Source organism: Columba livia, chromosome 20 (genome assembly GCF_036013475.1).
Source record: "Columba livia isolate bColLiv1 breed racing homer chromosome 20, bColLiv1.pat.W.v2, whole genome shotgun sequence".
Classification (NCBI taxonomy): Eukaryota; Metazoa; Chordata; class Aves; order Columbiformes; family Columbidae; genus Columba; species Columba livia.
The window spans coordinates 4,549,250-4,953,865 of NC_088621.1; the positions used below are offsets into that span (position 1 = coordinate 4,549,250).

Sequence of the window (404,616 nt, forward strand, 5' to 3'; positions counted from 1 at the left end):
ACAAGAACTTTAAATAGGAGGTGAAATCATGCTGGATAATGTATTTTAATTAAAACTACAAAGAGAATTTAGGTAGGTAGAGTATAATTGCAGTTGGATGATTCCCGCCCATTATTTTGAAAACTGACATAGGATCTTAAATAACAAAGGCCTGTTTTATTTAATAATAATTTCATTATTCTAGTAGAGGGTGTAAAACATGTTAATGAATCTTACATATGAAAGTAATTTGTAGCAAGAAATAAAAACAGGCAGGAAAGTCAGAAACAGCAATATGGAAAACACATAATGAAATTTACTTTATGAAAGGAAGTTAACACATACGGAATTGTTGTAAACACTTCCAGTTTTTCCTACTATGAATCAGAAGAGGGGAATAGCAAGCAACCTGGACACTTTATAATCGTTATAGTGTAGATGGGTGTACAAAGCATCCTTTGAACATGAGTACAGAGACCCTGTTTCAGCTAGAAAAGGTGTGCTTCACTATATGCTAGAAATATCTAGAACCTCTTTCACTAAAAAACAAAACAAAAACCCCACACTAAAACCAAAACTCAAACCCAAACTATTTTCTTTATGAATGATGTTGCGAAAGGCATAGCAGACCAGTTATGTGAATGTTGCTCTGTTCATTGGCATTCACCTGGTTTTGAAAATCATGTTTTTATTTCCCAAATGCATACATTACCACCCTTCTATATAATTAAGCGTCTAATTAAACCTGATGACTGCTTTGATGTCTGTACAGTTTCATAAGTTGGGAGAACAGAGGGCACTCTATGTCCACTAAAATTAAAGTGTACATGGAGACCTGGTTACAAATTCAGAGGAAACAAAACTTTCTGCCCCAGATGTGCCAAGTCTCCTTAGCACCAACATATCCTGTTCCCCCACTGGAGTTCATCAGCTGGCACTTGTCATAAACTAAATTTGAAATAACAGTTCAGAAGTGGTTTTTTTGCAGCTGACAAATATATCCGTATGCTTCCTGTAGCTCTCTGGCAAGAGGCACTTGCAGCAAACACAAATGTCACCACTTAGATCACATTAAAGATTATTATTTCAGCTAACATTTGAATTTCTTTAAGAGAAGTTAAAATGAGAAAGGTAATTTCCAGCCCAAGCAAAACCTTGCGCTAAAAGCATTGTGGTTTATCTCTTTAGATTAACTAGATATTTGGTACAAAATATTTCTCTGTACTTTTGTTTGTTTGCTTTTTTTGTTTTTTGATGTTCTAAAGTCACGGAGTTACAGGTAAGCATAATGAATGCCTTAAGTAATCATTTAAGTCTGGTGCCTCAGACAAGCACAAACATGCTGGGCTTATTCATGTGGTTGAAATTAAGCTATTCAGTAGATGCCTCGTGAGCGAGACCTTAAAAGTCTTTGTTCATCCAAATCGTGTAAATTCCCTTGGTGCATTTTGTTACTGACTTGCAGAGAACTCGGTGCGTGGCCACTTGCAGGCACTTTAACAGCACAAATCTTCTGGGCAGCCACCTCCCTGGAGAGGAAAGCAAAGCCTGTAGGAAATGCCGAGCCACACCTGCCTCGGGTTTAGCTCATTACTCATCCCCGCCCGCTGCCAGGCCTTTCACCTTCACTTAACGCGCCTGTTCCCGGCACCACAAGTCGCGGCCCCTCCTGGCCCGGGGCTGTGGTGGCGCCGTGAGGCGGCGAGCGCCCCGCGCGCGCCCAACGGCCCTTCCCGCCTTCTCCTTCAAAACCCCACCGGCGGCCAATCAGCGGGCGGGTCTGGGCGCCCCCCGTCCGCGATCATGCGCTGTGTGAAACGAGGACCCCCCACAGCCGGTCGCTGTCGCGGTCCCCGGGCCGGTCGGTGTCGTAAGGGAGGCGGCTCCCGGGAGGCGACAGGGCCGCAGGAAGGGGGCGGCTCCGCGGGCACGGCGCCCGGCCGAGCGGCGGGGAGGCGCTGCCGGCGAGGTGGGTCTTGGTAAATCACCTCAGGGGCACACTTGGAAGGCTGCCGTCCACCGCGCTGGTGCCTGCTGCTCGTTAGTTGACGTAATTAATTTTCCGTTGACGGTCATGTGAATGAAAAAAATTAGTAATGTGGCCAGTGGCGGTCTTTGGTGTGCAGCTGGGCCTAGTCGGTGTTCTCAGGAGTAAGTGTTCAATGGCTTTACTCACCTCCCCTGTGCCCGGGTCAAAAATCGATAGATCCAGAATAGGAAGTGTTTAGCTAAAATGGCTGAATTAGGGAGGTTTAGTAGCAACTGCAGTCTGTTCATCAGCAGTTGTTGGCTTTGGGGTCTGTAGAACACTTTCTAGTCATAAAAATGATTTGCAGCAAAGTTGGTGTGAACTCATTAGACCTTGGAAACTAATTCCAGGGTTGTTGGTATCTTTTGGCCATTGTTGGTTTGGAGACATTAATCCTAGAAAAGGTGGCTGGGCTGGCTGGCTTTCTCCTGTGTATGTGCCCCTCACTCTATTTAGCCCAAACTTAGAAATCTGTAGGTAAAGGCTACTAGAAAGGTGCCCGGTGTTGATGTGGAGATAAGACAAAAAAGTTATTATTACAGTGTGCTGAACTACCAGCTTCCCACCTCTGGGGAGGGCCCTTATTTGGTGAAGATTTCACATTGATGGTCATTTGCTGAGACCTGACAGTTCATCATCCATTCAGTATTTGTTATGTTGATATCTAGTATCTGCGATTTTTGGTCAATGTGCCAGCTGACTGAGAAGCAGCCAGGGGAAATAAATGCTGTATGCAGTAATGGTGTTTATTTTCAGTGTAAACAAGTATTGTTTGTGTGTCTTTGTTTATTTGTATGTACAACAAAAAATTTGCTCTTTTGTACTTCTCGGAAGGACTGGATTTAAATTTTATTTTATGAGCAAACTCCATTATTTTAGTGAAGAAGAAAGCAGTAGTTCTCAATTTTTTTGCTATGGCTACATGTGGGAAACACTAATTTAAAGCTTCCATTTACATTATTGCAGTGAGAGGATGCATGGTGAACCATATAGTTCTTCTTCAGATAGTGGTTTGTGGTGTTTTAGACTAGAAATGGATTAAGAAAAAGCTTATGTAAAAGTTTTTACCGTTTTTGATGTTTAGTAGTCTGAACACGAACATTTCCATGTGGATCTGGAAGTCTGATTGAAGTATAAAAATGGAGCATCACCACTGATAAACTGAATTGTGGAATCCAAGCATTTGTCTCAGCTGATAGTTTAAATTTATTTGAAAGTGCTACTAAGCCACACTCTTCAGGCTTTGTGTACAAAGTGAGAAACATAAAGTAATACTGACGTGCTATTTAATACTTCTATTCCGTAAGACTTATTAATCACCCTTGGTTTTAAGTAGCTTACTGCTGTGTCAGGGTTTTGAAAGATTGTGCAAAGATATGAATGTATCTACATAGAACAGTATAAAGGAAAGCAAATGAATCTTCAGGGGCAGTGGTTTTATACCAAGAATAGGAAAACATATGGGAGGCAGCCTACTTTAGCCAAAAGTCTTGTGACAGTGAATTTGAGCTCAACTCAAGAAGAGAGAACTTGACAACATAGTTCCAATATGAATTGCTACTATTTGAATTTTCCGAGGTCTAAATGAGATATGCAATTAAAAAAGAAGGTTAAACTAATAAATCCTGAAGTTTAGCATGCACATTTTTCTTAATCATATGTTGGAGAGGGCAACAATGAGCACTTTCTTCTGTTCGGTAATATGATATTTTTATGGTAATTGCACATAAGTGTGTTCGGTTTTGTTTGGTTTTGTTGTTTTTTTTTTTTTCCATAGACAGAAATAGCTGCTTGCATAATGTGTTTGGTTTAGGCTGATTAAGCAAACATTGCTAGCCTTGGATTAGGAAAATGTCATTCTTTTCCTCCTTTCTCCTCCTGTTTTCAGAGTACTGCTAAAATGATCTTTAATGCAAATAAATCTTCAGTAGACTTGCGATGTGTGCAAAATTCTTATGGCAGGAACAAAGTAAGGTGTCACCAGCTCTACAAGTTCTAAGAAAATGTTTACTGTGCTATCAGTTACTGTGTCAAAAATTATTTTAAAAGTACTTGCACAAGATAAGGAATATACTTCTGTATAAACTTAAATAGAAGCAGTTAAATACAGAATCACAGAATGTTAGGGATTGGAAGGGACCTTGAAAGATCATCCAGTCCAATCCCCCCGCCGGAGCGGGAACACCCAGATGAGGTTACACAGGAAGGTGTCCAGGAGGGTTTGAATGTCTCCAGAGTAGGAGACTCCACAACCCCCCTGGGCAGCCTGGGCCAGGCTCTGCCACCCTCACTGAGAAGAAGTTTCTTCTCAAATTTAAGTGGAACCTCTTGTGTTCCAGTTTGAACCCATTACCCCTTGTCCTATCATTGGTTGTCACTGAGAAGAGCCTGGCTCCATCCTCCTGACACTCACCCTTTATATATCTGTAAACATTAATGAGGTCACCCTTTAGTCTCCTCTTGGCAAAGATGATGGAGAGCAGTTTTTAATTTTTTAAAAATAGTTGTTTCGGAATTGTAATTTATGGTACGACTTTTTTCTCATGCATCCTTATTTCAATGATTTTTTTTTTGGTGTGTACTAGAATCACTAATGCTAAACTGAAGATAGATGTAAAAGCCTAAAGGGAGGGTGTGGGGTGGGGGAGGCCTAGACAACTTATAGTAGTTAATAACTTGCAGTCTTTTTTTTTCTTTCTTTTTTTAATATACGAAATATAAAGTAATGACTTTTAAGTTATATGAAATGTCCAACCATGTTAAATATGGAATATATTGGAGAAAATACTTTAAGATGCTTAGAATAAATAACTTTATACAGGGAGGACAAGTCTCTTGTGTAGATACAGTATGTCAAGAATGGCAAGAAAAACACAAGAAAAAACATGTTGAAGTGTTCTTTTCCCTTTTGTTCTTCATGTCTGTTTGTTCTTCAAAGACTCATTACCAGGAAAAATACAGAATACACTATGGCACTTTGATTTCTCTCTGTTTCTTCCTCCTGCTCCACCTCATGATCACGTGTGGTCGCAAGCATGGGATATATTGTTGGATCGGAGAGAATTTCCTGGCCTGTTAAACACAGATCTCAGAGTATATGAATGACACATATGAATTTACAAATAGTGAATTAATTGTATATGCCCATAAATTATAAGTCTTTAACACAGAAAGAGCAGCTTAGCTTTTCTTGATTTAAAATTTGTGAATCTGAAGTTTCTGTAGCAGACATGTAGCTTATCTTGGTGAAATGTTGTCCAGAATCACATAGTCAATTTTAACAGATTTTTTCATGTGCCATGGATTTGCTTTAATCACAAATATTTTGTTACAGATCTGCTGTAAAGAGTCTAATATTTGTCAGTCATCTTATTACCCAATATTATTATTATTTTTCACTTAAGAATGGTGTTGATGTACTTCAAAGAGTAGTAGTTGCTGTGTGCTGCAGAGTCAGCAGGGACATTAAAACATGCTGCTGGAGTGCAGAGCAAGGGGTGGATTGGTTTTGCTTTTCCTCAGTGCATGGTTATATGAGGATATATATTTGTTTGATTATTTTTTCAAAAAAGGCATCTGGGATATATATTATTGCTTTTAAATTTTGTACTTGCTAGGTATTTATTTGTACCTTGGTAACTCTTTAAATTATCTTGAATATAATGTCTAGCAGCTTTATACTTACTATGTGCTTTAGGTTTATAATTCAATATGCACATTTCTAATGATGCAGCATACTTAATTTTTTCATTATTTCTTTATCTAAATGTTAGAATGGTCAAGAATTGATTCACCTCACTCTAGGATGTTTGCATAACTCTCTGCTGTTTTTTCATTTGTGTATGTTGTTGTGTTTGTTTCTTGCATAGAACAGCTTGGCAAACTTGACTGCATTTCTCACTCTGCATATTCTGTTTGCAGGAATGCAGAGGAAGAGGGGCTCAAGTGAAGTGAGCATTTCTTGATAGCTGCCTAAAGGGATTACAGAGTTGCATCACATGTGTTCTTCCTAAATCTTCTCTGTCTGCCTCTAATCTGATTTTGGTTTAAGCCTAGGCTAGTAGGCACGGTTGAGGCTGTAGACTGGAACCTGCATTTGGCTTCAGCCTTAACTGGCAGTGCTCCCACCTTGCTGTGACAGAGCAGGCTCTTCAAACCTGCATGCATTTATTTTAATATTATCTCACTCTTCTACCTGGTCTGTTCTGTTCTTTGGAATTCCTTGCTGCTTTTTCATAGTGTAAGTGACCCAGTCTGACTCAAATGTAACCTCATTAGTTTCTTCTGAATTTTCATAATATGTGAATAGAGAGATCATTTCAGACATTTTGGGTCTGTAGACTATTTTTCTTAGTGTTGTTAAAGGTTCCTGCCCTAAATGGCTTGTTTTAGATTGCTTTGCTTGAAATAAAACACTGTTCTGTCATGTCACAGCAGCAACTTTGTGGTAAATCAGAGCGAAAAGTGTGTTCCTGAGAAACTGGCTCCTGAAATGCCTTACTTTAGTTCATGTTAGGAGCCAGACACTATCCTCACGCAAGTTTAGCATTATACTAAACCCTATAGGATGTGTCAGATGTTAAAATAGAGATGGTCTCTGCATTTGACTGACTGCAACAATGTTGTTCTCTTTTTTAGTTAGAATTCTTCAAATTCTTGATTTAATGGTTGAATAGGTCATCTTACTGTTCAGCTTATGTGGACAAAAATAGAGGAATGAATGTGAATAATTTCCAGCCAAGTAAAAATTCTACTAAATTGTTTTGTTCTTTTTTATTAAAAAAGCAGAGTCTTAAATTTATTTTTAAACACAGTAAAGTATATTTGTTGCTTTGATTTAGTCTGTCAGCAGCTAGTCCTCTGTCTTCTAATACTTGCGGATTTTTTAGTTTATGTTCTTGTTTCTCAAGACACAGAACTTTCAAGGGGATCATAAATGTTTTAATATGCAGATTTTTTTTTGAGTTTTCTATGGCAGATGTTGTTGACATCATTTGATCGAGGAAATAAGTTACATTATTGTTTGCTTTGACTTCTATGTTCATTTGCAAGCAGCTTTCATTAAAAAAAAGGTCAATTGTTTGTTTTCCTCCTATAGTAATGTGTTTCTGGAAGATGCAGAAGATGAGTGGCTTGATTAAAATGGTGTTGACCAGTCCAGCTGTTAACAATACACTCTTTAAATAGTTAAAAACCTTTTTAGTACAGATCTGTAGAAAATTATCATAGTAAAGCTACATATCCTGTGGGCGAGTTCTGGAAAAAGATTATATTTATTCCGGCGGACACAGTTTCAGCTGGCATAAATCAGATGGGTAAGTGTGTGTGATGGTTAGGACTGGATTTAGACAAAATAATACTAATTATTATGTTGGTACGTGGTTCACATTAGTGCTATAGGTTTGGATCCGGAATTATTTAGGTAGGCAGGAGACACTGTATCCACTTCCATGAAGGCAGAGTAAAGAGTAGTGAGCTGCAGGTCGGGGACGTTGCTGTGTACGGTTCCATTCTGCATGCTGGCGTTGGTGCTGCTGCTGTTCTCCATCTGGCAGTGGGAAGGGAAACACTGGGAAGACGTTGGGGATGAGGAGATGAGAACTAGAGGATCCACAGCTAGGCTGTCATCTTTCAGCTCCTCCCAAAGATTGCCTATAATGAAACAAAGTGGATTGATTCAGCTTCCTTTATATATGCTTTTTGAAACATTGTTTTATGGGAGAAATCATAGCTCTACGGTTATATGTGCTGTGTGTAGGTACACTTAATAACTTGTGATTGAGAAAGGAAAAAGATAATTTAGATCGTTATTATTTGTCTGTCTCTATAATAAATTTAAATCTGGGAGAAAACAGCATTAATTTAAGAAAATTATGTCACATGATAATTGGTGAGATTCTGTTGCAAATGTATCTTTACGAAGCATAACTTCTATTTGAAAAAAAAAACCCACACTAATTTTGAAAGGGGAAATTGCCTCCATAAGATACGGAAGAGCTAATTGCATTTTATGGGACAAATCTGCAAATAATATTACTGCACGACTGAACTCCTTGTATTCTTATGGTGTTGTGTTCTGTGAATTGCAAACTAAGTTGCTGGATGTGCAATTGACCTGATAAGTCACAAGAAATGAAAATTCAATCAAAATTATCTCTCTTTGTGCTCCTCACATGACAGTTCTCTTGATATGCACCAAATAATTGTGCTTGAGTAGTTTTCAGTGGAAAAGATATCTGAATTTAAAAAGCTACATTCTACATACTGTATTGCAGTATTTAATATCAGCATAGTCAGGCGTAAGCAGGGGATTTTTTTAAGCTCCGAGTTTAAATTTTTAGCTTTTTTGGGAAACTTTTTAAAGACGTAATGCAAAATTCCATGTTGTGCAAAATGTAACTTAGTAATAGAACAAGCATGACTTCCAAATAGAAATGCCTTGGATACCTACCTTGGAGATCAAAATCAGTCAGGGATGGATTAAGAGCATCGATGTCGTTGCTGAGATCCCCCTCCTGCATGAGTGTGTCCTGCACTGTCCTGGCCGTGGGGGGCTCGGGCAGCAGCTTCCCCCCGCAGCTGGGGGGGCTCTGCGCCGGCACTGGTGAATCCTGCGTGATGCTGGGCTGAGTTCTGAGTTCACTTTGAGCCTCCCCAGAAGGAAAAAGGGTCTGAGGGTCGGGTGACTGTTGCATTAATGTACTTGAGATTTGAGGAAAACCCTGTGGTGATGTATAGCACGCAGTTTGCTGCCCACCGAGCAGATTTGGTAATGGGTTCTTGACATGTAGAGCTCCTGGTGCGTGGATGCTCTGTAAGGGCTGTGGGACACCGGAGGAAAGAGAGGGCTGGCACAAGGAGTGGGGCTGGACTGCCATCTGTCTGGAAAGGGATGCATTTGCAACACCGGTCGGGCTGCAGGACACGACTGAAGATCTCAGCTTTTCACTTTTGTCGCCTATCAGTGTGTCAAGTTCTTCTACAAAACAAGAAAAAATGGGTGATGGATCAATACTTATCAGTTGATTTCAGATTTTGTTCTATAGCACCTATTCACTGTTGACTGAAGTTTAATGAGATGTCAAGAGAGATTTGTTTTCTTGGTGGGGCATCTTTGTGCCTATTTGCAAGCACTCCTGCAAAACCACGGCTTATTTAATTCTGCCTTTAAAAAAAAAAAAAATTAAATTACTTTGCCAATTTCTTTATAACCAGGAAAAAAAAATCTCAAATGCTTTCCTAAACAATGTATAAATTCTCTTATACAGCTTAGAGGCTATTGGAAAGAAAAGTTCAGGGAACCACAGTTTGAGAACTCAAGACACTAATAAATTACTGACCTGGCTTTGCCATACTCTTCCTCACAGCAACTGGGTCTTTCCTCTTCCATTTCTGAAGCTCCTCTTGCATCTTATCAATTTTGGCTGGATTTAGAGCCCACAAACAGCCTTTCCGAGAAGAATTGCCTGACTTGTTTTCAACTTTCTCAAAGCATTTGTTCAAGGATAAGTTGTGGCGTACAGAGTTCTTCCAGCCATCGGGAGCTGTCTGCAAAAACAAATCCAATCTAAGAATGGAACTTCCAGAAAAAAAAATCCCAAAGTATTTCTCTGTTTTGATTGATGAGGTTATAAGAAAAGCTGTTTAGTTTATACTTTCTGCAATATGGAACTTGTACGTTAGAAGGAAGCCACAAAAATGTTACTGTCATGTTGTGTGGGAAGGGAGGAATCAGATAAAATAGTAACTGATCTCCTAAACAAGAAGGTTGGCCTTGTCAGAGCAGCTGCTGGATTTTTAAGGGTGAGTTTGCAAATTGTAATAATTGATTGTGTAAAGAATTAGATTCTAGAACTGTGAGCTAACAGAAATCTACCTTTTTAGTCTATTTTGGAACACCTAGAAAAAATTCACTTCATGGAAGGAATACATGTTACTTGGACTCAAATTAAGTGTCCGGGCAGACTTCAAAATAATTTTAGCGGGTTACTGTAGGTGTAGCTTTATAAGCTGGCTAATTCTATTATATAACCAAATTGTTTAATCACAAGCCCCACGGATGAGATGCAGGTTTCTACATCTGATGGCTGCAACTTTTTGCTTTGTGTTTTTTTAACTCAGTAGTAGAAGCTAGACTTATATGTATTGTTCAGGTTACAGAAAAGCTTCATTAAAATGATTATTTTATTTTTATTTAGGTGGTTACTGATCAATGAGAGAAACAAAATTCCCTCCTTTCCTTGAGGACAGTTTTGCATTCTACTGCAGGAATGGAAAGAAAAGAGAACCCGGTGAAAAAAAAAAAAAAAGAATCTTCCCTCTGTTTATACAATATAAGTTTTACAAGCATTTTTCCCCCCCTAATTGCATGTAAAATAACTTTGAAAATGAGGATTGCTGTAAGGGATGGAGGGGGAAATACCCAGCACAACGGTCATGTTCAGATTCTGATGGGAAATGCCTGTTTGCTTGCTAGTCTGAAATACTGATCTTGAAGAAATGACACTGTATCCTTTTATTGCACGTAAGTTTGTCTGGTGTTTGTTTATTTGATTTCACTCGTTTCTGCGTACTTAGTCATGCACCCAGACAATACTGTGCATCATGTTAAGGCTTTGCTAATGGGTATGCTTGTTCAGATCAGAAGATTCCTATAGTAAATTCCTGATGTGTCACTTCCTTGCTTTTCATTTGGTAGGTACCGTACAATGCTATTTGTTGCATATCTGAGTAGAACTGTCCTAGCTCATTGTCACTGCAATTTAATCTTTAAACAAAAAAAAGAAAAAAAACCAAACAAACAAGGGAGCAGGCCTGCGTGGTTAAACAGGGAACAGCTGGGTATGCTCAAGTGGAAGAGGAGAGTTTATAGATCATGGAAGGGGGGGCTGGCCACTTGGGGAGAATCTAAGGCTGTTGTCAGAGGATGTAGGGAGGCAACTAGGAAAGCTAAGGCCTCCTTAGAATTAAACCTGGTGAGAGGGGTCAAGGACAACAGGAAGAGCTTTTTCCAATACGTGGCAGATAAAACTGAGGAGTGGAGCATCTGCCTTATGAGGAAAGGCTGAGGGAGCTGGATCTCTTGAGCTTGGAGGAGGCTGAGGGGTGACCTTATTAATGTTCACAGATATCTAAAGTGTGAGTGTCACGAGGATGGAGCCAGGCTCTTCTTGGTGACAACCAATGACAGGACAAGGGGTAATGGGTTCAAACTAGAACACAAAAGGTTCCACTTAAATTTGAGAAGAAACTTCTTCTCAGTAAGGGTGACAGAACACTGGAACAGGCTGCCCAGGGAGGTTGTGGAGTCTCCTGCTCTGGAGATATCCAAAACCCGCCTGGACACCTTCCTGTGTAACCTCATCTGGGTGTTCCTGCTCCGATAGGGGGATTGGACTAGGTGATCTTTTAAGATCCCTTCCAATCCCTAACATTCTGTGATTCTGTGAAAAATGACTTGCTACATAGTGGTAGGAATCAATCTGAGAAACCAAAATTTATTGTAATAGATGCAACTGCTAGTCCAGCTCAACTTACCATGTCATGGTAAGACCAATTTAAAAAAATACTGTAGCTTTACTTGTGTCAGTCAAATTATATTCTTTCCAAAACATCTGCATTTGGAGAGATGAGAGAAGAAATACTGTAACAGATTTCCCCATAGATCATATTTTATAAATGGACTTGTGTCTGTTTTTGCTTTCACATGATACACCATGAATATTTGAACATATTTGGACAGAAATTCCACTGTTACCACAAATGTAAAATCAATTATTTCCTAGTTTGTCATGAAGCACTGTCTTGTGAGTTAGTATTAATAGCCTAACTGAATAATTTGAGGGTCAAATTTAATACTTGCTTTCTTAATTTAAAAAAGAATTGGTTGTGGAAGTCAAATACATGTTATTCAGTGAAAAAGAAATTATTTTCCCTTCATAGCAGCACAGTTTCTACCCTTTTGGCCCACCTGATGTCAGCATTTCACTGTTCTGCTAGCCAGTCCTATAGGTGAGACAACAAAAAAGAAAACAAACAAAAAACCCCAACCAAACAAAAAAACCCAACAAATCCTTTAAAACTCTTTTTTGCCATAGGGTAATACTAAAGATGATGAATCAGATTTTTTTTCACTTGCAGTTGCTTTCTGGCAGTTCTAAAAGTAAATAAAACCACTCCTCCTAGGTAAGATATGTACTCAGCTACTGAATGAGCCAACCTGAAAGAATATTCATGTTTCTTGCCCTGCACATGAGGCTGCATATGCCTCTGTGTGTATCTAGACAGGATAATTAGTGTTTCTGTTAGGCACCAGAGCAGATGGGAGTGGCATGTGTTTCTCAGAGGTTTTCAGAATGTGTGGGGGTGTAAACTGTGAGATAGTTTTAAAAACGTAAGAGCAAGAAGTACACGGATTTATTCTGGAGACTACTGCCAAGAGTTGAACAGGTTCTTGCGTCAAACTTGGTATTGCTGAGCACTGAAAAATAGTCGTTTACCCAGTCAGACCCTGGAGGAACACTCCAGCAGTGCGTTCGTGTTACAACTCACCAGTTCAGCTCACCAGTTTAAGTTAATATTTGATTGTCTGTTTATGAACTGAGCTTTGGTTACTGAAGTTGCTCTTGTAGAGTTGGAATCTCCTTGCTCTGGCTGACTCCTGTGGTTTCTGCATTCAACGTACTGTGGACAAAGCTGTGTGGAATTGGACACTGCAAGAGAATACTTGCTGCTCTAAGTTCCATCAGACCACAGACCTTTCTAACCTCTTGGACCACTAGTAATAACTCCAATTAACAAGATTAAAGCTTTCTGTTAGACTTGCTAATCACTACCAAAAAAAAAAAAAAGGATGACAAGCAAAGAATATTATTGTGCAGACCCATTGATCCTGACCACCTCTTGAAGTTTAAAGAGTTTGGTGATCTTGCAAAACTCTTTCTCTTTAAATCTAGGTCTCAAGAGAAGGGAGAGGTACATCAAAGAGTAATTCAGCTTTAGCTGCGTAGATTTTTTTTTTTTTTTTTTTTTAAGGACGTAGGAGTTGGGTTGCTCTGTTTCAACTAGAAATGAGATTGTTGCATCATAGAAACTGAATTTGCTGTGGCAGCGAATACAAGTTAATTTGACTAGGCTTGTATCATCTAATGTCTTCCAGCAAGGTTCTGTGTACACTTGTACTCTTTCTCTCCAACTTAAATTGCTTCCCCTCCCCTGTTGTATCCTGCTCTTTAGTGAGTTCTAGTAGCAATAACAAAATGTTCTTTGTTGGCTTTTGTATGACCTTATCTTGCTGAATTCTCTCCAAAAAGGTAGGTTAGAGGATATTAGCTTTTACCATATATTGATAATTCTGTGGGCTGCTGTAAAGACCAGAGGTAGACAGGGCTTAGTGCCCATAAGCATAATATTTTCATTTTTGGGCCTTGCTAACACTTGTGGGTCACCTGATCTGGACGTCTAGTGAGATATTTTTGAAGAATCGGGAGTAATAAAGCTCTGTTTTGAGCTGTAGTCGATTATTCTATTATAGCTCTTTAAACAAAATCTTAACTGTGACGCCTCTGCTCTTGGATCATGTGCTGACTAATCTTTTTCCACTTGTGTTCCATGTGCACCAAACCATTCTCTTACAGCATGGATCTGAATTTCAATAATATCTGCTGCAAACAGTACACCCTTGCCTTCACCACCATTACTCGGTAATTATGAGCTTACTACCATTTATCACATATTATACTTTTCTTTTACAGTGCATGCAAGTGATGAAGTTGCCCAAGACGGATGTCCCAGCTCCAGAACAGAGCAAGATAACCTTGAACCTCTGCTTCCACATGAGTCTGGAGGTGCTGTTGATGGCAGAGGAAGCCACAAGACCAGTTCTGCCTGTATTTGAGATCTGAGAGGAAAGAATGGATGTGTTTTTAAAGATATTTATCCTTTCTATGAGTTTTTACTGAAGAATGGCCACTTGTTATCTACACAAACTCTAAGTCAGAACAGTTCTTAAAATCATTTTGTGTTAAATAGAACCACATTTCATGTCAATATTTCTGCCTAGGCCTAAAATGCTGGGTAGTTTGTGATCATGAAGGTATAACTGATCATGAAGTGTATAACTGATTTTATATCAATCTACTAAGAAAGTATCCCTTTTCATAGATTGAATCCTCTCCCGTATTCCCTCTGCTGCCAGGTAAGCTTAGAGTGTGATTTTAATTTTTTCCACCCTCCCCATGGAACTCACCTTAAAGTAAGGAAAGTGTTCCGTCATGAAATTGTAAATCTCACTGACAGGCAAGCTCCCTGTCTTGCTGTTTTTGAGTGCCATGAAGATCAGGATGCTTTAGGGAGAAAAAGAAAAGTATTTTAGCCTGTTCTGCATGCTTCCTCAGAAGCAGAAAAAAAAAGAAGGCTATTTTTCATAATAAGCCAGAGTAACTACTCTGGCTTTCACTGTCATAGTGTGGATACAGGTGGTACTTAAGGTTTTCACTCAGTTGTTTATAAGCAATCTCCTCAAAGTGCGTGTCGAAAGTCCAACCTGGGTTTAACATAAAGTAATAGAAAGTGTAATCAAGACTACAGCCTTCAAATCCTGCTAGTGTGTATTTATTTGAGGTTGTGTTTGAATGCTTAAACTGGTAAAGGCCACAAAGAGAATATCAATAGTGACAGAAGGTATAATTAAAATTTAATTGTCTGATCTACTTTGTTAGACTGCTATTTGGGGCTAAACCTGTGTGTACTGACTTGCATATTTGATATGTTTTCTAGGCATTTTCTTGCTCTAGTGAAAAAAAATAGTTTAAACACAGGTCCTGTAAAAGGCAGCTAAGTGTGATTGGTGTTGTCTGATGAAATTTGCAACACCTAAGATTTTGTATTAGAGAAACGTCTAGCTTTTGTGGGGGTGATCAAGACTGTTCACATGCTTTAAAACATTTCACTCCCTCTGCATTGGGCCCAGACTCTGGAACATCTTGTGATTCACGCAAACAGGACGGAGCACACCGGGAGCACGACAAATAAGAGTAAGCACGTTATTGCAAATTATGCTGGAAATAGGCCATGGGTAAACAGTGTATTTCCTGTAACATCATAGGTTGAAAAAAATATATTGTTACCTGTAGGAGTAGATGGGTTTGGGAAATAGAGGCTGCTGGGATTCTTGACTGCTTTGAGGAGCAATTCTTTGATAAGGGTAGTGCGAAGAAGTAATGTAAGTCAGAGGATAGCTGCCTCCTGAGGGATACTGATGGCACAATAAAAAAGATGTTACTTGGCTTAGCAACAAGCTCTAAAAAATATTTTTTAGTAACAGTATTAAACTATTTAGTTCTTAGGGTATTGTCCTCTGCCTACATTTATTAGCCATCATGCCAAGTCAGACCTAAATTCATTCTAGCACAGTATTGCAAAATGATAATATTACTAGTTGATGCTGAAGAAGTAGGGGAAGTGGGACATGTATGAAGAAGAGCTCACTGGTATGTTGGCAGCTACCAGAATCTGTTGCAATGTGTTTCAAATTGAAGTATGTTAAAAAAAAAAAAAAAAGAGTACTTTCTTTTATTATTGCATGTTATGCTACTGAGTTCTTGTGAAAAATGGGAGTAACTGTGTGCTATTAATTGTCTCCAGATAATTAATTATTTTCTAGATCTAAAGCATATCTTCCTTTGGCCATCTCTTTTCCAGTTGAAGGATCTTAGCATGCTCTGCCTCCCACTGAACATTGTCCCATGCAGACAAATAAATCAATGGTATAATTTTCTATACATAAATTAAAAGACTAAACCAGAATAAAGTACTTTAATCAGCGTGTGGCATTGGAAAATAAGCTTATTAAGTAACACCACTAAAAATATAGGAAGGAACAGGAAAGTTTTGATGGAGCCTTCTTTGGTTTTCTGTGCATTTTTTGTTGTTGTTGTGTTTTTAGGTGGAGAGGAATACAACAAGGCAAAAATTCAAAGTGTGGAAAATTAATTCCCAAGAGAATTAGCATCTCAACACATCCATTCTATTTGCTGTTATTGAGCAAGGCAATAAAAAATCCAAACAACAAAAGCTGTAGTGAACCAATGGCAGCAGAATATATATTAAAGTGGATGTGCTATAGAGTAAGTTAGTGATGGTGGGTCTGGAGAGGGGCATAGGAGAGATTTCTTCCTTTGGCAGCCCAGATGGATTTTCATATTGCCTGACTTGTGCTGTGAGGCTTCAGTGTCAATGGTTCCCTCGTAGTCAATGACAACAAACAGGTCTCTCCAAAAGGCCAGGAGCTTAAATGCTGTTACCCACTACCTCAAGCAGCTTCTTTTTCTCCATTTTCTATACCAAAAAGCTAAAAAGAACAGCTGGGACACCTAAAATCAGATAGCATTTGTGCTACCTTCAGCCCACCCCTTGGGACAAGCAGCAAAACCCTGAGACTGAAATGCTCAGTTACCTCTTCAAGGGACTAGAGACAGAAATATGCTAATGCCAAAAAAATACGTGAAAGGGGGGAGAAAATATATAGATAGCCTTGACTGCATCAGAGTTTCTGTAGGTTTGCTGTCAATTTTTTAACACAGCAGTTGGTCACATATTTTTCTCTTCCAAATTACAGGTTAAACCTGCCAGCAAGCAACTTTCAAGAACAAAGAAATGCTACCCTGCTAAGGTGAGATACCATCAGTTGGCTCTCTGTGAGGCAAAGGCTCCCACTGAACTCAGAGCTCAGTGCAAGACAAATTTCTGCCTCCTACAGATGAATCTTTCCAGATACCAGGGCTGGGGCATGGCCAAAATTAGGAGTCGTGTCATATGCTATTAAAAAAATCTACCTGCATGCCTTCTCTAGTACTCAAAGATTGCTGAACTCTGTTCTGGTGTTTTACTGCTTACCTCTAGAAGTCCTGTCTGGGTCATGAGGTTTTTATGATTCTTCTGAAAGATTTATAATGTAGCTTTCCAGACTTGTTGGAAAAATTTTCTAGGCAATTAGTTTATATATCTCCTTAGTTTCTTACTGTTGTTCCTATTTTTGGAACAATAGCTTCTGTTGCTCTTGATCTTTGTCCCCTTAAAATGCTTGCGAAGAGTTATCATGTGCTTGCAAAATGTTCACAGTTTATTTATTCTGAATAATTTATTTCAGTTTCTCCATAATTTTAATGTTGTTCCTTGAGTTTTTGCCTGTTTGCTTTTATCTTTCTAACATTAAACTGCCTGAAATGGAACATGGAAAAACATACTGAATACACTCATTTGTTTGCTACAGTAAGCAGGATGAAAGAAATGAGATGTACATAATTAATCATGTCCTGCCTTGTTAAATAACAGGCAAAACTGCAGTCTCCAGAACAGCTGTGAGCTAATTTCCATGTGTGGGTCTGTGCCACCTGTTTTGTTGCATTTGTGCAGAATTTCCACCAGAGTAGAAAACTGGTCAGTTCATACAATAGTTTCGATTTTATTGGTTTCAGTGGCTCTTTGAAAGGAAGCGATGCTAAGGTTGGACTGGTCGTGATGCCATCACCAAAGGCAAGAGCTGGGCGTTTGAAGGATTATTTCTGTTTTATTGGTTTCATTAGTCCTTTTTGAGGGAACAGAGGCCAGGGAATGGTCTGGTATGACAGGCTTGAGCTGGTTTTACAGTCGCACAACTGGCATAAAAGGTGTCCGTGTTTTACAGTGGGTGGGTAGGTGACTTCAGTAAGTGTCTGCTATTTCTTTTAGGTCAATAAGAAGTAATTTTTCTTGTGAGTCATCATTTGCCTTGTGTCCAGCAAAGGGGAAGGTGAGGCCATTTTATCATTTGGACAAAATTAATGAAGGTGTTGATTGCTCTCATCCCTCTAATGAAACATGAGGTGTAGTTTGAACATCCTTCACTTCATTCTCTGGAGTGTAACTTCCTAGTGATTTAAATTTCTCTGCTCCATTCAAATTTGAAATGTAAATCACAGAATCACAGAATGTTAGGGATTGGAAGGGACTTTGAAAGCTCATCCAGTCCATTCCCCCTGCCGGAGCAGGAACACCCAGATGAGGTTACACAGGAAGGCGTCCAGGTGGGTTTTGAATGTCTCCAGAGTAGGAGACTACACAACCCCCCTGGGCAGCCTGGGCCAGTGTTCTGTCACCCTTACTGAGAAGAAGTTTCTTCTCAAATTTAAGTGGAACCTTTTGTGTTCCAGTTTGAACCCATTACCCCTTGTCCGGTCATTGGTTGTCAACGAGAAGAGCCTGGCTCCATCCTCCTGACACTCACCCTTCATATATTTGTAAACATCAATAAGGTCACCCCTCAGTCTCCTCCAAGCTCAAGAGCCCAAGCTCCCTCAGCCTTTCCTCACACGGGAGATGCTCCACTCCCTTCAGCATCTTTGTTGCCCTGCGCTGGACTCTCTCCAGCAGTTCCCTGTCCTGCTGGAACTGAGGGGCCACAACTGGACACAATATTCCAGGTGTGGTCTCCCCAGGGCAGAGTAGAGGGGCAGGAGAACCCCTCTGGACCTACTGACCACCCCCCTTCTAATCCACCCCAGGTACCATTGGTCTTCCTGGCCACAAGGGCCCAGTGCTGGCTCACGGTCATCCCGCTGTCCACCAGGAACCCCAGGTACCTTTCCCCTGCACTGCTCTCTAATAGGTCATTCCCCAATTTATACTGGAAGCTGCGCTTGTTCCTACCCAGATTCAAGACTCTACACTTGCCCTTGTTATATTTCATTACATTTTTCCCTGCCCAACTCTCCAGCCTGTCCAGGTCTCTGGATGGCAGCACAGCTTCCAGTGTCAGCCATTCCTCCCAGCTTGGTGTCATCAGCCAACTTGCTGATAGTGCACTCTATTCCCTTGTCCAGATCATTGATGAATATATTAAACAATATAGGCCCCAGTACTGATCCCTGAGGCACTGCACTAGATACAGGCCTCCAAGTGGACTCTGCCCCATTGGCCACGACTCTCTGGCTTCTTCCCTTCAGCCAGTTCGCAGTCCACCTCACTACCCAGTCACCCAGACCGCACTCCCTCAGTTTAGCTGTGAGGATGCTGTGGGAGACTGTGTCAAATGCCTTACTGAAATATTAATACTGGAGCTGCTTCATGCAAAAAAAATGTTATTCCACTTCTCTGTCTTGTATTGCATGTTCTTTCATTTCCTAGTATCTGATTATGGCACATGGACAGCCATTCTACCTGTTACGACTTTGGCTGCTTATACCCACTGTTTTTTCCCTCTGAGTAGTAGAACATGTTGCCAGACTTTTACTATAGTAACATTAAGAAGCGCAAATATTGAAAAGTCTGACAGAAACCTGCTGCATGTAAGAGGTCTATCACAGTGCCAACCTGCAGGTGGATGGAAGACTTTCCTCTTAGTGCTTGTTGTGTCTTGCCTAGCAACTCCCAGAGGGTGTGTTTCAGCTTTAATTGTGTAGGTTTTTTTGAATGTGGTTAATGTCAATGTTTAGTAATAATACTGGTATCAAATCAGCAGTGACAGGGGAAAGGTGCCTACTTTGGACTGAATAAAGAAATTTTAAAATATCCAGATGAATTAAAAAGCTAACCGGAGTTTCTGCTAAAGCAGAAAACTCACGTTTTTACTGTGTGTGAGGTGCGTGGTGCTGTGGGATATCCATAAGGTCTGTACTGCAGTTCTAGTGGGGAACTAGTTTATGTTTGCAGCAAAACTTTTGTGGCAAATTAGCCCTTCATCTGGGACCCTTTTCTTCTAAAATAACAATAGTAAAATGAATCAAATTGTAAGTTAGGGTGGTAGTGTTATTTGTGCCTTCCCACATGTATCTAGCATCTCTATGCTTTGCAAGTTTTGCAAGGCTACCCACTGAGGACAGCAGGTACTTAAAAAGCCCTTGATATTGAAACTATTTGAACTCAGTAGTACCTAGATGCCATAAGCAAGTTGGTCTGTCCTTGTGCAACACCTTGTTGGAGAAGAACCTCCATGCCCTGAGTTCCTAAGCTGATATAAATACAAGGTCCAGTTAGTGGATGGGGGTCGGCCAGAGCTGAGCGAGCAGGAAAAGGAAGGTGACAGTAATAGGAACCTGATTTTAGAAGTTTACTGCATGTGAGTTTTGGTACTTGAGGGTGCTTATTGACCCACACTGTCCTGTTGATCGTTTCAACTGTCCCAGAATTTCAGAAAGGCCATAGAAGTCTTGGAGGCTCTCCATGAGGCTCTCTATAAATATGTACTAGGATCATATGTTAGATTTATCTATGTGTGTGATTTTCAAAGGTAATGTCTGCATACTGATTTGAAAATAACTGACATATATTCAACTGACATCTAAACACACTCAGGAAAAAGGTGTCAGTTACTCCTGTGCATTCTTAGTATTAATAATATAGTTTCATTATGGAAGAACAACCTTAATATTGTGCATTCTCATGCATCAGCAGCATTATTGTCAATTATGCTTCAGCTGAATAATCTTTCACTGGGAATGATGTAACAGTCAAAAGATTGCAAAAGGTATGTGTGTGCCGTCAAGCACAAGGAAAGCATACATAATCTTCTGCCGTCAAGCACAAGGAAAACAAACATAATCTTGCTGTTTAAAATTTTGCTCTAAAGGTGTTTTTCTATGTTTGATCTGAATTTTAAGTATATGGCCACCGACAGCTATGTTAATAATATAGTTTACCTGGTTTCAAAGCAAATTTTCTTGAGCATAATGGTGAAAATATATATAAGCAGTACCAAGATCCAATTTCTACAAGGTGTTTTTGTTTGTTTTTCCTCTGGCTGACCATTTTAAAATGCCATTTAAATGTGGTTCTTTAAGACCTCGTTGTTGTAAACAAAATGTTTGTATACAAACATGGCCATGCAAACACAAATTTAGTAGGCAGTGTTTTCATCTATCACTTTGTATTATTACCATAACTACTACACCATTATAGTGCTAGAAATAAGAGGGGATTTTGTCTACATATTGTACTGACCTGATGGAAGGGATGTGAGGGGCAATACATCTGCTGCATTTGAGGCTGATAGCAATACAAACCAGGCTGCCCTTCCATTGGGGATGTCCTAAGCTTGATGTCTGAATCCTGCTAGAAAGTATTTAAGGAAAGAGTTGTTAGAGAAAACACCTCTGTTTAAAATAGAATAATTCTGTTAGTTACTGTTCTGACTTGTGTTTGATTCTGTCACAGTAAGTGTTACATAGGATTTGTTTTATATACTACTGGTACAAGAAGAAACATTGTTTCCTGCATTTATATAATTACTGCTTGAAAAAAGGAAGTCCCAGTCAATTTCCCTACAAAGAGCAATTCAGAAAATGTCAGTTTCTGTTTATCCTTTTTCACCACACACACAAACTGCATATTCCAGCTTTTATTCCTGAGCATGCTTGTGTGTCTCCATCTCTCTCTTTTTCATACCCATTGATTTTTATCTTGCAGACTACTAGTACCTCAAGCTGACACTGAAGTTTTGTCATTAGTTAGAGGGTGATGTCTATGATGCACAGGAAAGACGTGGCAGAGGAGAATACAGATGAGTATCCAGGAAATCAGAGATTTAGATCAATTTCCTCCTTAACATGAATGGTTTAAATCCCTGGGTATGTACCCTGACAACATCCCTCCGTTCCCTTGTGAATTAATCCAATCAAGATTTTTTTTAACCCCTCTTTCTTTTGGTAACTATCGAATTCTTTGCCTCACAGCAATTTACAGCCAGTGGTTAGGGCCCTCTCCTGGCAGATGTAGACATTGTTTTTGTCTGCACTAGATTATGAAGATACGCTTCATGCTTTGGATCACAGCAGAGATACCCTGTGGAGATACTGGAGGGTAATATTTACCTTGCTTTTCAGGGATCTCTGTGCTGCCCTAAACAGGCAGTTGCCTCTGTCTAGTATATGGATTAGCCCAGGTACCTTTACACTGCACATGCCATAAACATATTTAATTTTAAGTAGTACTGATGTCTTAGAGTTTCTATTCTATTTGTGTCCAGAAAAATGCAGGTCAGGTTTTGTAACAAATCTGATACATGCGTCCTCGTGCTTGAAAAATACTGTTTTGTGAACTTTTGTCCCTTGAGAATACTAGTTGAGGACAATTACTGATATAAAACCTGTTGTCTGGAAGAATTTGGATATTTAGGATTCGTGCATCGTGTCTCGTGGAAGGTATTTTTTCCTTGTACACCTTTCTGAGGACTGTTTTTCAGTAGGGAAAGGCCATTAAGTAGAGAACTTTGACAAATAAATATGGATGTCTATCCTGAGCTCTAGGCTGCATATAGTCACATTAATAGATTAGAAAACAATTCCAAAAGTATATTTTTGCCATTGAAAACAGAAAAAAAAAAAAAAAAATTACCATGACTTGTGAACTGTGATCTTGACCTGTGGTGCTGTATTGGAGGCTGTTACACCATGGTTGTTCTGTAGAGATGTTTGGAATGTGTGTAGGAAATGACTCTGACTCGTCAGGACCTGCAGATCCTGGTAGACCCTCAAAACCATTGATGCTTGTAGCATTTTTGAAGGGTGAAGCTTCCGGTGGGAGCGCTTGATGTGCTTCCTGGAAGACGTCTTCGCTGATCTGCCTCTTGTAAGGGTGAAAGGGGTTTCTGCTGCTCTTGAGAAACCTGTCGTAATTTCCTACAGTACTTTCCTCGTAACTGTACCGTCTGAATTTTTCAGTACTGAAAGATGCTTTAAATTTGTTCTTGCCACAGTGAATTCCTTGGTTTGTGGGATATCTCCCATGAATTTGATCCTGGGCTGGAGAAGCAGGGCTGGGGCTGTGAGAAGACTCTGAACTCTTCCTTTCTGTCCTACCGTCTGACTCGTACGGTTGGCAACTATAACCGAGGTTATCCTGCAATGAATTATTGCCATTTATTTAGGGTTAGTGTGAGCAAATATTATTTGCAAAAAAAAGGTACATTAAAAATATTATTGATAAGTATAAAATTATTAGTCTTAGCCACCTTCATGCAGAGAAGCCCTAAAAGATCTCAGGGGTTTTCTGGTTACTTGATATCCAAAGCTAAATTAATAAAAGCATTGAGAGGACTGAAGTGATCATAATTTGTGCAGCTATTTTGGAAAAACAGGGTGTCGCAGGTAAATATTGCCTAGTTAGTCTGACAGTTTCAGGGAGAAGACTGTATGATCACGTGATGCAAGATTAAATGACAGGAATATGATAAGTGCAAGTCTTGTCATATACAAGTTTAGTCAAATAAGCTTTATCTCATTATCTGATGGTGTTACAGGCTGCCAGATACGTTGCTTGTTACATCACTTCCTTTCATTAACATAGCCACACTCATTTGGTGAGACAGGCAGGCTCTAGGCAGACATTCTAGCCGTCTTCCTGTCTCATCTCCTCCCTTCCCTTTTACACTTTAGCAAAAAGAAAATAATAGCTTCTAAAGTCCTCTTTAATCTAGAAGAGAAAGGCTTAACAAGAACTAGTGGCTGGATCCTGAAGCTGAGCACATTCAATTTAGAAATTATGCATGTTTTCCCTGCTATCAAGGATGAGTAGCAACTTGGGTGCCATTTGAGAAGATATGCTTAAGTCCAAGGGCAGGTTATGGTGTTCAGTGAAGGGGAAAATGTAATATTCTGCAGACCAGACTATCAAGTGGTTCCTTTTCTCTTCCCCCCTCTAAGTCCAAGTTGGTCTTCCAGTATTTTAGGAGAGCAGATACAAGAATATCTGCCTTTGTGGAAGAACCAGATTTCAAGAAGTCCCAAAGGGAAGCTGGTGTAAAAGGCCCTGCTTTCTGCAGAGTGGAACATGGTGCAGCTTTTTCATTCATTTACATGTGGGTCTGTGTGTCAAAGCTGTTAATATTATGTTCTGTCATAGATCCCTGCAGAAAGCAAATCTGACCTCATAACACTTTTGGCTTTTCACATGAACAGCAGAGCAATTGTTGAATATTCTATCCAAACTTGTGCCTCTGAAGAAAGAGAAACAGAAATGGGGCATCTTACTCACAGTTTGCTGAATTGGGGATACTGAATCCCCCTGTGTCTTCATGAGGTCTTGTTGGTCCCTTTCCAGAGTGTCCGAAGAAGAAAACTTAATATTAGATTGGTCTTGGAGTAGTGAAACCATTACCAAATCCACGGCAGATAGAAATCCTGTTAAGACAGAAACAAATTACAGTAAATACTTTCTAAAAGTTGAACTGTGAAAGAAACCATCTTGTTATGTGCAGTTGACTAGACAGTGTTAGATGTGCAGCTGGACAATAACCCATCCTGTAACGTTCCTAATACAGTTGAATCTTTAGCTTTCAAAGAAATGTTGTGTAGCTGCAATTACAGTGAAGATGTGATAGAGTTTATATGGATTTACTGCACAATTTTTACAAAATAAGTCATTATTTTGTTTTCTATAGGTTCATAAATTAATGAAAATGTGTTGCTTTGGGGTCATGCAAATTTACTGGTACTGCTTTATTGAGAGATTGTTATATAAATGCAACGTCATTGCTTTCAGTGAGACCAGAGAAAAGAAAAGGCTTTTTCAGGCTATAATTACTTAGATTGAGAGTTACTACAGACTTATATTTTTGCTCCTACTTTTTTTATTAGTACCAATCCCTTTAGCCTTTTTGTTCTGTTTTGCATGATTAAATGTATCTGAGATATGTAAATTGCTTCATTATTCCATACCTATTTTTGTGAGTTGTATGTCCTTTCAAGTTCCCAATCTTTGATCTTTGGATATATGAGACATATCTGATGGTGTTCTTTCGATTAAGAGGAACAAATTTCATCTTTTAGTATTTTGTTTTCTATCATGTTTTTTTCCCAGTCCTTGTTCACTGTAACCATACAGTAAAACTACAAAAGGAGGACTCACATCCTCTTCTTATGTCATGCACATAACGCTGCACCAAGTGTATATCTATGTAAAAACGTCTTGTGTTCAGAGTTCAAGTTTCAGGTGTACAAGTCAGGGAGAAAAAGCCACTGTACGTCAAGAGTTAATTTGCAAAGTCTTTGCCACGTGTTTAAATGGCTGTTAGGTAAATAGCTAAGGGGTTTATTAGGTTTGGTTAACAAAGATATATCACTTAAAAATGTGGAAAACCTTTTTTGCCCTTATAGTTCAAAGAGAAATCTGTATTCATGATGAGTGAGACTGTGCTGCCCAAGGGGATAAAGCACAATGGGGCTTGGAAATCAAGTGTGAGACCTGTAGTAGTATATCAGGAAAAAACGATGTTAGATAAAGTTCAGAAATGTCTTAGGTGCAGATTCTTCTCCCAGTAGCTTAACTAGAGGCTGATGAGGAGGTGCACTTCTGACTGACGTGCATCTTAAAAGAAGCAGGTGGGAAAACTGACAACTAGGAAATAGATGTGTGTGTATATTTGTAAGTGTTCCACACTGTCTGCCCTCTTAATGCTGGTTTCCCACTTCAGGTTATACAAAGCTGCATCTGACCTTTCCTTTATACTGCAGATTGTCAACCCAGCTGCCTAATTTGTGGTCTTAAGCATTAGAATTTTATTAAAAAGCTGACTTCTGCATTACAAGAGACATTTGACACACGGTCACAAATAAAGAAAAGGAGGAGCTTGATTTCAAGAAAATCAGATTAATGGAAATAAGAAAATAGGTAAGTCAAAAGTGTGATAAAGTGTAATAATTCCTGAAGCTTTTATGTTCTTATGGTTATTTGGATAGTCAATACAAAAGGTCCAGGACAACCAAATTACTATCGTACCTCCTCTCCAAGGTGTTCACCAGGTTCTGTTTATGAATTTCCTTTTGCTGTCTCATGGAGGCTGGTAGGAAAGGAGGAGTCTTACTGTTATTTTAATACTATAAAAATTCTCTCCTGCATAGTGAAAATGTTTTACTGAATATTGAATGAGAAGCAGCCTTGTACTAAAACAATGTTGAGCTGATAATCTGCATTCAAGGGCAGTTATTTAATGCCATTGTCAAGAATCCATGTCAAAAGGATCTCCCATCTGAGGAAGAATCCCAAATCTATGATCACAGTGCTGTCTTCAGTCTTAATACTAAGACTGGCACCGTTCTCAAGCAGCTCCCTCAGTTTATCTGTAAGGATGCTGTGGGAGACTGTGTCAAATGCCTTACTCAAGTCAAGGTAGATCACGTCCACTGCTCTGCCATCATCCATCCAGCTTGTTATGTCCTCATAAAAGTCAATGAGGTTGGTCAAGCACGACTTCTCTTTGGTGAAGCCATGTTGACTGCCCCTAATGACCCTCTTATCCCTGATATGCCTTGAGATGGCACCGAGGATAAGTCGTTCCATCAGTTTCCCAGGGATGGAGGTGAGGCTGACTGGTCTACAGTTACCTGGGTCCACCTTCCTGCCCTTTCTGAAGACTGGACTGACCTTTCCTTTCCTCCAGTCCTCAGGCACCTCTCCCATTTCCCAAGACTTGGCCAAGATGATGGATAGCGGTCCAGCAATGACCTCAGCCAGCTCCCTTAGCACCCATGGGTGCATCCTATCCAGACCCATGGATTTATGGATGTCCAGATTGCCTAATTGCTCCCTAACCCAGTCCTCATCAACTGAGGCAAACTCCTCCATTGTCCTGCCTTCCTCTGGGGCCTCAGCAGTACGGGGCTCTCCTCAGGACAGCCTCCGGCAGAGTAGACAAAGAAGGCATTCAGTAACTCTGCCTTCTTTGTATCTTCTGTCACCAGGGCACCCACTTCATTCATCAGTGGGCCTACATTGCCTCTGCTGTTAGTTTTATCTGCCACGTGTTGGAAAAAGCTTTTCCTGTTGTCCTTGACCCCTCTCGCCAGGTTTAATTCTAAGGAGGCCTTAGCTTTCCTAGTTGCCTCCCTACATCCTCTGACAACAGCCTTAGATTCTCGCCCCTTCTTCCATGATCTATAAACTCTCCTCTTCCACTTGAGCATACCCAGCAGTTCCCTGTTTAACCACGTAGGTCTCCTGGCTCCCTTCCTTGACTTCCTACGTGTTGGGATGCTCTGATCTTGTGACCGGTAGAAACAGTCCCTGAACACTAACCAACTATCTTGGGCCCCTTTACCTTCAAGCAGCCTTGCCCGTGGGATTTCCCCCAGCAATTGCCTGAAAAGGCCAAAGTTTGCCTTGCTGAAATCCAGGGTTGCAATTCTGCTTGCTATCCTGTTCCTGCCATATGAGATCCTGAACTCCACCATCTCTCATGGTCGCTGCAACCAAGTCAGCCCTCAACCTTCACTGCTTCAACCAGACTCTCCTTGTTAGTGAGGATGAGGTCCAGCAGTGCACCTCTCCTAGTCGGCTCCTCCACCTTTTGCATCAGAAAGTTCTCATCAAGGCACTGGAGGAACCTCCTAGACTGTGGCTGGCCGGCCGAGTAGTCCTTCCAACAGACATTAGGGAAGTTAAAATCCCCCACCACAGCCAGGGCCTGTGACTGTGAGGCTGTTCTCAGCTGTCTGTAGAAGGTCTCATCAACTTCCTCACTCTGATCTGGTGGCCTAATAGACGCCCACAATAGCATCACCCCTGCCAGCCTGCCCCTTAACTTTCACCCATAGACTCTCAACTTGCTCCTCATCGGTGCCTGGACAATATTCAATACATTGTAGTTGCTCTCTCACATAAAGAGCAACTTCACGACCACTCCTGGCTGGCCTGTCTTTCCTGAAAAGGACATAGCCACCCATGACCACATTCCAGTCATGTGAACTGTCCCACCATGTCTCCGTAATTGCCACTAGGTCATAATCTCCTGCCCTAACACAGGTTTCTAACTCCTCCTGCTTATTCCCCATGCTGCACACATTGGTGTACAGGCATTTCAGAGAGCGAGCTGAGCACGCCGATTTCACCCTATTGTGTCTTGCTGTGAAAGAAAAACCTCTCGCCATGTACTTCTGACTTTCTCATTTTTTCTTGGAGTCCACACTTCTCACTCTAGAAGCCATTTGTGATTTTACTTTCATTGATATGTATCACAGCAGGCTATGAATACAGATCAGCAGAAACTGCCAAATTAACATACTGAAAAATCTTTGTTGTTGTTCTTTAAATCTTGCCTTTTGTTTTTAAAATATGCCTTAGAGAGAATAACTTTATTCTGTAGAAATAATATATAAGGGAAAAAACCCACTTTGCATTGTTAATATAGATTTTTAGCAAAGGGAAACCAGATCACTTACTGACAAATCTTCCTTAAGAGAGAAGAAATTACTGTCAGTGGAGGCTGTCAATAATCCGGATTACAATAAATCATTTACAATAAGTTGCTTTGGGGAGACGGAGAGCTTAAGGAAATTGTTGGTTGCTTAGATGTAGGACTTGTTAAAGAAAACAATGATGCTTTTATTTGGAAAAAAGTGTCTGATTATCCCAGATGTAGCTGGAACCATTCCTCCCCAACCCATGTCATTTTAACTTTTGTAAATGTTGCGTGACAATCCTAGGCTCCTATGATAAGATAACTATCTTTAAAAAAAGAAAATAGTGAGAAACTGTAACCTCAGCTGAGCGTTTAGATAAGCCAGGTAGCAGCAGCTGATCTATTAGCTCTGCATGACTGAAGTCCTGTGGCAGCGATCCATAGATTAAACAATTCTTGGTTTTGTGTCTTTTCTGGATAGCGGAGGGCGTTTTGCCGGTGATACACTTGACCAGTGCTCGGCACTGGGCCGTTGGAGCAACCCGAACCGCTCTCAACGCTGGATGTTACTGTAAATGCCCTCTCCATCCATCCATCCCTTGGGGCTGAGATCAGTTTTCATGAGAGGAAGGTGTGTTTGGATGTTCCCCAATTCGTAATTCATTCTGCATGCGTGCCTTAGGCTTGACACAGGCTTGTCTCATCTACTCTCTTCTCTGCCCCCTCCCCAGAACACTAAATCATATTTTTCCTCTCCAAGCCACACTGATGTTTTCCAGTGCAAGAAAGAAATAACTATTTGGGATGTTTTTCCTGAGCCCTTTATGAGAAAGGAGTCAGAGAAGCCATGAGGGTTTAGAATGCCACTTTTTGGTTTGCAGTTAAAAATCTCTCCCCCAATAATGTCAAGTTCCAGATATTGTAGAAGTGACCAAAATTTTGTGGCTAAAATTTTCTATGCATATAGGAATATTTTTAAGTGTAATTATTTATATAGGAAACTTTCAGAACAAAAATATTTTTTTAAAGAGAATCAGAATTTTTTGTGGCTCACAATGAACGCAAGCCCTTCTTTCTAAGCTTATTCCTAACAGATTGATGCCGAAGGTTGTGCTGGATCTTGGTTGGTGATAGCTATGATTGCTTTGTTCATCTCTAACACTCTTGTCCCTAAGGCTTGCCCTATTTTTAGAAGACATTTTCAGGAAAACTGTGGTTTAGCCACATCAGTTTTGTGCTGGTTTATTGCTTCTCATTATAAAATGTATTGGATCTTGATTACAGGAGATTTAAATAGCTTTTGTAGAACTTGTAAGGATTGTATTTTCTACTCTTCTGAATTTAGATCTGTTTGAGAGTCTTTGTTTAACTTAACTACGCTATTTTTCTTCCTTGTTCAAGTGTTCTGAGCTCAATTCTCTGATGGTGAGCTAGTGATTACTGCCCACATTTAGCTATCTCTTTAAATAACTTTTGCATATTTAGTGGGAGCATGTAGAAAATAAGCTTAATTCATCAGGGCTGGTGCAGTGATAATCTCAAGTATGGGTGAAGAAAGTTTGCAACCATGAGACCCTTTCTGCATCATATTACATGGCATGTGTTTCCTACCCTCTTAATAGTAACTGTCAAGGTGGAAAGAGGCTTTGGCTACAGCTGCATTACAGTTTGCCTGATGTTCTGTGTCTCCACGTGAATCAATTCCTATGGAACAGTTATTCTGAAAGTTATGTAAATAACCTGAAAGTTACAACACTAGGTGAGTTTACATGTAGGCAGTTGGTTTTCAGAACTCCTTGGAAGTGTAGATTCTACTCAAGTTTCCCCTCAGCTGCACTGCATATCCTGTTCATTTTGGGTATATATTTTATCTCTAATGCTGAAGGATTCATTTATGCAGAAATAGAAAACATGCTACGAATTCATGCAGTGTGTCTGAGATAAAAACACTGTAAGAACTTCCATGTTTCTTGCAGTCGGGCAGACCCATCTTTTGGGAAGCCCTTGATAGAGAAAAGACCCTCACAGGTGTTGAACCACTATAGTGAGCTTAGCAGAAAGAGAACTAGGCACTGAACAGAAACCAAGCGTGGCAGAAAATCAGCTGAGAAGGTGAATGAGCTTGTCATTTGAACTTGGTATTCCCCACACCTTTTTCCTCATAATAAACACTAATACATCTTTCCAACTACAGCAGTTAACCTAATAAAAAAAGATGTTAGCTCTCCCTACCGGCTTTGCAACTCTGATGGTATTTTCAAACCCCTATCCTTTGCATATTCTGTCCTGTTTTCTGGATGAATGATTGTGCTGTTTCCTGAATGAGGAGTGTGAAATTTCATTGCTTTATACTAGACATCTAAGCATGAAGTCAGACACAGTTCCAAGAGTTGAAGTAGTTAATATGATACAGAAACTCTGTGATTCTTTCATGAATAACCAACTTGGTTGACAGGTCAAACCAGCACAAGAGATAACGGCGTAGCCTGTTCACGGCCTGATCATAGCGAGTATATAACTGAATTCCCTGTGCTGAATTCAAAGCAAAGTTTTACTCTGCAGTGGATCTGGGGTCTGGCCATGTATAGATGCAACAAGTATAGTAAAGGTGTCAATACAGTCATGTGATTTATAAAAAAAAAATCATAGGAAGAAGCAATGACAAAGCAGCTACAGCCATTAAATTGGACAATAGATAAAGTTCATTAACTACTGATTGCTGAAAGCTAGGAGAATATGCTTGGGAATTACTGCTTTGTTTTTTTCCAGGTATCTCACAGTCCCTTCATCTGTGCTTCACTCTTAACGTTTTTATAGCCCTGTTTCACATAATCTTTTGTTTTCTTCAGTGTCCCTTTCTCTTATCATTATGTAGGTTGTCTCCTAAGTATTCCTTTATCCATCCTCTTTCCTTTCCTCTTCCTGCAATAAAGTCCATGTCACTTTTCTTTCTTCTCTTGCATTATTAGCTCTTTTGAGGTATTCCAAAGTATCCCTGTCCCTTCTACTTTGGCTGTTCCAGTTCTAGGGACTCTCCACAATATTTTCTATAAGATCTCTTTTTTTACTGTTCACCATTACTTTTGAATTGAAAGGCAAATAAATGTCAGTTGGTTTTAAAGACATGCTAAGAGTTGAGATTGGTTGATGTTTCAAACTGTGAGAACCACTGAATGCCATAAGTAACGTGGGTCGGGAATTGTCAGCTGCTCTGTACCTGACATGTAACGTGTTGTGGCCCTTTTCCTTGCTGCCAGTGTAATAAACGTGATTAATTGTAAGATGTTCCCATGAATTACCTATTGATGGCTTAACGACTGTGTGCCATGCGTTGTACCCTGTTAATCCTCTGTGGGGAGCTTCATGTGGGGGGGAACGAGGGGGACACATGGCACGGGTTCTTCAGTAGTCTCATAATTTGTTTTACGTTCCTTTTCTCTCTCAGTGAGTCACGCTCATCTCCCTGTGACTTGAGAGTTCATCTTGGGATCTCATGCCATCTTTCTGCCTTTATGAGAAGGTGTGTATGATGATCCACCCTAATGGTTTCTGTTGCTGGCTGTGGCAGCATGTTTTATGATGGGTGTGGTACATTCCCATTTTCTCTGTTGTGCATGTACAGTATTCACCTTGCAGCCCCACCCGTGGCCACTCCCACCCTCCCACTGGGAATCGCCCACAGTAAGCTCTGTAATTACCTTTATTTGATCTGAGGAATGGATTTGGGAATCTTATTTGCACAGTCGTAAGCTGAGCATGTTAAAAAAAAAAAAAAAAAAAACAAAAAGCAAAAAACTTTGAATGACTGATTCACTGAGCAGTGATGTGCTAAGTAGAGAAACAGCAGAGACGCAGATAACCAAGTAGAGGGGCTATGTGACTGCAGTGTTTTTTGCTTTAGAAATGTCTGACTACAATACATGTATACAGAGAGGAATTTCACCTGTTACTGCCTCTTTTGGGTCCTTAATGTTAGCAGACAAAGCTGCTGTAAGTCACAGTTTTCATTGGAACAGTTTCTATTAGTTTTACATTGAATTAAACTGAATCAGCGCAAACTGCTGTTTGTACTTGTTTTGCATGTTTAGTCTGGGTTCTGCAGTCTAGTTGACAGTGACCTCTAAGACTCTCAGTGAAGAAAAGAAGTTGGATGCAGTCAGAGGTAATGCAGCACTAGGTCAAGCATTTAGTTTCTGGGGAAACCTTTGAAAAGAAAAAACAAAAAAAACCCCAAGACTCAAGCTCCTACTTTGGCTTCTTAAGATCAAAGGTTTTTCGGGATCCACCTAGCAACTGGTAAGTAATTCAGCTAGCTCATAGAAGCACAGCTGATTTGGAGTGATGTATTCTGCTGACACCTAGTCCTAGGCATGCATGAAAAGTGTTGCATGTAAAGTGGTAAAGATGGAGGAACAGGTAATGGAGAATGGCCCTCATTTCTTAGGAGGAAACCCAGCTTCCAGTCCTAGCAATAACCTTTCTGTCCACAGAACTTAAGTTTTGGTTTTATATGTGTTTTGGTCAGTACTGACTAGCATGTTCAAGTGTTTCAAACAGGTGTACTGCAGAAATTGGGCTGGTAATTTGCTTAGGTTACCAAAAAGAGCTTTTGACAAGATGCTCTGTCACCAAGTTTTAAGGAAACTTTCCACTGAAAAGATCTTTGCATGGATAAAGATTTGGTTAAAGGGTAGAAAATGAAGGGTGAAGGAGAGTGATCAGTTTTGACAAGGAAGGAGGTCACCAGTGCTGGGGGTAATCTTTAGGGGTCTGCTGAGACTTTGTGTTGCTTAATGTATTCACAAACAACCTGGAAAAAGAGATGAAAAGCAACCATGACAAAATTTGCAGATGATAGTGTTATCTGAATAGTTATGATGAAGATTAGATGGGAGACAGAGGAAAAAGACATTATGAGATTCAGTGATGGGGCATTTAACCTTATTGGTAAATTTAAAGAGAAACACAAAACATCGTTTACCAAAAAGCAATCCTGACTTCCTTTTTTTTTTTTTTGGTATGTGTTTTTTGTTTGTTTGTTGTTTTTTAGCTGGGGGGGGGGGAGATATTTAGCTGACCATCGAAACTGAGGAAAGAGTAATGATGGATGGTTCCATGAAAATGTCAGCTCAATGACAATAAGGATCTGGACCAGCATCCATACAAGGAATGAGTAAGTGGGCTTTGGTAGTTGGCGATGGTGAAAGAATGGAAGAGATGTGTTAAATCACAAGTGGTGTGGGGAGGGTGAGCAGGCATTGAAGGCAGACTTGTAATTCAACAGCTGTAGACCATTAAATGAGCCTGGCAGGATGGAGATTCAAAACTGGCAAAACGAGGTGGTTCTTGCACAGCATGAGGCTCAGCTGTGCAAGTCCCTACCACAGGGTGCTGTAGATGTCAAAGCTTGTATGGATTCAAGGGATGGCTGGACAGGTTCGTGGAAAGGAAAATCCATTGTGGCTTATTAAATAGATGGACAGCAGCTCTGAATTAAGAGGTCTGTGACTTGCAAACTGTATTTGCTGTTTCTGTGCTTTTCTCCAGGCGTTTTATGTTGTCCATTGCTGGAAAGAGGATACTGGGGCAGATGGGCCTTTGGTTTCACCCAAGGTGGATGTTTTTTGGTATCATGTGCACTGCATTGCACGCTATTTTAAACACATAAAATCAGAGAATGCTTAATGTTTCCATTGCATGAATTCACTGCAGTGTAAAAGGTAACATTTCCAGAGAGATAGAGTTAGGTACTTGCAGAAGCAAACACTTTAGTTAGGGAAAAGGGAGAGAGGAAAAAAAAAATAGGGTAAAGAAATGAAAAATGCATGATTATCCCAACACTCTGCTCTTCCTGCCCCCAAAATTACAAAGTTATTCACAGCCCAGCATCAAGTTGAGAACTGAGTTTTGTAATTTAAAGCATTGTCTTTGGAATACCAGGAGGAGCAAGAGACAGACAGACAGGCAGACTGAAGAATAAATGAGGGGCAGTTTGGAGATTAAAGAACCTTAAGAGAAAGTATGGGCTGACATTGTTTTGCAAAATGAGTAGCATACAAATACGCTAATCCTTCAGGAAGGATTAACTGCTAAGAACAAGATGAGATACAAGTGATTTGAAATTAGGAAGGCAGGAGAGAGGGAGAAGAAAAAGCACAGAGTCACAGAATGTCAGGGATTGGAAGGGACCTCGAAAGACCATCTAGTCCAATCCCCCCACCGGAGCAGGAACACCCAGATGAGGTTACACAGGAAGGTGTCCAGGTGGGTTTTGAATGTCTCCAGAGTAGGAGACTCCACAACCCCCCTGGGCAGCCTGGGCCAGTGTCTGTCACCCTCACTGAGAAGAAGTTTCTTCTCAAATTTAAGTGGAACCTTTTGTGTTCCAGTTTGAACCCATTACCCCTTGTCCTATCATTGGTTGTCACCGAGAAGAGCCTGGCTCCATCCTCCTGACACTCACCCTTTAGATATCTGTAAACATTAATGAGGTCACCCCTCAGTCTCCTCTTGTCCAGCTCCAGAGCCCCAGCTCCCTCAGCCTTTCCTCACACGGGAGATGCGCCACTCCCTTCAGCATCTTTGTTGCCCTACGCTGGACTCTCTCCAGCAGTTCCCTGTCCTGCTGGAACTGAGGGGCCCAGAACTGGACACAATATTCCAGGTGTGGTCTCCCCAGGGCAGAGCAGAGGGGCAGGAGAACCTCTCTGACCTACTGACCACCCCCTTCTAACCCACCCCAGGTACCATTGGCCTTCCTGGCCACAAGGGCCCAGTGCTGGCTCATGGTCATCCTGCTGTCCACCAGGACCCCCAGGTCCCTTTCCGCTACGCAAATCTAATATGGCGAACAAAACAAGAAGTCGTGCATAAAGTCATTAAACTTCCCAAGGAGGATTATGTTCATTCTTTGTAAACCTTGGAAAACATAATGTCTACTGTTAATACAAAGAAAGTTCTCGGGGGAGGAAGATCTGAAAATGAGGGAAGTTTAGAGAATAGGCACAGCTAAAACCACCCCTACCTACAGTTACGAGATATGAGACCAGCGTAAGAGTCTCTAAATACTGTAAATATGGCTATATCTGATGGGCTAAGTTACACCAAAGTTCATTCACCCAATTAACCTTATCTCTGCTTTGCTGCAAAGTGACCAGTGGTTGTTACCCCTTTACCCTCCCCACTCTCCAAGTATTCCTCTGCTACACCCGCCTGTTTTCCCAGTCCCTATTTATTCCTAGAGCCCGTTTCTGTTTCATAAGCACTGCTTCCTTACTGTTAAAAGCAAAATATCAAGAACAGCTATTTGATTTTTCAGTTAATTTTACTACTTCATCTTATGTGATTTTAACTCTTCCAGCAAAATTCTTCAGGCTTTGTGAAAACTGTTTCCTCTAGAAGAAGAGCAAAACAAAGCTAAGTTTCTTTCCCCCGTTTTCTTTGTTTAAAAGCACATTGCTCAAGCCAGTATGACATAAATGCTTGATGCAAAATTTTGGCAACATAATGTGATTTGTTCATCTAGGATGAACTTTTCAGCCAGCTCTGTCTGCCTTGTGAAATAGGAGGTGCTTTTTTATTCATTTTTTTGTAAATTTGGCCATTGACTGAACAGGGGAGCAGCACTAACTGATTAATGGTCCCTGTGCTCAGCAAAAAACACTGTAAAGCAAATTTGTGACGTGCATGCCCCTCTTCAGGGCTTAAACCTCTGAAGTATTCTAGTGGTGGAGCATCTAAGAAATGGAGACCATGAGAATAGTCTTTTCCATTCTTAAATATTTCAACTTTTTGATGAATATCTAAAGCAACAGAGAATCTCCTTTAAGAGCGATATATGTACTCAAAATAGCACATCTGCTTTGCACTGTTTCTTAACAAATTGCAAATTCTGTCTCTGTGTGTGTCTGTCCATCTCCTGAGGTGATTGCTTCAGGGTAAGTGTGTCTTCTATACTGGTAACTGAGACAACAAATATACTTCTAATTCTTTCTGTCCCAAATTATGGTTAATTAAAATATCTTATGGCAAAGTATTAAAGCATCCCTAAAACTACATTAAATAAAACATAGAAAATGTGAAGGTCACAGCTTTTTTAGGAGAAATTCAATTCTGTTACACAATGAGTAGCCTTCTCCACCCCTCGCTTATATGAAGGCCCAGTGACTTTAGAAAATAGAGATTTCATTAGCCACAAAACATGAGGTAATAACACCCTTGAAATAAAGGAAAGGAATTTCACAGAAACAGCAAACGTCCAAAAACTGCGTGTGCAGCATTTCACAATAAACAGTCTGAATAAACAGTATCTGCTTCATTAAGGAAGCATCATTTAAGCAAGTGTATTGAATTATATACACATACTTGATGCTGTTACAAAAATTCTTAATAGAGATGAAAATTAGAAATAAGAAAAGGGCTCAAATTAAACAGGAATCTTATCAACCCCATGTTTTTCCCCAGTACTCCTGTTGCATTTGCATATATCATCATGCAGCTTATGAAGCACAAGAGATTCTTCCTGGTGGATCCATGGCCCCTCTAACAGAGATTTTGTCCATTCTTTCCTTAGCGTGAAAAATTAACTCTTTTATTGAAATGGAATCTTACATTTTTGGGAGCAGCTAGATAGAAAGAGGTTGAAACTATGCTAATTTCTTCTCTTAAAATATTGAATTTCAATTATACATAAAACATAATTAACTGATCTAAGGGGATTACCACATTAAACAAAGAGATGTAAAACTAAACGTGCTACAAAAACCAATCTGTTTTCTAATACATAAAAAATAATGCAAATGAGACTTTTTATAGGTGTTTGTTTTTAATGCTTAAAGCACAGCTGATAAAGAATATTCATTAAGAGACTGGAAGTACAGTTTTATATTATTGCTAACTCTGTCCTTAGAATAATAATTTCAGGAGAAAAATTATAATTAATATATTAAAATATAAATATATTTTGTAAAAGCCCCACAGATCTGTATCAGAATAGATAACAGCAACAGCTCAGCATTTTCCTTCCTCCTAAATACTTCTATGTGTAAAACACTGTTTCACTCATTCTACTGGTGTAGCTTTCTCAGGTTGACCAAATAAGTACGGGACAAAACTTATAATATTATAGAATTGTGGGGGACTACAGACTGTAGAAGCTTTTGTCAGCTTTACTTATTCTTTGTTGGTAAAAAGGTCAGTCCACTACTGGAAGCAACCTCATCCTTTTCTTTCTTTGTCAACTAGTGTTGTGGTCACAGCAGCTTCCTCTGGCAGATCTTATCCTATGGTCAAAGACCATTTTTCCCTGCAGCTGGGAGTCTGTAGAGCGGAGCTATAAGGTGCTTGGTTTTCCCAGCTCTCGTTTCTACTTTGTAACGAGATCTATTTAGCAGAAGTACCATTGGAAAGATTCACAGGAAAGCTGAGGCTGGAAGGGACCTCAGGAAATCATGTAGTCCAACTCCCACTGCTCAGTGCAGGGTCAGATGGATTAAAGTGAAGAGTATCAGCAGGAAAACAGGTAAAAAATCAAAAGCACATGCCTAATTTCTTCTGTCAGGGAAATCTAGGCCCCATGTCTGTTACAAGAAACGTGCATGTTTGTTTGAACAGTGAAGGTCACTAATGAACACATCATCAAATCTGACTTGCTAGGGCAAAAGAATTCTTCATATGGGTTCTCTATTCGGTTATCTGTAAAGTATTCCTTTATTTCTCTCTTTCCAAGCTAAATATTGATAGTTGTCACTTTTCTTATTGTGATTCTTGGTGTATCTTACTTTTTTTTTTGTGAAACTCGGTGCTGCTAGAATAGTGAGTGTACAAGAATCACAATTTTTATTTTGTCAAGAATGCATATTTTTACGTTAGTAGTTACTCCAAGCTCCGGAGCCCCAGCTCCCTCAGCCTTTCCTCACACGGGAGATGCTCCACTCCCTTCAGCATCTTTGTTGCCCTGCGCTGGACTCTCTCCACCAGTTCCCTGTCCTGCTGGAACTGAGGGGCCCAGAACTGGACACAATATTCCAGGTGTGGTCTCCCCAGGGCAGAGCAGAGGGGCAGGAGAACCTCTCTGACCTACTGACCACCCCCTTCTAACCCACCCCAGGTACCATTGGCCTTCCTGGCCACAAGGGTCCAGTGCTGGCTCATGGTCACCCTGCTGTCCACCAGGACCCCCAGGTCCCTTTCCCCTACGCTGCTCTCTAATAGGTCATTCCCCAACTTACACTGAAACGGCTTGTTCCTACCCAGATGCAAGACTCTATACTTTCCCTTGTTATATTTCATTAAATTTTTCCCTGTCCAGCTCTCCAGCCTGTCCAGGTCTCTGGATGGCAGCACAGCCTCTGGCGTGTCAGCCGCTCCTCCCAGCTTGGTGTCATCAGCAAACTTGCTGATAGTACACTGTATTCCCTCGTCCAAATAATTGATGAATATATTGAATAATACAGGCCCCAGCACTGCCCCCTGAGGCACTGCACTGGATACAGTCCTCCAACTGGACTCCGCCCCATCGACGACGACTCTCTGGCTTCTTCCCTTCAGCCAGTTCGCAGTCTAATATATTTCTAGTTTCCACATTTTCATTCTCTCTTAAATTTTACTTTGTCATTCTTTCTCAAATCTTGCAGTTTAACAGTGTCTTTACATGTGGGAAAACCTTCTGTTTGTGTATACGTGATCTTTTCCTATTTTTGTTGAATATCTCTTTTAAAATGACTTTCTGTGGAGACTTTCAACAGCAAGGAACACCATCACTTTGAGCCAAATTTTGCAATTCCCTTCACAGTCCTATGTACATATGCATAGATAAATCTGGCTTATTTTCCCTGTTGAAAACAGTTGCCTGTTGTATATTTATAGGGTTAGGGAGGAAAAAAACAGGTGTGACTGAATTATGCTGTGCCCCATTTGTTTTCTGGCAGTTAAGTTTGCCTGCTGAAAACTACTGCTAGTCAATGGATGTCAAATTAGGCTGCAGTGTGTTCTCACCTATGTGAGAACGGAGAGAAATCTAGGAAAACGTCACTAGATTTCTAGTGAGTCTTAGCCACTGAATGAAAATTTTGTGAAGCAAAGAGTTTTTCCATATGAGTACAAGTATTTTATGCTGTGTACTGAACTGATATGTACCTATGGACAGGAAATTTCCATAGATTTAAATAATATAATATATTCTAAATATTGTTGCTCAACACCTCAGAAGACTATGGGCAGATTATCCTAAACAGAGTACCTTCAATTACTGGCTAATCTTGAAAATGTTTGCCCTAGTATGTAATTTTTCAGTGCTTTGAGAGGTTCTTACAAAAGATGTTAGACAATAGCATTTCTTGCATGTTACCAAAACAGAATTCAGGTGTCACAAAGCAGACCCCAAACCCATGTGGTAGATCAGGTGCTCTCTAGACACTCTGCATTTCAAAGACATAAAAAACCAGCCCAAATCTATTCCTGGGTGGAAAAGTAGGGCATACATTAATTAGTGACCTTAAAGCACAATGGAAAACTAACGGGGCAATGCCAAGTCAGAGTATGAGAAATTCTGGAATATTAATGTTTGCCTCTGATCTCATACGTTGAAGAATACATGTGTTCTCACCTCCCGGAGGACAGGGCAGAGGCTTTTTGACGTCTTTGGGTTCAGTGGCCCAAATTAATTTCATTCTAGTGAATTTAGAGAATGGGCTGAAGTAACTACAGAGCTGCAGGTCTCTGTCTCTGAGAATTCGCTGGGTATAGATATTGTATCACAAGGCTGAAAGGCAGTAAATATAGTACCTGTCTTGAAACTACAAATTATGAGAGATTACAGATGGAAGATTTAACTTTAGTTCCCAGAAAAGTACAAAATTTTAAAAAATGCCAACAACCAAGGTAGAGAAAAAAGGCAAAAGCAAAAGCCATTATGAATTTGCTAAGGAATTGTCACAGCACTGTGGTTTCCCTGGGTACTGGCCTGGCAAGAAGAGGAGCAGGTGTACAGGTAAAGCAGCTTGACAGGAGTGAGGCCTCTGTGCTGTCTCCCATGATGTTCTCTTAAGCAAACTAAAAAAATTTATTTTAGATAAGTCTCTGGTAGAGAGAAAGTAAATCTGGGTCGAATAAGCATTACAAGTAGTTACTAACTGTTGTCAGAATGAAAGTGTGTTTTGAGTGCATTTCTGAGGAGTCTGATAGTACTTGGTATTTTCACTAGTGACTTGAGTGACAGATTAGAGAGGAGCACTAACCAGATTTGGAGACAGCGTGAGGATGAAAAGCTTCGCATATGTATTTAGAGGACAGGATTGATAGTCAAAAGGAGTCAGGAAAAATGGTTTGAAGAAAGTAAAATGCAGTTCAATAATAACTAAGTTTAACATCTAGACAGGAATAATAAACCCTGCAGATAGCGAAAGAGAACAAGTGACTAGGTAGCAGTTCTGCAAAAGAGATCTTGAGGTTTTAATGGGTTAGGAGCTGAACCTAAATCCAGCCACATCATTCCGTAATGAAAAAGGCAGCTGTGCTGGCAGGTGTAAGGTGCTTACAGAGGTATATTCTGTGGACTTGTGAAGTTAACTCCTCTTGGTGTTGGTTAATGTTGGCTGAAGGTTTGTACCCAGTTTTGGTCACTGCATTTTGAAACAATGGACTCCAGTTTGGAGTTCATAGGAGAGGAGTGAGAACGGTCAGTGGCTTAGAAAACGTGGCTGATGAGGAAAGAGTTCCAGACTAAAGAACTTTAGTTCTGTAAGAGAATTTATAATATATTGCAGGACATCCCAGCTCTTTTTGTTCTCCCCTCTCGTTTGTTCTTTTCTGCAGCTAGGGAGGACAGTGCCTAGCTGTTTAATTATTCCAGCTGGGAAAATGGTAAATTATTTCCTTCTATGAATTACTTACATTCCTGGGAGAACAGGTTCCTGTCTAATATTTCTGGCATCCTACCATTTGCCCACAGAGGGGAATGTTGCAGGGACCTGTCCTGGCAGGTCTGTTGAACCAGCAGTTAAGAGTTTGCAGGGCAGGGATACCTACCCATTCCAGGAGTAAAGTACGGGCTAGGTGTGGAAGTTGTAAGCTGACACTAGATGAGCTCCTTTGAGAGGTTTGAACAAACTGGTGAGGCAGCAGTACAGAGGGAAACAAATTGGGTTAAAATGACAGCATGTTTTGCTTCATTACATGACTCTGATGGAACCTCACCCTATATGCTTCATTCATTTCTGAGCACTTCACCAACAGAAAGATAATAATGCTCTGGATTGCAGTAGCCCTGTCTCATCCAAACATCTTAAAGTGATTTTACATATATTTACTAAGCCTCAAAAGACACTGTTGAGATTTGTAAAGGCTAAACAGGGATCACTTTACTAACCACATGTTTAGCAGCTCCCTTCAATACTTGACAACATTTAACATGGCACAAGGAATGCAGGTTTCATTTCAAAATGTTAGGGAATTTAGGAAAAACACTTCTAAATAATCTTATGAATTATTATTTTGTTTATATAATGCAAAAGGTAACGTTCTGTGAACAACTCTAAAGATCTTCCATCCCAAATAAAATAAAGAATAATATATTCTATCGGAGCTATTTGGAATATGTGGCTCTTCTAAGTGCTGATTTGAAGGAAGAAGGGTGGCACACAGGCCCGTTGGGAAGAGGGTGTTTGCAAGAAGCGGCAAGCACGGTGTGCTGGGTTACGCTGAGTTTCTGGGCATTGTGGAAGAAACCACTGGTAGCATCTCGTGTATGACCAGGAGGCTTAGTTGCACAAGAGGGGTGCAAAAAATGGGCTGTGTTGGACAGGAGTTAATTGATTAAAAAGAAAACAACAAAAAAGCAGGCTGTTTGTGGGGTGAGGAGCAAGTTAGGGAAGTAGCAAGCAGGTCGCTGTGGTTATGAGGGCATGAGTTGAATTTATATTTGAAATGTGGCAAAAGGGTTAATTATTTCCCTAATCTTATTTAAAGTGTTGTAGTGTCTTTGATAAATTGAATTAACCAGGACTTTGCTTTTAGTCCTTTATGTAAGCAGCATCCTGTCTTTAGCACTGTGTTGGGGTACTGATTCAATAGTGACTCAGAAGGAAGAGCAGCACCTCACAGCTCTGCTTCCTACGGCCGACAGAATGATGCCATTCTGTGGTGATTTACAAGTGGGCTCATACTCAGGATATTCCAGCCTCTTTCCACCTTGCGTAGCTTCTGAGAACTGCTTTCAAACCGTAACTAAATGAAGAGTTCCCTTGGAAAGATGTGGCCCTGGCCGTGCTCACAGATGTACGAGAGCAGGATTTTATTTCTACCTCTCTCTTAATCTGCATTATCTTCATAATGAATCTCTTTGTATTTTGAGCTAATGATTTTTGAGGTGCAGGAGAGCAGAGAGGTGTGTTTGACGCAAATCATAAAGCTCAGGCTTTCTAAGTAACAACAGAGGGTATGGCCACAAACATTAAATCCCGTCTGCTGGGAAGTTATCTCCATTTATGTTTTCTATGCCTTATAGACACTGACCTATCAAATCCTGGGTTTTTTATGCCACATCCAAACCGACGTTTTTCTTTTCAATGGAGACAGAGAGCCAGCTTCCAATGTGTCTGCATGAGTGAGGCGTAAGCTGCTGGAGTATTTTGCATCTATAATTGTTGGGTTTATAAGCAGGACGGAGTAGTACATGTAAGAATTCTTCATTACACAGTCCCTACCTTTTAAAGGCTGAATACGTGTTGGGTGTTTATGTATGGGGTTTTTTGTTTGTTTGTTTGTAACTTTATGCTTTTTAAATTTTATTGCATAGATGACTGCAGAATTTCTCATTTCAGATCTAGCTGTGGTCACTCTGGGCTGTAATCAAAGGCCCCTTTTGGTTCTAATGTGAATCAATTACCAGTATTTTTTGCAGGACCTGGAAATTTCTGTTTCACATTTTTTTGGAGGCCACATCACTCTCTCCTTGTCCTTGGCCATTTAACAGCCTATGAAACCAGGTTATGGGAGTGATTTAATGACTGAAAGTAGTTCTGCATGACACCACTTCTTGCGTTAAATTTCTGGAGTTTGCAGCCAAAAAGTTAAGAATGGTGTTGTGGTTAATATTTAGTTTCCAGGAGTCCTAAACTGTTATGTTTTCTTTTTATTTCTGTTTTTACAAAATGCGTGGTTTTTTTTTTTAAACTGTGTTTAAGCAGCAAGCCGTTCTCCTAAAAAAGACAAAGCCTGCTATTAGAAGGAATGGGTCAGAAAGACATTGCTTTATGTAGATGTTGCTCTTTTTACGCCTTCCTCTTTCTGCTCAGTGTTTTGCAGTAATGGCAAGTGTCTTCATGTGTTCCTGGCAGGTTCCTGTATCACACCTAGCACATGGCATACGGATATTTCCATTTACTCCCTGGAGTACTCGACTGACTCCTGTCTCAGTAAGTAACACGTGGCTCTAGTTGTATCTAGGAACACGGCAATATTATAGAGTATCTGTGCTCATGTACGAGCCAGTGCTTTCTCACACTGTATTTTAACATTTGGGGCAGAGTGTAGATACTCAAATTACCAGGATGTAACCCCTTATTTCATATACATTAATACTACTTCTATCCATGTTCATCCCCCCTCACCGGGATGCATGGTAAACAATGTGCTTTAGTTGTATATTTTCTTGGCTGCATATGTAATACAGGCATCACCTGGCTGAAAGCAAAGGACACAATTCTTTCCTCCTTAAGAAATATGCACCCTATATATTTAATATTTTTGTTCTCCTATGCTCATAGTAAGTTATGAGTAAAATACATACATTTTCAGCCTAAAACTCATCCAGTTCAACCTGGCTCATATCAGTATTCAATTTAGAAACACATACAATTCTGACAAAACAAAGTGAAACATTTATAGAATAAATTCTAATTCCCCAAGATTTAATCTGATGTCCGGTAAATTTGCAGGAGGACCAAGAGTGAATGCTGACTTCTTGTTATTTATAGGTTTGATAATTATTGTGTTTCTAACACAAACAGTTCCTTTCTTGCTGGAAATCTAACAGTCTGAAACTAAGATGTGAAAAGAAAGTTATATAAGTCCTGTGCAAGTAAACAAATAAGAAACAAATTTCCATTTGCAGTACTCGAATTCAGTCATTTCTGCAGTTAACACATCCTGGCTTCTGTCTGGATGTCACTTTGGACACCTTTCAATATAGGAGTAAGTCTCAAAAATGTTTTCATCAACTACTACAAAACACATGATGCAAAAGTAGCATATTTAAAACAGAGACCACAGTAAAAGCAAGCTTGATTTGAAAACATATAACTTCCCAAATTTTCGATTTGCCATTGGAAACTTTTGAAATCTATTATGAATCTGTGAGACATGAGATTCCCACTTTTTTTTTTTTTATACTTTTCTTGATTTGCCTTTTTGTTATTTAATTCCTTTTCTTTTCAGTTTTCTTTGTAACTGTGGAACAGAAAGTAGCTTAGATTAAGCTGGTATACACCCGAGACAAGAAGAGCTATTTTTCTTTCCTTTGGGAAATCACCTACAGTCTTCATTTCTCCCAGCACTAGACCAATGAATCTGTTCACTTACCTGCTGTTTTCTTGACTCCTTCTCTTGCCACTCTTCACTCGCAGCTGATAAATACCTCTGGGAGTTGCTGAGGAACGGGATGTAGGTGCTGACCTTCCCCTTCCCTCAGCCTGAAGTTCTTCAAAGTCAGCCTCAGGGACTTCAGATTAAATAGATGAGCCAAGGCAAAAGAGTTCTGCTCCCCCTTCCGTTTGGCCTTCACGGCTGAATTCTAAAAAGCCGTATGAAGTTGTCAGAGGTTTCCTCTTACCTTTTTACTGAAGCAAAACGGCGTGCTGCTGCTCCAGGACAGGATTAGGTCATTCAAACAGCCTTGCAGAGAGAGTGGAGGCTCAGCGGTACAGAGCCTCCAAAGGCTGGAAAGATCTGATCTTACATCAGGTGAGAGAAGGCAGCTGGCTAGGCAAGCCAATAATTATGATATCAGCTCTTGTTCGCCTCAGGCAGTCCTGCATTTAATAAGAATACAAATATGACTAAGCTGCAGGTTTTTTTTTTCCTTGTTCTCTTAGTAATTCTTCAGAGAAGTTGGGCAGGTATTGAGCTCTGTCTGGAAAGTGAGTGCTCCCTCTCAACCTCTCTGTTTTTCTTTTTATTTAAAATATCCATCTGCGTTTTGCAAGCCTGTGGTTATTAAAAACTCTCCTTCCTGGTGTGGATTTTGCCATACTATCAGGAAGCATTCAGTGACCAGAAATAGGTGTCTTTCTTACATTTGTGCAGTCTGAACTTTCGTCATGGAAAGAAACTGTGGCTGCACCATAGAAAGCAAAAAACATCTTACACCGTTTAAATGTTGGAACACTACAAGACTGGTATACTCAAGGTAATATTCCTTCCCCAAAACAGAGCGCCTTAGCGCAGTCATAAAAATACAGCTACTTTGGAGGAGTGTGCGTTTGTGTGGGCATGTATTTATATGAATTTATGTGGAGGGGTTTGGTTTTTGTGTGCAAATATGTAGAGAGGAATACGAGTTTAAATGTGCAATAGCAGGAATATGTATTTCTGCTGCCCTTACCTGCTTTTGTGCACACTCTACAGTCCCCTACACAAACCTGATCACACCTACTGTAATAATACTTACCTACCTCATAGGGTGTTGTGAGGATTAATTAATGTTTGTAAAGTGCTTTGAAGATGAAAAGCCTTGAATGAGTGCTAAATATAATTATCATCATTCCACAAAACAGTAGAAACATCTTTGCGGCCCCCAAGTTATTGTATAGGTACACCCATGTTTATCTCCCATGATTATGGTAAGATACTGAATAATGTCTTGAAACTTTGATAAAAACATGCTCTCTGCTTTGGAGGACAGATTTATATTCATGTTAAGTTCATGCTATTCATGAAGTGTTTTTGTGATTCCTGCTGCAGAACACTTTACACAGAGTTGAAAGAGAAAAGATCTACCAAAGCATCCACCTGTCACAGTAATAGGACTGGTGGAACAAAAGGCATGTTTTCACTTGGGATGAATTATTTCCTGTCAAGAATTTGCCAGTTTGATTTTTATTAGATCTTCCAGGAGCTTTTGCTACTAGAAATGAAGACTTTGTCAATTTATCTGCTGGATCTTACAGAGATAGCGGCATGGAGTGTTGGTGGATATGCTCTTTCCTGTCTGGAAGATCTCAAAGATAGTGCTGGATAATTACTTGTCCTTTCCAAGGCCTTTCAGATTTAATGTTCCTCAGGGTTACACGTCTAAAGCTGGCAGGGGAAATTCTGAGATGGTTTGGGCAACATCGTTGCTTAATTATTCCCAAATTCTCCACTACTTTTAATTTACGATTCTTACTCTGATGGCTGAGCAAGACAAATCTGAGCTGGTTTTATGTCAGTAACTTAGGTACTAACTGCAGTAGCCCAGAACCAGAGTAGGCTAATGGCCTGATTATTAACCCTGCCTTGAAATGCAGACTGCTGCAGCTCTGTAGTTATTGGCACCTCAATTAGCTCTGTAGTTATTGGTACCCAAGTTAGCTCGTTTCACATTAACTTGTTGGGTGTGTTTACTTGAGCTGGCGTCACAGGTCGATTGCAGTGCAGAGATAAGATGCTGAATGAAAGTGAACCACTGACTGGCAAGTGTTATCTCTTGTTTCCTGGGATAACTATCAGGAAGAAATACCTAGAGGAAAGGGGGGTGTCAGTATTTGCCGCAGACTTTTCCTGTTTCTTCCCAATGTGTATCACAGCCTTATATCAACATCCACTTCTGTAGACACAAAGAGCACAGCCCTCCTAGCAGCACTGCTTTGTAGTGCTTATCCTTTTGAGCGGCAGAATAGTTTTGTAGAATTTGAAGTAGTGGGTTTTGTGTGTGTTGTTTTTTTTTTTTTTTAAACTATTTTTTTTCTCCTTACAGATATCTCGTGGTCAGCTTGAAGAGTTTTTTTTAAACTAAACCAGTCTGGTCTTCAGGAGATGAAGCCGTCTGCCACAAGCGAAGAACAGAAGAGATCAAGAGGCTTACATCAGAACAAACTCCAAGGTGTGTATGACACTTGGTGTCCAGTTGAGAATGTTTGATCAATTTTAACATGTTCTTGGGCTCCGTTTATATGGAAAACCACTCTTGACCTCATTATAAACCCCTCCTGCTATTTCACATTGATAAGAATTGTCTTGTTGATCTGGAAACTTGTCAGTGAGTAGTTCTCCCTATGAACTTAATTTTGTACCTAGCCAGAGTATAAATTCATTCATTTGATAAAATATTCTTATTTAATTTAGTAGTGGGATAATTGCTTATTTTAAATACATTATTTATATTTTATTATGCAGTGATAGCAGCAGTATTTGTTATCGTAAATAGCTTTGTAGGCTTACAATTTTTGAATCCTAACATTTGGATGGTAAGCTTACAAAATGACTTAAGACGTAATCTAACCAGCTATTCTGCCACCATTAAATAGGAAAAGTGGACTTGCATCTCTCCCTTGGGATCACCGGAGGGAAGACACACCTGGGTGTAACTTAACCGTCTGCTGTGCTGCCTTTAAATAGTAGTCAGGGCTGGCTTTTTATCTTCTGAGATATCCCTAGGGAATACACACCTTGATTTAACCTACATACTCTTCAGCCCATTTTGGTCCCTAACAAATAATCCCAAGTGCATTTATCTGGTAGTTTAATGTGTCTAGAAAAACACGCTGGTAAACTGAAGTTATCCATGTTAGCATTTGATATATTTAAGAGAGTATCATTCTCATTCCCTTCTGAGCCCCTTCTTTTGACAAAATATATCTGTCTTTTGCCCTGTCCTTGTCACAGCTTACAGTGCGTTGCAATGTTCACTTGGAAGACTGAAGGATAAAATTCAGCAGGGAGATGTGAATTATAGCCTCCAAATCTGGCACACCCATAAGATGTTCTTTTGTTGGCATTTGCAGAATTTTCTGTTTTTTAATTGTTCAGTCTTAAAATATGAAGAACCATTATTATATCTGAAATATCACAGAATGTCAGGGATTGGAAGGGACCTCGAAAGCTCATCCAGTCCATTCCCCCTGCCGGAGCAGGAACACCCAGATGAGGTTACACAGGAAGGCGTCCAGGTGGGTTTGGAATGTCTCCAGAGTAGGAGACTCCACAACCTCCCTGGGCAGCCTGTTCCAATGTTCTGTCACCCTTACTGAGAAGAAGTTTCTTCTCAAATTTCAGTGGAACCTTTTGTGTTCCAGTTTGAACCCATTACTCCTTGACCTATCATTGGCTGTCACCGAGAAGAGCCTGGCTCCATCCTCCTGACACTCCCCCTTTAGATATCTGTAAACATGAATGAGGTCACCCCTCAGTCTCCTTCAAGCTCCAGAACCCCAGCTCCCTCAGCCTTTCCTCACACGGGAGATGCTCCACAACCTTCAGCATCTTTGTTGCCCTATGCTGGACTCTCTCCAGCAGTTCCCTGTCCTTCTGGAACTGAGGGGCCCAGAACTGGACACAATATTCCAGGTGTGGTCTCACCAGGGCGGAGTAGAGGGGCAGGAGAACCTCTCTGACTACTAACCACCCCCCTTCTAATCCACCGCAGGATGCCGTTGGCCTTCCTGGCCACAAGGGTCCAGTGCTGGCTCATGGTCATCCTGCTGTCCACCAGGACCCCAGGTCCCTTTCTCCTATTCTGCTCTCTAATAGGTCATTCCCCAACTTATACGGGAAGCTGGGGTTGTTCCTGCCCAGATGCAAGACTCTACACTTACCCTTGTTATATTTCATTACATTTTTCCCTGTCCAGCTCTCCAGCCTGTCCAGGTCTCTGGATGGCAGCACAGCTTCCAGTGTCAGCCGCTCCTCCCAGTTGGTGTCATCAGCAAACTTGCTGATAGTGCACTCTATTCTCTCGTCCAAATAATTGATGAATATATTGAATAATACAGGCCCCAGTACTGACCCCTGAGGCACTGCACTAGATACAGGCCTCCAACTGGACTCTGCCCCATTGACCACGACTCTCTGGCTTCTTCCCTTCAGCCAGTTCGCAGTCCACCTCACTACCCGCTCATCCAGACCGCACTCCCTCAGTTTAGCTGTGAGGATGCTGTGGGAGACTGTGTCAGATGCCTTACTCAAGTCAAGGTAGATCACGTCCACTGCTCTGCCATCTTCCGTCCATCTTATGTCCTCATAAAAGTCAATGAGGTTGGTCAAGGACGACTTCCCCTTGGTGAAGCCATGTTGACTGCCCCTAATGACCCTCTTATCCCTGATATGCCTTGAGATGGCACCGAGGATAAGTCGTTCCATCAGTTTCCCAGGGATGGAGGTGAGGCTGGGGATGGAGGTGAGGCTGACCAGTGATTTAGTGTTGTCTATAAAGAATAGCATCTGTAACAATGTGACAGCCACTATAAGCTCTTATTGTTTTGTTTTTAAAAATGATGATGAGCTCAAGATATGGTGTTAGACTTGACTCTCTGCCTTTCTGCTCTAGGTGAAAGTCAGGTAGTTGATCTAGACATGTGTTATTGTTTTATCTAGCAATATGTTTTGTTTTCGTTTTTTGACAAGGCTGCTGTTAGTATGCAACTTTCAATACAGTAGAGGGATATTTAAGACTGAGATATTGGGCTCTGTTTCTCCTCACAGTTATTTGTTCCTTAGAACTAGTCAGTATCATATGCCGTGTTCAGGATCCTGTATCGTTCCAGGGTGGCTGGACCTTTCTCCTGTCCTCAGGGAGCAATGGTGATTCCTCCTTGGAGCTGATTACTTTAAATAAGTTTCAGACCTCAGAATCAGGTTGAAACGTCCTGTAATGTATCATAAACTTTCTTCTCTTCTCACAGAATGTAATTTGTGAAGAGCTGGCAGCATTCTGTCAACTTTCCTTTTTTTTTTGTTGACATTGCACTTCAGAAACGGTTGTTTGTGGTTTTCTTCCCTTTTTTGTTATGAGATTAACAGAAAGAGAGAAAGCTTTCCTAGCCTGAAGCTGCTGGATAAGTGCTAGGTTGGCAGGCCCTCTTTGTTTGGTCTTACGGCTTCTTCGTTTTTGGCTGTTGTGCAGAGCGAGGCTGTTGGGGGAGTTTTGGTGACATGACAGTAATAAGGAGAAAGTCTACCTTACATCAGCTTCTGGAGCACGGTAATTTGATGAATACATTCTCTGCCAAAGTTAAGAATGTGCGAGAGCGTGGCCAATGTCAGAAGACAGGTGACTGAATCCTAGAAGTATTTCATTAGGCCACCCAACAATGGCACTAGAAACTTTGGTACTGATATTGGAGAGAAAAAAACAATTGGCTGATCCTCTGTCTAGTCACCTCTAACTCCTCTATCTAAATAGGACTTTCCAAAGGTCAGACCACATGAGATTCAAAGGAGAATGCATTGCGTTCTGGTTTTAAGGCCCTGAGGGACTGTGGGAGTTTCAAGAACATGTGGAGCTACAAGTGAGGCCTTTGAACTGTATGAGTCTTCCAAACCCAATCCTGTCACAATCATGATTTTGAATACGTTATGCAGGTTTGGCTGCTTAGTGCTAAGGCATAAGCAATGAAATGATCACTCATACATTACTTCATCTTATTGCTGCTAAGGCTTGCTGCCTGCTCTTTTTATTTTCCATTTATTTTGAGCTGCAAGATGATTTCAAAGGTGTTGAATAACCCACGCCTACTCCAAATAGTGTGCATCTTTCAGTTCTCAGGCTATTTGCTTGTCTGTTCCTCCATTCTGTCATGAACATGCAGCATCCTTTCTGGAGCTGTGACAGAGCTTAGAAACAGCATTTGTTTGTGAATGACATGCGATGTTGCTTTGTGGTACAGATGAAGCATGTTAGCAATTTACTGTACTTACATACTTTGCAACCCAAGACGAAACACAGCGAATTCTTGTACCGTTCCGCTGAAGTGAATCTGTTTAGAATTGTTTGAGGATCTCTCGTGTAGCACTCAGAACAGCGGGGTGCACTCAGAACCTGCTGTGCTTCTTGACTTGCAGAACCTGCTATATCCCTTTCAAAAAACTTAAGAATTTGCTAACAACGGGAACACTGCTTCTATATTTGCCTTACTCAGCGTATTTTCTGTATAGTCTAGGAATGCTGCAGCTAGAGGTAAAACAGTACACCTTCTCTGTACCACAACCTTTAACCAAGTTTCTAAACAGTTAGTGACATGATTGATTCTAAACAGGATGATTAATATTTAGCTAACTAGAAGACAGCTAACAGTGTTTTGCTCCTGCCAAAGGCTTAGGCTAGCACATGATTATCTTCTTATAACTGACTTGGCAGTAGTGTGTGTGTGTGTTGTGTTCCTGTATTTTTTTTTCCCCTCTTAACCATGTCTAACAACCAGTACAACTGGTCTGTCTTCTTCCTTTCTTGGAGTGTGCTTGGATGTTCCTAACTACGGTGCTCCATAAGCAGCTGGTGCCAATACATGCACACCCTTTTAGCGTTTCTCCACTTCCAGAGACTCTGGGGGAACATTTGTCCCAAGCTTCTGAAAATGCACTGACAATATTAAATAGAGCTGTGTAAACAGGATTAACAGGCTTGTATTGGAGAAAAATTGTTTTAGGAGTACAACTCAAATTTAGTTCTAGGAATGTGTGTTTCTTACAAGCTCATTAAGAGAACATAGTTATATCGGCAGTATTTATGGACAAAGCTGACCGGTGCTTAACATCACCACTCTAAGGTGTTATCTCAGTTTGTACCAGCTATTAATATTGATTGTGAAACAGAAAGAAAAAGTGGGAAGAGTTTACCTGGGACATTCATAAGGACTGGAATACTTGGGTTTTCCTAAGCAATTTTAATGCAAACTCAGCCTGGGATGAATTATTTGACACAATCTGGGGAATTGCTTGGATTTGGGGCAATCTGCAACACATTCAGCTGGATGTTCTGGAGCTGTAGCTGGCTGTCAGTCAGGGTTCTGAGCTGTAGGCAAGACTTTAGAGCCGTCAGGTCAGTAATCAGAACTACGCGAGAGAGGTTTCCACCATCCTGTCCAAAACTTTTTCACATCTTGCTTAGGCAACCCTTCCTTCATCTTTATCTTCACACACAATAGTGGAAAACGTAAAACCTTGTGCTTCTGCAAACACCAGTTGAAATCATCCCAGAGGTATTATCTTAGAAACTAGAAAATGATTAAATGAAAGAAGGAATGAATCATATAAATACTCAAAGTGGTATACCTCAGCAATGTCCCTCCCTTCTTAGTACAAAGCAAAGAACAAAAGCAGGCTGCTGCCTGGCATGGGCCCCTCCTAGATGACTTACCAGGACTGTGAAATCATCAGAAGCCTCAGAAAGAAGTGCTTATGCAGCGTTTATGACTTGATTTTCTTCTCTTCAGTTCTCTGTAAGCGTGGACCCGGTAGCTGCGTTCTTTTGAATGCCTACATATGTTCATAGAAGGGCATGGACTGAAGCAAATTTTTAAATTCCCAAATTTCTGGAGGGCTTTTACATTTCAGAAACTGAAAATGGATTTTTAGGGGTAAAACATATTGCACTGAAGAGGGGCATAAACGCTGTAAGGTCATGAAAACATGAAACCACATTTTCATTGCTGAGAATGCTTTTAAACACTCTTAGAAAACAAGCAATATGAAGTTGTGTGGTCTGCTCAAATGGAAAGTTATAATGGGAGGTAAAAATCCTAAACAGGCCATTAATTCCTATCTGGCAGACAAACCAAGATTGCTTTAGCACTTAGAGGAGCCTCAGTGAGAAAGAAATATTGATCTCAGACTTCCAGATTTTAAATTAGTTGCATGAGATACAAGAGTTAGAGTAACCCACTATAGAAGGCATTTGGTGCAAATTGTTTTTTGAAAGATAGTTGTACAAAAGATGAAAAGAATTAAGGAGCATAAAAAGTAATTGCTAGTGAAAATTTCATTCTAAATTCGGTTAAAAATGCTTCATCTTCTTAATGAAGTATTTCGTAGCTGCTCTATATTGCTCGAATGTCTCTTTGCCCTTGTTTTTTTAATTTTTCTTTCTTGTTTTTGTCTCTTTTTTTGCACACTATGCTTTTCACTCAGGCTCTTGTGACATCAGTGGCCAATGTCTCTGAGGAATTGCCTCAGGCCAGTGTGACTTCCAAAGGATAAGACAATTTGTTACCTTGCCAATGAACAGTTTATTACATTTCTAATTATTATTATTAGTCTGGCAGGTGGTGGCATACATGGTATTTTTGCAAGTGCCAAAGATGCAGGTGGTACTTTCATGACAAAAAATAATCCGAGTAAGATTTAAAGAAAAACCAGGCATTCCGCTGTAGTACGCATTTGATAATTCTTTTCACTAACACGGTGTGTACGGCGCCTGGCTATTTTTAAATCTTAAGCTGAAACATACTGACTTTGGAAAGATTTTGTTGTCAGACCAATTGTAATTCGAGTGTGTTAGCAGCCTAAGTTAGATATGACAGTATCTTTCCCTCCCTCTCAAGCTCTTCCTTTTAATCTTTATTACCTTACTTTTTGTGTAAATTAAAGATTTATCATCTTTGTAAACTCTAACTTATAGTCCTTGTTAATCACCACCTAAGAATACTAAATATTCTTTCCTAATGAAGATCTATGTTTGTAGGGTTGCATGCAGTCAGATATAATATAAAAAATACAGAAATGCTATGTGCGTTTTGGTATGGGCTGGGGCAATGTCATCTATCCCTCTGGAGCACCACAGTCCAGTTCCACCCATCGCTATCTGTACAGAACGGTTGATAAAGCATGTCATGCCTTTTGCTTTGTCACGTATCGTGTGGCAAAACATACTTTCTTAAACAGTTTCACATTTTGCTCCAGTAAATACTGGATAATTTCATGTCACATGTTACTAAAGAGAATAAATTAATTCAAAAGAATAGAGCTAGAAAATGAATTTGCTGTTTTCATGGCCAGTGGTACATTGGTCTCACATAATTGGTATTGCAATAGCAGCTGCTTTGTTCTTATTCCTTTGCTGCTGTCTTAGCAAACATCAAGCGCGTTCTTCTGTTGTTCTCATGTTACAAAGAAATTTGTTCTTGTAAAAAAAAAAAATAAATCCATTTTATTCTTTTTATATATAACCTGCTTTGCTTCTTCCCTGTTTGCCTAGGAATATGAAACAATCATATTCCGGAGAAGTAGACACTTAGATCAGTTACAGTTAATCCAACTGGATTTTACTGTATTACGCTTTGAAGTACTCAGGAGACAAGTCAGCCTTCTTGCCCAGCTTTGTCTCTGTCCCTTACCTTGATGTTTTATGATACAGCTGCACTGGGACAAGAAAACAGATTTCCTTAATGCCACATTTATGTCCTGTAAAAATGAAAACGTAAACTGGCAGCAACAGGAAGTGGTGCGTCCTGTAAGGAAAATCAGCCGATACCATAGTTTAGTGCAAGATTGAGTATTTTTGTCTTTCTGTGGAGCTGCAGCTGTGCTAGAATGGTTTCGGGATTTGGCTGACTTATGTATGCACCCGCCAGGGCTCCAGGTAAGGACTGATCTTGCTGGAGCAGAGAGCATGGGCATGTTTTGGAGTCATTCCCTGCAGGGGCTGTTCAGCAGGTACAGTCGGCCAAAAGTGGCACTGATTCAAAATAGTGGCTAGAAAGATATTACATATTTGACTGCACCTGGTGCAGAGGAAACCAGATATTTCAGACCCCTCCCCTTTCCCCATCAATTGGCTCATATTTCTGAGATACAGGTGTGTGGTTACAGTGTAAACAGACCAAAGATTTTTCTTCTAGGCTAATAAGCTGCATGTTTTTTTTTCTTATAGTATCTCTGCCAAAATATAGAAACATACAGTCTGAACTCCTGCACTTCCACACCCCCATGTACGCTGGGAGAAAGTCTTGTTTCTGGAGCCAGGATGGCAGACAGCACCTGCCCCCTGGCAACTGTACTTCTGAATATATTTCAGAAATTGGGTTTTGTCTTGTCCATACACCATGCTTTCTATCAACTGTCAGAGCATCTTAAATGAAGAGATCATGCATGAGCGCATGAAAGTAGCATTTGTTTTTTCTGTTCATTCTCTGATCTTTGTGTTGCGACTGTCCAGGAGGACTGTAGCACTTGCTGTGGTCATTGGCTTGTGCTGCTAATTAGAGGAAAAACTGTTCTGTTTTCATCCCTACACTTGCAAGTTACATTGAGCAGTCCAGTCTCTGAAAGTCATCTGAACAAATTCTGTTGGTATTACTGTTTTCTATGTAGCCTGGATAAAGAGGTAACACTAAATCAAAAATGATTTCAGGTTGGCTAGGTCGTATCTTCTGAGATTACTATTCCTTCAGTTGTAGCTCCTAATACCACAACACCGCTTGCTTAGGTCTAAGGAGAAAAGAAAAAGCACAGGTGTGAGGAAGCTTGTATTGTACAACCGTGTTATCTGCAATGCAGGCAAATGATTTATGATTGCATGTTTCATGTAGCAGGAATGATATTGCCAGAGGTAAGAATAAGGAGGAAAATTCAAACTCCCTTCAGGTGACAGACAAAAATAAAGAGGATCCTTTTGAATTTTCTGGCAAGTCTCATCAGGATAATCCTACAGCAAAAAGGGAAATGTGACTTTCCATTTGCGGTCACTACAACTGCCCCAGAATAACCACTACCCACTGGCTAAGGTCCCTTTGACAGATGACCAGGAAAACTGGTGTCGTAACAGCAAACCATACCAAGAATCTATGCCCTTCTGCTTTTGCACACAACTTCCACTTCTGACATTGTGCAATTCCATTTTAATATGGGCATTAGTTTCACAGATATCGCTGTCCGCTTTTCCTTTTGTTTTATAGTAAGAAATTAGGAGCTCTGTAATCAGCAGAATTAATGAAATTTGGTGTCCCAGGGCTTTCTGTTCCCTTCCAAAGAATGGAAAGCCCAAGGTCCCAGTGGTTGGTACTGGGAAAACTTGAAATTGCTCTGCCCCTTATAGACTAGGCAGGGGTCAAGGGAAGAGAGGAGATTCCTGTAATGCTGTTGGATTGGCAAGAAAACCTGAATGCTCAACTGAAATTGGCTGAATAGGATAAACCTAAAGCAGAGTAAAGTTTTGATGTTTTAATTGATTGTACTTAACATTTCAAGTACAGTAGCATCTAAAAGTAGTCATGACTAGTGCTTTATCAAGATAGATACCTAATGGAGACCTACAAGATCGAACCTTGCAGCAGTTGCGGCTGGTCTGATCCAAGTCATGCAGAACAGTATATATGGGTTGATCCCTTGAATTAACTGTTCTGTCCCGCTCTATTTTCAAGTCAGCTTTCTGTTTGTTTTTTTCCTCTTTGACAATTTGAATACATTTTTATTTAGTGAAGTTTTTAAATATACTTCTAATTTTGCAGCAGTGGTGTCATGCGCTGCCTTTGAAAATTGTTCCTCTTCTTCCATTACTTTCTCCGTAGCTATTTAAGGATATTTTCCGCAGAAGATCAACGCCAGACTGGGTGCTTGGCCTGGATGTAAGAACCTTGGGCATGTCCTGGTGAAGTGTCTGCAGCCACTAGATGGCACGTTTTCGGTCTGTTGGTATGATTAAAGGATAAATAATATTAAATGTTTCTTTAATAGGAGAAAATGCATGCCATTGACAGTAGTGATTAAGTTCTATTAAACAGTTGTTATTTTGGACACCAGGTGATTAGTATATTCAAACCACTTCATTTCCAGACCTTGGCACCTTCATCCTTACTAACTCAAATCATAAAGTTCAGTGAATCAAGTTGTAAATAGTTTTATTGGTTCCGTGTTGGAAAAAAACTGAGGGTTGTGAAATTCTTTGATGATTTAAAGTTACGTATTTCCTAAGCCCTTGTATTTCTATTTCTGCTCTTATTTGATTATTCATCATTGCAGAAATTCTGAAGTGTTTCTGCCTTTGCAAGCACTAAAACCAACATGCTTATTGAGAGCAAAGAGTTGTGTTCCTAGAACAAATATGCCAAATGGTGAGAGTTTGAGTTTTGGAATAAGATGCACACTACTGCTAACATGGCATAGTTAACTGAGGGAGGAATTACCTCCAGGGCCGAGAGTGGAACTGCTTTTACAGCTTCTGGAGAAAGGTCCTTATTTACATACATGCTGATGACTGTTGGATAAAACACAGGACCTTTGTTTTCTGTTGACTGGTATTTTGTTTTCTGAAAATATTTGTCATCTTTTTGAGAATTATTTTATGTCCATCATATAACACTTCCTTCAAAGCAAGTTTGTTCATGTTTGTATTGTGGTGGTGGTGTTTGTTTTTTAATGAAATATTAGGAATTACATTTTAAGATCTGTATATATTTTAGGGTTTCAGTGCTATACCATAAGGCTTCCTTGAAATTAATTTTAATAGCTTTTAAGTGATTGGGAGCACATTTTTGCTTTTTCCAAACCAACTGAAAGATTAAAAAGACATGCAGGATTTATCCTGTTTTGGCTTTAGAAGTATCATGTGTTCTGTTAAGTCTGTTTATGATTTCAGGGCTCAATGAAGTGACTCTTGCATCACTTACACACCACTGTACAAATTTCTGTCAAGATGTCTCTGAAGTGCCTTCCTCAAAGGCAAGCTATTTTCATTGTTGTATTACCCTGCTTGAAATTCACCTGGTTTTCTGCTGGGGTCCTGTGTTTTAGAAATTCATGTGTTTACCAGGATAAGTCCTTCACGTTCTCTTGATGTACATGCGTGTGCCTGTAGAACGTGTGTGTTTGTGTGTCTGGGCAAGGCAGCACCATAACTCCAGGGAAAATAGAGGAGGTGACTGCGAGTCACCCACTTACTCACTGGCATATACTGTGGGAAACCTGCATTTTGTGGTTTTGTACGGCCCTTGCTTTTTAGAGAAGGGAGGCAAGAAAGCAGGCATCCCCTTCTCGTTAACAAATTTATCACTTACAACCCTTATGTAAAACAAACTCAGTGTCAACTCTGAAATGAAGAGCTGCATTGGAAATCACACCTAACTACAGCAGGTGCTGAGCTGGCAGTTTCACAGAAGATTGTGAAATTTGATCGTACAATGGGAAATTGAGCCACTCCTTGAGGGCAATATCTGGAAACATAATGGGGAACCACCCTTCAAAGGTGATCTGTGTAATAATGGGGCTTAGAAACACTTTCTACCTGCTTTGCTTAGAAAATTATTAACATTTTCAATAGTGTTATTGGGTTTTGCACAAGTACACTATATTTAGCTGTACCTCAACTAGTCGTGCTCTCAGACACACCCGAGGCAATAAACTGCCCAGTGCGTACTTGCTGCTACCATCACTTCGAGGTGGAAACTGTGAATGAAGTTTTCTGTCCTCTTTATGTCGCAGTATTATTGTTAGCTTTTATTCTCTGTCTACAGATTGCAGCTTTTCACCTGTCTTCTTCTGGAAGCTGGGCATTTGTCTACCCTTTGAGTAACTTTCGCTGCAGCCATTTTCTGGTAAGTCTCCAACCTTTATATACTCATACATGCTAATTAACATGGAACACCCAGCATTATTGCATTGGCCCTATGACATTCTGTGCTACTTGATGTGTCTCTGCTTTCTTCTTGAGATTGCCATAAAGATTGCACCTGTGCTCCTGCATGTACTTACGCACACCACAGCCTCTGAATAATGTAGACTAATAGAAAAGACTTCAAAGAATCATAGCACGGTTTTAAAGGGCTGGAAAGGAGAGGCTGATGGGAAATGTTATAAGAATTCAACATTTCCTGCTTAGCTAAGCAGTAGTTTAGAAGGACATGTAAACTATGTGCAAGTATTTCAAAGAAAGCAAAAAGCAAACAAAACTATGCACACTGCCCTGATGCTGCAGACAAAGAGTGAAAAAGGGAGAGGTCTGCAGCAAATCATCTGCTTGAGTTTATCATTTCATTAGGTACTCAGACCCAGGGTGAGGAGGATAATGAAAATATTTAGATGGTTATGGATGTTATTTGATAGAGGTAAATGCAAAGGGAAAGAAGGTGAGTGGTTTAGCAGTGACCTGAGCAAGTCATTATGTGATTGAAATCAATTACCCAGGAGCTCATTAGCAAAACAGAATAAATGTCCTTCCTTCTTGTGCTGTGGATATTCTGTTGGATCCCTATCACATATCGAATCAAAACACTATCTTTCAAATCCACTGGGGGGTTTCTACCAGACTATTCTTCCTGACACAGTGATTTTTTCCAGAGCAACTGTCCTTCTCAGGCCGGTGAGAGGGAATCGGTGATCAACAGATACCGGAATTGTCTTGACAGTTGGAACTGGAAAGAAACTACTGCAGGTCAGTCAATTCTAACATTTTATACATCAAATATACTCTGCAATTTGTCCTTGTCTCCTAATAATTAGCACAGAGAAAGAAACAAGAATTATTTTGAAGAGCTTGTATGCTGTTTTAGAGTGAAATTCACTTACATTCACTCATTGAACCAATATGGTTCCAGTGTGATTTCAGAACTGCAATAGACTTTGTGCAAAACTTAGGCAGGAAACAACAGAACAAAGTATTTAGTGCAAAGTTCAGGGCCCCACATAACTGATGTCTAAACCCAGCCTCCTTTATGGTCCTAAGCGCTTGATTTGGCAAAGCGTCTTTAGATACTCCAGTATCTTTTCAGTTTGGTCATTAGGAGTCTATGTGTTACTGAAAATCAGTTCCAGCAGAATAGGAATTCAATATTTAACAGTAGAAGGGACTTTTGAAAAGGAAGATCTTGGTTTTGAGAGTCCGAGAAAATTAGACTCTTAGTAATAAAGTAATTATTACCTTAGCATAATTGATTTTCTCTTACTGTTATCTTCTCTGATTATTTCAAGATATTTTAAGGAAGCACACAGACAAGCAGTTACTACATGGAAGACAGAAGGAGAAGCAGTCATATATAACGGGAAAAATCTCTGTGACACGGGATGTTCATAAAAAAAATCTTTAATTCGATCATATATATTTTAGGACACATGGATTCTCCCTTTCTCAAGACAATATTGCTATTCCTATCATGACCTTACAGGCTGTGATCTTACATAAATAACAATGGGACAGATGCTCTAGGAAAATATGGTCTTTTACATTCAGAAGTGGACTGCAAATAAATATGTTTCAAAGTAGTAAAACGGGCTGACAGGATGTGATTTGTCTGTAATCATCCAACACACACCTTGCTGTGAATGTCCATGGAGTATATAACAATCATGTGCATTTTGTATGTATACACAGAGGCCTGTATACTCATACACAGGTGAATATTCATTTTAGTTGTGGCAACATACAGATATGTGCATGAAACCAGGTACATAGAGTCTTTCTCCTTCCTTTTATATACACATCTCTGTCTTCTTTCTTCTTTCTCACTGCACATTTCAAACTTCACAGGTAGAGCTTGAGAAGTGATGGTCGTTAGTGCTTGGGGAAAAAGTACCCCTGCAGAGACAGAAAATCTAAAGATACCTGGAACAGTTGAAAAGCCAAAGGTTACATTTTCTTACTGCTGGGGTAACAAAATTGCCCGCTAAACAGCGCTGTTAGGCAATTTTATTGCTGCTGTCAGCTGAACGATTTTGCTCGTAGGTGGCTTATCCTTTTCCACAGAATGTGCCTGTCTCTTAACTGCTGCATTGGCAAAACTTGTGCAGATGATGGTCTTGCTCTCATTGCAGTTCTGACAGAAACAGCTGGTGATTCCTTCGCCTCTCCATTTTATGGGCATTTACCTGTCTTATTTGCCCAAGATGGGAAAGTTTGCAGCTGGAACAAAGATGAACTCCAGGTGTTGAGGGCTAGAGTTATCGTCAGAACTCCTAGGATGTTGAGTACAAACCCAGCTTTGGCCTAGAGTTATAAAAGAAAAGCATTATTAGTTGAACTGAGTACTTTTTTCCTTCCCTGCTGATTAGGGTTGTTTGTATAGTTAGGTTTTCTCTTTGGCCTTTTTTCACAACTCCATCAGAACTCCATCAAATTACATTTAAGCTGGTTTTCTTCACAAATATAATTTGTATTAGGGGAAAATATGTTTCCTTTGGATAAAACTCTTAAACTAGAAGCCCTGAAGTCCTTTTAATCCACTTATGTAGGACTTTCTCTTCTGACCTGGCATCTTGTCTCTAAAGTTACTTTGGATTTCTTCTTGCATTAATTATAAATTAGAAAAGTTATCAAGAGATGTGGCATCCTTGTCTGTCTTTCCTTAACACCCTGAGCAAAGGCATCAGGGCAGCCTAGTGAGATGTGTTAGGCCTTCCCCTGTCCCTGCAGGAGGGCTGTCAGGATGGCAGGACTCTTTGGTATCCCTATGATTTACTTTGGGGCTTTTCAAACAATTAGACGTTGCCATTTCTCATTGACAGCAAGCTCTTGTTGGAACATCTTCAAGAGGCCTTGGGTGTTTTTTCAAAAGCTCAGTAGCATCTTTATAAAGCTCTGTGTATATAGTAGAGTCAGTGTGACCCTTTATTAGTCCACACATAAGTTCTTCTTCCCACTCAACTTTAGCTGAGTACAGTGAGTTTTATAACACTGTTTCAAGAAGAACCAATATCAGAAAAAGGGAAGATCTAAAAACTCTGAAAAGAATGTGCTTTTTCTCACCATATCTATAACTTTGAGTTGTCCATATGAGAAGACGATGGCGTTAGGAGGAGTGGCCACTGGGAGCATGAACGCCAATGATGCAGAAACTGTACAGGGCAGCATGACATAGAGCGGATTGAGGCAGATCGCTTCAGCCTGTGCAAGAAAAGAGAACAAAGATGATGGTTTCGATACAAAAAAATGCATAGAAATCTTTTGGCAGAAGACTGATTGTGTTTGTCTTGTTCTTTCGCAAACACTGCAGCCACGCATATTTTGGTTCTGCTTTAGAAAATTGTAGCCAATGTCTTTTTGCAGCAAATGCAAGAGTTTATTTTTGTGGTCAGTGCTTTGTGTTCCTGATTGTGGATTCTGATCACTGCTGCACTATAAATTAATAATGACTGTTGTACTCAACATTAAAACCAGGCACAAAAAATGAAAAAAATGTAGAGCGGCTTCAAACTGGTTAAGAACAAAGTTAAGTTATCAGAGGATACAGGGGAGCCCAATCTCTGGAGGTGAGTGGATCAGTTTAGGGGTTTGCTGGAGTCTGTGGCCTATGCAGAAGGATTTTGGTGGAACTTATTCCAGTTTCTATCTGGAAACAGCTTTTCACACAGCAGAACCGTGTCTACCCCAGCAACAGGGATCTCCTGTGGAAATGCAAAAGTCTGAATTAGGTCATAGAGCTTGACTAATGCTATTGCCTTCAGAGCCTTCTGGAAGGCCAGTGGTCGAGTGAAATACAGTAATGGAATGTTGCGGGGAAGGAAATGCTGCTGCTGTCTCCATGCAGAACAAATCAGAAAAAACAAGTACAGCTGACAGTGACCTCATGAGGTTGTCTAGGCCAGAAGGCAAAGTCTCCTATGCCAATGAATTTAATCACTTTATTTTTCACCAGCAATGATTTTAGAAAGCACAGTGTATGTGAATATATATGCATGCACACACACATTTTTATGTCTCGTATTCCTGATCATATATACAAACCAGTGCTTTGCTATGTCAGCCAGTTAGATTTTATAATTGAGCAAATGTATGCTTGGAGCAGAGTCAAAAGCTGTTGTTATCAGAGTATTTTGAAATGCTGGAACTTACCATTGAAGCCACAATAGGGAGGAAGAGGGTAGTGGTGGCCACATTGCTGGCGCACTCGGTGAACGTGGCAACAAGGAGGCACAACAGGAAAGCAATAGCTGGAGGAGGGATTTGCTGCAGAGGAGTCAGTTTGGTACCTAACCATGAAGACAGACCAGATTCCTGTAACAGAGGAAAGAGCGCTGTCAGGATAGTAGACTGGGGAAGAAATAGGTTTGTTCTAATCCCAGGACTCCTCCTGAGGGTGGTGAAGTCTGTCCTGCTGCCACTAGCTGAGGAAATGTGCGTTTGGTGCTACCAGTGTGCCATCTTGTGTTCTGGGAGAGCACGCCTGAAAAGCGAGATGAAAAACGCTCAGGAAATACCAGGTGAGCAAAGGAATGTTACCTCGCTGCCTTTGGCTAAGGCAAAGCCACCTCCCAGCAGAAACACAATGTTCCATGGCATTTTCTGGTGAACTGTTTTCCAGTCCAAGAGAGCTGGAGGTGCTCGGATCTTTGACTTGCTGCCTAAAATTCAAAATGATTTTATAAGTCATGTTACGTTCCCTGAAAAAAGGAGGACTTCTTGGTGGGAGGTGAGTTTGTCTGAACATCAGGAAACACTTCTGCCAGCAACATCAAGTAGACTGTGGAATTATCTCCTAAAGCAAGTGGTGGGAGCCTCAACAGGATTTTAAAACTTGACTTGCAAAAATACTAATGAATGATCTCTGGCTGCTCCAAGAGGCATAGTAGAATAAAGGTAAGAGCGAATTAAAAGCATAGCAACATTTCTGCAGAACTGTATCCGTTTCTGTTAAGTCTCCTGTAAATTCCAGCTTCAGAAGCTTTTATATCTCTGTATACTAGTGTCTGTAACACTGCTGGGATATGAGTTTCCTGCTTAGTTAAATTACAAGAAACAGAGAACTTTTATGGGATACATGTTTGCTTAGCCTAAAGCATACAGATAGAGCTATGCAGGAAGAACAGTTTGAAATCTTCTTTAATGTTTGAAATTTCCTTTGTAAATCTAAAATGTAAATCTTCTACATTCAAAACCCTATTCTGACAGTTGATTTTTGATGCCTTCGGTAAACTTACCTGTTTGTTTGTCTTTGTTAGAAATGTTGGAAGGGATGATGAACAACAGAACTGAAATGAAGATGGCAACTGTAGTGTCAGTGACATAGCTGCAACAGATCAGTCAGAAATTTAGTCGAGCTGTTGTTTTCATTTTTATGAAATAGAGCCTAATTCATTTTTGTTCAAAGTGAGGAGGAAAAGTGGTGATACCTTGTATCATTTTTGTTGAAAAGAACTGTTGCCCAACCTGGTATGAACCCGGGGTCTCGTGTAAACCAGAGCAGTACCAGTAGTACAAAGAGGATCAAAACTGCTATTTCTGGAAATTTCATTGAGCCCAATTTCTTGCACTCTTCCTTTATAATGTTATAGGCGTGTTGCTCCTTGACCTTTTCAGAGGCACTTGAAGCACAACCAAAATTCTTCCGAAAACTAGAAAAAAATGGACAAGAAATATCAGAGAAATTTGCCAGATATCCTCAGAGTTGATAATCCGGATTTTATACTCAGTTGTATTGTCTTTATGTGCATATATCAATACATTTAAGAGGTGATATATAAATTACTATCAGCATGAGCAGCCATAGGTGTTGTATAGAAACTGGGTCTGCAGAAGCTCCCATCACAAAGGTATTTACCAGCTCTACGTAGAAATCAGTTTCCTGGTTTGAAGCACAACAATCTTTCAGGACATGAAGGCAACTCTGCAGAATAGTTACATGCAGTTGTAACTTCCTATTTTCAGCTGCAGAGTATATTTAGCTGCGATTTGATCAGGTTTCTTGGAGAAAATGTTGGAGTATTTGAGCAGATACTTGGTATGCTGTTCTGCTAGTCTCTGTTCTGTTACCTGTGAGGACTTTCTCACTTTCGGACTTTCAAGTTTAGGCTCATCAGTAAAAGTATCACTTGTGTTATAACATGTAATAAGTACTTGATAACAAGCCTGTCAGCTGTATCACAGTCTGTAAATTACTTACTTAAAGCCCAAGTACAGTATCTGCAGCCAAATCCATGTCAAAACCAGTAACACGATCGCAGTGGGGAAGGCAAAGGAGAACCAAGAGGCAAAGTTGATGACATTGTCGTTGTTAGGAAAGAGCCTGTGAAATGCAGATGGCTGTTAGTATCCAAAATTCTGTACTCTCCTCTGTATTTAATGATTCAGAGAAGTGGAGTCCTGGGAGGCCTACCAAGGAAGATAAGCTAACTTCCCAACAAAGTTACCAAACTGATATTTTCCTTCTCTGTGCCGGCTGGAAGTGAGCAGAATGAGGCAGTTTAGTGGGTCTGTAATCCCAAATTCAACCCAACTTACTCAGCAATTTGTCCCTGCAGTATCAGATTTGGTGTTGTCCCAGTCAGAGTTGCAATCCCTCCGATACTGGCTGAGTAACAAATACAGAGAGACATCCCCTTGCAGAATTGCTTGTGTTTCTCATCTAGCAGATTTTCATTTATCTTTTTATCTTCCTCGACCGTCAGGACATGACTATTTCCTACATCTCAAGACAGAAACAAAAGAGTTATAGAAGACCAGATAGGAAGAGAACTTGCGCCTGCATAATTCAGTAGTTCAAGGCTATGGCACAATGGGATCAGAGCTGAAGGAGCCAGGTTTCTTCATTTGTTGTTTGGTGGCATTGTTAATTATTTGATCTTCTGTTTTTTTCAGAGGAATAGAATTTGAAATGTGTGATAAAGTCTGAACATACTGCTGACACTTCTCAGTGAACTAGGGCAAGGTCCGAACTGCACACGGTGGGGAGAGAGGCGAGAATTCAGGGAGGTACAACAGAGTCAGAGGAGCTGGACTGGGGGGAACTCGTTCTATACCAGCACCTGACTGCTGGCACTGAGATTTGTATTCAGAAACACTTGAGTCATCTCAAAGATGGGGTGAGGGCAAGGCAGCTGGGAAAGAGATATTGTTGCGTGATTCTGTATCTTTGGATTAGAAAGATCATTTTAATCCCTAACCTTCTGGCATGAAATAGGCCACAAATTTTCCCTTGGAAACTCCCTATTTTATCTGGTAAGTTACACAGTAGATAATAATTGAACTAAAATATATAGGGAAATATCAAGCCAAATGTAAAGGCTTCAGATAAAGTAGACTTCATACATTTTGTTGTTTAATTGATTGGTTATCATCGCCTCGTATTTTTAATCTATCTCTAACTTCAGCCAAGTCTTATTGTGCTTTTATCTGGTTCATGGAAGAGCATCATAAATGCTGTTTGATACAGTTAGGTACATTCTGCTTTTAATATTTACTTGCAACTATAATGACCGTGAAGAAAGCATCAGGTTATCCTCTGTTACCGCAAAGAGTAAAACACGCATGACCCACTCACCTTTTTTCTCTGTTTCTCTGGAGCTCTCTGGTTTGGTTGCCTCTTCCTGCAGTTCAAAGGCTTTATTGATGTTTTCAGACACTTGGCCAGCTGTACTAGACTCCATTTCAGACTTGTGCAACTGTTCCAACACTGCTTGTGCAATTGGGACCATCATGGCAGTGGTGGCAGTGTTGCTGATCCACATCGACAGGAAGGCAGTCACAATCATGAAACCCATGAGAAGTCTGAAATGAAAACGTTTGAAATAGTCTGTTCAGAACTCAGGGCTGCAATGCCCTTTTTTTCGTCGTTGTTCTTGTTCTAAATTCACACATAGTGCTTCTTCTTACCCTGGTCTGCTTTGTGAATGACACAGGAAGATTTCACGTTATTTCCTGTGTGCAATTTCAACCAATTGTGCTTTTGCAGTCTTATGACTAGGGAAGTGGAAGCTGGTATCTTGGAGCAAACAGTTCATCTAGTCTGTATCCTGCTTATTCTGCATTCCGTATTGAGACATACCATCTCAATAACACATGTCAATGTATTGTAATATATTCTGAAGAGGAATTGCAAGCTGAATTTAATCCCAAATGGCAATCAGTTTAAGCCATAAGGAAGATGATATTTTTTTTTAATTTCATTTTTTTTCTTTTTTTTTGTAATGTTATCCCACCTCTATTCAAGATTCACTTCTTACTCATATAAAATTCTAATCCTTGTTTTGGTATTACTCTGTTATTTGTCTCAAATAGAGATGTAGGTTAGGTATTAAATGAAAAGGGTTTTATCTTATATGCATTTTTATTCTATTGCTTTGCAATTTCCTTCTATATTCCCTCTTATGATCTGAGACAAATTAAATAGGGCCATGTAGCCTCTGCATAGCTTACAGTTCTCGTCTGGTAAACATTTGTTGTTTTCAAAACAAGCATCCCACATTTTCTCTTCTCTTTGCAATCAGTGTAACGGCTAAACACTGTATGTTTTCTGTGTTTCAGCTGCAGTCTTTCCTGATTCTCTAAAGCTGTGCTTCTGGCCAAGCCTGGCAGCACCCTTCTCTTCTCAGAATTGACTCTCTCTTTGGTATTTCTCTACCTAAAGCCATTTGGAATTAAAAAAAAAAGGCACCAGGTCTGTAACACAACGAAGGATGCCCATTTGTAAGGTTTGTTCAGGTGCTAACTCACTTGGACTGTAGAAAAGCATTTGTAGGATATGATTTGCAGATTCACATAGGAGGCTACAGGCAACTCTGAGATAGGAACTAATGCCTAAAGTCCTTTATCCCACAACATTTTCATGACTGTTACTCACAGGGCTGGTCTGACACCAGTGATAAGCAAAACCCGCAGAGCAATGCGCTTGTGCAGCTGCCAGTTCTCAATAGCAATGGCCATCAGCAGTCCCCCAATAAAAAGCATATTAGTGTCCTTCAGGTACTCCTGGCAGACCTGGAACACGGAACATGGGAGAGAAAATAGTGACATGAAACCGATGCTCAGAGAGAAGGCACCTTCTGCGGAAGGATCTTGACCTAGACACGTTATCACGCAGTAAGTATGGATTGGATCTAGACAGCGAATTTGGTTTGATTTCAGATTTGCAGCTCCACCCAGAGTTCATTCTGAGCTCATGTAAGTTGTGTTCCACAGAGAGGACAGCATATTCCCTCTGTAACTATAGCACAATTTGCTCTTCTTTGCACTACAGTCGAGAAATCACCCTGGAAATATTCCCAGAATAACAGAAGCTGACCAATAAATACATAGGCAAACACATATAGAGATGTCTTACTGTTGTTGAATCCATGATGTTCATTAGTGGGAACAGCAGGACAGGAAAAAGAGATGTGACAGCCAACGGCAAGGCTTCCGTGCACCAAAACAGGGCCATGATGATGATAGTGTAACCGCATTGGGCCTCCTGACAGAAGAGTACATGCAATCAGAACGGACTGTACAGCTCACCTAGGCTTTGAGAAGGCAACAGCCCATGATTGTGTTCATTATCTGATAAAGAGATTTGAGAAAACGTTATTTTCTATCTTTCCCGTCTATCCTCCTACCTGTGCAGATCCTAATCAAATGACAAATTATTTGACAACCTCATCACAACTGTGAGGAAAAGGTTGGGGTCTCCAACAGAGAGAAACAAGAAGCTTAGGAAAAGAAACAAATCAGTGACTTTTAACCCTTCATGATAAGGAATTGGCAGCCCCTGCACAGATTTCTTGATTTTGCTGATGATGGTATTTTCTTTTTATGTTTTTGTCTTTGAGTTGCAGAAATAGTTACTGATCCAGTCAAGCTTTCTTCATCTTTTTTCTCTGCATGTTTCAGGACATGACCCAGATGAGCCCCAACTAATTTCAACAGCCTGGATTCCTTGTGCTGTTAATGCTTTTATCTATTTTTCATTGGATTTTTAGCTTAATACAGATTTTGAAAGGCTCACTGACAGACCGGTCACAGATCAGTTTCAGCTTCCACTGACTATGACTTATTTCTTTGAAGAAAGTATGATCCTTTATTTCATGTTACTCCTTTTTTGTTTCCTGAGAAAACATTGATTTAGTTCTGCTTTGGACAACCACTCCAAATCTTATGTAAAAATATTTAACTCAGTCTCATACACTAAAAAGATTCAAAACAAGATGTCACAACAGCTTTTTACATGGCTGGGCTGATGAAGAAAGCAAGAAAAAGTAACGTTGCAGGTTATAGTGTTGCCCGTGTTTTGGAACTAGCACAATAATGAGCACCAGCAAATCCAAGGGATGAAAAAATTGGTTGTGTGGTCTTGGATCAGGGTTGTCCACAAAAATATACTGGACAGTATGAATGAAAATGTAGTGATGCTTATTGAGAGAAGAAGTTTACAGAGAAGCAAACCAAGGAGATGGAATAGTGTCCGGCAGAATCAAACTTGTGATGCTTTAGAACACGCTTGGGACTTGTGAACATGGTGTGGAAGTTACAGAGCTGGTGAAGGGAAAGGTTGAGCAGGGGAACTGAGTAGTCTGGGGGAAAGGAAGATAGATAGCAACCTGGGTGATAAATTACCAAAGGAGCAGAGTCCAAGAAGTAAAACTGAAACACATTCATGAAGAGATGAAGGGATGGCTTTTTGAGCCTTACTTTTGAATGAGAGCAGTAAGAACTTTAATTGTACATCACATCAAGCACTGAAAGCAATTTCCCATTTCGATGTTCCTTTTTCTCCCATTTTTGTTGTTAAATGATGCCAATGGGTGACTTTTGAGAGACCTTAGCAACATATGGAACATATATCATACGCACAGTGTGAACAGGCTCTCAGTAAAAGTCAGAATAAGGCATTTCACAAAGTCAGTTGTCCTGTAATTACATTCCTCTGGCTTTAGACAAAATCTTTAGCGTTGTTTGCTTTCATTTGTAATAGTTTTGTGTCCAGTACTATGTCATTATAGGACAGGTTAATAGCTCGGCAGAATAGAAAAATGTGAAATTCTATCCTGTAACTTGTCTGCTTACAGCTCTGTGTGCTGAGGTACCAGCTTTTCCTGCTCAGCAGTACCGCAAGACACAATTCTAACACAAGAAATCTTACAGATTGCAAAGGGAAAAGTCCAGGACCTTTTAATTTTTTGTGTTGTAGCTGACTACATAGAAACCAGAGAGAGTCATTTTCAAAGAGGAACTGAACCAAGACTACCAAATCATTCCCCAGGCAACACCAAGGATTTATTGTATGGTGACAATGACTCTAGCAAGTAAGTTTGAACACGTGGCCTCAGGACAAAAAAATATATCCCTCTTTCTGGCTACTTAGAACTTTTCTGCTCCAGATCTCTTTTAACTTTTGTAATTCTTTTGCCTCTGGAAAGTTAACTATCAAAAAGGTACTTTTTCTGTTTTTCTTCTTAGTAAGCTTTTTAGTGATAGTTTAAACTATTTTATTTGCATAGCAAGGAAATGGGATGACACGCCTGATCAATCCCTACATTTTACCTCAGACCAGTGCCACGCTGTCATTCTTGCTTGTGGTCCTCTGGTCATAGCTCCAAAATCTCTGATAACACTCAGAAAAAGAGCTGGGAGGAAGAAGGAGCTTTGGAACAAGCTGCACAAAAAGACAGAGAAGAGCTGGTGAAGAATGAAGCTCAGTGAAGGAGACTAGAAACTGGGAGGCAGCAGGGACTGGGAGATAAGCAGGCAGGCTGAGGCCAGAGTAGAATACACATTATTTTATCCTTATGTATTAGAATTGACTTGTCTGTCTGACCAAGAATAATACCTCTCCTAGATGGCAACAACAACAAGGAAAAAATTAAAGATGTGAACCGAATACTTCTAGAAAATGAGAAGGGGGGTTAAAACTGAGCCTTAGATTGTAACTTAGGTTGACACGTATGAGCTCCAGCATAGAAAGGACTTTGCTAAATCAGTTAGGTGCAAAGCAAAAGTTGAGAAATTGCATGTCACTGGGCATTCTTCTAGAATATGCGATCAGAGATGTAACTGTTCATCCGTGTCCTATTGCTTTTATGTTGCCCCACCAGCCAAAGGGGGCTGCTTGGATGAAAAGCTCTTCGAACAATAAACGAAGGGCGATTCTGTGAAGTGAGAAGGAATCTCTATGTTCTCTTCAGCTCTGTCACTTAAAAGGAACAACTCCAAGGAGAGATTTGGCTCTGAAATTCAATTTAAAAAATTCTTACCTTGGTAGGAACAGCCAGAGGCAGAGGAAGAAACAAGAGGGGTACAGACACTATGATCAGGTATTTCCTGAAGGCCAGGATCGTCTGCCAGAAGCCAGCCATGGTGCTGGACCTAGCCCAGTGCTGAGAGGCTTGAAATCTGCTGCTGGAGACTATATAAACACTCGGGAATATTAACCATTGACCTCAGGAGGCTGGGTGTTGTTTTTGGAACTGTAATCGGTGAAAGAAGGAAGAGAACAAAGAAGGGAGGGGACAGCAAGAGTGTCAGATCAGGAACGTTCTTAAGACAATCTTCCTGATAACCGGTAAATCCAGGAGAGAATTAACTCCTTGTGGATCAAGTAGGTTTATTAAAAGCAGCCTGAAATGGTTGACACTTTGTTTAAAAAAAATTACTATTTTTGTCTTTAATAATGCCTTCTTTGAATAGGTACTGTTATTCCTCTTGTAAAAAAGAGAAACGGCTCCCTCCATAATAGGTTGAAAATAGTTTTAAAAATATGTAGAGTACGGAACAACACATCTGCACCTGTAATACTCAAATATAGAGATTAGAAACATCAACATAAGACGTTATATAAACATCATTGTATCTGCTGAGGAATTCTTTGGGTAGCAAAATCCACTAGAGCAGAGCTCCTGTCACCAGATGTCACATCAAGTCCCTGTGCAGAAAGGAACTTGCAGTCCTTAGCCCCTGCGAGCAGGGTCACGCATCTCTGTGTAATCCCAGGATGACCCTCATGACAATTCTGTTTTCTTCTATTCAAAGAGCAAAAAGGGAAATGTGAAGATTTGGTCAGAACTCAGTTCCTCCCACGTGACAGCCCAGTGGGTTAAAAGAAAGGCCGAGGGCCAAAGATGGAACCTAATAACTGTTATATCTCAGTGGATTGGGAAAGACTTGGCTCTAGTGCATTGCTTTGCAAACATTGGCCTGTTTTTTTCACCTGATCTTGCAGGTTTATATGCCCAGCTTTGCTATCTTGCAAGGTGTATTGAGGGGGGGGGGTGGAATCCAAGTGCTATTGTGAAATTACCAGCAATTGTTGTCCCAGTTGCAAGACGCTTCCAAAATACAAGCACTTGAATTACTTGGTTCTGTAAATACGCAGGAATGGAATGGAATGGAAGTTTTTAATTCCAAAGGGAGTGTCTTGTTATTGTTACTTCGATATCTTTATTTGGTAGATCATGCAGGTGCACACTTTATATAATGATAACGTTTCCATTTTATTGGTGTAAATTGTTTCAGCTCTGTTTATAGCTTACTCAAGCAGAGAGAGAAAGAGAAGCACAGGCACGAAGCCATCTGATGCCAGCTCCACTAAGAGCTTCTGCTCTTCTGCTCTCTCATCCCTTCTCTGTTGGGGTTTGTTTCCTTTCAATAATGTGCTTATGACTGAAAACAGTGGGGTTTCAGTTGCCAGAGCTGCAGACTCACAGCTCTCTTGCAGGCTTGATTTAGGCATATTGCTCACAAGAAACAGCATCATCAGGTTCTAGTGTGTTAAAAATGCTGATTATAACTTTTCCTTTCTTTGGAAATAAGAAAAAGATCAGGTTTTAAGTTTAAATTCAATAAATAACACACCCGGAGTTGAAAGCCACATTTAAAAGATGTATAGATGCGGTTCTTAGGGACATGGTTTAGTGCTAGATTTAGGTTATGGTTGCACTAGATGATCTTAAGGATCTCTTCAGGCAAAATGATTCTGTGATTCTATTCACAGGGCTGCAAGAGCCGAGCCCTGCCTCCGGATCTCCTTGTTTGCCACGCAAAGGCAGAGCGGATCCCTTCCTCCTTTTGCAGGAAAAGGAGCCGCAGCCGCCGACAGCCCCGGGTTCCCCGGGCGGGGCGGGGCCGCCTGTCCCGGGCGGAGCGCTCCGCCGCCCGCCCCCGCCGCCATGGCCGCGCCGCCGCTGTCCGCTGCCCGCCGCTGCCCACCGCTTGCCAACGTCGAGCCGCTCCTGTTCCTGGCCACCCTGTCCCTCGGCCTGCAGGGCCCGCTCGCCACACAGTACCTGTGGGACCGGCTGGGGACCGAGCGCGGCTACAGCCCCAACGCCACCAGCCCCTCCGGCTGCGGCAATGGCAGCGCTGATGATGACCCTCTGCGGCAGGTGGGAGAGCGGGAGGGGGCTGGAGGGGTCCAGGGTGCTCCGGGGCAGTGTTGGGGGCCGCTGGCGCACAGTCTTTAGATGCCCGTTTCTCTTGCAGGAGGTGGAAGTGCTGGTCTCCCACTGGAACCTCTATATCAACCTAGGAGGCTTCTTCGTTGGTCTCTTCTCCGTGACTCTCTTCGGACCATGGAGCGACAGCGTGGGCCGCCGTCCTGCACTCATCCTGCCAGCAGTGGGGATGGCTGTGCAAGCGGCTGTCTATCTTCTCGTCATGTATCTGCAGCTGCATGTTGCTTACTTTCTCCTTGGGCGCATTTTGAGTGGCCTCATGGGAGACTACAACCTGATCCTGGCCAGCTGCTTCGCCTACGTGGCCGACACCAGCGACAAACGCGCACGTACATTCCGCGTGGCTGTCCTCGAGGCGTGCCTCGGCATTGCGGGCATGCTGGCCAGCATTGGTGGTGGCCAGTGGCGCAAGGCTCAGGGGTACATCAACCCCTTTTGGCTCGTGCTTGCTGCCAGTCTCGCTGCCGCTCTCTATGCGGCTTTCTGTCTTCAGGAATCGGTGAAGCAGCAGAAACCAGCCAAGCTGTTCACGCTCAGTCATTACAAAGCTGTCTGCAGGCTGTACACAGCCTCAGAACACCGGAGCCTCAGGCGGCAGCTTGCTCTTTACTCCCTGGCTTTCTTTCTTCTTGTGACGGTACATTTTGGAACCAAGGACCTCTTTGTTCTGTACGAGCTCGGCTCCCCTCTCTGCTGGGCTGCTGACCTCATTGGGTATGGCTCAGCCGCCAGTTACCTGACTTACCTGAGCAGCCTGGGAGGGCTGCGCTTGTTGCAGCTCTGCCTCGAAGACACCTGGGTGGCAGAGATAGGATTATTCTCCAATATTTCGGGACTGGTGGTGATTTCTCTTGCCACTACAACACCATTGATGTTTACAGGTGATGCTGAGTCCTTAAATCCCTATATCCAGGTTTTTAGCTTAGTGATGCCAGTAGATGCAGGAGGGCAGTGTGCTTCTGGGAGTTCAAGCACGTGGAGGAAGTTCTGCCTCCAGTGCAGCCCATGTGCCAACAAAAGTGTGGTTCGGTAACAGCAAAGCTGAGCAAACACTGAAGTTGAAAGTGCAACCACGTAGTTCCTAGAATATTAGATTTCCCAGAAGCTGTATTATACTACAGACACAGACTGAAGTGCACTGTAAGATGCAGGAGTGTGATTTGGGTCTAAATATAGCAGGGAGAAACTGCCTAGAGCTACAGATTTCTATGATTGACTTCAAAGACTTTATTTTTTAGCTGAGCTTTCTCTAATGTGCTGTATCTTGCCTACAGGTTATGGGCTTCTGTTCCTTTCCATGGCAGCCACTCCAGTCATCAGAGCCAGGCTCTCCAAGCTGGTCAGCGAGACTGAGCAGGGTAAGGAGTGGGCCAGTGTGCTTAACCCAGGTCCTGAAACTCTCTTCTTTGGACACTGAGACCAAACAACTTTGGGAGGTTAGGACTTCCCTGGCTCCTTTGGACTCCTGTGCCCCTGCACTCACCCTCAGGCCCAGGGTAATATTTTATTTTTTCAGAATAATTGTCAGTTTTCATCCATTAAGACTTGCTACATTTTCAAGACGAGAACAAGAAAAGAAAAGCAGGATGAAAAGTACTGCATTCAGGCTCAGGAATAGTTCTTTCTTCCGTCTGTTTCTTTCCAAAGCTCGTACAAGGAGCAAGAGTTAAAATAGGTTGTATAATTAGCAGAAAATCGTGATTTTCCTGACTTTTCTGTAGATCAGTAACAGTGGGAAGAAACGCAATATGGTTAGAGGGTTATATCATTGACCATGGTGAAAGATCATGGATAACCTGTAGGAGGAGCATAGTTTCCTTTCTTCCAGTAATTTGTTTGAAGACCTTGCACTTGTTGTTAAACACTGCACAGGTTGAGGCACAGGCAGGCAAAGGGAAGGAAGGAATCGAGGTGGGAAAGATTGAAAGGTGACTTTGCGTAATTTGTGTTTCTTATATTGGATGAAGGTGGTGTGCACTCGATACCACATTTATGGTGCTAAATCTTTAAAGTGCAGTCTTCTCCTGAACTTAATGTTTAACAAGTGATAAGATGTGCTTGGCAGTAAACAGATCCGTATAGCCTTATCAAAAGCATTTGCAATCCAGGCGATATTTAATATCCCTGGCCAGCTCCGGTGATAATGAGTTCTGGAGCTCAGTGAGGTGGTCCTGGCTGCAGAGGAGCTGAGCTTGCCAGGTTTGGCCTGTCAGGCCAGCACAGTGTGCCTGATCCAGGCTCCCAGCTCTGGCTTACCACACTTGGTAACGCAGACACTGGTTTTCTGGTGCAAACTCATAGAAAAACTCACGGAATCCCACTGAAGGAGGTGATGTGCTTAAGATGTTTACAGGCAGGGCCATCTCTCCATTAACCTCTGATATATCTCTTCCAGGTGCTCTCTTTGCGTCTGTTGCCTGTTTGGAAGCGCTGTGTTCGCTTGTGGCTGCAGGAGTGTTCAACTCCCTCTACCCTGCAACCTTGCACTTCATGAGGGGATTCCCGTTTCTCTTCGGGGCTATAATTCTTCTCATTCCAGCAGCTGTTATTGGGTAAATTTACTTCAAATTTCTAAACTTTGCTATAGGGCCTGGGAAGTGTAACATGAAAAATACTATTTACTCAAGATAGAGACTCTCAGTTCTTGAGGTATATTTGCAGTTATGCTTCTGGGAAGATGTTTAGGGCCCTAGTAAGCAGAGGTGCAGGTCCACTTCTGACATCTGAATCGCAGCAATTAACCTACAGCCCAAGTAATGTAGCTGCCAACATTCAACATGCTTCAAAGTCTCATTCCACCCGCAGAGTGGAATCAAAAATCTGGAGTTGAATTTGAAAGTCCTCCTTTATGGGAGAGTTGGAGCTCTTTTAGCAGTCTCTCTTCCTGTGGTTTCTTTACTAATAAAAGCAAAAGTTGTGTCATGATAGAAAACAAAAGTCCCCTGGTAAGTCCTGGGAGAGAGAATGCGTTGGGATTTGCAATAGAAGTACAGCAGCTCCTGGCAGGGTCGTTTTGTTCTCTTCCTTTGAAACTTTAAAACTCATTTCATTCAGCAAGATCCCAGTGTGCCTTCGTAGGCTCTAACTGTTCATTCCTTCTTAGGTGGATAGAAATCTGGGACTCAAACCACGACTACAGTCACTTCTCAGATGCTTCCCTGACTCCTGCAGACGGCTGAGCAGCAACTTAGCAACAAGGAACTGGCCAGCTTGGCAGCGTCCATCTGCAGACTGCTCTTTATTCTTCTCTTGAAGGACAGACTAGTGTGGGAGGGACACCCTGCTTGTCCTTACTAATTTTTAAATGCCAAATAGTTGGAAATCATGGCTCTGACTACCCACAGGAACTTGATTTGCAGATGTAAATGCCTCCTCGCTATTGTGTTGGCTCACCTGTCAGAGAAAACCCAAGAGATCCAAAACCCAATCAAGAGTAAAAGCTGTTGTTGGCCATTTGCAAGGCCAGTTAGTGGTTTGGGGTTTGGCAGGGAGGGAAGATTCTGTGGCATGTTTTAATGGTGAGAGAGGACTGAATTCTGGTTTAATTACAAAACAGTATTCCACTCTCAGTAGTACAGGGTGCAGCAGATGAGTTGCTGGTGTGAGTGAGGCCCAGACCAAAATCTGCAGGGCAAGTCTGAAGCAGAGGCAGTCCAACAGCGTGCTGCTGAGGAGGGTCTGCACTCCACATCAGTGTATTATCAATAAAAGTCACACAAACCTTGCGTGCTAGAATAGGCTCCTTCAGAAATCCTTGTGATGAGCAGCAGTTTAGCGCAGGGATGCTATTCCTGTCCTTACTGAGCTGGCTTCAGCTTCGCAAGTCAGAGGTGTCCTGGGGAGAGAATCTAACGCCTGAAGTGCTTGCAGAGAGGAGCACAGCAGCACGTCCTGCCTGTCGCTCTGCAGCTCAGCCCAGGATTTCGAAGGTCCTTTTGAGAAGTGGTAACTTGTGGGAAAATATTAAGGTGCCAAGTAGGTTCCTGAATTGACAGTTGCCAAAACTGATGAAGTTAAGGCTAAAATTGACAAAATCGCTCCTCCCTAACTGAAGACCATTATGTGATAAATGTGAGGCCCCAAGTGTCATGTGGAATCACTGCTGTGCTTTTGGCAGAGCCAGAAGCCATCCTTCCTCATCGATACACAGCGCTGTCAGGGCAGGCTGCTGTGGGGACAGGACTAGTATCTGCAGAGAAAATTGTTTTGTTGTATTGATACAGGGAATTAGCTAATTAATACTTAAAGAACTAACTCAGTACGGGACATAATTTTGTGTCAGTGACCGCACTTTTGCCACCCTTCTTGGGATATGTTGATGCTACCAAGCAAACCCATGTTCACGGTGTTCATATTTGTTCTTTCCAAAACATTAACTGTATTGCCTCAATCCTGTGTTCTTCAAAGTGTCATAAACCAGCAGTTCTGTGTACGTTGCGTTGTACCTGCTGTTCAGATGCATGCAATAATGGCCTTAACTGTGAAATTGCTTAGCAGACATGTTACTTTCAGAATGCATAAACCCTCCATTCTCTTTTATGGTTCATAAAAAGATAGCTTTTCTCATACAGTTGTTGATGTCATTTGTCCTTGTCTCATTCTTCCTTTATCGAAGACCCTGCAGTAAAGAAGCGGCAGCTGAAAGTCATCTGCCTTGTGGAGTCTGAGCATGTGGGAGTCCTGAGTCAGGAAAAATGCAGGTTTGGGACTTGGAAGCAGCCCAAGCTTGTTTTTCCTGAACACCACAGCAAAGCTTGGGGGAGCATTTAGTCTGTAACATATCCTTCAATGTGCAGTAACTGTGAAGTGCTGATAGACGGCTTTGCATGATAAAAGTGGGAGAATTAAGCAGAGGAGCATGAGGTGAAGTAGGGAGGATTTAAGAACTTGCTGTTACGCCGCTTGGTCTGTGTGGTTTTGCCAGCAGACACAGGAGTTGGGTGTTTGATTAATGGGCTGAGGCCAGAATTAGCCTCCCTGGGGAACGGGACATTCTGCGAGTGTGCGTTAGGTGTTTGTAGCTGAACTGATTGTGAACTACGTCCTCTCTACCGCCAGACTCCGTGGACACCAGGGCCAGCAGCTGCTCAGCTTTGTGCAGTGAAGGGAGACCCATGTCATGGCCCTGTATGCCTGTTTGTGTCAGTGCGCTTGCAGAGGAGAAATTCAGTAGGAGCCATTATGTTTTTCTAGGCTGTTCTCCAAGAACTACAACCGTGAAGCAAATACATGATCCACGCGTTGTGACTGTGGGATGCAGGGAGCTACACCAGTCCATGCAAAGCCCAGTGTGAGGATGGTGCTGGAGAATGTTGGTTCTGCGCAAGAGCCAGTGCGAGGAGGCTGCAGGGGGAGAAGTGTGTGATACAGACAGAAAAGAATTGGGGATTTAAGAGTATAAACCCAATTTATTAATCATGTCTGGGAGAACAACTTGAAACATTTCTGATATGACATAGCAAAGGCAAAAGGAAGGATGATAACAGGATTCATTTCCTTGAGACTGATGGGAAGGGGCGGGTGTGGGATGTTTTGTCAGGAGCAGGGCAAGTTCATTAAGGCGAAGATAATGATGGAAAAACAGGAAGAGGCACAGTCTGGGCGGCTGGAGTGTGAGATGGGATCTCGTTGCAGGTGAGATGCCTCAGCTGTTGAGAAGAACTAAATCCCTACGTTGAATGGTGGGTGAGCAGGTTAATTGCTAGAGAGCTCCTGGGAAACAATAACCTTACTGTGTATTATTGTAGAGAGAATAATCCTCAGGACTGTTTGTGTGGGACTCGGCAGCCATGGAGGCCTTGACATTTCATCAAGTACTCAAGCCTTTCCTTGAAACAGCTCGCAAGTGCCTTTTATCCTTCCACAGATTCACCTTTGGGCTCATCTGCTGGCTCCCTCCTATTTAATCTGCAGATTAGATAGATTTTATTTCTGATGAATGCTGGGCAGATACAGCCATTAAATTTTCACTGGAGAATAGAGATGCTATTAACTGTGAGCTGATAAGAACTATCCATAAAGCTGTGCTTAAGCACAAAAATTAAACTTTTTTTTTTCCCTGAAATGTTCATGGATCTGAGCCAAAAGGAAACATGTTTGTGTTCCTGACAGTCAAAGCAAGCAGCGAGGCTTTGCGGGGAGCCAGGAGGAGGACAAGGTGTCTGAGACCCCTCATTACCTCCTGAAAGAGTTGATTTCTTGAGCAGGGACAGGCAGAGGAACTTGCTGCTTGTGCAGCGTCAGGGCAGGCTGGTGTGTCCTGGGCACAGCTCGCTCTCCTTACCTGTGCGTGTCTGAACAAGGACGTCTTGCTGCATTATTCACTTTGTGTTGGAAAAAAAAGAAGACAAGCTCAGGTAGGAGCTGTGATTTCTGGTCCTAATTACAAAACAGGGTGTTGTTGAGAAGCCTGGTGAGCTTCTGACCAGGTGTGAGCAGTAGGACAGGGCTGGGAGTGCAGAATTCGGGGAGCTGGGTCAGGCTGCCCATGGTTCCTCACACCTACCAGCCTCCACCTGCCCTTCGCATCGACCTCGCTCTTTCCTGATGTTTCAAGGTGAGTAGCTGCAAAAAGACCTGGTGGGTGTTGAGAAGAGGTTGGTAGAAAGAAACAAATGCTGGTTGGTACATCTAGCAGAGAGTAGGAACAACTCTGAGGAGCTCAGCCAGGGGTGGGTGCTCGTCAGCAAAGAGATGCTGTGTGAAGGGGCAAACCACGGGAGATTTGCTGTGGAGCACCACCAACAGAATAAAGTACAACCAGTGTAAATAACTACAAGTACAGTACAATCGGCATCTCTGGATGTGCATGGATATATGTTTTCCAGAGTCACAATCCAGTGAATCTGGGACATCAGATGGAGGAAAGGGGCTTGTTTTTAAAAGTACTTTTTGCAAAGACCCTGCTGAACCTTCACATGATGTAAACCCAAACTTCCATAGCCAGAGTTAAGAGCACAAAGTGGTTTTGCAGCATTAGGAGGTGAAAGGTGCTTGAGGAGTGAGTGAGCTCATGTGATAAAGGGACATTACTGGGAAAGGGAAAGCTGCTGCTGAGCAGTTCAGAAGGCCTCGCTGTGTTATCTTTCCCAAACACGGGGATTTTGGTATGGCTTAGCTTTTATTTGCCCTTTCCTGCTCTCAGCTCCTGACCACAATGACGTTCCCACGGCACCCAGCAGAGGCCACACGATGCTTACGGACCGTTCCCTCTCCACTGTTCTTCCATCTCACATCTCCTCTTGCCATGTGCCCTCACCAATTCCCCAGTTTTTGGTCCTCGGAAGATCCCTCCTCTTCAGACACGCTTCTGGGGGAAGCTGCAGCCCTTTGCGGGGTCTGGACAGTATCAGCCCCTGGAAGACAACTCGTCCATCCCAGAGTCCACCCTGGCTTGGCTCACCAGGCACCGTACAAGTGAGTACCGGCCTTTTAGCGTCAGGGGTTTGTATTTGGAGGGTGAAGGGGAGGCTGATGAGCCACAGACCTCGTCTCAAGCCAGGGTACTAAGATGGGGAAAAAATCTAGAGGGAGAAATTTGGACCTGCATAAAAAAGGGGTCACCTGGGAGGTCTCTGGAGGGGATGAGGCCACTGTGCTGGTCCTAGGTCTGCCCCAGGGAGGGCAAACAGTCCAGGCCATTCTCCGACCCAGCCGAGGAGTCCCGCGAGGAACGGCCCTGGAGAAAGCGAATGATTTTGTCGATTGTGGCCTCCTGGTACTCGTGGGACCATCTGCATTTGAAAGGAAAATTTGAGTTAATTTTTCCATTGCACAAGATGCCTCAAGACAGCTCGGCGTGTTTGGGTCGGGAGCCAGAGACGCCTCTCCCCAGACCAGCTCTCCAGCAGCCTTTTCCCCATGGACAATGGTGGAACGCTGGATGTCTTGGGAAAGTCCCTTCCCCGTGCCCTGCTGGGCTGGAGGACTACGAGAGGGTTGGGATGGCAGTGAGGTGAGCGGACCCCGGGTGAGTTGTGAAACCCTCCAGCACCCCTCCTGCCTGGATGGATGGGCACAAGGACCGATGTCATCTGAGCAGTGACTGAGTGGGGGATCCCTTATCCAGAGGAGCCCCAAGAACAAAATCGAAGAGTTATGGTGGGACCTTTGTTCACTTTGTGTTCAGGAATGCTCGAAGTGACTCACCTCCCCTTTGTCCCGTTCTGTCTCCCTCATCTGTTTCTCCCAATTGCCTTGTGTTCTTTGCTACTGCTTATGTAAGCCGTTCTCTCCAGGTACCAAGGAACCACGTGGCACAGGTTCCTGTTACTTACTTGATACCATTAAATTTCAGGACAGCCCTCATGTCTTCAGGAAGGGTTTCTGGGTCAGGCCACTCAAAATGGTCTGTAACAGGTACAATGTTCTTTCCAGAGTCCAAGGCTGTCACAATCTCCTGTGGGAACACGCACGCGCTCAACGCGTGGCCCATGTCAGCCCATCACCAGCCCTTTTCTGCTCCAGCATCCACCAAGTTCCCATGTGATGGCATCTCCTACCTTGTGCACCCAGTCCTTGCACTCGGGGTCTCCCATGCATTTATCCAGCGCGTTGGGTGAAAGGACCAGCACAAAATTGCGGGCGCTCATGACGCTCTGGATCAGCTTGTCCTCAAACTTCCCTGCCTCCAGCTTCTCTACGTCAATGAACACGCTGAAGCCGTGCAGCTGCAGGTGGACCTTCAGCAGGCTGGTGGCAAGAGGGGACAGCACCATGAGGAGAGCTAATGCCAGCGCCCGGGTTTTGTGCGCTTTCCCACTGTGTTGGCCAAGATGTGATGAGACAGAGGAGCAGTGAAGAGGCCCCCAGAGAGGACAGCGTGGAAAAGGGTAAGTCAGTGTCAAAGAGGGACAGGGTGGCAGTGACAGGACTGGGAATTAGCCTGTCCACCGCACAGCTTATGGCACATGCTGTCCCCATTTGCACCACAGCTTTTGGCAGCCTCTCCTTCCTCCCTGCTGCAGCTCTCCTGGCTCCACGCTCTTCCCACAACTTGTTTTTTACACTGAGGGTGGTGAGAGCCTGGCCCAGGTTGTTCAGAGAGGTGGTGGATGAGCCATCCCTGCAGGCATCCCAGGCCAGGCTGGACGGGGCTCTGAGCAACCTGAGCTGGTGAAGATGTCCCTGCTCATGGCAGGGGTGGCACTGGATGGGTTTGGAATGTTCCTTCCAACCCAAACCATTCTATGATTGTATGATCACCGGCCTTCGCTCTGGGCTGCAGCCCAGCACCGCGTTGTTGCCTGCAGGACTCACCTGGCCAGCTGTGACCCGGTGCTCCTCCGGTAGCTGATAAATACATCAGTCCCATCCGAGGCAGTTTGCAGCGTTATAGGGGAGTGAAGCGTTTCTAGGCAGAACAAACAGCAACCACAAGTTAAAAATACCCAACAGCTCATGCCAAACAACCCTCAATACTTGTCCCCACCCTCCTGCTCTGGCACAGCAAGCGGCAGCAGGACCCGCACCCCGTGCAGCAGTGAGGATGCGGACGCGGTGGAAGCCCGTGTTGATGTGACAGTCCTCCTGCAGCTGCTGCTCCGTCACCCGGTGCAAGAAGTTGCGGTTGATGCCGCACGTCAACAGGTTGTACGTGTACTGGCGGAACTTGGGGTCGATGCCGCCCAGCCAGTCGGCCAGGTTGCTGCGGTCACAGGTGGAATAGTTTGCGAAGGTCTTCAGCTCTGTCAGCTCCCGGAAAAACCTGGCAGAAAGAAATGAGAGTGTGGAGCGGGGAGGGGAGGCTGCTGGACCAGGCAGGACTTGGAGACATTTGGTACCACATTTTTTATCTGCACAGGAGAGGATGAAGCTACATGTCGTGGTGAAGACTGAGGTAAAGAAAAAGAGACAAACAGTGTGACTGTGGGAGTGTTGGTCCTCAGGACACGGAGGTATGAGGAGCTCAACTGAGCAAGGAGAATCTCGGGTAAGTTCCCATCTTCCTGGGTAACTTGCAGGATCCCAGGTCCCCTGTGCCATAGGTGGTCTCTTGCCACCCCACACCTCTCTGGTGCGTTGGCCCCATCGCAGGAATCCCTCTGGGACTGCATTTGGCACTGGAAAAGCCCTGGTAGTCCAGGTGTTGTGTTTTCAGGATCTCTGTTCTTGCCTTTGCAAGAGAAGGAAGGCACAGATCTCCTTCCTGGCTCTGCCACTGTGGTGATGACCATGGGAGAGGCCGGCGTTCCCTGGTGGTGGTCCTACCTCTTCCGAGTGATGCTGGAGTCCATCCCCAAATCCTCCTGCAGCTCCTCCTCAGTCAGCCTCAGGAGAATGTCCCCATCCACCTGGTGGTCCTGCCAAGAGAAACCCAGGCTGGAAAGGTCCCAGGAAAAGCTGTTGGGTGAGATGCTTACACCTCTGCTGCAAGATGGGGCGAAAGGGCCCATTCAGGTGTCCCTCCCCCAGCACACAGCCCTACCAGGAAGCTCTGGCAGTATTTGTTGAATCCGATCTGCTGCAGCCACGTCTGCACCTCACAGGGTTTCCAGTTGGGAACCGTGGGCAGGATGCGCCGAGGAACCTCCTCCCCTATCATGCGCAGCACCTTTTTGGCCAGGGAGGAAGTGGTGCTGCTGGTGGAGTAGCACACTACCCTCTTCAGGCTCTGCGTAGCCCCAATCTCACTGAAAATCTGGGGATGAAAAGCAGGGAGACGTCACTTTCCTTTCCCATCAGCCAAAAAACAGGGTCCTCGGTGAGCTCAGAGGGGAGCAAAGGACACCAAGAAGCGGTTGTGGCACCCCTGCCCTTTCACACCTGCTTCCTGCAGGTCAACCTACCCTTTACCTTTGCTTTCTTCTGCCTGGTTTTGATGGCAGCCTCCATGCAGAGGTAGAAGGCGGCGATGCACTGCGCTTCCAGCCGCGAGCTGTCCAGCAAGGCCACCAGCCGCTGCAGATCGTCCGCCGTCCTGCCCTGCCTGTTGTCACTGCTGCCCAGCATCTCGCAGGCGAACTGCTCCGGGTCCAGCGAGGCGATGAACGGCTCCACCAGAGCCAGCGTCCCCGAGCGCTCCACCTCCTTCTCGATCTCCTTGTTGGTGGCCAGCACCGTGATGGCCAGGCACGCGTGCAGGCGGATCAGTTCATCATCCCTGGAAAACACCAGTGGGAAAAGCCACTCTGCCGTCCTCTTCTCGATCATCAGGCGCTGGTTGGCCTGCCCGCCGTACATGGCGCAGTTGGCCAAGGCCATGGCGCAGTGCCGCAGCACAACGGGGTCCGTCCAGCGGCACCAGTACAGTATGGCATCCAGGCCTCCGTCAGAGATGAGCTCGAAACAGGTCTCCTCGGTGTGTTTGAACATGTGCTCCAGGATACCGGAGACGCTCTGTGCCAGCTGGGGAACGTCTCGCTCCTTGGCTAAGTTCAGAATCACTCCCAGACCGATGCGAGCGATGCGATCCCTGCAGGGAGAGGAGGCACAGGATGGTGAGGGGCAGATGGCCATGAAGGGAGTGAGAGCAGTGACTGGTGTGAGAACTCCCCTGTCCTCCGGTGGCATTTGCCCATGACAGCCAGATGTTTCCCTGTGGGACATGGGTGGCGAGAGGTAACAGGCTGGTGTAGGAAGAACCTGTGTGGGTCTGATGGAAGAGCTTGTGATGGGACAGAACAAGTGGTGCATAGCCCAGGGCCACCATACCAGAGGCTTGTGCTCAAGGTAAGATATGTAGCAATTAACAATGCAGGGTAGGCCAGCGCCAGGGTAGAAGTTGATCAGCTTTGTCAGCTTTACTGGGTGTGTATGAGCTGCTTTGTGTTCAGGGCTGAAAACTCGTTTGTCCCTAAGCAGAGCTGTCCCCTGGCTGCTCTCCAGCTAGGTGCCAAGCCCAAGACAGGTTTCACACCTACCATGTGGAACTGGCCATGGGGCCATGCAAGAGATGGGGATCTGCCTGTCCCAAGATGGCAGCTTGGAGAAAACCTGTTAATTTCTGCAATCCTGGGCTCTCCTAGAAGAGGACAGGAAGGGCCCGGGGCCACCAGCTGCCACTTGGCCATGACATGCTTTGTGCCCCATGCCATGAGGACAGTCTTGAAGCGATGCCTGCATGGGGCTGGGTCCTAAAAGTGTAGAGCAAGGAAGGGGGAAACAATGGACTCCCCCCTGCCTTGCCATAAACCTGCCCGGGACGAAGGGACAGCTCCATCTCTGGCCTTAGAAATGACCCGTTTGGTGCCGCGGTGGATCTGCTCCGCTCCCGAGGCACCAACGCGGTGCGGGGTGAGGGCACGGCAGCCTCTCCGTGCTGGCACACGGGAAAAACATTTCTGGGAAGCCTGTGGCCCACATGGCCCACGCTGACCTTGGGGTGGATTTGGCAGCAAACACTGTGCAGAGCTCTGGAAAAAAAGCTCTCAGGCTGCGACTGGCTCTGAGCCCGGGCTCGGCCACGGGGCTGGATGACAAACGCAGCTCCACCGGGTCCCTGACTCCCGGTGGATGTGGGATGGAGCCAGGACTGGTCTGACTGAGCTCAGATGCTGGGAGAGGTCTCTAAGCCAGAGGTTTGGACCTCCCAGACATTGCTGGAGGTTGATGGAGGAGAACAAGGAGCTGGGGACCCATGGCTGATACAAGACCCTGGCCCAAGAACTGCTCCTGAAGCAGAGACAGTGACTCCAGCAGCTGCTTTCCCTCACCAGGAAGCTAAGTGCTGGAAAAAGACTGTGCCAGCAATGTTTCCTGGGATTAATTCTGCTCTAATGGACTTTCCTGATTTATCTGTTGCTTTTTTTTGCCTATCAGTGCGTGCAGCGCATGTTCACGGTGTGCGAAGGGTGAGGTGCTGCACATGAGGATGTGCTGGGTGCCACGTGTGCACATTCACCCTCAGACACACACACAGAGCCAGACCAACGCCTCTCACCTGTCCTGGGGCGCAGCACCTGCATCTCCAGCCTCTGAACTAGGGGCCACAAGCTGGGAGGGCTCCATGGGCCACCGACTGACCAGCCCCCTCCTTGTGGCCTCACTCCAGCCCTGGTCAGCAGCTGAAATTCTCTGGGAACCGGCTTCATCCTCCTCCTGTTGTGGTTATGGCTAAGGGGGTGTCGTGTCTCGTCCTAGGGATCAGATGCTCTGGGCCAGGCAAATGGACCCAGCTCAACCACAAAGGGTATTTGAGCACACCTGGGTGGCCCTAGGCTGAAGGTGGCTCATGGGGACACCCCAGTCCTCACCAGCATCCCATGAGCTGGGGCTGGTCCTCCTCCCACCAGCCACGGTGGCGGGGGCAGGTTGTGCCATTGCTGGGGGTGATCAGCAAGCTGGGGACCCCCTTGTAGAGGTGGCAGGTGTGGGGGGACACCCTGCAGAACCAAGAGGGTTTGATGCACCAGGAGCACCCAGAGCAGGGAAATCTGGGGGGGGTGGGGGTGGGATGGGTGAGGAAATCCCTGCCGTGCTCAGGCCTGCGGTGGGGAGGGCTGTGCCCGGTGCCGGGGGGCGGCTCTGCACACTCACCTGTTTTCTGCCACCAGGATCTGCTCCAAGAGTTTCCCCGCTTGGCACTTGGTCTCCAGCTCCGCCGTGTACAGCAGGTTCAGCAGCAGGTCCAGTCCCCCCTCCAGCCGGATCATGTCGCACACCACCTTGGCCACGTCCCTCCCCAGCGTGGGCATCCCCCAGGCTTCCTCCACCAGCTGGAAGACCTCGGCGATGGCCTTTCTCAGCTCCGCGGGGCCGGCCGCCTGCTTGGCGTGGGCAATGGCGCGGTGCAGGGCGGGCAGGATGCGGTCCAGGGCTGCCCGCACATCGCTGTTCACACCGGGGGAGACCTCCCGGTGCTCCCAGGAGCTGCCCCCACCGGCCCAGCTCCCCGCCTGGCTCACACACTCGGGCACGGCCAGACGCTCCGCACCCGCCATGGAGAAGAACCGGCAGAGCTTATAGAGGGAGAAGAGCAGGGTGAGCACCATCAGCAGCTCCTAGCGCAGCATCCTCGGTCACCCGCCCGCTGGGAGCACCCGGGCTGGGCCACCAGGTTCCTGGGAAGCCACGAGGTGACTGGAGAGGATGTGCTGGAGGGGACACAGAGCTGGCCCGTGGTCCAGCTGCAGGGCTGGGCTGCCAGCACCCTATCCCCTCCCTGCCCTGCCGGGATGCGGAGCTGCAAGCCGTGGCAGGAGCTGCCTTCCTAGAGCCAGGCTCAGCATCTCAGGTCCGCAGGGGCTGATGTCACCCGCGCAGGCGCCGCCTCGCCAAGGAGGGGCTCATGTCCGGGCAGCAGCATCCCCCTCCTCGCTGCAGATGCTCTGCCAGACCCCACACCCCTCCTTCCACAGCCCCCAGCCTGAGCTGCGGTTTGTCCCGCTGTCCCCACAGCTCATGTCCCGTTGTCCCCACGGCTTATGTCCCCCTTTGCCCGAGCTGCCGTGGTCACCTCTGCAACAGCAGGGACCCCCAAGCTGCTTTTGCAGCAGGTATCACTGGACTCTCTGTGAGCAGCGATGGGGGCACAGGGTAGAAATAGAGTCAGGCACAGCAGTGGCCCTGGCCATGGGCACAGTGTGGTTGTGGCTGCCTTGCCACTGCATTTTGAACTGATTTGATATCAGTGCAGGGGGTAAATAGCTCCCTTTGCACGATGGAAATTCAGAGCAGCTCTTCTGGGTGGGCTCGGGATTTGCATGATAAAAGAAAGAGCAGAGGCAGCCCGGGCGCCTTTTATTTTCCTTTTTTCTTTTGTTTTTCCAGGCCGGATGTGCTCAGGGCAGAAAAGCTTTGGATACTTCTTGCCTCTGTTGGGAGGAGCAACTTAAATCCTTGGCTCCTAAGCCAGGTTGTTGCCAGCTCAGACTAAGACTTAAATTCAAGTTGATGTTTTGATGCCACAGAGTCGGTTTTAATCCTCTCTGAATCCACTACGGAGGGACAGACAGAGGAAAGGGATAACAAGTCGCAACAAAGGACGGCAAACAAGGCGACCCGAGTGGCCCAGTGCTGCAGGAGGAGCTCAGCACAGAACCAGTAAGGATTTTCCTGATAAATTATCATTAACTGGGGGTAACAACGAGCTGTCGTGATGCAGCACAGCAGAGGGTTGGCTGCCTCAGAGGAGGCTGCTCTTTGTGGCTGGCAGAATTCATACTGTTCTCTTAGGCTTGTCCTGACAAGCCCAGAAAGCTGAGCTTTGCTTTGGTTCTGCTTTGCTGTAGTTCTGCTTTGCTCTAATTTTGTTTCGCATTTTGAGAGGGATCTCCAGCCCTGGCAGCCTGGGCTCTTGGGGTACCAGGGGTTCTCAGCCCCATCCCCTGTGCTCCCCTCAGCTGCAGGGGCTTCCCAGGACCCCGTTACCCCAACCAGCCCCCTCCCGGGCTCTCCGGCTGTGCTTTGAGCAGGGCAGCCAGGGACGAGCTGGCCAAGCCTTGGCCGCTCTGTTTGCTGGCGATCAGGAGCCTGGAGCAGCAGGAGGGAGCTTTGTCTCAGCCGATCAGCAAAAGCAGCTCAGACACTGCCCAGCCCCTCTCTGCCCCTGCCCGAGCCCTCTGAGGGCACTTGTTCCCCCCATTCCACAGGGATGGGGTGAAGCTTTAGTGCACCCAGGGACACCACCAGCCCTGCCACAGCTGAGGCCAGGGGACAAGGAGGGGGTGATGAGGCTGCAGGAGAAGTCCTGCCCCGACAGCCCATGTCTGGCGGCTGTCCCCTGGGCTCACCAGGGCTTTCTGAGTGGAAATGCCTTCAATGCTGTTCTCAACACCAAATCAAAGCTCTTTGCAGCACAGGTGGGAGCAGCCGGGAACTGCCTGTGTCTGAGCTGGCAGAGGTGAGGCCCCTGGAGAAGCGGGAACCCTGCTTGGTTTTCTTCTCTCCCCAAATCTCTTATCGCTTATTAAAACACTGCCCAGGTTTCCCAGAGAGGCGGTGGATGCCCCATCCCTGGAGACATCCCAGGCCAGTCTGGAGGGGGCTCTGAGCAACCTGAGCTGGGCGAAGATGTCCCTGCCCATGGGAGGGCAGTTGGAACTTGGAAGGTCCCTTCCAACCCAAACTACTCTATGATTCTTTGATTCTGTTAAAGCCCAGAGCTGCACCGCTCCGGCCCTGGGGCTGGGATAGACCCCACAGAGCCCGGACAGACCCTACGAACCTCCTGCCCCACCAGTGCCACAGCAGCAGAGGCAGCCAGAGGTGCTATCTCTATAGCCTCATGTGCGTTTGCTCCTTGCCCCTGACTAAATAAACATCCCAGAGTTATCAGGGGCTGTCGAAAGAGCTGAGTCAACATTAATTAGTAACCAAAAAGATTGGTCGGAAACAGAATGATGGGAACGACAAGAACAAAATACACAGACTTCTGTTTGCCGACTGCAGTGAAAGTGTAGAGGGCTCCTGCGCTCCCTCCTGGACACTCACCCCTGTCCCTTGGTCCCCGTGCTCAGACGTGGCACCTGCCCCATCCCTGGTCTGAGCCTTGGGGCTCCTCAGCTCCGCTCCCAGCCTTGCTGGCATTGAGACAGCCAAAATCCCGAGAGCAAGTCCTCCAAAAAGGTGACATTTTGGGCAAGCATAAGCCCAGAGCTTTTCCCTTTGCCCTCTGAGCGCTGCTCCCTTTTCTGCTCTCCTTAGGGTTTTGTCCTGCTGGGACCACACTGAGAAACAGCCTCCACTTGAGACGGAGGCTGGGAGCTTCAATATTGTGACTTTGCTGTGAAATAAGTGTGACAGGACCTCAAAACTGGTTCCTGGCTTTGCCTGCTCTGTCCCCCCCACCCTGGCAGTAAAGACACAGCCAATGGCTCTCAGAGCTGCCTGTATGTGTGGGGAGCCCTGTCCCTCCCGAAACACACCCGGCTCGGCATGGGCTGCTCATGGGAGAGAGTCTCTGCCCCTTTCCTCTCTGTTCTGACCTTGGCCTGTTTGTTCTCTCCCCCCAGGGCAGGCTGAGCAAACAGTGGATGCGGCAGCCCTGTCTGCAGCAGTCACAGGAGGGCTGCGCTCCCGGCTGTCCAGGATGAAGCTGCTCTTCGCAGTGCTCGCGCTGGCCCTGCTCGCTGCTGCCCGTGCTGCCGAAGGTGAGCTGGAGCCACCAACCCTGTGCCAGTGTGGAGACAGAGCGAGTGTGGCTCCTGGGCTGGTGGAAGGGCTGGGAGGCCCGGGCAGGGTGAGGAGGGGACCAGGTGGTGGCCATGGCTGCTGGCCATATTGGCTACACTTCCAAATCACTGGCTGTGCTACAGCTGGAGCACCAGCATGGAGCTGGGACCCTGGCACAACCTGGCCTGTGGCTCCCGTCCCAGCAGGAGCACTGAGAGGTGCTACTGCGGCCCCGAGGGTACCCGTGGAGAGGTGGGGTCCCCCCAAAAGGAACATGCCCTCGTTGGCTTTCACCCCTGGGGCTCGGCTGGGGAGGAGGCACAGGTCCTGCTGACCACCCCGTGTTCCTCCTCCTGCACTGACCATCCGATCTTGCAGACTCCTGTGAGGGCCACTGTGATGATGGCTTCGATGCGCGGCGCAAGTGCCAGTGCGACACCCTCTGTGTGTACTACCAGAGCTGCTGCAGCGACTACTCTACCGCCTGCAAAGCCAAAGGTACCGGCCCCGCAGCCGCTCCCCTGCCGAGCAGGGGCTGCTGGGGTGGCTTTGGGTGCCCAACATCGTGGGGGCTCAGAGGGTCTGTGCTGGGTCAGCTCTGCACCCGCAATATCAGCAGAGGGAGGTCAGCGACAGAATTTGGTGCTGGGGATGCTGTGGCACTGGGGGTTTTTGGCAGGCGGCTCACTGCTGCCCACAGTGTGGGCCCCCAGGGGTCTGTGCAAATCCGTATTTCCTGGGAGCAAATGTCTCCCGCACCCAGACCCTATGGGAGACCCCCAGGGCTGGTGGCGACCAACCTGCTCCCTCCAACAGTGACCCGGGGAGATGTGTTCGCCTTGCCGGAGGACGACTACCTTGACTACAACCTCACCGTCGACCTCGGCACAGAGCCGAGCACCAAGGCAGCCCCCACAGAGCTGCCCACAACCCCACTGCCGGTGCAGCCCACGCCAGAGAGCGAGCCGGGCCCCGAGGAGACGCTGACGGAGACGCCCATGGAGGAGGTGCCCAGCACCACGGCAGATGGGCTCGGGGAGCGGGACCCCGAGGAGGAGCCAGAGGAGCTGTGCAGTGGGAAACCATTCAATGCCTTCACCGACCTGAAGAACGGCTCCCTTTACGCTTTCCGAGGTACCTCGGGGACCTTTCTGAGGCACATGGGACATGCTGTTGTGCTGTCACCCCATGCTGGTGGCCATGCTGCCGCTCCCACATCCCCTCTCCCCCCAGGGAAGTACTTCTATGAGTTGGATGAGACCAGCGTGCGGCCCGGCTACCCCAAGCTCATCAGCGACGTCTGGGGCATCGAGGGCCCCATCAATGCAGCCTTCACACGCATCAACTGCCAGGGCAAGACTTACCTGTTCAAGGTAGGCAGGAGCCCGGCTGCAGGGCTGGGGGTGCTCCTGGGGCAGTTGGCACAGCCCCCAACCTACCCTGTCCCTACCCTGACACCTCCATGTGCAAACACACACAGTGGCTGCCAGATATCCCCAAATTCCTGTGCCTGTCTGGGGCCCCAGGCAGCCACAACCTCACCACGGGGCTTCTCAGCCTCCACTTGCTCCCCTGGGCAGACCCTCACCTGGGGGATGCTGCACCCAGCCCCCTGACCCCACTCTGCCTGACACCCCCCCAGGGCAGCCAGTACTGGCGCTTTGACGATGGAGCCCTGGACCCCGGGTACCCCCGCAACATCTCCGACGGCTTTGAGGGCATCCCAAACAGCATCGACGCTGCCTTCGCTCTCCCTGCGCACAGCTACCATGGCAACGAGAGGGTCTATTTCTTCAAGGGTAAGGGGTGCAGCCCCCTGTTCCTGGGAAGAGCCCGGTACCAGTGGCCATGGGCAAGACACCCCTCTGGCTGCTGCTCCCCTATACAGGGCACTGGGGAGGCCACACCTCAAATTCTGGGTTCAGTTTTTGGCCCCTCAAGACAAGAAAGCCCTTGAGGTGCTGGAGCGAGTTGAGAGAAGGGAACGGAGCTGGGGAAGGGGCTGGAGCACAAGGGTGATGGGAGCGGCTGAGGGACCTGGGGGGTTCAGCTGGAGAACAGGAGCTGAGGGGAGACCTTCTGATCTCTGAACTGCCTGAAAGGAGCCTGGAGCATGGAGGGGGTTGTTCTCTTCTCCTGAGTAACAAACAATAGGATGAGAAGAAACAGCCTCAAGTTGCACCAGGGGAGGTTTAGGTTGGATATTGGGAACAATTTCTTCCCCCAAGGGCTGTGGGGCATTGGAACAGGCTGCCCAGGGCATTGCTGGAGTCACCATCCCTGGAGGGGTTGAACAGACATGGAGATGAGGTTCTTAGGGACATAGTTTAGTGCCAGTGTTGGGTTAATGGTTGGACTCTATGATCTTGAGGGTCTCTTCCAACCAAAATGATTCTGTGATTCCATACTGCTACTCCTCAAGTGTGTGTCCCCTGCTAATGCCCTGTGCATCCATCCTCTCCCAGACAAGTACTACTGGTCCTACGACTTTGCCCAGCAGCCGACGCAGGCCGACTGCGAGAAGTCCTCCCCCTCCACCGTGTTCAACCACTATGCCTTCATGAACCGCGACAGCTGGGAGGACGTCTTCCATATCCTCTTTGGTGGCAGGATAAGTAAGGGCTGAGATGGTGCCAATACATCTTGCACTGACCGGGTACAAGGAACACAGGCACCCGAGGAGAGGGAGCGGTGCCGGGGGTGCAGGCAGGCTGGATGAGCCGCTGTGACAGGAATCCCCCAGGCCACAGCTGCATCTCTCACAGCATCCTAAATCCCATCCTCTGCACGCACTACCCATCTCATCACCAGCCATCTCGCACCACAGCGTCACTGTTGGGGATGGTTTATTCCCAGCGGAGATGCCAGAGCAAAACCCCAGCCCTGAGCAAGAGAAATGAAAGCTGGAGAGAAGGGGGCTCAGCAGCACAGGGCTGATCCCAGCCAAGGGTGGAATGAGGGGCTACTCCCGGCTCTGCTTGGTCCGTGTCCCTGTCACACATTTCCATCCATGCTGGGATCCTTTGGAGTGTCCCCGTGGGTCTCGGAGTGGGTCCGGGGAGCTGCCTGTGGGGCTGGGATCACCCCAACACCTCGCTGCCCCTTTGACTCACCCTCTGTCTCTTTGCCAGCCGGGGCCAGCAGCCCGCGGTACATCAGCCGGGACTGGCAGGGGGTGCCCAGTCGGCTGGATGCCGCCATGGCCGGCAGGATCTACGTGGCCACACACCAGCCCCGCAGGAGGAAGTCTCGCCGCCAGCGCAAGAGGTACAAGAACCACCGGTCACTGAATTTGGGTTTCTGGGGCTGGCTGGAAAATGACTCCGACTCCGCGGGTGTCGAAAGCGACTGGCTGTCGGGCTCCAAGTGCGAGACCCTCCAGAGCGTCTACTTCTTCGCAGGAGGTGAGTCTGGGGCGGCAGGATCTGGGTGAGATGCAGAACCAGGGCTGCCGGGGCAGGGGGAGGTTTCCTCTTGCTCTGCAACATCCCTGAGCTGAGGACGCGGTGGGAAGGTGCCCAGGGCTGGCAGCGAGGGCTGGCAGCGCCCCACAGCCCTGACAGCCGTCTCCCCTTCCTCCCAGACAAGTATTACCGCGTCAATCTGCGCACCAAGCGTGTGGACCTGGTGCAGCCTCGCTACCCCCGCTCCATCGCCCAGTACTGGCTGGACTGCCCATAGCCTGGGGAGGAGAGCACCTGAGCAGCCCCCGCCGCAGCGGCCAGCAGCACAGCTCCTAGCTAGCCAGAAATAAACCGTGAGCGCTGTGCAGGCTGGAGAGCCATCTGTCTGTCCGTTCATCCATCCCATGGTCTGTGCAGTCCTTGTAGTCTGAGCTCCCTGTGTCCCCAAGGGCTGTGTTTGTCCCCTCAGGTGTAAGAACTGTGCGTGGGCTGTGCCAGGTCCCCGCTGCTGGCCCCGGCCATGGCACGGCTGCTCAGATATGCTCGGCCAGCCAGTCCAGTGCCTCTTCCCACTGGAGGAGAGGGACAGTGCTGGCAGCTGCCAGCCAGGAGCCAGCGGGATCAGATCTCCCGGGATCAGGTCCACAGCCCCATGCACAAGCAGCTGGCTTGGGGATGGGTGCCCATCTCTGAAGGACCCCATCTGAGGCCTCCCCCCACTGCCCTGCTCACCTCTTGGCTCTGAAAACCCTGGCCACGGTGGTGCCGAAGGGATGACCCTTCCCTCGGGGCTCGGACACTGCGCAGGGCCCAGCAGCTCCTGGGGAAGCTGGTGCTGCTGAGACGAGCTCCTGCTCTTGCCCCGGCTCCTGCTGTGAGGACACATGAATCAACCCCCCTGTCCCCTGACACCCTGTAACCCCAGGGGCTTCCTGAGCCACAGCTGATGCCTAGGGGGGTGGCCTCAGGCCCTGGCTCTCACCGCTTCCCCTGCTGCGTCTGGGGGAGCCCGGGGAGCTGATGGGACCCAAGCAGACCCACGTCCTCCTGGCCAGGTGGCAGGACACTGGTGCTCCGCTCAGGGGGGACTGGCTGTGGTAGGGAGGGCCCTGGCAGCGTCTGGGGGTTCAGCAGGGTGGTCAGGCTGCTGTGCCACACTGTGCCACCCCCATCAGAAGAGACCCCTGGAGCCATACCTGGGACACGATGGCATCAGCCAGCCCGGGGTAGCACTGGGGACAGCTGGGGTGGCTGGCGGGAGGCAGCGGGGGGGCGGGTTGTGCATCCTCACCCTGCCACGGGCACAGCCCCACATGAGGATGCCCATGGAGTCCAGGGCCCCCCATGCTCGCCGGCAGCCGGGTGCCAGAGGCGGGTGTCACGTCGGGCTGTCGGAGCCTTGTGGGGTGGCTGGGGGGTACACGGGGCATGTGGGCACTCTGGAGCGGAGGCTGGCTGTCACAGGAGCTGTGGGTGGCTCTGTGGTGTGGGCCAGCTGGGATGTCACTGCTGGGGTCTGGGGACATCCAGGGCTGCCTGGGGAGCAGCGAGGAAGCAGGACAGGGCATTAGCAGCCTCCAGTGAACCTCCAAGCCCTGCCCAGCCCTGGGGAGCCCCCAGGAGAGATTGGCTGACGCAGTGCTGCCCAGCCCAGGGCTCTGGCTGCCCCACCAGCCCTTGAGCCTCTGCTCACGGGTCCCACGTGTGTCCCCCCGTACCTCAGCTGCTCATTCTCCACCACGAAGTCCCTCAGGAGGCCATAGAGGCTGGGCCAGGCTGGGGCTCCCTCCTCCAGGAGCTGCCCTTTGAGAGGACAGTTACGCATCCCCGCGGAGCCGTACCTGCCTCCCCAGCCTGGCCATGCCCCTGGCCTCGGCAGGGTCCCTAGGACCTCCATGCTCTTCATTGGCACCCTGGGCAGGCACAGCTGCTGGCGCAGGGAGAGGTTTTCCAGCTGCAGGGCATGGATTTCTTCCTCCAAGCTTTGCAGCAGCTTTTCCCGGGACACCTGGGAGCACAAGGGGGTGGCTCAGGGGGGTCGCAGCAGCGGGACAGAGCACCTCGCCTGCAGCCCCACCCGCTGTACCCTGTTAGCCATGGGTCTGGTGGTGACTTTCCGGGCCCGGCTGGCATAGTGCAGCGTGCTCAGTGTCTCCGAGAGGCAGCGCGAAGATGGGGAGATGCAGGCAACCTGCCAGAGAGTGAGAGCCGAGGTGAGCTGCCAGACGGGGGTCACCTGTACCCCTCCAGCCTTCCCCTCTGTGGGACGAGAACCTGGCGCCCCACAGCTCCATGCACCCCTGCCCACCCTCCTCTGTGCACGTACCATCAGGGTGACTCCTGAGCCGCCCAGGGAGCGGGCCAGCAGTCGGGTGAGCTTGCTGTCACGGTAGGGAATGTGTGTCTGCTTCCCTTGGGATTTGGCCAGCAGGGAGATGCAGTGCCCTAGCGGAGGATGAGCCGCAGAGGGTGCAATAGGGTTCTGATGGGGGCCAGCAGCTTGTGCTTCCACAGCGAGGGTCCGCTGACTTACCCAGCGCCAGGAGGCTGCGGTTGATGTTGTTGGCCTCCACGGAGAGCTCCCCGCTGGAGCCGGTCTCCTTCACCCGCTCGCTGCCAGCCAGGTCCACAAAGCACAGTGTGCCCTGCTTGCTGGGGCGCGCGCTGGGCTGGGGGACCCGTGTTGGGGGGTGATGCTCTGGTCCCTCCTCACCCCTTTCCCGCGGCCCACAGCAGCGTCCCAACCCCTGCGTCTGGGATCTGGCTCCCTGCTGCTCCCCCCAGTCCCACCAACATATCTTGGGGGAGGAGGACGTGACCCTCACCCTGTGGCTGTTTGCACCCGCACAAAGACCCCTGGTTGCCCCAAGCCCTCCCCATGTGCCCGGAGCAGGACACGTGCTCACGGCTCGGCTGCGGACGTGGATGGTCAGAAGAGCGTGGCTGCGGCTTGAGTGCCTGTTGAGGGCGTGTGCCGAGGTTCGTCGCCTCTGAGATCCTGCCCGAGGAGGTGGATAAAGAGCTGCAAGGGGGCAGGATGCCCTGGCACAGCACCCACTGCCCACCCCTGCCAGACACCAGCCTGCCTGGGCTCTGCGGCAGGACAGGGAGCTGCCCCTCTTGGCTGCTTTCGGAGCCCCACCAGTCCCAGCCACACATCTTGCGGGGGGGGGCTGAGAACCCCGACACCAGGTCCAGCACCCCCTGAACATGCCCCTCGATGGCCCCATCCCTGCGTCCATGGCTCAGCACCTTGCAGGAGCAGCTCAGTGATGGTCTCCAGGCTCTCGAAGTCCACACTGAATTGGTTCTCCACATAGAAGCCGCGGGTTTTGCTCCACCGCAGGGGCAGGACACACGGTGGCCCGGGGCTCAGCAGGTCCCGGACCTGTGGGTACAGCAGAGGCAGGGGAGCAAGGGCACAGAGTGCCAGGGGGGCTGGGTTGGGTGACCAGGTGAGTGCTTACCTGCTCATTGTAGATCTCCAGGTAGGAGGCACTTAGAGCCAGGTCAGAGCCGTGGCTCTGGCTCTGCTCCAGGAGGCAGGCAAAGGATCTCTGCATCAGCCCCAGCAGCCCTGGGGCCGCTGGCCGGGTTTCATTCTGCAGAGACACCGAGGAGGCGAGTGGTCACGCTGCTTTGGCACCCACCTCCTCCCACCCCCACAGTGCCCAGGACTGGGTGAGAAAAGCCCATCCCACCAGCAGGATCAGGTCAGGTAGGGGTATGGTGGTATTGTACCTGGGTGAAGGGTCCCATCAGGGTGTAGGTTTTCCCCGAGCCGGTCTGCCCAAAGGCAAAGATGGTGCAGGAGAAGCTGTGGAAGATGCTGAGCCTCAGGCATGGCCCCAGGTGGTGGCACAGGGATGCCACCTCCTGGCACAGTCCCAGCAGTGCAGACGCAACAGCGAGGCCTGGACAGGTGCAGTGCAGGGAGCGTGGGGTGGGCTGGGGTCTGTGGGGGTCTCAACAGGACTCACCCATTTATTGCCAGCTCCACCAGTTGCCTCATTCCACTGCCTTCGAACACGGCCTCCTGGGAGGTGCCCGCATCGAACACAGCGTTGAACCCGAAGGTGGCATCGTGCCTGGGTGCGCTCACCTGGGCACGGGGATGGTGGCAGCTCAGGGGGAGCCGCAGCCCCTCCTGGACCCCAGTTGGAAGGTGACACTTACATGGATGGTGCCATCACCAAGGCTGTGCACAACACGCCGGTCACCTCGCTGTGTCTCTGTGCAGGTCAGTGGCCGGACCCTAATTGTGTAGGGTGGGATGGTGACACAGAAGTGTCACTGTATGGGGACCATGGGGAGTCCCACTGTACCCCTGCCCCAGGCAGGAGCAAAACTGGTCCCCACTGTATCCCCGAGCCTTCCCCTTACCTCAGCACCACTCTCAAGCGTGTCTCTCTGCCTACCACAGGGCCGTCGCGCTCCTCTCTGGGGCTCCTTTGTGGAACAGGGGGCAGTGGGGCACAGGGTGCCCCCTGGCTGGGGGACCTGCCCACAGGCACCCCATGGACCAGGGCAGCGGGGCCCACAGTTGCGCTGTGCTCACGCCGTCCTCCTGTCCTCGCTGTGCCCTGGGGCCTGGCAGAGGACAGAGTTAGATGTCCCCCTATGTCCCCACACAGGGACTGTCCTGTTCCCCCCAGCCTTTTTGGGGTGCCAGCCCCCCGCCTGCTGCCCAGGCAGCACTGTACTGGCTGGGAAAAGCTGGCAGCAGTCACTGCGCAGCCCCTGCCTGCTCCAAGACAGAGTGGCCTCCGCCCCCTCACGTCCCCACCAACTTACAGTCTCTCCTGGCTCCGTGGGAGCGTTTTGGATCGTGCACGCGGCCGGGGTTCCCAGCCCCGCTCCCCCTCCGGCTCCATTAGCCCCCCAGCACCCCGCAACTGGGGTGCCCGCAGTGCCCGGCCAGTCCCGGCAGGATCCACCGCCAGCCAGCCCCGGCTATCCCGCACAACAGGTACCGCCGCTCCGGTTAAACATTGACCGGTGCCGGCCCCGCGGGAGAGCGGCGGCAGCACGGTGGGGGGTGAGGTGGAGCGGGGGGGCGGGCGGTGGAACCTCGGCCCTGGGCGCTGGGGACCCCGGGCTCCCGCACCAGCTGGGGGGCCCGGACCCACCGACACTGGACCTCCCCCGAACCCTCTCTGAGCCCCGGGATGGTCCCGGGCCCCGCTGTGCCAGAGGGCAGCGGGAGGGGAGACCAGTACGGGCAGCTGGTGGGGTGACTGGTCCCCGGGGGCGCTGGGGGGGACCGTCCTCGGGGCAGCCGCGGCTGTCGGGGGATGTGGAGTAGGGACCGACCCCGGGAGCAGCCGGGGAAAGGCTTGGAGAGGGGGGGCAGCGCCGCCCGCTCGGGGCGGTCCCAGCCCGGTGCAGGGGGGGAGAGTCCGGGGCGGATAAAAGCCGGGGCGGCGGCGGCGGGGCCGGGGCAACCGGGCAGGATGAGCGCGGCCCCGGGCACCTCCCGCGCCCCCCAGCCGCTGCTCCGCTTCCCCGACGGGGCGGGCGGGCCGGGCGGTGGGCGGGTGGCGGCGAAGACCGGTGCCCCGGGGCCGTGTCCCTGCCCCTGCCCGGGGGGGCCGCGGAAGCGGCGGCGTACCACGTTCAGCCGGGGGCAGCTGTCGGAGCTGGAGCGGGCCTTCGCCGCCGTGCCCTACCCGGACATCGCCACCCGGGAGCGCCTGGCCGAGCTCACCCAGCTGCCCGAGGCCAAGATCCAGGTGAGCGCAGACGGGACCCCCCTCCCAGGGCTGGGACCCCCCCTCTTCCACAGGGCTGCCCCTCTGGGGCCGCTGCTGGTGTCTCACGTTGTCCCCTCAACCCGGTCCAGGTCTGGTTCCAGAACCGTCGTGCCCGCAGGATCCGCAGCACCAAACCAGAGCCACCACAGCTACCGCCGCTGCCACCACCCGGGGAGAGGGGTCCCCCTGCTACACCCCCCGATGGCACTGCCATGAGCCCGACCCCTGTCCTCCCTCCGCCAGGAGCCCACAGTCCCGCTCGGAGCCTCCCCACCTCGCTGGGCTCTATCTCTGACCTCATCTACAGTGCAGCCATCACCAACCTGGGCGAGCCGTAGCTGTGATGGGGAACCCCCTGCCACCAGGGACCCTCCCAGCACTGGGCCCCCCCCAGCTTAGCACTACAATTTCATTAGGGTGTGGAATTACTGCTGGTCCCAGAGGTCCTGAGGATGCCATCCAATATCCTAAATGCCGGTGTGGCTGTGGCGGGCCCAACTCCCCATCAGCCCCCTAATACCGTCTAATCTTTTGGAAAAAAATACCTTAATCTGGGGCTGTATCCATGGATGATTGTGGCGCGGCCGCCCCTAATCCGCAGGCACGTTCGCAGGTGCTGGCAGATCCCCCTGTATCGGATATTAAAGCGCGTTTGCAGAGGGGCTTAGCTGCCATCAGAACATTAATCACCGTGTCCAGCCCTGGCAGGCTGCCCACCTGGCAGGTGTCCGGTCCACAGCGTCCGGTGGTGCCACCGTGGGAGTGTCGACCTGTTCCATGGCACCCGAGAAGCCCCCTGTATGTCCCCACCCCACCTACAAAAGCTGGGCACCCTTTGGCAGGGGATGTAGAGCCACGTGCCCCTTGCAGCCTTGTCTGCCTGTGGGAGGCTCCGCTGCACCCCATGGCACCGGCAGGCACCTCGTGCTCCTCCCCAAAACACTGACGCTGAGTGCGGGAGCAGGCGGGAGCAGCGAGGGAGTGGGCAGGAGCAGGATGTGGGATGCAGAGGGAGAACGAAGATTCTCAGCTCTCTGTGGTGTCTTTTAGGCGTCAGGTCAACAGACGGCTCCCATCAGGCAGTACGAAGGTTGCAAACACGCAACATAATTTATTTTCAAGCTAAACGGACAGCAGCTTCACAGGAGAATGGGAACAGCACAGCTATGTCTCTCTGTGCTGGGGGATGAGAGTCCACAGCCACTCCCTCTTCTGTTCCGCAGCTGCAGGATTTTTAATCCATGATTCGTTTCAGGAACGTTAAGGAGCGGGAAGCAAAGGACGAGGCCTGAGGAAAGCAGCGGGCTCTTCCTGGTAGCAGCAGCAGGTACAAACAGATGGTAGAAGATAAACCTGCCCCAAATTAATGACTCCTGGGGAGGGCGAAAGCCTCCAGCGCAAGGGCCATAGTTCAGGAGGACACGTGCGATCACAGTTTGCCAAGGTCCCCTTCGAGGGTCCGCACCATCACGTACAGCTCGGCCAAGCCAACAACTGAGGCCACGATTACCGCTGAGAGGACGCGCTGGGGACACAAAAAGAGAGAGAAGTGACCCCGTGTGTGCCTGGAGCTGCTGCCCGCGCTGAGGAGCGCGTCTGCCGCTCTGAGGCCAGGGGTCACTCACCGCTGCGGTCTCTGCGAAGACGTACTGGCTGCCCAGGTACGTGCAGGCGAAGGCGGCCGCCACGGTGACAAAGAAGTTGAATATGGTGATGACAACGGCTTTGACAGAGCGAACTGGAGAGAAGGGGGAGAGGCTTTAGGTAAGGCCGGGAGAGCCAGGTGGGGAACAAGCTGTCATCCCGCTGATGGAGCCTGCCCGCGGCTGCCTCGGCTGGGCTACAGCGATGCTCCAGAATGCTTTATGCCTCCAGAAATATTTATAAGAAAAACCAACAGGCTGCTCCTTGACTCGAGCAACACTGTTGTGCATTAAAACCTTTGGTGAGATATTCAGAGAGGGAAGGGCTGTCTGAGACAACAGCTCGCGATGCGGTTGTCCCCAGGACTGCCCTGGAGGTACACGCTGCCAGGCGTCAGCAGGACAGGCAGCCACTCACCTTGCCTCCCAAATTCAGCCAATGTCCCATTCATCTCCTAAAAGAAGGAATTAAAACAACTTGTGATCTGTTGTATTTTAATGTTAACCGTATAATAAAAGCAACACCAATGCCCTGTCCTGTCCCTAAGACTCATAAGTTCGGGGAGCTGCGATTTGCTGGGCTGTGGGGGAGCAGCAGTGCCACAGCATCGGGTTTGTCTGGGTTTGTGTTTGTGGTCTGATTCAATGACATTGAGAAGGAACGCTGGCTTGTCCAGACAGTCACTGTGCCAAAAGTTCTCAGTGCTTCCTCAGAAAGAACGAGTGCCCAAGTATTACCTTGTTTTTTCAGCTTTTACCTTGACATGAACGATCTCATTTTAAAACTATGAGGAAAACGCAACTGTTCAGAAAAAGGCAGCACGGATGCTCCCAATAAAACATTCACCACACGTGCTCAGTCTCCCAGATCAAAACCGGAGGTCTCTGGCACACAGAGCTGTTCCCAGACGTCAGCATCTCTTCTGTTCCACCATCCCAGTTACCTCTGCCCTCAGCCCTGCATCTGTTGTCTCTGTGCATTTACAGTGTGCACTCCTCAGGTCCCTGCCCGCATTCCCTCCATAGCACACGCACTGCAAGGGGCAGGTTTCCTCTGCCGTATGTCAGGTTGCTCTCGCCCACTCTTGAGCACCGAACCCTGACAGCAGGCGACGCAGGGGGCCGCTCACCTGGCCGGTGATGTTGCGGGTCATCCGCCGGTACTCCTCGTTGGCCAGCTTGGCCTTTATCCGCTCCAGCCGGGCCACCAGCTCGGGGTTCTGGGGACGGGCAGAGCGGCTGTAGGGCCGGGGCAGCCGCCACCTCCCGCGGCCCTGCCCGGCCCTCACCTACCCGCGGCGGGACCGGCACCTCGGGCAGGTGGATCTCGCTGCCTTCCAGGAGCTCGTGTAGGTACAGCGGGGACTCTGCGGGGAAGGGTCGGTTACCGGCGGCCTGGCCGGTCGCGGCCTGTGGCTCCCGGAGCGGCGCGGCCTACCTGCCTCCCGCAGCGCGGCGTGCAGGCTCCGCAGCAGGCTGAAGGGCACCAGGGCGCCTTCAGACGCCAGTGCGGCCTCCAGCTCGGCCCGCAGCCCGGCGGGCAGCCCCGCCAGCTCGTCACCCTCCACCGCCCTCCGCAGACGCCGCCCGGCCCGCAGCGCCGACGCCATCTTGCCCGGCCGCCGTCGCCTAGGCGACACGGAGCACCATAGAGCGCGGCGGCGGGCTAGAGCGGCGCTGCCCGCCCCGCCGGGGCCGCCGGGAAGCGGAGGGGGGGCGCGCGGTGCATTGTGGGCTGGCGGCGGGGTCGGCCCGGCCGCGGGATGTCGGGCTGCGCGGCGCGGCGGTACGTGGCGGCGGCGCTGGGCCGGTGCCGGGCCCGGGGGCTGCCGCTCTGGGAACCGCCCCCGGCCCGCGGGCTGCGGCCTGTGGGCGCGGGGGGAGCCGCGGTTCTGCCGCCGCTGCTGCTGCCGAGGCGGCACCTCTCGTCGCGGTAAGGCCTGGGCTGGGGGGGGCTGGGCCCGGGGGGCGGGTTAGCGGGTGAGGGGAGGGCTGGGGAAGGCAGGCGGTGGGGGGCTGCGAGGGGGTGTTTGGAGGTGGAGTGAGGGGCCTTGGCGTGGTGTTTGGGGTGGATGTGGGGGTTGGGGGTGTTGGTTCGTTGTGGGGAGACTGGGAGGGGGTTGGAGGCTGTTGAGGTGACTGGGGCAGGGATGGAGGAGGATTGGGCTGAAGGGGCAACGGGGCAGGGGGTGTCCAGGGTGTTGGGAAAGGGGTGACTGGGCAGCCCAGTGTGTACTGGGGATCCCGGGGGGTGTGTGGTACCTGTGGGGGCTGTGCCTGGGGGGCTGTGTGCTCCCTGGCCTGGGGGCTGGCTCGGCCCCTGCACACCCCAAAACCCCCCTCTCTGCTCCTAGAAACCGCGCAGAGGGCAAAGTGCTGGAGCCCGTGGGGGTGTTCGAGGCACCGAAGCAGCATGGCAAATACGAGACGGGACAGGTGAGCGGTTCTGGGGAGCCGAGCTGACCCTGCAGGCTTGTCCCACAGAGACGGGGTGGCCGTGATTTACCCACAAGGAGGCTGCTGTGCTGTAGCAGAAGGCCAGAAGTTTCATGGTTCGGTGCTTGTTGTCACTGCTGTGTCTGCAGTTTGTCAGTCATCTGACAGCAGCAAGTTGATAAGAATCTGCAGCATGACACAACCGCTGCTACAATGGCATTTGCTCTGCTGGTTTTACTTAAGGGTTTTCTCTATTTAAGAGCAAAAGAGACAGTCACTGAGTTGGAGAAATAACAACAAAACTTGTCATTTTTGTGCTTGTGACTCACGCATCTGTTTCTGTGATCCTCAGTGGTCTCTACCATGTTGGTTTCCTTTCTGCACTGCTGCCATTCTGTTACTTTATTACTGGTTTAGTCATTTGCTCTTCTAGGATAGAGGCGACATAAATGTCTTCTCTCATCCCACACTGTTTGTGTTCCCTCGTTGTTTCTGCTCTGGGTTCGCACAGTGGTGATTCTCCCTATATTCCCATCCTACGCATTCATACCCTTTGTAAATATTTCTAGTTTTACCTCAGTTAACAGGTTATTTTTTTTAAATGTTATCGGTAGAGGGCTTTTAGCTTCATGTTTTCTGTTGCATCTAAGTTGATTAAAGCTTGCTGTGGATTCAAATGCAATTATTTGTTCCTTTCAGCTATTTCTTCACAGTGTGTTTGGCTATCGAGGAATAGTCCTGTTTCCATGGCAAGCCAGGCTTTATGATCGAGATGTGGCCTCTCCTGTCACAGAGAAGTAAGGATTTGTTCTGGTTTATACGCTGTTGTACCATTACTGTCTCTCTGTCTGAGAACAGAGCTTTTGTGCCTGTAACAAACACTGTTGATTGTCATCTCTGCTCATCTGTCATTGTGCAGGTGGCAGACATGAGTTTAATTCTGATGGAACTGAATGATTACAGACTGTGAAATGTATATATTTTTTTAATCATTGTTTATCAACATGTTTGGTCCTGGTAACAACAGTTTGCTGTCCTCCCATGCTTGAACTCAGTGCTCTGCTTTTCTTTTTAGAAGTGAGAACGCAGCAGGCCATGGTTCTAAAGAGGTCAAGGGCAAAACGCACACTTACTATCAGGTGTTAATAGATGCCCGGGATTGTCCACATATAGTAAGTAACCAATAATCTTGGTATTGAAACTCGAATATCTTCTATATAAATGCTTTAGATGGACAGGCACTGAAAGAAAATGGCTTTGATGGCTAACTTAATTGTTTAGAATTTTAAAACAAATTTGTTCTTCAAGCCATATTTTTCCTGAGAAAGATAATTAGAATGTCATATGGCTGTTTTTTGGACCACGTTTTCCTTGTTAGTGTTCCTGTTCTGCTGCACACAGGTCATGATGAATGTGGGTTGCAGCACTGAGAATGCTCTTCACTTATTTGAGTGGAGAACTAGAGGTGAATTGTTTAAATAAAATAAACGTTACATGCTTTAGAAACCACAGTAGTGAACTGAAATGTGGCTGGAAACTGGCCCACAACAATCCATATTGACAATATACCTCCCTTTTTCTCAGTCCCAGAGATCACAGACAGAAGCAGTGACGTTCCTGGCTAATCACGATGACAGCAGAGCCCTCTATGCCATACCAGGTAAGGAAAATGCACCTGTAACCTCTGGGCAGATGTGGATTATGCTGAGGTGAGGTCAGAGATGTCACCAACAGCCACTTTCTGCCAGTGAAGTAGCAGCTCCTGCAGGATGATCCCATAGTGGGTCTGGCTGTGGCTTGGGACCGTGCTAGAAACAACAGAACAGCTGAGGTACCTGAAGTACATACATGAAGCCGTTTTGGATGGCTGGAAGTTGGGCAGAGTCCGATGGGACGCAGGCATGGCTGCTTTGAGCTCTTGAGACATGGATCCCGTGTGCACACCCTGGGGCAAATGGGCTCTTCTGCTTTATTACCAGGTTTCCTCCTGTCCTGTACGTTTCCTGCCCAAAGTCCTTTTGTGGCAGTGTGGTCCCTTCCCTGGCAGTGTGTCTTTATCAGAGAAATCATTCTGTGGAGGTCTTGCAGGAAAGCGCTGCCAAGGATTATTACTGGCCCGTTTCCTCCATTCTTGCCCGTGATTTTGGCTGCTGCCACCAAAAACCTTAACATCTCAGTAGTGTGATCCATTTCTCTGTCAGAGGTCATCTAACCTGCTCTTTGCGTAGTAAATTCAATCACTTTTGGGGTTTCTTTTTCAGGTTTAGACTATGTAAGCCACGAAGATATTCTTCCCTACAGCTCCACTGATCAAGTGCCCATCCAGCATGAGCTCTTTGAGAGGTTTCTCATGTACGACCAAACGAAAGGTAAATTCTGCCTTCAGAGGGAACTTTTCAGAGGGAGATGCTTGAGGTACTCGATAACAAGTACCCAGAACTCACCATCTTGGATACAGTGTAAAAATCATGGTCTGTTTTGGAGTTTGTTACGGTAAAGCCTCCTTTAAATAATTTTCTGTAACTGTGAGAAAGGAGTTGCTTTGAGGGGAGAGCACTCCGGTTACAGTACGCCTCTCCTCATCCACTCTCATCTTCCCCTCCCCACAGTTCCACCTTTTGTAGCCAGGGATACGCTGTGTGCGTGGCAGGAGAAGAACCACCCCTGGCTCGAGCTCTCCGATGTGCACCGAGAAACCACCGAGAACATCCGCGTCACTGTCATCCCCTTCTATATGGGCATGAGGGTAGGTCTGTGTTGCACGTTGCTGTTATAGTTGTGTGATCTGTTTAACTCGCATGTTTTTCTAAGACCAGTTTACTGACTGAAGGTGTCTTCTGCTTACTGGAGAAATGACTTTTTAATCACAGTTGCGGTTTCGTTGTCATTATGTTCAGCAGAGGTATGAACACAAAACTGTTTTGTCTTGCATTTTTGGAGAACAGCTCCTGCAACTCGGCTTTTGTGTGTTATTTATAGGATGGGAAATACCCTGTACTGTTCTTCAGAGCAGTGTTAGCAAGATATTGGGGAATATGAGGAATAATTGAGGAAATGGTCCTTTACTGCCTCAGTCACAAATGGGCATGGGTGGTACCAAGTTCCTCTGCGCTGTGGCAGGTGGATGTCTTGGTGTGGAATTGCAGCTTCTGTGGAGCCCAACTGATGTTTGTCCTGACCTTGTCAGAAAAACAGGTGTCCGAAGGCCAGGAAACGGGTGTTTCTTGATCTGTAGAAAGTGCGTAATTAACATGGAGACCAGCCCTCCGTGGTCATGAGATCCTTGCAAATCTCCCATCTCACGATTACGTGTCTAGAGCAGGGGCAGTGCGGGCAGTCACTGCTTCGCAGAGCAGCTGTCTCTGCGCTCACGTGAGTTGTCTGCGTCAGTCTGGCACGGAGTGAGAGCCCCCATGCTTGTGCCCCGCTGACAGCTGAAGAGGTTTTGGCGCTGAACATTGAAGGGCAGCTGCTAAAGTCTTTTGTTTCTTTTGACAGGAAGCCCAGAATTCCCATGTCTACTGGGTAAGTGCCTTTTATTTCTAAAAAGCAGCTAAAGGGAAGGAGTTTTATTTGCTGTGGCATCATTGCTGTGTGATAAGCTCTGAGGGAGAGTGGCCCTTGCCTGGCAACTGTTTCCCAGTGTTGGCTACGGGTTATCAGCTGTTTGCGGCTGATTCCAATTCTTGATAAAAATCTTTCTTCTGTCCAGTGGCGCTACTGTATTCGCTTGGAGAACCTTGACAGCGAAGTTGTACAACTCCGAGAACGGCACTGGAGGATATTTAGCCTGTCTGGCACCTTGGAAACGGTCAGGGGCCGCGGCGTTGTAGGAAGGGTAGGTATCATGTGGCGAGTTTTGGGAAGCGCAGCTCTTTGCTGGAGTTCTCTCGCTTGGGTTGATTTGCCAGTAAGTTGGTTAGCGGGCAGGAGAAATAGATGGAATAGGAAGCTGGCAATGAAAACAAAAAATCACTTGAGCTTTTAATCTCTTGTTAGTATGCATGAACTGAAACACACTGAGCAATAGAGAATGATCCTAAATGATCAGTAATGGGAAAACTGGAATAATACCTGATTCTGGCACTACTCACTGGATGAGTTGTTTGCTGTGTAATTGGTAGTGATTCTCAGATGTGGATCTCCCTGTTTTTCTTCTCGCTATGTAAGTTTCCCATTGCTGCCCATCTGTGGAGAAATGTTAAGATCCATTGCTGATGCAGAGGGGTCTTTTGTCTTCTCAGGAGCCAGTTTTATCCAAAGAACAGCCGGCGTTTCAGTACAGCAGTCACGTCTCCCTGCAGGCATCCAGTGGCCACATGTGGTAAGGAGCGCTTATTACTGCAGTAGTGCTTTAGCTATAGGACCCTGCGCTGAGCTGGGATGCGGTTTGCAGTCTGGAGTTACGGCTGAAAGGTGGGTGGAAGTGGACGAGATATATTTGATAGTTAAAACTTCCCTGAGCTTCTCTATAGCAGTATATCAGTTAGTGATAAGGTCTGTTGATTCTCTGCACCAAGAGAGGTTCCAGGCTGATTTATCCTCCTTCTGTGGTCTGTGCTAGGTTGGATTTGAATAGACACAAAGCAGTTCTCTGTCATCTGCTGCTGTTCTTCCTTTCTGTCCCTTTCGGTCCCTGGTGCAAGAGGCAAAGCTTCTTGCTGGTGTTTCCGTGGGCAGCAGGGCTCTCTGTAACAGTGTCATCTTTTTTTCAGAGAGGTCTGGGCTTCAATTCTGTCCCTGAGTGAAGCTGTGCAGTCTGTGCCCACAAGGAATTGATACATGGGGTTATTCCCCGTTTAGGTCAGATAAGGCCTTCAGTCTAACTGGTGGTCAAGTCTCTACTTCTGTAAGCACAGTCTGGAACGTGCTCAGCTGAGTTGTTCTTCTCCTGTGCCACAGGGTTGAAGCAGTTTCCCCATTTGTGTTTCAGCTGGGTTAACACATTTAGTGTCATCTCTTAGTGGACAAGAAATGCACAGTCACCTCCTGCCTTCTGTGCCTGTCTTTCTGGCCTGTATTTTTTAAGTAAATCTGAGTTAAGCTGCCTTGGTACTGCCTTTGAGTTGGGAAGAGCAAGGGAGCAGCTCTTTGCCTATAGGATACACCCTTGTTTTCCATGTTAGTGCATTTCAAACTGCTCTATCACATGCCCTGAGGAATAAAACCAGCTCGTTTAGTAGTTTTTCCCTCTCTGCATGAATCCTGAAAAAGGAGACAAAGTTTCTGCAGCTCAGAAGCTGCTCAGCTTGAATTCTGGTGTTCAATTGCATCCTCTCCTTCATGAGAACCTGTTAGTTTATCTCGATGATCATCATGCCCACATCGTGTTGTGCAGTACAGTTGTCTGTAGTTCAGGGCAGTAAAAGTTCTTTGTTTGCACAAGGACAGGCAGATTCAGTTCTGAAATGCAAAGCAGAAGCTATTCCAAATTACATCTATGGTGGGATTTCGCATTGTCGCAGACTTCTTACCCAGTGGAGCTTCTGCCAAAGAATATGAATCTGAATTTACGTGTAATCAATTTGTAAAAATAGCTCAGCTGGTTCTGTCTCCTGTGGGGTGGGAGTTAGGTAAACACTGTCACAGATGCTTGGAGTGTGCTTACCTCCTGGAGGCTCCGATCGTGACATCTTTGTTCAGGAAACATCTATATGTGATGTAAACTGCTTGGGAATCTCCCAATACGTGAGTCATCCTGGCAGGCAGGTGTCTTGGCTGCTGAACTGATTGCACTTGCTGGACCAGCCTTGCAAACGCAGCCCTGGAGTCCCTGTGCAGGACATGGAAGAGCTCACAGCTTCACCTTCCAGCTGTGTTTGTCCCCGGCCTCAGCGTGATCTCTGCCATTATTTTGCAGGGGCACTTTTCGATTTGAGAGGCCTGATGGCTCCCACTTTGATGTCCGAATCCCACCCTTTTCTCTGGAAAGCAACAAAGATGAGAAGACCCCCCCATCCGGCCTTCACTGGTAGAGCAGACCGAGCGCCGAGCCCCAGAGACCTGTGTGTGTTGTAGACCTTTGCCTCCCCATTATGCTGCAAACAAGAACACGGAGCTTTTAAACATTTTAAACCATTTTTGTTTTAACTGTTGTCTAACGGGGAGGCTTTTTTTGAACTCTAATACTGGCTCTCTCAGGCTCCTTGTAAACATAAGCTGTGTTCCAGTTAACCCTTTCCTCAGCTGGGGGATGTACACCTGTGCTGCTGCAGAAAACCGGCGCCACAGCAGCCCCGGACCCTTCCCAACGTGTTGTGAATTCTCTGCAATGTGAGGTTTCTCTAATAAACTGGCCCTTCCAGTTGCAACCAGTCTTCCTTTATAAACCAAGGCCCAGGCTTTGCATTCAGCTTGCCACAGCTTGTTGCTCCCCCTTCATTTACATACAAAGCAGCGTCAGCCCGGGCTTCTTGCCGCTTCAGAAGGCAGCAGCGAGGATGTTTTGGGAGCAGGAATGGGAGCTCGGCCTTCCCACAATGCAGCTGCTTTGTGGGGTTTAGCCAGCGTGCAGGAGAGCAGCCCGGGAGGTCCGCGTCTCTGGGTTGAGCGCTGGAGTGATGCGGAGCCTGTTGTATCGGAGAACAGCGCAGTGGGGACAGGCGGGTTGGCAGGTGGTGCTGAGCGGCTGTCACGCTGCTTCGTGTGCACGGAGCACCGGGCTGCGCGTCAGGGTAGCACGGGAGAGCTGAAGGGGTCTGGACCCCTGTCGGGACTTGGTTGCTGCAGGGACATGTGTCCCACCTGCCAGGGGGCACTTCCCCACTCTCGCTGTGGCTGTGACCGTGTTTCCTTGGTTCCTGCTTTGGCAGGAAGAGCTTGTGTTAAGCTGCCATGAGGTCGTGCTTGGCTTTCTGCTCCTTCTGGCTCAGCTCATAGGTTGTGATTTTTGGTGTTTTTGGTGGTGTGTGTGGAGGGCCCTGCGGAACTGCATAGGTCAGTGAAACAGCTGTAAGCTTTTGATGTATGGATTGGTGGGAATTCTGATTGTGTGAAGGGCTCAGTCCATAGTGCAGATCGGGTGTGAGCTCTTTTTACAAGACAGGGCAGCTCTGAGGGTTGCACAGATCTGGAGACACATCTGCCTCCCTGATGGACCCTACTGTCTGCCTCTGGGTGACTTGCAGGGGCAGAGGTAGTTGGCTTTGTGGAACCCTGGGCAGAAAACATTTCAAACCTTGCTCCTTTCCTTGGTCTTGCTTAGATAACAAGGTGTAGCACTCCCAGGATGGTTGTTTTTCCCAGAAGTGGCTTTATTGTCCTCTCTGAGCAGCCTCTGTGTGTGTGGCAGTGCGGTGGGCCACCTTGGCTGAGGGACAAACGGCCTTTGGAAGTGACAATAGGAGAGACTCGTGTGCTGTCCTGCAGCCAGCGGGTCCCTGTTACAAAGGGACTTCATTTCTACTGCTTAAACAGTATTTACGTGTCACTGGTCTCTGAATTCTGTGTCTTCCTTCCTGTCAGGTAGGACGTGCTATCTGCAATGTGTTTAGAATGGAAAGGTTCCGCTGTCAGCCTGCTTGTAGGGGTAGAAAACGATCCGTAAAGAACAGCCCCACGTTGCCACCGTCATACTGGTTTCTTTGCAGAGAAGGGGGGACTGACACCCCCATTCTGAGGGAGCGGGGACCTGTAGAACCCACTTTTCCCCCCTGTGTAACTGCTCAGTCGGGGTGGCAGCTGCCCTTCCTCTCCCCTGGGTTACCAACTGCAGCTTTGCTGCCAAATCCAGCACTATGGTAAATGTGTAACTCCATTCCTTGCCTGCTGGGGACCTGATGTTGCTGGTAGCGTCACCACGAGTGACCGCAGGGTCCTGGGGCTCTGCCAGCGCCAGGCGCGTTTGGTGTGACTGGCGCAGGGTGCAGCTGAGGCCTTGGGCCCAGAACACGTGTTCTTGGCTGGATAACGTCTTGTTCTTCGCTGGGGAACATCTTAAGAGCCGAGGTGACAGCGCTGCGGTGACAAAGTGACACGGGGAGTGTGGGAACGTTTCCCCTCACTGGCTCTTTGCCGAGGGGGAAGAGCCGCGCCTGGGCTGGGCCTTTCCTCAACCGCTTCTTCCCGCAGAGCGCGGACGGGCCCTCTCTGCTCCCTCCTGTGTGAATCCCCGCACTGAGATCCCCTCAATAAAGCGCTGAGGAACGGCTGTCACTCCCGTCTCTCCTTCCTGCCGCCGGGCACCACCCCCGCTCCCCGCACCGGCTCTGGGGCTCGCTCCGGCCCCGCAGCGCTGCTCTCCCGCCCCGTCCTCCCCGCGGGGCCGGACCGGCCGCTGCTCCCCCTCAACGCCATCCCCAGCCCTCCCGCCGCCATCTCAGCGGGCTGCGCTCCGCCTTCCCGGCGTGCCCCGCGGCGCCGGAAGTGACGCCAGCGGAAGCGTGGCGGAGGCGGCGAGGAGGCAGCATGGTGGCTGCGGGCGCGCACCGGCCCGGGCCGCTGAAGCAGCAGAACAAGGCGCACAAGGGCGGGAAGCACAGCGGGGCCTCGCAGCGCCGCGCTGGAGGTGAGGCGGGCGGGACCGGCCGCCTTCTCCGCCGGCTCCTCCGACTGATTTCCCTCCTTACCGCTCTCTCCCCGCAGGCCGCGTCCCCGTCAAGGCCCAGCCCCGCCGGCGGCTCCGTGACCTCAGCCGGGTGGACCGGCGGCACCAGGCGCTGCAGCTCCGGCGGCAGCGCAAGGAGGCGGTGAGGGCGCTGGGGGAACCGGGGCTGTGCTGATGTTGCAGGGGGAGCGGGAAACGGGTCGGTTCGGGTCGTTGTGAGGGGGCTGGTGGGGGCCCTCGTGTGGGGGTGTCCCTGGGGACTGGGCCAGTTCGGGCTTTGTGGGGGGATCGGGAGCTGCACCGGGCAGAGGAATGGCTGCTTGGGTGTGTTCAGTTGGGGGCAAGCAAGAACATTCCACTTTCCCAGCTTGCAAACCATTGATGAGGCCACACCTGGAGTATTGTGTTCAGTTCTGGGCCCCTCAGTTCAGGAAAGAGATTGAAGTGCTGGGGCGGGTCCAGAGAAGAGCAACAAGACTGGTGAAGGGACTTGAACACAAGACCTATGGGGAGAGGCTGAGGGAGCTGGGCTTGTTTAGTCTGGAGGAGGCTTAGAGCTGAGCTCATCACTCTCTAGAACTACCTGAAGGGCAGTTCTAGCCAGGTGGGGATTGGTCTCTTCTCCCAGGCATCAGCAATAGGACAAGGGGGCATGGGCTTCAACTCTGCCAGGGGAAATTGAGGCTGGAGATTAGAAAGCAATTCTTTGCAGAGAGAGTGGTCAGGCATTGGAATGGCTGCCCAGGGAGGTGCTGGACTCACTGGCCCTGGAGGTTTTTAAACTGAGATTGGACACGGCACTCAGCGCCATGATCTAGTCAATGGACTGGAGTTGGACCAAGGGTTGGACTCGATGATCTCTGAGGTCTTTTCCAACCCAGTCGATTCTGTGTGATTCTCTGTGTGTGTGTGACATTGCGCTTTGCCTCATGTCCAGTCTCTACATAGCCATTGTTTCTCTGTTGAGTTCCTGTTATGCCTAGTCTTCTTATGTTAGGCCTACTCTTGTTATATTGTGCCTAGGGGTTTCCAAAAGAGTTTTTTTCCTCTTATCAGGCAAGCAAACTGTTACAGGACAGAGCAGCTTTGGGTTGAGCTGCTGAGGGATCTGGGGTTGATCTGAGGGGCAGGACAGGAACTGGATCGGGGCCGGGGTTCATGCTCTGCAGTTGTGCCCACAGGTGCTGGCGGAGAAGCGGAGCTTGGGCAGCCGGGATGGGCCCCCACACCTCGTGGTTGTGGTGCCGCTGCACTGCAGGGCTGCAGCCCATGACACCCTCCACCTGCTGCAGAGCCAGGACTCGGCTGTTGTCCGTGTGGATGAGGGGAGAGCCGGCGGCTTTGCGCTCCTCTGCCCCCGACTCAAGCAGCGCTGGCGCTTCGTGACAGCACAGACAGGTGAGGAAACGCTGTTGTCGCTGTGGTTCTTGGCTCTGTACCCCTGCCAGCCCCGGTAACAGATGTATTTTGTGTGTAGGGGATCTTCACGCTGTCTTGGACCTAGCAAAGGTTGCCGACTCCCTCCTGTTCATCCTGGATGCTGCGGATGGCTGGGACAGTGCAGGGGAGCACTGCCTCTCCTGCCTCTTTGCACAGGGGCTCCCCACTTATGGTGAGGGAGTGAGAAACATTTAGGGCTTGTAGTGGGGGCTGAGGGGGTGCTTGATGGGGATTTGCTGTTGCAGTAATTAAAAGCTTCATATGTTAAGAGGTGATCACAGGTCTTTGACCAGCCTGTTTCTGAGCACTGATCAGCTGGGTTAATGCCGTTCTCGTGCTGTCTTGTACTACTGCCCTGGTGGGGAGTGTTGGAGATAAAAGAGGTGTTTATGTGCTTTGGGTGCACGGTGGTGCTCAGTGTTGTAACGGTTATTTGGCTGTGCAGAGCTCAGGAATTCAGGTGCTTTCCTGCTAAGTTCAATTCCTGGGTCCTTATCTCTGTGGTGTCATCTATGCTCAAAATGTTACCTCTACAGACAGGTTTTTCTGTCCTGATTGTTCTTTTGAATGGGTGACACTGTCTTTGTACCCTGTGGTGTAAATTCCTTTGGTTATTTGGGGGGGTTGGTGATGTCTGAGTTTGTGTTGATGCTTGGTAAAAGGGGTGTTGGAAGTTTTACCAACCTGAACTCTGTTCTACTCGCTGCTTGGTAGCTCTTGCTGTCCCAGGGGGCACCGACTTGCCACCGAAGAAGCGGATAGATGCCAGGAAGAAACTTGCCAAAGCCATTGAGAAGCGCTTTCCTGAGGCCAAGTTGTTCCCCCTGAACACGGAGCAGGAATCCTCACTGCTGCTGAGACACCTCGCCACCCAGAAGCAGCGGCATCTCGCTTTTCGGGACCGGCGGGCTCACCTGCTTGCCTACACCGCCGAGTTTGTGCCTGGCCAGGAGAGTGACCTAGTTGGGACCTTGAAGGTGTCCGGCTTTGTCCGGGGACAGACCCTTGACGTGAACAGCCTGGTGCATATCGTGGGGCATGGAGACTTCCAGATGAGCCAGGTGGATGCGCCCCCTGACCCTCTCTCTTTGAACCCCCGCGTGGTTAAAGGACAGAAGAGGAGTGAGGACACGGAGGTATGGGTGTGGGGGAGGTCAGGGCTTTGCGGTTCTGTTAGAACATGATGTTTGTGAACTTCCATCATGAAAATACAACTGGGTGTATGTGGTCAGGGGGAGTTGTACCAGAGCCAGCAGGGCTGTGTTCGGTGCTAAGCTGAGGTTCCTTGCCCACGGCATGTAACAAATGTTATATTACGACGTAATGAACATGATAGCAAAGGGAGTTTCACTTCGAACTGATTCCTACCTTCAGTTATGTGTATTCACATCTGGAAGCTCTGCTCTTGCCCTTCAGGATGACTCTGTAAACGGTACCGATGAGATGGAGGAAGATGTTAAGGTCCTGATGAAGGTGGATCCACACAAGCAGGAGTCTTTGCAGTCAGAAGTGGTTCCTGACCCTATGGAAGGAGAGCAGACATGGCCTACTGAAGAAGAACTGCAAGAAGCAGAGGGTGAGTAGCAGCAATACTGCTGTACCTTTTCCTTGTCCCTGTTAAGAGGGTTGTTAGAAACCCTGTGTCACTGGGATGGCTGTGAAGAAACATGGTAGTTGGGAGCCCAGGGCTTCCATTCCTTGTCCCGTCACTTCACTAGCAGGCTGCGTGTATGCCTGGCAGTTGGCAGAGTTATATTTCAACTGCCCTGACAAGTTCTGTGCTGGGAAACAGCAATTCTGGTCTAGAACTGATCTTGGCTCTCCTGGTGTAAATGTTTCTAAGGGAAAGGAGAAATGTTCCTGGGTTAATTATTGGTGGGAAATCTTACAGCTTCTCTGAAGGCAAACAGGAGGGTGGTGAAGGTCCCCAAAGGCACTTCCAAGTACCAGGCTGCCTGGATTGTGGATGATGGAGAGGAGGGCAGTGAGAAAGATGATGATGACGACGATGAAGATGATGACATGGATGATGACATGATGGAAGAGGCAGTTTCCCAGGTACCTCCAAGAGCTGATCTTGCAGGTGATTTCCATGGCACCACCACATATCCGAGGACAATGCTGTCCTTCCTGCTTGCTCTGTGCAAGGGCAGAGCACAGAGCCAGGACTTGCCTGGGTTTCCATTGTTAAGTTTCTCATGCGTATCATGTTGCTTCTGTGGTTTGTTAGATACTGAAATGAGGGACTCTGGTGTAGCTTGGGTCACGATTCATGCAGGGTTTGTGGTGCTGCCTGGACATGAACAGCATGCATGCTCATGGACTCTGTGCTGTCCTGTGTGTCAGGAGGGGGAGAGCAGTGGTGAGGAAGAGCCTGCAGAAGAGGAATGTGAGACCATGACCGTTTCCGAGTGCTTGCGGGATGACCAGTACGATGAGAAGATGGAGGAAGATGAGCAGATGCTGGAGAAATACAAACAGGAGAGAATGGATGAAATGTTTCCAGATGAGGTGGACACGCCACGTGACGTCCCTGCCAGAGTCCGGTAAGAAACAGGTTACTTTGCTGGGAGAGGAGCTGGGAGGTGCCCTTCTGTCTGGTTTAGTGAGATGGGGCAGGAAGCCTGTGATGTCTGAGCCGTGGTGTCTGAACCTGGCTGAAGGATTCTTCTGAAGACGCATCCTTAGGCTCTGAGGCTTCCAGGGGATGCAGGAGTTGGGGGCAGTGGATGGGCCTGCGCAGGGAGAGGGAAGAGGATGGCAGAGCCCTGATGCAAGGGAAGGTTGTTTGGGGACCTGGCTTCTGTTTCAGGCTCTCTCTGCACTAAGATCTTTTTTTGAGAAGCTTTGCTTTGCTCCTTTTGTCCTCTCTGAAGGTGACAGACCACAGAAGGTGCTGGCCGCATGCCTTGATGGGTGAAGTGGTTTGTCTTTCCTGTTATCTGTCCTGTAGGTTCCAGAAGTACAGGGGGCTGAAGAGCTTCCGGACTTCTCCGTGGGACCCCAAAGAGAATCTCCCAAGGGATTATGCCAGGATTTTCCAGTTCCAGGACTTCTCCCGAACCAGAAAGCACCTCTTCCGGAAAATAGAGAAAGAGGAGACAGAAGGAGCCTCGGTAGCTCCCTTTTCTCTTGCTGATCTCTTCCCCTACCATGTTCCCTTGCTCCTAATAGGAAAGACTTATCAGGGAGGAGGCTGGGTGGATCAGCTGGCTGGTTCTGGGCATGAGGTCATGAGCTAAGATGATACTGTTCTCCTGGATTCCTTCTCTAACCCTGGCATGTTTTACTTCTGATGCTTTTCTTTTGAGAGAAGTATTTACAACCGATCCTCTCTTGGCAGGTTGGCTGGTACGTTACACTTCACATCTGCAACGTTCCTGTCTCGGTGATGGAGAGCTTCAAAGAAGGGAAGCCCTTAGTCCTGTTCTCGCTGCTTCCCCATGAGCAAAAGGTGACTAAGTACAGCCTTGCTGATATCTTGTAGGTGTGCAGCTCCTCGTCTGATTCCTTCAGGCTGAATGGGTTGGAGACGCTCTGGCTGCTGACGGTTTGGGCTGAAATCTCCCCACATTGCTTGCATTTCTAAGTAGGACCTTCCTTTTGGTCAGAGCAGGCTGAAGCTGCGAGGAGTGTTTAGGCTTGGGTGCCCAAGCCTGGGTGCGATATCTGCTTTGGTGACAGCGCTCCTTTGGGAAGCCGTTGTCAAGGGTATTCGTCTCTGCAATGTCCCGTTGCTTTCTGCTCCATCCACCATCGCTCATCAGCCCCTCACACTGCTGCCTCTCCCGCAGATGTCTGTGTTGAATTTCCTGGTGCGTCGACACCCGAGCAACAGCGAGCCAGTGAGGGCAAAGGAGGAGCTGATCTTTCACTGTGGGTTCAGGCGCTTCCGAGCATCCCCCCTGTTCTCCCAGCACACCTCAGGTTTGTGAGGGAACGGGGCCGGGGGTGTTTCTAGGGCAGGAAGCCTGTGATGTCTTAGCCGTGGTGTCTGAACCTGGCTGAAGGACTCTTGTGAAGACTCACTCCTAGGCTCTGAGGCTTCCAGGGAGGAATTAAATAGTGAGGAGTGGGTGGGCTTGGGCAGGGTGGCTCCCTGGTCCAGGCAGGGCGGTGGGAGGCTCCGCACAGTGAGCCGGTAGCTCAGAGGATTATCTTTGCTCTTGGATACCCTCTGCCAGCAGAGGAGAGGTGTTTGTCAACTGTTTTCCTGAAGCTCAGGGCCTGTTTGCCAGGGAACGATGGGCCCATGGGTGTTTCCTAGAGCTCTGACCATTGATCTTGGCCTGAACTTGATCGTTGCTGTTCTGTCCTAGCTGACAAGCACAAGCTGGAGCGTTTCCTGCGCCCAGATGCTGCCCTGGTGGTGACTGTTTACGCTCCCATCACTTTCCCTCCTGCTTCAGTGCTGCTTTTTAAGCAGAGAAGTAATGGTGAGTTGAGAAGTGGCATCTGGGAAACAAACATCAGTTGACCCTTCCCATACCCCACTTAGTACATCTATCCAGGAAGTATGACTTGAAAAAGCTGTCCCCTTCACGCTGTTTGAGAAGATTAACACATTTCCATCCCTGATATCACTAGCACCTTTGGTAGTCCTTGCTATGGGGTTGCTCTGGCCCTGCAACCATTTGGGGAAGGGAGCTGTGTTGAGGGAGGTGATGGAGGCACCTTGTCCTGGTGCATTAGTGACTCTGCCTTGCAGCAATGCACGACCTCATCGCTACGGGTTCTCTGCTTTCCGTGGACCCCGACAGAATCGTCATCAAGCGGCTGGTGCTCAGTGGCCACCCTTTCAAGATCTTTGCCAAGACAGCTGTTGTGCGATACATGTTCTTTAACAGAGGTATGGCCTGTCTGTGTGGTGGGAAGAGGGGACACAGCAGGACTCCTGCCCCATGGGAGCGTTTGTGTTGGTGCAGCCACATCAGTTTTCTGACCTGCCTCTCGTGTTTTCACCCCCAGAGGACGTGATGTGGTTTAAGCCAGTGGAGCTGAGGACAAAGTGGGGTCGTAGAGGACACATCAAGGAGCCATTAGGTAGGTCTGGTTCTGTGTTTCTCTGTGATGCTGAGCAGGACATGGTCCTGCAGGGCAGGAGGGACAGCTGATGGCCTCTTGTGCTCTCTGCCTAGGGACCCATGGCCACATGAAGTGCCATTTTGATGGACAGCTCAAGTCCCAGGACACGGTGCTGCTGAACCTCTACAAGCGCGTTTTTCCTAAATGGACTTACGATCCCCACGTTCCGGAGCCTGTACCATGGGTGAGGAGTGAGAGCACGCTGCCGGTACAGGAGGTGGAAATGGAATGAGCATCCAGTTTGTGCCTTAGCTCCCAGAACACTGTTCTCAGCTCGTGCACAGTGAGGACAGCACTCACCTCTTGGACGTATTACTGCTGGGGTCTGTACAGGGGTGGCTGTCTCACCAGCCGCTGCTCAGGTACCAGCTAGAGCTATTTATTTTAATGGAAAATGTTTTCAGAAACAGCTAAGTGCCTGTGTTTTGGTGGTGGCTGGCTGTGGAGGTCAAATGAGGAGGCTATGCGCACCCCTTGTCTTTTGAACCCCGTGCCCCTCTGGGGCTGTTGTCTGTCCCTCATGCCCTGCCATAGTGGTGGGTGCGGGGATTTTGCTGTTTTGAGGATGAGTTTGCTGGGATTTATTGTTGATGCTGAGAAAGAAAAGTGAAGTAGCAGCTGGGGAGAGGAAAACAAGCAGTGCTTTGTTTCCAGGTCTCTCAGTAGTGACTCTGTTTTGGAAGCACGTGCTGTAGAGACCAATGCCAGCTTCCCTTATCCCTCTACAAAAACTTTTGAAGGCTTGGGGTTGTTCATCTGTTTTTATAGTAGCGCACAGACCAGACTGTGCAAACCCAGAGCGAGGTTTCCGTTGCTTTAGACATCGCTCTGTTCTCATTCCGCTTTCCCAGGGAGGTCTGTGAGCCAGGTCAGGGAGCTCAGGTCCACGTTTCCCCCGCACAGCACGATGCAAACATTCTCCACGTCCCTGGGGACTGCCTGGAACTGCTCTGAGAGCACAGCCGCCACTCCCACACCCGCGGTTGGCTCGATCAGCAGCTTCATCCTTTCCCACACCAGCCGCGTGGCTCGCTGTCGGGACAGAGCAGCAGCTGTCACCCCAGCAGCCAGCGCAGGCTGTTCTGGGGCTGCGGAGGGCACGGCCTGTGCACGTCTCCCTGCAGCGCTCTGGGAAGGGAGAGTGGAACTTCTGCCAACCCCTTCCAGCTGGAGACGGGGTGTTGTGCAGCTGCAGTGGGGTGCAGGGGCTTGTGCTGCTCTGGGAGGGTGGAGGGGTGAGAGGGAAGGGGCAGGGCAGGGATGGAGGCAGCTGCCTGCTGGCAGCTACCGTGAGAAGCGAGCTGGGAACATTTACCTTGATTTCTTCCTCTGAGACTGTCAGGACGTCATCGACCAAATCCCGGATGATGGGCCACGTGTTTGGTCCGATGCTGGTTTTAACGGCATCTGCGATGGTATCGGGCAGGTGAAGGTTGGGGGTCAGCTCCCCCCTTACCTTGGACTGGTAACAGTCGTCCGCGTTGCGCGGCTCGGCAGCAAACACTTTCACATCTGGTCTCAGAGCCTGCAGAGAGCGGGAGGAGCCGCGTGGTTGCAACTACCTCGTGTGTGTGCAGGGGCTGAGTGTGCCACGCTGCTGCCGTGCAGACCCTGGGCACCCCGAGATTTCCACAGCAGGGTTCCTCAGTTGTCCTGGGAGCCCTGCTCTTCCCCTGGGGAGACGCAGCTGTCACCTACCTTGATGGCAACTGCCATTCCTGCAATCATTCCTCCGCCTCCCACGGGAACCACCACCGCGTTTACCTCGGGTGCCTGTGCAGAAGGGAAGCATGAGTGCTCCTGGCACCTCCTGTCCCCCCTTTTTGCTGTGCAGAGCCCTGGGTTGTGCGTTTCCCTCACCTGCTCCAGCACCTCCAGGGCGATAGTGCCCTGTCCCGCAATCACCACTGGGTCCTGGTTGGGGTGCACCAGGACTCCTCCTGTCCTCTGGATGACACAAGCTGCTGTCTCTGCTCTGGACTAAGGGAAAGAGTGCAGGTGGTGTCACCCCTCCAGTCTGGTTGGGCCGTGTCCCTGGCCACTTTCTTAGTCCCTTACTGCGTCACTGGGCTCGCAGGGCACCAGGGTGGCACCGTAGGAGCGGATGGCATCTTGCTTACAGCATGGGGCTGTGTGGGGCACCACAACGTAGGCAGGAATCCCTGCGTGATGGAAGAGGAGACAAATCCAACAGCCAGAAAGCTGCAGGAGTGGGTTGTACCTTGCCTGTGCCAGCCCGTGTTCAGGAGAGGGACACCCCTGCTCATCCCCAGGGGTGGCAGAACGGGGCTCCTGGTGCTGCCTCTACCCAGGGAACCACTCTGCCAGCCCTGTGCCCGGCTGCTCGCCGGGCTTGGAGCTGGGGGGACGCGTTACCTTCTGCCTGGGCAGCGCAGGCGAGCGCCTGGCCGTGATTCCCGCTGCTGTGTGTCACGACAGCTCGGGGCAGGTCCCGTCCAGCGCTCTCAGTGTCCTCAACCAGGCTCCTGACCGCGTTCAGGGCGCCGCGGATCTGCAAGGAGAGCGCAGCCCCCTCAGTGCCGCTGCGGGCGGGGAATCCCCGGCCTTCCAGCCCACCCAGTGCCCGGGGAAGCGCTGGGGTCCCCGTGTAGGGTGGCAGGAGCTTCGAAAGCTGGTGGGTGCCAGCGGAAAGCAGGTTTCTGCAGCGCAAGAAGAGATCTGCGCCCCGGGGCTGGCCGGGGGCTGAGCACCGGGCCGAGGGCTGGAACCGCCCCCACGCACCTTGAAGGAGCCTGTCCTTTGGAACAGCTCGCACTTAAAGAGCAGCCTCCGGCCGGCCAGGCGGTCCATGCCGCGACAGGTGAGCACCGGGGTGCGGTGCAGGCGGTCCCGCAGCCTCCGCTCCGCCGCCCGCACATCGGCCAGACCCAGCCCCGCCATGTGTTCGGCCCTGTGCGGGGGGCAACGCGCATGCGCGCCGCGGTGTTTTTGGCCCTGCGCGGCCGCCGTCCGCCTGCCGGCCCCGCCTCTGGCGGAGGGAAGATGGCGGACGGGCTGGAGCGCGTCCGCGTCTCGGCCGCCGAGCTGCGGGACATGGTGGCGGCGGAGGCCCGCGCCGCGGCTGCCGGCGGGCGAGGTGAGGGGGCGGCGGGGGCCGGAGGATCGGTGGTGGGAGCTGGGAGCCTCTGCTTGGGTCTCCCCTCTTCTCTGCAGCGGCACCTGCCCGGGGTGGCTGGGGTGGGGGCCGTCCCCCGCCGGGCCCGCGTCGCCCCGGACACGGTTGTCGCTCGGTGAGGGAACACCAACGCGGGCGCGCAGAGAGCGGGGCCGCTGGGAGGCAGCGGGCTGCCCCAGGGCGGGTCGGTCCCGGCCCCTCGGGAGCTCCTGCGGCGCCGGGTCTGGCCCCGGGAGCGGCGGCTCCGAGTGTGCGGAGCGGGGCCGGTGCCGGTTACCGGCGGGAGGGAAGAGTTGAGGAAACGCAGCGTGTAACGGCCCGGCGGGGCTGAGGCGTTTGGCGATGCGTTGGGCTCCGGCTTTGGGCTCTGCTTGCTGGTGAGTTTTTGTACGTAGAATCATTTTGGCTGGAAGAGACTCTCAGGATCATCGAGACCAATTATAACCTAACCGAAATCTAGCACTAAATCGTGTCCGTAAGAACCTCATCTAAATGCCTTTTAAACATCTCTAAGGATGATGACTCCACTGCTGCCCTGGACAGCCTGTTCCAATGCCTGACAACCTTTTCCAGGAATAATTTTTTCCTGATATCCAGTCTAAACCTCCCCTGGTGCAACTTAAGGCTGTTTCCTCTTATCCTATCACTTGCTACTTGGGAAGGCAGCAGAAAGGCTCCTGCAGCTGCTGCTGAAACCTGTAAAGCTAAAACTTTACGCCTGGTTCTTGCATGTGCACGTTAAAGTCTTGCGTTGTGCTTTATCTGTAGCTTTCTCAGGTTGCTGTCCCTTTGAGCAAAACTGTTGTGGGATGTAAGTGAATCAGGCTGAGAATTTGGTCAGCAGTATTGTACTTTCTCATTTCCTACTCTTGCTCTGTGATTTCCTGTAAACCTCGACAGAGGATTTCAGGTCTGTTCTCTTGGACCTGCCCTGGGGGCATTAGGCTCTTTGCTGTTATTTAATGTTTTTCCTTTAATATTTGCCGTGGCTTTTTGTCCTTAGCAGGTTTGCGGTGAGAATAACTTTATTCTTTATATTTTTCCTCAGAAAACGTGAAGGAAGTGAAGGAGCCGAGGCATCGCAAGGACAACAGGCGCCCAGACCTGGAGATTTACAAGCCTGGCCTCTCCCGCCTGAGGAGCAAACTTGTGCCGCCAAAGCATGAGGCCTCGGAGAAGGAGTGGAGCAGGGCTGAGGAGAGCGCCAGTGACAAGGGCTCTTTGGGAGGACGGGCTCCAGTCATGGAGGATTTTGGCAAAGGTGATGGCCCCAAGCAGAATGGTCCTTCGCAGGAAAATGAAGAGACAGAGACTAAAGGCGGTCTTCAGAGCCCAGAGAACTCCTCCAAGCAGCCTGCTGCGGATGAGTGGTGTCCCAAGACCACCAGGAGAACCAAGAAGCCGGACCAGCAGATCTACCAGCCTGGAAAACGCTTGCACTCAGCTGCTAAAGAACTGTCCCTGTGGTCAGCAGCTGAGGAGGTCACTGGTAAAATGGAGCAGCTGAAAATTGAGAGAGATGAGGAGACTGAGAAAGGTACCAGAAAAGACAACAACAGGAAAACCAAATCAAGTAAGGAGGATAGAGAGGGCAGCCAGGCCAGGGAAGGAGTCAGAACCTCCAGGGGAGAAAAGGGAAGACGAACAGAGCGAAGCGACAGGATGAGGAGAACCAGCGATGAGGTGACACAGGGGAAACTAGGCTCCACCAAACGCTACTCCCGCTCCGACAAGCGCCGGAGCCGGTACCGCACCTGCAGCACAAGCTCAGCTGGAAGCAACAACAGTGTAGATGGAGCCTCGCTCGTGGATGGGATGGAGAGGCGACAGGAGCGCGCCAGGGAAAGAATCCGTCCTAGGAAGCAGCTCTCTGCATCCTCCACTGACTCCTTGGATGATGACAGAACCAATGAGGCTGAAGCATATGTCTCCAGCAGGAATTTAGACAAGAAGAAGCGTTCAGAGCAGAGTCGAGCTTCTAGGAGCGAGAACGAGTGGAACAGCAACGGCAGGGAAGTCAAGGGACCCTTTCGAGTCACGTTTGACAGCAAGACTATGAACAGGGATGTCAGCTTGGCAGATACAGATAAAAAAAAGCCCCTGAAGGCGTTTGTTGGTGGCAATGACTCAGAGACTTGTGAGGAGAGGAGCCAGAGCAGAGAGCCCCAAGGGAGGGGCCGTGGGATTCTGTTCCTTCCTGCCAACACGGACCTCTCTGCCAGCACTGCCGGCTCCCCCGAACCCGGTCACCCCGGGCCCAGGCTCCTGCTGGGCGGTGCTGGCAGTAAAGGCCCCCGAAGCCGGGGCCGAGGCGGCACTGCTCGCAGGCTGTGGGACCCGAACAACCCGGACCAAAAACCTGCCCTGAAGAGCCAAACTGCTCAGCTTCACTTCCTAGACACGGACGATGAAGTGAGCCCCACCTCCTGGGGGGAAGCCCGCCAGGCCCAGGCATCCTACTATAAATTCCAAAACTCTGACAACCCCTACTATTACCCTCGGGCTGCCGGTCAGGGCCCCCAGTATCCTTACGGCGGGTACTCCCTGCCATATCCTATGGGTCCAAGCAACGGTGTGTATCCAGGAGCCTATTTCCCTGGGTACCCCGGCCAGGCAGGGCAGTACCTGTGCGGCCCCCTGCCCCCAGCTCCTCTGAGTCCTGAGATGGAGCAGCAGATGCGGAACATGCAACAGCAGGAGCTCAGCAAACTCCTCCGTGAGGCTGGGAATCAGGAGCAGCAGCTCAGCAATCTGCTTTCCAGAGACCGCATCAGCCCGGAGGGGCTGGAGAAGATGGCTCAGCTCAGGTTTGTGGCTGTGCTGTAGAGGGGAGGGTCTGAGCAGTTTCCAGGGTGAACTATCAAAATGATTATCCTGAAAATCAGGCTGCTTTGGCATCTGGTAGGCTGGAGATACTGGTGTACAATAAGGAAGCCCTTGAGGTGCTGGAGCGAGTTGAGAGAAGGGAACGGAGCTGGGGAAGGGGCTGGAGCACAAGTGTGATGGCAGCTGGAGAACAGGAGCTGAGGGGAAACCTTCTGATCTCTGAACTGCCTAAAAGGAGCTTGGAGCAGGGAGGGGGTTGGGCTCTTTTCCTGAGTAACAAGTGATAGGATGAGAGGAAACGGCCTCAAGTAGCACCTGAGGAGGTTGAGGTTGGATCTTGGGAACAATTTCTTCCCAAAAGGGCTGTCGGGCATTGGAACAGGCTGCCCAGGGCAGTGGTGGAGTCACCATCTCTGGAGGGATTGAACAGACATGGAGATGAGGTTCTCAGGGACATGGGGTAGTGTCAATGTTGGGTTAATGGTTGGACTCAATGATCTTGGGGGTCTCTTCCAACCAAAATGATTCTATAATTCTGTGTCTCAGAGGTCCGGAGATGGGGCAGTGGCTCGTTGGCTTTTGATGTGCTGGGACTGTCGTGTGCCAGTGGTGTGTGGGTATCGGAAGGAAACTGCAGGCAAGGATATCGTTTATCTGAGCTGGGAGCCAAGCCACGGCTTGTGGTTGTGGAATTCTGTGCCTGCGTCACAGGGACGTGAGGGAGCAGGACGAGCACCTGCTGCAGCTCCTGGGTTCTCTTTGCTCTTACTGGAGCTGGTCTCTCTTGGTTCCAGTGCTCTCACACGCTTTCAGTATTTACTGGGGTACTTCTGCTTCATTTTCTGCCCTCGCTTCTCTGCTCTCTGATTTGCATTGCGGGCTTCAGGGGCGGCGACTGTTAGCTTGTTCTGAAGTGTTGCGTAGGTTCCTGATGCTGTGTAACTGCAACGGCACCTTTGAGGTGCCGGGTAGTTTTTCTCCTGACACTCTGTGACATGCGGCAGTCCCATGGAAGTGGCCTGGTGACCTCAGCCAGCGAGAGGGAAGTGACAGTGGTGTACTGGAGGGCAGTTATTTTAACATGGCAGCAGCGTGTTTCTGCGTGGCATCTTTCATGTTTACTTGTGACTTTCTTGTCTCTGGGGCTTCCCTGGAGACTTATTTTCAGAGCTGACTGGCAGCAAATTCAGCAGGTGAGCTCATTTCAGGGCTTGTGCTGTGTTTTGGGGACTTGTGCTATGGACCACAGGATGGGATATGTCTGCTTGAAGCAAGTACTGCTGGTCAGATGGACACATGTGAAAGCATCAATTTGCCCCAGTGTACGAGCTGGCTGAACCGCTGGCATCTCATGCTTGTTGGGCAAAGAGCAGCTGGTGACTTGGGACATATCCCTGGCAGCTCAGGGTCAGGCTGGGCAGTTGTTGTGCTGACTGTGGATTGTGTTTCACTGTAGGTTGGAGATGCTGCAGCTGTACGAACGGTGCATCCTGATGGATATTGAATTCTCCGATACCCAGAACGTGGACCAACTGCTGTGGAAGAATGCGTTTTACCAGGTGATTGAGAAATTCCGGCAGCTTCTCAAGGATCCTCAAGGAGAAAATGCCCAAGAAATTCGGAACAAACTGCTCCAGCTTCTAGATGAGGTAAGAAGAGAGAAACATCCCTAAACTCCACTAAACCTTTGGGTAGAATTGGTTGGTGTTTAGAATGGGTTGGTGTTGCTGGACACACTTCTTGATCTTTCTCATATCTCTGCACCTTGGGCCATGCTCGTGCAAGGAAAATGCTCAGACAGATTATGATTTATTGTGGGAAGTGTAGATCCAGGTGGACATCTGTTATAATTTAAACCAGGCTTGTTTTGGTGTGTTTTACCTTAATTTGAAATTGACTTAAGCTAAAATGAAATGAATACCCTGAAGTGGAAATAAACAGAAGCGTTCCTGGAGGTTTGTGACATCTTTATCCAATTTGCTTAAGTCATTCCGTTAAACTGTGCAGCTCGGTTTACTCTTAGTAGAAAGCAGGTTGACGGATCTGAGAGTCTGTGATCCGAAAGGATGTGTTTTGTAGAAACAGGTTGGTGGGAAGGGACTGCTGGAGAGTTTTAGTGCAACCTCCTGCTCAAAGCAGGACTCCTCAATCAGGGTTGGTCTTGATTTTGTTGGCTCAATCTTTAAAAAAGCTGTGAGGTTGGAGATCCCCCGACCTCCTCGTTGTTTTCTGAAGAGAAACAGCACAAACCTCATGGAGAGGGACCTTCTTTCTTGCAGGTGGCAGGGATGGTACGGTGATTTTGTGCTTGCCATCAGAAAGAGTGTAACACCTGAGTACGTGTTTGTATTGCAGGGCACTTCTTTTTTTGATGGGCTGCTCCAGAAGCTGCAAGTGTCATACCAGTTCAAGCTAGAGGACTACATGGACGGCATGGTCATCCGCACCAAACCTCTGAGGAAAATGGTAGGTTGGCTTCCTCCTAGAGACTTCTCCTCCTGTTAATCGTATACAGTATGCTGAACTCAGCGTGCTGCCCTTGCCAAGAGGCAGGCAGCTGTACTCGGAACACATGTCACTATGTTTGCAGGGAATCTTTCTTAGCTGTTAGAGAACTTGTTGAACCAACTCTGGTACTTTAACATTTCTCAGCTTCTTTTGCAAAGAAGAACTTTTTTTGTACCAGCTCTGTGACCAGGGCTAATTAAGGGAAAGAAGCGTCCCAAGGTGCCCTGGCTTTGCTTTAGGTACTGAACATCTCTTATTTCTGTCTGTGGAATCTGGAATAATGAATGAGGAAAGCTCATAGTTGCACTGCCTCTGTGGCACTTGACAGCGTATTGCCCTGAGCTGTGAGTGCAGGTGCAAGCGACAGCTGGGAATGGATATTTTAGTCCAGCTCCATTCCCAGAGAGCTGGATTTGTCTAACATCTGTCTTCAAATTGGTCATGGCCTGAAAATCTCTCTTCTGGAGAGAGATGGGATGTCATTTTACAGGAGGAGGTGTTTAGGGGATTGGCTTGCCCCTGCAAATGCTGAACCAGTGCCATGGAGCCTTGTCATGTCATTCTGCTGCCCTTTTGTGAGACCTTTGGTGTGTTGGTGACCTCCTTGTAGCCCTCGGCAGTCCCTGGGTGCTCCCAGGGTGACAGCCGGGGCCGCACAGGTCCCACACAATGTGCTGTGAATGCTTCTTTGCAGGTGAAGTACGCACTGATCAGTGCTCAGAGGTGTATGATTTGCCAAGGGGACATTTGCCGATACAGAGAACAAGCCAATGACACCGCAAACTACGGAAAGGCCCGCAGGTATTGTTATTGACTGGGGAGCTGAGCACAGCTCTTCTTCTGTCTACAAGGGATGCATCTCATTTCACACTTAAACTTGCCCCTAGCCAAAGAAATCTCTCCTGTGAAGCTGAAGGATGTATCCTGGCCTGTTCTGCTGTCCGAGGGAGCAAACCAGCAGATCCAGTCGCCCTGTAGCCAGCTAGTGTGGAAGCTGTCCCGTGCTGGGAGGGTTTGTGCTGTTGAGGCTGGCAGAATGGCTCACATTTTCTGGTAGCTTTCCAGCTAGGAAAGGTTCCCATGTGTCCATATGTTCCAACTGCATCAGGAGTTACTGCATTTGTTTCTTGTCACTCTTGTTTTTCTGATTTTTTTTTTTTTTTTTCTGGAGCGAAGACTGATGAAGGGGGACAAGTGAGCCCACTGTGGGGAATGGAGCCCTGAAATCTGGAGAGTTCAGGAGAGCAAGGCAGGGAAAGCTGCCCCTTTTGGGGTCTGTGGGCATCGAGGAGTATGGTGATATCTTGAGGGGACTGGTGGAAACATAGCAGGTTCATGATGTACCTGAACAGTGTTGATGGATCTGTGTGGCATGATGAAAGCCAGAGAGCTGATAATACAGTGGAGGGAAAATAGGAGAATGGAGGGATGAATGGACTGCCACTGGATGGATGCCTCTGCTTTTGCGATGATTAAGTATCTTGAAAAAGTTGGAAATAGAATAATAGAGTCATTTCAGTTGGAAGAGGCCCTCAGGATCGTTGAGTCCAACCATAACCTAACTCTAGCACTAAACCATGTGCCTAGAATGAGCTAAGCAAGAAGTTTGGCCCCAGCTGCCTTGGAGCTAAAAAGGTGACTGAGGGAGAAATGTTTCCTGAAGAGCCTGTTCTCTGTACCCGAGGCTGCAGGGGGCACAGCGCTGGCTGGATCTGACTAAACACTCATCTTCAGGCCAAGCCAAGGATGTTTATTTCTGCAGCTGTATGTGCCCCCCTCTCATGCTGTGCCTCCCCAGGCTGGTGCAGCCTCGCTGTCTGTGCAGGCTCTTGCAGGCAGAGGGCACTTGTGCAAAGGGCCAGTCCCCTGCAGGACTGCCAGCGTTGTGGTGCAGGGGGAATTTTCACCTTTAACAGCAAGGAAGGCAGCCTGGTGTCCTTTCAGTAACTCTTTCTCTCTTGTTCTTCTCTTCTTCAGCTGGTACCTGAAGGCTCAGCAAATTGCTCCCAAAAACGGCCGCCCGTACAACCAGCTGGCGCTTCTGGCCATCTACACGGTAAGATGCTCATCAGGCAAGGATGTCGCAAGCGCAAGGAGAGCCTCTGGGATGGCTGTGAGATTCCATCTGGTGGAGAAAGGCATTGTTTAGGGCAGTACTCCCAGATGTTTGGGGTTTTTTTTAAAAAAAATAAAAGACTTATGGCAGGATGTGCTGTGTGAATCACAGCTGCTGTGGCTCCAGGCAGCTTTGTTAGGTACACAGTACTCCCTCAGGCTATTGGCATTTTGGGGACTGTTCAGTGGGCTGCTGAGAGTGCAGATGTTTTAAAAGTGGGTTGTGTTTCAAGTTGTGCGTGAGATTTCTGTGCTCAAGACCATGCTGTAAAGAGGATGCTGTTCCTGTTTGCCGTGTCTTCGCTGAACCTATGGGCACCGGTCTAAGTGACATCCACATGTGACTTTCTTAGGTTTGAGTTTTGCTGGCTGCTCCAGCCGTGCAGTAAACCTTACTTCAAGGAAGATGTGACAGCAGATAATGGAGGTGTCAGGCTGGGACCTCTGTTCTTTGTGAAACTCCTGTGGAGTCGTTGCCATATTCATGGTGATGTTGAAAAGAGTTATTTCCTGAGCCATCAGGAATTCAGTATTTAAGCTGTTTTCCTTTATCGTGTTGTCTGCTAAGAGACTGTTTTGTGTGAGCCACTGGGTTGATGGTTTTTCTAGCAGCTTTGGGGCTGAAGCAGGTGAGTCTGCAGGCTGCAGCATCACCTACTCTCCCTAACCCTGGCACAGGGCTTGTGCTTTGTGCTAATGGTTGTAGGTGGATGTGGATGGAGAGTTCAAGGTCCTGCTTTTCATACTGTTCGTCAGCCTGTCTGTCTGTCCCAGGTGGTGTAGATGGAGACGACATGTATATTTGAGGGACAGGAAGGTGAAGTATGTGGGAGCTTGGCTCTGAATGCCCCAGAATGAGTGGCAGCTCTGAGTCTGGTTGTGTTTTTTGCAGAGGAGAAAGCTGGATGCCGTCTACTATTACATGCGCAGTCTGGCTGCCAGCAACCCCATCCTCACGGCCAAGGAGAGCCTCATGAGTCTGTTCGAAGAGACGAAACGCAAGGTGAGTCTTGGAGCAGCTGCCTGTGCTGGTTCTTCCATACTGGAGAGCTGTGGGAGAATCCAGAGAGGAGGGTGACAGGGCTTTTGGACTTGGAGTCACCGCTTACCTACTTATAATAAATTCTGTGTTGAGAGTTGGATGAGAGACACAGTCTTTAGAATGATGGTGTCCTTTCTGCCTCTTCTGAGACTCCTTTTGGGGTTGTTTGGGCAGCTGAATCTCTCGTTTCTGGTTCAAAAACTGTAAAACAGCCAAGCTCAGAGAGGGCTGTAGGTTGCTGTGGTTTGCAGCATGGCCTAGGCGTGTAGCATGATCATTGCGTTATCCTGTAGGTGCCCCACAGGGGTGGGCAAGAGAGGCTGAAGTCCCTTTGTGCCCCAGAGGGTCACCCCAAATCAAAGATGCGGCACGTTGGCTGCCACATGCTGCTAGAACTGGACACAGCTGCTCCTGTCCTGGGGCAGCTGGAGTTGAAAACCTCTCACCTGCACTGTCCTATAGCATCAGAAACTAAATTCTGGACCTGTCAGTGAGTTACTGTGGTTCTGAAGCAAGGGGAAGGGCTGATTTCTCTATGTGATTGAACTTATATACTTTTCCTGAACTCTGATCCCTGGGTGATCTGAATCTGTCCTGTTTCCCCAGGCTGAGCAGATGGAGCAGAGAAAACATCAGGTGCTGGATCTGAGCCCCAGCCGCTGGGGGAAGGGCAAGAAACCCACATTGCGACAAGTTGGAGATGATGCCACACGGCTGGAGATCTGGATCCATCCTTCACACCCCCGCTCCTCCCAGGGCCACGAGTCCGGCAGGGATTCCGAACAGGACAACGGTCTTGGGAACCTCAGCCCCAGCGACGTGAGTACTGCAGGAGGCGGCAGTTGGCTTTGGTGTCATGTGTTTGGAATGCAGCGGAATGACACTGGATCTGTTTTGCTTTCCTGTTGCTAAATTTTCCAGTATTTTGGCTTCCCCTATGGGAGCTGTGCCTGGGTCAGGCTGCGGAGCTGGTGACCTCGTGCCTCTCATGTTTAAGGCATGTTGTTACCATCCATTTCTTGGCAACGTGTGCTGGCGTGGCTGATCTGAAAGAGGAGAGGCACAAGCAGAAGAAGCTGTAAAATGCCTCTGCTGAGGGCTCTAACTTGGGTGAGGTTGCTGGTGGGAAATGAGGTCAGATGCTGCAGACCAAGGTTAACAGTGACCCTGTAAGCTTGGAGGCATGTTCTGGAAGTGGATCACTTGTCTCAGTGCCAGATGATTGGAGGTTTGCACTGGATATGTGAAAACTGTGGGTTCAATTTCCATTATAGGTGTTATATTTGTATTACCTGTTCTGCTGAGAGGCCAGATTGTTGCTTTTTTTTTTTTTTGCAAAGATTTAAAATTAAAAAAAAAAGACAGCGTCTCCCAAGACTGTTGGAGCTGTGTACCTTGCGAGAGGAGCCCGTGAACTCTGTTTGTCAGGCAGAGGAATGCAGGCGCAGGCAGTGGTGGTCGGGAGCTCATCCTCTAGGAATCCTTGTGCTGCTTTGGCACATGCGGCTTGCAGGAGAACTTGCCAGGGAGCTCTGGGCTGCCTGTCCTAAAATGGCTGTTAAGGATGTGAGTTTAGCAGAGCTGGGAAGGCCTTCTCTGCACACTGCGGGGCTCGGAGCTGCTCGGACACGATTGCACTTTTAGAACTTGTGTGTGACTTCAGCTGGGTGGAACTGGGGTGAAGTCTTGGAGCTTTGAAAGATAAGCTCTGGCACACAGCTGCAGCATTTTTAAGACGTTACTGCCCTTGGTTGTTTTCCCTCTCCTCAGCTTCTCTTCTGGAGACCTTTGCTTCCTCAGCATCATTGAAAGGAGCGTGCCAAGCTTTAGCCTCTCCATAAATCATTGATGAAGATGGTTTGACATAAGATGCTGTGAGTGTTTTTGAGGCACTAGGGGTTTCTCTTTGGCAGTGCTCCCATGTGAGACGGTGTAACGGCTTAGCAAAGTGAGGGTCGGTGATGTCTCGTTGTTTATTATAGTGCAATGCTGTTTGCTAGAGCTGGCCCTTGGTCTGTTCACTGGGGGGCTGTGCTCTCTGAAGTGCAGGTCGCTGCCAATGCCTGTACAGATTGTGTGTCTGATTACTACCATTAGTCTTGATTTCTTCATCTGTTTGAAATGTTGGCTCGTTGAAAGCACAGGCTTTCTGATCATGGAGAGGCCAGACAATCAGAAATTTAATGGCAAAAGGGGGGGCTGAGGGTGCAGGTTCGGGCACTGCTGTGGTGACGCACTCTCCTCGTGTTGGCACAATTGCTGATGGGACCGTAACATGGCCATCTCAGCAAACCGGTCTGCACTGAAAATAACCAGGTGACAAGAAAACCTTAAGCCTGTGTCTCTGCCAAAGCTCCTGTGCTGTGAAGCTCTGGGCTGGATAAAAGCAGCTCTTCGGGAAGCTCTGGACTCCTCGCTGCTTGAAGCTACAGCCTCTCACCCTCTGACTCACGTCTCTGGGTGGTTTCTCCTACGGAAAGGAGCGCAGCAGCCTGTGCGTTGCCACGGTGTGGCACTGTTTGGCCTCGCAAGGTCCCTGCCCACGCCAGGGACCGGCAGCAGCCCTGGTCCTGGCAGCTCCTCTGCCCCATGTCCTGCAGCCGGGCGGACGGGAACAGCTCTTCTCCCAGGGGACGTGTGCCAGCGCATACGTGTCATTTGGGGGAAATGAGTCTAGACTGTGTCGCTGCCTCCTTGGTCCCTTCCTTGACAGCTTTAGCCCTTGAAAAGACTGAGATGAGCCGTGTTCTTTTGTTTGTACTGACAGCTCTGCTCTGCAGGTAGCTCCTTGGGTATCGGTCTTTACGGCAGCTATTTCTGGGCCACAGAATGCAATTTTGCAGGGTAGAATGGCAAAGTGTTCAGCTTTCAGAAGCAGATGCAACACCACCACGAGTGTAAACCCTGACTGTGCTGGACACGTGCAGGGCAGAGGTGTAGGAGAGAGGCTCTTTCTTCAAAGCCAGCCCAAGCCAAAGGTGTTTTTACTGTGGAGATGCTGTTCATTGGTGACAATAAATTGGTTTGGGATGTTTTCTGTCCGCAGTGAGTGCTTGCATGATTGTGCAGACAGTCAGGTGCCAGCCCTGTGACGTGGCACACGTGGCAGGGAGATGCTGAACAATTCCTCTCCCAGGAGCTGCTGATGCGCACGCTGTCCCTGTCAGCGAGCAGCGCGTCTGCTCAGCACATGCTTACACATCTCCTCTCGGTGCTGACTTCATTTTTCCTTCTGTAAGAAGACACATCATTACTTTATTTCAGGGGTAGGAGCCAACTGGATGCAGTTAGTAAAGCATGATGGCAGGTCTGCAGAAGGCCAGCTCGCGCTGCGGCCGTTGCTGTGACGAGGGGAGGTGACACGCAGTGCTGACGCTTTGCCCTGGCACTCTGTGGCTAGGTAAAGGCTTGGCATAGCTGCTGCTTTCACAGTTTGCTACATCATGTTTTCTAGGAAGATGGAGCTGGAAGAACGGACCATCTGCCCGCACTGAGGGGCACGTTCCTCCTTTTGGCCCATTCTTCCCTATCTGGATTTGGCGCTGCTGGCGTTGAACGTGTGGGACAGTTTCAAAGCGAGCTGAAGGAGTGTTTGGGTTGTAGCCTGCCTGTTTCATGCATCAGGTTTTGTCCGTTATGCCTGTAGTCTTTTGGGGTTTCATTCTGTGAATGGCTGTTCTCTGTGGTTTCTTTGTGTGTTTCTGGGTGTGCAATGGCAGGAGAGTCCAGGCAGAGCCAGTGCCCTGATGACCTGGCAATGTTGGGTCACTTTGTGTGGGATTCCAATCAGAAATGCAAAAAAGGAGGCTGAACCAATGAGCTTGTGTTGCTTATTTAAAAACAGCTGGACAGGGCAAAATGAGCTGAAGAGCTGAGTCTCCGCCATGTCTTCTCTGCCACTGGTTTCACTTGCCGTGGGTCCCTATTGATCTTAAATCTGATAGTACTGTATGCAGCTTACTGCGCAGATGGTGAATTGGTAAAGTAAACAGGGCAAACGTGCTGTCAGCCTCTTGAGAAAGTGTTAATATTACACTGAGTTTGAGATTTTAATCACCCCTGTCAGGAAACGCTGAGTTAAGGTTCCCACAGTTGCTGTTGCCCACTGCCTGCGCTCTGCAGTGGATATTTCCTTGTGTTATCACGCAGAGTGTGTGCACTAATGAAGATTACTCCATCACTGCAGCTAAGATGAGGGGAGAGAGCTTTTCCCTTGGCACAACAGCCACACCAGTAATTGAATAATTCTTCTCTCCAGATGTCTGAATACTTCAGCGTCATTAGAGAATTAAGTCTAGCGTCTTCGTGAGAGGTCAGTCTTGTAGAGCCATCTAAAGTTTGATAGGGCCACCCAAAAAGCTCTTAGAAAAGCTAAGGCTGGAGTCGAGATCTCTTGTCTCAGCCCTGCGTGTCGGCTGCAGGAACCTTGTCGTTTCTCAGGCTGGGGGTTTCTCGGCCACTTTGCTCCATCAGCCCGTCCTTTGCTGGGACCGGTCACACGCGGGAGTGCTGGTGACCTGTGTTCAGAGCTGGGGTCGCCTTGATGTCACCACCCGTGGTCCCTACGAGCTTCTGGTTTGTTAAAAGGCTGTTGTGGTGCGAGGCGGGCGCCTGCAAGCGTGGCCCAGCTTGGCTCGTGCAAATACACCACAGAGGCAGCCCTGTTTTTACTGCGAGCGGCTCTCTTCACACTCAGCTCTCTTCTCACCTTGTTATTCTTTTTCCATTACATGTGACAAGAAATAAGTGACAGGCAACAGTGGAAACGATGTATTGCTATAATGGTGGTTGTTCCTCCATATAGGTGCATGGATAAGAAGCTGCTTGGGGAACTCGTTGTTTCTGGAGTGTCTGTCCTGAGTCTGCTGGGCTTTGGAGCGTTTCTCGGCGCTGCCAGCGTGGCTGGGTGCTCTTCCTCAGGATAGTGAAAGACTGACCTTTTCTGAGCAGACTCCTGAATAATCCCCCATTTGCTACCTCCATAGTGTCAGGTGGGCAAAGTGCTCAGAATGGTCCTTTTTTAGGAGCCTCTGATCTGGAAGGTAAATCCAGGCGGCTGGGGCTGTGTCTCTGGTTTAGACGGGCAGCATGGAAGTGCAGGTGCGCCTGCGTTCCCCCTGCTGCTGGAAATGTCCCCCCAAAAGGGTGAACCTGTGGGCTGCACACGATGCCCCAAAAGCCAGTGCTGGCTCTTGCCTGCTTTCAGGGGTTTTTTACCCAACACTGTGTCTATGCAAAGAATGGAGGGGATGGAAACCACCAGACCAGCAGCTCCTGGAGATGCCCAGCAGTTATTTCTACTGAAACCATTTCTCACACCTGTTAAACATCTGAGCTGCACCAGAGCAGTGGCATAGGTGTGTCCCCAAAGGAAGGGGACACACAAGGGAATGTTCCTTCTGGTCATCTCAGCGCACGAGCTGGTAGCAGGATATACACAAGGTCTTACAGAGAGGCCTTGGGTCAGGCTGCCATCTGCGCCTTGTGTTAAGTTGGGAGGTTTGTCTCTTGCTACGTGTAGGTGCTCCCTTGTACGTGACATGAGTGACCCCATCTGTGGTCTGTTGTATTTCCGTCTGTCCTGGCTGTCACGGGAAGGCAGAGCTTCCCCTACAGCCTGATGCCGTATTCGGTTCACACCTCTGCAGCGCTGCGAGCCTCTGCTGAGCCTCCGTGCAGCACAAAACAGGCAGAGAAGCTCTTGGGGGTGGGAATGGCACCAGCAATCAGCTGTCTCTCCTTACTTCCATCCTTTATCCACCACCCACCTGGAAAAGCAGCAAGAGATGTTGCATCCTGAATTTGTGTGCCCAAAGCAGGACCTGAGAGGGAGAAACCTGCAGTTCCCTCTGTCCTGCCTCCTTTCCTCACCCCGTGAGCTCGCAAGAACCCATCAGGTTTGGTTACTCATTTGTGGAGGTCAGGACTAGGTCTGGGGTTTTTTCCCTTTGTGTTTAGGAAACGGTTTACAAACTGTTTTGAGCACGGGGTGGCTGATGCCGTGCGAAAGAGGTTTCTCAGCCTCTTCACTGCTGGACTCGCGTTCATTCTCTGCCCTGCCTCGTTTTCTGTAATCTCTTTCTCGGTTGGCAGCGTGAGTGTTTCTCAGTGCTTTCCTCAGCCTGCAGCCCCTCTGCCTCCTAATATGACCTCGGTCACTAAACCACCTTGGGGCTTTATTTTTACTCTAGCCGTTTCGTTTCACGTGGTAAGGTTTAGTTTCTTTCCCCTAGCAGTGAGAAGGCTTCTCTGCAGAGGAAGTAAAAGAGTGCCAGGCTGCAGTTGAAACTGGTTAAACACTAAAACCACACTCCTAGCCTCTCTGGGTTTGAGACGTGACATTCAGCCATGCAACTTAGCACTGGCTTATTTTTTTTGCCTGCCAGTCATGCACCCTCCCTGCACTTTTTTAATAAATGCTGGGTTTTTTTACTTTAAATGCTGCTAAAAAAATAATCTCAGCTGCAGTTCCTGCATTAGTGATCCTACAAGCAATGCTGTTGCCCCTTGCCTGGGCTCATGATCTGCCATGGTTGCTCAGTGCTGCTCCGCTGAAGCTCTCAGAGCTCGGTTTTACCGATTTAGCCTGTGCACGCATATCTTGTAGAGCCCACATGTTGCTTTCCAGCGCAGCTTGACCTTTTGTCACTACCCAGAAAGTGAAGGCTGAGCTATGGGTAAGAGTTTCCAGAAGTTGGTGATGATATTTCTTTTTTCCTTTTCTTTTTAGACCATGTTGGTGGTTTTATTTAAGTGTAAAGAACAAGGCAGGAACTAATATTACTTGAATGGAAGAGACACTGACATGTTCTCCTTCCGGTAACAGGCATCTGGTGCTAATTAACGTGTGTAGAAGTATCGAGGTGGATCAGAGGTGGGAGCAGTACAAGGACATGAGTGGCTTGTGCCTGTGTGGGGGGCTCTGCTGTATCCCACTGCTCAGAGAGGCTGCGGTCAGGGGGCGACACTTCAAGTTTCAACAAGCTTCTCATACTCTGAACCCAAGTACAATCATCCAGAAACCGCCTTTCCCTGTCAGTCACCCTTTCCTCATTTCCTCTCCTGCTGGTGCTGATCAGCCGGGGATTTGTGTGTAACCAAACCCCCTCCTGCTGCTGCACATCGGGCCTTGCTCGTGGTGGCGGGTTTGGTGCTGCGGGGTGATGTTGGCAGGGAGAGTTTGCACTTTGGATGAGAATATTGCCAGAATTGGCAATACGGGTAAAGGAAGTACAATGCCTAATGGCAGGGTTGGGAAATTTCCCAGAGTGGTGATTTGTCTTTTGTTAGTCTAACCTTGATCTTTGTCCGAAGTTGGCCCAGGCCAACGTTTTCTGCTGTCTGCTGTACGCTTTTTTTTTGGGATGGGCACCTCATATTCTGCAGCCAAACCTCTTAATTCTGCCACGGGGAATGTTTGTTTCTCTTCGATATTGAATGAGCCATTTCCAGACGGGCTTCGCATCCCCTGTGGAGGTGGGTATTAGGAAAGAAACTTCCTTCCGGAGGATCAGGGAGTGGAACCTGCTGGAATCTGTGTCATTTCCTCTGTCCTTGGCTCTACTCTTCCTCCCCAGCAGATTTCTTTGCTGCGTGATTCACAGTGGAGAGGGATATGCCTTCACACCCTGGGTTGTGCTGCCCAGAAGACTCCAGAACTGCTCCAGGGATGCAACAAGGTGCAGAATTACCTCCAGGTTGTAGGAGCTTTGGGCACGGGCTGTGTGGGAGCGGCTGCCGTTAGCCCAGCCGGGAGAGCGAAGGTTGTGTGCGATAATGCTGTCATCCTTCTGGAAAGCTCTGCCTTTGCTCAGCCTGTTGTCCAAATGTCTTCTCTGCTGGCCTAACTCCATCCCAAGCCTTTCAGGGTTAGAACTCTTCAGTCTTCACCTTTCTTAATTTCTCATATTATCTCTCTCCTTTGTGCTTCAACCTCACCAATAATGTACTCCGGAGTAGTGAAGAAGGCTGACAACACCCTGAGCTACATTAACAGGAGATCTCTTGTGACCAGAGCTCATCACACGTTGCTCAGTGTCATTTTTCTGTCACAGGAAGGGGCTGCTGTCTCCTGGCAAGCGGTATGTGTTTAAGCTGGCTTTTTTTGCTGATTGTGGCTGCTTCAGCATGTGGCCTCCTGCTTACCTGCTGTCCAGAGAACGGTTCTGCCTGGGTCATCTCCTGTTCTGTGCTTAACCAGCTGCAGCCTGGAAGAGCTGAGCTTGTATCCTAAATGACCTGCAGCACCAGAGCCAATTTGTACAAAGTTTTGTGTTGAAAGTTAACGTGATATCTCAGCTGAGGACTCTCTGGCATGTTTGCGTAGATTCATAGAGTTTATAGCCAGCAGGGACCATTAGATCATCTAGTCTGATCTCCTGTATATCGCAGGTCCTTAAATTTCACCCTGCTACTCCTGTATGAAGCCAAATAACTTGTGTTTGGCTAAAGCTGAACTTCCAGAAAGACATCCAGCCTTGAGAATCCACCCTTTTCCTGGGGAGTTCATTCCAGTGATAATTGCGCTGGTGCTGAAACGCTTACACCTTGTTTCCAGAGTGAACGTTTCCAGTTTGTTCTTGTGCTTTGCTATTCTGTGTAAAGAGCCCTTAAGTACCACGGAGGCGCTTCACACCCTGCAATCGAATCGCCTCCCAGTCTTTTTTGATACACTAAACAGATTGAGCTGTTTTAAGTTTTTCACTGTAAGACATCATTTCTAGCCTTCTAATCACTTTTATGGCTGTTTTATTTTTGATCCTTGACAATTTTTCAGCATCCTTTTTGAAATAAGGGCACTAGAACTGGGTGCAGTATTTCAGCGTCAGCCTCGCCGCTGCCGTATATAGACGTAAATGTGCTGTCCAGTGCTCTGCTTGTATGTCTAAGGGATGCATTAACCCTTTTTACTGGACTTCTCATTGGAATTTAACCACTGTAGTCCCTAGAGCCTCTCTGGAGAAGCTACTTTGGGCACAGTCTCCTGCAGATTTAATTTGACATAATCCCAGAGGCACAACATGACATTTGATGCTGGAAAATCACAGATTTTGAAGCGATTATAATAACCTTGTGGCTGCAGCCATCGTTACTGCTCCTTTTGCCGTTGTGTTACAGGCAGTTTGACAGCAGAATTTCCTTTCAGTTTGTTGATGAAAAGCATTGGCAGTGGGTCTCTACCAACCTCTTTCCATCCAGTTCAGTGAGGGCCCCTGAAGATCCCTGCTTTGTCAGGGCTTACTGAATCAGTTTTTAATCTCTTTAATGGTAATATATTTTTCAAGAATGTTGCGTATTACTAATTCATAGAAACCAAACTTAGATACAGTTTTGGTTGGAAAGGAAATAACATGCACATAAATATTCTATTCGACCCATTTTCCTTAAATTAAAACTTCTGCTGGTAAATTTGTTATTAAATAATGCTGAATTTATTTATAGGTCAGATACTTGTTCTGGAGCCAGTCGAGTTACTACTGCTTGATTTTTACGTTATTAAAGCGCACTGTTTTCTTGCTTATGTGTCTCATCTCACCTGCTCTCTGCAGTGATAAAGGAAAAAAATCAAAAGCTCGTTGCTTTTGCTGAGTTGCTTCCTAAATGCCTTTTTTTCTCTTGCTGGTTGCTGACTTGTAACTCTTACAACCATGAGATGTGTCGTGGAGCTGCTGCCCTGCAAAAGATGAGGAAGCTGCACGAGTGTCTCAAAGTCTCTTTACCTGTAAATTAATTTTGCATGCCTCAAGGCCATGGTACATCAGGGTTCCCTCTTTATTCCGTGTCATAGCAGATTGGATTTGACATTTGTGCAGCGCCTGATATTGAGTATTCAGGACTCTTGCTGGAATTGCTTCTAACGTTATAGAAATCAATCCGCTTCAGGGCAGGACGTTGCGACTGCTGAACAGAAACCTGCGTGTGGCAAGAAGGAGCCAAGGAGAGCTCAGTATCCATTTGTGGTTGCAGGTGGTATATGAAGAGGAATGATTACAGTAATTAGCCCAACTGGAATTTGCCCACAGCTCTGCAGGTACTTTGTAAATACTGCAAAAATGCCAGACAATCTTAATAGCCCTTTTGTCTCTTCTCCTTTGTGTAGGTAGCTATTTGCACCAAACACTTCCCACCAGCACTTTACTGTTACAGGTGCAATTGCAACAGCAACGAAAAGCCAACCTCCTGCTGGTATCTTGCCAGTCGAGCCCACTGCAGCATCCTGGGCTTTTCAGGAAGCTGTATCAGTGCTCGGTGTTATTTCAGTGAGATACTGCTGCCGCAAACACCCGCCAGAGCTGAGCCTTGCAGCTTTGGGACAGTGTGGGATAAAGGTTTGTAAGGCTGGCTCCAGGGCAGGTGAAAAACAGGAATAATCTTAATTATTAACATGGTTCTTCTAGCCCTTGAGCTGCAAGTGAGAACGTGGCATGGTTTGGTGCTGGGATGTTATTTAATACTTGGGGTGAGCGTGGTACGTGTTTTGGAGCAGAGCTGTGTGGCTCTGTGGTCTGTGTCCCAACCCCTTGTCACTGAGGAGACCCCCGGACCCGGGAGAACGTCCTGCTGTGCTCCAGTCCCTTCCACACCGGTGGAAACAGTGCATTTGTTACAGGCGGTTTTGCATCTGGTCTCTTGATTAATGGACTTGTCTTTTGCAGCCTATTTTGACTCTGACACCACTTTCTGCTCCACAGATGCTTTGCTGATGTTGAAGAAAGTTTGCCTCCCTTGATAAAGACCAGATCCTGAAATTTACTTCCAAACCTGAAGTAACAATTTTTAACTTGAAACACTTTTTCCCCAGGAGTGGCCGCTCCAGAATCCTTCCCTTATTTGGTGCCTCCTTCACAGCTGGGACTGATGCTCAGGTGCCAAAGCTTTGTGAGCTCCTCGCCATGAGCCAAATGGATCTGTGCTGGGTTTGAACATGGCAGCTCCGTGTCCCGTCGTGGGTTGTGGTATTGCTTGTCCTCTGCACCCTGGTGACATTTCCAGTGTTCCTGTGCTGGGGTGGGAGGTGCATTTTCAACCCTTTTTGGTCAGTCTCTTGAGGCTGGGTCTTGCTTTCGTCTTTTCTGGCTCAAGACATGACAAACCTTTCCTGAAGCTGTCTGGCCGCCTCTGTTCTGCGTGCTGTCAGGCCGTACTCCGCGTGGCCTCGCGGTGATTTGAGCTGGCTGTTCCAGGGCTGTTTGCTATCTCTGCGCTCAGCTGCTCCGTGAGAGGTTTGTTAGTCACTGTTGATTTCTTCCATGGTAACAAATCCAGTTTGGTTGGCAGCGCGGTGTGTGAATGCTCCCTGAGCAGCAGTGGGCTGCTTCCTCTGGTGAGGTTGCCTCTTCCCAGGTGGATTTAGTCTGTCTGCACATGCTGACTCATGACAGCCCAAACAGCTGTTTTCAGCTTCAGGCACTACTGTGTGCAGGGACCCCTTCTTCTTCTTGACAGCTGGTTTGTTTTTATAACTAATGCCTTCACTATATGCTCATAACTTCCATATCTGTGATGCCCACTTTTCAACTGGAAGGGCCAAAAAATCCATTTTTTGACATAGTTTCGTTGTTGTATAAGCCTTGCTTGGTGGGCTCTTCCCAGGTGACCGGCTGGGAACAGCCAGATTTGCTTCCCCATCCCAAGGAGCAACCTGTCTGCAAAGGGCAGCGCTGCGAGCCCTGACATGGGCACAAGGACCAGTTTTGGGAAACTTGGACTGTGCAGGGAGTGAGATAAAGGCAGGGAGTTGTCGCAGGACTTGTGCTGGGACCATGAGGATGGTGAGCACACCGACAGGGCTGTGGGGAAGCGTTCCTCTCCGCCGTGCGAATGCAGAACAGCAGATTAGGGGACTTCTCTCTCTGCCCTGAATCTGGGCAGCTCGGTGGAAGTCACTGTTTCCCTTTTGGCGTGAGAAGCAGCGTTTGACAGGAGAAGCAGGGAGGGCTCCCGGAGACTGAGGGACAGGTGAGTCACTAGAGAAGGAGTCATTCAGAGAGAAGCCCAGTCAAAGCAGCCCGTGGCCTTAGCGTGAACTCGGAGATGAAAGGTCCAAAGTTAAGTGATGAGCTCATCAAAACCTTGAGGCTGTGAGAGAAAAAGTGATGAAAGGAGCACGAGAGGTGCCTGCTTGAGATGCCACAGTGCTGGGGCACACAGGTCTCTGCCTGGGCTTGCTGGGTTCATGCTTAAGTTGGCAAGAGGTATGAAACATGCTTCTTTCCTAGAGGCAGGTATCCTGCTCCCTTTAAAAAAATACATATATATATATGTGCATATCTCTGTCCCAGTTCGGCACTGGTTCCTGTGGAGTGTGACTGGTTGCTCCTTGGGATTGTGAGTGAAAAGGCTGAGCGTGAAACTTGCTCTCAAAAGATGGGGGTGAAGCCAAGATCCTGGCGAGCCCTCCCGGAGCCGAGCGCGGGCGTCACTTCCCATTCGAGGTGGGGAGTTTTGGTTCTCCCCTGCTGCCGGTAAAGCAGCGCGGGGATTGCAGGGTGAGGGCACCCGGGGCTGCAGGTGAACGTGGGCCTTGGAGAAAAACTTCTGCCCCGATTTCTTCTTTTCCCCCACGTGCAGCTCTGCCGATCAGCATGGCAACAGGCTTTCCAGTAGAGACGGGTCAGGCCATGATGTCTTTTACTGTATCCCCCATCAGAGAGCCCGGAGCATGGACCCCTTCTCCAGCTCCGCCAACCCAGCAAGGCTCGGACTTGTTAGGCTGTGTCTCTGTCAGGGTATGTGATCACGGCTGGAGCCACAGAGCTGGTCACAAACCAGCTTTCTACCTCGTGAAAAAAGAGTATATGTTAACCGTTTTGAGCTCTGAGCTGCTTTGGTGTCCTAAGGAGGGTGGTGGAGAAGTGGCTCTATCAGGCTTTGCTGACAGGGTGAATAAGGGCTTTGCTGTGCTGTCCCAGTATTCCCCAGTCTCTTCTGGGTTTCATCTGCAGAGTTAATAAAATGGTGGCAAATAAAGTTGAGTTCCAGTGGAAAGGGCTCTTTAGGGCAGCAGTAAAATAGTGAGTAAGCAAGAACCCCTTGCTGCGGGGGCCAGTTTAATTGGTCTGGCTTGTTTTATGAGACAGGTTTTATGTTTAAACTCGCACATGGCCCAGGAGCGACTCTGCAGCAGGGCATCATTCTCCTGCATGGGTCCTCCGGGAATGCAGCCCGGGTTAATTACACCTCGCCGAGCAGCTGGCGTAAGTCATGGTGTGAGCCGAGGGGTTCAGCAGATGAGGGTGGAAGGTGACACAGAGTTAGGACTGCCTGTGATAACCATACCTTGCGGCCAGGCCTGGCGGGGAGCTCCGTGCTGCCTGGAGGCACTGACCGGTGCCTATTCTGCATGTGTCTGTCGGGGCATTGTCACAGCCCAGCTGCTGGCCTCGTCCTCCCTCCGTACCTCTGTTTCCCCCGTAAATGGAGGTGGCATCGCTGACCTTTATAGAGGGATCCAAGCTATAAAAACCACGCGTGGATGGGAGCAAAGCAGCGGTGCTCAGGCTGGGTCGCTTCTGGTCAGTGTCTCCCTGCGCGGTGCTCAGGGCCTGGCTTTTCTCACCACGCTGAGGCTCTGCAGGCGCGGGAGGGAAGGCTGCTCGCTGCGGAGAAGGTAAGAGCGAGGCCGGTCCACTCCTGCTGTGACACAGCCACCTCCAGGGCCAGGCAAAGTGACAACTTAACCACCCACAGCCTTCTTCAAAGCCTTGTAGATAAGGACTGGGAAAGCCTGAGCTGGCAGAGCTGGCTTAAAGCAGCAGCAAGTAATTATTCAAGTCAGGTTTTGGTGTTGCTGGACCTAATGCCATCCCTGGGGACATCCCAGGCCAGTCTGGACAGGGCTCTGAGCAACCTGAGCTGGGTGAAGATGTCCCTGCTCATGGCCAGGGTTGGACTGGATGAGCTTGGAAGGTCCTTTCCAACCAAATTATTCTATGATTCTGTGATTCTAAGCAGGGCGGGAAGCTGCCATCATGCTGTCATGGTGCCATCATGCCATCATTGTGCCATCATGCCAGCATCGTGCCGTCACGCTGTCATCATGCCACCTCCCCCTGCATCTCCTGAGCTCTGTGATGCTCAGGTAACTCAATGGCAGCATCGCTGCTGCAGACTTTCAGGGTCTCCTGGGTTTAAACGAAGGGATGCAGCGTCACCCCAGTGCCCCTTTGCTCCCGAAAGCTGCTCCTGGCTGTGCCGTGAACTCACTGCGTCGCCGTTTCTCCGCCAAACCTCTGGTGCGGACACCCCGCTCCCCCCACACCGCGGGCCCCGGCTTCCTTAGGTTAATTGTGGGTTTCGCCCTTTGGGGACTCGTTTCACTTGAGCCCTTAGGCCGGGCTGTGCTGCGGCCTCCCGGGGCGGAGGATCCCGAGCCGTTGGGGCCGGTGTCCCGGGGCCGCCAGAGGGCGCTGTGCCTCCACCGCTGCTCCAGCTGTTTGGCACTTGCCGGTGGCTCCGTGCGGGGAGTTTGTAAGAGTTTGGGCATGTCCATTTGGTTCCCATCTCCAGTGCCACCCCCAGCATCCCGGCCAGGTTCTTCTGTCACTGGGGACATTCTTAATTCACAGGAAATCGGAGAGAGTTTAATTGTTTTCTCCTCTCTCTCTTCTTTTTTTTGTTTTTTTTCCCATGCAGCTGAACAAAAGGTTCATCCTCAGTTTTCTCCATGCCCATGGGAAGCTGTTTACCAGGATTGGGTAAGTGTGCAGGATGTTTATTTTATTTTCCTACATTACAAGTCTTTTTGGAATTTAATATTGTTAGCAACTAAGCTGTGTTTGGAGCTGAGGGCACAGGGTGTGAATTCTTGCAGGCCTAGCCTCCTGGTTCTTATTCTCCTTACCCGCCCTCCCATCCGCACTGGTTATTGTTTGGGCTTTTTTCTTCCCCCACCTCAAGGCCCAGTCCTGCCCATGCACCGGGACGCTCTGGCAGAGGCTGAGCCCAACCAGGTGTTACGTACACGGGAGGGACTACGAGCTGTTTTCTCTCTCTCCCATCTCCTAACCATGCTCTGTCCCTCTTAATTTCTGGTTTTACCCCCTTCTCCCATTCTCCCCACTCTTAGCCAGCAGAGAGGTGGCTCTGGGGGCTCTGGGTCGCTGCCATCTGCGAGGAGCATGAAGCCATCAGGACAGAACCATGCGGTGGCTGAAAGCTGCCATCCAGAGCATGTCGAGACAAGCCTTGCCCTTCACCTCCTCGCTGCCGTTTCCATGAAAGCCTCATAGCTGAGAGCTGGCCTGGATGTGAGAACAGGTTTATACAAGGTGCCCTTGGCAATGTCTGTCAGAAACTAGTTTCAAGGAATTGAACAGCTACCCCTGAAGCAGAGCAAGCTCAATTTAGACCTGGGTTGAAATCCCGGCCTGGAGGACATCCATCTGACCCAGAGAGCAGAGCCTGGCCTCACTGCCAATGGATCTGTCCCCACTGTGGGTCCAGACGGGCCCTTGCTGTCCCGTGATGGGGCAGGTGTCATAGAGACCTTGTGTGGGTTCAGGTGGTCTCTGTAGTGGTGGTGTCTGCTTGAGATGGCCAGTGCCTCCTCAGCAGATGTAATCTCATGAGCTCTGTTGGCTCTTTCAGTTTCTTGTGGAACTAGTGGCTGCAAGTTACAGGTTGAGAGACCTTTTCCAGGCCACTTAGTTAAAGATAGTACGGTGCAAAGCGGCATCTTGTCCCTCCTGTTGTTTTTTTTAACTCAAAGGTACAGTTCCTTGCCTCTACCTGTCCCCTTTCCCCCCTGGAGCGGGGAAGCACAGCAGTGCAGGACACAGCACTGACCCTGCCGCACATCCCAAAACCTCAGCGCTTGCTCCATCCAACACGCTCTCTGCGGTTACACGTGCGTGACATTGGACCCTTCATCAAGCAACAAGAAGCAGGAGCTGCGCTGGCCAATTTATTGGCGATCCGATTGTCTGAGGGCCAGGGAGAGAGTAATCCGCTCGCTGCCGGTGCTGCTGATCTCTTGCTGAGTCACAAGGCACTGGTTACCTGCCTGCAGTGAGGAGGCAGAGCTGGATCTCCTCCTGCCCACAGGCAAAGAGGAGAAAAGCTTCAAGAGCCCACGAAAAAGGTTTGGTAACTGCAGTGCGTCTGTACCGGAGGGCAGAGCGTCCGGGGAGCTGCTGGTCCTGGGCTCTGTGGGGCCGTGTTCGCGGCCGAGCGCCGGTTGAACATGTGCCAGCAGGGGATTAATGGGGATGCTGCAGGGATTGCTTGCACATTTGGCTCCTGAGACTTTTGTGAAATGAGGATGTGGCGGTTGCTTCCCAGGACAGTCATTTAGAAAACCCAAGTATGTTTAATGGTAGAATATCCCCTGAAGTACTTAGAAAGGAACTAGAAAGTAATACCATGACACGGGAAGAGAAGATCATCCAGCCCTGCTAAACATCTTCCGCGCTTAAAATAGGTAAAAGGTGAGGAATAGTTGAGTCCTCTTTGGGCAAGATCTTCGGTGATTTATCTGTAAAAGGTACAGAAAAGGTGATGTTGCCTTAATTGGACTCTTTTGCTCCTAAAACCACAGGTAAGCAATTTATTAAAAGCTTCCGCTCTGCTCCTGACCTGCTGGTTCTGAGCTCAGTGGGGTTACTGCATGCCGTTCCAGATGTGCTGCGATATCAAAGCACAGCTGGCGCGGCTGAGGAAGCCCTCGCTCCTTCTTGTTGTTTTTCCATGGCAATAATCTTCATCTCCTCACTAACAACCCATCCTGCAAAGGGCTCCTCCATCCCCAGTGTGCTGTCTGCCCTGGGAGGATGTTGCTGGATGTGGTCTGAGATTTCTCAAAATTAGGAAGTATTTAGAAGCAATCAGTTTGCTCTGATTCTCTGGCTGTGCCCCAAATCCAAGGAAGTTGCCTCTTCGAGGGGGAGCAGCGCTTTTGTACCGGTGGAGCTGCTTCGTTGTGCGCAGCTATAAATTGTGAGGGGCCTTTTTGTTACAGCCCGTGTTTGTGGGAAGGCAATGGACACTTTAAACTGCTCCAGCAAACAGTGCCCGGGGAGAGGGTTTCCCTGTGCCAGGCAGAGCTGGTTGTTGAAAGGAATCCGTGAAATATGGTTGAGAAGAAAACCATTTCTGTCTTTAAAAATAGAGCTGATTACTCTCCTGAAAGTCTGTTGGGGAAGCCCAGCAGAATTGCCCATGTGGGTTACCAGAAGTGGCTTTGCTAATCCAGCCTGTAGTGTGCTGATATCACAAGATCTGAGTCTCTCAGGGGAAGATAGAGGAAATTGCGATGGAGGCCCCTGAAGTCGCTTGCCCCAGCTCCAGATGCCTCACCCTCTGTGGATTTTGTCTCCCTCGCTCCCATGTGGGCACACCAGTTTAATGTCGCTGGTAACTGGAGTGGGAACTTGCTGTGAAATGGATATTCGTTCTTACTGGGTTTAGCTGTGGCTTTTTCTAGTGTAGGAGCAAGAACACAGCAAGCTCAGCAGAGGAGGCAATGGGACAGGAGGACCTTTTCACCCCCCAATAGTTTCCAAGGTTTTTGGCAGCTTCTTGGTTATAAAGTTGTCTTTTTACGATATGAGGTGAGGACTCTCTTTGGGAGGGCTGTTATAGGCAGCCGTATCTCAGTCATTTCTGTGAATTGACTGTGCTCTTCTTCACAATCAGTTTTTGACCCCACTTCAGCTGGGAGGTTGCTGAGGATCCAACAGCTCTGATAAGTAACCTCAGCTAATTCCCTTAGTGATGCCAGATAAAGAGTAGGATAAATGTGTCAGATTTCCGTGGGCGCTTGTGAGCGGTGCTGAAAGCACACCCCATCCCCGGCTGCTGCGTCCTGACGAGCGACAGCAGCTCCGTGTGCTGAGGGACCAGCTCCAGCTTTGTCATTTCCAGCAGCTAGATGAAGCCAGTCATTAGTCTGCGACTCCCTGTCCTGTGGGGCTTTAAGTGATGAAGTTTAGGGGCTCAGTCACACTGTCAGGGAGTGTGTAGCCTGCAGGGGACGAGGCTCAGTGCCATGGGATGCGATCCTGCAGTAATAACTCAGGGACAGGCACCGTTCTTCTGGAAGAAGAGCTCTGGCCAACGTTCAGTGCACTGGAATTGCCACATCCGCAGTGTGGCACCAATGTGTGCCATTTGCTGCAGCCTGGGTTGCTCGCAAGTCCCGCGGGCTGCTCCTGGTCCAAGTGAGCTGTTGGCCTCTTGGCACCCCTCCCGGATTGGTAGAAGTCAGTAGAAAAAAATGGTTGGTCAGAAATGACTCATAAAGGCCGTGTTTTCCTGCCAAAGGAATGCTGCCTGTTGGTCACAGAGCAATCCCTCTCTCAGGAAGGCTTCAGCTGCCTGCATCTCAGCCTGCACCTTCGTTCCCCACGGCTCCTGGAGGGGAGACATCACCCCAGGGTGTCCCCCCTTCCCCGGGAGACATGACACTGGGTGAGCTGTGCCCTGGGGCTCAGCCTGCGCTCTACAGCCTCTTTCTCTGTCTGCAGGATGGAGACTTTCCCTGCGGTGGCCGAGGAGGTCCTGAGGGAGTTCCAGGTCCTGCTGCAGCACAGCCCCCCTCCCATCGGAAGCACCCGCATGCTCCAGCTTGTGGCCATCAACATGTTTGCGGTGTACAACTCCCAGCCCAAAGGTACCAACGTGCTGCGTTAGGGGAACCGCGCTGGGGATCAGGTCGCTCTTTGTACAGCTGAGGTGGTCATGGAGAAGGGTGGGGGACTCACCAGCTGGAGATGGATGGCAAAGCGGAGCAGTGGTTGGATGCCTGGGGGTGTAGGTGTGTGTATGGACAGCAAAGGAATCTTGGCTGGGCCTCGATGGAGTTAACTGAGGTGTCTGCGGGGTGAGCAGCATCGCATTCCCTAGAAGTTGAGTCGGTAAGTCTCCTCCATCCACCCAGGATGCTGTGTGAGGTCTCAGCTGTTGTTGGGTTTAATGTATTGATCAGCAGAGATGCTACCAAACCAGAATCTCTCCTAATTGTGTTTCCAGGGCATGTGTTTCTCCCTGTGGTGCCCCCCAACACGCAGCAGGCACCCAGCTCTGCCTCAGCCACGTGATGGGAGCAGGGATGGGGATGCGCTCACTGGTGGGAGGGAGCAGTGTTTCACATGCTGATAGCTTGGGATTTACATGCCAAAGATGAAGGCCTCCAGCTGATGGATTTCAGTCAAAGCTACCACGCGGCTGGTCAGGTTGAGCCCCAGAGAGCTGCTGCTGGAAGATTTCTCCCTCGTGAGCCAGTTGGCCACTTGTCAGACTGGTGGTTAGTGGCCAAGGTCAGCTGATGGAGCGAACCGGCGTCGGCCGGAGGGCTGGGAAGTGGCTCCCGTGCGCCGTGTCCGCTGCCCAGCCAGTCTTGCCGGCACCTTCCCCTCCCTGGGGAAGCCCTGGGGAGCCGTCAGTCCTGCTGGCGAGGCCGCCTGGCCCTCCTGCCTGCTTGATACCAACCAGCAACGGCGTGTTTATCTTTGAGCTGCAAAGTACTTTACGATTATAAGCAAATGCCTCTGTGCCGCCCCCCGGTAGGTATATTAATAGCGGTGTCTGTGCCGCAGACGGGAGCTGGTGGTAAAGAGAGGAAGAGATTAGTCTGGGCCGTACGGCGAGCCCCTGTGGCAGAGCTGGAAGCGATCTCAGCTTTGGACCACTGGGTTCTGCTCTCCCATCTCCCAAGTTATGGATGTGTGCGAGTGACAAAAAGGGAAGTGCTTTTTATCTCACATGAAAAATAAGTATTGTCGGAGTTTTCTGCCTCACATGCGGGCATCTGCCAGCTGGATCTCTGGAGAAAGCAAACGGGTCGCTGCTGGGGACAGCAGGTTGTGCGCAGAGCAGGTGATGGTGGTTGTGAAATGCCTGCAGGTCGGATGGCACCGCGGCTGCCATCTGATGCCTCTGCGCCTTGCAGGGATTTCCCTGAGGACTCCTTGCTCTGGTGACTCTAAAATATCGCTGGCAAAGCGAATGCTCTGGTGGTCTCCAAGTACTTGTGTGTGGAGTGCTGGCACAGCCCAGGGCAGGCTCAGTGCTGACACTTGAGCTGGGTGCAGAAGGGGGAAAAAAAAAAGATGCAAAGGGCCTGGTGTTTAAAAGACAAGCAAGAATATTTGCTGAGTTATTACCAAGTGCCCAGCACGCAGCGAGGGTGTTGGCTCCTTCCCCAGCATGTGGGATGCTGTGGGCAGAGGGACTGGCTGGAGCGTAGGGCAGGAGCGGCTGTCGGGAAGGTGCGGGTTTGCATTTCCCAGCACATGAGTCACCTCCCGGGGCTGCGGTAGCACGGGCAGCGGCGGGAGCGGGTGCGAGGGGACCCATCCGCCCCTGCGGGTGCGTGGGAGGGCGCAGGGAGCAGCGGTCCCACCCTGCCGGCATCCCAGTTGCCAGGAAGCTTTGCTGGGGCGCTGAAAGCTCGCCGTAGTCAGAGCTTGGCTGCTTCAGCTCTGTAAGGCTGAATCTAACTTTACGGTTGGGCCGAACAACCTCCAGAGATCTCCTCCTACTGAAATCCTTCTGCAAATCTGGGATCAGAGCGTGTCTGTGTCCTTCCCATCGCCTGGGCCCGTCTGACCTTCAGCTGCAGTAGCAGGAGGAGATCTGGGGGTTTAGGGCCGGCAGGGGAGGTCTGTCTATGAGCCTCTGCCCTGCTGTCCGGGGCAGTTCTCTGCAGGGAGAGCTGCTCCCTGCCTCTCCTGCTGTGTATTTCCAGGTCTCTGGAGCCCCAGATACGCCTGAGAAACTTGTAAACTTGCTTGCTTGCCCCATGCCTGGTGTCTAATGAATCCCTGGTGCTGGTGTTCAGTGGTGTGTGCAGTTGTGGGGTGGTGTTGCCGGCAAACAGACTCTATGTGGGGAACTTGTACAAAGTTTTATGCCCAAGAACACAAACTTTTAATCACAGATTCAGGTATTGAGAAAAAGGAAACTGGAACACTGAAATGCTTTAATAAGCATCTCTCTCTTCCTCAGGCTTACACCAGACACCTGTCCTGCCCCATCTCAGTCGCTGCTTTCGTAGCAGATTTCGCTCAGTCTGTCCCAATGCCTTTAGTGAGGCAACAGGCAGCACGGAAGGTTGGGAACTTGTGCACAGCGGTTTCTGTCTGCTGCTTTTTACTCATTTTCCTTAGCTTTGCCATGGGTTGGCTGTAGTCCCTTGGGGTGTCCTTGCCTCAGCGTGCGTCCCCCATATTGCACTTTCGATGCGTCCTCCTGCGTGTCTCCAGCTCCTTGCGGCTGCCGCTCTTTTGTAAATCAGTCTGTGCGAGGTCATCATGTGCTGTTCTGATGGGCTGACTTTTTTGGGGTGCAGTGGGGCGTTTAAACTGCTTTTAGACCCAACCAACTGAGAGCAGCACGTGGCGTTTCACAACCTCCTCCCACGCAGGTCAGTGCTGCAGCCCCCAGCTACCCGGACCCTGCAGCGTGTGCCCAAGGGCTCGGGTGAGTGCGGGCAGAGCCCCGTGGTCTGTGCCTGGTGCAGGCAGGGCCCCGTGGTCCGTTCCCAACACAGGCAGCTAAGCTTGTCCCCAGGGGCAGCACCAGGCGCCCCGGAGCTGGTCTCAGCAGCCGCGCAGCAATGGGAAGACCCTGGGAGATGGATTGGGACTTGTTTTCGCTGACAGAGGAAGCCAAAGAATTCCCACATGAAGTGCTTCCCCCGCTGTTTGGCATCAGACGGCATCTTCCTCCAAGGGAGCCGCTCTCCGCGTTGTCCCTGGAGTCACAAGGCCTCCCCTGACCTCCTGGCAGGAGCGCTCAAGGTGTGAAAAAGCTTCTTGTAGACCTCAAACCCATGGGGCGAGAAGGGCCCACCCAGGGCAGGGAGGCAGAGAGAGATGGGCACTCTCCATAGCAGAGATGTGTGGTTGCTGGAGCTTTCCATCACGGGACAGAGGTGACAACCAATGTTTTGGGCCATCCTGGGCTCCGTCTGGGGCGGGACCTTTGTGGGGTGGCCCGTTTAACAGTTTGGTAGCCATCTGCACAACCAGCTAACAGAGAAGCATGGATCCCTTTATCCCCAACCACAAACACTCCAAGAATTTTAATTTTTTTTTTTTTTAATTCTGTAATTTGGGGAAATAAAATGTTGGTTTCTGAAAAGACTAATTGAAGCCGTGCTTGCAGCAGGGGCATCTCGGTGAGGGGAGAGAAACCCCCTCCCAGCCCATCTGTGCCCAATTTACTCCAATCTGGCCTCTCTGAGGCTTTTTTTTCTTTCTCTCTCTCTTTAATAATTTGTTTTATAATTCCTGGAATCAAACCCATCTCAGACACACTGTTTTATTTTACTGTATTATTGGATTATACTTCCTATAAATCACTGGATGTTATTCATAGGCCACCACCAGAATAACTTCCCCTCTCCCCCCCCCCCACGCCCCCCCTGACGGCCCCGCATTCCAAACAAGCGCACACCAAAGTGGGGGTGCAGCAGCACGGGGCACCCTAGAGACGTTTCCCGGAAATCCCAGCAAATTTGCCTGGCTGCGGGTGTGAAGCATCAGGCTGCAGCACCTGGATGCCTTCTGGCACTCCCCGGGCCGGTCGCGTTGTGCCGGGTGGAGGTTGTTAGGAGGTCGGGCTTAGGTGGAAGCGGAGAGGGGAGGGAGCTGCCATATGTGCATCCTCAGCACATGGAGGGAATGAAGTTGCATCCCCCCGGGGCTGAGCAGAGTCGGGGCATGGAGGCAACGGGGAGGTTCTGGCAAAGCGCATGGCTCGAGCTGAGGGTTGGGAAAGAGGTTTGTGTTTCAAGCAGAGGGAAGTTACGGCACGGCAGGGTGACCTGCCTGTGGGGTGTCTGCTCACCGGTGGGTGAGGAGAAAGACCTGCACTCTCAAAGCTCTTGTGGGGTGTGGGGAGGGTTGGGGCGACAGACAGGGTGGCAGGGTCAGGCTGGGCTTTGGTTCGCAGCCCTCCCGGCTCTGTCATCTTGAGTGGAACGTGGTTGGGTTTTCTGGGCGAGATAAGGTTGGCTGGAAAACCGTGAAGGCTCGTGTAGATAAAGGATTCACATCCCACTCCCTGTGGTGTCTGTCGCCTTTGTGCTGCCACACCAGTGTCCTCAGAGCAGCGTAGAGTAGGTCGGTGCTGCACAGAGAACTGCTCTTACACAGTGAACGTCCACTGACTACAGCCTTTGCAAGGGTTTGCTGACGTGCACGGTCCTGCTTGCTCCTTGAAGACCTACACCAGCTTCTGAGATGTTGATCTTGCCCAAATCGTCGTGATAGACACAAGAAAGGACCCACAGCCTAGCGCAAATCAACTGCAGCTTCTAAGCTGGTAGAGGACTTGCCGTTTGCACGTGTGTTCAGCAGCCCAGCCTGGCTGGAGAGGACACATGAAACGCCAAGGACCCCCTGAAATCTGCCTGTGCTTTTATAACCAGCAGCCTGCTCTGCTGCTGTCCTGCCGCCATGCACGGCCCTACACTGGATAGAGCGTGTTTCGCTTTGCTGACCACAGCTGCTCGGGCTTGTGAGCTAAAATGTGAACCCTTAAAATATCCCCAGAGATGCTGCAGAGGCTGGTGGCGTCTGTCCTCAGCAGAACCTCAACTCTGACCATCTCCATGGTTCTTGTTTGGTTTCCGATGCTCGGTCCGAGCTTTGCTCAAAGAGCTCACTGCAGCACCAGAAAAAGTCTCAGCAGAAGCGTGTGCTGCTCTTCTGCTGCAACCACATCTCAATGGCTGCTCATGAGGCTCTAACCGCATCTTACATATTGGAGTAGATAAAAGGTGCTGGGAGTTGAATTCAGAGGAGTCCAGTGTATTTGAGTGAGTTTAAAAATAAAGCAGTACTGTGGACGGCTGCTGTGGTTTGGTAGAGTTTTAAAATTAGGCACAAAACAAAGCTTAATAAACCTCAGGCTGTAGATAGCAGAATCAGCAACTTGATCTTCCCCTGTCTGGGGAGCAGAACTGAATCTTTTTCTGCTGATGCCCATGGTAAATATGCACTTCACCAGGGTCCAGCTGGCACCTTTGAGCAGGCGGCTCTGTGCGCCCTGACAGCTTTGGGCGCAATAACTGGGAAACTGATGAAGATGCTGCGTTGCAGGGCTGCGTCAGGGGGAGGCTGAGCATCTGCAGTCAGAGCAGAGCCTGAGGTCCCTCCACCTGCTCGGGGGACTCGGGTTTGTCATGCAAACGCGGCCCACTCTGCAAGGAGGATGAAGCCGAGCAGTTTCATAAGTGGTTTTCTCAGGGCTCTGGCTGTCATACAGCAAGTGTGGACTGAAGTGTCTGCACCGAGGTCACCAGCATGCACCTGGCAGTCGCTGCTGCCTTTCCCTGGGAGATCAGGTAGTGCTGTCTTTAGCGAGGTGCTGCTAAGACATAACACTTCCCAAAGCCTTAAGGTTGGAAGAATTGGCTATTAAATTTGCTTTTCCCCCTCCCTTTGCATTGCTGCTCTTATTGGCTTTGGGTTTGAGTTGTAATCGGGAGAGGAAACCCAGATGAGAGCTGGCAGGGGCTGGTGTCCATCCCTCCCCGTGCTGCCTGGCTTACACAGGGCTCTCTGCTTGCTGAGATGTCACTGCGAAGGGGCTTTTATACTCAGCCCCCTATCGAGTGATGTCTGCAACTCGCTGCATCCACGTGCTACCCAGACTTCGGCCGTGTGAGCAGAACAGGGTTGAAGTGGTGCAGGGGGTGATACCTGTGTTGCTCATCTTGGGAGCCGCGAGGCTTCCTGCTCTGAGCTGCTCGCTCATGCTGAGCCTCCTGAGGGACGCATCCATGTCCGGAGGTGGCAGAAACCCTCCAGAGCTTCTCCTCTGAGCCCTTGGGAGTGTTGGAGGTTGGCACAGTTGCTGGGAACTGTCGGCGCCTTTCCTTTCAGGGAAGGAAGCTGTCTCGGACTTGAGACATATCAGCAAAGTTCAGGTAAAATGCTCTTGGCCCAGATGCGTCTTCAGAGTCTCGCTCTTGGGCTCTTGAGGCTGGTGGCAGCAATGTTTAGACCAAAGTCTTCCTTTGCTTATTCCCCTCTGTTTCCTGTTTAAAAGGCAGATTGTCACATATTTGGGGATTTATTTACCGTAATTGGAGTTATTTTCCTGGCTGCTGGCTTCTGCCCTCTGATGCAAGACTCCTCAGCGAAACGTGTGTCCAGAAAGCCATGTGACTTTTTTTTCCCCTTGCCCCAAGTGCCAGCAGGAGATGCAATAATCAACGCGCTGCAGGGAATTTCCACTCGCAGTTCAGGTTTCTGAAATCTAGACGTTGGCTTCGGAGGCAAAAAGATCGAGTAGGGCTTTGTGGCAGGGAAAGGAAAGGTTTCCAGCGAAACCAAGCGCATGCTGGTGTGTCAGACTCTCTAGTCCTGCCCTCGGACTGAAATACAGCAGAAGTCCCCGTCGAGCAGTGTCAGATGAGCTCGCTGGGGGCTTCTGCCCGTTCTGCCTGTCACACGAGCAGATCCTTACGTCTGCCCTTGAAGCTGTTCCACCAAACGCAGAGTGATGCCGAGATCTCATTTCAGGGCAACAAACAGAGGGGAAGTGATTTGTAATCACAAAGCTCGAGTCCGCTCTCCAGCCAAGCTTCGGCAGCCTGAGCAGCGAGTCGGGACAGAGCCGGTGACAGGCGAGGTCATGTCGGAGGGGGACAGGCCAGCTCTGCGAACGCCGAAACAAAACCATTATTTCGATGAAGAAGCAGCGTCGCTGTATAAAATGAAAAGCAGGAAACGGAGTGCTGGCACGCGGTGTCCGTCTGTCCTGCTGTAAAATGAGAAAGGAGGTGCCTGAGGCAGCTATCCTGGGGCTCTGCCTCACCCCTGCTTTGGTGGTAGAGAAAAGTGGGGTGCCAGGGAGCCGGGTTGCACCAGGTGCAGCAGCTTTGCTGAAGCTTTAGATGTTTGCACCGTGACAGGAAATCCTCTCGCTTTTAAAGAGAAGTTTCTGACTCTTTAATGTGCGTTGCGCCTTTGATTTCCTCGTGCTTCTAAGCAGCACCAAGTCAATTACTGTATTTCTGCTTAATTCTCTCAGAGAAACGTTGTGTAATTAGGCTAATTATGGTGCTTTGTGAAGTTGTAAAACTCCTGATTGAGCTTACGGGGCTGTTTTATAGCCTGCCAGGTGTAGGCAGGGAGGGCTGCCCGCCCCGTGCCCTCTGTGGGTTTGGGCACAGGCTGCCAGCTCGGTGAGGGTTGCATCCTTCCCAGGGACTGCCCCATGGGTGCTGTGGGCTCATCCCCTGCCAGCTCCGTCCTGCCCATGTCTGCTTGCGGGCTGCAGTCCCTTGAGGAATCGGATGCCTGGTGCTGGGGGGACTTCAGCTGGGGGTGAGCACCCTCAGGGGCTCATTGGCATCTCTTCTTGCCTTGGTGCTGAGGTCAGGAACCGCGGCAGAGCCAAGGCTGTGTTTCCACTCTGAAGTGTATCTGCAGCTAGGAGGTGACCCCACACAGGTTTACGTGTGGAAAACTTTCATTTTCCATAATTAGGGTCTGCCCGAGGCTGCGTGTGCCCCAGGTTCTCGGCAGCACGGCACTGGGCTAAGTGATGGTCAGCAGAAAGGTGAGGAGTTAAAGCAGCTTTTCAGTGCATAAAAGGGGGCAATGAGAAAGATGGGGACAGACTTTCAGCAGGGCCTGTTGTGATAGGCCAAGGGCTGATGGTTTTGAGCTAAAAAAGGGGAAATTCAGGCTAGATGTGAGAAAGAAATTTCTTGCAATGAGGGTGGTGAGAGCCTGGCCCAGGTTACCCAGGGAGGTGGTGGATGAACCATCCCTGGAGACATCCCAGGCCAGGCTGGACGGGGCTCTGAGCAACCCGAGCTGGTGAAGATGTCCCTGCTCATGGCAGGGGGGGCACTGGATGAGCTTTGACAGTCCCTCCAACCCAAACCATTCTGTGATTCTATGACTTGTTGAGCATGTTACCTTCAGGAGTCACTCTGGCTAACGTGATGCTGAGACCATCTTCACAGCCAGCGTGGACCATGGCAGATCAACCCCAGCCAGGTGACAGCACTGAAGGTACGTGGCCCTTCTCTCATTGAAGGCTCGTTTCTGATTAATGTTGCTCATGATGGCTGTGGTTAATGTGACCATAGGGCTGTCTTATAGGTGACATGGAGAGGGCACAAGTGATTTGTCTGTCCCCAAGGCTGGCACAAATCTCTGGTGTGTGCTCCAGGTCTCCTGGAGTGGGACAAGAGGCAGACAGGAGTGTGTCACCGTGGGGTGGGAGGGAGATGCCCCATAGGGATGGGTTCACCTCTGGGGTTTCTCTCTCCTGGGAGTGTGTGGTCCCCTGACCCAGCCCCGGTGAACTCCGGTGCAGGGAGCCGAGCGGGGGAATCTTGTGTAAGCAGCGCTTGCTCTCCGGGTAATGGCACCGAGATGGAGAAAGAGGCTCCGGCTGCCAAAGGCGGGTTGGGAACAGCATAAACCCTTCAGTGCCGGAGCCCGTGGAGCCAAGGTCTGACAAGACCTCGTGCCTGGTGCTGGGACCGGGGCTCGTCCCGCCCGGGGGGCCCCACCGGCGCGCGGGGCCGTGGCGGGGAGCGGCGAAAATGCCGCCACATGGGCTGGTGTGCGTCTCTGGGAGCAGGCGAGGCGGAAACGATGCTCCGGGCCCATCTGCGGGGAGCGGGAGACGCGCCCCAGCTGGTGCGAGGCCCTGGCAGCCCCGGGAGCTGCCGTCTGTTGGGGTTTTACTGCTGTCTACGTTGAAACACGGCTTGGGAAAGGGAAGGAGGGGGGGACGTCAGTGGCACTGTGCCAGTCCCGCTTCGCCTGGCCTTCTCGTTCCTCTCTCCTCCTCCTCCTCCCCGCTCCCTCCAATGCTTTAAAGTCACATTTCCAGGCCAGACATAGAATTAATCTCTGGGCACTTCACATTGCTGGCAGCGCAAAGCAGGATGTGGGATCTTTTTTTTCTCTCTCTCTGCGTCTTGGCTGACTTTTTTACCTCTCGAAGAATTTGGAAGGGCCATGAGATTCCCCCCGCCCCCCCTCGCCTCGGTGCCGTGCAGTTTTTCAGCACGCTGATCACCCTGCTGTGGCTTCACCCTAATAGATTTCATATGCTGACACAGTTGACATCAGTACCAAACTATTTTACATGTGATCTGGTGTATTTCCTGAGGAAATCTGCAAGATATTTATTAAGAACTAATAAAATAAACCTCTCCATGAGCTTTTAGGTAGTTTTCAATTTTTCATGTCTCTCTCGTTTCCTCTTATCAATGAGTTTCTATTTTCTCCCTCCTCTCTGACCATTGCAAAAGGAAACAAAAATAAATGTTTTAAACCGTTCCTGAATGGACACTGGGAATATTTCTGTAGTGATGTACTAGCAAAGTTGTATTTTTAGTGCCGTATTGTCAAGACTAAAAATATCCCGCCGCAGTGCATCCTTTTTATAGGGTTTTGTGTGCGCGCGTGCGTGTGCTGAACGTTGTACAAGTTTGCACCAGCGTGTAAGGTCTGTGTCTGTACTACTGCAGCGCTGCCTCCCCATCGCAGCTGGACTCCATTAGGCCTCGAAAATTAAAGTAATCCTGGTTAAGAAAGGGGAAAAAAAGATTAATCAATCTCGCAGAGCCGCGTTTCCCCAGCTGAGCCTGGATACCTGCGTGGCAGCTCTGCTTTGAGAGACTCCAGCAGCCCGGGTTGCGTGGGCCGGCAGCGCCGTGGGACGGTGGTTTTGCCACGGAGGGTGTTCCCGGCCGCCGCAGTGGAGCGGGGGGTGGACCAGGGGGTGTCTGGCTGTGGGTTTAGTCACCCAGTGGGTTCCTGCTAGTTTTTCACGTTCAGGGAGCCCTTTGGGGCCGCGCTGCACTGGTGAGCGGGAGCGTGTGTGTAGCTGGGAGCAAGCTGGATATTTCATGTTTTTAGAGGAATTTTCTACCTTTCTGCTATTTCTGTCTCCTTCAATTAAGTGTGTGTGCAATGGAGAAAACCAAAGGTGGCAGCTGGGCTGAGAAGCCGCTTCCCCTCCGTCCCCCGCAGCAAAGAGGGGGTGACCCCCACTCCGAGGGCTGGTCCCCGGAGCCGTGACGGGAGGCAGCTCCGTCTCCGCCGCACGTGATTGCCGCGGCCATTTCCAAATCGAACGTCCTTGCCGGTTTGCGTCCGCAGATACCCAGCGGCCGTTGCTCTGGTCCCCTGGACCAGCCTTGCGTCACAGGTGGCGGGTACCGCGGCTGACGGGGACCTGACGGCCGTCCCCGCAGCCCCGTACGCACGGCACGCGGCGTCCGATCCACCGGCGCGTCTCACGCTCCAGCCGGGCGCGAGCGTTTCTTCCCCCCCCCACCTCCTCTGAGTCACTCGCCGCTTTACTCCGCTTTTACTCGCGGGTGCTTTGCTTTACTGTCTGCTGCCGTCTGGAGAGAGCCGCAGCCTTTCAGCTTCCTGCAGAGCAGTTCGCCGAAAGCAGTAATTAGGGCCCGTAAAAATTTATTTTATTAGCGAGAAGTGTTGGTGGGTAATTGGCCATAATTTGAACCCAGCCAGATTGGAGATTAATAAAAATATATATATATATTTTAAAAAAAAAAAAATCACAGATCTTTTTACCAGAAGGGCCAGGGCTGTTTCTTGCAAACCCTTCCCGAGGAGGGTGGGATGGGACGGGGACGGCGGCTGCTGCGGAGCGGGCGGCCGGCAGCGAGCGCCTGTGCTGTACCCGTCCTTGAGGGCGTTTGACACTGGCATGGGAAGAAAGGAAACCTTGTTTTCCAAGAACTCTGCTCTTTCTCAGCTTGATAAGCATTTAAAATAAAAGCTGCACAATTGGAATTGGCAGAGCATCCTCATTCTTTTGTCTGTCTGTTTATTTTTTTCCCCTCATCCCTCGACATGTGTGCTACAGCCCACGGTTACTACGCCCCGCAGAACCCCGGCCTGGAGCTCTGCAGGCGCACGCCGAGCTCTGCCCACCCCCGGCCTGGCTCTTTGAAGCCTGGCAGAGCAGCAGAGACCCGGCTCCATCCCCAGTCAGGCCCCCGATCTCCAGGACACTGAAATATTTAACAAAATGTATGTTTTCAGCCTCTTTCAGTTCCCCCTTCACTGGCAGGGCAGCAAACCCAGGGCTGTGCCTGGAGCGGTGGTTTTGGACCCGGACCGTGACCGCGCTATATGGACCCGATCGCTTTGGTGTTTATAGACTTTGTTAGAGCAGCGTGAGTGTGGCCAGCGCGTCGGAGCGTCCCGTGGGCTCATCGCGACGGTCGGTGTCAGCGATTGGAGAATTAACCGCTCGGGGAGGAGGGAAGAGCCGAGCCCCTGCACACATGTCACGCTCGGTTACTGCTGGTTGAATCAGGGAGTTACTTCAGGTTACTAGTCCCGGTGGTTTGGTGTAAGGGATGAGGGTGTTACTTCAGGTTAGTAGTGCTTGTTTTTTGCTTGGCAGCCCCCGGGGTTGGAACCTGGTGTAGCTGTTTCCCAAGGAATATTTTTGGTTTGAAAACTGAAGGTCAGCAGTTCGCGAGCGCTGCGCTTGCAGCCAGCTCTGTGGTTCGCCGTGTGCCACCGGGCCAGCAGCACTTGAGATCCTGATCAATTGATTTGCAATAATATGAAACCACGAAGGGCGACTGCCAGTTAAATCTCCCCGTCTCGCCCCATTTTCCCCACCCAAAAGTGCCTTTCTGCCCATATCCCCTTTCTCACTGCCTGTCTCCCTCCCTCCCTTTCGACTGTGTATTGGAGCTTTTGTCTATCTTTTTCCATCTCTCTGTCTCTTTTCATAACAGATTTTAATAATGTTTTAGTTAGTTCCAGCCTTTTCCCTCAATGGATCCCATTGGAAAATGCATTTGAAAGGAAACAGTTATACACTTCCCTTCCTTTGAAACTCTGTTGGCACCTTTTCCAGTGCAGTAAACCATACAACATGGATTTTCAAAGTTTCCAAACACAGACATGCTGGCGTTAAATTTATGAAAAAATATTTTATTCGGCTGTATAGTAACTATGAGTCTCGGAGCTGCTGGTCACAGTGAAATCGAAGCTCGCTTTGGAACTGCAACAGGTTTTCAAATCTCTGCAGGAAACGCAGCAGCTCTGGCTGTACGGGAGCCCATGCTCCCTCGTGCCCTCATGGCAAGAGGTGTAGCTGCAAATAAAACGGGGTGTTGGGGCACCCCGGCGCTGAGCCCCCCACCCAAGGGTGCAGCTTTTGCATTGCTGGGAGCTGTGCAGCAACGGGAGCTGCAGCGAACCTCAGGGTCGTGCCAATCGTCTCTCAAATCACAGGGGAAAAGAGGAATTTGGCATAAAACCGTTATGTCTTATGCTTGTTAGTGAAATGTAGAAGGTTGAGGCTTTTTAGTTACTGAGTCCCGTGGCGGCGGGGGCTCGATAGCCGGTGCGGGTGTGCGTGCTGCAGTCTGCGCGGGGTTTTGGGACCCGAGGCTCCGGCTACACACCAGTTGTTGGAGCACTGAGATCGTATTTCCTAGTACGGCTGCTCGGATGTTAAACGTCCTGGAATGGTTTGTCTGTGTGCTGCGGGTTTGTGCCCGTGGTCTCAGCCCTTCCCGTAGGGAATTGCTGGCGTGACACCTGAGAACCTCCATGTGCATGACACCACTCGGAGCAGACGTTTTTCCGAATTTCTGCAGGAGACAGCAGCTCCCGTTCACCACGAGAGGTCGGGTGGGTGAATCTGGCTGTGTCCTCACGAGCAGGGCTGCGAGGGGTTGTTTCCAAACACGGCAAACCCCGGAGCCTCTGCTCGTCAGCACCTCCACGCACTTGAGGTGCGGTGTAATGCAGATAAAGGCTCCTGTGATGGACGAGATGATGACGTGGCAAAGAGATCCCAACCTCAGTTTTCCTGTTGTCCTTTCGCTTGTAAAATTCCTTTCTCTTCACGTGGGAGTTTTCCAGAGAAGTTGCTGATTAAGTGTTATCATCATGTTCAGTGCCACATGGAGCATAGGAAGAACGAAAAGGTTCAGGTTCCAAATAATTGGATAGCGTAAACTCACTGGTGTCTGTCTTAAAGCATCTTGGGTTTGGATGTCTTTCTGCATGGTACCTCTAGCGCGTACAGATGGGGAAATGCGCTTAAGGAAAATAACAGGTTTTCTAGTTTTTTGACTGCTCACCTTGAAATGTAGGAGATGTTCTTCTAAAAACATAGTCCTTCAGCAACTGCATTTGTTTGTATTCGAAGCAGAGTTGCCCAGTGTCTGCAGATTCCATCCTCTCTGGGTCACCATGGCCGGCCAATGAGTGGGGGATGCGCAAACACTGACCATGAGTGTTGAGAGTGGTTGAGGTGATTTCTGGATCCCCTTGGGAGTTCATGACCAAGGCAAAGACAGAATCTAGTTCTCCAGGGTAGCACTGAGCCATCTTAATCCCCCAAACGTGACCATGTCCTGTAACCCTCAGCCGTACTGAATACGTCAGAAGGCTCTGCAGGAGGGTCTCTGCTGACTGTTAATTTTCTCTGCTGACTGACAATGATAATCAGAGAGGAGAAAAAGTGATATGTCATTAGGACTACCTTGTAATGCATAAGTATGATGCATTTAACTCAAAGTTGCATAGATGGCTCTAGGTCTGGTGTTCCTGACCTTCCGGTGCTCAACTTTGTGTTCATGTAATGGTTTTTGTACATTTAATTCCCATTGTTTTTAGAAAACCAAGCTCCCCCGTGGAACGGGACTGACCTCAACTGGGATCTCAATTCACCACACCAGCCTCTGCCAGGGCAGGGACACTGTCACCCTCTGTGCACACCAGAGCAGCCTGGGGACGTGGGGAAGGGGCTCTCACCTCCATTGTGCTGCTTTGGCCCCTGTTTCTACCTGCCCTCTCCACTCTCCAACCTGCTTTGGCTGCTGATTCCCTCGCCTGTCTGAGCAGACGAACCAGCTGCTGCTTCGGTCGGAGTGGCACGTGAGTGCTGATAATGAGCACCCGAATTTCCACAGGGTGCTCTTGCTTCCCTTGGCAAAGCGGGGCTGGCTGGAGGTGGCAGAAGGCACACCCAGACCCCACCACTGTCCCCTGCCAAACTTCTGGTTCCTGCTCAAAAGTGTGAAGGTGCTAGGGATTTTGCTGAAATGGTCAAAAGAATTTTTAACTTGAGAAGAACAATATATTTTCCCTAACCTCATTCTGGCAAATGGCTGAACCTTTGTAGCTGAAATTTTCCCAATAAATTTAGCTTGAAGAAAGCTTTTGGCCTGAAGGATTTGCAGCCTAAATGGTTAAAGTTTGGCAAAGTTGTTAGGAATTAAAACCAGGGTCTTATAATGGAAAGTGTTAGGTAAGCTTGACTGTAGGCACAGCGGCTGGGCTGTGCCCTGCTCGGAGGGGTGTCCTGGTGCTGGGGGGCTGCTGGGGAGACTGGGCAGGGGTGGTAGGTGAGGAGACAGTTCAGGCCTGCGGGCATCCCATGGGGACCCTGGGATTTACCGCATCCCTGGAGCTGGGGGTGGGGGCATGGGTTTCGCTTTACGTTTTGGCATTTGCTTTGTGAGGTGACATACTGATGCTCTGGTCCCTCAGGAAGCTGTCAAAAGAAGAGCAGCAAACGAGTGAATGTGTTGAAATGGGAGCTCTGCGCTTTGCTGTTCCTGCCCTATCAAACGCCGCTTTCTCCGAACACGCCTGTCTGCAGGCTCTTTTTAACTTTTACTCCAGGCTTAAAGCGCTCACTGAGGTTCACAGCAGAGGGGGCACGTTCCGGGCTGTCAGTTTGCATTTGCTGCCAAAGACGTGCCCACCTCCAGCACGGGGCCGGGGGGCTGGAAAAGGCTGCCTCGTGTTTGCTGCCATAGTCCTAGTAAAACTTCACTTGGGGCTGGAGTAAATCTCTTGGAAAGCTCTGTTCACACCTCCTCCCCCGTTGTAAATAACATCTGACACAATTATGGTTGGGCGCACGCAGCTCCTGGGTGGGATGCTGGTAGCAGCGTGCCATGCCGGCTCCCCTGGCAGCCCATTCCCCCGACCACACGTCCCGCACAGCATGCTGGCTTCCCTGGCATTTTCGGGGTGAGGTTCATGGCTCAGGCTGTGCAGACGGGCTGACAGGTCTACCAGACAGAGGACGGGCCGTCAGGGGTTTTCTTGTACCAGGCTGCATGGTCCTGCCTCACTGCAGTGTTCCTACTTCCCTTTTACATGTCTGTCATCCACATTTTTTCGCATTTTGGTGCAGCGTTCCCTGTTTTGTCCACACATACTGAGCCCTGCTCGCCTTTGGACCCTTTCATCCTTGCAGCCACTTCAGCCCCATCCTGCTTGTGCAAGAGGCAGCTGGTGCCAGAGGCAGCTGGTGCCAGGCTGGTCTGGAGCTTTATACACGCTGATGAGCTGCCTGTCCAGCTTGGAGGGACAGGCTTTCTTACGAGCTTGCCAGGAGTTACGTATGTGTGGCTTTGCCAGCCTTTTAGCTGCCAGACAGGTCGAATTCGTGTAGCTGTCAGTTGTTGGCAGCAGAACCAGCGGCTCTTGCAGAGCCTCGAGGCTAGGGAAGGTTTTGCTGTGCCTGTGTCCTAAGTCCTAGCATTAGCTCAGCCACTTGGAGCGGCACTGGTGAAGGCAGCACTGAGAAATAATAGTTTATCTGGTGATTCTGCGGGCTTTGCCAGTGTGGGTGAGACTGTAGGTGCCTTTGCTGTAGCTGTGATGCTCTGGGACTGGCGTGTCCCTGTGCGAATGGGGCTGGTGAAAGTAGGAACCGGCTCCCTGGGCAGGAGAAGTGTTTGTGACACTGCCTGGGGTGATGGACACGCAAACCTGACTCCTGCGGCCTCGCTGGGGCCAGGGGTGCCGAGCAGGGTCCTGGCCCTGCCAGCCGGGTCAGGCACCCCGAGCGCGGAGGGAGAGCTCCGAGTGCTGCTGAGTGCAAGTGGAAATGGCTTCAATCTGTGTTTTGACTGATGGGTCTTTTCAGGAAATTTCTGAGAATAACATTTCTAAAAATGGCTGCTTCTTTCCACTGATATTTCCTGGAAAAGGCTGCAGTTAATTTTAAACCACTATCCTTTTCCCTTTTCAAGTGGAAATGGCTCTGTGCTTGTCCTCGAGGGCTAATGTCATTCTTTCTGTCCTAGCCCGGGTGCCACCACCCTGACCTCCTTCTGCAGGACCTGCTGGTCTTCCGGGGCTGCAGAAATTGGGGTGCTGGGGGCACACTGTGCACATGTCCCTGTGAAAATGAATAACTGTCTCTCCCTGAGTCACTTCAAAATTATATTCTTCGTTAGTGACTGCTGGCCAGCCCTGAGTAGGCAAGAAAGCCGTCTCTGAAGTCATTCCCTTGCCCAGCCTTAAGCTCTGTTCACGAGGGTCAGGAAGGATGTATGGAGCTGGTTATCGTGCCTCAGGTGCAAGGATCCAGCTCAGCATGTGGATCCGGGGCTTGGGGACGGTCAGAGCTGTCCCCGGAGCAGCCAGAGGGAGCTGGCAGCACAGAGCCATCCCGTCAGCAGAGCACGGCTTCCCCTGTGGCTCCCGGGCAGGCTTGCTGCTTCGGGTGGGAATATGTCATTAATTTTTATACCTTCCCCTGTAAACCATCGACCCTTTTTATGATGTCATGAGGGATTCCTTAATTTTGCAGCTGCTTCCTGGTTACGTCAGAGAAGAGCCTCCCGTCCTCGAGCCCCGCGCTGCAGTCCAGGACGGCTGGAAACAAATGAAGTGTTGAATATCTAATGGCTTCCACAGGGAGAGCTGCTCCATCCTCCCCAGGCCCCCGGCATTCCTCACCTCCTCGGCCTCCCTCCTTCCCTCCCTCGGACAAGACGGGGTTTCAGCGTGGAGCAGAGGGAGCTCCTGGGCTGCCCCGGCTGCTTTGGGAACACGTGCGGCGAGTTCCCCGGTGCTGCCGCGTGTCGTGTCTGGGCGCTGCAGCCGAGATCCCCCCAGGTCCTTCTTATCTCTCCGTGGGGAGAGGTCAGTGTGGGAAGGTGGATTTGGGAAATCTAGGTTATCACTGCGATCTGAAGGGATTCAGCCCTGTGTGCTGCAGGTGGTGTTCAGCTCAGCTGCTGGGCTGTATTGGAAGGACTGGGGCTGCCGTCATGTCTGCTGCCTGTAGATCCCGAGTTGGGGAGCATCTTTCTAGAAAGCTGCCCATCATTGTTCCAAGGCTCTTTGCAGGGTATTAGCCAGTGCTGAGCGAGTGCCTCCGGGTTCCCAGGCTCTTTCAGGGGCAGATGAGTGTGTGTGTGTGACTCGCCGGTTCCCAGTGGAGAGCTGGGAGTGCCCATGACTCACAGGTCCTCTGCGAGGGGGTGTCGGGAAATGCCCCCACAGCTGTGAGCATCCTCCTGGCTTTGCTGCTTTGTATTCCTGTTGGCTGTGTGAGGTCTCCACCGCGGCAGCAGGACCAGCTGCCTGGACTGGGTGCTCCCCGCAGACATCCCCATCCCGGTGGGCTGCCCCACCGCGCTGCCAACGCCATGTCTGGCGGAGGGTGACTCACAGGGAAAACACTTTTGTGTCTGGGCGATAAGAGAGCAAAGCAATTGCCTTCAGGTGGTGTCAGCATGGAGGTGACTGGCCTCTGTCTCCTTCCCCGCAGGGCAGCAGCCGCTGGTGAATCAGTTGTCTGTGCCCGGAGCTGCTGACACATCAGCTGGTGCTTTAGGCACCGCTCGCCCATCGCCGAGCTCCTCCACCTCCTGCCTCCTGTTTTAGAATCATAGAATCATTTCAGTTGGAAGAGACCCTCAGGATCATTGAGTCCAACCATAACCTAACCTAACTCTAGCACTAAACCATGTCCGTAAGAACCTGGTCTAAATGCCTTTTAAGCACCTCCAGGGATGATGACTCCACCACTGCCCCGGACAGTTTTGCCATCCTCAGGATTGTGTCTGGCGACCCGTTCGTTCGATTGCCTTGACATCTGTTTCTTTACTGTGTCACCAAGGAGGGTGGGTTTATCTGTTGTTCTCCGGGAGCAAAGCCCGTCTCTGCTGCTGGGGGGACACTTGCCGCCGCTGTCACTCCAAACGTCCCAGTCTGGAGCTGCAGCTCAGGTTAGGACAGGGAGGCCAGCGTGGAAACTGAATCGCTTGATCCTCTCAAACCTTGGCTTAGAGTGGTCTGGTTGCCTGAATGAAAGGAATCCAGTCTCCTTTGGGACTCTAACGCCCATTGGCTTGTTTTAACAGCACAAGATTCGGCTCTTGTGTTGCGTTGGCGGGGATGGCCTCAGGAGCTTGTGTGCTGCTTGCTTGGGGGTTGCTGCGACTCGCACTGCTGCCCTCCCCTGCACCCGCTGCCCCGTCCCCACCGGTGCGCCGCAGCCAAGGCCACCTGTCCCGCCCTCGCTCTGCCCCGATTGTCCCTCGCAGGATTTCCTTCGGCACATGGCGCTTGAGCGGCCGCGAGAAGCTTCCTCCAGCAGCTCCTCTCCTCGGAGGCGGCTGTTCCTCGCATCGCCTGCTCTTTTCCCATTCCCATTTCCTGCGGCTGGTTGCATTGCCCTAATAGAGGTTTGGCATTGCTGTTTTGCACACCCTAGTGGGAGAGGGGATGTGTTTATCACTTTTCCTGGAGATTATCTGTTTAAGCACTCTCTGACAGTTACAATAACAAGGGCAGCGCGTTGTGTTTCCCAGCAAAAGGACACTCGCTGCTGAAAGATGTATAGCACTAATTAGAAATACATAACATCCGGCCACATGGCAGCCTTCTCCCGGCCGCTCCATTTCCTGAGCTCAGACGACTTTGACGACAGTTGGTTTATGTTTTCCATGAATATAATGTTCTCAGAGAAACACAAATTTCTCCCCGCTACAAAAGTCCCCGTTCTCTCCGTCTCTCTCTCCCCCCTCCCCATGCACCGTAGCCTGTGTGAAGCAGGTAGATTTATGGCTGCAGAAAGTCCAGGTCGGATCCCGCTGCTGGCTGGGTTGGAGCAAATCTCACAGCCCCTGCATGGGACGTGGCTGATCCCAGGGACACGCTCGCAGAAGGTGCTGCCGCCGACTGACCCACCCCGCTCTCCGCAAAGGAAACTGCCTCCTGGTAGAAAAACAGCCTCTTCACGCACACCAGTACCCGTCTGAAAAACAAAACACAACCAAACACTCTTTCCTACATGCAAAGAAACAGGGAGAACACTTCTGCAGTTCAGAGGGTTTTTGTCATCTTCAGAAAAACCACCCATCCCAGGTTCCCAGGTGATTTTTCTCTGCGCTCGCAGTCATCAGTTCCCATTTTTTCCATCCCATCCCCTCTCCCTCGTCTCGTTCTTGGGCTCTGCTTCAGAGCAGATAGCCTGGGCGCCAGCTGGAGGAGTCTGGGTCCGATCTCCAGCTCGCAACAAGCAGCAGTGATGAGGACAAGGACATTTTTTCAGAGGTCCCCACGTGCAGGATGGGAGCAGGGCAGTTGCTGTGCTGAGTGTAAGGCGGGTGAGGTGTAAGGGCGGTTAGATGTAAGGAAGATGGAGCATGCTCGGGGAGGTGAAATCTTAGAAGGTTTTAGCTGCTGAAATGAATTCCTATTGAATATGGAAAAACTGCTGTGTTTCAGATGTTTATAGCTTGGCCAAGTGTGGACAGATTTCTAGTAGGACATGAAAACTCTCTGTTAAAAAGGTTATTCTGCAGCAAAATCTCAGGTCCCCTTTCCAGGATTTGCAGTTGCTAGATTAGCTCAAGGAAAAGGTTGTGTTTTTTTTCTAACAAGGGTAAGCCACTATCTTGTTTTCTAGCCTTATTCTCACAACTAGCCGAACTCTTTTGGATAAAAATTTCCGGAAGAATTCAGGCTGAGACAAGCACCCAGCATGGAAAATTCAGCTCTGATAGTTAAAGTCTGAGCCAATTGGAAAAAGGGTCTTATGAGTGGCTAGTGTCAGGCAGGCTTAATAACACGGTGCTCAACCCCTGCCTGCAAAAAACTGTCAGAGTTCGTGTCCCGCCGGCCGGTCCAGTGTCTGGAGCCCCGAACTCTGTGGTGGGTTTGCAGAGGGCTGCAGGGCTCTCACTTATTTTTCAGGTGCAGACAGACAGATCTTTGAGGCAAATTCAGCCTCTGAAGTGTGCGGTAATGCAAATTACCCAGGCTGTTTCGGGCTGCAAAGTGTTTGATGATATTCCTGCTTGAAAATGCTCTGCCCGCTCCTTCCTAGCCCTGTGCAGCGATGCACGTATCTCAGAGTTATGCTGGTGTAGCTGATGTGGGGCTACAAGTGACTGAGAGACAGACCCAGCTTAAGCAAGCTCCCAGAAGGTGGGTTTTTAGGCCGGCTCAGCTCCCTGCCGTGTCTGCAGTGTGGCTCCGTGTGTCGGTGCAGCGTGCGGTGAGGGTACGTTGATACCCGAGTCAGACTTGGCTGCAAACGCTGCGAGTTCTGAAGGCTTGACCTTAAGCTGTGGTTTAACGAGCAGTTATTTAGGTAGCAGTGCCAGCTTTACCCACCCTCCTCTCCCCCCACACAGCGGCTTTGATGGCGATGGCACAGCTGAAAGGTGACATTTCTAACCCCGATGAGCTGCGGGATCTGGTTCTGCACAGACGAGAGCTGTGAGGTGACGTGGTGACAGGAGCTGTTTAACTGGTTCCGGCATTGACAGGGACATTTGTAATGGTTTTAAACTAGAAGAGGGAGATTCGGGCTAGAGATAAGGAAGAAATTTTTTCAATGAGGGTCGTGAGAGCCTGGCCCAGGTTGGCCAGATTGGTGGTGGATGAACCATCCCTGGAGACATCCCAGGCCAGGCTGGACGGGGCTCTGAGCAACCTGAGCTGCTGAAGATGTCCCTGCTCATGGCAGGGGTGGCACTGGATGGACTTAGAAGGTCCCTTCCAACCCAGACCATCCTGTGATTTGCCTGGTTGCGAGGGGAGAAGGTGGAGGGGGAATGTGCTGTGGTTGCTGGTGCACAACCTGCTGTTGTGCTGGACGATTTCCTGCAGAGTGTCGCTTCTGTGGCTGCTGGTGGCACAGAGGAGCCACGTCTCTGACCGCTTCAGGGCCTGTGACCTCATGGCAACTTCTTTTACATGTGATTTATGTCCGTAGTTGGCCTGCCCACCTCCATACCGTGCTCTGGCTGCGCGGTGTGGCGGGGTGTGAGTACAGGAGGGTTATCTGATTACAGCCGAATTGGGGTTTCAGGGGAGGAAGCGGAGTGCAGGTTTGTGGCAGCTTTAGATGATGGGATGCCAGCGATGCCACCTGTCAATGTCCCTGGCAGCAGGTTTTTGGTGACTGCCTGCAGGGATGGGGTGCAGGATTGCCTGCGGACCTGATGCTGTAGTTCGGCTTCTCCTGCACCCGCTGTGCATCTGGGGAGCTGACCTCTGAAGTCCATCAGTGCTGCGGCAGCACTCGTGACCCTCAGCATCACAAACACCTTTTTAGGCTTTGCCTTTTTTGGAGGGGGAGGACTCAGCTTTTGCTCCAGCCCACCTTGGGGGTGACTGCCAGTCTGGCTTGAGCACAGTGCCTGGAGTCCCTGGGGTGCTGCCCCCAAAGTGGGGGGTTCCTGCTGAAAAGCCCAGAGCTTTTTACCCACCTGGGAAAATCACCAGACTCAGGTGCGGCAGCTGTGGTCTTGTCATGTGCCCGTTTAAGATGGGAGGTGAAGGGAGTCCGGGCTCTTGCCCGAGCGCGGGAGGAGGGAGCATGGGGAAGACGACTGTAATTTCTTCAACTGGACTGTGGCCAGAGCACTGAGACTAACACTCTTAATTGTGGGAAAGGCTTCATGAAAGAGATTTACTGTCCCAGAGTGGTCACATCTTTAGTTTTATATTTCCTCCAAAAGCTGACAGCCCCTGCAGTACGGCGCTTTCTACCATTGCCCTGCGGCATGGCCTCAGCCCTGGTTCGGGGAGCAGAGCACCCAAATTCAGCTACCAAGGCCCCTCTGTGCCACCCCGGGTTACCCTTGGGGGTCTCCCCACTGGGTGCTGATCTCACTGGCAGCTGTAGGAGCTGGCCAAATCAAGCCTGCAGATATCCCTCCTATTTTTTCCCATGTTTTCTAGGTGTGCTTTAGTCTTTTTCTGGTTGTTTTTAACCTCCCCACCCCATTGCTCTGAAATAATTTGCACTTAAAAACCCCACGTTTGTTCTCTGTGCCTCAGGTGTTTTGCCAGCCCCAGCTGGAACAAGGTCTCAATGTCTTGCTTTAATCCTCTTGCCCTTTGCCCAAAATTTCTGCTCTGCCGCATCAGGGGAGTTCAGCTTCCACCACCTTCTCCTCAAACTGATGCTCATGGCTGTGGCAGAGGTGTCGGGGAGTCAGTATGTACGTGTTAGTGTTGTCTGTGCAAATCCTTCACCTGGTTTGCAGCAGCTTTTCTCCCCATGGCTGCAGGGTGGGGGCTGGAAGCGATGTGCAAGCCAGTGAGGGGCTGCTCAGAGACCCCCGAGCAGTGCCAGAGCATCCCATCCCACCGGGGAGCATCTCTGTTCTCCCCACACCGCTTCCCTCCCTCCGAACAAGCCCCCAGCCAGCTGCTCCCCCCCACATCTCAAGGGAGGGTGTGAACTGGGGGGCAGAGGGGATTCAGAGGGCAGAGACTGCCCGAAGGGATTTAAAACCTTCTGGGAACAGGCAGCGCAGTGCCTGAGCGAGTCGGGCAGGCTGGCAATGCCCCATGCTGCTCTCAGCATCGCTAAATGGAACCCACGCCCAGCTCCAGGCAGTTCCCTCGAGCCAGCTCCCCGCTGCTCCCAGCAGCCTCAGAAGTGGTTTCTGGCTGGGTGTAGATGTGCCGGGGGGATTTGCTCTCACTTCGAGCCGGCTCTGTTTGGAAGAGCTGTGGTCGTGTGGCATCTACTTGAGTAACAGCTTCAATTTAAGCTTTCTTGACAAGCTGTTGTGTGACTGGTGAACTAATGGGAGGAGTCCCCCTCCTCAGCTGCTGAGGTTAAGACTCCAGCAGGGACAGAGATCAAACATGCAGCTAATTACCCTTTTAACACTTAAACATACCCCCCTCCTTCAGGGGAAAGCATCAGCTCCAAACAGCAGCTTCTGTGCTGGAAGCCCTGAGTGCCGGCTTGGTTGGGCTGGCTCAGCACACGAGGTGGTGTCAGGCATGACATGGGCAGTGTGACCACAGCCGCTTCCCGTTCCAGAGCAGCTACTTACCACCTTTTTCCTCCCTACATGGAGCAGCTGAGCACAGGAGAGGTGTGAGATCCCTGCCTCATGCGGGATGCAGAGCGGGAGGCTGCGAAGGCGAAGCACGAAGGAGCATCTGCCCTGCTCCCCGCTGAACCCCGTCTCTGTCTCCTAGAGTGCATCTCGGAGGACTGCCGCTCCGTCATCCAGGAACAGGCCACGGCCCTGGGGCTCTCCATGTTTGCCCTCTTGGTGAGGAGGTGCACCAGCCTGCTGCGGGAATGCGCGCAAGGTAAGGGGTTACCGGCAGTGTCCACACAGCTGCTCGCAAAGCAACCCAGTGAGGTTCAGACCCTCATTCCCTGTTATTTTGTACAGGCCTTCCCATCTGCTGGGGCACTTGGGTTTCCCCGCAGTGTCCCAGGCTGTGCCCAGGTTACAGCTGAATCATCTGGCATGAAAACCCCTGATCTGTGCAGGCAAAATCAACTGGAAAAAAAGGATGGACACAGGGCATGCTTTCTGCCAGCTATTGGGAAACTTCCCAAGACGGAGACCTTAGGATCCTCTCTCTGTGACTGGTGCGCTAGCATCCCACTGCCTTCAATAAAAAGGGTCACAGGTGTCCCAGCTTGTCCCCCAGGCCAATCACGTAGAGAGAACAGATCTGGCTCTGCATATGGTCTGGGTTGTGGCTTTTCCCTTGTGTGTCCAAGACTGGGATGTTGGGATCCGTGTTGTGCATCCCCTGTCCCTGCCTGAGCCTGGCTCAGGGCTGTGGTGAGCGGCCTCAGCTCTCACGTCTTGTATTTGCAGTTCAGCCACAAGAGGTTGAGCAGGAGGATGAGGAAGACGACATCAAGGTCTCTGCCTTGCCCCAGGACCTAAAGGAGCTGCTCCCCAGTGTAAAGGTCTGGTCAGACTGGATGCTCGGACACCCGGACACCTGGAATCCTCCTCCGACCTCTCTGGAGCTCCCCAAACAGTACGTGCATCCTCTGCTCTGTCTTCTGCTGTCTGCTCCCTCCCTGAGCCCCTCGTGCCGCCTTTCCCCCTCGCTCATGCTCACTCCTGGCTGTGACACCCAGCAGAGACTTGCTACGCAGGGGATGTTCGGTGGGGACTTTCTTCACTGATGCGTCAGTGGGGTTGAAGTGTCTCTGGGGGGGCCTGGCAGGTGCCCTTTGCTTCCGTGTGCTAGGAAATGTCCCCTGAGCTGGATTTATACTTTCTGCTTAGGATGCGCCTCTGCTTTTGTTGGGATACATCTCCTTTACACGTTCTGCAGGCCCAGCCAGCTGAATAGGCAGGACCTTCCTCTCTGCAAGAGGAAAGTCCATTTCCAGCACAAATGGCAAGGTGTCGTTGCCTTTTTTTAACAGAATCAGGTTAACCTTGGTCAAGCTGGGCTGGCCCGGAGCAGCTTGCTCGTTCCTGGAGCTCCAAAAGTCATCTCCCTTCTGCTTCAGAAACAGCTTGTCTCTACCCCTGCAACACACAAAAGGGTTAATTTTCCAAACTGGCCAATTCCAGCCCATTAGTCCATAATGCGGACTAGGCAATTTGCATATTTTTGGACAGAAAATCGAGTGAAGGGGCCAAGTATGGAGTATGCGAAACAGTGTCTGAGCATGCTCCGTAGCTGCTTTCCCGCAGGATTTTCCATCTGCCTCTGGTACTCCGGATCCAGAGCCTGAAATCACGTCTTATTGTTAATCCAAAGGAGCCAGAACCCAGGGTGATGGGAAGACGCATTAAGAGTAATCCAGCAAAGTGGCTTAACCATTAATGGGTCCCCGCTCCATGCGTCAGGTCCAGTCCTGCTCTCCTAGTTTATTGCCTCTTACTCTAGTTCTTTTTCATTTGGCTGAGGAAATGGAAATCTCACACAGGAAGTTCTGGGCCTCATTTTGTGGAGATGGAGTCTGTTTTCTGTTTGTCGGCTGCTCGGTGTGGGACCGCTGCCTGCTCATGTGAACTGCTGCCCATCTTTGGGCAGGAACTCAAACTGGGATCTGTCACGTGAAAGCGCCTGCACCAATCCCCCCCTTCCTCTTGTGCTGGGAGCCGCTGAGCCCTTGGCGACGGGCAGCCTCGAGATGGAATTTCTGATCGGGTTTGCACAGCCAGGGCTTGGCGCCTTCCACGGGACGAGCTGCCTCCCCCTCATGCGGGGCCGCGTCCCCCCAGGGCTGCCGGAGCAGGTGCTGGTGGCTCCCGCTCACCCGTCAGGGTGGTAGAAGGTGGTGGTGGCCGCCCAGCCTGTGGTCCGTGGCTTTTTGGGGAGCAGGGAGTGTGGGTTGGGAGGCTCTGCAAGGTCTGCTTGGTGGAAGAATGAGGGTCTTCAGCTTGTAGCAGGAGCCCAATGGCTTCCCCACCTTGTCTTCTCCGTGGAGGGTGGCTGAGCAGCCCCTCTTGTCCCACCCTGCCCATGCTCTGGGCCGTGGACAACCTTCCTCATACTGACTGCCAGCTCCTCCATCCCAGAGCTCTTTGGCTTATCCATAGCGAGGAGATGAGCTGCTCCTCCAGCCCAGATCTCTAGTGTGGACCCAGCATCGCATGGCCAGGTGTTGGCGGCCCAGGACTGTGGGATGGCAGCAGCTCAGCTTCCCTGGAGATGTGGGTAGCGAGGAGTAGCAGGGAACTGGCTCCGCTCTTGGGCATGACCTGGGGCTTGCAACGCTTTCCCTGGAGGTGGGGAAGGAGGAGGGGAGCACTGGGTTGCTGTTTTGGCTCTACTGACACAAGCCTGGGGGCTGTTCAATAACCAGGTAGAATCACTGGGTCTGGGGGTTTAGATAGGAGCAGCTTCAAAGAAATTTTGGAAGTGAGAACCTGGATCAGAGCAGCAGGTGTGTTGGAGCAAGGCAAGGTTTATGGGCAGGGTGAGCTCAGGAGCGGGGAGAGCATCCGAGGAGCAACTGCAGATGCCAAGTTGCACAACTGAGTAAGGAGCCTGTGTCGTTCCACACATGCTCTGTGCCTCACAGTGCCACAAGGTCCCCACGAGTGCCACTGGAGAAGCTGGTTGGACACACTGAAACCACCTCCCAGCACCAAGCAGCCATTGCTGTCAGTTGCACGCAGAAAAGGGATGGTAAAAAAAAACCACCCAAAGCACAGAAGCACCGTGCAATGATGCCACAAATGTGCTAAAGCTTCTGGAAAAAACAGGCCCCATACCCACCTGGCAGGCCCTTAGGAGCAAAGGCCTGGCCCAGAGCTTGCATCAAAGTGCAGCTCGTCCGGGGCCAGCGCCACTGCCAGAATGACGGGCTGGGCTCGGGGCCAGCGGGGCAGCTTGTCAAGGCTCCGCCAGAGCCTAAAACCTGGGGCTGCTGGGGCTACATGTCCCAAGGCCTCCGCTCACACCGCATTTGCCATGTTTGCGATCGCTCATTCTTAGTAAGGGAAGAGAGCTGGGGGGATTTTTGAGAACGTCTAAACTCAGCCCAGCTGTGGCAGTTGGTTTATTGCTTTCAGCTGGTACTTGAACCCAGGTCCTGGTCTTGGAGTCTTTCCCAGGTTTAATCCCCGGAGCTTTCTCTGCAGCTGTATGACACTGTGCTGACCCTGAATGAGGATAGGAAAATAGAAACGGTGCCAAGCCAGAGTCTCTTTTTCATTTGGAGTCTGGCTGTCTGCCCATGACCAGGGTTACATAATGGGAAACATAGCTGGGGCTCTGGAGAGCCCGCGTTTCACCACGCTGCCCAGACCTTCGCGTTCTGATGCTATATATCTTCCTAATTGTAGCTCGGATGCATTTATCACACTGCTGGATTTGAGTCCTTACAATAAAAAAAAAAAAAAAGAAAAAAAAAAAGAAAGAAAGCCCACACCAAATTCCTCAGCTCGCTGCTTTTCCCCCTCGGACAGAGGTGGAGGGAAAGGTGTGAGGGGTGAGCGCTGCCGAAAGCCGACGCACGGCTGCAGAGTGGGCTCTGCGGAGCGGGGTGGGAGGCTCCGGAGGCTGCGTCTTTGGGGTCCTTTCCTTGGCGAGGGCTTGGGAATGAACGCTGGCTCCTGGCAGGCATCCGCTCCCTAGCTGAGGGCTCAGCGGTTCCAAATTCAAGCTGAATGAGAAGCTACACCTTTCCCCAAGCCCCCCCTCCTTGCTGTGGCGTGTTCATCCAGCTCTCAGCCACATCTGTGTGGTCACCGTCGCTCAGAGGATGCGCTGGTCCATGTTTTGAGGCCAGAAGGCCACGGAGAGGTGACGGGCTGCCTGGATCCCTCTCCTGGGGCTGCTCTGTGTATTTGAGAGGTGGGGGCTGTCACAGAGTCACAGAACGTCAGGCATTGGAAGCGACCTCAAAAGATCATCTAGTCCAATCCCCCTGCCAGAGCAGGAACACCCAGATGAGGTTCCCTCTACCTATTTGTGAGAGGGGCTCAGTGAATTTTCTGTGGCTCTTTTCTCGGGTGTTTCTAGAACAGAAGCTAAACCTCACCATGGACATCTCTGCTTCAGAGCAGCCGTGTCCTGTAGCTCGGGGATTTTGTGGCTGGACCAGGTCTTCTAGCAGCAGGCGACAGTCACTTCTGCATCTTAAAGTGAATTCAGATGTGCACGTTTCATGGCAAACATTGTGCTGAGGTCTGAACAGGAGGTCGTTTAAAGCAGTTGCATTGCCATATTCAACTGGGTTGGAGCAGCGTCTTTCAGATCAACTGTCCCCAGAAGTAATTTGTAGAGATTAGGGTGGAAAAGCAGTGTCCTGAGGAGCAGGGTGGATCTCCTAAGGCGGAGATATCAGCAGCAGATGGGACGCAAGGCGGATCTCCAAGGAGGCTGCTGTCGTTCAAGTGAATCCATCTCCTTTTGGGACATCTGGCTGAGGGGCTGAGATGGGTGAAGAGGGCTGGGCAGGGGAGAGCAAAGCTTCTCCTTACTCTACTTTGTTGCTGCAATTAATCCACTGCTAAACGAAGTGTGAGAATCGATGAGGAAGCCACTGGCTAGACAGACAAACTGCCGTAGGGCTGACCCTGGCAAATCTGTGCTCCTTCCACGCTGGAGCGAAGGGCCTCTCGGTTTGTGGAGACTGTCTGCAAGCATTTAAAAATGGTTAATTTAAACCAAGTATTAAATTAAATCCAAAAGCTCTGAGCACATTCTAGAGCTTTACCTTCCCAGAGAGATCTGCCAGATCGCTCTCATCACATCGCTCTTGTGGAGAAGTGTCACTGAGATGGCAGCTCCCACTGGGACAGATGGACAGAGCCTCGGACCGGGGTGCCAAGACCTTGCTGGAGTTTGCCGGGGAATAAATGGAAAATGCCTTTTGCAGATCTCAGCTTTAATTAGTAATGCTGGCCCACCAGAGTTTCCCTATCGAGACATCAAAGCGAGTATTCAGAGGTGTCTCGGCGGTGTAAACCTGGCTGAGAATGAAGGTGAAGTTGAGCGAAGCAGGAGCCAAAAGGCTCCGTGGGGAAGGGGGCTGTGGTGAGGCAGGGCTGGCTGGGACGACACTGCACCTCTCCTCGAGAGAACAGCTTCCCTCTGATTCCCAAGGCAGGTTCTCAGGAGGGAAATGGTTTGCAGACACCTGGCTGACCGAAGAGACAATGTGCAGGGCAGAGTGAGGGGAAATCACTGGTGCCACGGGGCAAAGGGGCTGTGACCAGCTCTGAGTCCAGGGCAGGCTTGGTGAATGCCTTTTGGGAAGAGCTCCCCCCACCAACCCCAATTGTTCCTTACAGAGGAGCTGCTTTTAGTTTGGCTTCCCATGGGCTGGAAGAGGAGACCCAGGAGGGGGATGTGGAGCACTTGGTGTGTGCAGGAGCTGGGGTGGGCACTGATGGGTGCCCATTGCCCAGCCCCAGGAGCTCAGGAGCCTGAGGCGTTTGCCATCTGGGCGGCCGGGGAGCACAATGCAGCGCTTCTTCTGCGCCGTGCTTTCCGGGTTTGTTCTGCAGCTGTGGAGTTGGACTGTGAGTGTTTAAACAAGCTGGTATTACACAGGAAACGGCCACCTCCACAGGCCCCCGCGGGCTTGTAACATGGGGTCATTGTGCTTGATATTAATCACCAGGCAGCCCGCAGCCCTACTGAAGATGGTGGCGAGCGCCGGCACAGCACCACGGCCAGCAGGGATCCGGTGCGCATCAGGCTCACTCCCATGCCCATCTCCCTGCACTGACCTCGGCTTGCCCCACATTTCAGTGTGTGCCTTTTGCCTCGCAGCGATGCATCCCCATCATGGGCATCCCTCTTTGGCAGGAGCCATCCCCGGTCTCACCGTGGCCGTGCTCTGCCCCAGGGCTGAGCTCCAGCCCCTGCGCGCTCGACTGCGCTTGTGTGACGCTCTCAGCGTCCTCTGGCCGGGCTGTGTCCTGTCGGCGTGCAGCTGGGCTGCGCTCACACTGACAGCTACATTAAACCTGGAATCCTGAGGCAATAAAAAAGAAATTAACTCTTATTTTTTTTTCCTCTCCTAGTGGAATAAGCAAATGTAAAATGTGTCTGCGGGGAAGTGAATGAACCCCCCGTTCTGAGGAAAGACCTCGCGCTAACCCCCTTCTCACTTCCTCGGTTAAAAGCTCTGAGAGCCTCATCCCTGTACCTGGGGCTGCGTGCCTGGGCTCGGTGTCAGTAATTCGGGGCCTCCCTCCACAGAGGGACCCCGAAGCCGTGGCACTGTGCATATGCAGGCACCTGGACCTGCTGTGGCTTTGCAGAGCAGCACTGGTGGGTGACATAAGCCAGAAACACCTGGAGGTGGCCCTGGTGGTGTCCTGGGAAGGGGCAGCAGAGAGAGGGCTCCTGATGGGGCTCCCCAGGGTTGTGCGACCTTCTGGGACAAGCGCAGGTCCCAGGAGGTGTCCCACTAGACTGTGTGGTGTCCACATGAGCCATTAGCCCTCGCTGGCTTTGCTGGTGGATAAATGAGCTTGGTGAGGCCAGTACTGGGAGATTCACTGCACAGGAGGAGCTGCAGCTGAGGGGAAGGCAGAAAACTGTCCAGATTTGCTCTCTGCAGTGCTACCTCTGTGTTGCAGGAGAAAACCAGAGCAGAAACGCCAACACCTTCTTCTTTGTTGGCTTTTTGAAGGCTCTGCAGGGTGTTGCATGTGAGAGGGTGCTGCCAGCGCTGGCGCGGAGCTGCTGGGGGTTGCACTGCAGTGAGATCTTGCTGCCTGGAGAGCCAGCACCGTCTGTGGTTTGACTGAAGGAAGCCCAGGGTAGAAACCTAACACGTCCAGTGCGAATGACAGATGTGGCGAGGCACCGTGAGGCTGTAGGGACCTGGGGATGAAGGGGGTAAAGTGACAGGGAATGCTCTCGCACTCGGGGGGGCAAGGGGCTGTCCTGGGGGTCTGGCAGCCGTGGTGGGGGAGGAAAGGGGACATTGGGCTGGGTGACTGCAAGGGTGTTAGCAGCTCGGTGACTGTTCACATGGTGCTTTTCTAACGTGGGTGCCAAGCTCTGTGGAGGGAGACAGCTCCTCTGCTTCGTCTGTGCTTCGCCACCCCTGCCCCGCCGTGGATCCCAGTCCTGCCCAGCATCCTACTGCTGCCCTCACCGGTTATCTCCATCCCTTCCCTGCAGCACTCTTTCTTGGGCAACAGAGGCGAGGTCTCAGCGATGTGTTTCTTTCCCTTCTTCTCCGCCCCAGCCCTGTGCACCTGGCTGGCCCAGCTCTCTGGGGTGTCCTCTGCATCAGCACCTGCTCCCAACACCCCTGTGTGCTCCTTCATAGAATCACAGAATAGTTGGGTTGGAAGGGACCTTCAAAGCTCATCCAGTGCCACCCCTGCCGTGAGCAGGGACATCTTCACCAGCTCAGGTTGCTCAGACCTGGGTCCAGCCTGGCCTGGGATGTCTCCAGGGATGGTTCATCCACCGCCTCCCTGGGAAACCTGGGCCAGGCTCTCACCACCCTCATTGTTAAAAATTTCTTCCTCACATCTAACCCTCCCCAATGGCTTCAGGCATTCTCCTTGATCCTTTCCCCCGCTGATGCCAGCAGCATTTCCACCTCCTCCATCCTGGTGTGGTCCCACCAGTGCGATGTGACCGTGCTCAGGCAGCCCAGCCCCGTTGCCAGCAGGGCACTGGGGGGGACTGAGCCTCCCAAGCCCTGCGCATCTCCCATGGGCAGAGCTGCCTTGGAGGTGGCCCAGAGCAGCCCTATCGCATCCGGTGCTTGTCTCTGCAGCCTGGGCCGGAGGATAAACTATCAGAGCTGTGGGGCAGTGGATCATTCCTCTTATTATTTTCTTCTTTTGCAGATAGGGGTCGTGGAAAGTTCAGTTCCTTTTAACCCTCGCAGCTCTGTTTATTTTCCAGCTGGTAGCACAAACGCAGCGTTTCCCATTACATCACAAAGGGCCTCGGACAGATCCCTCCAAAAAAAAAAGTGTTGCAACTGTTTATTTTTTTCCATATTTAAACATTTCTGACAGCCAGACCTGGCTGAGCCAAGCGATGGAGCTTTGTGAATGAACCCAGCTCCTGGTGTCTGTGTGCAGAAGGTTTTGAAGAACCTCTTCTCTGCAGCGTGCGGGCTGGGGCTGGCGGAGGGACGTGGGCGACTCTGCGTTACATGTGTGCTGATTACGTGCCGGGCTTTGATTAATGGCTCCTCATTCTGCCTGGCTCCCAGGACGCTCTTGAAAACAAGATGTTTCATTTCAGCGTGCTTTTCCTGGTACATTGATTCCCGTAAATAACCAAGCGCAGACTCTGTCCACCTGGAGCGGTTCAAAGAGCAGGGGCCTCCCTCCCGCCAGCCCTGGGCCGGTCACTGCTGCGGCTCCGGTGATGCTGGGGCCGCTCCACGCTTTTCAGTGCCCCAGGGGTGTGGGGAGGAGGACCAGCCTTCCTCACTGCCACCAGAAGCAGATCAACCCCAGTTTCCCTTATTCCCTGCTTTTATTGTGGTATATGCACTAAGAAAACCTCAACGTGAGTGCTTTGAGAAATGAGAGGGGGAAATGTGGTACGAGGCAGCCTGGTCGGTGTGGTGCCCCCATGCTTGTTGCCTGATTCCCCATCTCTGGCCATCCCCAGGGTGTGCTGAGCAGTGGGGATGTGTGACGGGGATGCACGGGGAGCAGTCCAGGGCCTTGTGTTCACACCCAGCACTGCCGCTCCGGCAAGGTGAGACACCGCAGAGGCAGCTTTGCAGGTCACTCGCAAAGTGTTGAAACCCTGGCCAGAAGCAAAACACGGCTTAACCTCCCTGTGGCTGGGGTTTGACTAAAAAAATCTCATGCTGCAACACGTGATTGTAGCAGAAAATAGCCAGGCTGAGAGGGTGTGCTGGGCTGGAGCCCTCCAGGTGCCTCTTTTACCCCGACAGCAATGCAGGGTCTCAGTCTGTCCTCCCAGCAGGCTTTAAAATTGAGTAAAAAGCAGCATTTCTCCCATCTGGAGTGATCTGGGTGCTGCATGGGGAAGCTGCTCCCCGCTCGGGAGCGGGCAGAGCTGGGCAGAGCAGCGGGAAAGGCGAGATCCCGGGATCCATCCCCATCCCGGGGGACAGAGAGGCCGGTGTCGGCGCTCGGGGGCGAGGGTTTCGGAGCCCTCCCGGGTTCGGTGCCAGTGCAGCTGTGGCTGGAGCCCTCCCGGTGGGGTCGGTTCGCCGCGGCGGTGGCGTGCCTTGCCTCGCCTCACCTCTCTGGTATTCGCTGCAGCGTTGCAGGCAACTCCCAGCGCATTCCAGCCCCAAATTGCTCACGTCTCTCCTCGTTCTCCCAGGGTCTCAGTAGATGTGTGGGCGACGCTGGCTGACTTCTGTAACATACTGACCACAGTGAATCAGTCGGAGGTGCCCTTGTACAAGGACCCAGATGACGACCTTGCCCTGCTTAGCCTGGAAGAGGATCGGCTGCTCTCGGGCTTCGTTCCCCTGCTGGTCGCCCCCCAGGAGCCCTGCTACGTGGAGAGGACCTCGGACAAGGTCAGCAGTAGGCCAAACATCCCCCCTTCGATTCCTCCAGACTTTTTATTCTTGGGAAGTTTTCTGTGCAAACGGAACACGATTAAGTCATTGAGAAGGGTGTTAAGGGAAAATATCGACCTTTCAGCCGCTGACATCCAGCTCTGTGTCATGAAAACCCCTCTCGACTTCCTCTGGTGTGTGTGTGCTCGCTGGCATGTTGTATATACGATCATTTCCTCACTTGTTTAAATAGTGCAGCTTGTGTTGGCAGTGCTCTCAGTGCACTCCAAATGGTTTGCATCATGCTTAAAGCACCCTCCCCCTCCCCCCGGCCACAAAACTCTGCCTTAGGAAGGCAGCCAGGACTTTTTTCCTTCTCTAAAGAGGAGAGTGATAAATAGGTGACTAGAGAGAAGCAGACACCATGTGTTAACGTACAAAAGGCTTTTAGGAATATGAAGCATTCCCCACTGCCCTCTCTCTATTTTCCTTTCTTTGCTCTAGGAGCCCATTCTAGCCTGAACTTTCCTTTGGCTGTTTGTTTTTAGAATAATGAAATCAGTTCCCTTGTTGATGTGGGGTTTTGGGTCTGCTCTCTGCCACCACCTGGCCAGGAGGGACCTGGGGAGCCGGGGGGGGCTGCACTTGGAGAGTGTGTCTGAACCTGATGGGGGATGGAAGAGGCACAATGGCATTTGTTTTGCGTGCCCTCCGAGGCACGGCAGGATGAGCGTGGCTCTCAACAGTTTCCTGCTTGGAGGCAGAATCGCAGCACCAGAAACGCTGCTCATCTGGGGAAGCCGCAGCGTTGCCTTCCCCGAGCGGTTGGTGCTACGGGAGGAGAAGTGGAGCTGGTTTCTGTGGAGAGGCAGCGTGTGACAGTGGCAGCGTGCCTTCCCGTGTGCCGCTTCTTCTTGACGCTTTCCCAAAATGACGGTGAGAAATTTAGGACCTTTTGTCACAGAGGGACCCAAGAGGTGCAGATTTCTGTTTCACTTCTCTGTCTGCCCTGCCCGTGCTCACAGCGCTGCCCGCGGCAGAGGGGAAACAGGGTCCCAGTAAAACCAAGAGCCCTCCCAGTTTGGGGAAGCACCTCAGTCCAGGAAGTCACTGTGGAAAAATGGATTTTCAAGCCTCTATTTGAACGGGTTAAAATAACAAGCAAGCTGTTGCTGCCCTAAGGTAGCCTGTTCTCCCAGCGTGTGCTGTGGGCTCTCGCGGGGTTCTGCTGGGGACAGTCTCACTGGGACAGTCCCACTGGGGCTCTTTCCCCAGCAGCTCCACCCCAGAGCCCCCAGCAGCCAGGCAGGTGACTGAGCAGCCTGGTCTGGTGCCCCATAACTTGTTGGCGGGGAACGGTATTCCCTGCACTCTGCCTCTTCTAACCACACACCGGTTTATCCGGAGTGCCATCTACCTGCCCTGCCAGGCACTTGCACTCGTGTGTAGAAGAGATGTATCTGTGTCCTATAGCTACACCTGAGCTGTGTTTTCTCGCTGTCTGGGGTCTCTGTAGTTCTGGTGCTTTATAAGCAAATTGTACATGACTGGCAGGAGCTGGTGCCCTGCACAGCACAGCAGCAGCCACCCCACGATCCAGGATTATTGGGCATGGTGGTACCAGCTCAGCTCTGCTGAAACAGCAACACAGATCCCAGAGAGAAGAAGCCAGGCCTGGCTGTGTCCGTCCTCCTTTTCTTTCTTTATTCTTTTTTTTCTTTTACTGCTTCTGTAGGTCTTGTTTGGTTTGAAAGGAGTTGACTTCGGAACCGTGATCCCACCTGGCTGGGGTGTTCGCTCGTGTTTGCGCAGGTCTGATTGTGCGTCAGTTGTGTTGTCCTGTCTCCTGGGCTCTGCTTTACACACCAAACACATCACACACAGGTAGATGGAGGAGCTCACTGGTAGCAGCACTACCCAGGACATGCTGAGCAAAAGCCACAGGTTCCGCAAGGTCTCTTCTCAATCCCATACTGACCAGTGTTCTCATTAATGGTCAGACTGGTGAAACAGCAGGTGTGCGTATTCACTTTGCAGAGGAGACCCAAGAGGGTTTAAGGGGAGGCCAGTGAGACAGAGCAGGGATCTCAAAAGCCTGACTTCCAAGAAGGGATTGGAAGAACTGGGGCTTTTTAGTCTAGAGGAAATTCAGGGAAAATGCGGTGAGCTGTTGCAGAGAGGAGGAGAACAAGCTGTTGTCCAGCTGCATGCTGAAAAGCACAGGAAGGAATGGGCACAAATGGCAGCAAAATAGATTAAGGCTAGACTTTAGGAAAGGCTTCATACCTTTGGGTAGTTAAGCACTTGAAAGCAGCCTCCTTGGCAATTCTGCAGAATCTCTTCAGCCGTGGAGATTTTTAAAAGCAGGCTGGATGCCTCTCTCAGGTACAACTCGGGTGGAGGCGAATACCTTGGAAAAGGAGGCAAAGTGACCTCTTTGGATGCTTCTACCCCATTTTCTGTGATTCGGTAATGCTGTAGAAAGGGGCTGGAGTGGCAGCTGTGTCATTACAGTCAAAGAATTACCTTGTTGCACAAACCTTCTCCTTCTGCCTTATTAATGAGCTCAATTATTTGACTCCAGAAGTGGGGTGTTGCAGAGGGCAGTGCAGACCAAGCCAGGAAGGTACAACTGAGAGACACGAACCCATGTGCCTTTCACAAATGACCATGAGCAAAATACAAAAAGCCACTTTCCTGTAAAGAAGCCCCAAATTCAACTTAACCGCAGGACCTTTGTGTGCGGTGCCCCCGTCCACCATCTGCTCCCTGCCCTCCCTTCAGCGTGCAGAGCCCAGATGAACGTGACTCCTCAGCAGATGCACCTCTGAGCTGTTTGGAGTGGAAGGGGCTGCGTCCATGCTGAGCGTGGTGGCACAAGGGGACCCTGAGCCTCCCGCGTTCCACATCCAGCTGCATTGCACAAACTTTCCCGTTTTTTGCGTGCTTCTAGTTGGTTGCCAGTTGACCGAGTTGCGAGCAGGTGAGAAATGCTGTCTCCATGCAGCAAGAGCTCTTTTCAGTGCTGATTTTCCACTGCCGTTTAGCAGGAGTTGGTTTTTTGCACCCGATCTTTCTCTCACGTTCTCAGTCTTGGCCCAGTTTTCAGCCCGTGTTCCTGACGGTTGTTTGCCGAAGAGGCAAAGAAAACATTCTGCTCTTTGTATGGCACCTGTGAATGTCTGTGAGCTGGGAGGAGGGCTGTGGTGTGCCAAAGTGGCTCTGGGAAGCTCACCGTCACACCTTTCCTATTACTTGCGTGGCTAGGAAGAGACAGTAGGCTTTCTACAGCAAGGATGGTATCTCACCTTACTTGCTGATGCTCCAAATCCTTACTCTGTGCTTTTGCACCATAGTGTTTTTAACGAATTTGCAAAATTTTGGAGGAAATGAATCTGTTGAAGGGCAAGACTGGAGAGTATTGGATTTAAAATGGTGTTAGGTTATTGGCTTCACCAGGAGGATGGTTGTTTTGTAAGCTGTATAGGACAAACACTCTGCTTGCCACTTCTTTCTGTTCTCCCCGTCCCATTTAGCAGATGGAGCACAGTATTCAGCCAGAATTTCTCAGCAAGTTTTTGAGCATTTGGCCTGGCTCTTATTTTGAGTGAAAATGTTCTGACTCCATTCGTTGCCATGAAGCCGTGCGTTCGGATTCCTCCTGGAGCCAGTGTGACACTTAGAGCTTCCCATCGTCTCCTGCGCTGTCGCTGAAGCTGTAACCAACAAAAGCTGGCTCGGGGGTGAGCAGAACTTGGTGATGTTTTCCTGGGCGTATGTTGGGCAGATATCCATTGCAGCTTGTGGGATGGAACAACATCGAACGTACCAGTCAACAGCAAACTATGCAGCCTGGTGCCTGAGCTGTCAGACTGGTGTCTGCAGCATTTGCAGCTGAAGGAGATGCTGCCAGGATTGTACCCGAGGAAAGAGCAGGGAACAACAGCACGGCTGAGTTAAGGATCGGGAAGAAAAAATGATGATAACTGTGGATTCATCAGGTGGTGCTGCTCTGAGGGATTTGTAATAGAAAACATGTGGGTTATGTTGAGGTTAAAGCAAGTCGTGGTGCATCTGAGCTGAGTGTGGGCCTGGTCTTATGCAGCCCTGGGGCATGTCCTGGGCTCCTCAGCTCCTGCTGGACCCTCTGTCTTAGGAGCGTCCTGCTCCATGGTGGCGAGGCTGGAAGAGGCCGCGGATCACCGGGTGTGCAGCAGAGCAGGGAGGTCCTTCTCCATGCAGGCACACGATCGCCCGCATCCCTGCAAGCTCTGCGTGGGCTCGACCCATGCGTCACCCAAACCTGCGACCGCAACCCCCGCGCTCCCCCAGCCAGGGAGACGCGGAGGAGAAAGTGTTAATGTCCCTTCCCACAATAAACCTCTCTGCATGGGGGGTCCTGAAACCTGAGCTTCTCTCTCCTCCCCCAGCCCTGACACACGTTAATAAAAGGTTTTTAAACGCCAATAAAAAGGCAGCAGCCCCAGCTCACCAGGTTCGGGGCCCAGGGTCCTTGGGAAGGCACTTCACAAATGTGTTTTTTGCATTTTCAGGCTTTTGGCTGGTGAATAAGATTGAGGAGAAATACTCCTTCCCCTGATAACAATACAGTGAGACGCAGGATCAGCAGTGTGTGGATTAAAACCAGACGGTGCATGATTAATACATATGCTTATAGGGCTAGTCACTGTGGTTCCCTCCTCTGAAACAGAAAGACACTTTTTTTTCCCCCTCATGTGCATGCTCGTGTGTGGAGTGGACTGTCTCAGATACTCACCGCTCAGCCTCAACCCTGCCTCACCCCAGCAGGCAAATGAAAGCTCTAAAATGCAAGGCTCTGAACAATAACCAGCAATATTTTACAGCCAGGTACCGCGCGGCTCCTCCAGCTCCAGGGTGGCCAGTTTGCTTCCCACACTTGGGGCAGTTCTTGTTTCACAAGGACTTGCTTCCTGCTCTTTGCACTCCTCAGCTGTCAGTGCAGATAGCCTAAAATCCAAACTTTGTTCTCCTTAGAAAACACAAATCTTTCCTCTGTGCTGTCCAACCCAGGTGGACACTCCAAATTTGACTTTCTCTTTAGCTGCTCTAGATCTGCAGAGCTGGTAGCCTTTGAATTAGCTATCTAAGAGCCTTTCATAGTAGGCTTGGGCTAAAATTAGTCCTGTCTTGTTATTCACTTATTTACAGTATTTCAGTCTTCTTAAAACTCGCCGATATCTCTTGGCAGTGTGTAGTCCTGTCTGATGCGTCTTGGAACGGCCACCCCAGGAGGAACAGCTCTCGGAGTTCTGTCACACATCTAAGCACCAGGCGTTTGATCCTTTCTGAGACCTGGTGGCTCCTGGAATGCCAGGGATGCAATCCACATTGGGGTGGCCACAGTACAGTGATTTTGGGAGGACTTCTTGCAAGGCATCAGAGGAAAGGTAGCAAGACCAGGACTGTGAGAGCACAAACTCTTTGTAAGCAAAGAGAAAACCCCAGTGAGCAAATGTAACTGTTTTCTCAGCATCCTTTCCATATTCCCATTCCATAGCCCTTGAGCATCTCCCTCCAACTGGCAGGCAAACACGCTCAGCCCATGAGAGCGAGAGCTTCCAGCTTGGAGTTTGATCCAGAGAGGAAAAGGGAAACTGTGAGCAGAGATCGGAGCCCCAAGCAGGAGAGTCCAAGGAGGAGTCATCCTTGAAAAACTCCTTCCATTCCTGCCTGCCTCGGTTTCCAAACAAGCAGTGAAAGATGCTGCCCCGGGCAGCCCTGCTCGGAGCGGGGACTTGGCAGGAGCTGGCAGCCCCGAGGCAGTGAATTTAGAAATGTTTACATTTTCTGACCAGTATCTGAACTCCATCCCAGCCTCGACCTTCCCTTTCATGTGGTGCCTTTGGATTGTAAAAGGCAATTAGGCTAAATTATGGGCCATGTTGGAAGATGATGTCATTGGGTGATGGAGGAGAGGTTGGATTTTATGCCACCGCAAAGGTAGCGGGCAGAACATGACCTGCTTTGAAGTCCTCGTCCATCCTTGGCATTTGTGCTTTGCCTTTGCCAGGTGTCATTAGCACAATGGGAAGTGTCAAACAGGGTCCATGTCCCCAGATCAGGGTGGCAGAGGAGGGTATATTGGTGTCTGTTGTGCTGTTTTAAATATATCTTCACAGAAATGGGCTCAAGTACCATCCTGGTGTCTGCTGCTGCATGTCCTTGGGCTGCGCAGTGCGTCTTCCAGAGAGGTGGACTGGTCACTTACTGTTTGGTCTTGGTTTTCAGTCGTTCTTTAAGCTAAAGAGGTTTTGAGCATATTCTTAAAACTACATTTCTCCAGCTGAAGGTGAAGGGAACTCATTACAAACAAGCCCTAGTGCTGCGCGAGGACACTGAATACAGCCCTGGAGAAATTTGCAATGTGGAATAATAGTTCAAGCTCTTAAAAGAGAGGGGGGTGGGTTTAAAAAGAAAAAAAAATACTGCTATAAATCTAGCGAGTGGAATCTGAGGGAAATGATCCCATCTGGAAAACTCCAGCGCTGGTGCTGCTGAAGGCTTAAGGAGCGATGCAGATCGCAAAAAGAAAACCCTGCAGTCTGAGGATGACAGGCTGCGTAATTGATGTCCATCGCCACTGGTACTCTGCCAGTTGATGTTGGCTCCCTTCCAGCGTGCTGCAATTTTGGGGCCAGGTGTGAAGCGTTTCTGTTCCGTCTTGTTCCCAAGCACCTACAGAAGCCTCACACATCTCACTCGAGGCTGCAGCCCTGTAGGAAACAGCTGTACAGGTAGAGGTGAAAGGAAATGTCACAGCTGGGCTTGGAGTACTCCCCCGTGCCTTGCCTAGGGCTCTATCTTGGGGTGGGGGCTGCTCTCCCGCCCCCGTGCCGGGTTTGGGGAGGTGGCCACTGTCACAAGCACACCTGCCTGTCTGTCAGCAAGGGGCTTTGAACATCAGGGAGCTGCTGGGAAGAATGTACAGGTCAGAAACCCCCTTTTTCAAAGCGTGTGTGTCAGTCCTGGGGGTGGGAAACCCAGCCCGGGAGAGCCCCCAGACCCTGGTGAACTGCGGCCATCTCCTCCGATCCCTTCTCCTTCAGGAAAACATGGGGAAGTTTCCAAGAGAGTAAGAGCAGGTCTAGTAGGAAGCACTCAGCCTTGGTTTCAAAAGGCTGAGAACCCATCCGGATCTTTAGCAAATTGTTGCAGGAACCGATTTTAATCCCTGTGAAATGCATATGTTATTTCCAGGCTAAATTTATTTTGTCTCTGTTTCCACTAATTGAGTCTTGCTGTAGGTTGGGAAGTCCTCCATTGCATCTCTGACCCCGATATATAAATGTGTCCCCTTGTCCCCATCTTTTGATAAGCTGAATAGATGAAGTGAGAGACGTGATGGTTTGGATCCCCTGCGCCATTCTCATGGTGTTTCAGAGCTGTGGCTGCCCAGGCTCCATGTGTTGCTCTGTGAGCTGCTGCACCAGCTTGGAAGGACAAGTGACCAAGTGACCACTGTGCTCCGCTGCCCTTCTCATCCCCATCAGACACTACCAGCATCCCACCACCTTTGCTCCTACAAGGACAACTTTGCATTTAGCTGTATTAGACAGCACGTTGTTTGCTCGTGAGTAGGTGACTGAGTGATTTTGAGATTTTTTTACTCTGTTGGTGAATTGCTCTTGTTGGTGAATTGAGAGGGTAGGAGACGGTGTCTAATCTCCAGGCTTTATCAGTAAAGGTTTTCTTTGTTCAGGTCACTGAACCTATTGTTAAGCGGCATAAGCCCAAGCAAGCTTCCCCGCGGCCCCGCCAGGACTGCCCTCCTGTTTACGCTGACATTTTAAGACCTCTGTTGACCAGATTTTAATCCACTCTGTATCCTGTGCACTGCAGTCTCTGGGGCATACTGGCTGTTCACATCCTCTCGTCCCAGCCATGCAGAGCGCTCGGGCTGGGGACAGCTGCCTGCCTGACGACACACGGCTGTGGCACCGAGCTGCAGACACAGTGTTGAAAGCAGCAGGAGCTCAGAGCTCTGCAGCCACTTTGCCACAGCCAAGCGTTAACAGATCCCGTAGCCATGGTGAGGAGGAACGGACCTCTGGTGAGACCCCACCTGGAGTCCTGCGTCCAGCTCTGGTTCCTCAGCACAGGGCACACATGGACCTGCTGGAGAGGCACCAGAGGACCCACAGAAATGATCCGAGGCTGGAACAGCTCTGCTGGGAGGACAGGCTGAGAGAGTTCGGAGGATCAGCTGGAGAAGAAAGTCTCCGAGGAGACCTTATTGGGGCCTTCCTGTACTTAAAAGGGGCTGATAAGGAAGATGCGGACAGACTTTTTAGCAGGGCCTGTTGTGATAGGACAAGGGATGATGGTTTTATACTAAAGGAGGGGAGATTCAGGCCAAACATAAGGAGGAAATATTTTACGCTGAGGGTGGTGAAACACTGTCCCAGGTTGGCCAGAGAGGTGGTAGATGAACCATCCCTGGCGACATCCCAGGCCAGGCTGGATGGGGCTCTGCTCAACCTGAGCTGGTGAAGATGTCCCTGCTCATGGCAGGGGTAGCACTGGGGGAGCTTTGAAGGTCCCTTCCAAACCAAACCATTCTATGATCTAACAGTAGCTCTAGCCAGCCCTCTGCAGAGCTGGGGTCCTGCTGCTTTGCCTCTGTCCTGAAGCTGAGAGCTGCTGTGTGGGAACTGCAGTCTCACTACGAGGTGAGGAACCACCTGCCAACGTGTTAAGATCCAGTTACACGTGTTCACTTAATGAGCCTGTTTGTGAGTGTGAGGGTGACTTTGTGGTCTGGACATGGCTTGCGGGGAAGTATGAGGTGTTGCCTTCCAGGCAGCCCCATCTCTTGGGGGGGAAGCAGGAAGGGAAGAACCAGCTGTTGGTGGAAACAACCTTCCCTGTTCCTGCGATGCCTCTTTCCTGGCACCCAGAGGGAGTGAGCAGCACCCCGGTGCATGGGAAAGCCGTGGGGAATTTGCTCAAGTGACACTCGTGACGTTTCCACCCTTTCCTTCCCTGCCTTCTCCCAGCTTTGGATCCACCTCTACCACTCCTCCAAGCTGGGCTTGGACCGGGTGCTTTAGCCACTGTGTCGTCTCCAAGTGAATCAGCTTGGGCGTGAGCCGTGCACGTGTACCAGCACGTGTGCGGTTCCTCAGCCAGTGCTGCACTGTTTGTCTCTGGTGACAGCAGAAGGCTCTTTTAAATTGTTTTCTGGGAGTGTGATGTGATCATCAGCTCAAGGCACAGCCTGACAGGATAAATCAGCCTCATCCCATGCCTGGTTTCAGGCAGCATTGGATCTTTTCTTGTGGATCAGATTATGCTCGTTGTCGAACGTCCTTGCTTCTGTCATTATCAGTCCAGGTTTATGTAACAAGACAGAAAACTTATTTGTGTTCAGTCTTTTTTTGTCCTAAAAGCTGCCTGCAGAGGTTCGGGATGGACTCTTAAGATATGGGAAATGTCCTGTTCAAGGAACTCACTGACCACCTGTTACCGGAGTCAGCATCAGTGGAGTGATGTAGGAAAGGAGAATCATTCCATGAAGTGTCCTGCTCAGCGTGCGCTGCCTGCGCCCTTGGCTTCCTTTGGGGTTTTTCAGCAGTTAATGGCCTCACTTCTGCCACACCAGCACCCTAATGGCACAAAACCTACCACATCTTGGCAAGACATCAGGCACAGATAGTGCAAGGTTCTGGCTATAAAAGAGGTATTCACTAACTTTAGTGTACTCGGAATGACATATTAAGAGTCCAGACCTTGTGGAATTTGCTGATGAGCCTGCAAGAACATTGAAAGGCCTCATTAAATCACCATTAATGCTGGATCCCCTCCCAATGAGCCATCTCTTATTGCTACCCAGAGTAAACCTTGAGGAAATGGAAAGGCTTCTCTGGCTGGCTGAGACAGACTGTGGACATGAAGCATGGCCTCACCTTGGACAATCTTTGTGGTGCTCAAGACGTAATGTGCAGGAGGGCCCTGGGACTCGGGGCTGCCTCTTTGCCTCATGCTTTGCATGCTGGATCCACCCCTCAAACCTTGCTCTCTGGTACTAAACTCAGTCCTGGGTCTGACTCTTCATCTGTGACCCTGCCTTGGCTTTGGGGTGACCCTGTTTCACAGCACTACTTATATTTTTGTCGTTGACCAAGTGAAATGCTTAAAACATCCCTGCTGAAGACAAGGACGGCTGTGGTATCCACCAACGCAGCATTTGGAAGGACCTCAGGAAACCTGAAAAAAGACCCAATTAATAACTCCTCATTGTTATCCTGAATAAGAAAGATCCACGTCCTGGGAAGCTGGCCAGAGAAGTGGACTGGGTGGAATGCAGGGAGTGGTCAGCCCAAATAACAGATGGGGATCTACTCTGTCTCTACGGGAGACGGAAGGTGACCTCTGTCATTGAGCTTGGAGTCTGCTCCCCACATTTCTGCTCCCAGACGGAACTCGCGGTGTTTTTGTGGATGCCGGATCCATCCACGGATACCGGGCTGAGTCTGGGTGAGGACGGAGTACCCAGCTCCTGCTGGGCTGGAGCTGTGACCCTCGGTGTCCTCGTGCTGTCACATCCCAAATCAGAAAGAGAAGACACCACCACCGTCTTATTTATTGTTTTCTTTTCTCGCCGTCATTGAAGTCAAAGCACTTCCCAGGCATTAATGAACGTACCTCCACAACACGTTATGACAGAAGGAAAAGCAATTTCCTCGTTGGAGATTGGCAACAGAGGTACGCGAGGCCGAGGGACTGACCCGGGTCCCACAGGAAGCCTCAGCTTCAGGATGAGAACAAACCCCTGATACCCAGCATTTCAGCCCCAGGCCACCCGCCTCCCCGAGGAAAACGAGCGGGTATTAAGTGAGGGTTCACTGGGAAGCGTTAAAATTCTTCCCTAACATATGCCTTGCATGAGCGACGTTACTGCTGCTGGTCTAACTGCATCTGTGGTGGGACACCAAAAATGCTGGATATTTAATCCAGATAACTCAATCAAATTTTTCCTCATAACATATTTGCATATATTTCCTTAAACATAAGGTAAAAGCCATAATTTATTTAAATTAACAACATTTGCCATAATGTTTTGCATACCAGCATTTTACATAAAGCATTTTCTCCACCATATGTAACAAATATTTGTCTATAAGTTTATATTGAATAGAGACAATAATAGTATTTCCATCTAGTGATTTTGTTGATTTATTTTTTTTAAACTTTCCCAAAACTTCCCTGTACTTGAGATAGGTAGATGCATATATAAGCACACATTCTTAGTATGGAGACAAAGATGTTTTCTGAGGTCTGAGAAGCTGTTGCCTGCCTGATCTGCTGGGTTTGTGAACAACAGAACAGATTTACATTTTGGTTCCTTAAGCGTAAATGATGTAATGTGTGTGATAGCATCCATTATTGAAGGAAAGAGATTTTATAGACAGAGAGTTTATTACATCCTTTTAGCGCTGTGTCCGTTCACCTGGTCCATACGCATGTTTCCCGTGGAGAAGCGGCCGCGGGGCAGCACTTCAGAGAGCGTCAGGGACGTGACACAGCTGCTGATGTGCATTTTTGGAGCCTACCAGCTGCCAGGGATGTGGCACATCCCTTTTGAAGATCGCACTTGCACTCTGAAGTCACCTAGATGCTTCTTGAACTTTCACCCTTTGCCAGCTTGCGTTGTTAACTCCCTCTAGTACTGGTAGCTCTTTTAGTTCAGCATCTGTCCTAATGAACAAAGATTTGATCCATTTTGATCTGAGCTTTGCAGAAACCTGATGGATGAAATGCTCCTATCAGTCTGGTCCAGGGGAGCTGAATCTGCTCAGTAGTTGCCTGTTATCACGGCTGCAGCTTCAACATTTTTAGACACAGGTGTCCTCACCACCTTCCCTGTGGTCGAGAGCTGCTCTTTAGTGACTACCTTGGCACGGGAAAGGAAAGATCCACAGGTATCAGTGTGGAGGGCACCTCATGTATGTGGTACCCACTAAACATACAAGAGGCTTAATCACATGGGAAATGCCGGGGTGATAAAGATAAATCCTTGTAGTCTGGAGAGCTGGAAGGGAGTTGTGCGCATGGATTTGAGTAGGTGGGAACAAGAGTGAATATCTGTACAGGTGCGTTGGGTGATTGCATCATTGCAAGTGTATAGTCGGAGCAGTTGTTATACAGAAGAGTGGGCAAAGACTTGTTCTTTTTGGTGTCTTCTGCCTTTTTGTTCTCAGTGGTTCGGTGAAGGTTGTTCAGCTGCCAGGGTCGCACCTTTAGGTTGCTTGAGGATCCAAAGCTTGGCCTGGCTGATACCCATGTCCTGTGGGGAGTGGACCATTCATTCCTTCCTCCTCCAGGAGGATCTGAGCATCTTCAGTGCTGAACCTGTGGAGAGAGCAGAGTCCTCATCATGGCCCCTCTACTCCACAGCATCTCTGGCCATCCTCCCCTTCTCAGGATAAAGAATGCTGCTTTGGAGAACGGTTTATTTAAATGAATTATTTTATGTTTTATGTGGGTTTTTTCATCTAAAATGAAACATCTTGGCATGGTGAAACGTGAGGACAGGAGAGAATTTGCTGGAACTCATGAGAGGTGTAGCATGTATGTGCTAACAGGTATAATTTTGGTCCTGCCATGTCACTCCTCATGCAGACAGAAGCACATGAACCATTCCTTGTGGTGATGAAGTTCTCGAATCCTGGTTTAGATGGTTTTGGGGCAGTCTGGTGTTGAAGAGGAAGCATTGTTTCCTGTTAACCCTCGGAGATGCGCTACGTGCTCCCGTCCTCCCTCGGGCAGCGCTGCCCCTTCCTGCAGGCACTTCGCTCCTCCTGCAGCTCGTGGGTCTCCTGTTCCCTCGGGCAGGATTCCCGCTTTTCAGCTCTTCCCAGATTTCACCTCGGTTTCCCCCTTTTTAATAGGAATGTTTGGCCTCTTGCACTCCGACTCGGGGAGGAGCAGCTTGTTTCTGCAGCTGGCCTGGTGCCAGATGTCATCACTTCAGGCAGTGCCACGCTGCACATCTTCAGCAGTTTGAAATGGAGAGACAGAGGGAGACAGATAAGATCAGCAGCTTTAGGTGATGGCATTGTTTCAAATAAACCATGCATGACCCAAAGCTTCCACTTCAAATGGGGAATGAAATTGCTTCATCGTTTGACAGCTTGCTCCATGAAAGAAATTTATCTTCACTTAATTGCTTTAGATCCCAAGAGGCTGTGTACAGTAATTTCTAGGAGATAATTATATCAAATTAAAAAAATATGTGACTATGCGACTGCTGAGCGTGAAGGCAGTGGCCAGAGAGCAGGAAGGAAAGAGGCACCACATCTGAGTGGTGCTCACAGGTTATCGGTTCCTCTCCTCCCCGTGGTCTGCGGACGTGGCACGTGAGACCACAGGAGAGTCTGTCTGCCAGGGGCTGGGTGCTCAGCAGGGTGCTTGGAGCTGAAAATCCTGCTCTCCTGGAGCTTCCTCGGGATCCTGCCTTCGCTGCCCTGCTCTGAGCCATGGCAGGGGTGTCCATCGCCTGCCTTGTCACTGTTGGGGACAACCGGCCTCTCCAGGCAGAGCTTGGCAGTGCCTTTATCCCCACAGTTCTCCTGTGTGGTTGTACAGTAGAGTTGAGGAACAAGAAAGCTTGTTGATTTAAAAACATGTATATTTAGAAGCAGAGTGTAAACTTCCTGCCCAGGCTGAGATTGGATTCTTGACTATGTTTGAGTTTCCAGTTTTCATTTCCTTTGCCCTCATACTTCACATTGTGTATCTCCCAGAGTGTGCCCCAGACTAATCTCTCCTTAACCCTCCCTCGCCCCACATTTTTCTCTCATTATTTGCACATCAGTTCCAGTTCTTCCAGGAAGCGGCATTATCTCCTGGTTGTCACTTGGTGCCATGGCTGAGCCTGGGCTCCTGCAGGTCTCCTCCGTCCCTCTGGAAGTGACCCCAGTGACAGAGCCAAGCTGGGGGCTGCAGCAGGGACAGAACTGCTGGCGGTTGCCATCCCTCAGAAGAAGATGGGCTTTTTCAGCACGGGTTGAAATCCTGAAGGGACATCACACTTTGTAGCTCATGGTAAACATCACCGACCACTTCCAGGAGGGGTAAATCGCTCCATCGTCTAAATGTTCTTCTCTTTCTCTCAATCAGACTGCATGCTCTCCTTGACTGTTTCATGTGACAGCTCCTGCCCTGCCATTGCCTTTACAACCCATCTCCTGGGGACAAAGATAATTTTGTTCCCCGCCAAGGGCTGTGACAATTTTTGTGTGTGATCCTTCACGGGCTTTGAAATGGTTGTCAACAATCCTGGGCCAGAACTGAGCTCCCCCTCACCCCTGTGATGTGCAGGCTGGTTTTTGAAGTGCGATGCTGCTTCAGCTGTTCCCAGGAAGTCTTCAGGGGAGCCGTGTTTGTACTAAGGAGGTAAAGTCCCTGCGTATTTCTGGAGGGGATCTACTCAATGGGCTCTTTGATGTCATCTCAGTTTTTGGACTTAGATCAAGTAAGTCTGAAAAAGAAATGTTTTGGCTTAGCCCAGAACATTTGCACCTGAGCAAGATGACCTGTGGCTGTCGTGGTGTCTAAGGAAGAAATCCATGGCCACCGGTAGAGCTGTGACCCAAAGCGAGGAGATGGAGGGTTCTGGTCCCAAAAGCTGCCCAGCTGGGCAAGCTGGCTCCCAGGATTGTCTCCAGTGGTGAAGTTGGACAGTTATCACATGTAAAATGTCTCCTCAAGGCAGCCCTCAAACTTACCGCTGTCCTCACACGCTGCTGATGGTTAGTCTCACACCGCCCTGAGCGCAGACAAAACCAGCCCTCTGGTCTGAGGTTTTGGTGCCTTAGTTCTGGGCTCAGAGGGGAGGAGAGGCTCATGGCAGCACAATTTGGTTGCCAGAAGTGGGGAGACTCCTCCAGCACGATGTAGTTGTGTGGGGACACAGCACGTAACTCCGTGATTGCCCTGATGCACCGGTCCTGTAATAATTAGGAACTAAGCACCTAGAAAGTGATGCTCTGCTGATGAGAGCAGGTGGTGAGACATGGTCGGAGGTGAGGGACCAGGCATGGCACTGACCAGCCAGGTCCATAAGCTCCAGCTCTTGGTCCCTGGGGTTCAGATACAGCACCTTCTGCCATTGTGGGTTTTTTCTGTGTTTTCCAAAAAAAGCTCTGCCAGCAGTAGTCACTCTGTGTCTTCTTATCCTTTTCTCTGCTTTCTTGACAGTCTTCTTCACTTACTCCTTTTTGTTGCTGTTAGCAAAGAAAGTACCACCTAAAGCCATTTGAAATGGAGTTTCTGCTCTTAATAGTGGCTGCCCTGACAGCCAAAACCAGGAGCCTTGGGGGACGGGCAAGGGGGCTGCAAAGGGGGTGGGCACACAATTGCAGAAACTGGCAGGAGAACGTTTAAGAAACTGAGAATACGAGGAGCTCTCATCTGGCTTGAAGCTGCTGCTCCCAGCGCAGTCGGCATTTTGTTTCAGAGGCCACGAGTGAAGGAGTTAATGATGATCCCAGATGGCTTCAGCGTTTGCCTCTTGCCACCCCTTCCTGTTCCCCCAGGATCTCAGATGGTGGCGGGAGATGAAGTAAAATTCTAGAGTTTATTGTAAAGTTCATCTCTCGCCCTAAATCATGCTGGAACTTGCATGTGCTGTGTTGGCAGCTTCAAGGGGATGCTACCTGGTAATTAATTAGTTGTCAAGAGACAGCCCAGAGCTTCCAAGTCTTTATATTCTTGCTAATAGAAATTGCTCTGATTACATTTCCCCCCGACTTGGCTGGAGGGCTGAAGAGCAGGAGCTCTGGTCCATGGGCAGCTGGAGCGGGTCCCTTTGCTGGGGCTCCTCTCGACGTGCTCGCACACGCTGCCGTGAGCACGAACCCCCGGGGAGCCCAGTCCCGAGCCCTGTCTTTGCCAGTTCTGTTCGTGTTTCTCATCACACCTTTCCCCTGCCTGTGCAGGTGAGCCCTGCAACAATTTCCCTTCAGCATCTCCTTGGGGTCTTCCCTTGGCATCATCGTTCCTGTCGGTCCTTCCTCTGCAGCTGCCGCCCTGGCCTGGATGGAAGTGTTTTGCATGTTTTCTTCACAGAGCCCTTTTTCTGGGCTAAGCTTAGAGAAATATTCAGTGTCTGCAGAGATTCCTAGTGTTTCTCTCAACCTCACTTCTGTTTTTTTCCCCTGTCTTTATCTTTGTGCTTATGCTGTTAGTCATGAGCAGATTTAGGTTTCTTCTTGCAGAGAGAGGAGTGTGGTTGAGGAGCTGCATGAGAGGTGCCTGGATTTTTGGGTCCTATACGCACAGAACTGGTCTGGAGCTGGGTTATCTAATCGTTTGTTAAAGGCTCATTTATATTTTTGTACGCTACTTTGTGCTTTTCCCACCTTTTTGCAGAGATCCTCTGCTAACAACTGATTTCTCCTCTCCCCTTCTCTGGTCCATGTCTATGTGTCTGACGTCTTGAGCAGCTTTGCGCCCATCCAAAATTTGCATCTTTGGAGCTAAACCCCACCATCCGCCCAAACTCTCCTCCTTATCATGCTTCTGTGGCCAGCACCACCATCCTGGGGGGAGCAACATGTGATGTACCAGCTATTTGGGAGACATCGCTCTCCTCCTCCCTCTGCAGCAGGACACACTCATTTTCTGTTGTGTCCCTCAGCAATGGACTGAAAATCAAACCTTCTTGTGGCTCCAGGAGGCATTTGTCTGGGAAGGAGCTACTGGGGTACTTGCAGGAGGTGACAGTGACCCAGGTAGAGACCCAGGTACCCAGGTAGGGACCCAAGTATGTTGCAGGCTGCAACCGTAGCAACCCAGGGATGCTGCAGCTCTTTGGAGCCTGTCTCTTGCTATCTTAGGGGGCAGCTCTGCCTGGGCTGATCCCAGAACGTGTCCCCTCCAGCATCCCTCTGGATGCTGTAAATAAGCCGTGGCGAGCGATGCGGCTCTGCCGGATGCTCTCACGCCCGCCAGTGCCGTCCCTTCCCTTCCCACCCCCGGGGAGCCGGGCTGCGACCCACCTGCCATGGCAGCTTTGCAGACATGTGGTCCCTTCTCTTTGTGTTTAGTTAAGTGTGGGAGGACTCGACGCTGTAACTCCTGTAGCTTTTAAGCTATTGTTGGTGATACAGCCCTGCAAGCAGACGTGGCAATTTCACAAGCGTGGCCCCATCCCTGACAAAGACAATTAGGATGCTATTCTGTTATATCTGGGGAGAGAGAGATTTCTAGTGTCTGGAAGGAGCAGCCTGGAAAGGGCATAATCTAATGCAGAAGATGAAGACAAAGGCATTTGGAAGGCAGGATGTGGGGAGAACGACGGCACAAGCGCAAAGGGCAGATGTGCAGCGGGAGTGGGGGTACGGGAGCCCAGCGGCTCGGGGTGCAGGGCAGGAGGGACGCACTGCTCTGGGCAGGTATAGGGTGCATGGGCTGGGGTGAAGGTGAAGTGGGGTGCTCTGTGCTTGGCTGGGAAATGGTTGTTCTGGGTGAGAAGGGTGAAGTTTCAGGCTGCTGGGTGATAAAAAAAACAACAACCCAAGCTGCGATAACCACTGGAGTGTGATCCTGCAGAGCAGCGAGCGAAGGAGATGAAGGTGACAGCAGTGGCACTGGGCTGTCAAGTGGTCTGCAAGCTGCAGAGGTAGGACAGGAGAGCTCAGGGCAGCAGGAGGAGGTAGCCAGGCCACCCCTGTCACAAGTTTTGGTGCAATTCACCGCGGCAAGTCCAGAGGCTGTTTGCAGTCACAGGGCTCGAGCTGCTTTTCACGCTGCTGGCTCCTTCCTCGCTTGGCTTTTCCAGCATCTGATCTGCCTGTTTGTTTGCTCGCAATGATTTCAGTTGTTTTCTATTTTAGCTTCTGACCCCGAGTGCCTGGGCTGGGGCGGGCAGGCACCGTTTGAAAGCCACCACTTGGCGGCAACAACTGTTCGAGCCGCGGAGCAGCACCCATCTAACCCCTCTTTTCACACACTCGGAGCTTCCCAAACATTAACCTTTGGATTAAAATTTTCCATGCTTGGTCTCTCCCCAGATGTGATGTCTGAGCTTTGGTTTGGGTTCATGTTTTTCATGTTTGCTGGATTTGTGTTATGGGAGAATGAAAGAAATACTTTTCCCATTTAAAAAAAAATTATACTCTCCTTTTTTGTTTTGTTTTGTTTTTTACATTTGGGGATTCACCAAAAATGGTTGAAGTTTGAAGCTGAAAATAATTAACTTGGCTGCAGCAAGCTCGTGTCGCAGGCGCTCGGGGAAGTGCCGCAGCTCCAGGTGTGCGATGCGCCGGGTATCACCAGCGCAGCCTGCACAGCCCATCCAGGTACGCGCAGGCTCTGCCGGCAGCGCCAGGAGAGCCTTGGTGTGAGTCAGGCTGAGTAACTCCAGATTTGGAGGAGGGCAGCTGGTTTCTTGTTTTTTAGAAGAAAAAAAGCGTTGTTTTTCAGGCTCACCATGCAGGATCACGATGCGCCGGGGCCGTGTGGGCTCCCAGGCTGCGGTGAGTCAGGCGCAGGGCTCGCCGTGCTGTTTTCAATCCTCTGCTCGGCGGTGCAGGTCATGGCATCATCGGGAGATGACGTGCTGTAGACAAGGCGGTACGGTCACCCCCGGGGTGGGAGCATTGTGGCTCCTTTCTTTTGCAGGAGAAGCTTTGCCTCGTTTCACGTGGCATCAGCTGGTGGCTGCACCTTTCCTTGTCCCGAAGCCAAATGCTCGAGTCCTACTGTTGACACCTCCTTGTCACCTCCAGGGCCACCTTGGACATGCTCAAATGCTGTGTATTTCCCTATATAGATTATTTATTATCTTTTTTTTGCTGGCTGCAGCACCCCTCCTCTCTGCTCCAAGTCTGTGTGCTGCTCATCGGGTGGGGACCTGCGCGGCTCACACCAGCGCTTGTAATGTCTGGCCTGTGGCTCTGCCAGAGGCCAAAATTGGCTCTGGGTGCACGGCTGGATCGCGAGGACAGTGTTAGATGGAGGGTGGAGTGAGCGAATACCCCTCTCTTCCTACTGTGCTTTCAGGAAATGTCTCTAATGCAGCTGTAAGTGTGAATGAAGTCAAAAGGATGGATCGGTGCCCCTGCTCCAGCCCACCCCACTTGTCAGGACCCATCCAGAATCCCCACCCTTATTGTTCTGGTTCAGCTGCTCCGTTTCGGGGCAAGGGGCCCTGCTCTGTGCTCAGCATCCCGCTCCCGGGAGGAGGAGCTCTGCAGAAAACAAAGACGCAGCGAATAGTTTTCCTCTTGCCGACCAGCCACCCTTCCAATTCCTCCTTCCCTTCTCTAGGTGTGTTTGCAGCTCTCGGCCCGGCTGGAAGCAAGTGACTGTGAGGCTCAGGCCATTAATCATCTGCCAAAAGAGCTGAGGATTGGGTATAAGTAGCAGAGCTGTGCTCGCTGCTGCCTTGGAGGCAGAGCAGGATCCGCACGGGCTGGAGCTCCCATCCAGGGCATGAAGTTACCTCTCTGGTCGGGTAACGGAGCGCGTCTCGCTCAGAGCAGCCCCTCCTGGAAGAGGACATGGGCTCTCAGGCACACACGAACGTCATCGGGAGTCCCCTAAGTGGCAGCATTTCACTGTAAAGCAAAATACCGGCATTTGTCCCTCCCTGAAGTGGCTGCTGGAAGCGGCGCGAGCTGCTTCCCACTCTGCCCCGAGCTGCCGGGAGCGCGCTGCCAGTGTGGTTCTTGCGGTGGGTGGAAATGCCAGTATTGCTGAGATCTCTGGGGCTGCGGTGTCGCAGCTGACCGAGCTGTGGTGGCATTTTTCTGCTGGTGTTACATTGCCTTCCGTATCCCCACCCTTCTGTTTTCAAGGGAATTTATCGGCGGCCCCGGCAGAGGAGCCAACAGTCAGAGGAACCTCCCTGCACGCAGCAGCCCCGGCCCTGCTCGCTGCCAGTTCTCGTGAGCTTTGCTTGTTGGTTCAAAGCAAAGCTGCTTCTCTTTCAGCTTCCAAAGCCGAGGGCAGCCGGCGTGCCCCGAGCCCCCCAGCAGTGCTGCGGCAGCTTTGGCGCTGACATTGCTCAGTCTGGCTTCTGGTTTGTGAAGCGGCGGTTTCTCATCGCGTTGCTCTGACTCAGGTATCTGTTTCCTCTGATGTGGGCAGCCGTCGCTGCAGATTTTTGCCCCCGGGCACGCAGTCTTTCTGTGGCTCCCAGGGATGTGGGACGTGCAGGGGAGCTCCCTGAGTGTTGTCACGACCGGCTGATGACTTGAGTCCCTGGGGTGGGAAAAGCAACATTGCAGCAGCAGCGTCTACCACACCACTACGTGTTGAAAACTCCCCTAAAATCGGTGGTGCAAGCATCCAGTTTGTGTCCTAGACTAAAAAGTCATAAGGAAATTAAACACATCCAGCCTGACTCAGGTTTGGGGGCTGTTGCTCCCCATAAGTCACCCCCCTGGTTGGGTGTCATCTCCGGGACCCTCAGGTCTCTGCTCCCCATCCAGCTCCACGCGATGGCAACGCCGAATTCCTTCAGCATAGGGTGCTTAGAGGGACCTTGTACGGTGTTTATTTGATTCCGTTTTCCTGGCCAAATGGCCTTCCCTGGAGGCAGTATCATTCTGCCACTGAGACAAACCACTCTAACCAGTTTCCCTAGAGTGGGATCCCAGTTCAGCAAGTCAGGATTGTCACCCTCTGAGAATCGCTTGTGTTTGAGGAAGTAAAAAGACCCGCGGGGAGGCTGCGAGCAGCGGCCAGGTGGGAGCTGCGCTGCTTCAGGGGGTTTTAGCGGTTCTTGTTAAAACAGTCTCCCGTAGACTCAGAAATCCCAAGTTTCCTAAAAGAAGAGGAGAAAATTCCGAAGACTTTCATCCCAGTTCAAATATCTACCAGGGCAAGGAGCCGTGGAAGTTATGGAGGGATCTCAGATGACATTCTCTGAAAAGCTTAATAGAGTGTGAGTATGAAATGCTCAGCCCAGCAGCATTTGTGCCCTTGGCAAGGGTTTGGCTGGGGTCTGTGCCTCTCCTTTGCCCAGACCAAGTAACCAAGGGCAGAGAGGAGGAATGGGGGGTCTGCCTGAGGAGCCCCCCCACTTTTGAAGCTTTTGGCACCTCTGCAAGATATTTAAATGACAGACAGACATATAGGGATCTGTAAATACTCATTTGGTGCCAGCTCAACCACAAAGAAGATACAGCATTTGTGGTCCAAGGAAGTTTAAATATTTGTGGTCAAACTTAAAATTCGACATAAAACTCTCATCTGCGATGGAAGGCGTCCAGGAACTGCATGGAGAACGTATAAGCTGTGTAAACTCACAGAAATGGCTTCCCGGGCGGCTCTGCCAGGACCAGGCAGAATATTGCAGCTCGTATCTCTCCTCTCGCTCCCGCTGCCGAGGGCAGAAGTCAGGTTTGCGAGGGACACGGTGGGCTGTTAACACCTCCGGGGGTGGCAGTCCACCGTGCCCTGGGTGTCACTGACAAACAGTCCACCATGCCACACGTGTTACCGATGAACGCAGCGGTTTCCTCGCTGCCCGTGGCAGAGTTGACGCTGGAAGGGCGAGAGGTGGCCGCTGTGGGCAGGGCAGGTGGATGCTGGAAGGCTGAGCTCTGGTTTACACCTTTTTTTTGCTATTTTCATACTGTAGAACCTCATTCCCACTTCACTGGCTCCTGTGTTGTAACTCTTTTCCTTCCACCACCCAACTTCCCACCGTCTCAGCCCTCTGCTACCACAGTGTCTTGTCCCGTGGGACAGGAATCACCGAGTTGCTCTGTGGGTCAAACCACGGGGCAAATCTCCGTGGGGAAGTCCTTGCGTAAGAGCTCGTCCTATCACTAAGAGCAAAACGCTTGTTCGGTGCACGACGCCTTTATCTGTTCAGAGGGTGCCTGGGTGAGGGTTGGGTGTAGAGTCGGGGGGAGGCTGAGCTGAACCTCCCCATAGTGCTGCAATGTCTTGCTGTGCCGGGGACGGACATGCTCAGCAGTCGTGCACCTTCAGGGCTTGCTCCATAAAAACACCCCGGTGAGGGCAGCTCCCTCCTGCCGCCGCTCAGGAGGTGCTTTCTGAAGTGGGGAGGTTGCAGCGTTTTCCATGCGCCCTGTGAAAAAAGGGCTCTTGCTGTTGCAAGAGCACATTGAGATTTGCGGTTGAGATGTTGGATCGAACGTTTGTCAGCCACATTTCCCAAATTCCAGGAAAGGCAGATCCTAACCCTGGCACAGGAACAGCTTCTCTGGTCTTAGTGTGGCCCCATGAGCAGATGGACCCGAGAGGTGCTGGGGATGGAGAGGTGTGGGGATGGACCATCCCCGTCCCCAGCGTCCCCTGGAGCGGTGGCCTCAGAGGAAGGGCAGCGTGTGTCTGCCGAGAGCCGAGCCGTCCCCTTTCCCTTACTAAGCAATCCTCCCTTCCTCCGCCAAAGAGCCTGCTAACCACTTTCTTATCTTTCTTAACTCTGCAAAACAATCTCTGGCAAGGCAGGCATCCTCCGAAATGGCAGAGGAAATAAATTCCCCCCAGTCCCTGAAAAGGAAAAGACCGGAGACTCTCACAGCAGGGAGAACAGCCCATGCCCTGCAAAAGCTGTCGGTGGTGCCACATCGGCTTCGCCAAGGATACGGATCTTGGGATCTTGCTTTCCTCCTTCCCCAGCCTGGGACGGCGGGCTTGGGGCAGCCCGTCAGGGACTGCTCGTCCCTGGTTAGTAGGACCTGCAAAGGAGGAGTAGAGCAAGCTCCTTCACACTTGTCTTCACTTTATTCTGTGGGGTTTATCTCTTTTTCCCCTGGGAAGTTTTGGAATGTGCTGGGAGCTGGGGTGGGAGACAGGAGAGCATCAAGATGACTATAACAGGTCATCCCTGGCCGTGACTCGCTGTATCTCCTGGAGTCATCTACCTCCTTCACAGGCCTCTTTCAAAGCTGTGACTTTTCAGCCCCGTGTTCTCCCGACAAACAATTGAAACGTGTGGTCCTGCGCCCAGTGCTTCACCTTGGAGAGCAGAAATGCTCCGGATGTTTCACAGCTACGGGGATCGGTTTGCCCAGCGCTGGGGCACCGTGGGGAGCGGAAGCAAATGCTTTCTCCGATGGAAATTGCTGCAGAAATTCTTGCAGTGTCTTACTGGAGGCAGCCTTTTGCAATGTGGGGAAGCCTGTAGCTCTTGCTGAGCTGTTGGCAGCGATGCCTGAGGACACAATGAGAACCAGGCAGGAGCCACGCTCACAAACCAGATGAAACATCTCCATCACTCTGTGGAGATCTCCTGTACCCCATCGTCTTCCCTGGGACTTCTCACCCAGGCTAAAGTCATGGTTTTCTCTCATACTGCTGCTGGAATGGGCTGATGGGGGTAAAATTAAAAAAGCTGACCGCCTGCCTCCTGCCTGCCAGGTGTTGGATGCAGCCTGGAGCCAACTGCTCCCTCCTGCAAATGCTGCTCACTGGAGAGAGGAACTGACAGAAAAGTTCTTTAGCACATTTAACAGGTGAATAAGACATCAGGGCAAGTCTTTCCAAGTATCAGCCAAAGCCAGAAGCTTGGTTTGGAAACCATCAGAAACTTTTCTCTCTGGGCTGTGTAGCTTCAGAGCAGCAGTCGGTCCTGGGCTGGCAGCTCCAGGCAGACCTCTGCCTTGTCCTGAGCTCAGGAGGGGTCTGGAGAATGACTTTCCATCCAGAGCATCTGCTTCAGGTGGCTTTGGTGTTGACTCTTCCACAGAAGCCACAGATTGGACAAGCAGCTTTCCCCAGCCTTGTGTTGAGCTGTCATCAAGGAAGGGACAAGTTGAGAGGAGCTGTGAGATGTTTTGTGGGGCGGTGGCAGGCTGTGCCGCAGTGCAGAGGGTTTGAGGGACGTAGGCTGCAACCTGTGGCAGCATGGGGTTTCCACGTGGGGTTTTTAAGTGTCTTCTGGCCTAGATCAGTAAAAATTCAGTCTGTATTCCTGCCCCACAGCCACTAGGTGCCAGTCAGGGAGAGAGAACTGGCCCCTGGCAGACAGACAGCTCTGGAGAGGGCTCTGCTCCATGGGCAGGGATCCCCTTCTTGGGGGCAGCCTTGCTGAGCTCCAAACCCCAGAGCTGCTCACAGCTTCTCCCCGTCGCTGGTTTTCGCCTTCGTGTCCTACAGCTGCACATGGGGACAGGTACCAGTGCCATGGGTGCAGTTTGAGGACTTCCATGGTAGGAATCTTCCCAGGCTGTTCAGGGCTGCTTCTGGCCTCTGACAGCAAGCGTTGGATGACTCTAATCTACCGCTTTGCACCTTTATATCATCCCTACGTCTTTGCATCACTGTGCGGAACAAGCAAGGCTGGGCTTAGCCCAGCAAAGCCTAGTGATGGTGGGCAGTTGGCTCCCTTTCAGTGCTGTTTTCCAGTTTTAAAGGCCAGTCGTGGCTGAGCAACATGGGCCAGGGCTGGAAAGGTGGAGAAGTTGGCCAGGTCGAGAGCACATCTGCTGCCATGACTTGTCTTGAGACTGAGGGCCTTGATGCAGCGGCTGGAGCTCTGCCTCTCTGCAAGGCTCAGCCTGCTGGGACAGAGCTTTGGCTAAGATATGGCCTAACACTTTCTCTTTGAGGAGCCCCTGCTTTGCAGAGAAAAGGGTTCTCCAGCAGTGAAAAGCAACTGGAGTGGTTCTTCTCTGACTTTCTCTGCCCTCCCTGGGGATTTTCTGATGCACATCTGTGCTGTTAGACAGCGTTAGATGTGGATGTGGTGGATCCTTTCCCCATGGTTGGTGCCAGGCTGGCACCAGGTGGGTTCTGTAGAGCCAGGGCAGCAGCGGGACACATTGGGGTTGTTGGTTCCTTGATTTGTGCCCTGCTGCAGCCACAGTCGCTCTCTCAGGCCGTGCACAGAGCCGCAGACACGTGGGAGCCGCATCCACTGAGCCCGTTGGTGGGATCAGTCGCAGAGGTTTCTCTGAGAGCAGCTGTGGCTGAAGTCAGTCCCCAGCTGCAGAAACCAAGGTTGCAATCCAGCTGCGAGTGCCGCTGCCCAGCCATGACGGACACTTCGGTCCTCCCGACCCAGGTGGCCAAACCCTCCCACATGCTGAATTCGGGGCAGGGTGAGGGGCTTCTCAGGCCACATCCTGCCTAGGGAACGAGCCCAGAGAAGCTGTGCTGTGATAAGTCCAGGGTTAAACCCAGCCCAGCCTTTGTGCCAGCCTGCTAGATGAAAACCCAGAAAGGATGAGACCTTAGTGAGCTCTCTGCTCCTCCTCCAGCACGCTGGGCCGCCTCCGAGCTGGCTCCCCAGGGACGGGAGGAGGCTGCGCAGGGCACCGGGAGGCATTTAGCCATGGCTGGATGTTTTAGCAGGGTCAGTGCAAATGTTTCAGCTCAGCCATGTAGACACTGCATGGTGTAGATTGTTTGGGGCTCACTTGGTTTCAGCATCGTTCAGCTACTTCAGCTAAGCTGTGTTTAAACCGATGCAGCAAAAACAGTGTTATCCCCGCGCTGGGTTGTGCTGGAGCTTGGCTCTGAGTCCCCGCTCCTATCCCGTTCCCATCTCCGAATCTGGGATGGGATCTCTCCGTGCTATGACTCAAACTTCTCATGTCCTTTTCCCCTTCTGAATCCAGCTGTCAGGATGTGCTCGTGTCTCTCCCTTGAACGCAGGAATGTAGAGCCGGCAATGGCAGCCCGTCCTCCAAGCAAACCCTCCTCCAAAGCCGCTGCCTCCTGTTTGCTTATGGAATTTAAGGTTTTGCTGAGAAAGAAGCTGCCAGGGTCTCTCTACATGCCACATGGCATGGCCAGAGGCTGCCGTGGGCATGGGGCAGCCCTCTCCGGACCGAGTCCCCCCAGGATGTGGCAGGTCCCCGAGGCTGCGCGGGGTTCCCCTGGCCAGCTGGTTTGGCTGCCGGAGGCTCTTTGGACTCGATGGAGGAGTCTGCATTCCTGCCTCTCAGTTATTTGCTCTTTAGGACGCTGCGTAAAATTAACAAGTTGTAAAAGTTGATTGAAGGCGGCGGTGGGTGTGACAGTGATTTGCTCAGCTGCAGGAGAACCGTGTGCGGAGCAGCGGGGCCGGCGCTGGGGGCAGAGGGGCTGTGTCCCCCCCGGCTCCAGGCGCATCTCTGACCCAAAGCGAGACCGTGGCTGGTTTCTGCTTGTGTCACCCTGCCAGCACCAGGTGCGTGCGTCCCTCCTGGGCACAACACTCGCAGCTTTTGGAGCCAGTCCTCTCCCTCCCCTGAAATCTCCTGGAGGACACATGTTGTCGTCAAGGCTGCATCTCCTTCAAGCCAGGTGCCCGTGGGAGTCCTCGCCCTCGAGGAAGCTTTTCCCTTCAACCTGTTTTATCTGCAGGGGAAAAAGAGCCAAGGCCTTGGAGGTGATCAGCTTTGTTAGATCTGGGGACCCATCGTTAGATGCTGCTGGCCGCTGGCAGGAGGTGACACATGCAGGGTGCTGGTGGCATTGGCGCCGCAAAGTGGCTTTGGAATTCCACCAGCTGGTACAGTTAATGTGCAGCCCGGTGGGTCTCCGTTGGCAGTTAGTGTGTGTTAACGTGTGTCCTGCTGTGGCTTACTCAATGATTAATATGTTAATGTATGGCCCAGGAATTAGCAGCGCTAACGAGCCTCATCAGTGTGCCTCGGAAGCCGGAAGCCGCCAGTGGTGGCTGTTGCTGGGAGCTGGTGGTTAGCCTGGCTGATGCAGCAGGAGATTAGAAACCTCTTGTCTCCGGGCATGATGAAATCAGGCTGGCAATCAGGGCTGCTGCAGCCGAAGCCACCTCCGCCCCGCGCATGGTCCCCAGCCACGTGTCCCCGAGAGGCACCGCGGTGGCGAGGGGCTCGGCGCTGCCTCGGCCGCTCGCACCCCTGGGGAACTGAGCCCAGGTCACGGGCGGGGGCACCAGACCACTTCAGCAATTCTCAGTTTCAGTTTTCCTTTGAGAGCGGCTGTGTGCGTGTCAGGCCTATTTTAATACCCGGCTATGACTCGAAGCCAGGCTTTCGGTTCCTGCTGCCTCACTGCACGGTTGGAGGGGGAAGGGCACGCGGAGCGGCTCTGTTCCCCACCAAATGCTTCAACACGGTGTCACTCTGTACACGACCATTCCTTTGGGAAGGTTGGGCATAGCTCCCGGCATCCTCACCACGAGGAATCGCCATGAGAGCCGGCAAACGCCTTCAGGGCCGTCCCTGCCACCCCGGGCATCCCGGCGCTGCCGCGGGCGCTCACGTTTCCACTCCGAAACAGGAAGTTTCTGACAAAAGCGGGTTTCTCGGTGGCACGCAAGGTCCCTCTCCGCTGTTCGAGAGAGACCTGGGTGCCACTCACAGGTCACTTCTTTCCCAGCACCTCAGAGGCTGGGGACAGCCCGGCTGCAGGCGTCCTGGGGCTCTGCCGCGTCCTCCCTGAGCAGGGCTGCACGTGATGGGGATGTGCGGAGCATTTTTTTGCTCCTTCCCTGTTTTTTTATTCATGTGGGCTGGAAAAATGTGTTCACGAGATGAGTTGCTGTGGCATTATGTCATGGGCCTTCAGCTGGGCTCTTTTCTCCCCAGCAGATGAGCTGAATTTAAACATTGGGCTGTGCTGGCTTGGCAGGAAATCTGATGTTTCCTAATTGTTTCTTCTTCAGGGGAGGAAAAGGAGCAAACCCACCTGCCCTTGTCCCCAGCCATGGGTGAAAGCAGCTCTTCATCCCTCCCAATCCAGGAGGCTCTGACAGCGAGATTTAAGGCTCTGCTGTGCAGGGATGGCTGTGCCGCAGCTGTGTCAGCACCCAGCCCTTCACGCACACGCGAAAACCTCACAGCTCCTAAACTAGATGTGATGGCTTTTATTGCTGGAGGTGTCTTGAGAAATCCCTTGGGAATGGTGTTGGGATGGGGTGCCCATCTCTAGCCAGCCGGTTCCTGCATCCCCTTTCCCGATGCCGCTGCTGTCGGTGCTGGCACCGGCACGTCCCCGCGGCTGTGCCAGCGGCAGCGGGTGCTTTGCTCGCCCAGCCCGGGCACGAGGGAACTGCAGATACCAGGACTGGAAAATCCCTGAGCTGAAGTCATCCCGTGTGAGTCAGGCCAGGTCTCCGCAGCCTTGGCCCGTCGAGCTGGGGATGAAGCAGGCGCTGAGGTTTCCACCACTTCCCCCAGGGCCGCTGCAGCCCAGGAAGGGATGTTTCCCATGACAGCCATTCCCACTTTGCTCTCGTTCTCTTTCCTTCTGACTTTCCCCTGTGCAGAATCATTCCTAAAGGAGAGCCAGGAGGGTGGAGATGTTCCTTCAGTGACACTTGCCGGGGTTACTTATGACTGCACTTCCCAAACAGCAAAGGGTTTTCCTGGGAAAAGTCCCCATCAACCCAACCTGCTCCTGAGGCTGCTGGGCTATGTCACCTCATCCTTTGCTCCCCTCTGTCCCCTTTTTTAGGAGCAGAATCAGTAGTTAGGGGTCCCTTGCTCCCTGAAATAATACCTTCTTGCCATCATGCTGCTTGCACCCCCTCTGCAGCATCAACTGCGTCCTGAGGGGAAGAAGAGGCTTCTCCTCCCCCTCTGCCTCTGGGTGCAGGTACAGGGGGACACAGAGTCCCAGGGGGCACACAGCTTCAAACAGAGGTGGCCCCGGCTGCTGGTCCATGTGGGTGTCTCGCTCTGGCGGTAGCCAGGGTGGGAGGTTGGAGGTCAGAGGAGGGTCAGGTTTTTGACACACACTTACAGCAGCACAGCGGTTAAAATTAGCCCGCAGAGAGGAAACTGGCAGCATGGTGGAAGAGCAGAAGTTTCCTCTCACGGCAGCCTGGTGCGGCACAGCCGTGTGTCACTGCCAGCCAGGCACGGCAGGGTGAGGAAGCCGGGCTCTGCTAAGCCAGGCTCTGCTAAGCCGGGCTCTGCTAAGCCAGTACCGAGACATGCGGCGTTGGTATCACACAGTGTGAGCATGCAGTGGAGAGCAGGCAGCGTCCCTGGTGCATGGTTGAGTCACCTCTGTGGGGTCTGGCCACCTCCCCAGTTTTGGGATCCTCCCTTTTTTGGGGTCTCTGAGGCTGCAGAACAAAACCAGGGTGGTTTGGTGGGACAGGAGGAACTTGGGCATCAACATATTTTGTCTCCATAGCATGCGTCAATTCTAGTCCCTGTTTGCTGACTTTCTCCCCATAAATCCGGTGATGCCGGTGAGCAGGAAGCACCAGGGCCAGCTCTGCAGGTGCAGAGCCCAGCTGCGAGGGGACGAGGTCTGCGCTGGGGTGGAGGTGCCGGCAGAGGCTGTGGCACATGGGACGGTGCCGTGGAGCCACCGGGCTCCTGTGCTCTGGAAACTCCATTTAAGAGCCTCATAAATTGGATAATTACCCAAGCTATTGAGTTTCCTTCTCACCAGATCCATCCCAGCCTCCCTGACAGGGCTCCCCAGTTGGTCCGTGAGATGGACCCACAGGCCGGGGTCAGGCTGGAGATGAGGAGGGGTTTGGCTTCTCTCAAATGCCCCCACCTGCCCTCTCAGACACCTGCATCCCTCCCCAGCTTTTGGAGGGTGGAATCTGGTGATGGAGGCGAAACGAAAACAGTAAGGGTAGACCACATCATTCATTTCTCACACTTCAGCAGGACTTCTTCCCATTCGGTGGGGCTGGGCAGGGAGCTGGCTGCCCCCTGGCAGCCCTGGGGTGCACAGAGTGGGCAAGACAAGACACAAAGCAGTGCTGGGTGTAACATCTTCACCTGCCTCCTTTTCCCTAGGGACAGCAGGCCACAAGGCATGGGCAGGCCCCTTCCATCCCTGTTTAGAAGAAGGGAGGCACCCCACACATCCCACTGCGTCTTCTAGCCCCAAATGTTTACCCCAGCCATTCCCCGTCCGCCTCCCCTTTGCACTGACTTTGTTTTCCTTTTTCTCCCCCCAACCCCCTCATCCTCACCCTGTAGGTTATTGCAGCCGACTGCAAGAGGGTCACAGTTCTGAAGTATTTCCTGGAAGCCCTTTGTGGACAAGAAGAGCCTTTGCTGGCATTCAAGGGTGGAAAATATGTGTCAGTGGCACCCGTCCCAGACGCCATGGGAAAGGAAATGGGAAGCCAAGAGGGAAAACAACTGGAAGATCAGGTACCGTGCGGGAAGAGCGCGCCTCGGTGAAGGAAGAATCACCCCTGTGGGGCCCAGCCGCTGCCTGCCCTGCAGCTCCCGCTATTTATAGCCGGCATAGCTGCATGTGCATTTTATGGGGGGAGGCAAAGCGGGGGGGCAAATGGTGCACAGCCCTCGTCTCCAGAGTGTACTTTGCTCGTGCCCTTTCCTGCCAGTCCGCCCTGCGTGCCTCTATCTGCTATGAGTTCCAGATGCTGCTTTTTCATACCCGAATCGGGGGGGAGCTTTAATAACGTGCAGCACCACGGCCCCCAGAGAGGAGGTGGGCGAGGGGGTGTCAGGGTTCAGCTTCAGGATCAAGTTTATAAGCCGTGGAGCTCGTTGCGGCAGAGGCCTGAGCTCCAGCCTCCAGCACACGTACAGGAAGAGCTGACATTGGCGCCCCGTCCCTCCCCTGCCTCTCACATCCTGATGTGATTAAGGAATTCAACTCTTGTTTTTCTGCCCTTGCTTGTTCCTGTAGGCCCTTGCTTCACTCCAGGCTCCATGTGTGTGTTTAAGGGCCCTGCCAACCGCTCTGCAGGTTGACTCTTTTCTTCTGTTTAATTTTACAGTTGGAAAGGCCAAGGAAACAGGAGAGAGGGGCAGAGGCGTTGGGAGCGGGCAGCTGGGTGGCCCGGAGCTGCCCAAGCTCACTCTTGGTCCCCTCCCTGTGCCGGGGCCAAGTGTTGCAGAGCCAAAGGATGTGTCGCCTCATGCAGGGGACATTACCTTGCCTCTGCCAGCACCGGGTGACCCATGGCCCTGCACACCCCAGGGCGATGATAGCCAGAGGAACCCAGAGCAAGAACGTGCTTGGCACTGTCTCGGTCCCAACAGCCGGCTTTGACTGAGCAGGGAGCCGATTTTAGGTGGTTTTTTTGCACCGAGGCTCAGAGCAAAACCCCAGGCAGCAAGAGATGTCCAGGTGGGAGACCTGGACCCTCGTCCTCTTCTGGAGAAGGACAAGGGCTGATGGTTTTAAACTAAAGAAGAGGAGATTCAGGCCAGACATGAGGAAGAAGTTTTTTGCACTGAGGGTGGTGAGAGCCTGGCCCAGGTTGGCCAGAGAGGTGGTGGATGAACCATCCCTGGAGACATCCCAGGCCAGGCTGGACGGGGCTCTGAGCAACCTGAGCTGGTGAAGATGTCCCTGCTCATGGCAGGGCGGGCACTGGGGGAGCTGGGAAGGTCCCTTCAACCCAAACTATTCTGTGATTCAGTGATAAGGTGCAGGAGGTTTTCAAGCTGACATGTTATGGGGGGATCTTCAGGTTCTACCCAGTGTCATGACAGGAAAGGTCGTGTTCTCCTATGAACAAACACGGGATGGAGCACAGCTCCCTCCTGCCCCGTCCCCACAGTCTCTGGCTGTGGGAACCTCTGCGTGGGCTCATTGCGCAACCCTGGAGCTTCCTCCTTGGGCTCCAATCACACAGGAGCTCCCAGCTCGCCAGTGTGACCACCACCAGCCTGGGCAAGCAGATCCCGAGGCCCGTGTGCGACGCTGTCTCTCTGGCAGCATCCCCTGTCCCCTGTGGTCCAGGCTGTCCCAGCAGAGGGAAGTGAGCCTGAGGACTCCATCTTCCTCCTTCCCATGGCTAAAAAGTCACAAGGAGAGAAGAGTACGTGGCTTTGTGGCCAGGCGGGTGTGTGGTCTGGGTGAAACGGTTGGGTACGCAACTGCGCAGTGCTAGGCTTGTTCTGAATTAAGACCACGAGCTCCTGCCCGAGTCCCTCCTGCCAACACGTGCCATGGCAGCCAGCACAGGGCAGGGTGTGTAGCGATGCTCTTGTCCATCCAGGAGATCCTTTTGTGCAGGATTCATCCCCTGAAGCCCTCAGAGCAGGTCCTTCTGCCAAGTCCCACCTGGGAACTCTTCCCAACCCCATCCCAACCTTTGGCTTTTGTGCAGGGAAGGGGAAATCGGTAATGTGGGGGCTTGGGAAGGTCCATGGTCACCGCACTGGTGAGCAAGGGGGTCTGGGCAAGACAAGGGGCTGTCTGATCAGCGACACGGTTTGTGGGCAGCACATGCCTGCAGGCAGCTACCGGTGGGACACGTGTTGAGGAACAGGGACTTGTGGTCTCCCCTTTGGGCAAGGAGCTGCCGGGGAGAGCAGCGAAGCTGGAGGTGAAACTGGCTTGTGGCTGATCGCCAGTTAAACACCAGCCACCACCTTCCACTCTCCTGTGTCCTGGAGATTTGGGTGCACAGGGAAGGGTCAATGTGGCCATCAGGTGGGGTAGGAGCAGCATGGCTCATGTTGTGGCCTCCAGTTCAGGCATACTGGGCAAGCTCTCCCTGGGAAGGGTCTCTAGGAGAGGGTGAAGATGCGACATGGTCCAGAAGTGCCTGGGCAGGCAGGAAGCTGGAGAACCAGGTACCCTTCAGTTCGGCAATGACAAGGTTCCCAGCCAGCAGGAGCATGGCAAAGGCCGACTAGAAGTGGGATGCAAATGTTAACAGAGGAAGTAATTAACCATTGAAATGACTGACCTCGAGACGCAGCAGATTCTCCATCATGTGGAGCTTTAAAGTCAAGATTGAGCGTCTCCTAAAACATCTGTTCCAGCCCAGCTGGAAGTTTTGGGGTGGGTGCAGGAATCACTCTGACCTATTCAGAAATTAAAACGGGGACGGGGAACAGGCTCCTTGGTCTCCTGCGTTTGTGGATCCAAGTTTTCTGCCAAGATGACCAGTTTATGTGCCTGGCCTGGGACAAGGCAGCGGTGTTAGGGCAGCACATACAGCCCCAGTGCAGGCTGGTGGGGAGAAGCAGCATTTGCTCCAAGGCATGTGCAGCATAAACAACCAGGCAAAGGGGAGAGACAGGGAAATACCGTGGTTTTACAGAACTGAAGCCTATAAAACATCAGTGACTCACGCAAGGCAGTGGGAAGAGTTTTCCAAGGTGAAGGAAGTGTTTGATTTTAGAACAGATCTTTAAGCAGGGCTGCCCTTGCCCTGCCCGGTCGCTGCCTTCCCTGCCCCATTACCTCCTGTCTCACCTTGTCATTGCCTGGATGTTTACTGTTTATTTATTTTGCTTACTTCTTCTGGATGTTTAGAAATAGTCAGTTTCCCATCAGCAGGTGGTGATGGACCCTGCCCGGCAGGGATTTGTGTGCTGGAAGAGAGAGAGCAGAAATTACATGCTACCTGCCACCAGCATCCCTTACAATGACTTCTCTCTGTTTTTCTTTCTGTCTTTCTGCATTTCCTGGAAGAAGGAAGATGATGTGAGGATTGAGGCCTATGAAGATGATTCTGAGGCTGAAGGCAGCGGAGGAGAGATGGACATCAAGGAGCTCAGAGCCAAGAAACAAGCCCTGGCCAGGAAAGTCGCTGAGCAGCAGCGTCGACAAGACAAGATTCAGGTAGGACAGGCTGAGGAGTTGCTTTGCTTTTGTGTGTGGGCTGATCCCGCGTCGCTGTGCCGATGGTGCGCAGCCCTTTCCCTGCCACGCTGCAGGACCAGTGGCCTCTCGGGACGTCCCGTAGCCTGGTGTAGGTGCCCTGCCCTGCCTCCATGAAACCCAGCAGCAAGCTGAGCTTTGCCTTTGGTGGAAAGGACCAAATCGGTGTTACTGTCTCCACCCAGGGTAAGACCTGCCCTTCCAGGCCCTGAGATAAAGGTTTGGGGGATTCCTGGGACCCTTGTGAAGCCACACATAGCTTCTCCATGGAGCTGCCAGCACAGCCAGGAGCCCTGGGCTGGTGGCTTTAAGGCAACGCATGCCCAGCAACAGGCTGTCCCCTGCCTGGGGCAGCAAAACTCAGTGAGAAATCAGCTTTTCTGTCCAGCGGGGCACAGGCAGATGGGGGAGAGGGTGGGACGTGAACGGCAGAGTTCATGTGAGAGCCAGCAACAGGAAAAATAAGTCTGCGAACGGCTGCTGCAGCCAGAGCGCTGCTTGCAAAGCGTTGCCATCGTTATGGGGACAAACAGACGGGATACAGGTGATCCTGGCCTGGCCCAGGCCGGAGCTGAGCACGTTTCCCAGTGGGAGCTGGTGAAGTCAACTGGTTGGACTGGGAGCAGATGCCTGGCGGTGCTCGCTGTCGCTTTAAGAGCAATCTCACATGCATGGCTGTTGGCTGCCTCGCTCAAACCCCTCTTCCTCCAGCCTCGCAGCCCAGATGAGGATTTCTCAGCAGAGGAAAAAATTCTCCCTGGCTCCCCTCCCCCTCACCTCCGCCCTCTCTAATGCCCAGGGCCCTTCACTTCCATAATTCTTCATTTTCCAGCCTTGAACGTAAGCCAGACACATCTGTCTGGCCATATGCGTGAACTCTGCAGTGTGTGCCGAGGTGGTTGTAAAACAGGGCTGCTGAAGGCCCTACTGGGAGAGTGCACATGTGTACCCTCCGGCTACTGGCGCCGGGCCCAGAACCACTGCGCTTCGCTTTTCCAAACCCACCCCAAACCTCGCAGATTTTGCCTTTTTTCTTTTTTCTTTTTTTTTCATTTGAATTTGGAGCAATTCATATCAAGGCAAAGGTAGAAAGTTGCGCCGGGAGGGAAAGGGGCCGCCCCCGCAAGCGAGTCCATTATTGTTGGCAGGTACCTGGGTCGCATTAATACAAGGAGGAAGAAAAGCAGCACCGAACGAGGGGAGAGATTGCAGAGATGGGCTGTAAATTAAAGCGGCCTGAAGCCTTCCAGCCTCCCAGGGTTGTTAAGCGGGAGGTGTAAGTAAATTCCCCACTTCCCACCGCCTTGTACAGACACAGCAAACAGGAACTGCACGTGTTCGGGGAGGGCAGCGCAGCAGATCCCGACCCCGGCCACCAGCCCAGCTGCAGCCGGGCCCCCCCGGGATGGCCGCTGCCCATTCTACGGGGAGAGTGGGGGCTGCCTGATGCTGTCAGGGGCTTTCTCTCCCCCCTCCCCTGGCGTGCTCCTCCCTTCCTCCCCGGCCGTGCTGGGGCCGATGCTCGCAGGCGGAGAGAGGTCAAATCGAGGGTGTGGGCAGCTCGAGGGGCTGCACAGCTGAGAGCCGAGGTGCAGTTGGAGGCTGAAGGCGCGGGGTGGAGGAGAAGTCCTTGGGGTTTTGGGTAAAGTCATCCAGCCCATAGTTCGCTGGGAACTGCCTGAAGCAGAACATGTGTGCCGGCCCGGCTGCTCTCCTGCCCTGGTACGGACCGCGCAGGCGGAGGAGCTCAGGTGGAAAGTGCTGCATGGAGAGGCCAGGTTGGAGCCAGCTCAGCATCCCGTCCCCCCACTTTCCCTCTCTTGGCCTGTGATCCTTGACCTTTCTGATCTTTTCCAAGAGATTTTGTTTTTCCTGGGGACCTTCTGCCTTCTCTGTTACAGCCTATTTCTCTCATTCACTGCTCACCTAAGGAGTTCACACATCGGTTGCTGTCTGAGTTGCCCTTTCATTATCCTGGGGACAAGCCACATCTCTGTGTGTTTATCCAAGACCAGCAGATGCGGCTCATGTCTCAGCATGGCTGAGAGCCTCAGCTCTCTGTACGTGGCCACGTGGCCGTGCCCATGCGGTGATGGGGACTTGGGTCCGGAGAGTCCAGGTGCTGCGGCTGCCTCCTGTAGAGTCCGTGACAGGGTGTGCTGGAGCCTTCATCTCTTGGCCATCCATTCTCTTTCTCTGCCCAAGGGGAGCACAGTGTCACAGCCTCACCTGGGACTTGTAGAGTTGTCTTTCTTCACAGCTGAATTCACGGCCTCTCCCCAGCGGGTTTTCTTGTGCTGTCCCCACCTTTGCCACGCTCCCCACCTCTTGCAGCCCAACTCTGGAGCTGATGGAGATCAACCACCCGACACATGTCCCAAATTTGCTACAGCTGCTGGCAGCCCTGTGGGTCCTCATTACAACCAATGCTGGGGGTCACCTTTACACCTCAGAGGGGAATTTGGGCTCCACTGCGCTCCTTCACCTGCCAGCCCCATGTCATAGCCTGGTGACAGCAGCCATGCATCAGGACGAGGTGAAACACCAGGCACGTACCTGGATGCTGTCCAGATATTGGGAAGGACGAGAGGCCAGGCAGGCAGGTGGACAAGAGGAGGCAGCAGCGGTGCTGCCGGAGCAGGCAGTGCTGCCCGGAGCAGGCGGCGTTCTCTGTGTCCCCAGGGTGCTCCTGGCCACCCCCGCCGCTTGGCCAGGCCCTTGGTCCATGCTGTTCGGCGTCCCCTGTCCTTTGTGCCGCCGCTGTGCGCTGGGAGCGGTCGAGTTTCCTGACCGGTTGAAAACATCCCACCTGAAACATAACAGGCTCTTCCTCTGGATGCTGCTATTGTTTTGCTCAGCATTACAGAAGCAGCTTTAACCGGGGCGGCCAATTATGACATGTCTTCCCAAAATAACCACTCTCCTGTCCCTTCTGAGCCCACGGAACGGCCGCCCCCTTTAAGATGCAACCGCTTCTTTTGTGGCGGGAGCGTGAGTAAGTGGCTAAATTTAGCCGGATCCCATTCACGCTCTCCTCGGCGCGCAGGAACAATGCCGCGGGCGCACACGCGCCGACACGCACCTGCCTGGGAGCCGGTGCCTGCTGCCTGCGGAAAACGCACACCCACCCACGGCGGCTCCGCCACGGCGGCGGCCCCGCTTTGCTACCAGGCACGGGGCACGTTTACTCCTGAGGAAGATGCTGGAGACAAACCTTGGGAGGAGGAAGCCCCGGAGCAGAGACGAAGAGAGGCATTGTTCTCTCAACCCTGGAAAATCCACTGCTGATCCCCGCAGAGCGTGCGGGGCTGGAAGGGGCAGCGGTGCTGGAGTTTCCCCGCGGTTGGAAAGCGGGTCAGGGCAGGAGGGTTGGTGGCAGGATGGTGACAGTCCATCTGTCCTGGCAGAGCGGCGTGACCCTGTACGACCCTTCCCGAAGGTGGCGGGGCACCCGGTTCTGCCGGGATTCAGCTCCACCAGCCTGGCATCGCAGGCAGAGCAGCTCTGGGGTCTGTCTGTGGAACCCCAGGGGGCTGATGTGGAGCCCACTCCTATTCTGCATTTATGTTGGAGCCCCTCAGCTCTGCCCCTGTCGCCCTGCAGGAGATGGTGGCCTGGCTCTTGGGGGGACCCTGTCCCCACTGGAAGCCCCTCTGGCTGGGTAGTGGCTTCTGAGGAGTCCTCCAGGTGATCCCAGCTGATGGATGAGCTGGGAATTTGGGACTGTGCATGCAGGAGTGTGTGATCTCAGTGCTGCCACCAGCTGGGGCAGCCGGGGGAGCCACCTCGGGCCCAGCTCCCGGGAGAAGCCCCCACGGCCGAGCAGGGGACGGGAGCAGCTCAGGGGGCCACAGTGTGGGGGTGCAGGAGGCAGGAGAGGGGGAACTGCCTGGTCCGGAGGCCCCCAACCTCAGAGATCCCCTGTTACATCCGGCACTATAGGGTCACTCTGCCACTGTGCCGTGCAGCATGTTTAACCCCAAGAAGGCTAAAATCCTGCTGTCCAAAAGCACTTGGGCCAGGGCAAGGCTGTACCTCCGCTGTTGTAACCACACCAGGGTCTCCTCCAAACCTCACCTCTTGGTGGGGTACACAGGTCACCATGTCCCTGTCCTCACATTGGGGAAACCGAGGCACAGTGGAACCGGCAGCTCGAATTTTGGCAGTGGTGGCAGCACAGAAGCCAAACCCCAGACACAGTGATCCCAGTCTGCATCCCCACACCCCTCACTCCCGCGGGACCCCCACGGACCAGCAGAAGGGTTAACGCGGCACTCGCCTCCCCGGTTCCCCACACATGGGCTCCTTTTCACGCCTGGCACGGGGCCAGCCAGCGTCCGCATGAATCACAGGCCACTCCTCTCCCCCCCCACCAGCCCCCCCAAAACCCCTTGGCCGGAGGCTTCTGCAGCCTTTTACTCACACAAACAAAAATAAATCTCGCTGCCGGCCTCTGAACTCTGCAAAGGCGAGTTTCCCTCTGGCTCCCCGAGCGGCCCGGAGCTGTGCGCGGGGACTTGGCACGCTCCCCGCCGACCTCGCTCTTTCACTCCCGGCGCATCCTGTGTCCTTCTCTCACCGGGCGGCCCGGCGAGCGGAATGGGACGTGACGGCCGGCACAGGCGTCGTTCACGGCTGCCAGGAATTGGCCGGGTACAGCCTGTGAGAGCTACCGGGGCAAATGCCACACACGAGGGTGCTGTCACCCCCACGCCCCTTGGCCAGAGGGGTAGGTGAGCTTCCCACTCAAACCATGCTACTGAGGTCACCTGCATGGACAGGAACAAGGCCTGGGGTTGGGGAGCCATATTGGGGCACAAGTGGGGGTCCCCTCCTGCCACCAGCCATTGCTTGCATAGGGCCATTGTCACCTGTTGGAGGCCACATGGTTTCACCCCCGGTTCCTGCAAGTTTAGGGCCATCGACCCTCTTTGAGGGACGTGCTGCTTTGCTCTGGATCTTTGCGTCAGCCAGTTGTGCCCTTCTCTATCTCCCCATGGCAGGAGGAGCTTGATGGAGCTCACCTGGTGTCTCCCAGGGGCGTCTCCTCTTGCACCCCAAAACCCTGGGGAGAGACTCCACCTGCTGCCCTCCGCCATGTGAGGCACAGTGCCATGCCAGGATTGCCAACACAGGGTTCCCGTGCCACCGGGCAGTGCCAGCATCTCGCTGGGCTAAGACAGGGACGGTATCTGGCATGTGGCTGCCCATGGCAGTATCTGTCTGGGGACACTGGTGCCATCGCAGCTGTCCCTGCGCGATAGGGAACATGCATCCTCACTCTGCCGTGCAGCAGACGGGACCCGGCGTGCTCCCCGCTCTGCCCATCGCCCCTCAAGACGACGGGAGCCACGGCCCCAGCGCTACCAGGGGGAGGGCGGGAAGCACGTGGTGAGGTTCTGGTTGCCGCTCTTGCCTGGAGACACTTGTAGGAGGTGGCAGCGTCAAGCCGCCTTGATTTAAAGCCAGATGACAACACTTGGAAATGGATTAAAAAAACCCACTTCTTTCCATGGCCACTGCTGGCCCGTGCAGCTCGTCATTCCCGGGCGCCTTCGAGGCTTTGGTGTGACTGCAGGAGGGTTGGGATCCTCATCCTGGGCAGGGGGAGCTCCCCGGAACATTGGGCAGAACAGGATCGGCGGTCACCTCCTGTCCCCAAGGCCCGTCGTGTGGGTGCGAGGCTGCTGTCGCGAGGGTTTGTGTGGTGGATGTGTTCCACAGCCGTGCCGCTGCGCTCCATGGGTGACCGGTTCCTATTAGAGGCAACAAACATCAGCCAGTCCAGGGAAGCTATTTTTAAGCAGAGGAAGCACTAGAATAGCATCCTGAGTTTTTTAAGCCTGTGACTTTCTAAAGAGCCCAAGTCCTTCGATAGCGTCAAAATTAATATGTGAGCTCTTAGGTCCTGTTTTGACAACCGGCATTGTCCAGAGGTCCAGGTGCAACCCTGGAGGTTTGCTCGTGAGACCCAGCAGACCCTCCTTGTGTGAGTGTGAGCATCTCTGGTCTCCAGCGGGTGTGAAGGGCTCAGCCAAGGACAGGACTGGGAGTTTTCAGGGCTGGAATCCACCTGGTGTCCCAGCTGGATGGAGCTGGAAACGGCAAGGCACGTGCAGGAGCTGGTGGGACAGCAAGGGGGACACTCAGCCAACCATCACCGCCCTACAGACCTTCCCTCTGGATGCCTGCTCGTGGTCCCTGGGCTAGGATGCCATTGGCAGCACTTGTGTGTCCCAAACTGGTTTATTTTGGTTGTTGCCACCTTGAGCCATTGCCATGTGAAGCCCCAGAACCCCCATCCTCCAGCCCCCTGTCCTCTCTGCAGTTTTCTATCAGGGTCAGTCTCTTGGCACCGGTGCAGATAGTCCTGGCAACTGCCAGTCCCCTAAATGGAACAATTCCCAAAACACCTTCATTTTCAAGGCTGCTCCCAGTTCTCCCCAGAGCCTGGACAGGACTGTTTGCTCTCTTGAAGGATTTCACCATCCCACTCGTGTGTGCTGCGGACCTGCAAGACTCGGTGTTTGAGGTGTGCAGGTGGGATGGGTGCAGCCTCCTGCGGGTCTTCTTCACCCGATGCCCTCGCTGTGGGACACGTGCCTGCCTGGATAAGATAAGCCAGGCTTATCTTCTGCTCTCAGGGTCCACAGGTTGTAGGGTTGACATCCCACTTACTCATCATGTGTCCTTCTCCTCCAGGCCGTGCTGAAAGACCAGAGTCAAATGAGGCAGATGGAGCTGGAGATCAGACCTGTCTTCCTGGTCCCAGACACTAATGGTTTCATCGACCACCTCAGTGGTTTGCGGACACTTCTGGACTGCAGGAAATTCATCCTGGTGGTGCCCCTGATCGGTGAGTAGGGCCAGTGCTATGGCAGGGGCTTCCCCCTTTCCCTGGCACGGGTTGTCCCCCCGTGCTAGCTCCCTCTCTCCGTGCCCCACATGTCCACAGTGCCTGTGTGGTCTGCAGCTGGTCGGCTCGTGCCATGGGGCTGGTATCTGTCCTGTCCCATCTCATCCCAGCTGTGGATGCGGTTCCTTCATCCCATGTCACCCTTCTCCCTTCCTGCCCACGGCACTCAGCAAACTCCTACTGGTGCATTTAGGGGTGCCAGGGGCTGGGAGAGGCAGATGGGTGTTAAACAGGATTTGGAGGGAATTTTGGAGGGAGCGAGGAGGAGGAATTGTTAAACAATCAGAGCAGATAGCTTATCCCAGCTGAGCTGGGGCTTAGGCAGCCGGAGCAAATGGCCGGTCTGTGTCCCAGTGTCTCAGAGCTGCTCAAGCCCAGCCCTTCATTTTATCCTTATAAAGCTCGCAGTAAAACAGCAAGCTGGTTCCCGTTATTGGTAAACACTCACCCTGGCAGATAACGGCTGTGCTGCTGGGTGGTCTCCCAGGGTGGCGGGAGGATTTGGGTAGATGCCTTTGCTCTGATTGTTTGATCGCGCTCCGGGCTGGAGGTAGCGTTTCTCCGGCCAGTGTCACTCCAGCACATCCCGGTGCCAGCCTGGCATCCTGAGGATCCCTGGGGACAGCAGGAGAGGCCCGGGCTGGAGCAGGGCTGAGCTTTGCAGAATCCACAGGCTACCCTGTCCCAGCCGCAGACCCGGGATGCTGGGGGCAGGTCTGTCCTGTGAGCATCTCCAGCATTCAGGCAACGATACGTGCCCTCGTGCAAAACCTCCTGGCCTTTGGCAAGCAGGGTTACCTGCCCTCCAAGCCTTTTATGAGGCTCTCTTCTCAATTCCTGGTGTCCAGCAGACAGCTCTGCCTGCCCCAGAGCCAGCATCCAGCTGCTGCCCGTCCCCGTGGGGTGAGCACTCTGATCAGGAGGGGTTCCTGGGGCAAGTTCCACTGTCCTGCTGCCTCCCTGCACATCCCATCATGGGGTGAACAGAGTATCTCATCTCCCACTACCTACATGAACCTCCCCTGCTGCTGCTGGAGCACCCTGAAGCCAGCGACTCCCTTGTCCACACCAGCTGTTGGTCACATTCCCCCGTGTCCCCCAGCAAAGCTATCAGTGCTGAAACCCAGGCGTGGTCAGGAGGAACCCGTCCCCTGGGTGAGCTGTGGTGCCGTACCCCATCACCAGACTGGAGATCCATGCGATGCCCTTCCCCTGGCACGGGGCACTCCTCCCCGCTCTTCCCGGGGATGCATCAAGGGGTTAAGCCTTCAGCTTCGCGTTGGGTTTGTTTCTCTTGCTCTTTAACCTGCTCTGTGCTCCTTGAGGCTGACCCCGCCGTGGAGAAGCCAGGCCTGGTGCAGAAGCACAAACAAGCCTCCCCTTTGAAGCCTGTTTAGCTTGGAAGCAGGAAGGCGGATTTCGGGAGGGAATACCAGCTTTTCCTGTTTGATGTTCCGTTCTTGCACGGCTCCCCCCCACCCCGGGCTCAGCCGTGCATTGTGTGGAAATGGCAGCATCAGGTCGGTAGCAAGAAGAGTTGCCGGCTGGCAAAGAGTGAAGCAGCTCCATGCAGCTTTAATTTGAATACCCAGACAGTGAGTGCCAGTCTCACCATGGAACAGAGCGATCACGCAGGCTCCCCGGGCAGTGATTCACAGCACTGGGGAGAGGCCTCAGACCCCGAGCTCTCTCCCCGAACCCCCAAGGAATGCATAGTTCCCACTTGAACTCAGGACTTGGCTCCAGGCTCGGAAACAATCTTCAGAAATGAAGCCATGGCTAAAACACACGCTGTGCGCGCAGAGGCTCCCTCGCACACACACGTGCACACCAGCTCTCTCGCCCGCCCGGCCCCGCGCACACGCAGCCCCGTGCGCAATCGCGGGCTGGGATGCCGGTGCGCGTATCTGGCTGCACGCTCGTGTGCCCAGGCCTCACTGATGGCCTCCTGGGCAGAATCTCGCTGGCACCAGCGTGCTCGTTGTGTGACGGAGTGGCTCTTCCAGCAGCTGGAGGGTGGGTCCCTCTGCTGGGGTCCCCTGGGCTTCTGCTGGGCTCGGGGGGCTGGAGTGGGTTTCTGGTGGCTTGGCAGCACTATGGGAGGCTCTGAGGCTTGGTGGGCTTTAGGTAAGGCGAACAGGCTGGGAATCTGCCTAATCCCAGGCTCATCTTGATCAGCATGTGTCAGGACAGATGTGCGAACCCAGATGGGTGAGGTGTTGGAGAGCATGTGTCCCCTGCCGGGAGCCTGGGACGGCGGCTCCAGGTGGGAAAACGGGGCCAGAACATGTGTGGGAAATGGCGCCAGAGTGGGAACTGCCTGCTCCCACGCGTGACCCTGTGGCAGGAGGGCAGCAGCTTTTTGTGTCTGACCGTCAGCATGGGGAGCGGAGAGGCGCAATGCGGGGCAGGAGGTGCGGTGCTGCCGGCCATCGCTGTGCCCAGAGGCAGAGGAGCAGCTACAGGAGACTGGTTTTCTGTCACCACCGGGCACACACAGAGGTGTCATCGGGTGTGAGGCAGGAGCGTGGGGAGGGGGGCACAGCAGTGGTTCCAGTGTCTTGCAGAGCAGAGCGAGGTGCCCGTAGGGAGCGTTACCCGCAGGGCTGAGGTGCCTGCGCTCTCGGGGCTGAGCCAGGTGACCCACGGGGGTGGAAGGCAGCAAAGCTTTTCCAGAGCCACAGCCAAGTCCGGGAGCACAGGGACACTGCGGCAGCTGAACCCAGATTTCCTGAGCCAGCTCCCAGTGCCCCGGCCCTGAGGCCTTGGCAACTTGCATGCTCCAGCAGCGGTCACGGGAGCACCTTGTCCCACAGTAACTGTACCTCCTCTTCCTGTTTGAAGTGATAAACGAGCTGGATGGCCTGGCCAAGGGCCCAGAGATGGAGCACCGCGCCGCAGGTTATGCCCGCCAAGTGCAGGAGAGAGCCAGGAAGTCCATCGAGTTCCTGGAAGAGCGATTCGAGAGCCGAGACAACTGCTTGAGGGCTCTGACCAGCCGAGGCAACGAGCTGGAGTCCATCTCCTTCCGCAGCGAAGACACCACGGGCCAGCAGGTGAGGGACGCCCCCAGCCCGGGAGGACAGGATGTGGAGGCAGCAATGCCAAGGGCTGGAGGGTCTTTGTCACCACCTCCTTGGGGGAAACCAGGGACCCTGGGGTTCGTGAGCTCTGGGCAGGGGGGAGCTCTGTCCCCACCTTTGCAGCACCTGAGCTGCAGCACGGTGTCGTGAGGCAGCACAGAAGTCGGGGGATGGCAGGGTTGTCGGTCTTCTCCTGCCAAGGGTAACGTTGCCCTTTTCTTCCAGGGCAACAATGATGACCTGATTCTGTCCTGCTGCCTCCACTATTGCAATGACAAGGCCAAGGATTTCATGCCCACCAACAAAGGTAGCAAGTCCTCACCTCCTCTTTGTCTCTTCTGTGTTGCATTCCACAGACTCTTCTCATTTCTCTTTCACGGCCCCTGGAGCCGATCTCTCACACATTTTGCCTCTTTCGACACCCAAGTGCCACCTCCTGCCTCCAGCCAGCCCCAGGCTGTGGCCCTCCCACCACTTTGCCAAATGTGCACCTCACCACACTCTGGGGATGCCCTAACCTGTGAGAAGCCCACTGTGAATGTCCACAGAGCCCTTTTTTGGTGCCAGCAGCAGTGACAAAGGGCCAGAAAGAGCCTCATCCCCACGAGCCCTGGTCCCTCCTGTCCAGGGCCCTTTTCTCTCCCAAGGTTCGGTTGGCATCAGCTGCGTGTGCTGGGACCAGACAGTCCCCGGGCTGTTGCCAGGGCAGTGGGGATGGGAATCTCATCAGCAGCTGCCCAAGAAATCAACCCACATTTGTCAGTGCGAATTCTTAGCAGCTTAACTTGTCAGATCCACAGAGAAACCGTCACCAAATGTTTATGTGCAAATGATGCTGAATTTTGAAATCATGTGGATTATGGGGAATGGGGCCTGACAAGCTGACAGCCTCTGGTTTGTAACAAGGAGGCGCGTCACCGGCGCGGAGCAGAGGATGTTTATTGTTACACATTTCTTAAAGTGTCCGCACAAAACCTCCCAATCCCGCTTTCAGCAGCCTTCGGCCCTCCGGCCGAGCCCCCGCTCCTCTTCCTCCCAGCATGGGCTGGCCGGGGTGTTTGTCCCACCATCCTCATCCCCAACACTGTGACCATAGCCCGTGTTCCTGGCCACCCTCCCCTTCCCCTCGTCCTGCCGCTCCCCGCGCAGCCAATCTGGGCCCATGTTGGGCTCCCATAAACTCTGTTTTTTCCATTCCCGTCCTGGCTTGGAGGCACTGTGTTTCCTGTGCTCATAGGAACAGTTCTCTGGTCACAGGACCCAGCTGCTTACACATACCCCATATGCTTCCCCTGCTTCGCACACACGTAAGCGTGGCTCCCACATCCCAGCCCGGCACGTTGCGTGCAGGGCAGCTTATCCATCTGGGGGCAAGATCCCTTCGGTTCTTTCTCAGGCTTCAACTCTCTCTGGCTGTCTGAGCCCCAGCCAGAAACGCCTCGATTGTCAGTGGCGGACTCCAAAAAAAGCTTCTTAAAAAATAAGGGTTGGTTTTAAGATCTTATAATGAGATCACCAGAATAATAGCACCAGCTTCCTGCTGGAGCCAGGGTCGTGGACTGTCTTCCTGGCCTGGGTCAGGCAGAGGAACCTCCTCTTCCCTGCCCGCGGCACGGCACCCCAGACCCTGCGGGCAGCGCGGGGCCGCGGGCAGAGATCACAAATCATCCCCTGGCCAGCGCACGGCGGGGAGAACGCAGCCTTCGAGATGAAGTGTTGTCTCCGAGCTGTGCCGGGAAGCCTTGGCAGGGAGTGGGGAGCGCTGCTGGGTGGCCCTGCCATGCCCGGGGTGCAGAGTGGGGACAGCACGGCATGGGATGGATGCAAGGGCCACGGCAGAACAGGGAGGTCTGAGCTTCACGCCATTGTCCCTCTCGTTGCAGATGATCCCATCCGTTTGCTCAGGGAAGTGGTTTTGCTGACGGATGACCGGAACCTACGAGTCAAAGCGTTGACCCGCAACGTGCCGGTGCGGGACATCCCCACCTTCCTCAAGTGGGCCCAGGAGGGCTGAGGGGGCTGAGTGGGGCCGACAGCCCCTGAGCAAGTCACGCAGCTTCTTACGGTGGGAGACCGGCTCCAGCAGCCCTCGCCATGCGCCACCACCACCGTCCAGCCCACCATGAACAATAAACGCCACGTCTTCAACCCACCCCAGAATGGCCGTGCTGCGAAGGGCCCCCCCACCCCGAGGGCAAACCAGCTGGGAAGGTCATTGCTGTGGATGGTTCACGCGGAGGTTGGGCCGTTGAGGGTCCCACCAGCTTTGGGGCAGCACCGGAGCAGAGCAGGCGAGCCCCGCTGGTGAGGGAAGCTTTGGGGTGAGCCCGTGCTGGATCACCAGCCTTTTGCTTGGTTTGCTTGGGTTGCAGAGAGCTCGAGTCACGAGTTGGTGGCTCTTTGGGTTTGTAGCTGCGTAGGGCAGAGATGGGGACACGCCAGCGCAGACTTTGGGATTGCTTAGTCTATGTTGTGCCCCTTGGAGAGGCCATGGACTTCAGGGGCAGGTTCTCTCTTGCCCCAGCCTGTTCCCTTCCCCACCCTGTGCTCCCCCACGCCGGGGGTGCTGCTTGCAGAGGAGCTTGTCCTCTCTCTGGTTGCAGGGTTTGCTTGTTGAGTTTCACTTCAGATTTCAGTAGAGGTTAGTTTTCAGGTGTGCGCCCTGCCTGCTTTGCTGAGGGGAGGCTTTGAACACCCCCAGTTCCCCCCACAGCTGCTTTCTGTTCTGCTCCCCTGCCCACCCCCAGCCATTACCTGCCCCTTCCCTCCTCCCGCAAATCCCTGAGTCCCAACCTGCTACCTTTAGGCACATTTTCAACCTAAGACTCAGCGCACAGCTAACAAAATCCTCTGAATCCCCAGGACCCCACGACCAGCTGTCCCACAGGTCCTGTGTGTCCTCACGTCGCCATGGGCTCCTCTTGCGTGTGAGATTCAGCTTCTGCCTGTGGCTGCGGGGCCAAACAGGGCTGCAGAGAGCCCAGGCAACCCCTGCTGCTTGCCCAGCTGGGAGGGTCCCCTCTCGAGTTGCCCCGTCCATGTGGAGGGAGCTGCGAAGAGACCCCGCTGCCTCGGCACCAGGAGCCAGTGCAGGATCAGGGCATCGCTGAGCCCCTTCCACACCATGTTGTCCCACCGCCAAGTCCCCCCTTTCCTCAGCCCAGTTAGCGCACCAGATACAGAAGCTTAAGAGGGAGCATTAACCCCCAAACCAGAGCCCCTGGAGCTCTGTCAAGTCCCAGTCCCAGGAGCATAGGGTGGGAGTGACCCTGCTGCCATCCCCGGTCCCCCTGGGGTGCCGCAGCCGTGGGAGGGAAGCGTCAAAGGTGGCGGAGGAAGCAGTGGGACGGAGCCCAGCGTTTTCCTTTCCTGCGTGGGCGGCTGGGACCCGGTGTGTGCGTCAGGAAGCCCAGCGTTACCCCTGCGCCAGCTGCCCGGCCTCACAGCGAGGGCCACCGCCGGGCTCGGAGACTTGGCAGCACCCATGGGGGCTGCACGACACAGCGGCAAAGACGAGCAGGTTTGTGCTCGTGAACCTGTGCCAGATGAACACCCCGAGCTCGGCAGCATGCAGGAGGGTCTGTGCTGCGGGGCAGAGCCCGTTGGACAGAGACTTTGTGGTGCACACGCCATGCGGGGCGCAGGGAGACGTCACCACGGCACACACAGCACCCACACCCTGGTTTGGTGCCCACAGACTTTGCCTTCTCCTCCATGCCGAGTGTGTTTAAATGGTTTTGTTTTCGAACAGAGCTGCCCCAGGGCTGCTTTGCAAGGCCCTTCCTGGGGTCCCACCAGCTCTGCGGGACACCGTGCCATGGGACAGGTTGCTGCCACCAGACTGGCTGGCACAAGGATGAGCGGAGCAGGGGGCTCGCGGGTTTGAGGTCCCAAGCCTGGGGCCATCCGTGCCAGGCTGCTGCTCCGTGCCCCCGCAGGGAGCCTGTGTCTGGGGGAAGCAGCCGCGTTCGGGCTATTTTGTTAAGATGGTTTTAATAATTTTTAGTATTAAACACTTGTCCGTGCAGGGTGTTGTTTCCTTTGCTGTCGGCGGGTGAGTTGCTGTCGAGGTTGGGGTGCGGGGGGCTAGGGGAGGGACAGCAGCGGGACGCGTTTGTGTTTGCAAGGACGGCGTGGACTACGTCCCACCTGCAGCTGCTGCTTCCCCCTGAGCTGGGGGGGCTCCAGGCAAACCAGTTGCACAGCAAAGCCCCCCAGCTCCCCTCCGACCGCCCCGACCCACCCAGAGAAGGATATGGAGCCACATGTGTTAATGTCACTTTATTGCTCGTTCGGTTTCGACTATAGAAAAAAATAAAGGGCGAGGAGCCCGTGTACAAATCGGACGTGATACAGGGGGGCCGGTGGCCCTGTTGGGCACTGCCAGCTGTGCTTTGGGTGCTGCCGCTGCCGCTTGCCCCACGGCAGCTCCAGAGGGACCCTGCCAGCCCTGGGGTGCCCAGGGGGGCGAGGGGGACTCCCCCAGCTCAGGCTAAGGCACGGTGGCTGCGAGGCTGGGGACAGTCACTGCTGGTGGCCACCCCAGGGCCTCATGTGCAAAGGAGAGGAGGGGGCGCGGGAAGGGAGAAGCTTCACATTAGCCCCAGGTGGAGGGGTCAGGGCACGGGCTGGGGGGGTCCAGGCCAGGGGAGGTTCACCACACCAAGCAGAAAGCAGGAGAGGGGGGGACAGTGGTGGCAGGGGATGCCCCAGAGTGGGGTTTGGCCCTGGGTCACCACAGCCCAGCCTGGGACAGCCCCGTGTCGCCCTCAGCTCTGACCCCTCTCCCGCAGCCCCTGCCCACCCCTTGTAGCTGACAAACCTGACTGCTTTGTCTTTGTCACGACCGCCCCGGCCCGGCCTGGCCGCGCTGGGGACGGGCATCTTTGGCAAAAAAAAATAAAAATTAAAATAAAAATCGTCAAGGCGAGTGGCTGCCTGAGGGTGAAGCCACCGGGTACTTGGGGTCCCCCCAGGCCCCTCCCAGGCATCCCTGATGGTGAGGTGCCTGCTGGAGCAGGGCCCAGGGGCTCAGTCTGTGACAGGCCCTGCCCCAGCTCCCAAAAGTACGAGGTGCCAGGGGCCGAGCCACGGGGTTCAGCCCTGGGGTCAGTGCTTGCTCCCGGGCGAGGAGCATCGTGATTCCCCAGCCCGGACCCAACCGCCGTCCCCTTGCCCTGCGCCTGCTGCTCAGACCCTCCCGGCCCCCTCTGTCAGTCTGTCCTGAGCTCCCAGCATGGCCCCGGGAGGGTGTTTGGCCGGAGCACCCACCCCCCCAACCCGGCATGGCCGCGCTCACCGCTCCCGCTTGGACGGCAGCTTGGAGCCGTCGCTCCGGGCATGGCGGACGAACATACTCACGGGCCCTCGGCAGTCGGGGCGGCACAGTCCGGTCCCGTCGCGGCAGAGCCGAGCACCGGCGGGTCCCAGCGTGGGGCCGTGGCGATGCTGGCAGTGCCGAGGGCGTCCCCCCGCCCGGGGTCAGCCCTGAGGTAAGGAGCGGGCTCATGTCCTCCAAAGCCTCGGGGCGCAGCCCGGCCTCACAGCTTGTGCTTCGCTCCCAGCCCGGTGCTGGGGGCCCAGCAGCCCCCCGCAGTGAGAGGGGACCACGCCGCGAGGTCAGTCCCTGAATTGTCGGCTTCTCCTGGACAGGCCGGGGTGCTCGTCACGGGATGTGTCGTCCAGCCGTCCCGGGGCAGCTCTCATGGGACCTTCCGCTACGAGCGAGTTCTCCAGGGCCATCAGCAGCGCTGGGGGGCGAGCACCCACCGCCTCTCGCCCCCCCCAGCTCCACACGGGGCAGCGAGGGGAGTCCAGCGGCCCCCACACCCCCCGGCCAGGCCGGCGCTAGGGGGGCGAGTATCGCTCTATGGTCCGGGCGGCCTCGGCATGGAGGTGTGGAGCCTGCACCAGCACCTCGGCCGCCTTGTCCTGGCTCAGCCCCAGGTGCTCGGCCGTGAACTTGGCCAGTGGGTAGAGGCTCTCCATGGCCTTGGGGTCGCTGAGGAAGTGCGAGGTGTGGGAGAGCAGCTCGGCCGCCTTCTCCTGCTTGAGCCCCAGCTGGTCGGCAGTGAGGCGGGCCATGGCGTAGACGCTGTCGGGGAAGTCCAGCTTGGCTTTGCCATCGGGGCCGGCCGCATGCATCTTCATGTGGCTGATGAGGTTGCGCTGCTGAGCGAACTTCCCGCCGCACACCTGGCACTCGTAGGGCTTCTCGCCCGAGTGGATGCGCATGTGCTCGGTCAGGCGGTACTGGCGGGTGAAACGCATCCCACAGGCGTCGCAGGCGAAGGGCTTGAGGCCGAGGTGGCTGCGCATGTGGCGGGTCATGGTGCCGCGTTGCGTGAACTTCTTGCCGCAGATGGTGCAGGGGTAGGGGCGCGTCAACCAGTGCGTCTTCTCATGCTGCCGCAGCGTGGCTGGGTCCTTGTAGGACTTGTCGCAGGAGGAGCAGCGGTAGGGCCGCAGGATGTCACCCAGCCCCGGGCCACCCTTGTCCAGGAAGGGCACAGCCTGCTCGGCCGCAGCCTTGTGATAGAGCTCCTCTTCGTTGTGGGCCTCCACATGGGCGTTGAGCTGCTCAGAGCTGGGGAAGCCCTTGCCGCAGGGGATGCAGACGTACAGGTTGTCGCCCAGGCTCTCCGGCTCGTAGCCCAGGTGATTGCAGTAGCGGTCCAATGCATCACCAGGCGAGGGACCCTCACTGCTGCCCGTCTCCTCGCTCGTGCTGTTATCAGGCTCCAGGTCGTTGCTCTCCACGCTGGGGTAGCGGGGCTGCGGTGCCGCAGGCGGCGACTCGGCCTTTTCCTCCCGCTCCAGCTCCTTCTCCGCCTCCCCCTCATCCAGGTAGGGGCCCAGGGGCTCATGCTTCATCCAGCGGTACATCAGCTCGCGTCCGTCAGCGCGGGGCAGCGGGGGCTCGGCGCAGGGCGGTGTGCTGCGGAAGGGGTCGGGGGCATGGGGGTGCCCCCCCGGCTCGCCGCCCGGCGGGGAGTCCTTGTAGGCGGCAGCGTGACTGGCCAAGAGGCCAGCGCTGACCGGGGGGCTGTCGTGCCGCGGGGGCAGCGAGGGCTCGCGGGGCTCGCCGGGCAGCAGGCGGTCGGTGGGCAGGAGTTGGGCGGAGGGGCCGGTGGGGCTCTTCTTGGAGAGGTCGAGGCCGCAGGGCGGTGAGCAGTGGCGTTCAGGGGGGCACAGCCCATGGGGGTGCAGCGGGGCTCCCTGCGCGGCTGAGGCGTACAGCTCCCCGCATTGTGTGTTGAGCGGTGCCACTGGCTCCACGGGTGGCAGGTCCACGGGCCGCGGCGTCCCCGAGTAGCAGGCCTGGATGACCGGCGTGGTGGCACGCAGTCCCCGTCCCAGTTTGTAGGGCGCGTAGCCCCCGCGCAGGTGGCAGTACTTGCCACTACGTTTCAGCTTCTTCTTGCAAAGGGCCACCAAGCCGGGGATCTGGAGGTAGCTGGCGGCGGCCAGCACAGCGCCCAGGCTCTGCTCGCCGCCCGGCTCACACTCGGCCAGGCGGCCAGTGTAGATGAAGTCGAGGATGAGCCGAAAGATGCCGGGGCTCACCATCTCGTGGTCCAGGTTGAGCAGGTTGTCATGCACCACCAGCGACTTGAGGTAGGCGCTGCTGGCCGCCAGGATGTTCTTGTGTGCGCGGAAGAGCGCGTTCTGCACCACGATGATCACGTCGCACAGGAAGCCCTTGGTGCGCTGCGTGTTCAGCTGCAGCAGCAGCTGCCGCGAGTGGCTCGGCACCTCCATGGCGTCCAGCATCCCGCTCCTCGCCCGCCGCCCTGCAACACACCGCCCTGTCAGCGCCGCAAACGGCCCCGGCCGCTCGGCCCACGCGTGGGGGGCTCGACCCTCACGTCGGGGAGCTCAGCCCATGCGTGGTGGGGGGGTCGGGGCTCAGCCCCCAGCCCCGTACGCTGCCGCGTCCCGGCCGCTCTGCGCGGCCGCCTGGCCGGTGCCACCACTTATATGGGGGCTCGCTTCTCGGCGGGCCGGGGGGGCGGGAGGGGGGTGAAAACCCCCGGAGGCTTTTGGAGAAAGTGACATCACCCGCCGCCGCCGCCAGCGCCGCGCCCCGGCCCCGCCAGCGCCCCGGCACCCCCGCGCCCACCTGCCGGAGGAAAAGAGGGGCGGTGGAAACCGGGCCGGTACCCCCCGCTCGTCCGCCCGCCCCCCCGGGGCCGCCGCCCGCCGTTACCTGCGCAGCGCCGCTGCCCCGGCTCTTATGCGCCCCGGTCCCGGGACACGGCCGCCCGTGCTCCCCCGGGTGCCCCCCGCCCCCGTTTCCTCTCCCCCCCTCTGCGAGGTAAGCGGGGGGACAGCCGGGGGGTGGGGGGGAGCGGGACCTCCCCTCCCCGCCTCCGCTCCGGTGCCGGTCCCCCCCGCCCAGGTGGGTAAAGCCAAGCGCCCGCGGAGCTGCTTTTTGGGGGTTTTGGTTTTCTTTTCCCTATTTTTAAATTTTTTTGGGGGGGTTCCCCTCTCCCCTTTACCTGGGCGCCCGGTGGCCTCCGCCAGCCAGCCGAGGTCTCGGTGAACTCTCATGGCTCAGCCCCGGGGGGGCCGCCGCCGGTTGCTGTTCCCCTCCACCCTCCTCCTCCTTTGCTGCTGCTGCTCCTCCATACCCCGCGCTCCCGGCCGGTCCTACGGAACGGGAGGAGGAAGAAGAGGAGGAGGAAGAGGAGAAGGTGATGGAAGAAGCAGCAGCGGTTCCTCGGGGTTCCCGACGCCGCCAGCTCGGAGGTGAAACCCGGGCTGCGAACTCCCCCTGACCCCGGCCTGAACTCCGAGCAGCGCCGCTGGCTGTTAAAGGGACGGCGGGAGGTTTTCCTCCTCCCATCCCCGGGCGGGGCACCGACAAGCCGGGCCCCCCCCGCCCCTCTTCTCTCCCCTCCCTCCCTCCCTCCCCATCCCGGTCTCCTCCTCCTTCTCCGAACTCCGTTTCCCCCCTCCTGGTCTCCTCACGCCCCGACCCCGCCGTCCCCTCGAGGGTCTCCATCCTTGGGACATCAACCTTTGCCCGGAGCCACCGAGGGGGGCCCGGAGCCCCGGAGGGCTCCGGGCCCCCCTCGGTGGCTCCGGGCAGAAGCTGTTGTCCCCCCCGTCGGTACCGTTCGCTGGGCGCCATCTAGCGGCTCCGGTGCGCTCCACGCCCCCCCCCGGTTACCGGAGGCGGCTCCTCCCTGCGCAGGTGCGCGGTAGGACCCGACGGGGCGGGCGGTGGGGGAGGATAAAAGTTGGGGGGGTCCCTGCTGTGTTTGCTGCCCCACCCGAGGGATAGGTGCTCATACAAGGGGGGGTGGGGATAGCAACACCCAGTGGGTGGGGGCAGTGGAGTGGGTGCTGTCGGTGCTTAGGGGGGACCCAAATGAGTGCAGGTGATGTGGAGAAAGGTAGAAAGGTTGGGTTTTTTTTGGGGGGGGACGCAGCCGGCCCTAATTTGTTGCCGGTGAGGGAGGGCAGAAAGGCGAGGCGAGGGGGACACACAGCGCTGGCGCCCAGATGTGCGGCAGCAGCGGCTCGGGGTGGGCCAGGGGCTTGCGGTGGTTTGGGAGGAGGAGGAGGTGAGGGGGACACAGCGCCGCGTTTCCGCTCGCTTCAGCCCTCCAGCTGCCCCCAAAGAGGCTGCAGGGCCAGGGGTGCAGCCTGGGGACCCTCCCTTGGCGCGGGGAGAGCCGCCTCTCACTTTGCACTTTCACTTCTCATTTCTCACGGCCTCTTGCACAACCTCCTTGTACAGCAAAGTGTCGCGATGGGCACCTCCGGGCCAGCCGCAATTCCGGGGGAGAACTCAATGGCATCCCCAACCTGAGCAGGGCACCCCAGGTGTTGACCATCCCTCCCAGCTGGGGACACCCGGCTGCTCGTGGATTTTCACCCCATAACCCTGATCCCTTGATGAGCGGGAGCCAGTGTGGGGTCCAGGGGCTGGGGACAGTGACTAGGACAGCACTGTGGGGGTCTCTGAGCACTTGTCACCACTGTGGGACCCCCACAGTGCTGTCCCAACCACCGTCCCCAGCCCCTGGGCAGGTTTTTGGCCAGCCCTGAATTTGGGTGCTGGCAGGGATGGTGCGTGTCACTGGTTGTCTTGACCATCCCAGCTCAGCATCACTCAACTGAAACTCCTCCTCAGATTCCCTTTGGATCCAGGGTGCCCCAGCTCACTATGGGGACACCCCCATGGGGACCAGGACAGGGTGATACTGCCAGTGGGGATTCTGCAGTGGGCACATGCCAAGCACCGGCTCAGAAATCCTCCTCCCCACTCCCCGTCCTGGGCTTGTGCCCACAGGGAGCATCAGGATCCTGAGAGCCGGACACAGGCGACTCCTCATTACAGAGCCGTGGTTTAATCCCAACTCCCCGGGCGCTAATTTCCATCCCCCCTTATATTTTTTTTTTTCTCCCTCTTCAATTAACGGCTGGAAGTGTTTCAGGTTCTGGCAGCGAGCTCTGGACGTCGCTGTGAGCGATGGCTCCCGCGGGCTCCGTCCTGGTAATTTATGGGGCTGTGCTGTATAAATCACGGCAGCGAGCGGCTCCCAGACAGCTGCCTCCCCCGGGGCCGGCCGGGACCCCGGGCTGCCCCAGCTACCTGCTGAGTGACGCCGAGCCCTTGGGGCAGCGACCGAGGGAGCGGAATGGAAAAACCTTCACCTTTTCCACCCTCTTTGGCAGCTCCTCTCCCATTCTCAGCCTCTCAGAGGGATGAGTCGATGCCCCCAGGGTGCTGGGACAGGTAGAGGGGGGTTGGATTCATTGATATCCCCCCTCCTGCCCTGCTCTACCTTCTGGAGGGATGCTAAGGTGAGCCCCAGAAGGGCTGATGTGGTTTCTGCGTCTGCATCCTGCACCCAGAGAGCCCAAATCCTGCCTGCAGTTCCCCGGGGACCTGTGGCACATGCTCAGCCCCAAGGGATGGGGACAGCCAGGCTGCGGGGCCGCAGGCAGCGCCAGCGCCGGCAAAGGGGAGCGCGCAGGGAAAAGGGCATTTTCGCCTCAATGTGCTGAGCAGATTGGAACCAGCTCTGGTTAAGTCATTGGCTCTGTTGGGAGGTCTGAGCTGGAGTGTCTCCCGCCTGTGCCCCCTCCCCACGATCAATCAAAGTTGCAGCAAATTAGCCCAGATGCTGGGAGATTCGGTTCAAATCCAGCTGTGGTTTGGATCGCGTTCGCATGCCTGGCTTCATGTGGGACCTGGGCTTTTGGACAGGATACAGCCCCCCGGTCTCCACAGGGCCCTGTTTCCCAGCGCAGCCTCTCCCCAAAGCCCACACACATGTCTTCGATTACGGCGCGTTGGCCAGCCGGGCCGCATCCGGCACCGCCAGGAGCCTGCAGCCCCCGCTGGCAGCTCGCACTTCATTTTCCCTGTGGTGCCGGGGTACGGCAGTCCCCCGTGCCCCACCACCACGGCCCCTGCGCTTGCAGAGGGATGCACGTCCCGTCTGCCTGTGCTGGGCTGAGGCCGTGAAACTCATGACAGCGCTGAGCTGCACCCGGCTGGGCATGGATCAGTGCTGCCCACCTCCTGGCCAGCTCCTGGAGCCACACAGGGCGGTGGGGATGGCTCTGCTAAGCCCTGCCTGCTGCAAAGAGAGGCTGGGGACAGCCACAGGACCCTGCTGGTTGCTCCTGGGGTGCACAGTGCCCCCCAACATGAGAAGATCACTGTGAGGTGTGGGAAGGGCAGAGCCCCCCTGCCATACCACAGCCCCTGTAGTGGCCAGACTGGGGTGACAGCTCCCTCCAGCACAGCCCATGGCTGATGTGCTGTCTTGGGGGGCAAGGGGACCCCTTCCTTGTGGGTTGATGATGAGGATGATGGTGGGGGGGGGGGCTTTTCTCTGTGGAGTGATGTTTGATGAAGCAACGGGACCCCTTCTTTGTGGGGTCATGCTAGAGGCTGGGGGGAGCCTTTCTTGCAGGGCAATGTTTGGTCAGACAGGGCACCTATCCCTGCAAGGTGATATTTCACAGGGCAGTGGGACCCTTTCTTGTTGAGGGATGCTCAGGTGTGTGAGGGACAGAATCACACAGTGGCTGAGGCCGGGAGGGTCCTCAGGAGGCCACCAGCCAACCCTCTGCTCAAAGCAGGGCCACCCAGAGCTGGTTTCCCAGGACCATGCCCAGGTGGCTTTGGGGTATGTCCAAGGATGAAGACTCCACCACCTCCCTGGGCAGCCTGTGCCATAACTTCCCTCACACTGGAAAGGTGTTTCCCAATGGCTGGAGAGGAGCTGTGTGGTTTAGTCTGTGCCGGCTGCCCCTGGACACCAAGCTAAGCCTGGCTCTGTCCTCTGCACCCTCCCTCCAGGTACATACATGCTTTGATAAGTCCCCTGAGCCTTCCCCAGGCTGAACAGTCCCAGCTCTGTCAGCCTCTCCTCATAAAAAAGATGCTCCAATCCTTTAATCTTCTCAGGGGTCTTCACTGAACTCTCCAGTATATTCCACATCTCTCTTGTACTGGGAGACACAGCACTGGACCCAGCACTCCAGGAGTAACCTCCCCAGAGCAGAGCAGAGCAGGGTCCCCTCCCTCCACTTGCTGGCAACGTCTCTCCTAAGCTGCCCAGGACACCATTCTCCTCCTTTGCCCCAAGGGCACCCTGTGGGGTGAGGCTTAACCAGACTAGGGCACCCATCCCTGCAAAGTGGTGTTTCATGGGGCAGGGGGACTCGTTCCTTGTGGGACAATGCTCAGGTTAGGTGAGGAACACTTCCAGTGGGGTGATACTTGCGGAGAGAGGTAATGAGATCCCTTCTCTGTATGCGATGCTTTCTGGGGCAGTAGGACCCTTTCCTTGTGAAGTGACACTCAAGTCAAACAAGAGCACCCATCCCTGCTAAGTGACATCAAAATGGAGCAAGGGGACCACTTTCTTGTGGGGTGACACTTGGTGGGGTGATGGGACCCCTTCCTTTTCAGGCGATGCTTCACAGGGCAGTGGGACCCCTTCCTTGTGCAGCAATTATCAGTCAAATGAAGACACCCATCCCTGTGAGGTGATTTTTCATGGGACAACGGGACCCCTTTCTTGTGGAGTGAGTCTTGGTGGAGCGATGGGGAGAGTAGTAGGGTGACACTCAGGCAGGTGAAGAGCCTATCCTTGTGGGGTGACGCTTGGTGATGTGACAGGTCCCCATCCCTTTCAGGTGATGTTTGGTGGGGCGATGGGACCCCTTTCTTGTGGAGTGATGCTGAAACAAGGGAGGGAAGGCGGGGAAAGAGAAGCCCCTTTCCGAGTGATACCTACTGAGGCGATGGGACCACTTCCCTTTCAGCTGACGCTTCGTGAGCACGATGGGACCCCCCCAATTTCACGTGGCAACACCTCCTCATCCACCAAGCCCCACGGGTGACCACCCCCTTCTCCACCCACAACAGCCCCCCGCGACGGCTGCAGCCGCCCACGAGATGGCAGCAAAGGGCCACGAGCGGGGATGCGACCCCCCCCTCCCCCCCCCCCCAGTATATCCCACTTGGGGGCCGCTCGCTCCCCCCTCCCGCCCCGGTCCCCCCGACGCGCACCAGAGGTGCGCGTCGGGGGGACCGGGGCGGGAGGGGGGGGCGGAGCGGCCCCGGAGGGGGCGGCGGCGAAGCTGCGCAGCCGGTTGCGGGTGGGCCGGCCCCGGTTGCTGACTAATCCCGGGGCTGAGTCACGGTTGCGGTGGGGAGCGCTGCGGCAGCGAACCCCCCCCACCTTCAACACACCTGAACTGGAGAGCCCCGAACGGGAAATAAAGGGACACCCTCTCCCCATATCCGCGGGGTGGGTTGAGTTTTGGGGGATGGCGGCACCCTAAAGTAGGCAGTTGATGGAGGATGGGGGACATATTGGTGCTGTTTATTTTTTAGAGGGGGGGTGTATTCCTTGAAGCTCTCTGCAGGCTTTTGGGGGTGTAAGTGAGGAATGAGGTGCAGGGGGGGGCTTGTGGACGGGGCCCCCATAGCAGCGTGCGGCCTTGCGCAGCGGCGGATGCTGGCGGGCACGGATGCTGCTGTCAATGACAACGCCGCTGTTGCTGTGGCGACCGGTATGATGCTTCGCCAGAACAGAGTGAGGTCAGAAGGCTCCAGCAGGAATGGGGTGCAGGGGGGGAATGGATGGATGCATAAGGGTTGGGGGGGAGAGGATACCCCCAAAGTCCTTTCCCCCCCACCTCCCAGACACAGCTCTAGGCCAGTCTTGCAGGGAAGTGGTACTTGTGTGTTGGGGAAGGGCAAAATAATTCAGCCCCAAAGTCACAACCTGTCTATGGGGCACTGTTGGTTTTTGGGGGACCTAGCGCTGGTGGGAGTGTGGGCCAGGTCCCACTGTAAGGCCGGAGGAGTAAGGGCAGAATGATGATGCAATGTGTTGTTTCCCCCCCCAGTACTCTAAATTCACCCCCCACACCACTCTGTGCTGTCCCATCCTCCTGCAGGGCGCCGGGCTGGCGCCCATGGGCGCTCATGGCATTGGACAGATGGGGATCCTTACTGGGGGCAGGTGGGAGTTGCTGCCCAGGACTTCATCATGGATGGGAGGTGCAGGTGGCACACCCAGGCTGGTACCCACGTGTGGGCACCCCTGGGGACCTGTGCACTCCTTCCCATAACTGGGGGGTCCCAGAAAGCCCCACATCATCAGCCCTACAGTAAAATCATGAACTGGATCCAGTGGGTTGGTCAGGGGGTGATGGGTGCCCTGGGTCCTTGTGGGTATGCTAGGCAGGCACCCAGGGGCTGGGAAAGCGGGTGCCCCACACAGCAGCCCTCGGGGTCAAGGGCCCCTCTGCTCGTACCTGGATGAGTGCACAGCCCCCGGGTCTTGGGACAAGTGAAGGAGGCATGTGGGGTGTCAGGTGCTGCTTCTCTGCGCAATTCCAGGAGCCGGGGCCCGGGGGAGAACGGAGGGGGGGCCCAGGGGCGCCATGGGGGCCCGGGGGGGTCCGGGGTCCCGGTGCAGCCCGGACCCCCTGCCCGACTCCGGGCCGCTGTCCTCCCCCCGCGCTGATATAAATAGTAGCGTCTTCCCGTTCCCTAAATTTCCTCGCTGACGTAGCGCTCACGTCATTGTGTAGGTTGATGCTTTTCTATGAATGAGCCGAGATCCCCGTTACTACGAGCCCGATCCTATAAAAGCCCCGCGCGCTGCGGACAGCGCACCGACACCGGCGCCGTTCCCCACCGGGAGCCGCGGGGCCCCGGGCCCGGGCAGGGATGCGCCGGGGCCCGCAGGAGGTAAGGCACCGGCAGGGGTGGCCCCCAGGTAAGCAGCGACGGAGCCCGGTGCGGAGGCGGGAGGGGGCAGCGGAGCCCCGTGGCACCGGGCGCTGCACCTGTCCGCACCGGGGGCGGGAGATATGGACACGGACGGGGCGACTGGGGCCGCGGCGGGGCTCCGCGGCGGGTCGGGGCCGTGCGATACCGCCTGGCGCAGCCCCACGTGTGGGGCCGGGCGGCGGGGGGGCGGCGTGGGCGGCGGGGCCGGGGCGCGGCGCCGGCGGGGGCGGTGCGCGGGGGCGGGCGTTGTGCGCGGAGCCGCCCCGGGGGGGCGCACGGCGGGGCCCGGACCACGCACCTTGCGGGGGTTGCGGGGGGGACGAGGAGAGGTGAGGAACCGCATCCGTGTGTCCGTCAGCCCCCCCACTCTGCGGGTGACACTGGCGCCCGCTGTCTCCCGCTCCGAGCCTCTCTGGATACATCCCCGACGGGGCCCCCCCTCCCCCCCCAGCCCCAACCCGCCGTGTCTCCGTGCCCAGCACCCCCTCACCACCACCCTCGGGTTCCCCCGCACCCCGCGTGTTGCCAGTCCCGCAGCCCGGGGGGTGGTCGATCGCCTTCACCCCGGTGCTGCTCCCGGGGCGTCGGAAGAGCGCGGAGACCCCGTCGAGGAGAGCCCGAGTCAGCGCGTCGGCACCTTGGCTCTAGACTGCTTACTGCTGCGTAGGGACAGGACAGTAACAGTCTACAGTCATGGCTACTGAAGCATGACCCACCGCCGGCACCGGCACCGGCACCGGCCCCGCCGCAGCGCTGGGGGGGCGCGGGAGCTGTCCGTGGTGCTGAGCGCTCCCCGCCGGGGGGGTGAGAGGCGGCGTGGCGGGGCGGGGTGGGGGGTGGTTGGGGTTGTCCCGGTGCCCGCCTGACCCGCTCTCTCTTTCCCCTCCCGCAGACACCGAGCCCCCCCACGGCGGACGCCCCCCCCCTTCCCGCTGCAGCCCAGGTAGGGGGGGTCCACACGCGTGGGAGGGAGGGGGGTGGCGGGGGGGAGGGAGTATGCTACCGACACCCCCCCTCCCAGCACCGGCAGCCCCCCCCCCGCGCTGCGGGAGGGAGGTCGGGCGCACTCGCTGCGGTGGCGGGGCCGCCTCCTCGCCGTCGCCAAGGCACCGGCTGCCCCCCCCATCCCGTCCCCCTCCCCCCGACGCCGCCCGGGCGACCGTGGCTTTAGATTGTTACTGTGCCGCTGGGGGGGTAACAGTCTACAGCCATGGTCGCCGGGCCCGGCGCACTCGCACCGCGGGCAGTACCGGCCCCCACCCCACCCGCCGGGGGCACCGGAGGCGGCGGAGGAGGGGGCGGGCGGGGGTCGCCGAGGGTCCCGTCGGGGGCGGCCCGCCTCCCGGGGCAGTAGGAGCTCACATGCAGGGTGCAGCTCGCCGCACATCAACTCTTACTGTTCGGGGGGGCGGGCGCCGAGCGGCTCCTCCTCGGGCAGCGGGAACGGTGGGGACCCCCCCCTTGACGCCCCCATCCTGCCCTCCCGCCCCGCAGCCCCTCACCTGCCCTCCTGGCGGGGCCGCTCCGGGGCTGCCCACTCCGGGCTCGTCCCGCCGCATCTGGAAGCAGCTCCCGGAGCGCGTCGGCAGCCGCGGTCCCGTCTCCATCCCCCGTCCCCCCCACGCCACCGGTGTGCGCGGTGCTGCGGCGGGGAGGGGGATAAGGGGCCGCTCCCGGGAGCGGAGCACGGCCCGGCGGCGGGGCTGGCGCGGCGGGGACTGAGCGCGGTCCGACGGGGCGGCCCGGGCCGGGGCGGGCGGCAGCCGGGGGCGGTCGCAGGTTGCACAACCCGCCCGGCGCGGCCAAGGAGATTCCTGAGCGGCGAAGTCAGAGCGGCCCGGCCTGCCCCGACACCGGGCACCGGGCCCTCAGCAGCCGGCAGCGACCGGTGCCAGCCGGGCAGGGCCCCTCGAAGGGGACCCGGAGGTGGTGGTGGGGCTGGAAGGGGCACAGCGACTGCAGAGTCCCCGGAGGGGAGATGGGTGCAGGGGACAGCAGGGACTGGGAAGGACAGGCCCAGCCAGGCAGGGTGAGGGTGGCCACAGCAGGACAGCAACACAGCCCCCAAACAAGGACCTGCAGCCCGGGGGGTGCTGCAACCCTGGCATGGGGCTCCCATGGGTGTCCCTGGGCACTCACTGGGGCCACTTAAACCCCAACAGGGGCTGTGCCAGGCAGGGCCTCCTGCCCACGCTCCCCCTTCCCAGAGCAGCCCTGTTAGGAGCATCCACCCATCAGGGTCCTGCATCTGGTCTTACCCATACAGGTATGGCCACCGCAAAGTCCCCAGGGGCCAGCGGGGCCATGGTGTGACAGAGCAGGCACAGGCAGGGGGATATTGCAGGCACCAGGTCTCTGCCATGTACTGCCCCATCTCCTGTGGGTCCCCTTTGCCTCCCGCTTTTGCCATCACTGGCGATGGGCCGTGCACCACACACCTCTAGAAAGGGGATTTTTGGGCAGCCTTGTCAGCACTCAGGTGAAGCCGCAGCTGCATTTGGCACAGTGCACTGCGGCCTGGCACAGCTGTGCCACGAAAACCACCCTCTGTCTCCTGGAAAAATCTCCTTGCTTGTGCCCAGGGTGGGCAGTGGTAACAGCAGCGCAGCGAGTTCCAGGCCACAGCAACATCTGGGTCCCTTCCAAGGCACCCTCAGGGCATGTCCCATGGGCAGCACTGCAGCTCCTCGGACCCCACGCTCCGGCCATGGGAAGGCTCCGGCTGTACTGTTGTTGTTTTGAAGGCCAAGACTCTCCTGCTGAAACCCCGGAATTAGTTTTTCTTCCAGAGTCCTTAAAAATATCCTGGATTTCTTGACACCGAGACTGGGCTTCCAAAGGTATTTCCGAGCCACCGGACTAGAGCCAGCTGTCAGTTTGGGGCAGAGGCCACCGGGCTCCCATGCTCCTCCTCAGCATGGAGATTGTGGTGGTGCCGGGAAGGAACACGGTGCATGCCATGGGCAAGCTGTTACATGCCATTTCTATGGCAGGATGGTGCTCAGCAGGGCACAGGCCCGGCACAAATGCTGCCTTACCTCAGCCTCACTCCCAGCGTTTTGGCAAGTGTCCCTGCACACAGCCAGGAGGGTGGGAAGCCTCTTCCCCAGGGACCTCCAGCAGCCACCATCCTGCAGAGTCCCCGCTGCAGCGAGGGTCCCCATTGGGGTCCCCCCGCCAGGATTTCTCTGTGCATCCCCGGGAGAGCACGTGGCCTCAAAAAACAGCTTCTGGCTGAAGCCTGCGACTCATTACCGGCTTTGCCAGGAGCACCTGTACCATGCTGGTACCACAAGAATTTGGGGTGTGCCGGGGGGCTGGTTGAGGGAAAGGTGCTTCTGCTCCCCCCACAAAAGGCAGGGCAGCTGCTTGCCACCCCTGGCTGCTCGCACGCGCTGTTGTTGCCATCTGACAGCTCTTGGAGAAACGGCCTTCGGTGATTCAGCCGTGTTTATCCCAGCCCGCGGCCCGACCCAGCGTGGGTTTCCATGGAAAACTTCCATCCAAAACAAGGAGAGAAGGAGCTACAGCGGGAGTGACTCAGCCACAACTGGAAGCTTCTGCGGGTGAAGCAGGGAAGGGGGGGGCTGTTCCCAAAGGCTCGGTCCTGCTCCGGCAGTGGGGCCTGGGGATGGGCCCCGGCTCTCCCCTGCCTGTGCCGCTGGCAGCAGCCGGGCAGGCTCGGGGGGAGCCACATTGTGTCACCGTCTGCCGAACACGTCACCTTCCCAGAGTGCCCCCTCCCCAGCCACCTGCGCCAGGCCCTGCTTGTGGAGACAGGAGGAGGAACGTGAGATGAGTAAAGCTCGAACTCTGACAAAATCCATACCCGATGCTGGGCTCGGCAAGACATCGCCTTTTCCAGCGCTGCCCCTGGGAGCCCCCACGCAGGGTGGGCAGAGGGGGGAGACCTGAGTCAGCCGTGGAACTGGGGAGGAGGCAGGGGATGTTTGTGGGGAGACCGGTGCTGGCAGCATTTCTGCTCCTGCTGGTTTTCTCCTGCCCTCCCTGGGACACTGGGAGAGGGCTGGGGGCTCTGCTCAGCTTGGGGGGCAGAGCAAAGCCATATCCTGCTGAGCCCCCAACCCTGGGCAGGGCCCTACCTGCCACTGGAGCCATGCAGGGGGCTCTGACGGCTGCTGGGGGGGATGGAAACAGTCCCATCTGGGGGGCAGAGGAGTAAAGCCCACCCCTGCTGAAACACCCAGGCTCCCGGTGCTGCTGGGTAACACCTGTGGCTGTCTCCAGGGCTCCCGGGCCCCAGACCAATGTCACATCTGCCACCCAGGCTCGCTCACTAACCTCCCAGCAGTGCCCATCACTTGGGATCTGCAACCACCACACGCCGTTTTTGGGGAAAAAACAACTCCCCTGGGTCCTGCGGGGTGGGGGAAGAGGAAAACCCTGGCACCAAGCTGAGGCAGGGAGGAGGACCTCGGTCAGTCTGTCCCCAAGGCCACCTCCGTGGGCAGCACAGGAACAGACCTGGATCTGCTGGGGGGGGTGGGGCGGGCAGGATTCCCAGGGCAACCCCCCCAACAGCGCAGGAGCCACTCACTCCTCTCATCCCAGCGCCCACACAGGCACCTCTCGCCAATGCGGGTCGCGTTTCTTTGTTTTTATTAATTTGTTTAAACAGGTGCAGGAACCATCTTTTTACACACCCTATGAAGAAGACACAGGGGCTACAGCACCCCAGCTGAGGTCACCCCACCCCTCAACACCCCTCCACAACTCCCTGGACAGAGCTTCCTACGGAGCCGCCACCGTCCCGTGCACTCACCGCCTGCTGGGGCTCCTTCCCTCCCCACCACACCGGCGAGCTGCGGCAGAGCTCCCCCCGGGAGCGGGAGATGCCGGCGGGTGCTGCGGGACCGCAGTGCGGGCGGCCGGGCAGCATTGCTCCGCAGGGCTGCGGGCAGCGGCCACGGCTGCAGTGCCTCCTCCGCACCGCCCTGTGGAGCTGCTCGGGGTTGGGGTGAGATGCTGAGCCAGGAGAGCGTCACAGCGAGCTGTAGCTCTGTGATAATTAAACAGCTAACGAGTGGCAAGTTGGTGAAGTGCTGCCTGCCACCGTTCTTCCCCAGCAGCTGAGACACAAAGGCCCCGGTGCTTTGTTACGGCTGGACGCTGCTTTTGGCCTCACTCCCAGGAGCTGCCGCTGCAGCCGGGTGCAGCCCGAAGCTGCGTCCATCCTCCCCTAAAAACGGCCTCTGGCGTCCCCAAGACAGTGACAGACACCCCACGTATCCACATCACCCCATCATGCAGCACAGGTGTGACACAGCCCAGCCAGGGCGGCTCTGCAAGGTGACAAAGTGGGCAGGCGCCGCCTGAGCCACACCAGCCCCCCAGCTCACAGCCACGTCCTCCTGCCACTGCCCCGTCTTGCCACCACGTAACTGGCAACAAACCGGAGGGCAGAAAACTCACAGCCATGAGAACCAGGCTGGTTTTAACCTGCAGCAGCTCACAGGCCTCTTCCCGGCTGCATTAACATGTCCCCTGCCCCCGCGCTCCCGCACCACAGCATCCTCCATCCCTCCTGGTATGGGTACCACACTGCTTGCCTGCTGTCCTGCTCCCAGAGCTGCGCAAGCAGGGGGAAAATGAAGCAGTTTCATCCAGTTTCTCTCTTTTACCAACTACATGGCCATGGTTAGAGAGCCTCTGGGCTGCAGACTGGGGAGCCCGGCCTGCCCCAGCAGCAGGCAAGCAGGACGCCTGTAATTATAACAATAAAGACTTCTGTGTGTCCTTCTGGAAAAGATCAGAGCAAAAAATGTATTGATAAGATTTTCTTGTTCACAGAGGCACCTTGTATAGAGGAAAATACAAAAGATGTCCCAACACACACATGCTGAACAAGCACAGACATTTCATTCCCAAAACGAACACAAGCCCTGGCACTGTCAGAAAGTCATGATGCCTTTCTAGACCCAGACCAGCTGGAAGGTTGGCTTAATCTCTTTTACCAGCAACATTAAGACCACAAATCTTTGGGGTGTAACAGCTACAGGAGCTGTGTGCTCTGCAGACAATTCCAGTGGCTGAGGAGCCCTAAGTCTGAATTACTCAAGTCTCTGAAAGCACCTCACGCACACAGTGCCACCCTCAAACCGCTCATGTACACAACAAAGTTGCAAAAAAAGGGGAGATTACAAAGAACTATTCAGCCTGGCCCTGGGTTAACCCTACGGCGCAGCAGTGAGGTGCTGAGGACTCTTTGGCTCCTCTGGAGGGCATGGAAAGCCAAGGATGTTCCACCAGGATGGCCCCATTGATTAAAGAGACTGTTATCCCACGGCCCCAGCTGCCGGGGGCCCAGCCTATCCCTGTGTGGGGCGGAAGCGGCCCAGGAACTCCAGGTAGACCTTCTTCTGTGGCGCAGCCGCAGGGACGAAGTGCCCGCCGGGGTGGCTGAGGACAACCGGCTCCACAAAGCACTGGGCCAGCTCCCTGCTGAGCGGGGCAGCGATGACGGCATCAGCATCGCCCACGACGTGCAGCGTGGGCAGAGCGATGGGGTCCCGGTAGAAGTGGCCGTGGGCTGGGGCGCGGCTGGCGAACCCGGCCACCAGGATGGCGAAGGTCACGGGGAAGCGGGGGTCGCCGCGGGCCCGCAGGGCGCACACCATGGCGGCCAGCGCCGCGCCCTGGCTGAAGCCCAGCAGCCCGTCGAAGGGCCCGCGCTCCGCCAGCGCCGCCGCCACGGCCGTCAGCGACTCCTCCAGCCCCAACGGCGCCGCCGCCGCCTCCCCCGCGTCAAAGGTGCCGGGCCCGGAGAACCACCAGCCGCGGGGGGGGTCGTCCCCGTCGTCGTCGTCGTCCTCGTCGCCGGGGACGAGGTGCGGCGCGCTGAGCGCCACCAGCTCCGCGCGGCCGCGCAGAGCCTTGCGCAGCGCCCCGGTGCGCTGGCGGAAACGGCGCTCGCTCTGCCGGTAACCGTGCAGCGCCAGCAGCCGCAGCACCGGCCCCTCCGACATGGCGCCCGCCGCCGGCGGAAGTCAAACAACGCTTCCGGCTGACACGCCCCTCCCTTCCCGCCGAAACCCAGCGCACTCATTGGATGGCGAGGAGAGAGGGCGGCCACCCCTCACCTACGAAGCGCCAGCGCGCCCCCTGGCGGCGGGAGGCCGCGGCGCGGGGAGCCGGGACGGGGCGATCCCGGTGAGATGGGGCGGGATCCCCGGTGCGAGCGGGAGCTGCCGCGGGCAGAGCCTGCAGCACGGCCCGGCCTCGCAGGGAGCCACTCCCCGCGGGCAGCGGTGTGGGCAAGGTCCGGGGTGCATCCCCATCCATTCTGGTGCCAGCACCGGGAGGCATCGATGGTGCTTACCCTCCGGGGGGAGGCCGGTGCCTCTGCCCCCCCAGGCAGCAGCAGGACGGGGTGTAGGCCGTGCTCACGAGGCTGTGGGGCTGCTGGTGCTCAGTGTCTCCTCTCCCCGCACTGTGCTGGGAGGTGCGGGAGGCTGTGCCTGCAGCAGGGAGAGGGGGGTCAGGATGGGGTCCGTGCCCAACCTCTGCCGAGCCTGCCTGCACTCAGCCCGTAGCGCTGCACGGGACATGGCTGGGGGACGCTTGTGTGTCCCCACATTGGGCTGGCACCAGCTCCGTTACCGTTCACCAGGAGCAAAGACACAAGGTGGCGCTTTGGGCACATGGCACCGGGAACTGTATGGCAAAATACGGCACCAGGCGTTCAACCGGCATCAATGCTCCTACCGCCCACCACCTCCACCCCGCACGGCCACCAAAGGCAAAGGGACGGAGCAGGGACCTGCTGCCTCGGTGACACCTCGTGCTCTGGTGACACCCCGCTACCCACCTGGGCTGGTTGGGCACGGCGTGGGGGCTGCGTGCCAGCGTGGTTCACAGTCCATGGCCCCAGGGATTGGCTGGCGTAGAAGTCCATGGGGTATGGCTGCTGCCACTCGATGTCCTGGAGAGCCACCGCAGCCTGCAGGACAAGGAGCTGAGTTGGTGCAGTGCCTGTGGCGGGGGGGAGCCGGTGGTGCCGGGAGAGGTCCCAGCATGGTGAACGGGTGTGCTAGGCAGGGCACTGCTGGGGTGAAGCTCACAGCACTAGGAATCCCACCGGTTTCTCAAAAGACTGGAAATCCCAGCAGCAAACTCAGGCTGTGCATGGAGAACAGATGGGGAGAGGAGGGGACACGAGATACAGGGATGTCTCCATCCTGGCACCATAGTTCTGCAGGAGGCTCTGGTGCATCACCCCAAGCCAGGGATGGTCCCCCCACAAAACGCGAGGGGGGTGCTCACCTCGTAGGGCGTCAGCAGCGGCTTGCTGAAGGCTTCTCCCCAGTCGATGGAGAGCCGGGGACAGGCCACCTGCACCCACCTGGAAGGGAAACACGTGGGAACAGGTGGGAACAAGCATTTTGGGAAGAACAAGCTGCAATGAAGCCCTGCAGAGTCCCCCTCCGAAGGAAGCGGAGTGGACACATTGACAGCACGACAGATGTGACAGGGACGGCTTCCAGTGGGAATCAGAGGCCTGGAGAGGGATGGGGCATCCTGTGGACACCAGGGCGGGGGGCCAGCACCACTCACACGTCCACGTCAGGGAAGAGCTTCAGCTTGCTGGGGAAGATCTCAGAGAGCAGCACCCGCACGAAGGGCCGGCCCAGGGCGCGGAGACGCGACTCCAGGTGCTGCAGGGCAAAAGACACCCGAGGGGATCAGGGGAGCACAGACTGATGCCCCTGGCAAGCCCCCCAAACCCTGCCTGCAACTCCTTCTTGGCCATCAGACCCCTTGTGGGGGCCCTATGGCAATGTCCCCTTGGCAGGGGCAGTGACAGGGACCGTGGGCTGTGGCCCCAGCTCACATGCAGCTCTCCCCAGCGCATGCCTCAATCTAATGAAGTAATTACTGCTCAATGACAACAATCTGTTCTCATTAGTGGCTGCCTTCCCTGGGACACCCGCCTGGTGCTGGCCACGGCCAGGGCTGCAGGAGAAGAGCAGCGGCCCAGGAAGGGCCACGGATGTCCTTGTCCCCTCCTCCCTGGGGACACAGCGGGACAGTGGCTGCTTGGACCTTGCCATCCTGCTCTGCCCATGAATCCTTGTGCTGCCCCAAATCTCACCTGAGGCTCCCCAAAAAGTCTGGGGTGTGGGCGGGGCTGCTGTGCCCAGGGCACCCCATTCCCCTGGGGCAGGACACCAGGGTCTCACTCCCCCAACCCGGCTGGGGTGCAGAAAGCACCAGCACGGTGGCTGAGCAGGGACGGTGAACTCGATCTGAAGTTCATCCAATTAAAACAAACCCAGGGAATTAATTGCTGAGCCGGCTGCACAGGGGGGTCTTTGAGGCTGGCCTGCTCTCCCCAGCGAGGAGCAGGTTTAATGAGCCCTTGGCCAATCTCCTTCATCTGCTGCTAATTGCCCTGCCTGCTTGGCTTGGGGACACACAGACCCTGGCCAGTGGCAACCAACAGGCCACCAGGAGGTCCACCCTTGCCCCGGCGGTGAGGCTGCTGTGCCATTGGTGCCATTGCTCCTCGGTGCTTCCCCACAGCCAGGAGCAGCACCCGGTGGCCAGGTGGGGACCATGGGAAGTGGGTTGGTACCTTTAGGATGCCAGGGGAGCCCTGACGCCCCAAAGTGCCCAAGATGAGCCCCCAGCAGTGGGCACGGGTAGCAGCGCGGATGGCGTCCTGCCGAGCACGGTGCATGCGGTCGTGGCTGTAGTGCTCCTCGGAGAAGACCTTGCTGTAGGGATCATACCTGCAAAGCAGAGCTGGGGTCATACACACCCCATCATCCACACACACTCCATCAGCCACCTGCACCCCTCCATGCTGGCCTCTAATGGTGCCTGTTCTTCATTAGCACTAATTACCCCCCACAGCATCTCTCCCCCTGCCTGATGCAGGGCCCAGCCAGCTTGTTAAGGTGCAGAGAGGAGACAAGGACAGGGACAAGGCGAGTGTCCCACCGCAGCCCCCTAATGCCCGGCACATCCTGGGCTGTGTGCTCGGCTCTGCACACAGCTTTCCCCCCCAATCCTGGCTCATCAATTATGAAGAAATCTTTGATTTGTTGCTTTGTTTGACGAGGAGAATTTTAATCAAATCCCACTCGGGTTTCAGCAGCTTCCCCAGCGCCATAAACCTGACGCGCGCCTCCCGTTAGTAACAAACGACCTACTAAGAAATTCAGATTTCACCAAATGGGCCCAGCCTTTCACTCCTGATATTTCATCTGCTTTCAGCGGCCTCATCATCACGCTTTATGGCCTCTGCCTGCAGCAGCCGGGCTTTAATGGCTGCACCTCCACGAGCTTTCACAGGTACTTGTCAAAATGTTTATATTCAGCTGGAGTAAATGGCCGGCGTTCATCTCCCCTCCGCACCTCCTCGCCTGCCCGCAAGCCCCCCCGCCTGCCTGTGCCCACTGCAGGCAGCTGCCTGCCCAGCCCTGGGGTGCTCTTGGGGTGCATGGGGGGCTGAACTGGTTCCTGGCGTGCTGGGTGAGCTGAGGTGCCCCCCATTGTGGGGTTGTGGGGAGGAGAGTGGGTGTCCGTACCTGTAGGCAGGTATCCCTGGGTTGGTGATCATGATGGACTCCAAGTGGAAGCGCCCGTCGCCCAAATACCTGTTGAGAGGGGAGGGAGAGCTGAAGCACATGGGAAATGGTGGCACCCATAGAATCACTGTGGTTGGAAGAGACCCTCAACCCTGGCACTAACCCATGTCCCTGAGACCCTCATCTCCGCACCTGTTCAACCCCTCCAGGGATGGTGACTCCACCACTGCCCTGGGCAGCCTGTTCCAATGCCCAACAGCCTCTTCCAGGAAGAAATTGTTCCCAATATCCAATCTAAACCTCCCCAGGCGCAACTTGAAGCCGCTTCCTCTTGTCCTATCACTTGTTACTGTGGAGAAGAGCCCAACACCCTCCACGGTCCAACCTCCTTTCAGGCAGTTGCAGAGAGCGAGAAGGTCTCCCCTCAGCCTCCTCTTCTCCAGGCTGAACCCCCTGTGTCCCTCAGCTGCTCCCATCACACTTGTGCTCCAGCCCCTTCCCCAGCTCTGCTCCCTTTTCTGAACTCGCTCCAGCATCTCAAGGGCTTTGTTGTCGTGAGGGGTCCAAAACTGACCCCAGGATTTGAGGTGCAGCCTCATCATCCATGTGCCCGCCGGATTCCCAAGCCACAGTGTGCGGAGATGCTGGGAGCCCGAGCGCTGGCACTGGGACCGGGGGGCAGCGGCACAGCCTGTCTCCGAGCAGCCCCCAGCATGGCAGGGCAGATGTGGCTGTGGTCAGGGTGAGGAGGGATGCCCACATTGGCGTGGGGCAGCTGTGAGCTGCTCCATCTCAATGGCTGGTTCTGGACGTTGCTGCTTCCATTTCTAATCGGATTTCAAGTCAGCAATTACATTTCAAAGCCTTTCATTCAGCTGCCCTAATGGAGTGAGGGCTTGGAAAATGAATTCAGACGTAAAACTTGACTAGATTTTACCCTTAATTGGAGAATGACATTTTGGGAGATCAAAGCTAATTTGTCTGCAAAAGTTAGCCCCAGAGACGGGGGAAAGAAGAAAATAATAAGGCGGGGAGGACGCAGGTACGCCAGCTGCATGCACCTGGACGGGCAGCCAGTCGGTACCACACTGCAGCCCCTCCAGTGCTGGGAAGGAGCCACTCTCACCGATGCAGTGCCAGCACAGCTGTCCCTGCCCGCTCCCAGTCTCCTTGGGGAGGGGTGGAAAGCAGCACCACTCCCTCAGACCCCCACACAGCTCAGGTGAAGCTGGAGCCCCCACCGACCCCTGGCGCCCTGCACATCCATGCTCGGGAAGGTGCTGGTGCCGTTGGCTCCCAGCAAAGCAGGTGAGAAGGGGCTCAGCAGGGTCCAAACCTGCACCCGGGCTCCTCAGCTCCCCCCAAGGGTGGGGTCCTTGTATTTATTTATTCTGCAGCGCACTGTATTCACAGTACATTAAGCATTTCCATTACCTAAAATAATTAGGTGATAGGAAGCGAAGTGCTCCCTCTAATTTGCTGTCCTTAAATAAAATTAATGTTGCTGTGATGTTGGGCCCCAGCCATTTGTCTTTTCCAATTATCCACCCGCCCTTCCATCTATTATCTATTCTGATATACGACTCAATTATTTCTTCTGTGCTATGAACACACGCCACCTAAAGCAGCATGGGGAGGGGAGCCCGTCCCAGCCTGTGGACATCCCCGTTCTGCCCCCCAGAACTACCCCAGGGCCAGGCAGGGCGTACGGGCAGGAGGTTTTGGGTACTTACACGATGGCATCTGTGTCCTGGGCGAGCCGGGGTGATGTGCAGCCCAGGATCTCCCCTGGGGACAGTGGTTTGCACTGGGGTACAGACACCTTGTACTGGGAGCGCAGCTCCTGTGCTGCTGCCTGCGGGAGATGCGGGGTCAGACCGTGGCACAGAGTGCGGCTGAGGATGATGGCCCCCGGCGCTGCTGGGGACCCCAGGGGACACCCCGGCCCTGGCAGTGCCAGCTCCATGGGCACCAGTGGCAGTGGCTGTGCCGCCGTGCCCCAGCATGGTGGCAGTCGGGGGGAGCCGATCTGCTTGCGGCGGCACCGTCACGAAGGGTAACGGCCCCACACAGCCGAGATGCTCAGCGAGGCTCAGCCGACATATCAATTAAAAGACAAGGGAAAATGCTCAACGCTTCGATAGCCCCGTGTTTAGATAGACATGGCTCAAGAGGCTCATTCATCTCCTCCCGTCCTGCCCAGCCGGCCGTTCCGGGGCAGACAGACAGACCCGCTGGAGCTTCCCCTGCCACTGCCGGCACTGCATCAAAATGCCAAGTGCTCCACCACCTGCCCTGACATTTACAGAGCAGCTCCCGGGGGGGCTGGGAGGGGCGCCGCCATGAAACATTGATCAGAGTTATTACAAAGTACTTGATCAACATTACGGCAGCAGCATATTATCGCAGCAACTCGTCAGAGGGGAACCAGCACCTGGAGCTGGGGCACGGAGGGACTGAGACAGGGCCAAGGCTAGTGGGGAGACACAAGCCCCAACCTGCACTGCCAGGGTTCCCCATCTCACCTGTACTGTGGAGACGAACTGGATGGTGCTGACGAAGGCCAGGGAGGTGCCCGCTGTGAAGTTGAAGCGAATGGTCTCAAGGAAATGGGATGTGTCAATCTTGATGTCCACGAACACGTAGAGCATCTTCAGCCCCTGCGTGGTGTCAATGGGAACTGATGAGAGGAAGGAAGAGGGTGTGAGTGTGGGGGATACCTGGGGTGCCAGTGAGCCCCTGGATTCTGCTGCCTGCAGCTGGAGGGATAAAACATGTTGGTGCGTCTCCCTGCACCCCAACCACCCTGGCAGCCCAGGCAGGGGTGCAGAGGGGAGCCGTGGAGAGCACTCGCTCGTTTCTCTCCAGATAATGGCAGCCTGGGGAATCAATGAACACAAATCTAATTACCCCCAGTGCTAAGAAGCCTGTGTCACCACGATTAAGTGAATAATTAAAGTACACAGAGTCCACATCGATCCACAGCTCCGTGTTCACTTCCCATTTTGGTACTCTTCACCTGATCACAATTAAGTGCAAATTACTCCCTCCCATAGGGCACATGGGGCTGGGAGGGAGAAGGAGGCGTCTGCGTGGGAACGCACCCACCTTCAGCCACAGGGCTCCCGATGAAGACAATAGCACTGAGACAGTGCCAGGAGCACCATGGGCAGCCCAAAAGGAGCCCAGCACCCTCTTAGCACCCTGAGGGCACCCCAGGGTGCCCTGCGACTCATCCAGCCCGGTGCAGGCAAGGGCCATGGGGCACCACTGGATAAGGCCCCTTCCTCCTGTTCGTTCCTGTAACAACAGGCTACAAACCAGGGGTTTTATATTCCCTGTTCCACTGGTGCCCATAACCCTCCTTCCGTAACAAAGCACCTAGCACAGATATTTATCACTGTGAACGCTCACACTGGCATGGCTTTCGGGACTGAGTTCTCATCTGAGGAGTCAGTATTTCATACGGAGCCTGACACAATTCTTCAAACCCATTTATACAGCCCCATAAACGTCCAGGGTGCCGGGAGCGTGCCGGCAGCAGGGATACACGCGCCTCCCGCTTGCTACGGCAATTCTGTCGATCCACCTTAAAAAACCCAGAGCGTCTTATTGTTATTTTTGGGCTGATTCCATCCTGGGTGGACTTCAAAGTTAGCAGCATCTGGGACAGCAGCGCAGTTTCCATGGCAACTGGATCCAGAGTACCGTCCGCCTGGGGAGCACACAGCCTCCTCCTCCTCCCTTCCCCGCCCAGCCTTCGCTGCACTCGCAAAGCCACCTTCCCCGGCCCTACACTGACACCGGGGTGAGCAGGACCCCTGCATGAGCGGGACCCCCAGGCTGTGGCTCCTGACTTCCCCCCAAAGCCCAAGGGTGGGGAGGTGAGAGCAGCTCCATCCCCATCAGCGGCTCCTGGGCGAGCAGGGTTGTGCCAAGCCCTGGCAGCGCTGTGCTGCTCCGCTCTCAGGCACAGGGGCTGCAATTTGGGTGCGGTGGCAGTGCGTGGCCAAGCAGGATGAGCACAATCAGCCACCCCTAAAACCTGCCCGCAGGAAGCAACCCAGCCAGCCTGGCCCTGTCCAAAACCAGCAACCGCGGCTGGAGAACTGAAAGAATTTTGGGAAGGGATTAGCCATTAGTGCTAAGTCTCCGAGCTGGCGTCCAGCGGGGCGGGGAGCCGCTCGGTACAGCGTGGTGGCAGCAGCACTGCCTGCGCAGTGCCACCTCGGCAGTGCCCTGGGGGCCCAGTGTCACCTACTCAGGCAGCTGTGTCCGTAATGCACCAAGAAGTCAGCGCCCAGGGCCCGGGCCGTGTAGTCGTCCACACAGCATGCACCATAGGTCACGTCGCCCATCACCACCGCCTCCGCATCTGTGAACCTGCAGGGAGGCACAAGGGTGAGGGTCACGGCCGGCTACTGTCACCGCAGCCCACATCCTACCCCCCCAGCCCCGTGGTGTGCCGCTACCAGGGGATCCCGTGCTGCCATCGAGCCCTTCGCCACACGCCAAAGAGGACGAGCACTGGCTACTCTCCGAGATGTCAACATGATTAAGCTGGAGAGCGGTAATCCGCCTCTTCAATTGGGTAAAGCTGTTTGCAATTCAGCGGATTATCCGCTCATCAAACAATACGCTGCCAGCTTCCTAATGCTCCAGCGGAGAGCGGAGAAGAGGGAGACCCGGTGCAGCGTGGTGCCGCTGCTCCTGCCAGCCGGCCCCGGGGACCAGTGCCATCAGGATGGGCAGAGCAGTTACTCTGGTGTCCCCAGACATACCAGTCAGACCGGCTAAGCCATCACCCTGCTGCACCCAGGCACTGTGCAACCTGTGCAGCCCAGCCTGGTGCTGGTTTGGCCAAGAGGGGTGTGCTTCAGGAGCAGCAGGTGCTTTGCTGGCACTTGGTGAGGAAAAGCACCCCCACCTGTGCCCCCGCCCTGCTTCGGCATCCCGGCGCTCCAGCGCAAGCCCACTTGGTGCTCGTCAGCCAGCGGAGGGGCACACACCAGCACCGGGCAGCAGAGCCAGGGCTCTGGTATGATTTACAGGCACCACCTTTCTGGGTATTTTATTGCACCGTTTTGAGGGATTATTAGCTTGGCTGCCTTCCCGGGGAGCCGCCGTGGTAGTTTAGGGATGAAAGCAGGTATCGCGATGACAAAGCCCCGCGCCCGGAGGGGTTGCTTAAACCAGATGCTAATTCCTCATTTACGCTGAGGTCGCACCTGCGGCTGTAGCTCAGTGCCAGCAGGGTCCCCCCTGCTGCTGGCACGGGGCGAAGGGGCTGGAGAGGTGGGTGTCCCAGCACAGCATCACACCCCAGTGCTGGCTGGGGGCCAGGGTCCCGCACACTCCCCCCCAAGAACCAGGCAGGGAGCGTTACGTCGGCAGCAAGAATAGAAATGGTGGGCAGAGCTGGGCAGATGGCAGAAGGTGGAGAAATGGCGGAGCGTGCTGAATATTAACAGCTCCGGCCCATCCGTCAGCACCCAGAAGAGGGACAGGGGAGCAGCTCTGTCGGAGCGGCCCCAGAGAAGGGGCAAAGCCATCGCCACCACCCGCATCCAGCCCGGGCATCTCCTGCTCCTCACAGTGTCCCAAGGGCTGGGGACATGGTTGGGAACTGTCAGATGGACCAGATCCTTGCCAGCACCCAAGTCCCGCCGTCTCTTGCCACCAGAGTGGCCTGGATGGGAGGACAGTTCCTCTGCTGCCTGCACAGCTGCACTGTGGGGCTGGGGGCTACTGCTGAAGGTTCGAGAAGTCTCTTCCCCACCCCCCCAGGCCCCCAGCCCCCTCCTCTAATGAGAGGTGATGAGATGAACATGAATCAGACTCCACACATCTCAGCAAAAGTGGAAAATTATTCAGCTCCTTAAGATTCAGGACGGGGAGGTCTGACTCAGAGCGGCAGCCAGCGCCGCTTAATTTTTTATAGATTAAAATGTATGCAAATTGGCCCAAACCCCAGAGAAAGTCCCTGGGGGTGAAGAGCAAGAAAGTGAAATAGCAACGGCGGAGGGAGGAGGGCAGAGGCTGGCGGAGGCGTCCGTGGCCCCTGCCCACCGTGCGGGACTGCAGCGGGCAGGACGTGGGAGAGATAGGGCTGAGCCCAACCATGGGGAACTGTCCCGATGTGGGGAGCAGAACCACAGCCCAGCAAGGAGCAAAGAGGCTGTGGGATGATGCCTGGTGAGCTAGAAGCCCAAAAAAGCTGTCATCGAGGTTGGAAGGGTGCTGGCAGGAGAGGTGCAGAGGCCCCAGGACGGCACTTGGGTCACCCACACCGGCCGCGCTGGCCGGTCAAGCGGAGCAGAAATCGTCCCCCGAGACAAATCAAAGGCAAGCGCGGGGGCCTCCCCTTGATGTTTTAATCAGTTTGGTGTCGATGGAGCCTTTCATCAAACTACAGAGGAAGGAAACGTCAATTAGCAGCCACCTGCCTCTGACGCGGACTGGGGAGCTGCTCGCCAACCAGACCGGACCGGGATGCGGGCGAGGGGCAGGGACGGGAACATCCTTGCGGGTGTTTCGTGTCCCCACAGCTCGTCACGGCCACGGAAGGGTCCCAGAGGCGTGCCAGCCTAGCTGGGAGGACACAGTGACGGGCCATCCCCACCCAGCACTGAGCCACTCACTACAGCTGGGAGCTCATGAATATTGAACACGTGGGGAGGTTATTCATCTTTTCCGTCCTGCAAACCCCAGCTCATTCTGAAAAACCGCCCGGCCTTAGCATTTTTCTCATCTCCCCTTAATTCATTATCTCCTCCTTTAAACAGATGGCTCCCAAAATCCCATTTATAAGCGCCATGCTCAGTGCTGGCAGGATGCACCCCGATCCCAGCCACAGGGACCCCCAGACCCTCCCAGTCCCCCCTCCCCTGGTCAGCACAGAATGGAGGTGACAACAACCCAGGAACAAGTTTTGGGGCTGAAAATGCTAGGACAAACAGGCATGCACGAGGCCAGCATATCCCCAAGCATGGGGTGGCCAGTCCCTGTCACCCAAGCACAGGCATCGGGCTGGAGCAGCCCTGATTTATCCCGGCTCTTCGACAAATAAATGAGAGCGTTTGCTGGTAGCAAGAGCGTGGGGTCCCCTGACACCGCAGCAGCCTGTGAGTGATACCGCGCTGGTCCTCACCTCGTGAAACAGAGACGCTCTCCCCAGCAAAGAGGAGTCCTGAGCCCCGGCATGTCCATCGTGGCTGGCAGCACCAGCCCTTGGCACGGAGGGGACAGAGGGGACCAGCAGCTGGCCTGGCACTGAGACACTGGGTGTCTGTGTGTCCCACTGGGGTCTGGGACATGGAGCTGGGACATGGAGCCAGCTGCCCCTCACTTCAGCCACCCGCCTCACCTGCATGTGGCCCATTGCAGCACGGTGACACTGGGGTGTGGTGTCACCTCCCTGCTGGGAAATGCCTGGGGATAAGCAAGGTTATGCCCTGGGAACAGCCCTTGCCATGTCCCCCAGGGATGGCAGAACCCCACAATCACCCCACAGCCTCTGCCTGCCCTGCAGCACCTAAGCCCAGCCTGGCCCAGGGCGTGGGGGCTGAGCACAGCCCCAGCTGAGAACAATGAGCTTAATTAGCAGAGAAGCCCGTCACCAAGCCCCATTACCAAACTCCCAACTTCATTAGCACAGGAAGGCTGCACATAATTAAAATAATGAGTTTGCAATTTTGCTGGATGGGCAACCACCGACTGCGGGTAGTGCAGAGCCCCATGGCGCATCTGCAAGGGGGTCAGGATGGGGAGAGGTGTGTGCCCCCATAGTCCCCCAGGAACAACCAACTACCTCTGGCTGTGTCCCCTCCCCTCAGGGGACCCCCCTCTGTCCTCACTGGAGGTGCCAGGGCCAACCCCATCCTCCCAGGGGGCACAGCTCAGGGGCACCCCAACTTTGCTAGGCCTGTAGCTGCCAAAAAATACCAAAGCAAGGAAAACCAAGGGCCAAGTGCACGATGGTGGCAAAGCCACCACATCCATCCTGCACCCAGATAGTGTCTGTCCCCTCTTCCCCACAGCTGGGCCATGGCATTGCCTGTCAATGCCAGCTCCCCAGGCTCCACAGGGACATAAGGAGGTGGCACAGGCACATGGTGTGCCCAGGGTACTGCACCTGTGCTGGCACATGCCCGGCCTGAAAGGTGACAGCTCTATAGACCCCCCCACTCCCCTCTGCCCAGTCCCCCCCACACCGTCACCGCCAGGGTTGAGGTTTCAAACATCTCCAATGAAGTGAGAACTTCATTCTCCCTAATGATGATGTTGTGTGGTTAATGATGGTGATTAAATTCCCCTGCGCAGTGTGCTGCACCGCGCTGCCAGTGCCGCCGGGTTGTGCTTAAAGGACAAGGGGAGAAGGGACAGCAGTGCCGGCTGGTGGGGCTACGGCACTGCGCTGTCATGGCCACGTCCTGACCTGTGTTAGTGTCCCAGGACAGCCCTTTGGGATCTCCAGTGATGCCACAGCACACAGTGCTACAGCACTCAGTGGCACGGGGCAGATCTGCCTTACCAGGGAACCTGGTGCCCATGTCCTGCCACCTGCCAGCTCCACGAGGGGACAGCCCACATGGTACCAGGGTGTTTTTGTCCTTGCTGTCAGAGCCCATGGCCATGGTGGGACATTTCAAGCCACTCCAGAGCTGCTGGGCTGTGTGCACGACATTTAACTCTTTGCTGCTCAAGCACAGATGATTCAAGACCCCCTGTTATTCTGAAATGTCCCCGTACCCTGCTGGGCACACCACGGCGCGGTCACCGGGCTGCTCTGCGCACCCCCAGCACCGCCTGGCATGGACGCTCACAAACCATTGGGGTACTGGGAGGTGTCAAGGCCATGGCAGCGCAGCCTGTGTGGGCATCAGGATGTCCCTGGTCCTCCCCCCCACCACCACCCGTCCCCGCCACCAAGCCACGGCTGATTAGCAGGAGCCACTCGCCCCGTTGTGGCGCGGGGAGACGGAAGGATTAGCAGCTGCGGAGCCTGACAGCCGACTTTATTAACACGGAATCAAAAGCCCAGCTGATCCGTCTGCTCCAGCCCCAGTGTGGGGAGAGGAGGGGGCCGCTCCTGGCTGCGTCCCCCCTCAAGAAGCTGGTGGTGCAGGGGGCACCGCTGCCGCCTCCCCGGCATGACGGTGGGTGGGCTGGGGGGCTGTCCCCCTCCCTGAGCCACAGTCCGAGCTCCCCCCACGCACCTCTCCACACAGCACGAGCTCCCCTCTGCCAAATTACATCAGCCGTGACAAACGGAGCCAATTTGGAAGGTGCTGCCAGAGCGTCGTGATGTGGTTTCGGCAGCCCACCGCCCAGCCAGCTCAGCGGACCCCAGCCCCGCCACCCCCCCCCAGCTGGCCGCTCGCCCCAGCACACGTTCGATAATGACAAACCTATTAACGCTAATTAACTGGGCCTCACACTGGTCAATGCTGTCAGTTCGCTCTTGATTTCAAAGGCTCCAGGCTAAAGTACCCCACCGGCCTTACAGGGGCAGCGGCTGTGACACTTCAGTTACATCTTCCTCCCCACAGCCCCTTGAGGCTTGGCAAGTGCCAGTGCAGCGCTGGGGAGCCCCGACAGGGTGCCGGAGAGTCCCCATGTGGCAGCCCACTCCTCTTCTTGTCCCCACCGCAATGGGGACAAACATGGTGACACTGCCATTCCCTTGCATGGGGACAAACAGACCCACAGAAAGCACCGCGTCTGCCCTGAGCTCCAGCAGAAGGGATAAATATTCCATCTGAGTGGCAGGAGGCATGGCTCTGGTTGGACCAGAACACATGCTGATGGGCACTGTCACTCTGGGGGCACCGGCCCTGGCTCTGAAGCTGTCACCAGAGCACACAGGGGCTGGCACCCTCAGGCCCCAACTCCCAGCGGCAAGGAGGGGGCAGGAGGCTGCAGGGATGGGCTGGGGAGAGGGGCTGCTAGCTGAGCAATGCTCCTACTGGGCACAGGTACCCCCAGCATGCTCAGCCCTCACGTCCCTTCTGTCCCTAGTGGAAAGGGGACATGCCACCTCAGGAACAATGGTACCCCAAGCCCCTGTCCCCAGCTTGGCCATGGCAGCCACTGCCAGAGCAGGTGGCTGCAGCGATTCCTGTCACGTCAGAGGCTCGTCCGGCCCTGGTGCCGGGTGAGGAGGGCCAGCAGGAGCGGGCAGCCGAGCTGCGATTCCACATTAATGCCAGCGATGAATATTAATAGCAGGAAGAGGCAGGCGCTAACGAGGACACCTGCCGATTCACACATCACCTACGGCAATGTAACCGGGTTCCCGGTGTCCCCAAGAGAGTGGGGACAAGGCTGGGCTCACTCCTGCCTGCAGCCACGTCCCCGGTCAGAATCGGAGCTGGCACCCAGTGCTCCCATGGGGTGTCTTCTGGGTGCTATGTGGTGGCAGTGAGGGAAGGACACGGCTTCGAAACCATCCCGATCCAGCCACCAACCCATCGCTGCTGCCACGTCCCCGCTCTCAGCCAGGCACCTCTCCCCACACAGCACCCACCTCCCACCCACACCCACCACAATGGCACCAGCACCCCCCACAGCCCTGTGGAACACTCCGGGCAGGGAGGGTGAGCCCCGCAGGGACGCCAGCACCCCGGCATCCACCAGCACGCTGGCATCCACCGGGAAGTGGGGCTTAAGGTTTCATTTGGATAAAAGAGCCCCTTAATCCACTGCCTTTGAAGTCGGAGACATGAAAGCGGCTGGGTGCCAAAGCTGGAGAGGCGGCAGCTCCGCTTAAAGGGACAAGCCCACGCCGAGCCGCCCGCGCTCGCACCCGTCCCCTCTGCCCCCCACACCCATCCCCTGCCCGTACGCACCTTCCCACCGCTCCCTCGCCCAGTGCGAGCATGGGGCTGCTGCAGTCCCACGGGGGGAACAATAGCAAAGCGAGGACAAAGCCCATGGGCACGGCAACCTCCCCACCCCGCGTGGCAGCGGCGGCTGTTTGGCTGTTGGCAGTGAGGAGACGAGCCTGCCCGCCCCAGGAAGGCAGGTTATTAATGAGTGCCGTGACCCCGATGGCAGACGTGGCACACGGTGCCATTAGCACTAATTTACTGTGTGAAAACAGAGAGGGGTTGGGGAGGGAGCAGTGGGGGGAAAGCCAGAAGGCAGGGAGGGAGACGCGCTCGGCAGTGAGATTATGGCCAGTTCCTGCAGGTGCTGCCGCTGCAAAGCCCAGCTCCTCTCTGGCACCTCCAACCTCACTTCCCAAACAGCACCAAAAATCAGGAGAGGAGCCGTGGGGAAGGGGTCGCCTGGCAGGAGTCACTTGCAGTCACCCCCTCTGGGCCATCATCATGGCCTCAGGCCTCCCCAGGCAGAGCAGGGTGAGTGCGCAGGCACTGAGCTGGCAGCAGCTGGTTGTTAACACGGCGGCCTCCTGGGCTCTGTCACCCCTGTGAGGGCCTTGACACGCTGAGCATGACTCCCAACAAGAGCAGCAACCGAGCAGTGAGGGCCAGGCTGGTGCAGTGTCCCTGTCCCCAGGGCTGGCAGCAGGTCCCTGCGACCTGCCACATGGCAGCAGCATCTCCTGTGCCTGCCCAGAAATCTCACTGTGAGGGCAGCAGCACTGGGTTCCCCTGCACGCCCTCCGCTGTAGCACCAGACCTCATCCTGCCCAGCGGCCTCCCTGTTCCCGGCAGCAGCTCCACCCCTCACCAGTGCCCGGAGCCATGCGAGGAAGCAAGTCATTGCCTTACCGCTCAATGATGTCTGCGATGGTGCAGGCGAACATGAGGAGCCCCTCCGGCATCTGTAGGGCCACTGGGAAGAGAAACAGCCCCAGGGTTAGGAGGGGCCGAAGGGGACGCCCCGAAACAGGGACCTGGGCACCAGACCCCAGAGACAATGCACACACCTTGGGTGGCAGCTGCAGGAATGACCCTCCCCAAAACAGCCAGAAACTGGCTAAAGCTCCTGGGGGCTCTGGCAGCCGAGGTGCACGTGGTCCTGCCGTGGGCCATGTCCATTCTCCCTGCTTGCGCCAGTCCCCGCGCACACACCTCACCCCTTTTTGAACCCACTGACACTGCTGTCTCTCCCGCTTCTCGCAGTAATGAGTTCCAGATTTTAATTATGTGCTGCACAGGAAAAGGTACCTTTTTCTGTTTATTTTAAACCTGATCCTAATAATGTAAACGTGTGCCCCTGGTTCTCCTGGTACAAGAAAGAGTGAATAATCATCCTCTATTCAGCCTCTCCACATCGTTCACAATTCTATATCCCTCCATCATATCCCCTTTCATTCGCCTTTTTTCCAGCTAAAGGATCTGAATCTATTTAATCTCTCCTTGTACAGAAGCTGTTCCAGACCTTTGATAGTCCTTTCTGCCCTTCTCCACACCTCCCCTCCCTGCTTCTCTCCCCATTTCGGACGGTGGCTGGCAAAACCACAGCATTGTGCCTAGCAGGAATTTATTCACCAGTGAATAATGTTTCCAGGTTTGCTCCCTCCTCGCAGATGGGTACAAGCCTCTGCAGCCCAGCTGGGCTGCCCCGGGCCTGGGATTCAGCCAGGAACCCGCTGTGGGTCCCTCCAGGCTGCCCTGGGGTGGTGGGGAGGAGCAGAGACCACGCTGGGGGGAGATAAGAGGAGGAGGTGAACAATCCCATTGTTGTTTCACCTCCCGATCCCACTAAGCTATCCAGCTTCAGCGATATCTATCCAAACATCCTCTCCAGATCCCCCGCCAATAGAAATCTCTGCACTGTCAAGCCCAAGTCGTGGCCCAAACTTGGCTAATCTCACCCTGCTCCAACCCATGGAAAGCTGTACCTGCTTTCTCAGCCCCTGCCTGACCTGTCAGGGCCAGGCAGCTCATGGTCCCAGTGTCCCCCAGCCGCTTTGGGACGGCGCTCCACCCCGGACAGCCACCGACAAGCAGACCTGCAAACAGCTTTGCCTCCCTCAGCAAGGGGCTGTTAGGAGGTAACTGGGTCACTCCCCACTGGCACGGCACTATGGGGACACGGGGTGACACCCCAGCCACCCCACCTCACTGCAGGCAAGGCACAGGCAGGGTTGGCTGCAGCCCGGCAGGAGGCTGCGTTCCCCCAGCAACGAGCCCCTGGCTGGGCTCTCAACGTGCAGATTTTTAAATCCCAGCACGGCTGGCTGCCTGATGGGCTCCGCTCCCAGCTCTGAAGCCTAAATCCCAGCCGCATATTTACATTTAATTAGAAGGTGCCAAGCAGCAAAACACGGCACCAAAAGCCAGAGCGGCGCAGCTGGGTGGCCTCACTGGGGCCTGATGGGCAGCTCTGCCTCCTGTGCTGCAGCCGGGCTGGACCTCGCAGCCTCCAGCCTCTCAGCCTCACAGCGGGGATTGGCTCAGACAGCAGCCCCCAGAGCATCCCTTGTCCCCTGTGACACCTGCCAGCTCCTGCCAGCTCGGTGGCAGCAGGCAGAGACATTCCCCAGTGGACACAGCATTTCAAATCTGGCTCTGCCTGCACTCCCCTCGCACTGCGAAACCCTGGGAGCAGCCCCTGTCTGCGTGTGAAGCGAGGGTGGGGACACTGGTGACACCTGGAGACAGAGGGGGAGGCTCCCTATCCTGATGCCTGTAGCTGATCACACACTGAGAGCCGGCTCAGCTGCACTGGGATGCATACGCCGGGGAGGGGACAGTCCTGGTGCCACCTCACAGCACTGCAGCACCTGCTCTGGGACCACCATGGCCACTCTGTACCCCCCCGAGGCTTCAGCAACCCCCAAGGACCCCAAGAAAGGTTCAGACCAGGGCACAGAGTGGCCCAGCTCCCCCTCAGCCCCCAGAGCTGGGCGGTATGGGGCTCCCCCTGCCCAGCCCTGGCAGCGTGGCACAGAAGCACAGGGAGCGAGGAGAGCAGCAGGGACCTGGCCAGCATCCCAGACACATCTCGCAGGCTGACAGGTCTGCGCAGCTCAACCTGTGCTGTCCAATGCGATTATAACCCAGAGATACAGATCTATTAACCCCCCCCCGAGGGGAGCAGAGCTCACTGAGACAAAGTCTAAACACATCGGGGCACGCTGAGCAGCTCAGCACCATCCCTGCCCACGCCTCACTTGCCCCGCACCCCGTCCCAAACAGGTCCCCTCCCCACCAGGAAGCTCAGCTACTCCAGCCACACAGCAGGCCCAAAATCCCTTGTCCCTGGGGCCACCGCTCACCCTTCCTGGCCCGAGCCTGCCGGATCCGCCAGATGGTCTTGGGGATCTCAAAGTTGTAGTTTCGGGGCAAAGCCTCTGCTGCCTCCCGCAGCTCTGCATTAGCGAGGATCTCCTCAGGGATCTGCTGCGCCGCTCGCCGTGTGGGGCCTCGGGCTGCGGGACAAACGGGGCAGCTTGAAGAAGCGACCGGGAGGGCAGCGTACCCCGTACCCCAACAAACCACCGATATTCTCACTGCCCTCAGGCCACCCCAGGGGACAAGCAGGCAGGAGGAGGAGGAGGTGGAATCCTGCCCTTCACAATGGGGCAGATCGCTGGCACTTTTGGGGGAAAACACCTTTTTTTTGCCTAGAGAGCATCACTGGAACTACGTGAAGCCCTATGAGTGGGGCTGGGTGGGGGGACACACCGGCCATAAACCCATCCACAAGCACCCCGAGGGCACGAGGAGGTGGGATCCTGTCCTCCACTCTGGGGCAGATCGCTGGCACTTTTCGGGGGGGAAACACCTTTTTTTTGCTTAGAAAGCATCACTGGAACTACGTGAAGCCCTATGAGTGGGGTGGGATGGGGGGGGACACTGGCCACAAACCCCATGGCCCATCCACAGGGCACGCTCGGGGGTTCCTTCTGTCCCATCAAGAGGATCCCGTTATCCCACCGGGGTGTGGATGGGAATAAAGCAACAGCAGCGGGTGAACCAAACCCGAAATCGGCCCCCGCCAGCAACCGCCCCCTTACAGCTCGCCGAAGCCGGAGAGCGGCGGGGGAGTGACAGCAGGGGGATTATTCACTATTTCCAGCCCAACACCGACACTCATGAGCCACCAAACCCTCCCCGCACGGCCCACGGTACAACCGGCAAAGGGCCAGCTGGGCCGGGCCGGCGGCGGGGGAGGCCGGGACGGTGGCAGAGCCACCGTCCCGGCCTCCCCCGCCGCCGGCCCGGCCTCCCTCACCCTGGAAACCGAAATAGCCTCCGGTAGCGGCACCGGGAACGCGGCGCTGACCCGGCCTTGCCCACCTGTGGCAGAAACCGGAGCCGCACTACCGCCCGTCACGGAGGCCGCCATGGCTCTGGAGCACGTGAAGGCGGGAAGGCAGCACTAAGCGAGCCCCGCGCTAGGCCAGAGCAGTCGCTGGACGAAGAGATCGAGTGCGGGAGCGCGCCCGCCGGGCCCCCCGACGGAACGGGGGAATCGATGGGTCACGGGCACGGTCCCGACGGGCCGCTGGGGTGTGGTGGGAGCTGTGTCAAACGCTGTGATGACGGGGCTGCCCCTCTTCATGGCGAAACCATGGTCCCGCCGCGTTTCGCCCCGGTGCTTGCAGACGCGGGGCTACCGGTCGCACGTTAACGGGGGGCGCCGGGGCCGTGATGACGGGTCCGTGTCCCCCGCTACCCGTGTCTCGGGGCAGTAGCCAAGTGTCTGCGAGGGGTGGGATAGGCAGAACCCGGGGGTCGCGGGCACTCCCGGGGGCTGCAGGGGACCGGGGAGGCAGCAGAGACCCCTGGGGACAGCGGGGACCCCGGCGAGGCGATGGAGACAGTAGCGCTCCTGGTGGAGCAGTGAGGACGGGGCGGGACGGACCCTCGGGGCGCAGGAGGATCGTCCACGAGCAGCGGGGCCCCGATGGGGTGTCGGGAGTCCGATGGGGTGTGTGGACAGCAGAGACGGGGGGGACAGGAGGGGCTGGGGCGCAGAGAGGACAGCAGAACTCCCGGTGAGGCATCCGTGACCCCGGTGGGAGAACAGGGACCCGGTAGGGCAAGGGGGACGATAAGGGCCAGAGGCTACCGGCAGGGAACCCGGGGGAGGCGTCACGGACGATGCCGGGACGGAGGGGACAGCAGGGACCCCAATCAAGTGGCGGAACCACGGCGGGACACCGGGACACCGCGAGGCGGAGGGCGCAGAGCAGAGGGGACGATGGGGACGGCAGGGACGGTGCTGGACAGACGGGACAGCGGAGACAGCCGGGATCCCGGCACGCGCGAAGGGGCGGCACGGCCCTGGTGGGATACCGGAGCACCGAGCGGGGGACGGAGGGGATGGCGATGGGGCGGAGGTGACACCAGGTCCCGGGAGAGACGACAGAATCCCGGCGGAGCGGCGCTGGGCCATGGCCCCCGTGGGGCGGAGGGGGCTGGGGTGGGGGGGGAACGGGAGCAGCGGCACTTTCACGAACTGTCCACGGGAGGCGGGAGAGGCGGCGGCGGCAGAGGAAGGGGGGGCCCGGTCGGGCTCGCCCAGCCCTGCCCAGCCCTGCCCGCCCCGTCGCTGCCCCGCCCCGCCCTGCCCAGCCCTGCCCGCCGCTGCAGGCAGCGCGGCACCGGCACCGGGCACCCCTTTATAGGCTCGGCCCGAGGGGGTGGGGGGCGGCGGCGGCCCCAGCCCCGAGGGGGCGGCTCCCCCCTAAAAGCCGGCGGCGGGACGCGCGGCGAGCAGAGGCGCGGCCGGCGCTCCCCGGTGCTCCGGGGCCGGCGCTCCCCGGTGCCGCTGCGGCTCGGCCCGCCATGCCCCCGCGGGGGCCGTTCGCCCGGGCCCCGGCTCCGTGTTCCCGGTGCAGCAGCAGCCACCGCTGCCGCCGCCGTTACCGCTCGCCGCCGCCGCGCCCGCGGCTCTAAGCGCCGCCGCCGCCGCCGGGAGACCGCGCCCGCCCCGGCTTCAAGATGCTCCGCCAAGGTGAGCGCCGCACCGGGAGGGCACCGGCTACCGCGGGCACCGGGGCAGCGGGACCGGCCCCGAAGTTTGTCTCCCCGCCGAAGTTGGGGCCGCGCCGCCGGGCGCCCCCCGCCGCCGCCGCGTTACCGGCGCCGCCGCCGCCACCGAGGCTCGAGCACCCCCCGGGATCCCCGGGGAGCGGCACCGGTGGCGCACGGCGGGAGCGCAGCGCGGCGGGGAGGGAGGGGACCGGGAGAAGTGTGGGGGACGCACGGCGGGCGCCGGGTCCCGCAGGACCTGGGACACGGCGGGTCCCGCGGGCACCGGAGGATGGCGGGTCCCGGAGGCAGCGGAGCTGCGGCGGGAGCGGGGGGGCACCGGGGCACGGCGGGTCCCGAGGCCATGGTGAGTCCCTGGAGGATCGGTGTTCGTCTACTGGGGCGAGGGAAAGAGAAACGGGGCTCACCGGAGGACGCGGGGGGTTCGGCGGGGAAGTTGGGGCCAGCCGTCCCGTTCCGCCCCCCCCCCCGAGGAGATCCGCTCCGCTGTGACATCACGCTATTTCCATGGCAACCGCCTGGGACATCATAGGGGTGCTTTTTGACATCACAGTGGGAGTTGAAGCTGAGCCTCCCTGGGCTGTCCGGGGTGGGAGGAGGTGGCAGGACCTCGAGCTCTTCTGTGGCCGGTCCGGTCCTGGGGAGATGCTGGGGACAGTGATGCTGTGTGAAGTGACCCTGGCCAGACCCCCCACTCCTGTCCTACACACCAGGGAGGGGGCAACCACTCAGCCCCAGGCCCAGCCCTCACCACCACCACCACATGCTCCTCTCCGGCGAGGCTCCAGCAGCAGGAGAAGGTGCAAACGCTGCACCTGCGGCCCCCCGTAACCTCCCACATCGGGGCACAGACCCTGTGGCACGGCAGAACCCCCACTGCCACCCCAGGAATGCTTTTTCCCGCTGAAGGGAATGTCACCTTGCGGCTGCGGGGCCTCGTGCTTGGATGCTTCTCTCTCCGGCTCCCACCTCAGCTTTGTTCGGTGTATTAACCCAACCAGGCTGGCAGTCTTGAGAATAAACCTCGAGCCCTTGGAGCAAACCCGGTTCCCAGCCCCGGTGCTGCCAGCTGGAGGAAAAGCATCATCCAGGCTGGGAAACTGGTAGCTCGAGGCGGAGGCAGGCGAAAGAGCTGCTGGCAGGGTTTCATCCTACCAGGGGTAGCCCGTTAAGGTCAAGATCTACAGCTTTCATTTCTGGAGCTAGAAAAACATAATGCAAATTGAGGAGCCTGTGGGCTAATGCAAAACCTATTCTTAAAGTTTTTGTCTTGTTAAGCAAGGAAATAGAGTGCCAAATAGGCTTTGTTAAGTGGCAGTCTAATTAATAATTTAAAATCTTGTAGCTGTCTTTCATTAGAATTTATCTGTACATCAACCACAAAATCAGTCAAACACACTCATTTATAAGTTAATGCCATTCCTGAATAATTCAACAGGCAGTTAGAGGAGGCCTCCATCCCACCGAGAGCCTCTCCCCTCTCTGGCTCGCCATGGCCAGGTGTCCCCAGGCGGGGGGTCCCAGTCCCCAGTATTTGCCCCATGTGGGGTGCGGAGGGGACACCCCATATGGGGGCTTGTGGAGATGGGGAGAGCTGCCACTGAGCTGTGGGGCTGGGGTCAAACCCTTCTGTGGGGCTCAGGAGGTGACTGGTTTTATTGAGGGACACGTCAGCATGAGGCGGTGCTGGTGGGAGGCTGATGGTGGCACTGCCACCACCATCCCCGTCCTGCTTCCAGGAACTAGGGTTGGACTTGGGGCTGGGGGATGTGGAAGGGCTTTGGGGAGCTGTGGATGACGTCCCCAGGGGAAGCAGATCCGTGCGCCTGCTTGCAGGGGGACAGCTTCGTGCAGTGCCGCGTGGGGTAAAGCTGTTTGTGGCAGAATGGGAGGTGGTGTGGCCAGGGCAGCGCTGCGGTGCCTGGGGACATTTTCGGCCTCGTGCACCCTGTGAGCTCCAGCCGCAGAAGCAGCAGGCAGCCCAAGTGGGATTCAAGGTGGATTTAGGGCACTGGAATGTCATCATTGGCATGGCAGTGGGTGAGAGCACAGGGTGCAGCTCCAGCCTGGGTGTTGGTGATGATGGGGCCAGCGCTGCACTGTGCACCTTGCCGAAGGTGGCCGCGGGCAGGAGCGCAACGCTGGCGATGCAGGAGAAGGAGATTTCCAGGTCAAGGATGACACCAAGGTCACAGGCAGCCACATCCTGTCCCCGCCATCACTCAGCCCATCGATGGGGCATCCATCCCCTGTCCCTCCCTGCAGGGCAGCAGCCGGTGGGCAGGGTGCAGGCACAGGCCGGACTGCGGTTCCTGCACTGGGGAGCTGAGAGCCCAGAAACCTTTCTGCTTATAAAAGTTTAATTTCCTAAAGAGCTGAGAGGAAGCCACAGCTCTCTGTGCCCGGTGAAACAAGGGGGTGGCTAAGGAGGGGGTGGTCAGGATGTGGCCCAGGCTGTCCATGTGGTGGTGCTGGGGGGAACGAGGGGGGTTTGGGCAGGCGAGACTTGCCTGGACTTGGAGCCGGAGCCAGGATGCGAAGGAGCCGTCGCTGCTCAGTGATCCGCACTGATGGAGCCTGGCAGGGTCAGAGCTGTGGCCACGCTCGGCTGAATGTTATTCCCACCTTTTGCCGAAAGTGCTGCACCCGATGCCCCGCGGTCCCATCTGGGTGCCCAAAGGCTGTGGGTGACACTCCAGGTGGCCTCGAAGCTCTGCCCTAAAAACACCAGTGAACCTGCCGGGGAGATGTAAAAATATGCATTTTTTCCGGTGTGATTTCACACCCACCTTTCCTGCAGGCGCCTGGAGGTGCTGGAGCCGGCAGCATTGGCCAGAGCCATGGGCAGTGGGTCCCCGTGGTTTGCAGGATGAGGCCACTGGTGGGATGTTAAGGCCATGGGTGGGATGTTGTGGCCCCGGGGCTGGGCAGAGACTCAGGCTGCTGAACACAGCTGCTGGTTTTTGGCAGCAAAAGTCAAAACCTAATTTGGAAGCAAAAACCAGGCAGGGAAGCACAGGATCCTGGAGGGACATGGCTTTGGCCAGGTGTGGCCAGGGCGACCCCCCATCAAGGTGTCGCCAGGGGGTTCCATTGGGGTGTTCCCAGCTCTCGGTGGTGACACCAGACAGCCCTGGAGCAGCACGGAGGCAAATCCTCCCCTTGCAGAGGAGTGACCCTGGACACGGCTGCTTCAGCCCCACATCACTGGGGGAAGCAGCCCGTCCCATGCTGCCCCACATTGGGGCCCCCAGGGGGACACTACCCTCCATCCCTGCCCTGGGGAGCTGCTCCAGCTGCCCCCAAACAGCAGAAAACTTGGGTTTTGTTTTCAAAGTGCAATCCCAGGGCTTAGCTGCATTTCGTATAAACTGGTTATTAACAGCAGATTATGTCTTTAAAAGCACTTTGGTGGAGCAGCAGGCAGCAGCGGGCAGCAGCAGGCAGGCAAGGTGCTGCTGTCCGGGCAATGGTGGCTGTTGTTTGGGTTCCCAGCGGGTTGGGACAGGTGAGGTGCTGCCCTGACCCAGCATCCACTGAAGGAGGCTGGTGATTCAAGAGTGGAGCCAACAAGTGGAGCAGAGCTGTGGGGCAGAGCTGTGGGGCTGGCAGCAAGCGGGGCGCTGGTGGGGGTCAGTGAGGAGGAGCTGGGGTTTCATGTGTCAATGTGGGCAGAGGGTGCAGGGCACTGCTGGGATGCAGAAACATCCTTGTCCTCTCTCGTGAGGGTGCTTCTTCCCCGCTATTTTGGGTGATGCTCCCTGAGCCCAAGGAACGATCCGGCTCGGCCCCAGGTCCCTTCACCAGCAGCACCCCTGGTGCTGTCCCCTCTCCGGATGCTGGCACTACGTCCCAACTCTCAAAGTGAGGAAGAGCCGATCCCTGTGGAACGGTATCACCATGGAAACCCACAGCCCTGCGCCTGCCACCCGGCAATCAAGGGGGACACTTTTAGGAATATTATTTTTACTGATGACAAAGGATGGAGGCTCGGCGCTGATGGGGCTTGGCGCTGATGGAGGAAGCGCCTGCGCCCAGCGCTGGGCATCGCCTCTGGCTGGTCTTTCTCCTGCCCATTTCACTGAGGACAGGGCATGGTTTGGCACACGCCATGTGCCAATCCGGCAGCCATGGTGCTGCCCACGTGGTCGGTGCGGGCAGCAGCAAGCGGCAGATGCAGGATGGGGAGATGCAGGGGGCAATCTTCTTTGTGCAGATTAGGATTGGGGTGTTATTAAGCAGAAAATGCTCCATTTGGTGTAGAAAGCTCCTTTTCTTCTTTAACAGCACATGTGCCCACCGGCTGCTTGCTTCCCGGCGACGCTGGCACGGCGGCTCGGAGCCAGCCCAGCTTTGGCGAGCAGCTTTTTGTGGTACTCCTGCCTGGACTGGTAGTGCTGTGACCACCCCAGTGACGCCCAGCGTCGAAAGCTGGTTGCACTTGGAGCTGCGTCTCTCTCTGGCTTGTGGCTGGCAAGACGGGACAGCAGCAGGTTTTGGCCCTGGAGAAGGGATGGCATGGCAGGCTGGGGGGCTGTGGTGGTCCAGCACGTCCCAGTGGTGCCCGGCCATGGGGAGAATGGGCCACCAAAGGCGGAGGGCTTTGGAAATGCTCCATGTGCACCGCAAGTCCCCGTATCACCATCACACGGGGAGGCTGCGGGTGTTGTTTACCGGGGAGTGGCGGCAGGAGGGAATTTGGCGGCCACGGCTTCTCACGGAGGCAGCCCTGCAAGCGGAGGGGAGGTGCCAGCGGCTCCGCCAGTGCCGAGTGCCGCACTTGGGAACCGCGTCCTTTTTTTTTTTTCCAGCTGTGTTTGCACCAGCCTTTGCACTGGTTTGCTGTGGGAAACCCCGGCCCTGTGGCCACAGGACCCCCATGCTGTCATGTGAGGGGTTTGACCCTTGTCCTCATGCATGGAGAATATCCCAGAGCTTTTTGGCCCAGTGCTGAGATTGGGGTGGCCCGAGTGAGCTCTTGTCCACAGGACCTTCACTCAGCTGGGCATTAGTGAGCATCTGGTCATGGGCATACACTTGCATGGGGCAGAGCCCCTGATCCCCCAGTGTGAAGGCAGAGGGGGGAAAAGGCTGCCAACCCCACCAGGAGCCCTCCCTGCCTCCTATCTGCCTGCAAATTCAGCATCCAATGGGGTGATAGATGCAGCCACCCCCCCGGGTAGCACCCTAGATCCAGGAGAGGGGCCAGGACGATCCCTCCTTGGTAGGGATGTGCCACGGTGTTTGTGCTAACAAGGCCGGTGTATTATAATTTCAATGGAATTTTAAAAACAAAATAGTCCTCAGACAAACGGCTCTGCAGTGCCTCTGCCAGGGCCTAAGATCTGCTGCTATCTATTTTTTAATAATTGAGGGTAATAAATATGTATTTCTTTCTCCTTTCTCTCCGTACTCCGCAGCTTGTCAGCTCCCTGCGTCTCTCCTCTGATCAGACCCCATCCTTGCCGTGTGGAAAGGAAAAAAAAAAAGGAAAAAAAAAGGGGAAAAAAAAAGAGAGGGTAAAAAAAAAAAGATCCTTTAAGCAAAAAGGATTAAAGCCTTGAAAGTAGGTCTGCCCGAGCCACTCAGCTCTTCCTGCTCCCTGCCAGCCGCAGCCAGGGCCAGGGAGGGCTGGGCTGGGGTGAGGAGCATCCCCAGGAGGCTGAATCTGGTCCCATGGGGTGTTTTTGGGTGCAAAACCTGGCAGGGCAGCAGCAAATCCCCCGGGAGCCAGGCTGCAGCCGGGCAGGGCCGCCGGGCAACTTGGCAAACCGCTGTGCAGAGCCAGTTCTGCTCCGGCAGCACATATTCCCCAGCGCTTTATTCCCTCCGGTTTTTGGATGGGGATGTTGGCCTGAAAATGAGTGGGGGGGTTGACAGCAAGGCTGAGTGTGGGACATGCAGTAGGACCCCCTGGCCGCGGGATGCTGGGGCGAAGGAGGCGCTGGTGTGAAGGAGGTGGCTATTTATAGCTTCCCTCAGCTTTTGTTCCTTTTCCAGTAGAGCTCCTCTCAAAATAGAAACAGCGCTGGCTGCGTGGCCACTCCCGGGGCCCAGCCTGGCCATGGGGGACACCTCCCGGCCCGGGGAGGGGGGACAATCCCTACCGCCAGGTGCTGTTGCATTGGGCATCCCCTGGTCCTGCATCCCTTGAGATGGGGCTGACATGGGATGGGGATGGGGAGCTGCCCCGCTGCAGCCCCCCTGTGCTGGTGATGCTGATCCCAACTCCAGGGGCACATGAATGGCTCTGGGGGGAGCAGCTCTGTGGTGGGGGGACAGCACTGGCTGCACACAGGGGGAGTGGGTGCAGCTTTTGGGAGCACCTTGGCAGGGTCAGTCCCCGTTTTGCAGCTCAGTCGTTGCCTCTGCTCTTCCCTCCTGGCATCCGACTGCCCCCCCCCCCCACTCCATCTCTGATCAATATAGCTGGGAAAAAACAAAACAAAACAAAGTAAATATTTAATACGATCCAGGGAGCCACGGCGAGCGCTCCCCCCGTCTGTCTCCTCCGCCAGCCGCTCGCAGCAGCTCCCCGGCCCTAATGAGCCTGAGTGCAGCGAGGATCGATGGCCAAGGCAACCTCTGCAGGGGGGGCAGCTCCACCATGTCCCCCCCACCCCATGCTGCCCTGGAGCTGGGGTTCAGCCCCCCACATCTCCAAGGGCTGCCTGCCCTCCTCCTCCTTCCCCTGCCCTGCTTTTCCTGTCCTGCATCCCCTTTGTCCTCTCAGGCTCCCGGGAGGGATGAGGGCTCTGCTGCTCCAGCGCAGCTGTCGCCGTCCCTTGTTCTGCTGCCACACAGGACACAAGATCTGCCAGGCATCAGCTCCGGGCTGGGGTCAGGATGTGGCATGCAAAAGGCTGGGTCTGATGCGGAAAGCCAGTGTCTGTCCCTGCACTCGGGGAACAGCTCCCTCATGGATGGGGGTGCAGAGCCCAGAGGGAGTTCCCAGACACCCCCAGAGCTGGTGCTGTTTTCCTACCCAGTGCCAAGATGCTGTCCCTGCTCATGGTGTGACCAGACTCACCGCCTCTTGTCCCCACGCTTTGCTCCCCATGGGGGACCTGCGTCCTCTGGTGTCCCCCAAAGACCCAGGGCACTGATGGAGATCCCAGGCTCTGACGCCGTTTGGAAAGCACTGGTGCTGAGGGGTTGGCAAACTCACCCGGGTGATGCCAACATGGGACCTGCCTTCTCCCACTCTGACTCCACGTGTGCTCTGAGTTTGGATGGTCCCTATTGCTCTGACGCCAACACTGACGGAGGGACATTCGTTAACGGAAGCTGCTGAACTACCTGTTGCCCTGACACAGCTGACCTCCACTGGACAAGCCCCCATTGTGTCCTCCAGCCTGTGCCGTGGGTTTAGGAGGGGATTGAGCTGTGCCCTTGGCCAGGCATCCCATCGGGTGGACCCTCGCAGCACCGCATGACCTCATCCTGCAGCCCTGACGATACTCAAGAAGCATTTGGACAACGCCCTCAGACACATGGTGTGAATTTTGGACTGGATGATTCTTGTGGGTCTCTTCCAGCTCAGAACATTCCGTGATTCTGTGTTTTCCCAGCAGGACGCAGAGGTGACACACTGGAGGCAAAACTCCAGAGGAGCATCTGGCTGCGCTTCTTTGCCACCATGAGCGCTTTGCAAATTGTTTTTCTGTGGAAAAGTCAATTGTCCTTGGTGGCACCTGGGATGAACCTGGGGCTGAATGCTGTCCCCAGCATGGGATGAGAGGAATGGCTGCCCTGCCTGATGCTCCTTGTCCAACCCTGCCAGACCTCCAGCACTGCGAAGCCCCGGCCAGGCTGCACCTGGGGACAGCAACTGGATTTACAGCAGGAAAACAACCTGGTGCACCCACCCATGGAGTGGGGAAGCTCCTTCCCTGGCAGCTTGGGGACCATCTCATGTCTGCAAGGTGCTACCGAGCATCTTCCTGCAGCTTGGTGTTCTCCAGACAGAGGGGGGGTGCAGAAGGACTGGGGCAGGCATCCTTGCGGGAAGCACAGCGGTGACAGCGGTGGCAGCCGGGACAGCGGCGCATGTCCTGCGTCACAGGCGCAGGTTTGTGGCAAGGTGCCGAGGAAGTTTTTGCAGCAGCATTAGAAAATGTTGACATGTTTTTTTTGAAACAATTTCAGATCTGATATCTGCGCCAGATTGAGTTTGTAACCAGCTTTATTGTTTAAGCCTGCTGGGATTTCATCAAAGGCGTCTGCTGTTTACCCAGAACCATTTCATTGGAGAAAACAGCAAACAGACCTGCATTTCTATCTGATTTCACTTTTTCCTTTTCCTCCTGAATTTAAGTGCTTGTGAAAACCATGGCTGATAAGGCAGAGCAATGTGGATAAATCCCAAGGACCGGCTTGGCGGAGGCTCCACCAGCTGCTACGAGTTTATTAATAGACCGAAGGCAGTTGTGGGACCGGCTGCCGGGCTGCCTGAGCTGATTTTGGGATCTCCATCCTGGCAGGTTGAGCCAGGTCCTGGCTCCTCAGGATGCTAAAGGATGGGCAGAGGATCCATACAGATCTTTTTGACCGCTTCCAGTGCAACTTCAGATTTAAGTTATGAAGGAGCTGATGTCTGTCCCTCCCCAGGGAGCGACAGTGACCAGGGCGAGTGATGTGCTCCATGACAAGCCAGACCAAAGCCGATGCAGCCACAGGAAGCTGAGAAAGATGAAGGAGAAATCAAACTAAAAAGGGGCCTGGTGTACACTGCATGAATCCTCATTGCACTTTGGTGCCTGGGGGCTGTGGGTGGCCGCCTGCCCGGCTCTGCTTCTGACCTTGGAATTACGCCCGAGTGGAGGGTTGGGGGCTTGAGATGGGGCCCGAGAGGGTTTTACAGGAGCTGACCCTGAGGCTGCAGCCCCTTCCACTGCTGAGCGCTCTGCCCTGGGCGTCCTTCCCACGGCTGCTTTGCGGGTGCTCCTCGTGGTCGCCCATCACCAGCATTGTGTTTGGCATCTTCCCTTGCTTGGAAATGGCTAGGTGGCCATCCTCACCTTCCCCAGCCTTTGGGACAGGGACACGAAGGGCTGGGGTCAGTGAAATGCATGCCACCACCTTTTCCCAGATCTTTTCAGCATCTCCCAGCTGCCTCTGGGGCCGGTGCTCCCTGAGTGGGTTTTGCCAGTGGCACCTCCGAGGGCTTGTCTCTTCCATCGATCACACCTGCATGGTGACAATGTAATTTTTATCTCTGGTTGTTTATTTCTCAGATAGAACTACTTGTAAATTCCGAGAAGAATATATATCCCTGCGCGTGACAGATCCAGCACACGGCGATTAATCTGCCCTCTTAAGACCTGAATGCAAAAAATGTCCCAATGTCACTCCTGGGTAGGGTGTTGAGTCCCAGGGCAGCACTTTGGGGACGTGCAGGGACCGGGTGGCAAAGTGTGCCCTTGTCCAGGCAATGCTCCCCTATTCCTTCTTGTACTCACTATCAGCTCTGCTGGTCCCCGGCTGGTGCTTGCCGCTGCCCTGGCTCTCCAGGCTTGGGCTCTGGCTCCTCTTTTTGGGAAGTTTATGCAAATAAGGCTGCTTTTTTTTCTTTCTTTTTTTTTTTAATTCCTTGCTGCTGCTGCTCTGCTGTGTCCCAGATAGCAGAAGTGCTGAGGACAGGCGTTTGCATCGGGTCCTGCGGCACCCACGTCCGAGCCTGCTGCTCGGCCAAGGGAAGAGGTGAGGGGCTGTTCCAGGGACAAGGGGACAGAGAGCAGCTGGCAGAGGCTGAGGATGGAGGGATGAAGGTCCTTTAGTGGCCGATACTTCCTCACCACACTAGTGAGGATGGGCACCGGTGCCTGGCAGGCACAGAGTGGTCCCCAGCCTAAGCATGGATGTGTCCCCATTGAGGGCCAGGACAGGGACCGGGGTGTCAGTCTGGGCTCTGCAGCCACCTACAGCCCCATTGGCAACATCCCGCGTGCCACAAAGCCGCTTATTTACAACCTCCTACTCGGGAGCATCTGGGAAGCCAAGCGCGTCATTTCCAGAGAGAGCAAAATGCTGCATATTTCAGTGTCTTTTGAATTTTTTAGGTTTCCCTGAACTGTGCTAATGGGTTGGCGGTGGTAGGGGGGAGGCGAGGGCCCAGCCCAGCTCCCGGCCTGCCTTGCTGCTCCGCCGCGCGGCCATGACTGCATTGCTGCTCTTAAAATATTCAGTGCTGTTGGCCACAATTTCACAGCGGGTCAAAGCGCGCCGAGCCAGCAAGAAGGAGGGAAAGTGTGACAACGAGATTAACCCTGGCCCAGCAGGTCCCTCCCGCGCTCGGCAAGCTGAGCACGATGTGCTGCAGCTGTCACGTCCCAGGGGACGGGCAGCGAGGCCAGGGGGGGCCATGGCACCCAAAATGCCACCGGTCACCCCGTCTGGTGCTGTGTCCATGGCGTCACCTTCAAAATACTACGAAGGGACAGTGGGAGCATCTGGGGTCCCACCAGGAAAGCTGAGCATCCCCTGGGCTCCAGCATCTCCCCCAGGCAAGGGATGTTTCCCTCCTTGCTCCGAGCTGCTGCAGAGCCAGAGCCATGTCAGGGACCTGGCATCAACCTGGCCGTGCTGTGGGGTGAAGGGCTGGGGATAGCCCCCAGGTCTCAGGGACGTTGCTGAGAGTCCTCAAGTGTGTCTGCATCCTGACACGTCATGATTCCCAGGCCTTGCACAACCATAAGTTAGCGCTAATGATGGAGCGGCAGATTTACGATGCGAAAGAGCAGCTGCTTGAACCTAGAGAGGATTGCGGATGGGGATTTAATAATCCTGCCGTCAGCCCAGAGTTGGCTCTGTAGTTGCTGGCTTCTCTGCCAGGCTTTTCTAAGAAAACTTCTAGGGCTGGGGGGAACAAAATGAAGCAAAGCAAGTGGTCTGTGCCACCCGCATGAGCGGGGATGGTGAGAGATGTCTGTGGAGCCTGGGGTGGATGGAGGATGCTGCAACAGGCAGAAGGGTCCATGCCAGGCTCAGCCATGTGGTGTCTGGAAACCTCCAGCAACTGTCCCTTGTGTGGGCCATGTGCCCTGGAGCTGGACTACACTGCATGTCCAGCTTGGCCAAGGCTTGGGCTTGAGTCTCCTGCTCATTCCTTGGTGTTGTGGTTGCGTGCTTTAACTTCAGAGCTCACCGCAAAGCCTTGCGTGCAAGCGGGTGTTGTTTGCAGGAGGTGCTGCAGCAGGTTGATGCTCTCCTAGGGTTTTAATGACGTTATGGCTGAATTAATTGGGGTGTCCTCAGGGGTCAGCCCCCAGCATCCCACTGGCCTCTGGGAACAAGAGGCGGCTGTTGGGTTGTGAGCTCTGGCAAAGAGCTGCTGGTGTGGGTACCTGTTGAGTGACCTGCTCAGCCCCAAAATTTCACTTCCCAAGCATGCACAGCAGTGTTGGCATCTCTGCTGTAGTTGGAGGACGGGCCGGTGGTGCCCCCCCCAAGCCACCCCTGGGGGTGCCCCCCCACACCCCACAGCAGCGATGAGCCGGGCTCTTCTTCCTAATTCTGCTTGATCCCTGCTAATGTACCAGCAGATGTTCTCATTATCCATTTAAACATATAATCCTCCCCCCAATCCTGCTAAGCTCTTGGCCTGCCCGATACCTTGTGGCACTGCGTTCCACAGGTTAATTACGCATTTTTAATTAATCACCGAGCATAGAGTGACCCATGAATAAGGGATGCAAAGCTCCAGCAGTTGGGAATGGCCAGCAAACCATCCCCAGGTAGCGCCAGGCCGATGTTTGGTTCTCCCTGAATAACAAACCCGTCTCTAAAAATTCCTGGTTTGTGGATCTGACATGACCGGAGGATGGGATGGAGCTGTACCCGGCACAGATGGGACCCCACGTCCCCCACCAAAGGGGAAGGGACCGTGTTCCCACCAGAGCTGTCTGAGTCCCACCTGGGAGCAACGGAGCAAGTGCAAGGGGGAGGAGAAGTGAGGCAGGGAGGGAAGAAAAAATCACATGTTGTTTTTAAAAGGCGTTTTTGAGTGAATGCTGAATAGGGTTTGGGAAAATTGCCTTAAAGGCCTGTTCTCTGCAGGGACGGAGCTTTTCATGGAGCACGAGTATTTTGAAACTTAATTGCACATTTGCACGGGCTAGTGTTTTTATTTCTCTCAGGTCTCCGAGGTGGTCTTTGAAGATTGCTGTCTCTCTGTAATGGTTTTCTTTATCTCAAACAAATTCCACACACCTGCGAGGTGGAGCTGCTTGAAAGAAATGATGTCGAAATTGGCTCTCAATTTAATAAATCTGCAAATGGAGCTGGGATGCAGAGAGGCGAGGTGGTTGGTGGGGCTGGCTCTGCCTCCTCCCCTCTTCCTACCTCTCCTCTCCCTTCCTCTCGCAATCAGCTCGTTTCAGCCGCTCTGTGGGCTGGGGCGAGATAGAGCTGAGGGATGGGGGTCCAGATGCTGCCTCTGCCCCCTGCAAGCACTGATGGGGTCTCTGGCTGAATGCCTGGTGGCGCAGACCCCTCTAACAGCCGCCTGGCCACACATTGACCCTCACAAGAAAGTCCTTGAGGTGCTGGAGTGAGTTCAGAGAAGGGAACGGAGCTGGGGAAGGGGCTGGAGCACAAGTGTGATGGGAGCGGCTGAGGGACCTGGGGGGTTCAACCTGGAGAAAAGGAGCTGAGGGGAGACCTTCTGATCTCTGAACTGCCTGAAAGGATCTTGGAGCCAGGAGGAGTCAGGCTCTACTCCCAAGGAACAAGCTCCAGGATGAGAGGAAACGGCCTCAAATTGTGCCTAGGGAGGTTTAGATTGGATATTGGGAGCAGTTTCTTCCCAGAAAGGGTTGTCGGGTGTTGGAACAGGCTGTCCAGGGCAGTGGTGGAGTCACCATCCCTGGAGGGTTGAACAGACATGGAGATGAGGTTCTCAGGGACAGGGGCTAGTGCCAGTGTTAGGTTAATGATTGGACTCTATGATCTTGAGGGTCTCTTCCAACTGCAATGATTCTGTGATTCTGTGACACAAACCTGTCCGTGTGTCTGAAACTGGTGGCAAAAGCTGCCATCGAGTGAGTGTTCAGAGCCCTGCCATGCACTGTGAGTGTGCCGTTCTGCTCGACTATGCTGGCCAGAGACGATGCTACAAGCTGAATGCCAACTATCCCAAAAACTCTCCAATGCCGTTTTGTTTCCTGGCCTCAGGTTTGGGGTTTGGAGCTGCAGTTTTCTCCGGCAGCTCCTCTTGCAGCCATCACCGTGTGCCAGTGGCCATTTCTCCTGCTCTGATAACCCATGCTGTGGCTCCCCAAGTGATGTTTAGCAGGTTTTCCATTTTGGAAGCAGGGCCAAGCACTGGAGAAACACCAGCAGCACCATTCAGTGGTGGCTGTGCCACTGCACAGGCAGAAATAAAACCCCTGGGTGGCTGGGACAGTGTGTGCTGGGCAGCCTGGCTGTCAGGTGGAGAGGAATGGGCATCCACGGGAGGACACAGACAGGTTAATGGCAGCTGTGGATGCTGCACAATTGGATTTTGCCTCCATGTTTCTTAAGGAATCGGTATAGCTCCCTTGCTCAGAAATCCGCTGGTCCCACTCCTCTCCCTGGGAGCCTTGGTGGCAGCAGGGTGACCTGTCACCCATGGAAAGCACCCAAAAGGCTGCTCAAAACGCACCTTGACGGGCTCCCCAGTGGTGAGGTTACACACAGAGGCCACGCCAGCGCCTGCACAAACCCGGCTGCTCACACTCGTTCGGCTTCAGGTGAACAAGACACTCGGCGCTTTTATTGCCTTGCTGGATTTTGTTCCACTCGGTTATTCAGCACAATTGAATTTGCTGCCGCAGAGGCAGCAGCCGGCCCAGCCAGAGCTCCTGCGCCACCCTCGCCGCTCCGGTGGGACCGTGACCTTGTCTCGGTGGCTCATGTAGCCCCCGGCTGGGTAATTCAGCGCTGGTGCGGGCGCCAGGCATTTGCTTTCCTCCTGCTGAGCATCCTGGCGTGGTCTGACTCCCTTACCTGAACCAAATCCTCACTCTGCTCCACTTTTAATCATTGACCTTGTAAATGCTTTCAGGGAAAGCATCCACCTTCCCAGCTCCCTCCTCTCTCTCTCTCTCACCCGATTGCGTCCCTCTGTCCTCATCTCCCTGCATAGCTGTCGAAGTGCCGATGCCCCACACATCACCGCGGTACCTGAACCCCTGGGCAGCGCAGAAACGTGTGTCCCCATGATGCAAACCCTCCCCAAGTTTTAGTCACCCTCACAGTTCACAGTGTTAGTTGGGAAATGACACTTCATGTTTCCCCTTCCCTGCTTCTCAGACTTATGTAAAAAACACCTCTGGCTCTCCTGAAACACTCGATTCTTGGCCTGTTTTCTCTTCATGCAGGAAGCTGTGGGGTTGGGAGTGTCCGGGGGGCAGAGCCGTCCGGGAAGGCTGCCGAAGCCTCAGTCTCTCCATATCGACAGCGACGGCTCTTCTCCCGCAGCTCCTGTGCCATCGCCTCTGTCCCTTGATTGAATTAGGGGGCTGTAACCCGCCTCCCTCCTGGCCGCGGTCTCCGCTGCGCCGGGCTCAGATGGTGAACTTGAGAGCCATAATTTAATAAGTCTCAGGCAGACAGCACGCTCAGATCGCCGTCGGGATCTTTCACCTCCTCCCCGCCCAGCCATGTGCTGATTTACGTTCCCAGGCGACAGCTGGGATCTCGCCCGGGATTTTTGGTCCGCTGGGATATGTTGCTCTTTTCCCAAAGTGGGGTGAGCTGGGAACAGGAGCAGGACCGTATGTGCTGTGTTTTATGTGGTGTTCGCCCACACGACCATTCATTAGGTTGGCCCTTCGTTTGTTGGAGCGGGGAGCAGAAGGACCCCATGTCCTTATGGCAGTGGCTGCTCTCGAGCTTCGCAGGCACAATGAGTTAAAAGTTGCAATTAGCAAAGTGCTGACGGTGGGAAGGTGGGGCGGGAAGTGAGTGGCGCTAAATGAAACCTGAAAGGTTATTCCAATAAAGGGCAGTGTGGTTTGCAGCTGCGCTCGCTTTCCTGGGAGTGGGAGGACGAGGGCGGCAAGTCTGCCAGGAGCCTGCAGGACGGGATCCAGGGAAGGGCAAGAGGTGCTGGATGGGATGGGGGATGTTGCTCAAGGATGCTCTGGTGCCGACATCACTTGCAGCACATGGGGGCTGTTCTGTGCCCTTGCCGGGAGAGCGACAGCACAAGAAAATTTGGTGGGGGTTTCTTTTAAGTGCCCCCGAAGGAAGCCTCTTGGAGGCTGGCAAGAGCTTGGCGCTTACAGGAATGAAAAATGTCAGGGGAATTAAAGTGGGAAGGAGACAGGCCGCTGTACCCCAAGGATGCTCGCACCAGCACCAAGCTGGGAGCACGGTGGGGTGGGTGCTGCCCACCCAGTGGCCCCGCTGGCTTCTCTGCTGAATCCTGGCATGGGGGCAGAGCCCAGTGCCATCTGATTTTGCGTGGGGAGGGTTTTGGGGATCGGCATGAGCCACAATGCTTTTGGCTGGGAATCCTTGTAGCGTGAGAGTCGCTGTCAGCCACAGTGGGGGCTGCAGGGGGAGCGGGGCTGTGCAGGGTGGGGGTTCCCAGGAATCTCTTCTCTTCCAGCCGAGCAGGCAGGAGCGCAGGCAGGCACAGGCAGCCAGCGGTGGCCTCTCCCTGCCAGACGTTGCTGTTCCAGCTCTCTGCTGGTGCGACACCACGGTGCTATTATTAGACTCTGCTGGGTCTCTGTGGGGAGCTGTGAACTCCCCGGTGCCTCCAGTAGGTCATCAGATACTGGGCAGAGTGGAATCTGCTGGCACTGGTAGCGACAAGAAGCCCCAGCGAGCTCAGAGGGGGTTTGAGTGGCAGCGAGAGGTGGCAGAGACCCCCTGTACATCACAGCCTGGGCTGCAACCGAAGCAGCAAAAGGCAATTAGTTGTTTAATGAGAAATTTGTCTGATGAGGAGGGGACTGGACCCCTGGGAACGCCGGCGGCAAGGAGGGCAGAGCTGCCCCAGCAGAGATGTGGGATGTGGGGCTCTATGTGAAGTCACACTTAAAAACCACATCTGAACTTCACAGCATCAGTGTCAAATGGAAAAATGATGCCCCATCACCACCAGCATCGGTGGGAGGCATGGGTGGAGCGCGGCAGGGCCACAGCACCCCGGGACACCCCATCCTGTGCTGGAGGAGGGCTGGGGCTGGGGACATGTGGCATCTCCCCGCTCCCGCCCTCTCCCCCAGCCTGGTTTCCAAGCAGGAGTGTTTAAATGCCTTTTATGTTGTGACTCAAATGATGAAAGGCCCGAAAATGGGACTAACAAAGACGAGTTGTACTTCAGAATGAAAAAACCCATGAAAGCAGCAGATGCTGTCATAGGAATAAATTGTATCAACAGCGATCAGATGGGAAGTGAAAAGTCAGAACGGACTTATTCCCTCTTTCCTGTTTCCAGCAAAAATGTCTGGGTCCATGAATTTAGCCAGAATCAGGTAGGATGAAAGGCTTTGTCTGACAAGGCATTTCAAAGCATCTGGGAGCCTCCAGAGAAAATGTGGCCACTTGGACAGGGAAATGGAGCCCCTCAGTTTTAATGAGCATTTCAGTTGCCTTCCTTTATCGTTCTGCCAAGATCTTCCTTTTTCTCTTTTCCTCCTAAAAAAATCCCAACAACAAAACCTATTTCTGCTGTTTGCGATTTGTTTTAACTTTGCAAAACATGCATTTAAGCAACACGACGTGAGGAGGCCGTGGATAAAACATCCCCATTGCTCCATACAGCCAGGCCTGTTGCTTCTCGCCATAAATATCTCCCCGCCGCAGCCAGTCTGGCCATTTCGGCTGCTGCGGAGTCGGGACCACATGCCTGTGGCTGAGACCCTGATACCAGCACCCTGGCACTGGGACCCTCGCACCAACGTGGCTGCAGCCCCTGACAGCACTGGGAAGGGCAGCAGGGCCGGGGGGAGAGCATCTGACCCCCCACATCCCCCCAGTGCCTTTGGCAGGAGCTGAGCCATCCATCATCCATCAGAGATGCTCCTTTGGGGACGGGTTGTGTATTTTAGGAACAGCCTGGCTGAGCATCAGTGAGCAGCGCTACGTTCCCACAGGCTGTGTCCAGTTCCCACAGACCAGTTCGCACGGCCTGCCCAGTCCCAGAAGGATACTGGCAAACTGGGAGGGGGAGGAAAGGATACTTGTTCACCACACAGGGAGCAGGATTGCTTTTGAAGGCAGCACCCAAAGCAAAACCTTTCTGTGCTCTGTGAGCCAGTGGGAAGGAACCCTGTGGCCATCCTGCAGTCCCTGGCTTCTGCTGACTCAGCATCTCCAAAAAATGCGTGTCAATGCCCCCGTGCATCCCCCAGCCCTTCCCCAGTACAGCCAGGTCGGATGCTTTCACTGCTCGGCTGTTCCCTGCTTCTCTTAATCTCACAGCGTTTCTCTGCAGCAGTTTCTATTCCTACTGGAAATTTTGAGGCTGTGAGGTCCAGCCTGTGCATCCCAGCACTGAACGGGAGCTCTGCCAGTCACGGGGAAAGCAGGGACATTGGCTTGGAGTTTGTAATTGGCTCCTAAAGCGGTAGGAAATGGCTGGAACCAGCAGAGAGGCAGAACTGGTCTCCTTCTAACCCCCCTCCACATTTAGGGGTGTTTTGGCTGCTCAGACAGCACCTCCCTGCCCATACACTGCTCTTCAGCCCTGCTGCGTGGTTGCAGGTCACGGCCACTGTGAGCATCACCTCAATTCCCACACCCCCCTCTTCGATCCTGAGTATTTTTCCTGGAGCTCTAGTCACAAAACCCATCATCATCATTCCCCATCAGTTAAACGACCTAAATAATAGACCTGGTTTGGGACCGGGGGCCACATCCCCTTCCCTGCCCCCCAGCCCACCCCAGGTGCAGAGCAGGTACCACTGCCTAGCATGTTTCAGCATCTCCCATTCCCTTCCCAGCCCCCGCAGCGATTTACCATCACAGCCCATCTCCCCTTTCTGCTGTGACTGGATTGCATGCAGGCTACAATTAATAGAAATTAGACTGTCGAGACCTTGCAGCCCCCATCCCGTAATTACTTGGCCTTGCTGCGTTCAAAGTGCAGAGATCGGCAGCGAGCTCGCAAGCCACCGGTGATGGCAACGCATCCTGTTAACAAGATATTTTTATTAAGCTTTTAATGCAGGCACTTTTGTGGTGCTGGGGCATGTGCAGCATCTCCATGAAGTCTGCTCCCGGGGGGGCTTGCACGGGGGGATATTTTGGGATGAAATGCTGGCTTTAGGGCTAGACAAAGCAGGATATTAGCAAAGTGTCGTGCCCCAACCACATTCATTGCTTGCACATTAATTCCCAGCTCCCCACCTCTCCAGCCGTCCAGCTGTACAGATTCAGGGGCTTGGCAAAGTCCCTCCATCCTAGAGCTCTCCCACATCCCCCTGCGCCCTGAGAGCCATGTGGGAGCGTAACGATGCCCGACATCTAACTGGGGACGTGGCATCTCCCCAACGGCTCATTAAACCTCCTAACAAACCCTGTGCGAGGCGTGGGGCGGGTGATGGAGCGCAGCTCTTCACACCGCTCAGCTTTTATCGCTGTGCTTTTCTCGAGCTGGTAAAAAGTTCAGTGCAAAGCACAGGAGAGGTCTCTGAAAGGCAGCCGCACTCCTGACCCAGCGTGCTCACACTCGTCTCCACCAGGATCAGGGGTTTTGCTGGTGTCTGTGATGCTCGCTTGGCTGCTGACCCGTGGGGATGTTCACTTGGAGGGCTTGTAGCATCGTGCATCTGCCCTGAGAGGAGACTGAGGGCCTGGGGAAAGGTGCTGCTGCTCATTTCGGGTGCAGGAGAAAGATGCAAGGCTGTGGGCTGGGCTCCAGCTGGTGCTATCACTTTTTTGGGTTTTTTTTTTTGTTTTGTTTTTTTAATGGGAAGAAAATGTGACAGAGCTGGTGGCTTTGATGCCTGCCCGTCAGTCTCCTTCCCCCCTGCTGCAGGCAGAACGATGTGCCTGAATGGGGAAGAAGATACATGACAGGCTCCAATTTGCCCTCTTCTCCACCAAACACAAGGACATCCAGTCACTCTGAAATGCAGAAAGACTGAAAGGGGATGAAAGGGAGCCCGCACGGCACAGTATGTAATTGGCTTGTGGATCTCAGTGGCACAGGACACCGCTGGGGTCGGGACCTCAGCGGGATTACACGTTCGTAGAGCTGATGCTCTCCCTATTAGCTATGCCAGCACAAAAACACCGCAGAAGGGCCCTTTGCCTTCCTGTTTAAGGCCACCATTCCTTCCCTGCTCCATCCAGTTGAAGGTCCATCCAGTGCATCCCTGATTTTCTGATGAGAAATCCCAGTTTTTGCATCTCCTGTGGACGTGGGCTGGATGGCAGGGCAGCCAAGTGTGCACTGGGAGCCCAGGCAGCTGTCACTTTGCTCTTCCATCTCACTTTTGCTCTCTTCTGGCTGTATTTCTGATCCTAAAGAAACTCTGTAGGTCTGAGCCAGCCGCTGGCAGGGAATTGAGTTGGTGAATCTGCTTTCCCTACACATGAGCTTGTTCAGCATTTGATACCAATCTGGCTGGTGCTCATCTTGGGTGCGTTTTGTCATTTCATCTGCAATTGTTTTGCTGTAAAGCACCTCGCTTGCTGGGCTGTTTTACAAAGGACATCGTCCTTATTACTGCTGTGAATGAACTACTTTGCATTTCTGTGAATGGGAAGAAAAAATTTGTCACCTCAGGACAAAAAGGGAGTGGAAGTATCTGATGATCCCCTGAGATGCCTCAGACAATCCACTAAGCTCAAGTCATCCTCCTGTATTTCTCTCTCCTCGGGGGAAATTGGAATTATTAGTCTCTTCTCAAGGACCTCAAGATGACTCTGTCCTTCACCAATTCCTGTCCTGGCTTTGCAGGCGTGTTCCACCACCATGTCCTGGGGACCAGCAGAGGATGCCCAGTGCCTGCTGGGGGTCAGGACAGCAGTGCCAAGAGCTGGTGAAGCCCCTGGCCGTGCCTGAAATCCTGTGATATCCCTGCACGCCATGCTCAGGGTGTCCTGGGCCACACTGTCCTCTCCTGGAGGAGTAGGAGCATCCTGGTGCCCATCGACACCTCCAGCCATGGCAGGACCCAAGGATTCAACTCATCCGTGTGTAAAGAGAGATGTGCCATTTCTCTCTGGCATTGTCTCTCCTCTGGGAAGGGCCCAGTGGCTTTTGAGATGCTGGTCCATCATGTGTGATGGGATGAGACACAGGGGCACAATAAACCCGCCAGCAGCAGGGAAAGGAAAGCCAAGAAAAGAAGATGAGTTCTTCTCCCTGGTATCCAGGGACAGGACATGTGGAATGGTTCAAAGCAGTGCAAGGGGAGGTTTAAACTGGACATTAGGAAGCAATTTTTTACTGAGAGTGTGGTCAAACACTGGAACAGGCTTCCTAGATGCCCTAAACTTGTCCTTCTTTAAGAGGCATTTGGGCAAAATGCCCTAAATAACATGATTTAACTTTTGGTCAGCCCTGAAGTGGTCTGGCAGCTCGACCAGATGATCGTTGTAGGTCCCCTCCAACTGAAACTTCTATCAGCCCAGGCTCTGATTTAAATAACCTTCTCCCAGATGCTGGGTACCAGGTTTGTGCCCCGTGCCTGCAGCTGTAGGTCTGGCAGCATCCACCTGCAGCTGCACTCCCAGGGCATCGGGGCCAGGGAAAGGGTTCTGCAAACCAGGGTTAAACAGAGCAGATCACACAGGGAAAACACACTCCACACTCTGTTTCTGCATATGTTAGTCCTGAAACAAACATTTACATTAAACAAGTTTCTATAGCTGTGTTTCCAATTCCACAGCCACTTCCACTGTTGCCCTCCTTTCTTTTATCCCCCTCTTTCTGTTAGCTGGAGCAGCGGGATGAGGAGATGCAGACACAGAGAGGAGTGCTAATTAAACAGGGAGTTCCACATAAGGGTACAAATCCTCTGGACCAGCACAAACCCTGCCAATTTCTATATTTATTTATTATTTTTTTCAGTACAGTTGTAATTTCCAGTGGTGCCTCCAGCACCGGGAGAGAGTTCAGGGGCTGCTCTTGGAGAGGATTAGCGTGCTGGAAGCATTATTACTTTCCTTCGCTGTGAATTCAGGAGTGATTCCCTGATGGCTGCATTCTATATAGAAGTGAATCGGTGCTAATTTGTTTTTGAGGATCACACATCCACCAACATGTGAAAGACAATCCTGCCTCTCGATGTATATTTTCGAGTCAGTGCTACAGCAAACAACGGAAAACAAGCAAGCAAAGGAAGCCAGACCTCCTTCGGCCTGAAAGCCAGAGCTGGAAAAGAACGGACTCTATTTTTTTTAATGCTTGTGTGATTTGGTGCTGCCGTTTTCCCAGGATTGTTTTGGGTTTTGGTGATGGGCAGCAGGTGATGGGCATCCCTGGCATGGAAAGCCTTAGGGATGCTGCATTGGACAGGATGTCAAAGAGACTGAGCATAAAAGGCTTCTTTTTTCCTCCCCCTCTTTTAAATCATCCTCGAGTTTAACTGTGAGAGAGGAATAAATTAACTAATTGAATCTGTAACGACAGAGGGGCTGGGCACCTGGCAGGAGAGCAGCCACCCCACCACCCATTGCTCCTCTCTCTTTATTTGTGTGATTCAGAGGGACGTGGTCCGTGGGGAGATATCAGAGCCGGCTGAAATGGAAGACAAAGCTATTGTTTCAAACAGAGTTATTGATTTTTACATTATTACACTATGAAATTTATGGTCTGGTTTCAAACTGCAATAGGAGTTAATGACCACCATCCAGAAACTTCCAGGTGACCTTGGCCTTGACTTTGGTGGAAGAAGGTGAATAGCTCCAGATACCAGGTCAGCAAATGTAAAATGAAGCTGCAGTGTCCTAAAGGACTGGATTTTGGGGTGCTGCTGATCCTGGGTCCCTGCCCTGAGCTTTAGCTCACTGCGAACTCCAGGCTGAGTGAGAGCAGTGATGGAGGGGAGGGAAATTGGACCTTCTCAGCTCCAGACAAAAGCCACTTCTACTGTTAAGCGACATTTTGCTCCTCTGGAAGCCCCCAGCCAGAAGCACCATGATGTCCTCAGAGCTCCTTACCTGACCAAGGGTTTCCTCCATCAGTCACCATTGGAAAAATGCAAACCAGGGGGCTTTGGGATGGCAGAGAAGCACCTGGAGAAGAGACAACACAGCCCAGAACAGGAGAAACCCCGTAAAAGGGGAGGGCAATGGGCAATGCCTGCAAAAGGCATGGCCCATTCCCAGTGCTGCTGGCTCTCCTGTCTCGGTTGCATGCGGAGAATTTGCTTTTAATGTTGGGTAGCCCAAACATCTCAGTTAACACATGAGATTCTGGTGACCCAGGCAGGTTTATAAGGGCTACAGTACTCCCCAGGCTAAAGTCTTTTCCTGGCTTTTCTTTAAAAGGTCCCTCCTGAGGCGTCTTTTGGCACCAGCCTCTTCCCAAAGCTTTCCTGAGATATATTTCTTTCCAATTTCCTTGTATGCGTCTTCCTCTGGGAACAGCCTTTCCTCTTGCCAGGGAAGAAAGGCAATTTCCAGCTGGTGGAGAAGGGTTTTTTTCTTGTAGTACCTTCTCCCTGGAACATCCCTGATGCTGCACCCTGAGCTTAAGTTGTGTGAAGCCGGTAGCCTCCAAGCTCATCTTCTGCCTCGGAGGTCATAATTGCCATTAAATCACAGCTTGCCTAACCAAATTATGCAAAACCGAAATTATCTCCAATGATTTTTATGTTGCTGAAATGTTCCAGAACTGCCGGGGTGATGACTGGGGGATTGGGAGCAGCTGTCACTCCATCAGAAACCATAACTCCAAACAGCTGGGATCTGTCAGTTATTTATGACACCGTTCGCAAAGAAAAAAAAAGAGTAATGATGAAGGTGGATGGGTGGTTGCCACTCTAGGGCTGAAAGGCAGAAAGCATGCAGAAAGCAAAGCCCTGTGCCGTGTCTGCAGCCGATGCTGCAGGGAGCGAACCCACCGAGGATGCTGCTGCTGCCGAGCGCTGCAGGACCGCGGGGCTGCACTGACAGGGCTTTGCGGAGAGGCTGACAGCAAGCTGCTGCTCACTGGGGAATTTCGTCTCTGTGACAGTCAGGATGGGCTTGTTTGTTTTATCCTCTGTGTTGCAAAACAAAAAAAAAAAGGGGGGAGAAAAAACCCCCGCAGCTACTAAGCATCGGTTTGACACCGCTTTGTCGAACCGTCCCAGATCGGAAGTTTCAATTGTGGCTCGTGCCCAGTTGCCATCACTGCTCTGGCCTTGCCTGTCATCGTCCTTCACTTGGCAGATGAAATTGTGAACATTTGAGGCTTCTTTTTCTCCCTAGAGAGCCTCTGTGGCTGTGAGAATGTCCCATCCTGAGTTAGTTCCCAAGTTTAAAAGTTTCTTTTCCCCTGGGGGTCATAGTTGTCTCTTTGTGCCCCTGTTCACTCCGGGTGGATCTGGAAGCATCTTTTGGTAGATCCAGCGTGTGCACGGGGCAGGAAAATCTCTCCCCGGAGCTCGTTGGCGGTGACGTGGTGCTGTTACACCAGGTGTGAATTTGGCCTCAGATGCGGGTGAGTGATGAGTAGGCTGCTGCCTTTTTGACAACACCAGCTGCAAGCAGAAGCCAGATGCTTTGTCCCCACTTGTAGCTCGCTCTGGTTAAGTATTATTATTTATATTATGTAGTAGCTATACATAGTGTTTTATGGCAGTAAAGATACATAAATCAGCAGCCAGAAGTCGAGGGCTTTGCTCTAAAGAGCTTATAAATCTAACAGCTTGAGCAGCACCGGTAATGGCCACAGTAAGTAGGCAGTCAAGTTCCATGTAGACATGAGCTAAGATGGGTCTCCCAAGGCAGATGGTGGTTTAGGGGAGATTTGAAAGAGGAGCAACCTGCTCCATCCTCCAAACCAGATCCTGCCGGATGGAGAATTAGATGGGCCATGACCCGTATAAGCTTGTCTGGGTGGAGGGCTGAAAGCTTCCATCTGAGAAAAGCAGCTCGCAAAGAGGGAACAGGCAGGGGGTGGCGAGGGCTCACGGGCAGGGATGCTTTTGGGGGACACTGCAGGTTCATCCCCATTGGGCATGAAGCATCTATCCTTGTCCTAAGTGATTCTTTTTTTCCCCTTGAGCCTGAGACCCCTAATGAAAATAAGTAGCATTACATCTTCCTAAATAAACCAAGGCCTTAAAAACCTTAAAATGCAAGAAGACTGCTGGCACAGGTGCACCCTGCTCTCTGGTGCCATGGGGCCAGCATCTCTGCTGTGGTGGCAAAGAAGTATTCTAACCCTTCAAACCTCCCCCCTCTTCTTATCCTGAGTATCACACCAGCTTTTTTTTAAACAAAAAAAAACCTTCCTGTGCTGGCATTGGCTCAGGAGGAACCTGGTTTGGGCTGGAGAGAGATGTGCTGTGTCTGGCCGATCACACTGGCTCCGGGCGTCTGCATTCTTCTGGCCGCTTTCAGCTCTTGCTCAAATTGAGGCTTCACGCTAAATGCATTACGCTGTATAACAATTAATCCCGTGCTACATATAGAAAGTCCTTACTCATCAATAATGCATGCGGGAGGAGTGATTTTCACTCTCAGTAATAAGGCTAAGACAATGGAAACAAGCAGGTAATGGAGAACATTTATAATGATGTTAATCTAATAATGAGTCTAATGCTGTTAAAAGTAAGACTGCAAACTGGACGTATCCAAAGATAAATTATTTCAAGCATTCATTAACTGATGCCTAATTAATGCCCAATTAGAGAGATGCTACATGGGAAATGGTTTGGACAGTTGGACGAATTCATTCCAATCACTGAAACCTCAATCCAAAGCAGGAGGCGGCAGAAGGACACTGCGAGCAGCAGCCGGGGTGACACAGCGCATCGGTGGGAGAAAGCCAGGAGATAAACACCCCCTTGCTGTTTTCATCCGTGTCAGCAGGGCTTTGTTTTTATTCACTTCACCGGCAGGTTTCTGCTGATTTTTCTGTGCGGCTTTTGAAGCTCTCCCTCAGTGAGCCCTGACACACGTGCTGGTGACCCTCCATCTGCCTCGCAACCTTTACAAGATGAAGCTGAAAGGGCTGTGTTAGGAATAACTAGTTCAACCAGTTAGGTAGGGTCTAGCTCTCAGGGAGCTGGGCTGGGACCTTGTGGGAAGCTCCTGATGGCACTTCCCAGCCTGGGAAGCCCAGTGACACCCAGCCGCTCATCCCCATGGGACTTGGCTTCCGGTCATCACAACACCGGTGTCACCAGGCTCAAGAGCTTCATGGCTCTGCGACCACAGCCTCTATGTTCCTTAGGGGTCTCATTTGCAAATCTAAACGGTGACCAAGCCCAGAGCATCCCAGGAGCAGCTCCTCACAGCACTAGGCAATTGGCAGGTTTTATGGTCATGGAGGGAAGGCATCGTTGATGAGACCATGTGCCCATACCGCATCCACTGGGGAGTCCTTAGGTTTCTTCTCTCCAAGTCCTGCCCACCTAATTGTTATTTTTTCTAGGTATTCATCCTTCTATATCCCACTTCTCCTTACCCCTGTGTCACAGCACATAGGTAGAGACACATCCCTGCCCTTTCTTCCTGCTGTCTTACTCTTGGGAAGCTGAGAACCAGTAGCACACCGGCCTATCCCCACCACCATCCACAACCGCAGGAGTCACGTCTCCCTCTCCATGGGAACTCCAGCTATTAACTCACGAATGCCTGTTAATTAAAGAGATGGACTCAGTTCCCTCTGACCTTTACCTCCCGAGTTATCGCTGCAGGCAGGGAGCCGCTAAACACCGCGCTCCCTTTCGACAGGAGCCTCTACCTTGGCCGTGCTCCAGGGAGAGACCCAAGCTGCCTTCATCCATTGCCACACATTGCTAACAGCCGCCTGTCATCGCTGTCCCTAGACGTGAAATCGTGTCTGCTCCGAGATCCCTGCCCGGCTCCACCTCTCGTCAGTAATCCCGTTAGCCTGGCAACTGTCGTGTCACGGAAGAGCGCATAAAACCGTTGTTTGGAAGCAATATGTAATCTTCCAACCTGCTGCTTATAGCTGGGAGATGGTTTATTGATTCAGGCCCTTGTGATTTGGTATTTGCAATAACAGACTCTGCATGTGGGAGATCGTCACAGTGCTTGTGCCTGGCAGGATTTTACTAATAAACATAAGACCTACAGAAGGCTTTGTGCTTCAGTGTCACCGAGGTAAGACGAGGAACGTGAAACCATCCCACCTTGGCGAAGTACATCCATGAGTAAAAAAACCCAGCAGAATGTATCAGCAAATGTAGCTTTATCTTCACCATTGTTATCTGGCACTCAGATAATCACAGTATTCTCAAGATACCGCTGTTTCCCAGGCTGAGCTCGCATGGCGAGTTGCAGCGAGGGCTCCAGTTTTGGCAGGGAGCTCTCGGTAGTCAGCGCTGGCACGATGCTCCCACCAGCACAGCCCTTCTCTCATTGCAAAGGCATGACAGCAAAGCCAAAATGCTACGGCGGTGACTTGGAGAACGTTCTTTTTTTCCTACACAGCCGTAGGAGTTGTTGCAAACTAAACGTTCCTGACTTACAGCCCCTTTCTGGCAGCCATGCAGGAATGAGACATCCCTCCTGGTAGCCGGTGTTTAATTCCTGAAGGGCAGCGCCTGGAGGAAGTTCCCCCCTTCTCAGCACAGCCAAGGCTTGGTCCAACACTTTGGCTTGCAATGCTATTTTTTGTTTAATTAACAGCCCAGTCAGAGATGACTGCCTCTTACTGGTGATTTATGGAGAGTCTGAATAACCCAGTTCATCTAAAAATGTGACAACTTTGTGTTGAAAGGATGGGTCCAGATGGATGGGTCACCTTCTGTTAACTGTATGGTAATAGATCTCCACACCAGGCAAAAGGCAACGGTAACCACAGAGTTATATTTCAAACACAATTAACAAGAAAACAGTGAGGGGTTTTTTTGCCTTCCACTTGTATTCAGCTGTAGGCGCTGAAAAGAGGGACTGTAAAAGCCCAAGGGGTCCAGGCTCATGGATTAGCTGGTGATAATGACATGGAGTAATTAGAGATGAACTCCACTTCCACTCTTGTTTTTCAGATTATTACAAGTCGAGTGCAAGGCGAGGACTCGTGGGCAGGATGGCACCGGCAGCTGTACGCTGCTCCGATGTTACTCCTTTTCCCCTGTAAAGTCCAGAGGCAGAATTCATTAGACATGAGCAAATTTTGCGTGTAAGAGGGAAAAGCCAAATCTAGAAGGAAAAGCTGAATGAGAAATGACAAGTCTGGTGCAATGAGTCTGAAAAGCCACTCGGCGCAGAAGGAATAGCCTGAAAGCAAGCCTGGTGCGAGGAGTGGGAGCGAGACGGGAATGGGGCGGCAAAAGCAGCACTCGTTGAGCTGAGCAGAGGGAGGGGATGATTATTGCCTTGCTCACCGCTTCTTCTCTGCAGCGAGAAAGCCCTGGTCACCAGCACATGCTGTAGCATTAGAGGATGCAATATGCTTTGCCACAGGACATCCATTTAAAAATATGTCTAAGCATCCCACTTCCAAACGGAGTTTTTCAGCTCAGCCTTTTCCACCAACTGCTGACAAGATATTTCTCCTGTAAATCGCTTGGTTTTCAGGGTGGATGGTGATGTCTGACAACTGTAGTAAAAGGAGACGGTGGGGATGGGGCTGCGCCTTTGGGGGAGTTGGTTGTGCTGTGCAGATGTGCTGCACATGGGGAATTTTAAGTGATTTGCTGGGAATTACTGAAGCTCTGTACCTTTTCCTGTCTGATATGTAAGCGCGGGTGATTTAAGAGCTGCATTACAGGAGGGGTAGACACCTGCGAGGGTTTGCATCTCCTCTGTTTGCTCTCACATATTTGCACAATGGCATTTCCCCTGACTCCGCTGCTTACCTGCAGGCAAAGGGTTTTGCTGCCTGCGCTGCCGGCACAAATTCCCCTGAGAAAATTTACCCTGCCTGTTTGGGGCTGGGAGCGCAACTGCCTGCCTGTTGCAGACAGGGTGAGGAGGCAGGGAGTGCTCCATCCAACATGTTTAAACTACCATGGGTGATGAGCCCATCCATCACAGCCACGTAATTCACAAGTGGAGAGGAGGGCTGAGTCAAATTGGGACGTTTTTTACCCGGCGATGGGTGGGTGGGGGGTGCACCTGTCCCCGCTGACGCCGCTGTCCCCTCTCTCTGCACAGGGGGGTTTGCAGAGCTGCTGCTGGTGCTGCTGGGGCTGAAGGTGCCCAGCGCCCTGGGCTGCCCCACTGACTGCGTGTGCTACCCATCCCCCATGACCGTCAGCTGCCAGGCTCACAACTTCGTCACCATCCCCGAGGGCATCCCCGAGGACAGCGAGAGGATCTTCCTCCAGAACAACCAGATAACCTTGCTGCTCCGGGGCCACTTCAGCCCCTCCATGGTCACCCTCTGGATCTACTCCAACAACATCACCTTCATTGACCCCAACACCTTCGATGGGTTTGTCAACCTGGAAGAGCTGGACCTGGGGGACAACCGCTACTTAAGGGCTTTGGCTGCAGACACTTTCCAAGGGCTGGTGAAACTCCATGCCTTGTATCTGTACAAGTGCGGGCTGAGCTCCCTCCCCAGCGGGATATTCGGTGGCCTCCACAACCTGCAATACCTTTACCTGCAAGACAACCACATCGAGTTCCTTCAGGATGATATTTTTGTTGACTTGGTTAACCTCAGCCATCTTTTTCTCCATGGAAACAAGCTCTGGAGCCTCCATCAGAACACGTTCAGGGGATTAATAAACCTGGATCGGCTGCTCATCCATCAAAATCAGCTGCAGTGGATTCACAGACGGGCTTTTCATGACCTCCGAAGATTGACCACCCTTTTCCTGTTCAATAACAGCCTCTCGGAGCTGCAGGGGGACTGCCTGGCCCACCTGGGAGCCCTGGAGTTTCTCAGGCTGAACGGGAACCCGTGGAGCTGCGATTGCAAAGCCCGTTCGCTCTGGGAATGGCTGCACAGGTTCCGAGGCTCCAGCTCCAGTGTGATCTGCGAGTCCCCCGAGCAGATGCATGGCAAGGACCTCAAGGTGCTAAGAGCAGAAGACTTTAGGAACTGTTCGGGGTCCGAGTCCCTCCATCAGATAAAAACACATACTTTTTCCACATCAGACAGAGGAGCCTCCAAAACCCACCACCCTCACCACTCCTCCAAGGAGAAGGCGAAGGAGAAAGGGGCCGAGAATGGTTTGCACAGCAGCCAGCCTGCTGGCCCCCCCGGCTCCCGGCCGGGCTATCGCAAACCCGGCAAGAACTGCACCAGCCACAAAAGCCGTAACCGAACCTCAAAACCGGTGTCCTTGGGGCCGCGGAAAAACGGGCAGGAGGTTCCAGACTATGTGCCTGATTATCAGCACAAATTCAGTTTTGGGGTGATGCCAACACTCTCCCCTAAACGTAAGGGTAAGTGTACCCGGCGGACACCCATCCGCCCCCCCAGTGGGGTCCAGCAGGCAGCCGGCTGCCCGGGGCTCAGGGCATCGCTCCTGGTTTTCATGATGGTCCTAGCGGCCGTCATCCGCTGAGCCCCCGGCTGCGGACGGAGCGATTCTGTACTGCCACCAATCTACAAAGGACCAGAGTTTCTTTTCTTCTTCTTTTTTTGTACGTGGCGAGTGTTGGCCTGGTGAAGGGAAGAACGTTGTCTCGGCATCTTGACGGTCTCTCCGTGCCCGGCCGGGCTGCCAAGGCGGACTGTGCCGAACGCAGCGGGAGCGGATTAAAAAGGCATTATCACACCTTGTCACAAAACAGCCTAACCGAGCACCTACAACAACAACAACAAAAAGCCAACCTTACAAAAACCCACATAAGAGGGACGGTAGCCAATTCATCGGTGACAACAACCGGACAAATGGACTGTATCCATGCTCTTGTGAAATCCCGTTCATTTGAGAGCGCTCTGAATGACCCCTCCAATTACCGAAAGGAACATAATTGCTGTAAAAAATGATCACCAATTAAGCCTACACTGTTTCTCTGAAAGTGAGTGCAAGGACACTGATACCGATGTAATAAGGACATTGGTTCTCCCACGTTTTAGCCCTTTTGGCTCCAAACCCAGAGGCCAAAGTTGGCTGGGAATCTCTTAGAAGACAATCTCAAACCCCTGAATATCTCAGGCATTACAGCAGAACAGGGCTTGCCTGCTGGGCTTGGAGTAGCCAACAACCAAAGGAAAGACTGATTAGAGGTGGAATTAAACAAAAACAAAACAAGAAACCCAACACTTAAAGAAATGAGGTACCCGCAGGAGGTGCGTTTTTTTTGTAACCATGCTCACACATCTGAAAAACAACCAAACCCGACAAATGCACAGGCTGCCCCCCTTCCCCTCAATTATCCATATGTATGTCTTATAATGTTTATAAACTATATGGAAACTATATCTTCAGAACTAAGGATTGTATCATTGAATTTATAGCAGACCAGTATATGATTTTTGTTTTTCCTCGAAGAAAACAAACCGGCAGCAGTGCCTACAGATGCTGAAAGCCATCGGGCGGGCTGAGCGCGCGCGGGGGAACCACGGCGGACCAATGTTCTCAGCAATTCAGAGCACTAAACTTCGGGAGGGGTGGGGGGAAGGTTGTATGTGATGCAGCAAAGTCCATATCCAGAGAGCCAAAACTCACCCTTACATCTTAATTTGTAACCAGGGGAAGAGAGAGGTTAATTAGTCCAAACAAATAGAGCCATAGAGCTCTGTCTCCGGAGAGCGCTGCGAGGCCCCGGGGAGCAGAGGGGCATTTTTGGGGCTGGGGGCAGAGAGGGGCTTCCCAGCCATGTCGGTGGCGTGAGGACCTTTATAGCTGGACTAAGGTTTTCACTGGGGCAGCAAGGAGCAGTTCCCAGGCTGCAGATAGTCCTGACAGCGTCAGGAGAGTTTTTGTTTCTTAAAAGGAACAAGGTTGTGTCGTGGGGAGAGTCAGAGAAGGAGGAAACTACAGCTCATGGGGGACCGGCGAGAAGCGCAGTGCCCAGGGTTTCTGGTCCACGGTAGGAAAGAAAAATAAATGGTCCAAGACAGTCATACAAAGGGGGTTGTGGTGAGGTGGAGGAGAGGGAGCATATCTGCTTGTTCCCCTCATCCCAAATTGAACCCCGTGGCAGAGCGATGCGTTTGCTGGTTGGGGACACGGCAGAGCCGGCGGCAGCACTGATGGTGCCCATGGGCTTGGGGAGGTGTTGCCCAAATTCTGCAGTTGGTGTGACTTCCCTGTCAGCGTGGATGTGTGAGACCAAACAGCCACTGAAGTTAATGAAACAAGGGAAATAAAAGTGATCTTGGACAAGAAAAGCCTGCGTTTCATTTTGTAATGGTATCCCGCTGGTGGTGGCACATTTCTAGCCCGTAGCACACACAGGGGCTGGAAAGCCTGAAGGCAGGAGTTCATGTTTTCCATCAGACACACCACTCATTTCAGGAAGAACAGGCCAGCTCAGAAATCCACTGTCCCATCCCCTCTGGGGACAGGGAAATGGTGTTTACACAGTGGCAGATCCTCTGGAGGTATCTGGAAATGAAAAGGGAAACTCTCCCCCCCCCAAAAAAAAAAAAAAAAAAAGAAGAAAATTCTTCAATGCACTGATTTTTAAGTGGGAAGCTGGGGTGGAATGGTGTCTTCTGTCCATCTCACAAACAAAGATGAGCAGGGGCTTGGCCGATTTGCTTTTAAATATCCTTCTTGGGGAACAGCAGGAGTAACTGGGAGGAGAAAGGAAGAGGTTACTTCATCAAGCCCTCTCCCTTCCAGCTCCTACCCAAAGTTTGCTGTCTACAGGGCTCTAAAGCTCCACTAAAGGGATGCCCAATGCAGCCAGAACAAATAATCTGTGATCCGAAATAGCTCCCTCACGTCCTACTCTCTATAACCAATAGCAACTGAATGAGTCTGGCACTGTCCCTTAGAAGTGGAGAATGTTGTTATGTTGGTTATTTCGTTTCATACTCTGGAAATCAAAGCTCTCAGTGGGAGAATGAAGAAGAGAAGCACTTTATTAATTTTTTTAAGTCTGTGTGTAACTCCTGTAATATAGGAGTAAAATGTCAGCACAGGAGATGCTAATGTTTTATAAATGATTTGGGTGCAGCAGGAACGATGGATAGTATTTGAGATGAATTATATTAGAACAGACTATGCCTGGCTCAAAACCATAATTGTATTTTTAGTATCTTTCCCTTTAACATGTAGGAAAAATAAAGGCGACTCCACGGTGTATTACAAACCTTGTCAATCAAGCGCTCTAACTCCTAGCAATAAAGGATACTGTTTAAAAACCAGAAGGGAGACATGATACAGTGCTAAATAGGAGATGTCACTTGACATGGACTATAGGTTTCTGATGTTCCTTCTGCCTTCCCCTTCGCTGTTGTCCCTCCCCATGCCCATCCTTCCTCCACGACCACAGCTCTTTGAGGACAAACTAAATTTTTATGGCATGCTCTGACACTTAGCCTCAATAACTAACTTCCCATCTGCATGGTTCAGCTCTACCATGGCCCTTGGTTCACTCTTGTGTGTTTTTCCCCCAATCCCTTCATACAGCATGTCTTCATGCATTTTGAATGTTGCTCTGAGGGCTGGCATAAATCCCCAAAGCAGCACTCCCACAACCTCAAAGCAAATATCTCTCCAGTCGAGCGGACACAGGTATAACCACGACTTGCCAGAGCGAGTCTGGCTCAGGCTGGGGATAAGTTGGAGAAATTTGGGATTTAGTTAGAATCACTGCCAAAGACCACAGGTTTGACAGGGAGGTCCCTGGGGTGAAGGGCTGAACCCCCAGGGTGATGACAAGCACCATGTTGAGCTCCTCTTTGGACCAGCTGGATCAATGGGTTGAGGTCAATTGTATAAGGTTCAACAAGGCCAAGTGCCAGGTCCTGCACTTGGGTCACAACAACCCGAGGCAGTGCTACAGGGTCGGGGAAGAGTGGCTGGAAAGCTGCCTGGCAGAAAAGGACCTGGGGGTGTTGGTTGACAGTGGCTGAACGTGAGCCAGCATGTGCCCAGGTGGCCAAGAAAGCCACCAGCATCCTGGCTTGTATCAGCACTGGTGTGGCCAGCAAGACGAGGGCAGTGACCATCCCCCTGGACTGGGCACTGGTGAAGCCAAACCTTGAATTCTGGGGTCAGTTTTGGGCCCCTCACACCAAGAAAGCCCTTGAGGTGCTGGAGCGAGTTGAGAAAAGGGAACGGAGCTGGGGAAGGGGCTGGAGCACAAGGGTGATGGGAGCGGCTGAGGGACCGGGGGGGTTCAGCTGGAGAACAGGAGCTGAGGGGAGACCTTCTGATCTCTGAACTGCCTGAAAGGAGCTTGGAGCAGGGAGGGGGTTGGTCTCTTCTCCCAAGGAACAAGCAACAGAATGAGAGGAAATGGGGAGTTGCGCCAAGGAAGGTTTAGATTGGACATTAGAAAAAATTTCTTCACTGAATCGAGCATTGGAACAGGTTTCCCAGGGCATTGGTAGAGTCACCATCTCTGGAGGGGTTTGAAAGATGCGTAGATGTGGTGTTTAGGGACATGATATAGAGGTGGACTTGGCAGTGTTGAGTGAATGGTTGGACTCCATGACCTTAAGGGTCTTTTCCAACTTAAATGATTCTGTGATTCTATAAACCCAAACCCCCCTCCATGCTCCACAGCTCTGCCTAGATCCCCTGGCGATGCCACCATTCCCCTTCCCAGTGAGGGGAATGAGCCGTGAAATGGTGCCATTCACTGTCACAATCTCAACCCGGACATTCACGGATTCCCCTCTCCGGGGTTGGGCAGACAAGCTGCCCGTTGCCAACGTGGTGAGACGCTGCCAGTAGCTCCCCGCAGCTCGGCTGCGAGCTCCAAACACCTCCCCTGGGAAACGTGTCACTTGAGCATTTGTTTGCTCATCGGTTTCCCATTCCTTTAGCGTTCCCTGGGCTGCCGCCCGCACCACACGCGGCTCTGGCAGACGAGACAAGCCCTGTCGGTGTGGCTGCCTTGCCCTTCTTTACCTGATTGCATCAGTGAGCTCTAATGCTCTAACTTTGGGCTGTTCGTACAAATCCTTTCCATTAATAAAAATAAACAGCAGAGAACCCAGAAGAGACCCCAGACTGTGCCTCTGGAAACACATCCCCGGCAGCAGAATCCCGTTTCCTGAGTCAGAGCCAATTTTCTCTCCATTGTACACTTTTCCACAGTTTCATGCTGTAATTGCTAATACGGAGCTTTTCGTACATGCTTTCAAAACACAAACCATATGACACTGCATCTCTTTTATCCTCCCAGCCAGGATGAAAACCAAACACCTCCCGGATATTGAGCATAATTTTTTAGTTTATCAGTCTAAACCAACACCACAAGTCAGTAGTTTCTCCTATATTCCCCATCGCTTCCCGGACAACACTCGAACCCCTCCCAGCACCACTTCCAAATTGTTCCCTTTGAGAAAGCTGCTCTGTGACGTGTACCCACTTTCAGAGGGACAGAGCATAACAAAACCATCACTTCATGTTTCTCATAAGCTAAATAACACTTTTTGTGGCACTTCCAGTTCACCCTTCCTTAAATCCTCCCCTGTCTTAGCCTCAGCCACACCTCCAGTAACACTTCCCAAGATCACATTCTCCATTACATGACCAGGAATATTTCCCTTTCCATCACTTCTTATCTCCCTGAGGACTTCTAGGCTGATATCATTCCTACCTGCCACCAGCCCCTCTTCTTTCTCTTAACACACCCAGCAGCCCCCGAGCTCACAACTCCTGAAGCACATCATCACTGACACCAGACGATGGGAAGGGCGATTACAGCTCTTGCATTGCTGATTTGGTGGAGTTTGTGGGTTCCAGGTGGAAGCAAAAGCAGCTGTGCAAACAGGAGACAGATGACTGCAGCAGTGCTCATGTTCTGCAATATGTGTTTTTGGAAGGCGGCACGCTGGTGTTGCCGGTGAGCCAAACCCGCTCTCTACCTGAATAAGAAGTGCCTCGAGTTGCACCAGGGAAGGTTTAGATTGGATCCTGGGGACAATTTCTTCCCAGAAAGGGTTGTTGGGCATTGGAACAGGCTGCCCAGGGCAGTGGTGGAGTCACCATCCCTGGAGGGGTTGAACAGGCACAGAGATGAGATTCTCAGGGACACAGGTTAGTGCCAGTGTTGGGTTAAATGTTGGCCTCAATGATCTTGATGGTCTCTTCCAATCAAAGTGATTCTATGATTCCAGCCCCAGGAGCAGCACCCCTTCGGAATCCCTGTCTATCTCAGCATCCCACCATACCCTCCATACTCCCCTCTCCTTTAAAGGGGAGAAGGATCTTTCATTTCAGTGCCCACCTCAGTCCCTGACCCCCACTCAAAAGCAGCCAATTAGGGGAACAAAAGCAAGTGTTCTAACACAAGCCGCTCGCCACCCAGCTCATTGCTGTGAGGAGATGCTCATTGAAATCCTTCCCAGCCTGTAAATATGGGTGAAATTCTCCCCACGCCCAGCCGCTCTGCAGACGCATCTTTATCTCTCTGCAGGCTCCTCGGCTCATCCCCACCCTCACCCGCACAACCCGAGTCCTTTCCGGAGCTGCCCTCCATCCTCTTCCTCCTTTGTGAAAACAGAATCAAAATAACTGTTTAACAAATCAGCCATTACCTTCTCCCATGTCACCAATTCCCCGCTATCATTTCGTAATTGGCCAATTTTCTCTTTTACCTTCTCTCTGCTCTGAATACGTCTCGGGAAGCTCTGATTGTGTGTTAAAATATCCTCCCTAATTCACTGCTCAATATCTCTTTCTGCTCTTCTAATTGCCCTTTTAACTTGCTTCTAATTTTTTTATAAATCTCCTAATCCTCTTCCTGCACAAGTTGTTTACACGCACCAGAGAATGTATATGTATTAGCAGATGTTCCTGGGTAAATAATGCACAAAAGAATATTACAGCTTCACGCAAGCTGCAATTACTGCTTTCCTCAGAACAAGCCCTGTTTAACCCTCCTATTTAGGGCACACGCCCCTGCTTGCGCTGCGCATCTCCAGGTTATTTCACTCCTGCTGCAGAACATTAACACCACCAGCTCCACCACAGCTCTGGAAAAAAAAATTAGAATTAAAAATAATACAAAAAATGAAAGGATAAAGAGAATAGTACAGTTATGTTCCAACAAATCTGTGGTGCTTCTTTTTGGGGGAGCACAGCTAGAAGAAACGAAACAAAATAGCTACATGACTGGAACACAGCAGCACAAGCCCAAGTAATAAACAAATTTGATAGTCTCGGTGCTTTTGATTTATGGACAGCTTACTGTGCTCCCCACTCTCAGGGACTCAGTTGTCAAAGCCCTTGCACCGCAGAGAGGCAGAGGGTCAGGCAGGGGTCGTTTGCCATCCGCTTTGTGAAAGACTTCCCAAAATTACTCAGAATTTCCTTTCTCTTTTCTATTTCTTTTCTTTCTCTCTTTTTTTTTTTTGGCAGTCTCTTTCTCACAAAACACTGCAGGACCTGCCTGATGCTTCAACTTCTGTATTTTCCAGCGAAAGGGTGATGCTAAATCATAGGTTTAAAGTTACACATCTCATTCAAATGAAAAGACTCAGGTCATCCCCCAGGGAAAGTGACCCTGGGTCTGGGAACAAGTCAGTGTTTCACACCCCAGCCCTTGATCTCGGGGACAAAAGGCATCGCGGGTACCCGGAAGCTCCAGGAGATGGGGGCTATTTTGTACTTACAGCCAACACTTTGTTGCTGCCTAAATACCAAATCGTGATTAACAATGATGTTCTGGCCACCAGAACATCGCTGGGAATGGCGTCCACCTTTGTCACCTCCATCCTGACTAAAGCAGGTCCCGCTGCACCCCAGGAGATGCCCATGAACCTGGCCAGAGGTCAGAAGGTTAAAAAAGTAAAACTGAGAGGGAGGAAAACCAAAATCAGATGGAAACCGTAAAAGTTCACCTTGTGCTTTTCAGAGGCTGCTCTGCCACGCAGGGTCAAAAGCAAAACACTTGTACTAAAATATGAAATTGTTCCTGTGACAAACTGCGGATTCCCGAGTCCATTCCAGAATAACAAAACTCTCAACGATTTGCTGACTCGCCCAGAAAGATTTCCATTTCTTCCCCACCTCCGTACACTTTATTTCCCAGAGAAGCAGATCTCGCTCCCACCAAGGGTTGCCATCCCCAGAGATGGATTTTGTTTGCTTCAATTTGAGCTGCACCAGCTTCATCTGATCCCCCCCACCGGGCAGGTACCGCAGCATCCTCAGCACAGGACTCTGTGCTGCACCTTCCCCACCTCGCAGCCGGGATTTAACACCTCCACTTCAAGCCTAACAGCGTGACTTGGTTATATTTTTTTTCCTACAGACCTAGTGAAATTTCTCACAGACCTGATTTCTCAATAGTGCATACAAATTGCTCTCTCTGGAAAAGGTTTTCATAGTTATTCCCCTCAGCCAGTCCTTCCACAGCCAGAATTTCCTGTAATCAAAGGTCCTGGTTTCTCACAGGTCTTCTCTACAGAAGCATTTCTAGGTGGGTTGTCTGGTGAACTGCCTTGTATGTCCTCAGAATAAGCCCCGTTTAACCCTCCTGGGAGTTCACACAGTATCCATATTATTTTCAACTCGTGCATTAACCTCATTCTAAAATATAAAAATTTAAAAAATAGAAGGAAACGCAGAGCGACCCTTTTGGCATGTACACTGCCAAAGGGTTCTGAGAAGGACCAAACCTGCAAAACCCATCGGCACAGAGTCTACAGGGTCCCATTTCACAGCCTGCGTCCCCTGCCCTCCAGGAGAGTCCCTGTTGTTTGAGAAACCTTACCTCATTATCAGGGATTCCTGATAGAAGGAGACCCTGGGATACTTGCTCCCCTCCAGTTCTTATGCTAATGCTTTTCTAAAGCACTTTCTTGCTCGGGGAAGCAGCCCCGCAAAGGAGAGCGGCACACAGAGTGGCGAAACCGCATCCTTGCCATAGCGGGAAGGCTTCTCGACTCCTTCCTGCATCTACTTAGCACGTAGAAAGCAAAAGGAAACAAGAGAACACACACAGATGGAGCCCCTGTTAAACCTGCACTAAATATACCACGGGATGCTGACAGCCTGCCTCGACTTGCTGGTGCTTCAGCTGGCGCGGCAGGACCCCGACCACCAGGTTCCTCGGGCAGCTGGAAGGGTTTTCCGCAGAGAAAAAATGGGAAACCTCTGAAATACCCCTCTGCATGTGCTGTGAGTACCGGCACAGCACTGCCCTGAAATTCTGGTGCAAGCATCCAGATATAATGCGGGCATGCTGGGAAACGCAGGGCAACCCTGCCTTACAGCATCTCTTCTGATGCTCCATCATCCCACAACGTAGAAGCCCCTTCTCTGTGGTACCCAGGTGGGCAGCAGCACTGGGATCGGCCAAAGATACCAGGCGTGTGTGATTTGCACGGGACACCGAGGATGAACAATCACTCGCCATCGCCTGGCTGGATATCTGGGAAGAGAGATGGGGACTCTCAAGATTAAAACGGTGCGAGATGAGAAAAGTGTGCAGGAGAGGAACAGCGGGAAGAAGAGCATACGTGCAGGCTGGAGCGGGTGCATGCCTTGTAAAGGGGGAAAATAAAAGGAAAAGGTGGTCATATTTGACTCCAGAATGAAGGAAAGCCAGCTGAGAAATTATTAGAGGCAATTATGTGAGCAGAGTACATGAAAAGTAATCCCAGCTGCAGGGAGCTGTGGGGGGAGAAACAAATCATGATGTGATTCAAGGGGGCCCAAGAGAAAAAGCGCAAGAGCAGCAATGACCTGGTTTGCAGATGGATCCATTTCTATTTCTGCTCGGATGCTGAGGCTGAGCCTCATCCCGCACACCCGGCTCTCCGCTGGCTTGCGTGACTTCTTCCCCGACGGGTGCGAGTGTCAGACACGTGCATGTGCCATGCGGCATCTGGGAATCATATTTGCCTTAACAGTCGGCACAAACACAAGTGCAAACAAGAATTCACTATTAACAGCAGAATTATGTTTTTTAGTCCGATATAATACCCTTTCCCTGCGTGCCAATATTTGCAACACACGCACTAATCACTTTATTTCTTTTTGCTCTCTTTCTTATTTTTCACATCTTTGGAAATAAAAGCTAATTCATTGTCTGTGCCGATTCTGATAATTTGAAGTCATGCACTAAACACAGCAATTCTCAAATAGATTTTTTCTTCCCTCCTGCTGTGTAACTTCCCCCAAGTTACACTATATACAGAAAACCAACAGCAGCTTCGAACACCAGAGCAAGAAAACAAAAAGCAGCTCCTACATCAAGTCAAATCCCAGCTCCTCAGGCTTCCAGCACATCTCGACACAGAACTAGAGCAAAAGGGCAGATTATTTAAAGCCATTGCATGTAGGCCAATTTTCACTGCAGTTCCTTTTGGCTCTGATTTTCAGGCCCCAGTGGAGTGGGGAAGTCATGAATAAATACAAGTAAACTGAGCTTATCCACTCTTATTTTGAGCAGCGGAGTTTACTCACCTCATGCTGCTTCAGCTGCAACACCAAAAGGTAAATTTAAAGGGAAAAAAAATAGAGGGAGTGGGGGATAATCTATCACTGCCCTCGCCTACCGACTCAGCCAGTCCAGCGCAGAGTGAAGGCAAAACCGGGAGCCGCAGACATGCAGCGTTTCATGCTCCGGGTATTGAACGTCCACACTTATCTCCTGCTGTGGAAGGGCTGGAGTGGTCCACGCTGTGTGACGGGCAGGGTGAGAATCCCTGTGGCTCCCTGTTGGGCAGGAGCTCAGCAGAACGGGATTGACAGCAGCTCCTTCCTGAAACACGGCACACGGAAAGCTTCCTTTGAGGAGAAAACATCCTCAGATGATATTCTCCATCAGAAGATGGAGGAGGGTTGGATTGTGACTGCAAACTTCATTACAGCCTTCCAAATTGAAAGTAAATAGAGCAAATATTTGAGGATTTAAGAAGTCGCTGCTAGTCTCAGAATGCTTTACCTGGCCATTGTGTCCTTCCAATTAACAAGGCAGCACCAACAACCAAACGCCGCTCACCTGAGGACCTTCCCCAGGGACACAATGAGCTGAAAATGCTTTCAGAGCTGGCCAACTACAGCACTGCAAAGGTTGTGTAGCAAATTAAACGTGCTAAATACCATATTCTGCTCCTCGGAGCTGGGACCATACTTGCCCGCTCACCTGGTTTGTCCAGCCTACAAGTTCCTCTGAGCTCTGCCCAAGAGTGGTGGAGCCTGCAGGGACCCAGGTAGACAGGATCTGAAGTCTGCAGAGATAAATCCATTATGATTATCACATTAAGGAAAAAAAAAGAAGAAAAAACACCCTGCAATTTTATCTCCCTGCAAGCATCCCTTCCGCTTAGCTTTGACCATAGCAGAGCGACTGCCGCACTTGTCTCCTTGTGGTCAAAACAGCAGTGAGAGCCAGTTTCTTCAAAGTTAAAAGAAAATAATAATAATGGAGTCCCCACATTCCTGCTGTGTTTATAAAGAGATGTTTTCTTCCTGAGCTATACAGCATGGCAGGCTTAATCTGAAATTTCTTTTTAATCATAGCGGGAGTCCCAATTAACGTGTCGGGTAATCGTTCGAGTGGAACTGGAGTTGCGCGGCTGCGGCAAGACAAGGAAAGGCAGAGGAGCAGGGTACCAGGGGATGGGCAGGGACTGGGAGAACACCCGAGTGCCACCACCAGCCTCACACCCTCCCCAAACCACAGATGAGCTGCTGGGGAACGGGTGCAGCTCTCCCCCCCCCTCCCCCCAATATTCACATGCAAACAGGTCCCCCAGCTCCCCAAGCATCAGGGATGCGGCAGCTCCAGGAAAAACCACATGGCGAGAGCGACTGCACCAGCACGTCGTAAAGCACCAAATTGCTTTTACATGCACCTTCCCAAAGGAAAAGAAAAATCATCACAGTCACTCCTGCTTCAATCTGCAGGCGTGTAATCCAACACATGTGCTTCCAGCGCGCAGGCGGGGAGGGGGACCTGCCACTGACCTACTTTCTTTTGTTGCTGGAAGTGCTGATCTCTATGCAGAATTCAGCGAGCAGGCAGAAGCTGTCATTAGGGTCTGGCTTCACCTCTGCCTTACACCACTCCTTACATCACTGCAACCACCAATTCCAGCCCAATTACTCTCTATTTATACCAGTCCTGGGGACAGGACGCTCTGACCTCGTCCTTCCCGCAAGCAAAGAAAATTGCCGTCTGTCACGCGGTGGGTTTTGGCCGTGCAGGGGGGTTACCTGCAGCCTCAGGAGCTAAACTCTGTCCTCACCTGGAGGATGCTGCTGCGGTCAGCGTAGCCCAACAGCCTCAACCAAAGCAGCACGCAGACGACCTTACTAGATATACTTTATTTTTCATTCACAAGGAAGTTGGGTCTGAGTTAGGCACCGCATTGACCTGGAAAGCAAAACCCTTTAAAATTCAAATGCATACACCCAGGGTGGATCTGAAGCGTTATAGAGAATACAGGCACACAAGCTCTTAAACATGCAGGCTTCATATTCTTTGGGTAGAACAGGTTCATCAGGCGCAGCCGACCCTCCTCCAGCTCCCTTCCCGCTCCCTGCAGCATCTCCTGTTCGGATGCTGAGCCACAGCCCAGAGGTTTGGGAGTTACAGACTCGCTGCAGTCGCTGGGGCTTGTGTAAATTGGTCTTCGGAGACAACCAACTCCATCACCTTATGCAAAACCACTCCTTAGTAACCTACTAAAGAGCTTCCCCTGAATTTCTCTCTTCCCTGCGCTCCCAGGTACCTGGGTAAAACACACTGCCTTGATTCTGCAGATTTGGAGATAAAAGGATGTTATGTTTAAATCACATCATTCAGACCTCGTAAGGGAGGTATTCAAAACAAGCCTTCCCTTCTGCAGCTGCTTAGGAACGGACCATTTTAATTGATTGGTTTGCCCATTACGGATAAGCAGAATAACCGCCTTGCAATTGAACTTGGGTCCTTGAAACGCAGGAAGACATCAGCCTGCAGCGCGTTCACAAGCCTCAGAGGCTGATTTCTGCCCTTCCCGCTGTTCCGCTCGCTCGGGCTGGGATTTACCTAAACACACAGGATGCATCTCTGCACCAGGAGGGGGGAATTGCTTCGCACTGACGTTCAGTCAACAGATTCTAATGATAAAACAATTTCAAATCCGCACTTTGATTAAAATCAAAGCCATGGAAAAATCACGCTAAGGTTCATCTAATGAATTTTTCTTTCCAAGACTTCAGCAGAAGCCTGCCAGGAACTAAATCTAAGGGGGTAAAGCTAAATTTGAGAGTCTGATAGTCATCTGCACCCCAACTCCTAGAGCAGGCTTAACAGTATAAATAAATCTGGCATGGCCACCAAGAAAATAATCCCATCTATTTAGCAGCAACAGTCTACTGGGGAGAGGATAAGAGGCATCTGAAGACAAAAACAACAATCTCAAACTGTATATATATGAAATTAAAGGATGTAGGTAATTAATTGTTTGATAAGATAATAAAATCTGTGCTGAGCTAGGGCCATATGAGTCAGAGAAATAAGAGATAGAAAATATGTTCATCACTCAGTCCACCTCTTTACCAACACACATTTTCTAGCATTTGTCCGGTGTAGGTTTTGTTTTGTTTTTTAAGTCAATGAATCAACTTTTTTGATATTCAGCCCAATGCCAAACAGGAGCTACTGGCATTTGCTGAGGATGAATAAATAACTTGTAATGGTACAGTCTCGTGAGCTGGTCCAGGAAAATCCTGGGAGAGGTTTCCCCAGGACACAGCAAGCTCAGTCACACTACCCTCTGCTTTCTAAAAGAACATATATACCTACATATATATATTTATATATCTTGTTACACCGACCGCCAACGATAGCCGCCCATCCTTCACCTCCCCGCTGATGCTGTTTTGCCTGCTGCTCTCATCTCCCCTAAATACCAAGTGACTTGTTTGGAGAAAGCTCATTTCTCCCGGCACCCTTACCTCACTCTTAGCAACCTTCTATTTAAAGTCACAATCTGTGCAGCAAAACCAGCTTCGGAGCCTATAAACAAGCTGTTATGACCCCACTGCAGGAAGGGGAGGAAATAACCTATGCTTTAAAGTCAGCTGCCTTCAGTAATTAGAAGCAAGTAGACAAACATGAAAGCAGTGACGCTTCAATGTTCTGTTATTTAAAGGGTACCCCGGCGCTCAAGTCCCTCGTTACCACCTAGGTACGCAGCCCCGATGCAATTAGTCAAGCAAAGAAGAGTGTCACCTGCCACGAGAGGGGGTCACGGGCTTTTTTGCCATTGCTGTTACTGGAAGAAGTTATTTTAAACCAGTCTTTGTTTCTTGGCATGCAACATCAGCCGCTTCTCACATCAGAAACCCTGAAAAGGTTTTTATTAGTCCTAATGCTGCACAGAAGAATTAAGAGATAACAGCACATATGTTCCACTCTGCCCCAAAGAGCAGGAAAGGCAGGAAAATTAGCTGTTTTGCAGCAATACAGCTATGTGTGCACATTGGCTGCTGAAGCAAACCCATCTCCGCACAAATACTCCCTTTGCGAAGGAGCAGCCTCTGCGTTATTGGCCTGGGAGGGGGAAGATAAAGGTCCCATAAACGGGAACGTTTATTTCGGAGCCGTCAGCAGAGGAGACAGTCTCCTTGGGAAAGGCAAAGCAGGGCTTTGCTTCATTCCATCTCCCAGACAGAAAGGGGAGAAAAAGGCGAAATCAGCACTAACATCGCACCTGGGAAGCTCACAGTGCTGCGCAGCTTAAAACTGAACGGGGCACAGATCTCCCATTAGGCTGTCTTGACATTACACTCACAAATAACCCTCAAGTGCTTTTAGGGTAAAAGCCTGAAACTTGTTTGCAGGGGGACGTGCTCGCATCAACATCTCGAGCAGGGAACCAGCTTCTTCAAAGCATCTTTCTTTAGGGAAACACAACGCCACGGAGAGCAGGCGCTCAGCTCTTCCAGGAGAGATTAAAGAGGAAAATTAGCAAAGCTACAGCTTATGCCCATACCAATAAGAGCAGGCATTTACCTCCTCTTAAATAATTAAAAAGATTTTTCACTAGTGACCAGGTTGTCACTGACTCATCTCGCAGCCATCCATGGATGCAGAAGAGCCATGGCCGGGGCTGTCGCGGCGCTCTGCTCCAAGGGAATTCCCAGCACAGAGAGGTGAAGAGAGGAGGAGGAAGAGAGGAGGAGGAGGAGGAAGAGAGGAGGAGGAGGAGGAAGAGAGGAGGAGGAGGAAGAGAGGAGGAGGAGGAAGAGAGGAGGAGGAGGAAGAGAGGAGGAGGAGGAAGAGAGGAGGAGGAGGAAGAGAGGAGGAGGAGGAAGAGAGGAGGAAGAGAGGAGGAGGAGGAAGAGAGAAGGAGGAGGAAGAGAGAAGGAGGAGGAAGAGAGAAGGAGGAGGAAGAGAGAAGGAGGAGGAAGAGAGAAGGAGGAGGAAGAGAGGAGGAGGAGGAAGAGAGGAGGAGGAGGAAGAGAGGAGGAGGAGGAAGAGAGGAGGAGGAAAGAAAACCTTCCCGCTTTTCCCAGAAAGCTCCGACATGATTTCTTCTGGGATAGGACCCAAGGTTTGTTTGGAACAATTTTTAGCTAGACCACGTAACATCAGCTCCATTAAAATGCTGAGACTTCGGGAGCAATTATCCCAAAAAATAGCGTGTCAGGCAGCGCCGTGCAAGCCAGCAATTAGGCTGCATGTTAAGAGGCAGAATCCAGGCATTAGCACACAAACCAGCGCACCCGGGATGCGCGCCGCATTGAGTGTATTTACAACACATGATCCAATAGTAAAAGCAATAATTAGCCACTATTAATACCAATGGAAAAAAATCGAGGGAAGGGGAAGCTGCGTAGCTAAACACAAGTTATTTATACAGAGGTGGCTAATACAAGCCAGGAGAAAAGATGGCATGGGGTTGTGGTGCAAGCGTGCTCGTCCCAAGCCCCAACCATGGAAAGCAGGTTCAGGGATGAGGGATGATCTTTGGAAACCTCTGTATCTGCATCACAGGTACCCCAGGCTGGAGAAGGTGGATTTGAGTCCCACCTACATCACCACTCCATGTACTGAGCCACTGTCCATGGAGAACCTCTCCCAAAATTTCCAGACGAGATCAAGTCATACACAACCTGCAGAGGGTAAAACAGAAGGATTAAATCTCCCCTCCCCACCCCTTTTTAATCAAAAATATTTCCAGGCAGTTGGGCAAGGCAACAACCACAATGATGCAAAACACCGCAGCACCATCTCCTAGAGCAGGAACCGGGACTGGCTCAAAGCTTTTGTCAGCGAGAAGAAGGTGCTTTCATAATACAGCCCTTTGTTCTGCCGGAGGAATTCGACTGCTATAAATTCATTCCCCTGGTAAATGCAGCAGTTATCAGGCATTTTACCACGGGATTCCTGGTCTCCTAGTGAAGTTAAATGCAGTGCCATTACAGCAGCACTTTAACGTGTAAATATTACATTCCCGGTTCTTTAGGAGATGTTCATTTAGTGAAATAAAATCCTGCTAGTAAAACACCTGATGAAACCCTTCAGTTGAACTGGCCCAGTAATTGCTCTAGGACTGGAGGGAGTCCAATGACTGGTTGCAATTTATGACCACTTCAGACAAAAAAAACCTACCTTGAAGCATCCGCTCAGGGCTGAGTTGTAGATGAGATCATGGAGTACATTTACATTGCAGCTTTCTATAACGTTAAGTGGCCACTAATTCGTGCTGAATCCCTTTGTAATTCTGACGGAATCGCATCTGACAATCACATAAATAGCAAAAAATTCCTCAGGAATAATGTTACTACAACAAGGAGTAAAAGGCAAAGGAATGATTCATCTTTCATGGTGAGACATGCCCTTTTCTATCATCTCTACTCACCCAAAATAATTTGCCCAGCCCAAATTTCGCAGCCAGGGCTGACAGACACCGAGTTGTAAAGGGGTCACTCTCCTGAGCCACAACCAAACCACAGTTGCAGTTTGAGGGAAATACAGCTAAAATATGAAGCTGTGAGAAAGCATAAAGACAATTAAGCAATGGGATGAGCTGCCTGAGGGAGGCTGCAGGAAAACCTTGATGAGGATTCTGCTGCAGGCAGGGGGCTGCATTAAATGACCATCATCGCTGCTGTTATTAAAAATCCAAGGGTCGTGGTTGGAACCGGTCGGAGAGGACGGATGCAAAACAACTGTTTAGCCATTTCAATTCAGCATGGACAACCAGGGTTGGAAAAGGGGGGAAAAAAGACCAACAGTGCAGGGAAAAGCAGAGAGTCATGAGTGTATCAGAAGCTGGATAAAACAGCAGAGCAGGGTTCCAAATAATGTCAAAGAGATGGAGTGGTGGGATCTATACAGATTTTAAGAGGTTTGGTGTTTTCTCTTTCTTTCTCTTCATACTCTGAAGCCAAGAAGTAAATGTGGACTTAGGCTCTCTGCATCTCTCCAGTTCCAGAAAGCAAATGCACTCGTTTTGCCCTGGAAGAAAAGCGGTTTCATTACCCCCAATAGCGCAACGCCGCTCCAAAAGGGCTTTATTAGAAAGGCCACAGTTCTTTGGCACCTGAATAATGCCAAAATTAAAACACCAGCTCAGCTCCCACAGCTTTGGAGGCAGCAGATTCCCCTCCTGCTGCTGCATTGTCCCCAGGAGCAGCAATGCCACCAGGACGTCTCCTCACGGACCTGAAAAACCTGGAGACAATGAAAAAGAAGCTGCATTTTGACCACCTCAATTAACCAAATAGCTTAAAACTTTGTTATTTGCCTGGCACTCATAGAAATAGGCTCCATATGCTGAACTAGAACAAGAACCTGTTTGAGGAATCACTGGCTCGACTGTGTGATGCCAAAAGCCAGATGGGGGATTTAAAACAACGCAAGGCTGGGCTTAATGGGCAGAGGCAGCTACAACACAGCCTGCTCCTGGCAGAAAGCAACAGTCACCGAACCTATAGGAAAGGGTTAAAAACAAAAGCGAGCAACTGTCTTATCATGCACTCCTCGCCTTCCGCTAAATTAACGTCGGAATCAGAAATCAGACGACACTCCAGGCTGCCTGAAAATTGTTTTTACACTTCTAGTGCGCCCGTGGCCAAAACCTAGACAATATACGTTCGGTGTGAGGTGATTATTTAATGAATTAAAGGAGCAGATACATTAAGAGAAGCCAAAGCTCTTTTCTGCTGTTCTCCTCCTGAACGAAGACTTCAGAACCAGCTTCACCCATTACTCAAATAGCAAGAGCATCACTGAAACGACTGGCTGATGCCTCAGCTGTTTTGAAGAGCAAACACACCCTCCGTCTCTCGTTGAAGCGAAGTGGCATGGGCCTGATGCAAGGCAGCGGGAAATAAAACGTGAAGTTGCATTTTTAGATTCCCATCGGGTGCAATAATTACGAGCACGGAACAGCAGCAGCAGCATCTCTCCTTAAGGCTGTTAATAAAGTTCACCTTCCCCGGCTAAGCCCATTCCTCTTTCCTAAAGACTGGAAGAGATTTTATAGCAGATTCATCACCTCCACCCTTTAATTCTATTTTTGGAGTCTATTGAACTTTTGCATATGTTGAAATGAAAAGAGTCTATATTAACACAACCACTTTTTTGTTACTGTAATGAGAGCCTTGAAACCACCACAAAGAGAAACATGCCTTTTAGCAGCTGAAACAAATTATTACAGCAACTGAGTCTTAAAAGGAATTTCAAGTAAAAATATAGTATTGCATGAAGTTGTTATGGCAACTGATGTTGTAGAGTAACTGCACTGGGGCAAGTTTTCCTCCTTCATCCCGCTCAGCAAAGTCTGGGAAGAACTTTATGATAAAATTGTGCCTTAATTAGTCAAATAAGTCATAAATATAGCTTATCCCAAAATCCTTAACATTCCAGCCTCATGCGGTCTGTGTGCAGTTAGTCCACTAATGAGAAAATATATCTACTAAAGCCCCTCTTACCATTAAAAATCCTATCCAATATTTTCCTAATACAATTTATCAATTTAAACACATTGCACAATGTAATATTCTGCAGTGTTCCATTAAAATGATAAATAGCCATGGAAAAAACAAGGGATTAAACATACTGTAATGTAATATAATGGTATTTAAACGTAAATAAAAACTTAAACATGGCTGGGGAAGCATCCCGTGTTTGAGAGCAAAAAGAGTGCAAGTTCAGCTACGGCTCCATGGATCGGAGTATTAATAGGACAGAAGAAGCTGGGCAATGAGAAATGACAGTCAACTTCAGAGGATATAAAATTTCCATTAGGCTTTGTTATAAGATTACATCAAAGCAGTTCATATGTTTTAATCTGGGGAAAGAGAAAGCAGCTACTTGGGGTCTGTGCCTGGGGGCTGCCTCTGTGTACTGAACCAGACAGTTTGCATAATGAACAATTTTTATTCAATCAGGATTTCAGCACAGATAGCTCCCACTCAATGGGCTGGAGCACAAATGGGGTTGGAAAATGATGCTATTCTTCAAGCTCCACCTGCTGGCTCCGGAAGAAGCGCCGGTGGCTTTCCGAAGGGACAGTTTTTGGAGGGACATCAAGTTTAAAATCCCTGTATTATGTTATCGGGATCAAAATCTAAGCCCGGGTTCTGCACTTCTCACCTTTCTGAGTTAAAGAAAAAAAAAAAAAGGAAACAAACCAAACCAAAACACCAACAAATAAAATAAAAATCAATAAACCCTAAGTCCCTGTTTTTGCTTGGATTGTACCAATAATTTAAGCTGATTTAAGGTTGCTTAGGCAGATCTCTAGCAGCAACGGCGCTTCTAAAGAAAAGGCGCAGGAGCTGCCAAGATCTGCCCATCTGAACCCACCCGCTCACCCAGGGACGTGTCTTGTGCTCAGAGAGCGGCCAAAAGGGCAGAGCAGCCAGGGGAATGGGTCCATTTAGCCTGCGCCTTCTGCACGATAATTACTCATTTAAATCTTACTCTCTGCTTGATCCATTAGAAAATGCACGATAAACAAAGGTGATTTTACGCAGGCAATAGCTGAGCCAGACATTTTTTTAAAGACAGGCATGATGACTTATCTCCCAGGATGAGAAGCTCTTCGGAGATCACTGAAACAAGGTTTATGGCCCCAAACCCCTATTTCCCAGGGTTATTCCGGTGGCTGCGCTGCCAGATCACCTTCAGCTTTCACAGGAGCACGGAGCTCGCTTGCCTGGCTGATGCAAACCAGGGTCACCACCAGCTTTACAAAGAGCCCAGGTGACATTTAGCTCCACAAAAGGGTTTGTTAAATCCTTGGGTGATCCTTTAAGGGTTTCAAATATACACCTGGTAACTCAGAGTTAATTACCACGGGTGTATTAGGGATGTATTAGGAACCTCTGAATTCTGCCTATTGATCAGGCACCGCCGCTGCTCCCCGGCTCCTTGAGAAACTGTTGCAGAGAATTGAGCTCCCTACCTGAACAGGGGCGGCTTTGCTTCTGACTGGCACCAAATCCCTTCTTCCTATTTCCAGAAGAAAAATAGCTCCATTTTAATCTAGCCCTTCCAAAGCTCCTGCCATGCCTGCGACTCCTGAATGCAGAATTATCGCTTCCCCTGGTTTCCGCTCATTTGTCTGGAAGCCTGTAGACTGTTGTATCTCACCCCCAGTACTTTTTGGCTCCATCCAGAAATATTCTTTGATCAATTCGTCTGACAGCGATCCAACAAGAAGGGTGTGTTGGCAGATGATGCTAACCCAGAGAGACTATTCTTCAGTTGGAGCTTTGCATGGAGTCTAATGAACTATTGGCAGGATGGGACTTCTGTAGCGCAATTAAAACTTGCTTCTGCGAGACACAAAATACTGCGACTAAAAGTTAACTGTGCCAAGCAGGAGAGGTGGATTAGCTGGTAAATTCAATGAGAAATGTGAGACGGGAGATCCCAAAAGTCCTCAAACTGCTCAAAAAATAGGAGGCAAGAGCATGGGAAGAGGTTGCTGCTTGAGGACTGGACCCATCATTAACTCCAGATGACATCTCATTAGTCATAGGAAATGCCACTAACAGAGATCATGAGAACGCTGTGATTTTTCACCAGTTTTGTGAACTGGCGGGGAAAAACAAAACAAAACAAAACAGCACACCGGAAAGTTTTAAAGTTTCAAAAGAAATTAATGTTCATTGCTTTGTGTTTTTGTATTTGCTTCCAAACATGGTAATTGAAATTCTAATCAAAATACAGTTACTCTTTTTCTTAAATCTTGCTTAATAATAACTGTGTTTTCCCCGCACTCTGATACAAGACCAAAGTATAACAAGAGCAAGCCAAGAAAAGGTGAAGGCGGATCCTGGAGCTTTAGCATCAGTGAGAGCTGCAGTGATACAGGCTTCCTACTGCAAAGTCTGGCTTAAGGACCGATGCCTAAGGCCACGTCCACTGATCGGTATAGTAACACCATTCCTTTCTTCAAACCCCGTAAGTCTGCATTGCTTCATGGGAGACATTTGAAAATTAAGATTATACATATATATTTTGTCTTATTAATCTCTTTGCAGAAGCTCTGCACTTGGAGACAGCACGGAAAATAGGTTACGGCTCACAATAAGCGGAATGAGTTAAATCGGAATCAGGCAAGTTTGCTGACAGCCACATATTACAACTCTTAAGCTTACGGTCCAAGGTGCAAGTGCGAAGGAACCTGCAATATCAAGTCAGATAAAATGAATATGTTGGGTTTGACTAGTCTATAAGGAAGGGTCAAGTATTGGCTTGCTGGTGGGACCTATTGCCAAGATGAAACAACTGGCTGAAGCAAAGGAGGACTGACGTTACTTCTCCAAATTATAAATTCTGCTTCCCAATCTATCTGAATGGATTAACCTCAAAACATGAGATCCGGAATTTAAAGATTCAGAATTCAGAAGCTATTATGAGTCAAGAGCAAGAATTAGCATTTGAGTTATAAATATGCTCTACCGAACTGACAGGAGTCGGCTTGCTGTTCCTTCCCTTCTTGAAGATGGTGGCATCAGGCTCGCAATATTTAGAGATATAAACCTAGAAGTGATTTTCACATCCCAGCTGGATGTTAACAACATGGTGTGTTGGAAGAACACCGCTCCTTGTCTTCTAACCAGTGCCAGCGCGCAGGAAGCTGTTGGGGCAAGGGAGGGTGTTCATTCCCAGCGCAGGGGATGGGGTTTGTCCCAAGAAAAGACCTGTCCTGGGAGGTGAGGCTGTGACATGTCACCCTGAGCTCCTACAGGTCATCACCTACCCAAAAAGACAGGCAGAGGCAGACACAGGCACACCCTGAGTAAACAGGAGCCGCTGATATCAGAGAAGGTCTCCAGGCAGCGAGTAATGAAGGCACTAAATAACTGTACCCGCTATTCGGTTTTCCTGCCAAACATTAGCCAATTTAAAAGGCAGCAAGAGGCCTTTTACACACAGAGAGAGTTTCTTTGAGTGCCGGCTTGAAAGCTGAAGTTTGGCAGGGAAGTGTCTGAGAAGGATGGGGGAAGAGGTAAAAGCCAATTTCACCTGGTAATCTGCTGCGCCGCTTGTGTCCTACCCAGACCGCGCACGGCGAGCGCGCCGCGGCCCCGGGCGCGGGGGGAGCGGGGAACTTAATGGTTTCGATTACAGGCGTGTGCGGAGGGCGGCTGTGGCACGCACATCTGTCTGCAAAATAGATGTTAGCTTTGGAAACGGCCTAAATACCTTCATTCCCCGGCAAACGGGGACGGCGGCGGCGCTTTTCGGGCTCCCTCCCGGTGACAGGCGGGTGATTGACAGAGCTCGGAGCTGAACGCCCGCACGTGCTCCCACTGTATAAATAGCGATGCTCAAAAGCAGCAGCCCAGGCAGACTGCTTCACAGACTTAAACTCAGTTACTCTAATGAGGATTTCCACACACACACACAAAAAGAGTTTACACATTCTCAGTGCAAGAAAAAAAGAAAAAGCCAAAACAGCGCAATAAACAGCTGGTGAAGTGAAATACGAGGTTAGAGCCCTCTCTGATTCAAGAGAAGATTATTAAAACAGCTATAAAGATGGTGTTGGCATCTCTTGAAATGAGTTTGTTACATTCAGAAGAGGCAGTTACACATGACAAACCATTTTCTGTTTAATTAGAGGGCTCTGTGTGGAACACTTCCAGGCGGAGGAGGGGAGCAGATTGCTACCCAGCATCTCAATTACGGGACAGCGCCTTAACGATTCAACATGCAAATGTTTTTAAGTGACCGCAGAGGAGAAAAAGAAAGAGGCTTTGTTCGTTCAGCAGGGTTAAGGAACAGGAGCTTTCTGCGAACATTCAGCAAATTGGGGCTTTCTTGTAACGTGTATTATTGCTTAAGGTTTATTTCTGCCCAAAGAATGGCCTCTGGTTGAAAACATCTTCTATGGGGGAAACCACAACAGAGATACCCAGCTGCCCAGCCCTGCTTAAAAGATTTCAGTTCTTCCAACCAGGTAAAATAATACGTGGTTCCTGAATAGAGAAGGACCTTGGTATTCACACCAAAGCTCTGAAAGTAAGCAAGCGTGGAAAGGAAATTCTAGCTAATACAAGTTAAATATAGGTTATGTTAGCTGCATTTTACAAGCACTGAGAATGTTATTGGAGAAAGCTGTCATTTTTAATGACAGCACAAGCTCCAATTACCAGATAGCTGATACACTTGGGATTTGGAAGTTTTTTTTAAATCACTTGAAATCTAAAAAAACCTTCATTATCAGCTTCTGAGTTCGATGTAAATAACTTCACCTGGTGCTAAGAAGTTTAACATTTCACAGGGCACATGAACAACTTAAAGCCATTTTTAGACAGAGCTTCGGCTTCCTGGCAATTTAAACAGCGTTTATGGCAACTTTGGCAGCAGCAAAGAACGTGAGGAGAGCAGGGCAGGGGGAAAGGTGATCAAGGGAGACGCGGTGACGAGGAACCACCTCAACATTGGCCAAAACCTCGGGGAACGGCACCAGCGGACCCTGAAATAAGGCAGGAACGCACACCGTGCTGCAGATTGTCTGTAAACCCAGGGAGAAGACTAAATCTTGCTGCTAGGCTTAAGGAAGATAGAACAAACCCATGTATCACCTCCAGCCTAAACCGGAGCATCCGCTCCCCGAGCAGGACACAAGGGCTGCTTTAAAAACATGAACCGCTAGGAAACCCTCTCTTGACAGTATCTCCCAGGTCTATCAAGACATCCCTCGGATTTCCCATGTTTTCCTTGCTTACCAAAAGAGGCAAATAACAAAAGATTCTGCAAGCTTGCTTGCAAAAAGAATGATGTTGCTCGGAAAAGCTGGTTTCCCAGCTGGGAGGAATGGGTGCTCCAGCTCCGAAACCTAATACAAGAAGTAAACGCTGAAAAATTAAGTTCCCCACAGATAACATGGAAGTCAGCAAGAAGAACAGCAGTCTTCTAGCTTGTGGCAAGCAGAAAAGTGGGATTGAATCATTACTTGAAGAAGAACGTGTTTCGGTGTCTATAAATAAAAACCTGCGAGGCACGGTGCCAGAGAAGCACAAGTCAATATAGCTTTTCTATATGCGCTGTCAAACTTTACTTTTAGACAGTATATTAATTACATGGTCAATATTTGTGGGTTTCATTAGTGTATTAAATACCTCAATCAATAATATTTATCCTTCGCAGAGACAGTCTTCACCAAAAAAATAGAAAAGGGAGGAGTATTTTTTGATCCTGCAGTTCAAAAAGTCAGTGCAGCATACCAGCAAGGCTTTAATGGAAAACATAAAACACTAGAAACAGACAAAAATCGGATTATTACTCTTATTTTTCAGCCTTTTGTCCAATAAGCCATGAGGGAATTCCAAGAGCTAAACTGATGGCGAAAAAATTAGATTTCTTTCCCTTAATTGCTCAACGGTGATGTCAGAGTCGACATGACAAACGTTCACATCTTTCATTTCTACATCAGATAAAGCCGAATTGCCGAGGACGGAACTCTCGGAGCACAGAACCCATTTCTGGCGCATCCCCGCAGGGTCGGCCGCTGCAGCGCAGCTTCCGAGGCGCCGTTATCAGAACACGGACCATCCCCGTAAAACACATCCCTGTAACAACCTACAGAACTCACCGTCCTGCCAGGCCGAGCCCAAAGAAAATCACATCGGGCGACAGAAAAGGAGCTCGGGAGGAAAGGTTTGGGACAAATTTGCAAGTGTCCTGTTTATTTTAAATAACTTGCAAGAACAGTGATGTACAAGGATGGAGAAGGAAAAGTACTACGAGCAGCCTAGAAAGGCTCCCAAAGGCACGCTTTTGGCATGGCAGAGAGGCTGGATTTAACAACAAATCAATGCTCTATAAACAGGAAAGAACTAAAAACAAACAACACCCCACCCCCCAAACACAGACACCTAAGTATTCAAACAACACACACACAAAAATGCGTAACAGTCCTCGCGAAAAATCCATCTGGCAATTCAAACCACTTATATATTTATTTTTTAATATGCATGTGAATGAAATGTAAAAATGTAAACATGAAAAACAAACCGAAAATCTGAGAGGTTTGTGGGCCCCTCGCAGATAAAATAAAGACAATTTCCACTCCCTGTAATAAGATTAAGGATATTTACTGCACTACTCCAATATTTCTAACGCACGATATGCTGCAGACCACTCCCTTCCCCAAACACGGGGTTTGGGAATAAACAGCCTGCTCTGTTTCATGTTTTTAGGAGCTTTTTATATAAAAGTGATATGAAATTGCTCTTCCTTTCCAATCCGAGTCACCTCAGCAGCCCCAGAGCTGCCCAAGAGGCTCCTCCAGCCCATGAAGATGAAGCCCCATGGGGCAGCTGCTCTTCTCCAAACCAGCTCGTCCAAGGGCTAGAAAAGCAAGTAAATAAAGCAAAAGAAAAGATGACGAAAGAGGACACGGAAGGCGAGTGCATCTTCCTCCCCCCTCAAGATGTTACGCTGCATCTCGGGCAGCAAATGCAAATACCAGCGAGAATGAGGAATCAAAACATGAGACTCATCGAGTTCCACTCTCGCACCCGTTGCACTAAAAGGACAATCCCGGCGCTGGGACACGGAGCCCACACACACACACACACTCATCCAAGCTGCCAGGCGCAGCAAACGCAGCACAACCCGCCACCGAACACATGCGGAGCAGGATATATTGCTCCTCAAAGGTTTATTTTGGAAAATAATAATTAAAAAAATGACAAAACACCTGATGCATTGTGAAATCCAGGTGCGATTCAAGTGGTCTCCCCTCCCGAGACTTGTAAGGGTCACTAACAGTTAATTTTGAATTCATGGATAGTGAAAATATAGCTAAATAGTAACAGTGGGAATTAGCACAAGCAACACGGTACCTGGATGCAGCACATCCAAGGAGGCTCCAGGTCTGCCCTTGGCCAGGCAGAACTTGATGTTCACATCACTTTCCTTGCACCCATCTGTCCAAAATCAGCAACACCCCCATTTCATCTTCACTTTGTACATTTAATTTAAAGCAAAGCATGAGCAGCCACAGGAATTTTCACCTCACAGAGATCTAGTTATGAAGTATTCCAGCACCCTTTCAACTGAGCACAAACATATTCAGCCCAGACACCAGCTGAAGCCACCCAGCGATGACCTGGACATGAGCAGGGGCAGGTTTGTAATGAAGGGAAGGACGGTACAGGCTTGTTTGCCAATAATCCCAATTAGTATTGCAAGTCCAATTGCTTCTTCTTAATTAGCACAGTCAGAAGAGCCCAGAGCCTTCTGAAGGTCCTGTTTTCTATGGCCCGTGTTGGCGCCCATGGGGATCTACTGGGTTCGGGTGACCATGGCCATGTGGCAATGAGACATGAGAGAACGGAGACCCCTCCATTGCTTCCCAGCCAGACAGCTGCTTCAGAACCTTTCTTTTGATTAACAAACTATTCATTAACCAATTATCCTCAACAGTTCTAGCCTGCGATCAGGGGAAGGAAGCAAGATGTATGCATATATATATATCTAAGTGGGAAAACATATCCCCCTCTCAGGATCCATTTTGCTAAATCAGCTCTTCTGGGCCCCTCCTAAAAAAGATCTTCATCCTCCTCCTCAGCGGTGCAGTGAACTCCTCCTCCTCTGCGCTCGCCCCAGCTCAGTCTTTTTTGCCTGTATACGTAGCAGACCAGAACTGTACATTGCATTCACGATGAGATCTCAGAGCAGAGGCTTATATAACCCTATGGTACTTGTATAGCTACACTAGAAATACCTTCCCTTACATAGCTTGATGTTTTTATCTTCTACTAGCTGATTAAAGCGTGATTAAAACCCTCCAACTCTTCAGTCACTAATGAGCATCCACTTTAGCGCAGGGTGGGTTTTTTTTTATTAGTCCTCAAATAAATGACTTTTCACACAAACTGTATTAAGTTGATTTTCTGTTCCAGTTCTCAAGGTCATGCAGCTGATCCTGTAAGATGCCTTAAAACCCTCGGGTATTGATACCTTCCGTCTCCAGTGGAACAGGGATGCACAGCGATTCCCAAGGGGAGAGTGAGCTGCCCCGGCACAGGCAGGTGTGCAACTTCACCTCCTAAAGCTGCAATGCCAGCAAATACACATTAAATCAAACACCCATAAAAACTCAAGGAATATTTGGCATTACCACTTGCTACCGGTCCCCTCAAACCAGGAAGGAGGGAGAAGAAGAAGTAAAAGACTGGTTAGCAGGGTGGAAAAAACAGATTATCACCACTAACGTACCATTTGTCAATCCAGAACCCCGCTGAAGACTGTAATTTTATAGTCAATGTTTTGTAAGCAAGGTCAGAAGGAACAAATACTTCAATAAAAAATGCAAGACATCAGCAGAAGATCCCAGTCATGATCCTCAGAATAAAAAATAATATAAAAAAAGGGTTGTTTGTGCAATTAATGGGCCCAGAATAACATCCTTCATGTCCATCAGTGGAAATGGCATTTACAGTTCTTAAACATCAAGACTTGAGATGACAAACAGGCAATAATGGGGAATAAAGGGCACCAACTGAATACATGAAGAAACAGCGCTCTACAGAGCAAAATAAATAAGTAACCAAGTTCCAGGTTTGCTACCAGAGCCCCACTGCAGCACTGCCTGGATGCTTGGAGCTGTGCAGCAAATGCCAAGCTGCGAGCTGCAGCCAGGGAGCACATAATTAATGTGATTAGGAGCACACAGAGCTAGCATGCTCTGCTGACTGAAAAGCCCAGTAGCATAATTACTGTTTTCTGTACTAGCTCTATGTCTGAACAAATCTCAAAGCCTGGTTAGTTTTAGACTGCTGTGTAAACGTCAATAAAAATCCCAGAAGTGCCAGCTCATCAGCATTCTCAGGCACAAAAATGGTGAAAATATCACTGCATTTCCATGCCGTTAACATCAGGCAAAGAAGTCTCCATTCTTCAGCCTAACCTTACGAGTTTGTAATAAGGTAACATCTCCCCCAAGTGAATGCTTATTATGAAAGCTAATTAATTGCTTTCTAGTAATGAGAAGTCTTTGGTGTTCAAAGAAAGCAAAATTCACTACACAGGAATTAAACAGTGTTTATTGAAACAGAGCTCCCCCCAATCCCCCACTTAAAGACCTGTTTCTGATTAACATCATCACAAATAAACCTAAAGAAACTGACCATATGAACATAAAAACTATGTATAGGCAGGAAAAGTGTGCTGAAATAAGTGAAAAACTCATAGTATTAATTGAAGAGCAAACTAAAGCAATGCTTTGTAGTTGCCTAGATTTCCCTAGGGAATGGAGAGTCAATGCTTATCTGCCTTCCTCAGAAGAGACAATTTTGATTAATATCAGACCCATCTGACTCAGTCTATTAAACCCTGAAGGAAGGATATTCTTCAGATATAAGAGATATGTCTTTGATTAATAATTCTACCATATCGCCATTCCAAGCATTAACAACTGCATGGCACCTGTGGAAAGAGAAAGCCTTTGAATTCTATGGAAAGGAACTAACTTGCCCTAATAGACCCGTTCTCCTCCATCCACTCTTCCTCCTGCCCTCTGCTGAACAAGTCAAAGTGTCACGGTTGTCACTACTTTCTTGCAAAGAGGACACGATAGTTATATAATTCAGCTTTACATATAGTAAGAAAGCAAAGTTACTTCAGACATTTTACTTCAGACATGTCTAAAGATCCTGGCAATCTGTCTAGAGATTCCTCTTTAGTGCTGTCACAGCTTAATAGACCTCAGCAGTCTACGATATTGCACCCATTACAGTGCACTCTCATCTACCAGGGGCATATTTTCAGAGAAAGGCATTAAATCACTTAGCTCACTATGCTGGACTACCATGCATGGTGTAAGTAATGCCAAAGTGTCACACACACAGGTGGGGAAAAAGTCGGTGTAATATCATCTATTGAGCTCTTCCTGGAAGTTCCAGCTTCAAATCGGTCAGCAGGAGCCACCTCACCCCAGCTGAGCGTTTCTCCTGATGCTCGCGATCAACCTCTTGCTGTATTCTCTGTAGTTCACAGGTTTGACGTCAACCGCCGTAGCCTTAATACGAGATTCATCCTGTGAAAGAGGAACACGGTGTGTAAAAGAACGCTCAGGACTCCGGGCATTTGGTTCTGACCCCCTTCTGCCCCAGTAACTTATTGCTCTTGGTTTCAGGGTGAGCTGGGAGAGCAAACCTGACTCAAGAGAGCAGTGTTGGTGACAGTGGATCCCTCCTTCAGTGCTCAAGACTCACAGTATTTGTGTGAGCAAGCATCTTTGAAAACTTCTCCCCACAAACAGAAGAGAAGGAAGCCAGCTCCTATGGAGACAAGTCGAACTACAAAAGCCACGTTACTTGGATTTTTGGGGATACTTACATTGTAAGTCTCCAGTTTTACTCGGATCCTGAACTCGTACGTGTTGAAGTTTGCGTTTTGGAACACTTCTTCAAACGCCTGCTCATTCTGCGAGAAGGACAAAGACAGATATCAGCTGCAGACACTCCAGGATTCCAGTAGTCCCACGAACTTTCTGACCAGCTCAATTTCCGCTGATGTTGGCAAAACCACGGAACTAACTGGATCATGTAACTGGCTGAGTCTTCCATCAAGTTTTAGATGCCAAAACCAAGTTTTAAAGAGAAGGTTTAGTTCAAGGTGAAAAATATTCTCAGCTACCTTAACAAAATATTGTACAGTTGCACCACATCTGCAACGAAACAGAGAATGAAAACACTATAAATCTGCATGAGATGCTCTCATGCTGCGTATCTGGCTAATTCTGATGTTCTGCTACAATCACAAACACTGACAGCTAACTATTTCCCTCTTAATTATTTTATTAGGCATTGTTTCTCTGCTTATCCATCAATACTGCATGTATCCTTCACATCCTGACACAGACCTATTTAGGAAGGGTGTTCTATAAAAAAGTGGATGCATGTTTTGAAGATGCTTTTATAACCATTAGAAGACTCTGTCATATTTATAACATAAGCTGCTTCTAATTACCATATGAACACTGAACAGCATCATCATTTATAACAGACAATTTGTCAAAACAGCAGAGCAGAAGCAGGCAAGTTGGGGAGACTGTGGAGAAAGTTTATTTGTGTAAAAAATAGTTGTAAAAACCTTCCCTGACATTCCACAAAAAGCCCTGTGGCCCCATGATGATACAGGCAAGTAATTATTAATATTAACACATTTATCTACCAGATGCACATGACTTGATCAGTCACTCCAGCAGCAGACAGAGCATCTGATCTGGAATTGAACCCACCCCAGTTTCACTCCTAATCCAAGTGTTACATCTGCTGTTTTTCAGTGTGCGCAGCACTATTTTACACCACACAGCGCTTCTCTTAAGGTTTAGAAAAGCACAACAAATGAAGGTGAACAGGAGTAGCGAGTTTCACAGACTGCAAAATTTAGGCATATCCTTCCTGAATATTAAAACCCTTTCTTCTGACCATCGTATGGAAGAAAACTCACTTAATAAAGCATTTGGCTTCTGTTTCCAGCTCTGCCACAAACTACGCTAACCATAAGTGAGTGGAAAATGCTGTTTGCATACCAGTCGCTGCTACCCTACATTACCTCCTCCGGTAACAAGCACGGCGGGGAAGTAGATGAAAAACCGTGCCTGCATATCTATGCTTAGTGTGGCCACTGGCTGTACGTGGTCTCCATACGTACTGTGAGCAGTGGAAAGATTCCCACCAACTTCCCAGGACACTGCACCAGGTCTTCAGAGAAACAACACCACGAAAAGCTTATTGAAAAATGCATCAAGTACCATTTTTACAGGCTCATAAAAGTGTCAAATCAAAACCAATTTCTCCTGGAACACAAAGCATTCCCGCTCAAGGGCTCATTCCATATTATGTTCTATTTTCTACCCTCAGCCATTTCCATTAGGCAGCTCTTCAAAAGACATTACATGTTTGTACTGCTCCATAGGATCTGCTGTCTCTGCTTCCCCACCTGGTTCTCTTCAGCATTATAAGTGACTAAGAAATGTTGTTTGAACTCTACCAGAGACTAAGCACGACCAAAGTAAGAAAATATGGACGAGTTAAGAATGTTCGAAAATAGAAGTGTAAAAGCACAAGCACATCTAATTGGAACGAGCTGGCAATACATCTTCCTGCAGAACAGAGGTGTCCAGCCTCCAGAGCACCACAAAAACTCCTCGCACCCCAGAAGCACAAGCTTTGCACCCCTTACCTTAGAGAGCTGAAACGCAGGAAACCTCCAAAAATCGTTCTTGTATGCAAGTTAGAGGAAAACAAGCCCTGCTTTGCAATAGATAAAGTCTACAACAATGTCTCAGGACAACCAGGTTTGACAGTCCCGACTGCTTCGCTTTCCTCCCGCAGCCACACAATGGGTTAACCAACAAGTGGTGTCTCTGTAGAGCCCCGGTATCAACCTGCTGCAGCCTGGGAGAGCGGCAACGCTCACATTGCAATGCAAGAACTTAGTATGCTTTCCACATAACCATCAAACAAAACAAACCAAAAGCACATAGATTTTATACAGTAGACAACTAAAATCAGGAAAATATGATTTGGGCTGGAAGGAAGGAAAACGCAGCAGAGAAGCACATAGTGACAAAGGGAGGAAAATACTGTCTGTCAGTGTTGAATGGCTTATAACCTTAAAAACTGTTCTAATCTGTCAAAGAAAGATCACTTAAGCATCTCTTCCAATGACCTGTTTTACAAGTCACGGTTTTTGTGTGACCCACAAAGTTTCTGATGATATTTAGTGGGGAAAAAGAGCCTTCAGAAGTGGGCTAACAAACATTACTTCAAAAAGCTTCCTGCCTACTTACAAAGATATATACAAAGCGTTCTGGAACTTTTTGGTTTTGTAAACAAATTTTTGGAACACATGAGGGATAATGTTTTTAGCATTCACGGCTAAAACAGGGTTTTTTTGCAGATTCTTCCAATCTAGGTACAACGATTAAACAGTTTGCTCCTTTCTTTTGGAGTCAGCACGTGTTAAAGCCTCTAAAGGCTGTGGAACTATCGACAAGTCACCAGCTGCCTCTGGAGGTCCAGGTGACAAGGACAGGCTGATCTCCAGCTCTGAACAGCCAAAAGAGCGCAGAGGTAGAGACAGACTGACTGTGGGAGCAAACTATGGGGGAAACCACGCAAATCTCTGTTCTCCAGGCAGATGGCCCGTGGAAAATAATCCTGAGGAGAGTAAACAAGTCTCTGCCAAGAACTTCAGACTGGGGAGAAGCAATGATTGGTGAACTTGTGAAAGATACTGAAACCTTTGGCTGCCAGGCCCCTGAGCTGGCCCATCACCCAGAGAATGGGCAAGAGCAAATTCTTGTCAAATGAAGGAAAATATCCTTTATTTCATACGGCACTTCTGTATTTGTTTTAATCACTCTGTTAATTTCCACAGCAACCACATGAACACGACCCACTGCCTCTCATGCTCCTGGATGGATCAGCACTGGTGTTCCACACTTATCTCATGTCTTTCTCCAAGGTGCCTTCAAAGTCAACATTACAAGAATATTCCCTTACCAGGCACACCAAGAAAAGCAAGACATTTGAGGGCAGCTCAACAACAAGGTGTGTGAAACAAAGCTCAACTTCTAGACGTTTACTAAAAAGACAATAAGCTAATGGACTGACCTTTTCCTTCAGTTCTCCCAGGAAAGCCGCCTTTTGCCCAAGAATGAATTCTGCTGTGTCTTGAAAACAAGTCACCCACTGATACTCTAGACAGTCTGCAATGGTCACCTAAACAAAACAAAACAACAAGAAAGCAAATATAAGTCATTTTATCCAGTTGCCTATTCCTGCAGGAAGACAGCACAAAAGAAAGATTTCACAGCTAAAGAGTTTTAAATTTCCAGTAACTATCACAGCCCTGTGCACCATATGTACTTTCTATCACCGAGGGTAGAAGGCAGTGTTTTACTACCTTTTTTTTTTTTAAGCTCCATAGAATGTCACAGTAACTCAAAGCAAGTGAATATTGACAGTGCATTGTGTCACAGGAAAAGGCCAGCGAGCTCACAGTGGTGCACGCTGATGGATATCCAGCTCTGTTCCGCTGTCACTGATGAGCTGATGAGGTAGCCCAGAAAAACAACCACCAATGGAGACACCAGCAAAACTGTCAACTGCGTTTATTTTGTACATACCCGAGCACTTGAGCATAAACACGTGTAATATCATGTTATGAGGAAACTATCAACACATTCAAGGACAAGACAGAGCAGTAAAAAATCAAGTACTAGCCTCGCATGCATTTCCTGGCTGCTTTGACAATTAGGAATGGGAAAATAAGAGACACATTATTCTGAAGGCCACGATTGTACCCTCAGCATCCCCTTTATATTCTACGAGAATGATTCTGCTGTGTAAAGTCGTTTGCGCATTCCTAGAAGTTATCTGCTAGAGATTATTCGGGAGCAGTTTGTGTTTGAGTGAGACTGCAGGGATAGTTCCCTCTTCTCTGCATGCCCACCTGGCACAGCATTTCAAAGCAGATACAACTCCAACATATCATAAAACAGAAGAAGGTTCGATGCTTACAGTGTAAGCGGGCATCACAATAATAATCCTCAGACAACTTTCTGAGGCAGGCTCCATTAAAGCATGAGACAGAACAATACCTACCAAAAAAAATGTACTAAATATAGGTAGCAGCTGTAAAAGTGCAATTACTGCTCTCCAGAAATGCCATTTTACTTCAGTTTATCTTCACTACTGAAGAGGCGTAGGCCATCTGTACCCTGCACCGCATAGTACACTTGGAAACCAGAATCAACTGAGCCTAGCAGCAACTTTTTGGCAAAGGGTAAAGCTTTTAATTGGAGCACTAGGAAAACAAACTGCTAATCAGCTCAATGAAACATCCCGCACTCAGGTACAGCACACAAGCCATTTAAATACCCTCGAACCCACAGGCACCGCAGATAGACAAACACCCTGACACTCACTGCTCTGGAAAGATTCTGGTTTGGCCTGACCAAGGAAAACAGCCAGAGACTCGCTCCCCTCTAATCCGTTTACTTACGAGAAGCATCATGCGGTACTTGAAGTTGGGGAATTCACGATCGCACTTTTCACAACGGTACAGTCCATTTTGTTGGTCTATCACTTTCTTATTGCAATCCTGAGAGGGACATGCCTGGTACATACAGTTCTCTTTGCGCAGATGTACGACTGTGCCCACACAGCTAAAATAATCCGCCTAGGAGAGTGAGTGTGCAACATTAGCCTCAAAATACTCAATGTTTTCCAATTCTGAATTAACTACAAAGCAAGGCACCCATACTTGGATATTTAGGATTAGAAAGCTTAACAGCTATGGATTATTGGGAAACTGTAAATCAACCCCTCTGTTGCAATCATTTTCAGGTTTCCATTATGTTAAATAAAGCCCCTACAGCAAGATTATTTTGTGTTTCCATTGCAGGAAACTCCAATTGCTAGGTTTTCTTTAGATAAAGCATATTTGCTTCTCCATTGTGCCTGTTCAAATCTCTACTTTTCCACAGGATTAAGATTCTGCACTTTGCTATGCTTCTTTTTGGAGCCAATACAAAACCCAGAAAGCCTACTGTGTAGTATTACAGATAAGCATTTGATTAAACTATAGCCTACAGAACAAAATACCCACTCACCATACTAAAATAATCATTCTAATGGTTTAAGACCACCGTCAAGTCTTTCAGCAGATAAATAGAGGTTGCTTAAGAAACGTGCAAAAAAAATAAATCTCACAGAAAAATAAGTGAATTACAGGTAAAGCTTTTTCCTTAGATAGAAGTTGTTGCATGTCCCAATTGGTTTAGCACTTAAGTTTGAAAACAAGCCAAGCAACCCCAAACATTAAAAATAAGTCAAGAAGCAGTGTAAGCCTAGCGAGGTTACTGGATGGAGACCTGCGCTTTATCCCCAGCTTTTCTATTGACTAAGTGTGCACCTCAAAACCCACCTCCTCCTAATGTCCCTGTTTCTCCTACAACACTTTGTAGTATTTAAATAAACATCTTTGGGGTAAACTCCCCTTCTGCCCCCATTTATACAAGGCTTAGAACTCTCTTGCAAGCGCACTATCATGTTGCAACATCAGCAATAAGCTTGACTATTTAATAACAAGTTCACACAGAATGTCAGGGATTGGAAGGGACCTGGAAAGCTCATCCAGTGCAATCCCCCCATGGAGCAGGAACACCCAGATGAGGTTACACAGGAAGGTGTCCAGGTGGGTTTGAACGTCTCCAGAGTAGGAGACTCCACAACCCCCCTGGGCAGCCTGGGCCAGTGTCTGTCACCCTCACTGAGAAGAAGCTTCTTCTCAAATTGAAGTGGAACCTTTTGTGTTCCAGTTTGTACCCATAAGCACAAGCTCAACAACTGGACTACTTCAATAAGTGGAACGCCTGCAGAAAGTCCAGCTTTTTCATTTTCTCCCCAACACACAAGGTTTGTACTCTGTGGCCGCACTCTACCTTATCTCCTTGGCCCAAGTTCTCAGCTTTGGCTTCAAACAAAGTTTTCCAATTGGTGTTGGCCCCAGCCGCCAGCCCACCCCTCACATCAGAGATGGAGGTACATTCCAGAAGCTGCCCCTCCGAGTCAAACCTGGAACCACAAAGACACATTTCTATTTTTGGACAGCAGACCACACAGACTTATCAAAACATTTAGTTTCGTGTACTTAATACATTAGGGATTTTTTTATCAATGATTGCAAAGGAAACAATTACAGTAATTTGTGTATACTGCAAACAAAAATAGCATTTCAGACTAAGTTAATAGTCCGACTTAATTAGCACAGTATTTTATAAAGCCACAAAAGGAGGACAGCTTTGTTCTATATAACTGCAATTTGTTTGCCAGCTAGTGGTCAAACCACGCACTGCATGCTTCTTAAAGGCAGTCAGATAACAAGATTTAAGGGCATCAAGATATTTCCATAATTAAAATTAAATTACATGGTCCCATTATCTTCGCAGCAGCTTCGAAAGAAAAAGCAAATAGCATTGAACAGATTATACTTCCTCTGTTAGAAGAAGAAAGCACTGCTTTTCAGCAAAAGGTTGTACTGTCAACCCATTGTGGTGCTTTTTGTGATTTGAGAAACACGCCAACGAGACTCAAAAACTGAACTTAATTGAAGTGTGACAGTAATAGCTTAAGACCCGCAATCAATTTTATCTTCAACAGCACTCTGAGCTGTGCTTCTCCCATACTTCAATGACAAATGGAGAATGCCATTATATTTTATCCATGTTTGGGGGATTTAACTAGAACCTGAAAGCCCAGGATTCACGGATCTGATGCTGTTGGCACTTAACCCCATTCGTACACAGGCCACATCTCACCGTATTAGTTACGGCAAACAATTTAGGAACTACCCAGAGTAGAAGCCACGAACCACCAAGAAATCACTTTGTTTTCCTGACAACAATAAAATAATTATTTTGCTATCTGAAAAATATCTGATAAGGAACAGACACTGGAAGAAGTCAACATGGTTTCTCCAGTCCCTACTAACAGAGTCTGTATCAGATTCCACACAATGGAAAAAGCCTCTGAAAAAAATACTGTTCTCTCTGAAAATGCCTCAGAAAGTGGAGCTGGTCAAGTCTGATTTCATGCTGCCTTCCAAGCCTTTGGGTCAGCACACACTACTCCTATTTCAATTTTGCAAGGCCCGTCATGGATTTATATGTTTTTGAACGGAACAGCTTAAAAAGCGCAGCCTTCCAGGCCCTAGCGCTTTCAAGGAAGAGAACTTTCTATAAGCCGGGAACCCATAGCCTTTGCTACCTTTCTTCAGAGCTATACAGACCGCTCATGTACAGAGAAACAGAACAAAACAAATACTCTGCATCAGGCCAGAACAAATCAACACAAACACACTCATACCATCCTCGGAGCTTAAAAGCCTCTGGGCTATCAGGGTTGATGATAACTGTACTCGAGGACAGGACAGACAGGCTCCTACCGCCGAAGTCAGAGACTCGGGCTCCTTTGATGGCTATCACAGGTTGTCTAGAACCATCAAACTGTTCAGCCTACATGTGTGAAAAAACAGAAAACATTAGTAGCACGCTACAGTACAGGTAGTGAACTTGTGGTCATAATTCAGAGATCACGACAAGAGACCAAATCTGAATCAAACTGTGTTACCGTATCTAGAAGGTAAGGTTTTAAACAATATCACTAGGAGTTTGAGAAAAGGCAGCTAACAATTAAACTGGTAATCCTAGCACCCCGTGTCCTGGGGAACCAGAGAATCCTTAAGTCACACCAGTGGTTTGGTAAAAAAGGATTGGTGCCCTCCATTAGGAATTTTACACAACGGTTTTAGAAAGGGAGATAGGTCATGGGAATGGAGGTTTCTCCAAACAGCAGAAATTATTTGGTTAGATTAAGACTCTTCAGGAGATGAAATAACTCACATGGCTTGACTGAGCTGATCATGTCTATTCTACTATAACTTAAAACGCAGAAGTGTAGGTATGCTGACCAAACACTTCTTCTCGACTTCCCATTTTCTGTTTTTAATCTCATAAAGCTGCTTTAATGCTGCTCAATTGCCATCAGTTTGTTATCTGAGTAAAGCCTGACACTAACAGAGCCTCTTGGCATGAGCGAGGTTTTGAAAGCTATAGATTTTCTGGACTCCACGTCACTTAGCAAGCAAGGGGAGCATCACATGTTTCAAGATTACAAATGAGCTGGAGTTGACAGTAGCATTCCCTGTGTCCATGAGACGCAAAACCAACACAAAACGTACCCCAGCAGTTAAAGCAATGACTGAGAAAGGAGATACACATTCAATCCCTAACTGTGCCAGCTGAAAATCATAATAAGTCACTTCCCCTCAATACTTGTTGTATCTACTCCACAAGCAAGCAAGCAGATTTGACTTTGTAAAAGGCAGACCCTGATCACTATGGGCAGAACTTTGCCAGGGACTGATCACCAGTAGCCTCTCCTGGAACAACCCGGTTGAACCTCGAAACTTTGTGATGGTGAACTTCAGTTTATTTCATTTATATCAGCAGATGGTTAATGGTGTTTAGGTATCTACAATATCAGCGCACTTGATCATTTAGCCATAAAGCATCACTGTCAAGCTGGCGGGATCCCTCCCATTTTATAGAGTAGAACATAAAACCTTAAGTATCTACAACACTGCTGGAAAACAAAGTAGCTTGTTAAAAGGATAAAGAAGCAGTTTATTGCAACTACTCAAACTTTAGATACCAAGGCTCTAATGCTTTAAACTCCTAGTCTGAGATACAGCCTCTCAACCCTTTGGTTAAGCAGCAATTTATGCAGGATAACATGTATCCCACCCTACACATAAAATTCATCTGAAATGAGACAGCCATAGCCATCGGGCTGCTCCATAATCAAAGTGCAACTCATATCCCTTTCCTAAACCAGAAATCTGTTATCTTCAGTCTCTGAGCTTGAGACATAATGTCTGCAGTTGTTCAGAACACATTAGTCAGATCATGTCAGCAGTTTGTCAGAGAAAGGTTAAGAACATCACACCTGAATGAAACCAGACAGTCTTTCACCTTGTCTCTGCCCCGATCGTCAAACACCCAGGACTCTGTCGCGGTGCTGTGCCCATCTCAGATGACAAGAGTGCACACATTTCCTCACCTTACGCAAAGGAACCTTTGCTTAAGAACAGGTAAGAGAGCACATACCTCATTTCCCCACAGCGTAGCTGTCACCAGTTTCCCTGATGTATCCATCAGATGTACGTTCCTCTTTGATACCTCCCTATTGTTCGCTTTCACTATAATTTTAGTGACATCTTCATAGCTCTTGCAAATTCCAATTACATCTGAGAAACAGTTACAATTTAGAGTTACTCAAGGGTCACAGTTGGGGAATACAAGATCACAAGAGAAGAATTCAATCCTGGCGTCAGATTTCTACCTTGTATGCAGGCTCCCTATTCAAATCAAATCTGATATGGAAATTAGCGTATTATGGTAGGGATGCTCCACTACAGACCTCTTCAGTGCTTTAATTTTGTTGACGAATTCATTAAGATATTCATGAATGCAAGCCTCACTACATTAGCGAGATCAAGGCATTGTACTATCTTTCCTCATAATATTCTGTCAAAGGACTTTAGTCCTGATTCTGTAACACATACTTGTGCTGTTTAAGCCCAAGTCTCTGATGCGAGGGGTTCAAAGTGACTGTAACACACAGAAGCAGCTGACTAGCGCCTTCTCTGTAGCCCCGCAACCATAAGCTGCAACTTCAACAAGTCCGCATGTTTGGGCAGAAAGAGCAAATACAATCCACTTTGCACTCCCTAAAAAGATACCATTTTTAATATGACGGATCTACCTTTAAAATTCCCAGCTGAATGCCTCTGAATCACGGGCATCTTGTGCCTGTGAAACCTGAGAACCCTCGCCCCCACCCAAGCCTCTGATTTTTCCGGAGTACTCTGCCCAACAAATTACAGAAAAACAAACCCTCAATACTTCACAAAGCAAGCCAAAACAGTCATGCAACTTGGACTTGAATACAACGAATTATGCCAAAATCACTACAGAGATAATTAGATAGTGAAAGAAAGCAAGACTACGGAAGGTATGAAACGCACACGTGCTGAGCAAGGACATGTTTTCTTTCAGCCCTTTCCTGTGGAAAACAATGATCATAGTACAATAAACAAGTATCATTTACCATCTTTAGTTTGAAGAAAAATCATATATTGTTAGCAGAACAGGGCAAAGACATCTTAACAGGAAAACTGCCCAAGGTATTTTTAATGGCAACCATCATTAGATAACCTCATTTAAGAGATCATAACACTTGAAGCATTGTATGCTCACTGCCACCCGGTATTCAGGACACAAAAGGAAAACTTCAAAGCTTTAGAGCTCGCCATTTTAGTACTTAGACTGACCAACAATTGAGTCTTTGGGTGTGTTCTCCAAGTCAGAGATGGACACGAAGTCAAACTGAACAGATGGAAGATGCTGAGCATCATCACAGGGCACAACTGAAGTCTCACTAGTGAATGTAATCTCATAGTCATTCTTAATAGCTGTATATTGCTTGTTAGCGCTCTTCAAAGTGCCTTTGGAAAAATAATATACCTACAGGAGAAAGCAATGAAACAGAGGATATTATCAGAAGCCAGGCAGAGAAAATAGATTGTGTTCACCTTTAAAAATCCTTGCTTTAAAAATCCTTGAAGTTCCTCTTTTCTAGCTCATGTCAATCTATGAAAGCACAATGCTACCCTACCTTGTTCAATTCGATGAGAGGAAAGAACTTGTCTGCTTGATCATTGAATGCGGTAGCTCTAATCTCACCCTGCAGGAAAATAGGAGAGCTGGTCAGGACTGAAATTCGACATGAGAAAAATCACAAAGAAATCTTTGCAATGTTAAGTGGCATCAGTTCTACAGGCACGGTGCTCCAGGCACGCGAGAAACAAACATTCTCCTCATGTTTGCATTACAGCTAAAACAACATATTCTACACCTGACCATCAAATCTCATATTCAAGTCTCCTTAACATATCTAGAGCTTCAGAATGAAACACACATGAACTACATATATATACCTCTGAGAAGGTACTCATAAAACTGGCATTAATTGCCATTATGTGTTAAAAAAAACCAAACACCTCAGATCACACAGCTCCACAAGTTAGCGCAGTATATTGTGATATCCTCCATTCATGCCAAGCCTTTAAGTAAGAATTAATAACAATTGTAAATTCACTAGATATACAGACAGTACGCAGAGAAAACAAACGGCTGATGACAACACGTTACATTAACCTCACGTTTTATACTAAACATAATCTAGCAGAATCTTGTTTGTTTTCACGACAGAAGAACGTAATTTGATAAGAGGTTTGACAAACTGCAAGTTTAGTTAGATTAACCAGATCCCATTCCCCAAACAAACCACAGATGAAATTTTCTAGTATTATAATAATTTGTACTCCGATTTCCTCAAGAAAATGAAAGCTTATAACTTGCAGGCAACGTTCCTCTCACCGCTTGTTATCTGATGTGTATCTAAGCAAGGATGAGATCTCATCCTCAATCTACAGGAAACCACAAACAGAAGTATTAGGTTGTCGGTTTTCATAAACAAGTGTATTTTGAAGCTGCAAAAATTTAGTCACACGCTATAGACTTTGATGAAACACAATCAGTAATGCCATATATTTAAGACTTCGTTCTGGATAAAAACTGGGTCATTGATGCTCAACTTAATGAATACAAGAATACAAGCTTCAATCGTAATAAAACAAAACATTTCCTATAATACACTTTATTTCCTCTATTCTGTCTTTATGAAGGGTTCATCAGCATCTGGCATACATTATCTTTTTCTCTACATATGACACTTACGCTTTCATCGACTAGCTCTATAGAAAAGAGCTTTCCTTCACCACGGGAGTTGCTCCACGTGCGGATCTGGCCTTTTTGGGTAACACGAGCACAAATGGTCCACCTGAAATTGTGCAAGAAAACAGTGTTCTGTGTCTTTTTTGTTGTTGTTTAAGGAAGAGATTGAATTGACAAACCTTTGGAACTGGAACGTCACTATTTAGAAGCCAGAATCTTTCCACCGCGCTCCAGCAACTCTACCTGCTTTTCTGCTGCTTTCTGTTTTAACGGCCTAGACCACTAAAGTTGTGGAGAAAGCAGCAAGAAAGCCAACCATAAAGCATCTAGTATGATAACAGTAGCACAACAACCCTTCTGCACAAAAGCAGGCCTTAAATCTTCTACCTTTGTAGGGCACATTTCTCATACAGCAGTTTGCCTGTTCTGAAAAAAAACGCTAGAACTCAAGAGCTCAATTATAGGATTCGCATTTAACTTGGGTAATCAAATCAGTCTGCATAACTTAAAAATGTCATTCACAAAATAATTACATCCTCATGCTTTTCAAGAGAACAGTAGCCGAAGTGAATAGCTTACTGAGCTGTTTTGTCATTAAGTTACCAAAAAGAAGGCTGCTTTAGGAAAAAAGAGAGGAGTCAATTGATGTTCAACTAAAATATTAAAAACCTATCAAGCTCGGCAGGGTAACATCACCAAGACAATGTAAAGGCAAATCTCAGATTGCTGGAGTGTTGATGAAAAAAGAAGTGTTAAAACCCTACACCCCAAAAACACAAACAAGAAACAAACCAATCCCTGTACAGCTGGTTTCTGTGGAGGCTGGTTTTTTTTCTTCTTTTTATTTTTGGGGGTGGGTGGTTTTGTTGTTATTGCTGCCTTTGTTTGTTTGAAGTTAACCAATAAACTCAAAAGAATTCAAAGAATGGTTTGACAGGGATTCGTACATGAGAGGAAGCAAAAAGAAGCTATTGTTCCTTCAGGCCTGTGACACTGAGCAACACCTGGCAAAGCACAATAACTCACTTGGACTGGTAGGGGTTCAAGCTGGCGATTGGCACCACTTTGACCTGCGATCCCCCTGGTGTCTTCAACAAATTGGGAGCGCTGGCTTTACCAAACTGGTTTGAGGGAGCGTGGTACTTCGGAGCAGCAGGACCTTTCAAAAACCGCAAGAAAGCATAAAGAATTTCAGCCTCGCAGACAAAAGACGAGTGAAAACAAATTCATGGTGCAAAGTCAGGCAGAACTTCACGCTATGGGGTGGAGGCAAAGTCACGCTTAACACCGGGCTGGCACTTTGAGCTCCGCTCACTGAGCTGTGTGGGCACAACAGAACGGCTGAAAGTTCATTGAATCGCTTCTGCTCTCGGTTACGAGTATTTTCGAGGCTGCAAACTGCTGCAGAAGAGACACTCTCAGACCTTTAGAGCACTTAAACTGGAAGTGGAGATGTGTCCAGAGTCAATCACTTAAGCACAGTCTAAGTGGGAAACAACTAGTTAGCAGTAAATTCTCTAAAATACAGCACATCAAGCTTTAGATCTACACTATTTGGGGGAATGACTAATCAAATAATTTCCTGACATAAAGCAATACCACTAATTCTAAACTGAATCTAGTCAATGTGTAAGTACAGAAGTCTTATGATCGGCCTTAAGCACAGGAAGGAAGAGCTTGTTTCCTGCTGCAGTAAGCAGGTGTAAAAATTCTACTATTTCAAAATACTTCTTAACCAGTCTGTATTCTTTACCCCTGAGTTTAAAGCAGCACCAAGAGCTGGGACGGACAACTACTTTGCTTCGAAAACAGTCTACAGGCTGACATCTAAGCTGACAGACTTTCAGTATCTCACTATTGAAAGTCTCGACCCAAAAAGTGTATTTATGGATGTATCATCAAATAATTTCAGCCCTGTACCACCTAAACTTTTTGGCCTGCATAGCTCAGCATTGGTGATACACCTGTTGGCCAGCTCCAAACCTAGCTGGGTGTCCACAGAGCACTGTTGCAAGAACACAAAAATGCATCAGACTAGATGTTCAGTTTATACTGCTTTGTGGTAGTTGTTTCCTATTTTTTTCCTTGGGAAAGAGGAAGGAAGTAGATATTTTTCCCCCTTTTTAAAAATTTATTATTAAATCCAAGTGTAGAGTAGTCTCTTGAGAGAACTCGCCTTGCCAAGCTATGGGTTAGAGTGTTTCCTGTGCAACACCATTAAAGAAGGGATCGGTTTTAAATTTAAGCTGTAAGTTTGCACTGCACAAAAGGAAACCAGTTCTGGCCCAAAGTTACACTTACCTGCTACTGACACATTGCCATTTTGTTGTTGTGGTTTGCCGGGTGCTGGGTTTGCTGCTGGAGCTGAAGAACGTTGCTGCCCTTGCCCTGGTAATCAAATGGAAAGAGACCACATAGTATAATAGGGAGCACAGTAATTAAAACTATCCCTAATCCTTTCTAGGAAATAACGTTTGCATGAAAAAAATAATTTAAAACATGGAGAACACAAGCTAATATTCAGGTGTTATAAGACACAGCAGTAGCACGCTATCTGTTGAACAATATTGCCACGGAGGAATGTCAGTTATATCTCTTTCCTCAAGCAACTGCTTTCTACTTGGAAAGAATTCAGGGTTGACGGTTATTTAAAAGGACAGCACTGAAGTAATCTTGACAACTTCTCACTTTTTACAGGCTTCTATTGCTCTGACAGGCAGTTTCTGCTGCTACACAGAGAATTCCCTCTTAAAATCCAGAAAGGGTCAAAAATCACACCAGGTAAAGTAAAACCTGAAATAATTACAAGACAAAGAAAACACCTGCTATATTTTATTTCCAAAATATGAAGATATTTAACGTGGAGGTGATGGAGTCATCATTTCAGCATTCACCAGGGTCCCTCTTGGGACACAGCAGTACACTGCACAGGGAGCAAAGTGATGCTGTAGTAAGTACATATCATGCATTTTTTTTAGATTCCAGGACTTTTCTTTGCCTTATATTGATGATAAATTACAAGAGGAGAGTGACCTATCTAGAGAAATAGTATATTTGAAGACTAATCTACAGTTCAAAAATTTGAATTCCTTTTACAGAATAATTGTCCTGTCATGTTTTGCCTCCAGGTGAGAAAACATCAAATGTTTTCATCTTTTTGGATGCAACGAATTTCTTAAGTCACTGGTTTGCAGGAAGTCCTAGACCTCAGTAGGCAAAGCCCCCTGATTTGGGGGGTGAATAAGAAGACAGCCAGAGAAAGCAGAAAAGAATGTCAGATCAAGCCCATAAGCATCACTGGGAACAAAAGCAGAGAATCCCAGAACAGAATGCCACCGAAATAAGGTAAAGAAGTAGAAGCAACACAAGGAGACCCTGATACAGCATCACCTGATGCCGTGGAGCCTACAGAGGTAACCCCCTGGTTATTTTTAATCCCAAACAAGGTCCTTGGACGAAACCCAATGTGCTCCTCTAACTTGCCGCAGTAGAGTCACAGCGGTGAACCGGTGACAGCGATCTCCCTAGCAACAGCGTGACGTCAAACGGCAACGTGTATTTGCTGCAGACTCCGCTAGATGGAGAAGCCAGAATTCCACCCTCACTGCTCAGAGGACCCAGTCGGGGTCAGTGCTCAACACCCCAAATTCAATTAGTGTAAGAGGAGAAGGAAACAAACGAACAAACAAAACACATCAAGAGAAAAATACGTCTGGACAGGAAGCAAATATTCAAAAATAACAGGAATGTGCATATGCAACAGCAAGTGACTTCTTTGCTACTTTTGTTCTAAATGGTTTTTCTCTAGGATTTCTTAATTAAAAAACCCCCCACCAAAAAACAAACAAAAGACCGTCACGTACATTAGAACACTTATGCATTATTAAACACAAAATCATGTCTTAATGGTTGCCTATCCAGAGCCTGGTGTTTCTCAACAGATTAACAATATATTAACGTGTTAATAGTATTATGCGTGTGTTCAAATAGAGAAGCAGCAGAAATATCTCTCCAATTTTCTCACTTGTAGAGCCTAGGGACTCCTAAACCAGGATTTTGGTGGTTGGTGGCCTACAGATCACTTCGGGCGCTCAGAAAACTGACTCCTCTGCCTGGTTTTCATGGTTAATTTTTATTAGCAGAAGCTGAAAAACCACTTGAAACCCCTGATCACATTTCTGCTCTATTTACTGGCTTAGTCAAACCCAAGACCCTTGGCCAAAGCCGCCCACACAGCCAACTCTTTCCAAAAGGAAAACAGAAAATGCACTTGGAAAGAACACACGGGGATGGGAAGGGCAAGAATAAACAGTTCAAGTGAATGTACAAGCATACGAACATTTCAGCGTTGAAAGATTAATGACAGAAGTAAGTAGCAAGTAATTGTCATAGTAAGGAGAAAGTCCAGCATCATAGTAATTTGAATGAGATTAATGGCAGTAATAACATTATCATCTAGTTTTCTACCAAGGACTAAACTGCTCAGTCTTAAATTTCAATACTATTATGAAACGCTGCCTGAAAAGTTTTTATGACGTGTACTAAGAAGATTGTGTCTCCAGCTTCCTTGTTAGGCAGATTAACCACCTACTGCTCAAGCATAAAGTGGCCAAAAGCCAGATCCTCATTCCCAGGGTCCTACTGTGGTATTACAGTCTAGGAAATTTGTTAATCCCAGGTCTAACGATTTGAGATCCATATTTCATGTAAGACCAAAAGTGGGGCTAAACGTTCTGTTTAAGATACCTGCACTTGTTTTCCATGAAAACTGCAAAGGGGTCTTAAGATATTCATTCTGCATTAGCTGAGCATTCCTCAGAAGTATAAATTCTCAATATATACAAAAACTTAAAAGAATCTGCAACTTGAAATACGCCTCTATCATTTTATCAAGGCCTTTGTGACAAATCAGGCAGAGCAGAAAGGCTGGGTTAAGCACACCTAATCTGAACTATCACCGCCTTCTGTAACTGAAACTGTATTTAATATCAAATAAAAAGGTATGAAGTCTGCAGAACAACATCAGGGTTAAAATGAAATATGCATCACTTCAAATTCAAGATCTCTTAATTATCTAGTGCAAGACCACACTTACTATGATCACAGTCCAGTAACATTTTCAAAGACATTTAGGTTTGAAAACTTCATCGCCGAGTGCTTTTGTAAGCCCAAATAAAGCACACAGCTTTGATCAAACTCACGGTAATTTTACCAATATTTAGACTCTTAAAGGTATATTTTCAGCTCAGTTCTGCAAGATATCACATTTGCAGTTGTTTCTAAGCAACAATATGATAAATGAAAACCACTCTAGTTCACAAGCTCTTGTATCACACAAGCAAGGGAAACGGGAGAAAGACACAAACCAGTCTGCTCAGTAGCTATTCTGAAAATCTTGGTCTCTACAGCAACTGTGGGATTAAACCATAAAATCTGAGATGTCAACACATTTTTTAAACAGCAATTAGCTACGTAACTATCAAAGGAACAAAAGATTCTTTAGGCTCATTTAACAGACACCCCTCTAATTCCCTAGGAAAAAGAAAAGCTAATGAAGAAAGATGTCTGCCTTTGGAACAAAGTCTATTTTCTACTTTGATTAGTAAAGCAGATTTTTAACCAGAATGGCAGTGTACCTGCCACCACTGTTGGGCTAAAATATCCTACAGAAAAGTGTTGCCACTAATGTGTGGTCACTTTGTAATAAAAATATAACAATTCACTTCCACCAGGAAAAGTGGTGGAATTTACTATTACATTTCAGCCATTATCTGTATATACATCAATGATGAAGCTGTTCAAATAATTTCTGTAAATGCTTATGATCCTCTCTTTTTTAAAGATCAGAACACACTTTTGAACATACCTCAGGACAAAAAAAAAATCTATTAATTCAAAAACTGTTTGCCTGAAATGCATAAGCTCAGCACATGACAATGAAGAAGAGTTATTTATCCAATGTAACAAAAAAGAAAGATTTACAGCAGGTCACATTAAGGTCCACCCCGCACACCGCGGTTTTTCAGATGACAGGGCAGGAACGGGTACTGAGGAAAGTCTGCTTGCTGGTTGTGTTTTCAAACCAGCCTCTCATCTATGCACTTTGCGCAATGTAAGTTTTAGTGCTTCCTGAACCTGACATTCATGCAGAGGATGTATTGTTATGTTTAACAGCCTCTAATGGATTTTTCTTTCACATCTAATTGCTTTTTGAACCTGTGCCAATTTTTGGCACCTACCTCAACAAGTTCCATAATTCAGCTCTGCGCTGTTTGGGGGTGCAGTACAGCCTTTGTTTTAAAACCACTACCTGACAATATGAGAACTAAAGAGCATCAAATGAATGTAGGAAAGAGAGAGATATTAATCATTCTTTATTCATCCCCTCCATGCCATCTTATGGTTTTGTAGATCATTATTACATCTTCCTCCTGCTGCTTTCTCTCCAGACAGAAGTAGTACTAATCTATTTGGTTACTCGTTATGAAGAGACATAGAATAGCTTCCGCATACTTACTGGAAATCTAGATAGAGACCACTAACATATAGTAAAAATCTGTCAATGTTATCATAAGGTATAGATACTTCCCAATACCATGCAGAGACCGAAGCTTAAGCCATGGTGTAGAGTTTACTATACGTGAACAAAAGCCGTTTTGGTTTACACAACTAGAAAGGATTTTCGAGATCTGGACATCACTGACCAGGTCTGACTGCTTCTTTTTAAGTGAAAGAACAGCCAGCTGAAAGGTCATCCAAACAGAGAGTTTGCTCAGAAAGGTATTTGTTTAGAGAGGACACTCACCTTCATTGTACGGCACTGGATTGCCAATATTCCCACCAACCTTATCAGCAGTTTTCAGAACATTTAAATCCATCAGTATAACCACTCTCCTACAAACACAGAACAAAACAGACAGCAGTAATGACTTGCACTTCCTCTGCAAGTCTATCAGACTCTGAATATCGTTTGTAGCAGGTAAGAGAACCAACCATTAGGGACCAATTCTTTGGACAAGGATCTGAAGACAAAAGCTTCCCACTGTCAACTTAACCCTCTCCTGAGGTACAAGTAGGTTTGAAGCTGTATCACATTTCACCAAGGACAGCCCATGGCAGGCTGAATGGGCACACAGGAATGGCTTGAAACAACGCAGTGTTTTAAAAGTAACAAAAGCATGCCAGGTTTATACGAGAGAATATATCTCCTGCCTCAAAAGAAGTCATATTCCCTCCACAAAAAAAGCTGAATAAAAATATTATAAACCTTCATATTAGTTCATATTCTGCTAAACACATACGTGCTTTTTCAATAATCAGCTCACTCAGATCCCTTCTCGTTTTGTTGCATCCTACTTTTCTCCTCTCAAATTTTCATAAAAGACCAGATTCCCCAACACTTCAGTAATAAGAAATCATCAGTTTCTTTTCCATATTAACTTAAAATTTGTCAATTTTAATGAAACTTGGTGTATTCCAATAGGCAACCTCCAGTTACTGAATCTCTGTACTATGCGTATCTGCACCCATTGCAGTCACGTTCTGTAATTATTTCTGCTATTGCTTGTGCTGTGTGCTTTCCCTCCAGCACCCTAAAGGCTGAGTATTTTAAAATAATCTAAATTAAACACATTTGGCCTCTCCTTAGTCACAAAGAACAGAGCATCCACTAGTGCAGCTGCCTTTCTGTAAACCGTACTTATAGAAATATATATACCTTCCATCTTTCAGGCTGTTAACATAGAACTTGTTCACTTGACAAATACAGTGGGCTGCTAAGCGTTCCTCTTCCACAAGAGAGTTCAGCTGTGTCGCCAACATGAATGCTGCAGAAACAGAAGAAAAACCAGTTAAGAATTAACACGTTAGCCTTAAATGGGGCTGCCATGACTGGCTACAGCTTTTCCAGTCACTGTAGCGTTGCATTGGATTTATAACTTGCTCAATTAGTTAGCACATAAAAAAGAGCATAGCCACTAATAAGTCACTAAAACTGTATTCATTCTCAAATTTTGGAGTGCAGTGATAGCTAAAATGATCATGTATCAAAGCAGCCAGAGAAAGATTAAGCTAAATTACTTTAAAAATCACTGTTAGAAAAACATGTAGAGGTTTCTGTATTTTCATTATACCCTGTAGTGAATTAATTGCTTAAAGCTCACTAAGAAAATTCCAGAATAGAAGGATTTTGTCCCAGTGTTAAAATGCAGTTTCGCACTTCAGGGTCTGTGGTTTGCCACATATGCCACATTCTCCTTCAATAATCATTTCATCATTAGTATCTAGACACTTGACCGGAAAATTTAGCGCCGTTAGCATCTCCACACTTCAAACTCGCTGCGGGTTGTCATACTTACAGGAAAGGGTGTTAACCCCGTCACTCATCAACATTCGGTAACGCGGTGGCCCATTTCCCGTGGCAATAGCCCGGGTATTCTATGGGAAAACAACAGATTATTAGTTCTCTTTTGTTCAGAAACTCTTCAAAAACATAAAGCGACATGGTTAGCAAATGGCCTATCTACTCAGGCTTTTGTTTAAACAAAGTTAACTTCCGCAGAAGAAGTTTGGCTGCCCTCAGAAAGCCCTATAGGAGCACACACAGCCACTAACCTACTGAGACAAGAGATAACGGAAAATACTCACAATGACTTGCAGCACGGGCTTGGAGACGTCCTCCCCCTGCATTATGGCCTGAAGGAGGAAAAAAAGAGACCCTCAGAAAGGTGCCGGGAATGGCCGTCACCGCTAGACCTGGCCAGGGCCGCCCTGCCCCCGGCCCCGGCCCAGCTCCGACCCCATCTTCACCGCCGCCCCCCACCCGCCCAAAACCGAGCCCAGACCCGGGCCCCCATCCCGCAGAACCCCCGGCCCCGGCCCCTCACCGCGATGGCGCCCTCGCTCAGCTGCACGCTCATGGTGCCGCTTCTCCCGCCGCGCTCCGCCGCTGCCGCCAAATCCTCCCGCCGCCCGGAGCCGTGCCCCTTCCTTCCGGTGCTCCCTGACGTCAGGGCCGCGCGACACTCTACAGCGCTCCTATTGGCTGCTCAGTGCCGTACGGCGGAAGCGCTCCTGGGCCAGCGCTGCTGTGCGCCGCCATTGGGGTACTGGTGATGGAGCTGCCGGTGGAGGAGTGGCGGCTGTGCGCTGCCCGGCGCTGGGCCGCGCTGGAACCGGCGCTGCGGGAGCGGCTGGCGGCGGCGTCGCTGCACGACACGCTGCGCCTGGGCTGCGGCCTCCTCCGGTGAGCGGCGGGGAGAGAGAGAGAGAGGGAGGGCGGGCTGGAACGGAACGGAGCGGGGCGGTACGCGGAGCTCACCCCGTGTCCCGCAGGCCCGAGGCGGAGGCGCCGGCTCTGCGGCGGCTGTGCCGCCGGGCGCGCGCGGGCAAGGAGCCGGCGGCCGCGCGTTTCTACCGCGAGGAGGGAAACCGATCGTTCGGCCGCCGCCGTTACGCGGCCGCCGCCAGGCTCTACTCGCAGGTACGTGGGGCGGGGGAGCCCCCCCTGAGGGGATCCCCGGGGAGGGGGTCCCGGTGGTGGGTCCCCCCTTGAAGAAGCCGCTCTCCGGTCTCCGCAGGCGGCATCCCACGAGCTCCCGGGCAGCCCCGAGGTGTCCGTGTGCTTCGCCAACCGCTCGGCCGCTCTTTTCCACCTCGGGCACTTTGAGGTAAGCGGGGATGGGGTAGCGAGAACCCCCCCCCCGAGCTCCTGCACACCCCGAGGGTGGCCTGAGGGCTCCCGGGGCGGGGATTGGGGTGAGGAGGAGCCCAGTCGCCAAATGAGGTGTTACTGCAGAGTGTTCGCTTAAAGCATCCATCACAACCTAAACTTTCTGAAAGGGCTCCTGCTTTCCTTCTTGTTCTACATCAGAAGGCTTTATTCGGCCAACAGGTTGGCTAACAGTTGTGCCAGGGGAGGTTTAGATTGGATATTAGGAAGAAATTCTTCCCAAAAAGGGTTGTTGGGCGTTGGAACAGGCTGCCAAGGGCAGTGGTGGAGTCACCGTCCCTGGAGGGGTTTAAAAGATGTGTAGATGAGGTTCTTAGGGTCATGGTTTAGTGCTAGAGTTGCGTTATAGTCGGACTCTGCGATCCTTGGGGTTTCTTCCAACAAAAATGATTCTATGCATGTGGACTTTGATGATTAACAGCCTTATTAAAATGTTCTGAATCTTAGATGAAATAAAAAAGCACGTGTCTCACAGTTTTTCTAACAAGGCCTTGTCTTTGTTTGTAGGTGTGTTTGGAAGATATTGCCAGGGCTGAAAGTCATGGCTATCCGGACAGGCTGCTGCCCAAGGTCTTGCTGCGGAAAGCGGAATGTCTGCTGTGTCTGGGGAGGTGGCAGGATGCGGCAGATGCCCTCAGTGTGGTGGAGAATAAAATTGCTATGGCTGGGATCATGGCTAGTCCTGCTCACCAGACACTGCTGAAAAAGTTAAGTCAACTGAAGATTAAAATACAGGAGAAAGAGAGCTGCCCAGAGCCTGCACGAGAGGCACGTGGTGGCATTCAAAGAAAGTCAGAGTTTTGGGAAGAGAATGACAGTATTTCAGGGGCATCTTCATCTTTGAGGTTGAATTTTGATACGGACAGAGGACGTCACTTGGTGGCCTCCGAGGATATCCTGCCAGGACAAAGCCTGTTGGAAGAGGAGGCCTTTGTGAGTGTGCTCTGCCCAGGGGACAGCTTTCTTCTGCAGGACAGCACTGAAACGGTGTGGGATACTCGGGTCACTAATGCAGATCTTTATTGCCACCATTGTCTGAGGCAGCTCTTGGCCTCGGTGCCTTGCCAAGGGTGCAGCTACGCAAAGTACTGCAGCCAGATCTGTGCAGACGTGGCGTGGCAGCAGTACCACAGGACAGAGTGCTCCCTGGGAGCGCTGCTTCTCACTTTAGGGGTCTTCTGCCACGTGGCCTTGAGGACTGTTCTGCTGGCAGGATTTGCAGAGGTTAGCAGGCTGGTGGAATGGTCCCACAATGGTGACAGGGACCTTCAGGACCCTGAGGCAAGGTGCAAACATCTCAGCGAGGCACCAGAAACAAGAGCTGGGACCAGAGGTATCCCTGGCTGTAATGACAATGGTCAGTACCAGAGTTCTTACCAAGCTGTGTTCAACCTTTTGCCGCACGCTGAGAAGCATAGCCCCGAGCATAAGTTCTTTTGCATGCTGAGTGTAGTCGCTATATGCCAACAACTGCAAGAAGCTGGCCTAGAGGCTGCTGTTTTGAATCAAGAATCATCAGAGAGACGGTCCAAACCAAAGACCTGTGAAAAAACATCATCTGAATTGTCTCCAGAGATGAAGACAATGGCAGAAGCGATGCTGAGGCACGTGTTGCAGCTGCAATGTAATGCACAAGCGATCACTGTAATGCAGGAGTCAGGTAAGATAAAAACTTCTAAGCCCTTCTCTGTTGTCCTTGCTCATCTAGCTTGTGTGAAGAGATTGAATTATCAGTTGTAAAAAGCTCCCATTGCAGATGGGAATGACTTGCTTAAAATTTAATGGCCTGATCCATGCTGGCCTGTTCTTTGGTGCACATGTAGAGGGTATTTAGCTATTATTTATTGCAGCAATATATCAGAAACCTTTCTACTGCTGTCTGAAATTGGTCACAATGCTTGTTGCATAAGCTGCGTGGGTTACTGAGCATTTATTCTCGGCCTCCTTGTTTTTACTTTGTCTTTAGAGTCCGGAGATGGTGCTGTTGTAAATAAGAAGCCTGTGCGACTGGCGACAGCCTTCTTTCCTGTCCTCAGCCTCCTGAACCATTCATGCTGTCCCAATACCAGCGTGTCATTTAGTGGGACAACTGCCACTGTCAGGGCATCACAGCTGATCCCAAGCGGCCAAGAGATTTTCCATTGCTATGGTAAGTATTAACTCTTTGTCTCAAGGCACAGACACCTTTTCACCTGTACTTGGCATACTAACTGATTGCTATCAATATCATCATTCCTGATATAATGTTGCTAAAGTATTTGTTTATGTATTCAGTCTTGATCAAAGATATTAATGCAAGATTTTATCTCCTGAGTCCACTGTTACACTTTCAGTCTCCAGTTATGTCCCCTCTAGAAGATGATCTAGTTTTAATTATAACAAAGATAGATTCAGTCTGATGTTAACAGCTGTACCAGTTCAGAGATTTCTACCCTTGCCATCCCTTTGCAGGGCCTCACCGATGTCGAATGAGGGTTGCTGAGAGACAACAGCTGCTCAGTCAGTATTTCTTTGAGTGTCGCTGTCAGGCATGCTGTGATGAGTTAGAATCTGATGTCAAGAGTGTGGTGTCTTTGAGAAACACGTTCTGTTGTCCTGGCTGCCGGGGTCCCATGCAGGTAGTTACAATTGTACAACTTATTGGGATGTGTAATGTTTGGGTCTCTGGGATACTCAAGAGTTAGGGAAATGAGTCTGTGGTCTCTGCTCAGGAGCTAAAAGCCCTTGCAGAGTCAAGAGAGTATCTCACTGTTCTTAGCAGCTTTCTTGTAGGTCTGTACTCTGGTATTATAGGGAAAATAAAGCCTTTAATAGCAAGTTAAAATCCTTTTGACCTCGATGAAGGAACTGGAAATTGTCAGGGCCATGGACTAGGGAAAGGGTGATATTTAGGAAAGAAAACAGGCCTGGAGTCTAGAACAGACAGTGTACATGCAGGGGCTGTGCATAGAGAATCACACCTTGCAGTTCACAAGATATAAATCATAGCAGCACTTACTGTGGGTTAGATGGGGAGAAATCAACATAGTCTGTATTTTGGATGAACATTCATTGTATATCACATGACCCCTTTGGCCTAATCTATAGCTATTCCTGGAAATTTCTCATAAAATCCAATAAGTTAATAGTAATTTACAGGCAAGTCACTTTGTTTAATGAATGCAACTGAGAAACAATTTAGTATCTCTGTAACACAATACAGAGATAATGGAGATGGAAATTAAACTTTGAGATGAACCTGAGCCGGAATGATCACAGAGATGATTTCCACAGGGGGAAGACATGCTTTGTTGTTCAAATGAAGCTTGTGCAATCTCAGTCAGCAGAGAGAGCCTGTCATGCCGTTTACAGGACCTTCAGCAGCGAATCAAGAGAGCGTTAGAACTGCTAAGAGACAGGAAGGCTGGTAAGGCTCAGCTTTCTGCTTTGTGGTCAGCAGCTAATGGGTACACATGGGGAGCCACAGCTCTAGCCATGAGATGGCACTGTTGCTTATGCAGTTGGGGTCTCCTGGCGTGCAGCCTGGTGTCCCTGGGGACTTGAGCTTTACATTTTTTATACCCCTGATCCAGGTGTTAATCTAAATCACACGCTGTTCCATAGTAACTACAAGAACTCAAGGTAACATTGGAGTTACGCGTTCCCAGGCCTTGCATTCCTGGAGTGAGTTAGGCCAATGCTGTGTTACAATAAGCAGGGTTGCAGATAAAGTCAATGTTGACTCCCATCCAAATCTTAGCTGTGTAAGATGCAAAGATGAGATTGGACTGATTTTACTTCTTCAATCATAGAAAGCTGGAGACTGGCCAGTGGTATGAATATTATACCCTGTTTTATTATAGATCAGGCTATCAAAATGCTCCTGAAGTGTCAGGTGGATGCTGAATGCTTCTTGTCTCCAGAGCATTTGCTGATGGGAGAGTTGGAGGATCATCTGGCACAGGTCTACGCTACTCTTGGTATGGCATTATCTTATTATCTTCAGTTTTCTGAAGTTTGAACTTAACACCAGCCTTTTCTCTGACTAGCCCGACCACTTTTCTCCTCCTCCATTTCTCTAGTTTTCACAGCAGGGCTCTCAGAAAGGCTACTTTAGCCAAAACTGCATTCCCAGGAGCCAGTGAACAATAATGTGATCTCATGTTCTTCTAGATCCCCTGTCCTGGTTTTGAAGTCAGCAGCCTCACAAGAATGCTGTGGACATAGTTCATCACATTTTGTATGAGGCTGTCAGATTCTTCGGGTGGCATTAGCTCTCAAAAGTATTTATTCATGACTCAATTTTTGTTTTGTTTTGTTTTTTCCATCAGGGAAGTGGCAGGAAGCAGCCAGACACCTGGAGAGGAGTATTGAGATTGTGGAAATGCATCACGGGCCATCAAGCATAGAAATCGGTCATGAACTCTTCAAGCTGGCACAAATTCTCTTCAATGGGTAAATTTGCTTTCATTTTCTGTCCCTTCCCTCCACCACTCCTGTGTGCCTGACACGATATCGGGGCTGGGGGTCCCTGGCACCTTGCAGGGTGTCTCGCAGGACCCTGGGCAGTCTGGCGCAGGTACAGGAGTTGGCCATTGCTCAAGTGCAAGTTCATTAACCTCATTTGGCTTCACTTACACCTTATTACTCTCTTTGGACTCATTTTTTCTGCTTTGTGCCCATCTATTCTTCTCCCTGGCTCCATTAATTCCCTATCCTATTGTTTTATTTTGACAACTAGTCACCCTTGGTGTTTATACCTCAGTTGTATAACATTGCTGGCATCTTTTCAAAGGAGGAAATAAAATCCTCTTGCTCTATTTTGGCCCTCCTTTGGCAAGCAAATCCCCTGACTGCTGAAAATCTTCTCGCAACACCTCCCTTTAACTGAATTAATTTTAGCAGGAGCTGCAGTGAGGCAGTAGTGGGTACCTGTACCCAAAGATTCAAATATATTTTTTTTTTTCAAGTTTTTGCCCATCTCCTTACCTTTTTTCCCTTATCCTCTCATTTTAGCTGAATATCATGCTATTTGCCTGGTGCTGAAAGGCAGTAGAGGGGAGGATCTGTACCCATGAACAGGTTTAGATTTTTGTTGGGTTACAGGTTGTGTAAGTCAAGGAGCTTAATTAAGTATTTTGTATACTCTGTTCTTATTCTCTTCCTATTTCAGATTTGCAGTTTCTGAAGCTCTGAGCACGATTCAAAGAGCAGAGGAGATTCTGTCAGTCCACTGCGGTCCTCAGAGTCCTCAGATCCAGGAACTACAAGAGATGAAGACCTGTCTGTCAGAGCTTCCCAGAAGCATCCTTCAGAGGACTTAATTTCCCTGTCAAAGGAAGCAGCCATGTGATCTTTCATCAAAGCTAAGTTTCATGTGGTAAGGTAGTCATGTAGTACAAGCTGGAAAATCATGTGTAACAACAACCTGAATGAAATCTGCAATGCTCTTTAGTGAGACTGTTGTAAATAAAATGACCAATTCTAACATGAGGGGTCTGTGTGTGGTGTGGTGTGGTGGGAATAGATGCTGTTGTATAATTTCTGCATGTGGGTTTGGAGCAAATCTTTGACGTGGTTGTGTATGCACGTGAATCTCCCGTATGTGATGGTTATGAACATGCAGTCACCCAGACCACACTGCCTTTTATTTCTAATGCTGTGAAACACTTTTCTTCTTGCCAGCATGAAATGTAAATGGCAGACCTGTCAGTGATGAGAGACTCAGTATAAACAGCTGGCGTCAGGTTGGAAGATGGGATAGGGAAAAATGTGGTGTACACCATATAGGAGACAGAACTGCATTGTGGCTCATCTGGGGAAAACGGGAGTGTGGAGGCATATGACATAGGCAGACAGTCTTTCAAGGGAGAATACTGGGGCTTGCTGAGATTAATAGCAAAAGCTCTTTTATTGCAGCATGAAGGCATAAGGTTTGCGAGTTGTGTCTTTGTGCAGCAGAGCAGGGAGCCAGTATCCCTCCCAATTCCACCCTCTCTGTTTGGGCCCTACCATTGCAGATTATTGTGAAGGGGATCTAAACACTCCTGGGATCCAGGATCTTGCCAATGAAGAGGAGGGTTCCAGTGGTATCATCTCGCAGTACAAGAAGGAAAGGTCTGTCCACGTGATATTCTATGGGGAAGGTCAGACGAGCAGCATTCACCCCAGGATTTGGTGTGGTTCTTTCCCCATCTTCACTGAGCTCCAGAACTGCTTTGTGTTGCACATGAGACAGCTTGATGGGTTTGACAGAAATCTTGGTAAAATCAGGGGATGTGAACAGTGATTGGAGCCCTGGAGGAAAGAAAGAAAATTGCATTAGCTGAAAGCATAGATTGCTGGAGCGGGAGCAGTACTGCTAATGCTGTGATCCAGGAGGGCACGTAGCTGCTCTGGCAGAGCTTATTGGGGGTAACAGCCAGAAGCAGCTCACATCTGTTTGTACTGAGCTTCTCCCTCTCACTCTCAGAAATGTTGAGCTTGGTGGAAAGATGTGATAAAAAGTTGAGGAATCCCAGATCAAGATGATACAGTTGCTGGTGAAATCTCTTACAGACTGACAGCAGGACCTAACTAATAGTCCACCAACTTCGTATTATTGAGAGCAGGAAGCAATTTGTTGCCTGCTTTGAGCCCTGGCAGGCTGTAGAGGGTGCGTGATGTACGTACTTGTCTCCTTTAGTGTGCTGCCAAGTGCCTCTTCATAGTTCAGCTTCAGTTTGGGCAAGCTTAGCACAGCGTGGACTGTCTTCAGCTCCTTGTCTACATCGTGGACAAACTCAGAAGTAAGGCTTTCCTCAATCAGAGTCATATTCTGGGTCACCTTCGTAGGCAGGAAGAACATTGCACTGATCCCCTCTGTCAGTGGCAGCTGGGCAATCTGGAAGGCCAGTTATAAACAAGAAAATGGTCACAACAATAATAAACAGTTTTACCCATCCCATACCAGGCACAGGCCTGAACCTTGACTGCCTGGTCAAGCCTTTCCAGTTAACATTTTGTCCTCTTCCCTCTTTGCTTTTAGCAGACATGATGCTCCCTGGCCCCTCTGACGCCCAGGCTTTCATCAACCCTTTCTGAACTCCTTCTGCTTTCACACAGCAAGCGCTCTCTCTCTCCCACGGAATCCTGTAATGAACTGCAGTATTGCTTTGGGGGCTTCTCAGCTGGAACAGCATTCAGCTCCTGCTACAGTGAAAGATTTGTTGAAAGAGGTAGAGATGAAAGAGTTTGGAGGAGTGTGCTCTGCTCTTCTTGCCCAGCTTTAGGTCAAGCAATACAGGCTCATGGGACCTGTGCGTTATTTAAACTCTGGACTGCTTGTCATATAACCAATGTAGAAGTAGAATTGTTTAAGAATCAACAGGCTGCCTTTCAAAATGGGGATTGCAAAACTAGCCTGATGGGAGGAGCAAGGCTGTTTTCTGGAATGGGTTAACAGGTAAGTGTAGCCGAGCCTGTTCCTCTGTAGGTTTAGGAGACCTTGCACAATATTTGCTTTCTGACCTTGCAGTTGAGTTCTGAGTCAAAACCATATCGCAGTATGGCTTTGGGGTCTGACATCATGGACACCTTGACAGTTCTGTCCTCATCCAGATGGAAGTCGTTCAGGGCAGTCTTCTTGGTGTCAAACTTGGTTTTCCATGTACCTATGTTTTAAAAAAATTGAGGATTTTCTGGAATAATAGCATATGAAACCAGGCTTGTGTCTGTGGCTGAGTCATCTTGCACTTTATCTATACAGTATTTGTGCTTTAAGAGTTGAGGCATAACCGAATGATGATAGAGATGGAAGCAGACTGATTGGAGATACCGATCTACTGCCACTCTTCAGCCCCTCCTTTTCAGCCGAGAATTTGCTAAATGGGAAACAAATCAAGCCAGTGTATGGGTGGAGTAGCTATTGGGAAGCTGATGTCTACTTATGTAATTACTAAACTATTTTACAGGGTAACAATTGTGTCAATGCATATAAATTGCTGCTCTCCCCACCCTTTATTTTGCTCCTTGTCTCTAAGCAATGATTCTCCAGGACACTGGTTTACAGGATGTTCTAGAACAGCTCTCTTATCTCCTAAATGTCATTAAACCATGACACCTTCCATTCCCTGTACAGTGGCAAAAAGGCTCAGTACGCTCTTTAAGCTGTGCCTTCCCTAACTGTTAATATTCTGTCTCTTGCCATGGAGTTTTGTGAGCTTGAACTTTCTTTCCTGCTGTCCTACTGCAAACAGGTCAAGATGCAGCTTCCCCAGGGCATCCCTTTGCATCTCTTTTAGCACGTGCTTAATAGACCTTCTCTGTAAGCAAGTACCGAACATTCTTACCCTTGAAGTAAGCAGCCCCAGCAAGGAGAATACTGACATCTGTGGGCATGTCCTTCATCAACCGCATAATCCTGCCCTTTGTCTGCTGTCGGACCCAGTTGTTGACCTCTTGGAGGTCTAACTGGGTATTGCCGCTTAGTGCCCTCAGACGCATCTTGTAGGACTTCTCTAGTTGGCTGTGAAAACCAGGCTTCACCCTCAGTCCTGGGGAAGAAAAACATTGATATTGCAGCTAGCTCCCTTATCAAAACAATCTCAAGGCAGCAGATTGCAATCCAGATCCCAGCAGCAGTTCTCTGGTAAAACATCTGTGGCTGTGTGTGCAGAATCCTGCTTTGAAGAATTACTGAAGGCACATGGAGGAAACTGATCCAAATCCTGTAGCCACCCATGCTGGATTATGGGATAACCCCTTTCTGAAAAGAAAGGAGATAAGAACTTGGACACAGCTATTCCTTCATCAGTCTTTCTTTTTTCTCCAGCTCGCTTTATGAGTACAGCTTACTCAACCTAGTGGATTCTTGGAACCAGCAGGTTCCAAAAGATAGCTCTTAGCTTCCTCAGCAGATGCTTATTGCATGCTGAAAGCAAACATTTCAAATAGTTCTGCAAGGAATTAAACAAAGGAATGTGACTGAATGCTATCACAAACAGAAAATGTGATTTGTGGTTCCTGAAAGTTAGCAACACCTGCCAGAAAACCTGGAGTGAAGGCAAAATTATCAGCAAGTTTCTTTTAGGTCTTTGGCATGTTGGCTGTTCTGTCACCAGTGTCTTTGTGTGCAAGTCTGGTCTTTTATTTGTGTGCACACAAACTTTCCAGGCATTTTCTGGAGCAGCAAGAGCATTCCAGACACTGTTTGTATGCTGGCTCAACAATATGTCAGAGCCAAAGCTGTTAATGTGGTGCTAGTCAGTGTGTTCTACCTGCTGCTAATTAGGTAAAATTTGACAAGAGAGGAAGAAGGACTTTTACTTTTCTCCAAGATGATACGGGAGGCACTTTTCATGCTCTTCTCTGGTCCAGCCACACTGGTCAGTAGGTCCTTGTAAGTGTTGTGGACCTCAGCTTTGTCAAGCAGATCATAGAAGAGAGCACGGGAAATCACATCTTCTGTCCGTTCTCCAGCCCCTGCCAACAAAAAGGACACTGGAATGAGGGAAAAAGTTTGTCAAGCCAAACAGCGCTTGAGGAAATAAATGGGGCAAGAACTCACCGAGGGAGAGCCCAGAAAGTGCAGTAGCCAGGCTGAACGGCGACAGCAGCACGTTGGCGGTGGCCGTCCGGCTGGATTGCTGACGGTACAGGTCATAGCCAAAGTTGGAGACTGCAGCTGCCAGCTTGTTTATGGGGCTCTTATAGAATGGATCTTCCTCTTCGACCTCGCCGGCGTTGGCTCCATCAGCGGTGGCAGAGTTCTAGCAGGTAGAGGGAGCGCTTTGGTTTGATTTGCAGTTTGCAAGGGCAGGTACTGTTGTGATAAACATTTCAAAGGCAAAACCATCTACAGGAATACTGGCTTAATCTTACTGATAGAGAGTGTAGGAACAGTTACTTCAAAGTGTCCCAGTACAGCCAAAGGCAACGCTCAGATTGGAATCCACTATTCCTGCCTCACAGTCATCCCCTGATGTAACTACTATGGTTTTATCTAGGTAAAGCAGGAGTTAGTCTCATTATGTTGCTAAATAAAATCCTAGTAATTTAGGATGGTAGTGCTTAATCCTTCTGTAAGATTCTCTAAATTCAAATTACCTTTCCCAAGTGTCTCTCCCTCGCTCTCTGCATATTTTCTTCTACTCACCTGCTCACTGGCCGAGTTCTGGGATCTGCTTGGGACAGTCAAGAGACCCAGGAATAGGAGAACCACGGGAATCCGCATCCCTGAACCTACAGAGTAAGAAAATGACAGTTTGAGCCACCACTACCATCTGCTGCACCTGGTTGTGACAGGAACCGCGGTGACATGTGCTGCTGCTTGTCCTTCCCAGTTGTGAAACGCATGTCTGATCTTAGCTGGGTTTTCTTCTCCAGTTTGAAGTACTCAGCCAGGCTGGCCTCAATGACTTTAAAATTGGGCAAGCGCACGTCTGGGTGTGCCTGAGCACAAAAGCAGATGTGTGTGGCCCAAACCACACTGATGCTGGCAGTTACTGAGTGCCAAGGTCCAGAAAAGCACTAAATCACATCTTCTAAGTTTTAGACTTCACGAAATTCAATACTTCACTTATAAAAGGTAGCAAATCCATTTTGAATGGCGCAGAAGACAACACTGACTGGTTGCTGCCCTGCTGTGTGAGTCACCTGCCTCAGGCAGTAGTTTGTCATGTTGCCTGTGTCTGTGTGTACCTGGAAGGCTGCACAGCCTATGTGCATCTTATGCTTCTTATTTGCAGTTCAATAAAGCCAAAGTAGAAGAGCTTTCTTAAAAGACAGTAAGGAAAGGAGCTGGAAGTACCTAATGCTAGGCCAGATCTAGGGAAAGACAGAACTTGGCTTATTCAACATTTTTAATGGAGGTGGGAGAAAAGTACCAAACTCCGCAAAGCTTTTCCTTGTGTGGAATCCTCTTTTAATCGCTCCAGTGTTGGCATCTGTGGCCCTTCCTGACAGATCTGTCTGGTCCAAAGGGCAGCATGTAACCCCGGGTTTCACTGCGGGTAAACCAGAGCTACTGCACAAGTGTCGTGCCCTCAAGAACAGACGCCGCTGAGGCTGGTCTGAAGCAATGTTTATATAGATCCCCAGGAATTAAGGGAAGAGGGTTGTATTTAACTAACCCCTGTGATTCAGGCATCCAGCGAAGTAGGAGAAAGAACATGTGTTTTGGATTAACTTCAGCTATAAAGAAAACATTCCTGCTGGTAGAAATACAACTTAAAGCCACGTGGCTACAACAGCCCCAGTTCAGGACCCAGTTGTTCAGGAAGAGGTTTTACTATAGTGAAAGGCAGTTCACTGTTTCCCTTCCCTACCAAAACCCTTTTCTTCTGGAAGTAGTTATGCCTTGGAGGGAAAGGTGTCAGAGCAGAGGTTTTAAGTTTTCATCTATGTTTAGAGAGTGTAACAGAAGTGGTACCTTCTTTTCCCTGTGCACTTGCATCCTGTGACCCACTGCTATCCTAGCTCCCAGTAGCTGAAATATTCTGCTGCAGATGATGTGTATTGTGAGGATTTGCTATCCTGGAACAAACCAGTGCATTTGGTGGATATGATGTTGGGATTGCTCATATCATTGCAGAGTTTTACAATGAATAGGCACCATGCTGAAAGAGAGATGACAAGCCCTGCTAAGTCAAAGTTAAACGCGCCCTAGCGAGGGCTTTGTGAAGATGCCTGTACCAAGCAATACTCTTGCATGCTGAGCAGAAGAGGTTTGGCCCAGTCTAGTTTAGAGATGAAGGTTTTCCATGGAGCATAACCTTTTCTCTGAAAAAAAGAATGACAATCTCAACACAGCCTCTACTTCCAACTACACTGAGCTCCTGGGAGCATGAGAGCGGAGATGGGTTTTGCAGATTTGTATTGTTTTTGCCAGTACTGTCACCAGCTTCATATTTCTCAGACTTTGCCAAAAAGCAATTTCCATTTTAGAAAGACAAAGCTTTTTGTGTTTGGATTGGCCTGAACATCTGGATTCTATTTGCATGTCTCTTAGCACACAGCCAAAAATGCAGAGAAAAGAATTTGGTTCAAGCAGAGGTGGGATGGTTTCAGGCATGATATTGAAATCTCTGGCTGCCTTTAAAGAGAAGAGAAGGAGCAACAGCACATGGGATGTGATGTTACAGTCAGGAAGGTACAGGAAGAAAACTTTGAGAAATGAGCTGCAAAGGAACCTTGTGTCTGGGAGTTGCCTCTTTATGGAGGCCTGCAGGTGCAAAGGAAATATTTTGCTTTAAATCTGTAGCGAGACAAGTCTCACATCATTTATAAACTTAAAAGCTCTGCTTCTTATTTCAGGGGTGCTATGAAACATCCCTCACGAGTTCAGGCTGCTGTGATTGCTCCACCCCACAGCACTAACTCCTTCCAAAGCATCTCACAGCCACTAGCTCTGGAGGATTTAACTTGCCAAAATTGTTACCGTCGCAAAGAAAAAGCACGTCCTCAGCTGCAACACAGATGCTAGAAGGGCAGAAAACCACCCCGCTTCCCCAGCACAGTCCAGCCCCGGAGGCCAAGAGGTGCCCTAGGATGCCCCCGGCCCTTGGTGAGATCTGTCATTTGGTGGGAATTTTACCCCCTGCAGAAGAACCATTCTTCCCATTTCCCAGGTTCTCCGGGATGACCAGCCCCTGCCCTGGCCCCAGCCGGGGTTGCTGCCCCTTACCTCGGGCTCCTGTCGGCCGCTGTCCCCGCAGGCTCCCGGTGGCTTCGACTCGGGGACACTGGGGCTTTGCTGCAGCCACATCTGCTTTTTTTTGCAGCTTCCCCCAGCCCAGCCTTTGGCCGGCTTCAGGTTACAGCTTCCCAGGGCTCATCTTAAAGTGCTCTGCTCCTATTTTCTGCTGCTGCCACCCTCCCTCTGAATTGCACTAACTTTTTTAACCCTGCCTTCCAAAACAAACCTGCTCCCCATGATAAGGGCAGCCCAGTGGGTAAAGCGTGGGTCGGAGAGGCAAAATTATCTCTGCCCTGTTTGGGCTAGTTCTTTTATCCCTGCAGTTTTGCCATGTGTCACATAAAGGATTTTTCCATCTCAGAGGTATGGTTAATGCAGCAGTGTTTAACAGATATATGGATTTATGTCCAAGATTCAATGGACAGACTTGTAAAGTGGGAGCAGGATTCTGTTGCTGTTTAAAGCAGTTGAGGGGAAGACATTGGGAAGTGGTTCTACCCAGTGATAGTTAACAAGAAGTTATTAACGTAACTGTCTTAAAGTTTTTTGGCTGAAAAGAGACTAAAAGGCGAGCACTCTGGTAAAAGAGATGAATTAACAGAGTGGGAGTTTACAGAATAATAAATAACGTGTAGAAGGGAAAGGGGTTCTGTTAATTTTTGTAATAGAAGACTCTATGGGAGCACCCATCAGTGCACATTTAAATCAAGAGAGCATATTTTTCATAAGGATTAAATTCTAAAACTCATTGTAACTAGATATTGCAAAGATGAAAGATAAATAGATTTGGGGGAAAAAAAAACAAACCACCCAAACCAAATTAGTGGAGGACAAGTCCCTTGAAGGCTAACAATGGTTGGATGTAACGTCAGACTCAGCAGCTGCGCCATACAACCAGAGAACAGTTGGTTTTCCTTGCCCCTCGTCATTCTTGGCTTTTATATTTTCCCCAGTCATTTGTTACTGGCTACTGGGAGAGCCAGTATACTGGGCTAACTGGTCACGTATCCAGCCTGGTCTGGGCAGCTGTTTGTCTGCTTGGAAATGCTGGAAGTCAATTGGAACCAGTAATGCCAGTGCCCCCAGTGCAGGCTTGCGCTGGGACATCTTGGGCTGCCCATCTAACAAGTGCTGGGGGGTTACTCATGGGTGCTGGCATGGAGCTCATCCAGTCCAAGAGGAAGGGATGGGTTTGGAGAAGCATTAACTGCTGTTTTTACAAGCCAGAAAAGCAAATCAGGTCGTCTGCCCGGTGATTAGTCAGCGCTTCAAAGGTGACCCTTTCTGACAAGGAGAGAAACGGCTCAACTGCTTCTCGGCTTGCTCTGAGACGTCATTGCAGAGGGATGTTTGTACTTGTTAGTCTTCCATCGTCTGCCCAAGAATGGGGGTGTTGGCTGCAGAGATGTCTTCTGGTGGTTTTCATCTCTTTTTGATACCTTATTTGTGGTATTAAACTGCCCTTTGCGGATGGGCCACTGAAGAATTTTTACCTCTCATCTGTGTCTTCAAACGAAAACCCATCTGTTTGAATACAGGTTTGGTTTTAAACCACTGGAATCAGAGGGTCAGTTGTACAGAATGTTATTCTAGACTAGAGCAAACTTCATTCCTGTAGGTTAAGGGCATCCCTGAAAAGGTGCATTATACTCATCCAGCTAGATGCAAGGGCTTAAATCGGATTTGTTAAATCAATACAAACATTTTACTGTTGTTCTGGTTTGGGTTCAAGAGAACAGGCAATATGCTGTCTGAACAGTGTTCTCCTCTGCTGTGGAAGTGCTGATCATGTTCACATGAATTTGGTCTAGTAAGGAAAAAAAATACATCTAATGTTAAAGATATTGAGACTTATTTGATATTCTCAGCCAGTGGTGCAGATGAGCGATAAAGCAGATACCCTGTGTTTGTCATGTCTTTTCAGAATAGAGCTCAGTCAAAAGGAAAACTTAGCAATGCAAAGTGGAAATTCCTCAGCAGAGATGTTAATATTACTTTGGATTTTACAAACTGCCTGTTCTGGAGAGTCGGTGGAGTGTAAAAGAGTCTTAAGGTTGGTGTAACTGATAATTTGTTGAGTAAAGCACAGTCACAGAGGGCTGCTGTGCTGTCAAATAAGATGAAATTAATAGTTTGACATGAATAGCTTGGAGGAGGAAGGATGGCAGAAAGATGGAAAATAGGAAATAAGAACTAAGCTATTTGGGAAACTGAGAATGAGGGGAAAAAACTTTACAGAAGAGGGGGAGCTGGAGGGCAAAGGCATGAAAAGGCAGACTTGGGCTTCAAATCATGCAACAGTTACAATGCAACAGGGTGGAATTCGGGGAGGTTGGTGCTGGGGTTGCAGTAGGCAAAATAAGACTTACCTAAGGCATGGGATGGTATTTGTGAATGTTAGGAATGAATCTATAGAAATAAATAAGCTAAAATGTTCCTGTGGCCTAGAGCTGTGCCCTCATAGTAGGGCTGGATTCTTGTGGGTTTACTTGTTAAAATTACACGGCCCTGTAATTACGGCCTCTTTTTGAAGGATATGTGTCATTGCATTGGTTAGAGGGGTAGACATTATCTTTAGCCGTTCTTTCCCTTTTGGACTGCAAGAAAAGTGTAATTGCAGGTTTGAGCCAGGACGTTTTATTCCCCAAAGGCTCCTGCGTCCCTGAAATTCATGGTTAGTGAGTCAGTCCTTCTCTTATTCCAGCAGATGGTGCAGACTATTCAGGGACGGAGGCTCCCCAGCAGCATTCTGCTCCTTCCTCTGAGGGAAGGCAGACTTCCCGACGGAGGAAAACACTGCCAGAAGGGTGGCCCTTGCGCTCTGTAACTGCTGTTCCACAAAAAACAGAGCACCATCCTTTTTACTCACAAGCTGAGGGGGTTCGGAAGCAGAATCTACTATGGATGGGCGTTGTTTTGTACAGAAATAGCTGCAATGTGGCAGGCTATGGGTGAGTTAGACAAATACTTTTAAGTCGTGGGATGGCTTGGTTGAGTGGAGGGTTCCCGAGATTCTTTTGTGGCGGTTTATTTCAGAGATGCACTGAAATGAGGTTCTGCTACCTCAGAACGAGGACCCAGGGAGCTGTGCCCATCTAAGACAAAAATGAAGCTGTAACCGGACATTGCCTTTTGCCAAAACAAAGCAGTGACATTTAGCTACAGCATCAAAATCTGCCCCTCTTTCCTCTGCAAGGTGCCCCAGCCATCCACAGCATTGTGCTGTAGAGCCAGGAGCATCCCAGCAGAACAAATCTCAGCAGATGCCAGATCAGCACCTTTGAACCTCCCAGTAGATACCAGCAATGGTCAAGTTTTGCCCAAGAGAAAGATTAAGGACTATCACATCCCTGCTTGTCGCTGCGCACAGGCAAAACACCCTCCTGCCCCTCTGCCACTGAGCTTGTGTCTGAATTCCAGGAATTCTGCCCATTTCCCAAAGCCAGCTCCGTCCCCGCGGCTGTTCCCTGCACGCTTTGCAGGTGAGATGCCCAAAGATTATTTGGCTGGGTCCTTGGGCCGTCTTTATGGATCAGCCATTTCACCTCACAGCCCCTTTGTCCTCCGTGATGAGCTGTAGCAAAAAGCAGATCCTTTGTGAAAGCCCCTTTCATCTTTCCACCCAATCTCCGCAATTATTCAAGCTGCTTGCCTTTTTTCTCTCTCTCTTGGGTCTTCCAATGCAACACCTTCAGCAACTATATTCTGCTTTACTCTTTATTATTCTGCCAACGTAAACATTACTAAAAAACACTTTATAAAATATGTTTTGAAAAATCTAGCATTACCCAAGAACCTAGCGTTTCCCAGGAAAAGGGCTGGAGATAAGAATCCAAAGGGGTTTCCAACTGCAGACCCTCCCAAACCAGATCTCAATAGCCAAGGAGTGGGAAAAGGGAATCTTTGCAAAGAGCCTGTGCCTGGCAATGGCTGTGATGCATCCTAGAGAAGACAAATGGGTACTAGTCCAGTTGATCTAGAGGTCGTTTTCTAGGTGGGTACAGACAGTTTTCAGAGGAACACTTTGAGGGCGGCATGTTCACAGGAACTGCGGAAGGAAGAGCAATATTAATATCTCTGGCTGTTGTCCAAGCTGCCAGACGTTAATGATTCCAGGCTATGGGGGACTCGTAATAGGAGCTTAATAAAGACTCTAATAAGAGTCTGGGGACAAGGAAGGCTCCCTTCTATGATTGAGAGGCCTGAAAAGGAAATTCAGGCAGGTTCAACAGAGGGGAACCCCAGCCTGGAGAAACTCATCAAATGGGCCATCCCAGGACTGGTCTCTGGGGATCTGTAAAGGAAAACAGCAAGGGATTGCCTCCTGCAGCCTCAGAGGGAGATCTCCAGGGTCAGGAGGCCTCTCTTAGCTGGTCCAAAGGGTCAGGTAGCAGTCCCAGAACACTTAGACTCTGCTCCTCACTTATTTGGGCATGGGGTACTCATTGACATCTGTTGCTTTGTGTGAGTCCCGTGGCTCCTTTATCTGAGGAGCAGCGTTGGGGTTGGGGTTCTGGACACTGCCTATGAAAAGCGGGATGCCTGTTTCATCTTCAAAGATAATGAAGACAAAGGGCTGGTCAAGGCTGAAGGCAGAGACTGAGCGTGAAACTGCAACGCTGGTAGCAGCAGATGCTTCCACCCCATCTTCTTTAAGCTCCAGGGTAGACTGATGCTGTACGCTGGATACGAAGAGGGGCTCATCTGAGATCTTCTGGAGATTCGGGCTTGTGAACAGCTCCTGGAGGCCTACAGAGAAATGAGACTAAGTTTACCTCCCCGAGTTGGTGCCACCAGCTCTGATTTTCTCAAAGCTGTCCGAAGAAAGCAATTCCCTCATCCGTTGCTACATGTATTGTCCACCATAGAAGACTGGGGAAGCGGCAGGAAACAGAAACAGAAGCTGCAGTCCAGCCAGGTTCCCCAGTCCCTCTCTGTACGAAGAGCTGAGGGTGCCAAAACCAGAACAGTTTTCACAAGCTTTGTCCACCTCTTTTAGAATAGTAGTGAAAGAACCTAAAGCCTTCCTTAAATAGCAGCAGCAAGTCTGAAGGCACTTTCTTGTTTAGGCTGGAAACCCTTTTACAGAGATTATTTTTTAAGCAATTCTGCAAAACAAATTGAACCCATAATTTATTTTCATCTGGAAATGCAGTAGATGGTGTTTTATTTCAGTAAGCTCTCAGTTCCAGGTTGTGTGATCTGCATTCTCTCTGTTGGCAATTTCTATGTCCTGGACACTACGTTAAATGACAAACTAAGAGACCAAGGTTAATGCACTGGAGAATGTTCGTCTTGGCTACAAGTAGGGGAATAGGAAGAACTTGTAAAGATTGGGAGGAACTGTGTATGCTGCCTTCTCCATAGTATCATCTTGTTGGAGCGAAACATTTGGTGCTAGGCAAGCAAAGAGTAAGGAGGAGGAGAGGAATAAGAGCTGGAAGAGTTTGGATGTTATCTGGAGCAAGCTGTGAGGCACAGCTTTAGAAACAAGGATGACAGTTTTTAGTGTCAGCGAACAGATGCCATAGAGATTGATCAGCCTCACTTATTCTGTGCAAATCCTGTTCGAGGCCTTACCCATTTGACTGAGAACCTTGTTGAGTTCCAGCTGGTAGTCCAGTTTTATTTTGGGGATCTTCACTGTGGTGGGTACCTCTCTGGGGAAAAGCCTGCATAGTTGTTCATAAGGGAAGTTCTCCAGCACATGAGACAAGTTCCAAGTATACTGGTTTGGTACAATGACCACAAAACTCATGTTACTTTGGAAGGGAAACTTGGCCACCTGGAAATAAAACCAACCAGAAGAATTTGTGGAAGATGAAAGGAAGTCCAGTAAATGATGCTTTTAATTCAGTCGTTTTCTAATTGGTCTACAGACCCAGTCTGGCTATCAGACAAAACCAGCCTGGTGGGAAGGAGGTATCTGATTTCCTCAGAGAAGGTTTATTGGAATAACAACATTAGGTTTTAGTATTTAGCCACTGACTGGTAAAGATGGAACACATTGCAGAGTAGAAACCCACGTGCACCCACGTACCCGCTCCGGCAGTAATTGTATTCTGAAGGGCTCCAATAGCACGTTGTCTAAGGGAATTCCTTTCTGTATTTCCTCATTTATCTTTAACTCAGGGCTTTAAAACTCCATTAATTCCTGCTTAGTGGGAATATCTTACCTGGATGTCCTGGGACTCCAGTGTAAACCAGCTCAGGGGGTACCTCTGGGCTTTCATCATCTCAACTGGGACCATGAACTTGCTGTCAAGGTGGAATACATCTGGCCCAGTGAAGTTAGCATCAAACTTATTCCTCCAAACCCCTATCAAAATAGAAGTTTAGAAAACAACAAAGTTAAATTCAGGTAGGAACACAGGAACTGCCTGGCTGACATTCCTCCTGTCACGAGTTGTCTAACAAGGCAGATAGTGACCAGGCAAGTATAATAGAAATACAGCAAAGAGAAGTTGGTTCTAAGGCTGGAAGAGTCCTAACAGTGGGAAGCTCTTATCTTCCAGAGAGGAACTCTGGAATAACAAAAAGCACTTGGTTTAATCCTCATGCCTCAGTGTGGGAGATTACTGAAGGCTATGAAGATAAAATAATGGATGTTTGCGCTTTGAAGAATGAAGAGTATTGCCTTTGTGCTGCATAGGGTGAAACAATGCTCCAAGATTAAGCTGAAACATTTGCAGATTTACACTGGAATTAAGAGTTTGGCCTGTGTTTTGATGCACAGCCCTCAGGGAATTAGAGGAAGATGTGCCTGGCCACTGTGCTGTAGTCAGGAAGGAATGCACAGGAGCTGTTCCCAAGCCCTGTGGTTGGTGTGTGGTGAGTTGCAAGAGACCTGGTTGAGATGAGATGTGCCGCTGCCTGGGACCCTGAACCAGGAGGCAAAAATACCGCAGGTTCCACCTGCTCCATCCCAGCTTTGCTATCAAGCAACATTTTTAGCACATGTGAAGCAGTTGGGAATCATAACTGAAACGGAATCTAAGCAAGAAGAACAGCAGATGTACAAGGACAAGCAGATTGACTGGCAGGAAGCAGTGAGAGGAGATGCCGTTCAGCTACAGTGCTTGCAGAAAACTGGGAGATTTCTAACTGTTCCTCTTTAAAAGTAAGGCCCGTGGAGCTCACCGTGGAAATGGATTGCATTGAGCAGGAGCAGCACTGTGTTTGCAGGGAGCTGCTGCAGGAATGTGGGTATTTGCCCGTTAGTTGCTTCCTTTACCCACGTGTTTATGGCTACGAGGTCATCCTCGCCCATCCCAGAAAGGGTCATGGGCTTTGCTCCGTAGAACTTCTCTGAATCCTCCAGGAACTTGTCTTTCACCTCAAATCCTGGCAGAGGGGAAGAATTCTACATGAAATCACCAGACACTGAAAAAGAATTGCCCAGTGGCTCAGCCAGTGGCAGGACACTCTCCAGGAGGAGCACTTGAAGAGAACAGAGATGTCTCCCAGTACGGCAGCGCGCTTCCATCGCTCTGTCACTGAGAGTTTTACCCTCCACCCCCATGCCAGCTCTCACCTTTCTGCAGGTACAGACGTGACGCGAGGCTGAGGGTGGATTCTGTGAACCTCCTGCGAAGGGTCCCCAGCACGTGGTGCAGGCAGGGCACCGACTGCAGGTGCATCGCCGCCAGCAAATGCTTCTCAGTCTGATTTGCTGCTCCTAAAAAGCAAAGTCAAATTCCATGCCCCTCTAGTGGAAAATAGGGATGTTACTGTAGCTGCCTCCTGCTAGAAAGAGCCTTACAAAAGAGGCTGGAGGAACCTGAGAGCAGGAGCCACAGAGGGCAGCTTCAATTGTAATCGTACCTAATTAACCCTGCAGGAATAAGATTAAGTGGAAGGTGCTGTATTTAATCTCTGCATTTTGCACATTGGTTCCTGGTGCCTCCAGGAGGGGGCACAGGGAAGGGCAGGAACCGAAGCTTTAGTAATTAAGAAGTTACCCAGTGCCAGGTGGGACAAGGCGAGGGCGATGCTGAGGGGTGACAGGATCACATTGGTCCCGTTGGACTCCACCTGGGCCTCTCTCAGGAGATTGATGCTGAATCTCATCAAGCCACCTGCCAGCCTCTGGCTCTTCTTCCAAGTCATCTCACAACTTTCATCTTCAGCCTCTCCCTTCTCTTCAGAAGAAGCACTTTCCCCAGCTGGTTGCTGATCGTGACAGCCCACAGCTCCAGCTACAGCTTCATCTTCTGGGTTCCTCCCATTCCTCATGCCTGGTGGGGGGGTGATGAAAGGGAACCTGGGTCCATCGATCTCCTGGAAGCTGTCATAGGTGAAGTCTGCCAGATCTGCATTCGGCAGGGTCGGGACAGCTTCCAGCACCGCAGACTCTGCAACTCCAGCGCTTTTCACATCCTGGGGAGAAACACAAAAGGTTAGTGCTGGGAAAGCAGGAGCACAGTGATAATGTCCCTCATGGGCTTTACTGCACATCTAAACGGGTTGAGAAAACTCTCCAGCATCTCTTCTGGTGACATGTCCATTCCAGTTTGCCTTTTTACCTTGAGGTTAAAAGCACCTCAGTGAGTGTGGAAGACAGAAGGTCTTGTACCCTGGGAAAACTGACCAAGTGAGGCTCTTGCAGTGGTTCCTCCTCCACTTGCTCTCAGGTTTGCCCCAGGCAAACGAGCCCAACAGGCTTGCTTTGAGGGCAAGAACCACCACCTGCCCAGCACATGTCCTATAACTTCACCATTTATAGATCCATCATCCTCAACCTTGGTTTCACATCCTCTCACATGTTTTGGGGCTGCTGATCTGCCTCGTGCCTCAGTCCGCACCCTCTGCTGCTGTCACAGCCTTGGTCCATTTTGGCTCAAATCCTCCTCCAGGCATCTGTCTCTTCTTGTCTGTTCTAGTCCATCCCTTTTCTCTCCAAATTCCTAATTTTCCAGTTTTCTAAGCTTTAGCCTGTAGCTGCTGCTGTCCGCCCATTTGCATGGTCTCAAACACATGCTGTTTTCCTCAGATCTCTCTGTTCCCACCCGCATCCGGATGAAATTCCTCTGCTGCAGCAGTGCTGCCCTGCCAGAGCCGGGCTGGACCAGCAGCATCAGCTACGGGTCACCCTCCCTGCCGCCCTCAGAGCTGATCTTTGCTCCATACACTACCCCGTTATTTAGGCTGGAGCTCCCAACGGGAAGGAGCACAGTGTTGGCACTGCTAGATTGCACTGCTTGGGCTCATCCTATCTCAGGACAAACCGAAAAACCATTGCAAATACCACGGCATAACCTCGGTCCCCTCGGGTGGATCCAGCTGTTGCTCACCTTCAGCTCCCCATCTTTTTCTAAGAAGAGATGCTTTTGCTCAAGGGCATGTGCCGAAGAAAACTGTAGGGGGAAAAAAACCAAAATCATTAGGTTCCAGATAATTTCCTTTGAATTTCCATAGACATTTTCCTCTGCCCCCACTGCTAACACATCCTCGTGGCACCAGATCAGAGCCTGACACCAGCAGATCTCCCATGGCTACGGTGCGGGCAGGGCTTTGGGATGCAGACCCGGAGGTGGTGGGTCCAGCGTGGGGAGGTGGAAGCAAGCGGGAGCTGGGGGAGACTGTGAATGCTGCGTTTGTTTAGAAAGGGACCAGATCAGAAGGGTAGAAACTCATGTATCCTCTAGAGAGCGAGCAGTGCAGTTTTGCAATCTCAGATCTGATGGGGATCCAGATTTAAAACAGGACCAAAAAGCAAAAAAGCTGTTATTAAACAACCTCCTGTTAACTCCTGAAGGTCACGGTTGTTAAGTACAGTCGAAACCAAGTTTCCAAAGATTTTTCTACAGAAATCTACTTGAACAATGAGAGTTTCCACAGCTTATTAGCCGGGAAAAAGATTAGAAACCCTGCTGTGCTGGGGCACAGGTGAACCCCACAGCAGAGAAGCAGCGTCGTCTATCAATCTTCTTTTTAGGGCTTCTCACACAGAATTATCAGGCAGTATACGCCCCGTGGTCTGGCACGGGAGAGTCCTTTGCTGGCTGGGGAGGGGGCTGTGCTCACACCAGAGGGGTCCCCACCGTGGCAGGGGTGAAGCCACTTACCCGTAGGTGACTGTGCAGAGCAGATAAGCAGAGCAGCACCAGAGCCCAGAGAAACACCATATTTCTGGAACAGAAGGACCCGCCGAGAGAGAGAAGTTATTTCCAGCTGCCTGGCAGCAGCGAGCTGAGCCTATTCAGGTCTACAGGGAGAAAAATTATCAACCTGGCCAAACAGGTTGGCGCAGGAGCTCGCAGAAAGCAATAGGGAGATTGAACAATGCTGCAAAGAAACAACACAGGACTCCTGGAGCCGACGCCAAGGTGGCGAAATCAGAGAGGAACAGGGGAAATCAGAGAGGAACAGGGACCCGTGCAGAGCTGTGACCACAGCCAGGCTCCCAGGACGCGTTTCTGACCCCGTCGCCCTCGTTCCTCTGGACTGCAAATGGCATTTCCCTAATCAGTCCTGCACATGCTGTGCTGCTGGAAGGAGACAAGAGCCTCTGCTCCTTTGCTGTGCAAACCACTGAGGTGTGGGCACAGCATCCTCAGCTGTGCCCCGGGGAGAAGGGACACTAACCTGCCTCAGAGGGGCTGCGGGCACGTTGCAAGTGCTGTCTGGGAGTTTGCAGGTAGAAAATGCAATACTGTAAGAGTTTTTCAGCGATATGTCCTGAAATAGAGAGTCCTCCCCTTCCCAGCACTCGCCTTCCCCGTGCTGGCAAACCCAGCCTCTCCCACCCCCGCACACCAGTTCCTGTACGGGACAGTGGGAATGGGGCTTCCAGGGCCCTGGATAAACCCCCACCCCTTCCCCAGCCACTGCACCACCCACCTACTTTTCCCGTTCAAACAGAAATAACTTTTATCTTCTTCTTTAGCATAAAGCGCCTGTGCCAAAGCCCAGTCCTTGGCACAGCTGCCCTACACTTAATTCCTGGGGCTGCTTTGACCTGAAACTGCTGGGCTGCGACCTCTCTTGCCAAGTGGAAAAAGCAAAACTTGAAGCTATTTCATTTCCCCTCCACCCTCACCCCAAATCCTGCAGCCACATATAACCCCAAATGCCCTTTTTCCCCGCAATGTTGCCCATCCTTTAACCCTCTGCCAAATTCACGCCTCCTCTCCTGGGAAGGCACTATTGCTCATTGGAGGAGCCCCCATTTACTATCAAATCCGCATTCATTTGCCCCTTACCTGGGATTCTTCATATCCACGTTTAGCCCAGCTGATAGCTCTGTGTGTGGGGCAAACACGGTCTCTTGTCCAGCCCCCCCTCCTCCTGGACAGCAGCGACCTTCGGCACCACCCCTGTTTGGGAATTTGGTAGGCAAATATTGACCTACAGCATCCAATTAAACATTTGTTTGGGGAATAAGAATGAATTTGTGGTGCATTTGGAGATGAGGAGACGCTTTGGGCTGCTGTACCTTCCAGACAATGTTACCACTGAGTTTATGAGCTTCAAAGCTCCCATCAGTTGTTCCTGGTGGTGGCTCCACTTCCCGTATACTCCTGTGCTGGGAATACACTGTTTTATTTATAGAATCACAGAATAGTTGGGTTGGAAGGGACCTTCTCAGCTCCCCCAGTACCACCCCTGCCATGAGCAGGGACATCTTCACCAGCTCGGGTTGCTCAGAGCCCCGTCCAGCCTGGCCTGGGATGGTTCATCCACCACCTCTCTGGGCAACCTGGGACAGTGTGTTTCCACACTTAGTGTGAAATATTTATTTCTCATGTCCAGCCTGAATCTCCCACCTTTAGTTTAAAACCATCACCCTTTGTCCTATCACAACAGGCCCTGCTAAAAAGTCTGTCCCCATCTTTCTTATCAGCCCCTTTTAAGTATGGAAAGGTCACAGTAAGATCTCCCTGGAGCTTCTCGTCTCCAGCTGAACAGCCCAACTCTCAGCCTGTCCTCCCAGCAGAGTTGTTCCAGTCTTGAACCATTTCCGTGACCTCCTCCGGACCCTAAAAGAGGGTCATAACCTTTAGTGAAAATTTAGAGCTTGGTATTTATCGCCAATTTTCTTTGGAGATTTTCTTTGTAGAAACCCCCAGGCATTTACTCCCTGTATCCCAGCTGCTTCTACTGCAGCAGGCGCGAGGCACCAGCTGGAACAGATGGCAGGTGCCCGAGGGCCGGTGGCCACGTACCAGAGCAGGACGCAGCGATGCTCGGGCTGGGCTGAGCCAAGAGCAGCTGGTACCTCCCAGGGACACCCGCGCTCTGCCGGGGCAGTTGGCCCTGCTGCCGGCTCCACAGCACGCAGGCACCACTGGGGCATGAAGAAGAGTCTTGGGGATGGGCAGAACTCCAGCAGTCCTGTCCTGTGTGGTTCTGTGCTGTATGAAGAAGCGATGGGGATCCGTCCCAGCTCTCAGTGAGAGAGGAGTCACTAATGAGCCGTGGGAAACACTAATTGCAGTGGTTGCATTCATACGTTCCTTACAGTGGCTCTTGGTTCCCAAGCTCACCCCAGACACTGGGATGGAGTGAGAAGGAGACGGGTCTGAGCTCTGCAACCACAAATTACTTTGGGACATGCTGCTGTGACACAGGGAGCTCCTTCTCCTTGGAAAGCAGATCCAAGTCCCTGTGCAGCAGAGTCCTACCTGACATCCAGAGCACCTTCACCCATCCCAGCAACACAAAAGGTGCCTGAATGCAAAGTTTTAGCTTCGGCTGCCAGAGCAAGAGCAACAGGCAGCACACCCAGCCCTGCACCGCACCACACCAGGGCCACACACCATCTCTGCATCTCTTTCAAAGAGTTTATTAGAAGTAAATATTTACATCTATTGCAAATGGTTAATAGGCAACAAGGGACTGAGAGCTCCCCTTGGGTAGGGAAGGACAGCGAGGGCCAACCGCTCGCTCTCCCGGGAGCAGAGGGCAGCTTTCCCAACTGCAGGTGGCTCAGAGGAACCGGCAGCTGGATGAAAGCCCTTTCCCCTCCCAGGACAAGCCGCAGCAGGTTCCTCCTCTGCCCAAGATAAGAGCTTCCCGCTCCCGATACTGGCTCTGACTAGGCTGAAGGATGGATGGGAAAAGGGCTGCAAAAGTGAGGAAACTGCTCCTAGTGCTGGGTGAAAGATCACTATCCTCACCTTTGGGGGGGAACAGCCGGTGCTGTCCCACAGGGAAGGTCAGGAGACTGTTCTGGGTTGTAACCCCTGGCTCTCACCCTACAAGAGCAGGAGGTGACAAAACTGAGCACCTTTTCGCTGTCCTGTCTTCCCCAGGAGTCTGACCAGCACAAAGGAGAGCAGAGAGGTGTACAAAGAAAATTTCTTGAGAAACGCTGCCAGTGCGCAACACACAGGGCATTCCTCACCCCTGGCATAATCAAGGGATGCAGTGCTGCTGGGGCAGGAACCAACAACATCCCCACCCTACTACTCCAGAAGCCAAATCCCTCATGGAAGCATCTAGTTCTGGCCTCCCTAGACAGCCACGTTCCCAACCCAAACTGTCCCTCTGCAGCAGCTTGTTCCTAAAGGATCTGGCAGAGAAGAAAGGGTTTGTGCCTTGGCTGATTTCCATTCCTGTCTTTGCCATGGAGTCAGTAAGGCAGCAGGAGTGCTCTAGTTAACCTCTCCTCCTCCCAAACAGGCTCTAACTTGGCCAGCAGAACCTGAAGTTCACAGAGCGCATCCTCTGGGCCTTGAGCACAGACCATGGGAGGAGGAGATTCCCAGCACCAGGCAGCAATTCCCAGGCCCAGCTTATTCTACCCTAGTAAGATTGTTCAGTGTTTCAGGAGGGGAGTGAGAAGGGTAAGTGCAGATGGCAGTAGCTATAACTGTTGTGTTCTTACCAAAGGGCACCTCTTACGCCTTAACTGAAGGAGGGAGGAAAGCCCGTGGTCTCTGTTACTCTGGAGGGCAGCTCACAGTCCCCTGGGGATCAGGCACACGTGGTATGGAAAGCTCCAGGCCTCTCTGCAGGGGTGACAGTGACCTACACCACCAGTATTTCTCCCAGCAGCAGTGGAGGTTTCTCAGTTATGGCTTTTTTCTTTTGAAAGATACAGGAAGAGGTGAGAGATGCTGTACCAAGTGCTCACTAACAAGTACACCTCTCCCCTGCATCCTCTGTTCAGAAACGTCTAATTCTGCCTCCTCTGCCGGCTTCCAGCTCTGCCACCAGCGCTGTGGGACAACCACAAGCTCCTGGGCCTGGGGTCCCTATGCCAGGAGGCGTATGACACCGTTGTCTGAGCCCAGCAGGAGGTGGCATTTCGTGGGCAGCACCGCCAGGCTGGTCAGCGTACCCCGAAAATTCTCCGAGCTCAGCTTGGTCGTGCTGATGGGCAGAGCTGAGGACTCCAGCATGGAGTAGACACCAATCTTGTTGGCCACAGTGCCGGTCACCACTTCGTTGCCGTAGAGGTCAAACGCGTGGATGGGTTCAGATGCAGATTTGTAGTGGTGCAAAGGCTTCTGCTCCAGTTCCTTCCAGACAGTCAGGGAATGATCCGAAGAGGAGCTGATGAGCACACTGCCCTCCGCAGCCTGCGGGAGAGGAAAGGCCAGTGAACCAACACTGCTGCAGTAAAAACTCCCAATCTCATCCTGCAAATGAGATCAGCAGGTGGCTGCCAACAACGCAGCAGTCCCAGTGCAATCCCCTGGGACAGTCTCAGCCATTTCCAAGCAACTGATGGTGCTGAGCTGTATTAACAAGGCATCTGGACAGACACTGGAAGCCACAGGACTCTCTGGTAGCTGGCAACCTCCTCTAGCGCTGTCCTCCAAGAGATGGGATGTGTCTTTTCTCAACAACATCCTGATACTCAGCAGAACTAATTTATCATTTGTTCCTACTGCAGTAAGTAAAGAGATTATCATGAGGTCTCCCGCTCCATCAAACCACCTGCCACATTATTTTCCTTCTCAGGAAAAGGAACTGGGAGGCTCTCTCACAGCAGAAAACACTGCTGAGGGCAAGAGAAGCCTGGAGCTGCTTTTCAGCAGAGCTAGTGAGAGGGCAAACAACACCCAGCACTGGACTTTGTTTAACCTGCATTTGGGTCGAGGACACTGGAGCTGCAACGCTGCTCCCTGCGGGTGGGTAAATATGGACAAGAGTTACTCATTAGAGCGACTTTCTCACAGGGGTGCTGAGAGGTCTGCAGAGAAAGCAACACACTCGTTTCTTCACGGGAGACATGTCTCCTCCCTGCTCCTGCTGCACACCTGGCACTGACACCTGGGAGGGCTGGTTTCTGTTCAGCACACACTGGACCATGAAGAGCCGCCCGCTGCGCAAATCATGGGGCAGTAGAGCTTGAGCAGCCTCTCAGAGACACCGCAAGGGATGGAGGAATGCCCAGAGGATGGAGGAACACCCAGAGGATGGAGCAGACAAGCCCTGCCAAGCCAGAAGGATGCTCCACACAACCTCAGTGGATATTCTGGAAGCCCACAAAGCAGCTCCTCACCCTCAGCCCAGCTGGACCTCTCACCTTGATCTGCAGGATGTCTCCCTCATGGGCGGGCCACCCCCGCATGATGAGTCCTGTCCTGGTGTCCAGCAGCACAATGAAACCAGAGGAGAAGCCGGCCATAACACTGCGCCCATTGGGACTCACGGCCAAGCAGCGGATGAGCCCAGCGCTCACCCCACTGGCCAAGCGAAACTCGTGCTAAAAGAGAAAGAATCCAGCTACTGGGGGATGAAGATTGTGGGGCTGGACTAGATGACCTTTGAAGGTTGTTTCCAACCCAAACTATGATTTTATAATCAGGGGATCCAGCATTTAGGGGACAAGGGCCCCTGGGGCCAGGCTGGCTTTTGTGGAGTCATGGCAGCTTTGGGCCAGCCGTGATCCCATCATGAAGCACACGGATAGAGGAGGGAGCTCCCAGAACTCCAGACTCCCTACCTGCAGCCCCGGCTTCCTGGGATCGATGAAGCGCAGCACAGAGTCTGCGCTGGCCACAGAGATGCTGTGATAGGGAGGTGGCATGGTGGTCACTGCTGTGATGGGGACTTTGCTGTCTAATTCATCAAAAGTCCGGAGAAGTTTGCCTGTGAAAACGTGACACAGATATTATGGCAGTAGATGTAGGGAGAAGGTACACAGCAAATCTTCAGTTCTGTGCTGGTTTTTAACAGGAGCCATCAAAACTCAATCCAGCCCCTCTGTCTTTAAGGACCAGACCAGTCCACTCCAGCCAGCGCTCACCCCTTCCCTTCTTACCTGTGAACTGGTCCCAGATGTGCACGGTCCCGTCGCAGCTCACCACGTGCTGCGATGCCTCCAGCTGGCTCACGTAGAAAACAGACTTCTTGTGCTCAACGTACGTGAAGCGCGGTGGCACCTCGCTGGTGCCATCCCCGTAGTTGTACAAGGGCCAAAGGCGGACGGTTTTGTCCTTGCTGCCACTCAGGAAGAAGTCCTCGCTGCTGAGCGGTGCCACGCACTTGATGGCCCCGGAATGCCCTGAGAAACTCTGCAGCTTGATCTGGTGGAAGTGGAAGCGGGGGTCATGTTGGCTCACCCCGATCTCGTACTGCCAGTAAGCCAGCCAGTTCCCGCACAGCATGTGGGTGCTGCGAGGAAGGTCGTGCTTCAGGGTGTTCTCCTCGCTGGATGAGCTGGGAGTAAAGCCGTCGGCGCCAGCACTGAGGCGAAGCAAGCTAAGACCGTCACGCTGTGTGTCCACAGGGACCTGGATGCGGTTCCCTACCAGCACGCTGCCGAAAGTCCCAGAGTGACTGTCCTCGTGGTGGCTTGAGAACGCCTCGGTCCCTCGCGGATCTTGGTCTGAGCCCACCGCACTCGGCGTTTGCTCCAGGCTAACGACCTGTAGGCTCTTGGGGTTCACGTTCTCCAGGTACAGGCCGGCCAGCTTCTCAACCAGCGAGTGGTTGGGCACAACTGTCCGGATAACATCGCCTGAAAGAGAGAAAACGTGGCTCTGAGGGAATGAATTTCACCGTTATCATCTCCCGCCATCAATGGCAGAACAAAGGACAGCACAGGGTTGCTAATACAATGTCCCTCACACACAGCTCGCAGCAAAAGCTCCCAACCCACCAAGCAGACCAAGCCCCAGTGCAGAAGCTGTGGGTTTCCCCAGCAGCCCTACACCCCCTGACTTCTCCTCAGTTCAGATCCATAGCACGGAACTCTCTCCAAAACCCCAGGAGATGGTGGCCAAGCCATACCTAGCAGGCAGGAGAAGGGGATGTAGGTGATGTAGGCCATCTCAGGGTTAAACACCTTCTGTAACTCCATCAGCACAGCCGGGTCCAGAGCCAGCAGCTTCCCATCCGAAAGGGGAACCTCCATCAGCGGCACCTCACAGCTGCTCAGCGACTCCACTGTCAACCCCTGGGCATGAGAAAACAGGAAGATACCCCAGATCAGACGCTTTCACCACATAATTACACAAACACAGCTGACACCAGTACTGGTGTGCACAAGTGTGCCCACCACACTCCTGCAGCTGGGTGCTGGGGGATGGCAGGAGGAACCTCTCCCACGTCACTGACCTGGTCTTGCAGCTCCTGTAGCAGTGAGAAAGCACCGAAGAAGTTTCTCACTGTGTCACTCAAATGCTGCTGCACCATCTCCTGCCCAATCCGCAGGCAGATCAAGGCAATTAGGCTGATTGTCTTAACGCAGAGGACAACGCGAGCCTGGGCACCACTGGGGAAACTGAAGAGGACATCCATTACCAGCTTGTCCTCCACCTATCACTTTTTCCCCCCTCTGTTTCATGCTTCCTGCCTTGTCTGTGTTACCAGAAGGCCCTGAGCAGCACACACTCTCCGTGCACACTGTGCACCAGTGCAAGGACGTGCACACTGCGGCAGGAGCAGCCCCACAACCCCAGGAGCACTGAAGCCCTCACAGACCATTCCCAAATCCCCCATTCTGAGTTGTGCCGCTCCTGTCTGAATGCACGGCAGCACTTACCCGACGGTCAGTGAAGTGAGGAAGCCCAGCACCGGGAGCAGCACCTCCTGGCTAATTTTGGGGAGAATGTCCATCAGCGTGGTGTCCGAGAGACACACCACGATCTTCTGGGTCAGCGTCACCGCGGCCAGGAGCCCGGCCTCCTTACGACTGTTCAGCCGGCCACCGCCGGCCCCGCCGCCGGGCGCAACCTGCAAAAGGAGTTTTCTGCATCGAGGCCACCATCCCCCAGCAGGACACATCCCAGAATCACCCCCGCTCAGCCTCAAAACGCAGCACGGCCATGCTGGTCACAGCCCCTGCGAAAGGAACCCGAGCACCGAGTCTCAACAGCAACTCGTGTCGTTGACTCGGGGGATGAGCCTGAAAACTGACGGACAGGTGTGAGCACCAGAGATGAGCCTGGAGAGAACAGGGCACGACACCCTCAAAATCGCATGTGTCCTCTGGAGGGAATCTCCTTGCAGGATGTTCCCACAGATGCAACACTCGGAAGGGAGAGAGACAAACACAGACTGACCTGGTTTGTCACCAGCCTGGACACCCCAGAGCATCGTTTGCCAGCGCAGGAAGAGGAGAAACCTATGACATACGACTTAAAGCAAGAATCGGTGTCTTCACCCCATGCCGTGGTGAGCCTGGATGCACAGGCTGCAGAGGAACAGTCCTCGCATGAAATATCCAAGCATGAAGTCTGGGCAAACCTGCTGCTGACTTCTAGAAATGCAGCTGCTAATAATTTCACGAGGCTGAAGGGCACATTGTTTTTTGCTGACAAATACCGATGCTGGCTGCAGCAATGCCAAAGAGTTAACAACATCAGCAGCAACACTGACAGACTTCTTTCTAGATCGTCCTATTTCCTAACTCGTAGTCAAACACCCAAGGAAAAGAGAGCCAGTAACAAAAACCACAAACAATTCCCGGTTTCCACTATATTTCTTGTACACCTGCCATCTTCCAGCTCATCACAGAGGCTCTTCCTCTCACAAAAGATCCGCTCTGCCAAATCCTGCAAGAACGATATTGACTTGATCCTATTTGTGACCCGCAAGTTTTGTTGCTTTAACAGCAGGTTGCCAAATGCTGTTCACCGGGGTATTAATCCCCCCAGCACCCCTGAGCAATAAGTTTAGTAAAGCAAAGCAGAACAGCTGGAGCTATGATTGCAACTGGGTGGAGAATGACTTTGCTGAAAAATGGGATTTTTTCCCCTGAAAAAATCTCCCCTTCAACACTGGAAAAACTGACAATGCCTTTTTGTTTTCTTTAAATGAACAGCTGTGGCCTCTTTTCCTCTACATTTAAATTATCAAAAAGCTATTGAAGTTTTCCATTTAAACAAGAATCCATAACCAAAGTGTTTATAACCACTAAAAAAGGAGCAATATGAAAAATAAGCCTGTTTTAAACATTCAAAAACATTTTTTTGATGAAAAATCGGTTTGTTTTTCAATCAGCTGCATTACACAATTTTCTTCTTCCTATTCAGCTACAAATTTCAAGCTGAAAAGTTGGTAAGTCCTGCCAGCATTTTTTTAAACAGTCAAAAAACCTCCTTTAGCCTCTCCCCAGCTCATCCCCTATCTCCCCACCCAGATCTCTCAAAACACTCACCCCAGCAATCCCGCGGCAGCTCCGCCTGCCCGTTATCACAATCCCACCCTTGTGCCAGCTCTGTTGCAGCACAGTCACCCAGCAAAGCAATAAAACCCCTTTTTCTCTGGCTTTGTGAATGCCAGGAAAGGGTCTGGACAGGGAAAGCACCCAGATAACATGGGGAAGGAGGAGATGCAGCAGCCCGATGCGGATCCGTGGTGGCTGAGGCTTGCTGAAGAGCAAACCCCACGTCCGCAGCTGCACGGTTCGCTGGAAGCCGATCAGAGCTCATCGCAAGGGTGAAGGTGCCTCTTCTGGCTGTATCAGCACAGGCAGAGCTCAGCCAAGCACAAATTTTTACACTAAGAGGCTCCTGGAGAGTCTGGGCTGTTTTCTGCGCATCCTCCTTTTGTGCTTGGGCACAGCTCTGGCTCCAACACACACAAGAAGAGGAGAAAAGGCAAAGAAAGATACTAACCAGGTAGCTGGTGTAGGGCAGGTACTGGTAGGTGAGGACGGGCTCTCCATACAGATACGCCACGTGCACCAGACAGGCCAGCACTGGCTTGGACACCTGATCTCCCAGCACTGGCCGCTTTTGGTAGATATTTCCCGTGCTCAGGGGACTGTTCTCATCGTTGCTTGGTACAAACTGCTGCCTGGTCGGGCCTGACAGAGACAACACCATGAGCTGAAGCAGGAGGCTACACCCAAGCCACCAGCAAGACTGTTTGAGGGCACAGACCCCGCCAGGACTCCCCAAAGAACAAACATTACCGACATAGCAGGATGTGAGCAGACGGAGCAGGTTCCTGGCGATGAAGCGGGACGTGACGGTAGGGCCCAGCTTGGCAGAGAGCCACCTTACCATCTTACAGGCTGTGTCTGCAAAACAACAACAGTCACAAGGACAGAGCCCGGCACGGAGCAGATTAGTTATCACAGCTTCCCGCCCCTCAGATCCACACACTGCAGTGGAGACATGGCCTTTTATGCCGGTTTCATCACTGTCCCCAAGCTTAGACCACAGACACCCCCAAATCTGAACCCATTTAGAATCACAGAATCATTTTGGTTGGAAGAGACCCTCAAGACCATCGAATTCAACCATTAACCCAACAATGGCACTAAACCACATCCCTGAAAACATCATCTCTGTGACTGTTCGACCCCTCCAGGGATGGTGACTCCACCACTGCCCTGGGCAGCCTGTTCCAATGCCTGACAACGCTTTCAGTGAAAAATATTTTCCCAATATCCAATCTGAACATCCCCTGGCACAACTTGAGGCCGTTTCCTCTCATCCTGTGCTTGTTACTTGGGAGAAGAGCCCAACTCCCCCTGGCTCCAACCTCCTTCCAGGCAGTTCTTCCCAGGCTCTCCCTTTCTCCCACTCTCTGCTTTGCTGGTTGTTGGGCACACTCCACAGAAAGGCTCAGCCCCAGCAGGGTCTTACCCAGGAGTATTGTCTGCTCTTTGTCACCGGGGTGATCCGGCAGCTCCTCTCCCTCTCCATCCTCTGGTTCGCTGCCATCATCAGCCAGGGTGACATCCACGGAGGCACCGGCATCCACGGCCACTGCCAGCTCTGCATCAACCGCAGCGTCATCGTGCTCCTCTTCATCATGCTCTTCTTCCTCCTCCTCCGAGTCCTCACTCTGTTTTAGGTCCTGGCTGCTGTCCACGGACTTCAAGCTGCTCTTGTCCTTCTGGGAATCCCCGTCCACAGGCCTGTCCTCTCCCAGGGACACCTCGCTGGCGCTGCTCTTGTCACTCAGCCGCCCAAGGCTGAGCGATTCCTGCTCCTGAGGCTGCAGGGACTCCCCGACATAGAGGCCGCTCTGGAAGTCCTCGCTCTCGGGCAGGTAGGCTTGGTCATGGAAGCTGACACCAGAGGTGTAGTCGAGGAGGTCGAGCGCAGCCGAGCTGTGCTCCACGTCCATTTTGATCTCCTCCCCGAACACGCACGACACCGGGCTTTCTCCTCCGCTTTCATCATCCTCAGCCACGCCGAGGAGGGATTTGCTCTCCTCCCGGGAGTTCTCGATGCCAACGAGAATCTGCAGGATGTGGGGCAGCAGGTTGAGGAGGAAGGACTGCAGCCCCAGGCGCACGATCAGCTGGGCGACGAAGCAATCTGTATAGAGGTAGAACCTGCCGTGGCGGTAGCAGGGGGTCTCGTACGCCCCGATCAACGGCTTGAGCAGGTATTTATTTGCGTTCTTCGGACCTAGGGATTTAGCTATAGGTTCAAAGAGATACCACGCTGCGTAGACAGCGGTGTTCTCCTCAGACATCAGAGATAATATGAAGGGCAGAAGAATCTCCAAGCCTTCAGGAGTGATTTCAGAAAGAATCCCCTCCAGCTGTTGCCACAGCTGGAAAACAAGTTCCCGGCCCTCACCTTCATCCTCTATTTTCTTTGTCTGATAGGTGAAAATGAATTTATGCAGGGCTGGGAAGTATGTGGGGAAGGGGACAATAGAGCTGAAGGGACTGAGGAGTTGCGTGGGACAGGGTGGGGGGAGGCCCTGGGAGATGGGTTTGTACTCAAACAGCTGCACCGCACCGCTGCCCAGCTTTGTCTTCAGCAGCTTCTCCACCGGCACGCTCAGCTGCAGCAGGACGTGCAGCACATGCTGCAGCGGGGCCGGGATCTCCTTGGGGTAGTAGCGACAGAGGTTACGCACCATCAGGAACCGCTCCAAGAGGGTTGCGTCAGGCTTCGAAGGACGAATCCTTGGGGCAAATATAATCTCAGCTACCAGAATGCCCAAAGCTTGCATGTCCCTCTGGAAAAGGTCTGAGAGACCCAGGGGTGGCTCTTCCCATGGCTGCTCCATCAGCTGCATTTCACTGCTTAAGCCTTTTACCAAGAAATTGTCCAGTTTCTCCAGTTCTTCCAGGGCCTGGAGTGGATTGAAGCCTTCGGGAAGGGTGATCTTCATGTCAACCTGATCCACAATGCCTGCCTTGCTCCGACGGAGAGGTCGGACACCTGAGGTTTTGCTTTCAGTGGCATAAGCAGGGAGGGTGGAGGGCTGTGCCGAAGGCACAGGGGCACAGGGCTGATCAGCAGCTCTACTAGTGACAGAAATCGAATCCAGGGCTTCTGTGCCTTGCTCCAAATCATCCTCACCAGCAATGGGTTTCTCCCCAGACCAGGTGGTTTCACTAGGAGTAGCCTCCAGGACCAGCCCATTAACCACATCTGTCACCTGGCCTTGGATATCCTCCAAAAACACAGTCTCCCTGATATTCTGGAGAAGAGGCCGGGCGATGGCTGGAGCTTCAGCAGGCGTGTAGGCAGGTCCCACCATGCGCCTGGGATGCGGCTGGTCGAAGAGCTGCACAACCCCATAAGTCGTCAGATGCGTGTGGTTGTCTACTAGATGGAGGCAGACGTTCTTCTCCTTGACAGCATCCTTCCCCAGGAGCTTGTACCCAAAAGTGAGATCGATCCAGTGGTGGAGGTCCTGAGAAACTTCCCGGCTCTCCAGCAGCATGCGGTGGACTTGGATGAACTCCTCGTAGGAGCTACACCAAGATGGCACATCCAGGTCTGGCATGTCGGGATGGATGGATCGGAAGATGGAGGGGTCTGTATAAAACTCTGGGATGCACTCGTCCGGGGTCCAGCTCTGCATGCGCTCCATGCTGGCTGGATACTCGTTGGGCTCCCACTGGGACCTCACGTGGCAGCACAGCACCGCCTTGGGTGTCCTCCGAGCCGTGTACACGTAGTAGGTGATATCCGAAAGGACATCTGAGATGTGGTGGGGGACATGGAGCTGCTCCCCACTTGACCCACCAGCAACAAATGCCTGCTTGGTCATCTCATAGGTGAAGTCCAGCTGCTTGTCTCCCTTGTTGAGTCGGAACTTGGATTTCCTCAGGTCCCTGAACTTCCCATTTTTGGTAGTGAAGTCCACCACCCATGGGAGAACCGGGTGGTAATTGGGGTCTCCCATTCTCCTCCCAGCCAAACTGTTCAGACGCATAAGGTAGTCAAAGTTGCTGACCTGCCCGTGTACCCACTGTAACACCAGGTCTCGGAGCTCCTTCTGGCAGACGGTGCACCTCGCCTCCCGCCCTGGCACGCCAGCGCTGCTTTGCTCACTCATTTGTTCCAGACCAGCCTCCAGATTCGCTTCCTCCTTCTTTGGTCCCTCGTAGTCTCTGAAGTTCACACGGAGCCGGCTGCACAACTTCTCGTCCACAGCCACGTCCCGAAGGGTGAAGGCGCCGCAAGCCAGACCTGCCTGGTGACAAGCCCTCATGGCCTGCAGCACGTGGAAGAGGAGGAAGAGGATTTTGGCGTGGCTGTTGGTGAGTTTGGCCGGGCTGAAAGTCACGATGTCGTGCAAACAGAACTGCACGTATGGGTAGATGATATACAGCATGTTGGCCGACTCCAGCAGAGCTTCAGCCTGCAGTATGTTGGGGCAGGAGGGCACTCCTTTGGCAGCCGCCACGCTCTCCTTGGCAGGGGAAGCACCGGGCATGTTCTTGCCCACCTGAAGGATGGGACAGCCATAAGCCTTCTGCAGGGCGGCCCGCAGCGCGTCCAGGGCCAGCACGGTGGGCGGCACGTCGGCGTGCCAGTACGGCCGCACGTAGAGGCAGTGAGCCTGGCACCAGAGGTTTCGGTAATTCTGGGAGGCGACGCTCTGCATGAAGCCGTGCAGGGTCTCCGGGCTGCCCTGACGCTGGTCACAGGTGGGGGGCTGCACCCGCAGTGGGTACATCAACCGCTCCTTCCGCAGCCCGTGGATCTCCACCCGTGTCCAGCCCGCAGGCAGCTTCTGCACCGAGTGCTGCAGGAACGTCCGCACCTCCACGTCACTCAGCCCCTCCGGCCGCGGGCACAGCCCGGGCAGCACACGCCGCTCCTTGAGGCTCGTCAGCCATTTCACCGGGACGAAGGCGGTAACGTGGGTCCCCTCGGCGGCGGCCGCCAGCTGCCGGCGGTCGATGCTCAGGTCTTTCTCCACGCTCCGGAGGAAGCCGTCCATGTCGGCTCCTGCTGGATGAAAGGCAGCCCGGAGAGGCTGTGAGGGAGCGGGCGAGCGTGGCACCGTCCCTGCCCTCCCCGCGGGAGCCCCGCCGAGCAGCAAGTCTCACTTCCCCATTGACACCTGGGGAAAAAAATGCTGATTCTAGGAGTTTGTTTAAAAGATGGTATATCTAGGAAGGGTGGGTGTTGAGAAAGGACCAGCCCTGGATGAGGTGGACAAGATGGGACCCCCGCTGCCAAGGAGGGGGACCTGGTGTGACCTCCACAGCCCTACAGAGAGGGGCATGGTGGGACCCGTGGGGGATCATGATGGGACACGTGCAGCCACAGGGCTGGGGAAGGGGACATGACGGGACCTCTGCACCTGGGGAGAGGAACACAACAGGACCTCCAGAGCTCTAGGGCCAGAGACAGGGACACGATGGGACTTGTACGGGACATGATGTCACCTCCACAGCCCTGGGGCCGGTGGAGGGGACACAGTGGGACCTGTGCAGCTGGGGAGGGGGACATGACAGGACCACTGCAGCCACAGGGCTGGTGAGGGCGACACGATGGCACCTCCGCAGCTGGTGGGGGGACGGGATGGGACACCTGCAGCCCCGGTGCTGGGACACAAGCCCAGGGACAATGGCATCTCCGCAGCTCCCGGGGGTGACGCGGGAGGCTGCCGTGTGCCCTTGAGCCAGGACCACATCCCCAGCCCCCGAGGAGAGGCCACGACCGCAGGGGCAGCGCCGGCACCGTGTCCCAGCCCCGGCCCCCACAGGGCCCTGGCTACCGGCGCTGGGGAGACAGAGGCAGATTGAGCCCCATAGACTCGAGGGCTCGTCCCAGGGGCCCCTCACTTCTCCCGGGGGGTCCCTCACCGTCCCGGGGTCCCCGCAGCCCCCGGCCCCGCGTTACCTGGCGGTGCGGCGGCCTCAGCCGCGGCGGGCGGGGGCGACGCGGGCCCCCGCCATGTTGGTCAGGTGACAGCGGTCACATGCGGCCGCCGTGCCGCCATGTGCCCGGGGGGCGCGGGGGGGGGAAAGGGACACGGGACACACACACACCCCCCCTACCCCCGCCCCCGCCCAGCCCCGGTACCCCCGGGGGCGGGAGCCCCACTCGGGACGCGGGGCCCGGGCTCCCTCCAGCGGCCGCCGGAGCGGGGGTTGCGCAAGGCCGGGGCGCGGTGCCTATAGATGGGCAGGCGGCGGGGCATGACGCGGCAGCGCCGCCGGCTGACGTCAAAGGCGCCCCGGGCTGTCAGCTGGAGTCGGGCGAGCCGAGCTGACGAGGCAGCCGGCCTTAAAGGGGTCCCCGCGGCGGGAGGTGGACCCCACCGGCGGCAGGTGAGTGCCGGTGCAGGGAGCGGGGCCAGGGCATCCCCCGCCACCGCCCTCCCGCTGTTCTCTCCGCGGGACCCAGCGCGGTCCCCGCAGGCTGCGGGGCTGGGGTGGAGAGGGGGAGCCGGGCACCGCACTGCCCGGTCCCAGTCTCTGTGAGCCGGGGCCACCGCCCCGGTGTGTCCCGGGCTCTGCCGCCAGGCGCGGGGCCGCCGGGCGCAGCTCTGCCCGCGGGGAGGCTGCCAGGACACCATTCCGCGGCTGGACCCCGTGCGGCCCCTTTAAGGGCGCAGGGGGCTCCCTCCGGGCAGCGCCGCATGGCGCGGCGGCGGCAGCGCGTGGGAGTCACGTGGGCGGGACGTGGAGGCAGCCTATTGGCCCCCGCCCCCTGCCCGCTGCAATCAGCTGTTACTGGGGCGAAGGGCAGGAAACGTCCTTAAAGGGGCACCGCACCCCTGAACCCCGCCCCCCACCCGGCTCGGTCCGCAGCAGCTGGGGCGGGAGCGCTGCGGCTGCCCGCAGGGCTGTGGTGGCCCCGCTCGCTTGGCCTAGCCGGGCGGCCGCCGCCCCCGCCCTCCACCCCCGCGGCTGGGGCGGAGGGTGCGGCCCCTTTAAATAAGTTGTCCAGTCATCGCGCGGCGCTGCCAAGTCATCGGGGTCAGCCGAGTTCCCGCAGCTCCGCCCCCCACGGCCGCCTATTGGTGCGCACGGCAAGCGCTCACTTCTGATTGGCCGCCGACTTAGAGCAACTTCTCGGAATCGGGGCTGTGTCACCGGCCCCAAGCGATGAAAGGCGCGGGCGGCGCCGCCCGAGGGCGGGAGGGGGCGGCCGGGGCGGCCCCGAGACAGCGCCGCGCCCCGGCAGGAGCCTCCGGTGCGGGCCGGGCCCTTTCAGAGCCGCCCTCCCCCCACCGCCTCCTTCACCCTCTTGAAAATGCCAACTCACAGCACGCGGGGCATGCCGGGAGCGCCGCGCCGCACTACACCTCCCGGCATGCCCCGCGGTGGGGCGGGCCCAGCCGTTTCCTAGGCAACCGCCGGTTGGCCAGGGGTGAGCCCAGCGCTCCCCCAACGGGGTGGGCGGGGCAGAGAGCCGGCTTTGCCTTCCCATTGGCTGGGTGGCAGCCGGTGTTTGGTCGCCATTGGCGGGAGCGGACAGCACTCGCGGCGGGGGCGGGCGCGGCGGGGGCGGGGCTCGCACCGCCCGTCCCGGGAGGCGATTGGCCGGGGGCGGGGCCGGTGGGTGGCTGCGTCATGACTCCGCCAGCTGATCCGAGACGGGAGCCGGCGCGCGGCGGCGGGGGGAGCGGCGGCACCGGGTCGGGTGGTGGCGGCGCCGCGCAGGTGGGTCCGGCGGGGCTGCGCCGGGGAGGGCGGTAAGGGCAGCACAGCCCTTTGCGGGGCTGCAGGTGCGCGGGGGTTTGAGGGTAATCCTATCGCGCCCGGTAGTCCCGCCGGGGAAGGTCACCTTTCCCCGAGGCCGGGCGGCGGTGGGGGGTACGGCTCAGCGCGACCCTCTCGGGACTTCGCGGGCGCCGCCTGGGCCCGGTGGCCTCGCCCCCGGTGGCGGCAGGGCGGGGTAGGGGGGGTTGGGACTGGGACCGGGGCGCGGCCCCCGCTCCGGGGCTCCCGGTGGGGCGGGTGGGGCCGCGGCCGGGGCCGCGCTGCGACGGGCAGTGGCCACCCCGGGGGTGACCTTCACTCCGGGACCGGGTGGGGCAGACTTTGACCCGAGGCCGCTCCCCGCCGTGGTCACGGACCGGAGCATCCCGGGCAGCGGAGGGGGCAGGAGGTCGGTGGGGTCCCCCGGCGGGGAGCGGAAGGACCGGCTTTCCCGGGGAGGAGTTGTCTCTTTTGGTGGGGAGCGGGAGTTCGTCTTATCAAGACGAGAGAGGGAAGGGGGGCGACCCGGTTAAACCGGGAGGGGAGCACTAGTTTGGGGTACAGTGGGTCTTATTAGTGGGGTGAGCTCCCACCGGGGCCCTCTCCGGTGCCAGTGAGCCGAGAAGGGATGGGGAAGAGCCCTGTTACCGGCAGAGCCCCCCCCGCCAGCTCCCGGAGCCGGTGGCTCAGCGGCGGGTGCTGATTCACGGCCCGGCGGGGGTGGAGCGGGGCCGGGACCCGCTCGCTGGAATCCGGACCAGATGTACCCGGCACGCCAGGAATGCTCGGCATCCCCGGCAGGCCCCGCCGCCGCCGCTGCGCCCCGGCCACCGGCCCCGCACCGGGAGCGTTCCCGCAGCCCCCGCCGTGACACCCACCGGGACCCCGGCCATCCCCCGGGGCCAGCCGGCATCGCCGGTGCCTTTGGGGTGACGCTGGCGGGAGGATGCTGTGGGGCAGTTGCTGCGGTGACCGGCTGTCTGTCCCCGCACTGGGGACATCTGTCCCCGCACAGCAGTGCTGGACACTGGGGGCTTTCCCAGAACTCGACCCTCACGGCTAAAGTGCTGGGGGGTGTGAAAATGGGGGGTTTTTCCTGAGTTGAAGGGGGAGCAGCGAGGTCCCACACCAGGCCCCCGGGGCTCATGTCCTCGTTCTCTGACAAAATAACATGGAAGGAGGCTGTGCTCCCCAAAATGCCTTGGCAGCAGCCACCTGACAAAGTGTCTTTCCCGGTGGGCGGCGTTGGCCCCTGGCCAGGTGGTACCCTGCCAACCTGGGGTGAGCAGGTGGGAAATGCCTTAACCCCCACCTGCAGTGGCCTCCCTGCCGTGGCCACCGGTCCCTGCCAGAGCAGGTTGCCTTATCTCTTGTTTTCCAGCAGAAACGGCCTTGATTTCTTTGTCGCTTGCATTTTAGGGATGGCTGCAGGTGCTGGAGTTGACACACCGGCTGCTTTGGGAGAGGGGGAGGGATGGGAAGAGTGGAGGTCAGATATGCCTCTGGATCCCCTGGAACAGCAGGGTGATCCTGTGGGATCTCTGCCCCTGGGGGGAAGGACAAGGCGACAGATCAGGACTTGGTGCTGGGGTGGGGGAGAGAAGCAGCTCTGTCACTTGAGGCGGCTGCTGTGGGTGATGTCTCAGCTCGTCATGGTTCGATCCTGGCTCTGATGTGTGTGTTCCCTTCCCAGGTGCTGCCCTGCCGCCCTGCTCCTGGCTAACCAGCACCAGTTCTTCAGTGGCAAGCTTTATGTCCTTCTCTAGTAGCTAAAGCTGCCAGTTGAAGAACTGTTGAATGTAGCCACTCGCTTCTCGTCACCGGTGCCTTGAATGTCAGCTGGATCTGCGCCTCGAGTGACTAGGATGGGCCAGTCTGCAGCATCCCGTGGATTTGCGGGCTGAGGATGAGTCCGACTGGGATGAAGAAGTCTCCTCTCGGACTCCATACGGAGCCTTGTCTGGGGATTGCCAGGCAGCCCTGCCAGTGGGGCTGTCAAGCAGGGTTTCCCCCACTGGTGGGGTGGCACTGAGTTGAAAGATAACTAGAGAAGACCGAAAGAGGCATTAAACTTTCTGTTTTGTTCAACAGTTCAGTTTTTAGGAAGTTTGTTGCCTGTGGGGTGCCTGGACCTGCCGGGCAGGAGGGTGGTGGGGGCTGCAGACCCACAGGTTGCTGGGGTGGGCATAGCACTGGAGCTCAGTCCCTGGCTGATGCTGCATTGGTCTCCACGGGTGGAGGGTTGGTTGTTCAGGCCCCTTTGGTTTGTCCCAAGCAAAAGAGGCGACCTGAGGCTGGGTGTAGCTTGCAGGACTGACCTGCTGCTGAGCCCAGGAGCAGGGTTAATCCTGCACGGTGCCAGGCAGTGGGATGGAGCTGGAGGAGAGGGCCGGCCCCACACCCACACTGCCCTGGTGCGGGTTGGGGCCGGGCTGCCGGGAGCGGGTGACTCAGGGCCGAGTCACGCACAGCCCCAGACGTCTGTTCCGGGAACCATGGTCCTGCAAGGCTGGGCAGCCCCATCCGCAGCTGGGACTGGGCCAGGATTCCCAGTATTTGGAGCTGGCAGCACTGAAAAGGGCCCAGGTGAACCTTGCTGGGCTCCTCTGTGGTCCAGGTTCTGCTTTGTTGAAGCAGAAGTCTGTCCTAAAGGAGACTTGGAAACTGCTCTCCAGGGATGGAGACCCCCCCTGCCTTGCACTGGGTGAGAGTGGAGCTGTAGAGCTCCTCCCCTATGGCTCAGAGCAGAGTGAAATGTCTGTGTGGACCTAGTGAGGGCTCCTGAGAGCCCCTGCACCCCTAGAGGTGCCTGTCCCATGGGGCTGCCAGGGCCACCACCTCCCCTGGTGGCTGGGGAGCAGAGAGGTGTCTGGGTGCTGCTGCTCGGGGTCTGCCAGGAAGATCACAGCTTGTCCCAGCTCTGAGGGTGAGCAGGGAGGGACGACCCTGCGCTGAAATAAGTCTGCAGAGTCTCAACTAAATCTGCCTGTCTGAGTTCCAGCTGCTCAAGGCATGGCTGTTACCAAATTGTGGCACTTAGCAATGTGCAGAAAGTGGTCTGGCGTCCGTTAAGTGTTATAAATGGGGAAGCCTGTTGTCCTGGGGTCCTTCCTTCTTACAGAGAGCTGGTTTGCTTGATGTGTGCTTGCTGATGGCTACAAGAAGCCAAGTTTCTTTGGGATCATTGTGACCCAGAGTGAGCAGGGCTGCCTGAACCCCCTTGCATCGCTCTCTGAGCAGAAAGGACTGTGGATGGACACCTCTGGCTTGAGGCAGAGTCGACCTCTTCCACCACAGCTGCCCTGCTTCAAGTCCATACAAAATAGCCAGCACCTGCTCAGTGCTCGACAGGTCCTGGAGTGCACCAAGGGGGCAGAAAAGTCGTGAAGGTGTGTGTGCAGGATACTCAAGGGCAAGGAGGAGCAGCTCCCGGGCTGTGCTCACCCTCCCGTGCATCACAGTGTGGTGCTGTCAACGCTTGGTGTGGAAGGGAACTCTCTATTCCAGCCACCAGCATCTCCACCCTTGCGTGCCTTGGCGTTGGGGTAATGATTAGATTTGCTGCTTCCTCCTGTTGCCGAAAAACACCGACCCGACCTGCTGAAAACCAGCTCTGTGCCCAGTAAGATGTGGTTATTTCAGAGTAGAGAGTTGCCCTAAGCAGACGCACCAAGCTCCTGAGGTCAGGAAATGTAAACCGCCACCTTTATAGTCAATTTTTCAGATGTGAGAAGGTGCCAGAGTGCAAGTTATTGTATTTAGTGCAAAACCAGCACCCTAGTATCTCACCTGCTGGGCAAACAGGCTTGGGCTCATGGTTAACCTGCATTTAATGTGAAAGCAGAGGGTTTTTAGGGTGACAAAGTCAGTGTCCCTGCAGGAACTTGCCCAGCTCTCAGGGTTTACTCTTCCTCCTGCAAAGCCCCATGTGACCAGTGAGTAAGTACAGTGTTTCCTGTAGAAAGCACAGCTTTGCTTGCTGCTGCCTTGCAAAAATCCAGTGACTCTTTCCTCCAGCATCAAGGCTGCATTTTCTACAGCATCTGGTCACCTCCTCGAAGCATCCAGCACGCAGGGACACGGCGGGAGAGGAGACACCAGCCAAGGCTGCTGTCAGGGAGTGGGAATCGCTTGCTGCAGCAGATATTGTGATATTTGAGGCAGCTGTAGCAATGCCCGCAGGTGCTGCTGGCTCAGATGGGATGGCAGCCCTCTGTCCTTAGGGGTAAGGTATTTCGTGTGAGCTCCTACACACAGACTATCTAGTTCCCAGCTGGGAGAGCAGCTTGCCTTGGTCACAGCTCCCCTTGCTGGGAAAAAGTGCTTTTTGCAAAGCAGAAGGTCAGCGTGACCGGTGTGCTGAACCCAAGCTCCCTGCCAACAGCCAGCGAGAGGAGCAGGAGGGGCTGGTGGATCTGTGAACGTGTGGCTGCTTCTGCCTGCTCAGACCCTCAGCTGAGCCCCAGGACCTGAGCGTCCTCCTCTTGTCCAGCCCAGCAGGTCCCTGCCTGGAAGAGAGGGGAAAGCGCTGCTTTGCTCTGCCCCAGTATGCAGGCAAGCAGCCGAGGGCTGTCTGCAAGCACAAAATGCAGGTGCTGGGTTCAGCTTTGCTCATAATTTTATTTCTCTTGTGCCACGACAGGAGGATGCGGAGCTGGTAACGCTTGCTTGACTCTGTGCCACTCACGGCAGGGCGCGTACCAAGCTTTCTGCCAGTGAGGGTGTATTGCAGACATCGCAGGCCCTGCAAGCAGGAGGTATGTTGCAGATTTGCACTAAATTATCTTTGTGTCTCTCAGTGGACTCTGCTGGCATGGGGAACACAGCGCAGTGCCACCCACCAGCCTGGTCAGGGTGTCACTTACTCTGCTTCTTCTTTAGAGATTTGTTTCCCCGAGTATAAAACTTCTGCAATCAGGGACACCATGGGGTCACAGTTCAGGCTGGCGGCTGCAGTCACGAAGCCATCCCTGAAAGGGAAAGCGGAAGAACGTGGATGTCCTCACTGTACATAGCTCAGCATGGCAGCATCCCCATGGCAGCCTGGCTGGAGCCCAGCTGTATTTTGGAGGGCTCAGAGGAGGGTGGCTGGTGCTGCAGGGTGTGCGGGTACTTGTGACAGATCGCCTGGTGCTGCTGGGAGCTGGGCACCGAGCCTGGGAGCAGCGGGGCAGAGGGAGAGGAGATGTGTCCCAGGCTCCCTGCCCAGCTGGTGTCTTCGTCAGAGCTCATTCTCTTCTCCTTCCCTGCTTCGGTTTGCTCTGAAACCACCTCACTGCTGGTTCAACAGCCAGCAGCTGCCTGCAGTGCGTGGCCATGGGAGGTGATGTGGAGCCTCTGCAGGCTGTAAGGGACAGAACCATGTCCTGTTCCCAGGGCACTGCTGTGTCAGGGCACCAACCAGCCACAAGTTCACTCACCTGATGTAAAAGATCAAGAACTTCTGTTGCTCCAGGCTGCCCTTCACAACAGTGTCCGTGTATCCCTTCCCGCAGCCTAAGAGAGACAGAGAACATCACAGCCCACTCGGGGAGCCCTGGTACCACAGCTGGCACCTGTCCCACCTCAGTGTCATCACAGGTAGGGGCAGAGGGGACAGTGACTGGCTGGAGCTGGGAACAGCGATGGGGAGCGGACATAGACACCGTGAACAAGCAGAACAGACCCAGAAATGCAGGACTGCGTCATGACCCCAAGCCTCTCCTTGCCTTAGAGAGGGAATTTCTTCCTCCTTTGTGACCTCTAAGCCACCGGAGATCAGAAAGAACAAGAGCTCTGGGTAACCTGCTGGCCCAGAGCTCAGAAACAGGGTTCACAAACTCAGTCCAAAACTTGAGCTGCTTCAGGTAAACTCTGCACCCCCTGTGTGTTTACAAGCCCCAGACCCTGCTGGTGGATGAGCAGATGGGCTTGGAAGCAGTTCAGCTCTTCCCATCTCTCCGCCTCCTCCTACCTGCATAGCGGATGCTTTTGCCAAGCATCCTGGTCCAGAAGAAGGGGACAATGTGCAGCTTCTTCTCTCTCTTCAGCATGTTAAAGGCAGCAATGTGACCTGTGATGAGCCAGGAGAAGAAATAGTTTTGTTGCTTGTAGGTCCTCAAAAAAGTGCCCTGTGCCTCTTGTTTCCCTGCTGTCCTCTCTGTCCTGTTCCTCCCATGCCCATCTTCCTGTCTCACCATGGGCCTCTGCCACCTGTTGGTGATGGATGCTAGACTGTTCCCAGCCGAGAAGCTCTACAGGAAAGGAGACCACATCCCCAGCAGCGAAGACATTTGGGATGTTGGTTCGCATGTGCTGATGGGACAAAAAGCAATTAGTGCAATGATGAGAGGGACGGGACTGGGTGTGGACCGAGAATGCTCAGCTGGCACTTACTAGATCCACCAGGATGGCGCTGCTGTCATCTCTGGCGATGGAGGTGCCCTTCAGAAATGTGGAGTTGGGGACCACTCCTGCAGGAAGAGGAGCAAAGACAAATGCAGCAAAGCTCGGCAAAGGCAGGGAGGAAATTTGCCTTGGCCCTACAGCAAAAATGTGTGTGTTCAGCCTGCTTGGAGCCCAGCAGCTCACAGCAGTGACTGGTTCTTGGGCTGGTGCTGGGCTAATCCAGGGGCAATAAAACTAAGGTGCAGAACAAGGTGTGCTCTGATACCACAGCAGGGACCTGCGGAGCTCAGCAAGTGAACCAGGGTCACTCTGAGAGCGTAAGTAGCTCCTTCCTCCTGCTGCTGCTTGTGGGCTGCTGATGTTCTCCAGGTGCTCAGGGACAAGAGGAAGGGTTGGATGACAGCAGAGCAAGAAAGGTACTGCAGGGAGCGGTGTCCTGGGGACGCACTGGGGTGCTCTGGGCTTGCTGGCTGTTCTCCCCACTCCCAAAGCCACCTCCCTCTCCCAGCTGGGCTCTCATACCTATTCCCACCACTACCACATCGGCAGGTATATTCTCTCCACTGGAAAGAACAGCCTCTGTGACCTAGGAAGGAAGCAAGAATCGTTAACAAAGGGTTAAAAACTCTGTCCTAATTCCTGCAGTCTCCCTGCTGCCTCATTCTTTGCTGTCTTCTTTCTTCCCCAGGTTCAGATCACCTTGTCCAACTAATGTGTGTTGCCAGGAATGTAAGAGAAAATCACACTGATGTCCCTGAGATATGAACAGATACTGGTGCCCTTTGAGTTCAGAGTTGTGCTCAATGAGAAGAAATGTGAGGGTCTAAATGTGGGAGAGGAAAGCCTAGGTGAAGGCACTGGCTTATGCCTCAGTTTGTTTTTTTTCCCCTAAAATTAACAGTTGATTGATCACAATGGCATGACTGACCTTTCCATCCTTTCCTTTCAGCTCACGGAGTTCTGTTTCCATGTAAAACTTCACCCCGTTATTTTGCAGCATCTGAAAAGGAAGAGGAAGCTGGTTGGAGTATTCACAAGGAAATTCCAGGCTGTGCTGCTGTAAAAAACAGCCGTACCCAGCCAAAACCCAGGCAGGCGGCTCAGCTGCTGCGGAGCGGTTTCGTTTGTGTCCCTGGCTGGTGCAGGCTGCCTGGAAGCCTGGCTTTGATGCCCTGGTCAGGACTCTAGGATGAAGCAGGGCTTGGGGATGAAGCTGAGCTGGAGAGTGCAACTTGTGTGCGAGGGAGGTTGGGACCAGCTGTGTGTGTGCAGCTGGGGCTGTGAGAAAGTTGGCTGGGCATATGAGGTTGTCACTCAGGACAATGGCTGGATTTCCCAGGCCATTGCAGATCACAGGGCTGCTTGGGTAGCATGTGTTCTCCATCCTAGAAATTAGCAGCAGGTTTTCCTCACCTTCATGGCGACACCTCCAACCTCAGGACCCAGCGCATGCTGGAAAGGGAACTCCTTTTTTTCCACCACTGAGACTGCACCAGCCTTGTCTGAGAGGAAGGCAGCGATCTCCATTCCTGCAAGGGGAAGGCATGCCCGAGGTGAGCCTGCTGCAAGCAGGAACCTGCACCTTCCTCCTTGGAAAGCTTTTCCCTTTCCAGGTGAGGAGAACAAATCTGATGTCGTGCCACTGTTGAGCTACTCCTCTCTGCGTTTCTGGGCTGAGGTATTCAGCCTCCCTGTTCTTTCTTCTCATGCACTACAGACCTGGATATTAGGAAATGCAAAAAACACCTTCTAGCTGTGTACAAAGTAGCTCCCTTTCCATGCCTTACTCCCTCACTTTCCCAATGCTTCTAGAGAGTCCAGCTCCTCTGAAGGACAGTGACCTTTTCACAAGGCACATTTCCCTCTGTGCATATCCACAAATTGTTTATAACTCTCAAAGTTTATGGCTGTCAGAGGAAACAGTGAGTATGTGCTATGTAACACACACTCCCACCAGCTATAGGGCTCCAGGGAGAATCCCAGCCAGGCAATGAACGAACATCCCTTCCCTGAGAGCCCCAAGTTAACCTGCACATGCAGCAAAAGTGGTTTTCAAGGCTGTCACTGATGCCTTGGTGGCCACTCCAGCCTGGTACCTATGAATGAAGCTCCTACGATCACCAGATTCCTCCCAGTTGCCAGCTCTAAGATCTTTCTAGAGTCTTCTGGGGTTTGGAGAATGCACACGTTCTGCAGGTCTGCACCGGGAACTTTGAGGTAGCTGGAACTGAAAGAGAGAGAATGCAGATACATCTTATAGTCAGAAATGAAACAGAAAGGATGGAGTGGGAGCACAAGCCCATGCAATCTCTCGGCTGTGTCACCCCATCCTGTCATTTTATCTCCTACCACCTCCCTCACACACACCTCTAGAAAACCCCCACACTCCTGTGTTGACCCATCTTGTCCCATCTAAAATTTTGTGTACAGCAGATGCTTTGTGTGCTTACTGGCTGCCTGTTGCAATGAGCAGCTGATGGTACTTCTGTGAAGATCCATCCATGAAGCGGACCTTCTGCTTCTGGAAATCCACCGACACTGCCTGCATGAGAAAGGAGGCAAAGATCAGACAGGTACCTCTGGACCACTGGTGCCCTGTCACATCAGCTTGTTCGCTTGCCTGTGACTGCGTGCCCAATTTCTGGACACTCAGGTGAGATGAGGAATGCTGGGGTCCTCTCTCTTACTTCCTACAGGTCTTAGGCTTTAGGATCGCTCAGCGACAGCACCAAGTCCGGGTTGCTCTAAGGCTGATTTGAAGGCTCACCCTCTTTGCATGGGATGGGCCCATGGGTAGCACAGATGAGTGTTACACCCAAGGTCTGCACACCAGCTCTTGGAGTGCTGTCCCAGAAAGTAACGCATGTACTTAGGCAGAGCACTAATTTATACAAATGTAGCCCTATGCCTGCAGGTGTGGATGTCCCCTCCCCATGGCAGGTACAGGATCACCCATTGAGAACTGAATTGGTTGCTCTTGTACCTCTTTCTCTGTCCACATCTCTATACCACGAGCACTAAGGAATTCAGGTTTCCTGAGGTAGGCATCCTCAGCTTTCAAGTTCATTTGCTGGAAACAAAGGAGAAATATGAAATAAAGCACTTCTTGCAGCCAGCAATACTCTTGCAGTGTTTATTGGGACATAAGTTTGCATAAGAGGCAAATTTTGCATTAGTAAATCACAGCTCCCCACATCATCTTCCTGTCCCTCCTCAGAAAAACCCATCAACTCAAACTCTAGCAAGAAGAACTCAGTCAAAGGGGGTAAAACCATTAGCTTATGGTGCACTGTGATCAAGGACTTTCTGGGAGGAGGAAGTGAGATGTTAGCTGGAAATTATACCCCTTTTCCTCGTGGGTGCCTCAGCACGCCTGCTTTGTCAGAACGGCTCAATTTCTGTCTGGCCAAGAGTGTGGGCCGTGTCCCTAATTCACACATGGTACTCAGAGTCCTGCCCTTCTCACATACAAACCTTGCTCAGTTTGGATTTGTCATACGGAACATGGTTCTCTTTGGTGGCCATGATGATCCTGCCAGTAAAGCCCTCTTGGCGAAGTGTCTCTGCACACGCGAGGGCAGCCACACCTACAAGAGATGCTCATCCCAGCCCTCTTATATGTCACTAAGGAGTAGGAGGAGGAAGGCACGTCCTCCCTGGAGAAGAGAGTGGCAGCTTACAGCATCCGTGGAGAATGCACAGTATCACTTCACTGACCTCCTCCCAGAAGCAGCATCGTGTCGTAGTTGAGAAGGCATCGCATGCTTGTGTCCTTCACTCTCCGACTGCTTTCAAGATCCTAGAAGAAAATGAGAAATGCTGAAATCACACCTAGCCCACAGTGCTGCTTGAGCTTAGCAACAGGAGGTAAGGTTAGTACCTTCTTTTTTGCTGTAACAAACACCTTTCCATCTTCCACTGTTACCTGAAGGGGTGAGAGTGCATTTAAGCACCACATTCATGAGGTGGTGGTGGGAGCTTTTCTGGGAGGTTCTGGTCCAGTGAACCATCTGTCTCTGATACATTGAGAGTGACTTGTAGGGATCTCGGATGGCAAATGGTACTGAGGAGCTCGTGAGCTTTTCTCCTCATCCCAAGGGCAGAAGAGCTGTGCTGGCTGTACAGCATCACCTTTGATCAAACAGAGCTTTAGGACAGGGCATTAGATGATCCCAACAAATCATCCCATGTGTAGCTCTGTGTGACCTGGACCACAGAACCATGGCCAGGACAAGGTCTTTGTAGCTGACGTAAAGAACATGGTGCTTGTGGGTGGTATGGAGGACATGGCTCAAACTGGGAGCAGGAAGAAGCGAGAAGTCACCTTAAAGCAAGGAAGACAGTCCAGAGCAGGGTATTCCTCGATGTCTCCAGTTTTGATGTTAAAGCAGGAGCCATGCCACGGGCAGCGCAGCCTCTCCCCTCTCAATACTCCTGCAACAGAAAATCCCCCCACAATGGAGCTGTGAGACCTGACCCCCCTGACACAGCTTCTCCCCCCTGCACAGAGCCAGGGTCACCTTTGCTGAGTGGGGCGCCATAGTGGGGACACTTGCTGCCCAAGGCACTGAACTGCTTCTTGTTCCTGACCAGCAGCACTGGGTAACCGGCCACCATCACCTCCAAGAGCCTGGGGGAGAGGTGGAGAGGTGGGTACCCAAGGGAGCCAGGGCTCTATCCCTCACAGCAGACATGCCGCCCCCTCAACCAACAGCATGGTGGCCAACAGCATGGCGGCTGCTGCCATGGCGACTCCAGCCCCGCTGTCTGCAGGCCAGCCCTTGGCCTCCCCACCACTGGTTACTCACTCTCCATCCCCAATGTCACCTTCCTTGCAGACTTCAGCGGTGACAGTGTCATCGCCGCCCATGCCGGTGGCTGCGGGCAAGCAGAAGGAGGGGTTGGCCACCATGGATGCTGTTGCCTGCAAGCGCTTTCACCCCCCCAGCAGACAATCCTTCCCATGCATCCTCGTGGTCTTGCTGCAAAATCCCACCCCAAAATGTCAGGCCACCACCCCTCAGCTGGGAGTGGGCTGGCACCACATGCTCAAGGGGTACCAAACTCCTGGTATAGCAGGAAAAAATCCTCAACTGGTGGAAAATACACATTTCCTGCATTTTTTGACTTTGTCTCCAAACCTGAAGCCCATTCCTCTGCCCTTCTCTCTTTCAACCTAAACCTAATTTTTGTTTTCAGCCCCATGTCCCATTAAACTCAACTGCAGCACAGGGTGAGTGAGCAAATATGATTAATGACTGATGTTGATAGATAGGATTATTTATGGCAAGGTGTTGCTGCCATATCGCATGGTTTCCCCAAGTCCGAGTCCAAAGGGCCGCTCGGAAACCTCTCTGACATTTGTACAGAGATGTTATTCTCACTAGTTGTCATGAAAGCAGTAATCCCTGCCCAAAATTCCTTCTGGGCTAGAAAACGGCCAAAAACCTTGGTCCTTAGCACTGTTCCTGCCTTAACAATCAGCTGAGAGGCTGTTTAAAAATCTCCCTCTCCGTTTTGGATAAAAAAGGCAAGAAATGGAGCAAAGGAGGGTCAGTCAAGGCGGGTTTTAGTGCAAGGTGGTGACTTGTACCTGCAAATCCCCATCATGCTGCTACCCCACTGGTCCCATAGGAGAAGCATTGGTGGGTACTCACCCGGTCCTGCCATGGGGGGCTCTGGTGACTGTCCCCTGAGTCGGAAAGCCATCACCGTCACCGTTTGCGAGCTTCTCCTCTGCTGAGGTGACACCCTGGAGTCTAATCACAAGTGTTCTCCCCACCGCCAGCCCACAGCTGGGTGATGCTCTCCCCAAATTGCACAACATCCCTGTCCATCAGGAGATGTATCTTCTGGAAGCAGCTGCCTATCTGATTTCTGCAACTGGTCGGCACCTAATTAAGTGTATTTTGCTTGGGTTTAGAAATGCATAGGGATTAAGAGCACGTAAGAATTATGGCGCAGGTGTGGCCTAAAGGTTGGGTGTGTTGCGTGTAATGTGAACAGAAACTGAGTGGATGCAGTGATACCCCACTGCGACTTCCCATCGCCTCTTTTCTTGATGGAAAGCACTCTAGCTCAGTGTGGCAAGTTTTTGGAGCACTTTGGAATGATATTACTACTTTTAATGTATTTATATAACATTTGAAAATATTTAATTTCATCTTTTTTTAAGACAGAACTTCTCTCCATAGATTTTAAGGAACAGGAACTGTTTGGCACCTCTACAAGTGCCTCAGATGCCAATTCTGCGTGTGGTTCAGTCTGCCGATGCCCAGGTACGTGGTCCTGCTGTCGCTTGGTCCATGAAGGATGGCACAGAGCAGTGAGCTGCTTGCTGTACTATTTTTGCAAGAGAGTGGGAGTTGCAAGAAAACAGGAGTAACACCTACGCTGTTTGTGTCTACTCCAGTTCTTATCTCTATTTCACAGTCAATATGTTTCACAACCTCAAAATATGTCTCAAAATTTAGGGGGGGGGGAAGTTACTAGCAGTGTGTTCCCATCATCTCCTGGAGCTTTGCAGGGACTGTCTTTCTGCCATGCAGCACATTCTCAAATCCATTGTGGTGCGGGGATAAAAAGCCTTGGGTGGGCACAGCCTGGAGAGGACAGAACACACAGGGATGCTGGGTAAGTGCAAGCTGGCTAATTTGGGAATCAGATTGCTTCGCTGGACCCACCAAGCCATGAGCACATCTTTCAGTGCCAGGGCGCTGCCGTGTGAGGAGTGACCTTCGCCCGCAGGCAATGCACGCCCATGATGGGCCCAGGTGCAAGGTATTTTCTCACAGTGCCAAAGAGCAGCTTTTGGGCTCTGCCTTCCTGGCCAGGAGCCTGAATGTGAAGCAATTTGGCTGCTGAAAATCCCTTTTTAAACTCTCCGTAATTATTCCCCAGAAGCGCGTTCCCACGTGGAGAAGCAGCAGCCCTCGTAGAGGCTTTCTCTGACTCAGCAGAAATCACTGAAAAATGTTGTTGGCTTATGGATGAAAGCTGCAGCACACCGGCAAAGTGGCAGGTACGAAGGCATGCAGCTGTGGGAGGCTTTGGGACGGGCCAGATGGAGCGCGGTCCTGTGTGATGGTGTTTGCGCTGTGGGGCTGAGCAGCTGGTTTGGCTGCTGGATGCAGACAAGCACCTGAGTAAGAACTTTTGTAAAATGCAAAGGGATAAAGGCAAAACAAAGTGTCAACCTCTAATGACAGCGAAGGACAGAGAGTTGAAAAGGGTGTTGGACGTAAGAGGGAAGGTTTGGGTTAGCGGCAGCGATGCTGTGTTACTGCACCGAGGAACGCACAACATGCCCTTGAGGGATTCAGGCAATGGGATGGTATTGGAGGCGGATTTTTGGGAAGATGCTCTGTAAGCATCTTCTGGCCATCTGTTAGCTAATCCAGAGGCAGATACTCAGTGTTTGGACCTTGTAACACACAGCAGGATTAAACATGGAAAGGTAGTGAAAAGAAGTGGTGTCCTAAAACATGACAGAGCCCGGGCAGTCACTGGAAATCTCTGACCGGACCTACCATCCATGTTGGTGTTGACTCACATGAGCTGCCCTTGTATTTTATTAGATACCTTCACTTTCACTGTGTCCCTCCAGTGTTGTCAGCACTCTGGAAAATCCAAGTTAAGAGGCAAAGATTTAATGGGGGTAGTAGCTCTCCTTCCTTCAAGTCCTTCCTACTATCAGCTGGTGCAGCTCATTTTTCATGCCATGACACAGCCGTGGCTGTATCCTCATCCTGTCCCCAGCTTGCTCAGGTCAGGCTCCTGCCCTGCCCCAGCAGACCTGCTCATTTTAACCCAGCATTACCCACAGACTCAAATAATACTGAAGATTGTTCAGGCACAGGAAGAAGAAGCGAGGTGAAAACTGCAGCGGAGCTAAAATGATTAATGGGACACTGCTCTCAAAACAGCTTGGTTTGTGATATTAATAACAAGAGAATTCAGGAGGGAACCTAACCTGTTCCAAGCTGTGGAGCCAACGGCAGCAGGAGATGCAGTTGGGAATCTCCTGTGCTTATATTCGTAATGCAGGAGGAATTGAGTGGGCTCAGCAGCATATGATGCTGCACAGAGTGGGTGTAGGGGCTGAACTTGTCTAAATTGCAAAAAAAAAAAACATGCAGTCATATACACATCATGATGTAACCAGAAAGCACATAGATATCTGTAAAAATTACTTAAGGTTGAGAATGGTGAACTAAGCAGGGAAAAAACGTTTGTCCCACAGGGACATGGAAAAGGAAATACTTAGTGGGACTTAATTTGCTTACAGGGTAAGAATAATTAGACATGCTGGTTTACATTTTCTTCCTAAACATTCATGTCTGACAGTGGTGAGAGATGGGATACAGGCTGGGTGGGCACCTGGCCCCACATTTCACTGTTTGCCACAAGGAAAGAAGGAACACGAAACCTTACTAACAGCAGTAAATAAACAATTCCGAAAGTAGACAAATTTTGGGCATGTCAGCTACTAAAAGCAGAGGGGAAATATAAGAAACTGCCCATGCTGCTGTGCAACCGGAGTGAGAAGGAGAGAACATCCTTTGCACAACCAAATCATGGCAGCTGGTCCAGCCCAAGCCCTTGGGAGGCAGCTGAGCCCGTGGCATCCTTAGAGACGCTGTACTGCTGTCACAGGTTTCTCCTGCAGGTCCCTGGTGTCAAATTCTGAGAGAGAGAAGAGAAAAAAAAATAGAGACCTGGCGAGGTGGGAAAAAAAGGCCAAAAGCAAGAGCATCCAGAGCACCTGGTTCACTTTGGGAAAACAAAGATTTCAAGCTGCCATGGGGTGGTTTATCATGTGGGCTCTGCCTGGGTGGCTCTGGCTCTTGGGTGAGAAGGACATCCCTGCGTGCCATGCCTGTGCTCAGCCAGCGGCTGGCACCAGAGCATCCCAGTGCTGTGAGGCTCCCAGGAGACATTGTATTATTCAGAGAACCATCTCAGGAAGGATTATCAACCTGAGGAGCAGAACACTTGCAGGGCTGGTCAAAACACAGGGGGAGGGAAGGGAAGAGTCTTCCCCTCGTGAGGTTCAGCTCATAGGCTGGGCAGGGTGAGTGGACAGGCTGCGGTGCAAAGCCAGATTATTTCCTTCTTCTGCCAGACAAGATCAAGTCCTGAGGTCAGCGGTTAAGTGATGCACACTTTGGCATTTCTTGCTTTAAATCCTGAAGCTCTGAGTGTGTGAAATGGAGCAAAGGACTGGGGAAAAAGGTAGTAA

General features: G+C 51.4%; 22 protein-coding genes, 2 long non-coding RNA genes and 2 other non-coding genes across 72 annotated transcripts; 11 read left to right on the forward strand and 15 right to left on the reverse strand.

Moving 5' to 3' along the window:
• Positions 1 to 6,766: 6,766 nt before the first annotated feature.
• Positions 6,767 to 45,138, reverse strand: FOXN1 (forkhead box N1). 8 transcript variants are annotated; one of them, XM_065036971.1, is made up of 10 exons: positions 44,733 to 45,112; positions 25,757 to 25,817; positions 24,014 to 24,159; positions 22,376 to 22,879; positions 20,984 to 21,094; positions 15,136 to 15,263; positions 14,256 to 14,352; positions 9,349 to 9,556; positions 8,460 to 8,987; positions 6,767 to 7,660 (listed from the first exon to the last, which is right to left on the reverse strand). In XM_065036971.1, exons 3-10 carry the CDS (start codon positions 24,131 to 24,133, stop codon positions 7,392 to 7,394), a joined length of 1,965 nt encoding a protein of 654 aa, XP_064893043.1. In that variant the 5' UTR covers positions 24,134 to 24,159; positions 25,757 to 25,817; positions 44,733 to 45,112; the 3' UTR covers positions 6,767 to 7,391. The 8 variants fall into 8 exon arrangements, with proteins under 8 accessions (XP_064893043.1, XP_064893044.1, XP_064893046.1 ...); XM_065036972.1 differs by lacking the exon at positions 25,757 to 25,817 and adding an exon at positions 31,853 to 31,904; XM_065036974.1 differs by having other exon boundaries at positions 44,983 to 45,055.
• A 14,981-nt stretch (positions 45,139 to 60,119) lies between these two features.
• Positions 60,120 to 71,150, reverse strand: SLC13A2 (solute carrier family 13 member 2). Of its 3 annotated transcripts, XM_065036978.1 has the most exons (13): positions 70,989 to 71,098; positions 70,279 to 70,390; positions 68,084 to 68,212; positions 67,604 to 67,740; positions 66,305 to 66,531; positions 65,266 to 65,452; positions 64,928 to 65,050; positions 64,158 to 64,379; positions 63,966 to 64,054; positions 63,268 to 63,389; positions 62,881 to 63,042; positions 61,795 to 61,932; positions 60,120 to 61,035 (listed from the first exon to the last, which is right to left on the reverse strand). In XM_065036978.1, the coding sequence occupies exons 2-13, from the start codon at positions 70,324 to 70,326 to the stop codon at positions 60,904 to 60,906; spliced, it is 1,716 nt and encodes a 571-aa protein (XP_064893050.1). In that variant the 5' UTR covers positions 70,327 to 70,390; positions 70,989 to 71,098; the 3' UTR covers positions 60,120 to 60,903. The 3 variants fall into 3 exon arrangements, with proteins under 3 accessions (XP_064893050.1, XP_013222294.2, XP_021142750.1); XM_013366840.3 differs by lacking the exon at positions 70,279 to 70,390 and having other exon boundaries at positions 65,266 to 65,446; positions 70,989 to 71,150; XM_021287075.2 differs by lacking the exon at positions 70,279 to 70,390 and having other exon boundaries at positions 70,989 to 71,150.
• On the forward strand, positions 67,713 to 77,750 carry SLC46A1 (solute carrier family 46 member 1). Of its 6 annotated transcripts, none has more exons than XM_065036982.1 (7): positions 67,820 to 67,842; positions 69,926 to 70,040; positions 72,805 to 73,115; positions 73,213 to 74,065; positions 74,459 to 74,542; positions 75,580 to 75,736; positions 76,288 to 77,750. In XM_065036982.1, the coding sequence occupies exons 2-7, from the start codon at positions 70,019 to 70,021 to the stop codon at positions 76,361 to 76,363; spliced, it is 1,503 nt and encodes a 500-aa protein (XP_064893054.1). In that variant the 5' UTR covers positions 67,820 to 67,842; positions 69,926 to 70,018; the 3' UTR covers positions 76,364 to 77,750. The 6 variants fall into 6 exon arrangements, 5 of the variants coding, with proteins under 5 accessions (XP_064893058.1, XP_064893057.1, XP_064893054.1 ...); XM_065036984.1 differs by having other exon boundaries at positions 67,824 to 67,842; positions 72,725 to 73,115; XM_065036986.1 differs by lacking the exon at positions 69,926 to 70,040 and having other exon boundaries at positions 67,713 to 67,842.
• Positions 77,751 to 78,572: 822 nt separating this feature from the next.
• Positions 78,573 to 87,384, reverse strand: SARM1 (sterile alpha and TIR motif containing 1). 5 transcript variants are annotated; one of them, XM_065036968.1, is made up of 10 exons: positions 86,661 to 87,384; positions 83,979 to 84,597; positions 83,611 to 83,823; positions 83,394 to 83,485; positions 82,655 to 82,890; positions 82,443 to 82,536; positions 81,686 to 81,875; positions 81,461 to 81,582; positions 80,748 to 80,862; positions 78,573 to 79,091 (listed from the first exon to the last, which is right to left on the reverse strand). In XM_065036968.1, the coding sequence occupies exons 1-10, from the start codon at positions 87,113 to 87,115 to the stop codon at positions 79,083 to 79,085; spliced, it is 2,145 nt and encodes a 714-aa protein (XP_064893040.1). In that variant the 5' UTR covers positions 87,116 to 87,384; the 3' UTR covers positions 78,573 to 79,082. The 5 variants fall into 5 exon arrangements, with proteins under 5 accessions (XP_064893040.1, XP_064893036.1, XP_064893039.1 ...); XM_065036964.1 differs by having other exon boundaries at positions 78,573 to 80,539; XM_065036967.1 differs by having other exon boundaries at positions 80,748 to 80,917; positions 86,661 to 87,383.
• On the forward strand, positions 86,985 to 94,016 carry VTN (vitronectin). 2 transcript variants are annotated; one of them, XM_065036988.1, is made up of 10 exons: positions 86,985 to 87,104; positions 87,894 to 88,166; positions 90,077 to 90,214; positions 90,615 to 90,734; positions 91,053 to 91,370; positions 91,470 to 91,609; positions 91,879 to 92,035; positions 92,702 to 92,851; positions 93,368 to 93,640; positions 93,820 to 94,016. In XM_065036988.1, the coding sequence occupies exons 3-10, from the start codon at positions 90,154 to 90,156 to the stop codon at positions 93,915 to 93,917; spliced, it is 1,317 nt and encodes a 438-aa protein (XP_064893060.1). In that variant the 5' UTR covers positions 86,985 to 87,104; positions 87,894 to 88,166; positions 90,077 to 90,153; the 3' UTR covers positions 93,918 to 94,016. The 2 variants fall into 2 exon arrangements, with proteins under 2 accessions (XP_064893060.1, XP_064893059.1); XM_065036987.1 differs by lacking the exon at positions 86,985 to 87,104 and adding an exon at positions 87,445 to 87,619.
• Positions 93,065 to 100,249, reverse strand: KIF12 (kinesin family member 12). 9 transcript variants are annotated; one of them, XM_065036962.1, is made up of 17 exons: positions 100,111 to 100,249; positions 99,939 to 100,022; positions 98,024 to 98,230; positions 97,817 to 97,895; positions 97,621 to 97,742; positions 97,382 to 97,457; positions 97,108 to 97,242; positions 96,893 to 97,028; positions 96,547 to 96,638; positions 96,174 to 96,309; positions 95,967 to 96,085; positions 95,727 to 95,831; positions 95,359 to 95,648; positions 94,837 to 95,176; positions 94,623 to 94,759; positions 94,373 to 94,512; positions 94,015 to 94,212 (listed from the first exon to the last, which is right to left on the reverse strand). In XM_065036962.1, exons 1-17 carry the CDS (start codon positions 100,170 to 100,172, stop codon positions 94,106 to 94,108), a joined length of 2,367 nt encoding a protein of 788 aa, XP_064893034.1. In that variant the 5' UTR covers positions 100,173 to 100,249; the 3' UTR covers positions 94,015 to 94,105. The 9 variants fall into 9 exon arrangements, 7 of the variants coding, with proteins under 7 accessions (XP_064893031.1, XP_064893032.1, XP_064893034.1 ...); XM_065036959.1 differs by having other exon boundaries at positions 93,065 to 94,238; positions 94,373 to 94,509; positions 96,174 to 96,638; XM_065036960.1 differs by lacking the exon at positions 94,015 to 94,212 and adding an exon at positions 93,065 to 93,661 and having other exon boundaries at positions 96,174 to 96,638.
• SEBOX (SEBOX homeobox) lies at positions 98,935 to 101,569 on the forward strand. Its single transcript, XM_013366827.3, has 2 exons — positions 98,935 to 99,372; positions 99,483 to 101,569. The coding sequence occupies exons 1-2, from the start codon at positions 98,935 to 98,937 to the stop codon at positions 99,729 to 99,731; spliced, it is 687 nt and encodes a 228-aa protein (XP_013222281.2). The 3' UTR covers positions 99,732 to 101,569.
• TMEM199 (transmembrane protein 199) lies at positions 100,480 to 102,700 on the reverse strand. The gene is made up of 6 exons (XM_065036998.1): positions 102,475 to 102,700; positions 102,330 to 102,403; positions 102,167 to 102,256; positions 101,455 to 101,491; positions 101,019 to 101,131; positions 100,480 to 100,918 (listed from the first exon to the last, which is right to left on the reverse strand). Exons 1-6 carry the CDS (start codon positions 102,644 to 102,646, stop codon positions 100,823 to 100,825), a joined length of 582 nt encoding a protein of 193 aa, XP_064893070.1. The 5' UTR covers positions 102,647 to 102,700; the 3' UTR covers positions 100,480 to 100,822.
• A 49-nt stretch (positions 102,701 to 102,749) lies between these two features.
• Positions 102,750 to 109,783, forward strand: POLDIP2 (DNA polymerase delta interacting protein 2). The gene is made up of 11 exons (XM_065036995.1): positions 102,750 to 102,969; positions 103,391 to 103,472; positions 104,172 to 104,269; positions 104,548 to 104,644; positions 105,057 to 105,132; positions 105,734 to 105,841; positions 106,082 to 106,218; positions 106,971 to 106,997; positions 107,185 to 107,310; positions 107,717 to 107,796; positions 109,333 to 109,783. The coding sequence occupies exons 1-11, from the start codon at positions 102,800 to 102,802 to the stop codon at positions 109,445 to 109,447; spliced, it is 1,116 nt and encodes a 371-aa protein (XP_064893067.1). The 5' UTR covers positions 102,750 to 102,799; the 3' UTR covers positions 109,448 to 109,783.
• Positions 109,784 to 111,820: 2,037 nt separating this feature from the next.
• TSR1 (TSR1 ribosome maturation factor) lies at positions 111,821 to 118,951 on the forward strand. Its single transcript, XM_065036963.1, has 15 exons — positions 111,821 to 111,978; positions 112,056 to 112,159; positions 113,199 to 113,415; positions 113,495 to 113,629; positions 114,172 to 114,593; positions 114,874 to 115,033; positions 115,349 to 115,515; positions 115,804 to 116,003; positions 116,411 to 116,573; positions 116,801 to 116,911; positions 117,252 to 117,384; positions 117,777 to 117,893; positions 118,166 to 118,306; positions 118,426 to 118,500; positions 118,596 to 118,951. The coding sequence occupies exons 1-15, from the start codon at positions 111,879 to 111,881 to the stop codon at positions 118,772 to 118,774; spliced, it is 2,424 nt and encodes an 807-aa protein (XP_064893035.1). The 5' UTR covers positions 111,821 to 111,878; the 3' UTR covers positions 118,775 to 118,951.
• Positions 116,073 to 116,165, forward strand: LOC135575934 (small nucleolar RNA SNORD91 family). Its single transcript, XR_010467387.1, has one exon. It is a non-coding gene; the product is annotated as a small nucleolar RNA SNORD91 family (small nucleolar RNA).
• On the forward strand, positions 117,420 to 117,512 carry LOC135575935 (small nucleolar RNA SNORD91 family). The gene has a single exon (XR_010467388.1). It is a non-coding gene; the product is annotated as a small nucleolar RNA SNORD91 family (small nucleolar RNA).
• A 338-nt stretch (positions 118,952 to 119,289) lies between the features above and the next one.
• Positions 119,290 to 121,478, reverse strand: SRR (serine racemase). Of its 5 annotated transcripts, none has more exons than XM_065036993.1 (7): positions 121,285 to 121,478; positions 120,919 to 121,054; positions 120,601 to 120,704; positions 120,403 to 120,522; positions 120,241 to 120,315; positions 119,858 to 120,067; positions 119,290 to 119,574 (listed from the first exon to the last, which is right to left on the reverse strand). In XM_065036993.1, exons 1-7 carry the CDS (start codon positions 121,441 to 121,443, stop codon positions 119,377 to 119,379), a joined length of 1,002 nt encoding a protein of 333 aa, XP_064893065.1. In that variant the 5' UTR covers positions 121,444 to 121,478; the 3' UTR covers positions 119,290 to 119,376. The 5 variants fall into 5 exon arrangements, with proteins under 5 accessions (XP_064893065.1, XP_064893063.1, XP_064893066.1 ...); XM_065036991.1 differs by having other exon boundaries at positions 119,290 to 119,670; XM_065036994.1 differs by lacking the exon at positions 120,601 to 120,704 and having other exon boundaries at positions 119,290 to 119,670; positions 119,858 to 119,949.
• Positions 121,479 to 121,497: 19 nt separating this feature from the next.
• On the forward strand, positions 121,498 to 229,632 carry SMG6 (SMG6 nonsense mediated mRNA decay factor). 3 transcript variants are annotated; one of them, XM_065036952.1, is made up of 19 exons: positions 121,499 to 121,639; positions 122,727 to 124,485; positions 125,961 to 126,153; positions 126,860 to 126,970; positions 127,707 to 127,813; positions 128,990 to 129,068; positions 130,020 to 130,130; positions 130,776 to 130,988; positions 144,804 to 144,865; positions 148,634 to 148,779; positions 172,373 to 172,489; positions 173,014 to 173,182; positions 181,913 to 182,114; positions 211,988 to 212,164; positions 215,418 to 215,567; positions 222,309 to 222,462; positions 225,367 to 225,578; positions 225,831 to 225,912; positions 227,489 to 229,632. In XM_065036952.1, exons 1-19 carry the CDS (start codon positions 121,546 to 121,548, stop codon positions 227,617 to 227,619), a joined length of 4,269 nt encoding a protein of 1,422 aa, XP_064893024.1. In that variant the 5' UTR covers positions 121,499 to 121,545; the 3' UTR covers positions 227,620 to 229,632. The 3 variants fall into 3 exon arrangements, with proteins under 3 accessions (XP_064893026.1, XP_064893024.1, XP_064893025.1); XM_065036953.1 differs by having other exon boundaries at positions 215,421 to 215,567; XM_065036954.1 differs by lacking the exons at positions 211,988 to 212,164; positions 215,418 to 215,567; positions 222,309 to 222,462; ... (1 more) ...; positions 225,831 to 225,912; positions 227,489 to 229,632 and adding an exon at positions 199,979 to 201,801 and having other exon boundaries at positions 121,498 to 121,639.
• Positions 229,633 to 229,871: 239 nt separating this feature from the next.
• Positions 229,872 to 234,454, reverse strand: HIC1 (HIC ZBTB transcriptional repressor 1). Its single transcript, XM_065036969.1, has 2 exons — positions 234,107 to 234,454; positions 229,872 to 233,398 (listed from the first exon to the last, which is right to left on the reverse strand). The coding sequence occupies exons 1-2, from the start codon at positions 234,156 to 234,158 to the stop codon at positions 231,453 to 231,455; spliced, it is 1,998 nt and encodes a 665-aa protein (XP_064893041.1). The 5' UTR covers positions 234,159 to 234,454; the 3' UTR covers positions 229,872 to 231,452.
• A 12,192-nt stretch (positions 234,455 to 246,646) lies between these two features.
• OVCA2 (OVCA2 serine hydrolase domain containing) lies at positions 246,647 to 247,874 on the reverse strand. The gene has a single exon (XM_065037003.1). The coding sequence runs from the start codon at positions 247,872 to 247,874 to the stop codon at positions 247,218 to 247,220; it is 657 nt and encodes a 218-aa protein (XP_064893075.1). The 3' UTR covers positions 246,647 to 247,217.
• DPH1 (diphthamide biosynthesis 1) lies at positions 246,647 to 266,816 on the reverse strand. 4 transcript variants are annotated; one of them, XM_065037000.1, is made up of 12 exons: positions 266,660 to 266,816; positions 265,636 to 265,788; positions 263,180 to 263,243; positions 255,703 to 255,824; positions 253,967 to 254,121; positions 253,175 to 253,296; positions 251,442 to 251,510; positions 250,484 to 250,640; positions 249,463 to 249,563; positions 249,172 to 249,250; positions 248,717 to 248,848; positions 246,647 to 248,366 (listed from the first exon to the last, which is right to left on the reverse strand). In XM_065037000.1, the coding sequence occupies exons 1-12, from the start codon at positions 266,706 to 266,708 to the stop codon at positions 248,292 to 248,294; spliced, it is 1,278 nt and encodes a 425-aa protein (XP_064893072.1). In that variant the 5' UTR covers positions 266,709 to 266,816; the 3' UTR covers positions 246,647 to 248,291. The 4 variants fall into 4 exon arrangements, with proteins under 4 accessions (XP_064893072.1, XP_064893074.1, XP_064893073.1 ...); XM_065037002.1 differs by lacking the exon at positions 255,703 to 255,824; XM_065037001.1 differs by lacking the exons at positions 265,636 to 265,788; positions 266,660 to 266,816 and adding an exon at positions 262,292 to 263,016 and having other exon boundaries at positions 248,160 to 248,366; positions 263,180 to 263,237.
• Positions 266,817 to 267,916: 1,100 nt separating this feature from the next.
• Positions 267,917 to 299,732, forward strand: RTN4RL1 (reticulon 4 receptor like 1). The gene is made up of 2 exons (XM_065036999.1): positions 267,917 to 268,322; positions 296,594 to 299,732. The coding sequence occupies exons 1-2, from the start codon at positions 268,310 to 268,312 to the stop codon at positions 297,955 to 297,957; spliced, it is 1,377 nt and encodes a 458-aa protein (XP_064893071.1). The 5' UTR covers positions 267,917 to 268,309; the 3' UTR covers positions 297,958 to 299,732.
• On the reverse strand, positions 293,912 to 310,781 carry LOC110358528 (uncharacterized). Of its 2 annotated transcripts, XR_010467347.1 has the most exons (4): positions 308,624 to 310,781; positions 308,034 to 308,239; positions 307,219 to 307,377; positions 293,912 to 295,568 (listed from the first exon to the last, which is right to left on the reverse strand). It is a non-coding gene; the product is annotated as an uncharacterized LOC110358528 (long non-coding RNA). The 2 variants fall into 2 exon arrangements; XR_010467346.1 differs by having other exon boundaries at positions 307,219 to 308,239.
• Positions 310,782 to 325,976: 15,195 nt separating this feature from the next.
• On the reverse strand, positions 325,977 to 348,459 carry RPA1 (replication protein A1). Its single transcript, XM_065036410.1, has 17 exons — positions 348,215 to 348,459; positions 347,976 to 348,023; positions 347,687 to 347,765; positions 347,047 to 347,155; positions 346,135 to 346,223; positions 341,631 to 341,717; positions 340,356 to 340,488; positions 339,333 to 339,435; positions 338,209 to 338,277; positions 337,865 to 338,057; positions 336,639 to 336,778; positions 334,837 to 334,985; positions 333,414 to 333,546; positions 331,973 to 332,149; positions 330,580 to 330,687; positions 327,293 to 327,379; positions 325,977 to 326,990 (listed from the first exon to the last, which is right to left on the reverse strand). Exons 1-17 carry the CDS (start codon positions 348,245 to 348,247, stop codon positions 326,883 to 326,885), a joined length of 1,845 nt encoding a protein of 614 aa, XP_064892482.1. The 5' UTR covers positions 348,248 to 348,459; the 3' UTR covers positions 325,977 to 326,882.
• SMYD4 (SET and MYND domain containing 4) lies at positions 348,438 to 354,531 on the forward strand. Of its 2 annotated transcripts, XM_065036408.1 has the most exons (10): positions 348,438 to 348,573; positions 348,663 to 348,810; positions 348,908 to 348,997; positions 349,567 to 350,719; positions 351,026 to 351,208; positions 351,511 to 351,677; positions 352,333 to 352,465; positions 352,902 to 353,018; positions 353,370 to 353,493; positions 354,212 to 354,531. In XM_065036408.1, exons 1-10 carry the CDS (start codon positions 348,443 to 348,445, stop codon positions 354,360 to 354,362), a joined length of 2,397 nt encoding a protein of 798 aa, XP_064892480.1. In that variant the 5' UTR covers positions 348,438 to 348,442; the 3' UTR covers positions 354,363 to 354,531. The 2 variants fall into 2 exon arrangements, with proteins under 2 accessions (XP_064892480.1, XP_064892481.1); XM_065036409.1 differs by lacking the exon at positions 348,908 to 348,997.
• Positions 354,532 to 354,925: 394 nt separating this feature from the next.
• Positions 354,926 to 361,873, reverse strand: SERPINF1 (serpin family F member 1). Its single transcript, XM_065036428.1, has 8 exons — positions 361,703 to 361,873; positions 359,174 to 359,259; positions 358,586 to 358,787; positions 358,345 to 358,500; positions 357,369 to 357,572; positions 356,548 to 356,690; positions 355,711 to 355,921; positions 354,926 to 355,335 (listed from the first exon to the last, which is right to left on the reverse strand). The coding sequence occupies exons 2-8, from the start codon at positions 359,249 to 359,251 to the stop codon at positions 355,076 to 355,078; spliced, it is 1,254 nt and encodes a 417-aa protein (XP_064892500.1). The 5' UTR covers positions 359,252 to 359,259; positions 361,703 to 361,873; the 3' UTR covers positions 354,926 to 355,075.
• A 3,544-nt stretch (positions 361,874 to 365,417) lies between these two features.
• SERPINF2 (serpin family F member 2) lies at positions 365,418 to 373,041 on the reverse strand. Of its 2 annotated transcripts, none has more exons than XM_005502008.3 (9): positions 372,919 to 373,041; positions 371,782 to 371,845; positions 371,008 to 371,070; positions 369,676 to 370,093; positions 369,249 to 369,392; positions 368,855 to 369,058; positions 367,891 to 368,033; positions 367,295 to 367,499; positions 365,418 to 366,463 (listed from the first exon to the last, which is right to left on the reverse strand). In XM_005502008.3, exons 1-9 carry the CDS (start codon positions 372,930 to 372,932, stop codon positions 366,138 to 366,140), a joined length of 1,581 nt encoding a protein of 526 aa, XP_005502065.2. In that variant the 5' UTR covers positions 372,933 to 373,041; the 3' UTR covers positions 365,418 to 366,137. The 2 variants fall into 2 exon arrangements, with proteins under 2 accessions (XP_005502065.2, XP_005502066.2); XM_005502009.4 differs by lacking the exon at positions 372,919 to 373,041 and adding an exon at positions 372,302 to 372,396.
• A 1,440-nt stretch (positions 373,042 to 374,481) lies between these two features.
• On the reverse strand, positions 374,482 to 387,591 carry WDR81 (WD repeat domain 81). 3 transcript variants are annotated; one of them, XM_065036402.1, is made up of 11 exons: positions 387,181 to 387,591; positions 382,714 to 386,280; positions 382,035 to 382,142; positions 381,736 to 381,926; positions 379,659 to 379,849; positions 379,232 to 379,397; positions 378,905 to 379,070; positions 377,934 to 378,632; positions 377,616 to 377,761; positions 377,196 to 377,375; positions 374,482 to 376,242 (listed from the first exon to the last, which is right to left on the reverse strand). In XM_065036402.1, exons 2-11 carry the CDS (start codon positions 386,270 to 386,272, stop codon positions 375,916 to 375,918), a joined length of 5,733 nt encoding a protein of 1,910 aa, XP_064892474.1. In that variant the 5' UTR covers positions 386,273 to 386,280; positions 387,181 to 387,591; the 3' UTR covers positions 374,482 to 375,915. The 3 variants fall into 3 exon arrangements, with proteins under 3 accessions (XP_064892474.1, XP_064892473.1, XP_064892472.1); XM_065036401.1 differs by having other exon boundaries at positions 382,714 to 386,283; XM_065036400.1 differs by having other exon boundaries at positions 382,714 to 386,395; positions 387,181 to 387,590.
• A 26-nt stretch (positions 387,592 to 387,617) lies between these two features.
• Positions 387,618 to 402,570, forward strand: LOC110358554 (uncharacterized). The gene is made up of 4 exons (XR_010467269.1): positions 387,618 to 388,949; positions 390,682 to 399,247; positions 401,570 to 401,653; positions 402,276 to 402,570. It is a non-coding gene; the product is annotated as an uncharacterized LOC110358554 (long non-coding RNA).
• On the reverse strand, positions 393,278 to 401,273 carry LOC102092161 (apoptosis-inducing factor 3). 6 transcript variants are annotated; one of them, XM_065036417.1, is made up of 19 exons: positions 401,033 to 401,272; positions 400,203 to 400,253; positions 399,896 to 400,005; positions 399,700 to 399,809; positions 399,256 to 399,300; positions 399,093 to 399,174; positions 398,850 to 398,962; positions 398,359 to 398,445; positions 397,826 to 397,917; positions 397,472 to 397,602; positions 396,789 to 396,904; positions 396,304 to 396,375; positions 395,898 to 395,961; positions 395,364 to 395,440; positions 395,165 to 395,282; positions 394,942 to 395,040; positions 394,409 to 394,484; positions 393,854 to 393,958; positions 393,278 to 393,496 (listed from the first exon to the last, which is right to left on the reverse strand). In XM_065036417.1, exons 3-19 carry the CDS (start codon positions 399,990 to 399,992, stop codon positions 393,331 to 393,333), a joined length of 1,650 nt encoding a protein of 549 aa, XP_064892489.1. In that variant the 5' UTR covers positions 399,993 to 400,005; positions 400,203 to 400,253; positions 401,033 to 401,272; the 3' UTR covers positions 393,278 to 393,330. The 6 variants fall into 6 exon arrangements, with proteins under 6 accessions (XP_064892489.1, XP_064892485.1, XP_064892486.1 ...); XM_065036413.1 differs by having other exon boundaries at positions 400,184 to 400,253; XM_065036414.1 differs by having other exon boundaries at positions 400,184 to 400,299.
• Positions 402,571 to 404,616: the final 2,046 nt, after the last annotated feature.

What these genes read in the sequence shown, in the direction of transcription:
- POLDIP2 (XM_065036995.1), top strand. Translation starts at nt 102,800, where the DNA reads ATGTCGGGCTGCGCGGCGCGGCGGTACGTGGCGGCGGCGCTGGGCCGG. An exon ending in GCAAATACGAGACGGGACAG is followed by an intron (nt 103,473 to 104,171) that starts GTGAGCGGTTCT and finishes TGTTCCTTTCAG; the next exon opens with CTATTTCTTCACAGTGTGTT. An exon ending in GCCGCGGCGTTGTAGGAAGG is followed by an intron (nt 107,311 to 107,716) that starts GTAGGTATCATG and finishes TTGTCTTCTCAG; the next exon opens with GAGCCAGTTTTATCCAAAGA.
- SERPINF1 (XM_065036428.1), bottom strand. Translation starts at nt 359,251, where the DNA reads ATGCGGATTCCCGTGGTTCTCCTATTCCTGGGTCTCTTGACTGTCCCA. An exon ending in CCGTATCATCTTGGAGAAAA is followed by an intron (nt 357,573 to 358,344) that starts GTAAAAGTCCTT and finishes TTTCTTCCCCAG; the next exon opens with GACTGAGGGTGAAGCCTGGT. An exon ending in ACTCAGAACTCAACTGCAAG is followed by an intron (nt 355,922 to 356,547) that starts GTCAGAAAGCAA and finishes CTGGCCTTCCAG; the next exon opens with ATTGCCCAGCTGCCACTGAC.
- LOC102092161 (XM_065036413.1), bottom strand. Translation starts at nt 401,084, where the DNA reads ATGGCTTTCCGACTCAGGGGACAGTCACCAGAGCCCCCCATGGCAGGA. An exon ending in GGTGACATTGGGGATGGAGA is followed by an intron (nt 400,006 to 400,183) that starts GTGAGTAACCAG and finishes CCTCTCCCCCAG; the next exon opens with GCTCTTGGAGGTGATGGTGG. An exon ending in TGTGGTAGTGGTGGGAATAG is followed by an intron (nt 395,441 to 395,897) that starts GTATGAGAGCCC and finishes CTCTTCCTGCAG; the next exon opens with GAGTGGTCCCCAACTCCACA.
- SLC46A1 (XM_065036982.1), top strand. Translation starts at nt 70,019, where the DNA reads ATGGTGACAATGACTCTAGCAA. An exon ending in ATGATGACCCTCTGCGGCAG is followed by an intron (nt 73,116 to 73,212) that starts GTGGGAGAGCGG and finishes TTTCTCTTGCAG; the next exon opens with GAGGTGGAAGTGCTGGTCTC. An exon ending in GGTCAGCGAGACTGAGCAGG is followed by an intron (nt 74,543 to 75,579) that starts GTAAGGAGTGGG and finishes TATCTCTTCCAG; the next exon opens with GTGCTCTCTTTGCGTCTGTT.
- SERPINF2 (XM_005502008.3), bottom strand. An exon ending in CTCTGCACAGTCACCTACGG is followed by an intron (nt 371,071 to 371,781) that starts GTAAGTGGCTTC and finishes TTCCCCCTACAG; the next exon opens with TTTTCTTCGGCACATGCCCT. An exon ending in CAAGGTTCTCAGTCAAATGG is followed by an intron (nt 366,464 to 367,294) that starts GTAAGGCCTCGA and finishes ATTTCTCTGTAG; the next exon opens with GCCTCCAGGAGCTGTTCACA.
- RPA1 (XM_065036410.1), bottom strand. Translation starts at nt 348,247, where the DNA reads ATGAGCGTGCAGCTGAGCGAGGGCGCCATCGCG. An exon ending in GCTTTTAAGCTCCGAGGATG is followed by an intron (nt 333,547 to 334,836) that starts GTATGAGTGTGT and finishes TTGTGGTTCCAG; the next exon opens with GTTTGACTCGGAGGGGCAGC. An exon ending in AGTACCGCATGATGCTTCTC is followed by an intron (nt 330,688 to 331,972) that starts GTAAGTAAACGG and finishes TGTTTTGTTTAG; the next exon opens with GTGACCATTGCAGACTGTCT.
- WDR81 (XM_065036402.1), bottom strand. Translation starts at nt 386,272, where the DNA reads ATGGACGGCTTCCTCCGGAGCGTGGAGAAAGACCTGAGCATCGACCGC. An exon ending in TACAGGAGCTGCAAGACCAG is followed by an intron (nt 379,071 to 379,231) that starts GTCAGTGACGTG and finishes TCTCATGCCCAG; the next exon opens with GGGTTGACAGTGGAGTCGCT. An exon ending in CCCCTTCTCCTGCCTGCTAG is followed by an intron (nt 378,633 to 378,904) that starts GTATGGCTTGGC and finishes TCTCTCTTTCAG; the next exon opens with GCGATGTTATCCGGACAGTT.
- OVCA2 (XM_065037003.1), bottom strand. Translation starts at nt 247,874, where the DNA reads ATGTCGGAGGGGCCGGTGCTGCGGCTGCTGGCGCTGCACGGTTACCGG.
- TSR1 (XM_065036963.1), top strand. Translation starts at nt 111,879, where the DNA reads ATGGTGGCTGCGGGCGCGCACCGGCCCGGGCCGCTGAAGCAGCAGAAC. An exon ending in GTTCTCCCAGCACACCTCAG is followed by an intron (nt 117,385 to 117,776) that starts GTTTGTGAGGGA and finishes GTTCTGTCCTAG; the next exon opens with CTGACAAGCACAAGCTGGAG. An exon ending in TTTTAAGCAGAGAAGTAATG is followed by an intron (nt 117,894 to 118,165) that starts GTGAGTTGAGAA and finishes TCTGCCTTGCAG; the next exon opens with CAATGCACGACCTCATCGCT.
- HIC1 (XM_065036969.1), bottom strand. Translation starts at nt 234,158, where the DNA reads ATGAGAGTTCACCGAGACCTCGGCTGGCTGGCGGAGGCCACCGGGCGC. An exon ending in GGAGGCCACCGGGCGCCCAG is followed by an intron (nt 233,399 to 234,106) that starts GTAAAGGGGAGA and finishes GGTGTGTTGCAG; the next exon opens with GGCGGCGGGCGAGGAGCGGG.
- SMG6 (XM_065036952.1), top strand. Translation starts at nt 121,546, where the DNA reads ATGGCGGACGGGCTGGAGCGCGTCCGCGTCTCGGCCGCCGAGCTGCGG. An exon ending in GAGAAGATGGCTCAGCTCAG is followed by an intron (nt 124,486 to 125,960) that starts GTTTGTGGCTGT and finishes GTTTCACTGTAG; the next exon opens with GTTGGAGATGCTGCAGCTGT. An exon ending in TCGAAGAGACGAAACGCAAG is followed by an intron (nt 130,131 to 130,775) that starts GTGAGTCTTGGA and finishes CTGTTTCCCCAG; the next exon opens with GCTGAGCAGATGGAGCAGAG.
- SARM1 (XM_065036964.1), bottom strand. Translation starts at nt 87,115, where the DNA reads ATGGTGCTCACCCTGCTCTTCTCCCTCTATAAGCTCTGCCGGTTCTTC. An exon ending in ATCCTGGTGGCAGAAAACAG is followed by an intron (nt 84,598 to 86,660) that starts GTGAGTGTGCAG and finishes CTCTCCCTGCAG; the next exon opens with GGATCGCATCGCTCGCATCG. An exon ending in CCAGGCAGAAGAAAGCAAAG is followed by an intron (nt 83,824 to 83,978) that starts GTAAAGGGTAGG and finishes TTTCATCCCCAG; the next exon opens with ATTTTCAGTGAGATTGGGGC.
- TMEM199 (XM_065036998.1), bottom strand. Translation starts at nt 102,646, where the DNA reads ATGGCGTCGGCGCTGCGGGCCGGGCGGCGTCTGCGGAGGGCGGTGGAG. An exon ending in AGGTGCCGGTCCCGCCGCGG is followed by an intron (nt 102,257 to 102,329) that starts GTAGGTGAGGGC and finishes GCCCGTCCCCAG; the next exon opens with AACCCCGAGCTGGTGGCCCG. An exon ending in GGCTGAATTTGGGAGGCAAG is followed by an intron (nt 101,132 to 101,454) that starts GTGAGTGGCTGC and finishes CCTTCTCTCCAG; the next exon opens with TTCGCTCTGTCAAAGCCGTT.
- SMYD4 (XM_065036408.1), top strand. Translation starts at nt 348,443, where the DNA reads ATGGAGCTGCCGGTGGAGGAGTGGCGGCTGTGCGCTGCCCGGCGCTGG. An exon ending in CTGGGCTGCGGCCTCCTCCG is followed by an intron (nt 348,574 to 348,662) that starts GTGAGCGGCGGG and finishes CGTGTCCCGCAG; the next exon opens with GCCCGAGGCGGAGGCGCCGG. An exon ending in TCCACCTCGGGCACTTTGAG is followed by an intron (nt 348,998 to 349,566) that starts GTAAGCGGGGAT and finishes CTTTGTTTGTAG; the next exon opens with GTGTGTTTGGAAGATATTGC.
- DPH1 (XM_065037000.1), bottom strand. Translation starts at nt 266,708, where the DNA reads ATGGCGGCCTCCGTGACGGGCGGTAGTGCGGCTCCGGTTTCTGCCACA. An exon ending in CCAGGGATACCTGCCTACAG is followed by an intron (nt 250,641 to 251,441) that starts GTACGGACACCC and finishes TCTGCTTTGCAG; the next exon opens with GTATGATCCCTACAGCAAGG. An exon ending in CTCTTCCCTGACGTGGACGT is followed by an intron (nt 249,251 to 249,462) that starts GTGAGTGGTGCT and finishes TTTCCCTTCCAG; the next exon opens with GTGGGTGCAGGTGGCCTGTC.
- SEBOX (XM_013366827.3), top strand. Translation starts at nt 98,935, where the DNA reads ATGTGGAGTAGGGACCGACCCCGGGAGCAGCCGGGGAAAGGCTTGGAG. An exon ending in TGCCCGAGGCCAAGATCCAG is followed by an intron (nt 99,373 to 99,482) that starts GTGAGCGCAGAC and finishes AACCCGGTCCAG; the next exon opens with GTCTGGTTCCAGAACCGTCG.
- SRR (XM_065036989.1), bottom strand. Translation starts at nt 121,443, where the DNA reads ATGGCGGGGCTGGGTCTGGCCGATGTGCGGGCGGCGGAGCGGAGGCTG. An exon ending in CCTGCGAGCCCAGTGACGCA is followed by an intron (nt 120,523 to 120,600) that starts GTAAGGGACTAA and finishes TCTTTCCCTTAG; the next exon opens with TCCAGAGCAGAGACAGCAGC. An exon ending in TCTCAGAGGAAGAAATCAAG is followed by an intron (nt 119,671 to 119,857) that starts GTAAATGTTCCC and finishes CTCCCTTCCCAG; the next exon opens with AGCGCTGCAGGGAGACGTGC.
- SLC13A2 (XM_021287075.2), bottom strand. Translation starts at nt 71,090, where the DNA reads ATGGCTGGCTTCTGGCAGACGATCCTGGCCTTCAGGAAATACCTGATC. An exon ending in CAGAGAAACAGAGAAAAAAG is followed by an intron (nt 65,453 to 66,304) that starts GTGAGTGGGTCA and finishes TTCTGTCTTGAG; the next exon opens with ATGTAGGAAATAGTCATGTC. An exon ending in ATACTGTACTTGGGCTTTAA is followed by an intron (nt 64,380 to 64,927) that starts GTAAGTAATTTA and finishes ATTTTTTTCTAG; the next exon opens with TTTTCGGAAGAATTTTGGTT.
- VTN (XM_065036988.1), top strand. Translation starts at nt 90,154, where the DNA reads ATGAAGCTGCTCTTCGCAGTGCTCGCGCTGGCCCTGCTCGCTGCTGCC. An exon ending in CTCCCTTTACGCTTTCCGAG is followed by an intron (nt 91,371 to 91,469) that starts GTACCTCGGGGA and finishes CTCTCCCCCCAG; the next exon opens with GGAAGTACTTCTATGAGTTG. An exon ending in CGTCTACTTCTTCGCAGGAG is followed by an intron (nt 93,641 to 93,819) that starts GTGAGTCTGGGG and finishes CCTTCCTCCCAG; the next exon opens with ACAAGTATTACCGCGTCAAT.
- KIF12 (XM_065036955.1), bottom strand. Translation starts at nt 100,172, where the DNA reads ATGGAACAGGTCGACACTCCCACGGTGGCACCACCGGACGCTGTGGAC. An exon ending in CCGCAGCCTCCTGGCGCTGG is followed by an intron (nt 96,086 to 96,173) that starts GTAAGTCAGCGG and finishes ATCCTCCGCTAG; the next exon opens with GGCACTGCATCTCCCTGCTG. An exon ending in AGGGTTTTCAGAGCCAAGAG is followed by an intron (nt 94,213 to 94,372) that starts GTGAGCAGGGCA and finishes CCTCTCCTCCAG; the next exon opens with TGGGAAGAGGCACTGGACTG.
- FOXN1 (XM_065036970.1), bottom strand. Translation starts at nt 24,133, where the DNA reads ATGGTTTCACTACTCCAAGACCAATCTAATATTAAGTTTTCTTCTTCG. An exon ending in AACACTTTCCTTACTTTAAG is followed by an intron (nt 9,557 to 14,255) that starts GTGAGTTCCATG and finishes TTGTTTTTGCAG; the next exon opens with ACAGCTCCCGATGGCTGGAA. An exon ending in GAAGAGTATGGCAAAGCCAG is followed by an intron (nt 8,988 to 9,348) that starts GTCAGTAATTTA and finishes CTTGTTTTGTAG; the next exon opens with AAGAACTTGACACACTGATA.